This window comes from Centropristis striata, chromosome 7 (assembly GCF_030273125.1).
Source record: "Centropristis striata isolate RG_2023a ecotype Rhode Island chromosome 7, C.striata_1.0, whole genome shotgun sequence".
Taxonomy (NCBI): Eukaryota; Metazoa; Chordata; class Actinopteri; order Perciformes; family Serranidae; genus Centropristis; species Centropristis striata.
Window position 1 is genome coordinate 32,411,531 of NC_081523.1, and position 571,266 is coordinate 32,982,796.

At 39.0% G+C, this 571,266-nt stretch overlaps 17 protein-coding genes, 1 long non-coding RNA gene and 2 pseudogenes across 26 annotated transcripts; 14 read left to right on the plus strand and 6 right to left on the minus strand.

The window, feature by feature from the left end:
• The first annotated feature begins 12,099 nt into the window (after positions 1-12,099).
• LOC131975268 (ectonucleoside triphosphate diphosphohydrolase 2-like) lies at positions 12,100-24,701 on the plus strand. The gene is made up of 9 exons (XM_059337891.1): positions 12,100-12,266; positions 16,087-16,204; positions 18,252-18,402; positions 18,549-18,708; positions 21,851-22,078; positions 22,599-22,871; positions 23,545-23,664; positions 24,153-24,287; positions 24,395-24,701. The coding sequence occupies exons 1-9, from the start codon at positions 12,150-12,152 to the stop codon at positions 24,599-24,601; spliced, it is 1,509 nt and encodes a 502-aa protein (XP_059193874.1). The 5' UTR covers positions 12,100-12,149; the 3' UTR covers positions 24,602-24,701.
• A 3,739-nt stretch (positions 24,702-28,440) lies between these two features.
• Positions 28,441-32,379, minus strand: LOC131975321 (THAP domain-containing protein 6-like). 2 transcript variants are annotated; one of them, XM_059337956.1, is made up of 6 exons: positions 32,220-32,379; positions 31,803-31,995; positions 31,553-31,657; positions 30,570-30,780; positions 29,019-29,164; positions 28,441-28,919 (listed from the first exon to the last, which is right to left on the minus strand). In XM_059337956.1, exons 1-5 carry the CDS (start codon positions 32,297-32,299, stop codon positions 29,157-29,159), a joined length of 597 nt encoding a protein of 198 aa, XP_059193939.1. In that variant the 5' UTR covers positions 32,300-32,379; the 3' UTR covers positions 28,441-28,919; positions 29,019-29,156. The 2 variants fall into 2 exon arrangements, with proteins under 2 accessions (XP_059193939.1, XP_059193938.1); XM_059337955.1 differs by lacking the exons at positions 28,441-28,919; positions 29,019-29,164 and having other exon boundaries at positions 29,910-30,780.
• Positions 32,380-32,404: 25 nt separating this feature from the next.
• Positions 32,405-43,875, plus strand: nelfb (negative elongation factor complex member B). Its single transcript, XM_059337954.1, has 13 exons — positions 32,405-32,726; positions 35,499-35,659; positions 35,753-35,852; positions 36,298-36,528; positions 37,268-37,453; positions 38,075-38,187; positions 38,278-38,380; positions 39,257-39,352; positions 39,553-39,695; positions 40,420-40,526; positions 41,815-41,956; positions 42,270-42,378; positions 43,402-43,875. The coding sequence occupies exons 1-13, from the start codon at positions 32,625-32,627 to the stop codon at positions 43,558-43,560; spliced, it is 1,752 nt and encodes a 583-aa protein (XP_059193937.1). The 5' UTR covers positions 32,405-32,624; the 3' UTR covers positions 43,561-43,875.
• A 6,280-nt stretch (positions 43,876-50,155) lies between these two features.
• On the plus strand, positions 50,156-67,414 carry arrdc1a (arrestin domain containing 1a). 2 transcript variants are annotated; one of them, XM_059337284.1, is made up of 9 exons: positions 50,156-50,299; positions 56,219-56,329; positions 57,508-57,558; positions 58,573-58,727; positions 60,398-60,580; positions 62,388-62,564; positions 63,754-64,279; positions 65,425-65,466; positions 66,252-67,414. In XM_059337284.1, the coding sequence occupies exons 1-8, from the start codon at positions 50,182-50,184 to the stop codon at positions 65,427-65,429; spliced, it is 1,326 nt and encodes a 441-aa protein (XP_059193267.1). In that variant the 5' UTR covers positions 50,156-50,181; the 3' UTR covers positions 65,430-65,466; positions 66,252-67,414. The 2 variants fall into 2 exon arrangements, with proteins under 2 accessions (XP_059193267.1, XP_059193266.1); XM_059337283.1 differs by lacking the exon at positions 65,425-65,466.
• Positions 67,415-71,561: 4,147 nt separating this feature from the next.
• Positions 71,562-103,429, plus strand: ehmt1a (euchromatic histone-lysine N-methyltransferase 1a). Of its 2 annotated transcripts, XM_059337238.1 has the most exons (23): positions 71,564-71,730; positions 72,566-73,007; positions 74,074-74,170; positions 76,481-76,563; positions 77,194-77,410; positions 77,880-78,025; positions 79,536-79,679; positions 81,028-81,335; positions 82,563-82,646; positions 82,730-82,818; positions 82,938-83,044; positions 86,819-86,941; positions 88,718-88,819; positions 88,921-89,025; positions 91,180-91,334; positions 92,511-92,678; positions 94,609-94,753; positions 96,826-96,903; positions 97,230-97,345; positions 98,851-98,937; positions 99,036-99,114; positions 102,560-102,735; positions 102,840-103,429. In XM_059337238.1, exons 2-23 carry the CDS (start codon positions 72,612-72,614, stop codon positions 102,934-102,936), a joined length of 3,102 nt encoding a protein of 1,033 aa, XP_059193221.1. In that variant the 5' UTR covers positions 71,564-71,730; positions 72,566-72,611; the 3' UTR covers positions 102,937-103,429. The 2 variants fall into 2 exon arrangements, with proteins under 2 accessions (XP_059193222.1, XP_059193221.1); XM_059337239.1 differs by lacking the exons at positions 98,851-98,937; positions 99,036-99,114; positions 102,560-102,735; positions 102,840-103,429 and adding an exon at positions 97,644-98,811 and having other exon boundaries at positions 71,562-71,730.
• Positions 103,430-106,112: 2,683 nt separating this feature from the next.
• Positions 106,113-254,741, plus strand: cacna1ba (calcium channel, voltage-dependent, N type, alpha 1B subunit, a). Its single transcript, XM_059337834.1, has 50 exons — positions 106,113-107,004; positions 109,057-109,163; positions 114,367-114,506; positions 146,244-146,335; positions 147,090-147,242; positions 148,329-148,516; positions 158,777-158,880; positions 167,716-167,831; positions 167,946-168,032; positions 170,439-170,522; positions 171,297-171,503; positions 172,684-172,796; positions 172,962-173,074; positions 173,163-173,294; positions 176,729-176,801; positions 176,900-177,017; positions 177,171-177,238; positions 178,566-178,672; positions 184,155-184,220; positions 187,579-188,355; positions 190,548-190,735; positions 193,444-193,564; positions 194,821-194,950; positions 195,288-195,347; positions 195,939-196,045; positions 197,400-197,411; positions 203,593-203,616; positions 209,238-209,334; positions 211,895-212,055; positions 212,204-212,341; positions 213,309-213,510; positions 215,248-215,412; positions 215,861-215,971; positions 216,051-216,134; positions 220,139-220,255; positions 220,501-220,566; positions 220,658-220,749; positions 222,197-222,347; positions 223,766-223,893; positions 224,984-225,080; positions 227,868-227,973; positions 228,646-228,753; positions 231,010-231,119; positions 231,704-231,870; positions 234,588-234,717; positions 237,271-237,390; positions 243,271-243,309; positions 244,426-244,669; positions 247,585-247,799; positions 248,376-254,741. The coding sequence occupies exons 1-50, from the start codon at positions 106,746-106,748 to the stop codon at positions 248,907-248,909; spliced, it is 7,128 nt and encodes a 2,375-aa protein (XP_059193817.1). The 5' UTR covers positions 106,113-106,745; the 3' UTR covers positions 248,910-254,741.
• Positions 254,742-260,384: 5,643 nt separating this feature from the next.
• On the plus strand, positions 260,385-264,868 carry LOC131974992 (THAP domain-containing protein 6-like; annotated as a pseudogene).
• A 1,980-nt stretch (positions 264,869-266,848) lies between these two features.
• ppm1f (protein phosphatase, Mg2+/Mn2+ dependent, 1F) lies at positions 266,849-275,929 on the plus strand. Its single transcript, XM_059337931.1, is given in 9 exon segments — positions 266,849-267,039; positions 268,655-268,887; positions 270,351-270,481; positions 271,616-271,710; positions 271,712-271,819; positions 271,938-272,126; positions 272,588-272,731; positions 272,999-273,092; positions 274,913-275,929. Coding segments are annotated over 8 exon segments (1,317 nt in total). The 5' UTR covers positions 266,849-267,039; positions 268,655-268,723; the 3' UTR covers positions 275,305-275,929.
• A 3,085-nt stretch (positions 275,930-279,014) lies between these two features.
• Positions 279,015-284,319, plus strand: LOC131975124 (phosphatidylinositol 4-phosphate 5-kinase-like protein 1). Its single transcript, XM_059337667.1, has 9 exons — positions 279,015-279,206; positions 279,288-279,338; positions 280,320-280,474; positions 281,028-281,152; positions 281,536-281,570; positions 281,662-281,717; positions 281,812-281,924; positions 282,051-282,213; positions 283,425-284,319. The coding sequence occupies exons 1-9, from the start codon at positions 279,018-279,020 to the stop codon at positions 283,819-283,821; spliced, it is 1,284 nt and encodes a 427-aa protein (XP_059193650.1). The 5' UTR covers positions 279,015-279,017; the 3' UTR covers positions 283,822-284,319.
• A 1,386-nt stretch (positions 284,320-285,705) lies between these two features.
• On the minus strand, positions 285,706-367,165 carry abca2 (ATP-binding cassette, sub-family A (ABC1), member 2). The gene is made up of 48 exons (XM_059336419.1): positions 366,806-367,165; positions 357,740-357,833; positions 349,552-349,663; positions 346,221-346,384; positions 345,018-345,139; positions 343,057-343,170; positions 341,261-341,473; positions 337,101-337,456; positions 332,554-332,713; positions 331,011-331,139; positions 330,678-330,845; positions 330,317-330,413; positions 328,575-328,748; positions 327,229-327,331; positions 327,017-327,131; positions 325,679-325,869; positions 323,034-323,184; positions 322,687-322,891; positions 322,425-322,589; positions 320,534-320,714; positions 319,461-319,673; positions 317,355-317,551; positions 316,845-317,018; positions 314,945-315,141; positions 314,657-314,777; positions 314,060-314,350; positions 313,116-313,337; positions 310,919-311,021; positions 307,445-307,770; positions 305,345-305,558; positions 303,550-303,655; positions 303,356-303,467; positions 303,138-303,198; positions 301,420-301,594; positions 301,212-301,327; positions 299,807-299,954; positions 297,195-297,318; positions 296,099-296,231; positions 294,258-294,378; positions 293,843-294,021; positions 292,422-292,563; positions 292,187-292,321; positions 290,539-290,642; positions 290,324-290,416; positions 288,425-288,527; positions 287,952-288,089; positions 287,641-287,850; positions 285,706-286,879 (listed from the first exon to the last, which is right to left on the minus strand). The coding sequence occupies exons 1-48, from the start codon at positions 366,869-366,871 to the stop codon at positions 286,844-286,846; spliced, it is 7,374 nt and encodes a 2,457-aa protein (XP_059192402.1). The 5' UTR covers positions 366,872-367,165; the 3' UTR covers positions 285,706-286,843.
• Positions 367,166-370,330: 3,165 nt separating this feature from the next.
• LOC131975524 (U2 spliceosomal RNA) lies at positions 370,331-370,511 on the minus strand (annotated as a pseudogene).
• Positions 370,512-384,241: 13,730 nt separating this feature from the next.
• Positions 384,242-386,000, plus strand: LOC131974982 (SUN domain-containing protein 1-like). Its single transcript, XM_059337499.1, has 7 exons — positions 384,242-384,324; positions 384,429-384,682; positions 384,807-384,929; positions 385,022-385,137; positions 385,244-385,417; positions 385,528-385,617; positions 385,775-386,000. Exons 2-7 carry the CDS (start codon positions 384,649-384,651, stop codon positions 385,886-385,888), a joined length of 651 nt encoding a protein of 216 aa, XP_059193482.1. The 5' UTR covers positions 384,242-384,324; positions 384,429-384,648; the 3' UTR covers positions 385,889-386,000.
• Positions 386,001-391,705: 5,705 nt separating this feature from the next.
• LOC131974099 (uncharacterized) lies at positions 391,706-392,254 on the plus strand. Its single transcript, XR_009394626.1, has 3 exons — positions 391,706-391,807; positions 391,900-392,015; positions 392,122-392,254. It is a non-coding gene; the product is annotated as an uncharacterized LOC131974099 (long non-coding RNA).
• A 15,080-nt stretch (positions 392,255-407,334) lies between these two features.
• Positions 407,335-420,871, plus strand: LOC131974721 (uncharacterized). Of its 2 annotated transcripts, XM_059337154.1 has the most exons (11): positions 407,336-407,613; positions 418,577-418,763; positions 418,880-419,005; positions 419,120-419,241; positions 419,361-419,450; positions 419,560-419,722; positions 419,846-419,968; positions 420,061-420,176; positions 420,283-420,456; positions 420,569-420,673; positions 420,840-420,871. In XM_059337154.1, exons 2-10 carry the CDS (start codon positions 418,730-418,732, stop codon positions 420,671-420,673), a joined length of 1,053 nt encoding a protein of 350 aa, XP_059193137.1. In that variant the 5' UTR covers positions 407,336-407,613; positions 418,577-418,729; the 3' UTR covers positions 420,840-420,871. The 2 variants fall into 2 exon arrangements, with proteins under 2 accessions (XP_059193138.1, XP_059193137.1); XM_059337155.1 differs by having other exon boundaries at positions 407,335-407,613; positions 420,569-420,850.
• A 2,405-nt stretch (positions 420,872-423,276) lies between these two features.
• On the plus strand, positions 423,277-433,342 carry LOC131974720 (sperm-associated antigen 4 protein-like). Its single transcript, XM_059337153.1, has 33 exons — positions 423,277-423,404; positions 423,507-423,671; positions 423,784-423,873; positions 424,056-424,157; positions 424,889-424,979; positions 425,089-425,274; positions 425,391-425,516; positions 425,631-425,752; positions 425,872-425,948; positions 426,058-426,243; positions 426,360-426,485; positions 426,600-426,721; positions 426,841-426,917; positions 427,027-427,212; positions 427,329-427,454; positions 427,569-427,690; positions 427,810-427,886; positions 427,996-428,181; positions 428,298-428,423; positions 428,538-428,659; positions 428,779-428,855; positions 428,965-429,150; positions 429,267-429,392; positions 429,507-429,628; positions 429,748-429,824; positions 429,933-430,093; positions 430,217-430,339; positions 430,432-430,547; positions 430,654-430,827; positions 430,940-431,029; positions 431,211-431,312; positions 431,414-431,585; positions 431,688-433,342. The coding sequence occupies exons 22-32, from the start codon at positions 429,117-429,119 to the stop codon at positions 431,474-431,476; spliced, it is 1,188 nt and encodes a 395-aa protein (XP_059193136.1). The 5' UTR covers positions 423,277-423,404; positions 423,507-423,671; positions 423,784-423,873; positions 424,056-424,157; positions 424,889-424,979; positions 425,089-425,274; positions 425,391-425,516; positions 425,631-425,752; positions 425,872-425,948; positions 426,058-426,243; positions 426,360-426,485; positions 426,600-426,721; positions 426,841-426,917; positions 427,027-427,212; positions 427,329-427,454; positions 427,569-427,690; positions 427,810-427,886; positions 427,996-428,181; positions 428,298-428,423; positions 428,538-428,659; positions 428,779-428,855; positions 428,965-429,116; the 3' UTR covers positions 431,477-431,585; positions 431,688-433,342.
• An 11,604-nt stretch (positions 433,343-444,946) lies between these two features.
• On the minus strand, positions 444,947-446,605 carry LOC131975082 (fucosyltransferase 7). Its single transcript, XM_059337619.1, has one exon. It carries the CDS (start codon positions 446,575-446,577, stop codon positions 445,543-445,545), a length of 1,035 nt encoding a protein of 344 aa, XP_059193602.1. The 5' UTR covers positions 446,578-446,605; the 3' UTR covers positions 444,947-445,542.
• A 3,046-nt stretch (positions 446,606-449,651) lies between these two features.
• stxbp1b (syntaxin binding protein 1b) lies at positions 449,652-477,566 on the plus strand. 2 transcript variants are annotated; one of them, XM_059338140.1, is made up of 20 exons: positions 449,652-449,724; positions 459,092-459,141; positions 459,275-459,356; positions 460,678-460,754; positions 461,024-461,102; positions 463,141-463,244; positions 465,052-465,200; positions 466,764-466,848; positions 467,246-467,376; positions 467,662-467,769; positions 467,923-467,983; positions 469,245-469,310; positions 470,967-471,047; positions 472,604-472,742; positions 473,472-473,581; positions 474,602-474,706; positions 475,130-475,215; positions 475,458-475,612; positions 476,170-476,293; positions 476,724-477,566. In XM_059338140.1, the coding sequence occupies exons 1-19, from the start codon at positions 449,688-449,690 to the stop codon at positions 476,277-476,279; spliced, it is 1,815 nt and encodes a 604-aa protein (XP_059194123.1). In that variant the 5' UTR covers positions 449,652-449,687; the 3' UTR covers positions 476,280-476,293; positions 476,724-477,566. The 2 variants fall into 2 exon arrangements, with proteins under 2 accessions (XP_059194123.1, XP_059194125.1); XM_059338142.1 differs by lacking the exons at positions 449,652-449,724; positions 459,092-459,141 and having other exon boundaries at positions 459,302-459,360.
• Positions 477,567-486,461: 8,895 nt separating this feature from the next.
• LOC131975066 (whirlin-like) lies at positions 486,462-535,465 on the minus strand. 4 transcript variants are annotated; one of them, XM_059337601.1, is made up of 12 exons: positions 534,331-535,465; positions 512,514-512,690; positions 508,379-508,504; positions 505,628-505,926; positions 501,377-501,413; positions 500,340-500,525; positions 499,600-499,755; positions 496,452-496,526; positions 494,287-494,941; positions 492,948-493,120; positions 491,408-491,539; positions 486,462-487,538 (listed from the first exon to the last, which is right to left on the minus strand). In XM_059337601.1, the coding sequence occupies exons 1-12, from the start codon at positions 535,012-535,014 to the stop codon at positions 487,362-487,364; spliced, it is 2,877 nt and encodes a 958-aa protein (XP_059193584.1). In that variant the 5' UTR covers positions 535,015-535,465; the 3' UTR covers positions 486,462-487,361. The 4 variants fall into 4 exon arrangements, with proteins under 4 accessions (XP_059193584.1, XP_059193583.1, XP_059193582.1 ...); XM_059337600.1 differs by having other exon boundaries at positions 491,408-491,536; positions 499,564-499,755; XM_059337599.1 differs by having other exon boundaries at positions 499,564-499,755.
• Positions 535,466-538,277: 2,812 nt separating this feature from the next.
• Positions 538,278-551,601, minus strand: noxa1 (NADPH oxidase activator 1). Its single transcript, XM_059337226.1, has 15 exons — positions 551,428-551,601; positions 551,233-551,315; positions 549,565-549,673; positions 548,315-548,449; positions 547,102-547,209; positions 546,890-546,949; positions 546,767-546,804; positions 545,380-545,518; positions 544,453-544,521; positions 544,104-544,191; positions 542,764-542,870; positions 540,296-540,456; positions 539,745-539,853; positions 538,721-538,844; positions 538,278-538,602 (listed from the first exon to the last, which is right to left on the minus strand). The coding sequence occupies exons 1-15, from the start codon at positions 551,599-551,601 to the stop codon at positions 538,496-538,498; spliced, it is 1,611 nt and encodes a 536-aa protein (XP_059193209.1). The 3' UTR covers positions 538,278-538,495.
• Positions 551,602-556,028: 4,427 nt separating this feature from the next.
• dpp7 (dipeptidyl-peptidase 7) lies at positions 556,029-566,874 on the plus strand. The gene is made up of 13 exons (XM_059337227.1): positions 556,029-556,118; positions 556,400-556,523; positions 556,604-556,743; positions 557,720-557,883; positions 558,531-558,666; positions 560,135-560,216; positions 560,362-560,528; positions 560,731-560,791; positions 561,175-561,293; positions 562,598-562,754; positions 563,668-563,732; positions 563,830-563,900; positions 563,993-566,874. Exons 1-13 carry the CDS (start codon positions 556,029-556,031, stop codon positions 564,102-564,104), a joined length of 1,488 nt encoding a protein of 495 aa, XP_059193210.1. The 3' UTR covers positions 564,105-566,874.
• Positions 566,875-571,266: the final 4,392 nt, after the last annotated feature.

The window sequence follows — 571,266 nt, forward strand, 5'->3', positions numbered from 1 at the left end:
GGTTGTGAATGTTTAAAAAAACATATTTATAATTTCCTGGCGATAAATACTCTTGTGGTTATACAAAACTGATGTTTGCATCTGATTTTCTAACCCAAAGTTAGTGTATTACGAGTTAGTCAAAAACTTAACAGGATATTATGTGGGACATGATCTCAGACAAACGGCTCAGAGTGAAAATCTTAATAAGCTTCACATCGTAAAATGTTCCAGTGAGTGAAGTCCAGCCTCCAAGATTCAATCAAAAAAAATCACAGTCTTACAGGTGAGGACTGATTTTAAATCTCTATTAAGTTATCACAGTGACAAATATTGGGTTTTATTGTCTTAGTGATTCCAAATAGTTAGAATTCACATCACGAAAAACGTATAAGGAATGTGCACTCACATATATATTTTGCTGTATGATGTTGCATTGTGTTGTATATTGTTCACAATATGATATGAATAATTATCTTACAAGGTTTGTTACTCACTGACTGAGTCAAGTGTTGATGAACACATTGCTGCACTCTTACAATTGAGGAGTGGATGGCAACCCTGGAGGTCACAGCCAGGTACAACCCTGGTCTCCTGGTTATACGTTGCGACATTATCTTACACATGTACAAAAAAATGAGCAGTTAATTGCATATTTGTTATTTACATTTCAAATAAAGCCCCATCTTTTTTTGAAACCAGGGTTGTACCTGGCTGTGACCTCCAGGAATGCCTTACACTCCTCAGTCTCTCCTCGCAGCTTGCCTCTACTGGCCCCTTGTTTCTTTCAAAGGCTCCTTCATGGATAATGAGGGCCCAGACTCAGTGGCCCAGCTAACTCTGATGCTGGGGACAAATGTAAAGAGCCACTCAGAAAACCATCAGTCACATGTTCCACAGACATAATGACATAAACAAACAAGGCCTGGTGTTACTTCAACAAAGGGGAGGGAAAACTGCCATCACATGGTGGTTGTAGTGATGTGGAGATCAAGACAAACAAAATTCCTTTTATTATTTTGCTTCCTGTCTGTCTGCAGTATGCAGGGTAACAGCAGAATTCAGTGCAAGGAAGAATACATGTTACACTGAGGTTCAAATCATAAAAAAAAAACTTCTGGTTGCCATGAAGGGAGCCGTGTACCAGGACCCATTTAAAGACAGCACCTGAACATTTTTTTAAAAATCACACAAGTGCATCTCTTGTTTTTGCTCACCTGTGAAGCCCCGGGATCAAGCCCAGAGCAAGTCACTTCAAGGCCGATCACAGTGGCTGCAAGCACAGAAGTGGCTTCAACACATCAGTAGTGATGGTTAGTGGGTGCGCTGCCCACCCATATCAACCCTGATTTGTCTACATTAGGCCTTAAAAGGACAGCATTAGTCCTCTCAGAAGGTTGGATGTCACTTCTTGAGTTTCCGGTGGTCAAGTGGCCCCTATCTAAAGGTGCCCTGATAACAGTGTTTGATCTTGTTTGGTTGAGTAGAGAGCAAACACTGCTGGGGGTCAAACACGTTTGCAGTAATGCCATTAGTTGGGTCACAAGTGCATGAGCTAATACAGTGATAGCAGTGGAGCTTCAAACAGGTGTTAGAACACTATTATGCAGCAAATAATTGCTTTTTAATTACACTAGAATTGAATAAAGCTGGTTTTCATGATAAACTTGTCCCCTACTAGGGAGGATTAAGTACCATATATCTGGTAAGAGACAAGAGGCAGCTTAAGGTGACATGCTGAGTCAGAAAGCCCTGTTACTGTTGGTTGGAATTTTTAAAAAAGTTAATTGACAGAAAACTATGATAAAGTGTTTATATGGTTCCATTAAATTCGACAATTGCACCTCTGTGAGTACAGTGGTACTTTTAGTGAAATCCTCATTAGCATTGCAACGTGTTTACAATGGCAATGTGAAATGCTGATTTTTTTATTTAAAATGCTGATGTAATATTGTTTACCATGTTCACCATCTTGGTGTAGTGTATTAGCCTGCTAACTTTAATTGGTGCTAAACACAAGCCTGATGAGAATGGCTGTATATCTGTTGACCTGATGATCCCATACATCCTGTGAGAAGTCACATGTCTGTACACAATTTCATGGCAATCCATCCAGCAGTGTTGAGATACTTTAGCCTGGACTAATGTGGTGGCTGACATTGCCATCCCTGCACACATGCTTATAATAATAATAATAATAATAATAATAATAATAATAATAATAATAATAATAATAATAATAATAATAGCAGCAGCAGCAGCAGCAGCAGCATTCTGGCATATTAGAGACATTTTTCCAATTTCTGATATTTTTATCACCAAACAACAGGAAGATAATTGTCAGATGACTTGATAATGAAAACAAACATTAGCTTAGAAATATTTATGTTCTTAGTGGGACCCCCTGGAAGCCTCTAGAGGATCCCTGAATATCTCAAGACCCTTAAGAGCCACCGGAGCAGTCAATTGAAATGAAACAACAGGGGTTCTTTCAAATGTTTATTCATCCAAATGTCCTGATCAAAATGTTCCTGCATGGATGCAGATGGGAGGATCAGCTCCCAGCAAGGCTCTCAGGTTCAGACAGGAGGCATCAGCAGACTAAGGGAGCAGTCAACAGCAGAGCAGAGATAAAGCTTGAGATCTGACAGAGGATATGGTTACATGTCACTCCTGAAAGCTCCCAGGATTCCTGAGAAAATGTCTGCCAGCTCTCCCTCCCTCAGGTTGACAGGCTGAACAGTAGATACGGGGATCCACAGGGTGTGTGCGTGCGAGCGTGTGTTTGTGTGCGTGTGTGTGCCCGGTATAGCTCCAGTCACACTTCAGTTCAAACAGAAGCAGCTCTCTGCTCTCAGGGCTGGCTGGATGCAAACAGGTCAGTCACAGACAGAAAGAATCAGACACCCACTTCTGACAGGACTTGTCTTTTACACCAAAGATGAAGAAGATGTCCGAGGAGAAACTCTAATACATCATGCCTGTTTGGGGTTGTTGGGAGAGAGATGTTTCAAAAAAGACAATGGCTCTGTTCTTTTATTGTGTGAATTTAGAGGTTTCACTCATAAAATTGTGTTGCAGATATTTTGTTTTATTATATTTTATAAAATATATTTTTATGAAACAGATTATCTTCGTTAAGATGACTATCATATATATATAAATATACATTTATATATATAGTACTTATTTAAATATAAATATATAAATAAATATAATAAATAATTATAAATTCATAGCATATACCTATATGCATGTCTGTTAAGGTATAAAAAGGAGGGACTTTTCCAGTTTCTTAATGATAAATAAGTGCTCAAATTCACACACGCACGCATGCATGCACACACACACACACACACACACGTATATCTTGTGTTCTTCTGGCAGAGCACCATCAGAGCAAAAGTCATGACTCTGTGTGTGTGTGTGTGTGTGTGTGTGTGTGTGTGTGTATATATATATATATATATATATATATATATATATAACAAAGTAACAAAGTGAGTGTTTCCACTCAATTACTCAAATCTGAAAAGTACAGTCATTTTAAAAAAGCCATCCATTTTAAAGTAATTGACAGTTGTTTAAGACCCCAAATAGTGGAGAAAAGGACAGTGGTGAAGTCCCCACAAAACATACACATACACACACACCCTTTTTAACACATTCCGGAAGCTGCCGATGAATGACATCCTGTGAGGTACTGTATCCATCAGGCCAACCCACCCACTGCAAATTCTGACCGCCTCAATACACAAGTGCACCTGATCCGTGAAAGGAAGGTGAAAATTAAGTGTACTTTGGGGCATTAAAAAAAGCCTGTGGCTTATCTCCCGGCTGGAACGATGCCTTCCCCTATCTGACATACAAGGAGGCAGGGAAGCTGCCCTGAATGGGAAACCACATAGCCCTTTACAAAGGCCTGTTAGAAACAATTAGTTCTGAGTGCCAGGGTTTTGATTTGACCATCTAATTGCCGGTTCAGGGTTGAGAGAGTGTGTGAGGTGGCTGGGAAGGCCGGGGAGCTGTGAGGGCCCTGGGGGATAGCCGCTGTCACACAATAGCAGCCTTTATTTCACATTCAGCTTCTACAAAGTGGGTGTGCTCAAAAGATTTAATCCCACATTCAGCCCTCACAAGAAAAGTCATTCATATTGAAAAGGTGGGTACAACACTGTTTCAGGTGCCTCCCATCTACTTCCCACACTTGCACACACGCATGCAGCAAAAAACTGGAAAAAAACAAACACTATTATAATATTTTACAGTTTTTTTCTTCTACAGATGAAGTGGGGGAACCTGATCCTTGTCAGGATCAACTCTGAATCCTTTACTGGTGCTCCTGTCAATGGGCTTGCTTTTTCACAGAGGACAAATTGATCAGGATACCATTCCTGACTGCAGTATGTGTGAGTGATGAGTGGCTGATACAAATAACAGAAGAGCATGCATGTAAAAGGATGGCACTGTGCTACAAGATTAAAGGAGCCTCATCCACAGTGGTTTGAGCCTCATGCTTTCACCTCCCAACAGAGATGGGATTTCACCCCCCCACCCCCCACCCATCCCACCTTTCCACACATACCAATCGCCCCACCCCCCCACTATTAAATATCACCTGCTTCCTGCTCCTTTAATCACCTCAATAGACATTCCTTCATGCAGTTTACAGCAGTCTATCATGCACAGGTAAAGGCTCAAATATACTTGCTTTTGGACCATGCATACTTGTATGTACTTGGACCGCGTTGTAAACATAAATGTGCACATAATTTCCAATGCAGGCAACGCGTGTCACTGGAGGATTCCTCGAGAGGGAGCATCACATAAATCTTCTTCGGAATTTGCATGGTGTAAACAAACATGGCGACACTCGAGGAGTTTGATCTAATGTTAATTCTCAGATCACGATGGCCTAAAAGGAGAAAGGCTCTCCATCGTAGATGGTACATAATAAATTAATCGATCTTCAAAACTCTCGAAACCTCCTGCCATTGTTGTAGCAGCTGCCTCACTGGTGTATTTGATGTTGTCACATCCGGTGTAATCCCCATTAAACCCTACACTGCCCCTAGTGGTTATTTGCATATTGCATCTTGTGAGCAAGCTGCATTAATATCTGAGAACGTGCACAACCACCGATCCAAACCAACGCAAGATACGCAAGGCTGGCGTCACGCGCTCCCTTCCGCGTAGTTGAAGGCAGGTATATTTGAACCTTAAAAGGGGAACACAATGTATAAATGAAATATTCCAACCTCGCCAGGAGTTGGATGGTCCGCTACTCTGCTGACAGCACCACTGATTTCCTTCCTTTTCACTTTTTATGTTGTCAAACAAAACCAGTTTGTTGTGTTGCAGCTGTTGGACGTCAGCGTTTCACTTTCTGCCTCTGAGAAATTCCTCTTCTTTTGGAATTAAAACTTACTTTAAAACATTGTTCACCTCCTTACCTCTGCAACCAAAAAGCTGTGGAAAATTGAAGTCTGTGGTCCAAATGTAAAATATTCACCGAACTTGTCTGAGTAGTAACAATAAGTACTTTTATTTGTTAGACCTCCGTCGATGCGTATTTCTGTAACATGTCTATTTCGCTCCTGTTGTTTGTGACGATGTACTTTGCTAATAAAAGTGAGTTTAAAAAAAGAAAAGGAAAAAAGGCTGTATTGCGTCCTTCTGTGTCGTAAATTCTCGGTGCGAGCCATCTGAATTGGATATATACGAGGGCGTGGTATTTAAAATACGCTTGTTTCGAGCCGCCACATTTATCAACATCCGATTATTCTCACGCTGTGATTGGAGAGATACGAACGTTTGATAAATCTCACGTGAACCTTGTCGCAAGACGCTCGTTTGATAAATGAGGGCCAGTGTGTGTGTGTCATTGAAGTCTAACAAACACATTTAATGTTTTTCCCTTCTTCATAAAAAAAATTGCAGAGGATTTTGTGTATTGAATTTTTTTTCATTTATGCATTCTTTTACTTTGTCTGCTGGGAAATCTTCTTCATCTTCCTTGCATTCTCAGGTAGCATGATAAACATAAAAAGGGGGCATACTTAGAAATACATTAATCCCTAGCTCAGCTATTTGTCAAAAACTCTACAGTGTACCTTTAATTTCATGTCTGACCAAATTGGGAAAAAACTACAAGAAAACTTCTCACACTATTATTTAGTACTTGTATGAACAAGTTGTTATCAACAAATCTTCAAAGTAACCTGACTATTATCACTGACTGAATCCGTAGCTTTTGCCAGTGGAGCTCTGCACTTAGTCACCAAGCACAGTTGTCAGCTCAGCTGTTCTTCACAGTGCATTGCTTCGTCTTTTGAAGCTTTTTATTTAAAAAAAGAGGGGAAAAAAGGCAATCACTGTCTGATAACTCATGTCATAAATGCTTTGTCCCGAACAAATATCACTACAAAACAATCCTGTTGATCCATATAAATTGGTGCTGAAGTTTTAAAATGTTTGGGAATCATTTCTTCTACTGGTCATAACTGACTGGCTCATGTTTCTTGGCCTATCTGACTTGCTGTAGTGATGTTCCCATGATCTCAGCAGTTATCATGGTGAGTACTGTGTATTATAAATAATAGAAATGATCAATAAAACTACCAAAACAAGTTCCTTACTCTTTACTCGACCTAATTGTTGATTAGCAATAAATTAATGTCACATTACCCCATAATTGTCATAAAGATAATCTCATCCCTGTTAAGCTCTGAGGTGATTTCCAGCAAGCCATATGCACCCCAAGTTGTGCTGCATTCACATTCACAGAGCAAACCCTAAATTTCCCCATCACCTCAGTCGACAGAGAAGGTCACTTCAAAGCAGGGACAGAGTCACAGGAGCAATAGAAGTCTGGGACCGACAAATGCACCCGTTGTAAAACTTAACAAGGTGTGAATGCCCTCTGAGTGCCCTGGCTCTCCAGTATGCAGGGGCAGTCTGTGGAAGTTTTTAGGGCCTGTACTACACTGCAAAAAATGTTGATTCTGCCTAGATGTTATCTTGTCAGTCAGAATTAACTACTTCTATTGGTGTAAGCCAATAATAGGGTGTGTGCTCAACTGAGACGAAGATACCAGCTACTATTCTGTCCAATTCCCATTTGGCTAAACACCATTAACAATCATTAAACCAAGCTTTTGATCAACTGATATATGCACTGATGAACCAATCAGATGAAATGCTCAATGGATGTCAGTTTATCCCATTTGATCATCAATTCACACCGTGATTAACACAATTAACAAGTGGTGTGACATCCATTGTTTTCTTACCAGAATGTTCAACACTGGAAACTGCAGTTACAAATCCTCAAGGGAAAGTTGGCTGTGACTAAAAAAAATTGTTTATCAGCTGTCGAGAGCCAATCACGTTGCTGTGTTCACCTTTTCATTTGATTTCACATCAGATAGTTCATACTAACAAGTGCAAAAATGAATGAGAAGTTGATTGCTGCCATAAAACAGCAACTCTTTATTGACTTGACTTTAAAAAATATTGACACTGGAGACTTATATATTGAGGAAACCTTCAAAATTAAATTATCTGACTCCAACACAAAATCCTCTCACCTATTTCTCCGCGCCGATCATTTGATGGGGAATGATGAGCAGGAGACGTCCGAGTTCTCAGTTTAACTTCACTCTATTACAATATGTCAAGAAATGTGCATGAGTTGGTCAGTTTGTGAAGCCTGGACCCAATTCTAAATTCCCTGAACCCATTTTATAGCCTAAGGTTTACTTTAAAATGTAGGCAGACGTCGCCTCCTTTCGATCCTCTAATTTGTCAGTTTATTCAATACGTGGACACGGTCATGTCACCAAGCAGAGATGTCATTTATCTCTCTGCTTAGCACATCCCTTGACCTGACTTGCAACAAACTTTCAAATCACAAACTCCTGCCTTGATATAAACAACCCTTAGAGATATTACACTGCAAAAAAAGAAAAGCTGGGTGAACTCAATATTTCAAGGCAACAAACTTCGATAAAATTTCAAATTGGACAATTAAACTAAATATTTTAAGTTTTGTTTTTGAGTTTGCTCAACTCTGAATTCAGATTTTTGTCAACTTAACTGTAAGTTGTACTAATTTATAATTTTACATTGTAATAACTTTTAATCCGTACTTCTGCTAACTTCTGCAATGTGCTGAATTGGCACGATTGTAACGCCGCTATGAAATGTCAGCTAATGTTGCGACCACAATTTTGAGTTAGCATTGATACGCTAATGGCTACTCTTGTAGCTGTAACAAGCAGCGACGCTAGCATCAGTTAGCCGCTAGCATCAGTTAGCCGCTAGCTTTCGCTAATGACCGAAATAAGAAATAAGAGTTAGCAGAACTATTGTCCCTTTATGTGAACCCCAACTTAAAGATATAAGTAACAACAATTCACAAACTTGTTTTTGAGCAGACAACTGGCTTTCTTTGTTGTGCTAACTTACATAATTGCCCTAAATGTCAATAATTTATATTTCCAAGTTTTACCAATTTAAATCACTGTTTAAGGCCAAAAAATACAAGTTGGCTTTTTTTGCAATGTACTGGAGACACAGATCTTGCAATATCCATATAAATATTTTTGCTGCATTTTTTTTTGGTGAAGTTCAGCTGAGGTTTTGATCTGGTTTCAAACAAGATGAAGAATTGAAAGCCATGCTCAAAGCTCTGCCAGGCTATAATGCTTATAGGAATGAACACCAAACTCTTAGATAGACAAGTTGAAATATTAATCTGATGGTGCTGAATGAAAGGTCAGAGCATCATCAGTAAATCAAAGTCCATGATTGTATTAACCAATTTGAAATGAACAGCTAGACCATGGTGGTGCACCAAAGTGACATCATAACATTGCCACCCGGTATGCAATTTGTTGTACATATAGCATTAGATTAATTTTTGTCTGAACTTGGTTCACCAATTTCCAGCTTGTAGGAGTGAATGAGACACAGACCACTGTGGTCACAAATAGCAACTATCGGAATAAATGGCCATGCTAGGACTTCACTTATCTTGGGGGCAGTTGTTGTGCAGCAGTTGTGGTGCAAAGTAGAAAAGAGTGCAGATATACAGTATAACGTCCAGATAAAAACAGAATATATATATATATATATATTTTTTTAAATATGATCAATAAAGTGCTAAAACAAAATGTACACAATGTCAGAAATGTAAACAGGTTAATGGTGAGAACCACAGATGATAAATCCATTCTTGAAATGCGAACATTAACTAATAATATGTCAAGCCACAGCTCACATGGGACCAAGAAAGGCTGTAGAATTAAACCCATAACTATATCGATCTGAGCAGGGGTCAGTTTATGGATTATGTATACAAGTTTTTCATTTGTAAGAGGCTTATTGTGTTTTTTCTTCTTTCAAAAGTTCAATTGTATTTTCTTGCTCTAAAAAAATCGAACTAGATTTAGGCTTAAATGTCAGACTGAAGTGGATTTTTTTTTACAGTGTAGCAGCTCTTAGGGGGAGGAGCAAGTGTTGGGAGAGGAAACATCAGGTGGCTGGTTGGACCACTGGGCCTGAACACTTCTGATTTATCTGTGCATTTCAGAATTATGTTGCCGACCTCTTCACCTCACTGCCATTTGTGTCACCCCCCAAGTTCTGTTCAGGCAATCACCCCCACCCTCTAAATCCTACCAACCACAGAGAAGAGCAGTGTCATCTACAGTTCGGTGCACACACATACACACTTACTATAACTACTAATAATACTTATACTAGTCACACAGAAATGTTATCTGCCTCTATTTAGATTGTGAATGCAACAAGTTATTTTCTCTTTTGTATTGTATTGTGTTGTATTAGGTTATGTAGCATATTAAAATATTATTGATTTAAATGAGAGATGTAAGAGAATGTAAATATATTGTATATATGTATATATGTATATATTGTTTTACCAAAAAGGTCATATAAACAGCTTTATTTAAAAGATGATAAAACGATTTTGGGTTACATTTTCCGTCATTTCACAGCTTCTGTCTTATATCTTAATGTGAGTGTGTGTTCTGTTCTGTTAAATAATATAATATTTCTTACATTCTATGTAGCTTATGAAGCTGCATACCACTAATTCACACTAAAGTCTTTGGGGAGATAGAAAAAACAGTCAATTGTATGTCAAATTGCAACTGCCTTTCAGAAATGAGGCATTAGCTCACCCTAGTGGATGTAAAAACTTAAGGCCACAATGTCTCAGAAATTAGATACAGAAATAGTACAGTTTTTCTCAGTGGCTTTGGTGCATTTCTCACATCACTATTAACATTTGCAACAGTTAGTTCAACCTCCACAAAATTTAGCCATGTGTGCTCATCATAGTAGCAGTTTATCATTCCTTTCAACAAATTGCAAATGCTTTTGGACATGCATCACTGGCTTTCATACAACTCTCTGCTGTTTAATAACATTATCATATCTTATGTCATGTCAGTGAAAATGAACTATACTTGTGAATGCTGAGAAAAACTGTGAAAACCACTATGTGTCATGATTCCACTGACTGATAAGTATTTTCTTCCCCTTCATGTTTCATTCTTGTGTCATCAGTTTGTTGTTCTTCACAGTTCACATACCGCCTTATTCATGGTCATAGCCTTGTCATTTTTTGAACCTTGCTCATTTTTTGTCTTGCCTTTTGTCTCTCGACTGCCTGTGTGATGGCCTTTAAAACTCTGAAACTAAGTCATTGCCAGGGGTGGAAAAAGTTTTGAGATCCCTTACTTTAGTAAAAGTACTAATACCACACTGTGAAATTACTCCACTACAAGTAAAAGTCCTGCATTCAAAACTTACAAAGTACAAAAGTGTCAGCATAAAAATGTACTTAAAGTTTCAAAAGTAGAAGTACTCATTATGCAGAATGACCCTACTCAAATTATTATATATATTCTAAATGTATTATTGAATTATTATTGTTATTGATGCATTTATATTATTTTTCTCAAGATATCACTCATTTTAACTACTAAATATACTATTATGAGGTTTCATTCATTTTTATATATTTTTAATCCATTTTTTTGTATTTTATTGTCAGGATTTTTACTTAATTTTTTAAATTCTAATACTTGAATCTAATATTAATTCCTCTCTGTTTTACTATTATTACTCTTATTGCAGCATCAATCTTATTTTTTTTTTCATTTTGAATGAATTGGATTTATTTTTTATGGTCTAAGTTTTCTGTCTTAACATCAGCATGTCAGTTATCTGCAAATATCTGCAGAATCACCCCACTCAAATTGTTATATGTCTTCTAAATATTGTATTAGTATTATTGATGCATTATGTTATTTTTTCTCAAGATAGGGCTCAAAACTGTTATGAGGTTTATTTTCTGAAAATGTCTAATCGCTTGAAATGTATCGTGTTTTTTATGTTAAATCTTAACCTGAAAAGTAACTAAAGCTGTCAGTTAAATGTAGTGGAGTAAAATGTTCAATATTTGCCTCAAAATGTGAGTAGAAGCATAACGTTACATAAAATTCAAATACTCAAGTAAAGTACAAGTACCTCAAAATTGTACTTAAGTACAGTACTTGAGTAAATACTTATCCACATAAAACCATGAATAAAACCATGAATAAAACCATTTAAAACCAGAATAAAACCAGTTCAAACCACTTAAAACGAGAATTAAGCCAGAATAAAAACAGTTCAAACCAGAATAAAACCAATTAAAACCAGAATAAAAACAGTTAAAGACCAGAAGAGAACCAGTTCAAACCACTTAAACCCAGAATAAAACCACATAAAACCAGAATAAACCACTGAAAACCAGAATAAACCCACTTAAAACCAGAATAAAACCATTTAAAACCAGAATGAAACCAGAATAAAACCATTTAAAACCAGAATAAAACGTAGGCTACTTAGTTACATTCCACCACTGGTCATTGCTATCCAATTGATTATTTATTTAATAATTAATTGTCTCAACATCTCAAACTCTGCATGCGCCAGGATGTGTGCAAGAGGAAGCGGGGGATCTTACCAAATGATACGTCACATCAAAAGCTCAGACCAAACCCACGGCGGTGAACTATTTAATGCACGCCCTTCATATCTATGGGTTTCTTTACGCAGAGCTGCCGGGAGCATCGGAACGGAACGTCTCCAGTATGGCTCTCAGGCTCGCCCACATCATCCCTGCGGCTGTGCTGCTGGTCCTGGCAGTGGTCGGGATCCTGCTGCTGGTTCTTCCGGCTAAAGAGATGGAGACACAACCAGAAAACATGGTAATGAAAATAATTAATGTATGCATCATCTCATGATTGACAGATTAAAAGACACTTTTTTTTTTCTTTGATTGTTTGTTTGTTTTTTAGCAGGTGCTTCTGATATTCTACTGTATTAGGAACTGTACGAAAATGATCATTTTTGTCTTGCATTATTGTTTTTCTTTCGCTGCTGGAAGGGCATTCTGACTTTCTGAGGAGATAAATAGCTCTTACTTGCACCATGGTCAAAAATATGTGATTTACAGTTTTTCTCAGTCACTTTGGTGCATTTCTCACATCACTATTAACATTTGCACAACAGTTAATACATTTCTCAAAACAATTAGTACAAACTGCAAAACCTTGTTGATAACCTGTAAAAGCGTGTCATTTGCTCAAAATGGATAGCTCATTCCTCAAAAGCAAGTTCTCATGTCAGTGAAAGTGTCAATGTCAAGATAAAAAGTCCTGACACCATGTTTATGAACAAGATGTGTTGTGAAGATATGTTTTCCAATGCAAAAATGTCAGATCTTGGTGTTGCTACCTGAAAATGCTCAAGACAGCACTATATACTGTTTGCACAGCCATTTGAAAACTACAGTAAAGTTACACATTACTGTATTTAGTGAGGTAACTGATGTTTCACATTTTATTGCATATGCTCTTTTCAATTCTAATTTGTTCACAGCATTGTGCAAAAGGGGAAAAAAAACGTATTTACAACAAACATAAACTCCCTTTGGGTAGAGCTGTGACAGTACAGTGTCACATTGTTGTAGAAATGGTCCACTCTATGTCCTGCTTGGTTCATATATGTTGTATTGTAGTGTTTATGGGTTTATGGGATTCATCTCTGAGTGATTGTATAGAAGTGGCTTATCATTGGTTGCAACTAATGCTTCACACACCCCTTCTCATCAGTGAAAGCTGAGGTTCACCTGAGAGAAATGTATTCAATTCCAGAAACATTTCCAGGAAAAAATAAAGATTTAATAAAATGTGTAAAATTTGCTTGACAGATTTTGACAACATTTTTGTATGTAATGACTCAAGCAATGAAATGAGGACTATTAGTTTTATATGGAATGACTATTCAGCATTCACAAGTATAGTTAATTTTGACTGACATGACATAAGCGAATGATAAGGTTATAAAACAGCAGAGAGTTGTATGAAAGCAATTGATGCATGTCCAAAAGCATTTGTAATTTGTTGTAAGGAATGAGAAACTGCTACTATGATGAGCACAAATGACTAAATGTTTTTGAACTAACTGTTGTGCAAATGTTAATAGTGATGTGAGAAATGCACCAAAGTGACTGAGAAAAACTGTAACACTGCACCAGCAGTTCTGGATCAGTATCAGGGTTTTATGATTGTACAGGTGCATCTCAATAAATTAGAATATCATAGAAAAGTTTATCAAAAGTGGAAATAACATTATATAGATCCATTACACACAGAAATAAACATTGTCCTAATTTATTTAATTTCTTCTAATTATAATGATTACGGCTTACATTTAATCAAGACCTTAAATTCAATGTGTCAAAAAAATGTAATATTCCAAAAGACCAATTTTAAAAAGTATGTTTAATATGGAAATGTTGGCCTCTGAAAAGTATGTCCATCTATATGACTCAATACTTGGTTGGGGCTATTTGACTTGAACTATTGGAAATGGACTTTTCCATCATATTCTAATTTATTGAGATGCACCTGTATACATGTGGTTGTGCACAGGAGAAGTTCCATTGAGATACTGATTTTACTATCAGGGTCTATAGTTAAATAACGTTGTTCTTTTTTAATACTGTTACTATTTTAACATGTTGTTCAAATAGTAAATCACCAAGAGCATCACCAGCCCAATCATTTCATGTAGTCCCTCAGGGATGTGTTAACGCACGGACCATATAAATGGATTCCCAATCTGTGGGTTACATCATCAATGTCCCCACCCGCTAAAAGGCTATATTAAAATATTGTGAATTTACAAGAAGTTTGTTTGTTCAGACAAAATATTCAAATATAAGCATCTGTCACTAATGCTGAACAACCTCTCAGCTTTTGTGTCATCGCAGAGAGATTTCCCTGTACATAAAATAGTCACAGCTTTGAACTTTACTTTACTTTTTACTGATTTTACTTCCTCAGCCATAAGTCTGTTTGCTAAATGTTCAAAATGAAACTTGCACCCCTCACCACATTGCCTTGCATGCAACAGATGCTAGAATGACTAGTTAAAATGTGTTTTGCAGAAGGAAATGATGCAAAGCCCAACTGACTAGACAAGACACACACACAAATGTGTGAGATAAAAGACAAGTCAAAGCAAGGCGAGGCAGATCTATTTGTATAGCACCATTCATACACAAGGTCATTCAACATGCTTTACAGAGGCATGAAAACACATGAAAAACATAACCAAAATTAAAATAGACATTGAAAGCATTAGAAGCCACATTAAAAGCAGAAATGAAACAAATTGAAAGAAGAAGAAAGTGTTTTGCATTACTTGAGAACTTGCGTTATTTGAGATTCTGAAAACTGAGATCTGAAAACATTATTGATGTAATCTTCCTTTTGTTAATATCGCAGACACTTTGAAAAAGATTTCAAAGAAATTGATCTCATGTTGCCATATGCTGCCTTTATACTTTGCCTACGAAATAATACTTGAATAGAACTTGATGCTTTGAAGTTCATGTTGTAAAGGGAGACAAAGTCAACATTGCTGAATGAGTTAAGACACCACAAAATGTAACAACATAATCCAAGTCATTTAAGCAAATCAGCCTGGCTGAATCCCCCTCCGCTTTGCCGATGCCGACCTCCTGGGTATCCCGAAAAGCGCTATATAAATCTAATGTATTATTGTTGTTCTTGTTGTTATTATTATTATTGCTTTATTTTCCATGAGGAATGTCTTTTGTGCAGTAGACAAATAGGATAAAACAGCAAAGACTAAAAATCACATGAAATGAAACATAACATATATTCCTAATTCAAATAAAATTAAACGATACCAACAATACAAAGCTAAACACTGGTCTGGCAACAGACCAGTGTTGCAACAGAGAATGTGTCTGCAAAACCAGTGAATACCTCCATAAAGGGCCACCATCGAAAAACATGTACAGATGCTGCAACATAGGCCTTAGCCACATCCTGTTCAGACCACAGTCTAGTCTAACTGAACAGGACAAGCCAACTGCTAAAACAAATACTTAGTAAATAAAATATATAAAGAAAAATACATGTTACACCAAATGGTGTAGTCAGCAAACCTATGTTATCTAAGGAGCACTGAGTATTCCATATGACATATAAGATCAATATGATACATCAACAAAGCAATATGTTCGGGTATCTAGATAGTCTACTTTCTGAGCAGCATTATTCATAATTTATATACAGTACAGGCCAAAAGTTTGGACACACCTTCTCATTCAATGTTTTTCCTTTATTTTCATGACTATTGACATTGTAAATTCATCAAAACTATTAATGAACACATGTGGAATTATGTACTTAACAAAAAAGTGTGAAATAACTGAAAACATGTCTTATATTCTAGTAAGCAAAGGGTGGCTACTTTGAGGAATCTAAAATACAAGACATGTTTTCAGTTATTTCACACATTTTTTGTTAAGTACATAATTCCATATGTGTTCATTCATAGTTTTGATGCCTTCAGTGAGAATCTACAATGTAAATAGTCATGAAAATAAAGAAAAACGCATTGAATGAGATGGGTGTGTCCAAACTTTTGGCCTGTACTGTATATATATTTAACCATATGTTTCTGACTTTTATTCTCTGTTTGTTTCAGTATGGAATTGTTCTTGATGCAGGCTCATCCCACACCTCCATGTACATCTATAGATGGCCAGCTGACAAGCAAAATGGCACTGGTATCGTTACCCAGAAGAGCGAGTGTCATGTAAAAGGTGAGCTCCTCTCACTGGATGAGAGAAAGCAGGCATAACAGACACTGCATCGCTGCTTTAAAATAAGGTTTGCCTGGAAGAGACTTTTAAGGTTGATACCAACAACAGATTGGAGGGAGTCAAGTTGAATGGTAAAGCTACAGTACTTGTGGTTAGCTTGCAGACTGTAAAGGAGGTACTTCCTGAGAAGTCTACTGTCTCCACTGTTGTAACATATTGGCATGTTGCCCCATTTTCAATTGTGAAAAAGGGGCATTTAGATAAACTGCTTCTGCAGCCTTGACTTTGTTGCAGACTGATTTGGGTCTAGGTCAGTGGTGAAAAAAGTATTCAGATTCCTTACTTATGTAAAAGTATTAATACCACACTGTGAAATTATTCCACTACAGTAAAAGTCCTGCTTTCAAAACTTACTGAAGTAAAAGTACAAAAGTATCAGCATCAAAATGTACCTAAAGTATCAAAAGTAAAAGTACTCATCATGCAGAATGAACCCATTAAGATTGTTTTAGATATTCAAAAGAAATTATTAGATTATTTGTATTGATGCATTTATGTAAGCAGTATTTTAATTTCCTCAACTCATTCTAACTACTTAATAAACCGTTATGAGGTTTAAAAATAAAAAAAAACATCTTGTCACTTTAAATTTATCATGATTTCATGTCAAAAGTAACTAAAGCTGTCAGCTAGATTCAGTAGCGTAAAAAGTACAATACTTAAATTAAAATGTAGTGAAGTAGAAGTATAAAGTTACATAAAATGGAAATACTCAAGTAAAGTACAAGTACCTCAAAATTGTACTTAAGTACTGTACTTGAGTAAATGTACTTAGTTACATTTCACCACTGGTCTAGGTGAACTGGTCACTTAGAGTGTTAAAAAATACAAGGAATTGGAGAGCCTAGTCCCCATATTTGACATATTCGTGGTTGAAAAATGAATAGATTCAACATTATCTATGTTTTCTAGAACCATACAGTTATTGTAGGGACAGGGTTTAGTTAAAGGTGTATCAGTTTCTAGATGTTTTGACGTATTTACCCTGATGTGACCTGATATGACCTGTCTTATTTTTGGTATATTCTAGCTGTGATCTAAAATTTGAATGTCTTTAACTGTTACATATTGTATGTCTGAAACACGTTTAGTGAGCTGCTGCTGTCTTGGCCATGACACTTTAGTAAATGAGATTTTTAGCCTCAGTGAAGCTTGGTTAAATAATTTTAGAATAAAATAAATACCTGACCCTTTTACCTCAGACTGACCTGGTGGTTAGGACATTCTCACTTTCACTTCTACAATGTTGTCCTACAGAAACATATCCTATTACTATATTAAGATTTTTCGGGAGCAATGTCAACATGTCATGTCTTGTGCAAGACTTTTGTTCCTCAGTGCTCTACTTCCTCACCATAACATTTGTGACATAACATTGAGTTTCCCTAGAAACTGACCAGAGACACCCATGTAACAAACACGTTAAATCTTCTATTTTTTGTTACTAGGCTAAGTTTAAACCCATTTAACAATTCTAATCCGTTAATAGGGTGTCCTCTATTGCATTTAACTTGTTTTGACCATATTTCCTGAACAAATTAAAGTCACAATTTTGATAAACAAAAAGACACATGGTTATTTGTATTTATTTATTATCGATTTATTATTATTATGCTACTTAAAAACAAATCTAAAAAATAATTTGTTGTTAAACAGAACTAATAATGTCACAATTTTGATAGATGTTGTGGAGTTGCAGAGAAAAAGGCAAATTTGTGTCTAGTTTTTTAAAATTTTAAAATACGAAATATTATAAACATAAATATTATAATCATAAATACTATAAGCGCCCAATGTAATGTTTATGTCACATCACAAATCTTTCACATTTAGGGATAGTGTTTTTGAAAACACATCAGAAATGGTGCTATATCCCCCATAACTTTCCTTCAGGGATATCGGGGTCTGGGTTCTGATGGGTTAAGACAAAGAAGTCAATTTTTTAAGAAGGTTTTTTGTAATCAGAACTACTTCTCTGTCCATCAAGGTGGAGGTATCTCTAGCTATGCCGGTAATCATGGTGGAGCAGCAAAAAGTCTGGTGGCCTGTCTGGAACAAGCTGTGAAGGATATCCCCAAATCCAGGCACCATCAAACTCCACTCTATCTGGGAGCTACTGCAGGCATGAGACTCCTGAAGTCAGTAGAAGTTCTTATTAAGACAGGAAATTGTACTATTATTTCTACCACACTTCTCATCAATTATGAACGAATGCATTAAAATGGATCTCGGAAGGATTTAATATTTTTTCATTCACCATTAAACTCTTCCCACTCTTTATTAGTCAAGTCAATGCCACAGAGTCCCAGCGGGTACTGAAGGAAGTAGAAAAGAAAATGCGGTCTTATCCTTTCAAATTTCAAGAGGCAACCATCCTGAGTGGACAGGAGGAGGGGGCATATGGCTGGGTCACAGTCAATTACTTACTGGAAAACTTTGTCAAGGTAAGGTCCTACTTCTCTGTTCAATACAAAGAAAATTGAAGAGAAAAAAAAACCCTGAAGTGTTTAATGCTTACATTAAACTCACTTTGTGGAGGAATTGAAAGTGTCTGACTTGTGCAACACATGCATCATAATGACAGGAGAAGTAACCAAGCCAGGATGTGATGACCCAGTTAGCAAAGGTGATTCGTTTCTGCTTTGCATTTCAGCTGTGTGGGTGGGTGTTGTAATGATTTGAAATAGGGCATTGGTGTCTTCTGACACATCCGTGGTTGGTCTTAGATCGTCATGTGGTCTCATAGGACCTGAGCCGGCCCAAGCCTCCATGGGGCCCTAAGCAGAATTCAATTTTGGGCCCTCTATTTCTGCCAATAATATTGATTGTTAACAACAAGTAAATAACATGAATAATAGCAATGCAATAATAATACCAATAAATTAATGATGTCCAGGGTGTCACATATGGTTTTTAATCTCAATATGTAGCACATTCAACTACAAGAGCGACCTGGGGTTGTATAAAAAAAGATATAGGCCTATATATATATCATATACATTATATTATATACATATAGGCCTACATCAGCAGCAGCACTCTGTTGACATATCTTTGATCATACAGAAATCATCACTCATACATGCAAAAAATTAAAAATTAAAAAATATTATTGGTATTATTATTGGTAATTGCTCTTGGGGGCCCCCTAGTGGCCAAGAGGCCCTAAGCAGTCCCTTAGTTCGCTTATGCCTTGGGCCGGCTCTGCATAGGACACAAATAGTGGTTCTTTTGATGCATGTCATACAGTCTGGGTTGAGCTGTTCTTAAACATGGCAGTCTGCTCAAAAATAAATAGATTGTATCACTGTAAAAAAAAAGATAAACAATAGCTACTCAATAAAATTGAGGCAACAGATTGCATGCAATATTATTAATTAAATCTAACTACGTTACAAGTTGAGTTAATAACAACTTAACAGGAAGTGCCTGTCGATTAAAAACGGACTAATTCTGTTGTGTTGGATTCATTCAAAATTCTCTTGATTTAGAACTACATACACATAAAGATTATATTCAATGTGATCAGAATAAGTAGATTCTATCTCAAACATTTTCATATTAAAGTTACTTAAACAACTGCCTCAAAATCAAGGACGCATTTATATTTAATACATTTTATCGAATATATTAAGTAAAATGAAATGACTACAGAATAATTTATGACAGTGTGAGGTGTCCTAAACTGATATCCCAAGGTCCTATTGCTCATACTTACTATATTTGTGATTGTCAAATTCCTACACTGAAAAAAAAGAGATATTTTGGCCCTGTAATTATTATTCTAAATTCTAAAAATAAATACAAATTCAGTGCTTTTACTTTAAATTACCAGGTTCTCATGTAGTGCATTACTTAGTGATTGTTTGTTATTATGTGTTGTCAGTTGTGTATGTAAATTGAATCATTCGTTCCAAGTAATATTCACTAAACCAGTTCATTGGCTTAATTAGTTGATATTTCCAAGTAAAATGTAATCGAGGGACATCAGTGAATCTGCATTTTACTTGTGAATTTTCTTTTCTTTTTTTAAAGTGGTTCTATTAAATAAATATTTCTTAGAAACAGCCTGAGTAAAGATTACAAACACTTTCTGTGTGGAAAACTTACCGTAGCTTTTTTTTGAGTAAATGTCACTCCAATTTTTTTCAGTGTACTTATGTGACATATTTCAGATAGGTGCCACATTACAGGCTGTAATGTGTATATATTCACATTTTACAAAGTCTCCCAGATTTTTTGGAATCGTGTGGTTGTAAAACACATAAATGTTTGACAGGAGGCACATCTTATTGTGACCAATACTTACCTTTGTTTACCTCTAGTGGCCGTAGTTATTATGACGGCAGCAAAGAAGCAGATCAGGTGACGTAGTACACAGATCAAGAATGTCTCCGAAGGGGGAAGGTTTGATTGGATGGATGTCATGTCATGTCCACACTGAAACCAAAAGTCCATCCATTATCCTTACCCAATTATCTAAACCAGCTTTTCTCAACCTTGGGGTCCCGACCCCAATTGGGGTCAAAAGATGATTTCTGGGGGTCGCCAAATCATTTTGGAAGTCAGCTCTGTCTTTTTTTGGTAATTTTGTGTCTTTTTTTGTCATTTTGTTAACTTGTTTTGGTCATTTTGTTTCCTTGTTTTGGTCATTTTGTGTCTTTTTTTTTGGTCATTTTGTGTCTTTTTCGGTCAATTTGTCTTTTAGTGGTCATTTTTTGTCATTTTGTGGTCAAATTGAGTCCTTTTTTGCTTAATTTTATGTAACTTTTTGGTCATTTTGTGTCCTTTTTGATAATTTTGTGTCATTTTGTGGTCAATTTGATTCTTTTTTGGGTCATTTTGTGTCTTTTCTGACAAATCCCAAAGTAGCAAGTTATTACTTTCCAAGGAGTCTCTGGCTTGAAGCTGACTGTTACACACTCAGGAGGTCAGAATGGACCTTTAAACTTATAGCAAAGGACTTAGATTAAAAGTAACAATAAAATAAAAAAATATATATAAATGCACAGAGAGATGTTTTAGTTGTTGTCTGCTTCATTATTTGTCCAAAATTTGTCGTATCAACTGAGTTTGATTGATCTGAACTGTGCTTGTGAGATTCTGTTCAGTGAGGGGGGGTCACAGACAACATGCATGTTAAATTGGGGGTCGCGACTCAAAAAGGTTGAGAACTACTGATCTAAACTACCAGCCAATCCCAGCTGATTGGGCGAGAGGCAGGGTCCACCCTGGACTGGTCGCCAGTTTATCACAAGGCAGACACATAGAGGCCGACCACCATTCATGCTCCTAATCATATGGGGGGCATTTTATGCCAGTGAACTATACTAAAACACCTTAACCGCGTCGCCTGTGCCTGCATAAAGATAAATAGATATCCAAAATGTCATGGCAATCCATTGGACTGTGTCACTCTGAACCACACTGACATTGCCATAAATTACCTTTAGTTGCATCATTAAAAATAATCCACACATAGGGGATTTAAAAAGTGTCTGTGTTTTTGGCTGGATAAATAGTACTGTAATAATTCTACTTTTCTTAAATCAGTTCTGATCTTGACGTCCTTATATGTCCTTTCAGTATGGTTTTATCGGACGTTGGCTGAATCCAGGCAGAGAGACAATTGGTGCTTTGGATTTGGGCGGAGCCTCGACACAGATCACTTTTGAGACCTCGGAAAAAGTGGAGGACAAAGATAATTTGATGGAGCTGAAGCTTTATGGACGAACCTACAGACTATACACGCAGAGTTTCCTCTGCTATGGCCAGGACCAGTTCTTGCGGAAACTGCTGGCTCACCTTATCAAGGTACTGTTAAAAAAGTGTAATGCCACACTTTTCTTGGCCATCTGAGAGATCAGAGGTCAAGATAAGTTAAAGAACACTAGACCTCATAGAAATGCAATGTCTTGCTTCAATATTGTAAAATAGTGGAACAGCTGGTTGGTCACCGTCCAAAGGTAACAAATCCACCTACCAATACCTGGGAGTCTCCACTGATTTTCTGGCAATCTCACAGTTATTACAAAACTCAACAAGTCATTGCTAATGGTCCAGATATATACAACAAATCGTTATTTACAATTGATTTTGTATGGATTTAGCAAGTAGTAATACCCTGTCAATTTGTGAGCTTTGAGCAGGTGCTGGGAGGCAGATCTCGCTACCATAGAAACAGAGCTATGCTAAGCTAATCAGATAGTTCTGGTAAATTGAGAAATGTATGTCTTTTACCAGTTTACTTGGAATTATACTTGTTTTGTTCTGCACTTTCCCTTCATGTAAATCTGAAGAATGTTTCACTTGTATCTTTTTTTTACTTTTTCAGACTGAAGGTGTGAAGTCCCAAGTGTCCCATCCCTGCTATCCACAACAGTTCAACATATCTGTCAAGTTAGGGAAGGATGTCTTTGACTCACCGTGTACTAAGAGCTACAGACCAGACCGGCTTAACCCCCAGATGTCAATATCAGTAGTGGGCACAGGCGATTACCAGCACTGCCTGGACAGCATCAAAGGGATGTTTTCCTTTGAAAACTGCTCATACTCTAAGTGCTCATTTAATGGAGTCTTCCAGCCCAACTTGAGAGGAAGCTTCATGGTAAGAAAGCCTTTTAGAAACAGCAACAGCCTAAAGCATGGGCAATATTTACAAAAAGGTGCAGAATAGTTTTTACCCCAGACCAATGTATATGACATTCTTTGGCTGTTTTTATTTCTCAGTTTTACATCAGTGTGAACATATTTGCTGATCTAAATGTTAGTTGCAATGTTTCCTATTTCTCTACAACATACCAGTAACCCAACAGGCAAAAATGGTTGCCTATGGCAGCTTGCATATACTTCAAGAAAGTGTATGGGTGTAAAGGACAGCGAAGGGAGCTTTACAGGGACATTTTTGGAGACAGCGACCTCTTTTGAGTTTGAGTTTGAATACATTTATGTAAGTCATTTTAAACAAATACAAACAGGACTGACAGGTCAAAGACTGAAGTGCCCTTGAGCAAAGCACCAAACGCCCCACATAGCTCCCGGGGCTCAGTAATGTGCTGTCCATTGCTCCTAAAGGGTGCCTTCAAATGGATGGATTAAATGCACAGGTTGAATTTCTCCATTGTGGGACTAATAAGGGAATCTTATCTTGATTGGACAATATTTTGTACCATAACCAGTATTATTGCTGTCAAATGTTTTGTTATGATGAATTATTGAAAACTAATCTTCTCTCAAAGTGTGTGACTCCAGATTGACTCAGTGCCCCATCTACTCTACAGGCCTTCTCTGCCTTCTTCTTTACTCATAGCTACCTTAAAAACCTCACCAACATGACCATCACATCCCCCAGTCAACTGAAGAAGGCAACCCGACTCGTCTGCAACATGACCATCTCTGAGGTGCTGTAAAGAACTCAGATCTTTGAACCTAGCCCCTAATAAATAAGGATTCTTAAGGAAGTTCATGTATAAATCCACCAAAAAAAGGGCTGTCATTTAAAATGTTGATGGTAAATGTGATGGTAGACAATATCAAACAGATTTGAAGAACAGCATAAAAACAGCTGTGGCTCAGTTGGTAGAGTTGGTTGGCCCCCATCCGAAGGGTTGGTGGTTCGATCCCTGGCTGTCGCAGCCTACATGTCGAAGTATCTTTGAGCAAGATACTGAGCCCCAAATTGCTCCTGATGCTGTGTGAATGAATTCCCAATGGTGGCACCATTTAGGGTAGCCTCTGCCACGAGTATGAATGTGTGTGTGAAAGGGTGAATGAGCGCAGTCTGTAGTGTAAAGCGCTTGAGCGCCAGATGAGGCAAGTTTATTTGTATAGCACATGTTAGACACTAAAGCAAATCAAAGGGCTAACCCTTGTTTTTTTCTGCTCACAGATGACTGAAAAGACAAAGCAGGATAAGAAGTACATGAAGAATGTCTGCGCCGTCGCCAATTTCGTCCAGCTTCTCTTACTGCAGGGCTACCGTTTTGATGAGCACTCCCTTCCTTCCATCTCTTTTCAGAAAAAGGTTAGGAGTAAAGGAATAAGTTCAGTTCAGTCTGTGTCAAACTACTGACACCTATTACCAGCTTGGTCTGCCGTGATTTCAGTTGGTCCCCTCTTGTGTCGTTGCAGGCAGGTGGAGCTTCTGTAGGCTGGGCTTTGGGCTACATGCTGAGTCTGAGCAGCTTGGTACCAGCAGAGAGACTTGGACTGATGAAGGCTCTGCCCCCAGGGCCGTGGGCTGGCATCCTCTTCCTGTTCATTAGCCTCCTCCTCCTTGCGGTGGGATACCTACTAATGATCTACAGAAACACAAGAACTAAAGAAGGCCTGGTGTAAAAGCAACAGTTACACCTTCCAGTTTGATTCATATTTCTCTAAGAGGATGCATGTGAGCAGGGCCGGTTCTAGCCCATTGGCTGCCCTAGGCGATATTGACATTTTGCCCCCCCCCCCCCCCCCCCCCCGAACCACATCCATTCCATGTATTCATTCTGATATACGTACACTATGATGCACGTATCATATTTTATATAATATAATATTACATTTTCATTCGAAATATGGGTTGGGGCATGTTCATTTAATTCAATGACGGTTTTATTGCCCATGCTTTTTAAAAAATGTTTCGTTAATCAATGTTGTTAAAACAAAGATGTATGCTTAAGCCCCCTTGTGGCGCCCCCTGCCACTTTGGCGCCCTAAGCAGCCGCCTTGGTGGCCTGTAGGAATAACCGGCCCTGCATGTGAGTCCCTTTTGGGGAAAAAATTGCCAACATTTATACTCTTTTGTGATACATCTGTGTGTATGTACGCAATATTAACCTACCATCTGCTTACTTGTGCAAATAAATGCCACAAAATGTTTTTTGGCGCTCATTTTTATGTATTGACTGGGGCGTGGGGTAAGACAATGGGTTCCAGAGATTGTGTTGGCAGCAAACATGAATTCAACATTTCAGAGGAATCCTGTTGTTAAATTATTAACACGTTTATAAATATCATTCATAAACACATACTCAGAAAGTCAACCACTAAAAACAAACAAACAAATAAACAAAGAAGAAGAACAACAACAACAACAACAAACATGTTTCCCACAGAGCATGGATTTTCATCAAGTCAGAGAAATAGGTTCCCATGTTTTGTAACTTGTTTTTTCAGGACTCTAAAGACGTGTTTAATCATTTTGCTTGTTGACTGGATCAACTAGTGTGTCATGGTGTTCATTTGGCAGCCATCTTGAATTGATGTTGCTCAATTTTCGACATCAATTAGAAACGCAATTTCGCATCACGATTTTCATAACTCCTGAACCAGACAACATACAAAGACAAATGAACACACTTTTTAAAAATAAATTCTGACACCAGGAATCAAATGAAAATGGAAATGACATGGTACAACTAGTCTTTATTGGTTAAAAACAGGGTTTTAGGCCATTTTAGGCTCATAATGTTTCCAGCAATAGCCAAATTAAACTATTTTATGCTCTTATATCAATTGGTAATCACTCAAAAGTCATCAAAACCCTGTCACTGATCATCGTCCATCTCAATTCATCATCAATCTTGACCTAATCAGAAATTAACCCAGTAGTTGTTTTTGCAATATATTTGCGAAGACCATCAAAGACATAATAAATGGTAAAAATGGCCCTGTTGCAACTTTTTTGAAAGGTGTTGCTGCTATTAAATTCAAATTTGGTGTTATGATAGCCACCAAGACGCCCCCTAAAGCCTTGTTTTTCACCATGAAGAGTATAAAGAGTAGTTAGTACCACATCAATTGCCTTTCCATTTGATAACAGGTGTCAAAATTATATGAAAAATTGTGTTAATTCGTCTTTGTATGTTGTCTGGTTTAGGAGTTATAACAATCTGTGTTTTTCACCACTTGCGCAGATATGATTATGAATTCTGGGAAACAAGCTAAATTATTAACTAGACACCTATTGAAAAACCTTATTGTAAAAATCACTCTGGTTCGTAGATTGGAAGTCCAAGAGCAAACACACACTGGAAATAAAGTCAGGTCAAATTATGCAGATCTGGTCTCAGAAAAACATCATTCTCGCAGTTAGAGTGAGCCATGAACTCTATAAAAGTTTACAATTTATTTGTCTTGGGCTAAGCCTTCCCCCGTACAGAAAATGGACGGATCGACACCAATTCTATTGGCCAAGTTACTAATAACGACAGCTGTTCACCATGTTTGTTCTGCACAATGTGTGAGAGTGAGTGTGTGTTGTCCTCATAGGCGAGTCTTTTTTTTTTCTTTAGTGATATGAGTTACAAAAAAAATAAACAATCCTAAAAATTAAATAGAAATAAATATTTAAAAAATATAAGAGTAATTATATTGAAAAAAATTAAGCATAATAATAATAAAATAAATAGACGCAAGATTACATGTTAGTTAAAGACATTAAACACATATGTTGGTAGTCTTCACAGCTTTTTTTTGTAGACAGGAGAGAGTTGAGATATACTGTTCAAACTCTGACTTCAACAAAAATAAATTTGTTTTTTTACAAATTTGCATTTGTGTATGTCGTATTTGGCAAAAATAAAAATTAAATTTATAAGAAAATATGCAGCATCATCCTTCTTTTTGTGATCAAAACAGCCAAATATGACATCTTTATAATGCAAAGTAAAACCAGTGGAAAAAATGTCTGTTCTTCATAGGAGTGTAGCTAAGAGTTACCAAGTCTAAACATGACAGCTGAAAAACCAAACTGTGCCCTTGAACAAAATCACCAGCAAGGTGGAAAGTCATATTTACTCTACACAGCATTATAACTATCCATAAATAGAAATATACACAGCATTATAATTATCCAAATATAATGTAGTATATTTTATGTTACTTTTAATATAAGTGTTCTGCTTTACTAAATAAGCTACAGTCTGGCCTTTTGTTCAGAACAGAACTGTAACAACTTGTTTAAACCAGAATAATGAACTGTAAAGATCTGGGAGTTGTCAGACAGTAGAGGCGTTGGAATTTGAATATAAACAAGTAGGTTGTATCCTTTTAAGGTTAAAAGTAGACTTAGCAGCGTGCTCGTTCCCACTGCGTTGTGTATGGGCTGGAACAAAGAGAAAAAAAGACACAAAATTAAAAAAAAAAAAGACACAAAATGACAGAAAAAAAAATAAATTATTTAAAAAAGATACAAAATGACCAAAGAAAGACACAAATTATTAAAAAAAAACACACACACAAAATGACCAAAAAAAGACACAAAATTACAACAAAAAAAAGACACAAAATGACAGAAAAAAAAACGTAATTATTTTAAAAAGATACAAAATGACCAAAGAAAGACACAAATTACCAAATGCCACATCCGCCATATTGGATGTGGCAGATCTGCCCGTAAACTAATAAAAGGAAACGGACTGAACTTCATAAAGCGCCTTTCTACAAAGTGCTTTAAGTTAATGCCTCTTATTCACCCATTCACACACACACACTAATATATCTGGGAAACAAATAGGCACCAAAAACAACATATGTAAGTTTAAAAGTGATGATTATAAATGTTTACTCCTTATGTTTAGGATATAAGTAAGCACCAAACCAACGTATGTACTTTTCTAATGCTCTGAGTGTTTTCAGCTACTAATGCGTGTAACACTGTTACTGGAATGATAAATATTGAAATTTAACATTTAATCTGTGTCTATAATAACCAGATCCTGAAATGTAGATGTGCATGAGGGTTTTCTGAATAAAGAGCACTAACGTTTACATTTAACTGATTTTGATTAATCGTTTTATATTCACATTGATGAACATATATACATATATATATATATACAGGGAGGGGGTACACATTGATGAACATATATACAGTATATCTACACAGGGGGCATTGATGAGAATACATATCTATACAGCTATACAATTGAGGTCTGTGTGTGTGTGAATGTGTGTGTGTGTGTGTGTGTGTGTGTGCAAGTTAAAAACCTTGGAAAAGAATACTCTTGCACAGCTTTTTCCTTGTGTTGCCACTCTGCACCTTAAGGGTGTTCAGTTTGGCAATGTGGTGCAGCCTCAGTTTGTGGAAGACAGACACAACCAATGAAATCAGCACAAAACGGTGGTTGTCAATGCCGAACTGTGTTTCTGAAATGTGCCCCCCCCCCCCCCCCCCCCCCCCCCAGAAAAAACACATCCTCAGAACCAATGTCAGCCCGGACAAACTGACAGATCAAGGCCACTTTGACAGCTTGCCCTGACATTGACTGGCGAATTAAACGCTCAGCTGACCTGACCACCTTTACAACGCCCTCAGAAGGAACCATCGGCCCTCCTTTGTTTTTTAGTGTGAGCAAGTGGTAGCTCTGATCAAATGATGCAGGTACAGCATCAGACACCAAACTACCACAGCATACATCACAGGACAGCTTTTTGAGAAGCTGGCGAACAACAAACCCTGAGATGTACACCAGTGCATTGTCCATGAGACCACCAAAGCGGGTTGGTAGGTAGGTATGGTCACACACTAAAGCAGGAACGTTGGCAAAAGGGGGATGGAAGCTCTTCACTTCCTTCTGCTGCTGGAGACATCTAAAAAGCAGACAGGGACACAGTCTCATCTTGTTTGCCTGGAACTGGCTGGCTGAGGGATTGTTATTCCAGCCCCCTAAAACGCATACAAACACCACATTTACATATACAGTTACCCAGATAATATGCATACATGGAAATAAACCACATAGCAAAAAAAATCTGAAATCCCTACCTGATGCCCTGACTGAATTAAAGAGGAGCTCCAAGTGATCCTGGCTAAAGCGGTAGGTGCTGACGTAGCGCTGACGCTGAAGCTGTTCTGGAATCATCAACATCAGGGTGTCAATGTTGATGATGAATCCCATGGCAGTTAGGTACCTTCACAAGGAAATGTTTTGTCAGTATAACCAAAATACCTTCTATAGATGTTAAAGCCACGAGAAACAATATTATAACAGAAATGGGAACGCTTGAGAACATCGACACTGTGATACATACCAATATAACACCTTTAAGGAATGAAAAACACTGAAGATAGAAGTCCAACAGAAACAAAACAGGAGAATGAAAAAACATTGAAACCAGAGAACAAAGCATCATATGAACTTATGATGCAGCATACGGAACAAGAGAACAGAATAGGACTCGGCAATATATCCATAATACACTACCGGTCAAAAGTTTTAGAACACCCCAATTTATCCAGTTTTTTATTGAAATTCAAGCAGTTCAAGTCAAATGAACATCTTGAAAGGGTACAAAGGTAAGTGGTGAACTGCCAGAGGTAAATAAAAATGGTAAGCTTAACCAAAACTGAAAAATAATGTACATTTCAGAATTATACAAGTAGGCCTTTTTCAGGGAACAAGAAATGGGTTAACAACTTAACTCTATGGAGTCTTGGGCTATTTTATCCATTTTTGAATTCTTTTCATGTATTTGTAAGTCATTTTGTGTCTTTTTTTGGTCATTTTGTGTCTTTTTTTTAGTCATTTTGTGTCTTTTGGTGTCTTTTTTTGTCATTTTGTGTCTTTTTTTGGTCATTTTGTGTCTTTTTTTAGTCCTTTAGCCCAACATAAAATGTGATTTTGAATCTTTTTTTTAACTTCTTGTAACTTGTCTTGTAAGGCACCAATAGTCATCCCTTTAATATTATCTCTATATCAATAGAGGTATTTGAAAAAAAAATGAAATTTGAATTTCTTGTCCAGTCTAGAACAGAACATCATATGAACTTGATGTCATAAACTTATGAACTCTTCATGCAAACAAAAGCTTCACTATTTCCTAAAACCTCTTGGATCGGTGAAGGGGCGTGCCATCTTTCATCACCAAGCTCATCAAGTAGTCCCTGCCTCTCACCAACAACTCTACACTCTCTTCCCAATTCAAAGAACCCAGGGGAGCTTTGAACCCTTTGGCATGGGGATTGCGGCTGTTCATTATGTCAAAGAGCCTGTCAATTATCTAAAAGCAAATGTCTGCATTAACAGAAAGCACAATAATCTTCACCATGAACAATAACATGTTCCTATGAGTCATTAGTCTTCATTTCTAAAATATAAAAATGATTCACTAGTTGATCTCCATTCTTAGGGAGAAAAGTTGTGATATACATTTTAGCAACAATCTCACAGTCCTAGTTTGTGTGTATGTTAGTACTAATTCAATAGCACAGGCAAATTAGTAAGTGCCATTGAAATCACTAGGAAGTCTTAACAAAGAAGAGAAAGTATTATACAGTAAAGATCAAAGTTTCTCCATATTTGTATTTTAATCTTACCTGAGTATACATCGAGCTGCTCTTTCAACTCTTCATTTATTAGTTGCTTCGCCCTGAGATCCTGCAGAAGACCACTCACAGTGTTCTTTGCCCTCCTCTCTCTGTCCTTCGCGTTCCTCCTCTCTCTTTCCAGACTCTCCACCCTAGCCAGGGCTCCCCTGAGTCTAGCCCTCAGATCCTCATGTGATGAAGGCAGAGCATAGGAGTGGTCCTAGTACAAACAAGGATGAAAATATTATAAATCATGTTATATATATATACAGTACAGGCCAAAAGTTTGGACACACCTTCTCATTCAATGCGTTTCCTTTATTTTCATGACTATTTACATTGTAGATTCATCAAAACTATTAATGAACACATGTGGAATTATGTACTTAACAAAAAAGTGTGAAATAACTGAAAACATGTCTTATATTCTAGTAAGCAAAGGGTGGTTACTTTGAGGAATCTAAAATACAAGACATGTTTTCAGTTATTTCACACTTTTTTGTTAAGTACATAATTCCATATGTGTTTATTCATAGTTTTGATGCCTTCAGTGAGAATCTACAATGTAAATAGTCGTGAAAATAAAGAAAATGCATTGAATGAGAAGGTGTGTCCAAACTTTTGGCCTGTACTGTATATATATATATATATATATATATATGTATTACATCACTCAGTCACAGTCCATCACATCTCTACTAGTACAAATTGTTGGCAACTGTCCCACATTCTTACACATTCTGAATCTTATCACTCCTTAATTGTACTGCCAACACTGTGTGTGTGTGTGTGTGTGTGTGTGTCAAGGATGCAGATTCAATACTGTTTCAATGTATGTGCATATGTGTATGTACTGTAAGTCTGCCTGAAAGAGTGACAGAGAATGGGAGGTGTTATTAGGGCATGGGGGGTGGGGGTGACAAGAGGTCTGAATATAACCAGGGTCATAATGCTCACAGCTGTTTGAGGCATAGCTAGCACTTATTACTCACAACATTGGGGAGAGGCAGGGGCTCGGCCTCTTGGACAAGGTGGGAACAGTCTGACAGGGTCTCCTGTGCCTTCTTGGAGGTCTGAGGTGTCCTGGTAACCACAGGCTAAAGCGAAGGATAAAATATAGAAATTATCTCACAGTGTAATACAAAAAAACATCACTGATTCCTTCACATTAAAAAAGGGAAAAAACATCTTCAGCATAGTGTGGTGTTGAATTATGGTATTACAGCATAGTGATACACCTACCCTGTGGAGATGAGCTGGGAAACAGAAGACTGAAGGAACAGCTCCAGCTCTGATCCGGACTGTCTGACCTGTCCTGTCAAAATCCTCCGGTCTGAAATGCTCACTGCAGAGCATGGATGACGGAGTGGCTGAAAACCCTTCCCTTCTGACAGCTGTTTCCCATTGTTTCCTCTGCTCCTTATCTTTGGGAAACCTACATAGTATGAGAAACGTTATCAAGGCAACTAACAACAATCAGAGCAGTTACTTCGGGCCAATTTAGTTAAATAAGAAAGAGTTCTTCGTTGTTTGGTTTCACCGCGGGAAATCACAGTATTATGCGCGGGACTTCCTAGTATTAGCCAAAATCAGCAAATTCTGTTCGTAAAATGACGTTATAATAGCCAGATACAATCAAAAGTATTTTTTGATTCTTACCTGTGAAAGGTAAGGCCTTGCGATCGGGTTTGTACTGTAAATCTGTTGGTACAATTCCATGCAGCACATGAATGAGGCATCTTCTCGCTGACTTTGCCACATCCAAGATGGCGGCGATGTCGACGTACGCTTCAGCACTCAATGCGGAGTCGTAGAAATGTCTATGTAGGGAACCTACTTCTCCTACTACACAGTTCCGCCAATGGTGTTTCTGACGGAGTGTTTACACAGTTGCAACACGGGAAGTTTGCGCTGAATATGAGGAGCACAATGTGTTGGTGTATTGTGTAGCGAGCATTTATATACAGTCTACAGTAGCGAGCGAAAGCCTTTCGGCTGAAACTTCACATGGTAGAATACTTAATTCATACATAAGTATAAATTGATGATTAAAGGAAAACGAGAATGTTCGCGGGGCTGCCTGAGCTGGGGATATCCAACGGAGAGGATCTGAAGGAAACTCTCACCAACTGCACAGAGCCTCTGAAAGCCATCGATCAGTTTCAGGTAACGCCACGTTATTAGGTGTTTGTTTGCTAAACTGAATTATAGAAACCATGCAATGCAAACGTTGCATTTTGAATTAAACTCCATGCATCATTAAGAGTCCTTAATGATGGTGTAGCTATACATTCTCTAACTTTTTAGGTAACGTTATACTATATTATAATCAGGGCCAGATTAACACTTTGCTGTACCCTGGGCAACAATATTCAAGGGCCCCATCATCACGACCCCAGAATCACCACAATCTGGCAAAATATAGAATCAATTACAGTAATATACAGTTAATATACTCAATACATCAATAACTAACTGTCATCAAGTGCATTTTCATGTACAGATGTGCAAACGCTCATAGAACTACAAATTTACCGCTATGTCAACCCACTCACTCACATATGATGTAATGAAAACAAAATTCATCAGCAGCAGTATAATCTGGCAAAATTGACCCACTACATAGATAATAATAATAATAATAATACATTTTACTTGGAAGGCACCTTTCTTGGCACTCAAGGACACCGTACAAAAAGATAGGGAAGGAAGTGTCCTCAATTTTCTAAAAAAAAGTAAGCAACCACTTTCAAAGCATCCAATATTTATTTAACAACACCTATTCCCAGCAGCACAAATGTATTGAATTGATAGAGCCATCACAGAGGGAGACAAGACACAAACAAATAACAATAATCTAGAATCAAGTAGCATTTTGGTCCTTAGCTCATTTTAAACAGAAATCACCCTGAAATCACCTCAAAATTCATTTTTGAGCAACGGCTCAGATGGACAGTTTAACATATAAGAGAGGGATAACCAGATATTTTGCTTGTGCCCACATTGCCCCGGGCCCTTTAGAGGTCGTGGACCTCTGGGCAATTGCGCAATTGCCCATATGGTTAATCCGGCCTTGATTATAATACTATACTACTGTACCTTCATAGCTAGCTGTCTCTGTTATGCAGCTAATGTTAACAAAAGGGCAAGTTTACGGAAAAATGTGGCTTTATAACTAAGCCTTGTGCGGACTGTTGCCTGCTAGGGCTGGGTGATATGGACCAAAAGTCATATCCCGATATATTTAGGCTGAATATCGATATATACAATATATATATATATATATATATATATATATATATATATATCCCAATGTTTTTATTTTAGAGCAAATGTTAAGTTAAAGTCAAAGCCAAATATGACATGTTTTATTGAAACTGTTTCTTTCAGTGAACATAAATACTGTATAACAATAAGAGTTCCTTTTTTTTTTTTTAAATCAAGGCTCCATAAAGTGCACATTTCAATAAAAAATATCTTAAATAAAAATAGCCTATGAAATAAAATAGGCCAATCTTTTTCTACAATAAATATATTTATATGAGAAAAAAATAACGAACATTACAAAAGAACTAAATATGACAAACCCTAGTGAGGGCAGCATTTATATATAAAGAAAGAAAAAAAATTGAACTGTATCAAATTATGCGATAATCCCACAAACGTAATACATTTTCCCTAAACGTTGCTACAAATGTAATAACTATTACGTTTGCAGGGACTTATTACGTTTGTGGGGAAGTGAAAATCTTCAACTTTCAATATCATAATAAGTTCCCACAAATGTAATAACGCAAAGAATAATGGTTGTTGTGGTTGTTGTGGTTGTTGTTGTTTGTTTGTTTGCCTATACACACACTACTAATACTGACCGTGGGTGAAAAATCTAACTGCTGGCTCTCCGCTCCGCTCCAGGCATTATTACATTTGCGGGCGTTACATGGTCTAATTCCATATCACATTTCAAAATATATAGTTATATCGATATATCGCCCAGCCCTATGCCTGCTGTACTTAATTTGCTTTGTGAAGTATTCATTTTCAAAATACCCAACCCCAACTAGTTGTACTTAAACGGGAAATGACTGAAGTGCCGCTTGAATTGGTCCTTTTCCTAAAAGAGATGCATTATGATATGTTAATGACAGAATATACAGTGGAATGCACTAATTTAATTTGATTATACAATTACAAATATTGATTTCGGAAACTACTAAAGTAGCGATGCAAGACAATGTAAAGAGATGCAACTCCTAAACGTGTTTATTATTTTTTATACATATTTTTAAAGAACCGTTTCTATTTAGACTGTTAAGCAACGATAATAATAGTAATAATAACTCTCACACACAGCTATACTTATTTTATTTTTGCCCTCTGTCTTTGATTTAGTCTTCTATTCTTTGCTTTTTTATGAATATGGTAATATAATACCACCTGAAGGCATATAACCAACGGGAAACAGAATACTTGTTTTCTTTGTACAAGCTTCTGATAGGAAATAACACATTTGTAGTAAGCTAACATTTCCCATAAAATACATGTTCTTAGTATTATTCTAATTGTATTATTGGATTATTATACTGTGTAGTGTTTGATCTCATAATTGTCTTATTTTTCAGATGACTTGTTACACATTCTACAAGCTAAAATTTAGTATAGATAATAAGGTAATATTAGTTATAATATTTATGCAGTTTCATAGTTCTTTGAGATACTATGGTTTCATATCATCACTGTTGCGTATATCTGGTCCCTTTATATGAAGATTTATTGAAGATATTTCCCTAGTGCGTCACATGTCTAAAGTTGTGTTTTGCCAGATATCTGTCAATGCAAATATGCAAAAAAGCAAACATTCATTCAGCTAGCTCTGAATCTCCCAGCTCCAGCTGGAATTAATCCTTGACAAGTCTTTAATGTGTCACATGACTGCAGATGGAAAATGGCATCCTGCTGCCAACCCTCCAGTCGGCTCTTCCCTTCCTCGACCTCCATGGGACGCCTCGGCTGGAGTTCCACCAGTCGGTCTTTGACGAGCTTCGAGATAAGCTGATGGAGCGGGTCGCCACCATTGCAGAGGGCAAGGAGGAGGACCGGTGCGTCATTGGTTGGGTCGGACTTTAAGTAAAGTTTTCAAGGAACTAGCTTGGGTTGCTATTGTGATTTGTTTGCTTTCAATCTACTTGCAGATATGGGAAGCTTGAAGAGCTGCTGGAGAAGAGCTTTCCCCTTGTGAAAATGCCGTCCATTCAGCCAGTGGTAATGCAGGTGCTAAAGCATCTACCCAAGGCAAGTGTTTGTAGCGCAAGGACCTTATTGAAATCATTATGTTTATTGATATTACTTGTATTTGACTTGCACTTGAACAGTCTTTTAGTACAACCGCTGTAGTTGCGACCGGTCAACCAAAAGGTAGCACCACTCTAAATCTAATTTTCTGAGACACTGAGTTTTGGGTTTTCATTATCTCTAAGCCAGAATCATCAAAATTACAAGAAAAACAGGCTTGAAATATTTCACTCTATGCATAATGAACCTATATAATATATGAGTTTCACTTTCTGAAATGACTGACAAAAAATATTGAACTTTTTCATGATTTTCAAATTTTTTGAGATGTACCTGTATGCCAGATTTAATTTGGGGTCAAGGGAATTGTTGAATCAAAATCTACAGATTGGCTTAGCAAAAAGCTAAAGAGCACCCTTTTCTCTTTATGACATGCGCCCTGCAGGTGCCAGAGAAGAAACTGAAGATGGTTATGGCTGACAAGGAGTTGTACAAGGTGTGTGCTGTGGAGGTGAAAAGGCAGATCTGGCAGGACAACCAGGCTCTGTTTGGGGATGAAGTCTCACCCCTCCTAAAGCAGTACATTGTTGAGAAGGAAGCAGCTCTGTTCAGCAGCGACCTCTCCATCCTGCACAATTTCTTCAGCCCTTCCCCCAAAACACGACGCCAAGGCGAGGTGAGTCACAGTCATCAGATAAGATGTCTAAGGGCGTTTTCACACCTGAAAGTCCGAACCAAGATCCGTGTTCTGTTACATTGTGTACATTTGGTCCTGTTGGTTTTGGGTTCACACTGCAAAAGGAATAACGGACTTTACAATTCTACTGGACACGTCATCTCCCTGTGTACTTCCACGGCTCATTTTGTTTTGGTTATGCTGCGTTGTTAGGCCGCCCGGCATCTGACCTCAGTGTTACTTCCTTAATTGGTCTTATGTTACCTTGCCGCTGATTAGTGATTGTGCTCACCTGCTGAGGCATGCAGCAGCACGGCCGCTGTCACACACTGCACCTCCAGGCAGATCGCCGCAACAAAAACTTTTGCTGGTCTTTTGCTACCAGCAGCACCAGCTTAATGAGCAATACGTGAGAGTGCTTGGTATTCGCAAGATGAGCTTCCTGTACCGTAATCCGAGAGCAGAAGAAGAAAAAAACTTCCTGTCATTGATACGAAGGTCCGAACTATAAAAAAAGTTGTTTTCACACTGCAAAAGGTTCGGACCTTGGTTCCTTTGGTCCGGACCGTGGTCCGCGGGACCTTTTACACCTGGAATTTAGGTTCGGATCAAACTGAAAAGTCCTAAAGTCCGGACCAAACGAGATAGGTGTGAAAGCGCCCTAATAGTCCCTAACTACAGTCTTTGTGACATGAATTCCTCGTTGGTGGTGGTGTTGTAAACTTTTCTGTGGTTGTAGGTGGTCTTAAAGCTGACACAGATGATTGGAAAGAATGTGAAGCTCTACGACATGGTGCTGCAGTTTTTACGAACGCTCTTCCTCCGAACGCGCAATGTTCACTACTGCACACTGAGAGCAGAGCTACTGATGTCTCTCCATGACCTGGACATCAGTGAGATCTGCTCTGTAGACCCCTGCCATAAGGTAAGGACATAAACAGTGATGACGAATCAGTGAAGTAACACTGTCATGCTACTGAAGAGCCCCAAACCCTGTATTTTCCTTATGTTTATGTTACATTTTTTCCCTTTTGTTTAGTTTAGTTTAGTTTATTATTAAGATCCCCATTAGCCACAGCAAAGCCACAGCTATTCTTCCTGGGGTCCAACAGTATCAAATATACAGTTGAAAACACAAAACATAATAAAAATAAAAAACAAAACAAAACAAAAATTATTCACATATTAATCCATATTGCACAAATTTCTACATATATGTATACATCATTACAAAATCTACTAACACATAATACATATGTTGTATATACACATTCGTTCTATAGCATATACATTATAATAACACATATAATATATCTATAGAAATATACTACATACATATAAATATACCATGTTTTCTTTTTTGATAAATACTGTTTTATTAATATTTTGAATTGCTTTATGTTAGTGTTGAGTTTGATATTTTTAGGCAGTGAATTCCATTCTTTCATACCTCTATACAGAAACGTGCGCTTGATGGCGTTAGATCTTGCTTGTCTGGTGATATATTTATGACTCTCTGCACTTTTGTGTCCCTGTGCTGTGACAGTTCACTTGGTGTTTAGACGCCTGCATCCGTGAGAAGTTTGTGGATGGCAAGCGAGCCAGAGAACTGCAAGGTTTTCTGGATGGAGTGAAGAAAGGACAAGAGCAAGTCCTGGGGTAACAGATACAGCCACAGTTTAAGTTGAACAGAGCTGTTTATCTCTGATGAGTGGATGAATTCATCTTTGGAGTTTCTGTGTGTTCCAGGGACCTCTCAATGATCCTGTGTGACCCATTTGCTTGCAATACCCTGGTCCTGAGTATTATGAGGAACCTGCAAGAGTTGCTGAGTCAGGACGCTTTACCCAGGGTGAGCATACTGTGCACGAGAACACAGGCAGCATCATGCACAGTTACGCTCATTGTGTCATGTTATTCCACTTCACAGCTGGTCGAAACTTGATAAACAGGTTAGCCAGCAAGAAGACTAAAGATTTCTGAGGCTTTGCTAAAAATTTTATAAGGAATTAAATGGACACAACATGTGTTTTACCTCAAGGATACACACGATGTGTTTTTGTGAGTAAATGAATGTCAACAGAAATTACCTCATTTACAAGAAAACCATAGGGCCTAAAAATATCGTCTATGAATTAGGATGAATTGATCAGTATCACTATAAAGGCAATGTTTTAATGGAAGCAATGCAGTGAATAATCAAGACTATTTTTGGTTGTTTAATCAGGCAAAACTAGTGTTTTTTGTAGAAACTATTGCTTTCTTAGCTTTACTGTGCTGTGTGTTTTAGTCATTAGGACTCTCTGATCAACAGTCAAAAAGCATCTGAAACAGAAATATGAAGCTGGAACCAACAACTGTTAACCAGTTACCAAAATTGTTTGCATAAATCTTTTGGTTTTCTTTTCTACTTTCCATTAAAGCAGCAATATTGTAGTCTTTACAGTCTGGGTGAGCCCTCAGACATTTTTAAAGCAATTGTTGACTTTCTATTTACACATTGCCATCTCTATTGTTTACATGGTATGTGCTAGGTGTAAAAGACTGTTATATAATGCTGTAGCCATTTCAATATGCGTGTTACTGGAATTTTTTTTAAATGACATTATTCAACAAGGCAAAAAGTTTTTCCATCTCAGTTCAATGTGTTTTTTTCCATTGAGTTCCCTCACCCACATCCCATTGTGTCAACAGAAGGTCATGTTGTTGTGTCTGTGCTTGTGAACAGGACAGTCCAGACCTCATGCTGCTGCTGAGGATGCTGTCCCTGGGTCAAGGGGCGTGGGACATGATCGACAGCCAGGTTTTTAAAGAGCCTCGTTTGGTGCGTATATAGTACTCACCTCAAGTGTATCAGTTCATAAAATCACTGCAAAAAAAACAACAATCTGTCTGTAAATTGCCCTCTTGTTTTTCAACCTATTCTGATCAGAATTGATAGAAAGGCATGCACTAAAAACCGATAGAAATACATTGACTGCAGGTTGTTGATGTTCATTTCTCCTCCTGTGTGCCTTCTTCCAGGATCTGGAGGTGGTAACCCGCTTCCTGCCTGCTATGATGTCAGTGGTTGTTGATGATCACACATTCACTGTAGAACAGAAGCTTCCCAGTGAGGAGAAGAGTTCATTGTCATACCCCACCACCCTGCCAGACGCCTTCAACAGGTAAAGGGGGCTGAGAAGAATAAGTTGGCAAGTTAACAACAGACTTAACCATGATGTCCTACTCACTAGTCATTCACTCGTTTCTCATCAGGATAGATTCCCACAGTGTCAACAGGAAAGACTTTTAATAGATTCAGAAACAATAGTGTAATGATAAAAAGTGGTGTCCACTGAGTCCTGGTAAAAAAAGGTGGCTTTTTATGCCTCTGCGCCACCTTGACAAAGGGCATTATGTTTTCAGGTTGTCCATCCTCTGTCCAATTCTTGTAAATACTATATCCCAGGAATGCCTGGAAGAATTTGCTTCAGATTTGGCACAAACACCCCCATGAAAATGATGTGAATAGTCGCATTCTAAGGGGTTAGTTTTTATCAGTTTTCAGTTTCCCCATCAGGCTTAATGGAATGGGAAGAACCCTTTACCCTTGGTTTATGTTTGGCTCTGACAGAAAGATATTCTCTCGTAATGTATTAAGTACATTTTTCTTAGTTTCTTGAAAGATTAGACCTCTGTTTAACACTTGACTGTGAGACAGCCAAGAGCTAGTGAGATTTGCAGCTTACAAAAACCTCTGGAATTAATAGGACCACAAACCTTTGCACAATTTGCAATGCACCTTCAATCAAGGATGTTTTTTTTTCTCTCAATTGCCTGACATGAATTATGAAAAATGCCTCTGTGAGAAATATTGTGATTGTTCCAGTCCTTGTTCCTTCCCCTCAGATACTTGCAGGAGAACAGAGTGGCCTGTGAAATGGGTCTCTACTATGTCCTCCACATTGCCAAATTGAGAAACAAAAATGCCTTACAGAGGTTACTACCGGCACTGGGTGAGCATTGCTCTTTTTCTCAATTTTGTGTTAACTATCTAAAATCACAGCCTTTAAAGGACAACCCAAAATGCAAGAACCTCTTTTTTTTCAAAGCTGCATTTATTTTATTGAAGAAATCGTTCTGGTTAGTTGTTAGTTTCTTGGTACAATGTTTTTTCTCAACATTTCTGTAACAATTAGCAGCATTCTCTCTGTCCGGAAGTACTCATTTTGTAGTGGATCTCGTGGTTCATTCAATTCAAGATAGCCAACTTTTTATTGTGCGTTTTATGGTATGGGCCCAAGTGGTTTTTTTGTACATCTCGACATGTAACATCTGCCTACCAAATTTTGTCTCCCTAACTGCAATCTACTGCAGGGGCTAAGTTAAAAACTATTGATGTATGGCTATGTTCAGGCTTGGATTCTGATCACACATGACACATTTGCGTCAGATTTGACAATGTATGCTCAAGTTAGAGCAACTTCCTGTATAAGGGGAGTACTCGAAATTCACCGCGATGCCACACAGAAAGACTTTAAAAAGTAAAAACTTTGGAGACAACTTTTAAACCAATTTGAAGTCCATCAGGTTAAAAATGTAGGAGCAGTTCATCACAGTACGGAGCCTGGAAAATGACCCTCGCTCACTGAACAGAATCTCACAAGCACAGTTCAGATCACCCAAAAAAGAAACAAAATGACCAAATAAGACACAAATTGACCACAAAATGATCAAAAAGGACACAAAATGATCAAAAAAGACACAAAATGACCAAAAAAGACACAAAATGACCAGAAAACACACAAAATGACTAAAATAAGACACAAAATGACCAAAAAAAGAAACAAGATGACCAAAAAAGACACAAATTGACCACAAAATGACCAAAAAAAAGACATTAAGACTAAAACACATTAACACATGAACACTTTAACACAGTGGAGACAGAGCTGACTTCCAAAATGATTTATCGACCCCCAGAAATCATCTCGCGACCCCAATTGGGATCTCGACCCCAAGGTTGAGAATAGCTGTTCTAGGGTACTAAGAGAAATTGGCACGCCCCTTCGCACGACCATTAAAATATCAAATTCTTTACCAGACTTGACTTATGTTCAGATTGACACAACGTTTTGAGCCTCCAAAAAGGCAATTCATTTATCAGAATAATAATGATAATTCCTACAATTTCAATAGGTTCCTCCCAACATTGTTGAGGCTTTGATCCGAATAAAAATTCGTAATAATTTTGCCGCGGCCTGTCTAGTGTCTGTATTAAAAATCTGTGCTGGTCCCCCACAGTTGAGACCTACAATGACATGGCCTTTGGTGACATCTTTCTGCACCTGCTGACTGGACACCTCACCCTGCTCTCTGATGAGTTTGGATCAGAAGACTTTTGTTCAGTTGTCTTTGACGGCTTCCTACTTACTTCTTTTTCCAGGTGGGCTGATTGTAGCAGAGTCTTTAATATAACTGCATGCTCCAAGTCACTGCAGACTACTCAATACATTTCTATATAATTGAATTGATTATCATCATAAAACACAAAGTGAACAGAGACATACTTGAGTGTGCTAACAGATACACATATTATATTATTATTTCAAGCCTTTTTGGTTTGTAGACATGCTGGAGCTGAATGGCATCACCATTCCCAGGGACCCTTCAATATTACGTCTTTTTTTTTTTTTTTTGAATCAAGCTTCTCTGTCACGTGTGTTGACAGATTTTGTTTCTGTCTGAATGTTTTCCAGTAAAGAGAACGTCCACAGGCACACCCTCCGGATGTTGCTGCATCTACACCACAAGGTGCTGCCATCGTACATGGAAACCCTGATGAAAACTCTCGAACCTCCAAAGCAGGTTGGCTTCATTTCTACATTCAGCTTGAGCTCCGAAAAGGACTTGCGTTTTAGTGATGGTAGAATCTGGAGGAATCTCCCTATTTGTTAGCTTCACAGTGACAGTGCATTTGAACATACCTCCTATCAACCAAACATGAGTCTTAAGCCCCATTCAGATGGAATTTATTAGGCATGGGGAGTTGGGGTGACCTCAGTATTATCTTTGCTGATCAGTCCTTCTCTTGGTCTGAGGTTTTTCACCCCTGACTTCATTATAAAAAATTTGCAGTCCCGTTAACCTGCTGTTTTTGGCAAACTTTCTGTTCCCCTCCTTGGAATTTTCAAAGCATGTCTTGGTTTTTAAACATAGAGCTGTATGCCCTGTTACTGATCTTCATCAGCTGTGTGTACTATGTGGCAGCTGAAGAAGTAAAGTGACCCAAGTGAAATAAGTCCTGTCTGATTGGGGCTTTAGAAAGGGGAAATCATGAAAAGTTCATTATGATATTAATAGAGATACTTCACAATATTTATACATGTCATGAAATGGCAATTATTTTCAAAATGACCAAATAATCAAACTGATGTTAAATTCAGTGAATTCAGTTTTTCCTTAAACAAGACCAAATTTTTCACGTTGTGCAATAAGAACATTAACAAACTATCTCCCAGTTCTACATGCCCATATGTTCATTTAAGGGGAAGAAAAAATTTGTAAAAAATTGAATTTGAATGAACGTTTTTCTTCTGTTAGATGGGTAATTTTTGCTCAGTTCCTCTTATTGCTGGTCTTTTTCTTGATAATATCCAGCATCAAATCACAACATGCTTACAGGAAAAAGTATGTAGTTGAACTTGTAAAGCTAATTTCGGACTTCCACACATTGGATGTGAGACTGACACAGATATGTTATCTATGCATCTTTAAAAACAGAGCAAATGTATGAATGACACAAAGCACCTGCCACGATTGTCAGTGTTTTGAGTGTTTTTATCTATTGTATGTACTGACACGGTGTCCTGCTGTTCCTCGTGACCACAGAGCAGCGAGCCAGTGAAGGAGCTGTACACTCAGCTGACAGAGAAGCTGGATGCCCAGAAGAAGAGCCCTCCGCCACCAGATGAACCTCCATCCCTGGACCTGGGACTGCACCCAGTGACTGTCCCCACCACAGCCTCGACACCAACCACACCTCTCTGAGACAACAGATGCACAAACAGATTCTATATCAACGACTGACTGTAAATACAGCCACCAGCTGGCTCATTAATTTGGACATTTTACATTATTGTTTGTTCTATGATTTTTTTTGGTCAATTTTCTTTAGACGTTTGTCTCTAAGATGTTCTTCCAGTTCTGACAGTGTAGTCCAGCAGCCATCTGTTTTTCTTCAAAGATGGGGGTGTTACTTTTCTAAACTTTGTGCTCCTGCATTATTGTCAGAATATGTGTTATATTTGATTTGTGCCAGTAGTGCAACAAACCTGTAAATAAATGATTATTTAGAAATACAAAGTGGTTTTATTGTGTTCCAGATTATGTGCAAAAATGCAGCACTGTATCTTAAACGACACTGGAACACTTCTGTGCAGTCACTTGATGAGAAACACTTGACCAAAAAAATGATAGACCTTAACGTACTGAAGATAACTGGAATTCTGGTAAGATATTCTCAAGAATTTTCTGTATGAGAAATCTGTGCCCATAGAATAAGTTTTGAAAAAATATTTTTCCTAAATACTGGCTTTTATGTACAGTATATTGGATGATATTTTGGGTTATTATCAGCATCCATCGGTATACAGCTGTAGTGCACTTCAACAGAAGCTCCTGCATGAAACAGAAGGAGTTTATCAGGAAGCTGTGTGCAGGAGTTTGGTCTGTACTACTAACCTACGCTCTGATCTATGCTTTGATGCTTCGCCCAAGAAAAAGACAATAACAGTCAATGCCTCAGCATCCATCAGGATAACTTATCAGATACCTACTTCCTTATTAACTTTATCCTGTTTCTTGTAGCAGCTGTTTGCTATGGCTATCTGGCAAGCACCTCTGAATGTAATATGAACTGTGGGAGTGGGAACAAAAATATACTACCCGCAGACGGTGTATTGAATGACAGCTGCCTGAATCCACTATTGTACTGTTTTGGTTCACAAAATTTTCGAGATGCACTCCAGTCTTTCAGGATTGGGCAGGGAGATGGTCTGGCCAGAAGTGAATCAGAAATGACTGTGAATCAGTAATATAGAGTCACACCATAACCAAGCCAACCAGTATTGAAGGCCAAGGATTCAATGTTTACTGTAGTTTCCCACTTTCAGTACACAAATGAAATTTTCTCACCACACACTTAACAAGAAAGCAAATAAGTATTTTCCAAAAGGTTTAATTATTTAAGATCCGAACCCAGCTGTAAAACGATTTTGGTACCCAAAATTTGGTACTGGCAAATTTGAGCTCAAAACCCAACCTTTGAATCAAGGCCCTACTTTTGCTTATTTCATCCATTGCGAATGGTTAGCTTCTTAACTTCCCACTGGGATCTATCTTGCAGCATGACATGCATAAAAAAGAAGAAGAGAAAAATATCTTAATAAAATACATTTGAAAATAACTTAAAAGGGGCCCACAGCCTTATGCAACAAAACATCCTAACCTGATAAGAAAAAATCTGAGTAATTGTCAGGACCCTTCACGTTGAGGTTGTGCAGCAAACTTCCAACTATACTCAACTAAAATAAATGCCCCATGTCAAATATTGGAGTTAACAACTCTAAATGAACATACGCTGACTTTTACTTGTACAATAGGATTCTTTCTCTTGATTTGTGTAACACTTTTAATCAATCTCTCTGTGAGGGAGCACTTGCTCAGTGACGCAGTGATTTCAATCAGTACATGGGTGTGGCGTTTCCAGACAGAATGAGCAGTACCCAGACATGCGGGTGTGCCATTGGCATGCTGGATGCAGGGATGCTGTGCAGCTGAATGTTGCCAGGATCTGCACCGCCACCCCTCACGCCTCCATGGTTGAAAAAGCGCGCTAAAGTGCCCTCTAGAGTGGTGAAAACCAGAGGAAGTGCCTTATTGGCTGCTCTTTACACATGCAAAAAATGATTGGGTGCCCTCTAGGGGGCCCCTTCATACAATAAATTATGATGATGTGCCCTCTAGTGCAAGAAAATTCAATAACGTGCCTTAATAAGTGCCCTTCTAGTGCCCTTTTCCTTCTTTGGTGCCTCCGTGGTTGAAAAAGCGCGCGAAAGTGCCCACTAGAGTGGTGAAAATGAGAGGAAGTGCCTTATTGGCTGCCCTTTACACATGAAAAAACGTATTGATTGCCCTCTAGGGTGCCCCTTTATACAATAAATAATGATGATGTGCCCTCTAGAGATTCTATAATACGGTATCACCCAACTGTGAATAATGTTATGTGAGATGTTTGCTCTCATTTAGCTCTCAAAGTGCACAAAATAGATGCATTTTACTTAAAAATGTAAAAATGTTCTCCCGGGGGGGAAAGCCCCCGGATCCCCCTAGATGGTTTGGTTCGATACTTTTAATTGTCGATCACCATATAATTTATTACTTTGATCAGGATCTCCTTTTAATTTAATGCTTATATGTCATCATACATGATGCATCATAATTTGGCGTGCTGGTGGGGCCCCATGTTGTGCAGAATGTGCCCTTTTTATTTTTTCCGCCGAGTCTGCCACTGTTCTGGATCGACTTGTCTGCGACCGCGTTCCAGTTCTGGATAATGTGCGCCAGCTCTGTGGGGCCCTCCGGGAAGAATGGAATATCATTCCACAGGCCACGATAGACAACCTGATCAACTCCATGCGAAGGAGATATGTTGTAAGCACAAACTAGTCTACTGCTCACATACACAGGTAGCTGGAAGTCTCACTTTTCACCATGTTATTGCCTTGCTTGCCAGAGGCAATTCTCTACTTGGCAACAATGAAGTTAAAACTGAAAATTGAAGATGAAAAGATAAAAATACTAATTCCATGGGTGATTCGGTCCAAAGCCATTCTTACGTGACCTTCTGTTTTTGCTTCAGATTTCAAGAAGAAAGAAGTTTATATAATACCATGGAGTATGGGGGCCACTCTAAGGTTCACTATAAGGGAGCAAGCTGAGTGATGTACTTTAGAGCTGAAGTTAATCTGCCACACAATGGGGAGACTTTTGACTGATCAGAAGTGTTTTCAAACTATTCTGTTTTCTAACTCTAATGAAAAGAAACACACGCACACAGGCACTTCACTGAACTTTATCTCATCTAGAGACCTGTGTCACTGTGTCAGCCTGAAAGGAATACTACCATATTTGCAGATTGCAGAGCAGTAACATAATGCAAAGCAGTCTATAGGTCAGGTAGATAGCTGCCTTTCACATCATAACTGTGCTTTGGACTCTGCTTCATATTGACTCATACGCTGTGTGTGTGTTCATAACATTCATAATGCTGGTAGAAAAAGTAAGTGAACCCTTGGCTACTCCATTAAGAGCTATTTGGAGTCAGGAATTAGCAAACGTGGAGTCTTAACAATGAAATGAGATTCGAGCAAGGTGTCAAGATACTTTTACCAATAAAAAACACTCAAACTTTGCTATTCACAAGAACCATGTGCTTATGTGAACTCTGCCTCGCACAAAAGAGATCTCTGAAGACCTGCGATCAAGAGTTGTTGACTTGCATCAGACTGGAAGGGGTTACAAAGTAACCTCAAAGACTCTCAAAAGTTGTGCACCAGTCCACAGTTAGACAAACTGTCCACAAAAGAAGACTATTTAGTTCTTTGGCTACTTTCCCTAGAAGTGAGCGCCCAGCCAAGTTCACTCCAAAGGCCCAACGTAGAAAGCTCAGTGAGGTAAAAAAAAAAAAAAAGAACTCCAGAGTAACGCGTAAAGAGTTGAAGGAGTCATTGGAACTGGTTAACATCTCTAGTCATGAATTTACCACACACACAAGATTGAACAGACATGGCGTCCATGGCAAGACACCAGGGAAGAAGCTGCTGCTTTGCAAAAAACCCCATCACTGCACACCTGAAGTTTGCCAAAGAGCATCTTGACGCCACACAACACTACTGGGAAAATGTTTTGTAGACTGATGAAACTATGGTGGAATTGTTCATGAAGAACACACAGCAATAGGTGTGGTGTAAAAATGGCCCTGCATTCCAACATGAGAACATCATCCCACCAGTGAAGTATGATGGAGGGAGCATCATGATTAGAGGCTGTTCTGCTGCCTCAGGGCCTGGACCACTTACTATCATTGAAGGGAAAATGTATTCCCAATTTTATCAAGGTATTCTACAGGTTAATGTCAGGGTGGCTGTCTGCCAGCTGAAGATCAGTAGAAAGTGGCTGATGAAGCAGGACAATGACCCAAAACATCAAAGTAAATACAGAGTGACTTTAAAAAAGTAAATCTGCCTTTTTGAGTGGAGCAGTCAGAGCTCAGAGCTCAATCCAATAGAGATGCTGTGGAATGACCTCATGAGAGCCGTTCACACCAGACATCTGAAGAATATCTCTGAGCTGAAGCAGTTCTAAAAGCAAGAATGGTCCAAAATTCCTCCTGAACGTTGTGTAGGTCTGATCAGCAGCTATCAGAACAGTGTGGTTGAGGTCAAGTCAAGTCAAGTCAATTTTATTTATATAGCACAAAATCACAAATCACAGATTTGCCTCAAACGACATTACAGACTGTACATGGTACAAAGGATGTTCGACTTGTTATTAAATCAAGGATTCACTTACTTTTTCCACCATCATTTTGAATGTTTAATGGATGTGTTCAATAAAGACATGAAATATTATAATTGTTTGTGTGCTATTACTTGGGACCTTAATACTTGGGACCTAGATGCTGATCAGATCACATTTTATGATAAATTATTGGAGAAAACTAGGTAATTTCAAAGGGTTCACATATTTTTTCTTGCAACTATATGTATGTGGTTATATGTTCTCTGATAATAAGATCAGATGCGTATTGGTGAAAGCTGTAACTAAATTCCTTTGACACATAAGGGCATAGTATATATTATATATATATATATAGTATATAAATATGAGATATTGGTAGGGAGCACAGGGACATGTCCCTACCAATATCCAGCGACCACTTAATTTTCCCCAGAAATAATTTAGACTTTTTTTTTCTTTAAATATGTCAGTCCATCAAAATAGACTGCTGTCATCTTTTTACTACAACAGAGTGTTACAATTTAGCCCATTCATTTTTATTGATTGACGATATTCTAAACAGTATGATTTTGATTCTCTAAATACTATTTGATGTCCTAATATAATATTACAACTTTTTCTTGAATTATCATGACTTAATTCCATTAAATTACAACATTATTCTTGTTATGTCATCATTTTCCCCCTTCATTTAATTAACTTTATTAAAAAAAGTTTTAAAAAAAAAATGACAGGAAAGGGGAGAAAAAAGGGAACAGAATGTAAATACATTATTCTTCTTTGAAAAACCTCTCGTATATATCTGTGGATGAAGTGCTTTGTTTAGTGTCATTTAGTGCACTGCTGCATCAATTAAGATGTTTATCTTGATTTTACACACTATATATTGTTCAAGTTGAGTCCAGAAATTGATAGATTGAGTACAGTGGTAGAATAAATGAGTTAAGGTTTCTGGTTACATATTGCAAAAACTGCATTTCAATATTTAAGAATAAGAAATATGAATTTGTTGGATAGGCTATATAGTGTGTAAAATTTGGATGTGAAAGTCTTTTATTTAATTGGAAATATAATACTTATAAGGCAATGTCCAGGCCTTCTTCCAGTCAGTGTCCATAAAGATGTTAAAGTCATTTGGTTTTTTTGCCTAAATCATCTCCTCATGACGCCGGCCACCTATGGTAAAATCGCCTCCATCCTCAGTTGATCAGATCATGTGATTTTACCCCTTTAAGATCATCACTTCTTTGACAATTTGCCACATTCATAGGCATCAGATAAGAACCCAGCAAAGAAGAGCTAGAGGGAGATTGTTTAGTTATCAGTTTAGTTTATCAGTGTTTTATTGTTGACACTAATATTGGCAACACTTCACTAAGGTGTCTACATAAGAGTGACATGAGCGTGTCATAAACATGACATGGGATGTGTCCTTAACAATAATGACACTTTGAAGTAACATTAATGCTCATGATACTTGTCATGTCATGTATCTGACAGGCTTGTGTGACTCTTATGTAGACACCTTCCAAATAAAGTGTTCCCATATCTTGCTTAAGTCACAAAGGCATGTCCAAAAAATTGCCTACGTCATTTATTTGTCTTAAGTTACATGATTTACACAGTGTTATTACTATGCCAATAGCCATCCTTTGTTACATGCTTTTTGAGTGAAATGATCAATAAATGCCATATCTTACACTTTTGGTGAAGTTTTTTGTGTTTCCTGCGAAACTTGAAAAAATGAGTTAGGCGATTATTTTAACAGGGTGACGATTAGAAGGGGTTTTATTCTTAGTGTTTCTTGATACTGACAATGACTTCTCAACAGGAGAGAAAGGCCATTAGGGATTGCTTTAGTCACGTAGTTAAATTCTTTACTTGTAACGGGGAAGGGTTTAAGACGAAGAAAACGTTCATATCTAAGCATTATACCATGACAATCAAAAAGGTCACGTACCATACACCTGATTATCTTTGTCATCTTGAAGAGGTCCGTGACGTCAGGGGCGGATCCCACGAGTCCTACATGCGCTTGTTGTCTGCGCGCACAGGTGATCTTAACTCCCGCAGTGGATCGAGGACAACATGGGGAAACTTCAGGAGTTCGAGATTACATTTGACAAAAACAAAGTGGTATACAGTCCCGGCGAGTCAATAACTGGAACCGTAAAAATTAAAGTGGGCCAGCCGCTGCACTGTAAAGGTAAGAGTCTGCTACAATATTTGCTCACCTGGTGAGAAAACGCCGTCGTCTCTAAACAAGGAAGTAAGGATTTTAGCCAAAATAACATGAGTAGAGCAGAGTAGGCCTCTCACACTACGATACTACTGTGGAAATAGTCTATCCTATTTGAAAATCACCTCAAGGTGTAGTCGTCTGTTCTCGGTGGTTTGGGTCTAAACTGGACTTTTTATGTCATGTTATCGTACGCCATTTCATTAGGCCCTACTACATTATAATGTTCCTGTAATATTATTAGAGATTGATTCTGGGTTTCAGTGAGGGATTGAAATTGGACATAAGGCGCGCAATGGGTTAGTATTTTTTCAATTGTCAAATTATCATAATCCAAGAGACCGGGCCATAACAGGGATTTTTGAAACTGAGATCATTGAGAACCCCTTCACCCCCCTTCCGATATTTTACCACACACCTAAAATACACTCCCAACCTTATGTGAAACTGAATCATAAACATTATATTCAATTAATTAATTAATAAATTGTCAAAATAAGATGTTTTTCCAACATGAAGGTAAGGGTCTCATGTGAAAACCACATTCACATTTTATCTAAAGAAGACTGTCCTGTTGTCAGCTTTGGGAAATTATATTTTCAGATAATCCAATTTATTTTTTAATAAATTATTTACTCTAAGAAGTAGGACAAATCCCCCCAATAGTCTGCTCTAATCTACCTCTTTATAATAAAGCATACTCCTCAATGCTTATGTGATCGGTTGGTGAGCAGTCTAACATCTTAAGACTTGTGCTTTATTCTATAGGGTGCTCTTCAGGGTTCCATGTTAGTGCCAGCTAGAACTGGGCTGATTGCCAGTGTAAACCGGCTAAACCAGTATTTTTTCACTATAACTCCAGTACTTACTCTGACTTGTATTGCATTAGTAATAAGCAATATAAAAACGAATGACATAATATACACTATTGAGTGTTTTTAATGGATTAACAGAGCCACTAGTGTCCCACAGGCTCCATGAAGGACATACAGTTTCAGTAGAGGTGAGAGGTGGGAAGATGCTCATTGTGCATGCTGTTTGTTTACTAGAAACTTTACGTTGTCTTGGTAGACGAGACTAAACAATTATGTCACTTGTCCTGATGATTTTATGGTTGACAAACCACCTTCGAGTTGCAATACCGCCACCAAGAGGGCAGGCGTCTTTCATGGGCTCTCTCAATTTCATTATCTTCCACTTGACAGTGGCTGTTAAGTCAAGTGTGACATGTAGTGCTAAAATTTGGTATACACTGTAAAAAAAGATAAACATAGCTACTTTATAAAATTGAGGCAACAGATTGCATGCAATATTATTAATTAAATCTAACTACGTTACAAGTTGAGTTAATGACAACTAAACAGGAAGTGCCTGTCAATTAAAAACTAAATGGATTGGATTGGTTGGATTCAATCAAAATTCTCTTGATTTAGAATTGCATACACATAAAGATTATATTTAATGTGATCAAAATAAGTAGATTCTATCGCAAACATTTTTATATTAAATTCACTTAAACAACTGCCTCAAAATCAAGGACGCATTTATATTTAATACATTTTATCAAATATATTAAGTAAAATGAAATGACTACAGAATAATTTATTACAGTGTACCGGTCTGGACGGGTGTAATATCCACCTGGTTTTAAAATGTTTACACCTATGCTCGAGTGTAAAGGCCCATTTTTTCATATGCTTTTGATGAAGTGACACTTTCTCCTTGAGATTATTCTCAAGTGTGTTCTCTTCATCTGTCTCTCTCTCTCTCTCTCTCTCTCTCTCTCTCTCTCTCTCTCTCTCTCTCTGTATCTGGTGACTTGCTGAGAGCAGCTTTTGTGTTGGTGAGTTTCTGTTTGAATGCTTGCGGGGCCTCCAGTCTGTTTACATTCCTCTTCAGGTAGAGCAGGTCTGTCAGCTTCACTGTGCTGCTTCCCAGTAAGTATGCTTCCCTATGCTACAGTCTGAATCACTGATGGAATATGAAGTGGGCTGGTCCCTGACTCATTTTACAGGGCAAATATTGACTATGCATTTAAAGTCAAATATGTTTGAGTCATTGCTGTTCGACTTTGATACAATGGATATGGTGATGTTACTGTAGGGCATTTGATTTGATTTTAGACTTAGAATAGTTGCATGTTAGATGATACAGTGTGCAGTTGTGGACATATATATATGGTTCCGTTTCTTAAGATTTCATTTCAGGGGAGAGATATCTTCATGGTACACTGAACAGTTTAATGATATTTTAGACAACAGTATTTTTCCAACTTTGTGGCAACAGTTTCTGTTTGTCCCTTTCCTGTATTAACATGAGACTCTTGACAACGTGTTTGACTCCCAACCTTATTTGAAATTGTTTTATAAATGTTATATTTAATTAATTAATTAATTAATTAATTGTCAAAATAAGATGTTTTTCCAACCTGAAGGTAAGGGTCTCATGTGAAAAACGGATATTTTCATAATCCAATGTATTTTTTAAATAATTTATTTAGTCTAAGAGTGGAGAATGTTATAGCAGCAGTATGGTGTAATGTTCAGCTGTCAACATACTTTAGATCAAAATAGTGGGGTTAAAAAACATTATTCTTGATTCTTAGAGACTTATTAAGAAGGCTATAAACATCATGTGGGACCCCTCCCACCAGCTTTTTGCACTTCTGCCATTTGGTAGGAGGCTCCTGAGCTCCTGAGCCACGTCTACCAGACTGAGCAGCTTCTTTCCCCAAGCTACCAAGACACTGAAATCTCTTCAACTCCTATCAAATAGCAGAGGTGCGAAAAAGGTCCTAGGAGGGGTCCCTCGTGATGTTTTAGCCTTCTTCTTCTTACGACATCTCTCTGTATGGTCTTGAATTGGAAGGATTTGTGGAAGGCTCTTCCTGATGTGCTGCAGAACCAGCCTGAAGCACTTCATTATGATTGGCGTCAGTGCTACTGGGTGTTAGTTATTGGGGCCCATTTCAGGGGACTTCTTTGGCACAGGAATGATGGTAGCAGACTTGAGGCACTTGGAGACAACAGCTTGATTAAGAGAGGTGTTGCTTGCTGGGCTTGTTTTCATCATGTAAAGAGAGAACAATGATGTGGAAGGGGGTGTTGATGTGAAAAAATTTGAATCCATATTCCAAAGTGAATTTCACCAGGAGGTCAAGAAAGCGATAAAATAAAAGAATTTAGGAATCGGACTGGAAATAATAAAAATAACTTTTTAAGTGTTAATTTTTTAAGGGTTCTTGCAGCACACACAAAAAACCTTCAACTTTACATTTATTCATCCAAAGTGACTTACAGAAAAAGGAAACAGTCATGGTATAGTGCGATAAGAGGCGTTAGAGCAGCAATAAGTGCTAGTGACGATTCTTTAAGGAGTAGAATTGTCATGTGGTGCTAGGAGAGAAGGTACTCTATGAAGAGCTGGGACCGTGTTCTGGATCATCTGAAGGGGTGTCAGGAGTTGAGTAGCATGTTGAGTTAGGTAAGGTCTGATTTTTCTGATGTTGTAAAGTGCAAAGGGGCATGACCGGGCAACTCAGGCTACATGACTGGGAAAGGTGAGTTGGTCATCAATAATAACCCCTAAGTTTCTCACCACTCTGGTGGGGGTAAGACACAGGGAGTCAGTTTTGATGTTGATGTCGTGGTGTATTGTAGGTTTAGCTGGGAGGACCAGCAGTTCAGTTTTTGAAAGGTTCAGCTGGAGGTGATGTGCCTTCATCCATGTGTTGATGTCTGAGAGGCAGTCAGAGACCCTTGCAGAGACCGATGGGTCGTCAGGAGGAAATGACAGATAGAGCTGAGTGTCATCTGCATAGCAGTGATAGGAAAAGCTATGTGAGCAGATAATCTGACCCAGGGAGGTGGTGTAGATAGCAAATAGCAGGGGCCCCAGCACTGAGCCCTGGGGGATCCCTGTTGTGAGGCGATGCAAAGTTGACAACTGTCCATGCCAAGATACAGTGAATGAGCATCCTGTCAGGTAGTAATCAAACCAGGACAGAGCCAAGCCAGAGATGCCCATTTTAGAGAGAGTAGAGAGGAGGATGCGATGGTTATCTGTGTCAAAGGCAGCTGATAAGTCAAACAGAATGAGGACAGAGGACTTTGCTGCTGCTCTCGCTTTTTTTAAGGCTTCTGTCACAGACAACAGAGCAGTTTCAGTGGAGTGACAACTCCACCAGATTGATTTGGATCAAGAAAATTTGTTCTGTAGGAGGAGTTTTGAGACTTGTTTACTGACCGCTCGTTCAATAGTTTTGGATAAGAATGGAAGAAGTGAGACAGGGCGATAGTTCTCAACTCCAGCAGGGTTGAGAGAGGGTTTCTTGAGTAGACCTGTTACTCGAGGTGCTATGAAAGCGTGGGAAAATTGCTGGTGTAAAGCCAAACAAATGAGGTGCTACCCACTGATTCAGTGTCGCCTAGCTGAGATACAGAGAGAGATGTAGTAGGACTTCTACATGTCACAGCATTAGGAGTTGGGTGGGGAGTGAGCTGATTGCTGCCACTTTGCATGTACAGAATGATGCAAATGTATCAGCGGTAAGGCAGGTAGGAGGGGGAGGAGGTGGAGGGTTGAGTAGTGATTTGAAGGTGGAGGAAAGTTTCCGGGTGTCAGTGACACTGTTGACTTTGTCGTTGTAAAAAGCAGTCTTTGCATCACTGACGCTGGTTGAGAAGGAGGATAAGCGTGTCTAGTTGCTTTTGAGGTCATTGGCTAGTTTGGATTTGAGCCATTTTCTTTCAGCAGCTCTGAGCTTGGTGCGCTGTTATCCGAGGGTATCATTCAACCATGGGTGGGATTGGTTGGGTCGAGCAGGCCGTGTAGATAAAAGATGTTCAGACATCAATTCAGAGTAGAGCAGAGTGAGTCAGTGGCATCATTAACCTTCAGAGAGGGGAAGGTGCTGAGCGGAGGTAGGGCAGAGGCGACAATAGAGAAGTGGGTCGGGAATTATTTATGGAGGTTATGGCGGAACGTAACCATTGATGGAGGAGCAGAGGGTCGCTCTGACAGAGTGACATTAAACTGGATAAAAAAGTGATCTGATAGGGGGAGAGGCGTTACCACCAGTGCGTCTGTGGCACTGTGACAGACTTCATTATGATTGGCGTCAGTGCTACTGGGTGTTAGTTATTGGGGCCCATTTCAGGGGACTTCTTTGGCACAGGAATGATGGTAGCAGACTTGAGGCACTTGGAGACAACAGCTTGATATAGAGAGGTGTTGCTTGCGACAGAGACAGTACTCTAGCCAATATTGTAGTGGGCCACTGCTCTTTTTTTTCCAGGAAAAAGAGAAGGCAAAATAAAAGAGCTTTAAAATGCATAGTGGTTCAAAGCAGTTTACACATGTTGGTCATCTTTCAAAGGACTATCTGCTGAGCCATGCTTTAAGTCATGATCAAAATGCGGTGTTTGTTCCTGCGATGAAGACTAAAAAAATTATCCAAAAGTTGAATTTTAATTTAGTCAAGCTGCTGGATTTATGTCGTAAATTCTTTCTTCTACCCTCAGACTAGATTAGTGGGACTGCATTGGAAGTGGTATAGTGTATTTGATACCACTGTACATAAGATTTTTTCCCCCTGCAATGTTTACACTGATGACGATTTACCAATGAAAGTCTCATGTTAATTTCACCTGGATAACTTAGAATGTCAGTTCAGGACTTTCTTCAGTTGCATATCTACAAGAGTGCTAGGTTGTTAGTGGGCATCTCTTCTCTGCCCTCTCTTGTTTCCTTCATGTTAATGTAAAACGCAGAAAAGAAATGACTGTCTGCCTGAAATACTTTAATTGCTTATGAGTGTTCAATGCTGAAGCTGCATAGAAACATCTCTGTGGCTAAAACCTTAAAACTGTGTATTACTTTTTTCAGCTATCAAAGTCAACTGCAATGGTTTCTGCGGCGTCACCACTAAGGTAAATGACACGGCATGGACTGTGGAGGAACAGTACTTCAACAGTACTGTCTCTGTTGCAGACAAAGGTAGGCTGCCGAATAATTGAAATGCTAACTACAAAACTGATCCAAAGATGTAATATATATTCCAAAAGCAGATTTACCAAACTCTTGAGTCTAACCCTGATGTCCGAGGTGACTTACCCTGTAAAAGAAAAATAAGTGTTCGATTCCAGAACATTTTAATTCCATTTTAATCCCGCTGAGAGATATTAATACATGTATATGTGGATTGTGCATTTAATTTAATTTATTTTAAAAAGAAACATTTTGTTACACATTTTTTTACATTTGGGTGCATAATGGGTGATAAAGCTGTGTATATGACTTGGCATTAGGCTGTAAATATATTTTTAAAATATATCTGTTCAGTTTTAATCTGACGGGGACATCAACTCAAGATAATCATTCAAACCTCCAATATTATTGGAATTGGCCTATGTTCCATCAGTCAGACCAATCACATCATGAATGAGATAATTATTCTAAACCTTTGTGTCGAAAGCTTCACACTGATTTTTACAACCTAAACTGCAATTACTCATATGTGCAATAAATATTTTAGACAGGTACATTTGTGCCCACAGAAAACTTACTTACTTACAAAATTATTGATGGTGCATAAAATTGAGATACAAACTAATATCCAACCATGACTTTTATTCTGTAAACCTCTGCTAATTTATGCACTTCAATACAAGCTTTGTAACAGACTGAACCAATGATGACATTAAACAGCATGTCGGTCTCTGTGAGAGAAAGTAAACATAGAAACTCAAGGTTTGTTGAAGAAAATCCCGGCCTTAAATACCAGCTTCTGTGTTCATTTAACACTGTTAATGTCACAATAATAAGTTGAAAAACTATCCACACACATACACAGATTGTAGAAACATTTTGTTTTAGTGAAACAGGATTTATTTTAAACAATGTGAAAATAAAAAAGTCATCATTGGTAAATGTAAATATTGCAGTAGGTCTGGGGAAATAAAATAAACAAGAACCTTTATTCTCATTAAAAATAGTTTTTTGTGTTTTGATTTTCAAATGGATATGTATTGAATGGAAGATACACAGATTCTGCAGTAGGGAATGTACCCCTTTCCCGCTGTGCAGCCTTGAGGCATGCCTGGTTCGGAAACAACAGGGTAACTGTTACTGTTTCCACTAACAGATGTTATCTTTGCTCTCTGTGTCCTGTACAGGAACCCTGAAACAGGGAGAACACACATTTCCCTTCAAGTTTCTCATACCAGGTAGGAGTGTGGAGTGATGGGATGAACACGGGGTTGTGCATTTTTTCCTATGTTTGTGTGTGTTTGACAGACATGTCCTGTCATGTTGATAGCAGCTAACAGACTAACTGAATTTCCCCTCGGGATAAATACAGTCATTTTGATTTGATTTACTAATTTGCTTATGGTTCGGAAGCAGTGAGGATGGATCATTCACTGGGGCTTATGAATGTTGTGTGAAACATTGCCCTTATTTCCAGCATTTCTTTTAACCAGCCAACATATGCCAAGGCAGTACTTTGAATTTGACAATTTCAGATTAACATTCAAATTGCTACACTTTAAAGCAGCTCTTGGCAATATTTTTTATAACAATGTGTTGTGTCAAAGGGGTCACTCACGTTAAATATCTGACAAAGAAAGTTAGAGACTAGCTGGTTGACATGGTGGAACATTTAGCAGCTAAAGAGTCATTTGCTGAGCATTTTTGCAGGAGTTGCTGGATTCGAAAAACTAGAGAAAAGGTTAAAGCCTCCAGGAAACACCAAGCAACTCAACCACTCTTTTTTTCTGTTGTAAATCCTAATCTGTCACTTAAAATGTGTGTGTTCTCACAGGGGTGTGGTGGGTTGGGGATGAGTATCCCAACACTCAGTTGACAGTGTAGATTCAAACTGGAAATAAGTGGAGAGAAAAAGTAATGACACTCAACAAAACTCCCAGTAAAGTGTGATGATTGTTTTCAAGTTAACATGAAAAGTCAGGAAAATATCTGGTCATTTGTCAGATTTTGAAAGGTTTTGGTATTTGGAAATCTGGGAAAAGAGTTGTTATGTGGAGCAGTTATTCTCTGTTTATGATATGGCATGTTCAGATTGTCTACAATATTTCTAATTAACTCTAAAATGATCAGACTTCTTAGTGAGCAGTGATCCAGTCAAAAGAAAATGAAAACTGTACAATGACTCTGTTATTGCTAACTCTGTATTTGCTATATGCGGTCAAACTAAAACATATTTTACTTTTTTCCCATAGACTCTGCTCCGACATCTTTTGAAGGCAACTATGGTAGGATCGTTTACAGAGTGAGATCTTTTATTGACACACCGCGATTCGCCAAGGACTACAACACAGAGAAAGCTTTCTACCTGTTAAGACTCCTAAACCTGAATGAGGTGCCGGACATATGGGTGAGCAATGATTATATGTTACATATGGTAAATCCTTGACTGGTTAGATTCATAAGGTTGAACTAGGTTCAAAAAGGAGTTCAAAAACACCACCAACATTGTTATTTTCAATCAAGAGAAATGTCAATCTGGTTTTAGGGTTCATTTTGGGTTGGAACTATTTCCTGACAAAAGACACTTTACCCATCTGCCCAGAACTTCTGTCTTCTATCTTCTCCATGTATACCAATGTTTTTTTGGGTGCATGTATACAAAGGATTGGATGTGCTCAATAGGACTCAATAGCTGATACCTATAAGTCAAAAATGCTGTGATTGCCCTGATACAGACTCTTTCAGATCTTTCAGACATTCCTATAAATGGACATGATCAAAGGCCAATCAGGGCGAGTTTCTCTATCTTGTTTAGCCAGTGAGAGGGGGGTTCCAGGGGCATGCCCCCTTGAGAAAAGCCAAATTCTAATGCTACTATGCCATCATATATGCATATCTTTTTTATGTTTCTGGTGGAACAGCATGTCACTAAGCCATTAATTAGATCCATGGAAACGAGAGAAAAAATTGGTTTATAATTTAAGATAAAAATTCACTGGTCACTTATTCTAACACCCTGCAGCTATTTGCTCCATATGGGCCATAAATGTTGTAGAATATCTGAAACCTGGGAACCGGAACATTGATTTCAGATGCCAACTTTTTGTTTGTCAAGTTGTTCTAGTCATAAATCTGTAATAGAAAATAATTAATTGATTGATTTATTAAACCTAATAAGGTATATAAGGGTTTAAACATTACGATATGGCTTTCTGAAGTCTGAAATGGCTGCTATAGGGACAAACATAATCACACATGAATAAGGCTCATTTCTTTTTCTTTTTATGATTTATAATTTGTATTTTTTATGCTTTTATAATTTGTATATTTGGTGATTCTAGAAACAGGATGATCAGTGGAAACTAACTGAGCTCAATTTTGAGTGACATGGCAAAGACTGTGAATACTTATCTACATGTAATTTTTTTTATTTTTAATTAAAAATGTTTAACATCTGTTAAATGTACTGTACGTTGAATTAATTGTTGAGTTGCATCACAGCAAAATAAAAATAAAAACTTTTTAATTTGTTGAGGAAGACAATTCCGAGACAAAAGGTAAAAGTCCAAAGGAGGTCAAGGTAGAGAAATTGTAGAGCTGCTAGTCCTTTTTTATTTTCACAAGTCGAGTGGAGGCATCACATTTATGCCTCTAAGTCATGTGATTCAAGCCTACATCTCTGGCAACTTCACTCAAAGACTCCTGGAACATGCACAGTCACCGTGCCCAGTGTTTGTTCACCAAGATATGGCTCCAGCTCATAACTGCCCCTAAAACCACAAATTGTCTTTTTTTTTTCTATTTGTGTACATTTTCATTAGTTCATTCAGTTTGATTAAGTCAGGCGAGCTGTTATCCACTACTTCCAGTCTTTATACTAAGCTATGCTAACCACGTCTCGATTACAGCTGAGTAACACAAAGACATGGAACGGATATCTATTTTTGTTGTTATCTAACTTTTAATGAAACTGGGCAAGAAAACAAATATGCATATTTGAAGGTTTCTTTGACAAACATTTATCAGTGTCAGGCTTTCTAAATCCTTAACTTTATTTCAACACTCTTCACCATGCAGGGAACCTGTTCATCTGCAGTGACTCAGCAATTTACCTACATGCTGATGAAAACGGGCACAATGGTTCTGAAGGGCCAGACCGACATGAGAGGTTACACACCGGGCCAGATCATCAAGGTATTGGCAAACATCCACAACCAGTCTGGGAAGACCACAGGCAACATGGCCGCCAGCCTGATGCAGGTAAATTCTTATTCCAACCCAACCTGTAAGAAGCAGGTCATCATCAGGCTTACAGACCAAAATATACTGTAACAAAGAACTACCTACAAATATTAGTAATTTAAATTCCCCAGTATTTGCTGTTAAAGTCAATACAATTTTACTAATTTTTAATGGATTGATTTCTATGATTTTATTCATGGTTTTTGTTTTTTGTTTTGCTTTATTGGAGTTTATTTTTTATCTTTATTCAAGAGCAGGGTTCGTGTTCGTACAATGGCACATGTATATAGAAGCAGTATAATCAAAGACAAAGTCAAAGACCGGCTTATAAAGCGGGATACATTATCCCGCTTATTTCACAAAGTCCCAGGTAGGGCTGCACGATTATGGCCAAAATGATAATCACGATTATTTTGATCAATATTGTAATCACGATTATTAATCTTGATTATTCATCATCAAAAAACATCTGTATCTGTATTTTTATTGCACTACTTTTAAACAAACAAAAGGAACAGTTTTTAGTGTGTGCACAGAGTGTCTGGTGCTTGTTGTAAACAAACAGAGATCGCTAAGTGAACACCTCCTGCAGCAGCAGCACATACACACTGTACTGCTACAGAGCTAACTGTTAGCCTGTTAGCAATTTGCAGACTGGACGCTAAGGGGTTAACATCCCCTCTGGCTCTGCAGCTGGGAGAGACTGCTGCAGGAGGACTGTGCCGCTTCGACTCCTTAATCTTCTCAACAGCAGAAAAACTCGCTGGATTTGTTGCCATTCGCTTTTCTTGAAAAATTGTGGCTAAGGACGTCTGAAAAGTTGCTAAATATAGCAACAAAGTTGCTAAGTTGGCAAAACTGCTTCGCCAGCTTTTACAAATGGCGCGTTGTTGTCGTGTAGAGTACTACGTCACATCCTGCTTAGCGCTCGCTTGTTATTTATTTAGGCAGCTACATGAAACCTTAACTATGCGATCGCCCCCTGGTGGTTGATGGACTACTGGTGTGGAAAGTGCTTGATTAGATATGCAGGAGAGCCCGCATTTTAAAATGGAAACATCGCAGACGATCAGGTTAATTTAATCGTGGCGGCCAAAATTGTGATCATGATTAAAATTTGATCAATTATGCAGCCCTATTCCCAGGCAAGCCATGAACTACAATGAGCAATGCTTTGCTGTGACATACAGGCAGAAATACAGCAATGGATACAATGACAACTCAGTAAACCTGTCCATACCTGATTAGGTGCCTTACATGGTAAACACTTTTTTGTATGGGTGTCAACGATCTACAATTTACACTTTTTCATGTTGTAGAGTGTATTGAGTAGGTGCTTATGTTGCTCCTCCCCTCTCCTCATGTTATGCTGTATCTCTTTCTCGGATGTGAGAGAATGCTAGCGCTGTTTGTTCGCCGCTTCTCTATCCGAAGTTTATTGTATGTATGGTTATGTATATGTATATGTATGGACGGGTTGATGGCTAATTCTTCCATCCCTGTCTTCCAGATGTGTCCACCCCTATTGCCTGTTAAGCAACTTTGAATGTCTAGAAAAGCGCTATATAACTTAAATGTATTATTATTATTATTATTATTATTATTATCATTATTATGTATTGTCCATAGTCTACCTATTGTCAAATCTTTTTTCTTTTTTTTGCTAATTAATCCTGCTGTGTAGCATAGGTCATTCTGAGAACTGCAACTCTATGTTGTGTGTGTCTGTGTTTCTGTGTGTGTGTGGGTGAGTTTGTGTGTGTGTGAGAAGTGATTGGTAGAGGAAGAGAGAGTGACGGTGTTGACAAATGCAATGTGTTTTCAGAGAGTGACATACGAGACGAAGAAGCCCACCCATGATTTGAGGACGATAGCGGAGGTGGAGGGTGGTGTCGTGAAGGCTGGGAAAGAAATTGAGTGGAAGGAGCAGATCATTGTTCCTCCTCTACCTCAGTCCTCCCTTGCTGGCTGTGATCTTATAAAGATTGAATATTATGTCAAAGTAAGAGCTCATTCGCTGTTACATTTTTAGTAGTCTGACTCCCTGGATGTAAGCCTGTGTCTCTCACAAGGCATTGTCTCCCATTCTGCTATCTTTATTATCTGTTTTTTTGCTGCATCCGGGGCTTAGCACTGCCCAAGATGATTGTGATTGGGTCAAAGAAATACAAACAAGCCAGAGCTTCATTTTTACCGCTACAGCAAAATGATAATGTGTAGCCAGACCAATCTCATACACTGACACAGTGCTGTGGAGATCGGCCTGGCTGTGTGAGACTACACTTTAGGGATTATTTTCTTGTGAATTTCACCAGTACACTTTAACAAAAAGTCACAATGGCAATCTTACTATGTCGGGCCTGTAATATTTCTGTAATACATCCAACATGGCACAAGTCTGAACTGAATGCATGTAATTTACATACCTGTAAAGGCTACCACAGTTTAAGATTAAATAAACCGAGACATATTACAAGCACTACTTAAAAGTAGTATTTAATTTATTACTTAATTGTCTCTTATGCATAAAGGAAATGATCATTTTTGTAAATCATAAAACATTTTGAATGTTCTGCTAACCACAATAATAATCACACCAGCAGTCTCCCTTCTTTTAATTTCTATTTTGGCAATACCTTTTTCCAATTGGACGGATGATTACAAATATCAAAACATTACAAAAAGCTGTACCACCAAACATGTTTTTGAGGATTCACTGAGAGGAGGGGGTCATTAGTTGTGGCCCTATTAAGGTATTAAGGTCCTTGTAATAACTATTAATTAACAAGTAATAAGGCCCTTGTAAGTCCTTACAAGATGCTTATTAACATTGTGTGTTTATAAGCTTATACAAGTGTTAATAATGGCATTACAAACACCCATGACCCACCCATTGTCTTTGCCATGCCTTTATTAATCTTATTTTGTTTGCTTATTGATATTAAAATATACTTTATTGCTCATCTATTATAAGTCAACTATAAGTTAACTATGATTTTTGCAACTACCGGATCTAAAGCGAGAACAATGCCTTATTACTTGTTAATTAATGGTTATTAAGGACCTTATTATAAATCGTTACCAAACTTTTTTTTTTTTTTAAAAGGGAGGTAAACACATGCTTAGGGTCTGTCTGTACTTTCTGTATTCCTCCTGGAAATCTAAATTTCTCTTTTCCTCTGATTGATCAGGTCAGCCTAAAGTCTCCAGATGTCATGTTGACATTACCCGTCCACATCGGGAACGTCTCACTAGACAAAAAACTGCACCCTTCCAAAAGAGCAGCACCTGCCCCCTCTACTGCAGCTGAGGATACACTAGCGTCTGCCTCTACCCATAACACCCCCACCCCCGCCTCCACCACCACCCCAACTCTGCCACCTCGCACTGCCCCAAAACCTGCCCCCCGTCCCGCCCCGCGCTCCTTGCATAACTCCCCCAGCGCTCCTCCTGCTGAGTACCACCAGGGAGCCGAGGGCAGGTCTCCGATGAATGATGGCTTCCCAAACAAGCGTCAGTCTCAGCTTGTGTCACCCAATGCTTTCAGCTATGCTCCTGGCCTCTTTTTCCAAGGGAACCAGCAGCAAAACGGGCCCAGCACTGCACCCAGCGGGGCCACAGGGGCCACAGCACCTTACCCCACAGAGAACGCTGCTATCCCAATGCCAACACCACTCATCCTGCCTCCAGACTACGGCACCTCAGCATATCCACAAGGTCAGTTGGCACATGCTCATTATGAGCAGTGACGGAAGAAGTATTCAGATCCCTTACTTCAGTAAAAGTATTAATACCACACTGTTAAATTACTCCACGACAAGTAAAAGTCCTGCATTCAAAACTTAATGAAGTAAAAGTACAAAAGTATCAGCATCAAAATGTACTTAAAGTATCAAAAGTCAAAGTATTCGCTATGCAGAATGAACCCACTCAGATTGTCCAAATATATTATTGTATTTTTATTTTTGATGCATTTATTTATTTAAGCTTTAATTTACTTTTTTTACTGACAAGGTAGGGCTAATTTTAACCACTTAATATACTTTTATGTGGTTTAATTAATAAAAATGCATGATCATTTTAAATGTATTATGTTTTTAATGTGTTTTAATTTTAACCTGAAAAGTAACTAAAGCTGGCAGCTAAATGTAGTGGAGTAAAAAGTTCAATATTTGCCTCAAAATGTAGTGAAGTAAAAGTATAAACTCCATAAAATGGAAATACTTTAGTAAATTACTAGTACCTCAAAATTGTAGTTAAGTGCAGTACTTGAGTAAATGTACTTTCCACCACTGACTATGTGCCATCCAGGTTCTGGTTATTAATGTAGACTGAATAAATATTTACACAGAAGGACAAGGCTGTAATTTAGGACTGATTAGAAGAGTTATCTTTAATCATGGTTTCCTGATCAAAATGCTTTGTGCTTTAGCTTCAGTACAGATATTAAAGTCAGTGAGTGTATTGTAACACTGAAATGATGCTTTTTGTAGTAAATGGAAAAGGGAAAGGGAAAGCTTACAGCTACAAGACATCACCATAAAATTTGCACCCAAAGATGGAGTATGATTTTCCATCAGGTAGTTACAATGATAACAATAGAACTAAATAAACAACGAACTTTATTTGGTGAAACTGTTCATTATTATATAGGACCAATGCTATTTTAGCAATAATTCTAATGTATTTTACCTCATACCTACATGGTCACATAGTTAATGAATATATATAGTTATGCATCAGCATTGGCAATGTAATGTGATCAGGATAGAACATTAGATGCTACTTTTATTTAAAAAATGTTGGAAACGAGGCTATGATGGGTCCTGGTAACCAGATTTCTCCTTCATTTAAAAAATCAGATTAACGTGTCAGGAAGTTGGCCAACAACGCTGCAAAGTCAGGTTAGTTCTTTATTTGGCATGGTGATTTTCAAAGTGGTCATGTGACCTCTGGCGTCATGCTACCTGATTGATAGAAATATATATAGAATAGATAATTGATAGGTCGATAAATAAATAGGCTCTCTGGGTTCCACCTGGGTTCTGGCACAAGTCTCAACTTTACATACCTGCCTACTTTATGCTGATAACATGCAGTTTAAGGCAAAAACCACATAGTTTTTCTCATGCATTAAAATGTGCTATTTTCACCTACTGTATTTGAATATTTGTGCATACTGAGGTCCCTAAACAGTCCCAGTTTTCTTCATGTGAGATGATGTTAGTCATCAGTAGTAGCCAGTTCATTGCAGTGAGGGCATTTCTTGAGTCTCAGTGTATAAAATGAGCTGCTGTGACCTCCAGGACAATCACAGCCTCATGAAACTTTACAACCACAAACTAGAGACCTAGAGCACTCAGAGGATGTGCAGCTTTCCTAGGTATATTGACAATTAGGGGGTTTCGAGGAAAGGTGGAGTGAACCTAGTAAAATGGCCGGTGTGATCTTCTGCTTCTATAGCCCATCTGTGTTAACAAGCAGTTGCACAGGTGTACCTAATGTAATGGCCAGTGAGTGTATGGCTGTATGTGTGTGTCGTCACTGCCTAAAATGTAAAAGTTGCAACTCAGCATGGCCTTACGTCTATGGTCATCTTTTGCTTTTGTTGATGACATATGTTAAAAGTGTGACATGTTACAGAGTGCTCGTGTAATAACCAGCTGGTCTGGTGCTTTCTGTCTTACAGAGTCTCCTCCTTCTTATGATGAGAGCTGCAACACATGAAGTGTATGAAGAACCAGCAAGCTCCCACTAGGACCATGATCAATACACTATGATACAAACAAAATGTTGCCCTGCCATTTGAAAATAATTGCACAGGTGAGACCTAATGTAACCTGGCATAGTGAGTTTATGTAAGTCTTTCTAATTGTAGGACAATCAGCATTTAGAATTTAAATTAAAGTGGATTGAGCTGGAACTCTGCTGTCCAGTGGACAAGAACCTTTTCATAATAAATGGGTGTTATTATTTCCTTCAAACCAGCCACAGCCAATCAACAGCCAACTTTTGGTATTCTTTTAGCACTTTTAATGAAAGGAAAGACGGGGGAAATGCTGAATTTATTATTTGTACAGTAACAGCAGTCATGTTTTTATTTGTGTGTTATTTGGAAACCCCTTAGATTGTGTCTGTGATGTCAAGTTTGAAAGTTTTATAATGAAAACTCTGCAAAACAAACCATAACATCTCATATATAGTCTAATGTGCATATATTTTCAGGAGCCAAAAGAAATTGATCTGTGTATTTTTTTTATTGGAAACAGGTGAAATCATCTTTATTCTTCTGGCGTTTTTTTCATTGATTTTAAGTTTGAATATTTAAGACGAGATTAAATGGTTTGTTTGGAGAGGCTTTTTTTAATTTTTTTATTTGCCTTGGATCAGGAGTTTTCAATTTTATAATAATGGACAATACAGATATTGCTGTTGCAATTTGTCTACATATAACTAATACATGATACAGTTTGACTTAAAGTTTCTGCCATGTTTGATTATCTGTTGCTTTCATGTATTTGAACTGTGTTGGAATGACTGTTGACTTCCTTAGAGAAAATGTGTGTAATGTATTCATCTTCCCCTGTTCAATATTTACTGGTTCTATATTTGCCCGCTTTCTCTGAATTCTCCAGTAGTTGTACAATAATAAAACCTCAGTGATTTGGGGTTTTTTGGTCCTTCTTCATGTAGTTCACATCATCTATCTTAATCATAGTTTTGTGAATAAGATTTAATATTTCTTGTTAAAACCATAAAGATAAATCCATAAAATTTGCAGAAATACATTATGTTTATTTATTGTTTTGAGTGTTTCCCAACTGTTGACTTTCAATAAATCTGTTAAAGCCCCTTGTGTCAAACAGTTTCATATTTCTGCCTCCAGCAGCGGGAGGTTGTTTATATTTTATGATGCTGTTCAAGTAGATACTCGGATGTTCTTCCAGCGATGTAACTTTACTAAATGATCATGTACGATGTCTGTAAATGTTAATGTTAGTTGTTTGCAAAAAAAGTGGTTGTGTCAGCCAAAAATGTGTTTAGAATGAAAAGTTTGTGATGCGCAAAGAGGGCTGTTTTGTACGGAAACGTATTGCTGCCACACTAAAAAAAACAAGCTCAGTATCACGTTATAACCTTAAGATTCATGTTATAAAGTGATAGTTCCACGTTATTTTGTGAGAAAGAATAGATGCATAGATCGATATAGATAGATAGATTGCATTTCAAAATCCTTCTCAGAGTACGCATACTTAAAAAATATATATCATCCACTGTTCACTGCTCAATGACAAAAATCTCATGTCTCAAACCTCTATCTATCCTTGCCTCTATGCATCTATTCTTGCAAGTTTCACGTTAAAATGTGAAAACTTATCACATTATAACGTGATACTGAGCCTTATTTTTTTAGTGTGGCAACAATATGTTTCTGTAGTTTTGAGACCACTTACCTTACATAAAGTTAACAGACTCAAGTCTCAAATGCTGCCCCTGCCTGTGTCTCTGAAGGGTTTTTTAGTTTGAAAATACTTTGAAAATAGCCTGTGATATGGGGATGGGTTTCATACAATCAGAGTATCCAGAATCACCTTTATTGACACAGGAAAGGTAGTTTTTTCCAATCGTATGCAGCTCTCAATTTACTTTACATAAACATAAAGGTGACAAAGAACAATGTGATTATAGCTAATATGTAAAAGAACACAGGACAGCATAGTGTATGCAGCGTTCAGAAATAACTAAATACCTCGGCTCAAATACTGTGTTAAACTACTATTTTAAGTACTTTACTTGAGTATTCTTCACTTCATGTTTCTTCGTATTTCTACATCATTACATTTCAGAGGGAAGTATTACTTTTTACTCCACCACATTTATTTCATAGAAAAGTTACTTGATCTTTTTTTTCCTCAATAAAACACATTATTGCAGCGATTTGTGACCCCTAACAAAAAAGTCTAATTCAGATGAATTGGTTGCACTTCCACCAAAGAGACATCTTCCTTCTAAACATCCTTACATGGCTAATTTATATAATTTTCAGACACCCAAAGGGGGCAAGATGATATTTTTTCACACAAAAAAAAAAAAGATTAGAGAAAAGTAAAAAAGAATAAATGACGAGAAGCGAGTGAAGGAGCGAGTTGTCTTGTCCCCTGACGCTAAAGACGAGGTTGAGATGGACATGACTGATGAATATCATATTATGATGCCTTTCAATGAATTAACATCTTGATCTGTGGTGCCAGTTAAAACTTTAGTAGGCTGTACTGCCCTACAGAGTCTAACTGCAGTAACTACATTTTTGGTTGAAATTGAGTTATAACTAAAAATGAACTCCTCGATGTCTGTTTTATCTTGTGTCGTTTTAGATTTAAATTTTGCTTTTTTTCAGAGAAATAATCATAAAAATTGCAGTTACTGCAGTTTGCTTTGACTGAGACATTGTAGTCTTTCTTCATTGTGTTGAATAGTGAAGACAATAATAATAGAAAGTTTATTTGATTGGGAAGTTACTATCTAGATAGTGATTAAGTATAAAAATTAGATGAAATTATATTAAGACTAAAATAATAACATTATTTTATAATATTGAGTCTAAAATACACAAATCTTTGAATAGAGTTGTTAAACACTTTTAAATACACTTATGACAAAACCAATTTGAAAATGTTTATTCACTGAAATTAAAATATAAAAGCTGAAAGAAGACAACAACATTATAGTTACTGTACTCTGTTTCTGTATTACTATGAGAACCTTTTACAGCAAAACTAGAGTACACTACCTACATTTTGGGGGTCAAAGGTCAAATAAATTGTCATGATTTTTGAGCATAAAAATTACATAATCAATACATGTAGAAATAAGTGTCATATCACTTACCTACCTGTAACTAATTTGGCTTGCCAGTTAAAAAACTTTAAAGCAGTTTTTTCCAGTTTTACCCTTTACAAAGTAACTGCAGTTAAGCTTTGTAGGGCAGTATACATTAAAGAGTTTTATATGTTTATATATAATAATATGTGTATATACTGTGCTTATATATGATTATATATTATATATATATATGAAAAGAAAACAGTATATTACTTGCTTGCAAAGAGTTGAACATTGAGACTTAAAACATATCCCTTTTCAGTGGTTGTACAGCTCATTTTCTAGTGATGTGTCAGTCACGAACGAGCCGCTTCAAAGAGCTGGCTCTTTTAAGTGAACGATGGGAGCCGGCTCACGTCCTTCAGTGAGCCATTCTTCTTTTTCTTTTTTTTTCAGAGAGGAAAGAGACCTGCTCCAAAAGACAGTTCAGACAGGAACAGGGACGCTGACAACGTTTTTCAATTCACTTCAGTTGGAGTGGTGCGTTTCAGCGCAGGCAGCCTGCAGGGTTGCCGCAAAAACATCGCCGGTGTCCGGCATCCCTATCCCAGTCTGAACTGTCTTTTGGAGAAGGCCATGTTGTCAAAACTCAGTCAATCAGTACGTTAACATGCACAGCTTACTCGAGCTATGCTCAAAATGTCTCGTTCCTCTCTGTCTGGTGCACTGGCCGCGCAGGGTAATTAAACGTTTAACCAAACGGGCACAGTCGCGATAGTGTTATCATTGTTTTCATTTTATTTCCACGGTATAGGTTCTAATGTAATGGGCAAGGAAAAATAGTTTTACCGCAAAATCGAAAGTTAAGTTCACCTGAAACAGAGTCCAAACAATAGCTTCATCAATGCATATAACAACACTGCCACCTACTGGTTGAGGAGGGCGGGTCATTTGTTGTTTGTGGATCTTGTCAAGAACGTCTCAAAAATGCGTCTTTGAGGAAAGAGATGCCTGTGTGTGATTGATGATTCACAAATGCAGTCACACTTCACAAACAGAATTTTCAGTTTTACAAATGTCTTTTTTGTTTTTACAAATGGAAATTTGTGTATTTACAAATACACAATATATTTACAAATACACACTTATTTGTAAAAACCAAAGTACAATTTACAAATTAGAAATTTGTATTTGTGGAGAGCAAAACACAGGTGCAAGTGAAGGACTATTTGTACATCACCCTCTGTGTGTTTACAGGTTTTAATGAGACAAATTTAAGCCAATATTTTAACACTTGTGACAACATGAAAGCACAGTATAGAATTTGTAAAGTGAAGCTCTCCTATCGAGCAGGGTCCACTAATAACTTAAACAGGCATTTGAGAACTGTACATCCAACAGTTCAGTTGGAAGAAAAAAGGCAGACTAGCATGCCTGCTTCTGCCACTACTCCACCTGTTGCTCCTGACATAAAAATGTGTGAACCAGTAACTCTGCCACTGAGACCATGTGAACCAGCGACTGCCACTGAGACCATGCGAACCGATTACTCTGTAGATGAGACCATGTGAACCAGTAACTCTGCCACTGAGACCATGTGGTCACAACATGACCAACAAGACTGGTTCACTTTTTTCGCTGAGACCATGTGAACCAGTAACTCTGTCGCTGGGACCATGTGAACCAGTAATTTTGTCGCTGAGACCATGTGAACCAGTAACTCTGTCGCTGGGACCATGTGAACCAGTAACTCTGTATCTGGGACCATGTGAACCAGTAACTCTGCCACTGAAACCATGCGAACCTGCGAGTGCCACTGACAGACTTATCTTTTCTTTTCTCTTTGTTTTTACATAATTTCATATGAAAAATACTATATAGTATCAATTACTTTAAAAAAATTTGAAAATGCACTGGATGACATTTATTGATGTATTGAGTATATTAACTGTATATTACTGTAATTATTGTGATTCTGGGGTCGTGATGATGGGGCCCTTGAATATTGTTGCCCAGGGTACAGCAAAGTGTTAATCTGGCCCTGGGTGTAAGTGGTAAAATGAAGAGCCATTAGGGAGCTGAAAGAGCCGGTTCTTCTTGGTGAGCTGAACCAAATGATCAGGATCACTAAAGAGAGCCGAAATTCCCATCACCAATGTGACGCGCTGTGTCACGTGGTTCAGCGGATGGGAGCGGAAGTGGAAACTCTTGTCTTCCTCTCTTCTCTTCCCGTCCCACCGTCCCCCGTTTGCATACATACAACCACACCGACGGACTGAAGCTGGCAGGATGAGACTCTAGCGCTTCAACTTTTTCACTACGGCGTTCTTTTAACTTTCGCCAAGGTTTGTGACCATCCGCACTCTGTTCGTCTCACATGAGTCCCTGCATAGGCTGCTGCTGCACCGGGATGAGATTTGCTTTGCCTTTCTTCCTTTTTTAAGCCTCATTTCCATGCAAAGATTTGATAACTTTCGTCGTGGTGCACCAACACTATTCATTTTCTTCTGCGTGTAGAATGTAGCAATAATATACATACTGTATGCAGTGGTGGAAGTACTCAGATCCCTTACTAAAGTAAAAGTACTAATCCCACACTGTGAAATTACTCCACTACAGTAAAAGTCCTGCATTCAAAACTTACTGAAGTAAAAGTACACAAGTATCAGCATCAAATTGTACTTAAAGTATCAAAAGTAAAAGTACTCGTTATGCAGAATGGGCCCACGTAGATTGTTAAATATATTATAAGATTATTTGTATTGATGCATTTATGTAAGAAGCATTTTAATTTTGTAAAGATTGGACTAATTATCGACTTAATATACTCTTATGAGTTTTAATTAAAAAACGTCAAATCACAAAAAAATGTATCACGTTTTTTATGAAAAATCTTGACCTGAAAAGTAACTAATGTTGTCAGCTAAATGTAGTGGAGTAAGAAGTATGAAGATGCATAAAATGGAAATACTCAAGTACCTCAAAATTGTACTTAAGAATATTACTTGAGTAAATGTACTTGGTTACATTCCACCACTGACTGTATGTCATGGATATAAAAACTAAATATTTTCTTTTTGCACTGTTTAGTAATGACAGGTTTCTTCAACAAGTTTTAATAAGTGTTTATCGTCATTTTAAACGTTTTTAAGAGGAGTAAAACTTTTTTAAACTCCTCAGGTGCTGCAGTAGGACTGTCTTCAACAACCAGCCCCTTTGCACAGCAATGGATCACAGTGGAGCTCGTGAAGAACCTGGACTAAGCAGAGGTCCCTCCTCTGGAACACCCATGGCTGCAAAGGGACAAGCAGCACAGATCGGTCAAAGACCCAAACTAAAGATAACTCCTTTCCACAGCTCACCCATAGCAAGCAGTGATGGCACTCTCCGCAGCAAACAACCAGGGGCAGCTTCTGGTAAACCGCTGGCATTTTCAGGCAGCCCTTTTCTGGACACACTTGGTAGGCTGACTGCTCCACCTGTCAGAGGGAGGCCTGCTCCTGCTGCTCCTGCTGCTCCTGCTGCTCCTGCTGCTGCTGCTGCTGCTGCTGCTGCTGGGAGCTCAGAGGGACACACTCCCAGTTTAGGCTTTGCACAAACCACAACAGGAGAAAAAGCACAGGCAAGTCGGAATCAGAAGCCTCCATTGTCATTGCACAGGGTAACAAGTACTAGTACAACAAAATTTGCCATCAACCTGTCCAAAACGTATAAAACACACAAACAATAAGACAGGTGAACAGGACAGGAACAAGTCCTCTTGTTGTCAAGCGGAACGATATAGTGATTTGCATTTGAAGGTTGTGATACAATCTAGGGCTGGGCGATATGGACAAATAGTCATATATTAATATATATTTAGGCTGAATATCGATATACGATATATATCCCAATATTTTTATCGCAAAGTAAGAGCAAATGTTCAGTTAAAGTCAAAGCCAAATATGACATGGCACAAGTAGTTTTATTGAAACTGTTTGAAGTGAACATAAATACTGAATAAAAACAGGAGTACCTTTTTAAAAAAAAACAAAAAAAAAAACAAGCTTCTTAATTAAAAGCTGCAGCTTGCCTGGAGCAAGGATTACAGTGCAAATTTGAACTATATCGATATATGCGAAAATATATTGATATATCTTTAATATCGATATATTGATATATCGCCCAGCCCCAATACAGTCTAATGTAAACTGTTTCCAAAATCAGACTATAATCATTTTCTGTGACTTCTCCCATTGACCAATAAATGTCAGTGATGGTATGAGAGAGGAAGTTTAGAGGGGGTAATAAAGTATTTGCTAATCCTTTGTGATGCATTCACTTGAAAGCTGTAGCATTTTATGGTCAAACTGATAAACCTTTGACTTTTGTAAAACATATGAATCTAAATTTGGCTGTTCACATTTTTGGAACTGGGGTTTTATAATGCAGAATTTATTTAACTTAAATACTGGGAATCTAAACCTTTAAAAATCTAAACTTGCACTCTTCATTTATTCACAGGACAATAATTAATCAAGGAGTGTCGATTGTTGTATATTAAAATGGTCATAATATTGTCAACGTTCATATTTCCATACATCTACTGTATATTATGATTTCATTGTAATGACTACGTTGGCCTTGCCTTCTCATTTCTAGTTTAATAATTAATAAAGACGTATGTTGTGCTCTTTTTGCCTCCAAAGCCTGCTGGCTGGAAGGCACCAAAGTCAGACACAGAGCTTCACACACGGAAAGGCAAAGAGCGGAGAGTTGTCTCGACTTCTATCAAACCTCAGTCCGGTAAGTTGATCCCTAATTTTGCTGACTTTATTGATTTGACGCAACTGTAACTTAAAAACCCCGGTCCTCACGTCACAAAATCTCATTCTGTGCTAAAACAATATTTTCTAAAGTTATTTTGTGCATTTTAATTGATTCATTGTTGCATATTGTATTGGTAATACAACTGTGCCTCTTACTTGTAACAATAAGAATGTATTAATTCTGTGTTTCTATTTTGCTTATTTTATTACCTTGGCCAAGGAGATTACATTTGTGGTACATTCTGTCAGCATTATTACAGGAAAACCAGCCCACACTAATGCTGCTGCATGGGTCAAGAAAGAACTCATTCAATTGTGAAAATGATCCAAATCACAGGGCGGATGCACAAATAAATTTGATTTAGGGTAAATGTGCGAAATTCACATGGTGTCGGAATAATCACAAAAGGGAATTTTGATCATAATCAGTGGCGGACTCAGACTGTTTGAAGGGCAGGGGCGAAAAAATAAAAAGGGCACATTTTGCACAACATGGGGCCCCACCAGGGCACAAAAAGCTATGATGCATCATGTATGATGAAATAGTCCTCATCCTTGATTACGATTAGCATTAAGTTAAAAGGAGATCCAGACCAAAGTAATTATTGATATGGTACTGACAATTAAAACCATCGAACCAAAGCATGAAGAGGGGTCCGGGGGTTAATTTTTTTTTTTTTTTTTGTAAAATGCATCAATCTTGTGCACTTTGAGAGCTAAATGAAAGCAAAAACCTCTCATTTTTCACAGTTCGGTGATATTGTATTATAGAATCTTTATTGATATCCTACTGTGACATTTTTGTATCACTGCAGATTATTTTCTACACTGGGATTCTTTTTCTCTCTATTCCAAGTGCACTTTATCGTGTATTCTAACTTGGCATCTAATTGCGCTTTTCTACTACGGGTACAGGCATACTATCGATCCGCTTTTTGCTTCATTATCCATTGTGGATTTTAGTACCACTCGATGTAGCTGTCCGTCATAGCGACACCACATGAAAACAACGTCTCTATCACATTCCCTGTTCGTCAGCTACCAAAGAGAGGCACCATGGCACCAGAATGGCACTAGAAGGGGACTCATTAAGGCACATTATCGAATTTTTATGCCCTAGAGGGCACATCATCATAATTTATTGTATGAAGGGGCACCCTACAGGGCACCCATTAATTTTTTGCATGTGTAAAGGGCAGCCAATAAGGCACTTTCTCTCATTTTCACCACTCTAGAGGGCACTTTAGCGCGCTTTTTCAACCATAGGCAGTTGCCCCTCCTGCCCCCCACCCCCACCATCACACCTTCCTCCCCCCACCCCCCCGAGTCCGCCACTGATCATATTTCATGGCTCACCTGATCTATTTCCTTTGCACTTTGTTTTTATGTAAATCCTGGAAACGGGAAGCAGTATGTTGTCAGTAAGTTGAATGTTTTCTCAGTTCAGGAAATGGGACCATCTGATGAGCACACAGTTGGCCTTGGCGAGGTCTCTCTGAGTGCCATTCTAGTGTTCTCAGTGTTGCTTCCTTTTCTAACTTTTTACCGTGTACTGTATGATTGTATTTGTCAGTTGGGAAATGTCCTTATTTGAAGCCGAGGTTATTTAAATTTCTTAATGTAATCAATAATTTGGATTGCCTTAATACAGGGTTAGGCAACCTGTGGCTCTGGAGCCACATTTGGCTCTTTAGGACGTCTGAAGTGGCTCCCTGCGGCTGTGACAAAAAATGATCCGAAATGAAATGTTGTTTTCTTGAAATGTTTATTTATCATTGGTGTAGACCCAAAGAAATCTGTATTCTCTTATTTGTAAAATGTGTACCTTTTTATATACGCCATTTTAAAAAAAATGTTTTACATTTTAGTCAACTGTGCATCATAGCTTATGAAAAGTCTCTGGTCAGGCTCATTAACCTCTAAATTTGGAGCTTCCCTAGCTAGGCTAGCTTTTGATTCCAAATCTCCTGAGATATTTCTTTGGTGTCCAGCCTCTCATTTGCACGTGTGTCCTTGCTGCATTCTGACAAAATCATATTAATGAATGCTCATTATGACCTATTAGTAATGTTGGTAGGCTAATTTTGACTTAGTAGGCTGTTTTATCTTTATTGTAAGGCTCAAAATAAGGTTTTTGTGGCTCCATTCCAACATTTTTTCTCGTTATTTGGCTCTGTTGTTAGTAAAGGTTGCCAACCCCTGTCTTAGTACATCAGATTATGATTAGGCATTATTTTTTGCTGATGACTTTTGTCCTCCACCTAACCACACTCCTTCCTTTTCCTAGCTGTTAAGAGGAAGAAGAGGAAGATGGGGATGTATAACCTGGTCCCCAAGAAGAAGACCAAGACCCTTAAACAGCACGAGAAGGCAGGACCATTTGTTTATTCCTTCCAATATGTCAGACCTCCTACCAGGCCATTGTCAGTAAAGAGCATGTTAAGTTTTATGCAATGCTATTTAAAAAAAAATCTTTATAGCCTGTGGAGAGTGACAGGAAACATAGGGAAGAGACTGGGGCTGGTCCTGTTAAAAATGTCTTCTGTCTGAAGTCAGAGATCAGTCACAGCATTTATCGATTATTATGAGCCACCAGCAGTTATTACTCTTTCTACCAGCTGGGTCAGTTCTAAGAAATGACAGAAAACCTCCAGTTCATATGTAGTCCTAGTTATGTCTGTATTATACTGTCACATGAATGCTTTCACTCACATTAAGTCTCATAATGCTTTGCTTTTCTTCTCTGTTGAAAACCTGCCAATCTATTTAGCCATATGCCAATTGTGATGTTTAGTTAAAATGTGTGAATTTCCTTTTTCCGTTTGTTAGTATTTTTGGCTTCAAGCTGTGAAAACTATAAATGTTGTTTATTTACAGAAACGACTCTCGACAAAACTTGAATAGTCAAGAGGCTGGCCTAAAGTGAGCGTGGGCATGGAATATTAATTCATACAAACGTCTTTCCTCTTTCTGATTTAAAAAAAAAAAAAAAAAAAAAAGGTGGCAGGTGCCAGTGTGGAGAAGAACAAAGATGCAGCCGATGAAAAACCACTGATTTCACCAGAGACTCTGAATGCTGGAGAACCAAGAGCCGTCAAGAATGAAACCTTGATGGAGGTGGAACGTGGAGAAGACTGTCGTGTTGAATACACAGAGCTGGCTTTGGATTGTCTGAATCTGAAAGCTCAGGAAGAGCTGCTCTCCCCTCCTCTGTCAGGTAACAGCAGCATCTGACTGATTTAGCTGCATAATATTGATCTAAAATCACCCAAATAAACATCAACAGAATATAGATTCTGTAGCAGCAGCAGCAGCAGCAGCAGCAGCAGCAGTAGTAGTAGTAGTCAATCCGTCAGAAATCCTCACAATCATCGAGTATTTTCTCTTCATTGTTTTAATTATTTTGTTAATAAGTGTAATCTGCGTTACACAAGAACTGAATTCTGGCTAGAAATGTGTGTAATATGGATTAATATATGAATAATTTTTGTTTTGTTTTTTATTTTTTTATGTTTTGTGTTTTCAACTGTATATTTGACACTGTTGGACCCCAGGAAGAATGGCTGTGGCTTTGCTGCAGCTAATGGGGATCTTAATAATAAACTAAACTAATAAACTAACCTTTACTGGTCACACAGGTTAATTTCACGGTGATATGTGGTGAAGTAATGGGAATGTGTGTGCAGGTCTAGCAGCGGATGCTGAGGTGACAGAAACGGACCTGGCTGAGGAATTACCTCTGTGCTGTTGCCGTATGGAGACTCCTTACAGTGGAGGCAGCCTGTCCACCATGGACCAGACCTGCATGGCCATGGAGAGCAAGGATGGAATGGTAAAGATAATATGAATGAACCCTGATGTATCTCTTGGGTAATGGCATCTTATGAGAAATTAGATATAAAAAATCCCATCCAGTTACCAGCGACCAGACCTACTTTTACCACCAATAGACCTTTTATAATAGGTGTAGAATACTTAGTGGGCTTTTTAAAAAAAAAAATTGTATTAATATTTTTAGTTTTGATTTTAAAAACAGAACAGACAATAATGCAGCTCAGGTAAGACATTGCAAGGTATGAGTCGATGTATGGAAAATAAAAATGAAAATAAAATAACAATAGAAAGTAAATAATGAGTGGCCAGTACATTAAAGCAGTCACAATACCTCAGACCCCAATAGCAGAGAGGCACCAGTAGATAAAAATGCAAAACAGGGTTATAGAGAAACCGATCTGGAAGGTAGATAGCATGTAGGTCCTTAGGGGGAACCCTCGTAGTACAGAGGATGAGAGAACAGGTCCAGTATGTTCCAGATAAGGGTCCCATACTTTAAAGAAAGCGTCCACAGAAGAGCGCAGCATACAAGAGATGTATTCACTGGGGATGCAGTTCATAACGAGATTGTGTCACGTTTTTTTGGATGGGGCAGTGTCCTTGATCCAGAAGAGCAAAATGTCTTCTTTCTAGCAGCAAAAGTCAACATATTGAACAGCCTCCTGTGTTTGACACTCTCAATATGACAGTCTGGAAGCCCAAGTATAAGACACAACGGGTTAAAATCTATCGGAACACCAAAAATAAGAGACAGCTCATCCACAACACCGGACCAATATCCCTGCAGTTTCACACAGTTCCAGAGACAGTGAACATAGTTACCGATATCACATTTACACTTCCAACAGAGCGGAGATACAGTACTAGCCATCTTGTTTTTAAGAGCAGCAGTTATGTGTGTGCAATGTAGGATCCTGTATTGGATGGACTTGGTTTGGTTACACACAGATATTCCCCTGGCATAATCCCATGTTTCCCGTACTTAGTGGGCTTTATTCCTGCAGCGGAACATGCTGTCAGTCATCAGAATTAGATGTAGCACCGACATGGCAGCAAGTATGTATTTCCTCCTGAACAGGAGAATTAAATTTCAGATTTGAAGTGACCCAGAGTGAGAGTCCCTGTTGAAACGAGTTGTGATCAGTGTACGTCTTCTGTCATCGAACCCACACTGACTTTGTCTTCTGTCACATTTAGTAAAGCTTCACAGACAACCGTTTAAATAACACACCTGTCCATCTATATTTGTATTTGAATACTATCTACATTGATTGAGTTGAGCACAAACTGAAGGACAGTAATTGGTATGAGTTTCAGAATACCAGATTTAGTGTCCCATTTAGTGTTTTTATCCTGAAATTGGAAAGCTCTGTTAGGAAAACAATGGAAACTTGTGGGAGATTATCAAATTAAACATATCAAGGCTGTTGCTGAGTATGGTTTTTATGTGTTATTATACAGTAAGAAAGTTCATTTTTGTGAATGCCCACTCATTTTTCTTTCTACAGCTGAGTCGTTGCCAGAGGCGGGTGTTGAAGCAGGAAATGATGCGACCCTCCAACACGGTTCATCTGTTGGTTCTGTGTGAAGACCACCGAGCCGGCATGGTCAAGCACCACTGCTGCCCTGGCTGTGGACTCTTCTGCAGGGCGGTGAGAGGAAACAAAGCACACTGACACTGTAAATGCATCAACACCTGGTATAAGCACTACACTGTATGTTCTTTTGATTATAAATATTATACAGTAGAATTTATCAGGATTACAATTTTCATCTATGGGGAGATATCAAGAAACTCATTTTGGTCAGATTTTACAACTTATTGTTGAATATTTTTTAGAACATCCGCTATTTCCTGTCCTCTGGTTTTTCTTCACCTTCAATGTCTCTTGTCCTGTTTCTCATTTACCTACTCTTTTTTTCTTTATATTTCCATTTGTCCATCTCACTTTCTTCTCCTATCTTCTGTCTGTTTCATGGATGCCCCAACCTAGGTTATTTGTACCTGAGGGTTAATGCTGATAATGAACCAAATTCAAATATATATTGTGATGTAATAGAAGGCAATTTTTTCAATGCAACCAGCGGTTCGGAAGCACCCCACCCCGTGGGCTGTCCGACGCTCGATGTTACACATGTTAATGAAGTTACATGAAGAAAACAATGTGTGGGGGGCGCAGTTGGTAGCGCTCTCGCCTCACAGCTAGAAGGTCCTGGGTTCGATTCCCGACAGGACGCTGTGGCCGTTGGAGGCGTGTCCCCTCCGGTGTCCGCAGAGCTGGTCGGTGTGGGCCTTTCTGTGTGGAGCTTGCAGTTTGTTTGTTTCTCCCCGTGTCCCCCGAGGATCCTCTCACAAAAACATGCATTGATCCTGGTCGCTATAGAGCCGCCTGGGGGAGAGGAACCGGTGGGAATAACGTGATCCTCCCACGTGCTACGTCCCACCGGGGAATCTCCCCCTGTCAGGTGTCAAGAAGCAGTCTGCTAATTCTGCATGTATCGGAGGAAGCATGTGGCAAGTTCAGGGCTCTCCCCAGACCGACAGGGACGAGGTAGCGCCCAGGATCATGAAATAGGACAAACTGGGTGATTAGTAAAAATGGGTTACAAAATCGTGGGATAAAAATGTATTAAAAAAAAAAAGAAAACAACGTGTCAGATGCCACCCTAGAGACACGATTTTGAAGTTGACAGAACTAGCTGGGTTTCACCATTTTGCATTCTACCCAGGTGGAGCAGTGAAGCAAACTTGAAAGGGCCTCATGCTAATGCAAGCTGCATTCTTTCAAAAGTCCAACAGGGGTCGCCAACGATGGTTACAAAAGAACTCTGGTCCTATCTATCTCTATGGACACACCTGTCCATAGTGTTGACACTTGAAACTGAGTCAAAATAGTTGATGTAATAGTCTTAAATATCAGGAGTAGCATCAATTCTAGGAAACACAGACTGCACTTCTCAACCTTAATGTAGTGTTCCTATTCTTGGTCCATCCCACAGGGCACCTTCATGGAGTGCAGGCCGTATGGCAGCATCTCCCACCGCTTTCACCGCGACTGTGCCTCCATCTTGAAGGATCTCAGGTTTTGCCCACATTGCGGAGAGGATGCCAGTGGGGCGAGGGAGGTCACTGTGTCCAAGGTTGATGGGTCTCCCTCTGTGCCCAGATCAAACCCTGGGCCATCACTTCCAACTGTGCTCACTGTGGCCACCCTTCCATCAGTACCAACCATGCCTGCTGTTCCACAGATACTTAGAGCAAAGAAGACCAGTGAACCCCAGAGGAGCAGAGAAGAAAGCCACAGCAGGTAACACAGGACTGATATTCCAAATGTTATCTCATCCTCTTTTATAGAAAACCTACAGATACCACTTCCTTCTTGAACTCACTCTGTATGTTTTACATGACACCTTAAGAAAATCTAATTATTGCCTTAATCTGACTATAACTGGACAACTGTAAACGTGTTAGTCCGACTGATGTCGGAGTTCTCCAACTCCGATTAAGACACCCATATAATGCGCTTGGTATTGGATTTTCACCGGCATGTATGACAAGACAAGGGATGTGCACATGCTCCACTCCCCGCGCTGGTCTATGACCCTGGAACAAATACATACAAGAAAGCTAGTCGCATTAGCCGGTCAGTAGCGATGTCACAAAGTGTCGAACTGAGGTCAACTAGATAGGGCACCATATTAACCCGCTGAAACAACGCATGTCGCCACCCAGTGTTGAGGAGGAGGACACGTTCCCATCAGTTATTTAATTTTTTTTCAGTTGCATGTAAACTGGGACAAGGACAGAAGTCCGATTAGACGCCAAAATCAAATTTTAACCCATAAGAACCCATGGTGACATCCGTGTAACAAACACTTTAAATGTTCTAGAATCTCCCATATTCAGCTTTATGCTTTACCTTAACTCATTAAGTCCCTCAGCAAGACTGTTTGACTGTGACAAGAAGTGACTTCTCCAAAATATGTGTGTGACTGGAAACAGAAATGTAAAAAAAAAGAGCAAATTTCAAAAAGCTTATTTTTTGTTACTAGGCTTAGTTTAAACCAATTTAACAATTCTAATTCTAATCTAAGTACATTTGACCAAATATAAACAAAAAATAATCCTATCCTGTCATTTTGATAAATGTTGTGGAGATGCAAAGAAAAAGGCAAATTTGTGTTTCTGTAAGCAGAAAAGGTGTCTAGTTTATTTATTTTAAAATAAGAAAAATAATCATAACTTCCATAAACACCCAATGTAACATATATGTCATATCACAGATCTTTGACATTTAGGGGTAGAATTTTTTTAAAAACATCATAAATGTGTTCTATGTGGTCCACTCGGTCTGTGGTATATCCCCCATAAATTTCCTTTAAGAATAAATAGGTCTGGGTTCTTATGGGTTAAGGATAGCTCGACTAAACTGTGCATGTAAACGCACACACTAACTCACCACTATTGAGGGATAGTTTAATTCATTCCAACTCGGGTCAAATAAAAAATGTTACTGCTTGCTCCGTCTCTCCAGGTTAAAGGGCGGGGCTGTGTGTATTGCAGATAGACCACCTAAAGAGTCACTGGAGAGCATCCTGATGGCACTGGATGATGAGAAGTAAAGTTAACTATTGAATATTTTGCATTGGTTTACAAACAAGTACAGTTTGGGATAAAAGTTTTTACTTTTTATTCTTTTAGCCTGAAACCAACGAAACTGAAGTACCCGACCAGACAGCTGTACATCTCTGCAAAACAAGGAGAGCTCCAGAAGGTCATTCATCTCCTAGGTAACTCAAATATGTTACTTGACATAAAGCAGCTTCCATTACAATTACTTGTATGTGTATTTTTTTTAGCAATAGCATTTGTATAATCGCGCTGATAGACCAAACTTTGTGAATTGAAGTTGATGGAAAGGACCCCAACTTTTTGATGGAGGGCCAAAACAAAGGCACCCCTCTTCATGCAGCAGCTGCTGAGGGTCACCAGGAGATCTGCCACATGCTGGTTCAGGTGAGGAGACCGCCTTCACTTTTTGGTTACACACGATTTTCTTTTCAACCAGGCTTGGACATTTTATAAGCTCTTAAATTCCTGTCCTGGCCAATATTTAGTAGAACTCCAGTGCAGTATTTGGACACGCAAAATTTAATTAATGCTTGGTAGAGAAGCCTTTATTTGCAATGCCAGCTTTAAGATGCTTCCTGTACTTTGTAGCCTTCTCTTGGTAACACAGCTGAGTTAAATTATCTGCTTGCATTTATAATTTTAGGCACACAGGTGGCTTGCCAGTGTTTACTTACAAGCTAAGTGAAATGTAATTGTAGGCAGTATTATCCTCATAAATGTTGTATTGGTACTTGTATAGCCATACTCATTTTTTCCTGGTTTTCTTTGCATATTAATGAATTATACCCATGGGTATGATTATACTTATATTTTAACTTTTCAAATACTAAAATCTTCAGCTTGATTCTCAGTACAGATGTGTCAGTGCATATGGGTTCACATGAAAGATTATACCACCCACACCGCTATAGTTAAGTGTGCATATTTAACATTATCATTTTGCCACTGACAGAAGTCCACGGGGGACTGAAACTTATGTGCACTTTTATATTTGTTTTATGTAAATATGTTTATTTCTTTCAGTTCATTGGTTAGTAAACTGTAAGTTCAGCCTTGGCTGCTTGACTTCAGACAGCTGACACTATGATTACATTATCTTCAAAGGAACATATTAACAAAATAAATCCATATAAATAATGCTATATATTTTTGAGGTGTGGATTCCTTGTTCCATTTCATCTTACAAATGCCATATAGTAGCATTATCAACATAAAATAAATGAGCCACTCTTTCACTTTCTACTGGAAGTTACGAGACCCAGCTCAATGGATCGACACCGTTCACACAAATGACTTATTTTGAATTCTAAATGGCATTTTTCCTAAAGGTGACAAGTTTTCATTTATCAAACAACACTGATGAACCCCACACAGGCAGCCATTCAATTTAAGTCAGATCTGGCATTCATAAAAAAACATCAATATTTAAGGTTATATATTTATAAATAGTTTTTTTCTGAGTCCAATTCTATCCTCTCACGTTGAGCATCCAGTGGTCAATCATGCCTGGGTCACCTTTAGAGGAAAACTTAACACGGACAAATGGATATGCATATAATATATATATGTATGGGCAAAAATCCTTCATTATAGTGTCACCTGCTGGTGGACATGTGTCATTTTTTTCTGCCTCCTGTGGGTGCAGCAGTCTGTACCAGCCCTGTCAATGCCAGTGTTATGGCGTTCACCGTTTAGGCTGCAGTATGGGATCTTTGAAAGGAATAACAACAATAAAATTAATAATAATGATGATGATGATGATTAAAAAAAAAAATTAAAATCCTTAAAATTTCAATAGGGTTCCCAGCATCGCTGCTACTCTTGCCCTCTCAGGTTTGGACCCCTAGTAAGTCTTACCTTCAGAAGAACATCTTCTTTCTTGATTTTGTTATCCAGATCCTCAAAGTTCAATCCGCTGATAAGATCAGATTCAATTGATTCAATCAGGGAGAGTGCAGATTGACGTTGTTGTGCCATAGTTGTCCTGAGTTCATTCTTCACTCTTTTAAGTTGAGAGAAAGCTGTTTCGGCCTCGTAGTTGTTTACAGGCTGCGTTGAAAACAACCTGAGTGCAATGAACACGCTTGGGAAAGTTACCGCACGAAATTTCTGAACTGAATAACTTAATTTCCTAATTTTTTTAACAAGGTCATCTGGTAATGCAGAGGGAAGCACAGCAGTGTGTTTACGCACACAATTGCTGTCATTATCAGAATCAAACAATACACCGAATTGACCAGGGGTAGGCAACCTGTGGCTCTGGAGCCACACTTGGCTCTTCAGGCTGTCCTCAGTGGCTCCCTGTGGCAAAATGAAACTGTATTTCTTTACATTTTACATTTATCATTGGTGTAGGCCCAAAGCAATTTGTATTCGTCAATTTTAAAAATGTGTTTATTATAATGGCAGTTAAAATGTTTCAAAAACATTTTAGTCCACCAATATGTGCATCATAGCTCGGGCCGGCACCCTAACCTCTAAATTTAGTCAACTTCAAGTTGAGTTTTCCTTGCTAGGCTATAGCTTTCAGTTCCAAATCTCCTGAGATATTTCTTCGGTTTCCAGCCTCTCATCTGCATTCTGAAAAAATCATATAAATAAATGCTCATTATGACCTATTATTAATGTTAATGTAGACTTAGTAGACTGTTTTATGTCCATTCTAAGGCTCAAAATAAGGTTTGTGGCTCCATTCCGACTGTTCTCCTATTTTGGCCGATAATGGCTCTTCTGTTAGTAAAGGTTGCCGACCCCTGGAATAGACCATTAAAGTCCCTGTATGCATCAATGTGTTTATCAAGACAACAACCTGTCAACGATCATATTTAAAGTGGAAACCTACAGTTTGCACTTTACATTCCCAAGGCCTCTTTTATTGCCCTGTAGTTTTCTCTCAAAGCCTTGGTGGATTTAGCTCTACTACTCCATCTTTAACAGCAGTTTCAGCATCCTACTGATGTGCACATCCTTGTTGTTGAACATCCATTTCCAACAATGAGTGCATGCAGCACAAAACGCATACAGTGACTGGGAGAAGGTCTAAGGAATTACTCACAACTTTACAGCCATTGTCGATGCTGTTTACACCACCGAGATGAAGTGGATGTCCAGCACAGGGAACGTAATGAGTCAATGGGTTCGCTTTTTTGAGATGTGCCTGAAGTCAGTTATATTTACCTGCCATGTTCCTGGCGTTATCATAACTTTGTCCCCAGCAATTTGACATGTCTAACATGTCTCAGGCTACGTTTACATGAGGACGGTCTGAACAGAAGACGCAAAAGTGGCGTCGCGTCTTCACTTTTTATTCCTCGAGCATTTTCGGGAGGAAATCTGCGTGCATACGGTGACGCAAAAGTGTGTGAAATTCGATTGTATGCAGCCAGGCGGCATCACTTAAAGCGATAAAAGCATCTTTGGGCGTGCAGAAGTTTTCACGCCACGCATTTTCATCAGCTACTCCTTCCACAAAGTTCTCCACCATCCACTAGATCTCCCAGGTCTTGTACACAGCCCTCTGGCTCGCCTCCGACAAATTGCTGCATCCAAAATGTGAGAGAGGTAATTCCAGATCCTTCTCTGTTCACTAATACTATCTGTACATATCCTGTACATTTGGTGGAAAGACTCCTGTAAGTTTATTAGAGCTGCCAGAGCAGCTTGAAGGTCCGACGCATGGAAATAATCCCACGTTTGTTCATTTTCCTGTACTGGAGCATGTATGTGACGTAAACACATACGTGACGTGAGCAGATCTCAAGTTTTGCGTCTTGTCAGTGTAGACGGACACGCTACGGCGGAGCGTATTTAACTTTTCCACTTTGGAAGGTGGTTTCAGATTTTTGCGTTTTTAAGCCCCAAAAATGCCGTCACCGTCTAAACGAAAGGCACTTCCGATAAAATATTTTGTCGTTTTTACCCGCAAGCGTCCTCGTGTAAACGGGGCCTCAGATCACAGAGCATCCTAACACATTCAGCAAGACTTGCCCCAGTGTGGCTGTGGATAGGCTCAAAAAACCAATAAACCTTCCCACCACTTTCCTTTCCTTGCTTACAAATCTAAAAATGAGTGACCACTGGTAAATGTGTGACATGTTGTCAATGTCAAATGTAAATTAGCAATGCTTGGATGCTGCATGTATGTGTTTGTGCACATAGGCTGGAGCCAACCTGGACATGTTTGATGAGGAGCAGAAAACACCGCTGATGCTGGCCTGTGAAAACAACCATCTAGACACTGTGAAGTACCTGCTGAGAGCTGGAGCAGCTGTCAGCCACAAGGTGGGTCTGCACAAACTCCGTCTGTAGGACCGTCTCAGTCAGGTTCTGCCACATCTTTTTCAAGTCAAATCCTGTGACTGCCATGCAAAGTACAACAGTTACAAAAAAGGGAAGTTGCAGAACAGTCTAGCAGTGTATCCTGCACTTAAGCCTGCAGAGAGGTTCTCTGCAAGACGAGGTTTAGAAGTTAATTTCAATCACATCAAGTCCTGGCTAGTTTTGCACAATGAAGAGATATGTTCTTGTAAGACTTATAAGAGTGATTTTTAAGTTTATTTATGTAATAAATAATAGTAAGAATAAGAATACGCCAATTTTCTTGTATTTAGGATTTTCTTCCGAGTATGAAGGAAATTTGTAAGTGGTCCAGACCTGTTGTGGTCATTAACAGACAGTCTGTTAACCCTTTATCAGGCAAAGAACTATATTTGGTAACTTCAGGTAATATTTTGAGAAAAAAGTTGCAAATTTACTAGATTAAAGTGGCAAATCTACAAGAAAAAACTTGCAGATTTAAGCAATTTAAATTGGCAAATCTGAGAAAAAAGTGGGGAAAAAAAACAACTTTTTTCTCCCAGATTCATCACTTTAAATCTCATAAATCTACGCATCTGTTATTATCTATCTTGTAGATTTGCCACTTTAATCTTGTAAACTTTTTTCTCAAAATATTATTTTCGTATGGTTTTTTTTACACATTCTGGCAGTATGTAATACCCTCCAATATTCTCTAGGGTTGAAATTTGGAATTTGCAAGTATTTCAATAAGTGCCCTATTAAGGGTTAAAGTGGTGAAAAAACTTTTTTCTCGTAAATCTGCGACTTTTTTTGCGCAGATTTGCAACTTTAAATCTCTTAAATCTGAAACTTTTTTTCTTGTAGATTTGCCACTTTAATCTAGTAAATTTGCAACTTTTTTTCTCGAAATATTACCTGAAGTTACCACATATAGTTCTTTGCCTGATAAAGGGTTAATGGCGATATTGGGACTGAAGACATTGAGCGAGGTATGCGGGTCACCAGACTGCATGCTCTCCTTCTGCGTGAATGTGTCAAACTCCACACAGAATAGCTGCAAGCTGGATTTGAACCTGAAACCCTCTTGCTATGAGGCGAGGAAAGTGCTAACCAATACACCACGGTGTAGCCTGGCTATTTCATTCTCTGTATAGTATCTATGACTTCCCTTGACTTCCTGTTGAACGCCTCACATATCAGTCATGGACCACGTTACTTTAGAAAGTTGTTTTTTGCACCTTTGCGTGTCTTTACTCTTTTTCTTCATTCAAATTGTCACAAATGGGGCTGAAGGATCGCCTTTAGTTAACTTTAAGTCTCATGAACATGCACCTCTTCGTGAATCATGTTTTTCAACAGATTTTTCCAGTAAAGAAGGCTTGGTGAATCTGACTTGGAACACTAAAACACAGAGGAACTGTAGAGTTGGGCGATAATTCTCTGTTTGTCAAGAGGATTGATACCGTTTAAAAGTTTTAAATATAACTTATTCAGCAGACTAAACTTACACTTCACTCTTCAATTATTTGATTAACTTATCCATCTTTTTGTCTAAGCTAGGCTGTAGGAGACCATTTGGTAGAGAAAATATCTGAACTGCTGTACACATATTTTTTCATCATGTTCGTTGCAATGTCCCCTTCACTCACAAGTTTTAACTCCTAGAACCCAGGAGCCAGTGAAATGCCCTTTCTTTTGGACTAACCAGTAGTGACAGTAGCACAGTGTTTCTCAATGTTTTTCATGTTGTCATCCAAGGATGTCATGGGTTTCACCTGTCTGCATCTGGCAGCTAAACTGGGACATTACGATGTAGTCCAGCACCTGCTCTCCAAGGCATCCAAACACATCAACTGTCAGGTAAGAACACACACCTCCTCGTTTACTAATTGCTGCTTACAGCTAATGTGGTAATGTGTTAATAAAGTAATTTGATAGCACACATTTCTGTGTGTTTGCAGGATGATGGTGGATGGACTCCAATCACCTGGGCCATTGAGTTCAAGCACAAGGAGCTGGTCGACCTGCTGCTGGCCAGAGGGGCTGATGCTAACATCAGAGATAAGGTCAGTGCTCACAGTACACGGTTCACTTCTATAACTTTGCTACACACACACACACACACACACACACACACACACACACATTCTTGTACTTCTATCTTTGTGAGGGCCCTCATTGTAATAGTGAATTCCCTATCAATGTTATAATAGTTTTGGATTTTTCATTAGTTTTAGTTTTAATTTCGTTTTGAATTTAAATTCGTTTTTAGAGTGAGTTTGCTAGTTTTAGTTTAGTATTTATTTTTTTGAAATGCCTTAGTTTTAGTTCAGTTTTTTATTACTTTTAGTGTTGGTTTTAGTTTTTTGTAATGGGGTAGGTATTTGTTGAGTGGGAGATTAAGAGAGGTCACATTCAATTTTGCCTTTATTTCCTTTGTCTTATCCATCTTCATTAAGTATGAAAAAAGTTGAGAAAGACAAAAACGAAGGACATTTTCACTATAATTTGAGTTAGTTTTGTAACCACACAATACAGTTTCAGTTAATTATCATTATCATGTAACCTTTAACCCTTGACACAAAGTCTGAAATCTCAAAAAAGCCTTTAAAGAAGTGAGGACGGGCCGAAATCGATACTTTTGAAAATGAGTATTGTATCCGGATACAATGTTTTAGTATCGATACTTTTTTGAGTATTGATACTTTTGACAACCCTAACCAGAAGTGGGATGCTGTGTAACGCCTTCAGAGGAAGTCAAAGAGGCGGAAAATTTGTGGGACTGTTGGAAGCGGGACAACTATGAAACGGCCATCCCGGCAAGGCCCAATGTTTGATGTCGTGCGTGACGTCTAACACACACCTCCTACTTGGTCCGACAGTCATCGAAACACTGTTCAGCAGCACAACAACTGCAGCTGCCGTCGCTAACTGTGCACAGAGTGTCCGGTGCTTGTTGTAAACAAACGCAGGTCGCTAAATGAACACATACTGCTGCAGCACATACACACTGTACTGCTACAGAGCTAACTGTTAAGCTTATTAGCACTGTGCTACTGTGCAGCACTGCTGCTGCTCTGTCTTATGTCAAAATCGTCTCCTTTACCTCGTTCTGTGATGCCAGACTGCACTATGAATGGGCACCAATATCACACCTTCGTTGGATCACTATGAACGCCCTAAGCCGGCACAGATCTTTCCGGCAATATAGTGGGACATTTGTGGGACCGCACGATGAAAGGGCCTTTTGATTTGTGTCAATTATTTTTTCAGTCTTTCGTTGCCCATGTCCCAACTTTTTGAGATGTGTTGCTGCGATCACATTCAAAATGAGTTAATATTTTCCATGAAATGGTAAACAACTGATTATGACATCAGATGTTGAAACTGAGACGTTTTATGTTCTATTGGGAATAGAAAATATGGGTTTATTAGACTTATCACCATCAATGATCTAGAAATAAGCATGTTGTACGCTTCAAATAAGAAATTAACTCTTAAAACAAGATCAATTAAAGCTGCAAGCAGCGATGAACTGGCCTGAGCAGAGAGCACTGCAAATTATTTGGTTCTTACCACGATAAAAAAAAATTTAGATTTGTGTTGGATAATTTATCTTGTTTTAAGAGTAAATTTCTTATTTTAAACGTTCAACATGCTTATTTCTAGATTTAACAATCTTAATTCAAGAAATCTTTCTAAGTAAAATTATCTGTCCATGCAGCAAGATAATTTCCCTCAGATTTAGTGTTTTTATCTCGTTTTTAGACACCCTTTTTTGCAGTGCAGTTTTAGAGGTTTGATCAATTACAGTTTTATTGCATTCATTTTGGCCTGACTTCTGCTGTTCAGTACCTGATTTCTGTCACATCAACAGCTGCCAATATGACTTCATGCTAATTGCAATCCAGTATCACCCTTTGTTTGACCCAGTGTAACATACTACCTAATATTATCCCAGCCTCCGTGACTATCTCATCCCCTTGACTGTCTACCATCTAAGACATGGATGGCTTTGCTTTTGGGAGAATTACAATGTTAACCATATTAGTTGTTGAGGCTAATAGGAATGTAAGTGTTTGGTCATAAACCACAGTATCGGGAGTCCTGCTGCTAGCATAGGCTATTAAATATTCAATCACTAAAGCTTGTCCCGATGAAATCCCTGCCTCTATCACTCCCATGTCAGTGCTTTCATCGCTTTTTTGCTTCTTGTCCAGGAAGAGAACGTCTGCCTTCACTGGGCGGCTCTTTCAGGATGTGACGACATCACCCAGGCTCTGCTGGAGGCTCGGTGTGACCTCAACGCTGTCAATGTTCATGGTGACTCAGTGCTTCATGTTGCTGCAAGAGAGAACCACCTGGAGTGTGTGATGTGAGTGTGTGTGGTCTTAGATCAAAGTTCACTTGTGTTTCAGAGTTGAATATGATGCAATTGGGGCGTGTAAAAGGTTTTCTGAAACGCATCCCTTTGTCTGTAAGCAGGACGCAGCAAATTTACTACTTTACCTCATTCTTCATATTCGTCATATGAATATACTTCTAGTCAAATTAACACGTTTTCATGTTCAGTTACCCTCCTGTATTCCTCATTAACTAATACTAACAAGCCCAACACCACAGGCCCCACCATTGGACGCAGCTTAATTTGATTTTAATATCGGATGACTATGTAGTATTTTCCTTGTCCCTTGCCTCTGTTTTTCTACTCCGTCCTTGTTTTACGGTCAGATGTCTCAATGTGAGACACTGAATATTTGAAATGTAGAGATAAGATTTACATTTGATCTCTTCAACTGTAGTTGTGAGGGAGTTCTTTCTTATCAGAAGTCATGGTCAAAGGACAGAGGTTGTTGTATGCTGTATAGACTGTAAAATTTTGTGAGGCAAATGTGTTATGTGTGATGTTGTTATGTGATAATTGAACTCAATTGAACATTGAAGTAATTTTTAATGACACATTCAACAATCACATAATCGCATGTGCCTGGAATGTTTGAGTGTCAACAAACTTTTCAGGTGTCCGCATGCTTTTTTAGCGATAGATAGATAGATAGATAGATAGATAGATAGATAGATAGATAGATAGATAGATAGATAGATAGATAGATAGATAGATAGATAGATAGATAGATAGATAGATAGATAGATTGATTTAAGTACAACAATATACTAATATAATAATAATATAATAAAATACTGAGGTAGAATAAATGAAGACAACAATAGAAGAAAACACAGAATAGTTGGTAGGTAATGTACAGTGGCAAGATGATGGTAGTTGTGCTGATGATATGATGGTAATAATGTTGTTGTGACTAGACGGTATACAACAATAATAATAATAGTACAGTATATAATACTAATATGGCAAAGTAAATCCATGAATATTTGCAGTATATTGTTTTTAGCTTTAAAGCTCATATATTGGTTGAGCCATTAATACACTAGTTAGTGTTTTTTAAGCTTCCTGTGTTGTCTTTGTAATATTGCAGAAAACACTTTTTGACCTAGTCACTGGACTTTTAACTAAAACATTCTAAATCTGCAGGTTGTTTCTGTCTCGTGGAGCTGACGTGAATCAGAAGAACAAGGAGGGAGAGACAGCTCTGGACTGCTGCACGCATGGCTCTAAAGTGTGGACGGCCCTCAACACCAACAAGAAGCTGACTGATGCCAGGAGAGGCAGGGACTGTCATGGGGAGAGAGTGCTCAGCAGGTAGACGGCAACACTGCTGTCTCTTTTGGCTGGGTTATCTAATTTTTTTTTTAATACTTTATTGCAAGGCTTCTTACTTTCACAAACATAATCAGTCATTTCGTTTTCTTTACAATATTGTACCTTGCTTTTTTCCCCCTTTTTTTCAAGGTGTATATTCACAAAGTAAATAACAAAACATAGGGTAAACAGACAAACATATATACAAGACAAACTGGTATTCCCCAAATGAGGATCTCCAAGAAAAGGAATAAACAACAAACTAACGACACCAAAAAATTTAATTAAAAAAAAAAAAAAAAAAAAAAAATACTAAGATATACTAAAATAGACTAATGAGAAAATAAGGGGTGGTGCATGTATGCGTGTTCATGAATCTGTGCGTGTGTATGCATGTGAGTGTTAGTGTCGGGGAGGGGACCATTTAGTTCATCTCCTTAATTTGATTAAATATTTCCACTGTTTTTACCAGCCTTACCATGTATTACCATGTATTTAATCCCTATTTCTAAAAGCTAGTCTTTCCATCTCTAAACTTTCTTCTGCTGTTAATACCCATGCTCTTAATTTTGGTGTATTTGATTGTTTCCATGGGTTATCTAATATTGATGTTTATTTTCTAATATTACACGCACAGCTCTCAGCTGTGTTTGGGTGTTTTTATTTGCACTGTTCCTCTTGAGTTGAGGCATATTATGCTTATGAAACACTTTTAAACACACAGGAGAAACTGGGGAAAAAATGTAAATCAAGCAAGCATGATATGTTTTCCAATAAGCTTGACATGATCGATTACACGATATGGCTTACAGTACAGTTTTTAAACAATTGAAAACTTTTTGCTTTAAAATTATAGCTGCAGTCACGGCTGACTACACTGCAAAAAGGGGTGTCTTAAAACGAGATAAAAACATTAAATCTGAGGGAAATGATCTTGCTGCATGGACAGATAATTTCACTTGACAAGATTTCTAAAATTAAGATTGTTAAATCTATAAATAAGCATTTTGTAAGCTTAAAATAAGAAATTAACTCTTAAAACAAGATAAATTATCTAACACTTCTAAATCTAAAGTTTTTTTTCATCGTGATAAGAAACAAATAATTGTCAGGTCACTCTGCTCGGGCCAGTTCATCGCTGCTTGCAGCTTTAATTTATCTTGTTTTAAGAGTTAATTTCTTAATTTAAGCGTACAACATGCTTATTTCTATATTTAATCATCTGAATTTAAGAAATCTTGTCAAGTGAAATTATCTGTCCATGCAGCAAGATCATTTCCCTCAGATTTAGTGTTTTTATCTTGTTTTTAGAAACCCCTTTTTTGCAGTGTAACTGTTGCTAGAAATGTGGTTGATGAGAAATGTGGGAGTGAATCGAAAGGGAAGATTTTGGCTGTGAAACCAAAACAGTCAAAAAGAGCCTCAAAAACAACGTAGCACTAAGGGGAATAAGTATTTGGGTTTTTCTCATTCACATTACGCCCCTGTCACATCCCTGTCACATTATATATAGTCTGGTGAGTGCAGCTTTTAAATTATGGTTATTTTTATACTTTTCTTTCTACAAATATTTCTCTCAATCAGAGCTGTGCTGGATACAGAAAGTCTCAGTGGTTATTTTCAAGTCAGACCTAAACTATCCACTGCACATGAGATTATTCTACCTGATTGAATGTGATTAACTTACACAGACTTACTTGTTGAGTGCAGTTAGTGGGCAGAGCCAAATATGTAAATACAGTAGATCAGCTGAGCGCAACAGCAAAGCTAAATATTTTACACTGATAAAGATTAGCTTTTCTTCCTTTAACCTCTACGTAAGTAAGATTCAGCACTTTAAGTTGTCAGAAAAAAACTTTGCTCTGCCCACTTAGGTTTGGGTAGCTTTCAGTGTGTCATATTTGAAAATATTTATTTTTTCTTCTCTTAGGGACATTTCACGGGGGTATGAGGCAGTTCCTATTTCCTGTGTTAATGGTGTGGACAGCGAGCCGTGCCCTGAAAACTTTAAATATATTCCTGACAACTGTGTCACCTCCCCACTGAACATAGACAAGGACATCACTCATTTACAGGTAAGACTTTAGCTCTCCATAAATTCTACAGTTAAGTCTGGTAATATACTATATGTTATACCTATTGTAAGTTAATCACATGTGAAGATCCAAGCCAATAATGGATCTACCAAAAAATATTGTGTTTGTTTCAAAGCCTGATATAGCATCTTTCTCTGTACAATAGAAATTTGTTGGGACCAAAAACTATTACGTTTTTTATACATTAGTTCCAAAATATGAAATTATTTAATCATGAGTAATTTTCTTTATATCTAGGGTAGAAAAGTATTGAGAAAGGTCTTTTATTGGGATTTGTTGCCAGTGAGAAAAATACATAGTGGTGAAAAACTCTAGCAGGCTCTTTCTTAAGCCTGATTTCCACCGGCCGCAGAACGGCTGCACCGCGGTCACCGTTGCTGATTGCTGCCACTCTAATCAATGAGAGCATTTCCACGGGCGTGCCGCGTAACGTCTCAGCAGCGTTCCAGCCGCAGCTCTCCGCTTTGCAGCATGATCAATCCGTAGCATTTCCATTTTCTCCGTGAGCCGTTGCTAAACCGCGTCAAGCTCAAGAGAGCAGATCGCACCAGACAGGAAATCTGACACAGAATCAATGTAATACACTTCTGCCCCCTTTCAAAATAAAAACATAATACGCAGTTCATGTAGCCTAAAACTACTTCACATCAACATTATGTCTTGACCGGGGGCACCAGGTCTCAATCAAAGGAACTCAGAAGATCGGCGACATGGACGACGAGAGACTGATTGTTGAAGTGGAACAGCATACAATCATTTTTTTTTTTTTCCCAACACTATCTTTATTTATTTTCAGACATAATAACACATACTTATAACTACTGGGACTCCAAACATATGCCCCAAACCATGTAAAACAACACAAATAGTAAACATAAATCACTAACAAAAGAATGAAACTTTAAAATACACAATAAAAAAAATAAAAAAACACGATACAAATACTACATAAGTAAATAAAAATAAATAATGAAATAATAAATAATAGAAATAAGAATACAGATGGGGGAGAATTAATACAAAACCAACCATACACATACATGTGTTTATGCATATAAATGCATAAACACATCAATTAGAAAGTGGTCAGTCAACACCAGACAAACATATTTCCAAAATGGGCTGCAGAGGGAGCATTCAATGATTTATGACATAACCCATTCTTTTTATAAGGAAAGATGGTCAGATCAACAGATCTTCCACGTCGGAGAAGCAGAGTAAGCTGTTTGTTGTTGTTTACTTTATACATACAGTTTATCACCAGATCTCGCGGTCTCCCGTACGTTCAGGATTATCGCGCGTTCTTGTTATCTCACATGTATACGGCTGGCTCGCTACGTTGACGTTACATGCCTGGTGGGGATTGACGCCGGGCAGAGGACGGAGCAAAACTGCGGTGCAGCTGTTCCACGCTCGATGGAAATCCCCAGTTAGAGCTACACACAGCGCACATACTGGTATATCAAACTGGAAGACCTAGGGAATTATTATCTTAACCATGCAGTTATTCTAATGCAGTATAGATGTGTTATTTGTCCTTATTGTATTTGAACATTTCTGCATAGTGGGTAGGGCTGCAAGATTATGGCCAAAATGATAATCACAATGATTTTGATCAATATGATTTGATCATGATTAGTTATCACCATTATTTGTTGATTGAACAAAAACAAATTTTATTGTCATATAATTATAACTGTTTTCAATATACAAATGTGTGCATCAAAATAAAATTGGTCTCATTCACCAAAAACCAGTGCTTCTCCTTAAAGAATAAATACAAATAAATAAAACAATAATACGACACTCTTTGCATATGACCTTTTCTTGTTTTCTGAAATGCTTCGGCACATTTTTCAAGTTTCATTGTCTTGTCAAAATTGAAAAAAGAAACAACTCCACAGTTTTAGGGAAACTGCTCCAAACAGGCTTGCTGTTTCTATTTTCTACTTTAATGTACATTAAATTTCATGAAAAACTGTAAATGTAATGATACAACCTGCCAAATGTCCTAATACCTGACATAATAGCTAACTGATGGTTTCATTCAGCACTGCAGCTGTACAGACGACTGCTCATCCAGTACCTGCATGTGTGGTCAGCTCAGTCTACGATGTTGGTATGACAGTGTAAGTTCACACACACACACACACACACACACTCGCACACTACAAATTGTGAGGTAAAAGTGAAGTTACATTTTTTGGTGGGTGACAAAAGATTTGACATGACAACACTAACAGACAAAAGTTGTTTTTTCAGCTGAAAAAAGTGTTTTAGGGGTTTTGTTACTCTTTAGTAATGTACTTTAAAAAAAAAAAAAAAAACATTCCTGACTAGGAATAATAAATCAAACTTCTGGCCCTCTGAAAGCTACAGATAACTTGTCTAAACGGTTCATCTGTGTTTTGATAACTGATGGCAGTTTGTTCCATGTCTCTTGGTATGCATGTAGGAGGGTCGACTACCACTTGACTTCTGTCAGAGGGAGCCCCCAGTGCTGTTTGAGTGTAACCATGCATGCTCCTGCTGGAGGACCTGCAGGAATCGCGTGGTCCAGAATGGACTGAGGTGACCTATTCTACTTCCAGAGATGTTGCCTGCAGTACTTCAGCAAAGAGCTCAAAAAGCTCACAGTGGCTGCTTGTTGTTACACCTTTCCTCTTGCAAATACATTTCCTGCAGTAAAAGCCCACAAAATAAAAGCCTTCCCTGGATTCCTGAGGGAAATATTTTTATATGAAGCAGCAACAGCAATGAAATTAAATCAGCAAATATAGCTCCAATGTGTCTGCAGGGCTATAGTTCAGAAAATATTGAGTCTGTTTGCCGAATCCCAAAACTGATTTTAATTACTTTGCATTCACAGAGCTTAAAGCAAATCATTAGTCGTGGTTCCTTTAGGGGGAAGAGTGGCCACCGGGAAAGTCTCAGGCCACACCCTCTCAAAAGTCCGCTCACTCTGCGTGTCTCCACTACAAAAAGGCCCCCGGAGGGATTTACGAGCCACCGGAGGTGACGTGTGGTTTTCGTTCATCACGACAGATTAAACACGGGAGATGCAACTGTGGCCGCCGTCGCTAACTGTGCACAACATCAGCAGCTGATCATAAACAAAGCAGCATGGCTAATTATGCACAGCGTCTCCGCTGATCATAAACATAGTGATTGTGCACAGTTAGCGATGCCGGTTAATTCACGGAGTGTCCAGTGCTTCTTGTAAACAAACAGATCGCTAAGTGAACTCCTCCTGCAGCAGCTAACAGTTAGCCTATTAGCAATTTGCTGACTGGACGCTAAGGGGTTAACATCCCCTCTCCGACTCTGTGACTGCAGCTGGGAAAGACTGCTGCAGGGAGACTGTGCAGCTTCTACTCGTTCTTGCTCTTCTTAACAAGCCGCTGGCCCCTGTGGCTCATTAAGAAGAGTAAGAAGGAGTCTCCAATAACACCAAAAAAAGTCGCTGGATTTGTCGCCAGTCGCCAGGGGGTCTGAAAAGTCGCTAAATATAGCAACAAAGTCGCAGGCTTTTTTCAAGGGAGAAAAACGGCCCTTCTCTTCAACAGGGACTAAAAAAGTCCAGTCAAAAGACCGCTCAGGACGGCTCATATCCAAATTAAGGGCGTTTCGGTGAGTGAGACCCGTCTCGTTCCGGGTATTGGGCTGTAGTGGAAACACCCTTATTGGCCACATACTGTATATGCATCACAGTTGAACAGCACAGGATCAGAAAAAGGGCTTTATTCATGTAGCACAAAAACACAGTGGTAAATGGACTACATTTATATTGCACTTTTTCGTAGTCTTTGTGACCAACTAAGCGCTTTACAACACAAGTGACAGTTGGTGTTTTGCTCTCTGTGTACTGTACTTGACTTGAGCATAGAGGTGATGTGCAAACAACATTGTTGGCAGTGGGTTTATTCCAGGCCTGAGGAAACGTGACCTCATTTCCTCTTCCAGGAAGCTGTTGAAACCATGTTTTCTTGAATAAAATCAATGTAATTTTGTCTTAATGTGTCAGCTACTGGATGGGATAAGAGCCTTGTTGTTGTTGTTGTTGATGTTTGCTTCAGAGCCTGGCTGCAGCTCTTCAGGACACAGAAGATGGGCTGGGGAGTGAGGGCCATACAGGATATCCCTCAGGGAACATTCATTTGCGAGTGAGGACAGGCTCTCATGAGAGAAACTACTGAATTCATCATAAAATATTGAACAGAAGCTGTGCTCTGAGCCCTTACCCTCCCAATTGTTTCCACAGGTATGTCGGGGAGATCATCACTGATGCAGAGGCTGATAAAAGGGAGAATGACTCTTTCCTCTTCACCCTCGACAATAAGGTGATTAAGTTAACAAAAACAATAAGAAAATGTAGAAATGCTTAATATTACAACATTTACTGTGGCTTAGTGTATAATATGTTGATGTAGGTTATGATTAAATCAGGGTTCTGTTTATTTTAGCCTGATAAGGATTTAAATCTCCCTCAGTATTTATATTGGTAATATACCAAAATTATAGTATGCTGTATGTCAGTGCTGTAGGCCTGTAAGATTGCGGAAATATATTTATGTATTACACGACTAAAAGCACATTAAGTCTTCAAAGGTCTCTACTTTCATTACCTTCAGAGGCAAGAGTTGGTGGTAGACATTTAGCAAAAGATGAGCTACATCAAAAGTCCTGTATGTACATTCTTGTGTCATATCAAACAGACTGGGATATCTGGCAGGCTTTTTCAGGAAAATGGATATTTAGGGCAAGTACTGTTCAGTTTAGCCAAGAGGTGGCACTAAAGAGTTCCTAATCCATACACTGCTCAGTACTTGATGTACTGTCTTTTTTCTCTCAGCATTTTTCTTCATGATCATATGATGACAACTAGTTGATGGTAGCAGGGTGGATGAGTCACTTTGATTCCTCAAATGCCTTTTGTTCTTTTGAAGTAGCTTAAAGAAAGATGTTAGCCTCTCGGACTACTTTCCATCTGTCAGACACTGTAGCAGGCTCAGTGTTAATGGTAAAGGTATTGGTATTATATGAGACTAGAAAATCTAAGGAATCAACATGCCGTGCTAGCTTGTTGGCAAGGGAGCTAAATAATCCTCCAAAATTAGGCTAAATTTTAGCAAAGGAAAAACTGAAATGCCCTTTTTCAAAGGGGTATCTTGACCTCTGACCTCAAGAAATCTGAAAGAAAATTAGCTTTATTGGTACCCACAAGTCTCCAATTTATAGACATGCCCCCTTTATGCTAATCCCAATCAGTTTGGGGGACAGTCTCATACAGTACATGTGTTATTTTTGCCTATCGTATTTCAATATTTCTGCATACTGGGGTCCCTAAACAGTCTTGGAATTGCATAAATTGGATATGACTGGAAAGCTGAGACTTCAGTTAGCCAGATTGTATTCATGTGTGATGTGAGTCGATGAGCATGACCTCTCTGTATAAAACGATCTGTTGTGGTCTCGAGGATAATCACAGTAAACTACACACAACTTTACAACCACAAACTCAGCATGTATAGCTTTTCTCAGTAAATGCACAATAAGGGGGTTTCTCAGCAGTTGACAGAAGAGACGTGCTCGCCATATAATTGCAGAAGAGTTCAAGGTTTTTGATATTAAATTACAGCATTTATTTTCAATGGTGTTCCTTGAGGTCTTGTCTTGATGTGATATTTTGGAGGGATTTTCACCCATTTTTATCAGTTCTTTGGTGGTAAAATGGTCAAAACTGCTCTAACTCGTAACAAATGGTATCAACTCCAAAAATGTATGCATAAACGTAGAAGTCATAATTTAGCATGGAAATATGCTTCATATACTCGTATGATAACGTAAGGAACCCTTACACACCATTTTAATTAAATAATTAATTGAGGAATTAGATATTTTTGCTACAGATTAATGACTAGAACAACTTGATACACGGTGCTGAGCTGCATCTGAGATTAATCATTAAGGTTCCCAACTTTCAGATGATGTCTACCACTTCTATGTGACATCTACTGTAAACCTGCTATCTCCCCCTAAATTTATCCTGTTCCACCTACAATGGATCTATGTTAAAGAGTGGCTAAGTTTAATAGGGCTGACACAATAATTACAATATTAACTTATGGAGCTTAGCAAAAATATTCAAGCACATGTTCATTTAGCATTTACAGTCATGGAAAAAAATTAGACCACCCTTGTTTTCTTCAGTTCATTGTTCATTTTAATGTCTGGTTCAACTAAAGGCACATTTGTTTGGGTAAAAATAATGATAACAACAAAAATATCTCATAAGAGTTTCATTTAAGAGCTGATATCTAGACATTTCCATGGTTTTCTTGATCATGATTTTGGTTATTATCAAAAAAAACATGGAAAATGTCTAGAAAAAATATAAGTAATGTCAAGTAAGGTTTATAAGCGTTTACTAGCCACTACAGCGACCGTCTCACTGTTTCTTCGTAAACATTTTTAATTGATTTGGGGACAATTTCATGGCTTACTGGCCAGCTAAACTTGTTGTGAAACGTACTGGACGATTACATTTACTCTTTGTCAGCATAACATTAGTTCCTGGCTCACAGCTAAACTGAAGGGTTCAATCAGCTGAGTGGACTAGTTTATCTCCTGTTACTCATTGGTATCTATAGACATGAACACTGTTTCCATTACATAAGAACCTTATGGGATTTAAATCTTTGCAGAGCTTCTGGCCCCCACCTCATCCATTATTTCCTAATAATGGACACCTCGTCATTTTTATTATCCCTTAAATATATCATATACTCTATATCTTTATATGGCTGGCATAAAACGGTCATTAAATGACAATAATATTGTTTATTGCAATTATTTCTGGGACGATTTGGGGGCTAACAAATATTTTATAATCACTCCACATATTTCCCATTGTGTGTGCCCCCCTCAGAGAAACCTGAGCTTAGGAACCACTGCAGGAGGTTCAAATAAGGAATAAATTCAGGACACAATCTGGAAACATGGTGACATCGCTAAAAAGAGATCTAAATAAAAAAAGAGACACAAGCAGTCAGGTTATTACAACCGTTGTTAAGAAAGGGTAACGACTGTTATTGTGAAGGTGAACAATAAAAATAGGACCCAAACTGTCTGTTGTAAACATTCATCACAGTTTGCACAACAGTAAGTACAGGACATCATAGTTTTCCTGTGCAGTGATCGATTATTACCAACATTGTTTTTTTTTTGTTTTTTTTTGATTGATTGAGAATTTATTTGAACACAAAATAAAAGATGAACATTTAAAAACAAACGAACAACAATAAATACAAGACAACACAAAATGAAACAACAACAAGACTCAACACTTATTTGTGTTCAAAAGGAGTGGGAAGAAGCCAAAGCTTATTAAATCCCATCCCTTTTCCCTATGTTAATTTACTATATTAAATAACAATAATATTTATATATATGTATGTATAACACATAGTAATGTAGTTTATAAACTCATTACCATTATTAACACACATAACTTGTTATTAACTTACAAACACATAAGTACACATACACCCATGTAGTCATAATGAGACAACGATGAGCAAACAAACAACAATAACACAAAAAAGAAAAAATAGTAACACATTTAAAAAATAAAACAACAATAACCACCTACTGTCGTTTTACACACCCGTTTTCATCCCTATATGATAGCACTAACAATATATATATTGTTGGTGCTATCACTCTCAGTTTGACCTCCAAACTAAGAATGTCACTGTTACTATTTTTGGGCATCATCTTGTGCAGGTGGAAGACGTACACTGTATTGATGCAAGACTCTTTGGCAACATCGGACGCTTCATCAACCATCTGTGTGAGCCCAACCTGCTGGCTGTGAGGGTCTTCACCATGCACCAGGATCTACGCTTCCCCAGAATAGCCTTCTTCTCCAGCAGACCCATCAAGGCCGGAGACCAGATAGGGTGAGTGGTGGAATAATAACCTCAGCTTTGTTCTTCACTTAAAAGCTTAAAATAAACCGTTAAAAATAAATCATGATATAATGGGCTGGTCTCTTCCTTACCAGATTTGACTATGGCGATCACTACTGGAGGGTGAAGAGCAAGTACTTCAGCTGCCAGTGTGGCTCTCTCAAGTGTCTCTATTCAGCTGGTACCAGATGAAACTCACCGATGACCACTGATCCGTCTTTCTGCCTGGACACATTCTATCGCTTTGATCTCTTTAATGTCAGAAACACTGTTTTCTGAACCAGATACCATGTAAAAGTGGTGTTCTGATTAAGTACACACTAGTGGTATTTCACTTGAATTTCCAGTTTTAAAGCATCAAATGAAAGATAAAAATAGCAAAAAATCTCACCTCAGAACAAAGGTTCTACCTAATTTATACACCTAATATGGTTACTTTTCTATATGAAGAACACTGCAGCTTGACACCAGACAGATTTACTGTCAGTGGAGTGGTTTTAACTTTCCAATAATCAGGTAAATCATTTTTACAGATTTTAACAATCATGGACTTATTCTTCAATACTGCAACGTGTTATATTTGTTGATTAGAGAAATGAAGTAATGTTTTAGTAGTCTGATCTCTTCTTTGAACATGCTTTTTACTACATTCTTCAAACGTGCAATTAAACATATTTTGAAAGCATCTTTTCTTCCTTTGTTTAAACTAGTGCAGTGCCCGTAGGAAGTATGTATTCGTATAGTGGGAGATTAAGTACGCAGCGATAGTGATGGATAATGCCTCTTGCTAGTGTAACCTTAAATAACACAGAAACACTATCTTTCTGTCCGTATTATGCTTAGCTGTCAGTTAATAAAGTTTTGTTTTTTTACTGTTTTCAATTGATCAAACTGATGCGGAAGAAAAGGCTTAAATCTCCGCTTAGCATGCTAATCGTGAGATAGCACATTACGCAGTATGCTGCACTAAAAATACATGAACATGAACCCAATTAGCTGATATACGATATTGCATGTAAGTATCTCATCAAATCATTATGGGCATTACGCTAAGCAACATGAATGTCATCCCTGAATTACATAGTAATGCAACATAAGAAGTGAAACTAAATCTCCGCTTAGCATGCAAAAAGTGAATAACAGAATTTGCACATTACATGCAGACCACTACAACGTCTGCAACTCCATAAAAAAACGTACTTTTCATAAAGTACACACACCATCCAGCATATACACATTCAACATTGATATTCACTGGAAACTATTCTAATATTGGAAAATCGAACCTTGTAGCGCACTTTAAAACTCCGAAAGATAGGTTGGCTGAATAGACTTACAGATGAGATGAGTCAGGCGTGGAAATCCAGAGTGAATTGTTTTACTCACCAGGTGTAGGCCTATCACACAATGGGGCGTCCGATCGGAAACAGTGCAATGCTGCAACATCCTACGTAAATGATATTTTGAAAAATTGATTCAAAAATCTTTAAAATTGAGGATGCACACCTTTGTGCCATGCACAAGCCACATACGAAATCTTAGGTCAGTCTGACTAACAGTCCGAGAGATATGCCCTAGACACACATACACACACACACACACACTTGTGACTTTTATAGATAGATTGACTTTAGTTGTCAAAGACACAGAGGTACACTTCATTCCGCACTCCCTAGGAGTATTGAAACAGAAAATGGGCAAACAAATTGTTGACACAAAGTTGCAAGAACACTGCTGTCTAAAATGTCATTGTATGCTAAACCATTAACATTTTGCTGTAATGTCACTAATATGCGATAGAGACACAACAGTATACAGTATATCCACATATATTTGGACAAATAATGTAACCGTTTTCAGCAATAACCCTTTTCCTCGACAAGTCTGTTCTGCTGGTCCTTCACCAAAACCAGGGGAAATAAACTCCCCAGACCAAAATGCACAGTGTACAAATTAAGACTCCACTGCAGGTGGTAAAATAATAGAGATGAGAGTCAAATGTGAAATTACTGTTATTCTTCTAGGTTCTCCTTGTGAGATCATTTCTTGTGAAACAAAATTAAATTATTCATGTTATTCCTCATGTTTGTCGGAGCTGCATGATCCCCTGAAGATTCTAAACTCTTCCTGGACCTCTTTGAAAACAGCAGACTACTGAGCAAGATTGCTGCCAAAATGTTAGCTTGGCAAATACAAATAAAGTTCCTTAAGTGTATGATACCCCTCTGGACTTTATAGTGAATGCACACAATAACCAACTAAATCTATATGTTTGTGTTTGAAATAATACATTTTTGGTGAATATCTCAAACAGGCAGTCTGGTGCCTTTATGGAAAACTTGAACTCTTACAATTTAGAATTTGAATGTTCTCCCATTCAAATGGGAGAACATCCCTGTTGTTAACCAGTGCAAATAAATAAATATCTAGACTATCAACTAGTAGCATAAATAGACTTACTTCAATCATGTTTTAAAATAATATATATTTCTAAGTGGTGTGGGTTTCATTTTCACTCGAGTTGTTGCAACAGATGCTTACTTGTTTACTTTGAACGCTTTTACTGGAAGTTCACGTTCATCAGGATTACAGTTGCCTTTCCTTTCATGTTTTGTCAGTTTCAGTACATTTGGATTTTGCTTGTTATAGTTAATATGGTGTAAAGTACTGTACTTAAGTACAATTTTGAGGTACTTGTACTTTACTTGTGTATTTCCATTTTATGTAACTTTATACTTCTACTCCGCTACATTTTGAGGCAAATATTGTACTTTTTACTCCACTACATTTATCTGCCTTAGCTACTTTTGAGGTTGAGATTTACCATAAAAAACCTGATCAATTCAAAGTGATTAGACATGTTTTAATTAAACCACATAAAAGTAAATTAAGTAGTTAAAATGAGCCTTGTCTTTTCAAAATTAAAACCCTGCTTACATAAATGCATCAATACAAATAATCTAATATAAATTGGAATATATAAAACAATCTTAGTGGATCCATTCTGCATAAAAAGTACTTTTACTTTTGATACTTTAAGTACATTTTGATGCTGATTACTTTTTGAATGCAGGACTTTTACTTGTAGTGGATCATTTCACAGTGTGGTATTAACATACTTTTACTAAAGTAAGGGATCTGAATACTTTTTTCACCACTGAATGTTACAGTAAAATGAATCTATCTGTTCATAAACGTACTCTTATTTGGAAAGTTACCACGGAAGTCTTTTCTTATTCCGTGTAACTTGACGCCGGTGCCCGTCTTTCTCTCGCTCTCCTCCCTGTTGCTATGGAAACAGGGCCGGTCCAGGTGGAGCCACTGGGTGTCACGTGGGGGTCTGTGAATAAGGAGCTGTGGGGAAAGTAGTGTCTCTACATTCACATTAGCGGCAAGTTCGCGGAAACAACCTGCCCAGCCGTGATTTCTCTCTCCATTAACGATAAAAAGGAAACCGACAGCGTTGTGTTTTGCTTACCTGGACAGCAGTACGAGTGGTTAAAAAAAGGATTATTCATCGTTCAACCCGATAGGAAACGAGTCTTTAGGGAACGGAAATTATCTTTGCTCCTCAATGCTGACGGTCAGCGCTATTAAATGTATTTTTAAGGCTATTGGAAGAAGGAGCATCCTGTAGCATGGACTTGAAGCGTTGACGCCACTAATATTTCAGCTCTGTCTGGGGAGCGGAGTCGAAGGAGGAACACCCATGAAAAATGATGCATCATGGAATCTGATCATTTAAACTTTGAGCAACAATGTCCACGTCCTGGAGAGTGACAGCATGTGAAGCAGCGGAGACGAGGGGATAACAGACTAACGTTGCTGAAAAAGAGCCCCCCAGTCTTTGTTTTGTTGTGAATGTTTGACTCTTCTCTTCGTGGACGTTGCACGCACCAAAAGGACCTGGGGGACGGGGCCGTGTGTGTTGTGATGCTTTTTCTCCATTTCTTTTCAGGTGTCAGTTTTGGTTTCTCCAGCAAGATCTGTGCTATCTCAGAATGGCTCGCTTTGAAGACGAGCTGGCCAGCCGCTATGGAGGCACCTGTCCCGTGGGCCCGGCTAGAGGGGGCAGCCGGCAGCTGGGGCCTCCGGGGGTCCAAAGGATGTACAAGCAGACGATGGCCCAGAGAGCCAGGACCATGGCCATTTACAACCCCATTCCAGTCAAACAGAGCTGCCTCACCGTTAACCGCTCTCTGTTCATCTTCAGTGAGGATAATATCATACGGAAATATGCCAAAAAGATCACGGAATGGCCATATCCTTCCAGTCCAGTCTAACCAAGTCACATTCCTCCTTCTATAACGTGTGATCATTACGCCGAACTCCGCGGGAAAATGTTTCTGCAAAGTCTTTGCATATCGGCACAAGATATAGCCTGTATCTAGGAAATGATACACTATCTTAAATTAAATTAAATTAAATAATAGATAAGTTAATTCGTAATGCAGCTGGTTCTCCCGTTGTTTAAACAGCCTCAAATGTGAAGTGCGGCAGTTTTTTTTTCTGCCATTGAGAGCTCCTCAGTGAATTTTTTATTGTAGAATGAATATAATACCAGGCTGCTGTTGACAAGAAGGGAGCCTCAAAGAGACACATTTCTGATGGAGTTCGGCGTTATTTTTTTTTTATATTTCACCAATAACAAGACTTACTGATTACCAAACGGTAGACCTTTTAAGACTGGGTGAGTAACATGTTGCTTGGTGCTTTTACTTTTATGTTTTATTTTTTTAACTATTTAAGCTCATAAATCGGTTTTTATTTCAAGTGTTCTATGGATTTCTGGCCAAGATTTCTGTTCATCACTACCATGTGTGGATATAGTGAAACCTTTGGTCAGAAAAGGCAACGTTAATTTAGTTAGGATAAAGAGCACATTAAGGTTATAAGTTGATTTATGGACTTCATGGTGACACCATTGTGCAGGTTTACTGGTTATACCATTGTCTCTCTCACTATTCTTTGCAAAAACTGTAGTCTGTAGATGGTGCTATCCAGGGTGCTGAACTCCCAGCAAACAGGGTGGCCTCAACATCAAGGCTGTAGCAAATTGCATGGGTGTGGAATCAAACAACAAGCTATAGCAATAAAATGCAGCAACATGCAGGTGAACCATCAAATTTTGGAAACTTTCTAAGGAAAAGTCAATGGTAAGACACCTCATGTGTTAATGAGTCTTGTAGCTGTTGCAGTTAAGTCACATTTAGTTGTGTAATGGCCTCCATTACTTAAGTCACTGGTTGGTTACTCCTGGTGCTGAGCAAACATTTATCATGCTTTGCTGCTGCAGTCAGCTGGCCAGCTCCCTCTTCTGAGGATGTCCTCCGCTGGTAGAGCTGGAATAGCCCTGAGAGGAGGTTGTAATACCCAATAATCTGTGTAAAATGTCTTGAAATAGTAAGAACAAAAACTCCTCTTACTCAATACTACAGAAATGTTGCAGGGTCTCAACATTGTTTGGCCAATAGGAAAGAAAATGTGTGAATTTTTTTCTATGTAGGACTGTTTGGGAATATATTTGCAACTAGCTAATCAAGTAGTTTGAGGACAATGAGGTTAAAAGGACACTTCACTAAATGTTCATATACATTTCAGTTTAATTGCACATGAGACATACTTGCCAGGCAGTGAGAATAGGTTTCTTAATTCTGTGGCTCTGGAGGGAGCTTTCCAGGGTCTGAAAACTACCATGGTGATGTCACCAGGTTTATCTCAGCCTGGGCTTGTGACCTAAAAAATTTAACAAGTCTGCGTCATAAATTGGGGTGGTAGGTTTCAAAAGAAGTCTGCATTATTTGCACTGGGTGGAGGCTCAAGAATGTATGTTCTAAATAAAAGGTCCTCAGGATTGCATGATGAGAAATATCACAAGTGTTAATATGCACACGATAGTCCTAAGTATATTTAATTGTGTCACCTTTCTGGTGTGGACTCACTGAAAAAACAAAAGCTGCTTTCAATGACTATTTAGTATGAATTTCAGACCTTGACAGTATGTATTATTTTTATTGTTGCATTGTACTGTGATATGTTGGCTCCCCTTTAATATAGTTCTCTGTATATAAGAAAAAAAGCTTTTTTTTAATTATGGGAAAACTGACACCAAAGCAGCTAGGGTTGTTTTCAAAAGATGCTCCACCAAACACCAAGCAATAATGAAGTTCCAGGAACTATATTCCCAAAAGTGGTTTAAAAGAGTTCTGGGTTCATTTTTCATTTAAAAATGTGTAGATTGGATTAATGATTGTGTTTGCATGTGTAGCCACCTGTGAATTTACTTTCCATAAGAGTTCCTTAACACGTTCACTCCATTTGAGTACATGATCCTGGCCACCATTATAGCAAACTGCATTGTGCTGGCCTTGGAGCAACATCTACCGGCCTCAGATAAAACACCTATGTCAGAGCGTTTGGTAAGTAGCCACATGACTGATTTCTATTTCTATTCAAAAGTATTTTTACTCTCTGCTTGACTGATGTGAATTCATGCCATGTTTTTTATATGATCATCTGCTTCTTGCACGTTACTGCAGTGTTTACTGCATGCTTATGTCATGCAATCTTGTTTGCAATTATTGTTAAGTTTACGCAATTTTAAACACATTACTGCTAAAACATGCTTTCAAAATTTTTATTGGTGGATTTTCACGTAAAGGTTTACTAGATACTTAATTCCTCTCGCTGGCTGCTCCAGCTTTATTGGTAATCAGAGGCCACTAATTTATTATAGATGTCAATACAGGTCCGCCTTTCAGCCAATTGTTCCATATGGCACACTTTGAACAATAAACAAGGTCAATAATATTTTTTCTATTATACATTTTTAATCCATTGTGGTTTTACATCATTATGTAAAGTATTTGGACCAAACTTATTTACAGTTGAAACCAGAAGTTTACATACACTATATAAAAAGACACATATGCTTTTTTTCTCACTGTCTGACATGAAATCAGACAATCACTTTTCCTGTTTTAGGTCCATTAGGATTACCAAAATTATTTCTATTTGCTTAATGCCAGAATAATGAGAGAAGGATTTTTTTTAGACAATTTTTTATTACTTTCTTCAGAGTCAGAAGTTTACATACACTAACATTATTATGCCTTGAAACAATATGGGAAAGCCCAGATGATGCTGTCATGTCTTTGGAAGCTTCTGATAGGTTTATTAACAACATTTGAGTTAATTGGAGACACACCTGTGGATGTATTTTAAGGCACACCTGAAACACACTGCTTCTTTGTGTAACATCATGGGAAAGTCAGAAGAAATCTACCAAGATATCAGGAAGAGAATTGTGGACTTGCACAAGTCTGGTTCATCCTTGGGTGCAATTTCCAGATTCCTGAAGGTGCCACATTCATCTGTTCAAATAATTATACCCAAGTATAAACACCATGGGAATGTCCAGACATGACAGCATCATCTTGGCTTTCCCAAATTGTTCCAAGCCATAATAATGTTATTGTATGTAAACTTCTGACTTTGAAGAAAGTAATAAAAAATTGTCTAAAAAAATCCTTCTCTCATTATTCTGGCATTTAGCAAATAGCTATCGCTAGCTGCTAAGCTAAATAAGCTAACAGAACTGAACTTCTCCTCCCTCACTGCCACCGCAGTGGAGAAGCTCACAGACAGACCAGCAGCTTTGATTAAGCAATTAACATGCAGTTAATATGCTCAAACACATTGTATCCAAAATAGACACAACCTACACAACATTACCTATTCCTGTAACACATTTCCCACAAAATCGCAAAAATGCTTTGAGCAGCCATATAGTAGGTTTTGACCTAGTCTTGTTTTAAAATTAACCACTTATCATTCAAAGTCCTTTTTCTGCGAATTGGGGGTTGTGGGCAGTGGATGTTTAGGGGGAGATATGAATCTGAAAGCTGTGAACGTGAATATTAATTTGAGATACAACTCAGCACTGTGTGTCAAGTTGTTCTAGTCAAAAATAACTTATAAACGTTTCGTTTCGTTTCGTATCTGTTTATTTCGGTCAACACATGTCATCAAAACAGAAGCAACAAACCAGAAAAAAAAAACATTGATCAAAGTAAACAACATGTAAACAGAGAGAGAAATTTGATGATAGACCTTTGGACCGAAAAGGCGTAGGCTGAAGCATAGCTTATTACGCCTACCCTGTTACAACTCAAGTAAATTTAAAAATTAGAAATGTACAATCTGTTATTTATCAACAAAAGAAATAAGCAGTCACAAAAGAGAGAAAAGAAAGAAGCTTATTACTCATTACTCTAACTTATATAAATTAATCATCCTATTTTTAAGTAAACGTGACTTACTTAATTAATAATTCATTCATTCATTCATGAATCAGTTGATTAAACCTATTAAGTTGTATAAGGGTTCATAACATTCATATTTTGCTATCTGAAGTCCATTTCCATGTTCAACTATGTCCCATAATTTTTGGGTTGATACCCTTTGTTACACACATTTGGTCCATGGTTTGTGTAAAGAAACATCGCGATTTAGTTTTTCAAATTTTTTTGTTTCTGACACTTTGAGCACCTACGGATCGCTACGGCTGATATCTCCAACACTCAGCAGCTCACACCAAAAGAAAATAGATTGATAAATTGCACTACAGTCTGAGTAAAAATGTGTCTTTTTTGATTTGGGGGTAAACTGTTCCTTTAAGCAGAACCCCTCAGTACTGCTTTTGATTTCCTCCTGTGTATCATTGCAATCATTACATCAGGTTACCCCTGCTGTGAACCTCCCCCCACCCCAGATCTCTTGCTAAATTTTTCCATTAAAGACATATGTGCTGTGAACCCTTCAGCCCAATCAAAGAGAATGTGGTGGCAGAGGCAGGGCTCTTTTAAGAATATAATCCCAGCCACCCCCAAAGGCAAAGAGCCTCTGAGCTGCCCGCTTTCATTGATCCACTCCATGAGATAAGCTGAAACCCTGTCTGACAGACATACCACAGAGTTCATGATGATATAAAGTGATCAGATGTGTCATCAAGACTGTCACTGCATTATAAAATCTTCTATACAGCTTTTCTGCTGTCTAGCCCCAGATAACATTTGGCAAGTTAGTATGCCTTAACATGACAGGGAGTTGTGTGTGATAGGGCTGCAACTAACAATTAATTGTATAATTGATTCCTCCGACAAATTTTCTGGAATTATTATTTAAGAAAAATGTCAAAAAAATGTGCAGTTTCTCAGAAGCCAAGGTGAATGTTCAAGTTGCTTGTTTTGTCTGTGCAAAACAGTACAAGAAGTATTCAGATTACTACCATAGTAATCTGACAAAGAAGAGCAAGAAGTTATCTCCTTTGAGCACCTAATCCTAATATTTGTAAAGCTGAAACCAGCCTTTTTACATGAAATGTTTTGATTATCAAGGTGGTTTCCGTTTAATTTTTTTTTTTTTTAAGTTTAATTGGGGCGACTGTGGCTCAGATTGTAGAGTGGTCACCCATTGATCGGAATGTCGATGGTTCGATCCCTGACCATGGCGGCCCATGTCTAAGTATCTTTGGGCAGGATACTGAACCCCAAATGGCTCCTGATGCTACATTCATCGGTGTGTGAATGAATTCCCAATGGTGGCAGGTGGCACCAGTGTGCCCTGGTAGCTTCGGCCACCAGCATGAATGTGTGTGTGAACGGGTGAATGACCACAGTCTGTAGTGTAAAGCGCTTTGGTTAAAAGCACTATATAAGTGCAGTCCATTTACCATGTAATTGATGAATTGTGTCAGCCCAAGTTTGGACACTCTTGACAGATTTTTGCTTGTTTTGCCAAACCTGAAGCTTATTCTTTTATTGTTCATGCTAAGGATCTGACTAAAAGCCAAGTACAAAAATAATTCTAACACAATGTTTGGCATTATTTTGTATTCCTTCAATACTCACACGGTTTCGACTCCTAACCAGCCATTTAGATTGAAAATAGCTCTGAAATAATAATTGATAATAGGTAGAAACCATTAGGTTGTCAGTGCATGATCTTCCAGCGGTTCACATCCCCACAAATTCTGAAAAGAAATTAAATTTGTGCCACGTGTAAAATAGTGATAGAGAACCTTCAGGTCCCAATGTGCCAGATTCCAAGTGTAGAGAAGGCGTATATATAAGAATATCGTGTGTTCTATGTCCAATCTGCCTTGAGGTATCTCTTTTTGGTCGTGGTCATTTCATACGGTGAATTAAACCACATGATGGTTCATATTATAACTTGAAGTAAAGAGCAAAAGTCTAGTACAATGAAGTGCACTATACTCCTGCACTATGAAAGCGCCAGAGGTGGGATGGGGCGATCATGTGATCCCCACTCTGTAATGCCTTCAGAGGTAGTGAAAGAGGTGTAAAATTGTTGGAAGCAGGCTCATTATGAATCGGCCATGCTGGCAAGGCGTAAAATACATTACGTATCAACTGAAACACGTCCTGAGTCATGTTCAGCAACATGCACAACTGTGGACGCCATCCCTAACTGTGCACAGTGTCCACCACTTATTGTTAACAAATTGGCATCGCTTATTAAGTTTCCCCTTTTTGTAAAAAAAACGAACATTGCTAACTGTGCACAAAGTGTCCGCTGCTTGTTGTAAACTTTGCACATACTGTTGCAGCACATATATACTCTACTGCTACAGTGCTAACTATGCAGCCCAAATATTAAGTACATTAAGTCGTCCATTCACCAGTGTGAAAGAAAAGTCACAATTGGTGTTCGCCAGGTAGTCATATGCTAATGATAGCAGGTTTCATGCTAGCATATGACCCATGGCTTATCTGACTCAGCACGTCGGATTTAAATATGTCATGTAGTGTTCAGAGCATGTTCATACATTTATTACTTGTTACTTAAAATGTTAAGAGTATTTATGATTGCACAGAAATACAAAGAAGTTGGTGTTAAATGGAACGGGGGCCTGAGGCAACACTATATTCGGCGACAGGATATAATATATGTCTGTAGATTTAAAAAATAAAACATCCTGCTTGTTTGCTAGGCGGAAGGAGTTTAAGGAGTTTAACCTGAATAAGTTATATGCAGTATTAAATATGCCTGTGAAATGGAGTGGCTTTAGCTTTTGTTTTGTTTCTGTGATTGTGTAAAGGAGTTATATAATTATAGCCATTTAATCACTTCCTCTGTTTGTTTATATTAAGTTGGTAATCCTGGGCATTGAAATGAATATAGAGGAAATGTATGTAATTATCCTTTATTCACTGTATTTTGTTATGTCTTTCTTTATAGAAAACCACACACACCTACACATGTACACAGAGAACTGTAAAAAGCAGAAATGAAAAAAGTAAAAGAAACTTCAATAGCATCTCAACGTTTCTCAGCCCATTAATCTCATACTCAGGAAACGTAGCCTTAAGTGGTGTTCTGGCCTACACACCGCTGTGAATCTAGTGAACAAGTGTATCCGTGCCCTTCCCGAGCATATCACTATTATCTCTACTTCACCAAGAGTAAAATCAGAGTGCACAACTTCAGTGTCTTCAGTGGTAGTTCTTCAGAGTTTTGAAGTATATAAGTTTGGAGATGCTTATGGGAAGTCTGTGAATTAATGAATCCCCTGTACTCTGCTTTATATTTTCTTAACAGGATGACACAGAGCCCTACTTCATTGGAATATTTTGTTTTGAGGCCGGGATCAAGATCATCGCCCTGGGCTTTGCTTTTCACAAAGGCTCCTATCTGCGAAATGGCTGGAATGTAATGGACTTTGTGGTGGTCTTAACAGGGTGAGTAGCACTGGCCTAATGTCTCATACAGCTGCTAACGGACAGAGCTGATGGGCAGCAGCGATTAATGGAGACAAATCCTCTTGGATCAGCTGGAAAATGCATAATCACAAAGCTGAATACAGGGCTGTTTTTCTGAGCTCATGATCAGTTGACTGTTTAGAACTATGTAGCTTTTACAGGGCAGTGGTACTACAAACCTATGATGATCTTGTACGATATGATGTGTTGCTGTAGATTAAACTACACAGTATATAAATGAGTCGCATAAAGTCGCACGGTGTTAAACAGGGGTTATGTAGTGGGTAACACTTTGCAGGGATGCATATTCTTCCTGTATCGGTGTAGGTTCTCTCCGGGTCCTCCCGCTTCCTCCCACAGTCCAAAAACATGCAGCTTAGGTGTTACTGGTGACTCTAAATTACTCATAGGTGTGAATGACAGCGTGAATGGTTGTCTGTCTCTATGTGTCAGCCCTGTGATGGTCTGGTGCCTTGTCCAGGGTGTACCATTGTCAGCTAGGATTGGCTCATGCCCCCTGTGACGGAGAGGTTAAGGACAATGAATGAATGAAATGCCAAGAAGGCTTTAAAATGTCTTTTTGCATTCTCTTGTCATCTCACTTTATATGTTGAGCAAACAGAGAGGATCCCATGGTACTGGATGAAAAATGTAGTATGGGAATAGGGCCGTTGGTGTGAGGGATGATGGAGAGATGGAGAGCATAGGGAGCTGGAGTGTTGTGAAATGGTGGTGAGGGGCGGGGATAGTGGCAGTGAATGCTGTTACGCTGCATAAAGTCCCTTACCATTTGCTGGTTCCCCCAGAAGGCAACCCAGCCTCTGACACATAATGGTACAGAGATTTATTTGGGCCATCTATTGGGGGTTTTGTCAGGAACCTTACTGAAAGAAACATAGCCTCTGCCAATTACCAAACCTCTCATCAACGGCCACACCCCTCCCACTGCAAGTCACTGGAAGTCACTGAGCCTCTATTCCCACTGGTTGAAAAGAAAGGGAAGCAGTTAATGGAAAATATGATAAATGGCATCTACTGTAATGAGTCTAGTTTTGCTGTGATGATGATGAGATCTGTTTGTGTTTATGTCTTCAACTTCATCCATATCCTTAAACCATGCCCGTTTTAGTTGTTTTAATCATTACTACAAGCCATTAGTGTCATGTATGTTCTCAAACCAAACCAATTTCTTTTTTAAATTACTGGTAGCAAAACGTTTCCCTTAATTTCACAATTTGCAGATTTGCAAGTTGCAGAAAAAATGTACATTTTGGGTTTTTTAATGCAGATTTTTCAAATCAGTTTATGCTTTACAACTGTATGAGTTTTTCTCCATTGGTTCATTTCTTGAAAAATAAAATGGACAAACCTCCAAACCACTTGGCAATTGTTCACAACAGAATTTAATTTCTCATTAGCTTCATCAAATTGCAAATGTCTTAGTACATCTTTGCAAATGATTAGATACAGGTAGCCTACAGTTAGCACACTGATTGTTGATTCTCAGTCTAATGGTTGTTCTCTCCAAAGCATGTCAGCATCATTTCATTGTATTGTAAGTTATCACATGCACAATAGTCTGTTCAATTGTCAAAATTAGTCAAGAACCTAATAGCATGAATACCATATATGAATCTCTTGGAACATTTGATCAATTGATGAATTGACAGTCAGGTGAAAATAGAACTTGACTAATGAAGGAGGAGTTTCACACATCTCAGATGAGCTGTCCATGATTGTGAATGCTGCCAAACATGAGGACCAGTACAATATCTTAAACATGAAAGCACCTGGCCAAGTAAATGAACAAGGGCAACTGCCTGCTGGAGGAAGAGGAAGAAGAGGAGGAGGAGTAAGTGTGTGTGCTGGTAGAATGGAGGAAAGAGGACACCATGCTGTCCCTGATTAAATTCGGGCCACTCTCGTAAACCATGTTATCATCAGAGCCTGGTTCATTACTCATCCAAGGATGGTCATGGTGTTCCTACCACCTTACTCTCCTTTCCTCAATCCTATTGAGGAGTTTTTCTCCGCTTGGAGGTGGAGAGTGTCTGAGCATCAGGCTCAAAGTCAGAGGTCCCTGCTCTATGCAATGGTAATATTACAGGAGATCAGTGCAGGGGATGGTTGCGACATGCACGCCGTTACTTCCCTCGTTGCATCTCAATGGAGATTATACGCTGTGATGTGGATGAGAATCTGTGGCCAGACAGACAGCCAGAATCTCCAGCTTTATTTGTTTATGTGTTTATATTACAGTATATTGTGTTGTATACTTTTTCGTTTAACTCTGATGTATGGAAGTTACTTTATTTACGTGAATAAAAATGGATACAATTTCCTTGGCAGAATCAGTGCAATGAAAAAACCTAGTAGAGTAACCATTGTCAATGAAGGACTGGGCTAAGACTAAGAGGTGGACATGAGGGATATTTCAATGGTCCTCTGTCATACTGACAAAACATCTAAACATTTTGACTTGCAGCGCTTACACAATTCCAAAGGGACAATGCATTTTGTGGGCACTGATTATTTATATGAGAAAGTAATGTAGTTTTGACACGTGAGTGAACTGTTTAGGGAGAGATATGAGCTCTTTCAGGTGAACCATGGTGTTGTGAACCATCCAGGTTATTCTGGCAAAGAAACCAAGAGTGTTGAGAACGTCCGGTCTGCTTTGAGAAATGAGCTAAAGCAATTGAGAAGGATTTTTTGCCTTTGGGTGGCACTGACTATTTATATAGGAAAGGAATTTAGTTTTCAAGCATGAGTGAACAGTTTTGGTAGAGATACAAGCTTTTGCACATGGACTATGGTGTTGTGCCTAAGTGTAAGTCTGTTTTGCCAACTGAGAGTTTTGAGAATGTAATTTCTTTTTCAAGTAATGAGCCAAACCAATGGAGAAAAACTCTAAAACACAATTATACATTTGACAACACCAATAACAGACATGTGGCAGATGACTACTTACCTTTCTTTTTGTCAACGTATCGAATCAAAAAACCAACCAACATTGCATGACTCTACTTACAAGTATTGTGTGAGCCTGACTTATTATTTTTAGCCATAGCCATTGTTGTCATAAACTATGAAAAACATGCCAGTGAACCGCACTGTTGCAATGGGTGAAAAGTTCCTTCATTACCATGAACACTGTAATTGTTTAGATTTAAACTCACATACACAGTCCTGCTGCTAGAAATGTGTCACTGTAAATAGTCCTAAAGTACTAAAGCACTCCATCCTGTTTGAATAATGTTTGTTAAAAACTACAAGAGTACAACTCTTTTAGGAAATGACTGAGCCTTTTTCTTAAAGGTAACATTATATATTTGTGACTGTTTTAATAATTTACATCTTACTTGGGAATTTTATCATGGAATTTGTTGACAATAAGGAAAACAAAACATAGCACCAGCCTCATCATTCTTGCAGTTTTCAAGTGTGCAAGTTGAACTTCATACTGAAATGAATGGAGACCTGAGATCAGTACTGAGCAACATCTCACTATGAAAAGATCTCTGAAAAAAACAAAAAAATTCTTGTACTTTTACAGCTGTCCTATCAAATAAAGGCAGAAAACTGACTACAGAGCTTTAAGTAAAATAACAGACAAGGTTAATGGTCTTAAAGAGAGAAAGGTTGTTTTTCGTTGTATTTGATGTGAGACAACGACTGTAACAGAAGACAGCATGCTTTGTTTGCAATGAAATGTTGTGATGTGTATTTGTAAGTATGCAGTATCTGTTCGGAGCCGAGCATTCTGGCTACTGACAGGTTGTCATGGCCTTTATGAAGCCAGCGCCTCTTCCGGTGTGTGTGGATAGGAATGGCCCAAGCTGGCCTGATTGAATTGGAGCTGAGCAGGCTGACATGATCACAATAATTGAGGGGTCAGGTGGTGGATAAAGGTCATTGCTATAGCTCTCTCTCTCTCTCTCTCTCTCTCTCTCTCTCTCTCTCTCTCTCTCTCTCTTTCTATATATATATATATATATAAGCACAAGAGGGCACTTTATCACTTTTTTCCCACTGAATGGGCACCCTTGAGGGCCCTTGATCATGTTTGATCGACCACAGGGGCACCCAAGAGGGCACTTTTGGGTGCCCACTTGGGTGAGTAGAAATCATTAATGCCAATCACCCAGTTGCGTTTTTTTTTCAGATATTGGCTGATAATGATTGGCGTCAGATCAACCAGGGGTTCCCAACTGTAACACACTGATGCTTTTGGCTACGTTGGTTGGTCACATGACCCCCATTATCAACTTTGTAGTAGACCTTTGGAAGCTTTCCAGTCTTTTTTTTTTTTTGTTACATAATGAATTGGTAACATTCCATATTCTCAATGTATTCATGTCTGCCTTGCATCTACTTCAGTCACTGTTTCCATGGGTTTCCCAGAATGCCTTCATAAATCCCTAGAAAGGAAGGTGAAGTCTGCTGGGCATTCAGCTGTTATTTATACACATAAGAGGTGAGAGTGACAGAGTCATGACATAATAACAGGAGGAGAGTGAGAGTTTCCAGGAAGACAATGAGAGTCATGCTGCTTATTATTCTGGTGTACTGAGGCAGCTGTGGCTGGACAATCTGATGTCGCTTGCTTTTTTGACAGACCTCTTCCCATATGATTATGAAGCAATTTTTACGGCAGATGTTTCACGTAGAATCCGCTGTCAAACTGTATTGTAGCTCATCTAGAGACAAGCTAAGCCAACAGACATTGACATCGTCTTTAACCAGTTATCAATGAACAACAAATAAAGTATTTTAGATGGATTTTTCTCTTTAAGTCGTAATTATTTTATTACAGCTTTGGTATTAGCTGGGCTTCCTATCAGTAATTTTAATTAATAACATTCTAATTATCAAGTTAATGGTTGCACGTGATGACATTGACTTCTAATCTTGTATAGAGTCCAATGTTTCCTGGTCCTGTCTGTCTGGTGTACATGCCAGTTTTCTCAGGTCCTTTACTTCTCAGGATGTGTTCCACTGAGCTTTTAAACAGCTGACAACATTAATGTTGATTAGGGTTGCAAAGGGATGGAGAATGGCTGTTAAATTTCCGGTAAATTTAAATAATAAAGGAAAATAACTTGTTTTTATGTGTCCTGAAAAAGGCGGTTGCCAAGTGGCTAAATGAGACTACAGTGGCTGTCTAGCGTGGTTGTCATCACGCTAGACAGGAAGGACAACCCTCTCACGTTGTGTTTTTCAGTGCTCTTGCAGAGTGTGAGTTATGTTAATAAACAATTTATTATGCTACGGATTCGCTAGCTTGTCAAAAACGCTGGTTAGCTTGTCGGAGAGCATCTGAAGCATATAACCGTGGTGTAGTTCGCTAAAGGATAATGTTAGCATTTAACTTCTGTAGGCTGCATTTACGCTTCAAACATCATAAAAGTGGTGTTCATTTATGAAGATTATCCTGCTTAACTAAATGCTTAAGCATCAGAAACGTGTGTTTGCCACAGAGCTTATTTTCTGCAATGATCCAAAATCCAATGTAAAATCACATGCACAGATGATTTCTACAACCCTGGACCAGATTTTTGAGCTGAGAACAGACTATAGAGAGCAAACAAAACAACCAATTTTTTGCAGGCCAACCCGGAAGTTAGCATCATCAATTGTTTAGGGTTAGGGTTAGCTCTCTATAGTCTGTTCTGGGCTCAAAAATCTGGTCCAGGGTTGTAGAAATCATCTGTGCATGTAATGGAGGGATGCACAGTGCATGTAGGGGGCGTGACTTTCAGTCATGGTTCCAACCTCAGCACAGTACAAAAATCAGCTCTGATTAGAGTGTTAAATGGCATAAGGCTGAACACTGACTCAGGCTAGGTGTCAGTTCTAGTCTTACTGGATCGTAGTGTTGCGTTGACACTGTGGATCACAGCATACTGTTCAACAGGTTGGAAACTTGGGCAGGATGACATGGAACAGTTCTAGAATACCTCAGGTCCTACTTGGAGAATGGGAGTTATTTTGTGACCATTGGAAGTTATAGATCCAATCGAGTGGCTATCCCTCAAGGGTCAGTTCTTTGACCCCTTCTTTTCAGCATATATATGCTGCCTTTGGGTCAAAATATGCAGAACTCAAATGTTGACTATAATATTTATGCAGATGACACACAGATATATCTAGCACTGTCCAATAGAGTCATTGTGTCACTGTTTAGACCAAATAAATAATTGGATGATCAAACATTTCCATCAATTAAATCAGGACAAAACTGAAAAATTTCTTCTTTTTTTTTTTTTTTTTTTACGTAAATAAGAGAAAAGGATTGCTGTGAGTAAACACCTTAAAACACTGTCTCTAAAAATCACAGACCAAGTCAGAAACCTTGGTGTGTTGATAAACTTGGATCTTACATTTAACAGTCAAATCAAATCAATCACCAAAACAGCCTTCTGCTAACTAAAGAACAAATCCAGAGTGAAGGGTTTCATGTCCCAAACAGACCAGGAAAAGCTCATAAATACTTTCATCTCCAGTAGACTCGACTTTTGTAATGGACTCCCCCAAAAGAGCATTGAAAATCTCGAGTTTTGACCAGAATAAAGAGATCAGAGCACATTACTCCGGTTCTAAAGTCTTTACACTGGCTCAAAATCAGCTATAGAATATATTTCAGAGTTTTGCTACTGGTCTATAAATCACTGAATGGTTTAAGTCCAGAATGCATAAATGACATGTTAAAGAATATAAGCCCAGCAGGGCTCTGAGATCTATGGACTCAGATATGAACATGGTTTATATGTTATAAACACGGTACAGCAGCATTAAGCCGTTATGCTGCAAGAAATGGAACAAACTACCAACAGAACTGAGCCTCAAATGTGAATGTTTCTAAATCCAGGTTAAAAAAAAACTATTTTCATGTGCTTATGGATGAGCTTGTTTTAAAACAAATTTTTAATCTTTTATTTGCACTGTATGTTCTTTTAATAATTTTAAAGCAAATTATCATTTTATGCTCAACTTATATTTAATGCTCCACTTTAATCTAACTCTTTCTCTTCTTTCTGTCCTTATGCTTTTTTAAAATTGGGTTTTCATTTTGATTGTATATTTTAAATTCTGTGTATAATATTGAACAGTAAAATATAATATTGAACAGTAAAATAATAATAAACAATAAAAATTGTGTTATATATGTTGATTACAGATGAGTAGTTGGCCAGTTATTCAATAATGACCAACTGCTGGTAAATCATATCTGACAGAGTTGATACCAGATGGTTGGGATGATAGATGAATGTTGACAGCTCTACACTGAAGCTTCTTGAGCTAGTAACTTGACATTGCTCAATGTAGTGATTCAGAGCTTTTAAAAGTGCTGAGCTTTAAAACAATGATTTCATGTGCTTAAATGTTTCACTGGGGGATCCCAAAAACTTTTTTAGTTGTCAGCCATTTACACTTGACAACTGCAGGGCTATCAGAGGTTACTTATAGGATTCTTGCACCTTCTTAAACATCCAGTCTTCTCAGATTCAAGTACCCAACACAGCATAGTCTGAGACAGGGATCTAGGTTTATTATTGTAACAAGGAAGCCTAACAGTGCTGTCCTGTGTGATGCTCCATTAGCATGCTTGTCAAGCTGCTTCGATCATGGTAGAGCTGTACCTAACCATTATTTAATTTATCAAATAATCTATCGATTATTTTTTCGATTAATCTATAGATTCACATAACAACAAAATAAAATGTTAAAAACGTAATAATCTTTTCTTAAAACAAACATATGAAACACAAAGTATGCACTGCAGGACATTATTCCTGAACTGTCTTAACTGGTAATCTGTGTTTTACACTCCAATGTAAAGTCTCTCCAAAACAAAGTTTATGCAAGAGTGCGTACCATTTAACTAAAAGGAATGTAATGCAATATACATTTAGCAATACAACAGCAAAATAATTACACAATGTATAATTCAAGTCACTTTTATTACCAGTAACGACAGAACAAAAAACATCTTACAGTAAGAATTGTGCAATTTTGAATAACACGTTTCTCTTAATAGAAATTATTGAAACAATTAGATTCTTTCGGTATCAATATGAATAATTGTCGATGGAGCTACAACATTGACAATTAACTGAGCTATTGAAAATAAAATTTGGTTCAACTGGAAATGTTCAACTGAAAAATAAAACAACATTAAAAAATTACAATCTCACAATCATGTTCTGTTATTTCATTTTTTATATTTTTATGCATTATGATTGGTTTTTCAATTTCAATTTCCAGTTTTTCTTGATGTCTGTCTTTTTTCAATGATGTCAGGACTTTTACAATGTCACTCGTTTTTCAGTTTCAACTTTCTGTCAATTTTTTTGGTGTGGAGAGGAGGGGCTTGAGGGGAGGGGCAAAGAGGGTGCATTGGCGTCATACTGCTGTGATATGCCATTTCTAATTTTCATAGCGTGCAGAGCACCATGTTGTTTGGTCTCTACACAAAATACTCCCACACTTTAGATGCTCTTTAGTGACTTTCTTTCGCCTCAGCTTGCTCTTCCTCTTCCTCTCTTTGCGACGCATCATTGTCGTCGATGTAATCGACATTGTAGAGATATCGATTCACATAATGCACGTCAATGCATCACCCCACCCCTTGCCCATGGCATAAACTTTTATCAAATTACTTCAAGCTCTGCATTGGGCCATATGGATGTCCCATGGATCTTTAAGAAGCCATTCTTTGTAAATGTCTTTGGTGGTCCATAAGTACATTTTCCAGGCACAGCTGAAAGTTCAATTAACTTTTACTCTCTTGCTGCTTATTAATTGGCAGCATTTGACCGAGGCTGCTGCTGACTGCTCTCTTGGTGATTGGGGATTTTGGGGTGGCAGAGTGTGCCTTTGAGACGAGCAAGACAGAATAAGGAAAAGGGTAGTATATGAATGTGAAAAGAGATGTGGTGTGAATTAACCCGACTAAGTCATTGAATACATTGTTTCCGTAAAAAAAAATAAAAATAAAAAGGTTTAACCTATTCTATTTATTTAAACAGAAACTTGCAAACATCATAATCATTATCACACATGGTGATGTGTGCTTAACGGGTTTGATCCAACTGCAGACAGATGTAGGCAACAGTTTTTCCAAGTGGCAGCCAGGTAACAGGCAGACAGAAAACAGTATAAGGCTGCTGTTACACGTCCACAAATTTAAAATTGGCGAACATTTGCCTCCTGTTCACTTCCATTCATGGGAGCAAAGTGGTGAATAAAACATTTATTTCCGATGGTAAAGCAAATTTGCGTGTGTGACCATGGCCTAACAACTCTGATGAACTGTTGCGATTGCCTGACGTTTTGCTATGTTATGTAGATGTTTTAGGAACTAGAAATGCATCAGGAGAGGAGGGACAGAGAGACAAGAGCAAGTATGGCAAGTATAGTGTCTTCTGTTTGTTCTTCAACAAAACCACCTTTTGTAATTAAATGGCACACACAGCACCATACAAAATGCATATTAACTAGATAACAAGAGTTTAATTTTAAACTCACCAAATATTACTAGTGGATTTACCAGCAATAGTTGCAATTACAAACAGTGAAATTAGAAATCACAGGCTTAATCTTTGTTAAGACACTGTAAATTGGGCTCTTGCAATTCGGACAGCACACTTTCGAATAGTGATTTCTGAAAAATGAATCCTTCAATCTTACCATTTGAAGAAATAATATAATATAATTTTTGAGCACACATTGTTTTCCTGTACAATAAGAAATTATTACTGACATTTCAAACGTGTTCATTTCAGTATACTTAATAAAATAGTTCAGACAAAATGATTAAAGAGTTAGCTTGTTTATGACATTTCTGATCAGACATCAGTGTAGCAATTTCACTGTATTCCCAAATGTAAGCAATTCCTTTGTTGAGTATTATGACCAAAACTAAGAAATCAAGACCAAATAAGACCCCACAAGAGGCTATATTATACCCTGATAAAAGTAAAATTCCATTCTTAACACCATGAAACATCTAATAATGATTTGGACTGACATGTGAGGCAGTTTAGGGGCAGTCTCATTCTAACACCTTTACATTATTGAACATGCCATCAATTGGTACTACTGCACACCACACACGTTTGCTCTTAGGATATGGGCCTGAGCAATCTTTCATGAGCTTTCAGATCATGTGGTGGGCTGCATGAACAGCAGAGCCTGGATTTAGGTCCCATAGGCTAGACCTGACCTCTACCATGTTCCAATAAGATGTAGGGAGTTGCTAATAAGAGTATATATCTGGCTCTCCATGCTCCCACCCAGATCAATAGTGCATTGAGCTAAATGCAGAGGGAATAGATTCACTTCAGCACTCCTCTTTATAGCTGGCTGGATCAAAGCAGCTGCTGTAGGATCTCTGCAGTGGCTCGTTCTACAGTGCAGCCTGCCCTCCCCACTGCCACACAAACACACTCCTTGGTTAAATGGTAATATTTTTCAGAGAATAATGGCCTCTGTTTTTTTACTGTAGAATTTAGAATTTCTTGTGTGGTTTTACTAGAGTCAAAGCTATTTTGATTTGTTTATAAGGTGTGTTTATGATCAGAAACCCTATTTCTTTTTAATGAGCAGTTTTACTTAAATCCAATTAATGTGTGCAAACACACTATGTCTTTGTCAGAGTAAAAAAAAAGATGCATATTGGATTTATATTCTTAACACAAATGAGACCTTTGTTTTTAATGACTGAAATAATTCTTTAATCTCTAGCATGTGATGAATGCAGAACTTTTAGTTTTTATATTTGTAAATTGAACAGATATCAGCACCAGAAATAAAGGTTTTTTGAAGGTGTCCAGGGATGCAGCATTACAGATTTTGGCGGGAAGAGAGTAGCGCAGCGCTGAAGGCACAAGCTCCAAAAGTTCACAGTTTGTTGTGGGGAGTGTAGAGCAGACCTGCATCAGAGGACCACAGGTTCAGGTGTAGGGAGGAGATCATTGAAGTATGGAGGGTCGAGGGTGTGGAGTGATTCAAAGGTCAGGAGGAGGAGTTTGGAGTCAATGATTGGGAGCCAGTGTAGATGGATGAGGGTGGGGGTGATGTGCTGCAAAGGCCTGGACTGGGTGAGAACTCTGTTCAGGGATTTACTTAGAACCCCTGACAGGACTCCATTGCAGTAGTGAGGTGATAAAGGCATGAGTTAGGGTCTCAGCCACAGAGACAGGGAGTGAGGGTCGGACTCTGGAAATGTTTTTTAGATGGAAAAAAGCTGTTTTTGTGACAGATTTGATGTGAAATTGGAAGGAGGGGTGGAGTCCTCAATGACACCCAGGTTGCGGACCTCAGGAGATGGGGAGATTGAACAGCTGTTCACAGTGAGGAGGAGATCTCCAGCCTTCTGGAGCAGTGCCTTGGGGGCCACGACCAGGAGCTCTGTCTTATTGCTCTTGAGTTGGAGGAGGTTTGATGTCATCCATGTTTTGATGTCTTGCACACAGTTGACTAGAGACTGGGGTGGAAGCTGAGAGGATGGAACTGTGCTTATGTAGAGCTGGGTGTCGTCTGCGTAGGAGTGAAAATCTGTACCATGTTGGCAAAGGTAAGCATGTAGATGGTAAAAAGAGGGGGGGCAAGCACAGAACCTTGGGGCACACCTTGGTTGGCTGGGGCTGGGGGGGAGCTGGAGTCTCTTATGGTGGCAAACTGTTTCCTGTTTGAGAGGTATGATTGGAACCAGGAAAGAGCTGTACCAGAAAGGCCTAGATTTTTGGGCAGTTGAGGAGAATGGTGTGGGAGACTGTGTCAACTTGGAGTAGGATGAGTATGTTGATCGGAGGTCATTTGTGATTTGGATGAGGGCACTCTTCGTGCTGTGGTGGGGTCTGAAACTGGATTGAAGGGGGTCAATGGGGCAGAATAGATTGTTTAGTAGAAAATAGCATTCTGGGGTGGTGTTGCTGGTTGTTGATGAAGAGTAGTACTAGGACGTACTTTGGGTAAGAGCTTCTTTGTTGGTTTGAACATGATTTTTGGCCTCCAGGTGAACAGTTAGGCCAGATTGTTCGTGGGTGAACCAGGGGGCTGGGCTGGTGAAGGAGATGGGCTGAAGTGGGTTACCAGACAATCAACCATGGTGTTGGGGGGGATGAGAGGCCAGGTACATGTCTAACCGATTAGTCAAGGCTGGTAGACTCAGTGACTTGGTGTTTCTGAAGGTGATGGAAGTTTTGAATGCTGTTTGGGCAGGGGGATAGGAATGGTGAAGAGGACAATGTGACCAGGTTAAGGCACTGCAGCTGGGAGGGGGTTGTGCCAGTTGAGCAGACCTAATCCAGCAAGTGTCTTTTGGCATGGATGAGACCTTGAATGTGTTGTGTGATGTTGAAGCAGTCCAGAAGTGACAGGAATTCAGAAGCAAATGAGCATCTGGTGGAGTCGACATGAATATTGAAATCACAGAACTAAAGTGTTGATGGAGACAAGGAACAGATGGAGGTGAGTAGATCAGATAGCTCGGACATGAATGTGGTGGAGGCTTTGGGGGGGGGCGGTAGATGAGGACGACCTGGATCGGTGAAGGTAGTCGGCTTGGTGAATAATGGCCAGCCCACCGTTCTGAATATAAACGTATCCTGGAGGAGTGGCTCGGTTGAGTGCCAAGTTTGGTGAGGCAGAGAAAGTCTGTTTTCCTGTCAGTGATTCCCCTAACCTTCTCCACAAGTATGCACTGGACCTAGTTGGTAAATCCACTCAGTTTTTCACATTTCTCAAACTAATGTCTAGTAGGAAATATTTTGGAGACATGATAACCATCTAGTGTGGCAAGAATGGCCAAGTTGGCTCTCAGGATGAGGAGCTGGTTAGCGTCTATGGCAATTCTGGCTGTACAGTGTGCTGCATCTCGACAAGTCCTATAGTAATATTTCTATGATTAAAATAAGAGTCAGCGTGTGAATTTGCTGTGTAAATGCCTTGTGATCAACATATGGTCCTGGTTCTCTCTCGCCAACCAACACCAGGGACTTATGGCTCTCTGTGTTTGGTGATGAAGCTCATAGTGCCAATGTTAGTTACAGCCCCCTTTGTAGACAGGAAGGAGTGCTCCTGCCCTCTGTGGCGGTACACTTTGTGTGATCATGATCTGCATTTTAGGAGGTGTTTTTTTCGAACATAATGGCTGAAGGTATGCCGACTTGAATATGAGTTATGGTATACTTGGCTCCTTAATTTATGCTTGGTTGCTTGAAACCCTTGTTTGACCAAAAATATAGGATTCAGAATGATGTGCATACATTTCAAATTATACTTTCACAATTACAATATAATTAATACATTACTGATGAAAAATCTAATTGTAACCTGCAAGAGAAATTAAAGTAAAGCCTAGTTCCCAAAAAGCCCATCTTGACTTTTTTCACATGCTTTTGAGACATAGCGAAATAACTTAGAAACATCAAAATAAAAAAATTAAATAAAAAAAAGTTTACTCGTGGTAGAGCGCGTACCATAGAGGCACCGTCCTCGTGAGCGGGCGGCCCGGGTTCGAATCCGACTCGGAGCCCTTTCCCGCATTTCTTCCCCTCTGTCTCCCCCTTTCACTCTGTTTCTCACTAGAAATAAAGCCTTGAAAATGGCCAAAAAAAATATCTTTAAAAAAAAAAAAGTTTACTCGAGCCATTTCAGGAAAACTGATGCTGTTCAAGCTGCATTCGATTAGTGCAGCACAACAGGCTGTAAACAAAACATTCCCATATTATCATCTTTTACAGTTGATAAAGATAACATGTTAGCAACAAGTTTCACGACAAACTGAACAGGTTTGTCACTGCAAATGACAGCTTTCACATTACACATTGCCATTTGAGCCATTGTTAACTGAACACATTGCAAAAAAGATTTAGACCAACATGGTATCAAATGCTAAGGATCATTATAAGACAGATTTCATGGTCAAGGAAATATTGTCATACTTTTAACTTTCAAACAAAGAATTAATTCATTTAAAAAATCTTTGAAATGTGGTAATATTGGACCGTTTATGTATCAGCTTGAAACTTTTTTGTATCAGCAGCAAATTATGTCAAACAGCTTATGATTAGCTTTTCATCAATGGTCAACATCATATGTTAATTAAATGCTACTTCTACAGTACCACCCTGTTTGTTTTCAGATCACCGGTGAATGAATTAATTTATTGTTTTACTTGTTTCATCAGTTGGATGATCACTGATAGCAGCCAGCCAATCAGGTGCCAGCCAATCAGGCTCCAGAGAACTGCTTTTGTGATATAGAGGGTTATCAGAATCTAAACTGAACAGTGTGATGATGGCTCTGTGGTTAGCTAATGCATACAGTCCACCACAAATCTCTGTGGAAGCCAGACTGTGGCATTTGTACAGTGAGCTCCTCTATCCTCTAATCAGCATCTCTCTGAAGAGAGAAGCTGGAGCAAAAACATGAATAATTGATTAGGTTTCACTGTGGATGAATTAGCCCAGTTAGAGAGTGCATTTTGTCTTTTTTGATAGGCGCTGTGCACAGTATTGCTACAGTATGTGTGAGGGGTTGTAGCCGTAGGGTCACCGAATTGAATCCCAGTACCGGTTTCATTTCAGTTGCATACACACAAGGAAGTCAGTGACAAGCTTAAGGGTGATGACCAGTTTTTTCCCTCTCATTAGCTGTGTTTCCTTTGGGGGGAAGAGTGGCCACCGGGAAAGTCTCAGGGCACGCGCCCTCTCAAATGTCCGCTCACTCTGCGTGTCTCCATTACAAAAAGGCCCCCAGAGGGATTTACAGGACTCCGGAGGTGACGTATGGTGTTCGATCGTCCTGTAATCGCTTAGCAACAGTTTAGACTGTGATCACATACGCGACGGATTAAACACGGGAGACGCAACTGTGGCCACCGTTGCTAACTGTGCACAATGTCAGCAGCTGATCATAAACAAAGCAGCATGGCTAATTATGCACAGCATCTCCGCTGATCATAAACATTGTGATCGTGAATTAACTGGCACAGAGTGTCCGGTGCTTGTTGTAAACAAACAGAGATAACTAAGTGAACACCTCCTGCGGCAGCAGCACATACACACTGTACTGCTACAGAGCTAACTGTTAGCCTATTAGCAATTTGCAGGCTGGGCGCTAAAGGGTTAAAATCCCCTCTGGCTTTGTGACTGCAGCTGGTAGAGACTGCTGCAGGAGGACTGTGCCGCTTCGACTTGTTCTTACTCGGCCCCCGCGGCTCATTAAGAAGAGTAAGAAAGAGTCTCCAAAAGTCTCCAATAACACCAGAAAAAGTCGCTGGATTTGTCGGCAGTCGCCAGACTATTGAAAAATAGTCGCTAAGGGCTCTGAAACGTAGCTAAATATAGCAACGAATTTGTTAAGTTGGCAACACTGCTTTGCAGGCTTTTACAAATGGTGCGTGTTGTTGTGGCGTTGAGTACTACGTCACATCCTGCTTACCCATTCTATCCAATCAGCAACCAGGCTTTTTTCAGGGGAGAAAACGGCCCTGCTCTTCAACAGGGACTAAAAAAGTCCCATCAAAAGATCCCAAAAAAAAAATCCACAGTATGTTCTTTGATTTCAGGCCTTAAAATGTCCAACATTAAGCAGGGATGGTGTGTACAAGAAGTGTTAAAAATTATTTGTGAGGTTTCCTGAAGGAGAATTGCTGAAAAAGTTGTCATCGAATTTTTCCAGTATTAAAAAGATCAACTCTTAGTTAAATTTTCAAAGTCTACTTAAACTCTATGCAAAGTTGCCGTGCTCAGTGTTGCAGTGAAGGGCTCTGATGGGGGTCGCGGTGCTTGACCGGCAATGATGTTGTACGGGACACTCCAACCCATTTGTTTAAATGGACTTGATTCTCGGGAGGTAGAGGATTATGCTGGGAAATGTGAACTGTGCCTCTAACTCATTTCAGTCTGACCTACAAATAAACATAAACAGCGAGGAGAGATTTGTTCTGACTCACCAGATTTAGAATGTGGGTATAAGTCTGCCAGTAGTCACCTCGCTCACACGGCCTTCTTCTCCTCTTCCAATATCTCCACTACTTATTTGCATCCTGTGCTTAACACTGCCTAAGGTGATTGTGAGTGGTGTAAGAAATACAAACAAGTGTTTTTTCCCCTATAGCAGAATGATAACGGGGCTAGGGAAACCTTGCTCCAGCACTGACACTGCTGTGGAGAAAGGTCTGGCCATGCAATTTAGGCCAACCATCATTTCTGTGCATTAACTTTGTGAAAACATGGTTTATTTTAAGGTAATTATAGAAACTTTCATTTATTTTAAATTGTTTGTGTGATAATATGTCTGTTACTTTAGGCAGTAGCTAGGAGCTACTGTAACACATTCTTTTTTAAATCAAGCCACTAAATTAGCGTTACTTCATTATTGTCTCCGGCATCCATCAGGTGTAAGAGATGGGATGATGGTTTAATCTGGCTACTGACATAGCCTGGAGCATGCATGTACACACACATCCTATTTAAGATTTGGCATCACATCACCATTTCAATAGAATGCATTTGGAGCTCCCTTCTGGCCCTTCAAAATAAAATACAAAAGAAGTCAATACAATCAATACAATTTGTGAACTTTGCTGTTTTACAAACCTTTGGACTTAAAATGTGGTTGTCGGGAAGAAAAAGATTTGAGTCTTGGCCGATACAATAGCCATCAAGGTGTTCGTAGATAGTTTACATCTGGTGTGTTTTCCTTGTTAAGGCCTTTTCACATGAAACAAAAAAACCCAAACCTGACAAAAATACAGAAAATGTGTTGGCAATTTTCCATAATCAAACCTTTCATACCAAGGCAGACACAAATATGTGTACTGTGCAGTCCACTGAAAATAACAAAATCATCAATTTATTGTTCTCATTGTTGTTTTTACTGTATTAAACCAACACTTTACTTGACACTGGAGAATGCAATACTGTGTAGAAAATTTACAGTATGGTTGCACACACCTATCGGTGAGTGTAGAGGGGTTTGACTCCATAGTTTCTGAGCTAGCTTCACTAAGCTGCATAGCTAACATCTCTTCAGTAGCCACATTTGTTGATTCATGTTTTTGTTTTTTTTGCTTGCTGTTTGTGTTGCTTTGTTGGTTTTGGGCTTGGTCGTTGCCTTGCCTTTATCTTGACAAGTGATATGATTGAATGATAATTGAAGAGAAAAAGATTGAGAGAAAAACTCAAAATTAGTTAATGCAAGAGTGGAGCTACTGGAAAACATGCACTCCAAAGTTTGATAGCCATACCTCTAGTGGGAAGTTTTTTGAGGTGCATCTGGTATAATGCAGGTGTGGAGATTTAGAAGATGTTGTTGCATACAACCTTTTCATATCAATCTATTTGTATTGTTCACAAGTTGACCCAAGAGCAGGACTCAGACTCAGCCACAGAGAGCTGTTAAAACTGTTTATTTGCAACTTGCAGTTAAAGGCAGGGAGGGCTGAGGCAGTAAAACCAGGCAGAATATGGCAGAGGAAATGGAGACAAGAGTTCAGCTGTGGCAGGAGGAGTGGGATGCAGGCGGGCAGGAGACAGAAATACATGTGCCACGCAGGCAGGCAAGCAGGCAACATGAAAAGTTCACAAAAAGCCCTGGAGATCTGGCCAAGTACCTACCAGTGCAGTCAGTATGATATCTGGCAAAGACTGAGTGGAGAGCTGGGGTTCTTACACTTCAGGTGTTGATAGGCCACCACACACACACACACACACACACACACACACACACACACACACACACACAGATGGGGGAAAACAACCACACGAGGGAGGGGAAAACACCAAAGCCCCCAAGCCCCCCTTCCCTCTGCCACCACCTCCTCAAGGGAGCTGATTGATCTGAAAGCTGGTTGTCAGGGAGGGCTGGGACCCCGCAGGGAGCCAGGCACTGCTGTCTTTACTCAGCTTCTAGCCATGTATCTCTGCATGCTACCTTGCTTACACTTTCATTTGTAGGGAAATCCAGCCAGAGAGCATGCTGAAAGAATCAGCTTGTAGCTGTAAAGCTTGAATGACTTTGTATATGTACAGAATAATCAAATTAAGTGTCTAATGCGTTCTGGCTTGAGTGCCACACCCAAATTCTTCCAAGCCTTTACAGAATTGATTATTTTGCTGGACGGTCATTTTACAACTAAACAAGAAATAAGCTGATATTAAATAATCCACCAGAACTGTGCACCTGCATGTATGTGATAACACACAATATGACTTAATAAATACATTTTTTAAAAATGTAGCCCCTGGATCATCCGCTCCAAACACCTTTATGAAAACAGCAGTGGACGGCTCCTCTCTCTCCATTGCAGGACGGAGAGATTTAAAAAAATCCTTCGCTCCTACAGCCACCAGGCTGTCTTATTCTTCAAGAGCTAACAGACTAACTGAATTTCCCCACGGGGATAAATAAAGTAATTTTGATTTGATTTGATTTAGCCCCACATATTACCCAGTCATGAAGAGAACTTTACATTTTTCAAAAACTGTAGAATAACATAACATTGGACAAAGTAAGGGTTATTGTGAAGATAAATCTGTTTATTTAAAAAAAATGTTTTGGTTTGTTTGTTGTTGTTTTAATGACCAATGTCACCATGTCCAATATGACAAATTTGGAAATGTGTTCTAATGGCATTTGAGATGGCTTTCCATTAAAATGATCAGAAACTGCGTTGAAATCACATACAATTTGACGTGGGCATAGTCGATGACATTCTGGATATGAATCCTTTGGAAATTTAAGCCAACTTACAAAAAAGGGGGTTTCTGACAGGTCAAAAATTATGGTATTTTGACTTTGGAAAAAATGGAAATTAATATATCTTTGCAATATGTTCTTTTTACTTGGTATGTCAAATGTGAGAAATTATTGCTGAAATATGGTTCTTTCTTAGTCCTGTTTGACAGATCCAAGCACTGCAACCGTAACACTGCAAGTAGACAAGCATCAAAATCAGCTAGCTTGATTGAGTTTTCGCAAAATCAGTGGCAGCCTGTGGTGTTTGTCATGTAGGCCTACCTGCAGAGACTTTGGTTAGTAATCTAGTTCTTTCCGCTCATCCCATACATCTGTCAGCATTGAGAAATGCCTCCCTCGACTTGCTGACTACTCGGCAGCTATGTGACGTGCTCTTCGTATTAATGTTATTTTTATTTCTGTATTTTTGTATGAGAGCAAGCAAACCAGTGTCAAATTCCTAGTATGTGCACATTTACCTGGGCAATAAAGGTGATTCTGATTCTGATTATCTCGTAAATTACACGGCTACCAGCGCTAGCTAGCTAATGTCACTTACTTACAAGTTGACCAAGTAGGCCATTTAACCAAACATTCTTTTAATCAATGAAGGAAATGTCATACTCGCAGTGACCATGCTAACATGCTAATGTTAAAAATGCTCACATTTTTCACTGGTGGTGGTCCACGTTCAACCCACAGTAGTACTGTGCCCCAAGTTAGTTTGTCAATAAGCTTCTCTGAAAAGTCTCTCATTCATTTCATCTAATTATTGAGATGAATTTCTACACTGAACAAAAATATAAATGCAACACTTTTGGTTTTAATGAGGTGAAATCAAAGATATAAGGCTTTTTTCTATGTACACATAAAGCCTATTTCTCTCAAATGTGACGACCCTGCTAGCTGTGTGTGTCTGTCTCCTTTAACCCTGCATTACTTTGTCTCATGTTGTTCACAAATTTGTTTCAAATCTTTATTAGTGAGCATTAAAAAATGGTAAATGGACCTGCACTTACATAGCGCTTTTCTAGTCGCTTTGCGACCACTCAAAGCGCTTTACACTACAGACTGCGCTCATTCACCCTTTCACACACACATTCATACTGGTGGCAGAGGCTACCCTAAACGGTCCCACCTGCCACCATTGGGAATTCATTCACACACCGATGAACACAGCACATCGGGAGCAATTTGGGGTTCAGTATCTTGCTCAAGGATACTTCGACATGTAGGCTGTGATGGTCAGGGATCGAACCACCAACCCTTCGGTTGGGGGCCAACCAACTCTCCCAACTGAGCCACAGCCGCTATCTGTCTAGTAGGTGATCTTGCTGAGACAATCCAACCCCTTGACGTGTGGCATAAAAGGTGCTGATTGATAGTAAAATACATTTCATGATGCACTTGGACAGATCCTCAGTGATAATACCTGGGGTCATAGGGTGTTTCGGATATTTCAACTTCAGACACCCTCACCCAGATGACCCGACAAGGAGTTATCGATTCCCGGCCTGTGTCCAAGAAGCATTCATCCATGGCTTGTTCCTTCTGATCCACAGCCACCTTGAGGCGCTCTCCGCTGCCTCTGAAGCTCTACCGGTGGCCTTTCTTTTGCATGCATCATTGATGCCCAGGAGGCTATAGGCTTTGTACAAGGACTTGCTCGCAAAGCCCCTGCCTCCCACCTCGATCAGCAAACACTTTGCACTGTCTGCAGCACCTCTCCACCAGCTCTTCATATTTCTCCCTCTTCCTTTTGTTGGCTTCTTCCATTCACTCCTCCCAAGGCACTGTGAGTTCCAGCATTACTACTTGTTTGAATGTTTCGGAGAACAACACAATGGGAATATGAGTTGGGTTTCCAGATCCACCCTCATTTGCCAGTTGCGAGCTGATCCAAGAAGACCTGCATGGGTTTTTGGGGGCAGGTTTGGATGATGTCCCGCTGTCAAGAATGTAATTTTTCGCCTTGATGGTGGATGCCTGCTCTGGTCAATGGTGCTACAGATGGACTCAGCAATTGCCTTCAGCAGTTGGTTGTGTTGTCAGCCGGACCAGGCCTCTCCCGCTAACGCTTTAGGACAATGGTGAGGATGTGCTTTAGTGTACCTCTTCCTTGGCACGGTGGATATGATGGTGAGTCTACCTTGTCCCAACAGAAGAGGTATGGGCTGGGCAGAACATCGTAAATGGATTGATTGAGTAACTTGATGCGGAAGGGTTCAGCCTTCCACAACTCAGACCATGTGATCTTGCGGTCCACCGCCAGTTCCCATCTTCCAGTGCTCGCTGGAAGACTTTTGGATCCTTGGACTCCCTGTATTGCAACACCTCCCTTACTCTGGCAACCTTGAACTCCTCACTCAGGTTATTGCTCAGTTTGTTACTGTTGCCCTACAGGACAATGATGCTCAGGCTTTTTGGCAATCCCAAACACCTTTGGAGGTAACAGCTCATCTTCCTCTCAAACCCCTCAACTGTTGACAGTGGGAATTCATGCACCAGCAAAGGCCACAGTATCCTGAGTAGGATACCATGCTGGTATATCCAAGCTTTAAAATATAGTAGTCCTGATCTTTCAAGAGTTTTCAGCCATCCCTCAAGTTCTTGGTTGGTTGCCCTGATGGAGGCAGCATCCTCCGGGGAGCAGTTGAAGGTTTCCCCAAGACTCTTTTTGAGTATTTCTGTAGCTGATGAAATCTGGATACCTCCAAGGGAGAAGCTGAATCGCACAGTAACCTTCCCTCTCTTAAGCACCAGCGACCTGGATTTTGACTGTTTGAATGACATCCAAGCCCAAGTGATTGACATCTCCAGGCCCTGGAGAATCCACCTGCTTCCTGGGACTGATTTAAACAGCATGATAATTGCAAATGTGTGTCTTTGGCTGGAACATTCGCTGTAATTTACACCAATCTAGAGCATCCCAAACATGCTCAGTGGTGTGTGTGTATGCAGGCTATGAAAGAACTGGGATGTTTCCAGCTTCCACGAATTGTGTAAAACTTGCAACATGGGGCTGTGCGTACTCATGCTGCAACATGAGGTCATGGTAGTGGATGAATAGCAAGGGGATGAATGCTAGGCAAGGAAATGTGTACAGCATTTTTTAGTCCGTGGAATATATCTATCCAGTGTTGAGTGACCAAGCATTAATTTATCATTAAAATGTCACCTTTTTCAGTTCAGACTGCTGTCATTTAGCAGACAGCTTCACAAGTAAGACTAGTATGGGAGCTGTTCTCACATCAGAGGAGTGAACTTTCCAGTTATAAAGCTGCTTTGGGGGCAACAATGTCTGGCAGTTTAGTTTTTACAAAATAAGTAATTTGCTTTTGCAATTACATTAATGTCCTCGTCAGATGCAGTTGGAGCAGTGGAGAATCAACAAGCAGACTCAGAGGGAAAGAGTGAGGCAGACCAATAATGAATGACACTCCCCAACCCCAGCGAGCCAAATGAACCACAGCTACTTCAGGGTTTTCCCTGCCATTATACGGCTTAGGCGTGGCGCCCAAGCATTTTTGCCTCCCGCCTAAGAGAAAAAATAGAGCAGGTGTGCAAAAATAAATGAGAGCCGCATTGCGTCCCATCTTTACACGTTGCCAGATATTTCCAAAAACGGACATTTCACCTTCTCTGTTAAAAAAAACCCCAGCTTACACCTATCTGCTTTCAGAAAAGTTTTCGTTCACCCGGCGTGTGTGTCTTGGTGTGTGTGTGTGTGTGTGTGTGTGTGTGTGAGAGAGAGTGGGCGGGACGGAGGGAGGCGAATGCACGCGCGCCAGTGCTAGCCACAACAACACAGAGTGAAAATCATTTAACGGAGTACCAGAAAACGTCTGTCATCAGAATACCACCAAGGAAGTCCTGGTGAGTAACATTAGCCAAGCTTACACTTAAGGCTGGGCAAATATACCAAAACCATCGGTTATGGCACAGTTACTCATTGCCCGACTGGCAAGCCACATGCGGCTCGTCAAGCTATAATTGATGGCTCGCATGGTAGCTTCGTATGTGGTAACACAGCCAATACATTTTTTCACAATTCACAATTTCGCATTTCACAATAATTTAACTGTGCTTGTTTTGTTATTATTTAACCATATTCTATCCTGGGTTTGTTTGTGTTACCAGGTAAGACTTTTTTGTTGAATTGAAACACTTTTTTGTATAAAGTTTAGTTCAGTCAATTTCTCACTAGTCACTGGACCAAACCAAGAAAGGAGGGGGGACTGATTTAAAATAAGTTCTTTTGTGAAGTATTGCCTTGATAATTGTGACTGTAATTGTTGACATGATTGCAGTCATGTTTTTATGTGGGGTAGTGAGAATTCAAAGGATGATCTAGGGCTGGGCGATGTATCGATATAAAAAAATATATCAATACATTTTTAAATGTGATATGGAATTAGACCATATTGCATATCGATATAGTTCAATTTTGCATTGTGATCCTTGCTCCAGGCAAGCTGCTGACGCGGAGCTCTCTGCACTGCTCCCTGCACTCCCGCACACCTGCCCCTCCTCTTTCATGCACAGAGAGGGGAGGGGCTGGAACAGACAATGATTGGCCTATTTTATATCATAGGCTATTTTTTATTTAAGATATTTTTTTATTTAAATGTGCACTTTATGGAGCTTTGATTTAAAAAAGAGGTACTCATGTTCGCTTAAATAAACTGTTGCAATAAAACTACTTGTGACATGTCATATTTGGCTTTGACTTTAACTGAACATTTGCTCTCACTTTGTGATAAAAAATATCGGGATATATAGCGTATATCGATATTCAGCCTAAATATATCGGAATATGACTTTTGGTCCATATCGCCCAGCCCTAGGATGATCCTCACCGTAAATACTTCCGTTTACTCTGTTTTCAGAGATTGTCCCCTTTGAGATAGTTTAGCCTGCTGCAGAGTGACTCCTGGTGATTAAGGAGAGTATAAAAGCAGTTGCTTTGGGCTGGTGGGGGAAAGGATCTCTGTGTAGATGCGTGCACATTAAGTAGAACTATTGTTAATCGCCATTTAACTCTTTGTTTTTTTGTATAAATCTTTTTGGGTGGCACTGTAAATAAAACTTAACTTTTGGATACTTGACAATGTTTTCTGAGTCTGCCTCCTACAATTTAAGACACTTTGGTCCTGCTTCCTTACACCTAGCAACACCACGGCATGATACGGTACAATGTGTTTGGATCACCTCTGACTGGCTAGTATTTAGTTCAGCGCGCGCACACAGACACACGGAGTGATCATGTGGTGGCACAACTGATACAGACAGGTAGGCATGTTTCTCTATTATGCTGGAATTGTTTTGAAGCAGAGAAGTGGGGAGGGCAGCTCGGTAAACTCAGTGCACGTATAAGTGTGTGAATGCGTGCGCATGTCTCAGAGGAGGACGGAGAGGTGGGGGTCAGGGATTTGACTGACAATCTGCTGAGGCATCAGCAACACAACGCAAAATAACTTTATATTATGAATTGTGTAAATATACCTTCAGTGGCTTGAAATGTGACGTTAGCACAGCACATGAGACTCTGGCAAGACAGATTAGACTGGCGGGCTGCCACTCTAATTGAAAACCCTGATAGGTATGAATATGTGTATGAAAAAAAAAGAAACACACAGCCTATTATTTGAGCCAGTGTTCGTCTCTTGGCTGTGTCTCTAATGAGCACTGGAGCCTCCTTTGTTTCTATGGCAACACTACCTGCACTGTGGCTTCCCCTCTTCAAGCATGTGTCTTTTCATCTGTTGGCTTTGCATCCTTAATGCCCCCTGTTCTCCTCTCTTCTTATTATCAGCCCGTCCACTTCTCTGTCATATTCACAGTGCTTTTATTAGTGTCCTTTGAGATGGAGAGTTCCTTTGGTCGTACGCTTAGTGCATAACGCCAGATTTTTGGTAATTCCCATGGAAAATAGCGTTCATGAAATTTATATGTAAACTCATGCAATTTCATCACCACTCCACAGATAACCACTGCTGCTGTTCTCTAATGCAGCTTCACATTTTAAATACTCAAAACAACTGGTAATCAGACTTCGGAGACAGAAACAACCAACCTCCAGGTGACCAGGCCTATACCTTCTCTAAACCACAAAACAAATAGAGACTGTTTTGAGTCCTCATTGCTCAGGCTGTTATCACATTTTATTTAGTTGTATTTTTAGACAATGTCCCAACTTTTTCTGAAATCAGGGTTGTAAGTAGGCCTGTCACGATTTTTTCGGACGATATATTTTCCCAGACACTATCACGATAAACGCTAGTATCGTTGATGTCGTTTTAGGACCATTTTATGTCACTCGTATGAGTGGCGCGACTCCTTTATTAGGCAGAGCAGTCTGTGTGTGTGTATGTGCGAGTAGGTGGACGAGCAAAAAAGAGCGAACGGGTGATTGTGGTGACAGTAAATGCATGTTTTAAAAAGCACTTTTAGGAAGTGTCCAAAAGTGTGTGTGTGTGTGTGTGTGTGTGTGCAACCACCACTGTTTTCCTTGTCAATTTCTGTCACACCCACAGCAACAGAATATTGATTTAGAGCTAAATATGGTCACACTGGGTGTCCCTTGTTCATGTTTTGCAACTAGCAAGTTTAGCCCAAGAGTCTCGTTTGTAGAAGGAGAACATATAAAAGGGCCCAATTTATAATCCACATTTTTTCACCTAGTTAGAGCCCAATCATCATACTGTAAACAGCCTTAAAATCAGTGAAACTCTTTCTTTAGGTGTTTGTTTTTTTAAAATCTGCTTTAGAGTTTCCATTATTATTATTATCGTTATTATTATAATCGTTTCATACAGTTCCTTTATATTACATTCTGTTGATATCAAAACCCACAGCTAGACATGTAAGCAATATCAAACTAGAGGGAATGATGTTGTACTGTATATCATCAGACCTCAAGTGTGACATTGCTTTTATACATCAGTTCTACAAGTGCCATTTCTTAGTGAACAGAAATAAGCATCAACAGATTAAGAATTGCTTGTTTATTTAGCCATTTATCTGGCCCCGACAACACAGATAGTTCAGACACTGGAATGGGACTGAACATTATTCTGCTAGATTGCTACTTTGTGTAGGTCTACATGTTGCTGCAGGCAAACTATATTGTATATTGTGCAACTATCCGTAGGCTATATTTCCAATTATTGTGCAAACAGTGAAACAATAGTCTGGTGACAGTCACTTTGGTATGTGTGATTCTGATGAGTTCAGACTCAGCTTGGTCTTCTTTATGGACTGAATGTGTATGTTTGTATTCCAGTCAAGTCTAAAAGCAGTTCAAAGCTCATGATGATTGTCCTACATTATCTATGTTACAGTGTAACTGAATTTCTTGCTTTTCTATAATTTTTCTAACAGTAGTTGGGCGAATGAGACTGTGGTCACCTGTGAGTTGGTGAGCTTGCAGTTCCAGTACAAAAGGGGGGAGACTGAATTTTTTCTTTTAAAAGCTCACATTATACATTGTACACATATGATCACACCTGGAAATATGCACTCCAGACTTCTTTTCTTCCCTTCACCCTCTTTTAACTCTAACTCAAATGTTATTTGTGGAAATATGTTGATCTTTGCAGTTCAAGACTTGTTATGATCTAACATAACGTAAACAGTTTAGAACAGCTGCAAAGTATTTTGTTTCAAGGTTGTACCATCACCCAACATATTTCCAATAAGGGAATTAATTCCATTCAAGAACATCTGACGTGGACAATTTTTTAAAGACACACCAATCTCATGGCTGAATGTAAGGGTATAAAATGCCCATGTGCTTATGCTCCAGCGATTCCTTGTTTTCCACTTATTGTGAATCGTAGATTGCCACTACACAGATGTCAGGTGCCCTGATGTGTGGCTGTGCACAATGCCGATCCCAGCCAGGCCATCCTGGGCAGTCTCAGCACACCTGTGTTCCAGGTGATCTGAGGATCCAGCATGAGGCATCATGGCAAGGTAAACCTAAGCAGGGCAAGCCAGGCAGAGGTGGCTGGGATCGGCCCCACCTCGGTCCTGATAGGCATTTTATTCTTGTTACTTGTCCTGAAACGAGATGGCACTTTCAGGCCCATTCTGGATCTCAGGAACCTGAACAGGTTCCTCAGGACACTGAAATTCAGAATGCTGACAGTAACAAGGGTCAAGCAGGCTATCCAGGCAAGCAATTGGTGTGCCATAATTGACCCGAAGGATGCCTATTTCCAAATACAAATCTGGGAGGGGCACAGGAGGTTTCTCAGTTTCTCCTTCGAATGCAGAACCATCAAGTTATGTGTCCTCCCATTTGGAATTTCACTAGCACCCTGCACATTCACAGTGTGCATGGATGTGGTGTTGGGGCCATTGGGGTATCAGGATTCTGAATTACCTTGACAACTGGCTGATATGTGCAGGAGGAAAAGAAAAGTGTCTGCAGCATGTGTCAGCAACACTAGCACCAATCAAGAGCTTGGGGCTGCGCATAAATGGTGAAAAGTGCAGCCTGCAGCTGGTGCAAGCCACCCAGTTCCGATGCATGTCATGGGACACCAGGGCAGGGTATGCAACACTGACACAAGAAAGGCAGCAGGCCATCCGGGCCTGCCTCTCTCACTTCCATCCAGGTGCCACAGGTGAAAACGAGTTACTTGCACCAAGAGCAAACAAAATGTATCTTCATCTCACATGACACTAGAAACTATCCCCAGAAATCATGTCTCTTCAAGAATCGTCTCTGTTCCACCAGGCCAGTTTGTTAAGACTCACTGTCTGTCTGCAGTCCTCAAAGTTTTCAAACAATTTGGGCTATATATTACCTCAAAGGTACTACATGCCCCACACCACCTTGCCACTTGTACAACTAAGTACATACTGTCAAGTCTCTGGACATGGAGCTCTCTGGAGCTCTGACCTTTTGTGTGTGCGGCCAACGGAGAGCAGAGCTCCAGAAAAGGAAAATGACTGATTTCTAAGAATACAAAGTCAATAGTACAAAACACAAAAGTCAACTTTGTTACAGTAAATGTAGCTTGTTACTTAAACCTCTACCATAAACTGTCTGAAAAACTTGACGCTTTATAATCTGAAAGACTATGTTTTTCCCCCTTATCTTTTTTTCAAAGTGTCATCTGAAAACTTGACAATTCTGGTTAATTCCCTTTTTTAAAGTTAAAGCAAAATCCCAAACATCAACAAAGTAAGCTAACTCACTAGCCTGCTATCTAGGTTACATGGAGGTGAATGGTGCCAAGTTAGCTCCTGTCAGCTTGTAGTGTACATACAAACAGCTCTAAAAATGCATATAACTCTTCCTTGGAACTACTGTATCTGCATTTGTAGTTGTATAGCACAGTGCCATTTGAGTGCTCAGAAAGCCTCGCATAAGTGCATTCAGGCATTCATTGGAAAATGGTGTACTTTATCAACTTAATTAAAGTTAATAAATTGCAAAGCAGTTCCTGGATCAATTCCTCTCTCTCAGTTTTCTTCTTCTTTTTCCCCTGTTAAGAGGGTTTTTTGAGGAGATTTTTTACTTGACTTGATTTGTCTAAAATCTGAATGAGAATCTTGTTTAATAAACAAGTCAAATTCTATTTACAAAACCAATTTGGTAAATTAATTTATCAAACTCCAGAAATGTTTCAACCAATCCCATTGCCAAAACATAAGCCAAAACATTCCTTCTATAGTTTTACATTTCAGACAATTTGATGTATTATCTTTGGAAATTGTATGTATCCTTATAGGCGTGAGATAGAAGTTGTGGATAAACTTAAATTTGAGAAATGTATCATTTTACAAATGTTCAGCCAAGTGTTTCCTGCAACACCATCCCTAGATCTTTCCCCCAGATCTTTAACAGAGAAAGGAAGGATGAATAGCTCCCTTAGATCCTATCATAACATTCACTAATTTTACCTTTAATTGTAGTAGAAGATATTACTACCTCCTCTACTTCAGATTATCCTAAAGTAATTTACCGGATAGCATTCTGAATTTGTAGATGTTTAAAAAAATATTTGTTAGGAATGCCATATTCTGTTTTTGACTGAGAGAATTTTAATTGTATGCTTATATTGAATAAGTCTTTCAATTGCTTTATACCCATGTTCCGACAACCAACTATATTGATTGAATAGATGGAAGTGTGTTTAAAACATTGAAACATTGATCTATGTTTTTGTGTGTGTGTGTTTTACAAATAACAGAGTCTTAGAGCAAAAGATCAAAAAGGTTGGCTTCCACATGGACCCATAGTGAATCTTGTCTCCCCAAAGACCATGACACTAAATTTCGTAGTTGGGCAGACCAGAAATAGTATTGGAGATTGGGGAGACCAAGAACCCCCCATGGGCTCTGGCTTCATAAGAGTCTTTAAACTTCCAGATTAATTTTTAAAAATATGCTTATTCATAGATTTATTTATTTTTTGCTGATAAATAAAATTTGAAACAACATTTGAAAAAGAAAATTTAATCTTGGTAGAACATTAATTATATAACAGTTATTCTTCCTAACATTGACAATTGTAAAGTTAATTTTATCTATGAGAGGAGCATAGTTTTCTTTGAACAGATCATTTAAATGCAGTGTTATGTTTATTTCTAAATATTTAAAACCCTCTGTTGTCCAGTGAAAATGACAAGACAAACATATTTTCTGTTGGTGTCTTGTGTAAGAAGCAAGCATTAGATTTGTTGTATTTTTTTATTTTATAACCTGAGTATCTTATAAATTGTTATACTGTGGTTTTTAAATGTCATATAGAGTTATCTCTATCTGTTATATATAGAATTATGTCGTCTGCATATAGTGATATTTTATGCTCATTATTATTAATCTTCTATCCCTTAATGTTTGTATTGTTTCAGACACATGATACCAAAGGTTCACCCTTGTCTTGTCCCTGTAGTTAAAGAAAAAAGTCTGAAGAAGCACCATTAGTAATAACTAACACTCTATACACTCAGTGGAAAGAAGGATGCTGAAGTCTAGTGGTCTAGAAGTTGATGTAATCGGTAAAGCAGTCAACCTGTCTGTCAAACTCCATACTGTTCTCCTCTGTTTCCACACATCCATCCATTCATTCATTCATTCATTCATTCATTCATTCATTCATTCATTCATTCATTCATTCATTCAAGCACAGTCTGTACATTCAAAGCAGTCCTTTACAGCCTCAGTAGACTCTGGTGTCCATTTCCTGACTGTTTAGTTGTAGCCTGCCTCCACACACAGGGTTTGTAACAAGTCTCCAGAAGAACTAAGTTGTGATCTGACCTGCCAAGTGGTGGTAAGGCAGTAGCTCTGTAAGCTTATTTTACATTAGCATACAGCAGATCAAGGGTTTTATTTTCTCTGGTGGGACAATTAACAAACTGTGTAAATCCAGTAAGGTGGGAGGAGAGATAAACATGATCGAAGTCTCCCGATATTATCAGAAATGCTTAAGGATGTTTAGTCTTTATCTAAGCAACAAGGTCATGTAGAACTTCACATGGAACTTCAGCAGTTGCTTTGGGTGGAATTAGGCTTGGGCCGATAATCAATAAATCAATTAATCGCACGATAAATTAAATGAACTCAATAATTTTGCCGGCCTCGATATATCGCCATGCGCATGCGTGTTTGTTTTCCTCGTCTGTTGCCTCCAAGCAGGCTGGATGACAAGAGGGTTCACTCTGTGCTCGATCTCAGCAATTGGGCGCTTTTGTTCCATAGCAGAATGAGCGGAGTGAACCCTCCTGTCAGTCATCCAGTCTCTTTGTCTCTGTGGAGAAGGCTGGGCCACTAGCATTGGCTACACACAGAGTGCAGCAGGTGAGCCTCGTGCGGAGCAACGTGAGAAAAAAAGATGATTGCAAAGCCAAATGCCACAGCCCCGGTGTGGGAATATGTCGGTTTCAAACCGAATGAAAAAGGTGAGCCCATCAACACACGGACGAGCCTGTATGCTGAATTTGTTCAAAAGTGGTGGCAACAAAAAAGCCACCACAACAAACTTGCATGCCCATCTAAAGCAGAACCACCCGACCCAGTTTTCCCAGCTGGGGAAAAAAACTGCACCTGGAGATGCAGAGCCTTCGTCCCAACAGTCAACACTGGTCGACAAAGTAAATATAAACGGTGTGCGCTCACAGAAAGTGGAGTTTGCTACATCGCAAAATAAATGCTGCCCTTTTAAAAAAAATAAAATAAAAAAAAAATAACACTGAGAAAAAAACACTGAGAAATAAAAGTGTATTGTATTTGAAAGGGTGTGCATTATTATGATATATTATCATGTTGACAATAATATCGTTTATCGGCAATAATTTGTGGGACAATATATCGTCCAGCAAAATTTGTTATCGTCCCAGGCCTAGGTGGAATGTACACAAGTATTGTTATGATATGACTGAATTCTCCAGTGTGTGTGGGTTAGCATGTAGCTTAGCCTGTAAGCCACCTTTCTTACCCCAATTTTGCTTCTGCTCCCTGTGGCCTCCGGCGCAACACGGGTAAGATGGTAACAATTCCGCGGGTCTGCTGGACCTTGGGTGGGATAAAGTCTGGTTTTGCTGATGTTTGAACGAACAGAAAAAACACACAAAGCAAGACAAGAAACCGAGAGCACTAAGTCGCTCCGTCCACACATGCTTACTCATTCGTGCTTTCTGCTAGAAACTCCATTCAAACCTTAAAATTTCCCCTAATGTTTCTGACCTTCTAAACCAACATTGCAGTGAAGTGTCAGCTCTTCAATTAACTTAAAAATATTCCACATTTTTCAGTTTTTTATTACATTCATATTAATTCAACCTAATCCCAACTACTCATACTTCAAGTTCTTCTGACTCATTCTTGCCAACATGGCAGCGTAGTGTCATCTTTTTAGCATTCAGCATTACCATTGCAGTTTCTTTAGAATTTGCATTCTCTAGTTATCTGTAATCTTGATCCTCTTTTATTTTGTGTGTGCAGGATCCTGGCCACTGTGGGGGCTGATTTTGATCTCAGAACGCTGAGGGCAGTGAGAGTACTGCGTCCACTCAAACTGGTCTCGGGCATTCCAAGTAAGTTAACCTTTACATTGTACCATATTTTTTTTATTTATTATTATAATAAAGCACTATCAAAAATAGTTAGAGTAGTTAGCCCGGTTTAGCATACGGGCTTGTAACTGGCTAATTAACAAATGAACACAATGTATCTTATTCATTTAATGTGATCTTGAAACTGAAACTAGAAATGTTAAAGCTAGACAATTTTTGATTTAACAAAATGTTGTTTGCTGGAGTTATTTCTTGTCAAACAACAGCCAGGTTTGTTGTCACTGCAAGGTTGGACTGGGTGGAAGGATATATATGTATATATATATATATATATATATATATATATATATATATATATATATATATACTTAATGTTGTTAGTTAATCATGTTCTCTTCATATTATGATAGGTTAAAATGTCTGCCCTGAAAAAAGTCTAAAACTTTTTACTTTACTTATTACTATCTATTAGGTCTCGCCTCCAAAGCTCTCATTGGTTGATTTTTATTCTCCAACTGGAGTAACAGTCATTAATGGCCAATACACTAAACATGCCATATTTTGTGGATATACAGTAGTTAAACCCTTTTTATGCAGTGCTTTTTCAGGGGGAGACAGCAGTTCTACAGTAGATGCCAGATAGAAGAGATATACACCACCTGACAGCTGGGAACCTCACAATTAATTTGAGATGCAGCTAAGCACTGTGTCAAGTTAATTTAGTCATCAATCAGTAACCCTCAACCTCTTCACATATTTCCCTTTTCTGCCCCAGGCCTTCAGGTGGTATTGAAGTCCATTATGAAGGCTATGGTACCTCTGCTGCAGATTGGCTTGCTGCTCTTCTTCGCCATCCTCATGTTTGCCATCATCGGCCTCGACTTCTACATGGGCAAGTTCCATCGCACCTGCTTCAGAATAGACACAGGTAAGCAAGAGGAGAATTAGGGATGAACAACTTCTTGTTGCTAACTTGTTCATGATTGGCGATTGGCTATTGGCATAAGCTGATAGAACCTGAAACACCCCAAAGTTATGACTCAGGAAAAACAGCTGTCCGGTCCGTCAGAGGTGCAAACAAACTGTTGCATTATGCCGTGCGTTAGCCGCGAGCTAACATTAGCTAACAATTAACGTTGTTTTAATCACAAAAAGCTACTTTTACTTCCTGTCGCTAAACAATTGCAGCTTTCAAAATAAGAGAACAGAATCCACCACATAATTTACAAGAAGACTGTCAAAATAAAATTAATCTAAATATGCAGTTTAAGATTAAGATCAAGATTAAGATCAGTGTATATGATGGAATATTGGCATTAGAATGAAAAATGAAATATGAAAAATGATTAACTTTTATTTTGTTGTGCGATTTTCATTTATTTATATAGACTAAAAATTAATTTAATCTATATATTTTTCAGTATTTTTTAATATAGTCAAGAATATCGTTATCGCAAAAATAGTCGTATAAATATTGTGATAATCTTTTAGGGCCATATCGCCCACCCCTAGCAGCATGGTCCTATATGAAATTGTTTGGACATGCCTGTTCTAAGGAGTCAGCTACGTGTTCTGTGCCTGGAATGGTTGCAAAAAACAATATAGTGACGGGCATAAACCAAGATGGCAAGGGCAAAAATGCCTAATTCAAAGCTTCAAAACAGCAGTCCACTAAACAAAGGGTGACGTCATTGTGACTACGTCCATTCCATGGCGTTATTAAATGACTTTAAATGACATGAAGAAGTTAGGTGATTATAGTGTGAGGATAAATTAAGATTGTGGATCAGAGCACGATTTGACCTTACGTTGAGTAAAACGTAAAGGTTAGTCAAACATGTTTTTTATCAGCACTGAAGAGCCAGAATTAGTTGAACTCTAAATCACTGTAGATAAAAATGGAATACTGTCAAATGTACTTGCTTATATTTTGCTATTTTGTCGTCAAAATATCTAGGTGTGTTAGTGTATTTCTGTGTATCAAGTGTGTGAATGTGTGTATTTGTTATTGTAGATGAGCAAGCAGCAGATTTCCCCTGTGGCCTGGAAGCTCCGGCAAGGACCTGCTCCAACGGCACTGCCTGCAAGGAGTACTGGACCGGACCTAACTTTGGCATCACCAACTTTGATAATATCCTCTTCGCTGTCCTCACTGTTTTCCAGTGCATCACCATGGAGGGATGGGTGGACATTCTCTACAACGTGAGTCCAGTTATTGCACAACACATTTGGGTCTAAATGCTGTGCTGAAGCAGTGTTGTGCACAGTCAATCAGAGTTTTGTGAGCAGGGATGAAGACACCATAGCCATCTTTGTCAAAAGTGGACATTTGGATACCAATGGTTGTTGAGGGAGTGTCATTCAGCACAAAGTGACTGTCATCTTTCTTTCTTTATAAAATTAATTTCCGTTACAGTGACTGTTGCTTTATTTCTCTAAATTCTGTTTACATTTTGTGGTCTGCCCAGCCAAACCAGTCAGTGGAAAGTATGTCAGTGTGAATACAGGGTAGTCTGTCTTATGCATCGTTGCATGAGACACTATGCTTTTTCTCCTAACTGCTTCTTCCCCTCCCAGCCTTCCTTTGGGAGATGATTAGAGGCAAGCATAAGAGCCTGTGGAGGATGACTCACACACAACCACAGCTACCATTAGGACCACAGCACAGCAGATTTACTGCTAGCATGAAACAAATCACAGCTCTCTCCCATTTGCATAAAATCAGGATTATGTCATGCCAAGGAAACAATTATGCAATAGGTTAAATTATTAAACAGTTGTAGTGGAAAAGAGATGTTTAGCAGTGTGACTCTCTCCTAGTAGGGTAGAAGGGGGGAAGAGAAACACTGAGTAAAAAAGGAGGGAGGTAGAAGGCAATCAATATTCGCTTGGTTGCTGAGAGCAAGAAAAGGCGTGGTAGATATAGGACGCTGCTTTGATGTTTCTTTGATGTCAATCTCTCAATCATTTGCTGCAATTGTTCATCTTCAACAGACAAGTTGGTCTTTGTGAACCCTTCGGAATATACTCATTGGCTGTTTACTGCCTGGGTACTATAGTAGACTCTGGTAAGACAGTCCAGATGATACCCACACTGCTAACGCTGTTAACATGATGAATAATCACCATTCAACAGAGTTGTTTATCCGGGTTGGAGGGTTAAGATCACTCCATCATTAGACAACTGATTGCTGACAGACAATGCACACAGGCTTGTTTTGGCTGAATATGATGGTGGATTCTCTGATTTAATTGTCAAGGTAGGAGTGAATGCTGTCTCATTTCCTGTTGCTGTGGGACCAGACTGTGTCCTCTTCACCAGAGTGGCCATCCATCATGGCTGGATGGGCCCACGTCTGTCTCTGCCACTGCTGTGACTCTCTAATGGGGATAGAGGGCAAAACTCAGACTGCACTTGACCCTATTATAGTTTGTTGTAGCTCTGAGTCAAAAACCTTTAAAATACTACCTACACGTTAGAGATGAAAATACAGTACGGTGAGCGTGTAAGATTAGAAAGAAAAGAGTGAAGCCTTACAGCAAAGCAGATTTGGTGTTGAATCCTTTTACATGAATAATAACAAACAACTAACTTTGATTTTGTCATCAAGAACTGCACTGTTGTTTTGATTTAGCCATCACACCTGATTTCTTTGCTTCTCTGTGGTGATTGCACATATGATTTTACAGACACCATTCACAGCTGGCATTAACATGTCATCTCTATATGGGTTAATGAATACAATTGTATAAGTATTTCTTTAAACAATCCAATTATTTGTTGTATCAGTAGTTCCCTTATTCTATACAGCCCCAGAAAAAAAAACCTGTATGCAACCATACAGGCAAGGCAAGGTAACAAAAAGTTCAAGAAATAATACAGTAGGGTTATTTTAGTTCTCTCTCTCTCTCTCTCTCTCTCTCTCCCTCTCCCTCTCCCTCCCTCTCCCTCTCCCTCTCCCTCTCCCTCTCCCTCCTCTCTCTCTCTCTCTCTCTCTCTCTCTCTCTCTCTCTCTCTCTCTCTCTCTCTCTCTCTCTCTCTCTCTCTGTGTAAAGCCAAGTCTTGGGTGAAGAACATGAGAAGGATAAGGAGTACAATTATGACAATAATAATAGGATGAATGATGAATAAAAGACAAGCCCAGGAAATGGCAGCGAACAATGATAATAATAATATTGTTAATAATAATAATAATAATAACTAGACCTGCAGGTATCAACGGGGGCCTCCTGCACTAATCGGACTCGGCGGCCCGCGGAGGCAACACAAGTTGGGTACGCAGGCCCACTTGCCTGCAAGACACAGGTTGAGAGCGACTGTGATTATTAATCATCATCAATCATTCCGGACTTTGAATTCTATTTGCATTTGCATTTTCGGCACAGTGCCACCTAGTGGCTGATTGGCACCACATTTTGATCAGAGACATTAGAAAATACTGAGCCAAGTTTCGGGATAATCTCAGTAATTGTACCACCATATGTACAACAAACAAACTCAAATTTTTGGACTATCAAAATGATTTTTACACCGTGGACCACAGATTCTTTGTGCTAATTTCATTCAAATCGGACTCTGCACCTTGATGGACTTAAGTTAATTGCGTTTTTTCACAATTTTTCACAAAACATTTTAAGGGGCGTGGCCTTTATCATGGAATTTTGAATGTGCTACATAGTTTGCTCAAGTTACAGGCCAAAACGCTCTCGCCTGCTGGTGGACATGTATCAAATTTAGCAGACGTCCTCAGTGGCTCATGGGTAATGAGTGTCCCAAGTTTGGTGTTGGTTGGTGTAATTGTTATCAAGATATAAGTTATTGTTTTCCTTGTGTCTTTTTATTTTTTATTTTTTATTTTTTATCCTTGAAAAGAAAAACAGCTCCCAGACCCTGAGGAGGGGGCTTGTTTATAAGGGATCAAGTCAACTGATTTCGTTTGTGGTTTTGCTCTGAAGAAAGTGGAGCCTTTCCATCAGAGTGGACCTGTCAGTGACAGGGTGGAGCATGGCAATATGTATCTATATAATGTAAGTTTCAACGTAATTGCAAGTCAAAAAATCTAGTTTGTTTTGTAAAAACACTCACATGTGCATAATGCACATTGTTCTTACAAAAAAGGAAAATCCCAAAGTTTGTGTGAAGTTAATATGATGATCAGCAGTCAAGATTAAGCACTGGCTCTCTTTTTTCCTTCTTGTGTTAGTATCCTCAGCAACTCATAAATGAAACAAACACTGTATATGGAAACACTAGTGAGTTTTTGCATCTTACAAGGACTGTGAACTTTGTCCCCAATTTCTTCCAGTATAGTCACAGTAGAGAGGGATCATCACTACGTGGCCAGCATGGACGAGATGAATGATGACGTACAGCAGTCATTTAACTGGGTTTTTTAAAATAATTTGTGTAAAATATTAATCTTCCAAACAACAATACAGAAATTGAGTATGTGTGCAAGTTTAATCTGTACATCTTCCATGTTGTAGTACATGTGCAGATGCATGGTGTGATCTGGCACTCTGTATCTTAGTGTGCCCTGTTCTACAAAGGAGAAGGCACTGTTGGCTTCACCAGGTTTTTCACATGCTTGTCAGGTCTAGTTAGGGTTAGTTGTACAAGTCCCCCTGGTGACACAGTATCCACTCACCTGTAAACAACAGGCAGACTTTCAGATGATATCGGACAGAGCTCTGGGAAACAGGATGTTTACAAGATGACTAGAGGACAGCAATAACAAGATACAGTGCAGATCATAACTGCTAACCCTGTCTCGCCCTGCCTCAGCATTTTTACAAAAATATTCAGTTTAAGAAATATTTTGCAAAACTGTAATTATTTAAATGAATAAGATCAAATATAGTAGAATATATTACAAGTGTGAGGTATAAGTTGTCTCATTTCAAGTCTTCTTATAAAGATCATGTTGTGTTGTCAAGTCATTGCCTGTTATTTTCTGCTTTGTGTCTCTGGCAGTATGGGTGTGGCATTGCTGCTGAATTGCAGACTGTCATCAGGCTAACAGTTTTAGGGGTAGAACAGGGCTACTAATAGCTTTCCTACTGCGCTCTCTCGATTCCTTTAGCCATGGTCTGAGGCAGCCTCACCCAGACACCAGCTAATGCACTAATAAGCCCAGCCCTCTGCATCCATTTCCAGCTCAGAGCTATAATATGACAGATGATTACACCGTTCTAATACAGTACCTTCTTGTAGGGATTCACTGGCAGTAGTTCATCATACATCGCCTCTTCCTTCCCCCGAAACAGACTTTCTGCTTTCATCATCAAACAAATAAATAATAATAAAAAAATAAAAAAAATCAGAATGATATGTGTGTGTGAGAGAGAGAGAGAGAGAGAGAGAGAGAGAGAGAGAGAGAGAGAGAGAGAGAGAGAGAGAGAGAGAGAGAGAGAGAGAGAGAGAGAGAGAGAGAGAGAGAGAGAGAGAGAGAGAGAGAGTGTGGGAATGATTAATAATTTGTCTCTCATTCTTTGGCCATTATTACCATTCATCCATATGTTGATGTAGCCCATGAAAACCAAAATGATAGCCACAGATCACAAATCTAATTGCAGGCTGTAAATCGATGTGTCTTAAATCTCATTTGGATATAATCAGAATTCAAGACACTCAAAAAGAAAAATTACGTACTGTTTCCACTCAGCATGCTTTCAATGAGCTTATGTTGTAATCGACAGCTAAACTCTTAACCATACAGTTGCCTCCAAGGAACAGTCAAGTGTTGTATTTGGCAGGCTTTTATATGGCAAAGTGCGGAACTGAAAATACAATCACAAAACATTAGGTATAAGGTAATTTACAGAAAAGCAGGTAAGTAATAAATAAATTGGAAAGCACAACTTAGTTCTTCCTTTTCAGATACTGGGATAACATACACGTAATTAAAAGTATAAATAGGCTCATGATATGTATTACTAAGTAAATATTTAAATCCAGTGTAAAAAATTAATTGCAAAAGGTAAGTATTACATGTAATAAAAGCTTCGATATTGAATAAACAAAGGCCAGTATTGCCTGTAATCTTTTTTTTTTGCCCAATATTTTTATTTTATTTTTATTTTAACACTGCAACATAAAGCCTTTACATTCGTATATCTTCATTCAACTTCCACACTGCAAAAAAAAGAAAAGTTGGGTGAACTCAAAATTTCAAGGCAACAAACTTCAATAAAATTTTAAGTTGGACAATTAAATTAAACTAAATATTTTAAGTTTTGTTTTTGAGTTTGGTCAACTCTGATGGCTACGCATATAGCTGTAACAAGCAGCGCCGCTAGCATCAGTTAGCCGCTAGCTTTCGCTAATGACCGATTTTCACAACAAAGAAGTAAGAGTTAGCAGAACTATTGTCCCTTGTTTTGAACCTCAACTTAAATATATAAGTAACAACTCACAAACTTGTTTTTGAGCAGACAACTGGCTTCCTTTGTTGTGCTAACGTACATTTTTGCCCCAAATGTCAGTAATTTTTATTTCCATGTTTTACCAAATTAAATCACTGTTTTAGGCCAAAAAATACAAGTTGGCTTTTTTGCAGTGCATACTGTAAGGTTGCTGCATTTACTTAGAGACAGAAGTAGAAACAAAAGAAAACACTCAGAACAGGAATGCTCTTCCTGTTGGTGAAATCTATGGTAATCTATATACAATCAAGTATTGTTTGCAATTAGTGCAAATTCAAACACATATATATATATGAAAAACTGTATAAATCTTACAAGATTGGATTCTGCATTGTCCACAAAGACTAGTCATCCACTTCTTCACCTGTTAAATCCAAGTCCTTAATGTAGTGTAGTGTAGATGAAAGGGCTCCATATGTCCTCAAATACATGCCGTTTACCCTTTAATATATAAGCTTTTCTCTCTAATGGAAGGCTTGCTAACATCTGTCTTATCCATTGAGTAGTACTTGGTCTATAAATCTTTTTCCACAATATTACATATTAATAATAATGCACAATATTATAACACATTTCTTAGCATAAAGCAAGCTGAGGTCTATAAATACCCGCTCATTCCTAGAATAGTTTTGTTTCTCTGGGTATAAGCCCAACAAAAAAAGTTTAGGGTCCAGTAAGATTTTGTTTTGTAATAATATATATATATATACATTTTGTGCATGCATCTGGTACATTTTTATCACATTTATTTAAATCTATTTGTGTCACATATGTCCGCATTAACCATTTGTACTGTATAAGTTTAAGATGTGTCTTTATAGACAAAGTGTGAGCCTTAGCACAGGCTGCTTTCCAATCCCCAACCGAAACTTCTAATTGCAAGTCTTCATTCCATGTATTAAACTTATAACATGCATTTTGTGATGAATACGATGTCAGCAACCTATAAACCTCTGATATGATACCTTTCTTAAACTGTTCTTTATCATAATTTTCACCAAGGATGAATGTGGGGGTGTAGTAAGTAAATTATTTCGATTTGCTTTAACAAGGCTTCGAAGCTGAAGGTACTTGAAAACTGTTTCCTGTTGAGGCCAAACTTAAAGCTCAACTCCTAAAAAAAACATTATAATACCTGAGTCTGTGAAGTAAAGGTCTTGGACCATTTTAAGTCCCCTAGAGTGCAACAATTGAAACGCTACATCCGCTCTCATTGGTACCAAAAACCAATTACCCCATACTGGAGTATACTGAGATAATGTATGCTGACAACATTAGACGCTTTGTTAATATTATGTGGGCAGTGTTTGTTAAGGATTTTAGAATTGTTTGTTTTGGAGAGAATTTTATTAAATGGGTGCGGGTGCGTCTCTTATATAACCGGCTGGAAGCAGCAGTTCAAACTAATGGGTACATATCTTCATATTTCAAATTGGGGAGAGATACAAGTCAGGGGTCACCACTTGGAACCTCTAGCTGCTAAGATTTGGGTGATGGTAATTTGGGACAGTTGATGACTCTGTCCATAAACTATTAATGTATGCAGATGATATTCTTTTTCTGGTGTCGGACCCGGTGGTATCAGTACCCCCTTTGTTGAACACAATTAATAATTTTCCGAAGCTCTCAGGATTCAAGGTGAATTGAGAAAAATCTGAATCTTTACCTTTAACAAAATATCGTCCAACTACACTCTTCCAGGCAGGAATATTTAAATGGCCTAAGCAGGGGTTAGAATATTCTTTCCCCTCTGTCTTGGATGATATTATTAAAGTGAACTTTGACCCCTTAATACAGGCATTAGATTTAGATTTAAAACATTGGTTGTTACTATCTGTCGCTATGGGGAAAAGTTAATGTGATCAAGATTAACTGCGTTCCTAAGATTAATTACTTGATTCACTCTCTCCCTTTATAAATTCTTAGCAGTTATTTTAAGAAATTTGACGGTGTATTCAAAGAATTCCTTTGGAACGGGAAGCATCCGCGTATGAATATGAGGAAATTACAGAGACCAGTAAACATAGGTGGATTGGGGCTCCCAAACTTGTTGTATTACTTGTTGTGTGCTTTTAGTCTGAGACATCTGGTGCACTGGGCATTGCCTCCTGAGAGAGCTCCCCCATGGTACAGCATAAAGCAGTCTGTATCGACTCCTCTTCCTCTGCTCCACTGCTTATCAACCAAGTCTTCTAAAAAATTGGAAGGCTCACCCTGTCATATCTCATCTTCAAAATGTATTGTGGAAGATCTCAAGGCTGAGTTTGATCCTTATTTGAATAATGCCTCCATATTTGGCTTGATCCTAAATTAACTATTGTGTTATAGTGGTTGTAAATGATAGTACTATGCATCCTATGTTGTATGCTTGTTTTGTCTAATACAAAATAAAAATTGCTAGTCATAAAAAGAAGTAGAACATAACAGACCTCAGCTGCACAGCCCAGTAGTCCCACATTGAGTTTGGACACTTTAAGCCCCCTCTATCATATGGCAAACATAACAAAGACAAACAAAGTCTTGCCGTCCTTTTCTTCCATATAAATCTCACAAACAAATTTTTAGTTTTTGAGAAAAAATCTGGAGGAGGTGGTAGAGGAATATTTTGAAATAAAAAGAGAAGCATCTGCAGTATATTCATTTTTAAAATATGAATTTTCCCAATTATAGATACTGGTAGTGACATCAATCTATTGATTGATTAATTAATTTCCAACATCAAAGGTTCAGAATTAGCTCCAACAATATTTTCCAATCCTAATAACGGAATCTTAATCTAAAAAAATGTTATATATTGTGGAAAAACCATTCCTTATACTGCCACCAAACTGAAAGCATAACATACATGCATTACATACATCTGTATGTTAGATGCTTTATTTGCGATCCTACATAGTATGTAATTGCAAACTTAGCACAAACTTTAGGAATGTGTGTATTTTAGGAAACAGACTTCACGTCTGCACTGTCAGAACTTGAATAAGATGTTGCTTCTGTGTTGACATACTTGACCATGTAAGGACAAATTCTCGTTACAACTTTAAGAATCTCCAACGTACCAAAAATAGTTGACACTGACCATGAGTATGTAAAATCCCTTGTACTCATTTATTCTGCTGTATGAGAGAACTGAATCCGAGCTTGTGTGCATGAAATGTGCATTGAATGCCACTTCTCCATCTTCATCAAACCACATAAAAAAAGCATCATATCACTGTAAATTCAATATGGATGGTCAATAATGTTTTAATTAGTTAACAAAGCTGTTTACAGTAGTCTTCCTGTTTCACTCAGGGGGACGGGGTTTCAAAAAACTTCTAAATCTGATGAATCAATCATGCACCATTTGGGATTTGTTTTAGAAACAGACATAAAACAAGACAAACAACATTTGACTCTACAGTAAATTATAAATGTATTATTTCAATAATATTGTTGATTTTTAATCAATATGAGATTAAAATGAGAAAGTCACAGTGGCAGGTGGGAAAAAAAAAAATTCCAAAACTGCACCATAGTCTATACTTGACCTGATTAGTGCTACATATACTTTAGTGAAGCAACGTCACTTCCTCATTCCAATACAGCAAGACACCTCACCAAATAAATTACTTTTTTACTTTTTTCATTTGAAATGTGAACCCTTTCAAATGACCTAGTTTTCTGCATTAATTTGTCATAACATTTGAATATGAACATTTGAAAAAATGAACCTTTGCATTTAATAAGTGGTGAAACCTGCTTTGGCAGCAATAACCTCAGCTGCTGATCAGACGTGCACAACGTTCTTCCTTACAGAACTGCTTCAGCTCAGCCATATTCTGAAGAGGTCTGGTGTGAACGGCTCTTTTGAGGTCCTCTATGTGATTGAGGTCTGGGTTCTGACTGGGACAAGCACAGTGACTATCTTTTATCACACACACTGAAAAAAGAACCAACATAATTGAATTGTTTCTTTTGGTAACACCTAAATGAATTAAATTCTTTCAAATGTTGGTTCAACTTTTTTCTTTTTTCAGTGCAGGAGCCTGGTGTGCGATTGTGAGTTTGTTAGCGATGCCACTGGTCCTTGAACCGAGTAAATCACAGCCTATTGGCTTTACTTAAGCGGTGGTTCTAACACAGGTAACGCTCACAGCATGGGACAGGACGATCAATATACCATGTAAAGCACACTGAAACAGTCACAGCAAATGACTTAGTTAAAATTAGCAGCAATTACAAGCTTACTCAGCAGCCCCTGAGCTAATTATCAGCCCCTCGACTAGTGGTCAACCAATACTGTTTTTTTAAGGCCGATGTCGATACCAATTATTTTGACATCAGTCTTAACCGATCCCCAATATGTGCTGCAGTAGAGTTTTTTGGGCCAATTCTTGAAGCCAATATTGCCTTTTCTCCCTCCATTTACATGATAAAAATGACACAATGATAACAAATGTTACACAAGTCTCAATTTAAACAAAAAAAGAAACATTTATTCACAAAACAAACAAAACATATTAACAGTTTGATAGCAAACAATGTGTATGTTGTTATAGGCCTCGAGGTGGTGGCGCCTCAGATGATATTTGATGTGTTTTTCTTTTTTCTGCTATCAGCAGCAGCTCACCAGCGAATGGCAGATGTTGCACCAAGCTTTGCCTGGTGTTGGCTCAGTGAAATGGGCTACTTGATCGGCAAACGCACGCACGTTGGTGCCGATACAAGTAAAAAACGCAAATATTGGCCCGATATATCGGCCGACCACTGATTATTTAACCCTTAACTGATGATTTAAGAACCAAGCTGTCCATAACCTGTCTCTGCCCAGAGAGCCTCTTACTTGTAATCTCTTCTGGGAGTAGCGACCACAAGGGTTACTCTGAAAGGCGCATTCAGGGACATTGTCAGAAAGCCAGAGAATCAGCATTCTCTTATTTCCTGCTGTGTTAAGTTGCTTCCAAACTTTTGGCCTGTATTGTGTACATCAGCCTTGTCTTTTATCTACAAAAACATTATTAACCTTTTTTTTCTATGCATGTTTTATGTGTTTAGGCCAACGATGCCTCAGGGAACACGTGGAACTGGCTGTACTTCATCCCCCTCATCATCATTGGTTCCTTCTTCATGCTCAACCTGGTGTTAGGTGTGCTGTCAGGGTGAGTACCAACTGGGAGCAGCATTTAAAGAGGTATTCTTTACATTTTACCAAGATTTATGCCACTCTTCACAAGACCTGTTTAGTCATGTTGTTGATGCATTTGCTCAAGATAAAATCAAATGAGAAACCTTTGCATTGGTATTTTCTCATATTAGTGCTGCTGTCTTACATAGTGAATCTGTAGAGCAAACTATAGTAAAGGCTGTGTTGGTATGGATGTGTTGCTACAGGCAGTATGTGCATGTATATTTTGGTACTGTTTATGCCATATGCTCACAAGGATTTTTTTTTCGATGGGTAGGTTTAAATGCCCATGGTATGTAAACTCTACCCTAACGACACACTGAAATGGCCTCATGGAATCTACTTCCCTGCCATTACACCTGTAATAATCTCAGGGCAGCACTATAAAGATGGCCATACCCTCCCATCTTTAGAGCATATTAAAACATATAAGAGGATATGCTGAAAAGCAGGATCAGGCAATTTTGTATGGCTGGCACTAGCTTTCTTTCCACCCACAAAGTGTGATAGTTGTTCTACGAAAAAATATTACTCCATAATCTCACAGATATGCAAATTACAATAAACACCATTTCATCACAGTTTTTTGCTCACTTCGTTTTTCGATCAAGCAATATAGGGATTGAGCAATATATTTCCAGGAAGTAATACTGTCAAGACGCAAAGTTTCTAAATGTTTGCTTACTAATGTAAGCCAGTGTCCTCCAGCAACTACACTGGCTTCCAGTCAAATCTTGCATCAACTACAAAATCTTCAAGGCCATCCACAATCTCACCCCCGCCTTATCTGTCCCATCTCCTCCTCATAGCCACCTCCTCCCACTCCCTCCAAACTTCCTCCTCAATCCACCTCTTTGTACCTTCTGCCCGCCTCAACACTAAGGGGAGCAGAGCCTTCAGCCGCTATGCCCCCCAACTCTGGAAGTCACTCCCAGCAGACATCCGTAACACTGACTCTCTCACACTTTTCAAATCTCAAAACTCAAAACTCATCTGTTCCATTAGATTACTCTGTATGATTGCACCGCACTTCTTTTTTCTTTGTTTTACTTTTTTGTCATTCTGTGTGTTCATATTCTAATTGTACAGTGTCCTTGAGTGTTTAGAAAGGCACTTATAAATGAAATGTATAATAATAATAATAATAATAATAATAACAATAATAATAATAATAACAATAATATAATAATAATAATTATTATTAGTATTATAATTATTATTATTATTATAAATACCAATATTGCATTTCAGAAAGTGCTCTATAATTTTGTCTTTTAAGCCTGGCATTGAGAGCAATAAGACAAACACTGCATTTGAGCTTGTCTCATCTCCCTCTACCAAAGAAGATGGTAAAATACTGAGGCTAAAGCTAACTGGTGCCAGGGGTCACTCACATCCCATAAAGAGCAGGACAGAGCTGCTAACATTAGCTTTAAATCTGATGGAATGCAGGGCTCGCTCCCAAACATAGACTGTATGTAAAGATAGACAACATGACAGCTCCCACTAGTGACGCCAAAACATGTTGATCGCGCACTGGAGGCGCGCTGCAGTACAGTTATAAATCCTACACATCTATGCACTGCAAAAAAGGGGTGTCTAAAAACAAGATAAAAACAGTAAATTTGAGGGAAATTATCTTGCTGCATGGACAGATAATTTCACAGATTTCTTAAATTAGGATTGTTAAATCTAGAAATAAGCATGTTGAACGCTTAAAATAAAAAATAACTCTTAAAACAAGATCAATTATGATCAATTATTACACTTCTAAATCTAAAGTCTTAATCTTGGTAAGAAACAAATAATTTGCAGTGCACTCTGCTGGGGCCAGTTCATCGCTGCTTTAATTTATCTTGTTTTAAGAGTTAATTTTATCTTGTTTTTAGACACACCTTTTTTGCAGTGTGTTACTGAAAGGACAAGAGCAAAACTAAAAATGTATATTTTTTACTATTATCTGTTCTGCTGCTCTCATTCTGTCTTCTCTCTGTAAAAGGACACATGGTAGACAAGGATAAATAAGAGTTAATATTGAGAAACTACTTTTAGAATTTAAAATGAAAATCAAATAATTGGAATTCTAAAATTAAATTAAAAAGTGAATTGACACTACCTCTCTTATTTCTCTCATTGAGCTGTTCTGCTCTGCTCTCAAGTAAAAATCAAAAAGTAAAACATACTTGAGGCAGCCAAGGAGAAATACTAGTTAATACAAACATTTATGCTATTCAACTATTCACCTGTATTCAAATTCTGATATTAACAAGAAATTAATTAATATTTACTTTTTGAATGGGTTGGTTGAAACAGCACTGTCTCCTCTTAAACGTTTTTTTTTTTGTTTTGTTTTTGTAAAAACTTAGTTCTGGGTTCTTTACCCTGTCAGTTATACATTTCACCACAAAGAAGCTTTATGACATTTTTGTGTTGTTTGCTAACGGACAGAATTGATGTGGAGGCTCCTTCCGTCAATACAAACTCAACGGATGTTTTCTCCCCGGGTTGGGGCGGGGCTTAAATGCGCTTATATGCTTCATTACATTCATATTTATTCCATATTTATTATTTTTTTTATTATTACTGCTTCCTTTCACATTTTTCATCGTAGAAACTTAAATTGAACATTGGAATATTCATCTCTATTGGGACATTGTTGACGGGTGTATTTTTCATATTCATAACTTTTATAATTTCAGAAATATTTTCACACACATTTTCATTCATTCAAATGAATAGGAAGCGTGACAAAAATGATAATTGATAATAACCAAAATCATCAAGAAAACCATGGAAAATGTCTAGATATCAGCTCTTAAATTAAACTCTTATGGGCTATTTTAGTTATCATTATATTTTTTTCAAACAAATGTACCTTTAGTTGTACCAGGCTTTAAAATGAACAAGAAATTGAAGAAAACAAGGGTTGTCTAATATTTTTTTCCATGACTGTATGTATGTGAGACTGTGAAAGTGTGACTGAAAGCTTGGAAATCTTAGCTGCCACAGTCTTTCCTTGCACACACACACACACACACACACACACACACATTCTGTTTACCCAGCCAGCCAACACATGGATGCCCTCCACACACATTATAAAGAGAAGGATATGTAGCCACAAAATTAGATTTAGACACACTGGCACGTATACAAACACACACAGAGAGACACACACACCCTCAGGAAGGCAGGCAGACAGCTACTGCAATGCAGAATAGAGCTTCCCCCTCCGTTGTGTGGGAGACACACCAATCACTGAGGGGGTTGGACTGGAGATCCCTTGCTCTGTTATTTTAATAGTCTGTCTCCCTCTCCCTTATTTCTGTTTCTATTTATGTCCACTTCTTTTACATCATTTCTCACTATGTCATGCCCCAGCTCATTGTGTGAATTCTGTACAATACACTATTGCTTTTGTTATCCTATTTTTTATTCAGTGTGCTGATGTGCCCACTGTTTAATCTACGCCCTATCTGTGCCTACTCTTAATAATGTTTTGAATTCAGAGTCAGCATTAACACTATTGTTATCCTATTCTTAATTTGTTATGTCAAGGCACACTATTTCATCTTCGCTATACTTAAAATAATAATTATTTCTTATTATTCCTCACCAAAATTATACATGAACATGCAGAATGATCGGCAATGTTTTTCTATGTCTATAATGCCCTTTTCATAAAAATTACAAAAGAAATGGGTTAGAATTTCCTATTGAAAATGATGGGAAATCGTCGTGAAAAGAGCTTAGAACACCTCACTTTCGGTCTGTACAAATTTGCTATACTTCAAAACAGAAAAAGAATTGGAAGTTTTACAAGCTCGATTCTCTAGCTGTTAAATTGAACAGCCGACTCCTTGGAGTGTATTAGTACAACTGAATGATGAACAAGACATGTTTACATGAACAACGACAACAGGTTCACAGATTTTTAGATGTATACAGTGCCATGGATACGTGCTGTCTTGCTTCTATCCTGATTGACAGCTCGCCCATGTTAGCGACCTGTCAATTAAAGGTAGCCACACTCCAATTCAAACCCAAATTTCTGTATCATTTATTTTCTTCTAAATGGGACCATTATTTACACAATTAACACCACATTGAATGGGAGAAGACTTTTTTTTCTGAGGTAATAAATCAAGCGAGAAGTAGTCTCATTTTGTATTTGACCAGAGTCCTTTTGCAACTGCCGGAAGGAACCTTTGTTGTATTTTTCAATGAATGAAGGTTTAAGGCACTTCTGTGTTTGCATCACTGCTCAGACCAGGAGGTTGTCACCTAAGTAAAACCAATCAGTTTGAGTACTCATTGCAAAGCAGCGATCTGTTGTACTTGAAGCAACAAGTACCCAAAGCAACAACTACTTTGAACTTGTGAACTACTACACATACTATACACACTGTACACATTCTACGCAAACTATACCTACTGGACACATTACAAATACGATACGTACTGTACAGAAATACTACATTTACTATACATAGTGTACTCATATACTACACATACAAATGTACTGTACATGCATTTTACACATGCTTTACATACTGTGCACATAGATACTGTACACACATTCAATGTGTTCTATATATATGCCAATTTACTGTTTGCAAACAGCGATTACATGTTTTGTGGGCTGAGCCTAACTGGTTTATGGTGTATATATATATATATATATATATATATTGTTTACGCTAACGGCAACACTATTCCGTTCTATTATTAAAGCACTGGAGCCACGATATAAAATCCCCTCCCGCAAACACTTCAGCAACACGGTAATTACCGCACTTTATGAAGAGACCCGACAAGGAATTGTTTAAGAGTTGTCTGACACAGCCTCTGTAGCGCTAACTACTGATGGATGGACCTCTAGGGCTACTGAAAGTTTCCTGACTGTGACTGCCCATTACATTACCTCAGAATGGCAGATGAAAAGCTCCGTTTTACAGACACGCCCCCTTTATGAGAGCCATACTAGCGAGCATCTCTCTGAAGCACTGACAGAATGGAAGTTGCAGTGCAGTATGTGTTAGTTTGATTTAAGCTACATTTTATATTGATGATTGTTTACTGGATGATTTATTTTGTTATTTTAGATAGCACAGTGACACTTAAGTTTGATAAGAAATCCAGCCTTAATTATTTGATTTGTATTTCAAGCACTGCACTTTTAAGTTCAAGAGGAAAAAACTAAGTTTTCCATGAAGTACTGATAATCAGGCAATTGATACATGTCAACATTATTTTTGAGTTAATTTCAAACAAAAGGACCTCAGTCAAGTGTTGATAGAGCCTATGCTTCTTTGTTAAAGATATCTCTGTTTGCCAAGTAAATGAAGCACATGTTGGAACTAGCAATGTCTCTTCTCTCACAATGATGTATCAAATGTTAGACTGCTTCATTCTTTCAGTTTTAACATGACTATACAAGACACAATTGATTTTCCTAACAATCAACGTATACCGAACCGAAAACCGTTACCATAAAACCGTGAACTGAACCGAACCGTGGATTTTGTCAACCGTTCCACCCCTAATATATATATAAAGTTAGGGTTATTTGACTTTCAGTTGACATTTATGTATTTATGTGAAAATGTAAAAAGTTCAGGCTATTTAGTGATATTACATCATTAAAGAAGGGCATGTCAGTAAAAGCATGCAATGGCAATTTCTTAATCTCAAACAATTATTTTGCAAAAAGAGCTAACAACAGTGGTGGGTATACCACAAAAAAATGTCATTGTCTCAATAACTTGTCATGTGTCCTTGAGCATCAATTTTCAGCTTGACGACGACGGCTCATGCTGTTCACGAGTTGACTTATTGCCTGCTGAGGCATGACATTCCACTCTTCTTGAAGGACTGTCCTCAGGTCATTGAGGTTCTGGGGTACAGGGTGACGACCCTCTACGCGATGACTCAGCTGATCCCATAGGTTTCTTGAGCCACTCCATTTGAGGTACCCAAGCCTCCAGCAGCTGTTGATGCGACCTCGATGAGCCGGGAATTGTCGTCCATGAAGATGGAATCAGGCCTGTGTTGATCATGCAGAGGCACAATGACTGGATTAATGGTGTTCTTCAGGTAGTATTGGCTTGTCGCAGGGTGTAGGGCAGTTCTGTACTGACTAGACACACCTGCCCTGACTGTAACACAACCACCTCCAAAGGCTGATGTGGCTGATGCATAGTGTTCTTCTTGACATCTCCAACAGCGTTGATGGCCATCATTTCTGCTCAATGTGAATAGACTTTCATCAGAGAACAGCACTGAGGCCCACTGTTTCTTGTCCAGCGCAAATTCCCCCTGGCCCATGCAACACAATGACACCTGTGCTTCGTGGTGTGGTCACGTACCCTTGCAGGTCGTCTAGCATGCAGACCATGCTGATGTAAGCAGTTTCGAATGATCTGGTGTGATTGGCAACATCCCACTGAGTACATCCCGTTTGAAGCCTTGCAATGGCCAGGTACTGTTGATCAATTGTTAGGTGTCGTCCTGGTCTCATGATGTCAAAGTGTGAACAGCATGATGAAAAGGACTGTTTAAATACAAATTGTCATTGAGCCAGAACATTTAGTGGTTGATTCATGGATCGGACAGTTGTTGTGATTTTTTTGGTTAATCACCTTGTTAGGGAGCAGCATCTTATGCAAGTACTGAAACGTTGGACATGTGCATTCAAAAATTTAGAAAGGTCTAATTAAGTTCACCTGTAAAGATTATAGTGCATTTAAGGTGCTTTCTGAAATTGAACCAGAAAGCTTAATATCCCTAACTTTTTGTGAGTTGTGTTGTAAATAGGGGCAACGATAGTACTTTCCTTTTCCCCTATACGGGGGGATCAAATATATAAGGTTTTATATACCTCAAACCTGAGCAACACTTGTGTGGGTCTCACGGTTCAAAAGTTTGGTTAGATTGCTATCAGAATTATTAATAACTATCATAAATAATTATTAATTATAATAGATAATATGACTTGATTTACTCAGTCACCTGTAGATTTGGGGCACCACTCTGTAAAACAGAGACAAATAGCCAATTCACCTAAGTCAGTCTCACAGAGTTACTAAACTATCAATTTGGAACACTGATTAATAATTAACTTAATAATTATAATCAAATTACCATTCATATTTATTAGTAGTTGAAGGAATTTTGAATTATTGTCATAGAAGAGGTTGGCATGTGTTTCGTAGTATACAACACTAAATGGACAAGTAATGTACGATTTAATGTCTGTGTAAAACAAGATTAACATTCAACTTCAAATGATATAGCTACACAAATATTACAACAATAATACTTAAAAACACACATCAACCAAATTATTGATTACAGGTCAAGACTTGGTGCTTGAGTCCTTGCTGATTTTATCTAAAACCCAGTACATACCAGTCATAGACTGTATAAAAGATACCAGTCCATAAATGTGAAGGATTATGAAGAAAGGCTTTAGGAGGAGGTTTGGTTTCAGGCTGAAATCAAGCAGTTCTTTGTTGATTTTGTTGCAGGCTGGGTTTCAGTAATTTTGCCGTCTTGCAAATTAAGTTTCGCTCGCTCCTGTTTGTTGAGGCAGTTTCTCTGGCTGTTGCAAGGAACTTTGTGTTCATTAATCCAACTTTTGGGTGCAGTAGAGTGGAAGTTGCTGCAGGATTCTTTGTCCAAGAGAGCAGAAGGCATCGCACCTGGTGCAGGAGTTGAGGGAGGAGGGGGGCTGGTGGATCCAGGCCTCTGTATCCCCTCCTGAGGCCAGTGGAGAAGGAGTAGTCGTTACCTTGCAGGCAGAGGAGAAAAAGAGAGAGTTGGCTCTTTACAGTAGACCTCATGCGGTGTCAAAGGTGTCTTGACCAATGAGGTTATCTGTAGGTGTCATAAACACCAGGCATCATGGGAAGAGAGATCGTTGGCTGTTTCTTTGCCAGATGACCAAAATGGAGGTGAGATATCATTTGGAGAGATGAATGAGAATGCTGTTGCATTTTAATACACATCAGTTCAAGTCCACAAATGCACCCAAAATTCACATGTGGCTAGATCCCAACATAGTGATCCTTGTGTTCACCCATCAAAACCTTGATGCACAGATCAGTCTGGGAGAGAGTAGGCAGTGTGGCTGCAGGGTTTCTTATCTCTGAAGAGAGATCTCTGAAGGATCCAGATCTGTGTCCCCTTGCAGATCCAGTTGAGAAGAGAGTGAAGGAGTGGGAGTTTTGGGTTAATAAACTGGGGACCATGCAGGGTCAGAGGTCTTCCTGACCAATGAGGTGATCACACAATTGCAACACAACTCTTGGGCTGTAGAGTTGACTAGCTGTTTGTGTCCTCTGTTTGAGAACAAAGAGGATATCTCAGACACCATTTTGAGAGGCTTATAAAAAATGCTGCTGCATTTACCATGTGAGTCAGGTCAACATACACAAATGAAAAAAAAAGTTATCTCTGTCTCTATATAAATAGTAACCCTGAATGAGTTTAAACTATGGTGAAAGTCCAGTCCAAGTCCCAAACTTTGCTTTTTAAGTCATATAAAAACCTTCACCACATTCGTTCCCTTTTAATGCCATTTTAGAGGAACAGCTAGTCAGGAAAATTATACAGAAATAATGAATGCTTCTTTTGGCATTACAACTACTTCATAACATTTAAATGATCCGGTGCATTACGTTGTAGCCTTCTCTCTACATTCTTCAAGACTTTTCTATAACAAAAAAAGACAGGTAAGGGTTAACAATAGATAGTTTTAGTAGAGATGACAGTAAATGAGGGAAGGTGTGGTTTGTGGTTCCTACAGGGAGTTTGCCAAGGAGCGAGAACGGGTGGAGAAGAGGCAAGAATTCCTGAAGCTCCGCAGACAACAGCAAATAGAGAGAGAGTTAACTGGATACCTGGAGTGGATCTGCAAAGCAGGTCAAAAACAAATACAATACAATACAATGAATACAAAGTATTTGATGTAGTTAGTTTTGACACATATATGACCATATTATGACTTTTGATTTAAGTGTTGTGTTTGTGTTGTAGAGGAGGTGATGCTGGCTGAGGAAGACAAGAACGCAGAGGAGAAATCTCTGGATGGGGTATGGTACAAAAGAAAACACACCAACTCTGGTGAGTAGGACTACCTTCAGAATTAATTGTGAAGATAGAAAAATAAGTGCCAGGTTTTTGTTTTTTTTGTAAAAGCATAATTTTACAATTTAGTTCCATGGCAGCAGCATAAATAAAGCATTTACAGTCGCCTACAGCTGGACAAAGCAAAAATATTTATGTATCCTATATCTATGAATCACAGTGTAAGGCTAACAGTGTAAAAAAAGTCACTTCCTAATGTTTATGGTACATTACTGCCACCAGCTGTCTATGCATTACTGCTGTCTACAGCAGAAATATGCATCATGTCCTCTCTGTTCTTATAACATACAGTGAGGGAAATAAGTATTTGATCCCCTACCAACCAGCAAGAATTCTGGCTCCCAAAGACCGGTTATGTGCCCGTGAGGCCCAAAAATTAATCCTCTCAATTTACTAAAGTACTCCTAATCTCAATTTGTTACCCGTATAAAAGACACCGGTCCACAGAATCATTCAATCAGATTCCAACCTCTCCACCATGGGCAAGACCAAAGAGTAGTGTAGGGACGTCAGGGACACGATTGTCAACCTGCACAAGGCTGGAATGGGCTACAAGACCATCAGCAAGCAGCATGATGAGAAGGAGACAACGGTTGGTACAATTACGGTATTCAAAATGGAAGAAACACAAAATAACCGGCAATCCCCCTCGGCCTGGGGCACTACGCAAGATCTCGCCTTGTCGCGTATGAAAGGTTAGGAATTAGCCCAGAACAACACAAAGGAGCTTGTTTATGATCTCAAGGCAGCTGGGACAACAGTAATGTAGAAAATCATTGCTAACACACTGGCGTAATGGATTAAAATCCTGCAGTGCCTTCAAGGTCCTGCTGCTCAACAGGCACATGTACAGGCCCGTCTAAAGTTTGACAGTGAACACCAGATGATTCAGAGAAGAAGTGGTAAAACGTGATGTGGTCAGATGAGACCAAAGTTGAGCTTTGAGCTTGGGCATCAACTCAACTTGCCGTGTTTAGGAAGAGAAATGCTGCCTAGAAGACCATCTTCACTGTTTAAATAGACCTACCAATAAAATTATACACTGTTCATTTATTTGTTAGTGGGAAAATTAAGCAAAAATTGCAAAATTGTCAGGGGATCAAATCATTTTTTCCCTCACTGTATTGGCGTGTCCCTGTGCTGGTGCACAAGATTCAAACAACACAGCTCTGCTGTACCACTGGTGGTCAAACGTTCCATGGTCTACTGTAAGTGTGTATTTACCATAAATATAAATCTCTAGATTCTAGATACATTAACAGTAACATTACACCCTAACTCATGTAACTTACCACTGGAGTGTTTAGGGACACCCAGTATGCAGAAATATTAAAATAATAAAAAACAGGGGTTTGCCTTGAACTGCATGTTATCATCATAGGGGAGGCATATATGTAAAGAAGAGACTTATTGTTACCAAAAGAGCCAATTTTCATGAAAATATCTTGAGGTCTGAGGTCAGAGGCTGTCTTTGAAAATAGCCATGTCCTCCCTACAAAAAAAAATAGCCTTTGAAAATATTTGAAATTTTCTCTCTAGTTATGATGCTCTCCCTGATTTTAAATAGCTCTTAACGGCAATACTGAACTCTGTTACAGTAAGCAGTTAACAATGAGCTAGGAAGAAAATTAGGGAGATTTTGCAGCGTGGTAGTTCATTGTAGCAAAAATTATTTTTTTTTTATCTCACATACTGTATGTAAGCGGAATTGAGGCTGCAATTTGCTGTGCTTTGACAATATATCTTAGGCTGTATTTTAAGAATATTTTCATGAAAATCATAGATGTCAGTACTAACAAATGTCGGGAAAACGTCAAAGGTTCCCACAGCCCAAGCTGACATATGCAGATGTCTTGTTTTGTGGATCATCAGTCCAAAATTTAAGCCCAAAAATACAAGTAAAATCCTCCATCCAGTTCCTTTCACCATATTCAGGATCCCTTTTAGAATATAAAAAATAGGTTTTGTATTCCGTACATATAACTTAATCAGAGAATACAGAGATGTGGTCTAACTCATCAGATCTTTCTTTAATGGTAAAATATTTAATCTCCCCTGTTATGACTGTACTTGTAAAGCATTTTGTTTGTAGAATTGGTACACTATGATCCAAAAAGGGAGGATTAATTTATAATGAATAACTGAATAATAGATAAATGGATAATGAAGAAAGGTAACTGGTCGGATATGGTGGCATATGAAATCTAACAGTGTGATGAATGCAGAAATGATGGAAACTTATAGTTTTTGAATGAAGTCACAGAATAGAGTGAGAAAAATGGCAATTAGAAATTCTCACATTTCCTCTTATATACTGCTTGTAGTGAGAGATTATCTTTCTTAGATTTTATTTTATTATTTTTTTCCATATTGTATTTGCAGTGCTGAAAAGGGCCAAAAAGAGTAAGAATGACCTCATCAATGCAGAGGAAGGGGAGGACCACTTCACTGACATCTCATCTGTTGGTGAGGATGATACCTGAGACACATATTACTGCAATCTCCAGAGTGTCCAACTATGTTGGCACTGAATGTTGGAGTCAACACACAAACCGCATGTTCACACTGCAGGCAGCTTGGTTATGTGTTGTTCTATTGTAACAGATTGTCCGATATTCACTTTTCACTTTCCTGTTTTGTTAGAAGACAGGCAAACAGACTTTTGTTCAGATACACTGAACAAAAATATAACACTTTTGTTTTTGCTCAATTTTTTTCACGTGCTAAAATCAAAGATCTAAGACTTTTTCTATGTACACAAATTACCTGTGTTAGTGAGCAGGTCTCCTTTGCCGAGATAATCCATTCCACCTGACAAGTGTCATGTCAAAATGCTGCAAGACACCATAATTACTGCACGTGTGCCTTAGGCTGATCACAATAAAAGGCCAAAAACAGAAGTGCTGTGTTTATGTCTTTGTTCAGTGTGGATGGATTGATAGAGACAGATAGATAGATAGATAGATAGATAGATAGATAGATAGATAGATAGATAGACAGACAGACAGACAGACAGACAGACAGACAGACAGATACATACATACATACATACTTTTGGTTACGTTGCAAGTTCAGAATATGAAAATGTTTCTGCTAAGAATATATAAGTTGCTTGTATTTATATAAAACAAAGTTTGGTTGGAACCTAACTCATACAGCCTTGATTTGGTATGACCACTTAAATTTAAGACTTGGTAACTTTATTGCGTTTTGTATGTTTTGCTCCAACTGCCCCCCCAGGGTCTCCCTTTGCCCGGGCCAGCTTGAAGAGCAAGAATGAGAGCTCATCTTACTTCAGGAGGAAAGAAAAGAGGATTCGCTTCACCATCCGCCGTCTGGTCAAGTCCCAGGGCTTCTACTGGACTGTGTTGTGTCTGGTTGGCCTCAACACATTGTGTGTTGCCATAGTACACTATGACCAGCCTGAGTGGCTCACCATTGCACTATGTGAGCGCTAGCAGTTTTTACATAGAGGATAACTGTCACATAAACTAATATTATATGCCTATTGACTAAGATTGAGATTAAGACTATATCCATGTCTCCTATGAGTCTATGAGTTGGCTGCACAAGTATTGTGGCTCCATCACAAATTATGAACATGATAATAATGGCACTTATTTTGAAAGTACTGTATGATGTGCCACCTGTAATTGCAACAATATATTTATAGGATGGCTCTATGTGACAGTAATGTGAGAAAAGGCTAGCTAGTTAGTGCAGGCACAATTATATTACATTTAAATAGTTTCGTTAAAAAAAATAGATGATTATTTAGTTTATAGACAATGTTTCCAATAAGTAGTCATCAAATGTAATCCCTGAACATCTATTTAGAACCTGATGCGTATTTGCATTCTATTTACAAAAATGAATTAATGTTAAGAATGTATCAGCCTATGCCGGAAAATGATGTGTGTCTTGTTCAGTTTATTTCAGTCACACAAAAAAAAATGTCAAGGATTTCAAGGATAACCACAAAGTTCAAAACCTTTTTCTATTGTGGTCCTTGATATAAAATCAGTTGCCCAGGTAACATTAAACTACCATCAAACCAACAAAATTAACTTTGCCTAGTATTTAGTATTTAGTATTTAGTATTTACCTTGTTTATATTGAGCCAAGCAAGCATAAGTGGACAGCACTAGCTCTAGAACTGGATCAAACACATGGAGCTCATCATCTTAACATTCACCTGTTTTAAGGTTTAGATTTAAACCAACCTCCTCTCAACTATGGCAAAACACCTCAAGTAATTGTAACATTACCCTGCCTGCATAGCCATATTGTATGCACCTGCTGTCTTTGTCATTCTAATTGCTGTTAATTTATGAACAAAAATACATGTTAGTGTCTTGCTTTAGCTATAGAGAGGGATGGGGAAAACTGCAGAGATAGCTGTGCAAACAAAGATCACCCAAGTACCAAAGTACCATTGTACATTTCACAAACACACATGGGAGCAAACATACACCCAACACAATCCATCATTGGAGCATGCAGCATTATTTCCCTCAAATAATAGACTTTCTGAGTTTTATTTGAACAGGCAGCAGGGGGTACTCTATCCAATTGTAGAAATCAGCAGGGTCATTGATCTGTCTGTTTTCTCATTGTCCCTGGACAGACCTGGCAGAGTTTGTGTTCCTGGGCTTGTTTCTGGCAGAGATGTCCATGAAAATGTATGGACTTGGACCCCAGAACTACTTCCACTCCTCATTCAACTGTTTTGACTTTGGGGTGAGTTCTCCTATCCAGCTGGGAGTTAAATCAAGCAACAGTTGTTTTCAGAGTGTAAACATGTGTAATTTAAATGATTCAAGACTGGTGCTTTAGAAGAAAAGTGTTTTAACAATGACCAGAATAGCATAACAATTGAAGTGTTTGGGAAAACTCTGTCCACAGGTGATTATTGGCAGCATTTTTGAGGTGATTTGGGCTGCCATAAAACCCGGGGCCTCATTTGGGATCAGTGTCCTGCGGGCTCTGAGACTGCTCAGGATCTTCAAAGTCACTAAGTGAGTCATCAGAATTGTATGCCTGTATGTTGGGAACACTGGTTATGCCACACTATTTATTTATATATTCATATGTCTGTGTATGTAGGTACTGGAACTCTTTGAGAAACCTGGTTGTATCCCTTCTGAACTCCATGAAGTCTATCATCAGCCTTTTGTTCCTCCTCTTCCTCTTCATTGTGGTCTTTGCTCTGCTGGGCATGCAGCTGTTTGGTGGCCAGTAAGTATTTGGTTTCTACTGCTGCTTCTCATTAGTAACAACAACATTAATTAGATTGATGCAACTGCATAAAAACTGTTTTGAAAAATGCAACTTTCTCTGGTGGTAGGAGGCTGTAAATAGCAAAATCTTAGAGATCATAGAATACAATGACAGTTCTACCTAATTTCATATCTACTCAAAGATGTGTCTTCCCAACTGCAATGCTGGTGTATTCAGTAATGAAAGTCAGTATGTGTCCCCTCCTAGAGGGGACTTGCACTACCTGTGAAGCAAAATTACCACCCGCTTTAAACATCACTGTTATCCCATGTCAAACCCCTAATAGTCGTTATGTAACTAATTTAATCGTGGCCATTTCCTACTGTTATTATTATCATTATTATTATTATTATTATTATTATTTTTGTTTGTTTTGTTTTGTTTACTCAGCTAGTTATTATCATCTGTAGGACTGACCTCTGGTGGTGGCTGCTGTGCATTACACACCTCACTCCCTCCTCTGTAGCCCTCCCTGAGGTTTCTTCTTCTTTTTCCCCTGTTAAAAGGGTTTTTCCCTGGCCGATGTGAGGGTCTAAGGTCAGAGGGTGTCAAATCTGTGATTTGTGATTTTGGACTATTTAAATAAAATTGACTTGACTTGAATTGACTCGACTATGTAGAAGATGCAGCACCTTACTCATTGAATTTCCTTGCCTGTCCCAGTAGTTGGTGTTGATGTAACGTGGAACCCATGAGCACAAGTATTATCATACCTTTACTTTTTACCTTTTATAACACAGCAGGAACGAGGTCATCCAGGTACATTTAGTTATATACATATGAATTGTTGGTCACAAAATGTTATACTTTCATTCACACTCATTATTATGTTTCACAATTTGATTTGTCCTAGAATCAGTTGACAGACTCTCTACTAATTATGTATGTATCCCATTTACCTTACACTCTTCTAATTTTTTCTTTTTTGTAATTTTAAAATTAATGTTATAGATTCCGTTAAATATATACTGTTTACAACCTCTATCGATTGGTTCAGGGTAGAGGGCTCTCTAGTTTTCCGCTAGGAGACAGCAGGGGGGCAGGGAAGGCCAAAATTTGGGCCAGAACAGGTCATTTTACCATCACGGGGATTTCTAAACTATTTTATTAAGTTGAACATGCTGCATACTTCTGCTTTAAGAAGACATCATCTTGTAATTGCAATTGATTGCTACCATGTCTTTTTTTGTCAATACGTATCTCTCATATTTAAGTCCTTAGGTATGTTTCCCAAGTAAAAAGATAGACAGGTAAACTCTATTTCAAATCATAATATATATTCTTAGTAGCTTCTTGGACATTAGTCAAAAATGAAAACAAAACCAAAAGATGTGAGTATGCCAGCCATTAAGTTTCCACATTGTCTCCAGCCTTGGTTCTCAGAGCCAGTTTGTTTTTATGGTATTCTTGGAGTTCTAAAGAGTCATACACAGTTCTTACAACAAACATCTCTCCAGCTCATTAGTTTATTGTAGACAATTGTGTGCAGATTATCTGAGTTCATTCCTTCTGAGAGATTTCAATGAGTAGTTCTATTTCCCATTTTTGTTTTATGTACTGTAGTCTGAGTTGTTCTTCTATATATTATATATATTATGCTTTGTTAAACAACTCTGCAACATTAGAGGGTTCTTCCTTGTTTTGCCTCTATACTTCTTGATTATAATAGTGCCTGAATTTTAGGTATCTATAAGTCTTGTCCATATTTTTCAGAAAAAAGGCAAACGTTTTTCAATTATCAGGACAAAAATAATAAACACACAGATTCACACCTTTTTTTGGCTGACCACCAGAGGTCAGCCCTACACATGGGTCTGTATGTGACTCAGTGAGTGAGGCTGCCTGTCACCTGTCCTTTCGCAGCACGTGCCTGTTTTCAACTACTTCAAGAGTGTATACCTGTTTTCATTCACATTGTCATTGACCTCATAAGGACAGTGCTTTTACTTCACTCATTTAATTTCAAAGGTTATTATTAGGGCCCAGGCACTACGTGGTGCTTTTTCACACACAACACCCCTCCTCCGCTCCCTCCACTGGCTACTGGTGGCTGCGCGGATACGCTTCAAGACTCTAGCTCTGGCGTACTCTGCTGCTAACGGTTCAGGTCCTACTTATATCCAGGACCTTGTCAAACTCTACATCCCTGCCCGTCCTCTACGCTCGGCATCAGCCAAACAGCTGGCGACTCCCACCCTGCGTGGGTCAACTCGCCTCAAAACCACTTCCAGACTTTTCTCTGTCTTGGCTCCCAAATGGTGGAACGAGCTCCCCACCGACATCAGGACCTCAGACAGCCTGTACATCTTCCGCCGCAGGCTGAAGACCTATCTCTTCCAACAATACCTCGGTTAAGTCATGGTCACCTAACATATATATTAAAAAAAAAAAAAGAAGAAAAAAAAGCTCTTATTCTTTTCTCTTCTTTTCTTCTTTAACATATAGCACTCCTTTAGCAATGACAGTTAGCTCTTTAAGTTATGTACTTACTTGATTCCTATGGTCTATGTCTAGTACCATCAGGTTGAATGCACTTGTTGTAAGTCGCTTTGGACAAAAGCGTCTGCTAAATGACATGTAATGTAATGTAATGTAATGTGCAAAAGCACTACTTTTTCTCTGGGGGCAAGATATGAGTATACGTTCTAGCGTGCAATCCCCACTTACTCCATCTTCTGTCGCGTTAAGTGAGGTGTAACACAACACTCTTGAATATGTAGGGTTGAAAATCATTTTGTCCCAACAAATGGCGTTTATTATTATTGGATTTTACAGACCTCCTTCTGCAAATTATACATTTTATGATCAGCACATCACAGAAATCCTGAAAAAGTGTACTCACAACAAAGAGTTGATTCTTATGGGTGACTTCAATTTAAATTGGGAGGACAAGTTAAAGAAGAAAACGATAAACTTATTACAGATAAATATAACTTAGATCAGTTGATAACTGGCCCTATAAGGATTTTTAATAAATCAATTATACAACTAGACCTGATATTCTCCAACAAACCAGAGATAATTACTCAAAGTTACAACCTGATCACTGGCTTGTCATAATCTAACTTTACCTAATGGTACGCAAGCTGCATTTGATAATGAAATGAAGTATTTGGAATGGAATCATGTAATCACCTCTGAAGTTCTTGAGAGTCCCAGTAGATAAAAGAAGATACAAAATGTCAGCATTAGCACAACTCATGCATTTGAAAAGAATAAACACTTAAAGTCACACAGACTGGGCACTCAAATGACTCAAATGTAATAGCCATATGCATGTTTTGGTGAAGACAATATGCTGCTATATCTAGTAAGTTGAGCAGGGATGTGAATGTGTTGTGGCTTTGAAGCTTGATTGCATTCAAACAAGACTGTTTGTTTTCTCCCGGCAGATTTAATTTTGAAGACGAAACACCGACAACCAACTTCGACACATTCCCAGCAGCAATCCTCACTGTCTTCCAGGTAAATATCAACTCTATTGGTCTTTTTTCCCTTCTCTGCTGTATACTGTCCCACCGAACTGGACTCAGAACCCCAAGGCTGTGTCTCTTTTCTTTTAGATCCTAACTGGGGAGGACTGGAATGCAGTCATGTACCATGGGATCGAATCACAGGGGGGCGTTCGTGGGGGAATGTTTTCCTCCATTTATTTCATCGTTCTTACACTCTTTGGAAACTGTATCCTGCCTAATTGGACCAAATTGCTTTAAATTTGTGGATTTGTAGCGCTATGAAAGAATGTATTATTGATTTGAAGAACAGCTGCAATTGTAGCTATAAATTCTATGTTTATCAATCATTTGATGTTTTCCTGAGATCACAAATAATCAGACACACTCCTCAATGTGTTCTTGGCCATTGCTGTTGATAACCTTGCAAATGCCCAGGAACTCACAAAGGTACAGTATTTCTTTATCGTATGAGACACCCTTTTTAAAATTGTGAATATTCATAGGATATGAAGGCATCTGGGCTTACTGGTTTCATATTACAGTCCTCTTAGGAAGATCGGACTGTTGTAGTATGACCAGATGTGTCAGATGTATTCACATTCATTACTCAAGTAGAAGTATAGTTACTAGGGTTTAAAAAGACTTCTGTAGAAGTAGAAGTATCAACTCAAACTTTTTACTTAAGTAAAAGTATAAAAGTACTGGTTTCAAAGTAATTTAAGGGGAAAAAATGCCATTAAGGACAAAAGCTTAGGCCACGGGGCCACAGGGTTCTATAGTGCACTACCCCACCTCCCCAAAAAGCCATAATATATAGTATAGTTATATTTTATATAATAAGTTATATAATAGTTATATTGAAATGTTAATGTTGAAACATTTGGGATGCACCTGTTTCAGCTTCATTTATGCCCGCAATACAAAAACATTAAAGAACCATATATGTGTACTACTTGAGCATTAACGTGTTTCATTGAGCAGAAGATTTTATGACTTGCCTATAAGTATTCTAATGGTGCAAAAAGTCAAACTTCAAAGGCATGTTATCAATGGCCTTTATTGAAATGTAAATGTACTCTCATTGGATCATGTGTAACGTATGTTATTTTTGGATTGACTGATGGGTAGTGGCGTACAAACCACAAACCAATAGGGTGTTGGAATGGTATATGTTTATACTTCTCATCCAACCACAGTCACATTCACCCTATCTGGAGGGGGCGATTTATCTGGATAGGGGATTTTGTGTGTGTGTTTTGAACAATGAAAATCCGTAATGAAAACAAGCCGAAATGAAATAGGAACGAGGCTATTTTTAAAATTTAAGGAGTAGAAGGTAAAGATAATTGCGTGAAAATGTAAGGAGTAGAAGTAAAAAGTAAGTCGAAAAATATTTACTCCAGTAAAGTATAAATACCCAAAATTTCTACTTGACACCCCTGAGTATGACTGATTTAATGCCAGAGAAATAAAAAGTGAATAAAAAAGTCTGCCATTGAAGAGAAACTGAGAGAAGCACTCTCTTATACTGATAGAGCAGTGCTGTTAAAATGTACATTATACTAAATTTACAACTAGTTAACATGCAAAGTAGTAAATGAAGGTTGTGGTTCTCTCTGTCTTTTGTGTGTGTGTGTGTGTGTGTGTGTGTGACTTCATACATTCTCCTGAGAGTAGATGGCTAGCCAGGAGTACGGAGGGAGGAGGTGGGAGGTGGGAGGATATCCAGTGTGTGGGTGTATTTATTTGTGTTTGATTTGTACATACTGTCCAGGATGAAGAGGAGCAAGAGGAGGCCATCACTAAGAAGCTTGCACTCCAAAAGGCCAAGGAGGTAAAGGAGGTCAGCCCGATGTCAGCCACTAACATGTCCATCACAGCGTAAGTCTCTCTCTGGCTTTCTTAAATCTGTATTCTCACCCAGCACACACCCATGGAAAAGGCACATATGAATTTTGGGTACTTTTATTGTACTAGCACTACTAGTGTACCAGCACAGAATTCGGTGTTAAGAAGCCTTGATCATTTCACATAATTTTGTGAAACAGCAGAGCATTCTAAAAATAGCACACACATCATTATACATACATGTATGGTTCGTGGTTGTAAAAAATGAGTTTTGATGAATTTAGGCTATAAAACCACTGACCTTGGTTTAGGGTAAAACACTTCCTGGTTAGGCGTTATAAAAGACAGTTTAAAAGGAAATAAATGTACATACATTTCAGAAGGGGAGTAGTTACGAGGGTGAAGTGAGCCGTGAAAAAATGGAAGTTACGTAAAAACTCAATCATTACTACAACGTCACTGGTTGACTTTGTTAAACCAGGGGCGGCTGTGGTAGAGCTTTAGTCCAGTAACCGGAAGGTTGGTGGTTCGATCCCCGATCATGGCAGCTACATGTCGAAGTACCCTTGAGCAAGATACTGAACCCCAAATTGCTCCCGATGCGGCATTCATCGGTGTGTGAATGAATTCCCAATGGTGGCAGGTGGCACCAGGTTGCCCTGGTAGCCTCGGCCACCAGTATGAATGTGTGTGTGAATGGGTGAATGAGCGTAGAGTGTAGTGTAAAGCGCTTTGGATAAAAGCGCTATGTACATGCTCCCCATTAAACCAGTAAATCTGTGTGCCCAGCACGAAAAAGGATCCCCATTGACTTTACAGTGGCACATCATTGTCACACTTTACGCAGTCGTGGTCATTTCATGTACTTTTGTGAAACCAGGCTGTTCTGAAATGTTATGATGACAATGTCTTGATGAAACAAAGCATAATGTTTCACTTAACTAATACAAATAATACCAGCAACATACTCACAAATAGACTGATACATATCTGACACCACTTAAACATCCAGTATGTCTTTGATATCCAATTGCACTTTTGACATGCAACCACAATGGGCACCTTAAACCACACACATAAAGCATGTATGGTATTTGGATAGACAGATGTTTAACATAAAGCTTTTCAGAACAAACAAAGACAAGTTTTTGTGCAATAAAAACATGCTCAGACTACAGGAGTTTTAAAATCCGGTTGCATCACACACATCAGAAATCTTCACACATAAAGTTCACTATAATCTCAAACATGCACACAGTACAATATTTGAAAATAATCACACACTATGGGATATTATTAAGATTATAATGCCAGAGAAAGCAACGCACCACCTCACGTGATCTCCTGGAGCGGGCAACAACTTGCTGCTTTCCAGTGAGAAAACAACAAAAGCAGTAAAAACAACTCTGAATGAGAGAACAGTTGGACAAATGCAGTTGTTGCACGGGTTGTCTATTTTTCAGCAAGAACTGAATGTGAGCATTCAATTGTCAGTTTTAATATCCCAACTGTAGTATGCTAGTTGCTAATGTTAGCTTAAAGTTGATGTAGCATGTTTTCCATCAACGTAGTGTTGATGTTACATTTTACTGTTGCTTGGAAACGCTGTCCTCTGCTTCGGCTTGGCTAATGTAGTTGCTAAAAAAAAAACGTCAAATTTGATCAGTAAACCACTCACATAACCCCATAATCTGGGTCAAACATCGGTTCGGACCAAGAGTTCAGAGCAGATTTCTCTGTTGATTGTTGGGAGGGGTGAATATTGCCTACTCCTGTAGTCTGAGCCCTTCTTAAATGTAACCATTCAAATGACTCCCCAGGCAGTATGTGATAGTATATGTTAACCCAGTCTTCCAAAAAAATGTGGGACGTTGTGTAAAAGGTAGCTTAAACAGAATGCAATAAATTGCTTGTCCTTTGTGACATATACTCACTGGCCACTTTAATGACTCGCATGGTGTACCTAATAAAGTGGCACCTGGTATGGTCTGCTGCTGAAGCCTATCTGCTTCAAGGTTCAACGTGTTGTGCGTGTCCGGTGAGTGTGTATTCAATTGAAAACTGTACAAAGACATTATGTTTTATGATTAAACTGATACATTTTGGTTTTTGTAAATATACTGAATTTGATGCATTCTGTTCTATATATATTTACACAGCATCCCAAGTGTGCATGTGTGTGTGTAAAAATTAGGTAGCTGGGATTTAATATGCAATGTTTTGTCCTGGTTTCAAATATTTTTGTGTTCAGCAGTCAACAAATATACATGAACAGAACAATCTACAGTACATTGTTGTTAACTCTTCTTTACCATTCCTCAAAAGATACTATTATTTATAATGTTTTGTATTCTACAACAAACTGTGTTACTCTACAATGTTTAGGCTAATGTTTACATAACAAAATATTGCTGCTCTGGAGGCATAAATAATCTCATTGGTAGCATCAAAAATACTTTTTTAGGAGCAAATGGTAGCTACCACATGGAGCAAAGCTGCATTGCCAAAACAATAACGATCTTTAATCTTGAGGTGCTGATCATATACACAAATGACATGGATATAACTTTAAAGTGTAGCCATTGCTCTTTTCTTTGTATGTTTGGCCATAGTATCTGTTTACTTGTTACGCTTACAGAGACTGGAAAAACAACAGTACACCGCTCAAGGGAGTTATAGCAATTCAAGAGGCTTCAAAATAAATTCTGACAAAATGGCTTACAATGACTCAATGTTTACAATGAAAGAAAAAAGTTTGGTAAATGACATAACATCTTTTATTGTGGTCTTTTAAGTTGGACTAATCAATATGTGTATGCCTCTGGCATTATGTTTAAAGGTTGTCCATCCATCCTGTTCTTGTGAATGCAATATCTCAGGAACGCTTGGAGGGAATATCATTACATCTGGCACAAACAGCCACTTAGAATAAAGGGTGGACTCATTAGATTTTGGAGGTCATAGCTCAAGCAATTCATATTATGACAATTTTACACAAATGTCTTACAGGATAAAATGATTCATGACATAATTCAGTAACAGACGAACAGAACAGAATTTGCACACTAACATACAACAGAACAAAATAAATTGCCTCAAGGGACTGCACAATCTGTACAGAAATCAATATCATCTATTGTCAGATGAGGAAAAACTCCAAGGCTTTGCTCTTGTTCTTCATCTTTCTCTCTGCAACAAGCTGATAATCCACTCCTCTACTCCCAGGCCTCCACGCTGTCCAGTTCCCTTTTCAACCTGTTCACCAAGCTAGTATTTCTTTATAGCTTGTTGAGACTGCTGACCTCCAGGCCTTGATGCCACAACCTCAGCACACCATGCCAAGATTACTGGCAATTTCCATTTTGCAAAAAAACAATAACAAAAGAAATCACTTAATACCTTATATCAAAGTCTTTAGAGAGATATTGTTGGAGTTTAGCCAGACATGGATGGCTTAACTACAACTTCACTGGCCCAGGCATACAACCTAGAGGTGGTAATTCTTGTAATATGAACAATTGATCAGATGATTGTATATATATATCGAAAAAGGAGTTCCTTGACCCCTTGACTCGGTAGTTCCCCCTCAGCCCTATGGAATTTTTAAGCCTCTTTTAGCTCATTGTTGTGTTTTTTTGGTCAACAAATTCAGCACAGAGTGTTTAGCTCCTTCCTGGTGGCGATTTTTTGCTCATTGAAGCATATGGAGAACAACAGCCGGCAGTCTGTAGAGGGGAAGGGCTGAGAGGGAATAAAATCAAAGTCCAGCATAACGACCACTGTAGTCATGGTGACAGTCCTAGCCCAACCGTGATCCATGATGGAGATGGTAGTCGTAGTGGACGGCCAGTGGGAAAACAACAAAAACAAAATATTGAGGAGAATATATATATATATATATATATATATTGCCACTACTGTTCTTTTGTATATTATTTAAGGCATCTTATTTTGACAGTCTTCTTGTAAATTCTGTGGTGTATTCTGTTAACACATCCATGTCCCATTATTTTAAAAGATACATGTGTTTAGTGAAAAGAAGTAATTCAGACTGTTAGTATTTAATACTTACAGTGTACAGAGCTTAGCTTTCTGTGATTAAAACAACTTTAATTGTTAGCTAATGTTAGCTTACGGCTACTGAACAGCGTATGCAATAGTGTGATTGGATCACATCGGACTGGCCTATACACACACACACAGACACACACAGGGAGAGATCATGTCGGACTAATACAGACAGGCACGGTTCTCTATTGTGCTGGCATTGTTTTGAAGCGGAGAAGTGGGGTGTAAAATGTACAAACAAACGGTAGTTAATCGCAACTTGTTAATCAAATCTATTTAACTATAATCTTGAGTGTACAGCTGGCGCTTATGGAAAACTCTGACTTTACTCACCTAAATTTTGTTATCGATGTTTGGTGTAGAAGCAGCTCTGTAAATTGAGTGCACTTCTATGTGTGTGAATGCGCGTAAAGGTCTTGGAGGAGGAGGAAGAGGTCGGGGGATGGACTGACTGACAGGGTGACAGACAATCAGCTGGTGCGATGGCTACACAACCCAAACTTTCTTATATAATGAATAGTGTAAATATAATTTCAGTATCTTGAAATGTGACATTACCGCGTCACATAAGAATATGGCGGGCCTAGGTAAATAATCGGAAACCGTGAACTAGCAGGCATCATTGACCCCACACGACTCCACATCGCATCCAGTGCCTCCTCTCTGCTGGGCTGTTGCTCTCTGCACATTCCGATGAGCCAGTAATCAGCTGGGATAAAACGAAACTTGGAACCCATCCACTGCAACCAACTCTGAATCCCAGTTTGGGCACTGCCCCATATTTTTTGAAAGCATGTGGCCAGTAATTACAAATTTCCCTATTTAATGGAGCCAGTTAAATGAACTTTAACCTAAAACTTATTTTACACACAGAAACTTGGCAAAACAGTTTGCCATGATTTATGTTATAACTATAAGGTGATTACACTAAGTTTTTAATCAAAGCTCACCTGATCTCTCATCAGTAGACTTAAGAGAGATCATATCCATTGATTTGACATGATTGCCCGTAGCAGCACAATATACTTTTATATACTAGTTTTTGACACTTATCTCAGTATTTAGCCTAATATTTTTCCGTTTCACCCATGACATTATTCTTGTAGCCAGAGCAGCTGCACCGTTGTCATTGTCTGAAAATTTCAATTTCCCGTTTCATTAATAGTTCAAGTGAAATTTTACGTATTACTCTCTCATATGTCGGATATAATGATATTTCTTAATAAACTGGCTTTATGGTCATCAAAATGCCCTGACGATCAATTTGTGTAACATTTCCTTTCTGAATCACTCTCAGTCTTGTGTTTCTGAGCTTTGTCTGCCCGTTGCATTGAAATGTGATGGGACACAGAGAAGACGGAAAAATGTCGAATTGTGTCTGGCTGTCTCTCTGACTTCATCCTATATGGTGTTCCCTCTCCCCCATTTTTGTTTTGTGCATGTGCAGTTTTCTAACACGCAGTCGAGGTAATGCGCACTCTAGCAGCTCATCCATCTGCAGCGTTAACTCACTGTGAGTTATTACCTCTCTGTTACAATATTTAAATCTTTCCATTACCTTTCTTTCATCACTCTTCTTCTGCTGTTTACCCTATGTTCTTCTGGTGCCATCATGTCATTCTTTTGTGTAAATTGTTCAAACAACATGAAAGCTCCTCTGTGATTGCACCTTCTGATAGAACTGCGTGAGCATTTGAATATTTCCATTCCTGTGTTCTGTTTTCATTGTTTTTCTATCATCGACAAGTGTCACTTAGAGTGTCTGTGTTCGTTGTCATGGTATTTGACTGTTTGTGAAGACATCCTTCTGTCTGAGAATGATATTTTTCAATGATTGCATCGCTCCTGTAAATTTTAAGAGAATACAGTTTGTTCATAGTGTGTGTGTTCATTATGTATATTTTCAGTTGTGATTCATTCTCCCAAAGTGGTTCTAAATATGTATTGTATGTTATTAATGCTGTGTAAGCTTTAGGAGTGTGTCATACAGGTGAAGACTGCTTAGTAAAACACAGACAGGCACTGAGCGACTTCAAAGTTGGACACCCCAGTTGTTGAATTTATCAGTCTGCATTCTAGTGCAAAAAACACAGTGAAAGAAGCCTTATCAGCAAGCAGAACAACATGATTGATTGGCCCTGGTGTAAACATGGAGAGAGTCACCACAGAGGTGCAGCTTGGCATCAAGCAAGGCAGGCAACTGCTAGTGGGCCCCTGAAGGCAGACAAACTTTACTCCACAGCAATGTCTCAAAATGTGGCAACCACAGTGACCATGGGGATTTGCAATAATGTCTCAGTAAGAACATCCTCAAGGGGGCTGCTATCATACCCCTCAAACTTGTGTGATAAGATGAACATTAATGTTCAATTAAAAATGAATTATCCTTTTGCAAGTGAAAAATAATGAGAAAAAAGAAAAGTAGGTAAAAAGTAAAGAAGACAGTAATAATTGAAAAAGATGCTAATGGCGAGGTATCACAGTGATGTTGACACAGTTGGAGGGTCCACTAGTGCTGTGATTCTCAAAGTGGGGTCCAGGGACCCCTAGGGGTCTGTGGCTTTTTTAGTTACATACACAAAGTTAACTTTCCAAAAACTATTTTAGGCCTGTAATTTTCTTGCACAGCATTTTATTAATGTAATATGTATATATAATACATGTATGCATGATTTATATTTTGCATTGTAAAGTATTGAAATAGAATTCATGTTTTATTTAGAATTTAAAGGTGCATTATATGCACTTTCCAGCAAGTGTCTATGTTCTGATTTACACTTGAAATTAGATCTGTAAGAAAATTAGCTACATCAAATTATTCTAAGGAACAAACCTGAGATGGTCCCTGGTATATTTTCTGTCTTGTAAGATGAGAACCTCTGCACTAGTGGGTCCACTAGTTTTCTGAGTCCAACGAGAAAGTTTGTCCGTTAACATTGTTACCTAACAAACTTGTGGGAATAGTGCTAGCTTGTGTTGAGAATGTGCACCAGACTAATATTATATGATATGATTAAGTCATGGTAGCCTACTCTACTCCAGTTTGTGTACTACAATATAATGCAAGAGTCAATTTATTATATATATATATATATATGCACCATAGCTAGACTAGACCAAGACTATTTAGCTGCTGGCTGAGACAAATCAGCCCCTTGTCCCTCTGTGCAACCTGCAGGCAGTTATTCACATCAATTACATTACATTACTGGTTGTATAATAAGGCCATGCAGAATAAGGCATTAATAACTACTTAATAATGACTAATTAAGAGCCAAACTGTTACTTATTTGCATGCTAATAAGCAACTAATTAATGTTGAATATGTGTTCCCTAATCCAAAATGTTACCTTAATATCTTGTCTGTGACACAAGGACTTGTAATTCTGATAGCACTGACTTGTTGTTGACATAAATAGTTACTTTTGAGAAATCAACTAAAGAATTTTAGAAAGTAACAGGTTTTTGGGTATATTGATAACCCAGTAACAATAATGCCAATACCAGATACCTTACACTTTGCCACACTACATCCAAAATTGTTGTAGCACCTTTAATAAGTGGCAATCCACTCAGTTTACTTATTGCAGCTACTGTAATTTCTGGAGTAGCAAAAGAGGCTTTACCGTCCTAATCTCAGATAAGATCATATGTCATCACTCTCTATTAAAAAGCATTGTTGAAAGAGAATTATCAGGCAAGCAAAACCTTCCACAGCTCTTTTAAACCGTTGTCGAAAAAGTGTTCAGTATTTTTGTCTCCTGTCAACATTATTTTACTGCTTCTTCTAAGCAAATACACTTTTTTAATTTTGCATCTCCACTGTACATGTTTCTCCCCTTGTCAGTTTTCTGAAGCTTATTTGCCCCCTGTATGCTTTTGTCTGTAACCTGTTTCTGTCCCTTTCAAGTTCCTTCTCTCCCTCTGTTTGTTTCTCTGTTTGTTGCTCCGTTTTTGTGTTTGTAGGAGTTATGTCTGCACCCCAGTCCATCACTGCCTGAGGTAAACCCACCGCCTACTAGCAAGGTGGTCAATGATGATGATAACATGCTTAAAAACAATCATGATCTCATTTTGTATATTTTGGAAATCAGGACCACATAAATAAAATATAGCTAGCTGCTCTGAATTCTTGTCATACACACAACATTACAGGCTTTCCTTCTCATTGAGTCCAGTCACATATTGTCCATCCATCTGTTAGCAGGACTTCTTAAACACGGTAGTGCAGTATGTTTGTTCTTATAGTTGTACATAAAAGGTGAGTATGAAGAATGCTGTTGTAGTGAAAGTGGGATAAAGTTATTTTCTGTTCCCTAATTTGTGTAGTAAAGAGATTGGCTTCTCTGATGAAAGGTCTCACATAGAGGCAATATAAGATGTGATTTCTCACAGTGAAGAGATAGCTCTTAGCAGTATCAAAAGTGCATGCATTCAGCCATTTCAAAGTACTGCATTACACACAGACATTGTCAGAAAAAATGAGCATGTCATAGCTTGGTAATGTGGCTATGCGTTGACACATCTCCATGGACAAGCTGTAAATAAACCCAGTGATTTTTTGTGTTAAAAAGCTCCATCGCACCTTAGTCATTCTGCAAATCATTCAGCATGTGGGGACTATATGTCCCATCCAGAGATGTAAAATTAAATATACTACTGGTATTATGTGCCATGAAGTATAAAGTACATACATACTGAATGTTTCACAGCTTAAATGAAACCATGCCTTCAGTGTATCCATTAGATCCCTTATAGAAATCACAAACTGTTTTAACTGAATTGTGGTGCTTGTGTTTAGAAAGTGATATCCACAGCGATATCAATCTCAGTGGTTTGAATTTCTTTTGGTTTTTCTACCCTTCCACTAGTAAGGAGCAGAAGTCACTGAAAGCAGTGTCAGTGTGGGAGCAAAGGGCCAGCGAGCTGAGGAGGCAGAACCAAGCAAGCTGTGAGGCCCTGTACAGTGAGATGGAGCTTGAGGAGCGCCTCCGCTTGTCCCCAGCCCTCCACTTTCGATCTGACATGAAGACCCACCTCGACCGGCCGCTGGTTGTTGAGCCTTGTGATGGGCCTTTGATTGTTGGCCACCAGCACCACCATCATAAGCCATGCATGCCAGATGAGGGTGAGACTACTGGTGACCTTCCTCCTGTGCACCACCAAGCTCGCCGTCACCACCGCCACAGAGACAGGGACCGGGCAAGAACGAGAGAGGAGACGAATGATAACAGTGGAACCAGTAAGGATGGGGGCCACCATGTCCATCACAGCCGCTCCAAAGACCACAACTGCAAAAATGGGAAGAGCGAGAGGTCCCGCAGCCGAGAGGTAGGCAGTAAAAATCACCATCAGAGCTTATTGGATGACAGCAGAGGTGAAGGAGTCACGAGTGAGAGAGAGCATCGGCACCATCATTCACACCGGCAGTCCCGAGAGGGCAATGGGAAAGTGGACAATGGAGGGAGGGGAGAACGAAGATCCCGCCACAAAGATGGATGTTCCTCTAACAGGGATGGGGATAGAAATTCTAAAGGAGAGAGTGGTGCCAACGGAGAGAGGAGGCGACATCGAACTCATGGATCCAGGAGTCAATCCACAGTTGAAGGAGTTGAGTCCAACAAGAGACAGAAGAACCACAGTCACAGGTAAAAAACTAAAAATATTGCATGGTTTATACTTTTTTTTTCAAAAAATGACTCAACAGGTTTTGTGACTCTTTTGTGATGGCTCTGTATTCAAGTATGTTGGTGTTGAAATTCGGCAATAACTATGTAGTTAAATTCCTGGCAAGTTTAATTTCAGCATCCACATCAGATGAACAATGTAGGAATTGAAGCCCTACAATTTAGGGAGGCACAGAGTAATGTGTTGAGTCAACATAAACTTGTGCATGTTATTAGATTTTGGTACCCAGCAGTAAATTCTTCATAGTCAGTGACTAGGTTCCCAACTAAATATAGCTGTGTGGGTCTCACAGTTCAAAAGTGTGGTTAGATGGCTACCAGAATTTTTAATAATTATCAGAAATAATCATTTATAATATATGATATGACTTGGGCATTGGGGACGGGACACAGGAGCTTGCAGACTAAGGGCTTGACACTGGAAATATGGAAGGTGGGGTGGGTGCTGCGGGGGGTATGCGGAAGTTTCAGGCGGACTGCAGATAGATTGACCACCTTAGCGATGGTGTAGGGGACGATGAAGCGTGGGGTTCATCTTGGGGGCGGTCACCTTCAAGGGAATATTGCAGGTGAAAAGCCAGACCCGCTGCCCTTGGGAATAGTGGAGAGCCCTGATGCAGCAACAAGTAACTGTTGTTTGATCCTGGTCTGCGAGCGAAGAAGAGCAGCCCGGGTACGATTCCATGTCTGAAGACAGCATCATAGAAACACCTGTGCTGAGGGAACCTCCTCCTCTTGGGCCTGGAACACTGCAGGCTGGTAGCGGAGGCGACAAAATGGCCGAGGTGGATGGTAAGGAGTTCATGGAGTACTCAACCCATGGCAGCTGAAGACCCCAGGCGGTAGGATCCTGAAAGCAAACAGTGCGACACATCAATGCATTCCATGAATATTAAGGTATTCACATATTTGTATTCGGACATCTTGAGGTCAAAGGTCAGGGGACCCTTATGAAGATGCACATGTCAGTTTTATCCCCACTAAAGTGTAGCCTAGCTTTGAAGCATTATAACACCCCATTCCCGACAAGACAGCATGACATGGTTGGTATCTATGGATTCCTTACATCCTGGGATAATCTTGTTTGATCTGATAGCAATATCTCCTCTCTACAATCAACAGAATTTTCAGCAAATCAGCAAAATAAAATATGAATTACTGTTTGTATTCCCATCCATTTTTTGTTATAGAATATAAATACTAGGAGGTGGTTCATAGAACAAATAAAATGTAGGATGATAATCTGAAGTCTACAGCCCACTGACATCATCAGACATTTTGTATCTTAGAATTTGGGCAAATACCCACTTAGTCAGTTACGCTATAAAGTCTTTCTTCCTCTTCCTTCGAACCTTCGTCCCAGTCTGAGGTCCAGAACGCTCTGGAGCACGTTTTCATCAAGGATGTCTCTGTGCATTGCTACATTCATCTTTCACTTGATCTTGACTAGTCTCCCAATCCCTGCTGCTGAAAAACATCCCACAGCGTGATGCTGCCACCACCATGCTTCACTGTAGGGATGGTATTGGCCAGGTGATGAGGGGTGCCTTGTTTCCTCCAGACATGACGCTTGGCATTCAGGCCAAAAGAGTTCAAACTTTGTTTCATCAGACCAGACAATTTTGTTTCTCAAGGTCTGAGAGTCCTTCAGGTGCCTTTTTGCAAACACCAGGCGGGCCGTCATGTGCCTTTTACTGAGGAGTGGCTTCAGTCCAGCCACTCTTCCATACAGGCCTGATTGGTGGAGTGCTGCAGAAATGGTTGCTGGAGCTATGTCAGAGTTCTTAAGAAACAACCTGTAACAGCCACAGTGTAATTGGAACACTTTCCTTAAAGCTGAAAGTTGGCACTTAACCTCATAGTCACTGTTTAATGTCAAATTCAATGTACTGGAGGAGGGAGCCAAAACAACGTTAGCATATCACTTGCCATTTTGAAAGCAAACCAAAAAAATGAATCAAGGATGTTCAGTGTCCCTACAGTATTAAATGTTGTTTCTGCTGGCTTGTAAATGTTTAGCCAGATCCAACAGCCTTTAAGTGAAAGGTAGTATCACAGACACTGGTGGCAAGGGTTCCTTGTTTACCCCACGCCATCAGTATTATATATGATTGAAAACAGCTAATTAATGTCTAAGATGCTATCTGTTCCAGGTTTGGTGATTCAGAGGGGGAATTCCTGGCCATCTCCCCCCAGCAGTGCTCTGAGGGAGACAACTGGCCTCCTGACAGACCAGAGGACTCAGACAACCAGAGAAATGTCAGAAAAACTGGTCAAACCTCCATGCAAATTCCTCCAGTGACTGTCATCTGCCCACCTGGAGACACCACCCTCATACAAAGTGAGTACCAACAGCAACTTACTTAACAACTCCTCCAAACTATATAACTACAGATGACGTTCGACCCTACCCTCAAATACAACCCACAGCAGTGTAGGCAGGAGATCCTCACATCAAGAAATGACAGTGGATGATTTAAATACATTGTTAATTTCTCGAACGCTTGCTGTTTCGTTTTTTATGATTTACTAAATATAGTTTAAAAAGTGAAATAAATGCACATAACTGCTGGAAGTGAAGTAGTTATGTTGGTGACGTAAAGTGTGATACATGCAACTTAAGTTACATTACCTCAAATGATATAGTTTACGTATATGGTTTGACTTGGGACATGAACACCAGTCTTCTGGCTAGGAATTTATTTCACCACCACCCTTTGCCGTTTATGATCTCAATCATTAGTTTCAAGTCTTGTTTATTTTGTAAATTATGGTGGGGTAAATTAGACAATAAATAGTCCGACCATTCTTCTTTGACCTCTGGCATCAACAAGTTGCCAGTGCATCTCACTGGGTATTTCCTCTTTTTTGAAAATTACACAAAAATAACATTTCTTTGTATGTAATGAGACTTTGTTCCTGCAAAACAAAACATGACGTGTGCTTACATAAGCTAGTACCATCCAATTTCAAGCAATAATATCATGACATCCACCCATCAATCAATCGCTGGTGAAGAGCTAAGGTTCATTAGTTACCAGCTAGCAACTGTAGGGACAATGGTTGTGATGCTATGATGGAGACAAAATCTTTCCACAGAAAGATATATAAACACTTGGCCAAGTGCCTAAAACAAATTTTAAATAACAATGTGGCTGAGGTCTACTCTATTCAGACAAAGTTTTGCTTACTTTAGTCGGCTCTGTGTCACTGCGCATTTGGAAATGCATGTAAAGCTGTGCCGGTAGATGACAGCAGATCATTGAATGTACCTGCTGCAGTGATGTGGAGTCGGTTGAATGTCTCTTCCTCATCCTCCTGCCAATCTAACAACAGGTGAGGGGAGTGAGTGTGGAGCCAATGGTCCTCTATAGCAGAGCAGTCCTCAGTATCTCCAGTGTTGCAACTCTCTCCAATGAGAGTAGCTAGCAGGCTCTGGCTACCAGTTGCTCCACGGAAATTCAAACCCGCCCACTCCAAATCAAATGTGAAGGATTGGATTTACTGATCAAATCAAGTCAAATCAAAATTACTTTATTTATCCCCGAGGTGAAATTCAGTTAGTCTGGTAGAATCTCTGGAAGCCTGATGGCTGTAGGAGAGAAGGATCTTTTGTATCTCTCCGTCCTGCAACGGAGAGAGAGGAGCCGTCCACCGCTGTTTTTTTTGGTCCATAATGGTTTTTCTGTAGCAGATGATCCGGGTATTTCAAGATGGCCTCGAACATCTCGAGCATCTCTCCACCACCTCCTCCAGTGTGTCCAACCTGGTTCCAACCACAGAATCAACTATTATGTTCCACTTGGTATAATGCCACAGTACAAAAAATAAAGTCTTCTAAGTAACATTTCACTGGGGCTTTAAAAGTGTCTTGTTCAATTGGACTAAGACTCTAAAGAGTCAGCTGTTCATTCAGAAGAACAATTATCCCTTGCTAACCAAGCTTCCGCTAGCTGATGACATAGCATAACTCTGGCTTCTGATTCCAATGTACCAGTTGCAAAAAACAAAACAAATTGGTGATGGCTTAAAACCATGAAGGCTGAAAAAGTTTCTAAATTTGTCGCTAGTCACTTTTTATAAATAGAGTCCCCAAGAGGGTCTGGAAAGTCACTTAATCTAGCAACAAAGTCACCAAGTTGGCAATGGTGGTTCAACCAAATACAGTATGCATATGGTACAGAAAATATGTCATTTACAGTGAAGAATGCAGGCTGAGGAACTTCTTAAACAGATTAATGTCTGCAGTGTGTTCAGTTTGCACATGCAGTTCTTGTTGTGTAGATGGCCCAAAGGGGATAACGTCTGACAATCTGACTGATATTGACTTTCATCAGGTCTTTGCCTTTTCACAAGGGATGAATATTACCAAAAACTAGAGATTGCAATTTCTGAAGAAATTACAGTGGGAATGCTGGATGCTAAATTGCTGATGCCACATTGCCATCCTGGTGGGAATATGTGAGAAGAAGTTAAAGTACAAATCTGAAGTTTAAAAAGTGGGATTGGGTGGAATTAATATGAATGAAAAAACATTAATGTAATTACATGTAATTGTAATGTAATTAATATGAATACAGTAATATTACTTTGTAAAGGTAAAAAATATATATAAAAAATAAAAATGCATCATTAAAAAAAGATTTACATTTAACACAAAGAGTTACATTTGTCAACATGAGATGTAAGGAAATGTCTCAGTTTATGTGAAAAATCCCATGTCCTCCAAAGAAACATAAAGTTCTCCTTATCATTATTATTGATGGATAACTTAAATATAACTGAAAGGTTCCACCAGAGGCATTTATATGAAATTAAAACACTATTCCAAAATGTCCAGCAGAGGTCTCCCTACATATATGAGCATGCGTCAAGCCTGGCGCTTGAACCTGTTCAATAATCTGCTGCGCTCTGGCAGAGCTTGTGGAGCGCATGTCACAGTATATGTCACACTACCTGCTGTATTTGGTTCAGAAACATGCTGTTTAGGAGTCAAATATGTGTTAAATATTTCATGCATTGCTGTAATCAAATGATCTGTCTTCCCAGTGAACAGTATTGACTGTGAGACAATGCCCATGAGTGAGAAGACCCTGGGGGATCTGGGTCAAAATGGACCCAAACCAATCCTGCCTTATAGTTCTATGTTCATCTTTGGACAAACCAATCCGTGAGTCTCCTCAACCTCCTTTGTTCACTTCTTTGCCTCTCTGTAGGCCGTCTTACATGTTATGGAAGTTAGACCAGAGAGATTTGTTGATGTTAGCTTTATTATTTCATCCCTATAAGCAATATTATCATCATACAAATACCAGGAATCACCCAATCCTACACCACACTGAGCTCAGATAACCCTGTGTGTGTTAAACTGTCCACTCTGTTTTCCCTCCAATTAAAAGCAATAAAGTGCACCCCCTTAAGAGACCAATGCCTTTACTACTCAAAATTCTCAAACATTCTTAAAATAGACAAACACTACAATAGTCAATTAACTACAATAACACCACACTCACATTAGACAGTAGTAGTTGGTTGTCAGACATTAACATGAACACATTTTAGGATAATCTTCTGAGGTCAGGGGGTGTCTAAATGTCAAATATGGAGAAAGAGAGCCTCAGCTTGCTCCACAGCCCAACCATACTGCATCACAGAGACTCAGAATAAATCAGTACACACAGAAACCAGGAAATACACATAAAGCTGTGATGTGGATTTCAATGTGGATTTTGATCTGAGCAGTATGGTGTACTTGGAGTTTACTTCTGTCTTTAAGGGTTGTAGGTACTGCTGTTAACAATGGCTTTTCTACATTTGTGCACTTCTATTTCCGATATGTCTTTCTATTATGATCCTCAGTTTCTCTGACACAGCGTGCTATTGCTGAAGTTTCTTGTGCATTGGGATATTGGCAACTACAATTGTGAACTCCATTTTCCATGTGTACTTCTTTGAAAACACACAGGTGTGCTCTATTGGGTGGGATTATAAGGGAACATATTATGTTAAATTCCCAGGTTTCCACTTGTATGTTGGGTTTCTAAAAGAAAATGTTTGTTTCCAAAACATGGCTAATGTTATGAAAGGGTAGGTTTTAACCCAAACCATGATCCTTTCCAAGTAGTTTGGTGCCCAAGCAAACTAAGACTGAGAACTGGGTCCCTTTAAGATTCGGCTTTCTTAAACATTTTCCCTGCTTAAGGTCCATTGACTCGGAGCTTGTCTTTATTTTGATCCTTGCTTTAGACCTATGTGTATTTTAGCATAAACATACTGAGTAGTAGCTGCTGCTATAGCCTCATCACTGTTCTATCTGTGTCCACTGCTTGCTGTTTCTTGCCGTTTGTTAAATTCTCTCTCTCTATCTCTCTCTCTCTCTCTCTCTCTCTCTCTCTCTCTCTCTCTCTCTCTCTCTCTCTCTCTCAGGGTGAGGCGGTTATGTCACTACATTGTGACTCTGCGTTATTTTGAGATGTCCATCCTGGTTGTCATTGCTATGAGCAGTATTGCTTTGGCAGCAGAGGATCCGGTCTGGACAAATGCCCCTCGCAACAATGTGAGACAAAAAGTGTACATGAACTTTATGCGTAGACACATGCACACGAAAATTATAATATCCATTACAAAACTGTGGTTTTCAAAAAAATATTTTATCTTAATTTTTCTTGTGGGCATGGAGATTGGTCAGTTAATTATGTTAATTAACCTGGGCAGCAATGAGAACATAGCAACTGTATCTTCCTTTAGTAAATAATTGACTATGAACTTAAACAATATATGTAATCATGTGTGATCATTAAACACACAGTTGTCATTATTTGCCATGACAACAGAGGTAAATACGTTTCTCCATGCACTGTCTGGTTCAGTACTGATTAATGTCTCTTTTGCAGGTGCTCAAGTATCTGGACTATGCCTTTACTGGTGTTTTCACTTTTGAAATGGTGATCAAGGTAAGCATGTAGATAAATACATATTTAAAACACTCATAACCGCATGACTTAGGGTTTTTTCACTGCAATTTTTTCCTTTTTTTAAGAACTGTAACGGCTATGCATGTGACTATAACTTATCAGAATGAAGTTGCTGGCTCATCACAGGTTCTACTTATTAAAAATATGTCACTGATGAATGTATAAAGGACAATGAGGCCGTCAGTGTAAGGATCTCACCTCATTGTGACCATTGTGGTGGTGTACTCAGGATATGAGGATGCAATCCAAAATGAATGTCTCTTACTGTGTTTCACGGAGTAGTATAACACAATTGAGATTAAACCCATAGTTTAAATGACTTACACTTACTTAAATGATTAATGTATTAATTATTATTGACCATAACAACAATAGAGGATAAATGCATAATATAATCACCAAATATGGTGATTTTTCATTTACTCTTTCAGTACAGTCCTTATATAGTTCTCTATCAAAATGTAGCTAATTTGCAGAAATACAATTTAATAGATATGAAACTAAATAAAACAGCATATAGTAAAAATAAAAAATAATCACAAAAGATACATAATGCTGTCTTTGGTTTAGATGGTGGACCTTGGCCTGTTGCTTCATCCTGGAGGCTACTTCAGGGACCTGTGGAACATTCTGGACTTCATAGTGGTCAGTGGGGCGCTGGTGGCTTTTGCATTTTCGTAAGTTCAATAACTCCTACCTTTTTGTCTCAAAATAGTTAACCCTAATCATCAGATTTAGTGATGGCTGGTGGTCTAATCTAATAAATCATATGTAAGACATAATAAACTTCAATTAAAAATGACCATGTAATGTGGACTGTAAGGGGCAGAAAACCATTTTGCATCATCTAGTTCGCCAAATCTTCATAAGAGAAAAAGCTACAGTCCTATTTAAATTATAAAATAGAAGGTAATTTTTCAGTAGAGGAAGATGAGTTCATCTTTTTGTAAAGATTGTCGGGGCTCATATTAACCTGTTACAGGGAAAAGCTTTTTTAAAGTACAACAATGATTATGTCCTGTAATTAGTGTTCTGTGAACACGTGAAACCCTGTCATTCCATTAGATGCTGAGCTTCAGTGGATCCAGTAGTTAGTGAATTCCCAGCTCCTTCTGCGAGCACCACACCGAACCATATGAGGGGCCGTAGAGGCCATAATTAATTTTTCCCTCTCACATAAACAATTTCACCTCTGACATTCAGTTTTACCTCTCACATTCACAATTTACCTCTCACATTCACAATTTTCCCTCTAACATTCACAATTTTACCCCTCACATTCACAATTTTACCTCTCACGTTCACACTTTTACCTCTCACATACACAATTTTTACATTCACAATTTCACCTCTCACATACACAATTTTACTTCTCACATTCACAATTTTACCTCTGACATTCACAATTTTAATTAAAAAAAAATAAAAAATTGTTAATGTGAGAGGTATTTTTCCTTTCTTGGAGACTGTGAAAAAGTCATTGTATGGGTCCACTAGGCTAAAAAACTAAATTCATGTTAGAAGGCCCCCTGTGTTCATAGAACTAGAATTATTGTACGTGATCATCAATATGGGCATGACAGTTCAATTGTTGATTATGTTTGCAATTCAGCAATTCATTCATCTTTAAGTCATTTTTAACACTGCTGATAATGTTGTTATTTGATTGTGTTTTGTTCATATTGTGAAATGAAATCATTTGTTATTAGCTTTAGCCTTATTTTAGGGATGAAGGCTATTACATACATAGTGTAAGCTATAAACTCAAAGCCCAGTTTTGCGTTACTGCTAATCACAGCTTTTCATCTTAGTCTAAATCTGCTAATTACTTTTAAATGTAAATATAAGAGCAAACAAGCAGGAAAAAATACAGCAGAGCACTTTTCCTCAACAGAAGAAGATGAGAAGTGGAACTAAAATCCTGAATAAATCCTGGAAGAGAAAAGAGTGTGGGTGTGTGAGTGTTGTGCTGTTATGCACTGTTTAATGACGTACTTCCCTCCCTATTTCTGTGCTGGGATCGTTTTGAAGGAGCTTCATGGGGTAATGCCTCCTCTACCTCTCTTATCTTGCCTGTCTGTGTCATTTTATGTGTATGTATGTAAGAGAAAACATACATACAAGCACCTACATTACTTAAACAAGTAATTTCTTCCCATATTCAGTCTTACTATTTGAAATTGATTCAGGTTTTTCCTAAAAGGCATGTTATAGGGTGAATACAGCAACATTTTCTACAATTATTTTTTTCCTACTGTTAAGTTAACCACTCTTCCTAAACTGTCCTTGTCTACTGTACAAAAGTAATTTACATCTCAAATACCACAAGGATAATTGGATATTAAGTGCACACATATGGAATTTTTTAATACAGAAATTATACTTTGTAGTAAAATTACAAGCAAAGAACGTATCCCACCATTAAACACAAACTGAGACACAGTTATAGTTATAGTTATAGTGATAGTGATAGTGATAGTGATAGTGATAGTTATAGTTATAGTGATAGTGATAGTGATAGTTATAGTGATAGTGATAGTGATAGTGATAGTTATAGTTATAGTGATAGTGATAGTGATAGTGATAGTGATAGTTATAGTTATAGTTGTAGGCAGATTTCCTACTTACCATGACTTGAACATTCCAAACACAACACACACACATTCTGGTCTCGAGGCTACTGTCAGGGGAAAATCACCTCACCTTCACAGTTTTTTTTCACCATCATTATTATTGATTAGTGTGAAGTGTCCACTCAAAATTCAAGATGCATCTGTATCAGGTGTTGAGATGTATTTTTCTTTAAAAGACTGTAAGACATTCAGTATATGAAGTGAAATTGCTTGTTAGGATGGGTGTTTTCACAGTATGAAATATTGTGTCTGTGACACAATCCCATCCCGTCATCCATCTAAGATCTTCCTGTCGTTGACCCCCGTGTGCTTGCTAAAGGTTCCTTCCTCTCTCCACTCTCCTCTGCTATAGAGGGGCATGCCACCTATGTGTTCATTATCTTTTATCTTCCCTGACACTCTCATGGGAGATATTTTCATCAGCACTTTGCTTTGCTTCAGCTCTGCTTGGACTGTAATGATACCAGTCATTACAGTCCAAGCTGATCAATTTCAAATGATCTATCATTAATTCACCAGAGGCTTGCTAATGGAGCAAGCTGCTGCCTGATTGCATTAGTATATCACTGGGAAAATATAAATCTTCTCTGTGATCTTTATCATTAGATAACTGTAAGACATGTATGCTGTTAAATATAGGTTTTTAATGACTATAATGTCACATCATCTTCCTTTACATGCAATTTGTTATATACTTCCCTATTAACCTTTATACATAGTTAGATAGAGATAGATAGTTTGATAGACGGATAGATATATAAAATATTGTTAGTTTGTGGGATTGCAGGGTACGTTCAAAATTTGTCAATCTTAACCCTTTATCAGGCAAAGAACTATATTTGGTAACTTCAGGTAATATTTCGAGAAAAAAGTTGCAAATTTTCTAGATTTAAAGTGGCAAATCTACAAGAAAAAAGTCGCAGATTTAAGAGATTTAAAGTGGCAAATCTGCGCAAAAAAAGTCGCAGATTTACGAGAAAAAAGTGGGAAAAAGGCAACTTTTTTCTCCCACATTAAATCTCATAAATCTACGCATTTTTTTCTTGTAGATTTGCCACTTTAATCTTGTAAACTTTTTTCTCAAAATATTATTTTAGTATGTTTTTTTTTACACATTCTTGCAGTATGTAATATCCTCCAATATTCTCTAGGGTTGAAATTTGGAATTTGCAAGTATTTCAATGAGTGCCCTATTAAGGGATAAAGTGGCAAATCTACGAGAAAAAAATGCGTAGATTTATGAGATTTAAAGTGGTGAATGTTGGAGAAAAAAGTTGCTTTTTTTCCACTTTTTTTCTCATAAATCTGCAACTTTTTTTCTTGTAGATTTGCCACTTTTATGTAGTAAATTTGCAACTTTTTTCTCGAAATATTACCTGAAGTTACCAAATATAGTTCTTTGCCTGATAAAGGGTTAATAGCCCTGTGTGGAAGCTGTTCCATGAAGTTTAGTGTAGCGTAAGCAACTTTGTCTTGCTCTTTATTGGATTTGGCAAAATTCACACTCCAGCAATCCCAGCAAACATTACACAAGATAGCTTAACTTGTAAATTTCTGCCTGGGACATGAAGCTTTAACCCTTGTCTTAAGCCTGATTTCAACCGGTGCTGATTGCTGCCACTCTAATCAATGAGACCATTTCCACCGGGCGTGCCGCGTAACGCCTTAGTAGCATCCTAGCCGCAGCGCTCCACTCTGCAGTGTGATCAATCCGTAGCACTTCCATTTTTGCCCTGAGCCCTTGCTTAACTGCGTTAAACTCAACAGAGCAGATTGCACCAGACAGGTAATCCGACACAGAATCACTTCCGTAATACACTTCCGCCCCTTTTCAAAATACAACACAATACACAGTTCATGCAGCCTAAAACTTCTTCACATCAACATTACGTCTTGACTGCGGACAACAGATCAGCAATCAATCAATCAGAGGGTCTCAGAGGGTCGGCGACATGGACCACGAGTCTGATTGTTGAAGTGGAACAGCATACAATAATTTATGACATAACCCATTCTTTTTATAAGGATAGATGGTCAGATCAACAGATCTTCCATGTCGGAGAAGCAAAGTAAGCTGTTTGTTGTTGTTTACTTTATACACACAGGTTATCATCGGATCTTGCGGTCTCCTGTACGTCCAGGATTATCAAGTGTTGTCGTTATCTTGCGTGTATTCGGCTGGCTCGCTACGCTGCTGTTAAACGCCTGGTGGAAATCCCCAGTTAGCATAATATCATGTAAATACCGTATTTAGGACCCGTTTTACCATATCCTAGTTTTGAAATGAGTCAGCTTGAGACAGAATTTCAATTGACTCATGGAACTACCTTTAGCTCACTTGACAACCTTTGCTTGGTCCTGCGCCCCAAACACAGACAGGCCAATCAAAGTGTAGCCATCTCCCACCAGGGTTCAACAACTATACCGCTCTGCTCTACAGACTCTCATCAGTGTCAAGGAAATGTATCTGGTGCACCAATGGTCAACATCTAACTACTCATGTTGCAGGTGCTTTGCCTTCTGTGGTCATAATATTACGAGACCTGTTGTTCTTTGCCACTGTCTCAGCATCACTATCACTTATAGACTCCATCACTCTTGCTTGGTACTCCAGATTGCTTTCCACTGAAAAGCTTGCGGAAGAGGCTGTGAACTGTAATTTATCAGAGGTGGTTAAGTTAACATTTGTGTCCACACAATGGTACGGAGCCCCTAAAGGGACATGGTGGAAATATAATAAAACTTTGGTTTCCCGTGAGCACGAGAAACATTTCTCGTGAGCACGAGATACTTTTCTCGTGCTCACGGGATACCAAAGTTTTATTTTATTTTCACCATGTCCCTTTAGGGGCTCCGTACAATGGTGATATTTGTCCTAGACGTTTTCAGTAAAATCAGTTTTCCACCTCTGATGAAGAGCAGAGCACAACTGCCTCCGTTTATTTTGTCTCATCAGTGACATTTCCTAACAGGGTTCTGTGTCTGTCAGACAATTTGAATGGGATACTACCATATGAGCAGAGAAGCAATCTAATGCACAGCAGAATGTAGAACAGGTACATTTTTTCAAAAATAATATTTTGACTTTATTGTCATTAAATTATGACTTTATTCTCATAATATACAACTTTATTCTGGACTTTTCAGATAACACAGATATGTGGGCTATGCAGAAAGATTTTTAAATTAATGATTGTTTCATTAATGGAAGAAGGATGGAAGAATAAATACCAGCATTGGAAAAAAGCACCCACCACCTGACAAATGCTTTCCTCCGGTGTTGGGCAGCAAATACAAACCTGTACTGCAGTTGTTACGATTTTTGACGTCCCACAAGCAGAGAAAGTCTTAAGTCTGCTGGTAACTAACTGTTTAGCAAACAATAAAGTTGTGTTGTCTCTCTGGACAGGGTTTCGGGTCTTAAGAAGTCTTAAGAAGTGTCAGAAAGTTGAAAATTGAAAAAAACTTGAAAATTGATTGAATTATACATTTAACAGTGGTGTTTTAAGTTTCATTAATTGTCGTCTCTTTTTGGGATATTTGATGCTGAACACACTGTAACAAAACGACAAAACAAACTCAGAACCACAAACACACTGTTGCATACGCCGTTCAGTAGCAGCAAGCTAACATAAGCAAACAATTAAATCACTTCCTGACGCTATACACATGTAGCTTTCAAAATAAGAGTAAATTGAAGTCTTAACAGAATTTACAAGAAGACTGTCAAAATATGATGCCTTTTTATCTCTGTATCTATGTTTCTACAGTTATGTGTTTTTGTCGAAATGTGAACCATTAAACCATTTTCCTTATTAAACATTTGTTTTAGAAACAGACATAAAACAAGACAAACAATATCTGATTCTACAATAAATGATAAATGCATTCTTTGAATATTAATATTGATATTTTTATTTTTCTCACACGCAGTTTCACATTGCCGGTAAAAACTAGAAAGTGGCTGGTAAAAGCGTGAAGTGGCAGTTTGACAAAAAATGTATTCCCAACCGCGGTTCATACTGCCTGTGTGTGGACACAGCAAGGATTACATTAAATGAGAAAAGTTGATCTACAAGAGAATTATATAGATAATTGAATATTTGAAACACACCAACTATCTTAGTGCTGCCCTGAATTTCCAGCCAGACATAGGGTAGCCAGCCAGTGGGGAAAAGTAAAAGCCCAAATTTTGTGGCTTCTCTCATATTTAATTTCACTATTCCATGACATACACTGATCTTAATCATTGATCTTAATAATGAGTTTGCCTTCCTGATTGTAGAGTAGGAAATTATTGTAAAGAAGAATAAGGTTTCTTGTATGTGTATTTAAGGCATCATATTTTGAAAGTCTTCTTGTAAATTCTGTGGTGGATTCTGTTAACATTTCAATGTGCTCTTATTTTGAAAGCTATGTGTTTAGCGACAGGAAGTAAATCATAGGGATACACTAACTCTTTTTTCTTCTTCTTTTTTTCACAAAAAGGGCATAACATGTAATGGTGATTGGCAGTTGCCTCATTCAGACTGAAGCAACAGCTAATCACATAACTGGGTCTGCCTTGTTTTCGTGAACAGACATTGATTTTATCATGAAAGATAAGATTTTGGGAAAAAGTAATTTTATAATAATGACATTTAGTTCAATTGACCTGCAGTCATCTATGTGATAGGTTAAAAAAAATGCAGGATAAAATACAATTTTATAATTATAAGCTGAGTTGTAAAAATGTATTGTATGTTTTCATGTCCATATCACTTTCTTTAATTAACTCATTAATATTAACTTAATAATGTGTAATTTATTAACATTATATTGAAAACTTTCCTTCCTTTGTATTAAGTCCCACATATCTGATGCTTCTGTAGGATAAATCAAATTCAAACAAATTATATGCAAAAACTGTTTTGACAGATAGAAAGTCCTGTTTGACAGACAGCTGTCATTCACTCAGCATGCATGTCTCCATTTGGTCAAAACATTCCCATCAAAGCTGAATCTGTCATCTTACCTTGTGTAACCACTCAAGTGTTGAGCTTTTTGGTGCATCTCATATTTAATGCTGCAAACTGCAATACTGCTTCCTAATATTAGTTCCAGGTGCTAGTGAAAACCTGGTTTTCAGGGCTGGGGTGATATTTTTTATCTTTTAATATAACTATTAGTTGTATTAATTTGAAAATCTACCAATTTATGTTGGCATTTGCTCTTTGTATTTGATGTTTTCATTGCGACTGAGAAGTTGGAGCAGGGTGCAAATTACAGAATAAGAGTTGAGCATGTGCCAGTTATAATCACCAACAACTTTGATTTGTGTGTTACTTCAGTAATAGTTAACCTCAAAAAATAACATGCACTTTCATACCTGCTGAACTGAGTTGAATCCATTGTGGAGCCTACTCTTTACTGGGAATTACCCACCCAGTTGCCTGCTACCAACTAAAGTATACGTATATTATCTTACATCTGTTTTCATTAATATAAACTATGGTGTTGTCATTTGATGCAAACAATTGCTTAATTTTGTTGGTGTGTATGAAGCATCCATAAATGTGCTGTACCTTGTTTTCCCCCTGTTTTCCCCAAAGTAGATCGCAACAAGGTATGACCAGGTGGGAACCTCCCTATGCAACCCTGACCCCCATCCTATACCCATACCTTATCCTATCCCTTTCCCCCAGTCCAACCCTCTCTAACAATCATTCTTCTTATTCTAACATCAGCTTCATTAATAAAACAATTAAACTCATAATCTAGCTAATCCAATGCCTTTGTATAACAACAGTGACCTCTGTCTGACAGCTTTCAATTGAAACCTGCCTCTGCATACCAAAACCCCTCTTGGTTCTAGCAGTTTCATTCCAAAATGCTGTATTACCTTTATGGAGGAAAATAATGTATTTTTTATTGGTCATAACTTCAAAATACAAAAAAAAATGTCTTGTTTCCCAGAATTCTTTTTTTTAAAGGTGGTTTTAAATTGATGATTCATGTGGAATGAATCATTAGCAAGGTCAGGGGCTTTTTCTGTTGGTCTATCTGCTTTTCCTTAACTATCTTTAGCAAACTTCGGCCAGTTTACCTTGCATTTTCCTCCTTCATCTTGAACCAGTTCTTCGATTTTTGACAGCCAAAGAACCGGCTCTTGGGCAGGAAAACTAGTTCCAAAGCGGCACCGACTCTTTGCTGGTCTTGAACAACGAACCACTTACGCCAGGGGCTGGGAGGGGGGATTAACATGACCAAAAAGACCAACTTAAATGTGTATCATTAGTTTTATTTGATTTGTTTAACTGCAATGAGAGAGCTAGCAGGCTAGTGTTAGCTTACAACAAAGTCCAACATTAACATCTTACGTTCAGTGTTAATAAGAACGTAATTGCCGTACTTAGCTATCAAGATGAGCAGCACAGATGTGTTGTACATGTCGTGTTTGGATGCCAATGTAGGCTCATTGCCATGCACCAGCCCAACAAAAGAACTAGGTACGCGTTGGTCCACAAAGGGTTTATGTGTGTAGAGGATAGTGGCATGCCCAAATTGTATAAAGCTCAAATATAAACTACACGCAAAAAGTAAGGAAATATGTGTTTGATTGATTATTTCTTTGTTGTAACAATGCTTCTTGGCAATACATCTCATACCATTGGAAAGCCTGTTTATTTCCCTTTTAATAGGTGCCACATTTGTAAGGAACATGCATTTGTGGGATGAGCAGCAGAGCTGAGTATGTGGGTTGTACCCATGAAAAATGTGCCAAACCTAGCAAAACAGAACAGCTTTTCTTTGCTGTTAATTCTTGTTTGGTGTTGTTTGGTGGATTGGATAATTGAAGTCTGAAGATTGAAGACATATTGGCAATTTAATAAATATAAACCACACACAAAAAAAAGGAAAAAATCAACTCTGTTATGTTTTCAGAGCACAGCTCTGTGTTCTCCTCCCGAGGAAATTTTTCACAGATATTTATATATGTATATGGGTGTTGAGGGGTATTCTTTGAAAGCTATCAGAATATCGTATGTGGTTGTTCTCTTAGCCCTCATTGTAACTGTGTGAATGTCTGGTCTACAAATCTTCTGGCTCTATTTCACTATGAAAGCATGCTAGATTAAAGTGCACCAGAGCATCAAAGTTGTTGCATGTGGTTGTGATTGCAGTAAAGGGATCTCATATAGCACATGAAAGTCATACCGTTTTTTCACCCCACAGCTAATTGAAGTGGATCTTAAAGTTGAGTCTATGGTACTTTGGGGGCTCCTTGAGAGCCTGCGGCAACTTGGAACTGTTGGGCATTCAGAAAAGACCCTGTTAGGAAGAACAGAGTGAATTTAAGTTAAGAATAGCCACTAAAGTCATCTATTTTAATTTTACCAGCATTGTTTTCCGGCAGCATTACACTGATAAAACATCAGGCCAAGCACAATGAACTACATCATGGCCGTAAACCATATTGCTTCTCCTGGATCTGAGGCTCACCAATTGGTCAGCACTTCCTGGGATAAGCTTTTACCGATTGGGTTGAGCAGCGCAATAACCGAATAATCCTTTGGTTTTTAAAATTTAAAAAAAAAGGAACCACCACCTCTAGTCTGCCACCTTCATAATATGCAAACAAACAGTCCAATAATGTCCTCAGTTCTCAGGCTCAGGCCAATCACATCCACACCGACACTGAAGAGCTTTTAAACTAGCTCAGAGATCTTGGCCAGGGATATGGGTAAGGCTTTTCTTAAATCTTCCAACTCTGTCTCTTCTGTAGAGGATGTTGGTTGGTTTCAAGGGTCCTTCAAAGTGCTTCTAAAATTGTGTTGTAAGTTGTCCTAGACCAGGGGTAGGCAACCTGCATCTTCAGAGCTGCATGCGGCTCTTTGGCCAAGTTATGGAATTGAATAAAAGTTATTTGTCTAAATTTGAATTGTCTAATCTAACAGATTATTTACAGTGTGAAAATGTGAGAGAGAAAGTGTGTGCGTGCTTGTGTGTGTGCGTGTGCGCGCGTTCTATGGGGGTCAGTGAACTATACTAAAACGCCTTAACCGAGTCGCCTGCATATAGACTGATAAATATGCGTGTGTACAGGCACGCGTATTGCGAGTACACTAGATAATGAATGGGTGACAAGTGTCATGCCATGTGCGAACGTAGCGGACACCTTTGCGCACGCTTGTCTCAATGTACAAATAATTATTTACTTTATGATGACGAATTTTGAGTGTAACAGCTGCTTCGCTTCACAATTCAAGCAATCCCTGTATTACCAAGAGAGACCGATGAGACAGTTTAGGCTATTTAAGTCTGCATGTGCACACGTTAAGGCGTCTGAAGCGTTGGCTTTAGGACAATAGTGACAATAGGACCTGACAGTTGTTAATTTTCTATGTTCTGCAGCATATCCACACAGATCAGCTGTCTCAGGTTCATACGGGATTGTTTATAAGAAAGCATAACTTATAGATCCCCAACAGAGCTGTGGGGCTTGGGGTTCCTGTGGATCCTACCCCTCAAAAGCCTTTGCTGCTGCTGGTGGAGCCCACATAACACACCTACGTATGTATGGTGGTGAAGGAGCGAGGGCAAACAAATAAATCTGTTGCATCCTTTTGTCAAGAGGTGTCACAGATGTCTTTGTCCTCCACTATGACACACTACACAGGAGAAATATGTATGTTAATGACCAAATAACAATCAACAAGTAGTTAAAGTTGAAAAAAACCCACTATTATATTTAATTTATTAAATGTTAACCCTTAGAAAACCTAATCTGTTTCCTTTGGACCGTGTGGGTATGGTTTAAGATTTGATAGACAATGTAAGGCAACAACTCCTCAACTGTAATCAGATTTTGATTCAAATACTGTTAAACCCTGATTGGTACATGGACATATGTGACACCAGGTATTGCCAGATGAGCATTGCCCACTTAAAACCAGTAAAAGAATCATGGACTAAAACACAAATACAGAAATAACACTCATAGCAAGAAGGTTATTAAAAACAAAATGTTTTCAAAGCCTTTAAAGTATAAGAATGGCTTAGGGAGAGTAAGTCAATCTGATATACTTTTCGTGAAGAAAAAAAGAGTTTCAAATAAATCTCCAGAATAGACGCTCAGACATAAGAGAAGAAACTTTGTTTCAAGTTGATAATTTTGTAGCAAACTGTGTCTTGTGTTGAACACACAAAGTCATAAAGAACAAACACTAACTGTACAAATGAAACGGTGAAACTCAACTTCATTAGACATCCAGACGTCTTGTTGAGTAAGATCCCTGATGCACAGTCTAAAGTGTGACCATATTTGTGTAAAAAAACAATTTGTTTGTTCAAGTCTTCTTTTAACAAATGGACTAAAAAAGCATTCTGTGAAATAAATGATTGAGTGTATGATATTTCACACTGACTTGTTCATGTAAACCAGGATTACATGATAAAAGAGTATGTTAACCCTGAAATGAGGGAAACACAGAAAGGGAAATAACTTAATCTCTGGTTGAGTTGTCGCGGTAACTGACTTTGAGAACCTAACGAGCAGGTTTTCTTCATCAAACTCTGAGTTTCTCTCAGTTTCCTCCCTCTTTCAGAGACAGATACGCCGTTTCAAAACACATTAATCAGCAGGTTACTGTATGTCAGAATCACAATCCTGTTTTGGACATTGCTTTGTTACTCCGTGACTGTGTAAGGTTAACACTTTTATGCACATGTGTCGTGTCTTTGAACCCTCCACTCTTACCCCTTTCCTCTGAGAGTGAGACAACCAAAGTCTTATATTCCTGGGTTAGCTACAGAGCTGGAGTCACTACATGGTTAGTCTAATGGAAGAGCAGACCTGCGACCTATTGCAGTATGTGATGATACTAAACTAGCCTAAGACAGCTCACATCACTCCACTTTTCATTAACCCTCCACTGACTCCATGTTGCTGCTCACATCAAGTTCAAGTCACTAACATGTGGAAGTGGAAGAAGTATTCAGACCCCTTACCTCAGTAAAAGTACTAATACCACAATGTGTAATTACTCCACTTTAAGTAAAAGTGAACTTAATTCAGGGAGCAGAATCCTTCTCTGTCTCCCAAAAATGACATCAACATCTGCCTCTTCTGAGATGATGTGCTCTCTCTTTCCCTCAGTCTTGTCACTGTCACTGTCTCTACAGATTTGTCATTGGTACCTTGCTTGAGACAAGAGGCTGCCAAATTAATACATGTAAATGTATATACCAATAATATCAACAGCAAAAATGTTTTGTTGGAAATCATTTAGCTTCAGAGGAAATTGTATCACTGAAATGTTGACTGACAATTTAGTTAATTTGTTGTCCATCAAAATATCTGATCTTGCAATACAACATCCACTACAGAATCAGCTGCATCAAGTGCTCTTTGGTTATGTTTAGGCACTCATTGCTCTTGGTTAGAGAAGTATCGTGGTTCTAGTGAATTACGGAAAATGTCAGTGCAGTATTTTGTAGCACAAAGTACATGTTTGTTAGTATTTAACCAAAACCATTTGCTAAGCTAACCACGTCCTGATGACACTTAACACAGATTTCTCATGGATGTGTTTTTGGGTACATCTTGAAAACCTATTGCTGTGTGCCTTATTTACCCACCACATTCCAAACATAATTACAAGTGTAACTAAATCAATTACTAACATTATGTTCTCTTAAAAAAAAGATCACGCCAATCTGAATTTGAGTATGGAAGGAAGAATCAAGGTACTGAATAAAAGTATGAACGTCGAAGGGTCAAAAGATGAGGGATAGGGATGTGGGGAGGCGTTGGACCGTGGATGGATGGATGGAAGAGAGCGTAGATGATTTGGTGTTGGCTGAGGGCGCAGAGACAGAAAGGAACCAGGGGAGTCTCTATGCACTGATACAGATTGTGCCCCCAGTGGTTCCTGTAATCGAGCCGAGAGAGAATAGAGAAGTAAAAGCAAAAGGGGATTTGGGGGGTAGCGATTGTAAGAACACTGTCAGAGTTGAAGGCAGTGAATCAGTGTGCTTAAGTAGCCTACTTTTGCAGAAGTAGGATATGTTTGAGGTGCGTTTTTTGTTCCTGAATCTTTTTTATAAAACTACATTTAAAGCTATGTCTGAAAACCAAGATGAAAAGAAACATGCTTTTTATTAGTAATATTAGTAATGCACAAAACTATGTGATGAACTACATGTCGTTTATTAATAGTTCCGTGTGTGGTCTAACTGTGTTTGCTTTCCACAGAGGGACTAAAGGCAAAGACATCAGCACTATCAAGTCACTGAGGGTTCTCCGAGTGCTCAGGCCTCTTAAGACTATCAAACGTCTGCCAAAACTCAAGGTAAATAACCAAAACCCAACTAACCTACAAGCCCCAAGCACCACAACTAAGATATATAGTGATATATATACATTTTAATAGGCTCAGTCTTTTTAGTTTTTAGCAAAGAGGAGGAAATTGTGCAATTTTAGGGGACCACTTTTAGTAACAGATTAATCAGACACTTGTGTGTGAGTGTCATAATGTCACTTCGTGCAACAGTGGATGTTTCGGACCGAACATTTCTGGGGACTCGCTGAGAGTAACTGCTCGCTTGGAAGGTCCCAATAACTGTACACCTTCAACAGCTTTTTCTGCTTTCCCTCTGAACCACGCATGAAGGCACAAAGGATCTTCGATGATTGGTAATGCCATTTTCCAAAAGAATTGATTGGGCACAAGGCAATGCTTTAATACACTTTGATTTAGTGTCTCAAAGGTGTGCAACCAGGGCTTCCAGTTCCACCACGATGGAGTAGAGGAAATGTATTCATCTTATCTTGACCAAAACATTCACTTCGACAGGCAGCTCTGGATTTGACTTGACAGAGAAGCTGTTTGCTATGAATCGAACCTCAGGCAAAGGCAAGAAATCCAAACCATCGCTTTCTACAACTGCGGCCTCCTCTGAATGTTTCATGATGGTGGACCAAGCAGAATCAGCCATCTCCCTCAACGTGCTGAGAGCCAAGCTACAATCATTGCGTGAAGCATTGCTCAGTAATAAATAATAAATTAGTAATAAATCTGAAATAGCCGGCCTACGCCAAGAAATTAACAAGGACATCTCATCTCTGCGAAGAAACCAAAGCAGACGTTTGTAGCATTCGCTCTGAGCTAGCAAATAAGCTATCTTCACTCTGTGCTGTGCAGGGCGACATTTCCAGGGAGAAATCGGACATGGGCAAAGCTCTGAGTGACACCGTGGATCGCGTTGGAGTGCTAGAAAAAAGAAGAAAGAAGAATTGCTAGCGAAAGATTGTAAAAAACTTCAGGAAAAATGCATGGACATTGAAAACCCGACCCGGAGACAAAACCTGATGCTGATCAGCATTGAAGAGGGAGCTGAGGCCGGTCAGCCAGCAAAGTTTGCCGCTGCCTTCTTTCCAGTGGTACTGGGGCGGGTCGTCATTTCAATAATTCGGTAATGATCGACCATGCACACAGAACGCAAGCACCCAAACCCAAAAGAGGAGAGAGGCCCCGTGCTATGGTTGTTCGCCTCCATTGCTACTTGGACAAGGAGAAAATTTCTTGGTTTGCCCAAAAGCAACAAATTTCCTCTGTAACCTACAGAGGAGCCCAGGTGCATCCCAGATATGAGTTCAGAGGTCGGAAAGTTGCGGGCGGCTTCCAACCCGGTGAAGGCGAAGCTCCAAGATGCCAAGATTAGTACAGCCTGTAATATCCAGCCAAGCTCACACTCATTATCCAAAGGCAGCAGAGGAATTCTATGATAAGAAGATCCCTCCGACAGATCAACAGGATGGTTAATAAACTCTGACGAGGTAACAACAGCTGACTAGCTGACATGCTAGTAGTTTATATCACAAAACACAGTCAGAGGACAAGACTCATGTCAACACATGGTGCCTGTTGCTGCTAATGTTAGATCGGCAGTCAATGTTATGTACAGACTTTGTAAAGTATGTTAACATACAGTATAATAATGGATGTTATGGTAATAGTCTGATGCTGATATAAGGATACTATGAGATATTGTGGGAAGCCCAATTGAATGATGAATGGGAACATAATAGTGGCACACTGGTTTTTCTTCACTGCTTGGATGGACGAACTATTGTGATTTATTTATTACGGCCAACTATAACTAATGACAGCTTTGATGTTAGATTTTCTTGAAGTTAGTTTCAGTTTGTTACAAGCTGAGGCCAAGGTGGTAATTTTTGTTTACATAATTCGTCCAACACAGGTATACCACTAGATATGAAAATAAATAGAAACCAGTAAAGATTAGTAAAATTATATATTTCAATATATATATATATATATTTATTATATATTTCACTTGGGATGGTCGCTAAATCTCTTTTTCTCTCTCGCTTCGGCCATTTTTGGTCACCTGGGCTGCATTAATATTATTTAGTATATATATATATATATATAGTTTCAGACAGATACACACACACACACACACACACAAATACACACACACACACAAGACAAACACCAACACCTGTTTTATTATCTTACATGACATCCTCCTCTTTTCCATTGTGAAAACCGTTCATCCACACCATACTTTCTGGAGGAAATGCAGTTTATTTCTTATGCCCTTTCACAATATTTCTAAGCAAACTGTCAATGGTACATTTTTAACAGCCTATTTGTTCTCTCATATTAAGACACACATGTTGAAAGCTTGATCTGTCACATACCTAAGCAACGGTAGAGAAAATATACTGAAAACTACAATGCAGTATCAATAACATATGGGTGAGAGTCACGGGCCAGAGTCAAGCACACTCAATTTCTTTAGAAATGTTTTAGTTTGCCTCTTAATCACCAAATCAAATGTGTGTGTGTGTGTGTGTGTGTGTGTGTTTCTGTGTATCCTCAGGCGGTGTTCGACTGTGTGGTCAATTCTTTGAAGAACGTGCTGAACATTCTCATTGTTTACATCCTCTTCATGTTCATCTTTGCTGTCATCGCAGTTCAACTCTTCAAGGGAAAATTCTTCTACTGCACAGATGAGTCCAAGGGCCTGGAGAAGGACTGCAAGTTGGTCCAAAACCCCCATTTTGTGCACTGTTTTTTTTTATTTTATCTCAGAAACTTTTACATTGTAAACAGTCAAATGTTGATGTGGTGAAAACAGACCCTTTACCTGTCTCACCCCACGCTTTATTTATGCCTCCATGTCTTCCAGAGGACAGTTCCTAGACTATGACAAAGACGAGGTGGCTGCCATGCCCAGAGAGTGGAAGAAATATGAGTTCCATTATGACAATGTGCTGTGGGCCTTCCTGACCCTCTTCACTGTCTCAACTGGGGAGGGCTGGCCAACGTAAGTGCAGCTCACTTAACTCGCTCTTTAGGTTACAAACCTGTAAGGCTGTCATAGGTGAAACTATGTCTATCTGTGATGGATTTGACACCTGAAAAAGCAGGATTTATCATTCTGGGATGAGGCAAAAAATACCCAACTTGTTTGTAGTTAACTAAACCGATCACATTCAATTTCACAGAACTTTATTTTGAGTTTTAGAGGAGTGGATTCCAAAGATCATCTTCATTTCATTAAATAATACAGTCATTACAAAAACATTGAGGCTTGAGTATCTTTTTGTGTCAGTGCTTTATCACTCAAAAGAGCTCCTGGCTGCTGCTGCTGGAACCACAGCTAATGTGAGCAGTGACACTGACCTCTCACTAATTAATACTAATTTTGGAGGGCAAATAAAAAGACTGAGCTGTGAAAAGAAAGATTTGTGTTGGCAGCATTTCATGAACACATTGATCTGTTGCCTTTTAGTGACAGTAAAGACTGGTAGTTACGTGTCCATGGTGACCAATTTATTAAAGTCCTGCTGGTGTCTTTGCACTAGTTACTGTGTCATGATTTTATTTAGTGAGCAATTTGCTGATGAAAGATGTAAAAAAAAAAAAAAAAAAGGCAAGACACAGGCTTCTACTGGAGGTCATTTATACAATTCACTTCCCATAACCTGAGGGCTGTTGTGTTTTAGTGTGAAAATAAGCCTTCATATCAGTATTGTTGCATATAATTATCATATGTTACACATTCATAAAGACTTAAATGTCAATTTCTGTTATTGGGCATACAATATACATACATATATTTTTTAAATATATTTGTTTTTGTTGATCTGTTTTACTACTTTGGAGAATAACATTAAAGGTTAGATATGTTGCTGTGTCTCACCTTCTGGATGTTATTGTGGGATTAATAAAGTAATCTTCTTCTTCTTCTTCTTCTCTTCTTCTTATGTTGTACTCCTATCTCCTTACAGTGTTTTGAAGCACTCTGTGGATGCTACCTTTGAAGACACTGGTCCAAGTCCAGGTTACCGGATAGAAATGTCCATCTTCTATGTAGTCTACTTTGTGGTCTTCCCTTTCTTTTTTGTCAACATCTTCGTGGCTCTGATCATCATCACCTTCCAGGAGCAAGGAGACAAAGCCTTGTCTGAGTGCAGCTTGGAAAAGAACGAGGTAAAGCAGGCATGACAAACAACTTCAGCTTTATGTTATGTTGACAGTCAGTAACGCTAAAACAACGCCAAAGTGTGTAACAAAAACAATGATCCCAGAAGAAAAAGAGGACTCATTAGCATGACTCAGACTCACAGTTTAAATGTAAAAAGTCTTATCTTGAATGAACCAGGTATGGAACACAGAAAGTCAGTTACAACAATACATGCTGAAGTCTTCAAATTGCAAGGCAAGATCTCAATGAAAGATACAGAAAAATGGTCCAGAAAATACAAGGATAAATAGAAAAAAAAAGAGTCTGTGATACTAAGATAAAGATGTAATAAGAAGAACTGGCACAGACAGAGAGGAGCACAAGGAGGAAGGGCTAATGAGCAACAGGTGAAACATTATAGTTACCCACTTTCTGACAAGTTAACAGAAATATAATTCAGAGAAAATTGAGAAGAATTCTCAAAATGTCACATTTTGGAGCAGAAGGTCGTTGGAGCAAAGATGCAAAAGAATTGAGAGATTTAAATGATGAAAAAAAATGTACTCCAAGTCATTTTTGAGATAAATGTAAAAAGGCAAACTTTATTGTTACATTGGCACCTTGAGGTCAAAGAGTTGTACTTGTAGCGCAGGCATGTCCAAACTATTCCACAAAGGGCCGTGTGGCTGCAGGTTTTCGTTCCAACCAAGCAGCAGCACACCAGACTTGACTGAGTTAATCAACTGATCTCAGTCTTCAGACAGTTGATTGGTCAAACTGTGTGCTTTTGCTTGGTTGAAAAGAAAACCTGCAGCCACACGGACCTTTGTGGAATAGTTTGGACATGCCTGTTGTAGCGGGTGGAACTGGTAACCCACCAGCCAATTTTGGTGAGTTTTGATCATACAGTTTTTGCTGCAAGAACACCTTTGGCAGAGAAGTAGAAGTAATAGAAAATGAAGTAGTTTTACTTTATTGTTAATTTTTTACCCTTGATACTATCAAATGTTATAAATGGATTTGCATGAAACATTTAGGGGAGGTTTGTCCTGAAACAGAACTTTTCACGATAGTATTATATTTACAGGAGACTGTGGGGCTTATATTCTTTGAGACATAACCAATCTGTCACTTTTACTAAAAAAATGTTTTACTGATTGGTCTTGTGTTTGAATGTTTGAACATTTGAGTATAAACACAAGCAGTGTCCATCACAGATAAAGCCATCGACACACAATACATTTGGAATTTCAAAACAGAAGATGTGTGTGTAATATCTAAGTTTTAGAATCTGTAGCTTTTTTGCAGCAACATCCATATTTCAAGCATGGTCTGCTGTCATGACTACATATGTGACTAAACTGCAACTTGGCTTGTTAGTGGAGTCATACAAACAAGGTGGTAATCCTGTTCTATAATTACTTAATCGAAATTAATGTGTTATTTGGACAATCCTCATATTTACTACTTGAATTAGGGCCATTGACACCCTGTATGCCAGCATGCAAAATAACTGATGAAAACAGAACTGTCCAAAAGCAATGACTAGATGTTCCAACATGCTGGGAGTAAAAGAGTAGGTGTTACAATATAATCCTATTAGCCAGTGTGTTGTCTCTGTATTCAAGCTATTGTTCCAAAGAGTAAGTGCTCCTTTTTGTCTTTCTAGACTAAAACAGTCATCCTCCTTTTTTTCTAAAGTGGTCTATTTTACATACCAGCTGCAAAGTCAGTATAGCAAAGGTGTGGTTTCTTTGTTACAGAGGGCTTGTATTGACTTTGCCATAAATGCTAAACCTCTGACACGCTACATGCCCGAGAACACGCAGTCTTTCCAGTACAGGATGTGGAAGTTTGTGGTCTCAGCTCCATTTGAGTACTCCATCATGATCATGATCGCTCTCAATACCGTGGTACTTATGATGAAGGTAAGAACATTTGAAGAGGACATTATTAACACAATACAAACTACACATACTTATACTTTATTTTGTGCCGAGAGTTAGATTAAAAGATTGATGCCACTCTCATGTCTGTACAATATATGTATATAAAGCTACTGCATGCAACCAATTTGCTTAGCTTAGCATGGAGACTGAAGAAAACAGCTAGCCAGGTTAGGTAACATCAGTACAAAAATACTGCAAAAGAAATGTATTTTATTGATAGTTATGCTGGTTGAACTAAGCTCGGTCAACCAGTTACCTGCTGTAGCTTTATTTATAAGAGTGGTATTGATCTTATCATGTAACTCTCAGCAATAAAACAATTAAGCTTTATTTCCGAAAATGTTTAACTATTCAGTTAATAGTGTTACACCGTTATACATGTCAACAAGACATGATTAAAATGTGATAATTTACCTCTGTATTTTAGTTCCATGGAGCTCCAGACTTTTACGAAGTGATGCTGAAGAACCTCAACATAGTCTTCACCACGCTCTTCTCTTTGGAGTGTGTCCTCAAGATCATTGCTTTTAGTCCATTGGTGGGTAAACTTCATGAAACCACTTTAAATATCCTGAATCATAAATAACAACTAATAATTTTTGACTGTTACTTCTCAGAACTACTTAAAGGATGCCTGGAACGTGTTTGACTTTGTCACAGTGTTGGGCAGCATCACTGACATCCTGGTGACTGAAATCAATGTAAGAGCACCTGTCCCCACCCACTACACCATCACCTCAACATGCTTAATGCACTGAGTCTGTACCTGTCCCCACCCACTACACCATCACCTCAACATGCTTAATGCACTGAGTCTGTACCTGTCCCCACCCACTACACCATCACATCAACATGCTTAATGCACTGAGTCTGTACCTGTCCCCACCCACTACACTGCAAGAAAGCCAACTTGTATTTTTTGGCCTAAAACAGTGATTTAAGTTGGTAAAATTTAGGGCAACAGTGTAAGTTAGCACAACAAAGAAAAGCCAGTTGTTTGCTCAAAAACAAGTTTGTGAGTTGCTGTTATTTATCTTTAAGTTGGGGATCACATCAAGGGACAATAGTTCTGCTAACTCTTATTTCTTTGTTGTGGCTAACTGATGCTAGCGGATAACAGATGCTAGCGGCACTGCTTGTTACAGCTACAAGAGTAGCCATTAGCGTATCAATGCTAACTCAAAATTGTGGTCGCAACATTAGCTGACATTTCATAGCGGCGTTACAATCGTGCCAATTCAGCACATTGCAGAAGTAAGGATTAAAAGTTATTACAATGTAAAATTATGAGTTAGTACAATTTACAGTTGAGTTGACAAAAATCTGAATTCAGAGTTGAGCAAACTCAAAAACAAAACTTAAAATATTTAGTTTAATTGTCCAGCTTTTATCGAAGTTTGTTGCCTTGAAATTTTGAGTTCACCCAACTTTTCTTTTTTTGCAGTGTACACCGTTACCTCAACATGCTTAGTCTGTACAACACATGGTTAGAGATAGCCTGTACAGTAAGCTTTCTGCAAACAAACTTATTAGCAAAGACAATCACATGGCAGCCATCCAGATATGATTGATTTATTAAAGAGGGTTGTTAAAGGGCAGGGTTGGGCAGTTTCTTTATATCCACCACAGAGAGATATTTTTGTGTGAGGTTCATCTTAGAGAAATACTCTGGAATAAATAAAGACCGTCAGAAAACACAAAAAGCACAGCAGACTTTCATGCACTAACCTATATATGTGTGTGTGTTATGAAGTAGCTTTTGACTGAGTTACATGTGTGTATTTGTTGAGCTGTATCCGTTGATGTTGTGCAATATGACTATTCCTGTTCTCTCTGTGTCTTTGTCGTTGTCTTTGTCTTCCTCTTTCTGTCCCTCTGTCTCTCCCTTCATCGTCATTTCTATCTTGATGATTGTCACTACCGGTGTTGCCATGCAGACCACGGTGAGTGACTTTCTGGTACCATGCTCTATTATTAGCTTGTCTACTATTTTATTTAATATAAACAAGTTGTCATCTATCGCATGTGAGTTAAAAGAGTACTCCCACATTTTTAGTATTGCTCTTTTATAAAGTTGGGGAACTCCTTTGTGAATGTATGTAAATGTCAATTAATGTGCAACAATATTTCCCAAACCTTTGACAAACTCCTCTCTTTTCAGCTAATTACCAGTCTGACACCTGTCTGTTCTGCCGTGCCACGGTAGCATGCAGCTCCTCACCGATTGCCTTCATGATTTTACTTGTGTAATTGATGAGTCTTTGCAGGCTGTAATAAACATAATTTACTTAATAATTTAACATTCTTATTAATTGCGATCCTTTCGAGTACGAACTCCAGACCGGCCCTAATCTCATCCTGAGCTTTAAACCCTGTGGGAACAGGTGCAGGTTTAAATAAATTTTAGCATTGGGTGTGAATTGTCGTTAACTTCTATGCCTTTAATGTTGAGAGCCTCACTTACTCCTTCATACATCACTAACCATTGAGGTAGAACAAACACTGTTTTGGAAGTTAGAGACAGGGCAGTAGGGTTTTCATGGTATTTTGTTTGAGTTTGAATTGAATTCGGGTTGTTTTTGGGCCGCCAGAGCTATACATAGCTGATAGTTTCACCAGTGGAAGGGTCGCTCGCCGGCGTCAGCCGTTCTGGGTCGGCCCTCATTGTGTGAAGACCATATTGGTTAAAGACCAGCAAGCCCACCTGCGCTAGTCCACCGAGCAAGGACACAGACTGTAAATCCTTCTCTACTGCTCTCACTCTCACAACATGTGCTATGAAAACATCCCTGTCATTCATGGCTACCGAAAACCCATAATCTGTCGCAGACGATTCAACCCTGAGAACCTTTTCATACTCAGGAAAGCCTCACCCACTCACCCTTACTATAACTTTGGCTTATGGAAGGACAAGTTCGACTAAAGTCCTTGTCTTCAAATACAACTCTGAGTCCTGCCACATCCAGAAATACTTGGATGACACTGCTATTGTGGCGTGTATCAGGAATGGACAGGAATCTGAATATAGGGATCTTATAAAAGCCTTGACATGGAGGTGGTGCCAAGTTATAAGTATCTAGGTGTATACCTGGATAATGAGTTGGACTGGTCCCTAAACACAGACGCTCTCTACAAAAAGGGGCAGAAACTCTTTTTCTTCTTGAAGCTCAGATCTCTGGACATCTGTAGTAAGATGCTGCAGATGTTTTATCAGTCTGTGGTGGTAGTGTGGTGTTTTATGCTGCAGTCTGCTGGGGAGGCAGCATCAGACACAGAGATGCAAGGCGGTTGGACAGACTAGTGTAAAGAGCTGGTTCTGTGGTTGGAGCCAGGTTGGACACACTGGAGGAGGTGGTGGAGAGATAACCTGTCAACATGTTCCAGGCCATCTTGAAATACCCAGATCATCTGCTACACAAAACCTTTATGGACCAAAAAAACAGCAGTGGATGGCTCCTCTCTCTCCGTTACAGGATGGAGAGATTCATAAGATCCTTCTCTCCTACAGCCATCAGGCTGTCTCATTCTAACAGAGATCCTACCAGACTAACTGAATTTCCCCTCAGGGATAAATAAAGTAATTTTGGTTTGATTTGATTTGGTTTAAATCCTGATTGAAAATCCTCATATAAACTATTGTGATGTAGAAAATCACATAGCTGATTTGGGACTGCTTTCTAAAGGATCTTAGAGAGGATGGGCAGGTTAGATATTAGTCTATAGTTTGCTGAAATGCCAGGATCTAGATGAACATTTTTAAAAAGAGGTGTAATTACAGCTACTTTAAAGGACTGTGGCACATAGCCTGTTAATAATGACAGGTTGATTGCATCTAAGAAAGAAGTACCAGTTAAAGGTAGAACCTCTTTAAGCAGCCTTGTTGGGATAAGAGACAGGTAGACGGTTTAGATGAAGAGATCTTTGAGGTTAGTTGTTGGAAATCAATGGGAGCCAAGCAATCTAAATATATATCAGGGTTTGTACCCGTTTCTAAGGCTCCTGGGTTTAAAGATGCCTTAGTGCCAGTTGATGGCAGGAGTTAGAGAATTTTATATCTAATATTTACATTACTTAACAATACTAGTGAGAGTCTTAGGAATACATGGTTCAATAGAGCTGTGACTCTCTGTCATCCTGGCTACAGTGCTGAAAGGAAATCTTGGGTTGTGTCATGGGCTCTGAGGAGATCTGCTGCACCTGCTGAGCTCAGCTGGAGCTCATTCAGAGCTCATCAGGCTCCAGCTCCCTGTCGTAAAGTGATTTACGCTGGAATTTGTGCTGGTTTCTACATTTAATTGATAAATGAGGGCCAATGTGAGCAGGACAATTACAGCAACCAAAAACTCTTTCAATATACATATGAGCATATGAGTATCGTTGTAAGATAAACTCTTTCCCAAGTGAGGTATGATCCAGAATTGTATCAGCTCTTGGAAACATCCAGACTTTTATATGTTTGATCATGCATGCTCTACAATAAAGAGCCAGGATAAGTATGTTGAGAATGCCTCCTTTACCAAGGAACTACTGTAGAGTAGTTTTAGTCTTACTGTAGAATCATAATCCTGATGCAAGTTAAAGGGAATCATCATTTCACCACTGATTTGGTAAACCGTTGACATGACTTTTCAGATAATGCAGCCCTGATAAAGGTGTGTTTATCAGTGTATTTTGTTGGTAATTACTTGATATCTGTGTCTAACAGGACAGGCTGCTGAACCTGAGCTTCCTGAGGCTGTTCAGAGCCGCTCGGCTCATCAAGCTGCTGAGACAGGGTTATACAATCCGCATCCTGCTGTGGACTTTTGTCCAGTCCTTTAAGGTGCTCAGACATTTTCTCATGCTCACCAATGAGCACTTTAAGTCAGTCGCAAACCAACCAAGCACCCCATCACTCTTACATCTGTGTAAAACAACATGCATGCCTGTGAGATTGTATTATTAGCAATAGTAGTAGTATAAGTAATCTTCTACCCAACTCAAACATCCTGGTTGGAATTAGTAAGAAGTAAGAGTAGGGTAATAAGTAAATAAACATGTTTTGGTTTCCTGTTTCCTGTCCTTTAGGCCCTGCCTTATGTTTGCCTTCTGATTGCTATGCTGTTCTTCATTTATGCCATAATTGGAATGCAGGTGGGTGATGATAAAATGTTATGGCCTGTAAGTAATTTGCAGACTGCTAAGACATTACAAATCACTTTCTCTCACTTTGTCTCTGCTGTAGGTGTTTGGCAACATTGAGCTGAATGAGGATACAGCTATCAATCACCACAACAACTTTCGCACTTTCCTTCAAGCTCTCATGCTGCTATTCAGGTATATGTATCTATCTACCTACCTACCTACCTACCTATAGATCAATCAAATGGGCTGACAGCCCAGTAGGTAATGAGTGACTGCACCAAGCCATAGTGCTCTTTAAAGATGAAGTTGAACCGCATCTAGATATGATGATATTGGACCTACTAGTTATTATAAGGAAAAACAATAAATGCTAGGAGTTGTCGGTCAGGCAGAGGTGTACAGCAACAATGACAATGCAACTTCTTTCCAAAACTTGAATTATTACATTTACACAAAAGAACCCAGAGGGAAAACATTCTGCTCATTCATGCTCAGGGTTTTGTTTGCGGCCCCAAAAGCAGAACATGAGGCTTTTAGAACGTTGAACAGTTTATTTACAATATGTACAGGATTGTGTTGAAGTTCTTCCATAAGGCAAAAACTAGGAGAGCACTGGGGAATGATCTTCAGTAAAATGCTGACACTGGAACGGTAACTGGAACACAGAAAAAAAAATGTGAAAAACGGAAGCAAGAAGCGAGGAGCAAAAACAAGCATGAAAATTCTCAGTGAGAGCCTCAGAGGTACTGGTAGGTAGACAAACATTTTGAAACATGAAAAATGGGAGCAAAAACAAAAGTGTTGCGTTTATATTTTTGTTCAGTGTATATTTACACTTGCATCTGTACATGCTCTCATTGAAGCAGCCAGTGCAATTCAGGAAGTTCAAAGGTTACCCACTGATCCCAGTCAGATTAATTGTTCTTTCATTTGAATACCAAATGGCACTGCACATCTGAGAAACATAGCCAAACACCATAACTTATTTTCAGACTTTTTTCTAATTTTAGTTTCAATAGGAAGGCATTCATGGACCCTTAAACATATTTTCTCAATCAGCTTCTATCTGCCTTTATGTCAACATTTTATTATTTTGTAACTTTATAGCCAAATCTTTTGACAGTTGTTGGGTTGTTGCTTATGATCAGTTCAACCGGCATGCATGGTGTGTGACACCAGAGGGACATGTTCTGATAAGGGGGCTATTGAAGGGCGAGTCTGTTGTGTTAGCTCCGCCTACCCTCACTGGTGGACCAACCAATGCTGGGTGATGAAAAAACTCACTAACTTTCATCAGTTGGCAATAGTCTCAATTATTATTTTGAGACATTATGCGGTGCCATGTAGTGACTTAACAGGTGTTTTAATGAAAATCCTCAAGTTCATTGCTTTAAGCGAGACATTGTTAAAGTAACATACTTGGCCAACCAAGTCAATTTATCTTCAAGCACACTTGCACATTTTCAATTCAACGATTGTTGAGTCTACATTAGACCAAAATACACCACAAAATACAACCATGTCTGTTTACTGTTGTTGAAACTGAACTACAGGCCAGAAGAATGCTGACAGGTTTTTATGTCTCTTCAATTAAAGCTTTTCTCTTTCTCTCTTTTGTCTGTGTGTTTTTGTGCATCAGGAGTGCAACTGGGGAAGCCTGGCATGAGATCATGTTATCGTGTTTGAGTCACAGAGTCTGTGACGAGCGATCAGGGTCCCATGGGAAAGAGTGTGGCAGTGATTTTGCCTACTTCTACTTTGTCTCCTTTATCTTCCTCTGCTCCTTCCTGGTTAGTACTGAAACATACCTAAATGTAGCCACTGTGAGTTGGCCTGATTTCTTCTGAAATTTGCATGGCAGAGAAGCTCAGATCCATTTTTATTCCACAGTAGTGTAATATATGTATAATACATTTAACTCATTGTATAGGTATGTCTTTTACCTATTAGGCGAACCATTGAAAAATTAAGTTTTGAAAATGTTGAAAAGCCAATTCAGGATTACAGTTTTAATGTCATTCATTATAGACCCTAACAATTTTCATGCTGCCTTTGTCAGTGCATTTTCTTCACTCTGAAAAACACGCTTTCATGAAATTAAAAGACACTTATCAACAACTTGTGTGCTCTGAAGGCATTGATCAAAACTGGAATATTTGGTTACTTTGCTGCTCATATTGATTTTCTAGAATGTAAAATCAGAGTTGTTTTTTTATTGTTAAACATTAATTCTCACTTTACGACACAATTAAAATTAAAGATTAATACTGTTTTTGCACACAAACACCGAAACAGCGAACAGTGAATTTGTCCTCTGCATTTTACCTATCCTTTACACACCAGTGACCACACAATGCTAGGAGCAGTGGGCAGCACATTACTGTACAGGGGAGCAGTGTGGGGGTTAGGTGCCTTGCTCAAGGGCACCCAGACTCTGACCTGTCCATTCTGGGATTTGTACCGGCGACCCTCCAGTTACAAGCCTGATTCACTAATGTCATTAGCATATTACAGAATACTAAGCTTTGTACAATGTACTGGTATAATTATAAGATTCATCATCATTAGTAGAGCAAATTAACTTAAGTCTAAAATATTTCTTGGCCGCCAGTCAACAAAATAATCAAATGTGTTTGCCCATTTGTACTTTGGCTCTTTCCATAGAGGGTATACAGTGCCATTAATACTATCATTCCTGTTTTTCCTGAAACTACTCTTTTGATCCACCAACACTTAATGAAACTCTCTATAATTATAAAGTCTATTTTTCTGAACACCTGAATACAATATATGTATATACTGTACTTATCCCTCAAAGGTCATCACTGTCAAGATGGTTGCCATTGGTAAGCAGCAAAAATAATGTCAGAGTGGGCTGTGGCTCAGTTGGCAGAGTGGTCGTCCACTGTTTGGAAGGTCTGAGGCTTGATCCCTGACCATGGCAGCCTACATGTCGAAGTATCCTTGGGCAAGATACTGAACCCCAAATTGCTCCAGATGCTGCGTTCATTGGTGTGTGAATGAATTCCTGATGGTGGCAGGTGACACTGTTAAGTGTAGTGTAAACCGCTTTGAGGGTCGTAAAGACTAGAAAAGTGCAATATAAGTGTAGTTGAGATAAATTAATTTTGCTCCAATTATTCTTCATTTCTATTTTAAAATGTTGCCAAAACACAGTCATGGACTCCATCTAATGTCTGTGTTTCAGATGCTGAACCTGTTTGTGGCTGTCATAATGGATAACTTTGAGTACCTAACTAGGGACTCCTCCATCCTGGGGCCTCATCACCTCGATGAGTTCATCAGGGTTTGGGCTGAATACGACCCAGCTGCATGGTATGTTCATGCTACCCTCTGGGCCGCAGAGTGTAGCATATAAAGTAACATGGGGGGGGGGAACAGATACACTAACTTTACTCCTCTCTTCTCCATTTGGGACTAAGGGGCCTTAATGAGGCCTCATGCACAAGCCCTGTTCCTAAAGTTGTTGTATGCAGTCAGCCCACTGATGATGATTGTTTTACTTTTGAGCTGTCTTCAACGTTTGTTCATCAATGTGCTTGTTCTTTTCCACAGCGGACGGATTTCCTATAAGGATATGTACAATTTGTTACGCGTTATCTCACCCCCTCTTGGCTTAGGGAAGAACTGCCCTAATAGGGTAGCATACAAGGTTTGCAAATACCAGACATTTCCGTCACTAGGGTGCTTTGTGTACCTCTATGCGAAAAGACTTTTAACTGAATGGCTGTGCACCAATGAAATCGCCTTTACACTAGCACCCGCCCCTTCAAATTGACTGGCTTTGGTTGATGATGCCGGAGTGGAAACAAAGCTTTCAAAGCTATAGCATTGTCCAACATGCTGCCTGCCATGATTACTTTCTACAGATATGTCTGTAATCTTGAGCAGACTTGTATTACTTGCCAGCTCACACCCTTAGGTGTGGCAGATTTGTGATATTGGGCCATATAATTTAAATTTGACTAGAAATTGGGTTGGCGTTGAAACCTTTGTCTCCGTGCACCCTGGTTGAAGTACCAGTGGGATGTCTGCAAGCATGCTGAGGCAGACATCCCCATTACAATGCCGTCATTTCTCTTCCCTCCCATCAGCATTCTGTGTGTTGGGTCAACCATCCTACCTCTTCTCTCCCCTCCTCCCCTCCAGCCAAACTCACTCTTTACCATTCCGTCTTTCCCCTCAGGAATCCTGAGCTCCACATCGATGCATCCCTGTGCCATGACACGAGGATGACATCCACCTTACATCTCACTCTAGGAAATCTATTAACAACAGATTTCTGTTTTTCCTTTTCATTATTCTCGTTTTGTTTGTTTCTTGCCTTTGTTCTTCTCCTCCTTCTCTAACTCTCCATCCTTTTCTGTTTGCATTTTGTTTATTTTTGATTTCCTACCCTGTGAAGTGGGCGTATCAAGTACCTCGATATGTATCAGATGCTGCTCCACATGTCCCCACCCTTAGGTTTGGGAAAGAAATGTCCGCCAAGAGTCGCCTACAAGGTAGACCCTCATCTTCCTCCATCTTCTTCCCTATGCTCGACAATCTTTCTCCTATTGGCGCGAACTCACGTCAATGTCTGTGCTCTGCAGTGTTCCCTCGTTTCTTCTTTGTTTTGCTAGTGCTCCGATATTTATGGTGTAAGCCCCTACCTCATTTTTACTGTGTTTACTGTTTCTTTATGTGGGCCAATACCCATCACTAATGATAATATAAGAGATCTTAGCTATGAAATTATGTTGTTTAACATATATTATGTTTATGGAGAACATTTGCGCCCTTATGTCATATTATTATGCCCAAGCTGGGGTTTTATTTTGTGGAGCAGTGTGTGTGTGTGTGTGTGTGTGTGTGTGTGCGCGTGTGCGTGTGTGTGTGCGTGTGCGTGTGTGCGTGTGCGCGGGTGTGTGTGTGTGTCTGCATTTCTGCCGTCTATGTGTAGCTTCTGTTGCTTTTCTGTGAGAGTAATATTTCTACGTGCTTTTCACTTTGTAGTTCTGTCTTTGCTGCCCATTCCCTCTCATTCCTTTCCTTATCCCATCTCAGTCTATCCACTATTGGAAATATTTGTGTGTGGGTGTATGAAATTGTATGTGTTTGTCTATGTGTTAGAGTGTAGTAGTATTAGTGCTGCACAGCACAGGCAAAAATATGTCAATGTGATCATTTATTCTATGTATTAATTTATTTTGGCTAAATATTGAAATTGGTAAATGATAAATAAACCACATTTCCACCTGGTATTGACTTTTGATCTGTATCTGGATATCACAATCAGGAATAAACAAATGTTAATGCAATCATCATCAACATCTAGCAGTGGTCTGGCTACATTGTGATGAAATCTCAGAAAACTTAGTTGCAGCAGTAGTTCTTTCAAATTTCTCCACTAGTTCTGATTAGCTTTTTACAGAACAGTAACATTATCCAACTAAAGATAAGTTGAAAAAAGCCTCTATTCGTTCCCAAAGGGGAAATTAGTTTTTTGCTAGAAAACATTGACAGAATAAGTACACTGAGAAATTAACAAGAACAGATGGCTTCAGTGGCTTTATTGGGTTTATTCTTGTTTAATTCCAGTAAAAGCTCATGTTTTGGCATATGCCAAAAGAAATTAAAAAATATATATATATAAATATGATCATAAATGTTCTGTTGGCTTTTTAACACCTTCAGCCGTAAAAACAATATATTGAATGAATATGAGATAGATGAACAAAGAGGAGGACTTGCATAGTTGGCAAAGTAACAGGATTGGTTGTTTTTAATATCTTTTATTTTTCTGATTTAATTGTTCTGTTTTGTTTTTAATGTTATATTTTCATTTGAGTTGATGGATTGGTGAACACTATCAGAAAATTAGAATTGTAACATATTTTATTGTTTCTTTATTGTTTATTGTTACAGTTTATTGATAAAATACATAAAGGGGTAAGACTTGTGTAAATGTTCACAAAGTATCTCGTATAATGTGCTGCGTTTTTTGGATAATTTTTTTACATAAATTTAATACAATAAATAAAATCTAAATCTAATGTGAAATATAATAAGCTGGCTCTGACACTCGAACCTTGACTTGCAGATTTTTGTTAGGATTAATCTTTTTTTTTTTTTCAAATTTTTTTCAATTAACCACCAATTAATGCAAGTTGAGATCTACTAACACTGTAAGCAGCATCAAGATAATACCAAGTGAAAACACAAAGGTCTGTGATCAATATGTTATTATTGGATAACAAATCCAGTTGCAGATTGCACACTCATACCAGATGTAAATGGGGTCCTATAAAGGCTGGAAATGTTTGGTTAAGATTTAAAATATGAAATCTCATTCACTTTGAATTTGTAGACAAGTATTCTGTCTAAAACAATGTGCACTGTTTCTCTCTGTCTATACTGCTGTCTTTCTAATGTATTGTGCAGTCTGTGGTTGTGTGTGAACAAGATGTGACCATATGCAAATTGGTGTGGTTGTAGAAATTTGTGAGTGTGTGCGTGTGCGTACGTGTGTGTGTGTGTGTGTGTGTGTGTGTGTGTGTGTGTGTGTGTGTGTGTGTTTACATGTTTGCCCCTCAGCTCTCCATTCCTGTCTCATTCTGACTCTGGTCTTTCTTAGTTTCTGCACTGCCACTGATAGCACATGTAGATGAATGCTTTTTGTGTTCAGGGGAGCTCAACTCTTACAACAACAATTCCACAGCATTCTTTTTGCATTAAGTTAGTAATATATGAACCAAGTCTTCCTACTAACGCTGTCCACGCATGGTGGAATGGACACTTTATTGTTAGCTACCACTGAGCATACTTAACCACCTCAACTCCAAGTTGATGATTGCTAGGATGGCAACCACAGAGTCGAGCTCCTACGACTGTCGAGGCACATTCATGGTTATGCGTTACATGGCTATTCTCACCATTTTTTCGGTCAATGTCAGTCTTGCAGCAGTGCACTTTGACTTGCAGCGTAGTGCATACTGTAGCCAATAGCAGTGAATGTGAATGTCTAGTTTGTCTCCTCTGTATGTTCTTGTAGAGAAGACTTTTTGTGTGCTGAATTGAGTCTCCTCAATATTTAATGAATTTGGTTTGGTCAATTTTGGCCAAACTTGCACACAACAAAATTAAGCAAAGCATCTTAAAAGTACTTTAGAGAGTGGATCCATGGAATGCACTGGATCACAGCAGCACACAGATTAACTTCTCTGGTTGAATTGTATGTTCTAATGGGGTTGTTTGCCTTCACTCAGTGATCGAAAGTCTCTCTGTCACCACTCATCCCCTCTCCTCAGCGCCTTGTCAAAATGAACATGCCCATCGCTGATGACAACAGTGTCCATTTCACTTCCACGCTGATGGCCCTGATTCGCACTGCCCTGGAGATCAAACTGGCCTCAGGTCAGAGAAAGACACCACACATTATTAGAATAGAAGATAATTAAAAAGAAAACGTATGTCTCTCTGGTTTTCCGTCCCAAGAAAAGACAACAAAAAGATAATGTTGAGGAAAACACTCAAAGATAAATTGTAGATCTATCAGGACAAGTCACTTAGTTATGTTGAGATGACATTTTTAGCTGAAATTTGAATGAAAATACAGAAGTTGCAATGACAATTTTGGAATGTATCAAATCTGCTTTACTCCTTACAAGTTTGTTCCCCTTTCATTCAGACCAATTGAAGATGATGTAGTGCTTTGGGTTCCAATGTCTGATACCCAAAACTAAACAGAGAAGTTTCTGCAATGCATGTAAAATGTGACATTAGAGAGCAGTATTTAAAAGCCAGGTGATATTTATTGTTCTCAGAGCCAGAAATAAGCAATGTGGCTTCCATTTGTACTCACTAGAAGGCTTTGTGCTGCATTGGGTGTCTGCTGGATTTTGTCTTCTGGCTTCACTTTCAATATCTGCCTTTTTAATGAAGATTTCCCATTGTAAATTAGATGTAAGATGTTTCTGTGTCTCGTATTCCTCTGCCTTATTTAAAACACAGTTTAAGAAACTGTGGCTGGTGAAAAATATGTGTTTTAATAAAAGATTAAAAGTCTCTTTCTCTGTGGATTTCCAGGCATGGTAGCACAGCGAATATCTGATGCTGAGTTAAAGAAGGAGTTGTCTACAGTGTGGCCCAGTCTCTCTCAAAAGACCATGGATCTGTTGGTGACGCCACATAAACGTAAGAATTTCACAATCATCTACATTTTGAACTGGTTTCATACAATCCCCTTGTCACAATGTGACTCAAAGACAGGTGAGTGAGAGACACACTGTTCAAAGATTACATTAATTCATTTATTTAACAAAAGTAACTATTATGTGTACAGTGGTATGCAGAAGTTTGGGCACCCCTGCCAAAAGATAAAAATGCATATTTGGTATATATTGATCTGAAAAATTGTCATTATCTTGACTTTTTGGAAAAGGGGAGCAGAAGGATCAGGTCGTTTTGAAAATGTGGCAGTTCTAACAAATCTTTTCTGAACTAGATAAATACTATGGAGGTTGGAGGCATATGGACACTATGTTCTTATTTCTTTTCACATCACATTGTAAAAAGGTAAAATACATTTTTTTTTTTTTTTAAAACCCATTTCTCATCCCTCTTGGGGTGGTATCTGTGTCATCCTCAATCTCGGGTCCTCTACCAGACGCCTGGCAGTTTGAGGGTTCTGCGCAGTATCTTAGCTGTTCCTAGGGCTGCGTTTTTCCTTATCAAGGCTTCAGATGTTATTCCCCAGATCTGCTGGAGCCACACTCCCAGCTTGGGGGTCACTGCCCCCAGTGCTCCTACTACCATGGGGATCACATCTGTTTTAACCTGCCACATCTGTTCAAGCTGTTCTTTCAACCCCTTGTTACTTCTCAATCTTTTATGTTCCTTCTTCCTGATGTTGGTGTCAGCTGGTTTTGCCACATCTATCACCACTGCCTTCTTCTGCACACCACCACTATGTCGGATTGGTTAGCCTGCAGCTGTTTTTTTCAGTCTGGAAGCTGTCCCACAGCACCTTAGCCCTGTTGTTCTCAACCACCTTCAGAGGTACGTCCCATCGGGATTTGGGTACTTCTAGTCCATACTGTGTGCAGATGTTCCTGTACACTATCCCAGCCACTTGGTTGTGCCTCTCCATGTACGCTGATCCAGCTAGCATCGTATACCCAGCTACTATGTGCTGGACCGTCTCAGGGGGATCTTTGGACAGTCTGCATCTTGAGCTCTGAGGCTCGGCAGATTTTAAAGACTTCACATGCTATTAACCAGACTTTTTAAAGACTCAAACACAGCAGTCTGCCAGCCTGCGAGACAGTCTAAAGGACGCTGGCTGCATCTGATTAAGTCAATGGCAACCTCGGTGGATGCCTTGAGGGAGAGAAGCAACATCACCTCAGCCAGGGTCTTCAACAAAGTGGAGGAAGTCTGTGCTGCCCTGCCACAATCCCTGCAACATTTCACTAGAAACTGTTCCATTCTGGGTACAGCTTCCTCTCTCTGTCCATTGCCCCAGCTGTGGGAGAGTGGCAAGAGGGAGGGTGCCAGCTGCTGTGCTATACAATTCCACAGCTGGACAAGTTTCGGGATGCCGAAAAGAAAGTACTGTATCAGATATGTGTGAAGGTCTTGAACCTACGTTATTTGGCAGGGGTGAAGCAGTCGAAGTGAACTGGAGTTTTTTGGCCCAGACCTTTCCCTGAAAAGCAGTTGGTGGTCTCTGTACAAGCTGCCCATTGAAAACGGACGGCGGACCTCCAGTGGAGGATCGCACAATTGGCAATAGCTACAAACAGATACAGAGAGCATCTGGATCCTGAGCTAGGGGAGGGTTGTACTTTCTGCTCTCAGACTGAAACACTGGCATATTTGTTTGTTGAGTGTTCACAGCTGTCAGTGCTGTTCGAGCTGTTAAGAATGTGGTTTAATTTGTTTGTTTTGGGCCCAAATACACAGTCCGGAAAAAGACTGTTCGCAATTTGGTGAACTTTTCTGCAAAGTCGGCCATTTGGCTGACACGCAGGAACCACGCTCAGAGTGTTGGCAGTGTGGAGCCGGTCCTGGTCCTGGTCCTGAAGGGACTGCTGAAGGCCAGCCTGAGGGTGGAGCAGGCCTACTACCACATGATGGACAATGAGCGGGGCTTCAGTCGGATGTGGGCTGTTGGGGGTGTTTTATGCTCTATGGGGAGGGGCAGAGAACTGAAGATTCATTTTTGATCAAAAATAGTTTTCTGTTTTTGGTCGGTGTTTCCTTTATTTTGTTTGTTTTTGTTTTGTAAGAATTTAAGAATGTAAGAATTGTTTTGTTTACCCTGATGATTGTAAAGTAATTGTTTTCATCCTGTGAGATGGGTGAATAAAGGGACTTTGAAAACCAAACCTCTCCTCTCCTCCCCTCCCCTCCCCTCTGCTCTTCTCCCCTCTCCTCTCTCCTCTCCAGCCAATGAACTGACGGTAGGGAAGGTTTATGCAGCTCTCATGATCTTCGACTACTATAAGCAGAATCTCGCAAGAAAGAGGCAGCAGCAACCGGGCACATCAGTCTCCCAGGTACAGCATACACACCATACTGGCCTGCACACTTCATACTCACACAAACACACATTGAAGCAAATACACATTGAATGTATTAGAGTAGATTGATATGCATGTGGCCACATATATTCAGCTTGCACACACTGATATATGCTTTGAATGTATGCCTGCATGCATACACACATGCCAAGAATATGCTTTTGTATGCACTAGCTATTCATGGGTTGTTTAGGAAAACTATCAACAACTTTGCCTAATTAATGTTTCCAATATAAAGGCATCCAGTAATTGGTTAACTGCTTAATAAGCTTGTATCAAAGGCACATCTAGCAGCCACATCCAAGATGAACCTGCATTTGGCTGCTTGATGGTGATTATTTGCTACCTTGCACATCTACTGTATGGATGCATGTTTCTTTCTGCACACAAACACTCACACAGATGTACTTAAAACAAGCATGAATGCAAGAAATTAATATTTTGACCCAAGTATCTACATCTGGGTGGCATTGACACCATGCATCATACCTGGGTGCAAAATTTCTTGCCTGCTGCCTCTGAATGTCTTCAGCATGTTGCCATACATCTCTTCTCCACAGTGCAAAGTCGGGGCTCTGTTTAAGCCATTGCTGCCTCTGACTCACATGCAGGAGAAAGATCTGCCTTCGTTGTTAGACAAAAGGTTTCCGCATCAGCCCATACCCAATCCCAACTTCCAGCCACAGACCAGACCTAGCTCCAACTCCCTCAACAACGGAGGCACACTGTAAGTTCACACTACTAACTCTTGAGGAACTAAAATTCAAGTTATCAAAATCAACATGTTCAGTCAAGCTGACAGTAGGTTTAGGTGTGGTTTACGGGCCCCAGGCTAAAAATGAAAGCCTAATTTACTTACAAAGCAGCAGATTATCAGCAGCTATTAGTTAGCAGCTGGAGTGATCCAAAAACTGCCCTCAAGATACACTGTGAAAGTGTTAGGAAAGTTTGGTAGGTGCTCTTCAGTAGATCACCAAACTAAGAAAATGGGGATCAGTGGGTCCAGCAGCTGAGAGTGTAGAAAGTGGAAGGAGTGTTGAAATGGATGATACAGTTTTTACAATTGCTTAAGCACAATTATGATCTGCAAAATGGTACACTTCATTCAAAACTATACAATCATGTATCATATCCTAAATTTTGTCACCATATGGCACATACATGGTTCACACAATCTGATTGTTTGAACCAGTTGCCCACTGTTGTCTTCAGTTTAAATCACTTCTTACATTCTTACTTTTCTAATGATATAGCCTTTTTCAGAGGTCTTTTTTGAGTTAAGTAAATTAATATAATGACCAATCACAACACAAAAAATACTGTATTGCACACCGATGAAAAATAGATTTCTCTCCATATTGTAAAATCAATCAATACATCCATGCATTTCCTATATTGAGAACTGTATGATTACTGGTGATGTTTGTTTGAATTTCTCTGAGATGTATAGTATTATTGGCTAAAACCATTTTTACAATAGCCCTCCCTTGTTCTTCTGAGAATTAGGGGCCCCTTTGTCCTTGACATTCTCGACCCTCAGTTGGATGTAGGACCATACGATTGAAATGTCACAGAACAGCGTATAAGGCATTGTTCTAAACATAGAAAGCAATGAATGGGGACTAGGCTATAGGCTACATTGTACTGATTTTACTGTCAAGACAAAATAGAAAGGGAATAGTGGTATTTGACATGTTGCATCATCTGCCAACTCTCTTTCCAGCTGCTCTTATTGTCAACCCATGCTCTATAACCTGGTTAACCAGTTTTTCTTGGATCTCATCTGATAAATGTATTCCTCGCCTTCCTTTTCCACATCCTCCTCCAGGTCAGGGTTAGGGTTCCTAACCTCTACCTCTTCCTCTCCTGGTTCCTCTTCCTCACTCTCCATTGTCTTCCTGCTGCAACTTTGCCTCTCATTTTTGTTCAAGACATGTACACTCACCTGTTGCCTTTTTATGGTGCTTATGCCTGAGTTTACAATAAGGCACCTAAATGTCTGCACACCTGATGAGTCAGATGATGATGTAATTTGCAGCAATTTTAATTTGGATTCACAACATCAAAACTAAAACCTTGATCACATTTACTGTTCCAAAACTGTCAATAAAGATAAGTAACACTGCATCTACATCTGCGACTAATCTGACCTGGTTTACCAGGAGTTTTGGAAAGAATGTAAAAAAAAACCCAAAAAAAACAGAAAATTAGATAAATGTGGCGGCTGAAAACAAGCATTTAAACATCATTCCCTGATATATACTTGGTTTAGAGGTTTTGTCCCTAAAGTTTGCAACATTGAAAGACGCGATACGGCCAAGAAGAGGATTTTCTTTTCTTTTTTTCTTTTCCTTTTTTTAAGTCACCTTTATTAGTAAAGTGCATCTTTACCTTTACAAATAACAACACAGAGGAGCAAAATAACATTTCAAGCAGATACAGACATAAGCAGTGCCAGGGGTTTATGGTGATTCAGCAAAATTGAGACAGAAAGTGAAACATCCAGTAGAAAATTAAATAAAAGTTTTTTTGTTTGGAGTTATATACTCAAACAAGTTCAGTGAATATTTCAATTTGGAGCACAGACTTAAAGTTTTCACAGCTTTTTGGTTGCGGTGGGTAAACAATGTTTTAAAGTAAGTTTTAATTCCGTTGAAAGGCACAAAAGAAGAGGGATTTCACACACTCAAACCTGACTCAGACTAGACGTCAGATTTGATAGTAACCTCCGCTCACGTCCAAATTGATAAATGCCAAGCCTCGCAAAGAAATTACCGTATGCTCACTTTTCTGCTCGTTTCATAAATGAGGGCCCGTAGGTGTGAATGAGAGCGTGATTGTCTATCTCTATGTGTAAGCAGTTCAGGATAATGAATGAAGGAATGAATGAATGAAAGAAATAAATAAACTAATCAAATCTGTTAAGGTTAAATCAGAACATTAAAGTATATAAAGTAAGGTAAAGCTTCAAGAAATGTTTGTCATAATGTCAGAGGTCACATGACCGCTGTGAAAATCGCCCTGCCAAATTGACAAGCAAAAAACAATGGTCTAACTTTGCAGCATTACTTTGCCAACTTTCCAACAAGATATCCTGACATGCTTGGATCTTCTAGTTTCATATAACAGTATCCTACAAATCCTTCCTTAAAAAAACAGTTTAAAACAAAAAGGTTTAATTAATTTGTTTGCACTGTGTAATTTACTATAATACTTACATAATGTGTGCACAATGGATACTGTACAGTAATTCAAGGTTTTACCCAAACCCCCAAACTGTACAGCACAAACACAAATAAATTAATAATTGGAAGTTTAGATCAAATCAAATGCTATCGTGTTGACAAATCAAGTTCCATTCAGGCATCTGCAGAGTGAGAACGTCGGGCAAAGATTTACACTGTATTATTTTTTATGCTGAGCTGTTACTGTTATCACAAACAGGCCAGGACATGACCACATCAAATCATCTCCCTGGGTGATGGAGAAACCCAAGGAAGAACCACGAGCTAAGACTAAGAAAACCATTTCCAGGGGCCCATCAGAGGACAGGACGGACACTGCCAACATTCAGGTACTGCAGACAGACACATTTCCAAAATGTACTGTATGACAAAACTGCTTTACAGTTGTACAGCTCTTCATATACAATATATATCAATTGTCTCTAAAGCAGGTGTAGTGCACAGGGGCAGCAATAGTGCTATCCCTCACACGAAGGGATCAGCAAACTTATGTGCATTTCATGGTTCAAAAATGTGTTTAGATGGCTATCAGGATTATAAACAATTATTATTAATTATTATTAATTATAGTAAATTATATTAATAACAAAATAAAAATAAAAAATTAAGTTCCTCGGGGCACCACTCGGTAAAACAGAAAAGTAAGCCAATTCACCTAAATCAGTCTCATAAAGTTACTAAACTATCAATTTGGAACAATAATTGTTGACTTAATAATTATAATCAAATTATATTCATCAATCATATTTATTTTTAGTAGTGGTTGAAAGAATTTGGAATTCTTTTCATAGAAGCGGTTGGCATATCACTCACACATGTACAACATTAAAGCATGTATGTTGCAAAAAGTACTCATTTATAAAAATCAAATTAAAGCAAAAAACACACACCATGTCTAAGCATGTCTGTTTGGAAAGAGGAGACTCTCAGCTTCATGTCAATGCCAACATTATGTTTCTACGCCAAATATTCCATGAGATATGCTCATCCAAAGTTTGACTACTATCAAACATTCGTTTTAATGAAAAGGGCCTTAAAGATAATGATAGAAAATTCTGCCGTGTTTCACATGAATTAAAACACATTTATTAAGACTACACTCCAAATGAACACAATATTTTTGGCTCAAAAGTGATACCCCATTCCATATTTGTATGTGAAGTCTACTCATACTGTCACACATACACATGCACGTGACCACACAATACAGTACAGGCCTAGAAGCCCATGTAGACAAGTATCCAAAACAAATCGAATACAATAATAAAATAAATTAAATATGAACAAATATACTGTGCATATGATGTCATACAGAATATATGTTGGGTATATAAATATAATAATATGAATATTGATAAAATATTAAATATCGAGCCACGTGCACACATGTACTTACACTTACTTACAAGTGCACATCCATACAATTAAAAATATATACAGACAATGGCCCTTTTATTATTATAATAATACAGAATATATTTTATATTTTTTCATATTTATTATTTATTATTATTTCATAATGAAACTGTCACATGCATCACGGAAGCAGGCAGTCCTCTGGTGTTGCTGCTTCTCACACTGCATCCTCTGACAGAGTCATATGGGAGCTTCACAAGGACAACCAAATGTTTTTCATCTACCTCTGACTCTGATTAAATTGAAAACTTTTTGAATGTAATCCTCACATTAATCCATCTATTTAAGCTAGCGATCTTCAACCACAGCTGTGTGCCGCGAAAAACTATACTTGTCATTTGAATTTCAATTTAATGTTGACATCATATAAAAGCTGAGACTTTACTTATCCAGAAATGCATAAAACCCTAAAACAGCCCAAAATCACTTTTTTCACGTTGAAACGTGTTTTTACAAGAACGGGCGACTGCAACTTCTGACTCATTTTGATGGAACGCGTCACATGTGTGTTCATGTGATGTGTTGTGCTCTTAAACAGGGCAATTGTAAGTTGAAGAAGATGGGGTACCACTTTCGATTGTTCAGAACATTAGGCTAGTCTTTACTTTGCAAACTGTAAAGTGGATACAATGGGAAAACAAAACCAAACACCTTCTTATACAGACAACATGAGAAACCTAGGAGAGGATTTTTCACTTAACATGGGACTGAACAATTAAAACTGCAGTCTTTGTTAAGGCTATTTACAGAGTCGAGTAGAAAAACTACAGTTCATCAATGCTGTGCCTGCACATATTATGGGACTCAAGAAGAACAGCAGATGGTGGCAATCAGAGCCGTTGATCTTAACGGCACTGGTAGCAATGTTTGTTATGGTGCAGTCTACTTTCTACTCACCAGGTGATTTCTTTCTTCCTTATACATTTAATAGCACCCTCTTTAGCTCTCTGTCAAACCTCTTCTTTTGCACTCAGAATGTCTCTGCTCAGACTTAGATTTTCTGTCCTTGAGTTCAAATCTGAGTGATGGGAAACCCCGTTTCCATGCACTCTTGAAAATTTGCAAAAAAAGTGCAAACACACAGCTTTAAGAACAAGAACAGAAAAGCTGAGTTGGTGAACATTACAATAACAGTGGCTTGTGTTTCTGCAGTCTGTTTAAAGAGTTTTCCGATTGCAGTTCTGAATGTGATCATCGGTTTAGCTTTAGCTTTAATAGGACCCCTATTAGCTGTTACCCTAGACAACAGCTACACTTCCTGGGGTCCACACAAGTTGCTTCACATTTGTTTAAAAATACTGTTGCTTAAGATGAAATAAAGAGGAAAAGAGAAAAACTAAACATTTAGTCCACCCTGAACCATATATACAATAAAATTGTGTGTGTGTGTGTGTGTGTGTGTGTGTGTGTGTGTGTGTGTGTGTGTGTGTGTGTGTGTGTGTGTGTGTGTGTGTGTGTGTGTCCAGGAGTCGGTGGAGATGAGGAAGATGGAAACAAGTGCCAGCAGCACAATCCCAGTCCCTGGCTCAGGTTTTGAGAACCAGTACAGAGCCGCTTCTATGCCTAGACTCAATGTTGAGCTGCAGGTAACACCTCCTCTGCCTGCAGAGTTCCTCTGTGGGCTCCTTTCTGCTCCTATGTCAGGATCATGTTCAGGACAGGAAATGTTCTCAAAAAGACACAAAATAAGACTTCTGGTGGAAATGATTATATTAATGTTTATGTTTGACTAATTACTCAACATTGTGATTTGAAAACTATGTTGTTTTTTTTGCCTGTTTCAAGTTTAATGACTGCATCTACAGCAAGTCAGTGGCCATTGAAAGGTCCACCTGGATACTATACTGAAAGAAGCCCATACACTCAGCTGACCACAGAGGATAATGTTAAGGCTTCAAAAGTACAGCACCACCCTCATGTACAAAAGACAAAAAACAAATGCAACTCGCTGACACTTTGTCACAACCTCTGGGGAGTTCCACAGTTCAGCATGCTGATGGAGGACAGCTTTGATGTGATATGTCAACTACATATCATCTTCTTGCTTTGAGGAGTTAAAGATAGACAAAACAGATGACACAACCCTGCACACACTGAGCATTATTATCAGACATGAATCAAAGAACTGTTGAAGACGTAGTCATTCTGAAGCATCACAAAGCAGTCTTTTCATGGTCACTTCAAAAGGAGTACATCAGCATTATGCACAGAGGGGATCCTGGTGCAGAATCTACTAAACCAAGAGCAAGAGGCATAGTTTTCTGGCCTACTATGACAAACAATATCAAGAAGGAGATAGAGCCATGCTCTGTGTGTAACAGCATACAAATCATACCAGCAAAAAGAACCACTCCAGTTGCATCCATTTCAGTGTAGGGCACACATCTCAACTCTCAAAATAATACTCTTCAAAATAATGTATGGAACATGTGATTATGCCTCATCAAGTATGAATACTTCTCCACGAGACACCAAAAATGTAAGAAAAGGAGTAAACAGGATGCACAATATAATGTGAGGGTTTGTAAAAGTGGGTTTAGATGGCTATCAGAATTATTAACAATTATTTTAAATAACTACTAGCGATAATAAAATATAGAAAAAGATGCCAATTCACCTAAATCAGTATCATAAGGTTACTAAACTATACATTTAGAACATTGATTAATAATCAACTTAATTATCACAATCAAATACCATAATTTAGTAGAGGTTGAAGGAAATTGAAATTATTTTCACAGAAGAGGTTGGCATATCACTCATAATATTCAACATTAAATGGACAGCATATTTATTCCAATAAGGTATTTATTCTAAATTAAAGTACAGCAAACAAAACACACAATCTATAGAGTATAGAGATCTACACAGTCTCATCTAAACAGATTGTTTACAGTGAAAATGTGGGCGAATGAGATAATATGTATGCGTGTCATAAAATGATTGCCCAGGCTTAGGTTAGGGCAGAAAAGAAGCAGGTTAAATCAAAATGGCAGACAGTCTTTTGTCTTGGGAGAAAAAAGAAAATGCTTTATTTTGAATCTATGGGTGCGTCGCATGTTGTCTATTTCATGTCTCCTCTATCCTGGCTTGAACCGTAAGTTCTTCGCATGCTCCATCTTTACGACCATCCCAAAGCTCTTATTTGTGCTCAGGATAGAGGATAGAGGATAAAGGATAGAGGAGGCGTATCGGAGGAGCCATGAGGAGGAGGATACATGCGAGCATCCTATGCGGAAGTCTTTTACCGGTCGACACGACCCCTGACTGTACATCTTTATTGACTGGACGCTGCTGCTGATCGGACTGATGTTATACATCAGGGGTGGCCAACCAGTCAGAGACCAAGAGCCACATTTTTTACTGTGTTACCGCAAAGAGCCACATCATACACATGGGCACAGATGAACATCACCCCATCCCTTCCCAACACACACACATACCTTTGCTCAGCCAGATTTATTGTAAATGTCACACACCAACATGATAATGACAGAAATTGACTCCTAAAGTACTAAGACCACAGGCCAGTCTTTTCAACAATGAACATTGTGAACATGGCAGAGTGGGAAAATGCGTTAAATCTCCCTTTTGAATATGCGCCTTAAACAGCTTCAGTTTGTTGACAAATGCAAACACACTTTGCACCAGGTCAGGCAGCATTTTTAACTTACCCTGCAAGGTCAGGTTCAGTCTGTCCAAGTGACACAGCATGTCGACCAAAAAGGCCAGATCCATAATCCACTCGAGGTCCAAGAGCTCGGGATAGTCCTTGTCCTTCTCTTCCATGAACAGTTTCACAGCATCCAAAAGCTGAAAGAAGCGAGAGAGCACCTGGCCTTTTGACAGCCATCTCACAGAGCAGTGCAGCGGCAGGTCACCTGGAAGCCCTTGGTCCAGCTCAGCGATGAGATTCTCAAATTGCCGGTGGTTAAGCGAATGTGTGCTGATGTAGTTGACGATTTCCATCACAGGCTTCATGACGTTGTCCAAATTCAATGATTTAGACACGAGTTGCCCCCTGTGGATGATGCAGTGGAAATTCCAAAACTCAGGAAATGTTTGGTCAGCTTTGCACAGCCACACAAGCCCGTTCACAGATCCAATCATGGCTGGCGCTCCATCCATGGCTATTGCAGTTAGTTTTGGTATGGGCAGATTTGCTTTTGCAAATGCAGCCATCATTGTTTCTTTCACATCTATGCCACGGGTTCTGTCTTTTAATGGCACAATATCAAGGAGTTCTTCTTTGATCAAACAATCGTTTGACACAGACCATGCAAATATTGCCAACTGAGGCTCTCATGTAATGCGACACTGAAATACTCACATGCTTGAAGGTCAGAGTGCAACTGTGATTCAGTAGCCGTGTTAATGTCCGATATTCTGTGTTCAACAGTGTGGCAGGACAGTTGGACGTCCGATACCATTCGTTTTAGTTTGTCGTTTTCAGGAGACAAGATTTCAACAACGTCACAGAGGCATTTTTTAACAAACTCCCCTTTATTGTATGGCTATTTGGCCTGTGCAATGTTCCAAGCCAGTTGATATGATGCAAATGTTACAGTCTCTGAGTGCTTCGTAAATTTTTGGAAAAACTGTATCTGCTTTTCTGCCTGACTTTTCAAAGTGACCAACTTGTGCTTGCGAAGTTCAGTCCCTTTCGGAAATTCCTGATCGATGTTAGCATGGAGTGAGCTGAAGTGGCGCTGAAGATTTGAAGCTTTGAAATGCGCTAATGACGCCTGACATATAAGGCAGAATGGCTTGCCATTACGTTAAACAAAAAAATATAAACTCTCCCACTCTGATAAAAACGTCCTGTGTTCATCTTCATATTTTCGTTTTGCTGTGCATTTTTTCCCTGCCATTTTGAGAGCGAACTTGCTCCTACTGGGAAACTGAGGTATTTTCATCCCACATGCGCGTTTGACTACCTTATTGACTACCTTGAATACCTTATTGAACTTGTGCAATCTTCCCTGCTCTGCCCTGTTCGGGACATAACCGAAAGACCCGAGTAGTCTCGAGTGGACCCGAATGAATGACGAACAAATCCAGAGGAAAAGTTACCAGTTAAGTGCACCACTGCTGCCGCACATCCTCGTCGTAACGGCAGAGTCAAAATGAGCCTAATCATAACTGCCTGTTGTCACTTAGTGGTCGTTGTGCATGAGTACAAGTTATTTGCATCAGTTGATTATTATTATTTGCTGTATAATGTGCGTTTTTATGGATCCGAACCGGTTGCCATGTTGTGATGCGTCATCCCACACAGAGAGTTTTATTTTTGTAAAACCTCACCACAGCAATCCCTGTACCTTGTTCATGTGTGAAGCAATTATAGAGGATAAAAAACTCTCTGAAGTAGCTGCATTTTTTCTGACAGAAAACTAAGGCCAGACTGTGTACGCCAGCATTCAAAATATAGTTTACAGAACCAAGCGAAGCGAACACGCACATTAAAAAAAATACAAACACAAACTTCGATATGAACTTAAAAGCCGCATGAAACCGGGCAAAGAGCCGCATGCGGCTCGGGAGCCGCGGGTTGGTCAGGTCTGTTATACATCAAGATCACAGATTAAACTCAAGTTTGTCACCACAAGTTTTATATATATTTTTTTTTTTTCATTTTATCTTCTGATTCGCCATGGAGTTAAAAACGAAAGATCGTTCTAGAAGCTTTTTTCCCTTTCTATTATTTCCACTATTCAGATTTATTATGGATATTATTAAAGTTTTTAAAAACAGTAGAGAGTCTGTCTGTCAGCAAGAAACACTTTTACATTGTTTTGTCATTTTCATCATCATCAATGAGGCTGATCATTCCTGAGTGTAGGTTTGATATGAATGACATCATTTACATTTTACCTTAATCATCTAACCTAATAAAACATTGGCCATTGTTCAGCAGACAACACAATCATGTTCTGGTATATTGAATAATGGATTTATCACCAGGATCGTCTTCTACGGCGGCGTATTAGGGCAAGTGTGAAAAAAAAAACGGACCCAGGGGAGTGGGGTAATATGTCGAGCCACCATGGCACGCGTAAAAACGCATAACATGAGGTGATGCGTTTTTACACACCTGTTCGAGGGATCAGTCTGCAGAAAAAAAGTTAGAGAGAAGTTAGGTGTGTAGAGGAGAGGCTCCCCACAGAGGGCTTGTTTCACCCTCTCAAACGCCTGCTGGCACTGCTCCGTCCACTGGACCAGTTCTGAGGCTGAGACTGCCTCACCTCCTTTTCGAGCACTGCAGCCACCCACCACATGTGCTCCGCCCAGCTGTTGCTATGGATGATGACGGCATGCATATGCAGTGTAGGGACGCAGCACCAGGCTCATGTGTTGGAAATGTGGAATGTGGCTCGGGCTCCGAACAATCCAAACGAAAGGGGGAAAAATTGATACAAAGCGTACGTAGTGGAGAAATCCGTTTTTTCCCTGGACTCTGGAGACGGGGGAATCTGCCAGTAGCCTTGGTCAAATCCAGTGCATAAAAAGTGAGCAGTGCTGAGCCGATCCAGGAGCTCGCCCATCCAGGGCATTGGGTAGGCATCGAAACGTGACAGACGCGATAGTCCACACAGAACCCATCTTTCTTGACAAGCAGAACTATGGGGCTACACCAGGCACACAGAATAATACAAATAAAAATCAGAGCGATTGCAATAGGGTTGCCAACACCGCTGGTACTGGGATACCAGCCCCTTGGGCTTGAACCCCTATTTAAGGCTGATATATTCTTAGAGATATCTGAGATCCACTTGGATTCCCAAATCTACCCCAGGATTCATGAGCCTCACCCAGAGCTTCCTAGTTCCCCACTACATTTGTGTGTTTACCAAGTTTTTTATAGTAGTCTCCCCTACCAGGGGAGCCAACCTGCTCCTTTCTTCACCGATACATGAATAACCCTATATACAAAAATTGTATTTGTTTTATTTGTATCTTTTATAAATTTAATTCAACTTTAACATGACTATTCTGCTTATGTACTTAATTGTTTACTTATTCTTATCCTGAATGTGTCATTTACAATGCATTCACAGCCCATGCACTATTGATACATAATTAACATTTGCTGCTAATACTATGCGTTTTACTTTACCTAAGGTACAAATACAACACAATTATTTGGAAGAAGTTTTTATATGTACCGAAGTTATGAAATTAACTATTTTTAGATAATGAGCGAATATTTAAAGCTGTTACATGTTACATAAGAAAATCTCTAACTGTGGCACCCAGTGGTGGTATCAAAACAGACATTATGGCAGTCATCAATAACAGCAATGCGTGGAACTACAAATTTCAACAGGATGAATGATTTTTGCCTTGCGTTGCCTGAAGATTCTTTACAAAGTGCCTTTTTCATTTGAATACTTCCATAACCACAAACGTAAATAATACTGATCTATTTTTCTGCTGTTCTTTCTTTCTATTTGTCTGGGCAGCAGCAGAGCCACTCACGCCATTCTCCAGGGATCCATGTAGCCGTATGTACACCGTCACACACCATGTGACACACTTCTTTGTGCAAACTTGTTTTGTCCAGCTAGGTGAAATCTTAATTCCGTAATACCAGTACCGTAATCAAAATACATCGTCACTATAATGCCAGATTGTAATGTGAGATGATCACATAAGGTGCATCCCGTGTCCCTTAATTGCATCTAAGTTTTCCTCAGTTGCATCTTTTCCTCTCTCCTCACCTGGTTCAAGGAAACCAGTTTTTTAGGACACGAGACACCCTTTCCTCTGAAGCACCACGTAAAGCGAGGTCTGTTTCTAATGACGGCGGCAGCGGATCACAGCTGGATCAGCTGTCAGTCGGCTTTAACAGCTGTTTGTCTGCACATATACAGCCATGCACTAATAATAATACTAGACACAGGAATGTGATTATATTATTTATCTTTTTATGTTTTAATATTTATATTTGCGTCTGTATATAGACTTTCGATTTTGAATTAATTATTTAACATCCCAGAGCATGTTTTATTAGGTTAGATTATGAAGGGAAAATGTAAATGATGTAACTTATATCAAACCTAAACTCAAGAATGATGAATGATGAGGTCAGGTACTGTTCTGGTCAAGGTTAAATAATAATAATAATAATAATAATAGTAATAATAATGCATTCAATTTATATAGCGCTTTTCTAGACACTTAAAGACGCTTGATACACCAGATATGTTCTCATTTTAATCATTTAAATTGATGCAAAACATCAAAGACTCCTCATGGAGCATAAGTTATCCTTTCCCTCAGAGTTTGGTAACCTGCAGCACTTTCGTACAATAACTTAAGAAAAAAAACCTCTTTAATATGTACTTACATTTACTTGCACATTATTTATACCTGTGTTTTTCCTAATATGAAAGTCTTAAGGATATCTGGAGGATGGACATATAAGGAAAAAGCTGGACTTAGGCAGACTATATGACAAGTATTATAAGTGAGTAAACAAGGGAACACAATGTGCAGGAAGTTGTCGTCTGTATGCTACATGAGCTATACAAGAACAGTAAGTACTTTCTTGCTAGATGCATCCCTTGTTTCAGACATGTTGTCAGTGAGCCCCTCTGTCTCTCTCCCTTCTTTCTTAGTCTGTCCCTGAAGCCAGCCCTATGAAGCGCTCAGCCTCCACTGTGGCCCCACAGCGGCCCCAAGAGGTCAATATGAGGGATTACACCCTGGAAAAACCCAGCCAGGACCGACCCCACCACCATCACCATCACCACCACCGATGCCACCATCGCAGAGACAGGGACAGAGATAAAGACAGAGATAGAGAGAAGAGGCAGAGATCTTTGGATACACCCCTCAGTGGACAACCACCCAGCTCTGTTGGTTAGTCAGCACCTAAACACTCTCAGTAGAGAGCACGGTATACAAACACAACCCATATCCTAAAGTAAGTGTATCCCATTTATTGACAATTTCAAACAAAAGAAACCTACAGACAGCCTTATTGTGTCCACTGCAAAGTGAAATAGTTTTGTTCAGCTTAAGACCTTAAAAAATAAGACTTAGACTTTTTGTTTGGTCCTGCAATGGACCTTTGAGGCGGTGTGGGAGAACATGTGCTAATTCTTTAATTACAGGGACCATTTTCTCTGCAGGGAAATTATCTCACAACCAACGACACAGGAGATTATACGTTTATTTGACTAAAATACAGTAACAGGAAAAGAAATAAGCTAATGCAACATAAAACTTTGTTCACCAGAAAATGTAATGAATTACTACAGGTTTCATAAAACGGAATTGACTTAACGTTGCTGTCGGTTGGTGCATCCCCAGTAGTCGCCTGCCTTCACAGTACTCAACTGGCTCCGGGGGCAGCCACCTGGTTGATTGGGTCACAGCAGTCGGCTCTCGATGGCTCTGTTGTACACTAGCGAAACTGTTGTTTTGCATGCGTTGGGATGTGTTTACAGCAGCCAAGGATGAGCTGGCTTTATGGTATCAGAGTCTTTTCGGCTGAATCACATCGAGTGGTGAAAGGCTCCAGTGGTTGTAGCAGCTGTTTTGCAGTCTTCAGGATGGAGTTCATGAGTTTTTAATCTAACTCTAATCTCTAATTTGTTTTGCGAGAACAACAAGCCTATTACTGTCGGCCTCACAGCACAAAGACATTGAAAATAAAAAAGGTTGAAACAAGAGCTGTCTTTCCTGAGAGAATACTGGTTACTGATGAACTAAGAATAACTAGTAACATTAACTTGAAATGAAGAGAGAAGAAGAAAGAAAAGAGGGGAAAAAAGAAGTGGAGAAGAAAAAGTAAGAGATGTAAGAGTGCAAGAGTAAAAAATATCAAAAATGGAGGCGCGACAGGAATTTGACAACGTCTGCCTTCCTTAGTTCAAGAAAAATAGAAGCCTCTCCTTTATTGTTTTAACCGTGATGACTTACTCTGAGATTTTAGTGCAACTTATGTAATTTGCCAAGCTCAATTCAATGAAAAACAGTCAGAGATATCTTCTAACTGATTCATTCATATCATTAACCGATTATCTGCACTCGGGTTGCGGGGGGCTGGAGCCTATCCCAGCTGACATTGGGCGAGAGGCGGGGTACACCCTGGACAGGTCGCCAGGCTATCGCAGGGCTGACACATAGAGACAGACAATCATTCAGTCTCTCATTCACTCCTACGGGAAATTTACAGTCCCCAATTAAACCTAAGTGCATGTTTTTGGACTGTGGGAGGAAGCCGGATTACCTGGTGAGAACTCACGCTGACACGGGGCCCCACAAAGCAGACTCAAAAGCAGGAGTTGATTTAGTAGGATGACGAGGACGAGGGAGATGACAGGCTGAGCGCAGCGAGCAGAGCAGGTAGGTATGGCAGGAGTGGAGACAAAGCAGAGGTTGAGTCAAAAACAGGCGAGTATCCAAAGACATCCAAGACAAAGAATAAACAAGTAGTTCTTCTGAGAGCCGGTACGGCAAGTTACCATGTGAGATACAACGACGAACTGGCAGAGTCTGGAAGGGTGAACCGGAGATAAATACTGCAGGAGGTTGATTAGATGATGAGAGGCAGGTGTGGAAGCTGAACAGGTGAGGATCAATGAGGGAGTAGTTGAAGAAGTAGGTCAGCCATGCCCAGACTGCACAGACAGGGAAGACAGATAAACAAACACAGAACACGAAGGGCAGGGAAACACCAGGAAAACACAGGGTAATAGACAAAGGTAGCACATCCTTACATTTACACTCAACACCAACGACTTCACCTGCCCCATCCTGCACCACCACATACTTAAAATTTCCCACCTTAAATTTCCCACTTCACACAATAGTGCTCTGGCAACTACCTGCAGCTGGTCATTGGCACATCAAACACACCCCACACTGGACTGAACCCTGCCTTCATTCATGCAGAGACAGTAGAACAGGTCAATAACTTCAAATATCTTTGAATCATGATACCATCCCTCAAAGATCCCAAAGACTCCATGTTAACCCAAGCTCAGAGCAAGTCTGTTTCCCCCTACCTCTTGCTGACACTTTACAAAAGTATAATACAACCCATCCTGTTACTGTACTGTACTGTACTGTTTCCCATGTTCTTTTAACATACTGACCACACCCAACAAGAACAAGCTTACCAGAATCACACATACTGCATTCAAAATCATCGATCTTCCAACACCCAAACTTTCGGACCTGAATGACAGAGCAACCAAACGCCTAGCATGCACAATAACTAATGACACTCACCCCCTCAACCATCACTTCATCATTATACCATGTGGTTGCAGGTACAGGGCTTTAATGCAAGAGAGTTCACTTCAGGAGGAGTTTTGTCCACTCTGCCAACAACAAACTATCTTTGCTGAAATGCTGTTGTGAGCCAGGATGTTTGGATGTAGTCATGAAGACTCTATGTTTTGTTATTAACTGTATGTTGGGCAAGGGTGTTGTATGTTGCTGTGTTCAGTAGGTGTCATATCTGTGTGTCTTTTCTGTATTGAACAGGCTGTGAAATCAAATCTCCCTTCGGGACAATAAAATCTAAAGTCTAGTGAGAGCATTTTTTAAACATGACCTCACTGTATAAAATGAGCTGCAGTGACCTCTAGGATAATCACATCCTCATTAACACTAAAAAAAAAAAATCCTTGACAAGAGTATTGGCACTCAACACCCTAATAAAATAAAGTTAAAATACCAAAAGCTATAATAGCCAAAACTCTAATATTATCTGTAATACAGACACATTGCCTTTCACGCTGCAATATTGTCCTCCTCGACAGGTGTACAGGGAGAGCCAGAGTCTGACCTAGCTGCCTCCAGAGAGCGAACCCACGACCGTGGACGCTCCCACGACAGGAAACACCGCTCCTCAGCAGACAAGCAGCGCTACTACTCCTGTGACCGCTACTGCAGCCGGGAACACTGCCACAACAAATCTGCCACTGCCAGCTGTGCCGCCTCCCCCAGCGAGGGGCAGGAAACCAGCAACAAACAGGTGGGAGTGCACAAACATGTCCAGTGTAAACAGTCAAGGTATTTCAGAAGGGTTTTGAATGGGTTTGATATTTAAATTTTTATTTTTTTATTTGATATTTTATAACAGTTTCCCTCAGAGTATTATTCTTCAGACTATATATATATGCACATTAAACTATAAGATGATTGATGAAGAAGCCTTCGAGCAGCATGGTACAGATAGTGTGTTGAATGTAGGAGAAACAGTCCAATCCTTGCATACATGCTCTTACTATTGCTTTCTCCTCTGTCTGCTTTTAGTGCAGCCTCTCATGGCCTTTCACTTCTTTTCCCATTTTCTCTTTACATCATTTTCCATCCATTTTGTCTATCTGTCATTACCTTTCCATTAGTGCTTGTTTTTTCATTCTGTCTTCTCTGTCTGTGTTCTCCCCCTCATTTGTCCTCTGACATCTTTCATGTAATCACATATCACATTTTGATGTCTTTCCTTTCCTTTCCTTTCCTTTCCTTTCAACTTACCTTTTTCTTTCCTCTCTTACATGGTTTTCTTATCGTTCTATCATTCCAAACTGTGTGTGCAATTTTCACCTAGGGCAGTGGTTGGGTTAAAGGCAACCCAGTCGCACTGAGTTCCTGTTATAGCACGCCAAGTCGTGGGCGTCGGCAGCTCCCCCAGACATCCCTCATCAGGCCTGGGGTGGCCGACAAGACTTCCAATTCATCCCCTGTGCACTTTGTGTCCACCCAGACTTCTCTGAGTCCCGGCCGGCTGAGACGTGGCCTGTCGGAGCACAATGCCCTCCGGCACAGTGCCTCCCACCATTTTCCCTGCCCTGTCACTCGTATAAGCTCCGAGCCCTTCCTGGGCAGGGGCAGCCCCGACGGCAGCCTTCGGGACCAGCTGGACGTCTTTCAGAATGCGGTGGCATTGTCACCCAGCCCCTTTACCGGATGCTCTTCCCGGACTGCACTGCCTCGCATGATGGAAGCCCTGCTTCCTGCTCCACAGCAGAACCATGGGGTGCCCAATGGGTTCCACTTCAGTTTTGGAGGCAGCACTAACCCAGGCTCTGGTGTCAGGGCACCCAGGTATTACCAGGAGGCAGAGGAGGATGAATGGTGCTAGCATGGCTTTAAACCAACATTTTTAATGCATTTTGGAGGAATTGTGATGAGTTTTATCATCTTCTTTGAAGGCTTTAGTTTACATTGTCAATGTGTGTGTTTAATGCTGTATTTTAATCCTAACTAGGGGAGCAAAGGTTAGGGAGAACGTCTAAACAAGGAGAAAGCTTGAAATGGGTAATGTTTAAATGTGAACAACCAAAGTGTCATCTTTATCAAAAGGCACGTGGCATTATAAAACTTATTTACCAAGATCACATGTCTTACAGTAGCTGTCCTTGACTTGCTTTGTCTTCAGTGTTTTGTTGACACCATCATATTGATTCTCCTGCAGCATTACATTTTAAACACTGACTTCATTAAGATAAACATATCCCTGACATTGGAGGGAAAGGAAAGATCCAAAGAAAGTAAAGTCAAGCTTTATTCACATTTAAGGAAAAAAAAGGACTGTGCTTGCCACTTTGCTTTAACTATTTGGCCTAATTTTGCTAATAGCTAATTTTCAAAAACTTACAGATTACAGTTTTTTTCCCTATGGTGGTAGCATAACAATCTGTAAACACAACATTGACATATTAGCACTTTATAAAGTTGAAAGTTTAACGTGATGTTAGCTAACAGTTGTCTAATTACACATATAGCGGACACAAAGGAGTCATAAATATGATATATTTCTAACCACCTGAGAGAGAAGTAGTTTTTTTCATTGTTTCAATTTGAATTTGAAGTAAGTCCAGTCCAGTGTTGCCAACAGTTTTTCCTTAAAAGCAGCTAGCACTAGCTCAAAAATTCACTAAAAGTCAGCAGATGAAGTGGTATGCTGATTTGCATATTGGTGCCATAAGCTTTGTGATTGTGTCAGCTGCCGGCCAGGCTTGCAACGGTGCAAGAGAAGAGGAAGAGACCCCATAGCTACTGTTGGCAGGAGAGCTGTGGACTATGAATTCTCTGAGCAGTATGCATGGGAATGAGTTACGATTTTCACTGATAGTTTAAAGTTGCCAAATTTGTTTTGTTGTCTCCTCCAACACCTAAGCAACATATCTGTCTCTTTAGCTATTAACTGTTCCAATATGTTCACTAGGTTGTCTTCACTGTAACTCTATCTTTCTGTTTTTTGGTACTGAGCTGTTAGTGCACAGTTTATCAGAGCTTTTTCACAGAAAAACAGTTTGCTGCTGCAAACCGGGTTGGTGACAATGGTGATATTGAATCAAAACTCTTGCATTTTATTCAGTCGCACCAAAAACACTGAGTTGAAAGATGCTTATATGCTTATTGAGCAACTGTGGAGTAAGGGATAATTCTCAGTGGGTTTGTTGAACCTGTCACATTACACATACCTATCCTCTCGATTTTAGATAATAATAGAATAATAATTAGTGCAGCTTTAACATTAAATTTAAACTATTTGCAAGTTCTGTAACCTTTAACAATTGGAACATTGCTGTACATTGCTTTAGTAAGATCATTTCAGACCCACATAGCATTTTTGGACTTGGGATGCAGTACTGCTTCACACTGTTTACCACAACACAAAATGCAAAATATTTTTTCCCTCAATAATAAGAAAACGGCTAACAACACAACATTCAATATGAGTTGTGCGCTCTATCGGCTCATTAGCAACCAAGAGCACAACATAGCATAATTAAACTGTAAGTAAAGTGAATTGATTCTAACAGTAGCTGAAGGTTTCATGAGCATTTGAGAGTCAGTATGACAGTTTCAACAGAGAGTGATGGCACTGCAAGTCATGGCAACAGAGCAAAAATAGGTAAATAATTTAGTGAAATCATAGTTTCAAATGTCAGGACAACCTTAAAGACATGACAATGTACGAACAGCTGTTTTGTTCTTTAGTTTAGTACTCTACCATTCCATGATGATGCCTAATCTTTAAGTACATTCCCTGTCTGTTCAACTTTTCTTGCAAACTTCAAGAGAGAACCAATGCATGATAGGCAAAAGTACCCAACCGACTGATTTGTTTTGTATAAAAATCTCCTTGTTATCTTTTCATTGTGTGCATTTTTTATATGAAATGAAAAAAAACAAAGGTATGGTTAATGTGAACTGCTTATGGTTTGCCATCATTTCAGGTTTAATGTTTCTTACAGACGTGATGTTTTAAGACAAAGTGCCTATCCTTTTAGATATACTATAGAAAAAGATTAATTGTCAACTGTTTTCTATTGCATCCACACTTGAGTACATGTTTGGTTCATTCCGTATGTAGCTCTGCAGGAAAACATGTTGTACAGAAAGCCTTATCTGTAAGAGGAGAATTCTACCTACAGTAAGCTTAAAAGACAGGGATAGAGAAATTGCCTGAAAGTTGATTATTTTTCTTGTTTTTGATAAACCATGAGATCATATATGGGTGGAGGAGCAAGAATTAATATATTGTGAAAACACTATGTGATCATTTAATCATTTTTAACTTTGAAAACTGCATTATATATCAACCAAGTTACATTAATGCCGGTAACACATTGTGCATGTTTGTATGGTAGGCTTGGTACGGATACCACGATGTTAGTCTTGCAAGCTACTGCATTGTTTGGACTGCAGAGTGTGTGTTACTTGGCTAGGTCTGAAGAGGTGAGGGTGAAAGGGTTAAATACTGTGCACTGTGATTTAGACCCAGAGTAGCAAAGGGTAATCCAGTCTGCGTTTTTATGGCTATGCGAGTCAAGTTAGGCCCTGCGTATATGTGTAAATGTGGATTAAAAGTAGCACTGGCTGAGGATATATTTTGCATTTCTGGGTCCAGCTTGTCATTTAAAAGTGTGTTTTTTCATACTCATGGATAACTGGCAAAAAATGTATGTTGTAATGTCACGCAAAGATATTTCCAGCAGCTATTGTGCCATGGAGGAAATGTAAATTCATATTAAACCTCAGGCTTTGGTGTCAGTATGGAAAAAAAATTCCCTAGAGCTACCAGTTTGCACTGGTGTTCAAAGTTCCCACAAGGACTGTTAAAGAGGCTCAACTGACAGTAGCACAAAACAACCATTATATTATCTATGTCCCAATTCCATACTACATACTAGCAGTTTTTTTTGTTTAAAGTGTGAATTTCAGATGACTTAAAGATGTCAGTATGCATACTAAATCTGCTTGACTTTTTATGCACTGGCAGACAATGCAATGCATTAGATTTTTAGAGGGTTTGGAAGGCCTGATTGAGATTAGTATTCAGATCCCTTACTTAATTAAAAGTACTAACACCACACTGCAGAATTACTCCATGACAAGTAAAAGTCCTGCAATAAAAAGTTACTTAAGTAAAAGTACAAACATATCAGCATCAAAATGTACTTAAAGTATCAAAAGTAAAAGTACTTGTTGCAGAATGGACAACACAGATTGTTTTATACACTGTTTCCCATACAGTTGGAATCACTTTGTTTTCAGACACAATCCTCAGTTTATTCCTATTTAAATTAAAAATTTTAAAGTAATCACTTTGGAAGATATACACGTTATCTGTCAAGAATAAATCACATTGTCACAATCATTTCATGGAAAGAGATTTAAAAAAAATTTGATTCCAACTTTATGAGCTGTGTATATTCCAAATATATAATTGTAATATTATTATTGATGCATTTATGTAAGAAGCGAGTAAGAAGTACAATATTTGCCTCAAAATGTAGTGGAGTAGAAGTACAAAGTTACATAAAATGGAAATACTCAGTGCAGTACATTCCGCCACTGAAAAACAAGTATATTGAAGCTTAAGCATATTTTGATTTGGTGTTGTTAAATATAGACGACAATGTCATTTTAAAATTCACAATTTGATTAATCATTTCCTTAGTCCATTGGTACAAAATGATAAATGCATACATTTCTTAACATTTCTTGACCAAAAATGATATAGTCCAGGATGCAGCATTTTGATAAGGACCTATTGGTTAAATGTTGTTGTTAAAGAATGTGATATGTACTGAACAGGACAATTAACAGTGTGAAAATCAACACACCAGTGCTTTCTGCTAGACAGAAATGTGATGGCGGTAGTACTGTTTCCAAATGAGTTCAAATGTATAGAATACATTGGAATTTCTCTTTTTTTCAGATGTTTTCCCCCCCAGACATTTCGTATTCAGCTTTATTTATAATAACCTAAATACCAATCAATATATCTCTAGTGAAAACTGTAAACTGTTAGTATGTTGTAAGGACTTGGGTCACAGCTAACATATACACACTTTTGACTGAAAGCCAGAAGTTTATTCAATTTCGCTGGGGCTTATTAAAACACATTTTGGGAAAAGTAGAAAATCCATTTAGAACTGAAGTACTGTAGAAGTGGGAAATGGGGTAGACTGAGGGAATCTTGTTTTATGGGCTCAGCTGCATAAACACAGTAAAAACAGAGACTGCTACAGGATAAATTACAACATAAATCACAATAAAGTTCTTGACATATGCAGAATACCACAGATTAATGTTTAACAGTTCTCAGAAGTGAATCTGAAAGAACTGTGGGGTGAGTTTTTACTTTTAAGTGGTCCTACTGGCCAAAACCTGCACTGCTGCCTCAGGAGGATAATCTCCAGTGGTCCCATTTTTTTTTACTTAGATCTTCACCACATCTATCAGTCACAAAGCTCTGGAGGACTTTGTGTTGATGGCAGCTGTGGACTGGACATGCAGGCATATTTACACACGCACACGCACAAACTTTTTATTATATGCAACTTGCTTGATACACACCACTGGCATCAACATCAGATTGTGTTTTGTTGAATGTTGATATATTGCTGTACTTCTACATAACGACAATCTGCAACATGAGGGAACAATTTGAACCTTTGCAGCAGCTGATTGGCTATGAGATATTGGTGGATTGGAGGATTTCTTGAGACATTAACCCCTCTGTGGGTAGTAGGAGAAAGACTGGTTTACCCACAGTGACACTACATGGGCCAGACAAGATCAAGACAAGAGTAGGGCTATGCAACGTGACAAACCCATTTCTCTATCCATTCTGTAGCTTCAAATGCTGGTCTCTTCAGATTTAGGCTTCAGCATGATTGTGACCAAATGTTTTGTAGAAAATGCTATGAAAAAAATACATGCAAAGAAAAAAACCCAAAACACTTCAAATGAATAAAGGCACAAAGTGTTAACAGGAAACAGATAGAATATTTAGGATTACAGCAACTTTATACATATATTTGCATGCATAACATGTACCCACTTTAACAATATCAAATGCAAATTCCTTTGCTTAAAATGGGAGGGGTGCTGTCTGGTCAAATGTTTTTTATGAATCAATCTTGAAAACTGTCAAAGTGATTATTTTTTGTCAAAAACAGGAACATATTCTTCTGCAGACATATTCATTATTTTGAGTTTTGTTTGTGGCCTCTGCATTGAGTCAGAGGAAACATATTTGTCTCTAAGTCTGGGCTAATGGGCCAGCAAATATTAGGAGTGATCCAATCGCTTTATTTCTGCACACCATTGGTCGTGTAGATGTGGTTTGCATGTTTTGAGGATGTATGTGCATGTAGAACACTTAGTACTTTTAAATACCATGTAATATTTTGTTGTTGATTTTTAATATTTGATATAAACTGTGGGTTTGATGAAAAGACACATTTCTATTAACAGCAGTATTAAATGTTGTTGACAGTTCCACCCCGTGCCGCAGAGCTGGAACATTCCTTTATTCGGGTCTTTGGATTTAGTGAAATGTTTGTTTGCTTGATTTTATGTTTTTGGCCAGACTTTGAATTCTGCTGTTGTTTCTACATTAAACATTTTGTATGAAGCAAAGTTCATTGAAATAAAAAATAACAAAATGAAACTGCCTCTGATAAGCTGGATGATTTGAATGTTGGGATGCAGCATGGGGGGGCAGGATGCCTACAATTTTTGTGGATAAGTAGGACGTTAACGCCACTGTTCTGTGTGTTGCTCAATTTAATAAAGATATGTTCCTTTAGGTAAAATTAATCTGCTAAAATATTGTTTGAATGTTTATCATCAATGTATTTCTTGTCCTTTTTAAGCCGGCATGTTAAAGCAGCAACTATGTTTTCTTTGTTTTTTTGCCACAGTGGGGCTGTGAAAAGGCTTCCTTTCCCCCTTCTCACCTGGTTCTATTCACATCATTGTTGTGGTATCTGCTCAGGCGGCTTAGCCAAATAAAGGGGACACACCGGACAAAAACACCAATTTTTTTCCACACACTCTCTATCACCATAGGTTTAAATTTTTGGTAGGAGCCACTTCATCAAGATTGTGGATCGGAGATGGCAGCCATATAAAGTCTATGAGAAACTCTATATCTTCCAAGCCAATTAGAAGGTCAATCTAGGTGTCAAAATATACATTTTCTGTGTCAAGGAATCATTTAAAGCTATTGAGAATATCACTAGATAATTATTTGATCAAATAGATATGTTCATTTTCACACAGACTGGTAGGTCTTCAAGTGCTGCAGCAAGGAATCCTGAGCTGAAAATTAATCTATGTTCACGGGAGAGTGCGGATTAGCTGCAATGTACACTGTTCAAAAAAAAATCAAGGGAACGCTTTAATCTCATGTCAGATCTCTAGTGATATTCTCGATAGCTTTAAATGATTCCTTTACCCAGAAAATGCATATTTTGACACCAAAATTGACCTTTTAAGTGGATTGGAAGATATATTGGTTCTCATAGACTTTATGTGGGTGCCACCTCCGATCCACAATCTTGATGAAGTGGCTCCTACCAAAAATTTAAACCTATGGTGATAGAGAGCATGTGGAAGAAATTTGGTGCTTTTGTCCGGCGTGTCCCCTTTATTCTTAAATCTGGTCCTAAGCCGCCTGACTATTAGTTCGGTACAATGTTTAAGATTATTTGAAAATGATTCATTGATTTTTATATATTAGGCCTGTAGTTCTTTATGGGTTTATAGCTTTGTATGTTGGTTCTACCTGTGATGATGAAGTTAGTTCAGCTGCTCACCAGCTTCATCAAGTTGAGTCCTCTCTGCTCTGCATCAGCCAAACAGCTGGCGACTCCCACCCTGTGAAGGTCTACTCGCTTTAAAACCACTTCCAGACTTTTCTCTGTGCCGGCACCTTAATGGTGGAACGAGCTCCCCACCGACATCAGGACCTCAGACAGCCTGACTTCCGCTGCAGGCTGAAGACCTACCTCTTCCAACAAAACCTCGGTTAAGTCATATCATGTTCACTAATAATAATTTAAAAAACAAAACAAAACCCTCTTCTTCCTTTGCTCTTCTTCTTTAGCACAGTGCGTTACATTTATATAGCTCTCCTGTAGCGATTACAGATGGCTCTTAAAGTTATGCACTTAATTGATTCCTGTGGTCTAAGGCTTGTATCGTAAAGGTTGAATGCACTTATTGTAAGTCGCTTTGGACAAAAGCGTCAGCTAAATCAGTAGTTCTCAACCTTTCTGAGTCGCGACCCCCAATTTAACATGCATGTTGTCCGCGACCCCCGTTCATTGAGCACAATCTCACAAGCACAGTTCAGATCACCCGAAAAAGAAACAAAATGACCAAAAAAAGACACAAAATGACCAAAAAAAGGAAACAAAATGACCAAAAAAGACACAAATTGACCATAAAATGATAAAAAAAAGACACAAAATGACCAAAAGAGACACAAAATGACCAGAAAAGACACAAAATGACTTAAAAAAACACAAAATGACCAAAAAAACACATTAAATGACCAAAAAGACTAAAACACATGAACACTTTAACACAGTGGAGACAGAGCTGACTTCCAAAATGATTTGGCGACCCCCAGAAATCATCTTGCGACCCCATTTGGGGTCAGGACCCCAAGGTTGAGAATAGCTGAGCTAAATGACATGTAATGTAATGTAATGTAATGTATGAGGGGCTGGGCACTTCCAATGTGAAGGAGAAGAGGTAAGGTAGTTCTGCAGTAATTTACATTTGTGTAATATTTGGGTTGCTTCTGGTAAGGTGTGCCCATAAAAAATATATGTATAGTAATGTCAGCAGTAACTGATCTATGTAGATAACCTGTATTTTTTTAAATTAAGTATTAAATTGTCAGTTTAGCTCACCCTCTACTTACCTGACCAGGTGGAAGGTTCCATTTAGGTGAGGCTGAAATGTTTAAGTGTCTTCACAAGAGAGAAGGGGCGAGGCTGGGAGGCGGCAGCTTTCATTGAAGCTGCAGTTTGCTTTTGTTTGATTTTAATTTCTCTCAGTTAGGTGGATACTGAATCCCGGGTTTCATTTTCTGCTTTTTGTTTGAGTAAATTTTCTTTTGTTAATAAATAAATAACACATTTTTGCACTTATCCTGTTTCCTGTCCGGCTTTTTAAAGATCCCTATGTAAAAGTTTTCGGCACGCCACCAATTCATCATTTGAATGAGGTGGTGATGCAACAGTGACTTATCACCTTGGAAAGTTGGTATACTGTTAACATGTTATGACATCTTAGCAATTATCTGTTACCAATACATTCAGCAGATGCAAAGCAACATAAACAGTTATTTGGACTTCAGTGTGTTCTTCACTCTCTGTTTTAATCTCCATCAACATTGGAGAGAAATATCTTGTTGCCTAGCTGCAAAATGCTTCTCTGTGTGTTTACTGTTGTCTAATGTTATGGTATATTTGGGGTGTATTCATTTCCAAGTTGTGTTATTTGCCATTTTTCCCTTCGCTTTACAACTAACCAAAAAACAAGAACTAGTCTCTGTTCTCAAACCAAAAATAATCCTCTTCAGGTACCCAGAATATCTTTTGTCTATCTGACGCTTATATAGGCCTGGTTTCTTCCTTTTTCATAAACTGTATGAGTTTCAGCTGTTACTTTGTCACCACCCCTATTTGGCCTATTGATCTGATAAATTGCTGAATGGCTGATTGAACTGAAATGGAGGATTTAGTTGCACAAAACAGATGTCTGTTTGATGTATTTTCCTGCATTTTCTTTTTTGTCATTGTCTTTTGTGTGTTCACAGTCCTGCAGAAATTAGTCATATTCATATATATTTCCCCCCATTAGCCTATTCGTGTTTTTAATTGCACAACTGAGGAAATATTTCTCAAAATGGTATTTATTCATAATGTTTTTTATAGGTTTTTACAAGTTAACTCTTTATATATGGACTCACTTTCAATCTGCATTGAATAATGGAATTGTGTGTGAATATCACGGGTATGACGTCATTAGAAACGGACGTCGCTTCATGTGACGCTTCGGAGGGAAGGATCAGCTAGATGGCTCGAGGTGGAATAATATCCAACAAATTTATATTTCTCTAAATTCTAAAATATTGAAAACAAATGCAGTTTTTTGCAATATGGAACCACAAACCTTTACTCATTTATTCTACCACTGCACCCAATCTATCAATTTCTGGACTCAACTTGAACAATATATAGTGTGTAAAATCAAGATAAACATCTTAGTTGACTGTGGAAGTGTAATAATGTATTTTGTCCATGTCCATGGAGAAAATGACATCACCTTTATTACAAACCTATTCATACAAACACTCCAAAACACCACCCAACTTTAGAAGTTTCTTGCATGAGTTTAAAGAGTACATGAAATCCCTTACACTAAATGACACTAAACAAAGCACTTCATCCACAGATATATACGAGAGGTTTTTCAAAGAAGAATAATGTATTTACATTCTGTTCCCTTTTTCCCCCTTTCCTGTCATTGTATTTATTCATCTACTTATGATCCTCCCTTTTTTTATTTTACTGGCATTACCTTTTACCTTATTTGTTTCATGGCACCAACATTTTTATACTGCATATTCATATTCATTATGCACTGGAATTCTACTCCTTAAGACATACTCCTTCTTTAGACACTTTATTTTTTATTGTATTTTTATATTTTATTGCTTGAAGTATGCCTAGGTTGTTCTTTTTATTTAAGTGTGTTGTTATTGTCTCTGTGTGTAATGCTGCTGCTACACTGTAATTTCCCAGCTTGGGATGAATAAAGTCTATCTATCTATCTATCTATCTATCTATCTATCTATCTATCTATCTATCTATCTGTCTGTCTGTCTGTCTGTCTGTCTGTCTGTCTGTCTGTCTGTCTGTCTACCTATCTATTACTAATAATAACCTAAATGTAATGTGATGTATTTATTATTTATTTCTGATGATACATATATATTGGATCACCTGTCTACTGTTCTATATACAATTGTTTGTATGTACAACCTTTATCAATAAAGTTGAAAATGAAAAAAAAAGTCTGGAGGCGGAGTCACCAGCGTCCCTATATAAATACGGCGGCCATCTTACCACAGTATCCCATTCTGGTCGCTCTACTGTAGCTCTAGCAAGGTGAGTTATCTGCATAGCAAAAATACTCTTAACTCGCTGAAATCTTGACAGATTTACAAACGGGTTGTTTACTACAAACCTTAATAACGTGGCTATGAGGCGGAATGTTTGGACATGTTGAAATTGCGGCTTTTGTTTGAGGAAAGAAAGACTTAATCGTGCAGCACAGTAAGGGCAAGGGCTGACTTTGAGTCGCTTTGCTCGAGTTGTCAATGCTGAGACCACCATCGAGATTTTGATTTGATCTTGTGACAGCCTATTCTTTTTGTCTAAGTGGCAGTCTTTGTGGATGTGCTTGTGTTTATTAGCTGTCTAACTTGGCTAACAGACTGACTGTGAGTGAGACCAAGTACGTACAGTAGTGTTCAATATAATAGCAGTCCAATGTGACTAACCAGATTAAATCAGGTTTGTAGTATATTTTTTATTGCTACATGACAAACATTGTACCAGTAGGTGCAGTAGATTCTCAGAAAACCAACAAGACCCAGCATTGGTGATATGCAGCTCTTAAGGCTGTGCAATTGGGCAATTAGTTGAAAGGGGTGTGTTTAAAAATATAGCAGTGTCTGCCGTTGACTTTACAAACTCAAAACTATTTTGTACAAACTTTTTTTTTAGGATTTAGCAATCCTGTGAATCACTAAACTAATATTTAGTTGTATGACCACAGTTTTTTTATAACTGTTTCACATCTGTGTGGCATGGAGTCAACCAACTTGTGGCACCTTTCAGCTGTTATTCCACTCCAAGATTCTCTAACAACATTCAACAATTAATTTACATTTCTTGGTTTTTGCTTCAGAAACAACATTTTTGATGTCACCCCACAAGTTCTCAATTGGATTAAGGCCACTCCATAACATCAATGTTGTTAGTTTGGAACCAAGATTTTACTAGTGTGTTTGGGGTCATTGTCATTGTCTTGTTGAAACACCCATTTTAAGGGCGTGTCCTCTTCAGCATAAGGCAACATGACCTCTTCAAGTATTTTGATTATGCAAACTGATCCATGATCCCTGGTATGTGATAAATAGGCCCAACACCATAGTAGAGAAACATGCCCATATCATGATGCTTCACTGTCTTCACTGTGTACTGTGGCTTGAATTCTTAAGTAACTTGATTTCCAAGCTGTTTGGTTTGTTAAGATCCTCTTAAATGTTGATGCATTACGGTACAGGGAATTTCTGACTTTGTGTTTACAGGAATACGTCAAATGAGTCAAAATGCCTGACTTTTGTGCAGCCTACGGATGCTCCAATAGACGGTGCCTGGAAACAAGGAAACGGGGGATCACCTTTCACCTGTAAGATATGGCAATATTATGACTAGAATAAGCATAATAGTTTGTTACTTCGTGAAATGGTTCTCAAAGTGGATTCTAGGGACTCAGTGGATTCCTTTAAGGGGTCTAAATTGACCCATACAAGTCTGTAACTCTGACAGTGTACATATGAACCAAACGGGTCTATTTGGTTCATCTGTACACTGTCAGAGTTGAGGGGAGATGTTGAAATGTAAAGGTTTGAGAAACACTGACGTAGTACATGGATGTTCAATACAAGTTCTGCTTCACAGGAACAGCGGGCTATGTGAGTTAATATTATTGCAAGAGTGTTGTTGACCCAAGCTTTTTAGAAATGTTGCTACCATTTGTTTCCACAATCATTGAATGTTACTGTTTTAATAACTACTTTACTGTGGTTGTCTTATTCTTAATGTTTCCACATTTTGCATGAATACATACATTCATACAAATGATAATTTAGGAGTGTCTTTTTGTCCTCGCCCTTTATGCTAAGGGAAAGATGTCTGCAAATGTTGACTATCATTTATATATCTGGCTACCTCCCTCACGTTTTTAAGGTTTCCCAAAACCGAAGAGAGGAGGAGGCAGTGGGAAACGGCCCTGAGAAGGGAAGGTTTTGAAGCGTCTGCGAGGACGTTGCTCTGCAGTGAGCATTTCAACAGTGGGGACTTTGACAGGACGGGGCAGACAGTCCGTCTTAAAGCTGGTGTTGTGCCAACAGTTTTCAGCTTCCCAGCTCAACTTCAAATGGTATGTGCATCATTGGCCAACAAGAATTCCAGGTGTATAAGATTGATATATCAATATATAAATACATGAGTAAATGTCACACTTTAATTTTCTTTCTGCAAGTTTATTAATAATGTGTTGTCAAATGTAGCACATTTTAGACACTCCAAACTTCTTTAATTATTTATTTTTTAAAGCCGGTAATGACAAGAAGGTCAGCTACTTCTCGAAGATCAGAAGATAACCTGCCATTGGACTTGTCTCAGAATGAACCTCAGCCTGATGTGAGTATTTGTTGAATGTCACTAACAAATGAGAGCATCAAATGTCTGACATTAAATCCTTCATCTCAGTGGTCTTAGGAAGCTCTATGATGGTGTTACAAGAAGAGCCTAATATTATTTGAGGTGGTACTCTGTGTGAAAAGTTTGAGAACCACTGTCTCACTTGCCCTATGTCACTCATACACTTTGATGTATAAAAACTGCGCAAACATGGAAAATGCACTGGGGGGGTAGGCACCCTTTACAATCAACAGAGCCATTTTTGTCCAGAGCCAAACAAATGTTTTTTTCTTATAGATAAGCATATAAAGATCAATATCTTAAACCCACACTGATTTGTGTTTTCTATTGGAGAATGTACAAAATAATAATTTAACAACATTGATAAGTGAACATTAAATACTTTAAAAAGTAACTGTCATTTATTTCCATATTACTATAATTTATATATTTTGCCAATGGAACAGGGAGCCGCCGGAGAGGGGCAGACGAGCCACAAGCAGCAGGCCGCTGACCACCCATACGCATTGCCTGCTTGCCCCAAGGCCATTAAGGCCAAACTCAATGCAGCCTCAGCAACGGTGACGAAGCTGGAGCGGGAGAAGGACAATGCCTTGCGGAGAGAAAGGAGGGCCAAAAAAAACATGCAGGCTCTTTTGGAGGAGCTGAAGGAGAAAAATCTCATCAACGAGAGCTGAAAGACGAGCGTGAATGCTACTCAGGTAAAATGGGAAAATATTACATTGAATATTTTGTGTATTTTATGTTCTTTGTTAGACTTCTTACCTAGTTCCTATTAAAAGGAGACATGCTACATCACTCTTGCTAATTTAATCTCAGATCTTCCGGTTCACCTCCTGTCGAGGCAGGGTGTAGAATACACCAAGGCCCAGAGAGATTTTGCCCTTACACTCCATCTGCATGGTCCGAAGGCATATAATTACCTCCCACACCCTAGTTCATTGCAAAGGTATTCTTCATAATGTCTCATTTTAAACTACATTAACCACTTAAGCACGACCGACTGTATTATCATTAAGGAATGGTTAAACATCTGTCTGTGTCATGCTGATAAAATTGGTCTAGTGTCCTAAAAGTAATTTTAACAATCCTAAACCTCAGACTGATTTTACTTTTAAGATCAGGGATGCAAACTGGTCATCTTTAGGTTAAGGTCCCCTTTAATCCTCCAAAATGTGGCAATGAAGTGAACTGTGAACTGAGAATTGCTTCTTTGCAAACTTTCACTATTTTCACCCTGTACCGTATGTGTTTGCATCCCTGCTTTCTTGTGTCCTGTTTTAGCAGGATCAGTGCTAATCATACAATATTTGCTTTTGAAGGTTGCTCTCAATCCTGGGCTTCGTCATCAATATCGACGCATTGATGTTGATGATTCCTTTGCTGCTTGAAGGACCGAGATATGTTCTGACCTAGAGGTTCAGCCAGGACCACTTGGAGCTTCTCTTCAACTCCATCAGAGCATCTGGTAGGGTTTATATTTCCCACCTGCAACACTAATTGACATGAAGTGTCAGCAAATACTCATATTCTTTTCAGTTTCTGTCCATGTGGTTCTGAAGACATATACACAGTATGTGGAAGTGTCACAGAAATTATTTTGAGTATTTGTGATACAGTCTCAACTGTAAGATAATTTCATTCACCTCTATTTATGTGGAGATGGTTCATTCAGGGGTGTCTAATTAGTCTTTTTTTTTTTTTTTTTTTTTTTTTTTTTTTTTTTTTTAAAAGATACACTACTGGTCAAAAGTTTTAGAACACACCAACTTTTCCAGAATTTAATTGAAAATTATGCAGTTTAATGTCTCAGTGTACTCTGAAATTAATGCACATTTGCAACATTTAAAATTCTTTATTGAGCATGATAGTGTTTTGAAAGTAAAAAAAGATTCAAAATCACATTTTATGTTGGACTAAAGGACTAAAAAAAAGACACAAAATGACAAAAAAAGACACCAAAAGACACAAAATGACCAAAAAAAGACACAAAATGACTTACAAAGACATGAAAATAATTCAAAAATGGATAAAATAGCCCAAGACTCCATAGAGTTAAGTTGTTAACCCATTTCTTGTTCCCTGAAAAAGGCCTACTTGTATAATTCTGAAATGTACATTATTTTTCAGTTTTGGTTAAGCTTACCTTTTTTTATTTACCTCTGGCAGTTCACCACTTACCTTTGTACCCTTTCAAGCTGTTCATTTGACTTGAACTGCTTGAATTTCAATAAAAAACTGGAAAAATTGGGGGTGTTCTAAAACTTTTGACCGGTAGTGTATTATGGATATCTGTAATATATTCATATACTGTGTGTGTGGTTTTTTTTTTAAGGTGGCTAGAATAACAACCCTAATGCCAGCCAGTTCAAGTAAATCTTCTGAAAGCTGATGGACCAGAGTGTGGTTGTTAAACCAAGCAGCAAAGGCAATGTAACGGCACAGGATGACAGTCTCTACCAGCTGTAGCAATGTCCTCTGCTGCCCCGTCCATCACATCGACACATCTACCAACCTGTCAGCTGCAGAAGGAGAAGATCTCCCATCCCCGTTTGTCGACATTCCTGCCGTTGTACATGACCACAGCTACCTTCCCAAGCACTCTGACGGTCTTGTCGACAACGCTCTCGTGCACATTGCAGGTAGAGGTCGACCGATAATGGATTTTGCCTATAACCGATAGTGCCAATTCTGGGGAAAAACAGGGCTGGTTAATCGGATGATTGTCCCAAAGAAAAAGAAATGTCGCCCTAATTTCCCTATGCTTGATTATTATATTATTAATTGGTCTACCCGTAATTTCAGGAGTTGTTGTTCGAAGGACTTTGAAGAAGCTGTCCTGCCGATGTCTGCCGTGCCAGCCTGGTGACGGACGCTGCGTCTGCCAGTAAGGACCGCAGCTACCACCTGCTGACTTTGGAAAAACAACGGAGGTCTTGTGATTCCATCTGAAGGCGCAGTGAGGGTCGTCAGAGCAGCGAGTGGCTCATTCGCCAGGCATCAGCAGGCAGACGATCACAGCCCATCAAACCACTAAAGGTCCTCTACATTGTGCGCAAGAGCACATAAGAGATGCACAGTATGGCATTGACCCCCACCACCATACACTGCTGACATTGGTTGTCCCTGTTTTTCAAGTTAAGGCTGCACCACATTGCTAAAGTAGCAACGCTTAGCTTACAGAGTGACAATGTGAGACAGAAGCTCACAAAAACGTTTTGTCCTTTTCAAAGGAAATTAAATTCAACTCTGCACGTTTGTAGTTCTGATTCCTTTTTCTTTGGGCTCACGCCAACCATGGCAAAGTTGTTGGTGGTAGACTTAAATAATAAAACCATCCAAGTACAGTTGCAACTAAAGTGCAGTTCTCTAAGAACATAGGGGGTCGGCAAGTTTTGCTTAACTGGGGGTATGTGTACCCATCTGGGTACGCAGTGCTACTACTGGGGGTATATGACAGAAAGTGGAAAATGGAAAAACTGGACACAAGATGCTGTAGTTTCAAGTCTTTCACTCCTTTTTTTTCATTTGTGATATTCTCCCTAAGGTGGGTTATTGATCATTCAAAGCATGTGGTGGACAAATCCACACATCTAACAAAAAAAGGTAAAATATGAAGATGGGAGATTTCTGCATGACATCAATATTATGCTAGATCTAAATCTGAAAAAGGGTTACTGAAGCAAAAAAAAGTCAAGAGAACCTCGCCACTGTTTCCCAAACGTACGTATGTATTTATTTATTTATTTATGTATGTATGTATTTATTTTGACCCAATAGATCAGGGGTAGGCAACCTGCGGCTCCAGAGCCACATTCGGCTCTGCAGGCCGTCTGCAGTGGCTCCCTTTTTTACATTTTCATTTTCAATTGTCATTTGTTTACACCCAAAGCAAGTTGTATCCATCAATTGTAAAATATGTAAAATATGTAGCTTTTATAAGGCACTGAAACATTTTAGTCAACAAAAATATGCACCTTAGCTTACAAAAGTACAGCGCAGTGCCTTAACCTCTAAATTTTGCCTAGTTTTGAGTTTCTCTAGCGAGGCTAGCTTTTGATTTCAGATCTCCTGCGATGTTTCTTCGGTGTGCAGCCTCTCATTTGTATTTGGGTCCTCGCTGCATTCTGACAAAATCAAATTAATAAATGCTCATTATGACCTATTGGTAATGTTAGTTGGCTGATTCTTAGCTAGTAGGCTGGTTTATCTTAATAGTAAGGCTCATAATAAGGTTTGTGGCTCCATTGCGATATTGTTTCTCCTTTTTTGGCCAACAATGGCTCTGTTGTTAGTAAAGGTTGCCTACCCCTGCAATAGATGAAATACAGCTAAAGAGGTGAGAGGGACGCAAATTGTGCTATTTTCATGGAATTACTTATTTTTTACTACAGATTGAGACCATAATGTTATCCTAAAAAAACATCTGAGGTAATAAATCAAGTGAAAAGTTTTCTCATGTTGTATTGCGTCACACTGTTAAAATAATGGCCTATGTCATTTTTTGTCAAAATTGTTTTTTTTGCCTAAATCATCTCCTCATGACACCGGCCACCTGTAGTAAAATCGCCTACATCCTCAGTTGATCAGATCATGTGATTTTACCCTTTTAAGATAATGGCCTATGTCAAGTGTGTGACTTAAGCGGATTTATTATGCCTAAGTCAAAATAAAATGTGACTTAGGCAATTTTTTGAACATGCCTTTGTGACTGAAGTAAGATATGGTAACACTTTACTCTAAGGTGTCTACATAAGAGTGACATGAGCGTGTCATAAACATGACATGGGATGTGTCATGAACATTAATGACACTTTGAAGTAACATTAATGCTCATGATACTTGTCATGTCATGTTTCTGACAGGCTTGTGTGACTGTTATATAGACACCTTCAAAATAAAGTTTTACCATATCTTGCTTAAGTCACAAAGGCATGTTCAAAAAAATTGCAGTCATTTAAAAAAAAAAGTCAAAAAGTCATTTATCAAAAAGTAATTTATTTCTCTTAAATTACATAATTTACACACAGTGTTATTACTATGCCAATAGCCATCCTTTGTTACATCCTTTTTGAGTGAAATGATCAATAAATGTCATATGTTACACTGTTGGTGAAGTTTTTTTTTATGTTTCCTGCAAAACTTGAAAAAAAATACATAGGCGATTATTTTAACAGGGTGACGATTGGATAGGAGTGAAATGGTTCTGCAGCCACCAGCGCCCCCTGCTGGAGGGTTTGGTAGACTGCAGGCTGAAGGCACTTCCTGTTTGCCTCCCTGCTCAGACCGGAGGTTGCCGCCTGGTTTACACATAGACATGTATATAAGGGTTTACAGGCGAGGCGAGGCTTAGCTCGGACTGCTCTTTTACTTTTGTCTCGCCAGAAGGGCGTGTTTCTCCGTCGGCAGCCGTCTGAAGCGGGATTGCTCCAGGTAAGAAGAAACGTCACCCTGCAGTATTGACAGTTGTTTTCTATTGCTGACGGCATGCATTCCTGTCTTTAATGTTTCATCCACGCCAAGGCTAAGAAAGATATCCAAGAATGTGATTTTTACGTGTTTGGAAAAGCAAAGTGCAACATAATGTAAAACTGTATAGTTTGTACAGGCCGTACCAAAGGATTTGGAACAACATTATGCACATTCAGTCTCCGTCTGATGAAGAAATGTCACACAACAGGCGTTTCCTGTGCCATGCTGTTCATGTATTGGGGCTGGGGGCTGCAGGCTCTTGTTTTGCCCAGATGATTTCTTCTTTGTTTCCTAGTTACAATTGGTCTGACATTTGCAATGCAATTATTATTTATCTTTAAATAGTTATGTTTTCTTTCTTTTTTTGCCGCGTTTCAGCATTTTCAGACAGTTTCAAACAAAATGAGGTTTTAAAATGCGGAAAAAAAATAATGTAAAATTCACTCCATCAAAGTCGATTAAATAAAGAATTAGGTGAGACAATACCATTTGATTCCTATCCGAGTTGTATTTGAAGTGTTCTTACTGAGCTATATCACTGATAGACTTTGACAGAGTTGATTTGACATCATTTCCCCTCTCAGTTAAAACCAAACTTGGGTCAGTGTATCTTCAGACTTTCTAACACAAACGATCCAACCCGATTTTTTGATTTATCACAAGCTGAGCCCACAGTCCATCAGAAATATTTGATCACAAACAATACTGTTTTCCCACTAAACAAATCTCCAACATTAAATTTAAAAAAGTGTCAAACATGCATGGCATGACAAAGGGTGAAATTGTTCAATATACAGACATTACCTTGATAACTTTTAAGCTATGCTTGATTACATTAATATGTGTTTCTAGACTTTCAGTTGAACTGCTAGTGTGCTGCTGTGAAACTAAGAAACAATAATAATATTGATTGAGTTATGAGTGTATCTCAAAGTAGGGCTGGGTCATATGGACCAAAAGTCATATCCCAATATATTTAGGTTGAACATCGATATACAATATATGTATCCCGATATTTTTATCACAAAATGTACACAAGTAGTTTTATTAAGACCATTTATTTAAGTGAACATGAATACTGTATAATGACAGGAGTACCTTTTTTTTAAAGAGCTCCAAAAAGTGCACATTTAAATAAAAATAGCCTGTGAAATAAAATAGGCCAATCTTTTCCTGAAATAAATATATTTATATGAGAAAAGAATAGCAAACTAAATATGACAAACCCTAGTAAGGGCAGCATTTATATATAAAAGAAAAAAAGAACTATATTGATATATGTAATATGGTCTAATTCCATATCACATTTAAAACTATATCGATATATCTTTTATGGATATGTCGCCCAGCCCTAGTGTCTGAAAGGGCTTTAAGTTACATTAGTATGTGTTTGTAGACTTTCAATTGAATTTGCTAGTGTGCTGTGTCTGAAACAATTCTAATATTGATTGAGTTATGAGTGTATCTCAGAGATGTTACCAGCTTGGAATTTAAATTTTAATCTGCAATGTGTATACTGCATTCTTTTTCAACACTGTGCTCAGGGATAAAAAGTCTGCTTTCTCTGCCTTTTAAGCCTCCACTTGTGACCTGTGAGCCCTGATACCCGTTCACCTGGAAGCTTACCCTAGCCAGATTTAGGAGGATGGAGGAGGAGAACAGGGGCTTTCTGAGGAGGTTTGTGGAGGAGTTCTCGGCTCCTCTGGAGGAAGACAGCCTGCTGCCTGTCAGCCCTTTGAGCCAACGAGTGTCCCTTGAGGAAATGCACGGGGAGAGCTTGGAGCTGGGTCTGCGGCTGCTGGCTGCTAGGTATGACTGGAAAGGAGGACTTCCCAAAATGTCTTTTACATATTTGGTTGCCTGAAGGATAGACCAAAGCCACAAAGGCGTGTGTGTGCATGTGTAGTCAAGTCAAGTCAAAGTTTATTTTATAAAGCACATTTAAAAACAACTCAGTTGACCAAAGTGCTGTACAGTTATCAAAATACAATAAAAATCATACACAAATATAGTATTAAATAAAAACAATAAAATACTTAAAAACAATAAAATACTAATAAAAACTCAGTCTAAAAACAGAGTTAGAGTTAAAAAGGAAATAAAAGAATAAAAAGTAAAGTAAAAAAGCCAAGGATTCTTGCCTAGCTGGGACGTAACGTCAAGGAGAATAAATAGGTTTTTAATAATGTTTTAATTTCTCAACAGACTGTAGGTTGTTCCACAGCTTTGGGGCCGCGAGTCTGGACCGCGGTACGACCAGGAGCCGCGGGTTAGACCACCAAAGTGCTCTGGAAGTACTGTGGGGTTTTAAAAGCTCTGATAAATAAGACGGTGACAGACCATTTAAGCACTTAAAAACAATTCATTAAACCTTAAAGTGGATCCTAAAATGTATAGGTAGCCAGTGCAAAGATGCAGGGTGTGGGGTAATGTGCTCACACTGTTTCTTTCTAGTCAGTAGGCAGGTGGCCAACAAACAAAGGATTACAATAGTCTAGACGTGATGTAATGAACATATGGATGACTCACTAAAAATAATTTGTGGGGAGATGAGCCTTTACTTTAGACGACAGTCGTAGCTGGAAGAAGCTAGTTTTGACTGTTTAGCTTATCTGTTTAGTAAACTTGAAGTCAGTGTCCAGAATAAGACCAAGGTTCCTTGCAGAGGGGTGATAACAGCTACCAATGGCGCTGTCATAGCCATCTAAAAGATTTTGTTGGTCAAATAAAATAATCTCAGTTTTGTTTTTATTCTATGAGGGAAAGTTTTCTTCCATCCATGACCGAGTGTCTTGTGTGGTATCAACATTCTTAGTTATCCCAGGCTTTCCTCTTGAGACTTGCGGTATATAAAACTAAACTAGCAGCCTTTGAGCTAAACTTAGTGTAGGAACATTCAAATATAAAAAATGTTTGAGGCCTTGGTCTCTTCAGTCATTGGCTTGTGTGAGCTCTATTTTCTGCTCACATTATCTTCTTCCTGCCCTGTCAGGAAGACTTTATACCCTGCCTTTAAAAAATGGCATTGTTCTCCACACTTCCTGTTTTCTTAGCCCAGTTTTTCCTCTGGAGCAAAATTTCAATTCTGTAAAGCAGAATGTTGGTGAGGCATTTGTTTTTGCTTGTTAGCATTTGCTTGTTTATTTCTGCACACAAACTTCTGGCTGTAATGTGTCACTTGGCTGCAAGGCCTGGTAGGAGACCAGTAATCATGTTCAGATCTTGTTAAAGTACACAGCAGTTTGTATTTTTGCTTGTCTCTGTTGATTCAGGGCTGCTCCTGCAGGTCTCAGTGCCCTCCTGTGCCAGACAGCATTGTGTCATCTGCAGCAGAATGACCTTTCACCTTTCCACTGCCCCCAGGAAGCTGAAGACAATGAGGAAGAGGGAAAGGAAGTCATCTGTAAGCATGCTCATTTTAGAGGCTGTTGTCAATGCCACATTGATGTGGTTTACATCATCTGAAAGCTAGGAACCTGAAGATTGTATTATATATTAAATATATAATAAATGGTCAGGCGGCTTAGGAACAGATTTAAGAAAAATGGGGACACGCCGGACAAAAGCACCACATTTTTTCACATGCTCGCCACGTCTGGCTTTCTGTGTAAAGCATTCCACTAATCGCGTCAAAAACCTGCAGTGAACTGGTTAAGTGTGGTTGTAAAGGTGCAAGCAGGTTGTGGTGCAAGGCGCTCATGCAAGAAGGCTCACTGGAATTGCAAAGACCTTTGTAGTTGTAAAAGTAACAAATAATACGAGAGAAGCTAATAAAGTTCAATTAAATGCATGCATGTCATTCATTTTTCAGAATACATGCACTGTATATGACCTATATCGGTATATGTCCGACCGCTTTGGAACTTTGAAATTATGTAAAAACATGGCGAAAATGAACATAACTATTTGATCAATTAATCATTTAGTGATATTCTCAATAGCTTTAAATGATTCCTTGACCCAGACAATGTAGAGTGTGACACCAAGATTGACCTTCTAAGTGGCATGGAATATATATTGGTTCTCATAGACTTTATATGGATGCCATCTCCGATCCACAATCTTGATGAAGTGGCTCCTACCATAAATTGAAACATATGTTGATAGAGAGTATGTGTGTCCCCTTTATTAAGCTAAATATTAAAGTTATTAAAATATTAAAGTTGTTTTTTGCTACATTAACACAGACAACATGAAGTATTATTACTTCATCACAGTATATGTTATTCTGGTATACACAGTTTCATTAATACTAGAGTTGTTGCTATTAACCCATTGAAGCCTGGAAAGCAGATATGTCATTTTGTAGTATTTGTATAAGCTCTGAAATACTTTTTGAATTTCATTTCTATCTGCTACAGGTACAGAGGCTGAAAAATGTATTATTTAGTAGTATTTTTGACAATTCTGTTGAATTTCCAGAAAAACTTCAGGTTTTAGGGGCTTATTTTGAAATCACCCAGAGGTTTTACAGGCGTTTTAGGCCTCAGTGGGTTAATCACACCGTGTAACATGTTAAGTCTTGTCTTCCCCATAGTGCTTCAGTCAGAGGCAGTCCAGCGTCTCTTCCTCAACAAGTTGATAGATGTTGCACTGGCGTGGCATAAAAACCTCCCCGAGCCCCCTCCCTCCCCCCTCCCGGTTCCTCCTCTGCTCCGTTCATGCCATAAAGAACAAGAGAAGGAAGATGGAGGACAAACATTTGGCCCTGGCTGAGTTTAACCAGCTCTTTGGGATCAAGGTGAAATACTTTCACTGTAATTACCCTGCTTTTTCAGTGTTTTTGTTTTCAAAAAGAAATTAATCAAATTAAACTCTTCTTTAACATATTGCTTTGTCTCTGATGTACCGTGGTGCAGGACGGAGTGCCGCGTGCCTACTACGCTGTGTTCGATGGCCATGGAGGAGTGGACGCTGCCACCTATGCTGCCACTCACCTCCATGTTGCACTCAGTAAACAGCAGACACTGCAGGGTGACGCAGCCACAGCTTTTAAAACCGCCTTCCTACACATTGATGAAACATTCAAGGGCAAAGCCAAAAGAGAGGTACTGAAGCAGCACCAGTCCAACATCCTGAACACACAGTATATATACACCATAATTATAATTTCATAGTACAATAGAATAATCATAAGGTCAGTGTATTGACCAATTCTATTCCTTATTTTGTTTTGAAACAAACAATAACATAAGTGATTTTACAAAGCCTTTCACATTGAACTTTTTGTTATTCCTTTTTTATGTACCTGTTTCATTGTCCATTTATAAACTTATTTTGTTACTTTCATCAGCATTAACAGTTTTCACTCCAAGTTAAACACACCTCGCTTTAATTTAAAGACATGTAGGCAGTGAATCAAGTCCATGTTTCCATTCAAAGCTCCTACCGCTGGATTCTAATTAGGGGTTTTGGGATCTGAGGGTTTTCTGGTCATTCCTGCAGGCAGTGTTACAGAGAAACCCAGGTTGACAAGTGTGTCTGTGTGTGTTTGTGTGTGTGTTGTCAGCGTTTGCGGAGTGGCACTACAGGCGTGGCAGTGCTGGTCCAGGGACAGGAGCTGACTGTGGCGTGGCTAGGGGACTCTCAAGCAATTCTGGTCAGGAACGGACAAGTTGTCACACTCATGGACCCCCATAAACCGGACAGAGAGGTAGGGATAAAGACTTCAGAACATTTGTCTGTTTGCATATGATAATGACAGTCCAGTGACAGTCACTTCCATCCCAAGCAAACGTTTGTATTCTTGCTTCCATAAATTTCACGTTTGCCCGTCCAGTGTGAAGTTTATTGACTGAATGTCTCCTATAAGTTTAAATTAATTTAATAGTGAAGCTAGTTTCCACAATCTTCAGTTAATAGAAATGGTGGGAAGGAGGTCACATGATAAGGTTGGTCTCTTTTGTCCTCCACTATCCAGGATGAGAAACAAAGAATTGAGGATCTTGGTGGCTGCATCACCTTCATGGGTTGCTGGCGTGTTAATGGCACCTATGCTGTATCCAGAGCTATTGGTAAGTCAATCACAACCAACAAGAGCAGAGAAAATGCTTTTGTGTGGCATCACCATTTTCATTTTGGGCGTAATACAGTAAATTATTATTATTACTATTATAAATAATTACTACTATTATTTATTATGTTTTAGATACAGACATGAAATATTATATTTGTTTATTTGCTATGAGATTAAACATGTTGTTTATACTTGGGACTTAGATGCAGATCAGATCATACTTTCTGACAAATTCATGCAGAAAACTACCTAATTTCAAAAACTTCACATAATTTTCAATTATTTTTCTTGCCACTGTACCTGAAGTGGCCCTCACAGTTTCACTTATATTTTTAATTATTAAAACAAGGACAGACAGAGTGAAAAGGAGAGAGAAACAGAGAATTTAGAATTTTCAAAACCTCTTTATTTGCTTAACGCAATTTGTAAATACAATCACATTGCGTTCTCAAAATGGAAAAATAATAATAATAAAGTTAGTAAAATAAAAAAATAATAAATAAAACAACAACAAAATCTCTCTCTCTCTCTCTCTCTCTCTCTCTCTCTCTCTCTCTCTCTCTCTCTCTCTCTCTCTCTCTCTCTCTCTCTCTCTCTCTCTCTCTCTCTCTCTCTCTCTCTCTCTCTCTCTCTCTCTCTCTCTCTCTCTCTCTCTCTCTCTCTCTCTCTCTCTTTCTCAAATTAAGCACAAATGTGTTTCAAGGAATGCAATTCTGGTGGTCCAGGTTACTGTAATCTCACTTTTGGTCCTATTCTTGTAAATATGAACTTGACAGGTCTTTGTGACATCATTGCAGTCCAATTACTGTAAATGTGATCTCTTAGGAATGTCTTGTGGAAATGTCATTAAGTTCACATCCACATCCATTTGGACTCAATAATTCACTGATTTTAAGGTCAAAGGTCAAGGTTACTATTGCCTGAAAAAATATGTTTTGGCCATAATTCAAAAATTCCTACACAAGTTCACTCAAATGTCTAATGGGGTAAAATAATGTGTTGACTAAAGTAATGACATTTTATGTCTAACTAGGAAAGTGCAGTCAGTGCAGATCTCCTGCAGAAACAAACTCAACTCTTACATTTTAAAATTTGCTTGTTTGTCATCTTGCCGACAAACCTGAATGATGCATTGACATCATGATATAGTTTTCTCAGCATTAAATCATGGCAAATAATTTTATTTTGGGTACATCCTGGTGTAGTATCTGCAGTTAACTTCTGCAGCCCTGACTGTTCTGAACAAACAATTTTAAAGTGCTTGTCATCTTGTAGACAGACCTGACAAAGGTCTGTCTGTCTGTCTGTCTGTCTGTCCATCTGTCTGTCTGTCTGTCTGTCTGTCTGTCCATCTGTCTGTCTGTCTGCCACTTAGTTTCAGGGCAAACTTTGATAATTTTGTCTCCACCCGCATTGTATTTTTTTATCTTTTCATCTTCTGACCGCAAACGCCTGGCTCCTCTTTCCTTCCTGACATTTAGGAAAACTAAATCAACTCTACTGTTCCTTTGAACTGACCACACTGCTTTGCCACTGCAGCATGTTTTATTTTTAAATGTCTTGACTGAAATGTACGCTGCCATTGCCAAAAACACTGATACTGAGCAAGTCTGCTAAAAATATTAACATATGTAGGCTGGGTAACAATATTAACCCAGCCTATATGTTTGGTTAGCATGAAGATCAGTAGTCTTCACAGGCTGTCTTACTCACGTTACACCGAAGAACTTGACCAAACAATTCACCTGTTGATTGAATTAACAATACCTTAAGCCTGGATCGAGTCATTCTAACGACACATTCACCTTCCTCCTCCAGGTGACTTTGACCAGAAGCCGTATGTGTCAGGAGATGCTGACTGCTCAACAACCCAGCTGTTTGGGGACGAGGATTATGTGTTGCTGGCATGCGATGGCTTCTTTGATTCAATTAAACCTTCAGAGGTCCCACATATGGTCCTGGATGCTCTTCAGCAGTCTGGTGAGCCTGAGGACGGGGGAGACGCTCCACTGGAGAAGTCTGAGGACACCATTGGACTGAGAGTCGCTCAACAGTTGGTTGGTCATGCTAAGGAAGCCGGTTCTAGTGATAACATCTCAGTGATGCTGGTGTTTCTGCGTCCACCACAGCAGCTGCTGTCTCAAAACGCCACCACAGGACCTGCACGGGCCAGTCAGAACTCCACCTCCCAAGATGCACCACAGCAGTAAAGGAGGTCTGCTGCCCAGACAACACTGTGACAAGTTACTCCAGTATTCAGTATTTCTCAGCCTATTTCTTTCCCGAGTAGCTGAACACGTGAACACAGTAAGCTGTAGCCACACTAAGTCACTGCTTTGGAAGAAACATTTTGATTGAACTGTATTCAAACCAGATAATTTGGAAAGGTTTGTGAGATGATGACCCAGGTCCTCACAGCAGCAGTGAGATGTGGACCTGCTGAGTCCCCAAACATGTTCCCAGACTCACAGGAACAACCCAGAGTTGCCACACTGGAATACTATCCACTCTAACTTTGTGTATGTTGGTCTGTTATCATTTGATTAAACATTTGTTTAAGGATATGCACCATCATATCCATTTGTGTATCTATGTGCCTGTGTATTTAAGAGATGTCTGCCAAGTAACTTAAACTGTGCCTTTAGTATTCATGATGATTCTGTGCTGCAGTTGATACTTAATTTAAATTGTCAACTTCAGTCTGAAACATGCCAGCCTCCAAGAAACTCATATCAGCTGATCTGTATTGCCAGGAAGTGTGACTTAAGAGTATTTAGGACCGTTACATTTTGAAACTGGCCTTGAGTTGTAAGTTTGTATGAAACTGATGTAGTTGGTTTTGAAAAAAGTACCTGCTATTTCTTTATTAAAACTTTTTATTTGAAGAAAAAAACTGCTCATACATGTTTTTTGTAAACCTATCAAGTCTTATCATCAAAGCATTAAAAGAAAGAAAATGGATTAAATATCACATCCTAACAAAAGCATAATAACACCGGTGACAAGTCGTCGCAACAACCATTGGCCGTGCCACGTCTGTGCTCAGACCCGAATAACCATTTGAAATTGAATAGGACCCTAATTAACCATACATTCACAGATAAAGCCAAACCGTTTTTTGTTAATGGTGCCACGTCTACCTCATGTAGCGAGTTCTGATTGACTCAGTCATGCAAATTTGTCATTATTTTCCCTTAACGTTGTAGTGCAGTGCAGGGACTCCTGAACCACACCTTTCTTTTTTTGCACCCTAAAACAAGAACCAGAAAGGTGACAATATAAAACCTCTAAAGGCTTATGGAAAAAATCTCACCCCAATAAAAAAAATATAACAATATAAAAATGCAAAAGTCACCTAATCCACAAAAGTGAATATATACCACAAGGTAAGCATGAATCAAGTAAATGTATAAAGAAATGAACAGAATGTGAGCTTTGGGTGTAGTGTAGTTAAGGAAGTCAGGATGGCACACCTTTTTTCTTTTTTTTCTTTTTTTTTTTTTACATGTGGCACACCCTGCACAAGTTGCCTAACCTGCCTGGAATGTTGTATCTGTTAACATGGGAGGGACCTTTATGCACACAAAGACAACGATCATTTCAGACACAGTGTGAGAAGACAAATTGTATGAATCATTTGCTGTGTTTTTAAAGAATAGTCGAAGCAAGAACCATAGGTAAGAGCTACCTAAATATATATTTGTATTTGTTGTTTTTTTGTTTGTTTGTTTTAGCTTTCAGCATCAGAAAGGATCCTTTATCTTAATTACCCCATGAGTGTGCTCTTTAAGATGCTGCAATGTATGTCTTATATGTCTTGTGTATAACAGGTCCTATTAAACAGCACTACACTGCAATAAATTATTCTGTAGTCTTTTCATTTTACTTAATATATTTGATAAAATGTATTAAATATAAATGCATCCTTGATTTTGAGGCAGTTATTTAAGTAACTTTAATATAAAAATGTTTGAGATGGAATCTACTTATTTTGATCACATTAAATATAATCTTTATGTGTATGTAATTCTAAATCAAGAGAATTTTGAATGAATTCAACACAATAGAATTAGTCAGTTTTTAATTGACACTTAACACTTCCTGTTTAGTTGTTATTAACTCAACTTGTAACATAGTTAGATTTAATAAATAATATTGTGTGCAATCTGTTGCCTCAATTTTATAGAGTAGCTACTGTTTTTTTTTTCTGTCTTTTTTTTTTTATGACAGAAGGCGCCTGAGAAGTGACTGAGAAGTTTGTTTCATCACCTTTAAGTTTGGCTGTTTTCCTGTTACTGTTACTGTACTGTGGGCGTGTTTTTAGGTGTATACTGCAGATATACCATGTCAGGAAGTTGTTGAAAAAACGCTGCAAAGTTAGTCTATTTTGGTGATTTTCAAAGGGGTCATGTGAGGCTCTCTGGGTTCCCACAAGTCTCCTCTTTACATACATGCCTGCTTTATATAACATGCATTTAAGGCAAAAACCACATAGTATTTTTGTCATGTAGTACAAATTTGCTATTTCCACCTACTGTATTTGAATATTTGTGCATACTGGGGTTCCTAAACAGGCTTTGAGTTACATAAACTGGGTAACACTGGAAAGCTGAGACTCTTGTAGATTCAATGAGCCCAGTCTTCTTCATGTGGGATGATGATGATGTCATCAGTAGTAGCCAGTTCATTGCAGTGAGGGCATTTCTTGAGTCTGGACCTCACTGTATAGAATGAGCTGCTGTGACCTCTAGGATAATCACAGCCTCATGAAACTTTACAAGCTCAAACTAGAGACCCAGAGCAAAACAAAAAAGGGGTTTCTCAGCAGTTTGTAGAACAGAAGTGCTCTTCAACTTTGGTCATCTCCAAAATGACCCAAGTTTTTGAACCCAAATCACAGCATGGATTCTTCTATGTTGTTCCAAAGGTCTTTATATATTGATGTAATATTCTTGAGTTTTTCTCACCATTTGTATCCATTCTCAATATGAATAAAATTGCATTATTGAGCACCAAATGTGTGTTGCAAATGGTATCAACCCAAAAATTGCTGCAACAACTTATAGGACAGAGCTGAACATGGGCTGGACCTTAGAAAGCGTACCCTAATGTTATGACCCTTTACACACCATAAAAGGTTTCAATAAATAATTAATTAATTCATTAACTGATTTTAATTAGATATTTTTTACCAGAACAACTTGACACACAAATTAATCTTCAGGTTCACAGCTTTCAGATGTTCACCACTTCTATGTGGCATTTATTGTTGACCTGCTATCTCCCCCTAAACATCCAAAAAGGTCTTTGAACAATAACAGGTTAAAGTCTAAAATATCATATTTGGTTCTTGTAGCTACAATGCTACATGAGAATAGGCTATTTTAGATTTATAATTGTCCTTATTTCCATTTACAATATATATTTACGAGACAAATTATTTCTATATAAATATTGTCCAAATTTTAGATGTGACAAACAATCGTGATATCTGAAACTTATCTAAAACTCCACCATCTTTGTTGTGTGTGTGTGTACGTGAGTTCACTCTGCATGCTATTATTCTTAACCACAAGTCTGACAGTGATAGCATCTAGGGACCTCACTGTCACCACAAATACCATTTTTTCCAACCTCATTGAAAATTTGAGGGGGATTAAAGTTTAAGTGACACAATGAAAATTTGGAGCCCCAGAAGTGACCAAATGTCAGATGAGTCAGGTCTCCCAGGACTTATCATGTTTTCCATGGTTAATCCCCAAAATGCTTGTGGTGACATTGGGGCCAAACAGCCCATGCTTTTTAAAATTTGCAAAATTCTTCTCTTGGTTCATGTTCATGTAGTGTACAAGCTATAAATGCAAAAATGATAGCTGAATGTCATTATTGAACTTGTTAAACTGGTGTGTTTCTGGTGTCACAGATGGAACGTAGAAAAGCTGGTGGCACCTCCAGAGCTGCCAGGCGAAGACGCTGGTGGCATCTGAGACAGCGATGGAGGATGATAGGGGTGTTTGAGATCGACCCAGAGCATGAGTTCTATCATCTGGTGTCTATGATGAAAGAAGGCCTCCATGCGTCCATTCAGACCACTATGGACACACCAGGCCAGGTGAAGATTCTTCTAATTAAAGGCAAATGGTTGCACAACATAAAATGGAAACATATTCACTCGAAACTCTTTTTTAAACAGGATTCGCCCACAGCTGAACAATTCAAGGCAGTGGACACTCAAACCCATGAGGCAAGTGGTCATTTCCAGATAAAAAAAACTATTGTTAATTTAAGAACGCAGAATTTTATCTTGTGGTTATATCTTGATAATGTTTGATCATATATTCAAGTCACATTTTACTTTTACTTTTTCTTCTTAAGAGTTCCTCTTAAGCTTACAAGCACTATGACATTTCAGCAGTGGTGGACTCAGAGGGGGGCAGGAGGGGCGACCGCCCCCCCCCCCCCCCCCCCCCCCCCCCCCCTCATGCCTCCATGGTTGAAAAAGCGCACTAAACTGCCCTCTAGAGTGGTGAAAACGAGAGGAAGTGCCTTATTGGCTGCCCTTTAAACGTGCAAAAAATGATTTGGGTGCCCTCTGGGGTGCCCCTTCATATAATAAATTATGAAGATGTACCCTCTAGTGCAAGAAAATTCGATAACGTGCCTTAATGAGTGCCCTTCTAGTGCCCTTCTAGTGCCTTTCTAGTGCCCTTTTTCCTGTTTGGTGCCTCCGTGGTTGAAAAAGCGCGCGAAAGTGCCCTCTAGAGTGGAGAAAATGAGAGAAAGTGCCTTATTGGCTGCCCTTTACACATGAAAAAATGTATTGATTGCCCTCTAGGGTGCCCCTTTACACTATAACTTATGATGATGTGCCCTCTAGAGATTCTATAATACGGTATCACCCAACTGTGAATAATGTTATGTGAGATGTTCGCTCTCATTTAGCTCTCAAAGTGCACAAAATATATGCATTTTACTTAAAAATGTACAAATTTTCTCCCGGGGGGGCATACTTTTAATTGTCAGTACCATATCATTAATTACTTTGATCTGGATCTCCTTTTAACTTAATGCTTATATTTCATCATACATGATGCATCATAATTTGACGTGCTGGTGGGGCTCCATGTTGTGCAGAACGTGCCCTTTTTATTTTTTCGCCCCTGCCCTTCTAACAGTCTGAGTCCGCCACTGCATTTCACTGCTAATATCTGATCATGTCTTTCAGGGGTTTGAAATGCAGACGTTTGCAGAACCAGTGTTTGCTAAACTTAGGCGTTCACTGGACATCACCAAGGAGGAATACATGGACTCCCTCTGCTCAGACGCCTGCTACCTCCAGTTTGTCAGCAACTCCAAGAGCAAGGCAGATTTCTTTGTCACGTGAGCATCATGTTCTGCTCTGCTAACACACACGTACATTTACTAATATATCTCATTATGTTCATTAGAGTTTAATATGTTTCATCTTATAACAACTCAAAAAGAAAAAGGTGCATAAAATTTTCATATCCAGTTTCATCCAGAGTCTGTACTGGTTCAGTTTTGCAAACCCATGCTTGGCCATACTGTTGTTGGACTCCAAGCTGGTGGCTGGGTAGCATAGATTAAAGTTATGAGGAAGTAAATGATGTGAGATTATTACTAACAAACCTCCAAATCCCAGTTTGTTCTGCGATTTAACAACTGTTTCAAGTTTAAAGTTTTTCTATTGAACATTTTCCTGATTTAATACTTTTCCTTGCATATGTTACATACTGTATGTATGACCGAACTGTGGACTTTAGATGGATTATTTAGCCCGTTTACTGTATAGTTTCCTAAACTTTAACCGGTGCCAGTATCCAAGCTAGTTTCTATGCAAGTAAGAAATAAACATTTAAAAAGATGTCTGGTTCTAATTCATGTGTGGTGATAAGGATGTTCTTGGTTTTAGGAATGACAAGAGATTCTTCCTAAAGACCCAGAGCAGACGTGAGGTCAGCTTTCTGCTATCCAATCTGCAAGCATACATGGACCACTTGGAGAAGTACCCTCATTCTCTGATGGTGAGGTTTCTAGGTAAGCATAGTTTGGGGTAATGCTGCAGGAGGTGTTTTTTCTTTTAAGAGTGGTATTCTCCAATGCTTCCGCCATGACTCATTCTATTGCAGGATACAGTCACTGTAAGGATGTAATCACTGTTCATGTCCTGTGAAATAAAAAAAAATGTAGCTGATAGATGAAAAAAAAGAGGAAATATATTGTGCTGAGCAATGATGAGATAGATGTGTAAGGTTATGTATAGGAGTGAAGACAACTTCCATTTAGCTGCCAGATTATTTTAATACTTTACAGCAACAAAACAAAAAAACGTGAGTGTGTGTGTGTGTGTGTGTGTGTGTGTGTGTGTGTGTTGGTGACTTAATAATATAATAATATGCATAATTCTTTCCACTTTCCAGGTGTCCACAGAATTGTTATTCCTAATGAAATGAAGGTAATCTATCTACTTAATAACTCGTAGGTTATTATATCCATTTTACAGTTCGAGTAGTTACAACTTATTGTTGTCTGTCTGCTCTTTTCAGAAGTACTTCATTGTGATGCAGAGTGTGTTTTACCCTGATGAGAGGATCAATATTAGGTACTTTATCTGTTTTCCCTACGTTTTGTTGTGCTAAGTTCTGATACATTTTTGGGATGTATGAAAGTTTTTGTGACTTTTTTTTGTTGCATAGATACGACATTAAGGGCTGTGAAGTGGGTAGATGGACTAACCCTGACACAGGGGGGAAACAAATAATAAAAGTGCTGAAGGACAATAACTTCGAAGGGCAGTACATTGCCTTAGGTAACACTTACTTATTTAGCTTGTTTCTGTAGCTACAGGAATGGTGCTGTTGAGAACAAAATTGAGCCACATGTAGTTGGTCAGTGAGGGGCACACTGAATGAAAATGCTTGTGTGGTTGCTGTAGGTCAGGAGAAATCGTGGTTCAACAAACAAGTGAAAGTGGATGCTGCATTCCTTCAGGAGCTTAATGTGCTGGACTACAGTCTACTGATAGCTCATCAACCACTGCACCGAGATGAGCTGGATGGGAAACACTCCTTGGCAAACCTTGTTGTTCGCACCACAAAGTAGGTTTTATATGTCATTTGAGCGAGAGCAAAACCACATAAACGTCATTTTTCATATTTCTGTTGTTCCAGTGACCTCTCAAAAGGGACTTTTTACATATTTATATATTATATATTCATGAACTAAATGTGCTTTTAAAGGAAATGTGTTTATCCATCAGTCAAGCAGAGCTGAGCTGAGTCAGCTAGCCTGGCTGTTTCCCAAAACAGCCTAATAACACCCAGGCACAAATCATCAAGTTATACACTTCTGGGCACAAATGTTTGACAGGCCTAGATGAATTGGTTTGCTGCTCCAGCCTTTTTTCTTTCCCATCATTTTCTAAAGAGAATGCCCTGTATGTCATTGAAAAATGAAAACTCTTTGAAAGAATCCATTACATTACAACTTGACTAAAAGTCTCTATGATATCTGTTATGACCCTGTTATAACCCAACCCTTCTTTAAACTTCCCCACAACTTTATCCCCGACCTGTCCTTGCTGCTGTAATTGCAGCAGAAGGCGCTTCCACAAAGTATTGACTCAGGGGCTGAATACTTTTGCATATCGCAATTTTGAGTTATTTATTTGTAAAAATGTTTCATTTTCTTTTTTACTTCACAATTGTATGCCACTTTGTGTTGGTCTTTCACATACAATTCTAATAAAATATATTTATGTTTGTGAACATAACGTGACAAAACATGGAAAGTTCAAGGGGTATGAATACTTTTGCAAGCCACTGTAAATCTCCTTACAATTCATTGAACTTGTATGGTACCTTATTTCTTGTAATATGCAATGAAAGAGGAACTAGACAGTGTACTCGTAACCCTTATTCAAGAACATTGCTCATCTATTCTTACCATGGGAGTCTGGACCTCCCCTTGGCTTCATTTTATCTTCTCTTTCGGACACCCAAAGCCTCCACACAAAGCAAGGACTCTAAGGCCACTCAGTCTCCCTGACACACATGTGACAATGCAGAAATCCTTCCACCTTCATGTACAATCATTTTTTTGCTACCACAATGTTTGTGTTTTACTGAAGGAGCAAGTCTTAAACCAGACTTGAATATGTCTGATCTTATTAGTCCAGCTTTAAGAAAGCAATTTGTTCTGGTTTGTTCAGTTAGTTTGTTAGTTGTTTGACCCGTTTAAAACAGGTCCTGCTTTTCTGTGCAACATTTATAAACACCCCTCTGACTGTGTTTGTTTTTCTCTGTCATAGGTCTATGGACTTGGATGACAGTCCCACTGAGTCAGACCCCCCCACCATTCCATTACTGGAGAAGACAATGGGTGAGGCTGAGGGCACCGGCGAAGGGATCCACCTGCAGGAGATACACGATCCTGACAGAGAAACCAGGACTGACTTAGAACTGCAGGAATTCCATGAAGAACATCGTAGGCTACTGCCCAACTGCAAAAATGCCGTTCATGTGATGGATGGACCAGATCGTCGCTACTTTGTGGGCATTATAGACATTTTTACTGTCTATGGCTGGAAGAAAAGACTGGAGAACCTGTGGAAAAACCTCCGCTTCCCAGGCAGGGCCTTTTCCACAGTCAGCCCCGTGAAATATTCAAACAGGTTCTGCCAGTGGATTCAGAGCCACTCTGAGTAACAAAATGCAGAAAACATTTAGCCCAAATGTACAATATACTGTATATTGTGGTCCTACGGACGGGGTAGTAACTGCAGTAACTTGTGGTAATTTAGACCTAAATGCAAAACATAAAAACATTATGTGTACACTTGAGAGTCCACCTGCTCAGATCACTCAGCTGAGTCTATCTCATTGATGTAAAATTGTATGTAGTGTGAAATGTACAAAAATGGCAACCTTTACCTTTCAAGCTTTAATAGGATATTGTTACCAGAAATGTAATTAACAAACATAATTTTTTGTCCATCATATTCAGTCAGTTAAATGCCAGCTGTCATCATACAGGTGCAGATAATGTATGTGAGTTATCTCAGTCTATCTTGTGTGTCTGGCAGTGTGTTATTGTGTGATTCCATCAAAAAGCGTTTCTAACAAAATAAACATTTTTCATGTATTTTCTATTGTGAATTGTATCTTAAAGGGCCTTTTTGTGATCTCACTGATGTCTATACTCAGTACCCAGTACCAAACAAACTTTGAGATAATTAAATGAAGACATTTCGTTTTGGTTTAGAAATTGTACCAAAATGAAAGTTGTGCTGTTTCCTGACATTACCTGACTGTCAGCTGGATGTTCTCCCTGGATGTTTTATCATTGTGAAAATATGGGCATATTTAGCTATTTTGCAAAAATGTTTCTACACAGTGTGCATTCAGTAGCTTTATAGGTCATCAAAACTGAAAATAATCAACCAAAGTACAGGTGCAAGTCCTGTACTTGACCTATAGAGCCATCTCAATTCACAATCATTGTTTTCTAGCCTAGGTTAACTCACTTTTTGGCAGAAAGCTCTGAAGGAATTTTTTTTCCTGTATACACAGCTCAGATAAAGACGCAGTTCTGGCTGAGAGCTACAACAACATTGGGAAGTAAACTCCAGAGGACATGCAAAAGGTTTAAATATTTTAACATTGAAGGTGATGTTGTACCATTACCATTGCTGCTGGCCTCGCCTAATTTTAACGTTCTACTCTCAGCCACTAAACTCATTCTCATATACTCATAAACTCATATTTGGTTATCTGGTTTGCCTTCTGCCTGATTCCATGTAAATGCAGTATAACATTTTTTCATGCAGCAAAATAAAAGCACAACCATCTAGTGCAGAGTTCAGAGACAACTGTTTAATCTGTTGAATCTTATGATGTTTTACATACCAATGAATACACAGAATCCTTATTTAAGTAGAGCAGATGGTGAAAAGAGAAATTAAATTGATGATATATACTTTTTCTTTGATTGACACCTAACTCCACTGGTTGCTGGTGACAAGTTACCTCTTTATCGTTTGATTCTATAAAAGTGGGCTACATGGTGGTGTAGTGGTTAGCACTCTTGCCTCACAGCAAGAGTACCTGCAGCTCTTCTGTGTGTCTCCCTGTGTCAGCGTGGGTTCTCACTGGGTACTCCCACAGTCCAAAAACATGCAGCTTAGGTTAGCTTAGTTTAATTGGTGACGCTAAATTGCCCGTAGGAGTGAATGAGAATGTGATTGTCTGTCTCTATGTGGCAGCCCTGTGATAGTCTGGAGACCGTCCAGGGTGTACCCCGCCTCTCACCCAATGTCAGCTGGCTCCAGCCCCCCACGACCCGAGTGCGGATAAGCGGTTAAGGAGAATGAATGACTGAATGAATGAATAATGCAAAAACACAACTAATATTATAAAATTGATTTTGAGCCAACTTCCCTCCAGCTTTACATTCTTGCTAAAGAAAAGAAATTACAACAGTCAGTTCTCCTTATTTAATGACAATCCCTACAAGTAGGAAAACAGCCACCAGTGCCATGATAACCACCAAAAATATGACTGCAATTACAGTAGCTGTGGAAGAAGTAGTGGAACAGTTATTATTTTGACAGGACAGGTTACAATTCAATTATCACAAAACACAAAAGAAATGTGGTAATTTTGCAAATTTTGATTTCTTCAAATTCCATAGAAAATAAGAAATACTGTAAATGGTAAAGCATACAGTGTACCCAAGTTAAAACAACAGATTTTTGTGATCTGAGAGCTCCCTTTAGTATCACAGTGATGGTAGTGCAGTTATGGTCAGGGAATATAAGCATAGTTCACTGCAGTTTCAGATTAGATAAATTACAGTTTACTTTAACTAGAGATAGAATTAATTATTATTGTTGTTGTTATTATTATTATACACTGTGTCCGGTTTATAGAGGAGAGAAGAGAATGATATGTTAAAAGCACGTAAGAGCACTCAGTAGATAGAGATCAAATGTATAGTGTCAAGTTGATAGAAGGGAGGCACCACCAGGACAATGACCATGCCATGTACATTCTCCATGTCTCTGACATCAAGTTCAAAGATAAGGCCAACAGCTAGCAATAAAGTCCACACTGGGACTTAATTAAATCCTCTATTATTGCAAAATAAATCCCCAGTTCCTTCATTATCCAAAATAAATAATTTGTCTTGCCACAGAAAAACATACTGTACTGTTCATTACAGCATGCTCTCAAGGCAGGTCTAGCTTGGTACAGTAACAACAGCCCACTCTGGTTACATGAGGCCCTTTGCTAGGGAGTGCATGCAACAAACTCAAAGTCATCTGTGCTGTCAAACATATCACCAATGATATGTGTATTCACTAACAAAGTTAGCGTACTGCCTGTGTTCATTAGATATTTAATACAGTATTTTCTCAATAAATAAATAAATGAATAAATTAAATCAAATTAAATATAAAAACATTCCAGGACTTCCAATATTTCAATCAAAATGCAAGCACTTCTGCTGCTGCTACCTACAGGCTGGACTCTAAACCTTAACCACCTCAATCCCTCCTGGGATTTAAATTTTGATACTGGAATACTGAACTGCTCTATGTTCCTTGGTGCAGAGAGTTTTGGTCCACTTCAAGGTTAAATCAGCGGCTCCGTTGTCGCCTTGTTCCTCAGAGCTCATAAAGACAGGTTTATGTCTCTCTCCTCATCTCTGCTCCTTTAATGGCTCCTTTCAACAAAGTGTGTCTGTGTTGAAGGAGAGCTGCACCTGCCACACACACACACACACACACACACACACACACACACACACACAGACACACACACGCACGCACACACACACACACACACACACACACACACACGCACACACCTTTTGTTATGATCAGAAAGCATTCCAATATAATAATAATAATGATGATGATAATAATAATAATAATAATAATAAAAAAAATGATGATAATAATACCAAACCACCAAATTTGTTTGTTTTTTCTGCAGGAAAATTTGCCTTATCCGTAATTAGTTATGTCCTCTTTAACAGTTTATTAAAGGTAAATCTTACGCCAAATCAGTCAAATGGATTAATGTTTAATTAAGGTAGAAAGATGGAACTTGTGTTTCACACATTACATCTGCATTGTACAAACACAGATACACATGCTGCCGCCATTGATATAGGTCAGAAGACACATCAATGGTAAGACTAGATATTTATAGCAGTTTATAAGGGTGAACGTAAAAAGGCAAGGAGGTAAAAAGAGATACATTTGAAATTGTAAACAAAGTGTGACTGCAAGCCTGTAAAAAATAGGAATCAGGTTTTTACAGTACCTATCCAAGTAATCTAAGTAATCCAATTTAACTGGTCCCCAGTACTCTTGGATTGAAGGTGGATCATCACCACCCTGCATGGACCTTTTATAGACAACATCAATTATCACCCGTGAATTATATGGTTACTCTGGCAGCTAAATCCCTGTGTAGCTAGCTGTACTGAGGTACTTTTACTACTCATTTTTCACTCACCCTTTCCTCTTCAAAACTGATTAGTCCTTCATCATCGTCCGTCTCTAGTTCCTCTGGTGCCTCATTGATCAGAGCACTGAGCTCTGTGTTGGCTGGCTGTGACTTCAGCAGGTTGAGGATACACTGTAGGGGGGACTGTCCACCAACTGGGGGCAATAAATCCTGTTGTTCCAGGTTGTCACTCTGTTTCTTGGCAAAGTTGACAAACACCTGAGCAGAAAAACCAAAAATATATCTTCATTATTCCGTTCTTTCCTGTTGAAGTTCTTCATGAAGTTGTAGTTCTACAGAATGTTGCATGTTGCACTTACGTTGTCCAGAGTGGTCTGACTGACAGAGTAGTCCTCGATGCCCAGCACCTCCACCACCTGCTCCATCTTACTGAAAACTTGAGCTAGTGAGATCCACTCAGACTTCAACTGGTACTGGACCTTGGTGTGATGACGCTCCTGCAAATATGTCAACAGGTGGCTTAATGTGTGTAGTAAATTTCCAAATCACAAACAGCGCAACTCGCTGCTTCTTCAAACAACCAACCATGTGAAAGTCCTATGGGACCGGCAGAGCAAAGCCTAAGGGGCTAACATCTGAAGCGTCTTGTTGCAATAATAATAAACCTACATTTGTATAAAGCAGCACATATGTCCACTTCCATGTTGAGAAGAGTATATCCATTTAAGGTACATTTAGAACAGATATAAAAGTGCGATTAATTTGCAATTAATATTGAATATTCATTATCTTTAACTTTTTTCTGTTCTGTACAAAGGACAGGGGTAGCTACCTTCAGCACAGCCTCAGGGAAGTTTCTGTTGAAGAATCGAACCACCTCCTTCACATTGGAGCTACTCTTGGTCCTCACTGTGATCATGTAGCCATCACCAAACCTGGGACATAGTCACAGAAACATAATGACAGAAGTTCTTGTTTTTATACCTCATACTCATTAAAAATAAAAGTTCAGATGTGGCAACAATGACAATAACAGAGGGGGACAGCTATTGAACTCCATTACCCAGACGACTGAGGAGTTTCACACCTATGTGTAAACCCTTCATTATTGGTCAGTATAACCTTTGCCATTCTAGGGTGTGACCAGGTTATAAAAACTCAAGCCTCCTTCTGTCCCGTCTCTTATCCCATGAAGATAATTCTAAAAATTGAAAACATGTTGTTGGAAAACATTACAATTTATTGAAGTCAAAATTTGGGTTCCAAGTGGATCTTGGAATTTAAACATTATATTCGACCACTATTAGGTAGAGAAAAATTCTCTCCTGAGTTGTATAATTGGGTAATGGAGCTTGAAAGAGAATGCTTTGACTTGAAAGTTGCCAGTTGAAGTTCAGTTTGTCAGTCATGTTTTGAAATTAATTTCTCTTCTGAAACTTGGAGTCCTCACAGTCCTGTTCTCCACTGAAGGAAAAAAGATAATCCTTGTGGAACTTAGGCCTCGTTCAGACTGCCAGCCAAAATCCGATTTTTAGCCCATCCAGATTGGAACTGGATGGCTCTTTTGAAGTCTGAACAGTCACAAATCACATAAAATCCGATTTTTGCGAACCGGATCGAAACCACCTTCAGGAGGTAGTTTCAGATCACAATTGGACAGATGCGTCTCAGTCTGAACCGCTCCAAACACTCAGATCGGTTTTGACTGTCCGTGACCTCACTCTGTCCACCGGCAGCCGCGCCCGACTCATACGATGACGATGATGATGTCAGACGCTCTGACGCCGTTACTATGGCAACCTGTCAGATCAGTCAATAATGTGGCCCAGTCTGAACAGAGCCATATCCGATTTGGACACTTGCTAAAAATAGTGTGGACAGTCAGCCCTAAAAATCGGATTTGAGTAGGAATCTGATTTAAATCAGATTCGCCTGCAGTCTGAACGCAGCCTTACTGCGCCATGGGAAGAGGGGTGTGTGACGACCCCTCCCACTCTGCCTACCTGTTTACCTCTGCTTTTGTTGCAGGTACTGGGAGTGGTTAGGAGGGTAGAGTGGGAGGGCTGTGATTGTACCTGCCCATGTGGGCTGGGCTCTCCAGAAGGCATAAAGGAGGCCTTCTGCAGAGCTTCACTCTCGCTCAGCAGGCTCCAGGCCCAACACTGTTGCTTCATTTGATTTGTCGCACCATACAACACAAACCTCACCATATTTTCCACGCATCCACACACTGCTGACATGACTGACTCCTTTCTTACCTACACACACCACTCATTTGTAAATAAGTTAATTAAATTATGTTAAATAAAATAAGTTTTCATGGTGTATCTGTGTGTGACCTCCCTCCTTGTTGCCACCTTAGAGCCAGGTGGTAACAGGTGTAAAGAGGCATTTGAGAGGAAATCTGAGCACTTTTTACTTTTCTGAGTATAAGTAAGTGTAATAATGGTTACAAGTCAAATCAAGTACCTATATCACAGTTACTTGATACTTTTTCTCTGCTCTTTTTCTCTTTCTGTTTTATTCAAGGCGGTGGACTCTGCTAACACATCCACATGCTCTTATTTTGAAAGCTATGTGTTTGCTTTTTTTTTAAAGGCGGTTTTATATGCATACAGGAAAAACAAGTGGAGGCTGACTGGCCGCTGACTGGCCAGACCCTGTTAAAAATGATGCAGATTACAGAACATCTACAAATCATCAAAGGAAGATGGATATTTATCCTCCTGACCTGTTCTTGAGGTGTTGGATGCTGCCCAGACATTTAAACCTGCCGTTCACCATGATGCCCAGCCTGGTACACAAAGCCTCACACTCCTCCATGCTGCAGGGGACACCATTAAATACTATATTTAGTACAGTATGGTGAAAAAGAAGTGAAAATAAGCCAATACAGTAAAAAGTACTCCAGATGTGACATTGAATGCGAGGACTAAGGTGTCTCACCTGTGCGTTGTAAGCACCACAGAGCGTCCAGTTTTGATAATGTCCAGGATTAAATTCCAGAGGAATCTGCGGGCCTTTGGGTCCATACCAGTGGTGGGCTCATCCTGAAACCCCACAAAATATAGTTCAGATGCTTCTTAGGTAGGAAAGATACTGTACTACTGTAATACTGTTTACAATGTACACTCATTGTAGGTCCTGTGTCCCTGTACTATGTAAATTGACAAATGACAAACGACTTAAATCCCAAAATGATTATATTTAATGGATCATTCTTATTTATCCATCTAAACTGTTATATTAATTACTGAAACTGCTGACTGACGCTAATGGTGTGACTTCCTTCGTCATTTGCTGACAATGCTTTTTAAAAATCGTGTATTAATAAGCAGGTTACTTATGTTCCATGTAAATAACATAATATAATATAATGAGACTCATAACCACACTTTGACACTTGCTCTTGCCATGTAGTGATCAGTTAGTCAGTAGGTGTGACATTTTACGCCCATGGTGTCGTGGTGTCCATTGGAATGGACATGAAAAAATACTATTAAAAACATGAGTTAGCAAAACAAATTTTATATCACTTTGTTTTTATGTTGGAGAGGAGTCAGAATAAGTATTTACATTTTTTTTTTGCTCAGCAGAAAAAATGCAGGTCTGAAGGGGTTAAGATGACCAACTTTAATATAACCCAATACAGTGCCATATCATAGGAAAAACAAAACAAAAATGGCTATAGTCATATAATCGCCATGAGTTAGCAATTCAAATTCCCAGTATGAGCACAGGACACAGGTCAACAGAAAAAATATTGAGCAGGTTGGTAGTGTGTAGTGTGTGTCTGTGTGTTTGGGAGAGAAAAATAGAGGTTGTACTTGTGTATGTGTTTGAGAGAGAACAAAATGGAGAAAAGGACAGTGGAATGTGGTAATTAATAATTTATTCAACACGCTACTTGGCCACTTTTTGACACCCACCTGCCCAAATCAGGGACATTTCTAGTAGGTTGGAAGGGGGGTTTGAAATATTATATTCTAGGCTGGCCCACTATAACCCCAGATATAGTTTGGCGGGGGGTTAATGTTAATGGCGGGGGGTTAATGTGGGCTGCTACACCTGTGTGATGAATCAAACATGGGAAGACCTAGAAAGAGTAATAGGGCCTTAAACCTCAAACTTTAGACGGTGAAATTAAATAAATGTATGTTACAAAACATTATGATTTGATTATAATTACAATCTTAAAAACATCGGTTCCCTCAGGGGTGCTTAGTGGATGTCCAGGCTATGGCCCCAAAATGACCAGGAACCACCATGATTAATCTCAGTTTACAAGCTAAAGTAAATGATCCAACCACAGAACTTATCTCTTATCTTTTACCCACTTATTATTATTAACATGCAAAACTACAGAGATCTAAGTTGTAATAAAGTAAAAGTATGCTTTATGGCAAGGATTTTGCCCGACTTGTCAAAATGCAAATAGTTTTGTTGTGGATGTAATACTAGCGTTTCATTATAGTCCTCATGTGTTCAGACTATAATGGGAACATTTAAAAGAAAAAAAAGGGAAAAAATAATGAAATCGAACCAATTCTCATTTTACATTTAGTTCAGAGTGTAGCTATTTTAAACTTCTTACCAGGAAGATGAGTGAGGGGTATCCAATCAGAGCGATGGCAGTAGAAAGCTTGCGTTTGTTTCCTCCACTGTAAGTGCTGGCAGGCTTGTCTGCATATTTTGATAACTCCAACTTTTCTAATGCCCACTGCACCACCTTGAGGGGGTTAAGGGTAATGTCAATCTGTGATGTGTCTCATCTCAACAAAAAAGTGTGTGTGTGCGTGTGTGTGTGTGTGTGTGCGTAAGTGACCCACCCTCTCCTGGTCTTTCCAGGGAATGCCACGGAGGCGTGTGTAAAGCTCCAGATGTTCCTTGGCTGTCAAGTCGTCAAACAGAGCATCAAATTGTGGACAGTATCCGATACTCTGCTGCACACGTAACAGGTCCTTCAGGATACTGGACACACACACACACACACACACACACACACACACACACACACACACAAAGGATAAATAATATCCCAATGCCGCCAATGGACTAACACAGTTAATGCAACCGGGACTTCAGCGCAGAGAAAGTTTCTGTTTTGCGCCAATCTAACAGTGCCTCTGCAGCACAAAATCTATGATAATTGTATTATTCAAGCATATATGACCAACCAAACACTTTCTTCTGGTTTTGATCTTTCCACCAGATGTTGGAACCTGGTTTTTCTTGGTTTGCCTCACTGCTCAGACCCGGAGGTTGCCGCCTGCATTGTACGGAGAGTGCACAAAGCTATTAGACGCCAGCCAGAGGCAGCCCTTGGTTTTGTGTTTGTTAACCAACTTTTATTTTCAAACTGATTATTTTGTTTATTTAATCTGTACCCGAAGTAGGCCTGTCATGATAATTACTATATCGATTTATCTTTCGATATATAAAAATGGACACAATATTTTTTTCTGGACTCAATATATTGTCGTTTACATGTGTGACTTTTTGTGCTTTTGTGTTTAAAGTAATGCTGTAAATGTTTGACAGGCAGCACGAATTGCTGAAAAAAAAAAAAATAATAATAATAATAATAAATAAGAATTTTATGGTATTTTAATAATAAAATAATTTAAAAATAATTAAAATAATTTATATCATAGTATAAATAGTTTATTTATTTATGTTTTATTTATCTAGAATATTTTAATATTTCTTTTCTACATTTCAATTCCAATGTTTAATATTCTCAAGATTTAAAAATGAATTGCTGTGTTAAAGGATGTACTTATTATGCTCTAATATTGTTATAAAACTAAAACGCCATCAATACAACGATACTATCGTTTATTCTGATAGTTTCTGGGAAAATATTTCCTCCTAAAAAATATGTTACAGTGACAGGCGACAGAGACAAATTCTTGTTTTTAGTTATTTCAACTGTGGGTTGGTTATTGGCCACTAAACTGTATAATACACTGTATTGAACTGCAAATTCTGGTATGTGTGTGTGTGTGTGTGTGTGTGTGTGTGTTTTGTGTTTCTTGGTCTCCTTTGAAAATTGTCATACGCTGTGTCTGGTTGTTAGTGGGGACCATGCATGGGTAGGCATGTGTCCTATGTAGGTTTGACTAATTGAAATAGTCAGAATAACTCTCTCACTGTCAAGCTGCTACAGTGTGATAAGCATTGGTGCTGAGGACCAAAGAAAATAGAAAAGTACTTGAACATTAAAAGTTTGTATTTTTCTGACACTGACCTGTTTCCATTGATGATGGCTTCTCCTCTAGTGGTGCACTCGTCTCCCGTTAGCATCTTGAAGGTGGTGGTCTTCCCTGCTCCGTTCACTCCCAGCAGTCCAAAACACTCACCAGGCCGGACGCCCAGACACAGCCGGTCCACTGCCAGTATACGACCCATCTTCCTGGATTTATACACCTGAAGGCATGTTGATGTACACTGAAGCATCATACAAGCAGTTCGGTCATTTCAACTTCCTAATTACAAATAATGTATATTTAACGTGTAGCAGGTTCATTTTACTGTACTGGCATAGCTGAACACACCATTTAAAAGTCAGTGATGTTTGATTAAAACTTGGACAAAAACTGGAGCTCCTAGGGATTTTCTAAATGTACATGAGCTGAGTGTACAGCACTGCAATGACCATAAACCTTTGTCAGGTTCTCAATCTTCAGCATATCGTTGTCGGCATCTCCTCGCAACACTCTTCGTCTCTCACAGGCCACGTCTACGTCATCGTCGTCTATAGGCTGACAGCTGACTGGCAACCTTCTGGACACAAACACAAACTATTTTCAGTTATGTCTTTGGTGTTTCCTTTTACCCACATAATGCCCACTGTACCTGTGATACTGACGTTTTATGTTTCATAGAGAACAGGTACAAGCAGAGGTAGGTGCACCCTAATGTGGAGTTAGCATGCAGTAAGTGGTAAGGGAGTTACTATCACTGTATGTGTATATTAAACAAAAATATATGAATTTGTTTTTACATTAAAAAAAAGAAGTTAATGCAGTTGATTTAACTTGTAATATGTGTGTGTAGGTTTAGGTGCCCAGAAAATATATAAAACTAGAAAGAGAGTTTTACAATACAGCCACATCCTTAACTTCCTATTAAGATTTAATAACTTTACTTTGCAAGAAGTAATCGTACTCCTGGATGTCCTGTTACACAGTTACCTCTCAGGCTTTTATTGTACTAAACTATGAATATAGTTACTTTGTGGTGCTTTTATTTTGGAAAAACAGCCTTGTCCTGGGTTTACTGTTCAAACCATGAGTACGAACAAAAAAATATTAGTATCATCAGATAGATAAAGGCTGTGCTGAAAATGTTGATAAAGGTTTGTAGTAAAAAACAAATAAGATCGTAAATTAGAAAATGTTAGTCTCTATGTGACTGTTGCTCACAGTCAGGCTCCATGAGCAAAATCTCTACGTCCGATTGATTCCAGAGTAGGGTGTCTGCAAAGATCACAAATTTCTCTACAATCTGTCCTAGAAATTATTTATGGAAGTAGAAGTCACAAAACTTAAACTTTGATTTTGTGAAAACCGTCCTAGTGATCAAAATGTCCATTTTGCCAAATATAGTCCGGATTCTTTTGACCTGTTTGAATCTTAAATAATTTTTCTACATTGAAGTATAGCGAATTGGCAAAGCCCCAAGCTCTTTCATGTCGATCTCCCATTTTAGCAATGGTTTTGTCTATTTTTTATGATCCGTATCAAACAAAAAACGGTTGTAATAAGATCATTGTCAGCCATAAGAAGCCTCATAGTTACCACAGAACAATAACCATGGCTGAAAGTGACAGTTGCAGGTGAAATAGTTTTTACCTTTTGCCCAACTTGTGCATGACAGGAGGAATATTATTAAAGGAGGAAGTTGCATCCTTTACTAACTCTATGATGATCATGATACTCTTGTGATTTTTAAAAGCTCAGTATCGTTCAAGGTTTGTAAAATGTTGATGCGGTCATAAAGTGGATTGCAGGCAGCAGCCATTTCAGGATTAAAGATTTAAGATCAAGGAGCTGTTTTTTGCGCTAAAACTTTTTCTTGAATACACTTAAACCAAAAATCAAAGAGTCCTTAAACTTTTTAAGAGTTACTCCTAAAGTTAAATCAAGAGCTACTTTTAGACTGAAGATTTTTTTGAATATGTCGCCTGTTGATTTGGCTGTTAGCAGTTTCTGTTTCCACAGACAGAAATGGATTACTCTGTCACTGAAGAAATAGTCAGGATCTAATGATCATGAACCACAATGTGAAGTGACAATCAGTCAATCATTACTCCAACTATAAACATAACGTTCTTGTGGCTGTATTGCATTGTGATTAATTCTCCTTAATTAATTCTCCTCTTCTTCCGTAGGTGGGGAAGCTGTATCTAGTATAGCTTTGTCTTTGTAAAATGCTATGTCTAAGGTCATCGTTAAATTCTGAGGGAGTGACAGAAAAACTCACAGAAACAAAGACCACTCACGGGGGTTTCCTGAGAAAGTTGTACTGGCAGAGGATGGTAATGAGGAAGCCAACAAAGCCTTCAATTGTCATGGCAACAAGTCCCCTAGTCACGATGTCCCACTCAAATGGAGACTTCATCTTGTCAAACTGGCCTGTAAGCATACATTCACAACTCACTTAAGTTAAAATGAAAATAATTACAGGTCAGCATTGCACTTTAAAGTATGAGGTTGGCAATATATATCACTTTTACCGTCAGGAAGTCTTGTGAAAAGATCCAAACCAACAATGAATGTATCTGACCAGCAATTCATCACATACCAACATTCTGTCAAGGCCCTCAGCATCTGATACCAGCGTACGGATGTGAGGTTGGGCTTAACAACAACTAGATCTGTACTTAACTGGTTAACAGGTTGACTCCAAACAGCAACTATGAATCTTGTTTTGACACAGTAAATGAACACATTACTACCGATTCAAAGTCTTGTTTGACCCACCCCTACATTAGGCCTTTAGCCCATAATAGTGCCTAAAACACACAATAGTGCAGCGGATGGGTTTACAATACAGTTAATGAACAGGGAAGTGCGAAAGGGTGTCTTGTACGTCAATATCACATGCTGAGGCCTGTGACCAAAGTTGAAAATGAGACTGAGCTTCAGGTGAGTACTGAGAGATGGAAACTTTTGTTTGTTTTGTTTTGTTTTTCAGAGTAATACTGTCTTAACACCATACTGATAAAAAAATTTCATGAAAAAAATCCTAACATACATTTTCAAAGCAGAGGTGGTTTCAAAAGATAAATAACAAGATTCAGCTAGAGAATGCAATTTCTGATGGATGCTGAATAGCAGATGCTATGCTGCCATGCTGGAGGGAATATGTTAGAAGAAGTTAAAGTAGTAGGAACGAGAAGTTGAAGTAGTTGGAATAGGTGGAAAAGTAGGAATGGGTGGAATTTATGTGAATTTTAAATTTAACAATAATGAATGATAACAATAATAAACTGCAATGCTGGCTTGAATGTGTCATAGGAGTAAAAAAGAGGTTAAATTAGTAGGAACTGATTGAATTAGCGATTGTATCCTCATGCATTCTGTGTGAGGCCGTACCTATTTTAGCATAGTATTCATTGATGTACTCGTTGTACGCCATCTCCATCAGGCCATGACCCAGGTTGTAGTTGGGGAAGATAAGGAAACAGGACTTCAGGTAACTGTTGACTTTTTTCAGGTCCTAAAGGAGACAAATATAGTGAAGGGATGAATACAAAAACTTCTAAAATGTGCTGCAGCAGTACAAAAGAAAAGAGGTGTATTACACAATATTCTATGTCTATTTAGTAGGATTTATTTGAAGATTTATTATCTTATGTGGCAAAGGAACATCTAATCTCTAATCTTTACTCACAATGTAGTGTAAGAATTAATTGTTGTCTTGGACATTAGAGGTTAAATCCTTTTCAATATGTTTAGCAAACTGTAAGACCAAGATACGAGACCAAGATGGTACTACGGACGGCTGCCTCAGTGTGTTTTCTTGTTTTGTTTGTAAACTCTAATGTCTGCTGTCATACCCAGAGCTCTTTCAACAGAAAAGAGCTCATGAACATCAGGGGAACAACTCCAGCGGATTCATTTCCACCTTTTCTCTGCTAATCAGTAGAATTATTGGACATTCTGGTAAGAGGTGAGCTCACCTTTGCTCATGCAGTTAAATGCCGGAGGAGTGGGAGGCAGGCTGGAGTGCTTGTGAGTGGATACTCTACCGCACTACCAGGAAAATTTCTCTCCAACGTGCATTCACTGTGCAACCAACTGGATGGACCTCAGTTGTGCTGCAGCTGGCAGGTATCCAACTCTTCAGAGTATTTCGTGACACAAAACTTTCAGGCAAAGCGAAAGGTGGGGGAATCTGTTTTTTTATAACCGGTGGCTGGTGATCCAGCAACACTGTTGTCCTGGTCAGGAATTATTTTTCATAAACTTGCTTCATTCATTCTGGTCAGTGTTTACATTCCACTGTGCAGTGCAAGCTCACTGACCAGATACTGTGTGTAGAGCGGGTATACCCGGACTCCTTAGTTATTGTCCTAGGTGATTTTAACAAAGGAAACCTTAAACAAGATCTCTCCAAATACAAACAGTTTATAAAATGTCCGACCAGAGAGGGGAATATTATGGATCACTGTTACGCAGCAGTCAGCGATGCCTATATGCCATGACCTGCGCTGCACTGGGACACACTGAATCCTGCATACAGGCAGAAATGAAAGCTCTGTAAACCTGTTGTGAGGATATCTTCAGGCATGTTTGGACTGTACTGACTGAGATGTTTTCAGGTCTGCTATCAACAGCCTGGATGAGTTCACAGAGGCTGTGACATCATACATCATCTTATGTGAGGACAGCTGTGTACCATCACGCACCAGGGTGACTTTTAACAATGACCAACCCCGGTTCACAGCCAAACTCAGACAGCTATGTTAGGAAGCATTCAGGAGTGAGGACAGGGACAAGTTTAAAGAGTCAAAGTAAAAGTTTAGTAAAGTGGTGAGGGAAGCTAAACACCAGGAAGCTAAATACTCAGCAAATGACTCTGCTCCTGTCTGAAGACACAGATAACCAACTAGAAACTCACAGCCCCCTACTCCATGAATAATTTACACTTGCCAACAGATTGAACAAGTTCTACTGTTGATTTGAAAGATAATCGAACAGACCTGACACCATCACCCACGACACCCTTCACCAGCTCCAGCCCAGGAGCTCCACCTCAGCAGGATCCTCAGCCTCTCCACAACTGCCCACCTCAGTGTCCCCCTCCCCCCTCACAGTGACACCTCTCTCCATCTTTGGGAGGGACGTCAACAGACTCTTCAAGAGACAGAAGCCCCACCAAGTAGCCGGTCCTGGCTCTAGGCCCTTTCATAGTGCGGTCCCGCAAATGTCCCACTAAATTCCTGGAAATATTTCTGCCGGCTATTCACCTTAGGGCATACATAGTGATCTCGCAAAGACGTAATATTCATGCCCATTCATAATGCAGTCCGGCGTTGCGGAACGAGGTGGGAGGAGACGATAGTGACGTGAAACAGAGCAGCAGCAGTGCTGCACAACAGCATAGTGCAGTATGTGTTCAGTTAGTGACCTCTGTTTGTTTACAACAAGCACTGGACACTTTGTGTACAGTTAGCATGCCGGTTTGTTTACAGTAAGTCGTGGACGCTGTGCACTGTTAGTGACGGCGGCCGCAGTTGGTGTGGAACTGCTGAACAGTGATTGGATGACTGTCGGACCAACTGGGAGGAACATGTTAGACACCACGCGCGACATCAAATATTCCTCCTTGCCGGGATGGCCCTTTATAGTGGTCCTCCTTCCAACAGAGATAAGGCCCTTTCATACTGCTGTTTCAGGTGCGACATTAAAGGTTCTGTAACGTCTCGCCTGCACTATGAAAGCGCCAGAAGCGGGATGTCGGGATCAAGTGATCCCACCAATTTTATACCTTCAGAGGTAGTCACAGAGGCAGGAAATTGGTGGGATCACTTGACAGCTCCTCTACATGTTACATTAATGAAATGCACATCCATACATAGTAATTTGTTCTTTTGCAACAAAACACCACAGTAAATTCCTGGTATTTGAAAACCTACTTGGCAATAAAAAATATTCTGATTCTAATTCTGATCTAAGTTTACAATAAAAAGAGTCAAACTGACCTTATCATGTTCAAAAAGCTGGAGTAGGAAAGTGGCAACAGTTGCAGTGATGCCTATGAAGAGGTTGATGACTATGAGGAACACATAGGCAGTACTTGGCACCTCAAACCAAAAAGATGCTGGGTACATGATGGGAGTGATGGACCACCTGTAAGAAAGAACATTCCCTGAGCAAAATGACTGAGGACGTCCAAAGCTTCAGGACATACATGAGGTATTGAAAGAAAGTGGAGATGCACTGCTGCTGTTTTTCTAGCTCACATGTGCAGGGAGTTTGTCTGTAGTGTGGTCTGTAGTCAAGTTGCTATTAAAATGAAATATACTACTCAGAATAGAAAAATAAATTAATCAATTAATGAATCAACAATTAATTCACCCTCCTGTTATGTCAGCCATTTTAAGGGTAAAACAATCTAAAAAATAAAAAACAAATAGTTAAAAGTATTTTTTTCAGTATAAAACTTCTTCTGCTTGATTTAATAAATGTAATCAACATATAAAATGAAAATGGTTTATTTCACACATTTTCCCCCGGCTCTGGAACTCATCTTTGATCATGACAATCTTTATCAACATCACTCCATGAAAAAAAATGTCATGTGAAACTATTGTATTTTATATGTAGGTCTTTCTAGTGTACATTAAAAAAAGTATTAACATGCATTTTTTCAGAAAAACTAGTGAATTATCCTCATTGAACCATGATCTGTAAGAGGTAAAGTACATCATTGCACTACATTTTGATTGAAATGGTTAGTAATGGAGTTAATATTGAACTATAAACAATGTTTATTGGGATTTTGTAGCTTCTGACACTTTTGGATAATTAAACATGCCATGGGTCAAATTGACCCAGAAACATCATTGCTGTTCCTGAGTAACAAACAGAATTATAAAAGTGTATTCAGGTTTAGAACATTGTGGTAATTTTTTGGTTGCCATTCATTACACACATTTCATGCCTTTCTGTTTTATATTGAGAATGGATTAAAATTGCCACAAATGTCAGGATGCCACTTCAAGACACCAAGATATTGAGGAACAATGTAGACAATCCATGCTGTGATTTAGTATCAAACTTTTCAGTTTTCTACACTTTCAGTGATTGGATGGTAATCACTTTTGCTCTGTAAATACACCTAGGAAAGCTATACATCTTCTGAATGTTTAAGGTCTCATCCATCAGTCCATCGATTTTCCTCTGCTTATCTGGGCTGGGCCGCGGGGGCAGCAGGTTAACTGAGCCTTTAATGAAAGCCACTTAACAATACTGTAATGGCTTTGACTTCACAGAATGGCAATTACATTACAGTCAGATTTAACCATCAGGTTGTTCTGCATTGGGTATCAGATCATAATGGCACATTAGTGCATGTGTGTGTGCATGCATAGCCATTTGCCTTACCCGTAGAGAAGAAAGAGGGAGAGGACAGCAGGGAAGTTTGTTGGGGAGGTGTAAGCTGGCAGGTCGAACACAAACAGAATAATAACACAGCAAGTCGCAGGTACCAGGTAGTTCAGCTGTGGAGAGAAGACGAACATTTTCCTACACTGCAGTATTTCATCTACACATCTTGATGGCATCAGTCACACACACACTGTATCCTCCTCACCATGTCCCATATGTAATTAGCCAGCCAGTAGATGACAGGGTCACAGCCGCTGACAAACTGTAGATGTTTGGCCTTTGTAGATTTCTCTGCAACCAGAAACACCACAAAGCTGGCTGGCACAAAGGACATGGCCACAATAATGAAGATTGCAATCACCACATCTGTCCCTTGTAGCCTGAGGAGAGGAGAGGAGAGGAGAGGAGAGGAGAGGAGAGGAGAGGAGAGGAGAGGAGAGGAGAGGAGAGGAGAGGAGAGGAGAGATTACATAACATTTTCATAAAACAGCCATGATGTCATCCAGGAATCCATCTAAAATCATATTATATACTATTACTTGGAAACCAACAAAGTTAATGACTTAATAATTGATCAGTATAAACCAATGACCATGGAAGCCTTGAAATCACCAACTAGTAGTTTTATTGTATTGATGGCCTGAACGACATAATAAGACCCAATTAGTTGCTAGTTGCTCCTACGAGCAGGTATTAACAGGTTTCAAGCCTCCCGTGCAAGTTGGACCCGGTGACCCACAGAGGCAACGCCAGTCGGTCCTGCAGGCTCATGGGCAAGACACAACACACAAGATGAGAGCGACTTCAATTTTTTGATCTAGACTTTGAACAGTCAATGCTGAGGGTAAATTTGAACTTCTATTAAAAGTGTCACCTAATGGCTAACATGCACTGAATTGAGTTCAGGGCCTCCGTGTGGCATGGCATACTGGTTGCCCCCAGTTCCATGTCAATCTGACAGAACTTTAGAGAGATGTCACACCACTTATTTTGTGCGTGTACAAGTTTTTATATAGCTTTTGTATTTTTGACACAGTGGCGCCTAATTAGTGATTGGCATCACATTTTGCACAGAGCCTCAGGGTAGTTAAATACTAGAACCAACTTTTGTGTTAATTGGAGTAATTGTTGCCATGATGAGCAGCACTACCTGGCGTCACTGCAACCGAGAGGAAGTTTTTCCTCTGTAACTTGAATCTGAACGTGAATTTTTGGATTATAAAAATTGTTTTATATATTTTAATTTATGTACAAAATTTCAAGCAGATTAGACTCTGTGGATTAAATGAGTTTAAAAGGTAGATTCAGCATTTTTCTGAATAACTATGATCAAGATATGCACTCAGGAATTGTTTCTGTATAACTTGTGCAATTTTTGGATTATAACAATTCTTTGAACAACTAGGTATAACAGATTCTGCTGGCCAAATTTCGTGCAGATCGTATTTTGCACCTTGAAGGAGTCAGAAAAAGTAGCATTCTTTAGCTTTTTCAAAAAACAACATTCAAGTTAGAAATTGGCGTGGCGTATCTCACAAAATTCAACTGAACTTAGTAAAAGCATACATGTAAGATTTTTTATGTACAAAATAGCATGTTGTAGTTATAGGCCAAAACATTTTCGCCTTGATTATAGTGCCACCTGCTGGTGGACATGTCATTTTTGTGCCTGTCGTGTGCAGCACTCAAAAACAGCCCTGTAAATGCAACTGTTATGATGTGTACTGTTTAAGATGCAGTACCACTTTTTACAACAGAAGAATAATAAAAATAAAAATCTTTACGATAACAATAGGGTTCCCAGCACCACTGGTACTGGGATCGCCTTTGCTTTGCAGCTCAGCCCAGCTCCCTAGACCCCTGATTAAGGTCCTTTAAGTTATCCTTTAAAGCATTTAATGTCAGTGCCACTGAGCAACTTACAAGTAGTCCAAAGAGAGACTGGCACTGGTTCGGTTCATTGGGTGGTTTGTCAGCGTGAAACCTGCAAAACAAACACACAAAACACAATAACCTAACTTGTGTGTAGATGATAATAACCACAAGGAGGAGCTGGCCCAAATCGACATATCATTATTTAACACTGTCAATAATTTAGCATTTAAGTGTCTTTAAATGAAAATGTCATCATATGCAATTACCATAGGCAGCTGGGTTGCCCTTGGATGCAGGCAGGTTGGCACGCAGGATGGCATTGTTGAGGACGTTTAGATATGTTGGCATGCTGTGGTAACCTTTGTTGTTGTAGAGAACCTAGACACATGGGCTTACTCTGTCAGCCACAGTTGAAACTGGATTTGTGAACATCTTGCCAGGTTCAAAACGCCAATCTTACCTGAGCTGATCTGCGAACTGCTATCTTGCGAACCATAGGAGGTATCTTTCTCCCAAAGGATGCAGGGATTGATTTCTGGATGTTCCCCACTGTTAAACCGCCATATCTATTAAGAACAAAGTATGGTACAGAATAGAATACAAGCTTGAATAGACTCAAATAAAACTGAATGTAATATTTTATGAATGTTGCATTTGCTGTAAAATCAGATTTTAAACCTCATCTTTATAGTAATACTGTCATGGTCTGGGTCTGTTTTCAGCCTATTTTCTGTTTGCCTGCATGTTCCCTGTTTTCCCCTCCTCTTGACCTACTTTCCACAGGGGTGTGATCTGTGGGAGTGTTTGGGGTGATTTCCAGCTCCTGCTGCAGACACTCCTGTGCATCATAAGAGCAATCAAGCTCACCTACAAAACCATTCATTAGCTGTATCCCAATGTCAAGGATCCTTCCTTAGTAGGATCCTTTCTTAGGAGTCGGGTCCTCCAGAGGAGAGGCCAGAGTCCTTCCTATCACTGGTATAATGCACAAATGGAACAGCCTTCCTAGTGTGCAGGTGTGCATCATTGCGTAATTGGACGTCCTGCTTCAATTCAGCGATGCAATTTCAAAACCAGTTCACGACATGGATGTGGCTTTGGCATCAGCACTCTTCCACATATTTGTGGAAATGGAAGAAGATGCTTTAAGTTTGAATCTCCACAATTTAGCAAGAAAAAGCAACAAAGTTATAAAAGCAATGGCACATAACTCACCATAGTGATTTTTTAAAATTTGATTTTACAGTACAGTACAATAACCGTTATTTATAAATAACAATAACGGATAATAGCTTTCGGTCGCTGTTAACACAATAAACAAATGTATAACTTTCTGAATGGCATAGCTACGTATACTTTGCACATAGTACTTCATCATCTGACGCATATTAACGTATTAACATTAATAATTAATGACTTTAGCGACTGAGACAGCAGCAATTAACTTAACTGACAATGTATTAAGATGAAAAAATGATAAATATTCTGCCATTTGTTTATGCATATGTTTTTTGTTTGACTTTGAACACAAGTTTTGTGATAACAAATATTTAGTGCAAACTGAAAATACTTATATATTTAAAATCATACTGCGCAACCGGCGTCGCTGTTTCTACGCTCGCCATTTTTTAAATCTCCCTGTAGACCGGTGTGCGCAAGGCTTTATGGGTACACGGGGCGCATGGAGGACACACACATGCATCCTTGGAATTTGGGCAAAAGAAGGACTCCATCCTGCAGAGGATCCTGGACATAAGGACAGTCCGTCGGCGGATGACAATGACGTAGTATCCTTCAAATCCGTTTGAGGATCCTTCCTTGACATTGGGACACAGCCACAATCTCTCCAAGCTCTCTCTCTCACTGATTTTTCCCATGATTTCAACATAGATAACAACTTCAATGAAAGCTTTCAAATGGAATTTTTCATCTACATTATTGGGTATTATTTTACATACATTTAGAAAAATTAAAATGCAATATAAACTATGCAAGATTATTTTACATTAATGCAAGTAACAGGGAATAAAACTTTACATGTAATTTTAACATGGTCAATCAAGCTTGTAGGTTTATGTGAAAGAGAAAATGCAAATTAGGTTACTGCATTGAACATAATACATACATAGAACTACATTCTACATTCAGATTTCAATAAAATCTGACTCAGGCTTCCATTTAAGGTTCTGACAAAAGTATATTTGGGAATGAAAAATTTTATTTTATTGACAAAAAATATGAAATGCTTCTCCTACCTATGCAGGCGCAGTCTGTCTGATGTGAAGAGCAGGTACTCAGAGATGTTCCGGCCTGTGATGTCAACCAGGATGTCACCTGTCACCACCTTCATGAGGGGGGGGCGTCCTCCTACCCCACTGGGGCAGGAGAAGCCCGTCCCCTGCATGGAACAGGTACAACGCACTGGCTCACGGATGGACAGGGGGAGTGTGGGAGGAGACGTCACAGGTTCTGAGCAAACATAAGAGGAGGTGTCTTTAACTCATACATTGACTTGTGTAGCAGGAAAAGCACATGTTGTAGTCAAGAGAGAGATCCAGTGATTCCAGTAGATAACTAAAAATAACTATAAATTATAGATTAGACTAACCAAAAGTATAGTATAGTTAAGATAACTTAGGTTAGATCAACTTTAAAAATGCTGCTTACATATCAATAAATCAGTATTGATATTGAGACAGTTTGCACAATGAGTATATGTACATTGATACTCTTTAAATATTTACTTTTAGTTAAGGTTTTGAGTGCATATCATTGTTGTATTGCTACTTTGGCTTCCTTATGGGCCAAAGGGCTTTCACGTCAATTATATTGCCACCTGCTGGTGGACGTGTCGTTTTTTTGCGCCTGCCCCGTGAATGCTGATGTTATGGCGTTTACCGTTGAGGTTGCAGTATGAGTCTTTTCAATGGAATAATAATAAAAATTAGACCTGTGAAAAAGGTATGAATGGGGTCAAAGCCTCCAGTGCAAGTCGGACACCACAACCCACAGAGACAACGCAAGTCGGGCCCGCAGGCCCACGTGCAAGATGCAAGACACAGGTTGAGAGCGACTTTGATTTTTAATCATTTGGGAGGTTGAATGCCATTTGCATTTTCTATTTTGAATTTTGGCACAGTGCCACCTAGTGGCTGATTGGCACCACATTTAGCACAGAACCTCAGTAGAGCAAGATTTGGGGTTATTGATGATTGAATGATTTTTACACCATTTAGTCATGGGCTAGCACAGATTCTACATGCTAAATTTTGTGCGGATCAGACTCTGTGCCTTGAAGGAGTTTGAAAAAGAAAATAGAGCTTTTTTAGTGATTTTGTGACAAACACATTTTGTGGTGGAAATAGGCGTGGCCTATATCACAAAATTTAGCTTAACTCAATGAATGCATCTTTTTAATGTGCGACATAGTTTGCTTGAGTTACAAGCCAAAACGCCCTCGCTTTGATAATGGCGCTATCTGTTAGTGGCCATATGTCAAATTTGGCAGATATTCTCAGTGGCGCATGGGAAATAATTGCTCCAAGTTTGGTGTTGATAGGAGTGACTGTTATCAAGATATGCACCACTTCCTGTTTTGACAGTAACAAATTACGTTTTTCGTCTATAACGTGCATTTTTTGGATTATAACAATTCTTTATACAACCTTTTACCTTTAGGTTGTGTGCAAAATTTTATGCAGCTTGTCTATCGCACTCACCATTGTCACAACTCCTTGGTTCCAGCGCAGAGCTTGACAATGCATAATAACTGAAAAGGGTGTTAGTTCTGGTCCTGGTGCTGATTGGCTAATGAATAATCAATTCACTGCTCTCATTGGTTCTCATTAGTTCCAGCGCACAGCTTGACAATGCATAATGACTGAAAAGGGTGTTAGTTCTGGTCCTGGTGCTGATTGGCTAATGAATAATCAATTCACTGCTCTCATTGCTCTCTTAGCACTCATTGGGTCATTTTCTTTTTAACTGAGAAACTATCAGGCTGGAGTCACTCATATGCAAAGGGGCAAATAAAAGTGTTGCTTCTGGTTGAGAACATAAGTGGGTTTCAAAGCAAACCAGCAACTGATGTCTCTGTGTGGCATCCTGCACAGCCCACATATAGCCTAAGCAGGCAATGGTCACTTGCTTGTATTTGCGTATGTGTGACATTAGACTCACAATGCCAGATGATGCAGTCAAAAGTTTATGAAGAATGTTTGTGAAGAAATCAATATAGAAACATTTCCAGAGCAGTTCAGACGGACAAATTTCAGTGTAAGATATATCTTAAACTGGACACATTTAAGTGGGTTGCACATATGATAATGGTCACCAGCCTTATCAAATGGACTCACCATGGACTGTGGTTGGAGGGGTGACTGTGAAGTTCCACAGCCCGTCCTCAAAATGAGGATCTGGATAATCTGAAGGTGCTGGTGAAGGAGGTGGAGGTACAAAGTTTGACAGTGGGACCCCCTGGGTGAAGGAGTCCAGACATATAGAGTCAAAGTAGCGAGCAGCCAGGGTCTTGGAGTTGTTGGCGCTGGGGTTGAGGGTCTGGGCCAGTTGATCCAGGGTGCTGTTAAAGGGGGTTTTAAGGACACAAGTAGCACCCACACCTGAGGGCAGATGGAGGGTGTTGATAATCTTACGTGGGTTGGCGTCTGGTGACTGTTTACTCCTGAGAGGGGAGATTAAACATGCTACAATTAGATTCTTCAATGTACTTCTGAATGTAATTTTTAATCTGGGCAGGGTAAACTGACAACACACGGTGGATGGCGACAGTGAAACAATTCATGAGTTATGGGCAGGACATCAAAGTATAAAACATGTTACTTCCTGTTACCAGCAGGAGGCCGTATGACTATGGGTCAATATTGTAGGGGTATCTGGTTACAGATAGAAATTGCCTCCAGCAGGGGGCACCAAAAGTTGTAAGGGGTATCAGGGGGTTACAGATCAATTTTGCTATCAGAATTGTTAATAATTATCATATATAATTATTAATTATAAACAGTGAAAAGATGGCAAAATTACAGTAAATCAGTCTCATAAAGTTACAAAACATCAAGTTGGAACACTGATTAATTATTAACTTAATTATAATCAAATTACCATATACACTTTTAGTATTAGTTGAAGGCATTTGAAGTTCTTTTCATAGCAGAGTTTGGCATATCACTCATTCATGTGCAACATTAAAAGAACAGTGTGTTTAGTCAAAAAAAAAATATTTATTCTAAAACAAAGCAAAGGATTTTTTTTATGTCTGAAGAAATCCACCTGGAGCTGTGGCAATGGTGGGGGTGGGGTTGTGTGTCTTTGTTTGGGAGGAAACAAAGATCATCCCTTTTTTTTGGTTGAAGTGAAGAAATTGCTGGCACAATTTTCATCACATACAGTCCATAAATCCAAATGAAACTTGTGGGATACCTGTGACCCCTACAATATTGACATGGGATTGTGTTCAGGTCTGGACTCACTGGATCACATATGAGTAATTTGGGGCAGATTGGACAATCTACTCCTGCGTCGTGGCGAATGATTGAAATTCATCACGCCACCACAGTAACACCGTTCAATGAAAACTCACAATGTTCACAACAAAGCATCATCAACATCCTGAGGCCTGTCTAAGCATATTTGAGATGGATCTGTTGAACCAATGAAGAGAAACAGTTCAAGACATCAAAGTATAAAACATGTTACTTCTTGTAACCAGCAGAAGGCCCTTTGACTATGTGTCAATATTGACATGCGGATGTGTTCAGGACTGGACTCTCATCATGCATGAAAAATTTGGGGTAGATTGGTTAATGCATTCCCAAGTTACATTTTCCTGTTTTATGGCAAAACGTCATATTTCACCTCATACCTTAATAACTAACGAAACTGCGAAAACCTTTAATTAATCAGGTCTTAAGATAGTACTCACCAAATTTGAAGGCCACTAGGGTAAATCTCTAGGAGTAGTTTGTTAAAGTAGTAGCCTGGAAATGGCCCAAAATACCCTAAAATTTCTCATTCAATTCAAGATGGCTGACATCCTATTGGTTTTAGGGTATGGGTCTTTGAGGCTTTTAAGTGCGTCACTCCTCTACCAAGTTAAACCTATTTCAGGGGCTAAGCTAAAAACTGTGTAAAACATGTTACTTCCTGTTGCCAACGAGTGACACTATGACTATGTGTCAATATTGACATGTTAATGTGTTCAGTAATGTGTTCATTATGCTTAAGTTAGAGCAGCTCCCTGTTCATGGTGAATACTCGAAATTTGCCGCATATGCTCCTTATTTAAGAATTTTCTGCCTGAATCTGCTTTGTTGGTCCAGCCTGTCTCTTTGCTTGATAGTATGAACTGGTCTTTTCATGGACTCCAAGGACGCAGAGTCAGACCCTGTGCACTTAGCCCTGAAAGCGCAAGAACAAAGGACTTGTCACCAGAAGGAACAAACCAATCTGATTTGTTAATGACAGTCAATTGACCCTTCGCAAAATCTTCTCCCGCTTAGTTACTGTTGTTATGTGCATCAAGCTCCCAGGACTGTCAGCAGCAAGGGTGATGTTTTAGCGAGTGCTAGCGATTCTTTTTGGAATAATACCTCCGCTAGGTAGGCTGCAGATTCACAAAATGCTACAAAGATTAAAACAAAATAAAATTCCTAATGGCCTGATGGGACATTATGTTGAACATTGATATAAACATTACAGGGCTGTACGTCAACGTTTTCAACGTTGCTCCTAGCACTGATGCTACAGAGGTTGATAGTAATGTGGCACAATCCACAAAATCTCTAGTAGGCCTATTGGTGTGTAGTTACAAACACCTCATCTGTAGGCTACACTCTAGAAAACATGTTAAATATGTTGTCAGGGTGGTAAATCATCCATGGCACAGACTGATTTTTTGTATCATGTTCGTGGATCATCCTGAGACACCTGCGACCCCCTGCAGTTTGCTTACTAGCCTGGTATTGGGGTGGACGATGCAGTAATCTACCTGCTGCACAGATCGCAGCCTGGCGGACAGCGGAAGCACTGGGAGGATCATGTTCATTGACTTCTCCAGTGCTTTCAACACTATCCAGCTGTCACTGCTCAGAGTGAAGATTGAAAGTGTGGGAGTGGACCAACACCTGGCTGCATGGACTACAGACTATCTCACCAACAGACCACAGTATGTGAGGCTCCATCACAGTTTGTCCAACGTGGTGCTCTGCAGCACAGGTGCCCCTCAGGGTACAGTGCTCTCTCCCTTCCTTTTCAACCTTTAAACCTCAGACTTCACTCACAAAACCAAACACTGCCACATCCAGAAATTCACAGACGATACAGGCATTGTTGGATATTTTTCTGAGGGGAATGAACTGGAATACAGCATAGTCATCAGGGACTTTGCCAGCTGGTGTAAGCTCAACCAGCTTCAGATAAACACCAGCAAGACAAAGGAAATTATCATTAACTTCAAAGGAAAACATCCCACTTCACACTTGTGAACATCCAGGGATTAGACATCGAAGTGGTCGAGAACTACAAATTTCTGGGTGTTCACCTCAACTATAAACTGGACTGGACTGACCACATCTGTGCTCTCTACAAGAAGGGCCAGAGTCGCCTGCACCTGCTGAGGAGACTGAGGTCCTTTAGAGTGTGCAGAGCCCTCCTCAGGACTGAGTGGTGGCTTCAGCCATCCTCTAGGCTATGGTCTGCTGGAGAGGGTGCAGTACCAGGACAGAAAGAGACTAAATAAACTGATCAGGAGAGTGAGCTCTGTCCTGGACTGTCCCCTGGCAAAATCGCTGTTAATACAAAAGATGTATTCTTACCTGTACTGTCGTCTGTCTTCATTGGCATAAGGGATGAAGTTGCCTCTAGGTTGGGTATAGTTATGATACTGAGATGGGGATAACATCAGCGGCGGCAAATCACCTGTAAAAAAGAGAAAACTATGTGTTCACCTGCCTGTAAGGGTGCGAAGCGTGCAGCATCAACATATACTGACAGAAGATCACCTCACATACATATACAGTATGTTCATTCATTCATTATCCTTAACCGCTTATCTGAACTTGTGTGGGGCTGGAGCTAATCAGAGCTGACATTGGGCGATAGGTGGGATACATCCCGGACAGGTCTCCAGACTATCACAGGGCATACACATAGACACAGAGACAGACAACCATTCACGCTCTCATTCACACCTACGGGCCAACTCCACACAGAACATGCAAGTCGCATCACGACCTGTGTGACCCTCTTGCTGTGAGGTGAGAGTGCTGATATACAGTGGTATGCAAAAGTTTGGGCATCCCTGACAATTTCGATTATTTTCTTTTATAAATCATGGGGTGTTTGGATCAGCAACTTAATTTTGATCCATCAAGTAACTTATGGACACAGTAATATTTCAGTAGTGAAACTAGGTTTATTGGATGAACAGAAGATGTGCAATATGCATCAATAGAAAATTAGACAGGTGCAAAAAATTTGGGCACCCATGTCATTTTGTTGTGGGCGGCTGTGGCTCAGTTGGAAGAGTGGTCACCCACTGATCGAACGGTCGGTGCATCAATCCCTGACCATGGCAGCCTACATGTCGACGTATCTTTGGGCAAGATAATGAACCCAAAATTGGGGCAGTGAGTGAAAATGAGGGCAGTCTGTAGTGTAAATCGCTTTGAGTGGTCGCAAAGTGCTATATAAGTGCAGGTCCATTTACCATTTGAACACATAATTGGTTTGGTGAGCTCATCAAGTCTTGAACTTCATAGACAGGTGCATCCAATCATGAGGAAGGGTATTTAAGGTGGTCAATTGCAAGTTGTTTTCTCTTTGAATCTCCTGTGAAGAGTGGCAACATGGGGGCCTCAAAACAACTCTCAAATGACTTGAAAGAAAAGTGTGTTCAACATCATAGTTTAAGAGAAGGCTACAAAAATATATCGCAGAGATTTCAGCTGTCAGTTTCAACTGTGAGGAACATAGTGAGGAAATGGAAGACCGCAAACACAAGGCCAGAAGTAGTAGGCCAAGAAAAAATATTGTAGAGGCAAAGGTGAAGGATGGTGAGAATGGTCAAAGACAACCCACAGACCACCACCAAGAACTACAACATCATTTTGCTGCAGATGGTGTCACTGCGCATCATCCAACAATTCAGTGCACTTTGCACAAGGAGGAGCTGTACGGGAGAGTGATGCTGAAGAAGCCTTTGCCACAAACAGAGTCGCTTGAGACATGCAAAAGCACATTTGAACAAGCCAGCTTCATTTTGGAATAAGGTGGTGCGGACTGATGAAACAAAGATTTAGTTATTTGGTCATAACAAGGGGCATTATACATGGTGGCGAATATAATAATCTTGAGAATAATGTTATACAAACAGTCATAAAGTTGAAATAACGACCCTAAACACTGCTCAAAATCTACTCTGGCACCCATGCAAAGGAGCAAGTACAATGTTCTGGGATGGCCATCCCAGTCCCCAGACCTGAATATCATTGGAAATATGTGGGATGATTTGAAGCGGGCTGTTCATACTTGGTAACCATCAAACCTCTATCCAGAATCCAGAAACTCATTAGAGGCTATAGGAAGCGTCTAGAAGCTGTTATTTTTGCAAAAGGAGCCTCTACTAAATATTGATATGATATTTGGTTGGGGTACACAATTTTTGCAACTGTCAAACTTTTGTATACCACTGTTTATAATTTTCTTGCCTCACAGCAAGAGATCTGCCAGTTCGCTTGCGGCTCCTCTGTGTGGAGTTTGCATTTTCTCTGCGGATCAGTGTGGGTTCTCTCCGGTTCCTCCAGCTTCCTCCGTCAGTCCAAACACATGCAGCTTAGGTTTAATTGGTGACTCTAAATTGCCTATGGTAGTAAATAAGAGTGTTGTCTGTCTCTAACTGCCTGCCCTGTTATAGTATGGAGTTTAACCATGGTGTACCCCGCCTCTAACCCAATGTGTGTTTGGATAATGGATGAATATATATAAACATAAGCAATGTCACTAAAATCTCACCAATTTCAGGCACAGATAAGGCCACTGTCATGGCTACACAGACAAAGAAGGCAGGTAGGAGGATCTGAGAGAAGAGGCCCTTGGTGTTCCTCTTGGCACAGTGGAACCTCTTGATAATGAGGCCATGAAACTGGCTTAGCTTTAACCACCAACCCTCCAACTTGAAGCTGCCCTGCCCCTCCAGAGCGAATGTCTCTGGTGATGAGGGGTTCTCTGCCTCCCCTTGAGGTGAAGAAAACATCAGAAGAAATCAATTAATTAAGTTGAAAAGAATGTCTGGATGTTTCTGCAGGGGTTATAAAACACATTTTTAGTTTAATTCAATATTACACTCACCACTGTAGTTAAGCTTACTTTACTTAATATGGAAGTCAGATTGAGGACACAACCTCTTTTACAAAAAAACCCTATGAACAAATAACACATACAGCATACCAACAAGCAGAAAGCAGTTATCACCGACACAAACATATTCATTGAAATGAAAAAAAGTTTTTCAGGTTTATGTGTCTCTACTCAGAGTTGTTACCAGAGACTTTTAAAGCTAGACTATCCTGTGATCCTGTGTCATGATTGAATTTAAGTACTTTGAGTTTGACTACAGATGTAAAATATTTCTTCCCAATTCTTAACTTGGAAAAATAATTTTGAACCGTCTCTTGCAGTATAAACTCCAGCAAAATTCATTTATTTTGTGTACCTACAAAAAGCAAAATATTCTGCAATGCACAGCAATATACGTACACACTAGGTTTTTTTTGCTTAGCCAATTGAAAACTCAGGTTTAACAATTTGTACAATTGGTTATGTATGCACTATTATGCTGTACTGTATCAATTAGATCCCTAGCGTCATTGGCTACTACCTCCATTGCTGTTTTGTTGTTGGTTCAGTGACTGGGAAAAAAGTACATTTCTGACACATCTGCTATCTAGTTATCTTACCCCTCAAGCTGGCAGAGTCAGACTCTTTTCCATTGTCAAAGAGTGGGCAGTAATCTCCATAGAAGTCTGTGTAGAGTCCACCCTCATCCCCCCTTACTGAGCCAACGGATGAGGAAGATTTCAGGGAGGATTGGCTCTGGCTCAGCCTGGAGCACATCACCAGATTACTCAGCTCCACCTCCAGCTTCTCACTTTCCACTGACGGTCCAGTCTCGCCCTGTGCCCCCCCCTGACCTCCTGAATCAATTGTGGATTTCCCCACTGAGCTGCCCCCTGGGGAACCCTTTATGTCTGCCATAAAACAGAGAGAGAGGGAAAAGATTATCAACTCAGTCTGAAGCATATCTAAAGTCAGAGCTGAAATTCAGATGAATTTTGCGGGATTGTTCGACAACCCATTAGTTTGGTCGATAGATATACTGGTCGATTTAGGCACAAAAACAACACGGTAAAGGTTGGAGAAAGAATACTACTTTGGATTATTGGGCGGTCCAATATTGTTGAAAAAGGCATGACTAATTTATGAAAACTAAAACTTTGTGATAGTGTTAAGCTATCTGGAGACACAGGAGGAACAGGGAAGGAACAGGGTCTCACCAGCATCGCTGTTCTCCAGAGACTGGTCCTCTTCAGACACTTTGAGGAAAACTTCCTCTAGGGTGGTGTCCATCACCCCGAAGCTGGTCAGAGATAGGCTGTTCAAGCTCTGCTCTAAAGCCTGGAGGCATGCACAACAGAAAAGAATGTCTTACAATGTCAAATTACTGTCCAATGTATTACTTTTCTGTCTTCACAGAGACCATCTTATTAATTATTTACTGGACGATAAGTAATAATGGAAGGGGAGGGCCTCTATGAGGATTTTGTGTGTATGTGTCTTTGTACCTGGAACAGCCTCTCGAAGCAGCCCTTCTTAACAGCCTCAAAGGGCAGAATATAGGACAACTCAGTGTTGGTGTCAGACACCAGCAGGCAGGACGCCACAAACTGGTTAATAAACTGGGTGACCTGAGCTTCTGAGCAAGGTGACAGAGAGGAGGATGGCGACACAGATGACGGATGCTGCAGCTGGCTGCCCTGGCCTGAAAGATGAAAGTAAACCACATAACATGTTGGATGGATGGAGCAAGGGAGGACTGGATGGTTAAAGAAAAGTTTAAACTAATGTTCTTTTTTTCTGAAGTATTAATATAACATGTTTTTCAATAACAGTTACAACACAAGATACACACTCAGTATTCTCATAGGCAAATAGAAATTCACAGAATGTTGGAATCTGTTTAACTTCGCTTTTAGATTCCAGTAAAGATGATATCTCTGATGTCCATTGATAAACATTTACATATCTGCTTACAAAACAGTTTCGAATCAAATCAAAATTTAGACTCTTCAGTATCAAAAGTTGATTGCTGTATACATCCATGGTTATAAGAGTATAAACAGGAACTGCAAGGATTGACTGTAGTTCACAGCTTATTGACTGACTCCATGGCAAAATTATATTTTCTGTTTACATCACCCAAGACATGACGGGAAATACAAAGAAAGTTCAACATACCTAAAAAATCGCAATCATGCTAAGTGCTCACACAACGATGTTTTTAGACTTTTAATCTAGCCATGAGCATGTTCATATAAAAAGTGCAGCAATAATTGTATAATTGAATAATAGCAAACATAGACAAGTCTGTTCGCAGAGCAACCGGTACATATTTATGAACTACCGATATTTTTTAAGTTTAAATCTAATAGGATCTGTGCAAAATTCTGAATGTAACACTTATATATTGTAACTTATATATATCGTCTGATCAGAGGCTGTGCCTGTTCCTTGCTTGTAGGTGTGGGGGTTCAGGAGGAAAAGACTTGGTTTCTGATGAAAATCAACATGTTAAAGCAAAACTTCCTATTTTTCAGATGGTCAGTTAAACATAGCTTATTAATAATAAACATTTGATTGAAAACTTAGCTTAAACTGGTGTTCTTGAGGTCAGTGTCTCAAACTGGTTGACTCCAGTGTCTCTGTTGGTTCTTTGAACCAGAGATCAGGGGCCCCTAGCCCTGAGAAGAGCCATTATTTATGAAGGGGCTCAAGTTGTCCTAATTGGCACTCGAACCTTCTGGTTTTTCCTCATTGATTATTTCCCGTTCAGTCATAAATGGACTCAACTTCTATTAGTGCACTGAATATGACGTCAGCAGTTTCTACAAAGGTTTTAGATTTAGTTTTTTTAGTTTGTATTTTTACCATTATGTTATCACGCTACATGCATCTCTTTAGCTTTACCTGTCTCCAAAGAGACCCTTTCATGATCCACCAAGGTTCATGGGATCTTCTATGAATAATAATGAAATTTTTCAACAGAATTAATTGGGAAGTAGGCGATGCTTTTATATGTGCTAATATGTCATTTTGAACATGCTTTGAAGTTTGTTAGGTGTGCAGCATAAGTGACCGTGAGGTTAAATCTGAAGTTACCTTGCTAGCCAAATACTGCTTTATAGTACAGGCATCTCGTTGATAAAATGTATTATTATTATTATTATTATCATTAAGTACTTTAAGTAGGTAAGAGCGAGGAGAGAAGAGGACACACACACAAAACCCAGAAAGCAGGCAGGAAAACCCTTCATACCATGACACAAGTGTCTAGATTAGACATGTAGTGACTGAAAAAGGGGCTAGGGTATGAAAAGTTAAAGCACCCAATCGTCAACATTTGCTCTTATGAATTTGACTGTAAATCTAACTGAAAACAATAGGAATTAAAAACTGCACACACACCTCTACCTTCACTCTGCTTTTTGACCAGTGTCAGTTTGTATCCATCTCCATAAGTGCTCTTCAGGAAAAGTGGCGAGCCACAGCACTTGAGTTTCCCATGTGAAATGATGGCGATGCGATCTCCCAGAAGGTCTGCTTCATCCATATGGTGAGTGGACAGCAGAATTGTGCGGCCTGGGACAGAGGTAGAACTCACACTTACAGACATACAGCAGAAGGTTTGCACTGTAATTATCAAACAAAAAATAAAAGGACAGAATCTGCAACTATAATTTGACAACTCATTTTTTGACACTGATCAACTTGATGCAGACTTTATGCATACAACAGACAGTGGAAGTCCGACCCAGGAAACCTCATCCTCTGCGATGAAGCAAAGTAGGTGAATGCATTTAGAAGAGTGCTACAACTTTCTTTTATTCCAAACTAACTGTACTTTAATAAAAACGCTTTTAAATATTGTTGGAGAATAAAAACAAGGATGTTCTATGATAATGAGCCTACACTCACCCTGTTTGTACTTGAGGATTAGGTCCCAGATGGCCCTGCGAGCATAGGGGTCCACCCCCGCTGTGGGTTCGTCCAGGATGACAGCCCTGGAGCCTCCAACGAAGGCTATGGCCACAGACAGCTTCCTCTTCATCCCTCCAGACAAAGTCTGCACCAGGCTGTGACGCTTGTTGGATAACTCCAGATCAACAATCATCCTAACACACACACACACACACACACACACACACACACACACACACACAGCAAAGAAAAAACATATTAAGCATTAAGCTCAATAAGGACATTGCAGCTAATAATTTCAGAAATATTGAACATATTCTCTTTTTTTCTTCATTCAAGTGAATGGGGATTATGGAAGAAATGTAACTCTTTTGACACTTTTTCATGCATAAATTATTTATTCATACTTCCAGCTAGAAAAGTAAAAAATTGACATCACAGACTGATCCAACTTTTCATCACAGCAACTCATAGTGTGTCTTAGTAGTGTGTATGGCCCCTGCATGTCTGTATGCACTATCAACAAGTCTGAGCAAGCTCCTGATGAGTCAGCGGATATGGTGTCCTGGAGGATCTTCTCCCAAACCTGGATCAGGGCAACATTGAGCTCCTGGACAGCCTGTGGCGGAACTTCACGGCATCGGATGCACTCACACATAATGTCCCATAGGTGCTCAATTTGATTAAGGTCAGGGGGACGAGAGGACCGGTCAATGGCATCAATAGAACTGCCTACACACTCTGGCCACATGAGGCTGAGCATCGTCCTGCACCAGGAGGAACCCAGGGCCCACGGCACCAGCTTAAGGTCTGACAATCGATCTGAGGGTTTAACAGCAGTCAGGGTGCCGTTAGCTATGACATGGAGGTCTATGCTACCTTTCAAGGTATACAAGATAGGCCTTTCCAGACCATCACTGACCCACCACCGAACTCGTCATGCTGGATGATTGTACAGAGAGCATAATGTTCACCACAGTGTCTCCAGACTCTTTCACGCCTGTCACATGTGCTCAGTGAGAAGCTGTTCTCAGCTGTGAAGAGAACGAGGAGCCAATGGCAGACCTGCCAATTCTGGTTTTCTCTCGCAAACGCCAAACGAGCTGCGTGGTGCAGCCCCTTATACCACCCTCATGGAGTCTGTTTCTGACAGTTTGGTCAGAAACATGCACACTTTAGCCTACTGTTGGTTATATCGTAAGGCTCTGGCAGTGTTCCTCCTGCTCCTCCTAGCTACCTGTCCTGCTGCTGGGTTCAATCCCCTTCTACCGCCGTGTCCACCTCTCCTTGTGTAATGGTCGACCCCCTGGTATCTCCTTCATGCTCTTGAGACTGTTCGGGGAGAAACAACAAACCTTGTTGCAACCATACGTATGGATGTGCCATCCAGGAAGAGCTGGACTACCCGTGCAACCTGATTGGGCTGCTGCCTCATGCTACCTTTAAAAAACTCCTGAAGATCCATCTCTTCAGAGAGCATCTTCTCTCCTAGCTCCACACGATAATTCTACTCCTCAAAGAATTGTCACTAGCACTTATTGATGCACTAATAGCTCTTATTGCACTATACCTTGATTGTTTGCTTTTACTCTTCCTGTAAGTCGCTTTGGATAAAAGCGTCTGCTAAATGACTAAATGTAAATGTAAATGTAAATGTACCAGTAGTGACAAAGACACTAGCCAAACACAAAACTAGAGAAGAATCAGTCAGGAAGGATAAGGAGAGAGAAATTGTTAATGGCCACCACACGCAAAACCATTCGGCTTTTGGGTGTTGTCTTGCTTTTCCCTCTCCATTGCAGCTGTTGTCACTTTGAAGCAAAGCTGGTAAAATTGATTCACAATCACTTGTAACGACAGATTGATGTCCTTGAAGATTAGCTGACAGTGGTTAGACTGCAGGCCAGGAATTATATAATACACTGTTCCATTGTATTGAAGGCATGTGGTTGTGTTTGGTTGTTTTTTTAATCATTTTATACTACTTATGTACTACTTTTGTGATCATTATTTGTCATGTTTTATTGCATTTGTCTGATAACCACTGTCAAGAAATGAGTTTCCAAAAACTAAGTGACTTAAATGCAGAACACTTGTTCTTACTTGTCCATCTCCTTGCGTATGTCTTCTTCAGCCATGCCTTTAAGTCTGGAGTAGAACCACAGGTGCTCCTCCACACTGAGCTTATCAAACAGGACATTGTGCTGTGGACACATGCCCAGGTTCTGCCGAATACGCTCCATCTCTGTGCGGATATCGTGACCATAAATAGTAGCTGAGCCGGAGGTGGGCGGGAACAAGCCTGTCAGGATGGACCTATGACAATTTAGTGTAGGCAGACAGTAGAAGTAACACTGGTAAAACAGTCAGGCAATTTAAGAAAGATTTGAATGTTGTACAGCTCTATATATATTATTCTGTATGGAGCTCATTTGATGCTTTTTGAATAAAGACATGCCCTCATGAGAGAAGGAGGCAGGTCAGGGTCCTGTACTGCAAAGCAAATTCAACATACTTAGGGGTCTTTTCATTATCTGGCTTCACTAACAACTTAATTCAGGCAAAAAAAATCCCATTATGCTAGCTATCAGCTCGGGAAGTTAACCCAGGTTCTCCCCATTGGGAGACCCTGGGTTGAGCACAGCAAAAAATTGTGACTGTGTATTTGTATGATTATTCTTAGAACGCCCACACACCCAGAGGTGCTTGGAAGTAGAACATATAAAAGGCGAAAAAATATATAATAAGATCTTCAAAAGAAGTTGAAGTGTCACTGTGTAGTAATTAAATTAAATAAATGACAGCTTCTAGTGTGTCGACTCGTTGTTTCTTACAATATCACTTCCCCATAGGATATGATTAGATCTGAGTGTAGTTAATGTATGTAAGTTAATGTATTCTTTTGACATGTATGATCATTTAAGCCTTATTCTTTCAGCTGCAACCCAGCAGTGTGAAATAGGAAGCAAAAAAAACATAATTCTACGCAGTAACATAAAAAGATAAAAAGTGAACCACCGTGGTAGGACAGAAAACCCAGTGTGAACCCTGAAGGAACCTGTCTAATAGTGCAATAGCTGAAGAATAAAAACACAGGGTGGTCAAGTGAGACTGACCTTCAGCGTTGATTTATTATGACACACATGCATAAGCACACACACTCAAGTCTCCCTCACATGGTTGTGGTCTTGCCAGCTCCGTTGTGTCCCAGGAAGGACACTACCTGGTTTTCATGTAGGTTAAGGCTCAGTTTGTTGAGGGCAAGTTTGCTGCCAGTCTTGTACACCTTGGTCAGCTTGTCTATACACACCACCAACGACAGGTGGCTCGGCTCCTCCTCTATGCCCCGTGTCTCCTCTGGGTAACAGTAAGAAAGGATGAAATTAGTGGTGTACAAAAGAGATCACTTAAACATGACAAACCTTTCTCGATGATCCAATTCTACTAATTTTATAACCAAAATGGGATTTTGGGAGATAATCTGAATCTGGTGGAGCCAACCATTCAGGATACAAGATACGGAAATAAAGCCAATCTTCAACATACAATTAGTAGCTCCAGTGCACAATCATGATTGACGAAGAACATTTTAATTTCTATCCATCAAAATTACAAAACAAACATATTTCCACAAAATGAAAGCAAGGAAACGCCGACTGGAAAGACTCCAGATTAACAGTTCACGTTCAAGCCTACACAGACCACCTTCAACAATAAGAAGACGCTCCCAAGCGCAGCCCCGTCCACCTACTACTCCCACCTCATTCTTTCTGTCCCACAAACCCAAAGGCTCTCTTCTCCACAGTTAATAAACTTCTCAAACCCAATGACAACACCTCCTCATCCTTCACAGCTGATAAGTGCCAATCATTCCTTTCATTTTTTTCAAAACACCAGTTGACACCATCTACAGTAACCTCAACACCTCCACACCCACCTGCCCATCTCACTTCTCCCCTCTGTCCCCTGCACAACTGTCCACCCTCATGGCTGGCATGAAATGTTCCACCTGCACTATTGACCCCATCCTATCTAAACTCCTAAAGGACACCCCCTGCCATTCCCTCACTAATCACTGCAATCATCAACTCCTTCCTCAGCACTGGTTCTGTCCCCCAACCCCTCAAATTGGCTGTCGTCACACCCATCCTCAAGAAACCTGGTCTTGACCCTGATAACCCCAGTAATTTCAGCCCCATCACCATCCTCCCTTTTCTGTCCAAAATATTGGAACGTGCTGCCGCCTCTCAGCTGAAAACCCACCTCACCTCCAACAATCTGTACGAAGAATTCCAATCCTGTTTGCCCTCACAACACAGCACCGAAACAGCCCTTCTCCGTGTCTCCAATGGCCTCCTCCTCTCGTCCGACTCTGGACATGTCAACATCCTCATCCTCCTTGATCTCAATGCGACTTTGACACAATTAAACACACCATTCTCCTCTCCCGACTGCACCTCCTCCACCGTTCCTCTCTCCATAAGCAACCCCAGGGTTCTGTGCCTTGTCCCATCCTCTACATTTTCTCACTTGGCAACATCATATCTCGCCACGGCCTCCGTTTTCACTACTACGTCGACGACATCCAACTTTACATCTCCACCAAAACCATTTCCAATGCAACCCACTCCACGCTGACCAACTGCCTCACAGACATCAAATCCTGGATGCAAACAAACTATCTTCAACTATCCATCCATTCATCCATCCATCCATCCATCCACCCATCTTCCTCCGCTTATCCAGGGCCAGGTTGCGGGGGCAGCAGGCTAAGCAGGGCATTCCAGGCGTCCCTCTCCCCAGCCACAACATCTAGCTCCTCCTGGGGGACCCCGAGGCGTTCTCATTATCTTCAACTAAACTGCGACAAATCTGATTTAATAATCAAATCCCGCACCAAACCCACCCACAACTTCTGCCTCAACCTTCACAACTCCTCTCTGACCCCCTCTCCATAGACCCAAACATACACCTTGAACTCATTTTTGACAGCCACCTCACCTTTGAAAGACATATAAGCCAAGTTACCAATCTTGTCTTCAGCTCCAAAAAATAATTTGTCTGTACCAGATTTCCGATGGTCCATAGCACAAGCCTGATCCTCCTCCATCACACTGAGCCTGGCAGTCCCGCCTCCACAGCATGGCCAATCCCAGGTCTCGACACGGCCACTGCCTGACCAGTAGGACCTCTGCAGGGGGAAGTACCATGGGCGTGGCAGTCCATACATTCCTATAATAAAGGGAAAATATATTTTATTCAGTCTATCTGAATAAGACAAGTGTTGAAATTGAAGAACAGGATGGTGGGGATTCAAAGCATCTCCTACCTGGATGCACGGCCTCTATGTACCAAGTGAGCACACCATACACACCAGCATCGATGATGAGCATCATCATGGATAGACCCAGGTTAAAGTCATCACCTTCTACCGGTGACTGGCTGATGGTCCGCCACTGGATGCCAACACCTGCTACCTCATACAACGCAAAATACTTGGAGCCCAGTCCAAAGGCTGTGGTGGACATCAATGACTGGAGGAGAGGATGAAAGAATGGGTTGAAGAATGTATTTACTTAAGTATCATCTTACAGTGACGACACATCTAGCACATTTTACAAACAGACAAACATTTGGATTCAAACGAAAGGTGGGAACAAAGAGAAAAGGCCTTACAGCAATGCACTTCTCAAAGGCAGTGATCTTATCATGGGCCACCTCCTCTCTGATGGCCACATACATGTAGGGCACATAGCTGAGGAAGTAGATGATTCCTCCACAGGCTGAAGCCAGCTTGGCCTTAGAGTAGATTACTGACACCAAAAAACTGGAAAACAAAGGGAAGTTACATGGGCCTATCAATTTTTACATTTGTCAAATCTCATATATTGTAGGAGTCATGAGTAATGGAGTAATGACCTCAAGTCACACTATAATACACACACACTATAATAACTTAAAATAACTTAATAGCAGCATATATATATATAAGGGCGATGTACCAATTTCTGTGTCCGCCATCCTTTGGATATCTATCCATTGGATAGAAAAAAAAACCTCACAAATTGCCACAGCTGGTAAAATAAGGAACTGAACGGACCCAGGGAATATACCATGTCCAAGAAACACACAGGAAAAGTCAGAGGTATGGAACAACTGTTTCACTTTATGAGGCTACATGCACAATGTAAATATAGCCTGTTTGTTCTGCTGACACCCTTAAAGATTGTCAGCAGACTGAAGAGAAATGTCCACTGTGTGGTATAATGTAATGATGACAAAACTCATTGATTTTCAGTATTTAATTGACAGTGATAGTTTTATGTTGTTTAACGATTTTTACAAGGTGTTTGACACCATTGAACATTTTTGTTGTACTTCTTAATATAATAATATATAATCATGTTAACACAGACATAATTCTATATCCCCTATATCCCTGATCCATGGATTGAACTTCAGAATCAGAGTTCTTAGTGGTATTAGACAGGGGTGCCCAGTTTTTGCAAAATTATTTATTTTGGAAATGCTTGTCATTAATAATCCCGAAATAAGGCTTTTTGACAAGGAATCCAAAATAACTTTGTTTGCAGATGAAAAAATAAATCCATGGTAGATAACCATCATACATTTTAGATTTTCCCCAAAGCATCAGGATAGCCCTAAATATTAAAGATTTGAATTACTTCCTCTTCCTATGGTCCAGATACCTCTATTGCGTTAATCAGGGTTGAATCTGAAGTGATATATTTAGGAATAGTCTCATACAGGGTATATACAGAAGTGAAATTTAATACCTTTTAATACCTTTTTTAATACCTTCAAAAATATTTTTTAATACCAACACAACATTGATCTGCATCTGTAGTGGCAAACTTTTTAACTAGTAACTAATTGCTATAGTAACTGATAACTGTCTTTTTTTTTGTAATACTTTTCTGTTGAAGTAATGCTTTCAATTCAAATCAAGTACCTAAATAACAGTTACTTCATACTTCTTACTTTTATAGCAGCACTGACCTAGACACAAATGTTTGCAATCCAACCCTAACCAAAGACAAAATGTTTTTTAATTGTTATGTGTTCTCCACCGCTACACCCTATCATTCTTGAGTATCTATCATTCTTTCTCAATGAAGGGGCACAAAATGATGGTTTAAAAAAGTTTAAAACAAAAAGGACTAATATAATGAAAGAACTTGTGTAAAAAGTCAAAAGTAAAGTGACGAGGAAAGGAGTTTCAAATTCCATCATGATGTAACTAGCAACTAATTACAACTGTAACCACAGAACTGCAGTGTTTCCTGTATGATTTTTTTCATCAGCTGGGGTAAAGGGTTATTTTTCCCCTGGATGGTGTGAGCGTGTAAATATCAATCAGCAATTTAGAAGGTATAGAAAATGACACTCGACCGCAAAACAAGAGTTAGAGCCAGTGCTTCCCACAAGATTTTATAAGACTATGATGGGGGTTAGTCAACAAAGTAGGGGCATGCTCCCCCCTAGAAAATGTTTGCCCTGAAAGCCAAAATTTGGTGCCTATTCCATCTTAATCATTGCACATTTTAATGAATCAATGTTAAGGAGAATAAGGATTCCTCTGTTTTATTCAAGGCTTCATATTTTGACAGTCTTCTTGTAAATTTTGTGGTGGACTCTGCTAACACATCCACATGCTCTTATTTTGAAAGCTACATGTTTGCTTTCATTTTGAAGGTGGGTCTAACACGTTCTTACGGTAAGGATGACTGGCCGCAGTGTGATTTGTTCTCTTCCAGTAACGTTAGCTAGCCATCTACTCTAACAGGTAGTCTGACCTCACTCAGAAACTCCTGTGATGCTAACAGAGAGCTCGCGCTGTTGCGGTTGTTATGAAATCACAAGTGTTTGACGTCCTGGCACTGCTCCAGACGCTTGTTCCCGCGGCGAGAGCGGAAGACTGTTCACTGTTACAGAGTTAAAAAATCAGTTAAAAAATAAAACAATCCCCTATTCTGAGGTAGCGGCAGGCCTAATATAGCGGCGGCGGGTCGCCGCCACCAAATGAGTATAGTGGAAACTCCCGAGAGTATGCTGTGTGTGGCTCCCGTTGCGGTCTTTTGGACAGTGCTGTCACTGGCACTTAGCGGCGGATGGTTCGAAAAATGTAATACCTCGACACATGACGTTTAATACCTTTTAATATTTTTTAATGACCTTATTTTTTGCCTAATTTCATTTACTACCTTTCAATACCTTCTAAAACCCTGCGGCAACCCTGTTATAATAGTTCTAAAAATTAAGGGATTCAAAGTGATTTCAGTGGAACTAGGAGATCTCACCAGAACATGATTGTAGCCACAGCATAGATGCTGAGGAAGAGCCAGATGATGAATGGGTCGCTGTGGAGCAACACCCGGCCATATTTCAAGATGGCCGTCAGAGCGGTGACAGAGATTGACAGTTGGACAAAGCCGGTGATAAACCAAGCAACCCAGTGGACAGCATTATTCAGACCCATCATCTTCATCACCTGTGGAAGAGGCAACAAGTGTTAGCAGCTAAGTTAGCGATTCCTTTAGCAACAAGTAAAGCTAATGACAAAAGCAACCACATTTGCTAAGTGTGAAGACTAGAAAAGCCACCTTTAGCATAAGGAACCTGCATGGCATAATAAGTGTCAAACTACTAATACATTTATTATGAGTGAGACCTCACTTTAGAATGGGGAACATATTCTGAGTTATAAAGACTTAAATTATTAGAGTTATTTGGACACTATTCACAGAATAGACCAAATGTATTAAGTGTTATCAGGGTATAAACAGAAATACTTAAGTTGAATTTAATACCTTTTTTAATATCGACACAATATTTTTTAATGCCAACACAACATTGATCTGCAACTGTAGTGGCACGCTTTTTAACTTCAGTGTTGGGAGTAACTAATTACTGCATATAGTAACTGATTACTGTAAAAAAAAAATACTTTTCTGAGTAAGTAAGTGTAGTAATGCTTACAATTCATATCAAGTACCAGCAACACTGCATGTTTTTGGACTGTGGGAGCAAGCTGGAAAAGAGCTGGAGTCGAACCGGCGACCCTCTTGCTCTGAGGCAAGAGTGCTAAACACCACATCACTGTGTAGCCCCAATATATAATTTAACCTTAATATAAAAGTTTTACCAACTATTTTGATAAAAATTGTTTTTATATTGTTTTAATTAAAACACTACTAGAATAGAATTATTCATTATCATGACACACTGATACTAATACTAGTCCTTCCCCACGCTGGCTGTGTCTCTCAGCCCCAAGTCAATTGGTTCCAACTGAATATATAGATCTTTCAAATGTATAGTTTCATTTTTGAAAAAGGCTCTTTAATATATTAAAACGGAAGGACACTGTTTGTTTGTCCTTTAGCAAACATTACTCAAAAAGGAGGATATCATACATTTGTTGTACAAAATATTAGTTAGTAGAATACATTAATTGTTGGGTCTGTAAACTGGATTTGATTTGATTTGATAGGAAAAATACTGAACATCATCTGACTTATTGTCTTATAAAATGTTAATAATAGCTATGGTAAGACAAGAAAACACCAAATATCAAACTGAAATCAACTAATGTTGGATTGAAGTCTGATGACAGTTATAAGATGATACAGTCTAACCTCTTTGAGCCGGTGCTCCTTCTCAGCCACAATATGCTGAATCATCATGGCTACTGAGTAAACCCAGGAGATCACCATGCACAGAGGCATCATATGCTCAATCACAAACAGAAAACTGAAACAGAAACAACAGGGCTCTCAGTTACATTTTCTCACACAGTGTTTACACAGTACTTCAATATTCACAACATGTATGAGATTTTTTTTCTTACTCGTCTCTGGTGTAACATGGGTAGGGGAACATCTGAACGTAGTTACCAGGCTCCACCACATCATGGCCCACAAACGTGTTGATGATGGCTCTTTCTATCATATCTGGAAGAGAGTGAGAAAGAGTGAAATTAAGTCAGAAAGAGTTACTAAATGTGTCTGCATTAAACTTTCTGCATTCATTCATTTCTGCATAATTCAGGAATTATATAACTTTATAACTTAATTGGCAGCAGGACTATCAGATACAGATACAAGCCCTTTTTTGTCTCCATTCCTGTTCACTCTATACAACTCTGATTTTCAGTACCAGTCTGAATCATGCCATCTGCAGAAGTTCTCTGTTGACTCTGCAGTGGTCGGGTGTATTAGATATGATCAGGAGTGCAGGCAACTGATGGACAGCTTTGTGGACTGGTTCAATAGGAATCACCTGCTCTTTAATGGGGATAAGACCAAAGATATGGTGGTCGACTTCAAGAGGACGAGAGCCATGACCAAGCCCATAAGCATGATGGGCGAGGAGGTTGGAGTTCTAAGCCACTACAAGTACTGAGGTGTACACTGGAATAACAGACTGGATTGGAGTACCAACATTGACACTGTGTACAAGAAAGGGATGAGCAGAGGAAGCTCTGATCATTTAATGTGTGCAGTAAGATGCTGGAGATCTTCTACCAGTCTGTGATGGTGAGTGCCGCAAAAACTGATTCATCAGGCTAGAAGTATCATTGGCCAGAACCTGGAGATGTTTGAGTCACTGTGACCAGGAGGTCACTGAACAAACTGCTCTCTATCATGACAATCCTTCTCCCCTCCTGCATAACACTTCAGGGACAGCGGAGCTCATTCTCCAATTAATTCAGCTTCAATGTCACAACATCGGTTTATGTCTGTCTTACCATTCAAAAATGGACTTACAACAGCTCACCAATGTGTAGCAGATCATCTCACCACTGTGTCACTGTGTATATATGTAATGTTTATATCATGTCAATACTCTTTGCACAAGTCTATCTTTTGCACAAATTCATATGTATATAGGGTGTAAATTTCATTTTGTTTTTATCTTCTCTTCTGTACATGTAGATTTATTATTATCATTATTTTAATGTTGCATATACCTATATATTCATTTTATGTTACTCCATCTACTTTTCTTTTTGGTGCTATCAGCAGCCACAGTTAATTCTTTGTGAATTTGCCCTTGAGTTTTTTTTAAATAGAACAACAGTTGCAAAATGCAATGCAAATGCAAAAAAGTATGTATCAAATCCAAAACCTGTTAAACCTGTATTATAAATACACATTTTCAGTACTTAGGATGCATTGAATTTCAGCCACTTACCTTGGATCCAAACAAAACCGTAGAGGAAGTAAAATATCCCCCCTGTGTTGGGCCCTGGACGCCAGTAGGCCCGTCTGATTTCATTTGTCTTCTCAGTAAAGCTGGAGTTTTGTCTAATTTTGTATAGAACATGGGGTGGCAGAGAGCCATCTTTGTCCGTCTGGAAAATCACACCTGGAAAAAAAGATTATATTTTAAGCAAGTAGAGCCTGGTGGCTCAACCAGCTTATCAACTTCATAAGCCCCTTTGACAACCCTTTTCCCACTGCACCAAAAACCCACTAAATATTTTGCCCTAAAAGCCTAAATTTGGTGGCCTCTCACATTCTAATACCACTATTCCATCTTAATCTTTGTATACTTAAATTAATTATTGTAAAGTAGAAAAGGGTTCTTCTGTTTTATTCAAGTTGTTCAAGATGTTCTTTTCCAGAATCGTTAGCTAGCCAGCTAACGCCAGCTCTAACAGGTAGTCTAACCCAGGCGGCAATCTCCGTGCCTGAGCATGGAGGCCAATCAGGAAGTGCCTGCAATTCACCGAAAATTCCAGTAGGGGGTGCAGAAAAAAATCTGCCCATTCATTTCAGTGCAAAATTTGAAAACTTCTCACTTGATTTATTACCTCAGAAATTTTTTTCAGGACAACATTATGGTCTCAATCGGTAGTAAAAAATCATCTTCAAGAAGTTCAAGACAATTTGATGTCAATAGTTCTAATAATGGCTCCATTTAGAAGAAAATAGAAGATAAAGAATCGTATGATTTGGGGCGTGGCTACAGGTCACTGACAAGGCAAGCCGTCACCAGGAGAGAAGCAGAGCAATGCGTATCCACGGCAACGTGTCAATAAAGTTATATATAACGTATAGAGATAGAAAAGAGGACGTTTACCGATTTGGTCTCATAACTTTGACCCTTTCAGACTGTATTTTCACTTAATGACAGTTTATTTGAACGTTTTGTTCAGTAAAAATGTCTTGTTCAGCGTTTGGTTGGACTAACAGATACTCCAAGGAGTCGCTGCTTAGCTTTCTGAGGTGAGAAAGATACATTTTGTTTTGGTTTTTTTGCTAGCCAAAACAAACATCCCAGTTAATGCTCCAATTAATGCTAACATGAATTAGCAGCGGCTTCTCTCAGTCGGGTTGCCGGTGTAGAGAGGCGTGTAGTCAGTGTCGTTCCCTCGCGCTCCGCCACAGTCCAATTATGGTCTGCTCCGCGCATCTGAAACAAGATGTCGACGCAAGATGGCGACGAGTGTAACGCTGAACTCGAGGCTTCCAACGGGCAGTCCACAAACCAGTGGGTGACGTCACGGTGACTACGTCCATTATTATACAGTCTATGGTCTAACCTCACTCAGAAATTGGAGTAATGCTAACAGAGTGCTCGCACTGTTATGGTTGTTATGATATCTCCATTCGCCCATCCCCGCTCACAGTTTTAGTTATTATAATCATTCTCTTAGATTGAGGACTGGATTAAATGCCCATATTGACCCATAGTTATAGTGCCACCTACTGATAACATGAAATCCACCTGATGCAACATAGATCATCTGATTTACATGACATTTACATGGTGTTGTCTACACATGATAATCAGCAAGATGATGTATAATTTTCTGATCTTTAGCGCCACCTAGTGGACACTGAGGAAGAAGATGGACTTTCCATAAGCATTTGTTATTTTTTATCAAGTGTGGAACCCTGACCTCAAACTACGAGAGAGTAATAACTCACTGGCAAACACAGACACGTTGTCCTGGTAGGCCTGGTTCAGGGTGTAGTTGACGATGCTTTCCTCATCAGGAAAGCCCTTGAAAACATCAACACTAACCTGGAAGCACATTGCGAAAACACGAATCATGTTCCACATAAGAAATTGATTACAAATGGGACAAACTAAATTTGCAAAAAAAAGTGATTCTTGTCCTGATATTGTTACTAAAGAACAGTTCATAATGGTGCACAGCGTGAGTGGAAAGCCAATTGCAGTGTAACTCCAACACTTTCTGATGAAGTTCAAATTTGTATCTCAGGTCCTTGGAGTAGAGTACTGGTACCTGGAATTGTGGGAGCCACTGTACCACACTACACTGACCTTAGACATGAAGCGCGTCCAGCCGCAGGCAGCGTTGTCGATGGTGTCCAGCTGATCCAGCAGGGTGGAGGTGTTAGGAAGACTGTAATTTCCCTCCTTCAGAACCTGCATCAGCTCACTGTCTGTGCCATTCAACAACTCAGGGTGCTGCTGAAGCTCCAAAGACAGCTGGAGGAAGTGGAGAAAACGCAGGAATGAAGGCTGGTGATGAGTTTTCTGTTGTGTAAGAACTTAAGTGGAAAATATTAACACACTGATGTTTTATTTTACATCCAGATGATACTGCGTCATTAATAATGAAGATGCATAAAAATTGCTTGTATGTAAGTCTACCTGCTGTAGCCACACCAAGTGGTTGTGCAGTTTTCCCTCCTCCAGAAAGGTCCTGAGCTGGGCGGAAATGTTGAGCCAAACCCAGGTGTAGTGTGTCACGTTACCAACGAATGCAAATGTCTCATTTGCCTAAATGCAGAAAGTTAAGTTTTTTTCTGTTACATTTTGTATGATTTCAGCCATTTTTTCAGAACAGCTTGTCCTTTCTTCCTCTATCTCCTCCTTCTATGACTCCCTCCATCTCTCTGGTCCTCTGATAATGCTTTGCTGGTTTTCCCCCCAATCCAGATTTAGGACTAAGGGAGACTGTGCTTTTGCAGTTGTGGCTCCTTAACTTTGGAACTCTCTCCCTTTGGTCTTAAGATCTGTGGTCTGCACTAAAAGCAGGTTAAAGCATCTGTGTCATTATCTACATTTGTTTTTCTTGTGTTTGATTTGTATGCATGCTTATGCTCATTTTACTTTTATTTTTAAAGGTGCTATGTAAAAATAAACTTACTTATTTACTCTCATCCTTCTACACTATTTCTATCTCCACCATATTCAGATTTGAAAAGAGATTCACAGAGCTGATGCCAATAGTCAGTCTGTTCTTCTCCACAGATAATCAATTAACATTTGAGGCTAAGAGAGACCAGCAGCAACATGCTACTGAGCCATATTAAGCATGAGGCTTCATATAATTGCAGCCTGTTGGACAATGCATGATTCATGTCTTATACATGGATTACAGAGGGTGAAACTATTCCCACAGTTTACTTCATGGTTTCACATAATTCATGCTGGGAGTTCTGGTTGCAGCTCCTGGCCCTGTGTGTCTTAATGAGGGTATATCTTGTCTTTCTTCTCTCAAGAAAAGGCTAAAACTAATAACTCTACCCTGTCTCTGACTCTCAGCTTCAAGACCACTGATTCAAACTGAAGATGTAAACCTTAAAACCAGCAGACAATCATTTAAGGATAAAGGATAATTTCCTTTAACATTGAGCAATTGTAGTTTTTAACCATTGTTACTCAAACAGGAGAAAATAGTGCATTAAGCGGATTAATACACATTTGGTACAGTTGTAGATATTTCTGGCAGCAGGATAGTGTATGTGGGACAGATTCAAAATGAAAGTAAGCATGTCCATGATCATGAAGGAACATGTCACCCAGTGCAACAGTGACATTGACATTTTTTTACTAGTGTTTGGACAACAGTGGAGCTATATAGCACAGAGGAATAAGATATATCAGGATATGGTATACAGATGTAATACATTTTAAAGGGATCAGCTCATCAGGATTTTTGAAAAGAGGGGAAATTTAAATTTTGGCCAGTGTGTTTTTTGGAAATGTTTTGTGCTGTGCACTCTCCTGGCATTTTCTTATTCAAATGGAAAACAATCTCCAACATGTGTTCTTAATTCAAGGTCCACTTATATATTTTTATCCAAGCATTCAACCTCATGATCTGTATCATCAACTGACAACTGCTAAAGACTGTGGGATGTGTCGAAAAAAAGTTACTGACTGTGGACTTAAATTACTGTGTACTTGCCTTCTGAATCACTTTATCCACCTGGGATCCAATGGGAGAGTATAGGATCTTGGGATTTGTAGTCATCAAGTGAACCAGAAGGCCCAGGTTCCTCTGCTCTTTGCTGGTGAATCCCAGAGAACTCATATTTCCCTGTTTCAAAGCCTCTGGCTCAATGATCCTGCAACAAGAGCCATGGGTTGAAGGCCATGAACTCCATGGGAATTTCATCTGGAGTGCATATAACTTCTGTCACAGCTTTTTAAAATGTTTACCTGGCTTATATCTTATAGTTCCCAGTTTACAGTTTACACCTAACTTGAACAGCTGCAAAGATTGTATTAATAATATATAATAATAATAATAATAATAATAATAATAATAATAATAATAATAATAATAATAATAATTATAAGGACTTCTTTTGAGTTTCTCAATGTATGTGTGATCCAACAAACAATGCAAAATTGAGGCAAACACAAAACAAAATGAGGACACATTATTTAAGATTGTTTGACACAACAATGCAGTTCATCCATAACAGTCTAGTTAGAGGATAACTTCAGTTTAGGAATTATTGGTCCATTTACTGTAGATTTAGCATTTCAATATTTTGCAAACACCAAGGTAATTACTACAATTTGAGATGAATATACAGACAGGAAACAGCAGAATTCAGGCATGTTCCAAGCACAATCCAACAAGTAACTGTAAAAAAATATTTTTTCAGGTCAACTTAAAGTGAAAATACCTGAAATGTCAGTAAAAACAATGTTAATTACAAAATTTCCGCAGAAATTTACAAGCTTTACAATTTAGCCACATAGTTACTTTGGAAGGTCTTTGAAAAGAAGCCTTGTTCTGTGTTTCCTGTTAAGCCACAGTCAGCTCTCAGGCTTTTCTTGGACTAAACTACTAAGATATAGTTACTCTGTCGGGCTTTTTTATACTTAACTATTAGACCTCCTTGCTTTGTGGGGCTTTTATTTTAAAGGCCTGGCATATCCTTACCTGGCTCAATCCTAGCTGGTTGCTATGGAGATGAGTGCAGCATTAGAGACTGGAGAGGGGACGGGCATAAGGAAATTGAATGGAGAGTGCACCTCTCAAAGTTGTATTGTTTTTTCAAAAACGGCGAGTCCTAACAACAAAATATTACTATCATGAGGCTCTGATGAATGTGTTGATGTAGGTGTCATGTCTGTAGTAAAAAAAAAAAGTGTAAGCAAGACCTCAGACTAGAAAACTGTCTTTTTCTGTTCCTTCAACAAATGTCTTATCCACGTTAATATTATCTCAGCAACAAGTTCATCACAAATTATGCATCAAAACGTAGGGAATGATAGAGAATAGTGTGCTGAGTATTTTCCATGCCAAATCGCATTTCCATTTCGTACAAATGGTCATACAAAAAAAAAGAGTTCTGTTTAAATGAATGGAAGATTGAAACACCTTTTGGGCTGTGCCAATTCACTATACTTTAACGTAGAACATTTTTATTTAATTTAAGGTTTAAACGAGTCACAAGACTATGGCCTATATTTGATATGTTCAGGTCTGGACTCTCATCACACATTAGAAATTTGGGGCAGATTGGACAATGTAGGCTGAAGTTAAAGCAGCTTCCTCTTCATGGCTAGTACTCAAAATTTGCTGCCACGTCCCGCCTACATACTTTGATAAGGAACAAAACTGTAAAAAACCTTTAATCACAAAGGTCTCAAGATAGTACTGACCAAGTTTGAAGTTGATTGGGTTAAATCTCTAGGAGGAATTAATTAAAGTACGGAGCCTGGAAACGGCCCAAGTACCTGTTTGTTGAGTACTCAAAATTCGCTGCATCACCAGAGCCATACTGCATGATAAAAATGCACAATCTTTACAACAATTCGTCAACATCATATTAGTGTCTTATTGTTTTAGTGTACTTTGTTGCTCCTTAGTGTTTTTGTGTACTTTTTTTGTTCCTTCGTGTCACATCAACACTTTAAGCAAGTGTGCAGCTATGGATGTTCATATTGTTTTTTTTTAGTTTTGGTGCAGCTTAGGGAGATCCGTTCAACCTCGTCTCCATTGTTTACTCCCGGGATCAGCTGTTAGCCCTGCACTACACACCTCTTCACTGTGAGGAGCGGCTGGAGATCCCTGAGGAGATAAGGTGAAGAAGGAGAGGATGCAGAGCGGGAGTGAAGCGCAGACAGTGGAAAAGACGGTATAAACCATGTTTACTGTCTGTCATCATGAGGAACGTAAATCTCTCCTCAACAAGATGGAAGAGCTAATGGTGCTAATCCAGCTGGAGAGAGTACCGTGAATGCAGCCTCATGTGTTTCAGATATGGCTGAATCAACTTTCTTCGGGCTCACACATCACCCTGGATGGATTTCAAATCGTATAGGCAAACAGGAAAGCAACAGAGAGCGGTAAGAAGAAGGGAGGGGGAATCCCTGTGTTTGTGAACGACAGATGGTGCCACCCTGGACACATCAGTGTAAAGGAGCAATGCTGCACCAGAGACGTGGAGCTGTTAGCGGTGAGCATGCAGCAATACTACCTCTGAGGGAGCTTTCACATGTTGCTGTAGCTGTGTACATCCCACCCTCAGCCGTTGCTGCTGCTGCTGCAGCTACAGCTACACATCAGATCCACACTGTTGTCTCCCAGCTTCAAAATCAGCACCTCCTCATCTCTGGTGACTTCAATCATGCTACCCTGTCCTACTTTGGACTTGGTTATATGTAAACATCAAGGATGCATACACCCCTTCCCCCTCCCCCCGCTTGGTCACTCTGATCAAAACCTTGTCCACCTGGTCACAGACTACACCCCTGTGGTGAATAGACAACCACCTGTGAAGAGGTCTGTGAAGGGGTTGTATGAGGAGACCAGTACTAGGCTCAGAGACTGCTTTGAGGTAACAGACTGGGAAGCACCCTGCAGCCCCCACGACAATGACAATCAACAGTTTCACCCGCTGCATTTTGGATTATATTAACTTCTGTGTGGAGAACACTGTGCCCTTCAAGTTGGTACAGTGCTTTCCCAACAACCTGGCCAAGGCCCTGCTGAATAAGACGAAGAGGGTCTTTAGATCCGGGGACAAAGACAAGCTGTGCAGAGTTCAGAAGGAACTCCGGCAGAAAATCAGAAAGGGGAAGGATAGCATTAGGAGGGAACTGGAGAAGCGCTGGAGCAAAACAACACCAGGGACGTCTGGAGAGGACTGTAGAACATCTCAGGCCATGGAAAAGGAGTTGGAAGAAACCATGTCAGCAGATACAAGGACTGGGCAGATGAACAGTTTTTCAACTCATGTGATTCTGCCTCCTCTTCGTCCCTCACCCATCCTGCTCCCACTTCACATCTCTCCTGGCCAGATCCCCCTCCCCCTCATTCCTCAGCCTGCTATCCTCAACACTGTGCAGACCAGCTGTGTGGTGTGGTCATGCACTTTTTCAATCTGAGCATGAAACTGGAGAAAGTCCCGGCCCTGTGGAAAACCCCCTGTGTGGTCCTGCTACCAAAGACACCGCGCCCCAAGGAGCCTTACCACTTCAGGCCTAATGCCTTGACCTCCCCCCTGATGTAGACCATGGAGACGATCATCCTGAGACACCTGCAACCTCTGGTGAGCACACAGCTACCCTAGACTTGCTTACTAGCCTGGTATTGGGGTGGACGATGCAGTAATCTACCTGCTGCACCTGGAGGACAGCGGAAGCACTGGGAGGATCATGTTCATTGACTCCTCCAGTGCTTTTAACACTATCCAGCCATCACTGCTCAGAGTGAAGATTGAAAGTGTGGGAGTGGACCAACATATTGCTGTTTAGCAGCCTAGTTCAGCGAGTGTCAAAGAACTATGTATAGCGTCATCATGGTTGACACCCTGTTTATTATGGTTCTACTTCTTGTACATGTAAGGCTTGTTTTCAAGGTCTGTGCTTACTGGAAGGACAAAGGACTGGGGAAAAGAAGAAGTGGTGTGTTGATAGGGCCCACCTTTATGTCCCACGGAATATGGTGTGCAGGGTGTTTATTTATTTTTTCCTGATCTCTGCAAGATTAGGCTGCGGTTCTACCCAGTTCAGCTACTCTACACTATATAGAAGTAGGCGGGCTAGGTGTACTAACCTGTAGCTGGTCAGGATCAGTGTGATTGGGCCAATGTTTTGTCACGATTGGGCGTTCATTCATTGGGCTCCACCCAATGTACCCATGGAGTCTAGTAAAGGGTGGAGCTTGTGTGAGATAAAACAAAGGCTATGATATTGTAATTGTAGTTCTATATACACAAATGGAGCCCTTTAGCTCTGCCACTCACTCAAGAGGTATAGGATGCCAGAGAGCATGTGCGGCCCTATATACTGGGGGGCTTTCACGTATTAGGGTAAGCAGGCCCTTTATGCAAATTATAGTGGCTAAATATGTGTTCATGGTTAGAGGAGAGTAATATCCAGCAGAGGGCTCCACCTGTGCATATAGAACTAGGGTTACAATATTGTAACCTTCGTTCATCAAACAGACACACAGTAGCCATCACTATAATCCAAAACTGACTGACTCACCTGTTGTTGCCACACAGAATTGGTTGCAGTCCGGCCCACAGTTGTACAAATGCTGAAAACTGAGAGTGAGGGTTCTCTTCTGTCCCTCCTCCTGATCCCTCTGCTCCTTCCTCCCCCTCCTCTCTTGGGATGTCAGTTGTGTTAGGGCCCCAGGTGGTGGCGTTATGGGGCCCTCTCATGTTTGTGGGGGAGGATGGGGTCCGACTAGTACAGGCTCCTTTGGGCAGCAGGCGGGCCAGGCCAGAGAGCAGGTCCACATCCTTGAGAAGCCTCTTTACATCAGCAAGGTTCTTCAATAAGATCCCAAGGTCGGACTGAGAGAGAGGAACCAAACAGATGGGCTGTTCGAGGTGAAGCTGGTGGGACAGAGACAGAGAGCTAGCGAAAAGTATAATGCAAATAAATATAATAAAATGAATAAATATAAAAACATGGAATTGTCATCAGCAAGAGTCATCTGCTGTGCTTTTAGCCAGATTGATTGGCTTAGCTGATAGTGGGACTACACAGGTTTAGATCATGTGTTGACTTCAACCACTATCAGTTTCAGATTTGTTGTTGTTGCTTTTGAATGCCAAATAAACAGCCTCTAAAGACTGCAGAGGGACTTCAGGTTAGCTATGTAGGAGAAAAGACGTTGTCCTCAGGTCTCACGATCACATTGTCAATTTTATTACCTTTACATCGGACATTTTCACTTAAAACTGTCACAACTTGTTACAAACATGCAGGACGCCTTCTGTCACTGAAATGAGCAACAAACAGAATAATCCCAAAGCACAAGCCTCAGTTTAAACACAAGTAAGTGCTAGCCTAGCAAGCAAACTTTCAGCTAACATGGCAGCTAACCTACCTAAGATGCTGAGGATGCGAACGGATTCTCAATGAAGCAACTGGTGGCTGAATTAACGAAGCAGTGAGCCAGTCTCATTCAGGAATCGTTAAAGCCACTTCAAACAGCAGTGGATGGCCTTTGGAATACGTTCCAATTTCGCCTCACAGCTACGAAGACTATCGCAGGAGGATCATTTTGAGCGGCTGACCACCATTTTTTTGACTGTATGCACTTCAGTAAGACCAACTTGAGAATGTGCAAACAGATGATGAGTGAACTTTCCCTCGAACAAACTGAAACAGCCACACCCTTTGAGTTTACGGCTCTGGAACTCTTCGGCCCCTATGTCATAAGGGACACTGTAAAACGAAGATCAAGGATGAAAGTCTGGGGTGTTGTGTTTAGCTGTATGGCATTGAGAGCAGTACGTGCAGATCTTGTGGAAGATCTGTCGACGGAAGGATTCCTGGCCTCCCACCAACTTTGTTGGCGCCAGGCCAATGTTACAGGAGCTTTATGAGTTCCTAAGTAACATCGATAGGGATCAGGTCCAGAAGAAGACAACAGCTGCAGGGACGGACTGGATATGTTTTTTTTCATCCGGCAGACTCTCCCCATCGCAATGGGGCAGCAGCAGTTAGTGTGCTCAAGAGAGCGCAAGAGTGCTAACAGTGCTGGAGTTCCAGACACTCCTCTACCTGGCTGCTAACCTGTCAAGAGACCAGGGCTTAGGTGCAGGAAGAGGCCATGGAAGTCATCACTCCTAACTCCCTTCTGCTTGGTCATGCATGTCCCATTGGAGACATCCCAGGGTTTGAGTTTCAAAGTTACCCCTTATGCGTCTGAGAGCGATCCAGATTGAGGTTGTTATTTGGTTTATTTAATGTTTTCCCTGCTGATGTGGGAGGTTCAGCGGGAGGCCAAGTGGCTAGTTCATCTGTTCCCCACCGCAAACACTATATGTGTGGATTTCTTTTAAGGGTAGTTGTAATCACCTTGTTCAATTCGCTGATAGGGGGTGGGAATTTTCTGGACCTCTTAACTTACTAGGCCTGTTCTACCAGACTGTTACACTCATATCTATTATTGTGCTATTCGTGCTTATGGGTTGCATATATGATGTTGCTATATTTCCTACACACAGTATGGAAAATTTAAATAATACTGGAGGTTGTGTTGGCTGCCCTGTCAACTTTGTGAGCTGGAATGTTAAATATCTCAATCACTAGGTGAAATAAAAAAAATTATTTTCGCATTTGAAACAGTTTAATGTAGATATAGCGTTCCTACAGGAAATCCATATACGGTCAATTGATAGCTCTCATCTCAAATGGGCAGGTCAGGTATATCAGTCTAACTTCCACTCAAAGTAAAGGGGGTCGCTATTCTGATTAGCAAAAATATATAATTCAGTGTCAAATGTACACGCTAACTCTGTTAGGCGTTTTTTTTTGTAGTTGGGAAACTATACACACTCACAGTCTTTCTGGCATGTATCTACGCCCCGAACTGGGATGTTCCAGCACTCTTTACTAACCTCTTTTCCTGTTTACCAAATCTGACTACACACTTTCTGATACTTGGCAGTTATACAAATTGAACACTTTCTTGTCTTGTGGATCGGAGAGCTTCTAAGAGGACATCCCTGTCCAAATCAGCAAATGCTATCCAACTTTTTAATTCATACGCTTACTTCTTACCAGTCCATAAGTCTTAAATCCAGGATCTGGTCAAATCCTACACTCCTGCCCGTCCTCTCCGATCTGCATCAGCCAAACAGCTGGCAACTCCCACCCTGTGAGGGTCTACTCGCCTCAAATCCTCTTCCAGACTTTTCTCTGTCCCGGCACCCAAATGGTGGAACGAGCTCCCCACTGACATCAGGACCTAAGACAACCGATACATCTTCCGCCGCAGGCTGAAGACCTACCTCTTCCAACAATAACTCGGTAAAGTCATGGTCGCTAATAAAAAAAAGGGGGAAAAAGCTTTTCTTCTTTAGCACATTGCGTAACACTTATGTAGCACCCCTGTAGCGGTGATTTGTGCGGTCTGAGGCTTTTACCATCAAGGTTGAATGCACTTAGCTAAATGACATGTAATGTAATGTGATTATGGTGCCACTGTGATTTCAGATCATGGCCCCTTCAGTATGAAATTACAGATTCCGGGTACACAAACTACATATTGCCCGTGGCGATTTAATCCTTTATTTCTTTCAGAAGTCAAATTTTATATAATCAGAAATCAAATTATGAGTCAGACTCTGGGAATGTCACCATCCACTATATGGGAGTATAGGCATATTTAAGGGAACGGGTCATTTCATGTTGCGCAAGTAAAAGTAAAGGTGTCTACTGAACGTCTTAAGAAGCTAACTGATGATATTTTGGAGTAAGATATGTTGTATAGCCGCTTCCCCTCTGCGGACGTGATTAAAATATGTATGTCATTACAAACAGAATTGAATCTCCTGTCCACCAGGCAAGCTGAATACCTTATTTCTAAATCATGACACGGCTACTACAAGCATGGGGGAAAATTTGGACTGATATTACCCATCTTTTGCCAAAAGAACTGCTAACCAAACCAATCCTGCCATCAATGATGAGCATAGTCTTTAATGCACTGATAATTGTAAAATGAACTCCTGCCTTAAGAATTTCTATCAATCAGTATGTGCTTCGAACTCACCAAACAGCTCTTGTGCTCTAGAAAGCTTTTCTAAATCTTTAAACTTCCCTTCCATGGATGTGTCACTGGCCTCTGAGCTGGCTAGAGATATTTCTGTTTTGGAAGTAGCCTCTGGGATTAGTGACATGCAAAGTGGTAAATCCCCGGGACCAGATGGTTTTCCAATTGAATTCTTTAAAACATTTTCAGATCAACTTTCTCCCTTGTTATTGTCAGTATTTGAAGAATCTTTTTCCCCCCCGAAATCTTTACCTCCAACTAGCTACCTCTCTCTTACTTAAGAAGGATAAGGACCCTCTCGACTGTAGCTCATGCCATTCAGTCTCACTGTTGACTACAGATGCCAAAACTCTTGCAAAAAAACTTATGAATCATTACTCTTTTGTTAATATTAGGCACTTCTGTAATATCCTATATGGTTCCTCTTCACCAGAGTTTTATAACAGTAATAAAAAGAAATAAATAATAACAATAATATTAGTATATCAGCTTCTTTTTTAAACATTAGAAAAATATCTTTGATGAGGATGCCTTAAACTTCATTAGTGAAGAATTGTAAACAATATATGCATTTGTTTAATTTATTTTACAGAAGCATTAGAAGTAAGAGGTCATCTGAAACATGCTGTACCTTCTCAATGACACTCTGAGTGTTGATCTGCTCTCTCAGCTCAAGGCTCATCAGTCTGAAGCGCTCTGACCGACGACCCTCCCCTCCACTGCACAGTGCTTTGCAATAGGCCTGCAGCACTGGTCGCTGTTTTTCAGGCACCAATAGGATCTTATTGAGCTCAACCTCCCCACAGGTGAGGATCTCCAGCATGGCTCCAGTCAAGAGGCCCTCCTGTGAAGGATGTATGATGTCAACATCTTAAGATTCTGCCACTCCAGTGTCAGCTTGTTCGGGGTGCTGGGATCATTGTATGTAAAGAAACAACGATCCCAGTGCCAGTGGTGCAGGGAATTCTGTTGTTATTGCCCAGATTTTAAGGTGTCCAAGCTTGAGGGGGCGGGGATTGCCAGTGCATTAGTATTAGGAATCCGATCTGCACGAAATTTTGCATACAGGTTCTTTGGTGCCATATTGTATCGTTCACGATAATATCGGTCTTTTTTTATTTATGGTTTTAAAAAATGCATATCATGATATTGGCAACATTCGTACTTCTTGATGTAGTGGTTAAAGCTGTTTTAATCACAAAAAGCTTCTTAGTCTCTGTCGCTAAACACATGCAGCTTTCAAAATAAGAGCACAGTGTGTTAACAGAATCCTGCCTTAAATAAAACATACAATAACCTTTATTCTCCTTTACAATATTTCATTAAAATGTGCCACCGGAACCCCTAAATGGTTATTTTTATTATTTGCTCATACTCAAGAGTCAAGAGTAATTTTTTTGTATTTGGCAACTGTTGAGATTTGCACTTCAAACTACATTTTAGATTTTTATTTATTTATACAGACTAAAAAAAAACATATTTTCATTATCTTTTTAAGTATTTCGTAATATCGTTATCGCAAAAATAGCCTGAAATATCATGATATTCTTTTAGGGCCATATTGCCCACCCCTATTTGGAACCCAAAGGTAAAAAGTTGAATAAAGAATTGTTCTAATCCTATCATTGTGCAAGTTATAGAGGAACAACTTCAACACCAAACTTGACACAATTTCCCATGCGCCATTGATACAGTCTCACAAATTTGACAAATAAAGAAATAAAAAGCTAATCTAAACATTTCAAGGGCAAAATATCTTAACCTATGGTGCTATAATCAAGGCGAAAGCGTTTTGGCCCATAATTCCCCCGTTCTAATTCACACATTAAAAATTCTTACATTCACTGAGGTTGAGGTGAATTTTGTTATATAGGCCACGCCCACTTCCACCTGAATTTTTTTTCCCAGCAAAATCTTGAAAAATGCTAATTTACTTTTTAGAAGTCCTTCAAGTATTGTACGATAATTATAAAATGTAACAATTACAAAGTAAAAACAAAAGCCACGTAATGATAAACTGTGTGAAAATGGGAAAAAAAGGAAGTAAGATTAGCAAATAAACAGCTACAACAAAAAAATAAGCTGGTTGACCGAAGCGGGGCAGAGAGAGTTTATGTTCATAATGTTCCCTGCTGACTGAAAAATGTGATAGAAATAAAAGTGAAAAAGTAAATACGCAGTTCTGGATAATAATAATAATGCTCTCAGTGTGCTGAAATGGATTAAACTTTACCAGAGTCATCTTCAAAACAAATGATTAATTATTGTTATCTGATTTGGAATAATACAATTGTTGAACTCAGCTCAACCCTGACATTTCTTCACAAGATCTCCATGAAGGCACCACAAATGCTACTATTTGTGATTCAACTAGTAGCTCACAGTGTGCATGTGTGTGTGTAAGTGTAAGCCTGGGTACCAACTTACATCCAGATGATGAACTTTGTCTCCAGGTTTTTGTCTTGGGTCTTTTGTGCCCAAAATCCAACTCTGGGCCCCTCCTCCATATCTCATAGATGCACCAAAGATATGACTGTATACCTACAGGACACACACACACGCACACACACACACACGCACACAAAGAGACATGAGTACAGTAGACATTAACAGAGTTTAGGCCAGAATTCAAATTTTTCGGGTAGAACTATTTGTTTATTTACATATCTCCCACAAAAATGAGGAGACGAAAAAGAAATTATACATGACATGAAACATAGTGTTAAAACAGTGCAGACTCTTTGTATACAAATATGATATGATATAATATGTACCATATCCAGACATTCAGATATTTAGACATAGCACAAACAAACTTTTTCACAGAAAGATCAGAAGGCTATAAATGTAATCAGAATGAGAATCAATATTTTTCACATACAAGAAATTTGCTGTGGTGTGTAATTGTAATTTAAATTTCCTTGTGTGTCATCCACTTGAGATACCCCACCTCCACTATCTCATGAAGATATCAAGTCCTTTTGTGTGTTCAATTGTGATGTCTAGATCTCTTATCACCTACAGACAAAACCCTGCAGGATGCCTCAGGTGTGGAACACGACCTAGGGAATTTATATATATAACTGTATAACTACATCAGATTATAGCTACAAACACACCCTTGGGTGGGGGGGCGTGCCTCAGGTATAAATGCTCAGTTCTCCCCAAGCTGGGGGTCTTTCTTCATTTTGATCGCTCGTGTGATGACTGACCTTTTCTTTGCAAAGAAAATAAAAACTCTGTCTGCCGGAAGAAGTCTCTATTTCATTCTTCACCAGAAGCAGATCATTTCAACAACAGGTGTAATGGTGCTAGATGTGTATGTTAAAGTACTTGAAGTCAAATAAACCAGCATAAATAGAAAGTATGTAGAATAGAAAAAGTCAACAAACAATATTAAAAAATATAAGCAGTAGATACACTGGCCCTCATTTATCAAACAAGCGAAGAAACAAGCGTAGATCTGAGCGTATATTTCGTCTTTCGACAGGGCTCACGTGTGATTTATCAAACGATTGTATCTCGCCAATCACATCGTACGAATGATCGAACGTTGATAAATGTGGTGGCTGAAAACAATCATAATTTGAATTATGAAAGAGATTGAGACTCTGACGTCTCACGTGAAACAGCACAAGGTGATATTGATTGGCAGCCTAAAAAGTGGCATTAAAGGGAGTTGGAAGAATGAAGTGTGGAAGGAGATCACTGCTGCAGTCAACAGTGTGGCAGCAGACAACCGATTTAATTTAATTTTTACATTTCTGTGATATGTATAGCTTACAAAATATGCAAATAATATAATTAGAACAGTCACATAAGACATTTAAACATGTTTTTAGATTTTTCAGGTGAAGAAAAAGTGGTCAGATTTGAAACTGGCCACGGCTCTCTGGGCATGACATCGTCTTCCAGAGTTCCCTCAAATGGCGCCCCGTTGTCCTGCGCAATGTTGTGAAGCACTCCGCAGGCCAGGATGATGTCACACACCTTTTCTGGCGTGTAGACTAAAGTTTCCCCCACTGCTCCCAGACAGAGCCATCTGCCTTTGAGCAGCCCTATACAGCGCTCCACCCTGGCCCATGTGCGCATGGTTGAATCTGATCTTGGTAATTAAGTAAGTAAAAAAATACATAGATACAAAATACATACATAAATAGAGAGATTAGATGAAAATATATGGATAAAGCAAGGGTTTTAACAAAATATATAAAAGGTGAACTGTGTGTTTCATATTAGACAAGACTGTAATTGACATACTGTTCTCCTCCTCACCATTATAATGACATCCTGGGTTGGACACAAGAGGTTTCAGTGTTCTTTGTCTTTGTAACCATTACAACTAAATGAAAGCTGACAAGTGTGCTAGTTAAGTAAGAGTAAATCACCTCTTTGAGGCTGACTGGAGTGTTGAGCAGCAGGCTGGTTGTGGAGTTAGAAAGGGAAAGGTTCTTGACCAGGAACTGCTGGAAAACCGACTGGTTCTTCAACACACTGGCCAGCGTGAAGCCTGCATCCACACACACACACACACACACACACACACACACACACACACACACAATTATTTATAATGAAGCTTTCTGTTGGCAATTGCATACTTTATTCACTCATTCAATTTAAAAACTTTGGTGAACAATGGTCTCACTGTAAAAACTCAAATGATTAATCTTGTTTGGATCTTTGATTTATTGGTCAATGTCTGTTTTTGTCCATTACATTAACTTAAAAACCTAGTAGTGAAGTTTTCAAAGCATATCAATCAGTTGCTTTGCCAGCCATGTAAAATGATTGTTCTGTTGCCTGCACCTTAGCCAACAGCCACAGGGCTTTACGCTAATCTTTTTCCGAAGCACTACACATGCACCTAAAAGAAAAAATTTAGTAGCACGCAACGAAAAAGCACAGTTCAACTAACGCATTTTATTAACAAACCATAAACAAAAACAACAGAATTCTTGTTTCAGGAGGCATGTTAGATTTATCTGCAAAAAAGTCACAAGGATTGAGGATTAGACTTGGATCAGATTCAAACTTAGATACCCCACTATGTGGGTTTGATATACAAAAAAATAAAAAATAATGAAATAAATACACTAAAACTGTCTTTGTACAGTTTTTAATTGAATATAGTATGTCACAAAGGATTAACAAATTATTACATTCTGACATTTTAGACAACATACCACCGTTTTTGTAATCAGGTTGTTGATTGCTTCAGTGTTGGCTGTTTCACAAATACCCAGCAAACTGCATAGTCCCGCCTTTGTTTTTCTCTTCTCAGTCTTTTCGGTGTGTCCCCTTTTATTATATGTCTCCTTTATAATGTCAATTTATTTCTCATTAATGCTTAGCCCACCCAGTAAATTAAATTTATATATATACTTTAAACTGATGTTCACTCCCACACATTTTGTTGTTCTCTGTCACACACACCGAATGAACTTGAGCACTGAGAGCTAGACGAATAATGTTGATTACAAATTTTTTTGCTTTGTCTAGCTCAACACTTTTGCAAGTGATTCACTTTGGTGCCCAGAAATCATGTCATTAGATGACAGGAAGTTGTTGAAGCATGCTATATGTCAGACCTTGACTGTTGTTGAAGTTGTAGTGTGGTGGTAAAGGGGTTGAGCTGAGACTTTCAAGGTGCTGCTGCAGGGTCTCAAGCTCTTGACCCAAACCGGGCCGGTCAGATGTGAAGAGGCGGTTCTGCTCAACCACCTCACTGATCCGCTCCAGCAGCTGGGTCACTCTAACAGAGGAAGATTTAGACATTAAACACTTGCGTAACTGCAGAGAAGAACAAACACAGTGCTATTATTCGGCCTTTCTCAGCAATGGTAAGCTCAATAGTGACAGAAGCAGAGGCACTTCTAGTAAGGATGCCACTAACTGTGTTACCATCAACCACTTTCCACGTGCATTTTGAAGATTTGCATGAGAAAAACTTGATGGAAATACCAAAACTGAAAAATAAGTTTTGAAAATGTGCATACGTTTTTTTATGCTCGCTTGAGGTGATTTTTGTTGTTCTCGAAAAATAGTAAATTCAGTGATCAGAAGATGGAAACTTTTTTTGTGAATAAGTTCTGACGTAGCGAACATTTAATTCCTGACAAATCAGCTGTTTCCACTCTGCCAGTCAATACAAACTGACATGAAAGAATAATTAGAAGAGACCCGATTTAATCTAATTCATGAGGACATATTTTCTCTCATGGCTGGCCAAATCTGTCCAATTAGCAACCTATTTTTAAAAATTATTTTTTCACTCTTGCTAAGTCTCTTCTTCTCCTGTTTTCTTTCATACATAATCTCTTCTTTTTCTACTGTTTACTAACGGATTAACCCACAGCACTATATTAAACTCCCATCTTCTGACCCAAGTATGTTAATGCTGCTTTCTTTATTTGATCTAAAGCAGTTGATGGAAATGTCCTAAATTTCGCGTTTTCTTCAATGCGACATTTTAAATTTCCATTCAAAATTCCATTAGACTTTAATGGAAACACGTGCACTGACTGTGGCGGGCGGCCTTAGACTAATCTGTTCAGCCATACTTAGTCTAATTTGCGTTACATTTCTTGAAGGTACTGAAGAATTTCTACACTATTTATTATATAAAGATATTTTTCGTTGTGTTGCTGTGCCTCAGCGAAGTGTCACCCCCAGTCAGTTCTTGAGTAAAGGTCACCCTCAACAAGGTTAAATGCTGCCTTACTCACCAAGATTACAGACAAAAATACAACTCATATAGCCCACAGCTTACAATGTAGCCTTTGATACCCTCTGCAAGGCTAAGCTAAAAACAGCTTGCCCTGGGGGTGACTTGAGAGGCACACATCAGTGACTGGAGCCGTAAAATGCCGACCCTCACTGGAAAACTTCATTCCGCCCAGTATTTACTCAGAAAATAAACAAACCAATGAATAAAGTAATAAAGTGCTTGAAGGAAACACTGAAACCAGCTCAGCTGTACACTGCCTTCACTGCAAAAAAAGAAAAGTTAGGTGAACTCAAAATTTTAAGTTGGACAATTAAACTAAATATTTTAAGTTTTGTTTTTGAGTTTGCTCAACTCTGAATTCAGATTTTTGTCAACTCAACTGCAAATTGTACTAACTTATAATTTTACATTGTAATAACTTTGAATCCTTACTTCTGCTAACTTGTGCAATGTGCTGAATTGGCACGATTGTAACGCCGCTATGAAATGTCAGCTAATGTTGCAACCACAATTTTGAGTTAGCGTTGATACGCTAATGGATACTCTGTAGCTGTAACAAGCAGCGCCGCTAGCATCAGTTAGCCGCTAGCATCAGTTAGCCGCTAGCTTTCGCTAATGACCGAATTTCACCGCTTTCCCGCATTTCACAACAAAGAAATAAGAGTTAGAAGAACTATTGTCCCTTGTTGTGAACCCCAACTTAAAGATATAAGTAACAACAACAACTCACAAACTTGTTTTTTTTATTTCCAAGTTTTACCAACTTAAATCACTGTTTTAGGCCAAAAAATACAAGTTGGCTTTTTTGCAGTGTTGCCTGAGGATGCCATTTGACTAAGTGATGAGGCAAGCCAATGCACACCCAGATTCAAATACCACAGCCAAGGGACATATCAATATTATATATATATTTTTTAATTTTATTTAATTTAAAATACAGTACTTCTCAGAGAATAAAAGAGTACTCATCTGTTTATTTCACATTGTTTCATTTTATTATATAGGGTGTCCATTAAGTCTCTTTATAATTTAATAAAATATTACAAAGGCAGTTGATGAAATATCTTAATCAGATTTGTTGTATGTACTCAATGGTTTTTCAAGTTTTTAATCACATTGTATTTGTGTATTTCAGGAATACCCTGTTGATGAAATAAGTAGTGGTAAATGAACCCCTACTCCTCATGAGAAGGTACAATGTGTATCATGGGTTTATTGAAACAAAATCGGATACGCAGACTCAGCAAAACTACAGAACTAAGTTTGGAAGAGATTCACCGTCACATCCATCAATTCGTGCATGGCACTGAGAAATTTATGGAGACAGGGACAGTGTTTGATAAAGAGAGGAGTGGACAACGCTAACTCTAACCAACTAATGGTGCCCATGTAGAGGTGCATTAAATGAGGCAAAAAACTTCAATATCTACTGCTAGTTTTGTAAAAATGTCCACATATTTGTCTGTTCATTTGCTTTTGTATTTCATTTTTTGAGTTGTAAAGAGACTTTATGAACACCCAGAACTCGTGTGCAGGAGCACTGCAGAGCATGTTCAGTATTTTGTGGCCCTCCCCTTTCCAATGCTGCCTAAATCACCATAGCAACCAGCAAAGGCAGGATGAGCCACCCCTTCAAAATAGAAGCCCACAATGGTCACTGTATGTTAACAGGAATCCTAAAATGGATCTAATCTTTTAGAAATTGGTACATTTATGGCACTCGCGTATGTTCTCAAAGTAACAAGTACTTGTTGCAAAGCAATAAGAGTCTAAAAGTTAGTAGATGCATTCGAAGCAACAAGTACTCAAAGAAACCAGTACTCGTTACTTAGTAATTGTAATATTAGCACTTTGATGTGCACAAAGTATTACTGATGTATTGTAAAACTTGTAAATTCGTCATCAAAACTATATTAAATAGTATAAGGCACCAATGAAATTGGTTCCATTTTTTTTGACAGACAACCCTGCATTTGTTTGTAGGAGCCCTGTGTTGTGACGGTCTGGCTCCACTGAAATGACTAAGAGGGTTGCATTTTCTTCAAGCAGTGCCAAAGTTGGCCTGAACACAGCCATAGCCTGATCTCAATGTTCTCACAGAAGCAATGGAACAAACAAAGAAACAAATCACTAAAAACAAACAACAGTTTTAGGTTATGAGATAATTACAGTTGCTGACAAAATCTACTCACGTGGAGTTCTTGTATTGCAGGAAACCAAATTCATCCCTTTGTCCATCTGGGCACAGCGACTGCATGATGGGAATGATGCCAGCTGAGGTAAGTGGGGCTGCACTGTAAAAGGCTGGACATAAGAGAGGAATAACAGAGTAGGAGGGACAAAAAGAGGAAAGACAACCACACAAAAAGAGGATTTTGCAGAGGTATATAGAAGGATGTAAAAAAGAATTGGAGAAAAATGTCAGATGAGCCACCTGAAAGGCAGCACAGCAGCTAATGGCCAGAGAGAATCCCACATGTCAATGCTGAATACATAACCCTTTCATTTTGTTGCATATAAAACAGAGCACAATATTTTTCCTCATATTGGCTCATAGCCCACTGATTCCATGGTTACTGTGAGTGTGGATCCCGTACATTTGGCAACACTTCCCATCATGAAGAAGCATTCATATCTGTTGCACTAGTTGTATATAAATACATAATATATAAAATGTGATTATATGTATACTATTTTTTTATTCTTTAAATTATAAGAAATATGTTTTTACTTTCTATGTCAACTGAGAAAACCCATTATGCTGTCAAAGACCACAAGGTGTGACTGAAAGCTCCTGCAGAAATATAGTAAGCAGACCTTGAGTTAAAAATCATTTGTCACATTTCCTAGATTTGTGAGGGGAATTAACCCTCCAGCTCCTCATACCTTTGAAGGACATGTTTACACTTTTAGCTAACCTAATGATTTGTATATATGTACTAACAGTTTAAAATGCTGTATAACACACTGCAGCGAACTGTTCATGTGTGGTATGCACTGCTGATTTTGTGTTTATATGCAGGGATTTAATTGGGCTTGTAGATCCTGATAATGTAATAAATTCACGATAATGTAATAACCCCGATAATGTAATAAAAATCTGCACTTGAGTTGATTGAGAATGTAATAAAACCTGATAATGTAATAACTTCCCGATAATTTAATAAAGTGCATTTAATGTAATAAAGTATAACACCAAGCACCTTTAGATTTCTAGAAGCTGTTGAATGCATTCGTGTGTCATGGATACCTCGTTTGTGAAAAACGGATGAACGGGTCAAAAGTTAATAAACATTCAACTTTGACCTGTTGGTGGCGCTAGAGCTCTTGAGCTAGAGTTGCCTACACAGTATCACCACTTGAACCCAAGTAATGGGTGGTCTGCTGTTAAATTATTACAATATTGGGGAATTATTACATTATCAGGACTTCAAATGAAGGCTAACCTGATAATGTAATAACCTCCGATTAAAGTTATACTTCATTACATTATTGGTAAAAAAAAAAGTGCATTACATTATTGGGAAATGCACTTTATTACATTATCGGGAAGTTATTACATTATCAGGTTTTATTACATTTTCAATGGACTCAAGTGCAGATTTTTATTACATTATCGGGGTTATTACATTATCGGGAATTTATTACATTATCAGGTTCTACAGGGCTCAACCCCTAGAAATTCACTAATTCAATAGTAATTTAATGCAATTGAATTGAATATATTTCTATTGGCTCTCACATGCAGCAATGTGACTGCTGGAGTGTGTTGTTGATGAATCAGAAACAGCAGCTGTAAGAGGAAGGAGTTTGATGCAATCCAGGCTGTCCTGCCACGGATGTTTTGTCGCCTGCCAAGTTAACTTTTATGTCGAAAATAACAAACGCAATAGCTGATCATAAGAGTTTTAGTTAGTATCAGTTTTCCACCTCAGACAAACAGCAGCATACAACCGCTACCCGAAATGTCTCATGTGAGGCTTCTAAAAGGGGCTCTGTGTCTCTCAGACAATATGAATGATGTAATGCACAGCTGACTGTGGGGCTGTAGGCCAGGGCCAGCACAATCATGCCTCCTCTTTATTTTAATGATTTTGATTTAAAATGCCTTAATAACAACAAATCATACAAATGTAAGTCACACTATTATAGGTATTTCTTCTTTATGTTGGCACTAAACCACAATTTTTAGCCATTTGTATTTCCGAACTGAATGAGCTGGTTTTCTGTGACATTCATTTTCAATACCACAACATCAAGATTATGAATATTCCATTCGCCTTTTTTTCAGTAATTTCTGACCACATTATATAAGCAAATGACACTTAAAACATCAAAATACTTAATTATATTTGTCTCCATGTAGTCCTTTTGTCTTTTTAAAAAATGGAGAAAAAAAAGAAACATTTCCAATTATTTTTGCTAAAGATTTCAATGAAGTTCAATCAGTGCAAACAAAAAACAACCTAATTCATTGTGACATTTGTCAGCGCATTGATCATTCTGTCTCCCCTGAAATACGCTCAAAGTTTAATGATTTTGCTACAAGGATAACAATAAAGCTCAATCTGTGAAAATACAATGACAACTATCATTTTTCAAAAATATAGACAAAAGAATGAAGCTCATTTTCTTCAGTTCATTTTCTTGCAAACATTTTTTGCCTCAAAAGGATTATTGTAACCAACAAAACCAACTAAAACGTGTAACAAGTTTAAGTTAAGTTTGATTTGATTTGTTTAACTGCATAACATAATTGCTGTCCATAGCATTCAAGACGAGCACAACACATTTTTTGTACCAGTCATGTTAGGATGCCAATTTAGGCTCGCAAAGCCATGAGCAACATTTGTAAAGAGAAGATGTAGTCCAACATTGTTGTTATTTTGCACAGTTGACCATAAAGTTGCAGAGCTGCCAACCTTCTCTCTCTTTTGTCGAGTGACACACAGTTTTGCCTGTTTTCACACACACTAACGCAACACACATTGGGCCGAGTCGGTGCGTACCAGGTTGAGCGTCACACAGACAGACGTACCATGTCACATCCTGTTTATTTCTTCTTCTACATCGTTATTATTGTAGTCGGATGTCGGATAATAAAACCTCTGGAAGGCAATTGCTCCAACTCCAAAGGGTTAAGAATTAATTGAATACCATTGTAATCAAAATGTCAATCAACCTACCTTGGTCAAACCTTAAACACAGGTCTATCAATAAGGCTATATTGTGGTACATAGACAGTAATTGAGGCGAAACAATAGTTTTCTGGTTGAATGTTCAGCTCAAGTCTAGAAGGCCCTGCAAGTCATAATCAGATGAACATGAATCAGAATAAGTTCAGGTATTGCACATTTTAGCATACCACCCAAAAATCCACTAGAATGCAGGAAATCACATCTGCTTAATCCAAAATCTCCTGGGGGCGGATCTTCAGCTATGTCTTTACCTCACAGAATGTAATCAATGTTGTCCATCTCCAGTAGGCCACCCCTATCAATGTCATTGGGCCCCACTAACCACCAGAATACAGGGCGCAACATGGGTACAACGCCAAATTAATTCCAATTCTCTGATATTTAAGCCACCAACGTGTGTCTGCGTGCGCTGCAAAATTTTGGTCACAAAATCTCAGTCCAAAGTTTTTTGAAAAGCTGGCAGCTCTGAAGTTTAAATAATTTTTTTAACCTGTTTCCATGAAATTGTGACAATGTGATTTGTTTTTGGCAGAGAGTGTATCTCTTCTCAAAACAGTATTAATCAATCTCCTCCAAACATATCACAATGAAAATTAAACCACAAACAATTAACAGAGGATTGTGTCTGAAAACAAAATTATTCCAACTTTATGGGCGACCATGTCCTTGCTGAGAGAGCGGAGTCGATACAAACTAATACAGTGACGTGGCTCTCAAGCCTGTGAAAAAGCAAACAGGTTATGTCAGGTTCACAAGTTGAACCATTGGTACCGGGAACCAGCACCAGCCCAGCAAAAGAACTAGGTTCACATTGGTCAAAAAGGGGTATCTGTTAATTTACATCTGTCCTCTCTGACCAGCATGCTGCTAATAAAAGTCACCAAGTCGAGGTGTTAAACACAGGTCAGTATCCATCATTAAGGTTAACATGAATTGTCGTAAGACATTGTTAGGTAGGCAAGCTGCTGTATAGAGCAAGAATTACATGGAATGAACAGCAATTCATTAAATTAAGCAAGTCAAACCCAAAAGATGTCAAACTGACTCTATGCCCAATCACTGAAAAATACTGAGACACGTGGGTAGGGACTGTCCATTTAAAGTCACAACAAGCAGAATGCATAATGCATAATGCATAATTCAGCATTTTATCATTACAGAGAAACAGACTGCAGTAATGGCCTGTTGGAAGCTTTTGTGAAAAGGAAACTGTATTTGAAGGAAACTCTATTTGAAGAATAACATGACACCAAACATTCAAATACAATGTTACCAAAGAAGGTAAACATTAAAGATTAGATGTGTCAGGGCTGAAAGGAGCACAGTCACAGGGGGAGGTAGATATTGGTTTATTTTCACCTTTGTATATATGCAGATACATCTGAAACCTAGACAGGTCAGTCATTCAGTGGCTCATTAACCCTTTATCGGGCAAAGAACCATATTTGGTAACTTCAGCGGATATCCAAAATAAAAAATAAAAATATTTCGAGAAAAAAGTTGCAAATTTATTAGATTAAAGTGGCAAATCTACAAGAAAAAAAGTTGCAGATTGAAGAGATTTAAAGTGGCAAATCTGCGTGAAAAAGTCACAGATTTACGAGAAAAAAGTAAAAAAACGCAACTTTTTTCTTGCAGATTCGCCACTTTAAATCTCATAAATCTGCGCATTTTTTTCTCGTAGATTTGCCACTTTAATCTCGTAAACTTTTTTCTCAAAATATTACCCCTCTCCCCTGGGTCCGAATGTTTTTTTTACACATTCCACAGTCCACATTCTGACTTGTTTATGACGGCATATTAGGCGCAAATATGAGTAAAAATAAAAATCCCAAAAAGTGGCAAATTTACTGGATTAAAGTGGCAAATCTACAAGAAAAAAAGTTGCAGATTAAAGAGATTTAAAGTGGCAAATCTGCATGAAAAAGTTGCAGATTTACGAGAAAAAGTGAAAAAACGCACGTAGATTTGCCACTTTAATCTCGTAAACTTTTTTCTCAAAATATTACCCCCCTCCCCTGGGTCCGTATGTTTTTGTTTTTTTTTTACACATTCTGGCAGTATGTAATATCCTCCAATATTCTCTAGGGTTGAAATTTGGAATTTGCAAGTATTTCAATGAGTGCCTTATTAAGGGTTAAACTTAAGGAATGTTGAAAATGGGATTGCATGGGATGGTAAGAGTAGAAAATATTTTTTGCAATTTTCAAGATAAAAAACAAGTATAACCTTAAAAATACATGAAGTCAAAACAAATGTGAAATCAAAGATGGCCAGAAGCTTCACATAGAGAAGACTACAGCTATACACATATTTGTATTATTGTTCAGAACAGTTAGGAAATCATCATGTACCATCTTTGATTTTCAGACTGCCCCAAGAAGAACAACAGCACCAGCCCCTAAAAACATCTGAGAAGCAGTGGTGTCAACTCAGGTTTGAAGGCTTTGTACCATTCTGCCATCAGACCCTGGTGCTTTATTAGTCTTCAGTCGTGAAACTGCTTTATCAAGTTCAGTATTGGTTATCTCTGAGTTCAGTACACTATTTTGCTGGGTTCCTATTGAGCGAAGATCAGGAGACTTCAGGAATTGGTCAATTTTCAAAGTATCAGCCGCATCAGGCTGAGCACATAAGTCCATAGGTTTCATAGTCTTAGGACGAGTGTCATAATATTTTTGTTTACAAAATCTCATTTTTTTTTTTTTTTTTTTCATCATCGTAGATCTTATCTATTTCCTGATGAATACATTTTAGTTTTGCCAATATTTGAGGGTCTCTTTGGATAGTGTGGAGTTTCCAAATGTTTCATTTCAGCCTGAAGTTCTAGGAGGTATCTCTGTTTCTCCTTTTTCCTGTAAGCAGTGAAAGCAATAAGTTTTCCTCTTAATACAGCCTTACATGCGTCTCACAGGACACTTGGAGAGACTGTCCCAGTATCATTATTTAACAAGTATTCTTTAAGTTATTTTTAAAATAAATTCCTTACATTTATTATCATTCAGCAGACTTGTGTTAAGTCTCCATAGCATATCTTTTTTTTTATTATCAAGGTGTAGCGTGAGATACACTCCTAAGTTATCATGCCCTGGTGGTATATATACATTGAGCAAAGTAACTTCTTTATTGTCTATCTTGCCTCTAAGTAATATGAAGCGACCTTCCTTCTCTTTAAATTCAGTTGTTAATTGGATGTTTATCTTATTGGGAATTAGTATGGCTACAACCCTCTTACGCTCTGATTTATGCAAAGAGTAAAATGTGTTCACAGACCCCCTTTTTTTTTTCAGATTTCTCATGCTCTGTATTTGAGGTGAGTCTCTTGCCAAAAAAATCACACAATGTACGTTTTCCCTCTTCATTTTAGTAATCAGTTTGTTTCTTTTCACTGGATTATGCAACCCATTCACATTAAGTGAAATTACCTTATAACTTTGATTGTGCATTTGTGTTGTTTAATTCTGGTCTTAGTGGCCCACAGCAACTTGAAACATATTACCCTTACACCTGAATAAAAACAGTTACATAAATATGAACAAAACATACTGACTTCCAAAAAAAGTTTTGAGAGGAAAACCTGGCTTAAGGTAAGAGCCCCTCTTAAGAGCGAGTAGTACACTTGCTTTCAAAACAAACAAAACAAAAATTTTGCTCCTCAGTGGCAGCTTTTCATAGTTCTACTCTCCCAGTCCCAAAATAGCATCCTTTCATGGGCTACAGGTCCTCATTACATCAAGTCAGAAAATAATATCAGAGAGGGGAGAGAGGATGTTAATATATATATATATATATATATATATATATATATATAAGCCACTGAGTGACTGAAGCCTGTGGGTTTCTGGGGATGGCCATGATGCGAACATATAGTTAATATATGGTTAATATACACAGGCAGAAAACAAGATTTACACTTTTTGGTTAAATTAAACAAGAGATAAAGATGTCTTTGATGAGGATTGAATTTAAGTGATAACAGAACTTACACACTGGTCCATCCAACATGTAGAAAACATGCATCACACACAGGAAAGAAAGAAAGAAAGAAAGAAAGAAAGAAAGAAAGAAAGAAAGAAAGAAAGAAAGAAAGAAAGAAAGAAAGAAAGAAAGAGAAAGAAAAAGAAAGAAAGAAAGAAAGAAAGAAAGTGAGAAAGAAAGGAAGAGAAAGAAAAAGAAAGAAAGAAAGAAAGAAAAAAAGAAAGAAAGAAAGAAACCACACAAAGGTGAATAAAAAAAAACAAAGACAAAAAAGCATCAAAAAAATTGTGTACTACAATGGCAATAGGCAACCATAGGAGCGCTGAGAACAAACTAAACAACACAATATTAAAAGGTGAACAAGAACACAAAAGCTACATGGTGAGCAAAAACATGCATTTGCCTGTATAAAATGCATGAGAATAATGCAAAGAACTACTTCATATCTTGTGACTGGAGGCAGATCTAGGCCAAGTTCACTCAGTATACTTTTTACACAAATAAATCACACGTCATTTACTTTTTTTTTTATTCTGCAGATTGGATGCTGATAAAAAAGGCAAACAATTAAATATTGACTTAGACGTAAATATTGAAGAGTACAACGCGCTGCTCCTTAACCCGCCTCAACATCCTCTCATTCAATGCTCATACATGTCACACAGTAGAACAGGCAGCACATTTTGCTAGATAAGAACCTTAATAAATGATAAAACTATGTCAATGCATCAATAAAGTTTCAACAGCAAATTGAGTTTTAATAATTTGGCATTCAGTGTGAGACATGAAAGCACACATCTTCCTTGCTATCATAACGTTTTAACTCTTTATCTCTCTTTCTCTCTTATTTTGCCACTCTCTGTGTGTGTTTGACAAAACAGTATTGTAAATTTGACACCGGCTATTCCCAGATGGATTAGATGTAGCGGCCCGTCTGTAATAATTACATTCATAATTTCCCTTTCCTAAACACAGGCATACCTGAAAATACACATCACATGAGACCAAATGTGTAATTGTGGTGCCTTTCTTCCTCCCATTTGACTTCTTTGCGTTTTCCTTTAGTATTAAAGGACATGCAGAATTCTGCTGTTGTAGCACCTACAGATGGTCATAATGATTGATCCCTTTGTAAATATTATCAAACTTACTCAAGCATCCCCTGCTATTTCTGTCCATGTCCTAATAGTGTATGTCTGCTTACCTTCCTTGACAGGAATAGCTGGCTTCTTCTGCCTTAGACCCAGGAGGATGAAGAAGAGGACTAGCGGGATGAAGATCTCAAAGGCCAGGACCCACTGGAGGGGAAAATTACAAAATTTATAAGATTATTTGCGCAGCATTGGCAAAAGTCAAGTCCAGTTCCAGCACAGTAAGAGTCATGGTTCTTTACCATGGATCTTTCATTGTTTGCTTGTGGATCACACTGTAGAATATAGAGTTACATATTGATTCATTAAATCAGGGAGGGAATATGAAGGATGTCCAGTCTCAGGGCTTTATACTCGGACATGGAGTAGCCAGCCAGTGGAGAAAATAAGCCAGCTAGGGGCTAGGCCCCTGGAGGACATTTTTGCAGTAAAAGTCCAAATTTGGTGTCCTCTCACACATTCTAATGCCACTATTCCATCACATACACTGACCTTAAAAACAATACGTTTGCCTACCTGATTGTAAACATGTAGGAAATTATAGTAAAGGAGAATAAGACTTCTTGTTTGTTTTATTTAAGGCATCATATTTTCATATTGGAATCATATTGTCTTCTTGGTAATTCTGTGGTGGATTCTATTAACACTTCCATGTGCTCTTATTTTGAAAGCTACATGTTTGCTTGTTGTTTATAGTGACGTTGGTTAACTCATCTAGGTTGCTCATCAGAAATAAAGACTATAAACTGTTGTTCTTCATATCGGTTGCATGAATCCCCAACCCAAAACACAACAAATTCAACATCAATTTAATCCACAGATTTTGTCACTCGACTTGCTCCCAGCCTCCGTCTGTTGCACTATTTCAGTGGCAGCGGGGAACTAGTTGGTGGATCAGATACACGCCACTTTAAACACACACTCTTATCACTGTTAATTCACCGTCTATCACGTGTGTGATGGTATGTTTTTTTTACAGTTGAGGTTGCACAGACTGGTAAAAAAACGTAGCAACCTACAATAAACTACAAGTTATAAAACATGTGTATTAATACTCACACTGTACAGAGGTTAGCATTAACACACAACTTTAAATGTTCACTGATGTTAGCTTGCAGCTACCGAATGACGTATGCAACATGTGTTACCTTCAATTCTGACCACAAAGGTGAATAAAAAAAAACAAAGACAAAAAAGCATCAAAAAAATTGTGTACTACAATGGCAATAGGCAACCATAGGAGCGCTGAGAACAAACTAAACAACACAATATTAAAAGGTGAACAAGAACACAAAAGCTACATGGTGAGCAAAAACATGCATTTGCCTGTATAAAATGCATGAGAATAATGCAAAGAACTACTTCATATCTTGTGACTAGAGGTAGATCTAGGCCAAGTTCACTCAGTATACTTTACACAAATAAATCACACGTCATTTACATTTTTTTTTTTTTAAAAAGCTGTATGAAAAACACAGCTCTCACACACACACACACACACACACACACACACACACACACACACGCACTTCTATATCACCATGCGGGCATTAATATGTACACGCTGTAGCGAGTCGCAACTTGTTAATCAAAACTATTTTACAATTGGGGTTGTTTTGCAAACAGCTGTCACTTCCAGAAAGCTCAGTCTGCTAAAAATGTTCTACCACCACCACTCTTGCTGCCACTGCCAACATTTGATTACATTTGACATTTGATTCCATAAAATTTGATTCTGTTGAAAATTTTGTACATTGTTTGTTCAATGTATGGTAATGTATGTTAGATATTATTTGATAAAGCAGCCTTCTCAGTACCTTTTCAGGGTATATAGGTGCAACATTGGCTTAGAATAGATATATTTTCAATCAATTACAAAAATTTACTATATAGGCTGTCAAATTGGTTTCTGTTTAATTTTTCCCTCTTAAATCTGCATCTCAAAAATCCCATATCGGTTTGACTCTAATACGAATATGTTATGCTGATCGCTGCTTTCAATGAACTTTCAAGAAAAAGCAATAGTCAAAGGTAGTGGATTTGGAAAATGTATTTATATGCAGTCGAAAAAAATGCCAATTTAAATTGGTTACCATAATGAGTTTATATGGTTATTGCAAAGTGGACATCTTGTTCCAGAGGATACAATATTAGACAGCGAAGTAAAGAAAGAAAAGTATTTTTGTTTGTTTAGAAATGTAGGGCCTACTAGCAGTTCTGTAGTTAAAGAAATCCCGAATATTGAAAAGTATGTTTAAGAACAATATCAGCAAACTGTGTGCAATGGACACGGTCAAATTTAGTTTTTAGTTGTTGTCTGGCAGAGAGATCAACTCATAGCAGATGGTTTCTTTATAGCTCAAGCGATGGGTAAAATAAAAAGGATATACTTCTATGTCAGAGTGTATTCAGATAAAGTGGCAACTGTTCCACAGATATAGAAATGCAGGCAACACATTTAAATACAGTGGTGGCTCAAAGAGATGGATCAAATACAGTTCTAAGAGTACAATTTTGTCAAAAGTAGGAATGTGTTTGAAATAGTGTGAAAACAATAATTTTCAGTCAGTGGGTTGTGTCAAGCAGTTTCAATTATGTACTCCTCTTCATCCTCTATGAAACATAACAAGACTGCAGTCACATCTCTCCATCACATGTTGCTCTTGGCTTGTTCCAGATGGCAGGGCCATTTCTGACCACCACTGTTTTCAAGCACTTACTAACTAGGGTTGTCACGATACTAACATTTTAAACACGATACCGATACTCAGGAAAATATTCGATACTCGATACCATTTTCGATACCACAAGGATAAAAGACCCCAAAATTTAACAGAAATATTTTTATTAACAAGAAAAATGCATCATATTTTCGTTGTTGGTCAAACACAGACGGTATAGTCGGATGTGTGTGTTGCTGTTTGGTTGCAGGTCGACTAATCTCTGCTTCATTCTGGGACTTCAAGAGAGAAAATAACACTTTTCAGTCACCAACATTTATGTAAACGTATTAACTCTATGCTTATGTATTGTGACACTGTGTCAATTAACGTAATATGGGCATACTACGTGAATGATTTATTTATTTATTTACGTTGTTTATAATCATTAATGTGACGTCAGCCTTTAATTGCTAGCTGCGGCTAATGGCTAATAATAACACGGGCAACATGAATGAGGGCCACTGGCCACGATAACATCAGTAATAGGTAAGTTTGAAACGAAATAGTAAAAAATAGTATCGATACCTTTGAAAATGAGTACCGTATCCGAATACTACGTTTTAGTATCGATACTTTTTTGAGTATCGATACTTTTGACAACCCTATTACTAACACACCAGATCATATTCCATATTTATGAGACCAAATGTTACTTTTGATATAAAAGCTACGTCAAAATCAAAACAAACAGTGCTTTTCATTTTCCAAGTATTTATTTCACACAAATATATATATAAAATACCCTTCACCATGTGGTTATTTTATAGACTCTTTATTTCTTGAATTACCAGAAAGAGAGAGGTGGATGGCAGCACTGGCATCATGCGGTAAGAAGCTATAAATGGTTCTCTCTCTCACTCAAATAGCACAAAGTCAGGTCAATAACTTTATTTTGTTAGCTTGCAAACTTTTTGAACACAGCATGTGTAGTTTGCTTGCTACATTATCAATGTATCGTGTATAGACGGGTATATTTGGAGGTGATTAACAGACTAGCAGTTAAACATGAAGGTTATGATATTAGTGTGACAGGGTTAAATGTGCTAGTAGGCCATTTCTGTCTCTGCAGGGTCCTTTACCCACTTAAAGGTTTCTTTTTGGATATGTTCATTTTTGTTTTTTCTTGACATTAGTAGAAAATAATTTACAGAGAGCAATGGTGTTTCCACTGTACTGTTAATGTGTACTGTTATGTTCTACCATATTTTCCTGCAGGCATATGGCCTTGCTTTGTTGTAGAGTTGTTCCGATTCTGATACCAGTATCGGAAATTGCTCCGATGCTGCACAAAATGCTGGAATCAGTATCGGCTAGTAGGGTTGTCATGATACTACAATTCTCAACTCGATACCGATACTCAGGAAAATATTCGATACCACAAGGATAAAAACAAAGACCGCAAAATTTAACAGAAATATTTTTATTAACAAGAAAAATGCAACATGTAAAAATGAACAGAACCACAGGTTAAATATTTATAATAAAAATCAGTTGTGCAAAAAGAAACTGCAACTATGATAACAAGCTTCAGATACTCAAGACTTTTGAAAATGAGTATTGTATCCGGATACAACGTTTTAGTATCAATACTTTTTTGAGTATCGATACTTTTGACAACCCTATCGGCGAGTACTGGCAGGCACCGATCCGATACCACGTAATTTATTAAATTAGTAATTTATTTACTGGTTCGCTCTGTTAAGCTCTGGCACAATTCTTCTTCACTGCTCTTAAAATAGCGGTGCTGTGCTGCAGCCTGCTGTTTTAGAGGGACGAGGAGGAATTGAACGTAACACAGACACATCAGACCTACATGTGTCAGAGCAGGTTGACGCGAGTTTGGAGCTAAGCTAAGTAGCACTATCATGTCAGCTGTGTGGCAATATTTCACACTGGATTCTCCCACCAGTAAGACTGCAACATGTAACATGTGCAAAGATAAAATCTCAAGGGGTGGCATGAGTGTTGCTAATTTTAACACAAGCAATTTAATTAAACACCTGAAGACGCATCACCCTGAAGAGCACGACAAATTTTCTGAAACAAAAGAGAAAAAGAAGAACGAGCCGCAGCAGCAAACTCTGGAAGCTGCCCTCCAGCGGCGAGAAATATTCCCCAGAGACAGCGTAAAAGCAACCAAGATAACAAACACAATCCTGGAATTTATTATCCTGGATGACCAACCCCTGCCTGTTGTCAAAAATGTGGGATTTCACCGCTTAATGGAGCATGTTGAGCCAAGGCACTGTTTACCAGGTCGGAAATATATATCCGAAACGGCGCTGCCCAAATTATACGAGGCAATTAGGGAACACATTTTGTGTATGCTTTAATGAACATTTGGAGCTCTGACGTGTGCCCCATGTCTTTGCTAAGCTTAACGTCACACAGGGTGGACAGAAAGTCAGCATTTATCCTGCGAAGTGCGGTGCTGCACGCCAGCGAGTTTGGAGGGTCACAAACTGGCACATTAATTGCCGAAGCAATTGAGGGGATGCTAGTCCAGTGGAAAATTTCCAAGTCCAATGTTCATGTTGTTTTGCGTGACAACGCTAGCAACATGAAGAAAGCCATGGACGAGATGGATGTCCCAAGTTTGGGTTGCTTTGGCCAGACTCTCCAGCTGGTGGTGCATGAAGGGCTACTGTCACAGAGAAGTGTGAGTGAAGCACTGGCAAATGGACGGAAGACAGTCACGCATTTCAAACAGTCGCCACTGGCTACTTCACGCCTAGAGGATCTTCAAAAAGATTTCAAAATGCCCACCAAACGTCTGCACCAAGATGTAGCAACGAGATGGAACAGTACCTACTACATGGTCGAGAGTTTACTGGAGCAGAGGAGGTCGATTTCAGCATATGGAGCTGACTACGACCTGTCAGTGACCCTTGCAGCAAACCAGTGGGCTTTACTGGAAAAAACAATCACTGTTCTGGCACCATTTGAAGAACTGACCAGACAGATGAGCTCCTCCACCTCATCTGCAGCTGATGTCATCCCCTCCTCGGGAGAACGAGGAGGACACGCGTTTAAAAACCATGAAAACAACCCTTCTTGAGGCTGTCCAGAAAACATTCAAGACCATCGGGAATGAGCCCTTGTTTGCAGTTGCAACTCTTTTAGACCCACGATTCAAAGCCAGGTATGTCTAATATTTTTTATTAAATGTCTATATTATAAAGACCATTTTGAAATGGTGTTTTGGAAAACTACATATTGCATTATTACTGATTACTACTGCATTAATGTTACAATTAAAAGTTACTATAGAGGAGGTTGTTTATTTGTTTATTTTACACATTAAGACACATATTTTTCCATTGTTGTTTCAGATACTTGAAAGGTGCAGACAGTAGGGGTGGGCGATTTGGCCCTAAAAGAATATCACAATATTTCAAGCTAGTTTTGCAATAACGATATTCTTGATGATATTACAAAATACTTAAAAAGATATAGAAAATATGATATTTGAAGTTATGAAGTGCAAATCTCAACAGTTGCAAAATCCAAAAAAAATTACTCTTGACTCTTGAGTATGAGCAAATAATAAAAATAACCATTTAGGGTTTCGGGGGCATATTTTAATGACATTTTATAAAGGAGAATAAATATGTTTTATTTAAGGCATCTTATTTTGACAGTATTCTTGTAAGTTCTGTGGTGGATTCTGTTAACACACTGTGCTCTTATTTTGAAAGCTGCATGTGTTTAGCGACAGAGAGTAAGTAGCTTTTTGTGATTAAAACAACTTTAATTGTTAGCTAATGTTAGCTTGTGGCTAACGAACGGCATAATGCAGCAGTGTGTTTGGAGGGCAGCTCGGTATATTCAGTTGTGTAAGTGTCAACCTTACGCCACTACATCAAGAAGTAGGAATGTTGCCAATATCATGATATGCATTTTTTTTAACCATAAAAAAATTATACCGATATTATCGTGAACGATACGATATGGCACGCCCCTAGCAGTCAGCATCAAGCATGCCAAGGATGCTCTGACCCAAGAGTTGGAAAAGATGGAGGCGGAGGCAGAGCAGGCAACCCCAAGTAAAGCCCCTCGTATGGAAGCACAGCCAGACAGCAGCAGCAGCAGCAGCAGGAAGAGCAGCTTGTAAGGCCTGTTTGAGGAAATCCCCCAGAAGCATGATGAGGAACGTGGGGCAAGTAGCACAAGCACACAGGTTCAAATACATATTTGACAGAGCAAACCGTCCCACGCTCAGACAGCCCCTTCCAGTAGCCACACTGGCTGCCACTGCTGCAAAGTTTTTCTGTGCTCCATCTACCAGTGTTGACAATGAGAGACTGTTCAGTGTGGCGTCCAACATTGTTGATGCAAGAAGGGACAGGCTAGGAGGAGAGAGAGCAGAAATGCTCATCTTCTTGAAAAAGAATCTGCCTTTGCTCTTGAAATTATAAGCAATACTTAATTGCTAAAATGCTACTGCAATGTATAGCCTACTTGTGTTAAGGTATATCTTGTTTACCGTGCAGCTTCTGCTCTTTTGATTTGTATTTTTTTGAATGTTTACTTTATAATTTTTTAAAGAAATAATTTAAGTTGACTATGTTTTATACTGTATTATTTAAATACCTTTTTCATTTACAATACTGTGGCTGCACTTTAATTTATATATTCCTGGAATTATTTAATTAAGTTGCTGTTGCACTACTGTTTTTTATACTGTACCTTCATTTTACAATATTGTGGCTGCACTTTAATTTAAAAATATTCCTAGATTTATTTATTTAAGTTGCTGTTGGACTACTGTTTTTTATACTGTACCTTCATTTTACAATACTGTGGCTGCACTTTAATTAAAAAAAATATATATATATATATATATATATTCCTGGAATTATTTAATTAAGTTGCTGTTGGACTACTGTTTTTTATACTGTACCTTAATTTTACAATATTCTGGCTGCACTTTAATTTAAAAATATTCCTAGATTTATTTATTTAAGTTGCTGTTGGACTACTGTTTTTTATACTGTACCTTAAGTTTACAATATTGTGGCTGCACTTTAATTAAAAAAAAAAAAAAAAAAAAAAAAAAATATATATATATATATATATATATATATATATATATATATATATACATATATATATATATATATTCCTGGAATTATTTAATTAAGTTGCTGTTGCACTACTGTTTTTTATACTGTACCTTCATTTTACAATATTGTGGCTGCACTTTAATTTAAAAATATTCCTAGATTTATTTATTTAAGTTGCTGTTGGACTACTGTTTTTTATACTGTACCTTAAGTTTACAATATTGTGGCTGCACTTTAATTTAAATATATTCCTAGATTTATTTATTTAAGTTGCCGTTGCACTACTGTTTAGTGTACTGTTTTATTTAAAAATAAATATAAGAATAAATGGCTGGCTGGCTGTTTTTTGGTGGGATGAAGGTGGGTGGGGTGGAGGGTTGGGGATGGACGGAGGGTGTTTGTTTCTATGTTTCGTTATCTTTTTATTATTATTATTTTCTCCTTTTTTTATGTAAAGCGCTTTGTGTTGCATCTCTCTTGTATGAAAAGTGCTATACAAATAAAGTCTGATTGATTGATACATGTTTAGGAGAGCACTAAGATAGTTGGTGAGTTATCAGTTGTGGTGGACCAGTCAGGGCAAAAATGACAGGGCTAATTTTTTTGTCCCAGTCCAGCCCTGCTCTATGTTTACAAATGGGCAGCACTGTGTAGACTGATTGTCCCTATTCTGTTAATTCATGTGAAGTTAATTTATTAATATGTTAATCTATCTGAGTGTTCTATCTTGTCTCCTTTTAGTTGATTGAATAAAACCAAAAAAAGGTTTCCAGGTTTTTTTTTGTCTGCCCACCACCAAAAAAAGATGTATAACACAAAAAGAAGGTTTAAATCAAACTGTGCATTTTTAAATAATATGCTTTACTATCTGATAATAACCTCTTATTACACATATCTAAAGCAGCAACATTTTTCATCAGTTTGACTGAGGTTGGACTGAATAATGTCATATATGTTATCTTGTAACATGATTACATTAGTTAGGCTATTTTACATCGAATGGTATGCTAAAGAAAAAATGATTATCTCATGACAACACATCCTTAGCTTACACACTACAAAGGCCTTTTTTTAAATATAGACTGGGGTTAGCCTACACAGACAACAACCTGTTCGACAGTGGAAACACATGCAGAGAACAGACATCCATACAGGGAACAGATGCATGTTTAGCTCACTGCGGTGTTATTCTAACGCCTGATGGGAACTTGTGCAGATAGGGACAGGTGACAGCAGGATACAACGAGGCAGGCTAACGCTGAGCACCGCTCTTCTCTTCATTTTTTATATCATTTCATAGATTATCACGTCAACAAATGTGATATCTTACCGGCCCCCTCCTCTTCAGAGAGATGTTCTTCCACAGCAGGAGATGGAGCTGGTGTAGGAATCCCATTTTGCCTCCCACTTCAGTTTTCGCTTCAGTTTGTCATCAAATGTATCGGATTCGCATCCCGTTACCAGCGGTGGCCTATGACTGGATTTCCGTCCCCAACGATCCAGTCCGAGCTTGTTGCGGTGATAAAATGTGTCGGCCTTGGCTAATATGACAGACAATTAAACTACTGAGCTTGTTAAATAAGCTCGTTTGCCAGTGCCTGGCACTGCTTGTGTTCCTGCTGCCATCATGTGTGTTGGTGGAGCACCGGCTCACTTCTCCTGCGGATCCGTGAGTCTCTGTATGGCAATGGTAATCATTGCAGACGGTTTATTTTAAGATAACCACACTTCCGGTCTCTCCTTTAAAAACAAAAGCACTCAACCCTTTCTAAACGCGTATTTATACTATTCTATTCTATTCTATTCTGTGCTGGAAGAAGTATTCAGATCCCTTACTTAAGTAAAAGTACTAATACCCTACTGCAGAATTACTCCACTACAAGTAAAAGTCCTGCATTCAAAACTTACTGTAAAAGAAAAGTGTAAAAGTAGAAAAGTATCAGCATCAAAATGTACTTGAAGTATCAAAAGTATAAGTACTTGTTATGCAGAATGGACCCACTCAGATTGTTTTATATGTTCTAAATATAATTGGATTATTATTATCGATGCGTTTACGTTAACAGCATTTTAATTTTCTCAAGGTAGGGCCCATTTTAACTACTTAATATACTGTACTATACTGTTTTTTAAAATTACAACAGTATATATATACTGCTTTTAAAAAGTACAACAGTATATATATATATATATATATATCACTTTAAATGATCTGTGATTTATATGATCACTTTAAATTTATCATGTTTTAAGGTTAAATCTTGACCTGAAAAGTAACTAAAGCTGTCAGCTAAATGTAGTAGAGTAAAAAGTACAATATTTGCCTCAAAATGTAGTGAAGTAGAAGTATAGTAGAAGTAGAAGAAGTAGAAGTACAGTGATTATTATCAGAACAGGAGCCGTGTTGATTTTCAGCAGCAGGAGGAAGGAGGACATGCAGAATCGCTCCTCCACACACTGATGGGCCTGATTATATGGCTTCTTAAAGCATGTTTAGAATGCACGGCGTGAACATCCATTTTTTGTTGTCCATCTTCTCATGGCAGACTGAGGTCATTGTCATTCGCCCCCGGCTAATAATTACTTTTTAGCCTAGTGTAAGTTCAGTTGGATTCTCTGAGCACTAGTGGTGGGAACGGCAGTTCTTTTCAGTGTACTGAATCTGTAGAATCTGTTCTTTAAAAAGATAAGTACAAAAGATTCATACACCGAATCATTCAGTACTTTACCTGAGCTATGACTGTGTAACAGTACTCACTGAACTGAAACACAGCCTAGCCCTCCTTTCTGCTCGCTAACGGCCATATATGAAAAAGCCAATGAGCTGAGAATTAAGTAGGAGAAAGCTATAGTTTGCAAACTCAAAGTTACAATAACAATTAGGCCAACCAAACACACAGAAATACAAGACTATTAATTGGAGCAACACTAGCTTACTGTATCAAACTTCAAAAAAAAATTCAACCTCAAAAAATTCTTACTTAAACAAGATGACGTTTGATTGTTGTTGTTTTATTAAAACTCTCAGTACGATGTCATATATTATATAGTATCATAAAACACCCACCAAAACACTAACATATCAGACATATACGCATTATAGTGTGACCATGGTTTTGTCATCCTTGGGTCCCCGGATGTTGCAGTTGAATTTATTGTGGTTGAATTTTTGTGGTTGAATTTTTTGCGGTTGAATTTTTTTGCAGTTGAATTTTTTTTTAGGTTGAATTTTTTGTGGTTGAATTTTTTGAGGTTGAATTTTTTGAGGTTGAATTTTTTGCGGTTGAATTTTTTGAGTTGAATTTTTTGCGGTTGAATTTTAACGTTGAAAAACATTCAGATAAACAATTTCAATGCATAAATATTCAGTGCTAGAATTTTTTTATTTCAAACTCCGATGACAGAAATACTTCCATACACACACAAAAAAAAGGCTCAGTATCACATTATAACGTGATAAGTTTCATGTTTTAATGTGATATGTATCACCTTATAATGTTATAGTTTCACATTATTTAATAATAACAAAAAACGAAGCGAGCAATAATAGATGCACACTGCAAAAAAGGAGTGTCTAAAAACAAGATAAAAACCCTAAATCTGAGGGAAATTATCTTGCTTCATGGACAGATAATTTCACTTGACATTTTGAAGATTTCTTAAATTGAGATTGTTAAATCTAGAAATAAGCGTGTTGTAAATCTAAAGTTTGTTTTATCTTGGTAAGAAACAAATAATTTGCAGTGCACTCTGCATAGGCCGGTTCATCGCAGACAGATAGATAGATAGATAGATAGATAGATAGATAGATAGATAGATAGATAGAAAGAAATATGCTTTTGTGTAACTTATGTGAATATTTTAGACAGAAAATATTCAATAACTACACTATTGGAGCTTGTAGTAGTAATACATCTTTATTTCTTATTTTGATAAAAGTCCTCTTTTCCATTTCAAAACTAAGTTTGTGGTTTCACATACTTTACAGTATAATCTCACTTAATTTCGTTTTTCTGATCGACAGGAAATCTTTTCGTCCTTTCAAAATATAAGTGTCCGTTATCAAAAAAGGGCTCAAGTTCACTGTACCAGTAGTTCAGTACATGAACTGAAACACTGGCTGTATCCCAATGTCAAGGAAGGATGCTCAAACGGCTGGATTTGAAGGACACTACGTCATCGACATCTGCCGAAGGACTGTCCCAATGTCGAGGATGCTCCGGAGGACAGAGTCCTTCTTTTGCCCAAATTCCGAGGATGCATGTGTGTATCCTCCGTGCGCTCCGACTACCCATAAAGCATTGCGCACACCGGTCTACCGAGAGATTTAAAAATGGCGAGCGTAGAAACAGCGACGCCGGCAGCGCAATATGTATTTAAATAAGTATTTACAGTTTACACTGAATGTTATCACATAACTTACAAAACGTGTTTTCAAAGTCAAGCAAAAACATATACATAAACAAATGCCAGAATATTAAGCTAAAGATAATCAACGTCTTGATACATCGCCGGTTAAGTTAATTAATGCCGTCTCACTCGCTAAAGTGATTGTTAATTAATTTATATTCGTCCGATGATGATGTACTATGTGCAACTATGCCATTCAGAAAGTTATACATTTCTTTATTGTGTCTACAGGGACCGAAAGTCCGCTATTATCAGTTATTGTTATTTATAAATAACTGTTATTGTACTGTACTGTAAAATAAAAAAAATAAAAAAATCACAGAACATATTTCCATGATGAATTATGCTCTGCTGCTTTTATGAAACTAAGTAGCGGCCAAATTCAGCCAGGATCAGTTAAATATTCAGGTTTAATCCACTTTGTGGCTTTTACTTGCTAAATCGTGGAGATTCAACCTTAAAGCATCTTCTTCCATTTTTACAAATATGTGTCAGAGTGCTGATGCCAAAGACACATCCATTTTGTGAACTGTTTTTGAAATTGCGCTGCTGAATTTATTTATTTTTATTAAACTGATAAGAACAGATACTACACTTGATCTTAGCCAAAAGGCTGAGAGCGGTGCTGAATTTAAGCAGGACGTCCAGTTACGCAATGACGCACAGCTGCACACTTCGAAGGCTGTCCCATTTATGTGTTACACCGGTGAAAGGAAGGATTCTTGCCTTGCCTCCGGAGGACCCGACTCCGAAGGAAGGATCCTACCAAGGAAGGATCCTTGACATTGGGATACAGCTACTGAAAGGGAATAGCAGTTCCTTTGAGAGGGTGAGAAGGAGCTCCGGGGCAGAAGGTGGCAGTAGTGCACCCATTGCTGGTTGCCAACCACAGGAAAACACAAAAAGAAGAAAAATAAAAATAAAAAAGAAGAAGAAGTCGAGCAACTCCATGCACATGTTACTTAGCAGGTACGGTCTGGGGAGAGAGACACAGAGAAAAGAACAAAACTTTTCAGGAAGTGATTCAGAATGTTTCATTCTGCCAAATAATTTGTTCTTTAGAACGAATCGTTCTATCTTCTCCTAGTCCTTTGTCAAATCTTTCCTCGACCTCATATCATTTTCCGTCGAGATCAAGGGAAAGGGGTTAGAAAAGACCATAGACCACAGCCTCGCTGTCTTTGTCTTCTTTTTCTTCTTCTGTTTATTGTCTGTGGCAAACCAGCTTTGAGGTGAAATCCTTGAGTCACTGTAATTCAAATGACAGCTGAGTCAAGTGTGGCACCCACTGGTAAAATATGGTATAGGTCAAGTTTTAGTGGTGGTAAAGGGTGGAATCATCAAACAGTGGGTTCTTCACCTCCATTTCCCATGTCTAAATATGGACAGAGAGAGGAACATAGTTCATTATCAGAAGTTAAACAAGGTTGTAATAGATCAGTGAAATGACAGAGGTTATGATGGACCACTGAAATGACAGACAGTGGCTCCTGTCCAAGTTTATCCAGGACTTGAACAGTGACACATGCAACTTTCATTGTTATCGCTCTGTCACTAATTGTGGGGTTTTCTGTTCTTCTCTTTTTAAGCTTGCCCCTCTTCTAGTTTTTCATACTCTCCATTTATCTATTTTGTTGTCTCTAACTGCAATCTAATTATGCATCGCTAGCATTTCTTTCAACAATTTGTTTGACTTGGTTGGTTATTGATTTCCATTCATTGTTTTTCGAAATGGTCTCTACCATTACTCTCCTGGGAGTTCAAGGATTTCTATTCATTCATCATCATTTCATTTATTTATTTATTTTCTCTTACCCTCTTCTTTTCTTAACACATACTATACTTGTGCACTGCTGTTCTTCTGTGAGGTTAATGCATTATTACAGTTTTCTCAGTTGCTTTGGTGCATTTCTCACATCACTATTAACATTTGCACAGCAGTTAGTTCAACCTCCACAACATTTAGTCATTTGTGCTCATCATAGTAGCAGTTTCTCATTCCTTACAGCAAATTACAAATGCTTTTGGACATGCATCAATTGCTTTCATACAACTCTGCTGTTTTATAACATTATCATTTGCTTATGTCATGTCAGTCAAAATGAACTATACTTGCTGAATAGTCATTCCATATAAAACTAATAGTCCTCATTTCATTGCTTGAGTCATTACATACAAACATACATATTTTTTTTCTAAATATTTTTTCCCCCTAAAATTGTCTCCTAAATTGAACAATTTCTCTCATGTGAACCAGCTTTCACTGCGACAGAGGGTGGATATGCCACTCGAGGAGATACTTTTCTCGCTGCATTGCCAGAGATGATATTGGCTGTGATGTAGATGAAATTATGTGGCCAGACAGAGAGGAATCTGGATGTGCATGAATGTTTTACAGTACTATGTATGTTGTATGTTCAGTTCCAATATGTACTGCAATATTGTTTACAGTTTTGCACACTTTTACCCAAAGGGAGTTTATGTTTGTTGTAAATGGGTAAAGGTTTTTTTTCCTTTTGCACAATGCTGTGAACAAATTAGAAGTGAAAAGAGCATATGCAGTAATAATATGAAACATACATATTCAGTGTGTTGTACTCAGTTACCTCACTTAATACAGTAATGTGAAACTTTATTGTAGTTTTCAAATGGCTGTGCAAACAGTATATAGTGCTGTCTGGAGCACTTTCAGGTAGCGTCACCAAGATCTGACTTTCTTACATGTGAAAACATTTCCAGAGTAAACCTTCATAATGAAAACATGACAAAGCCTTTTGACTATCTTGTTCATAAACATGGTGTCAGGACTTTTCATCTTGATGTCACTGAAACTTTCACTGACATGAGTACTTGCTTTTGAGGAATGAGCTATCCATTTTGAGCAAGTGACACGCTTCAGCAGGTTATCAACTAGGTTTTGCAGTTTGTACTAGTTGTTTTGAGAAATGTATTTACTGTTGTGCAAATGTAAATAGTGATGTGAGAAATGCACCAAAACGACTGAGAAAAACTGTAATACTGCTTTCTGGACATTCTTCTCTTCGGATCATTGCAATATTGTGTTTGGTATAATTTTAAAGGTGGCCTTCTTGGCTTTCATTTAAGCCCATCTTTCTGACCAAACTGAGGTAACTTTAGCTCCTCAAACTGATAATAAAACACATTTGTCCACTGTTTTCGGCTAAATTATATTTTTTCTTTTAGTCCTGTGACATCTAGGAACATCAGGGACACAAACCTCAGAAACTCAAATACTGACAGGACTCTAAAGATTCAGGAAATGCATAATATGTCCATACTATTTCATTATGAGATGTTATTGTGAGTAAATTAATGACTTTTAGAAATCTCTCAAGCTGTCATTTCAGGTCATTTAGAGTAGCTTGTTAGTAAGTGACAGGGCTGAAAAAAATCTAATGTAATTTTCAAAATAAAATGTTTTCTCTGTTTCATAAAACATTGGAAAAAACAACAACAACAACAACAACACACTAAACTTAGTCACACAGTATTCTGCTGTGATAGTCTAGTAGGAGAAAAAGGTTCCCATGTACACCAACGGTATTTTTTTTTTTTTTTTTAGAAGTATTTTGTCTGTGTTTTTTAGGACCCTGAAGGTGTCTAGTAAACAATTTTTCTTGTTTCCCTAATCAACTAATGTCCCATGGAATACTGTTGGTGGCCATTTTGAATTGATGTCCACGCTAATCACGAAAGCACCGATTTACAAAACTCCAGAACCAGACAATATAAGAAGACAAATGAACCCACTTTTTCATAATATAATATTAATAATAATTCTGACACCAGAAATCGAATGGAAAGGTAATTGACGTGGTACAGTTTATTTCTTAAAAACAGGGTTTTAAGCCATTTTAGGCTCATTACTCATTAATCTTTAGGAAGAGTACGAGGTTTGTATGAGCTGTCGAAATGGCAAAAATTCGGCATACAATTCAAGATGGCTGACTTCCTGCTAGATTTAGAATATGGTCCTAGATGCTTTTTGGTCCTTCTCCACATGTTACATCTGCCTACCAAACTTCTTTACTCTACATTAAACCTGGACGAGGGGCTAACTGATAGGGGGCGCTATTGCCAGCCCCTTTACAAGACCCCTAAAATACTTCAATCAATCAAGTCACCCCCCCCCCCAAAAGGCAATTAATTTACGATAATAATTATAATTCATTCAATTTCAAAAGGTACTTGTACTTCTGTGCTCGGGCCTCAAAACATAAAGTTGAAAAATCGGTAACACAATTTTTAAAAAAATAAATGCTGCCATTTACAAATTCCACATGGTTTACTGGTACAGTAACTACCAGTTACATATTCCAACGATCAATCATCAATCATCACCACACTGCAAGAAGATTTGAGCTGCTTAGTCTCATCGAATTGTGTGACCACCGTAACACCATAAGGCATTATCTGGAGTACCAAGATCATCTCTGCAACACAGGCATGTTCTGGCTGTCTGCCATGGACCATTGGCAATTTGTTGTCATGCTCCTCTTTGCTGTGAAGACTAATAATCTGCCACTCTTCCATAAATGCAATGGGGACATGGCAGACTTGTTCATCGCATTTGATGGTTATATAACATCAGTCATACTCACCTATGTTTTGCCACCTTTAGTGGTACAGGAATCTGATCTGGCCCATGGACTAGGACAATGTCATGAAAATTTCAATATGAGGTTCTAAAAAGTTTGAACTTTTTCTGTTAAAGTCTTTCAACATTATGTTGTGGGAAAAGAGAAATAGGAATATGGAATTACGATGACTTTTACGAAAATGACTTTTACGAAGTACGCTGATCACTTTTTCTTCTGTTAGGCCTTCCATTATGTTGTTTTGTTTATGTTTCTCCGTTTCCACCTGTGTGCTACTTTCATACTTCGCATTCTTAACTCAGCCACTTAAAATTTACTAGCTGGAATGTCAAGGGGCTGAACTCACCTGAAAGAAATAATGAAATAATGAACCATTTAAAATATTTGAACACCTCATGACATCAGACCATAGGTCACCTCTACCAATCTTCAGTTTCAAGTAAGACCCAAGGAGTTGCAATATTTGTTCATAAATGAGTCCCATGTGTCTAAGGTTATATCAGTCATTACGGGGAATATTTGTGGTAATAATCGCTGACAAATGTCTATGGTTTCATCACATTTTGACAATTAAGACTTTTCTCTCTTCCTTACAGAAATTCCTCCCAGCTTGTTCTCGGGAGTGACTTTAATTGCTGTCTGGATCCTTCACTTAACACGCTCTCCTAACAAACTTTCTACTCCATCTTAATCATCAAAAGTTATTAAGCTGTTTATGGAGCAATATGCAGTCTCAGATGATTGGCGTTATCTCCATACAGTTTTCTTTCTTTTCTCCTGTCCATGGTTATTGCTCCCGAATTGATCTGTTTCACCGACCATGATTTCATTAAAACTATTAGCTATCACATTGACCTTATTACTTCCACTAATATCAAACCCGCTGTATCTGCATCTACAATCCGGGAAACGTAAAGCCTACCTATGTGGGGAAATGATATTGTATTGTACCAACAACATCACCTCAATGAATTACTCACAAAAAAGGCAGGATTTGACATCCTTGCATATCAATCAAATTATCACTGCAGATAGAATAACCCTCAAACCATCAACAACCAATTCAAAAGTTTTGGTGTATACCTCTAAACGTTCACCTGATGAGGAATGTTGGGGAAAGTTACTTTTAAGACTTTATAAATAATCTTTATAATACTCTCCATTGTTACGGTTTACAGAGCTTGGCTAGTTTTTAAAAAATCCTCTGGCTCAAACTCGCTCTTTTTCTATCTACTAATAATGCTTGGAACACAAAATGCGAATAATCCAGGGTACACACAGGTTATAGGTGAACACATGGATACAAATATAACAAAACACAGATTGATTTTCCACCAAACCAAGATGTTCCACGACATTCCAACCAGCATGCCCAGCACTTGCAAACTAATTACCACAGCTTAGACTTGATACTAAAATCACACTTAAACTGTGACAGGCACAGGCATACATTTCCCCAGCATAGTATAGGCTGTCCCTAACCTAATAAAGCGCCACAGCACTGCTAAAGGACACTGCACTAATGCAAAACTTTAGCACAAAACCTAATTGTAACCTTATTACTATGTACCTTCTAAATATAATACACACTCACACACCTATTGTTAGCCTAAACCCCAAACCTGTAACACAGTGTCTCCCCCTACATGTTGTATTAAACGTGAACATGTGCGTGTTAACCTTTCCTATCTGGTTGATTTGTGTAAGGTTGACTCACTGCCAGGCCACTGTTCTAGCTTCCTGTGACCAGCTCATCCAGCTCCAGTTACTTCTTAATTTTATATTTAAATTTACGTCCTAGTTTTGTCATAATTGAATTCCTGAATTCTGGTCCAGGGCTTTCTACTGATAACACTGATTCAGAATTGTGGATGATTTTGCTGACCTAATTATATACACAGTATAACCTTCAATAAAAGCTGAGATAATATTGCATTTTTTACTCACTTACAGGTGCCAATCCAGGACACTCATATACTGTGAAATCTCCATCCTCATTCTCCTCATCTGTTGATGCTCCAGAGTCAGGAACTTTGGGCTCATTCCTGTGTCTAAAGATTTCATAATCACGCATCATCATAAAAAATCAGAGGATAACAGATTTGATGAGCCAGAGAGGACAGTGAAGGAAGAGACACACAGGATAGATGAGCATTAGAGGGTGACTTACTTCTTTAAGGAGATCATTTCATGCTTCTGCTGCTGGTCGTGGTGCATCTGGTCAAGCTTCATGTCCCCAGGACAGAGGAGACACGAGAAAGCGAGTCATATGCATCCACAACAACGTACTACATGTGTTCAAGTTTTTAGACGACTGAAAGCACAGGTGTGTTTGTCCTTTTAAGATGCAACTAGCCTGCTGTTAACTGCTGGTGCTACCCAGAAATAATTTATTTGGAGTGCTGTTGAAGAAGTGAGATGATATGATATGTTGGCCTATTTAAAATGTATTTTAAAAAGCTCTAAAGAGTTTTAAACTTAAATTAGGTCCAGGTGTTGTAGCAGCTCTGGACTACAGTTAATTTCTTTAAGTTTTGGCAACGTTCCATCAGGTTCACATAAACTATTACACAGAATAAGGATACACTCATAATCAAAATGTTATGGTTGGTGATGTTTTACTCAGTAATATTCCAACAGTATGCCAAATATTTAAATTTGAAGAAGCTTAACAAAATGATTTAAAAACTCAAGTGACATGTTCATCTTCTCATATTTTGTTTAATTAAGAAATATCAGCATGAAGATGTAGATAAATGTAACCTTGTGGTATATGAAGATCAATGTAACTCCAGTTGACTGTATTAAGCTGTGATTTGGTCTCCACTATGCCCTGTGAAAGATATCTGAGATATCACTTTGGCTGTTTAATGCTCCACTATGTTCTCCAGCTAGTTTCTAACTTGGTCTGTCTGCTGTTTGGTGCTGGGCAGGTAGTGTAAAGTGGCTTTCCAGAGAATTTCATATTTGCTATAGAGAACCTCACACGGAACCTCACACCCCCCAAAAAAATGCAGGGGGCCCACACAGAGGCACTCACAATTTAAAGAGGGTGTAAAATGGCTGTCACAACCAATTAATAACTGTCAACAAATTCACATTACTTATATTGAATAATATGAGTTAATTTACATTTATTCACTTCAGGGCACCACAATGCTGGATAGAACTGAGGTTAGTTTCACGCATGAATGTGAACAGACATTATAACTAAAGCCCAAACTGTCTATATTGATAAAAGTCAAATATTGTTGATTTGGCATGTGCTATTGCTATGCTATTGCTAGACACAGTTACATTAACAAGTTCATGGTCCGGCGAAGCATTGTTGCCAACTTAGCGACTTTGGTGCTATATTTAGTGACTTTTCAGACCCCCTTATCGACTATTTTTTTTTCCAAAAAGCAACTGGCGACAAATCCAGCGACTTTTTATGGTGTTATTGGAGACTCTTCTTACTCTTCTTAATGAGAGCTAAGCAGCTCGTTAAGAAGAGTAAGAACGAGTCAAAGCGGCAAAGTCCTCCTGCAGCAGTCTCTCCCAGCTGCAGCTGGAACCGGAGGGGATGTTAACCCCTTAGCGTCCAGTCTGCAAATTGCTGACAGGCTAACAGTTAGCTCTGTAGCAGTACAGTGTGTATGTGCTACTGCTGCAGGAGGTGTTCACTTAGCGATCTCTGTTTGTTTACAACAAGCACAGTTAGTGATGCCGGTTAATTCAAGATCACTGTGTTTATGATCAGCGGAGACGCTGTGCATAATTAGCCATGCTGCTTTCTTTATGATCAGCTGCTGACGTCGTGCATAGTTAGCGACGGCGGCCACAGTTGAGTCTCCATACGTCACCTCCGGAGTCTCATAAATTCCTCTGGGGGCCTTTTTGTAATGGAGACATGCAGAGTGAGCGGACATTTGACAGGGTTTGGCCTGAGACTTTCCCGGTGGCCACTCTTCCCCCAAAAGGAAACATGGCTACTGACCAATGAGAAAAGGTTCACAGAGATGTGTTAAAATGTGAAGTAGTCTGGGGTTAGTAATAAACTAAAATAATTAGCTAAAAGAGGCAAAAACACAACTTTAAGCTTAAAACTAGCGGGAAGTGCAGCGGGGTGATACTTCTCTATGAGTTCACCACTACTCCCTTTCCCTTTAAACAATTTTTCCCTGTATACCGACAATTAAACATCAGCACTTAAGACAAAATATATTGATTGGAGATTTTACCATTCATGTTTTGGTTGGCTTTTACCATGTGTTCTCCCACCACCTGTTCAAGTACTCAATAAGCTGCTTTCCTTTAAAGTGAACACTGCAGAGATTTGCTACTCACCAAACAGGATTTGGCTTTCATCAGTATATAGGCAGAGTAGTTCACCTTCTGTGTTGGACGCACACTTTTCTGCAATCTGCAAAAAAAAAAGTGAAACACTGCCAGATGGTGGATGAAAAAATGGAAAGGTACATAGTACACAGTATTGAAAGCATTTGGAATTGAATGGCATGCTTTTTAGATATGATATACCAGGTACAAAACAGGTCATTTTACTCATTTATTTTCCTTCTTCTTTTTGTGATTCACAGAAACTTTCTTCCATTATGTTTGTGACATGTACTAACTTTGATAAAACTTATATCTGACTTGCATTTCCATTCGAAATATGTTTTAGGTGTGTTTCGTGTTTCTTTTCATTTCCCGTTTTACTTTACAATACATACAATAAATAGCAAAACATATTGCAAAGAGTTGGTTCAAGCGGGAGTAGTGTTTACAAATTTAGCATACTTACTTAATTTGGTATTACAGCACTATGAACAATATTTATGTCAACAGTCTCTTACATATCTTACATAAATGATATAAACGCAATATCCTAATTAAATACAAGCACTGCATTGATTATTAAAAAAGGTATTCTGTATTGGCTGTAAAACAAAAAAAAAGGTTCCTCAATATTTAAACTACTCCTCCTGCTTCAATGGGCTGATCATTACTCAATGCTAAAGGATTAGATTCTGATACATTTTTAATAGCTGATATCATTAACACAGTACAGTATATAGTATTTTACTGAAGGTTCAAGTTGATGGATAGTTTTGATAACTGAATAATTGTGAATTTGGTTCCTGCAGCCCAAACATTCATATTGACTTAGTCTTCTGTGATGGTAGACACAACATCTTTGTTTTGGACAACTGACCAGACAAAACAAGCTTTGACAATATAGGCATTTTTTTCTTTTTACATTTTATAGACCAAGTAAATCACTTATTGGAGAAAATAATCAGCTGATAAATCAGTAATAAAAGAGTTTGTTGTAGCCCTAAATTAAAGGTGGCTATAGTTTCATTCAATATTCAACATACATTTTATAATCTTAATGGCTCAAATCAAATCCATAAAGAAGAGAAAAGAAGAGAAAAGAAGAGAAGAGGAGAGGAGAGGAGAGGAGAGGAGAAAAGAGAAGACATTTAGTGCAAGGCTGTCATGTAGCAATATGGAAAAGGAGGAATAAATATCTTACCTGACCCAACAGGCCTCTGTTATGGTCAAAGTCAGCAAACCCGCCACAATGAAGACACTGCTCATGACTGAGAAGAAATACCTCCACACGGTTAGGGGGAAAGCCATCATCCCTGACTGTTTTTAAGCGAGTGTAGAGCTCAGAGAAGGGCTGCTCTGCTGTGTCGTTGTGTCGTTGTGTCAGTATCAACAGTGAAAACAGCATTGATAACAGTAATTAAGTGAGGCGGAACTAAATCACAGTCACATACAAGTTCTGTTCTGTACAAACCCATTGCAAATTCGAGGTCAGTCTCGAGATTTCAAGAGTTGGCAGGACAAACATGTCAGACAAAGAAGGCCATTTAACTGGTTTATGTCAGCTGGTTTACGCCAAGAGTGATTTTGTATTTTGTTTTTTCCCTTTTTTTTTATCGAATAACATTAAAATTGTTTGCTGGTTCCTTTACCAGCAAATACATTTCTGTTAATTCACAAGATTTTTTTTCTAAAATCTTCTTTAAACTGGAAAAAATACTGTGCAAAACCACATAGATGTGTGTCTGTGTCAAATACCTTTACAGATCGCATAGACTGCAAAAATTCCCATGTCACAGCTACACATTAAAAAAACAAACCTACTAATGTCATTGTCATGGTGCTGTAACTGAATGGAAAAATATTCTAATAAGCTAAAAACAATCAAATGCTTATTGTTTGTGTTTTTCTCACCAAAGATATAGCATAGAAACCTATCCTTTTCCTGTCCGAAAAGCCGATGCAGGGCCCTACGTCTCAAACTTGACTCACCTCCCAGTGGTGGAACATTCTTTAAAACTCCATCTGATCTGCTGATACCCTCTCAGTCTTTAGGAAGAGACTAAAGACCCAGCTCTTTACTGAACACCTTCATACATGATCTAAATGGGGGGCCGGGGTCAGTCTATAACAGGAAATGGGCCAAAGTGACCACCAGTGTTATTGTGTAAATATAACGATCATTTATTGGCCTTGGCACCACCTGTTGGTTTGCAAAAAAGTAATAAAAAGTATTCACATGTTTATTTGAAGTACCACAGATATTCCTTTTATTTTGTAGAAAATTAAAACACAAGCTGATGCCAGTTAACAATGATTTTGTAACAGGTAAAGGTGAAAATAGACTCTGAATGCAGAATCTATTTTCCGTTTCCACATTTTGTTAACTGACTCTCTTCCGTTAGCTTGCCTTGCCCGCTAAAATTTGACGCTTACGGCTTGGCATCACGTAGATCGGGATATACCATTGTGTGAGGGGGTGAAAATTAGCTATTACTGTAAATAATTCACAACTAACGTAAATTTTAATTTGATATTTTATAAATAAATATATAATAAATGCAATTAAAAAAAAACAGGCCATGTTTAGTGGGATTGTTTGGGATAGTTAAGTGGGCCACTCCAATTGCTTTAGCGGGCCGGAAGTGGCCCGCGGGCCGTAGTTTGGGGACCCCTGATCTAAATGGATGCAAAGCCAAAGGCTAAGCAATAATAATAACAAAAAGCCAATAACAAATATACATCTAATAATTTGATTGGGACACAAAAGTTCTCATGCTAGTTTGGCTTTACTGTCAGTGTAGTTGAAGTCAAGAACTAATGGGATATTGACCTTAGTCCAGCCATGTGAAAAGCCTTTAGTATTATGGCTGAACAATATTGTAAATCATTGAAATATTGATACCTCTGTTTACCAGTGTATGTAATGTGTTAAATAGTGAGTCTTGCCTCTGTGGAAATGTATACACATATGTCAAAGTTTCAAACAAATCTTATAGGATAAAATGTTGATGTCAAAAGGCCAAATTCACTGTGACATCAAAATAATCTGCAAAAATAATATTCAATGGCGACATTGAAATGGCAACTGTGGAGACTGTATAGATCTTCTGAGCTATCAGGCTTAAAATGTGTGTGAAACATCCATGTTTTAGAATTTGCAGCGTCTTTGCAGCAATAATCATTTTTTGAAACATTGTCTACTAGATGGACAGACATGGTTGTAAACTGTAAATTGACTGGTGTGCAGAGGCATACAATAGCAAGGTGGTAAAAAAGTTACAGTTAAAAGTTTAAATAGAGTATTTCATCACCTATTTAAATCACTCTCAGAAATAATGTGCTGAATTTGTACCTTTAGGGGTACACTGGCTTATCACTGTGGCAGTACCCTCAAAGGGACGGCTGCTGTACCCTTCACAATGGCTTAGGAGGTTGAATAATTAAACATATCAGAAATAGGTAAACAGCAGGAGTCCATTTCTCTTCCTCAAGGTACAGTCTACGTTATTGTACCCCCAAGGGCTAATTATTGGTCATCAACTTACTATGTGTACATTTTTGAGCGCCAAAAAGGCTCATACAGTATTCACAAATGTTTCCAAGCCAAAGTCTAGGGTACAACAACTCTCAACGGGCCATTTTATACATGCAGGTCCAGTTTCAAACTATAATGAAACTACAATGAAATGCCACTATGGGGTCGAACATTTTCACACAGGTACACAGGAGCTAATTGAATCCACAAGTGTCCCAGTTTCAGTTCAGTTTCAGTTCATACACACCTAGACTGCAAACAAATTGCCCAAGTTGGGACAAATAAACTATACTTGACTTGACTTGACTTGATTCCTCATTCATGCAATTCCAAGACTGTTTAGAAACCCAGTATGCAAAAAATTATCAAATACAGCATTTTAGAATAGGTGAAAATAATACATTTGTACTGCATGAGGAGAAACTGTGTGTTTTTCCCTAAACTGCATGAATTTAGAATAAATGTCAGTAAAGGGGAGATCTGTGGGTACCCATATAAACCATTTTTATTCAGATATCTTGAAGTCAGAGGTCAATTAGGAGGTGTTCTCTCACACGTGACATGCCCTTTGAAAATGTCCATTTTAGTTTAGCTTAACTTTCGAGAGAAGATATAATGCCATGGTACGAATAGATTTCTTAGGTCTTCTAGTTTCACATAATACCACTGTTTTTGTAATGAGCCACTCTTCATTGTAACTGTAAGACTTACTCTGCTACAGCCTCTGAAAGACAGATGATAAATATGTGTAGAATTGTGCATCTGAGACTTTGTACAACCTTTTAGCCTTCAGCCATTACAGGGTGAAGATGCATTCACTGGAATTCTGTGTAAGATATGCATGTGTTTTTTTTTTATCATTGTTTTGTAAAATAAAAACGATAAAAAACAATTGTCTTAAATTTGTTGATTCCTGCAGGAATTTTCTCAAAAGTACTGTTGGTTTAAACTTAGTAAATATTAATTTGTCATAATTATTACAGTATTCTAATTTTTTTTTTTTTTTAAAAAACCTCCATATATGTTGAACATGAATGCTTTTCAATTACACACAATTATTGTAAAAAAAAATCTGTTCATTTTTAGGAAATTACTTGGAACTGAGGACAAGTACTAGAAGTGATTAAAACTTTATTTATTTGTTTTAAAGATATTTTTTGGGGCATTTTATAGCTTTATTGACAGTAGAGACATTTAGAGTGAAAGGGGGAGACAGAGGGAAAGACATGCGGGAAATGGCTCCGAGCCGGACTCGAACCCGGGCCGCCCGCTTACGAGGACCACTTATGTGGTATGCGCTCTACCAGGTGTGCAACCGGGAACGGCCATTAAAACTTTATTGATAATGTGTCAAAACTATATATTTAAAAATAATAACAACAACAATAATATATAATATTAATAATTAATGTCACGTGGGAGAGAACACCTTCTAATGGAATGTTCGATGATGTCACATCGAAGAAGCACAGAATCCTGATGGAAGGTTCTAGAATTCTTCTTATCTGATGTCTCCAGGAGTGGGTATCTCAGAAAATCAGTCAGACGCTTTGTTCAGTAGTGATCGGTTGTTACTTCTGATTCAGAGAAAACAATTTGCAGTCATTGAGGGTTTCAACCAAATCAACTCTTGCCTCACAGAGACTATGGGTAAGTAAGCAGCAGAGCTACACATTTCACAGTTAATAATTCAAAAATTGAAATGTGTTAAATTGACTAGTCAAAATGTTTATATCAGGTTGTATTTATTACAGTATTGTATAATAAAATGTGCCTTCAGCTTTTTAGAGTCTTGGTGTTGTAATTTAAATGTGTATATACACATGTTTTATGTATGTGTTACTGACAATGTGCCCTTCTGTCTTTTTCTCATTCTCTGTTTCGAAGGAGTCTTCGCCTGCAGGAAGCAGGTTATTACACACAGGACGGGACAAAAACTATTTCCTACAAAGAAGTCCTACACAGGTATGTCACTGTACTGTTTGTGTGCACATTTGACCAATGTGTGCATAAGTTGTACACATGTATCACACGTTTCAGAATTTCCTAATTTGTGTTTTATGTTTTAGGATCTTTCGGAGGAGGAATGGTCATCGCCATGGACGGCATCACGTGGACGTTCCAGATAACCAGGAGTCCACTGACAGAGATGAGTCCACTGACAGAGATGAGTCCACTGACAGAGATGAGTCCACTGACAGAGATGAGTCCACTGACAGAGATGAGTCCACTGACAGAGATAAGTCCAATCAGACGGAACGCACTTGGACCACTGGAACAGTGATTATCATGTGTTTTTTATGGCTGCTCTTTCTGCCTGCTGGTAAGTGACTTCAGTCCTAGTTAAACTTGGAACTGCTGGTGTTATTTTTAGTCCTTCAAGTTTATTGAGTTTTTTTTGTCATTGATATTTAAATTTCAAACATTGTGTCCCTCTCGAATCACAGTCTTTGTAATGCAACACATGCAAATAACAGAGCTCAAGCAGGAGGTGCAACTACTGAAACAAAGGATGAACACTTCTTTCCCTGTGATAGACAGAGTGTCAAACTTTGCATTAGAATCACAAGGTAAGTGATTTTTCATACATTAGCTTTATTTTGAAACTTGTTTGAAGGTTGATTTCTAACTATGTATGTGTCCTTGATTTATGTGCATGCAGGTGCAAGAGTTTTAGGCCATTTGTCATCCGACACGTATTGGCCGAAAGGATCTGGAATATGGGATGAAATATTCTCTTGGTGGTGGTCATCGAAAGCCCAGAGAAGAGTTATACAGGTAAGACATACACAGCCATATTGCTTTTGTTTGACATGAATAAATATAGACTTCCAGTTCTAGTTAAGGAACTGTGGAGATTAAAACATATATTTTCTTCTTTCAGGGACATTCTTCACTACGTCCAGGAGAATGCTGGTCTATTTCAGGCGAAAAAGGACATTTAGTTGTGTCCCTGTCTCACCCAGTCTCCATCACACAAGTGACACTCGGCCACATCACCAGAAGCCAGTCTCCAAGCGGACAGATCGCAAGTGCACCAAGGGAATTTTCAACCTATGTAAGTCACATATTTTCAGTCATTATGCAAAATATATTCTACATAGGTCCATTATTCACAGACTGTGCAGCAAGAACCTCAACTCACCTTTGTCTGTTTTTGTTTTCCAGGGGATGAGGACACAGGATGAAATAGGCACCAACTTGGGAACAATGGTTTATGATCAAGACGGCCCAGCATTTCAGACCTTCAACCTGACTGTGAGTGTGATATAAGTGAGACATTAGAGTTCTCATTTATGTGCATTTTTGATATGAACATAAATGGCCTTTCCCTGCCAATTAAACTAACTGTATTTTACATAGGGCAGGAGCTGCTATCAAACCTCCTAACCTCTCCTCTCTTGTTTATTACCAGAATCCAGACAGAGGAATCTTCAGATATGTGAAGCTGCAAATTGAAAACAACTGGGGTAACATGCATTACACGTGTGTATACAATTTCAGAGTTCATGGTGAGGTGAGTAAGTAGAATAAGTAGATCAATCTCAAAACATCAGGATTAGGTAAATTTGGCCCTTGTGTAATTTAACTGTTAGTATCTTTATACAGTCATGGAAAAAAATTAGACCACCCTTGTTTTCTTGAATTTATTGTTTTATCTAGCACTTTTCCATGGTTTTCTTGATAATGATTTTGGTTATTATCAAGAAAACTATGAAAAATGGCTAGAATTCAGCTTTTAAATTAAACTTTCATGAGCTATTTTTGTTGTTGTCATTATATTTGTCCAAACAAATGTACCTTTAGTTGTACCAGGCATTAAAATGAACAAGAAATTTAAGAAAAAAGGTGGTCTAATATTTTTTTCCAAGACTAGTAGTACACCATTCATTGTTGTGACTGTGACAGTGGTTGAGCAAAAACTCGGTAATTCTCAACTCGGAAATTCGGGAAGGCTATGGACAGGACTTTTGGTTGGTCTTAACCTGAGATGCTCTGGACATTTATAGGCTGTTTTGATTGACATGCCTCTTCAATGTCTCGTGAGGGTTTGGGGACAGTGCCTTTGGAGTTGCAGACTGGGGAGGTGGTCCCCATACTCAAAACAGGGGGCCAGAGAGTGTGCTCCAATTATTGGGCTATCACACTGCTCAGCTTCCCCAGGAAGGTTTATTCCAAGGTGCTAGAAAGGAGGCCCTGACCGATTGTCTAACCTCAGATTCAGGAGGAACAGTGTATTCAGTGTATTCCGTCCTGGTCGTGGAACAGTGGACCAGCTCTTTCCCCTTGCAAGGCTGCTGGAGGGGTCATGGGAGTTTGCTCAAGCAGTCTACATGTGTTTTGTGGACTTGGAGAAGGCTTATGGCCATGTCCATTGTGTAGTCCTGTTGGGGGTACTGCGGGAGTATGGGGTATCTAGCTTGTTGTTATGAGCTATCAGGTCCTTGTATAACCAAAGGGAGAGCTGTGTCCTTATACTCGGCACGTCCAACTCGTTCTCAGTGGGTGTTGGCCTCCGTCACAACTGTACCTTGTGTTCGATTCTGTTTGTGGTATCCATGAACAGGATCTCAAGGAGCAATGGGGGGGAGGATGGTGTTCAGTTTGGTGACCTCAGAAATGCATTTCTGTTCTTGGCAGATGATGTGATTCTGTTGGCTTCATCAGGCCGGGACCTCCAGCATTCATTGGGGTGGTTTGCAGCCGAATGTGAAGCGGTTGGGATGAGAGTCTGCACCTCCAAATCTGAGGCCATAGTTCTCTGCCCGAAGACAGTGGACTGCCCTCTATGGGTTGCGAGTGAGTCGCTGCTCCAAGGAAAGGCTTTCATGTATCTTGGGATGTTGTTCACTTGTGAGGGTAGAATGGTGAGATGGGCAAGCTTCGGGTTGGCATCAACAGTGATGCAGGTGCTATACCGGGCCGTCTGGTGAAGAGAGAGCTGAGCTTGAAGGCTAAGCTCTGAATTTACCAGTTCATCTATGTTCAAACCCTCACCTATGGTCATGAGCTTGTGTGTAGTGACCGAAAGAATGAGATCACAGATACAAGCAGCCGAAGGGAAATCTGGGATATTTTGCTTAGCCTGCTGCCACCATGACCCTGCCCCAATGAAAATAGCTAGATGGATATTTCCAGATGTTTTGAGGTTGATCTACTTTCATGGACAGCATGGGGATCAGAGGTCTTCTCTTCCTCCCATGTTTGTGTGGGTTTACTCTGGGTGCTCCAGTTTCCTCCCACAACCCAATTTGGTTAATTAAATAGATGTTCGTGCGGGTTTACTCCGGGTCCTCCGGTTTCCTCCCGCAACCCAATTCGGTTTCATTAAATAAAGTTTTTAATTAGAACTATCTTGCTCTGGGTGTTTGATTAATATTAAAATTGTTTAATTAATATTACTTCATGATGAGTTCAGGTTAAGGATCACTGCAGGTCCTTGTACAACTTTTTTGACAGATAAATATTTGAATATTTAAAAGCAAGAATGTGTAACTAGGAAATGGTTCAATATGTTTTTCTCTTGTTCATTTTGAATAGATGGTAAGGTTAGTCCAATGAATCATCATCATGGTGCTGGACAATTAGGAGCAGCAGTTTGCTCTGCAAAATCTCCTCTTCTTGTCATTTTCTCCACATACAGCAAAAATTATATCCAAGTACTTATAAGCTATGTGGACGGTACCTTTTTCACACCTGGGGTTGGTTGCCAAAATACCTTTAGTTTGCTGCTTAAGTGACAGCTAGGTTTAATTTCATTTTAGCTGAGGGACTCACTTACTTAAAGGTGTTGCACAGAATCCCATAAACGTTTAAACAAATGGAGCATATTTTTCCCTATCGCAAAATGCTAATGGGTGCAGCCAGTTAATAATACAATGATACAAAAACAGTAATATTTCAATTCAAAAAGACAACATAGGTATATATGAAGGCAAAAGAATGGATCAACATACATTTCAAAAATAAACTCAAAAAAATAAATAACGAGGATCAACACAGATAGAAAGTAGTGGTGGAATCCAACTAGGAACATTTACTCAAGTACTGTACTTAAGTACAATTTTGTGGTACTTCAACTTTAATTTAGTTTTTCCAAATTTTCCACAACTTTATAGTAATACTTCACTACGTTTTAGAGGCAAATATTGTTCTTTTTACTCCACTGCATTTAGCTGCCAGCTTTAGTTGCTTGTTACTTTTCAGGTCAATATTTCACATGAGAAATTACAATCAACTTTTAATGAATATGCATGTCCATAAACCACATAACAGTATATTAAGTCGTTAAAATGATCCCTACCTGGACAATCGTAAAACAATGCTTGCATAAATGCGTCAAAAATAACAATACAATAGTATATTTGGAATATTTACCACAATCTACTTTTGTACTTTACTGAAGTAAGTTTTGAATACAGGACTTTGACTTGTAGTAGAGTAATTCTGCAGTGTGGTATTAGTACTTCTTCTTAAGTAAGGGATTTCTTCCAACACTGGTAGAAAGTATCAGAGTGGCACAGGCTGGAGGTTGGCATTATCACAGGGTTCAACATCTCTCTGTGATCATTTTTGCCTTGGTGATGAATATGATCAGTCTTCATGGACAACCTGACTGTCACCTCCAAGTCTGTGCCAGGCAGCAGGTTGATTCTGCAAGGACTTGAGGAGCTGATTGGATGGGCAAGGATGAGGTCCAAGCATGGAAAATCAACGTCTCTGGTGGTAAATAAGGGCAAAGTCTTTGACAGATTCCACTTCTGCATCAAGCCTGATTTCCACCGGGCGCGTTACAGCTGCGGAACGGCAGCACCGCGGTCGCCGTTGCAAATAGCTGCCACTCTAATCAATGAGAGCATTTCCACCGGGCGCACTGCGAAACGTTACAGCAACGTCTCTGCAGCGGCTCTCCGCGAGCATTAGGTAGGACTTCTATTTTCTCCACGAACCGCTGCTAAACCGCGTAAATCTCAACAGAGCAGATCGCACCAGACAGGAAGTCCGACTCAGAATCAACGTCATACACTTCCGCCCCCTTTCAAAATAAAACACAATAGACTACGCAGTTCATGCAGCCTAAAACTACTTCACTTCAACATAATGTTATGACCGAGGCACCAGATCAGCAATTGATCAATCAAAGGGTCTCAGAGGATCGGCGACACGGACGACAAGAGACTGAGTGTTGAAGTGGAACAGCATACAATCATTTATGACATAACACATTGTTTTTATAAGGGTAGATGGTCAAATCAACAGATCTTCCACGTCAGAGAAGCAAAGTAAGCTGTTGGTTGTTGTTGTTGTTCACTTTATACACACAGTTTATCACGGGATCTCGCGGTCCCCCGTATTTTGAGGATTATTGCGTGTTCTCGTTATCTCGCGTGTATACGGCTGGCTCGCTTTGCTGCCGTTCCACGGCTGTAACGCGCCCAGTGTGAATTGACACCGGGCAGAAGATGGAGCAAAACCGCGGTGGAGCCGTTCCGCAGCTGTAACGCGGCCGGTGGAAATCCCCAGTCAGAGGGACACCAAACCCAACTGTCAGGTCTGATCAACTATAGCTGGGTCGCCTGGGTGAGGGTGTCTGATGATGTGAGACCCGAAACAAACAATGACCCTAGAAACACCACTAATGATGTGTTCAGGAGCATCCAAGAAGAGATGCAAAGACTAAATAGCTCTTTCAGTTTTTGCTAAAATTATTGCCTTAATATATGGGTCCATTTCTTTTTTGAAAACATAAGTGAGGTTTTACATCTATATATATAGAGAGAGAGATATGTGTGTGTGTGTGTGTGTGTGTGTGTGTGTGTGTGTGTGAAAAGGATGTTTTGGTTAAAAAAGTATGAATGTGACTTTAAAGGCACATTAAATTACATTACACTTAATAAAATTAATAGTAGCACTAATTACTATATAATTTAATATGATTAATGATATTCAACATTTTTGTTCTGTAATTTAATGCACCTTATTTCACCATTGTTACTGTGAGCTGTGAATTTATTTTTTTTCCTTTTTATATGGACACATAATTTTTATGTTGTTTATTGCTCTATTATTTGCATCTGTTGCATTACAAAGACTGTGATTCGAGAGGGACACAATGTTTGAAATTTAAATGTTGATGACAAAAAAACTCAATAAACTTGAAGGACTAAAAATAAAACCAGCAGTTTCAAGTTTAACTAGGACTGAAGTCACTTACCAGCAGCCAGAAAGAGAAGCCATGAAAAATGTATGATAATCACTGTTCCAGTGGTCCAAGTGCGTTCCGTCTGATTGGACTCATCTGTCAGTGGACTCCTGGTTATCTGGAACGTCCACGTGATGCCGTCCATGGCGATGACCATTCCTCCTCCGACAGATCCTAAAACATAAAACACAAATTAGGAAATACTGAAACGTGTGATACATGTGTACAACTTATGCACACATTGGTCAAATGTGCACACAAACAGTACAGTGACATACCTGTGTAGGATATATTTTTTGTTCCTTCCTCTGTGTAATACCCTGCTTCCTGCAGGCGAACACTCCTTCGAAACTTTGCTTGAAAATGAGAAAAACACATTGACACATTGTCAGGAACACATGCATAAAACATTATGTGTACACAAATTTAAATTACAACACCAAGACTCTAAAAAGCTGAAGTTCTGCTTAGCAACTGTCACGGCCACAATAATGATGTATTATAAATATCCTACCGATGTATGAACACAGCCTATCCTGATGTTTTGAGATTGATTTACCCATCTACTTACTTACCTTACCATGAACTCTGAAACTATATACGCCCGTGTCATCGATGTTGCCCTAGTTGTTCTCGATTTGCAGCTTCACGTATCTGAAAAATCCTCCGTCTTGATTCTGGTAACAAACAAGAGAGAGGAGAGGTTAGGACATCTAGGTTTGATCGCAGCTACTGCTCTATCTATAATACAGTTAGTTTAACTGGCAGGAAAAAAAGTAATCTATGTTTTGGAATGTGACCAACATTAAAAAATGGACATTCATGAGAACTACAATGTCTCACTTATATCACACTTACAGGCAGGTTGAAAGGTCTGAAATTCTGGGCCGTCATGATCATAAACCAGTGTTCCCAAGTAGGTGCCTATTCCGTCATGTGTACTCATTCCCTAGAAAACAAAAACACACAGAGGTGAGTTGAGGTTCTTGCTGTGAATAACAGACGTATGTAGGATATTTTTTTTGCATCATGACTGAAAGTATCTAACTTACGTGGATCGAAAATTCCCTCGGCGCACTTGCAATCAGTCCACTCACAGACTGGCTCTTGGTGATGTGGCCCAGTGTCACTTGTGTGATGGAGACTGGATGAGTAACCAAATGTCCTGTTTCAAGTACTAAAACAAAAGATGGACACTTCTTTCCCTGTGATAGACAGTGTCAAACTTTGCATTAGAATCACAAGGTACACGATTTTTCATACATTAGCTTTACTTTGAAACTTGTTTGAAGGTTGATTTCTAACTATGTATGTGTCCTTGATTTATGTGCATGCAGGTGCAAGAGTTTTAGGCCATTTGTCATCCGACACGTATTGGCCGAAAGGATCTGGAATATGGGATAAAATATTCTCTTGGTGGTGGTCATTGAAAGCCCAGAGAAGAGTTATACAGGTAAGACATACACAGCCATATTGCTTTTGTTTGACATGAATAAATATAGACTTCCAGTTCTAGTTAAGGAACTGCGGGGATTAAAACATATATTTTTTTCTTTCAGGGACATTCTTCACTACGTCCAGGAGAATGCTGGTCTGTTTCAGGCGAAAAAGGACATTTAGTTGTGTCCCTGTCTCACCAAGTCTCCATCACACAAGTGACACTCGGCCACATCACCAGAAGCCAGTCTCAAAACGGACAGATTGCAAGTGCACCAAGGGAATTTTCAATCTATGTAATTCACATATTTTCAGTCATTATGCAAAAAATATTCTACATAGGTCCATTATTCACAGACTGTGCAGCAAGAACCTCAACTCACCTTTGTCTGTTTTTGCTTGAGGAGCTGATTGGATGGGCAAGGATGAGGTCCAAGCATGGAAAATCAACGTCTGGTGGTAAATAAGGGCAAAGTCTTTGACAGATTCCACTTCTGCATCAAGCCTGATTTCCACCGGGCGCGTTACAGCCACGGAACGGCAGCGCCGCAGTCGCCGTTGCAAATAGCTGCCACTCTAATCAATGAGAGCATTTCCACCGGGCGCACTGCGGAACGTTACAGCAACGTCTCTGCAGCGGCTCTCCGCGAACATTAGGTAGGACTTCTATTTTCTCCGCGAACCGCTGCTAAACCGCATAAATCTCAACAGAGCAGATCGCACCAGACAGGAAGTCCGACTCAGAATCAACGTCATACACTTCCGCCCCCTTTCAAAATAAAACACAATAGGCTACGCAGTTCATGCAGCCTAAAACTACTTCACGTCAACATGTTATGACAGAGGCACAAGATCAGCAATTGATCAATCAAAGGGTCTCAGAGGATCGGCGACACAGACGACAAGAGAACTTGTAGACAACCTTTTCCTCATTGTCAACCTGTCTCTTCAGCCTCCAGTTGCCCAACGGCTGGTCCTGCTCAGTGTCATTGGTCAGTGTGACTGCGTTTCCATCCATGTCGGTGGGTGCTATGGTAACTGCTCCGCTAGACACGTCAGGCATGTCTTACCTGTATAACTCTTCTCTGTTCTTTAGACGGCCCCCACCAGTAGGATTTAGCTATATAATCCAAAATTCCATATCCTTGCAGCCAATACATGTCGGAAGACAAATGGTCTAAAACTCTTGCACCTGCATGCACACATATCAAGGACACACATACGTAGTTAGATATCAACCTCCAAACAAGTTTCAAAATAAAACTAATGAAAGCATATTGATGAGACAGATGAAAAAATCACTTACCTTGTGATTCTAAAGTAAACTTAGACATTGTGTCCGCCACAGGGAAAGAAGTATCTATCTGCTGTTCCAGTAGCTGCAGCTTATACTGGAGCTCTTGTATTTGTACTTGCATGTGTTGCACTGCAAAAAATACGATTCCTGAGGGACACAAAGTTCGAAATGTGAATTTTAATGACAAAAAAAACCTCAATAAACTTGAAGGACTAAAAATAGAACCAGCAGTTCCAGGATTTGCTAGGACTGAAGTCACTTACCAGCAGCCAGAAGGAGCAGCCATGAAAAGCTCATGATCCTTTTGTTCCAGTGGTACGAGTGCAGTTGGTCTGAGTCTGAACTGTGCGACCGTTTTCAGTGCTTTGGTTAGACTCATCACTGTCTGTGGACTCGTGGTAAACTGGAACGTCCACATGATGCAGATGACGATACCTCCGCCGAAAGACCCTAAAGCACAAAACAACAAGTTAGAGGACACTGAAACAAGTGATACATGTGTACAACTTATGCACACATTGGGCAAATGTGCAAACAAACAAACAGTACAGTAACTTACCTGTGTGGGCCTTCTTTGAAGGAAGTTGTTGGTATTCCTTCCTCTGTGTAGTACCCTGCTTCCTGCAGGCGACTGCTTCTTCGAACCATTGCTAGAAAATGTGAAAAATACAGAAGGACACATTGTCAGTGTACATAAATACAATATTTTGTGTATAGACACATTTAACACTCTAAAAAGCTGAAGGCACACTTTACTTTATAATAGTCCCCCTGCATCTTTAGTTTGTTTTCGCAAAATGAAACCATTTTGTGAACATTTTGTGAACCAAAATCAGCTGTACGTTACGTGCCTCGGTCTCGCCTAGTTTATAGTAGTCGCCTTAATGTTTTAATTGGATTTTCACCAAAGGGCCAACTCTTGAAGGTCTGTGGATTGTTCATGTTTTGTCTGCTTTGGAAGGTTGCGCTGCCTTGTATGCTCTGGCCGGCTCCTTCTGTTTGTGGACTGGTTAGCTAGCCGCAGCCTGTTCTGAGCTTCTTGGAACTGTGAGGTGTGATTGAGTTTCTGCCTGGAGCTGCTGTGGTGGGGCTTGAGATTGATCCTAAATTACACCAGCATACAGCAGTTCTGCTGCTTGAGGCCCTCTCCCTCCTCCCTGGTCTGCAGCCTAAGGTCTGTTTCATCCACCCTGCTCTGCTGCCTGAGGCCCTCTCCATCTCCATCCACCCTGCTCTGCGGCTTGAGGCCTGTTCCATCCACCCTGCTCTGCTGCTTGAGGCCTGTTCCATCCACCCTGCTCTGCTGCTTGAGGCCTGTTCCATCCATCCTGCTCTGCTGCTTGAGGCCTGTTCCATCCACCCTGCTCTGCTGCTTGAGGCCTGCTCCATCCATCCTGCTCTGCTGATTGAGGCCTGTTCCATCCACCCTGCTCTGCTGCTTGAGGCCTGCTCCATCCACCCTGCTCTGCTGCTTGAGGCCTGCTCCATCCACCCTGCTCGGCTGCTTGAGGCCTGCTCCATCCACCCTGCTCTACTGATTGAGGCCTGTTCCATCCATCCTGCTCTGCTGCTTGAGGCCTGCTCCATCCACCCTGCTCTGCTGCTTGAGGCCTGCTCCATCCACCCTGCTCTACTGATTGAGGCCTGTTCCATCCATCCTGCTCTGCTGCTTGAGGCCTGCTCCATCCACCCTGCTCTGCTGACTGAGGCCTGTTCCATCCACCCTGCTCTGCAGCCCGAGGCCCTCTCCACTAACCTTGCTCTGCAGCCTGAGGTCTGTTCCATCCACCCTGCTCTGCTTCCATCCAACCCAAGCCTCCAGTGAAGTTTTCAGTTTATCTGTCTTCTTTTACAATGTCGCTAATCATTGTATTAGGCTTTATTTCCTTGGTTGGACCAGCTGGGTGGTGGCCCCACATGTGTGGCAGTCCTCCTCCTCCTAAAAAATCATCTCAGGAGGACATATTCGACTGGGTAGACCACAGCTATGAAAATGTGACTTTGCCCCACAATGACTGTTGCAGAGTTACTCTTACATCTTCGCATGAGCATAGGATAGCCGTGTCTTTGAGCATATCCAAGTGGCTGCTTAAATCTGACATGTCCCTGCAGTTTTGCTGTCTCCTTGTCTTGAGTGAGCATTTTTGTAATTCTACAACCTCCTCTGCTGCTAACATTTACCCCTCCGGCCAAGTGTCGGATGTAAAAGGTTGTAGCATCAAACTTAAACGTTTAGTTATACTATTGCTACTGCTCTCAGGGAATGTTGAGACTAACCCGGGCCCTGATACACCGGCACATTGTTACACCCCTGCAGACTTTAAATCTAGAACTGGTCTTGGATTAATCCATATAAATGCAAGGAGTCTACTAAATAAGATGGACTTATTGAAGGTCTGGATAAACTCAACAAATGCTGATGTCATTGTCTTATCTGAAACCTGGCTCACCAAATCTGTGCTCGATAAGGATATTTCTGTCAATGGCTACAATGTTTATCGTGCTGATCGTCCAAGAAAAGGGGGCGGTGTTGCGATGTATATCAGGAGCAATTTTGATGTTAATTTAGTGCTTAAAGAGTCAGTATCTAAAGAACTTGAGTTGCTTGCTCTTGAAATAGAATTAACAAAGAATCACCGTATCATGCTGGTAGGATGCTATAGACCACCATCTGCTCCTAAAAATGCATTGTCTTCCCTTGTTAAATTCTTATCACAGCTGAAATACAGGGAATTACTTTTGGTGGGAGATTTAAACTGGGACTGGCTCATGCCTGTGTCTGACGACCTGAAAGCACAATGTGATTCTCTTAACCTCACACAATTAATTAATTCCCCTACCAGACCCAACCCCAAATGTTCCTCAAAAGCAACACTCATTGACTTAGTTTTAACCAATATGCCTACCAAATATGTGACAACAGGTGTCTTTCCAAATGATTTGAGTGATCACTGTGTGATAGCGGTCGTGAGAGACACAAGGCTTCCTAAAAGTAAGCCACGCTTTGTAGAGAAGCGCAATATGAAAATGTTTGTTGAACAGGCTTTCTTGTATGACCTTTATCATTTTGACTGGGAAAGGATTGCTCTTTTTGATGATGTTGAATTAGCTTGGAGTTACTTTCATGAAAGTTTCAGTCATATCATTAACAAACATGCCCCCCTGCGCAATTTCAGAATTAAAGGTCGTGATAATCCATGGTTTACAACCGAACTAGCAGAAGTTCTGCATGAGCGAAACTATGCATGGGCCAGAGCACGCAAATCAGGCTTGGAAACTGACTGGCTTTATTTTAGACAATTGAGAAATAAATTTACCTCTCTTCTCCGACATACAAAGGCTGAGTTTTACTTGTCCATGACTACTGAAAGTCTGAAAAATCCAAAGAAATTTTGGAAAGCAATTAAGTCTTTATCGTCTACCTCTAACTTAGTTAATCTCCCTTCCAGTATGCTGATTGATGGAAGCAGAGTAACTGACAGAACAGACATATTAAGTTGTTTTAACAAGCATTTTATTTCCTCCGGGTTCTTGTTTAACTCTAAAAACCCCTCTAAACAACCCACACCTAGTGAACAGGCCTCCAATGACCCTCCACCGGTTGATAGGACCCTGGTAACATTCAGGCTTTTAATTTCACACCTTTCTCTACAGCAGAGGTTGCTAAAGCTCTTAAAGACCTTGATCCTAAAAAATCACCGGGACCGGATAAATTGGAGCCTCTGTTTTTAAAACTGGCATCTGATGTTGTAGCTGTTCCATTGTGTTATATTTTTAATCTTAGTTTATCGACCAATGTAATTCCAAAAGTCTGGAAATCTGCATTTGTTATCCCCCTTTTGAAAGGAGGAGATCCAACTATTTTAAACAATTATAGGCCTATTTCTAAACTGCCTGTTCTGGCTAAGGTACTTGAATTCCTTGTTAGTGAACAAGTAAAAGAATACCTGGCCACTAATTTTATCCTATCGATTTCTCAGTCAGGATTTTGTAAAAAACATAGTGCTACCACTGCAGCCTTGAAGGTTATAAATGACATAACTGAAGCCTTAGATAATAAACAGTGTTGTCTTTCTCTTTTTATAGACTTTTCTAAGGCCTTTGACACCGTGGACCATGACATTTTGATTGAACGTCTTGCAGCAGTTGGGTTTTCTGTGCATGCAGTTGGATGGTTTGCAAACTATCTTAAAGACAGAAGCCAGGCTGTCCAATTAGAAGGTGTCTCTTCTGAGGTTGAGTTTGTCCACAAGGGGGTGCCCCAAGGTTCAGTGCTAGGCCCTTTGTTATTTACTTTGTATATAAATAATATTGGAATGAATATCCCAAATGCAGCCTTTCATTTTTATGCTGATGACACAGTCATATACTGCTTTGCACCCACACCTGCAGAAGTGTTTTCATATCTGCAGAATGCATTTAATAAAGTGCAAGAACAACTCTGCCAACTGCAACTTGTTCTAAATGCTGATAAAACAAAACTTATGTTCTTCACTAATTCTAAATCAGCAAGACCAAGTCAGTCTGTCATTGTCACCAGCAATGGTCAACAAATTGAACTTGTAACTACTTTCAAATACCTGGGGTTCCTGATTGATGACCACTTGTCTTTTAAGGCACATATTCAATATACTATAAAGAAGCTGAAGGTTTTACTTGGATTTTATTTTAGGAATAAGTCTTGCTTTTCTTTTAGGGTGAAACAGAGGCTAGTGGAGTCAACCTTTCTTCCAATTATTGATTACGGTGATGTGTTATATATGAATGCCTCTGCACAATGCCTCCACATGCTCGATAGTGTGTATCACAGTGCTTTGAGGTTTATTACAAACTGTGGAGCTCAAACTCATCACTGTGTCTTATACAGTAAAGTGAATTGGCCATCTCTATATGTGCGCCGGCTCAGCCATTGGTACCAGTTAATTTATAGGGCTATTCTTCAGATGACTCCATCTTATTTATCTTCCCTTTTAACCGTGAACAATAGGGCCTACAGTCTCCGCTCCCAGGACTTTTATCATCTTAAGGTTCCTAATGTCAGAACAGAGTTAGGGAAGAAAGCTTTTAGATTTTCAGCTCCGAATACTTGGAACTTATTGCAACAAGAGCTCAAACTCCAAAGCCTGATATCACTAAATGTTTTCAAATCCATGTTAAATTCCATCACATCCAGACTTCAGGAGTGTAGATGTTTTATTTGAGTGCAAACTCTTTTAACCATTTTTTTCAATTCAATTGTTTTTGTATGTATTTGTATTGTTGACCAATGTTTGTGACTATGTGTTGAAACGTTCTATGTGCTGCCGTTCCTGGCCAGGTCTCCCTTGAAAAAGAGATCTTGGATCTCAATGGGACAAAACCTGGTTAAATAAAGGTTAAAAAAAAAAAAAAATGTTTGAATTTTTGTATATTTCTTGGGGAGGTGCTTTTTATAAGCCCATATAGGGTTTTTTTTTTTAACCTTTCCCGCACTTACTATTCTTGTTTCATTTTCTTTTTTTTGTAATTGTCTTTTCTTATGGTGCAAATAAATAAATAAATAAAAAATAAATAAATAGTACCTGCACTGTCCCACACTGCACCCATACTGCCATACTACATACATATTTCTCAGTAAATATACTTTTATTTTACTGTTGATTTCAGCCCTAGTATGATTGTGTGAATATGTCTAATACTAGTGTTTGGATATCATACTTACCAAAGGCAAAGAGCCTAGTGGTTCCCTTTCTGGGGACGCCTCTGCTATGTCAAACCAAACAGACAGATGTGAGAAAACAGACGACTCCACACAAACATCTGCTTATTGTAGTGAGCTTAGACATTATACATTAACATCAACTACTGGAATGCAATACATTAAGACTGGGTTGTGTTAAAATGTTAGTCAATAATGTAAAAATGAAATGCAGTAATTACAATATGTGCTCCTCCTGTCTTTTGCTCAGCTGCTCTCCATTTCTCGCTGCTCCTGTCTGAGGTCCTGCAGAAGATAGATTCAGTCAGAAATTACTTATAAAGGTACAATAATGGCACAGTACACACACTGCAAAAACTGAAATCTAAGTAAGATGAAATATGTTAGATCAAGGGGATATAGGCTAAGATAGTGCTTAGTAAGCAGTATTTATTTTAGACTATTTCACTCGCTTGATATAAAGATTCCACGGCTTTTGCCTTATTTCAAGAAATTTAAGAAAAATATTCTACACACATAAAAATCTTTGTAGCTGTATCAAGAAAAGTTCACTAGTTTTTAGTCTGATTTTGCTGGTTTCAAGAAATATAATGCCTATGCATGTCATTATGCCAAGATAATGGCTCTAGCATTTACTTATTATTAATTCAAGAATATTTTTCAACATATTGAGAAAATAGGTCACGTGTATTAAATTAGAATCAAGAAAAATGCACTTATTAGTTAGAATACACCAATTCTAAGGTATTTATGGGTTCATTGAGATTATATATTTTTACTTGTTTTGGAGTCTTGACAAGCCAAATTTTCTTGTTCCATTGGCAGATAATTTTGCTATTTTTAAGCAAAATACACTTAATTTTTGTACTTTTTTAAGAGCTGGCTTTTTGCAGTGCACACACATGCACACACACACACACACTAAAAACAATGTAATACATACCTCGATGGTGTTGGTGTCTTCCAGGAGGAGAGAAGCGATAATAAATTTGGCAGAGTGAGAGGTCATACCTCAGAAGTCAAATACTCCAGCGCTTCTCTCTTTCCTGCACAAAACAAAGAGAACCAGTGAAAAAGGTCAGCCAGTTTAACTACTCGAACTTCAGTTGATATGATATCACACTTTATATTGTGTAATATGACACCGTTGGCCCAAATGATTACAATCAGTACTGAAATTAAAAAAATTTCCACTCATGTTTAGATGATGACATACAGTCATGGAAAAAAATATTGGACCCCTTGTTTTCTTCAGTTTCTTGTTAATTTTAATGCCAGGTACAACTAAAGGTACATTTGTTTGGAAAAATATATTGATAACAACAAAAATAACTTTTAAGAGTTTAATTTAAGAGCTGATATTGAGACTTTTTCCATGGTTTTCTTGATTATAAGCAAAATTATTATCAAGAAAACCATGGAAAATGTTTATATATCTCATGTAACATCAAACTTCTACTTCACTACATTTAGCTTCAGTTACATTCAGGTTGAGATTTAGCATAAAAAAACATGATACATTTCAAGTCATTAAAATGAAACCTCATAACATTATATTAAGTAGTTAGAATGAGCAATAGAAACGTAGGAAAATTTGGGTAATATTTCAGAAAAATGCCCTATTTCAGTCAATGTGTCAGCTTCCATCGGCTCGGCTGTATCACGGCTCTATTTTTACCAGACGTCGGATCACGGCGCAGGAAATCGTGTACAAAATAAATTTTCTTTTTTGTTTTTTCAAATAAATTTTAAAAATAAAATGCACTGTGTTTTTAACTTCACAAAGAAATCTTAAGCCAGTTTGCAGGGTTATCTTTTGGTATTTTTGATAATTTTGGTATTTTTCATGACATGTGCTCTGCAGTCAACATCACTGGATTACCTGGAACCTCAAAGTCTTCTGTTTCAACTGAACTTAACCTTTTCTAAGAACGTCTATTGATGAAAAGAAACTATGACAACTAAGAAGTTATCAGAAGATATGGAAGAAGTTAAAAAGTCCCTTAACTTTATGTCAGAGGAGCTGAGCAAGGTGGTTAACAACAGGTAGGCCTACTGGATTTAATTGATGAAGTCAGACAACTGAAGGCTGTGATAAAAGAAAAAGACATGAAGATTGAGGAGCTGGGAAGAAGAGTAGAAGACCTGGAACAGTACAGAAGAATGGAGGATTTGGTGATATCTGGGCTGGAGACAAACCATTACTCCTAAGCACGGATCACAGCAGGAGACAAGGAGGGGGAGGATGCACCAAGAGGTGAAAAACTTCTACTTGAGCAGCAAGTCATTACATTTTTCAATGATAGACATTCCCTTGGTCAGTAAAAATATAGCAGCATGTCACACTATCCCACAAAAACAAAACAAGAGGCCAACTATCATAATCAATTTTGTGAACAGAAAATATAAAATGGAGGTGCTAAAGCTTGGAAAGAAATTGAAGGGAACAGGAGTATATGTAAACGAGAATCTCACAAGAGAAATGCTGAAATCGCACGGCAGGCAAGACTCCTGAAGAAGGAAAAGCGCATTCAAGAAATGATAATAATACTTGGGCATGACAATGTGTGAACAGACAAAGTTAAAATCTTTTGATTTTCAAGATCATAGGTTTTATGAGTTAGAAAATGGCATTGATCCAGACATCCATTTCTATCAGAATGTTAATATGACCTGTGAATATTATTATGAGGATGAGTTAAATACTGAAATGAAGGGTTTTTCATTGATCCACTTTAACAGCAGGAGTCTTCATAGTAATTTTGCCAAAATTAAAGACTATCTTAACCAGTTCCAAGAAAAATTGCTACAGTGTAGCAATATCAGAGACATGGTTGAGTAATGATAAAGAGCTTGAAGATGGACTAGAGGGATATGAAATGTTTTGGCAAAACAGAGTGAACAGAAAGGGAGGGGGGTTGCTATATTTGTAGCTTTGGGTTTCAAATGTAAAGTTATTAACAATATGTCCGCTGCAATTGATAATCTGATGGAATGTTTGACCATTGAAATTCAGGTGGAAAGAGCTAAAAATATGTTAATTAGCTGCATTTATCGCACACCAGGGTCCTGCATTGATCATTTTAACACAAAGATTTTGGAAATACTTGAAAAACAAGGGAGGATGACTTTTGTTTGTGGTGACTTTAACATTGATTTACTAAAGTCAAATGATCATAAGAAAACTGCTGAATTTATTGATGCTATGTATAGTTTTGGTTTATATCCGTTGATCTCAAAGCCCAGCAGGATAACTAAGGACAGTGCTACTTTGATTGATAATATTTTTGTAAACATGATTGATGGGGAGATAAATAGTGGACTGTTAGTGACGGATATAAGCAGTGGCGGGCGGTGCATTTCACACTTAGGCCTTCAGTGATGTCCAACTTAGTCAATAAATACCTTTCATTATGCCAGCATTTATAACACCAGGAGTGGAGAGTAGTTAGAAACACACTGAAGCACTACTAGGCATTGCATCACCTCAGTTGTGTACAAAATGGGCTATTATCCGGCCCATTTTAAAAGTCAACAATAGCCTACCGCATCAGCAATTAAAACATATCTGATATGCTACTGTCAAAACTTAAAAATAAAAGGGTCTTTAAAATTATCTTTCCAAAAAGTTTTATTGAGTCCACAAAGAATATGCAAGCTTTAACAAGATTGTACAATACATTGCAAAATTGCAGTTTAATATCAGAAAGACACTAACAAGACGGGCATACTTTGGCGACAGCGACACAATAAACAAGTCTCTTTGTGAAAAAACTTTTTCATGTCAAAACGTGACGTATCACGACTTTCTCTGACCTGTTGCTTTGAGTACAACCACACAGCTGCGCCAATGCGCCAGATTATTTACATACCGTTAACAGTCCCGGGTGTGACTCTGTTGATCTGCATAGCACTGCCGTGGCTCAAACTAGTAAGTATCCATATCCAATCACAGGACGCCTAAATGTCACGTTCAACGTGAGGCCAGCTAGAGGGCCTTGCTGACACAACTCGTGATCTGATTGGCTATCACAACTATCTATCAACTGTATTTGCCCGTTAACTTACAGTGCACAGACGCCCGCATTGTTGATTCTGAAGGCCCGGGCAGATTTCATACAGCCTGGCAACATAAGATAGCTAAATTCTGATTGGATAAAAACTCTAACCTAAAAACAACAGCACTGGAAAGAGCATAATATGACATGAGGAGAATATGAATACTTTTAGATATTTAGGGAAAGTAAATGAAAAATTAAATTAACCTTTATCATAATCATGATCATGATTTCTGGTTATGTTTGGCCAGCAGAGAAGGCCTTGCTGGCCCTGACGGCCCACCACTGGATATAAGTGATCATTTGCCTGCCACCAGAAGCAATTGCAGCTCTCAAAACTGGATTGGCAAAGCATGACTGGCAGGAAGTTTATGTGGAGGATCCCAATGATGCTTACAATGCATTTTTGAAAACGTTTTTGACTCTTTATGACAGATATTGTCCAGTGAAAAAGTTTACACAAAATTCTAAAAAGAAAAAGAAAACCATGGTTGACAAATGGACTGGAGAAGGCTTGTAAAAAGGAAAACAAGCTATATAGGGATTTTTTAAAGCATCAAACAAAGGAAAGGAGGATAATTATAAAAAATATATAGAAACAGACTTACATCTATTATGCAATGTCAAAAGAAGATGTATTACATACAATTGTTTCGAAAATATAAAAAGAATATTAAGGCTACCTGGAGTGTATTGAATGAGGTGATCAAAAATCGTAATGACAGGTGGTTCCAATAAAAATAGTTAAAGGTGACAATTCAGTGAGAGCATGGTTAATGAGTTCAACGATTACTTTGTTAATGTTGGTCCTAATTTAGCAAAAGAGATTCCCTTTACAGGTGGAAAAAATGAAACCTTTAACTTAGCTTGTGTAGTGTGTAACACAATGTTTCTCGGGAGAGTTTGTGAAAGTGACATTTTAGAAGTAGTAAGATAATTTAAGAGTAAAACATCTACTGATTGCAATGATCTAAATATGTCACTTATAAAAGAGGTTATTTTTTGTGTCCTTGAGCCATTAACTTATAATTGTAACAAATCTTTTCAAACTGGTATTTTTCCAGATAAGATGAAAGCAGCCAAAGTGATCCCAATCTATAAAAACGGAGAGTGAACGGTATGGCATAAGAGGTATAGCACAACTTTGGTTAAGAAGTTATTTTGTGTGCTTGCTTGCAAAAGCACACTAACTACTATTCACCGTGTCTATTTTCTAGTTTTGTGTGCTTGCTTGCAAAAGCACACTAACTACTATTCACCGGGCTTATTTTTATTATGATTATTTAGTATGCTTGCTTGCAAAAGCACACTAACTACTATTCACCGGGACTATTTTTATTTTGTGTGCTTGCAAAAGCACACTAACTATAATTCACCGGGACTATTTTTATTTTGTGTGCTTGCTTGCAAAAGCAAACTAACTACTATTCACCGGGACTATTTTTATTCTTCCGTTTCTTCCATGTCATTTTTCGGTCGACTACTTCTCCCAGAGTTTTGGTCTCACATACACAAAAAAGGTATCAAACCGACCGGCTCGCCCATGACAAGAGTTTAGAGTGGTGATGTCATCAAGCAGAGTGCAGAGGGAGAGAAAGAATTGTCAAAAAATAGATAACCCCGCCCCTTTGATTAGCCACGCCCCCTTGTCAAAAAATACATTTGAAAAATGCGCTCCAGGCCGCAAATTTCACTCTACAGAAATAATTTATACATAGAAACGTAGGAAAATTTGTCCTCTCACTCACAATCCTCTGGTAAAGCTGTCAGAGTTATAGTTTGGGCGTAAGACGCACAGATGCACCAACAACTCGCACCAACTGCCTCATTGGCTCCCATATTAAAAACGCAGGAGGATTTCTGAAATAAGGACATTTTTTGTGTTTTTTAGATCGCTCTAACAAAGCTATTTTTTCATTTTTCATAAAAAATATATGTAGACGTTGAGGAAGAACTCAGGACGCTCAAAGTGAAGTTGGATCAATGATAGGTATTATGGTTTTGGCAAAAATGCTTTCTGTTCGAGGCCAGAATTTTCAGTTTGTCGATCTCTGGCTGCTCAGTGTGGCGGAACTGTCAGTTATTTTCAGTTGATTGCTCTGCTTTGATTGGTCGACTCCACCTGGTCACCTGGTTGCTTAGCTACCAAAGCCCCCCCCCCCCCCCCCCCCCTCCTCCAACACAGTTAGAGTTAACTGTGTAACAATAACTTTTTTCATAAAACATGAGACCTTATAACTTGACCATACATTGTCCAATCTGCTTCAAACTTGTCATCCATGATGATGGTTCATCATTTACCAGTTCTACATAACAATGTTTCATAAATTCCCGCCCTTTTTGATTAGCCACGCTCCTTTTCATCACCTAAGAACTGTTTGTCCTAGAAACTTGTATACGGTGTCAGATTACTTTAAACTTTTAAACTTTAAACAGTAGACACAAGTCTTGTGTATTGGTGTATTACTTTGCGTTTCGATAGGTCATATAGTTTTTTATCAATCCCTGTTCAATGACCATGATCATTTTTGGAGAAATTCTGAGATTATAATGGGTGTGTATTGCACGGAATGTTCGTGTCAGAGTGTGTGATGTCATCGCTCAGAGTGTAGAGGGAGAGGTAAAACTGTCAAAAAATAAATTTGAAAACTGCACTCCAGGCCGCAAATTCCACTCTACAGAAATAATTTATACATAGAAATGTAGGAAAATTTGTCTTCTCACTCACAATCCTCTGGTAAAGCTGTCAGAGTTATAGTTTGGGCGTACGACGCAAAGATGCGCCACCAAAACCACCAACAGCCTCATTGGGTCCCATATTAAAAACGCAGGAAGATTTTGGAAAAAGTGAGATTGAACTGTTTTTTTAGATCGCTCTAACAAAGCTATTTTTTCATTTTTCTTAAAAAAAAAACATATGTAGAGGTTCAGGAAGAACTCAGGACGCTCAAAGTGAAGTCGGATCAATGATAGGTATTATGGTTTTGCCAAAAATGCTTTCTGTTCGAGGCCAGAAATTTCACTCTGCCCACCTCTGGCTGCTTTCACTCTGCCAGAAGATTCCACAGCTGTTAATTCTGTTGATTGCTCTGCGACCCCAACGCTTTGATGCTTTGATGTGATTACAGTTACAGATACACGCACACACACACACACACACACACACACACACACACACACACACACTGGTCATTTAATGTAATAACAGTTAAAGATACACGCACGCACACACACACTGGTCATTTAATGTAATAACAGTTAAAGATACACGCACGCACACACACACTGGTCATTTAATGTAATATCAGTTAAAGATACACGCACGCACACACACACACTGGTCATTTAATGTAATATCAGTTAAAGATACACGCACGCACACACACACTGGTCATTTAATGTAATAACAGTTAAAGATACACGCACGCACACACACACTGGTCATTTAATGTAATAACAGTTAAAGATACACGCACGCACACACACACACACACACACACACATATACATATGCGCGCGTAAGCGCGCACACTCCTCCAGATACAAATGTTTCACACACACACATTTTGAGGTTAAAGGGCATAGGTTGCTGTATAAATAAATACTTGAAGAGGAATAGTATCATAACATTACTAGTATTAATTGTTTGAAATCTCTGAAGAATCTCATCATAGTGTACACACACCGGCAGTAGCCCCCGTGGCCCTTTCAAAATTTCCCCCAGAGGAAATTTTCTAGTTTTTATTGTTATTACTTACTTATTATTCCATCAATATGTTTATTAATCTTATAGTTACTAAAGTTGCCATGATGCTTCTTGTGTAGCAGGTTTAGATGTGAATTCCACAAAAACATTTATTTTCGTCCATTATTTTTTATTTTAATCTCCTGCCTGCATGAGTTTTGACGTTTTGCCTCACTGTGAGCGGGTCTGTCGGCGCGATGACGTAAGGCTGTACGTGCGCGCGCCGGTCAAATCTGTCTTCTGTTTGAACGGCGAGCTGAGAAAGCACACAATTATTTGCGTTTACATAAAAGCACATAACTGTGGAAACACAAGAAAAAAGTCATCATACCTTAACAGTGTTCTTGTCAATTCGGCGTCAATATAATACATAAATACAAACTTTTTGCCTGAATTTGTCGCATCAAGCCTCACTATTTCAGGGGGAGAAGACGTGGGAATTGGTGAGAAAAAACAAGATTTCTCTTTAAAATATGTAGTGTTTTTGGATTACACGTACGCCGAATTAAACACAGGTAAGACTGCTAATTAACCGTCTATTATGTGTGTTTCATGGTAAAGAGAGGATACGATAAACAGAAAATATAGGAAATATAGACGGCTTTCTGTTTCATTTGCAGAACCCTATGGTTGACGTCACGGAGATGACGTCGACATATAGTCGCCAGGGTAACGGCAATCGCATTTTATGACCTGTATTTTAATAACTTTGATTGGCGGACAGTTATAGGACGAATCTAATTGGATCTTTGTATTATGGCTTGATTCAAATACTGTGCACGGCGGGAACTCGCTCTCTCTGACTCTTCGTCTGAGGTAAGAAGACGTATTTTTATGAACTGTATATTTCGTTAGCATGCTACCGTTACAGTTGTGCCTTATAATGTTAGCATTTTCATAATTTAACTTTTAAACTTCTGTTGAAAATATGTCTGCTGGTACAATTATCACATGATTACATGTTTATAACGTGTGGCTTGCTTTAATGATAAATTAATGAATATTTTAGAAAGCTTGGTCATTATTTCATCTTGTGAAATGTATACTTCCTTTGTGAAATGTAGTTGCAAGTTAATTTGAGTTTCATTTGGAAGATGTTTGTCATTTTATTTTGCTAATTTATTCGCGGCTACTGGGTCTGAGCTAGCGTTTAGCGAGCTAATTTAGGCTAGTTAGCATTAGCATCATGACGAAGCAATTTTAAAAATTTCTGTCCAGGCAGAATATCTTCACAATTACTCGGTTAATTCAGGGTTTTAATCGAGCCAGTCAGAGTTTGTTTCAACCAAGGCGGTTTTGGTGAGTTTTTAATTTATGTTGAAGTGTGCTTAATTCTTAGTTAGCTCGGCTTTGGTGAGTTTTTCAGTGTGTTTAATGCTTAGTTAGCTGGGAAATTGAGCTAGCAAGTGACTCTGGCTCTGGTTGTTGCTATGGAATTTGCCGGTGTGTGTGTGTGTGTGTGAGTGAGAGAGAGAGAGAGAGAGATTTATTGAAAGTTGAAAATGTCGGCCTAAACAGTTTTGGATTAATTCTGGTATATATATATATATATATATATATATATATATATATGTGTGTGTGTGTGCGTGTGCGCGCGCATGCATATGGACTGTGCTTTTTTTGTTAATTATATGAACCTGGGTGATTCTCATAAACATACAACAAATGGTGCTGTTCATAGCAATAATCCAAGAGCATTGAATACATATTTTCTTTGACCCTTTATAACCTATACAATCTAAAGTCACTGTTTAATATGAATTTCTAATTTCCTTCAATCATTTTAAGGTATTTTCTGACATTTTTAGAGACACTGAGCTTAATTCACAGGCAAGTACTTAAATATGCTCAAGGGTAGCTCGTATCACCAAAATGTATTTTATTAAAATATACACATTTTTAATGCAAACAATTCTATCATTAACGTAACATATAACCATTTTTCATCAATTTTCATTCAGATTTTGTTCTTCGTACACTGTCAAAAAACATTGTTTGATTATATTCTGTTAAATTATACATTTCAAACAAATGTATATTTATTTTTATAAAGCTTATTAAATATTTAATGTAAGTGTGAGGAAACCATGACATTTTTTCTGGATGCATTACAGTAATGAAATTGTGAATAAAAATATGTTTAAAAATGTAGAAAATATTATTTTAACACAAAACAATGAATTGTGCCTCATTTTGGTATATTGTTCATTCATATAAAAGTGAAATATATTTAGTTTAATAAAGTATGTCCTTATAATCTTCACAGACATAACTTAGACTGGCTTCATGAGAATCACCCACCTGCTGCTTGATTGATTTTGTGTCAGTGTGTACAGGATGCTTCCATGATGCTAACAGTTGTTATAAGAGTAGGTGTGTCTGGTGTTAGCAAATACTATTGATTCTAAGATTGCACTGCATGGTTTGGTTGATTTGATGTTACTGACAGACAGCTTATAATGCATTGTGAGTTAATAATGTAGGCCACAACAGCTTGTGATTGCTCTGTTTTGTCTTGTGTATATGTGGGAAGGTGTCATTATGCTTATAATAATATCAATGCTAAAAAATGGCTAGCTTATGCTGTTTTCCTTGATTAATGTTGTCAAAATGCCATTTTTAATGTTTCACTGAGGTTTGTGTACAATGTTGGCCTGACTAATTTTTTTTACTGTGATATGTAGCTAATCGTATGTGGAATTTGATGGTAGCTTCTTGAAAATAGTCCTGTTTTCAACCAAGGCGGTTTTGGTGAGTTTTTAATTTATGTTGAAGTGTGCTTAATTCTTAGTTAGCTCGGTTTTGGTGAGTTTTTCAATTTATGTTTGAGTGTGTTTAACGCTTAGTTAGCTGGGACATTGAGCTAGCAAGTGACTCTGGCTGGTTGTTGCTATGGAATTTGCCGGCGTGTGTGTGTGTGAGTGAGTGAGAGAGAGAGAGAGAGAGAGAGATTTATTGAAAGTTGAAAATGTTGGCCTAAACAGTTTTGGATTAATTCTGGTATATATATGTGTGTGTGTGTGTGTGTGTGTGTGTGTGCGTGTGCGTGTGCGCGCGCATGCATATGGGCTGTGCTTTTTTTGTTAATTATATGAACCTGGGTGATTCTCATGAACATGGTGCTGTTCATAGCAATAATCCAAGAGCATTGAATACATATTTTCTTTGACCCTTTATAACCTATACAATCTAAAGTCACTGTTTAATATGAATTTCTAATTTCCTTCAATCATTTTAAGGTATTTTCTGACATTTTTGGAGACAATGGCCCTCATTTATCAAACGAGCGTACGTCAGAAAGTGTGCGTAAAGTGGGCGTAAGATGATTTCTACGCAAGCCTCGGCATTTATCAATTTGGATGTGAGCAGACGGTACGATCAGATCTCACGTCTGCTCTCAGCTCGTGTACGCAAATCTGAGTCAGCGTGAAGTCCACACGTCTGAGTCGGAGAATTGATCTTAGACTACAGTATCGATGCCTGGAGCTGATAAAACTCTGTGGTGTTTTGATTTTTAATAGTGACAAAGCAAAACATGTTTAGACTACATAATTTATCAGTAAAACATAATCCGTAAATAAATAAACCCTGCGATCGTGAAATTCTTTAAACAGAATACCAGCCGAGGATATTTAATGTTGTTGTCTTCTGCTGTTTACTGTTATTATTATTATTATTATTATTATTATTATTATTATCCAGCTCCGACACCGGAGCGTCAGCGTCTCCTTCACCAGCGGTTCTGACCGGATAGAAACATTTCCAATCAGCGCTGCCACACGCTTCTCTGACTAGGACATCATTATTAGTAAATGTAAAGAGGTCAATAATATCTCTCCATCATAATAATAGCAATATTCGGATATTATATAGATTATTAGGCTTTATATAACGATGTAATTACTCAAACCTCGCCGGGAGTTTAATAGTCCGCTACTCTGCTGACAGCACCACTGATTTCCTTCTTTTTCACTTTTTATGCTGCCAAACAAAACCAGTTTGTTGTGTTGCAGCTGTTGGACGTCAGCGTTTCACTTTCTGACTGAGAAATTCCTCTTCTTTTAGAATTAAAACTTACTTTAAAACATTGTTTACCTCCTTCAACCAAAAGCTGAAAACTTCTAAGTCCGTGCTCCAAATGTAAAATAATCACTGGACTTGTTTGAGTTTATAACTATAAGTACTTTTATTTCATAAACCTCCGTCGCTGCGTATTTCTGTAATATGTCTATATTGCCCCTATTGTTAATCGTAACGGTGCACTTTGCTAATAAAGCTGACTTTAGAGGGTGAAAAAATCCTCTTTTTGGCCGTATTGCGTCTTTCGGTGCCGTAAACTCTGAAGGCGAGTCTTCTGAATCGGGTATATATTAGGGCGTGGTATTTAAATGACGCTTGTTTCGAGCCGCCACATTTATCAACAGCCGATCATTCTTACGCTGTGATTGGCGAGATACGATCGTTTGATAAATCACACGTGGACCCTGTCGTAAGACGAAATATACACTCAGATCTGCGCTCGTTTCTACGCTCGCTTGATAAATGAGGACCACTGTGAGCTTAATTCACAGGCAAGTACTTAAATATGCTCAAGGGTAGCTCGTATCACCAAAATGTATTTTATTAAAATATACACATTTTTAATGCAAACAATTCTATCATTAACGTAACATATAACCATTTTTCATCAATTTTCATTTTAACACAAAACAATGAATTGTGCCTCATTTTGGTTATATATATATATATATATATATATATATATATATATATATATATATATATTTTTTAATTTACTTTTTATTGAGGAATTTTTTAACATTTTATACAGAACAAAGAACAAGAACAGTTGAGGTGGGGGGTACCAATATCACACAGCGTCATCGTTTTCTCCTATCATCATTCTTTGCAGCAGTCGTTGTTAGTTAAATGACAGTTTTATATAAAATCAGAACTTGTAGGCTTAACATATTCTGTCCATTTTGACCAGATTTTGTAAAACGAGTCCATTTGTAACTTTAGATGAAGGTCACTTTTTCCATTGTGTAGATGTCTTGTATGATGTTGATCCAGTCTTCATTTTGTGGTTGCTCAGGTTTGAGCCATCTCCTGGTAATGGCCTTTTTGCTTGCTGCTAAAAGAATATAAAGTAATTTCTTGTCGGCATTGCTAAAGCCGTCTAGTAATATGTTACCGAGATACACAGTTTCAAATAAAAAGGGGAAAACAATTGAGAATACATTTTGCAAATGATGATGAATTTCAACCCAATACCTTTGAATAATTTTACTGTTCCAGAAAATATGGAAATGATTAGCTCCTTCAATACCACACCTCCAGCAGGCTTCTCCATTTCTACGGTATCTTTTTTGAGCTGGTGTAATGAAAAAACGCATTATATTTTTCCAACAAAATTCACGCCAGATATTTGACCCAGTTGAGACCCACTGGATTTTACAGATGTGCTCTCAGTCTTCCTCAGTTATCGTGAAGCTTCCTTCTCTTTCCCATTTTTCTTTCACATAATATGTGTTTTTCCCCCCACCCTGCAGCATGTTGTTGTACAGCTTAGAAATAATTTTGGAGGGAAACAGTGATTTTGTAAGTGATATAAATGTTTGAAGTGGCCCTTGGTCAGTTGATGGTATTTTAATATTTTGGTTGAAATAGTTTCTGACTTGCAGGTATCTAAAAAAATCTTCAGAGCCTAACCCATGCTTTTGCTTCAGATTGTCAAATGTTTGGAAGCCCCCCTTGTGGACAAATGAGTTGTAGTCGGTTAATCCTTTAGAAATCCATGTTTTGAATCGATCATCGTATTTATTGGGAGTGAATTCTGAGTCATATGCACACCATCGCATAATTTTAAAATCCCCTTCCAAGCCTTATAGTTTAGTTATTTCATTCCAGGTTGTTATTGTTGTATATGATATGCATTCAGTTGGGAGGCAGATTCTAGATTGCAATTTTGTGTATGCTAAGAAAGTTTTAAGTGGCATCCCTTTCATTGTCGCCTCTTCTATGTCTTTCCACCCTGCCGTGTAAACCGGAGAACACATACATACCAGGGGTCTCAACTGGGCAGCATGATAATATTTTCGTAGGCATGGGAGGCTCATACCACCCCTTTCCTTTTTTATTTGTAAGGTTTTAAACTCTTGGTTTTTTACCCTTCCATAGAAACCTTGACAAAAGTCTGTCCCATTCTACAAATAGTTTTTGAGGTATAGTAAATGGCAAGCATTGGAACAAATATAGCAATCGAGGAAGGATGTTCATTCTAACAGAATCAATCCTAGAATAGAGATCTAAAAAGGGTATGGTATTCCACCTCTCCATGTCAGATTTTATTTTTGCATTCACAGGTCCATAATTAACATCATACATCTTTGTGAAATCTCTAGCAAAACCCCTAGGTATTTGATGGATTCTGCGTCCCATTTCCATTTGAAGCAGTCTCTAATGTTTTGGGGAGGATCATAATTTAAAGTTAGTACTTGAGTTTTGTTTACATTAATTTTGTATCCTGAAAAGGTGCCATAGTCTATGAACATCTGCATAACTTTTGGTAAAGTCTGAGTGGGCTTGGATATGGTAAGTAATAAATCATCGGCAAACAAGGCCAGTTTCTGTTCTTTTCCTGCAATGGTTATCCCTAAGATATCTTGTCTTTGCCTGATCCATTGACCAAGTGGTTCAATATATAAAGCAAAAAAGAGTGCAGATAAATTACACCCTTGTCTCACTCCTCTTTCTAGTGCTACTGTCTCAGTGAGGTCCCCGTTGATTTTAATTCTAGCCACTGGATTGTTGTATAAACCTGCAATTATTTCAATTATAGATTTATGAAAGCCAAATTTATTGAGCACTTTGAATAGGAAGGACCACCTCACTGAGTTGAAAGCCTTTTCAGCATCCAAACTCATCACTAAGGTCTCTTGTTTTTCCTGTACGGCATATTGCATTAGATGTCAGTGTTTCCCACAGACCAGGTAGCAATGTGTGGTGCTCCATTGACACCGGTGGGTGAATTGAGTGTCACAGTGTGGTGCAGTTGGTCATCGAGTGGATGCAGCGGGCGGTGCTGCCACATGAAAAAACCTGTTTCTGTTGTTCTTCAGAGTCACCTGCTGAGACTCTATAAAGCTACAGCATTTCAGCTCAATCTTAATTCTTTAAAAGTAAGTTATTTAAGAGAAGACAACTAAAAACATTTTTACCAGAACCCTGCCTGGTTTCATTCCTCACCCCAACTAGTTCAATCTTTAGATTCTGTGACAGGAATGATTTGCACAAAACAACTTCAATTGGAGGTTTTTATTTCAAATAATTAACTTAAGACCTACCTCAACCAATAACCTGTTCTAACTGTTTTGGTAAAATAATGTAAAAAATAAAATATATTAACACAAATAAAATAAATAAAATAAAGAAACTACCTAAGGAACAAAGCCTGATTCAGATTCTGTAGCCTATTTAGTGCACAGCTTCATGTCCTATCAGAACACCTAATTTTTCTTGGCTTCCTGAAAAACAACTCAAGTGCTCTTCATAAGGGACCTCCTTGGGTTCAGGCTCATTTATGGATAGTCTTGCTTGAGAAACAGCAAAAAAACAGCCACAGACAAATCAGAATTAAAATAGGCTACTTTCCCCACTCGTTTTTTTTTTTTAATTTAAAGTCTAAACTTCTCTGTTTCCACCTCACCTGTTGTTTCAGCAGCTGCCTGTCTTACAGGAGCATTTTGTCTGCTGTCCTCCTCTATTTCTCCCTGAGCACCACTGTTTGATGCCTATAGAACATTCAGATAAATCCGTTCCGAGTCCGTTTTTGCCGTGAAAAAAAAAACTACTGATAACAACAACAATAATAATATTCATAATAACTTAAAAAATGTGGTCTATTCTTTTTGATTTGACTGTGGGCATAGTAGTCTACTCTATCCCCTAAAATATTAGGGCTGTAAAGTCCTAGTTCTTTAAATATATCACTTTATTATCATTTTAAACCCTTTTAGGTGAGAAAGTAGCCGTTTAGATCCCCAGTGCGTCGTTAATTTGTCTAAATACCAGCTGTTTACAATTTTGTTCGGACGAATTCGGCGCTACTCAAGCAACGCACTTCCGGTTACATTCACAAAAATAAAACGCCTGTTGCCCTTTATAACGTTAGAATTTGTGCTTTTACTTTGAAAACAGGAAGCGAACCTACCCTCGATGTAGCTAGCTTGAAGCAGCCGTTTTGACTGCTCTCGTCCAGTTAACGGCATTTAAGGAAACCATTCAACATGCCTTAACGTTACTGGAGAGTCTTGGCAGCTCTGAGATCGGCCCGGTTCATTGTGAAATATTTATTTATTGATGTGAATGTGTTTTTTTCTGTGTGTTGGCTAACGTTACAGACGTTACAGTTTTTTTAATCCCTTAGAGAGGGAAAAAAAAAAACAGAATCATTTTGTGGCGGTCGGTCTCTATTCTGTGGCGGTGTGCCACAGAATGGTCTATGTGTGGGAAACACTGCAGTGTGTACAGGATGCTTCCATGATGCTAACAGTTGTTATAAGAGTAGGTGTGTCTGGTGTTAGCAAATACTATTGATTCTAAGATTGTACTGCATGGTTTGGTTGATTTGATGTTACTAACAGACAGCTTATAATGCATTGTGAGTTAATAATGTAGGCCACAACAGCTTATGATTGCTCTGTTTTGTCTTGTATATGTGGGAAGGTGTCATTATGCTTATAATAATATCAATGCTAAAAAATGGCTAGCTTATGCTGTTTTCCTTGATTAATGTTGTCAAAATGCCATTTTTAATGTTTCACTGAGGTTTGTGTACAATGTTGGCCTTTACTGTGATATAGCTAATCGTATGTGGAATTTGATGGTAGCCTCTTGAAAATAGTCCTGTTTTTTTGTGAGGATGTTTTGGTATTCTTATGTAATAAGGTGTAATAGGGTGATTCTCATGAAGCCAGTCTAAGTTATGTCTGTAAAGATTATAAGGACATACTTTATTAAACTAAATATATTTCACTTTTATATGAATGAACAATATAGCCACAATTAGGCCTGGGACGATAACAAATTTTGCTGGACGATATATTGTCCCACAAATTATTGCCGATAAACAATATTATTGTCAACATGATAATATATCATAATAATGCACACCCTTTCAAATACAATACACTTTTATTTCTCAGTGTTTTTTACCATTGTAATTGTAATTTTAAGAACGTTTAAATATCCTAAATAAATAAAACAAACATTTTTTTTTTTTTTAAAGGGCAGCATTTATTTTGCGATGTAGCAAACTCCACTTTCTGTGAGCGCACAGCGTTTATATTTACTTTGTCGACCAGTGTTGACGGTCGGGACGAAGGCTCTGCATCTCCAGGTGCAGTTTTTTTCCCCAGCTGGGAAAACTGGGTCGGGTGGTTCTGCTTTAGATGGGCATGCAAGTTTGTTGTGGTGGCTTTTTTTGTTGCCACCACTTTTGAAATTAAACAAATGGTTTGCTTTAAATAAGCTAAATGAAATAAAACCAAATTTATGTTGTTTGGTGGTAAAAGGACTAACAGTGAGGTAAAAATAATTAAATAATGTTGAATTTGAAAGAGTATGTGAAACAAAGTTTTTGGGAGTAATAATAGATGATAAAATTTGTTGGAAGTCTCACCTATAAAACAGAAATTATCCAAGTTTATTTCTATCCTTTACAAAACAAGAGATCTACTGAATAAGAACTGCCTAGCTATCAGGATAATAAATGAAGTTGGGTACCGTGATTATACAAGATCACACGCATTAAAATTTCAGGACATTGTATATTCAAAAACATTAGAAATTATGTTTTGAGTGGTAAACATGTCAATTCTTGTTAGTATTCAAAAAATGTTTAAATTAAGCAAGGTGATTTATAACTTAAGGGGGTTGCTAATGTTTGAAACTCACAAAGTCAGAACTAATCTCAAGTATAGATGTGTGTCAGTTTTGGGTGTAAAATTATGGAATGGACTAAATGATGAAATAAAGATGTGTAATTCTATGTTAGTTTTCAAGAAGACTTTAAAGTCTAAAATTATCAAGGGTTACAATGAAATTTAATTGAATTTGATTTTTCAGTTTAAGGTAGCATGTGTTTTGTAACAATGTGAATTATTCAGTTAATGTAATGTATATAATGTATACGGTACATGTAGATGGTACAGGAGAGGCAAAAATAAGCCTTGGGGCTTCAGCCTATTCCTTTTTCGGTTGCTGTCTGATGGATTCTTTTGTAAAAACATGATTTTATTTTGTTGCCTTTCTTTTTTTGTAACCGAAATAAAGCATTCATTCATTCATTTACGGCGGATCATATTTCCCTCACTACAGGTCTGAGGTTTTAACATCACAAAATAGGCAGATCAACTGGTCTGCACCGAGTCTTCTGTAGAGGAAGGTCTGGTGGAGAGACTATTTTCCGACAACTCTTCTGGATTAAAATTAGGTGTTAAAGTTTATTGTGACTTTGCTACTACTGTGTGGGCTAACAAAATAATAATAATAATAATAATAATAATAGGTAATAATAATAAAATAGTAATTTCAGTATTCCAGGGATATAAACTGTAGGTTATCTGTGTTTGAAATATTACCATCTGTATTTGAACTTGATTCATGTTGATTATGCCTGCAGCACAATGCCAAAAAAATAGAGGACACAGAAAAGGAAAGTGAAGGAGCGCCAGGAAGCAGCTAAGGGTAGCAGGCCTCTTAATGCATGGCTAAAACAAAGTACAAGCACCAACATTCAAGACAGAACACAGGCCTCAGAAAGTGTTACACCTGAGAGAGAGAGGAGGAGAATGTAGAGGCAACACCTGAGAGAAAAGAGGCTTTAGATGCAACTCCTGACACAGAGGAAGCCATAGAAATCCTGGTAAATGTTGGGGAGGAAGAGTCCACAGGAAGGGAAGCAGATGATACTACTGCTGGGGAAGCCATAGATGAGGATGAAGTTGAAGGAGCTACAAGTAATGTAGGGGAAGAGGTCTTATCGAATATTGCACTCTTTGATTCTGTATAGCTTTTCAATAACTGGATCACCTGGCTAAAAAAAGAAGCTAGGAAGTGATAACCCTTTCAATGTGAGACTACACACTGACTGACTTACTTATTACAACCTACTCAAACAATGTTCTGCTTTTGGATCAAACAACAAATTGACAGGCTAATTGATTGTAAGCAGGGAAATGCCTATGTAAGTATTTAGATAAACAAATGAACAGTATTTTTTTTTTACATATAGTTTGTTCTTATTAAAATGGATTTCTGTCACATTTCTAGTAGAAAAACTCCCCTGCAGTCTACTGAAATAACTAGTGCTATGCCATATTCCACCAATAGATGGCAGTAGTGGCCGAGATATGTGAGTGACAGACGCTGTAGTAGACTACACAAAGAAAGAAATGAGCCCAGTCGACAGCAGCCGGTACCACCATGTATCTAAGAAAGGCTAGATGGCTCGAGGCGGAGTCACCAGCGTCCGTACACGGCGGCCATCTTGCCACAGGCAGTTCGCCCACTCATAACATCAGTCATAGTGCACGTAGCATTTAAGTAACCATAGTTTGGTTAATTTAAACCGATTTTCAAACAGTTTGGTTTGTTATAAACCTCAGAGTTGTGGTTATGTGCCTGCATACTGAAGAATAATTTTAGCCATGGACTTTCATAAAAAAACATTAAGCACACGTTTCAGTGTCCTCTAACTTGTTGTTTTGTGCTTTAGGGTCTTTCGGCGGAGGTATCGTTGTCGGCATCATGTGGACGTTCCAGTTTAGCACGAGTCTACAGACAGTGATGAGTCTAACAAAGCACTGAAAAACGGTCGCACAGTTCAGACTCAGACCAGCTGCACTCGTACCACTGGAACAAAAGGATCATGAGCTTTTCATGGCTGCTCCTTCTGGCTGCTGGTAAGTGACTTCAGTCCTAGCAAATCCTGGAACTGCTGGTTCTATTTATAGTCCTTCAAGTTTATTGAGGGTTTTTTTGTCATTAAAATTCATATTTCAAACTTTGTGTCCCTCAGGAATCGTATTATTTGCAGTGCAACACATGCAAGACCACCAGTATAAGCTGCAGCTACTGGAACAGCAGATGGATACTTCTTCCCCTGTGGCGGACACAATGTCTAACTTTGCTTTAGAATCACAAGGTAAGTGATTTTTTCATCTGTCTCATCAATATGCATTCATTAGCTTTATTTTGAAACTTCTTTGGAGGTTGATATCTAACTACGTATCTGTGTCCTTGATATGTATGCATGCAGGTGCAAGAGTTTTAGACCATTTGACTTCCGACATGTATTGGCGGCAAGGATATGGAATTTTGGATTATATCGCTAAATCCTACTGGTGGGGGCCGTCAAAAGAACAGAGAAGAGTTATACAGGTAAGACATGCCTGACGTGTCTGAAGAAGCCACAGCTAGCGGAGCAGTTACCATAGCACCCACTGATTGTATTTATGTACACTGACAATGTGTCCTTCTGTATTTTTAACATTTTCTAGCAATGGTTCGAAGAAGTAGTCACCTGCAGGAAGCAGGGTACTACACAGAGGAAGGAAAACCAACAATTTCCTTCAAAGAAGGCCCACACAGGTAAGTTACTGTACTGTTTGTTTGTTTGCACATTTGCCCAATGTGTGCATAAGTTGTACACATGTATCACACGTTTCAGTATTTCCTAATTTGTGTTTTATGTTTTAGGATCTTTCGGAGGAGGAATGGTCATCGCCATGGACGGCATCGCCATGGAGGTTCCAGATAACCAGGAGTCCACTGACAGATGAGTCCAATCAGACGGAACGCACTTGGACCACTGGAACAGTGATTATCATGCGTTTTTTATGGCTGCTCTTTCTGGCTGCTGGTAAGTGACTTCAGTCCTAGTTAAACTTGGAACTGCTAGTTTTATTTTTAGTCCTTTAAGTTTATTGAGTTTTTTTGTCATCAACATTTAAATTTCAAACATTGTGTCCCTCTCGAATCACAGTCTTTGTAATGCAAAACATGCAAATAACAGAGCTCAAGCAGGAGGTGCAACTACTGAAACAAAAGATGGACACTTCTTTCCCTGTGATAGACAGAGTGTCAAGCTTTGCATTAGAATCACAAGGTAAGTGATTTTTCATACATTAGCTTTATTTTGAAACTTGTTTGAAGGTTGATTTCTAACTATGTATGTGTCCTTGATTTATGTGCATGCAGGTGCAAGAGTTTTAGGCCATTTGTCATCCGACACGTATTGGCCGAAAGGATCTGGAATATGGGATGAAATATTCTCTTGGTGGTGGTCATCGAAAGCCCAGAGAAGAGTTATACAGGTAAGACATACACAGCCATATTGCTTTTGTTTGACATTAATAAATATAGACTTCCGTTTCTAGTTAAGGAACTGTGGAGATTAAAACATATATTTTCGTCTTTCAGGGACATTCTTCACTACGTCCAGGAGAATGCTGGTCTGTTTCAGGCGAAAAAGGACATTTAGTTGTGTCCCTGTCTCACCCAGTCTCCATCACACAAGTGACACTCGGCCACATCACCAAAAGCCAGTCTCCAAGCGGACAGATCGCAAGTGCGCCGAGGGAATTTTCAATCCACGTAAGTTAGATACTTTCAGTCATGATGCAAAAAAAATATCCTACATACGTCTGTTATTCACAGACTTTACAGCAAGAACCTCAACTCACCTCTGTCTGTTTTTGTTTTCTAGGGAATGAGTACACATGACGGAATAGGCACCTACTTGGGAACACTGGTTTATGATCATGACGGCCCAGCATTTCAGACCTTCAACCTGCCTATAAGTGTGATATAAGTGAGACATTGTAGTTCTCATGAATGTCAATTTTTTAATGTTGGTCACATTCCAAAACATGAATTACTTTTTTTCCTGCCAGTTAAACTAACTGTATTATAGATAGGGCAGTAGCTGCGATCAAACCTAGATGTCCTAACCTCTCCTCTCTCTTGTTTGTTACCAGAATCAAGACGGAGGATTTTTCAGATACGTGAAGCTGCAAATCGAGAACAACTGTGGCAACATCGATTACACGGGCGTATATAGTTTCAGAGTTCATGGTAAGGTAAGTAAGTAGATGGGTAAATCAATCTCAAAACATCAGGATAGGCTTTGTTCATGCATCCGTAGGATATTTATAATACATCATTATTGTGGCCGTGACAGTTGCTGAGCAGAACTTGGGTATGGCAGATATTCAGGGAGGCTATGGAGAAGGACTTTTGGTTGGTCTTAACGATGCTCTGGAAGACCGTTAGATGACATGGGGCAGGAAAGCAAGGCTTGGTCCAGGCTGTAATCAGCACTGGAGGAGACCTGATGACCTGACCTGGGGTGATGGTGGAAAGAGCACTTTGGGGATCTCCTAAATCCAGCCCTCACATCCTCTGTGAAGGAGGCAGAGTCTGGTGAGTCATGCACTGCCATATTCCTTTTGTTTGACATGAAATAATAATATTACAGTTGTAATTAATGAACTGTGGAGTTTAAAACATATTTTCTTATTTCAGGGACACTCTTCACTACGTCCAGGAGAATGCTGGCCCTTTGCAGGTGAAACAGGACATTTGGTTACTCATCAAGTCTCCATCACACAAGTGACACTGGGCCACATCACCAAGAGCCAGTCTGTGAGTGGACTGATTGGAAGTGCGCCGAGGGAATTTTCAATCCACGTAAGTTAGATACTTTCAGTCATGATGCAAAAAAAATATCCTACATACGTCTGTTATTCACAGACTTTACAGCAAGAACCTCAACTCAACTATGTCTGTTTTTGTTTTCTAGGGAATGAGTACACGTGAGGGAATAGGCACCTTCTTGGGAACACTGGTTTATGATCATGACGGCCTAGCATTTCAGACCTTCAACCTGCCTGTAAGTGTGATATAAGTGAGACATTGTAGTTCTCATGAATGTCAATTTTTTAATGTTGGTCACATTCCAAAACATAGATTACTTTTTTTCCTGCCAGTCAAACTAACTGTATTATAGATAGGGCAGTAGCTGCGATCAAACCTAGATGTCCTAACCTCTCCTCTCTCTTGTTTGTTACCAGAATCAAGACGGAGAATTTTTCAGATACGTGAAGCTGCAAATCGAGAACAACTGTGGCAACATTGATTACACGGGCGTACATAGTTTCAGAGTTCAAGGTAAGGTAAGTAAGTAGATGGGTAAATCAATCTCAAAACTTCAGGATAGGCTGTGTTCATGCATCTGTAGGATATTTATAGTACATCATTATTGTGGCCGTGACAGTTGCTGAGCAGAACTTGGGTAGATGACTTGGGGCAGGAAAGCAAGGCTTGGTCCAGGCTGTAATCAGCACTGGAGGAGACCTGATGACCTGACCTGGGGTGATGGTGGAAAGAGCACTTTGGGGATCTCCTAAATCCAGCCCTCACATCCTCTGTGAAGGAGGCAGAGTCTGGTGAGTCATGCACTGCCATATTCCTTTTGTTTGACATGAAATAATAATATTACAGTTGCAATTAATGAACTGTGGAGTTTAAAACATATTTTCTTATTTCAGGGACACTCTTCACTACGTCCAGGAGAATGCTGGCCCTTTTCAGGTGAAACAGGATATTTGGTTACTCATCCAGTCTCCATCACACAAGTGACACTGGGCCACATCACCAAGAGCCAGTCTGTGAGTGGACTGATTGCAAGTGCGCCGAGGGAATTTTCAATCAACGTAAGTTAGATACTTTCAGTCATGATGCAAAACAAATATCCTACATACGTCTGTTATTCACAGACTTTACAGCAAGAACCTCAACTCACCTCTGTCTGTTTTTGTTTTCTAGGGAATGAGTACACATGACGGAATAGGCACCTACTTGGGAACACTGGTTTATGATCATGACGGCCCAGCATTTCAGACCTTCAACCTGCCTGTAAGTGTGATATAAGTGAGACATTGTAGTTCTCATGAATGTCAATTTTTTAATGTTGGTCACATTCCAAAACAGAGATTACTTTTTTTCCGGCTAGTTAAACTAACTGTATTATAGATAGGGCAGTAGCTGCGATCAAATCCAGATGTCCTAACCTCTCTTCTCTCTTATTTGTTACCAGAATCAAGACGGAGGATTTTTCAGATACGTGAAGCTGCAAATCGAGAACAACTGTGGCAACATCGATTACACGGGCGTATATAGTTTCAGAGTTCATGGTAAGGTAAGTAAGTAGATGGGTAAATCAATCTCAAAACATCAGGATAGGCTGTGTTCATACATCTGTAGGATATTTATAGTACATCATTATTGTGACCGTGACAGTTGCTGAGCAGAACTTGGGTGTGGCAGATATTCAGGGAGGCTATGGAGAAGGACTTTTGGTTGGTCTTAACGATGCTCTGGAAGACCGTTAGATGACTTGGGGCAGGAAAGCAAGGCTTGGTCCAGGCTGTAATCAGCACTGGAGGAGACCTGATGACCTGACCTGGGGTGATGGTGGAAAGAGCACTTTGGGGATCTCCTAAATCCAGCCCTCACATCCTCTGTGAAGGAGGCAGAGTCTGGTGAGTCATGCACTGCCATATTCCTTTTGTTTGACATGAAATAATAATATTACAGTTGTAATTAATGAACTGTGGAGTTTAAAACACATTTTCTTATTTCAGGGACACTCTTCACTACGTCCAGGAGAATGCTGGCCCTTTTCAGGTGAAACAGGACATTTGGTTACTCATCCAGTCTCCATCACACAAGTGACACTGGGCCACATCACCAAGAGCCAGTCTGTGAGTGGACTGATTGCAAGTGCGCCGAGGGAATTTTCAATCCACGTAAGTTAGGTACTTTCAGTCATGATGCAAAACAAATATCCTACATACGTCTGTTATTCACAGACTTTACAGCAAGAACCTCAACTCACCTCTGTCTGTTTTTGTTTTCTAGGGAATGAGTACACATGGCGGAATAGGCACCTACTTGGTAACACTGGTTTATGATCATGACGGCCCAGCATTTCAGACCTTCAGCCTGCCTGTAAGTGTGATATAAGTGAGACATTGTAGTTCTCATGAATGTCAATTTTTTTAGTGTTGGTCACATTCCAAAACAGAGATTACTTTTTTTCCTGCTAGTTAAACTAACTGTATTATAGATAGGGCAGTAGCTGCGATCAAACCTAGATGTCCTAACCTGTCTTCTCTCTTATTTGTTACCAGAATCAAGACGGAGGATTTTTCAGATACGTGAAGCTGCAAATCGAGAACAACTGTGGCAACATCGATTACACGGGCGTATATAGTTTCAGAGTTCATGGTAAGGTAAGTAAGTAGATGGGTAAATCAATCTCAAAACATCAGGATAGGCTGTGTTCATACATCTGTAGGATATTTATAGTACATCATTATTGTGGCCGTGACAGTTGCTGAGCAGAACTTGGGTGTGGCAGATATTCAGGGAGGCTATGGAGAAGGACTTTTGGTTGGTCTTAACGATGCTCTGGAAGACCGTTAGATGACTTGGGGCAGGAAAGCAAGGCTTGGTCCAGGCTGTAATCAGCACTGGAGGAGACCTGATGACCTGACCTGGGGTGATGGTGGAAAGAGCACTTTAGGGATCTCCTAAATCCAGCCCTCACATCCTCTGTGAAGGAGGCAGAGTCTGGTGACTTGGGGGAAGACTTACCAATATCCCTGGCAGAGGTCCCTGGGGTTGTCAAAAGCTCCCAGACGGCAAGGCGCCAGAGAGTGTAAGAGATTCGCCCTGAGATGCTGAAGGCTCTGGACATTGTTAGGCTGTCTTGGTTGACATGCCTCTTTAATGTCTCGTGAGGGTTTGGGGACAGTGCCTTTGGAGTCACAGACTGGGAAGGTGGTTCCCATACTCAAAACAGGGGACCAGGGGGTGTGCTCCAATTATCGGGGTATCACACTGCTTAGCCTCCCCGAAAAGGTTTATTCCAAGGAACACAGAGGAAGGAAAAAAAAAAATATCCTACACAGGTATGTATGTGTTCCTGACAATGTGTCAATGTGTTTTTCTCATTTTCTAGCAATGGTTCGAAGAAGTAGTCGCCTGCAGGAAGCAGGGTACTACACAGAGGAAGGAATACCAACTATTTCCTTCAAAGAAGGCCCACACAGGTAAGTTACTGTACTGTTTGTTTGTTTGCACATTTGCCCAATGTGTGCATAAGTTGTACACATGTATCACACGTTTCAGTGTCCTCTAACTTGTTGTTTTGTGCTTTAGGGTCTTTCGGCGGAGGTATCGTTGTCGGCATCATGTGGACGTTCCAGTTTAGCACGAGTCCACAGACAGTGATGAGTCTAACAAAGCACTGAAAACGGTCGCACAGTTCAGACTCAGCCCAACTGCACTCGTACCACTGGAACAAAAGGATCATGAGCTTTTCATGGCTGCTCCTTCTGGCTGCTGGTAAGTGACTTCAGTCCTAGCAAATCCTGGAACTGCTGGTTCTATTTATAGTCCTTCAAGTTTATTGAGGGTTTTTTTGTCATTAAAATTCATATTTCAAACTTTGTGTCCCTCAGGAATCGTATTATTTGCAGTGCAACACGTGCAAGAGCTCCAGTATAAGCTGCAGCTACTGGAACAGCAGATGGATACTTCTTCCCCTGTGGCGGACACAATGTCTAACTTTGCTTTAGAATCACAAGGTAAGTGATTTTTTCATCTGTCTCATCAATATGCATTCATTAGCTTTATTTTGAAACTTCTTTGGAGGTTGATATCTAACTACGTATGTGTGTCCTTGATATGTGTGCATGCAGGTGCAAGAGTTTTAGACCATTTGACTTCCGACATGTATTGGCGGCAAGGATATGGAATTTTGGATTATATCGCTAAATCCTACTGGTGGGGGCCGTCAAAAGAACAGAGAAGAGTTATACAGGTAAGACATGCCTGACGTGTCTGAAGAAGCCACAGCTAGCGGAGCAGTTACCATAGCACCCACTGATTGTATTTATGTACACTGACAATGTGTCCTTCTGTATTTTTCACATTTTCTAGCAATGGTTCGAAGAAGTAGTCACCTGCAGGAAGCAGGAAGGAATACCAACTATTTCCTTCAAAGAAGGCCCACACAGGTAAGTTACTGTACTGTTTGTTTGTTTGCACATTTGCCCAATGTGTGCATAAGTTGTACACATGTATCACACGTTTCAGTGTCCTCTAACTTGTTGTTTTGTGCTTTAGGGTCTTTCGGCGGAGGTATCGTTGTCGGCATCATGTGGACGTTCCAGTTTAGCACGAGTCCACAGACAGTGATGAGTCTAACAAAGCACTGAAAACGGTCGCACAGTTCAGACTCAGCCCAACTGCACTCGTACCACTGGAACAAAAGGATCATGAGCTTTTCATGGCTGCTCCTTCTGGCTGCTGGTAAGTGACTTCAGTCCTAGCAAATCCTGGAACTGCTGGTTCTATTTATAGTCCCTCAAGTTTATTGAGGGTTTTTTTGTCATTAAAATTCATATTTCAAACTTTGTGTCCCTCAGGAATCGTATTATTTGCAGTGCAACACCTGCAAGAGCTCCAGTATAAGCTGCAGCTACTGGAACAGCAGATGGATACTTCTTCCCCTGTGGCGGACACAATGTCTAACTTTGCTTTAGAATCACAAGGTAAGTGATTTTTTCATCTGTCTCATCAATATGCATTCATTAGCTTTATTTTGAAACTTCTTTGGAGGTTGATATCTAACTACGTATGTGTGTCCTTGATATGTGTGCATGCAGGTGCAAGAGTTTTAGACCATTTGACTTCCGACATGTATTGGCGGCAAGGATATGGAATTTTGGATTATATCGCTAAATCCTACTGGTGGGGGCCGTCAAAAGAACAGAGAAGAGTTATACAGGTAAGACATGCCTGACGTGTCTGAAGAAGCCACAGCTAGCGGAGCAGTTACCATAGCACCCACTGATTGTATTTATGTACACTGACAATGTGTCCTTCTGTATTTTTCACATTTTCTAGCAATGGTTCGAAGAAGTAGTCACCTGCAGGAAGCAGGAAGGAATACCAACTATTTCCTTCAAAGAAGGCCCACACAGGTAAGTTACTGTACTGTTTGTTTGTTTGCACATTTGCCCAATGTGTGCATAAGTTGTACACATGTATCACACGTTTCAGTGTCCTCTAACTTGTTGTTTTGTGCTTTAGGGTCTTTCGGCGGAGGTATCGTTGTCGGCATCATGTGGACGTTCCAGTTTAGCACGAGTCCACAGACAGTGATGAGTCTAACAAAGCACTGAAAACGGTCGCACAGTTCAGACTCAGCCCAACTGCACTCGTACCACTGGAACAAAAGGATCATGAGCTTTTCATGGCTGCTCCTTCTGGCTGCTGGTAAGTGACTTCAGTCCTAGCAAATCCTGGAACTGCTGGTTCTATTTATAGTCCTTCAAGTTTATTGAGGGTTTTTTTGTCATTAAAATTCATATTTCAAACTTTGTGTCCCTCAGGAATCGTATTATTTGCAGTGCAACACGTGCAAGAGCTCCAGTATAAGCTGCAGCTACTGGAACAGCAGATGGATACTTCTTCCCCTGTGGCGGACACAATGTCTAACTTTGCTTTAGAATCACAAGGTAAGTGATTTTTTCATCTGTCTCATCAATATGCATTCATTAGCTTTATTTTGAAACTTCTTTGGAGGTTGATATCTAACTACGTATGTGTGTCCTTGATATGTGTGCATGCAGGTGCAAGAGTTTTAGACCATTTGACTTCCGACATGTATTGGCGGCAAGGATATGGAATTTTGGATTATATCGCTAAATCCTACTGGTGGGGGCCGTCAAAAGAACAGAGAAGAGTTATACAGGTAAGACATGCCTGACGTGTCTGAAGAAGCCACAGCTAGCGGAGCAGTTACCATAGCACCCACTGATTGTATTTATGTACACTGACAATGTGTCCTTCTGTATTTTTCACATTTTCTAGCAATGGTTCGAAGAAGTAGTCACCTGCAGGAAGCAGGAAGGAATACCAACTATTTCCTTCAAAGAAGGCCCACACAGGTAAGTTACTGTACTGTTTGTTTGTTTGCACATTTGCCCAATGTGTGCATAAGTTGTACACATGTATCACACGTTTCAGTGTCCTCTAACTTGTTGTTTTGTGCTTTAGGGTCTTTCGGCGGAGGTATCGTTGTCGGCATCATGTGGACGTTCCAGTTTAGCACGAGTCCACAGACAGTGATGAGTCTAACAAAGCACTGAAAACGGTCGCACAGTTCAGACTCAGCCCAACTGCACTCGTACCACTGGAACAAAAGGATCATGAGCTTTTCATGGCTGCTCCTTCTGGCTGCTGGTAAGTGACTTCAGTCCTAGCAAATCCTGGAACTGCTGGTTCTATTTATAGTCCTTCAAGTTTATTGAGGGTTTTTTTGTCATTAAAATTCATATTTCAAACTTTGTGTCCCTCAGGAATCGTATTATTTGCAGTGCAACACATGCAAGAGCTCCAGTATAAGCTGCAGCTACTGGAACAGCAGATGGATACTTCTTCCCCTGTGGCGGACACAATGTCTAACTTTGCTTTAGAATCACAAGGTAAGTGATTTTTTCATCTGTCTCATCAATATGCATTCATTAGCTTTATTTTGAAACTTCTTTGGAGGTTGATATCTAACTACGTATGTGTGTCCTTGATATGTGTGCATGCAGGTGCAAGAGTTTTAGACCATTTGACTTCCGACATGTATTGGCGGCAAGGATATGGAATTTTGGATTATATCGCTAAATCCTACTGGTGGGGGCCGTCAAAAGAACAGAGAAGAGTTATACAGGTAAGACATGCCTGACGTGTCTGAAGAAGCCACAGCTAGCGGAGCAGTTACCATAGCACCCACTGATTGTATTTATGTACACTGACAATGTGTCCTTCTGTATTTTTCACATTTTCTAGCAATGGTTCGAAGAAGTAGTCACCTGCAGGAAGCAGGAAGGAATACCAACTATTTCCTTCAAAGAAGGCCCACACAGGTAAGTTACTGTACTGTTTGTTTGTTTGCACATTTGCCCAATGTGTGCATAAGTTGTACACATGTATCACACGTTTCAGTGTCCTCTAACTTGTTGTTTTGTGCTTTAGGGTCTTTCGGCGGAGGTATCGTTGTCGGCATCATGTGGACGTTCCAGTTTAGCACGAGTCCACAGACAGTGATGAGTCTAACAAAGCACTGAAAACGGTCGCACAGTTCAGACTCAGCCCAACTGCACTCGTACCACTGGAACAAAAGGATCATGAGCTTTTCATGGCTGCTCCTTCTGGCTGCTGGTAAGTGACTTCAGTCCTAGCAAATCCTGGAACTGCTGGTTCTATTTATAGTCCTTCAAGTTTATTGAGGGTTTTTTTGTCATTAAAATTCATATTTCAAACTTTGTGTCCCTCAGGAATCGTATTATTTGCAGTGCAACACATGCAAGAGCTCCAGTATAAGCTGCAGCTACTGGAACAGCAGATGGATACTTCTTCCCCTGTGGCGGACACAATGTCTAACTTTGCTTTAGAATCACAAGGTAAGTGATTTTTTCATCTGTCTCATCAATATGCATTCATTAGCTTTATTTTGAAACTTCTTTGGAGGTTGATATCTAACTACGTATGTGTGTCCTTGATATGTGTGCATGCAGGTGCAAGAGTTTTAGACCATTTGACTTCCGACATGTATTGGCGGCAAGGATATGGAATTTTGGATTATATCGCTAAATCCTACTGGTGGGGGCCGTCAAAAGAACAGAGAAGAGTTATACAGGTAAGACATGCCTGACGTGTCTGAAGAAGCCACAGCTAGCGGAGCAGTTACCATAGCACCCACTGGTTGTATTTATGTACACTGACAATGTGTCCTTCTGTATTTTTCACATTTTCTAGCAATGGTTCGAAGAAGTAGTCACCTGCAGGAAGCAGGAAGGAATACCAACTATTTCCTTCAAAGAAGGCCCACACAGGTAAGTTACTGTACTGTTTGTTTGTTTGCACATTTGCCCAATGTGTGCATAAGTTGTACACATGTATCACACGTTTCAGTATTTCCTAATTTGTGTTTTATGTTTTAGATCTTTCGGAGGAGGAATGGTCATCGCCATGGACGGCATCAAGTGGACGTTCCAGATAACCAGGAGTCCACTGACAGATGAGTCCAATCAGACGGAACGCACTTGGACCACTGGAACAGTGATTATCATGCGTTTTTTATGGCTGCTCTTTCTGGCTGCTGGTAAGTGACTTCAGTCCTAGTTAAACTTGGAACTGCTAGTTTTATTTTTAGTCCTTCAAGTTTATTGAGTTTTTTTGTCATCAACATTTAAATTTCAAACATTGTGTCCCCCTCAAATCACAGTCTTTGTAATGCAACACATGCAAATAACAGAGCTCAAGCAGGAGGTGCAACTACTGAAACAAAAGATGGACACTTCTTTCCCTGTGATAGACAGAGTGTCAAGCTTTGCATTAGAATCACAAGGTAAGTGATTTTTCATACATTAGCTTTATTTTGAAACTTGTTTGAAGGTTGATTTCTAACTATGTATGTGTCCTTGATTTATGTGCATGCAGGTGCAAGAGTTTTAGGCCATTTGTCATCCGACACGTATTGGCCGAAAGGATCTGGAATATGGGATGAAATATTCTCTTGGTGGTGGTCATCGAAAGCCCAGAGAAGAGTTATACAGGTAAGACATACACAGCCATATTGCTTTTGTTTGACATTAATAAATATAGACTTCCAGTTCTAGTTAAGGAACTGTGGAGGTTAAAACATATATTTTCGTCTTTCAGGAACATTCTTCACTACGTCCAGGAGAATGCTGGTCTGTTTCAGGCGAAAAAGGACATTTAGTTGTGTCCCTGTCTCACCCAGTCTCCATCACACAAGTGACACTGGGCCACATCACCAAGAGCCAGTCTGTGAGTGGACTGATTGCAAGTGCGCCGAGGGAATTTTCAATCCACGTAAGTTAGATACTTTCAGTCATGATGCAAAACAAATATCCTACATACGTCTGTTATTCACAGACTTTACAGCAAGAACCTCAACTCACCTCTGTCTGTTTTTGTTTTCTAGGGAATGAGTACACATGACGGAATAGGCACCTACTTGGGAACACTGGTTTATGATCATGACGGCCCAGCATTTCAGACCTTCAGCCTGCCTGTAAGTGTGATATAAGTGAGACATTGTAGTTCTCATGAATGTCAATTTTTTAATGTTGGTCACATTCCAAAACATAGTTTACTTTTTTTCCTGCCAGTTAAACTAACTGTATTATAGATAGGGCAGTAGCTGCGATCAAACCTAGATGTCCTAACCTCTCCTCTCTCTTGTTTGTTACCAGAATCAAGACGGAGGATTTTTCAGATACGTGAAGCTGCAAATCGAGAACAACTGTGGCAACATTGATTACACGGGCGTACATAGTTTCAGAGTTCATGGTAAGGTAAGTAAGTAGATGGGTAAATCAATCTCAAAACTTCAGGATAGGCTGTGTTCATACATCTGTAGGATATTTATAGTACATCATTATTGTGGCCGTGACAGTTGCTGAGCAGAACTTGGGTAGATGACTTGGGGCAGGAAAGCAAGGCTTGGTCCAGGCTGTAATCAGCACTGGAGGAGACCTGATGACCTGACCTGGGGTGATGGTGGAAAGAGCACTTTGGGGATCTCCTAAATCCAGCCCTCACATCCTCTGTGAAGGAGGCAGAGTCTGGTGAGTCATGCACTGCCATATTCCTTTTGTTTGACATGAAATAATAATATTACAGTTGCAATTAATGAACTGTGGAGTTTAAAACACATTTTCTTATTTCAGGGACACTCTTCACTACGTCCAGGAGAATGCTGGCCCTTTTCAGGTGAAACAGGACATTTGGTTACTCATCCAGTCTCCATCACACAAGTGACACTGGGCCACATCACCAAGAGCCAGTCTGTGAGTGAAAAAACTTCCTCCAACTGATGCCAACCTGATGCTGCACATACTGCGTGCTCCTCTTCAGGTCATGTTGTGGAAGGCTGCAGGTCAGAGAGCCTCCTGCAGAGGCCAGAGACATCACAAGGTCTGGGTGGGAGGTTGCTAATGAAGGGGCTGTCATGGCTGTTCTTGCCATCCAGGCAGTGGCTCCAGTAAATCTACCTGATGTCACCAGCTGTAGCTGCAGCACATTGAAGGCCTGCAGCAAAGGAAACTGCAGCTGCCATGCTGCAAGTCTCAGTTGCACTGACAACTGCAAGTGTGAAGGGGTGAGGTCCGCTGCTGCAACCCATTCACAATACATTCAAATAAAGACCAAGAAGAAGATGAGACTGAAGGGAATGAGGAAAGAAATTATGAAGATGGTGAAGGCTATTGAGTGGGATTGTGTGGTTGTTGTTAAATATATCCGTGTGTGCGTTTGCATACTATATATAGTTATTATTGTGCATTTGTGTACATGTGCATGCTGTATATAGTTGTTTTGCATGTTGTATATAATTCTTGTATATAGTTCTTGTGGGTTTGTGTGTGTGTGCATGCTGTTATATAGTTATTTTGCATGGGGCACTTAATTTCTTAACCCGACCGTCCATAGGTCAACACTGCCTCCTGACCAGGTTCCCTAAAGGTTTTCACCAACTCAGACTCAACTCAGACCCCCAAGTATACATGTTTACTCTTGGAAAAAATATTTTGAGCATGACTTTATCAAACGATCTGATTTTGTCTGTATGCAAATGAGCGCATATTTGATGAGTTATGGCCTCATTTGCATATGTAAACATTAAAATACAAAAAACATGCAATACATTTTTTCTCCTCTTAACATAAGTAATCAACTGAGAAAGTTTCATGGTGATATCTATTATTATTATTTTTTACCCTATTCACCTGTGGTGTCTTTACTTTATTGTCTTATTATGCTAATTATGCAAATTGCCCAAAGTGCAGCTTTTAGCAACCAAGTTAAATTCCATCCATTACGCCTATAGATGACATTTCTGCAATAAAACTTTAGGGTACTCAACATTTCTGGGTTTACTATTGGGCCTATGGGGATTACGACTAGACTATAATTTTTGTACTTTTTTAAGAGCTGGCTTTTTGCAGTGCACACACACGCACACACACACACACACACTAAAAAGAATGTAATACATACCTCAATGGTGTTGGTGTCTTCCAGGAGGAGAGAAGCGATAATAAATTTGGCAGAGTGAGAGGTCATACCTCAGAAGTCAAATACTCCAGCGCTTCTCCCTTTCCTGCACAAAACAAAGAGAACCAGTGAAAAAGGTCAGCCAGTTTAACTACTCGAACTTCAGTTGATATGATATCACACTTTATATTGTGTAATATGACACCGTTGGCCCAAATGATCACAATCAGTACTGAAATTAAACATTTTTCCACTCATGTTGTTTAGATGATGACATACAGTCATGGAAAAAAATTATTAGACACCTTGTTTTCTTCAGTTTCGCCCTGAGCACTGGTCCCTACAGCTATTGCTGTATGGGACCAGTGCTCGGTGCGATTGCCCCGTGGCCCTAATAATAATAGCTAATAATAATAATAATCAAATAGTAATTTCAGCATTCCGGGGATATAAACTGTAGGCTATCTGTGTTTGAAATATTACCATCTGTATTTAAACTTGATTCATGTTGATTATGCCTGCAGCACAATGCCAAAAAAAGAGAGGACACAGAAAAGGAAGGTGAAGGAGCGCCAGGAAGCAGCTAAGGGTAGCAGGCCTCTTAATGCATGGCTAAAACAAAGTACAAGCACCAACATTCAAGACAGAACACAGGCCTCAGAAAGTGTTACACCTGAGAGAGAGGAGGAGAATGTAGAGGCAACACCTGAGAGAAAAGAGGCTTTAGATGCAACTCCTGACACAGGAAGCCATAGAAATCCTGGTAAATGTTGGGGAGGAAGAGTCCACGGGAAGGGAAGCAGATGATACTACTGCTGGGGAAGCCATAGATGAGGATGAAGTTGAAGGAGCTAAGTAATGTAGGGGAAGAGGTCTTATCGAATATTGCACTCTTTGATTCTGTATAGCTTTTCAATAACTGGATCACCTGGCTAAAAAAAGAAGCTAGGAAGTGATAACCCTTTCAATGTGAGACTACACACTGACTGACTTACTATGGGTATCTTATTTATACCCTACTATATATCTAACCCTTTCATAGAATTGGAGTGAATGGAGCTAAATGGCGAAATCATTCTAAATAAAACTTCAACCTACTCAAACAATGTTCTGCTTTTGGATCAAACAACAAATTGACAGGCTAATTGATTGTAAGCAGGGAAATGCCTATGTAAGTATTTAGATAAACAAATTAACAGTATTTTTTACATATAGTTCTTATTATAATGGATTTCTGTCACATTTCTAGTATTTGAAAAACTCCCCTGCAGTCTCCTGAAATAACTAGTGTTATGCCATATTCCACCAATAGATGGCAGTAGTGGCCGAGATATATGAGTGACAGACTTTGTGTAGTAGACTACACAAAGAAAGAAATGAGCCCAGTCGACAGCAGCCGGTAACACCATAGATATATATAAGAAAGGCTAGATGGCTCGAGGTGGAGTCACCAGCGTCAGTACACAGCGGCCATCTTGCCACAGGCAGTTCGCCCACTCATAACATCAGTCATAGTGCACGTAGCATTTAAATAATCATAGTTTGCTTAATTTAAACCGATTTTCAAACGGTTTGGTTTTGCTATAAACCTCAGAGTTGTGGTTATGAGCCTGCATACTGAAGAATAATTTTAGCCATGGACTTTCATAAAAAAACATTAAGCAGATAGGTAGAGTAATAGCTACACAAGGTAGTTAGCCTATATTAAATCATTTATAAAACATTTAATCATTCCATGTATATTATGTTAGTAATATTTCTATTATTATGATAACAATAATGACATAACATTAACATATATGTATTTATTTTCAATATAAATATGTCTTATGCCTTTCTGTATATCCATATACATAAACACACACATACATATATATGTATACACATACACACACATATATATATATATATCTCACAGAACGGATATACAGAAAGGTGCATGTATATCCGTATATATATATACATATGTGTGTGTGTTTATGTATATGGATATACAGGAAGGCATAAGACATTTATATTGAAAATAAATACATATATGTTAATGTTATGTGTCATTGTTATCATTATAATAGAAATATTATTATTAATATTAATATAATATACATGGAATGATTAAATGTTTTATAAATGATTTAATATAGGCTAACTACCTTGTGTAGCTATTACTCTACCTATCTGCTTAATGTTTTTTATCAAAGTCCATGGCTAAAATTATTCTTCAGTATGCAGGCACATAACCACAACTCTGAGGTTTATAACAAACCAAGCCGTTTGAAAATCGGTTTAATTTAAGCAAACTATGGTTATTTAAGAAAACAAAAACACACAGAGGTGAGTTGAGGTTCTTGCTGTGAATAATAGACGTATGTAGGATATTTGTTTTGCATCATGACTGAAAGTATCTAACTTACGTGGATTTAAAATTCCCTCGGCGCACTTGCAATCAGTCAACTCACAGACTGGCTCTTGGTGATGTGGCCCAGTGTCACTTGTGTGATGGAGACTGGATGAGTAACCAAATGTCCTGTTTCACCTGAAAAGGGCCAGCATTCTCCTGGACGTAGTGAAGAGTGTCCCTGAAATAAGAAAATATGTTTTAAACTCCACAGTTCATTCATTACAACTGTAATATTATTATTTCATGTCAAACAAAAGGAATATGGCAGTGCATGTACTACAACTACAACTACAATGTCATTTAGCAGACGCTTTTATCCAAATCGACATACAAATGAGAGTTAATACAACTATTAGAGTGGGAATAATCAACTGCAACACCACAGTCTGACTCAATATTTGAATCCATCATTTGGATCCACACACTTCAATTCATAGTAATATTTAGTATAATGACTCATTAAAGCAGGCTGGAAATGTGGAGGGCAGTAAAGAGTCATTAGTCCTAAAGTTCTGGTATGGTGTTGACCAATAAAAACAACAACAACAACATAATGACATGGACATGGATAGGATAATATCTGAGAGGCTCAGGAGAAAAATAGATATCATGAGGAGGTGGAAGTCTCATGTGATGGCACACTCTCTGGATGACACTTTGCCTGCTTGTGCCTCTTCTTCCTCTTCCTCTCCATTCTCGACCTCTACCTCAGTCTTGGTTACACTCCTCGTGGCTACCTCCTCGCCGTCAGCGTTCATCAAAGTGGTAACTATGTCACTTCCTGTGCCCCAGGAAGTCTGACTTTTCCATAACAGGTCAGATGGTGGACTGTGGGCCACACCGGCATCAGCAGACCACACCATGACTGTCTGTCCAGCCTTGAGGACAAACTTTGGGGAGAACTTGTAGACAACCTCTTCCTCATTGTCAACCTGTCTCTTCCGCTTCCAGTTGCCCAGCGGCTGGTCCTGCTCAGTGTCATTGGTCAGTGTGACTGCGTTCCCATCCATGTCAGTGGGTGCTATGGTAACTGCTCCGCTAGCTGTGGCTTCTTCAGACACGTCAGGCATGTCTTACCTGTATAACTCTTCTCTGTTCTTTTGACGGCCCCCACCAGTAGGATTTAGCGATATAATCCAAAATTCCATATCCTTGCCGCCAATACATGTCGGAAGTCAAATGGTCTAAAACTCTTGCACCTGCATGCACACATATCAAGGACACACATACGTAGTTAGATATCAACCTCCAAAGAAGTTTCAAAATAAAGCTAATGAATGCATATTGATGAGACAGATGAAAAAATCACTTACCTTGTGATTCTAAAGCAAAGTTAGACATTGTGTCCGCCACAGGGGAAGAAGTATCTATCTGCTGTTCCAGTAGCTGCAGCTTATACTGGAGCTCTTGTATTTGTACTTGCATGTGTTGCACTGCAAATAATACGATTCCTGAGGGACACAAAATTTGAAATGTGAATTTTAATGACAAAAAAAACCCTCAATAAAGTTGAAGGACTATAAATAGAACCAGCAGTTCCAGGATTTGCTAGGACTGAAGTCACTTACCAGCAGCCAGAAGGAGGATACCTCTGCCGAAAGACCCTAAAGCACAAAACAACAAGTTAGAGGACACTGAAACGTGTGATAAATGTGTACAACTTATGCACACATTGGGCAAATGTGCAAACAAAAACAGTACAGTAACTTACCTGTGTGGGCCTTCTTTGAAGGAAATTGTTGGTATTCCTTCCTCTGTGTAGTACCCTGCTTCCTGCAGGCGACTACTTCAAACCATTGCTAGAAAATGTGAAAAATACAGAAGGACACATCGTCAGTGTACATAAATACAATATTTTGTGTATAGACACATTTAACACGCTGAAGGCACACTTTACTTTATAATATAATATATATGTATATATTTATAAATGATTTAATATTGGCTAACTACCTTGTGTGTGTAGGCCTATAGCTATTACTCTACCTATCTGCTTAATGTTTTTTTATGAAAGTCCATGGCTAAAATTATTCTTCAGTATGCAGGCTCATAACCACAACTCTTAGGTTTATAACAAATCAAACCGTTTGAAAATCGGTTTAAATTAAGCAAACTATGGTTATTTAAATGCTACGTGCACCATGACTGATGTTATGAGTGGGCGAACTGCCTGTGGCAAGATGGCCGCCGCGTACGGACGTCGGTCTCCGTTGGCTAACATCGAGTGTTTATATATATATATCTGTACGGTCTTGCACCTGAATAAACGTTCTTATCTTTATTCAGTGTGTCACATCTGCTTCAGACAGCCAAGCAGAATAATATATCACTGGTGGGTGAGGAAAAAAGGGTTCTGGTCAGATTCCCCAGGCATTATTAATAATAATAATAATAATAATAGTATTGTAAGCATTGTACTCTTACTCACTAACCTGTACACCCCTGTTACATGCACACGCTAAGTTTGCATTTAAGCTAGCTAATAGGGATTCGGCGATATGTTAACAGGCCATATTAGCAAACAAACATGCTACTCCGGGCACCAAAACAACACATATTTCCTTTACACTCACCTTTTGGTCTTCAATTAAAGAAATAGCTTCTGCTTGGACCCCCTGAACACGAAAAAAAACGCTGGTAGACATCTTCGGCCACTTTGTGTTTCTCCCACCTGCGTGGAAAGAGATTCTCCCGCCGAAGTTGGTCCTTATGGGTGTAGCGGTTTAGTACTCTCTCTCTCTCTCGTGCGTTGTGTCATTTACGGTTGAAACGTGGACATTTGATCGGCATCCAGCCATTTATTCTGGTAAGAGACAGTAACATAAGGTGCATCCCTCATTAAGCCACAAGGTCCGAATGCAGCAATTGCTAATTACAATCAACACAAAATACAATAATCATACCTGGTAATAGACAGTAACATTAGGTGCATCCCTCTGAAAAACATAAAATTAAAAGACACTGTCAACTTTCTACTAAAATAAAGTGAAATTAAATTAATTGATATATTAAAAAAAAAGACGGAGCTCATAGCCCGTCACCTTACCATTAAGCCACATGGTCCGAATGCAGCGGCCCCCGGGGTGCACGACACTAAACCCCAGGGGTGCTGCGTTCAATACCCATGGTTATTCAGAGATGGCAAGTGGAATCACATTACTAATGACCTGATTAACTATGTTACACGGTTACCCATAGTTCTGACTTTAAAGTCAAAGTCAAAATTCGGAGAATAAAGTCAGAATTCATATTTTAAACGTTATTTTATTGGTGTTATTTCGTTTAGTAAAGAATTTTGATTGTTGTCTTTTTATTTTATTTTATTGGTGTGTTATGTTGTTTAGTTTAGATTTTTAATTTGCTGTGATTTTTAATTCAATTGTTTTTGTTATTTAGAAAAGATGTTAGCTGTGATTTTCAATTAAGTTGTGTAATGTTCAATAAAGATATAAAAGGCACCTGAGCCTCTGATCTCTTAAGTGACCTTATGTACAAAGCACATTCGTCAGTGTGTCTTTTACTGACATCTCTTGTAAAATAGCACCCCTCTATGCTGCTGTAAATCCGTAGAATTCCCTGCCATAAAACATTATCTAATAGTTTATCTAATCTAATCTTGTTGTTGTATATATATATATATATATATATATATGTGTGTGTGTGTGTGTGTGTGTGTGTGTGTGTATTTATGTTTAATTCTGATGACAGATTATAGCCTCCTTATTTGTTTGTATGCGGCCAATGATAATAATAGAAGTGTGCTTCATGGCTGTCGTCAATAAGTGGAGCCATTGAGTAAATCTAACAGACTCCACCCAGCTCAACAGCCGTTGAGCTCTGCCCCAAATTGCACAATGCTGTCAGGCTTCTCACTGATATTGTTGGGTTAGTGTCATATAAGTAAGGAGTATAGAACATGAGTCATTGGGTCTCTCTGTATAATTTCTCTCTTTCTGTATCCGTCTCATAATCTTACCATGTGTTTTGTTGTGCTCTCTAAAGAATATAGTTCTCTCATTGATGTTGCCATTCCAAATCATGGAAAGTAATGATTTGCAGCTGAGTAAAATAGATTAAATATATTGCTCAGAACATCATTGTGGTGTGTCGACACACCAAGACCTAGATAGGGCCCAGTTTTCACCACCTTATATATGCTCTATGTGCAATACCAAGAGGAAGCTACAAGGACATTGGAGTTTGTTTCAAAGGTAACCCTCTGCAAGTCTTAAATATTGTTTGGATATTTTGGTCCTCTCTCTTCCCAGCTCTGTTCAGGAATGTTGAATTGTCATTTACTAGAAGCTGTGTCTTGAATAGGTGTCTCTTATTAGAGAAAATAATTGTATCTCTTGACCTCCTACCCCACCTCTCTTTCTATTTATCTATTTCAAACATAAACATAAGCACCCTTGTTAAAGGATGGGACTGTTCAGACTGGACATGTCACTGAGCTTTATTGGTACGACAGTAGACCCACATATGCCGTGTTTCTCACTAAATTAGACTTGTTGAAAGGATACTGGCAGGTTCCTCTTACTTCTAGAGCTTCGGTTATTACCGCTTTTGTCACCCCTGATCACTTTCTCCAGTATACAGTAATGGCTTTTGGGATACACAACGCACCAGCCACCTTTCAACGGCACATGCACTCAGTGTTGAGTGACATTTCTAACTATAATGTCTACTTGGATGATGATGTAGTGTACTCCTCCAGCTGGTCTGATCATATTACCTAACTGAATACTGTGTTTGCCCGTTTAACTAAAGCATCTCTGACCTTGAACCTGGCAAAATGTGACTTGGAAAGGCTGTTGTGATCTATCTGGGGAAGCAGGTTGGTCACGGGCAAGTGCTCCCCGTAACTGCAAAGGTGGATGCCATCCTGACTTACCCTGTGCCCACCACCAGACGTGAGCTTCTGCTGTCCCTAGGATTGTCTGGGTATTATCTGTGTTTCTGTGGTGGTAGCCCCTCTCACTCACATGTGTAGTCCAAATGAACCTTTTGAGTGGACCAGTCAACATGCCTTTTACCCTTCAAGCTCGAAGTGGATTGAAGTGCTGCTGGAGCTGGAGCAGTGCTGCTTCAAGATGGCCAGGATGACATAAGCCACCCAGTCTACTTCTTAGTTAAGTTTGAGCACCATCAGCTTAATTACGCAACTATTAGGAAGGAAGCCTTGGCTCTGCTCATTGCCTTACAACATTTTTAAGTTTATTTAGGGTTCTAGTACAGCTGATGTAGTGGTTTACACTGACCACAAACCCGTGGTGTTTCTCAACAGGATGTACAACCACAACCAGAGACTTGTGCGCTGGGCATTACTGGTCCAAGAGTTTAACTTGACTCATTTATTGACATGATTAATATTGTGCAACTTCTCTGATGAACTAAGCATTTTTAAAATGTTTATTCTTATGGGAGGACTGACTTCCTCTCAATTTTCAGGGGTTTTCATTTTCACAGTAATAATGTTTATGTAGACTACAGTAGTTACACTGTGAAATAACAGCACACTACCGGTTATTGCAGCTGCCAGTATTTTACTGTAAAGCCTATATTCTATACAGCATAGTACTGTAATATGTTTTACAGTAATGTACTGTTTATGTAGTTAACAGTAGTTGCATTGTGAAATAACAGCACACGCTTTGTGTTTTACAGTAATGTACTGTTTATTTAGATAACAGTAGTTGCATTGTGAAATAACAGCACACGCTTTGTGTTTTACAGTAATGTACTGTTTTAGATTACAGTCACTGCAGCTGTAATTTAACAGGGAAGGCAGATTGGTGTCTAATCCAACAGGTGATAAACAAAAATAAAAATGATTTTAAAAAAATGGTAATTTGGTTATAATTATTAAATTAAGTAATAATCCCAAGTTCCAAATGTATTTCCCAAGTTCCAAATGTATTTAATAAAGTTATAAAACTAATTTAGTTGAATTGGCTATGTTTTATCTGTTTTACAGTGGGGCCTATTCTCGAGGTGACTGAGAGTAAATCAACTCATTAACTCAATTATTAATGATAATTATCAATAATTCTGAAAGCCATCTAAACACACTTTGAGCCGTTAGACCCACATAAGTGGTGCTCAGGTTTGAGGAATATGAAAACCCCAACACTTGCTACACAGTTTATTATTAACATTCAGTAAAGCATTTTTTTTTTCATCAGCAGGAGACATTGTAAACACAGAGAGATCCTAGCTTCTCCTTGGGAATGTTGACAGGTTATTTATTGCAGGGTGCAGCTATTGTATTGCCTTGTTTTGTTATTTGACATGAGAGATACAGGGGCACTAGGAAAAAGGGGATTTGACTTTTAGGAGTGAAATGCCTGATTACACTTCCTTTTCCATTATGAGTGTGACTTGTTTTATTTACAAAATCCAGCTGATGAAATAAATATATAAAATAATCATTTATTTTTATCATTTTAATATAGAAAATGATCGCTACTGACTGCAGTAATGTTTTTCCTTTACATTTGTATATTCATAGCTTGTTCACTAATTGCTTTAGGTAATTTTATTTAATTGGTTTGTTAATTCTATTTTTTTGCACATGCTTAGGTCGGTTGCCTACTTCTTTTATTTAATAAAATAAGGGAAGGAATGGTTTAAAAAATAATTAATACAAATGTATTTATTTATTTGAGTGGGACCACACATAATAAACATACATCAATGCTGATGCATATTATAGAGGAATAGCTAACAGAAATGCAAAAAACAAAACAAAAATTATGTACACATCGTAATTATTATTTAATAATGGACATTATTTGTATATTGTGATAAATATTGTGTCATTGACTTTTTATCTTGGCATTCATTCTTTTAACATCTCTATATTTTTGGTATGGATTGTTTGTCTGTCGGTGGGATTACAGAAAAACAATTTACCTTATTTCCATCAAACTTGGTGGAGGAACCCATTAAATTCTGTAGCAGATCTGAATCAAGGGGTAAATAAGTAAATTATTCCCCACTTTTACTAACAATTGGAGGTATTACATGGCCTTGGTCTGCGATATCTGAGTGTCCTTGTAACTTGTTTTATTTGCTCTAAATTTTGTGAGGCAAACATTAACAATAAATAGAGTTTGGTGCTACAGTTTGTGCATGCAGTTCGCCTGCTACTGGCTGAGAGTGGGAAAAGCCAGCATGCAGTCAGGAATGTGTTTTTGGAAGAAAATATAGGAGCCCACAAATGAGCTAAGCAAGACAATTTTATGTACTCCAAAAGTTATTTAGAATATGTTATTTGATTTGAGTAATGGTATGGAATATGTAATACACTGTTAATTATGTTTTTGAGATGTAAACTTGTTTGTTTTAGTTGTTTTAAGTGTTTTGTTATAATCAAAGTTTTGTTGGTGTAGGCTACTGAAAATCAATTGTATGTGATGTCAGACCATATTTTTTTACTTTTATTGTTCAAGTAGGGGGCAGACAAATACAAGAAATGTTTTCTTCTTGCTGCTTCTTTCTGAGAGAGAGTGTGTCTCTGTATACATTTTGTTGTCCTCCTTCATGAAAGGAACAAAAAAAAAAAAGTTACAAATTACATTTAAGGGCATGTATTCAATAATTTGTAGTTGAATGTCTCTTAAAATGTAACATACCAACACTGTCCAACAGCAATGCAAGAGCTCTGTTTGTTGATTTAAGGTGCATTCTGGTTATAATGGAGGACAAGTGCTGGCATTCTGCCAGCTTGTGAAAGGATAATGCATGGGTCCTAGTGGTATAATGTACAGTTACTGGATGTGAAATGCAATTATAGAACAACCAAACTTTATATGGATAAGGTATTTACCTGATTTTCTCTAATTTGCATTTGCCTAGCTCATTAATATCTTGAGTGAGCACATCTCATGAGGCAGATGAGATAAAACTTCAGTACTGTAATGGCTTTCTGACAGACGGAGAGTTTTTTTTAAATTATACACATCGGGTGATGACCCACACCTGCCATAGAGCTTAATGTATAAATGTGGGTGTGGTTTCTTTTTTCTAAGCATTCTGACCTGACGGATATCTAAGTAGATAGATCAACACGGGGCGGCTGTGGCTCAGTTGGTAGAGTTGGTTGGCCCCCAACCGAAGGGTTGGTGGTTCGATCCCTGACCGTCGCAGCCTACATGTCGAAGTATCCTTGAGCAAGATACTGAACCCCAAATTGCTCCCAATGCTGTGTTCATCGGTGTGTGAATGAATTCCCAATGGTGGCAGGTGGGACCGTTTAGCCACCAGTGTGAATGTGTGTGTGAAAGGGTGAATGAGCGCAGTCTGTAGTGTAAAGCACTTTGAGTGGTCGCAAAGCGACTAGAAAAGCGCTATATAAGTGCAGGACCATTTACCATAACACCATTCTTGAATCATTAAACTAGCTCCCTGTCTGTCACAGAATAGGCTTTGAAGTAGTTGTAGAGCTTGTAATAGAAAAGTTCCAAAATTCTTCAGAAATCAAGCTTAAAGCCATCCTCTTTTTGGTGAGAATGCCATGAGTACAGGGGGTTTAATGCTTGCTATTCAATTAACTTTGCTGACAGCAGAATTTAAAGAGAAAAAAGCATATTCTATAGCATACATAGCATCATATTAATTTAACAAAACAGAAACTTTGCATTGATAATTTGTTGCTGAAATGTCTTCTACCATTTGCTGGAGCATCCTGCACATCCCGAGACAAGAGAGAACACTAAAACAGCTTCAACCCAACAGTATAGCAATGAAAATACTACAAAATGATGTTTGTACGGAACCAAAAGAAAACAAAATATATACTGTGCATTGTTAGTTTAGGTCAGCTTATTCAACACAAATGGTATGCAAAATGACATTATATTGTGAGGCAAGCACAAGTACAGATATCGATTCAGTGTCATAATAAATAGCTCTCTAACCTGATTTGGATATGAATTTAATTGTCATTGACGGACATACAAAAACAACAAACATGTTACCAGTACAGAAACAACGCAGAGTAAAGAAAACACCTAAAACAAATGCATTTTCATCCATACATCATTATAATACATTCATATAGTGACGAGAAGTAACCCAGTTCTGTTGTTCCCCCGCCATGAACAAACCCTCTCATGAACAACCCTTTTGGTTTACCGACTATCTCCTCTCTCTGCACAAGTTCTCTTTTTCAGTTGAAGAAAATTGCCAACTCTGTTAAAGGCCAAAATCATATAAACACAAGTAAAATAGCTGTGAACCTGACAGAAGTTTAGCTCAGTGTTGTTTTAAAACATGTATGGCTGAATCTATCTGATATTTGCTCTGATGCTGGTCATCTTGAGGCGCACTGCAAGCAGCAGTGGTGGCTGATGTACTGTACTGGAGATGTACTTGCTTTTTACTGTGGTTTTGATGGTTGTCTCATGTCTTGCATCTGTTTGGAGCATTGGTTGTGCACATTGCCAGAAAATAACAACAATGCAATACACTCATGAACAGCAGGGACAGTGCAGGAGTAGAACATTTTCACTGTTGTACCTTTTTCTGCCAATGCACAGAATTAACAATATATCAGAGACAGTTCAGAAGCTTCTATTTAGCATCTTTGAATACTAACCTCCTGAAGTGTTGCCATGTTTATTTACATCCTGCAAATCCGGTATTTCTATATGGTCTTATACGACTTTAGAATTTCTGAATGAAAGAGTAGATGTGATAAATATAAATGAGATTATTATTATTATTATTACTAGTATTATTATTATTATTATTATTATTATTATTACCAAGTACCAAGTCATTTCAGTTGTGTAAGCTTAACCAAAGCTTCACCTTTGAATAGATCGAAGAAAAGTAGTTTGTTTAAGCACAACAGGGCCCCTTAGCATACAACCAACAATAAAGCCAAGCATGTCTCTGAGGTTTTGACAGATGAAACATGCTTATTTATAGTTACTCACAAGTTCCCACTTCCTCTTGTCTCTGTGGTGTACATATTCTCATGGTTTACCAAAACTTCATGGCTGTCTGAGACACATGAAATTCAAAAGTCACTGTGTGGTATTTCACATTTGCATGTTGTAACCCAGTAGTATCGGAGTCCCAATCAAAAAACACCTCAGTGACTCAAAGCATGAAGAGATCAAATCTTAGCTTTTAACCCAGCCCTCCAGATCCTCATAGACTCTATTGGCTGGTAAACTGGGGTACTTAACACAGATCTGACACAGCCTTTCTCTCCAGTCGGTGTAGGTTTTAATTCTGTGAGTGTGGTGCCACTGGAAGTACTTTTCATAGGCCTGCCTGTCTGCAGTCACATGCTTCAGATAGGCAGCTAAATGTGCTGTGCTCTTGAAATCAGCCACATGGATAAAGGAGCCAGGGGGAGCTAAGGCCTCATAGGTTGCCCTGCTGGGTCCCAAAACTACAGGTATCGCCCCTGCTTGGAAAGCATTCCTCCAGAGCTTTTCAGTGATGTAGTCCTTTGCCTCTGAGTTCTCAAAAGACAGGTAAAAAAAACATTTTGCAATTGTGGGCAACAGCTTCCGCTTTGACAAGGGTTTCTTGTTCCACTTGCCATACACCTCTATGGGGATATACTTCTTTAGATTTTGGTAAACATGAGCCCGAGCCTGGTGAGGCAGGTATTTACTGACCACCCAGCTGACAAGGCAGGATCGATTTGGAGCAGCCTGAAAGTCTAGCTCATCACCTCCTAGCATGGTCTTTCCATAAGGGATGGTTATGTCTGCATCACGTCTATAGCTCATTGTCCAGTTGAAGAGACCGCTGAGCTGTGTGAGATTTGCATTGTTGACAGGGGGCTCCATTGACATCCACACCCAGTGCTGAGAAGTTGGACGATGCAGGTGAAGGGGCAGCGAAGAAGGATCTTTTCTTATGTCGTGGTGGTGAAAGACGACCACATCAGCAGCATAGAAGGAGGAGGTGTTATGAGTGAGGAAACAGTGGCTGATGTTGTACATCTCAAGGCATTTGTCTCCGTCAAGTCTGTAAGAGCGGCCAAATGGCCAGTGCCACAGTAGGATAGTGATGTTTTTTTGACCAACAACTAGATGATATTTCCGATGATAAAGCCTCTGTTCCAAGAAGCTACAATAAAGCAGGCCTGAGAGGCAGATGAGGAAGAGGAAGAGGAAGGCTTGTGTTTCAGATGTTGTCATGGCTGCTGGGCATAGTCTGAGTCAGAAGGGCACAGATTACTGGCATGGAGCTCTACAAAGGAAGGAAGGAAGGGTGGCTCAATCAGTTTTTCTTGATGACATTTGTCAGTTGCTTAACAGGTTCATTACAAATACAACAATAAAATAATAAAATACTTAAAGGAAAGTACAGTAATCATTACAAGTTTTTTTCTGATATGGACAAACATTATATACAACATATTATTTCCTGAGAATATCAATAAACTGCTCCCCCCCCCCCCCCCCCCATTTCTTATTTTTCTTTTTTGAAAGAGAATTTCTACTTCTGTCTAAGTTTTCCTGTCAGTAAAAAAAGTAACTTCTACCTTAGCTGGATGCTTGTTCTTTTTCAGATTTCCTCATTTGTAACTACTCAAAACAATAAATGTGTGAGGTTTAAACTACAAAGTGAGCAATTTGCTAACAATGAAATAATTCCAACAGGTGACTGGTTTCTAACATAAGCAAATAACAAATATTTCTCATATCTATGTGTTAATATGAAACTTTCTGATAGGCATATTGAAACTTTCCTATGTGGGCTTCTTGTAAAATGAAACTAGTAGAAAGACAATTTCTTCAAATAACACAACCTGATAGCTGGGTACAGCTAACAGAACATTTGAAGAGGGAAAAAAAATGCATCCAGAATTAAAATTCCAAATAAAATCACTGTGGACACATTTAATATTCTTATAATTACAATATCTTTATTGAATTTAATTGAACCTGTGGTAAACATAAAACATCAGCGTGTGACGATCAATGAAGTAAAATGAGGTTGGCACTTACCTAATGACATGGCAAAAGGCTTTCTTCTGCCCATAAAGCACACATCCTAGAATATATAGGAAATCCTGCCCCTCTGAAAAATGTAACTCATGTCATACTGTAACTCATCTGACGGACAGACACACACACACTCTCACACACCCACACACAGTTGGTGGCAGGGTGTGACTGTTGAAAGCAGAAAGAGCAACAATAAAAAGAAAAAAATGATTATTCTGTAATTTAGATTAAAACAGCTTAAATTACATTTTTAACTTTCAAGCAAATTAAACCAAGAATGAATATCATTAGAATGTATTTCTCGGTGGGTACATTGAGTTTCGGTGTGTTTTATCACACGTTCATCTGACTTATCTTAGGGGTGTCACCACAGACAGCTGCCACCCTAACATCCTGTTTCACACTAATTTATTTAGCCTTTAAACTGCCAATGCATCTGCTGGTTGCAGAATTGCCAGTCAGCAGCAAAAAGCACTGAAAACACAGCAGATTTCTCATGTTTAACCATTGGTCTACCTCTTCCTGTTCTTGCTGCTCTGCAGAGGAAAGGGGCACAGTGCTACACAGCTCCTGTAGGCACCAACCACATCATAACCGTTTCATCAACATGCTTCCTATTTCACATTTGTTTTTCTAAGACAGAACATGTGTCCTCTTTATGCGCCCACACCTTTCCTGTTCATTTACCCTATACATCACCCTCACAGTTAATTCATTTAATTCATCAATACTGTCATTATCTGCTTTCTAAGCCATGAAAATTATGGCACAATGACACAATGGACGATTTGCAAATTAAATTGCAAAAGTCAACTTTCCAAAGGTGAATGAATTGACCTATCATTAGGCCCTGTAGTCATAAATCTGAAGAGCCCTGTGACCTAACAAACCTTTAATGGCTTTTTAATTCTTCTTCCACCCAAACAAAAAGCAGATACCCAGCTTGACTCGGCCTTCAAAACTACACTAAGTGCATTGAGCTTTGACCAAGGAATCTCTTTTCATTTTGGCTGAGGGCACAGGGTGCTGTGTGAGACCAGCTTGAAGTCCCTGGGTCTCAGGGAGGTGAAAAGGGTTGCATAAAGCCATTTGAGTCTCCTGAGGGAGCTGTGTGAAATCTGGTGGTTAAATGACAGTGTTGGAAACATCCAAAATGGCCCATCAGAAAACTGTAGGCCCAGCCATTGTATTCAATATACTTTTAATGGTAAAAATGGAGGCAATAATTAATTTATTTTAGTTCCACTTTTAGATATAAAAAATCTAAATCAAGACAGAAACAACACTCACAGAAAACAAAAAATGATTCATGTTATATGAAATAAAATTGGTATATGTTACAGTTAACTCTTTCACTTTAAGATGATAAAATACTGCTTAGTTTGGACATGGCAAACTATTTATCTTATTTGCTACAGACTCAAGCCATAAAATTACAAAGTCAAGAGACATTTCTAAGAGATAACTTCCCTGTTTGACAATTGAAAAATATTTTTGAAGACGACTGGAACCTACCACAAATCACTGGGATGCAGGTGGCATTTTCAACAGGACAGACGAATGACAGGACTCAGCACACAGCCACGCCTGTTTGCTTGCTTCTCTTCTCCTCATACTTTAAGAGCTTCTCCTCTGCTGCCCTCTCATGGACTTCAAACCTAACATTTACTTTTTTTGGTCTACAGTGGGCTCATACATTACAGGTTTGTTATAGGTATTTTTAACTCCATGGAGAACAGTAAATAAATAACTAAACTATGATAAATCTGAATTTACATTAAAACCTTTGCTAAAATATACATTAACATTTGCAGATGAATTGGAAATGACTGTGAAATTAAATATTTGCAGGAACAGAAACAGATTTAAATATTGCACTTACATTTCATAAATATATTATACAGGTAATTGTTTTTTTTCATCCCCAGCAAACCACAGCATAAAAGAGGATGCTGGCCACCACAGACTGGTGAAACATCTGCAGCGGTTTTTTGCAGATGTAGAAGGACCCCAGCCTTCAAATCAATAAAATGATATATATATATATATATATATTTTTTTTTTCCTTTTTTTCCTTTTTTTTCTTTTCTTAAGATTAAGATGTTTACATGTTATTAACATGTTTCCATTCTTCGCACACAGCAGACCAAAGACACGTCACTGCTTTGCCAGCTTGCTAAGGCTTTTATTTTGAATGAATTGGAACGGAAGTGTGCTGCTTATTCGAAAGAGCTTGACAGTAGTAGTAGCAGCATCAGTTTTGTGTGGATCGGTGGACGCGCAGTAAAGGCTTCATCATGGCACCACTTGGACTAAAAGCCATTGTTGGTGAAAGTAAGTTATTTTATTTGTTTATTTATTTTATATTTGTACATTTGTTATGCTTACATTTTGACATACAATAGATTAATATCGAACCAATTTTATACTGTTGGAGCATATAGCGTACTGTGTGTAGAAGAGCACGAGTAAATCCTGCCTCGCTAATCTGTCTGTGCGGATTAAATGCTTTGACATCATTCTGAAGGGAAGAGAAGTGCAGAAGCAACAGTAGCCACAGTGACAACTCAGTTGTTATTGTTATTATTATTTTTAATGCGCCAATTTGTGCATGTTTTGCATCAATTTACAGTTAAAATGCCTTTACTTTTGTAAATGAAAGCACAAAATCAAGGCCTCAAGTGACTTTTTAAAATATAAATATATTATATTATATATATATATATATATATAAATATAATACAGCAAAGCTCTCAGGCATTCTGTATTAGTTACAAACATTTTATTCAACTTTCCTTGTTTACCTACCGACTCAACACACCTGTGCATTATTAACCTTTCCATCAGGGATGTTGAGGATCTGTGCATCTATTTTGATGCATTTTTAATGCTTTGGTATCTATTTTACATTCAAAGTTAGCAATGTTACTGTCCAGATTAATAATGTTGTTATTAATTAGTATTATTATGAAGCAGAACCAAAATAATTCACATCTGCTATTATAAATAATTTACTTGATTTGACAAGAAAAATACTTGACAAGGAAGGTAGTTGTACTTCCCCTTACCTTATACTCCTACTCGACTATATCTCAGAAGGAAATATATATTACACCTATTAGATGATTATTGTTACTTTACATACTTCAATTATTAAAACTAAATCTAATCAGCTAATAAGAATGTGGTAATATGCGGAGAATCCTATGTTACTACTGTGCTTATGTAGTAGGCTAGGCTAGGCTAGTATTCCCTTGAGATCATCTGACACACACAGCACCAAATGGAAGGTGACTATACCTGTTCAGCATCTGTGCACCAAGATACTGACAGACCTAATATTAATGTTGTGGTCTTTATTTTTATTTTTTTACTACATAATTCCATATGTATTCTTTCATTGTTTCAGTATCAATCTACAATGTTGAAAAAACATTGAAAGAGAAGGTGTGTCCAAACTATATGATGTTATAGTACATCTGGCAACAGTTGAGTGAAAGCAGCTGTTGTATTCTGTGTAATCACACACATCAGCAGCATGAAGAGATGTTGCATGTCGTTGCTGCAGAAAATCTCTTTGACCATATTTGCTTCCTAAATAACAACATCTAATGCACTGTACCTTGACTCATTCTTGTGTCTCTATATTTTAGTGTAAATATAGTATAACAGTGAGGTCAAGCACACACTAGATGACAGGTGAAGCTTTTAGAACCAGTCAACAATCCCACCACCAACTGCCTCGCTTGTTGTCCAAAGATCAGCATAGCTCCCTCCTCCCATGCTCCCGACCTTATCAGGGATGTCTTGATTATTATAAAACATGCTCAACATTTCTGTTGATGGTTACAGTGTCAGCATATTGTCACTCTAACTGAAATGATGCCCATTACTCTGAGGTGTCCAGAGAAATTATGAAAATAATTTAAAAAAATAAAGAAAAACCATTGAATGAGGCGTTGTGTCCAAAAATTTGACTGCTACTGTATTACCTCAGTTATTTGCTTCCAAAACGTAAAATAATAATGTTTTTTATAACTTGCTCTTGGCAGTGACAAAAATGTCTGATAGCTTAGCCTTCGGCAGGCAAACTCCAGCAAAACTCCAGAAATGTATTATATCTAGTAAAGTCACCCAAGGACAAAAAACGAAAACATAATATATTAATATAATGATATTATGCAGCATGTACAAAGCAACAGGATTGATGTGTAGTCATGCTCTGATTCAGAATTCAGAATAAGCATGTAAAATGAATTGTTTTTATTGATTAATAAACTTATTATTGAAAACTAGAGCAGTGCACCTTCAGGCTGATTTATCGGCCTTGCAATGCTAGAGGATACTCATTATTTGGGGGCATAAGCTTAGCTGGGGGCATCATGTTTGAGCTGGCTAGAATGTACAACATGTTGTCTAAAACCTCTTTGTGACATATATTGAATTGAAAACTTGACAAAGAAATTTTTTTTTTTTAATTTGTAAATATAAACTATGGATTCTGAGTTTGATATCTTATATTTTTATTTATGTTTAACACAACATCCCAATTTTTTTTTAATTGTAGCTTGTAACATCTCCAGTTGTTCTGGTCTGTCTTTTCTTCACATTCTTGAATATACTGTAGGGAGCTCAGGAGAGCTATACCTGCCATTTTTAAATTGAGTTAAATTACTATTTCATAAAACTTTGGAGGCTAATCCTAATGCTAGCAGCAGCCCTGCAGGAGACACTAGCACGGAGTCTGTGCCATTGAGTTGTTGAAACAAGACTTAATGGCGAAAATGGAAGAAAAGCTCTGACCAAAACCTCTAAGCCAGGCCATCCAGAGATGGACAGAGTTACCAAGTGCAGTGGAACGAGCAACAAAAAGAGTTGATGCAGATGGACTTGGTCTACACAACCCTTAAAGGAGCATATATGGCCTCACCCCTCTCACAACTCTGTCTTTCTGACTTTATTACTGTGAAGTTGAAAGCAGCATACAGAGCGAGGGTTAAAGTCACCGAGGCAGCTCAGAGGCAGGTACCAGTGTGGCCAGCTGATGGGATTGAGGTACTTCAAGACTGCTTTGACACCACAGACTGGGAAATGTTTAAAAGGCAGCCACCTGGAACAACCACACAAGCATACAGTAATACACATTATCATCTCGCCATTATATTAATTTTATTGGCTATTAGACTATATGAATGAATGAACCCTTTATTGTCATTGCACAGAGTAACATGTACAAGTACAACGAAATTGTGCTATCAACCCGTCCAAACGTATAAAACACCCACAAACAATATGACAGAGGTAAACAGGACAGGAAGACAGGGTATGAAGAGAGAGAAATACAGCACATGTGAGAAGAGGAAAGGAGGAAAAAAGCATGAAAAATGAAATATTCTAACCCCACAGGGAGTTGGATAGTGCACTGCTACACTGTTGACAGCAGCAGGGATTTCCTTCCACATTGCATTTGGTGACACTTTTTAGGCTGACAAACAAAACCAGTTGGTTCTTTAGCACCTGGTACATGAGAGTTTCAATTTCTACCTCGGACAAAACTGGTACAGTTGAACAAGATTCCTGATTCACCCTTTGTCTCACTCAGTGAGATGTTCAAAGAACGTACTGCCTCCGTAATTCAGTTCACTGAAGTATTGGTACAGTGAACTAGAGCCCTGTGAGAGTTGCTGGTTTTGATAACGGACACTTTTATTTTGAAAGGACGAAAAGAGACTTCCTGACTAAATCAAGTGAGATTATACTTTAAAGGTAATGTCAAGGAGTTCAATGTTTTATGCTTTAGCCCCCGAAGAGGCATGAGGTTAGTTTTGACAGTAATTTTGCATATTTAAGTATTTTTTGTTTTTAAATGAGTTTTGGATAAAATTAAACTTAGTAATTCATGCTAGCAAGGTTTGATACAGAGAGCTAGTGTTGATCCAATTAATAGTCTTGTATTTCTGTGTGTTTTATAATTGTTATTGCAACTTGAATTTCGCAAACTGTAGCTTTATCCTACTTAATTCTCAGCTCATCGGCTATTTCATGTATGGCCGTTCGTGAGCAGAACAGAACGCTCAGCCGCGTCGCTCCGGTAAATTACTGAATGATTCGGTGTACAAATATTTTGTACTTATCTTTTTAAAGAACGGATTCTAAAGATTCAGTACACTAAAAAAAGAACTGCCGTTCGCACCACTAGTGTGATTTAGAAATGGTGTCTATGCATTAGTCCAGCAGAGGGCGCTGAACCTTGTGTCCACATACCTCACTCAGCTGCCGTGCATGATTAGCCTGGGTATACCCAGACTGCCTTGCGCGCTCAAATTTAATTTCCAACCTCCATCCAGTCTGGAAACCAGGAAGGATTCTTAGCCCTGTTTTAGGGATCCAATCACAGAGCGGGGAGTGACGGCAAGACGATGACGCGTACTACTCGGCACTTGGAAGCTTGTAGTTTTCCGGATCCAACATGGCTGCTGCAGACGCTAAACTCTCTTTAGCTGTAGATGGTGTTTTAAATAGTTTAGAGCGAAAGTTGAAAGGCGAAAGGTCTCTCGGCGGCTCCGCTGAGATCACCGGCGTTATGGTAGCGGGGCTATTAGCGTCGCTAGCGGCTATTAGCGCCGCTAGCGGCTAATAGCTAATAGCCGATAGCGGCTAATAGCCCCGCTACCGCGGACAGCGGAGCCGCTGAGAGGCCCGCAGCAGCTTGTTTATTGCCCATAAAATCAGTGGATGTGTGTGGCTGAATGACATGAGGGGGAATAAAGCGTGAAAATAAATAATCTTGCAGAAAGCGAGAACTGGAGGAGCAAAGCAGCAAACAACACTCTCTCACAGACACACACACAACAAACATCCATTTCTGTTCCTCTACTACGTCATCTGGTATAACTGATCTGATTGGCTAAGAGCTACCTACAGACGCTTTTGATAGACATTCTAAGCATCCAATAAACGGCTCTGGAGGATCGTAAACCACACCTCCTCTACGGAGAAATCCATTGCTCGTTGCCAGACTAGACCTCATTTGAGAATAGTCTGGTGTTAGCCAGGCTAGTGCATGATGGCAATTCTGTGACAATGTAACAACGTAATCATGCGTGGAATCATCACATTTGATGAGGCATTACAGAGGGCGCTCCGACTCTATTTCTTACTGTGTGCACTCTGGCACACTACGCTTCGCAGCAGTCACACTTCCAGCTTAACAGTAAGCTGGAAACTAGTTTGTTTTAAAGTTAATGATGAGATGATGATGATGATGATGATGATGATGATGATGAGATTAAACTTTATTGTCATTGAACAGAGTACTAGGACAACGAAATGTCCATCAACCCGTCCATACAAATACGTAAACATACATACAATATGACAAAGGGGTGGACAGGACAGGAAGACAGGAATGGAAGAAATACAGCAAAACAAGAGGATAGCGGAACAACATGAGCACATATTCAATACACTACTCAACATGAAAAACTCTTGACTTGCAAAAGGGGAGGGGGCTGGGGGAATGGCGGTAGCCAGCGCAGACAAACAGCCATCCGGTCCTGCAGCCATGGCAGCGCTGGTCACAGACCCGCTTGTCATTCTGGGGGTACAAAGCAGCGCAGGCGTTGGATGGGGGGTAGGGTGGGTGACTGCATGTCTGTATATGTGGCCGTGTGTGTATGCAGTCAGTGCCTCAGTTCGCAGGAATGTCATAGGGATAACAATGACAAAACAATAACAAAATAATAAACAATGGCTCGACTCTTCTCCATTAACTCTAAAAAAACTGTCAGGGTTTGACACCAAGTATGAATTCGTTCTAAAATGAATACGTTCTAAAAGCATGTCATATCCAGGTCGGCAAACTAGTCACCTTTGGGCAAATTTAAAAAAACTTGCCTCCCTTGTCAATCAGACCATTGTCAGTGGATGTGATGTGATGAGTCACTTAGCTGGCTAAATTAAACAAAGTCAAAGACCTAGTTAAGGTCACAGCATCACAGGAGCAAAAACCTCCTCCACTCGCATCTCTTTCTGTTCTTTTTCCTGCTCCTCTCTGTTCTCCTGCTGCTCTTTGCTCACTCTCTCCTCTCCTGTCTGATATGGTTACATTGAGTTACATTAATGTGAAAGATTGGTCACATGACCAAAAAGGACATTAAAATATTACAGTAGCCAACAACATTAGAGACAAACTTTAGAATTAGCTATAAAATATTTTTCTTTCTTTCCTAAAACGTCAGCTGTAACGTTACCTGATCATCATCCTCATCCCGTGCTTTCTCTTCTTCGGAAAATACCTTCACAAACTCAACTGAAAATACAACAAGATATATTTTAACACATAGCTTATAGCTACAAACACTGTCAACGTTTATTGAAGTAACATCGGTATGATTCACTGAGTTTGCTACTACAATAGATACACCTCGCTAGTACCTTTTGCCTTTAAAAGTGCCTTAATCCTATGTAGCATATATTCAAGTTGCTGGAAACACAGAGGTTTTGATCCATATTTAAATGATAGCATGCCACAGATTTGTGAATTATAGCCTCAGTTTCCTGTTCTAAGCTTACCCTAGTGTGGTCTTCTGCTGCTGTAGCCCATCTGCTTCAGAGATGTTCAGAAATAGTCTTCTGCAGACTTTGGTTGTAACGAGTGGTTGTTTGAGTTTCTATTTCTGCCTTTCTATCATCTCCAACCAGCCTGGCCATTCTCCTCTCACCTCCAGCATCAACAAGGCATATTGGCCCCGGAAAACTGGCTCTCACTGGATATTTACTCTTTTTCAGACCACACGATGGACGTTTCATGTAAATTGAATGATACTTGTCACATAAGGCTAAATTCAAGTTGGTAGTTGGTAGCTCTATGATAATGACTCAATATGAGCATTTTGATGTCTTCAGGCCTCGATTGTGGTCAGCAACTTCCTCTCTCATGGCATAATGCAAAATCCTCTCGCCATAGCAACACAAAAAACACTAAAGTTTCTTTTGCCATTAAAAAACTCTTGAGATTTGTCTGAACAAGTTTGAGATGGAGAGTTTCAAAAAGTTGAATTCTTGTTGAGTGTCTAAAATGCAACAGAGCATCTCTCCCTCCCTCTGCTCTCCTGCTGTGTGCCGGTACAGGCCTCTAGTCTAGTCACTCTAACTCTAGTAACTATGGTTACTAGCATCAACGTCACCATGTCATTCTGTCAGGACTGAATCCTGAATGTTTTGAGTTTAACCTTGAAAATAATTCGTGAACCTGTCAAATAAAAGCAAATAAGGCACATAATAAAGTTTGGCAGAAAAAAACAAGTTGGAATTCATGACTTAATGTATTTATTTGACCACTCCATGTGCTCTCAATGAATATCACACTGTAAACCGATACAGCACGACTGTCCCATATTGAAGAATACATGGAAATCTATTTTGTGTTTGGACACTTCAGTAATAAATTATTTTAGACTATAATTTAGACACTTTCTAATCAATATTCTATTAGCTGTAATACCAGCTGTTCAAAAGCATAGACCAACTTAAAAAACAATGTGAAATTGTGGAATTACAAAGCATTTCATATGCATGTAAACATAATGGCTTACTGATTAATTATATTATACAGTGAACTATTAGTGCATGTTATTTGATTTTACAGGACTAATTCCAGAGACAGTGTGAGTAAATGCCCAGTTCAGTAAATTAGTTCAATGAGAGAAACAATTGGACAAAAAATAAAAATTCTCATTGCAACGAATACATATAGTAAGCACTACAGTTACTGCATCACTCTGTTCAGTGGCATCTATGTAACATTATGGCTCAACAACTTTACATTTATAATCTGTATTGACCATAGATTGACTTTTGACTACAGAGTTGATGAGTGAAAGGTGATTTTTTTTTGCACACTTGAAACTAACAGCCCTGATACTTTTTTGGACTAAATCCGTGATTTGTGTGTGTGTGTGTGTGTGTGTGTGTGTGTGTGTGTGTGTGTGATTCTGAGGGTATGGAAATTTGGATAGAGTTTTTGTTTAAAAAAAAAAAATGCAAATTACATAAAGTCAGGTAGCATCCCACCTTTCTCGTATGGTTCTACTTATTACTATACATATACTAGAGGATTATCTATCATTACATATTACGTCATCCACAATTGTTGTTGGCTTATAATAATGATGTGGACCCAGTGTCAAGATAATGTGCTTATAACACCTGAGAAGCAGCTCTTCCAAGTGTAATGTCACTCTGGCTCTCAGTTGGAACCAGGACATGTTGACTTATTTGGGAGAACAAGTGCTGTGTAGTCATCTGTGTGTGTGTGTGTGTGTGTGTGTGTGTGTGTGTGTGTGTGTGTTTGAGCCAGTGATACTGCTTCCTATTGACGTCACATCCGCTGACACAGAAACGGCCCAGAATATCGGTGGGGAGCAGCGCATGGGATAAAAGGATTAAGAGGATTGGCAGATTAGAAGCAGTGATTGCAGTGGGCCTGTCCCTTCCAGTACTGAGTCCCTTCATGTTTAGTCGGACAGAAGGGACAGAGGATTAAACCTCCAGTGAGAGAAACTGGGACTCATCAACACAAGTGACAGGTTGTAAAGTTCTGGATTGTGACACATCTCCCTATACTAGTCTCTAATAACTTCAACCCCCTAATATTGATTATATCACATAATATTTTGTCGCTATGTTGATCCAGTTTCACAGATCATCTCAATTTATTGTCCCTTTGTTTTCCTGTTACAGGAAGCGTAGGCATACACTACCCCTAGTGGGACAGAATTTGCCCTTTTTTTTTTTTGCATGCGTGGTTAGGGCGGGGAACGTCTAAAAAATTACCAGTACCAGTACCAATTCCATCCATCCATCCGAACTTGGGTCGCAGGGGCTGACACATAGGGGAGAACATGCAAACAAAAAGCCAGGGGTGAACCGGCGGCCCTCTTGCTGTGAGGCCTAGTTCTTCTTCTTTTTGTCTTATTTTATGGTTTTATTCAATACCTATTGTGAATGGAAGCATTCAGTTGCATACAATACCACCACCAACGCATTTATTTTCAGACACCACAGGCGTACAGTATAGCCATAATTTCAAAAGTATTCCGTCAAATAGAGCACCTTTGACTTCACCACACCACAAACTATTGGTTATAGCTGATGCAGAAGTTGGCCAATCACATGTCGCTTAAATTGAAGAATGATTGTGAGGATTAGATGCAAAGAAAAGCATACAAATAGTCATATTTTTTTCAAATGTTGGTACAAAAAAGTATCAAATGCAAGTACTGGAGAAATTACCATTCTATTTTATACTGGGTTATTTTGGCTGATACCTTAACAGGGCTGAGTACCAATACCCAATCCTATGGGTGGTCAGTATGTACTGTTACAACCCTGATTCCAAAAAAGTTGAGAACTGTGTGAAACATAAATAGAAACAGAATGCATCACATTTAAATTCCAGTGTGTATATTATACAAGAATGTACAAGTCAGTTGGAACATGAAATAAAATTCTTTGTACAATTTTCAATTGAAAATATGTAATAATTATAATAAGCAAATTGTCAAAAATTTACATAAAACATATTTGTGATAATGTCCCAACTGTTTGGGAATCAAGGTTGTATTTTGTTATGTGGTATCCAGTTTTAATGTTGGTGTCTTGACTGATCATTATATCATTATATTTTCCTTCTTTACAGAGATAATGAACAATGTCATCAAGAAGGCAAGAGAAAAAGGAAAATGGAAGGTAATGGTCCTGGTATTCTGATTAAATTTGGCAACATTCCTGTTTGATCTTGACAGTTAAAATCAGTACAATGATTTAAGATATCAAAATAAAAATATTAATAAGGCCCCTGATATGTTTCACTGTGTTACAGGTGCTGGTGGTGGACAAACTGAGTATGAGGATGATTTCATCCTGCTGTAAAATGACAGACATCATGTCAGAGGGAATCACCAGTAGGTATAACCCAGGTCCCCTTAGTTTACTTCAGCTGCAGCTATGAAATAACTTTAATAAAATGTAGGTAAGGTGAATTGAATTAACTTCAGCTAGAAAGCATTATGACACCCATTACCATATGGATCATGGATTGCATTCAGCAAATATTTTTTCGAGTTTCTTTTAAAAGCACAGTAATTGAGATAACATTGATAAACTAGAAAATTTCCTCTGGGGAAATTTTGAAAGGGCCACGGGGGCTACTGCCGGTGTGTGTACACTATGATGAGATTCTCCAGAGATTTAAAACTATGCCCTTTAACCTCAAAGTGTGTGTGTGTGTGTGTGTGTGTGTGTGTGTGTGTGTGTGTTACCCCCGAGCACTGGTCCCTACAGCTATTGCTGTATGGGACCAGTGCTCGGTGTGATTGCCCCGAGGCCCTAATAATGTGAAAAGGAGGAATTGGTGCAGTGAAGTGAGCTTGTTCTTCAACCACCATCATCTCGCTTCTCTTCATCTCGTCATTGTGGGGTTGACATGATAAGTGACCCCACGGTCAATGTTTCTGTTTACCTTTACTCTCTGTAGGTCTTTAAGAATATTTTATATATTAATTAATAAAAAATGTAATTATATGCTATTTAATATGTCTTAATAAAGCCATCGGATCCTCTGTCAATACATAGGATATGTAATAATAATCATTTTTGCATCTTAGAGCTTCAGAAAGCAATTCACTGATGCAGCAATTTCCTAATTATGATTCTTTAAAAAATTAAACCTAGTCAGAGATTTACTCTGGCGCTTTTCTCTGTCACTTTCTCCGCTTTTTATTTCTCCATAACGATCACTTCGTTCACTTCGGTCACTTCGCCTTCACAGGTGGAGGCTGCAGTTAGCAGAAGTTAGCGGTTAGCTTTAATTTAGCAACAACTATGCTCTCTGTCGATTAGGAAACTTCACTTATTAATACAGCAACATTTTAATTGGTAAGCTTTACAGCTGTGCACTTTTTTCACTTTAGACTGAGCCAAGTTCCACTCTAAATGCTTAGCGAAGCCAAAAATACCTGTTTGATACCTTACCTTCACAGACATAAGGTAAGGGGCATTACCCTACAAGTTGTAGGTTTTATGACTGTAATGGGAAACACGCGGGCCTCTGCAGTATAACAGATATATAAATAATGCATAATAACCACACAAATTATTACAAAAGTTGAAGGAGATTAAAGACAGTTTAAGTGCTCTCAACTTAATTTTCTACAAGATGAAAACCACAGTTCTAATGCAGTAGTGCTGATCGATGAGTCATGTTTTTGTCCCTGTGCTCTCCAGTTGTAGAAGACATAACCAAGCGGCGTGAGCCCTTGCCTAGCATGGAGGCCATCTACTTGATCACACCATCAGATGAGGTAATTGTTACTGCTACAGGCTGTATGATTCTACGGTACAGTATACACATGGTCTCCCCGACTTACTTCGGCCTACAGGATTTTGCCATTTTGTCCAGCAACTCAGAAAGGACACTTCAGTCATTTGAATACCTTAAAATACAATTCCGATGGGTGTTATGGTGATTAAAATGTATTGTACTTTTAAATGTTATTACCAGGATGATTTTTGTGTTTAAATATTTCCTTTTATTAACTTTTAAAATTAACATTGTTCTCTGCTGTCTCAGTCTGTTGAAGCTCTGATTGACGACTTCAGAGACCCACAGACTCCAAGGTACCGGGGAGCTCACGTCTTCTTCACTGACAGTGAGTTAACCCATTCCACACCAACAAAATATGGATGCAGTATTGTTCATTGAGAGTTAATATTTGAACATTTAGCTTAGGGTTGGAGTTTTCATGTTTTTCATGTTTCAATGTTATACTTTAGAGATACCTAAAATGTTTCCCAAGGAGCTGCTGCTGCATTGGATGCTTAACCCATTGAAATGAAGCATATATGCTCTGACAGAACTTTAACATGATCAAGTCCTTTTTTTGTCAACTAGTGGGAGCAACTAGAGTGCATAGCTGCACAGTTATTGATTAGATGTTCTCACGTGCCTCCAATTTTGGATCTCACACTCCCTCACACCTCTCTTTCTCCTTCGTTGATGACAGTACATCAGTTAATAAGAGCCTAATGTCTCTGCTCATATCCACTTAGGTGTTAGACAACTTTCAAACTTTCATTGGTTCTGCATGAAAAATCATATTTCCTCACTCAATTTCATAAGATCACTTTGATGATGCAGTGGGGCTGCAGACACACAACTCAGAGTCATCCTGTAAAAACATGTTAAACCTGGCTCAACTTTTGCAATGCAATACAGCATCCTTGTAGATCCAGAAAAAAACAGTATTTGCATTTAAATTTGAAAAACGTAGGTTCTGTCTTATAGGTTAGAATGTAAAGTCGACATAAAAATTATATGTTTAAACCAGTTAATTTGATACTCAAGCTTTGTTGATGTTTGGTTGGACCACTGACACTTAAAGTTCATTGTTGTTACTATGACATGAACTCTAAACTAACCAAAGTCATGTTTCCACTTTTTGTTGTAAAGAGCACTACGCAATAGAAAGAAAAATAGCTAAGATTAGTCACCAAACAAAATCAAAAGGTACGTTAACTAGGAGAAAGCATCATGTGATATGGGGCGGCTGTGGCTCAGTTGGTAGAACGGTCACCCACTGAACGGACGTTTGTTGGTTCTATCCCTGACCTTGGCAGCCTACATGTCCAAGTATCCTTGAGCAGGACACTGAATTGCTCCCGTTCATCGGTGTGTGAATGAATTCCCAATGGTGGCAGATGGCACCGCATAGGGTAGCCTCTGCAGTATGAATGTGTGTGTGCATGGGTAAATGAGCGCAGTCTATAGTGTAAAGCACTTTGAGTGGTGGCAAAGCAACTAGAAAAATGCTATGTAAGTGCAGGTCAATTTACAATTTACCATATATACACACCCTTAATCTGCAGCTATAGTGAAAAATAACAATTGTGACATCGCATTTGTAAAGCCAAAAAAACATAGTGATCGCTCACAATTGCAAACTCTATAAATTGGTTGTTAATTACAAAGCTATATAGCCCTTTATATTTGCTTCCTAATGTGACATGGAGCATATTTAAAAGCTATTGCTAACTTAATTGCATTATATTTTACATGTTAACAGACACCCTCCATTCAGTTGTGTGTCTGCTTGTCTATTTGAGCGGCAGGTCAGTAATCCTCTGTGTCTCCACTTGTGATAAACAAATCAAAGTCATCATAACTGTCAAAGGGGTCCCTATTTTACAGTCTATGAGGGTAACCTATTATGGAGAATGTGCTCTTCATCCTCCAAGTTATGTCACCTTTCAAAATGATGTGCCCTGACAGTTGCTATTTTGTGGAGGACTTTAAACCTACTAAGCGTCAGGTGTAAGATTGTAAGATTATAACTTATTCTTACATTGGAATTATTTAAGTTGATGCAACACCTAAAGTGCTAGTAGTCTGTAAATTCCAACCCAAGTTAGAAATTACATACAAACTATGCACTTATGCATAGCTTGTGCAACCCACTGCAGTGCCTTAAATAACACTCTCTTGAACCCAAAAACACCGGGGTCCTGGCTTGGGTCTCAGTTATTAAGACAGGTCTAGGCCCCAGTGTTCTTCCACTGTCACAGAAGAAATAATAAAACTACTTATGTGTTGTATTCTCCATTACTTTTAAACTGACCTTTATGTATAAACAACCTGTAATTTAAGAAAGTTACATTCAGATTGAAATGTTTTTCTACAATTGTTGCCAGCAATCCCAGACATGTTGTTTGGACTGTTGACCAAATCCCGAGCCTCCAAAGCCATGAAGGCCTTGACTGAGATCCACATCGCCTTTCTGCCCTATGAATCCCAGGTAAAACATTGTCTAATGTCTATCTCAAATATGATGGGTCAGCAGTCAACAGTCTGCCTCTTTCTTGTTGCTTTAAGTGGTGTTTGTTTTCATGATAAAATAGAGTAGGGTATTTTTGAATTGCATTATTTCAATCCTGTGTCTGTGTACGTTACATCATCATCTATGAACTGTATCAACATTATGGAGGAGCATGGATACAGTAAAATGCCTACCAGGTCACCAAGAAGTTATCTGACAAAACAGACGTCTAGTCACTATCGTTTTTGTTGTAATTAATTTAGCAAACACAGTATTAAACAAATAGTACATTTTTTACAACAGTCATGAGCATGCATTTGCCCAATGAAACCTGCATAAACATAGCTGGCTACATTTAGTTGCAAAATGAGAAAACGCATGCTCACAGTGTTTAAGTATGCCATAGAAACAGGCAGACTCCCAGTGTCGCTGGGCAGGCACTGATTATTCTTTTACCCAAGCAAAAATCACGAACTTTGCAGCTCGTACAGGCCTCGGAAAACAAACAGACACTCATTCTCTCATAACTCCCTCACCCTATGATTGACACAGTTGCTCAACTGAGAGAGGAACAGTGCTGAAGAGGATCACACCAAAAGTGTTTTGTGTTGGATAAGCCTGAGCCTTCAATCCTCTGCTGTTGTCTAGTAGTTTTAATCCTGAGGGGGAGGGACACATCATATCAACTCATACCTACCCCTCTGCCCTCCTATCATCGGTTTACCTCATTGGTTGACAGAACCAATGCTCATACTCTGCAGCCAATGGGAGTATTGGTTAGATGTGTGACGGGAGAAAGCAGTTCTCCATTAGGAACTGTGGCAGCTGATTAGCTCATTTAGTCATCTGCTCATTCAATCGCCACATTAATATTTAAAAGGCCTGCTCCACACGACTTTCCCCACTTTCTCCTGCACTGGACTCATGTGAAACATTGCACATATTTATATTTACTGTATAATAATAATAATAATAATAATAATAATAATAATAATGATAATAATGCATTTTATTTATAGGTGCCTTTCAGGACTCTCAAGGTCACCTTACAATAAACAATTAAAAACAAAACAATAATAATAAAACAGCAATGGCAGTAATAATAAACAATAAAACAATTACAAATTAGAACAATAAAAACTACAATGACAGTAATAATAAACAACACTAAAACAGTACAGAAAAAATTGTAAACTAAAACTTAGGAATATATTAGGTGTAGGCTTGTCTAAACAGGTGCGTTTTGAGATGTGAAGGTTGAATGTGTTGGTAGAGACCGGATTTACTGAGGGAGTTTGTTCCAGAGTCGAGGGGCAGAGCATCTAAATGATCTTAGTCCCATTGTGGTTAAATGGGCGGAAGGGGTGTATATACTGTATATTATTACAAATCACTGCAATTTGCATACTCGTTTTGGCATACCACTAGTGGATGTAATGTCATTGTTGTTTGTTTATGTCTTAAAGTTCAAATTTTTACTTTTATTTCATAGTATTTCATTTTAATTTTATCTTTTTTTATTTTATTATTCTATTTATTTTTATTATCTTAATCTGTTTTACTCTGTACATGTGCTGCTGCAATACCTGAATTTCCCCCACGGGGATCAATAAAGGAATTCTTACCTTATCCTATCTTAATTAGTGCCAGTGTCTGTGTGCCAGTGCCAACATTTTTAGACAAAAGCTTCTAGGGGCCAATATTTCATATTAACTTGTGTGTAATCAATTTGAATGTTGAGGAGCTAAAGCTCATGTTGTCTCTCTGTTATGTCCTCTGTATTCAGGTGTTCTCACTGGACAAAGTGGATGCCTTTCAGGACTTCTACAGTCCCTTCAAGGCTGATGTGAAGAATAACATGCTGGAACGTTGTGCTGAACAGATTGCCACCCTTTGTGCTACACTCAAAGAATATCCTGGAGTTCGATACAGAGGGTGAGACCAGCAAGCAACACTTTTCAATGGTCTTTTTATATTTATCAATAGTCTGAGGCCCTACCAGTGGTCAGTTATTGAAGGCGCAATTGAAATCCTAAGGACCCTAAAGACAAAAGTGCCAGAGGCCAAACGATCCAGGGAAAAATTGTGTGTCGAGTAATCCAGCAAGATTTTTGTGAGGCATATATGGAGGCTTGTGTTGGTGACAAATATGGTGAAGTTCGAAGCCTTGTGAGCGAGCAGCACCACATGACTGATTCAGGCAATGGTTTGCGGGTTTGGCGTGCGAGTCGAAATATAAAGGGTAAATAAAACGCATTGAACCTCCCCTTTCCCCTCACATTTTGTGGACTTGGGACTTTATTGAGCGTTTGTACGTAATCTATTCAGGCTTCTTTTTGTTGTTGTGATGGAACCAGCAAGAAAGAGGAGATTGTCCCCTGTCAGAGATCTCTCCTAATAAGGTATGCACATAGTAATAACTAGCGTAATATAAATTAATGTGACAACATGTGACATGTGATAATGTGTATCCCTTGTTCTAATTTATTAGTGTTGTCCCTACTTAACGAGTCATGAAGCTTCGGGCCCATGAGTAAACCAATTGAATGGAAAGCTTCATTGCTTTATGAAGCTTCATCTGGTGATCACTACAAACTAGAGTCAGTGATTGTTGAAACAGCTGAAAGACTTAATAAAATAGTTTTCTGAATTTCACTGAGTTGCTGCCAACTTTCAATGAAGTGTGACACGCAATTTAACAGTTTTTGTCAATTGAGTCAGGAGTATTTGGCGAAAAGCTTTATAACAGCTGTTTCTGGTTATACTAGAATATTTTAATCTTTAATAAAATGGGTACCTCTGTAAGGATTCCTATAATTACAATCTGAGCCTATTAGTGCAAAACAAGCCCTTTTAGTGGATATTCTTTGATGGTCAAAGTTGTCTCAAACATAGATTGTAGCTCAATGCTGTATCAGTATTCTGGACCCATTCCAAAACCTGTGTACCTATAAGTCATTTACACACCAAAATATCTAAACACAGGGCCCAGGTTTTTAAAAAGACTGAAATGTCCCCCCTTTTCATTGTCTTTTGTCTTCATGGTCATGTGGTGGCTCACTTTTACACGGTGATCTGTAGGCTTTAGCTTCTTTCTCTTTTTAACCTTTTCTTGCTCGCGAGTCAGTTTGACATCTATCTGATATATCCTTCAAACGCATGTTATCAATTTTTTTTAAATAAAACTACACAGTATTTCTTCAGGGAGTTAAATAAGTGACAGTGCAGCCTCCATGCTAGCTCCGACAGCTTGAAGAGCTACAACAAATTAAAGGGAAATGTAATTAACTACAGAACACATAAGATGAAGCAGAACATCGTAAGACAAGATTTTACCATTTTACCAGATTGCAAAACTTAAATACAAATGCTCACCTTGTTGTTCTACTCATATAAATATTCTTAAGGACACTATGATCAAATGAAGTATCATCAGCATGTTAATGGTAAAAAGCAGTTTTTGTGTGATGCTGTATTGCTGTATGTCTGTTGGTTCAGGGAGTACAAAGACTGTGCAGTTCTGGCCCAGATGCTCCAGGAGAAGCTAGACGGCTACAAGGCTGATGACCCCACGATGGGAGAGGTACGTGGAGACGTGGAGTTACTAATGTGAAGAATAATTTACATGTGTTTAATATTCATATATAACATCACCCTTGAATAGTCTGAAATTACACACATTTTACATTAATCCAATTCAAATAATTCATTGCTACAACTCATGTTTGTGGAGTTTCATGTTTTGAGGATTATATGCTCCTTTTATTGGTCAAGAGGCTCTTTCAAACTGACCAATAAATCATTTAATACATTCAATACAACAATACTGTTAATGTGTAAGCAAAATGATCAGACTTCAGCTGACCTGATCCTAACTTAATTTAGTAATATTGAATAATAAGTTTCAAGTTAAGAGTATGAAACATCCGTCAGTCCTCCACAGTGTGTGTAGTGTTCTATTTCTGTTCTTATGCCTTTAGGGTCCAGACAAGTCACGTACTCAGCTGATCATTCTGGATCGTGGCTTTGACCCTGTGTCACCTCTCCTGCATGAGCTCACGTTGCAGGCCATGGCCTATGACCTGCTGGGCATTGAGAACGACGTCTACAGGTAGAGACGCTACTAAAACAGGTCTAATTGCTGCCATGAATCACTGAGCTCAGGATGCATGTGTCATTTCAATAATTGTTTGAGTGTTATTACTTAGTTTGGGTTTATATTTAAGTGAATTAAGGTATTTTATAAATTCCTCCATCATTTACACGACCTGTTTATCAGAAACATTGAAACAACATTCAGTGTCAATCTGTATATTTTGTAGGTACTTTAATCAAGAGAAAGACCCTTCCTCTTAGATACATGCATACAGTCTGAACCTTTCTCTCTTTCTGTCAGCTTTGAAACTAGTGGGATGGGAGAAACGAGAATGAAGGAGGTATTGCTGGATGAGGATGATGACCTGTGGCTGACTCTGAGACACAAACATATTGCAGAAGTGTCAACGTGAGTGGCTTTTATTTTCTACTCACATATACACACTGATGGCATTGTTAAACAACTACACCTTCCTCTACCACAAACCTACAGCTCTGTCACAAAGCTGTCAGAGCATTTTCTGATTTTCCTTTTCTGTCTCTGTCTTATTCGTTGGCACAGAGCTGTGACTCGTTCTCTGAAAGACTTCTCTGCCAGCAAAAAGATGAACACTGGAGAAAAGGTAAAGGACATGCTATTTGCTTGAGTTTTAGGATCTGTTACTGTGGTTCTACTACTACCTGTTGTTCAGTCATTTAAAGATGGAGTGGAGTAAAGAATCACAGAGAAGACTTTACTTGCATTTTAATCAAGCTAAGCCTAAAAGCCTGAAGATTCCGATAAAGTTGGGACCTTGTATGAAATATGAAGAAATAAAGTTAAAGACACTTAACCTTTTCCACTCCACCCCTCCCTGCCATAGTCCCATTTTAGGAGAAAGATGGCTCTTTAGTAGGAGACACCATGTGATAAGTTTCCTTCTTTTAAAAAAATATAACACACTACATGTGCTGCTTGAGCAGTGTTCGAAAACTCGTCACTTATAAAGCTAGCTTACTTAGCAATTGGTAGTTATAGCTATGTACAAAAAAGTAGGACCTGAAATGACCACCACTTTTGCAAGAAACAACTAGAGGAAAACATGTCTTGTACCTGATGAAAAGAATCAGGGCTGGGAGAGTAGCCACCAATGAAGCAGGAGCCCAATGTGGGTTCCAGGAGTGTGCAGAACCAAGCACACAGGCCGACTCACTCAGTGCTGTCGAATCAGGGAAACGTCACACAGCTACAGGAAGAGAGGGACAGAAACCAGAGACAAAACTTGTGGTTGGGGACCAAAGGCTGAGGCATTTACTGGGAAATTGTCAGAGCAGGAGGGTCCGAGACAGGCAGGGTCGGCAACAAGAAATCAGTCCATAAAGAACAGCTGGAAAGTCAGGCATATATCCAATTAATGATCTGGCAGTGAAAGTATGTGAGGCAGGAGTCTTTATACTGGCTTGATTGGTGATCTGAAGCACCTGAGTAGGGCTGATGACCTGGGAGTGGTGTGCAGGTAGAGTTAGAGTTGGGCTGATAAGGTGGGACTGGCAGAGACATAGGCTGCAGGAATGAGCAGGAGGGTGCAGCGCTGAACTGTGACATATACTTCTACACTTATATAGCTATACACTTCTTTTATAGCTATACACAAGATAAAAGTATGCAGTGTGCAGGCACACTCATTGCCTTCACTCTATTGTATACATCTAAAATTATATAATCCAGAACAACATATCTCATCCTATTAACATATGCTTTTATATTTAAAATGTCCATCTGTAATGGAACTAGTAATTGCAGTATATTATAGTAGATACCACCACTGAAAGTTATGATGAATTAACTTTGTAATTCATCAATCACACCATCACTCAAGTATATCATTCATCTGTATCTTTCAGACCACCATGAAGGAACTGTCCCAGATGCTGAAGAAGATGCCTCAGTATCAGAAAGAGCTCAGCAAGGTAGGACACAGTTACAGAATGCCATGTTACTGTTTTCATCTAAAGCATCATGAGAATTTAACCAGCCAACCAGAGCAGAGCTGGTGTATCACCATAGACTGTATATAAGAAGTGGACGTAGCCACCATAAGGACACAATTGGTTTGTGCACTACCATTTCTGTTTATCTCTATGTGTCTGCCCTGGCTAACTGTGATACCAATGTCAGCTGGGATCAGCTCCGAACCCCCATAACAAGGGTTAGGATTAGTGATTAAGGATGGTGAATGAATTAAATAATTAATGGAAAATTAAAAAGGCCCCTGTCTGATGGACCTTCAACTCACACCTACGGAAGAATTTCTCTAGCATTCCGGGTGAGGTTGAGAACATGGAGTCCGAATGGGCCATGTTCAAAGTCTCAATTGTTGAAGCGGCTGGTAGGAGCTGTGGTCCAAAGGTCTTCGTGCCTGTCGTGGCGGCAACCCAAGGGAGGCCGTCAAGCTGAAGAAGGAGGCCTTTCAGTCTTGACTGGCTGAGGGGGCTTCGGAAGCAGCAGACAGGTACCGTTCAGCCAGAAAGGCTGCAGCTGCGGCAGTCGCTGAAGGACAAACTCGGGTATGGGAGGAATTCAGGGAAGCTATGGAGGAAAACTTTCAGTCGGCCTCAAAGAAGTTCTGGAAAACCGTCGGGCGACTCAGGAAGGGAAAGCAGGGCTTGGCTTAAGCTGCTGAACTTCTGACCCGACATGGGGATGTCGTCAGACGGTGGAAAGAACACTTTGAGGAATTCCTTAATCCAGGCAGAGTCTGAAGACTCAGGGGAAGACTCATCAATATCGCCGGCAGAAGTCGCCGAGGTCGTTAAAAAGCTGCCGGTGGCAAGGCACCAGGGTTGGATGAGATTCGCCCTGAGATGCTGAAGGCTCTGGACACTGTTGGACTGTCATGGTTGACATGCCTCTTCAGTGTCACATGGAGTGACACTGAACCAGTGGAATGGTGGTTCCCATTTTTAAAAAGGGGGACTTGAGGGTGTGTTCCAATTACCGTGGAATCACACTTCTTAGCCTCCCCGGGAAAAGTCTACTCTGGGGTGCTGGAAAGGAGGCTCCGGCTGATTGTTGAACCTCAGATTCAGGAGGAACAATGCAGCTTCCGTCCCGGCCGTGGAACAGTGGACCAGCTCTTTACCCCTGCAAGACTTCTGGAGGGGTCATGGGAGTTTGCTCATCCAGTCTACATGTGTTTTGTGGACTGGAGAAGGCGTATGACTGTGTCCCTCGGGGTGTCTTGTGGGACTGCGGGAATATGGGGTACCGGGCTTGTTGCTACAAGCTATCCGGTCCCTATATAACCAAAGTCAGAGCTGTGTCCACATACTCATCACAACGTCAAACACGTTCCCAGTGGGTGTTGGCCTCCACCAGGGTTGCCCCTTGTCTCTGATTCTGTTCGTGGTCTTCATGGACAGGATCTCAAGGCACATCGGGGGGGAAGAAGGGATCCCGTTTGGTGACCTTAGAATTGCATCTCTGCTGCCTTCATTTTACATATTTCTCTGCACAAATTTATGAGCCCTGAAAAATAAACTGTCTTTATTTCAATATCTGTTGCAGCTAATTGTGTTCTCTGTCTCAATCTCACTAACAGCATCTCCCCTCTCTGACCTTATTAGTATTCAACCCATCTCCACCTGGCTGAAGACTGTATGAACCGCTACCAGGGTACTGTGGACAAACTCTGTCGTGTGGAACAGGTGAATCACACATAAGCCACACATTATTAGAGCAATAATGTGGAAAGTGAAGGAACTTGTCTCGGTGTGGCATTCCAACATAAGCAAACGTGATTACTTGCTTTCTTTCCACAATGATATCAGTGGATGGAGGATTTTAGGGTACTTTAACCCATGTAATAAATACAGTCTGGACAGGGTTCTAGTTGTAGCCCACAGTAAGATGCATCCTTTTTTGTATAAGGCCTTGTGTGAAACCTGGAAACAGCTAGCCTGATTCTGTCCAAATTTAAAAAAATGACCTACTAATCTGCCCCTCTCCTGCCTGTCTGCTGGTAAGCTTCCACTACCTAGCAGCCATGCCCCCTCATCAGCTCAACTCACCTCACCTGCACTGATGAGCCTGGCAGTATTTAAACCCTGGCTGCCTGCTCTTCAGTACCAGATTGTTCTATGTGATGCAAGACTTTCCAGCGTTTCTTCCCTGATTGAGCTTCTGTTACTAACCCTGCCTGTTTCCGACTTGCCACCCTTGTCTCTGCCCCAATGAATCGCCTCAGCCCTCTGTCCCCGAATATGAGTTCAGCCTGTTGTCTCCCTGGTTCTTGTCTGCTCGGCTCTGTGGCTGTGGCTCTGTCATTTTTCCAGCAAAAACTGAATTCTATCTACAGCAACCTGGCCACTTCTCCATCTCTCCCTCCCCCACCCCCTTGCCCTCCCTCTACCTGCCTGCCTCTGTCACAGTTCTCCTAAATCTCACCCAATGACCTACCCGTCCCACCTAACTAAGGCATGTCAATTATTATTAGTTGGGAGTAAGGAAAAACTGTTGAGTGCTGATTCAGCTATGATAAGTATGGGGCACAATGCTGCTCAAATCATCTTTGTTCTCTTTGCTTATATTGCAAACTATATGTTTCTAACAGCAAAAATGGCATCTTAAAATATTAGTACAACAAATGCAATGAGGTGGGAATTAACCAGAATTATTAAACAAAAGGGAGTTGACTGCTTCTGATGCTTGAAAAGAAACATAAATGTATTATTTGTTGTTTGAATTTTTCATCCAACCGACTTCCAACGTGGCGGGTGTAGTACTAAAGATCCAAATGAATGTAGTGTTAAGTTGATTGGATGAGCATTTCCAAAGAGCATAGCAAGTAGCCATACCATGGTTTTGGCTGTGAGTAGCACTTCCAGGGACCAGGTAGGGAATCTTCAAACATTGCATAGGTTCCCACTCCTAGGGAAGGACACATTGATGATTTTCATTTTCAATCAGGTTTTTCCTGATTCGTTCCTTACTCGTTTGTTAATCAACACATTTTAAAAATTGGATAAGAATTTACACATCAACAAATGTTTAACTAGCATTTAGTCTTAATTTGTTTCCTGGTAACTACTCAAAGTTTTTTGTACCTTATTGTAAAATGTTACCAATGAAACTTACAACCGCAATTTTAAAAAGAAGGTGGGACAGAAATCAATGATTTGCAATTGAATACAGTAGTTTTTTAGTAGAATCAAGGTTGTATGTGGTTGAACATTGTCCTCTTGTGTCTTACATTCTTTTGAAGGATCTGGCTATGGGTATAGATGCAGAGGGAGAGAAGATCAAGGATCCCATGAGGCTCATTGTACCCGTTCTACTGGATGCCAACGTCAGTGTGTCTGACAAGATCCGGATCATCCTACTCTACATCTTCCTTAAGAACGGTCAGACATCCACAGTCCTGTTTGTGCTGTTTTTCATATTAACTCTTTTGGAAGGAGGGATATTCCCATTCCATTATGATCAGAAACGCAGGAAGCGCAGTCAGTACACTCAGTGCACTCAATGGATGCATATGTCTGCATCGACACTTAGTCTTGTGTTTCTTATGTAATTTCTGTATTGTCATTCTAAACACAGACCGATTTCTATTTGGTAAATTTCAGTGAGCAGATAGCAGGGTGAACACAGGATAATAAATAAGAGATAACATGTATTAAAAATGCATTGCACAACAAGTTCAATGTATTTAAGTGTTTAAGTACATTAGCAGCAGTATGGTATATTTATTCTCCTTTGTCCTAAGCAGCTACATTATGAGATAGTGGGGGTAACGGCTACAGCTTTGGGGAGGAAGATGTTCTTCAGTCTGTTTGTTGTTCGATGCTTCTGCATCTCTTCCCCATTAACATTTACATTTACATTTAGTCATTTAGAGGACGCTTTTATCCAAAGCGAACTGCAGAAATATACCGCAGCCAGCCAACCGGATGTGGTTGAGTTATTTTGGCTTCATTTAAGGGAAGCTGTGAGGATGTCCATCATTATATACACTCCATGGTCTGCATTTACATTTTGCATGAATAAAACCATATTTGTAAATGTGCATGCTCTAGCATTTGTGCATGGAGTGGAAGATATGCTGCATGTATTTGTCTGTATGTTTGTGTCAGGTGTGACTGAGGAGAACCTGTGTAAGCTCCTTCAGCATGCCAACATCCCACCAGAGGACAGTGACATCATTTCCAACATGGCCCACATGGGCATTCCCATTGTATCTGAGGTGAGCTATGCTGCCCCTGGACCTCAATGTCTCATTATGAACCATATTTAGCTTAGTCTTGAGCTGGTTGTCCAGTGGTTCTTAACACTGAAGGTATCATGAAACTCCTTCCCTTTATAGAACATGCATTTGTAATTATGACTTTTCCCTAAACCATATACCTAAGTTTAACTTATATAGGGTATAGAGCTTCACTTAAAAAAATCCTCTGTAATTTGCAAAAAAATGTTTTTTTTAGAAATACTAAACCTTGAGATTAAAATAAATTATTTAGGATCATTTCCAGCAGCAGGTATACCAAAATTGTTCTCATCATTTTTGGAGTCAGCAGGACAGTGTATGTAGGACTGAGTCCAAACAAACTACAGTGTGTGCATTTATCTCACGATGTGATTGGCGAGATACAAACGTTTGATAAATCACACGTGAACCCTGTCGTAAGACGAAATATACGTTCAGATCTGCGCTGGTTTCTACGCTCGTTTGATAAATGAGGGCCAGTATGTCTACAGTTCAATTGTGGGCTGACAATTGTTTTGGTTGCTGTGGGTCCTGAACTAACTGTATTGGGCCCATATGAGTTTTTTACATTCACTCAAATGTAGGCTGTCTAGAAAAAAGAGGGAGTTTGTGGTGGGCACAGTAAACCCTCAGTAGACCTCCATGAGCAGCAGTTTGTTGAGAAGGAACTAATATGTAAACATCACCACAACTGATTACAGATGACAGTATGTAATCAGCAAAATCAAAAGATCATTTCAAGGTCATTTTCAACTTCTTGTCTATGACACAGGCTTCTTTCTAACAAATAAAACAGGTGCTATAGCACCTAGGGCTAGTCCTATTATTATTAAATATCCACTTTAGTTGGAAAAGCAACATTTTATGGCTGAATATGTAGTAAGGCTGACATTTTGCAATTGATCTTAACAACAACACACTCGTAACTGTTACAGTGAGTTGATCTGCTGATGTGTGAATTGTAATGCCCAATGAGTAATCAGTGTTGCTTCTTCAAAGGGCACTACTACCAAGAAAGCCAAAAAGCCCGATCGTAAGGAGCGAATCAGTGAGCAGACCTACCAGCTCTCCAGGTGGACCCCCTTGATGAAGGATCTCATTGAGGTACATCTCATGCTGTTACCATGCATGATGCAGTATGACAACACACAAATATTGGGAAATAGTGCTACTGGACACTTCCACTCCAGCCCTTCATACTGTCTTTTTAGTTTGGGGGTTAGGGTTAGAAGATTAATTCCAGAGCACTGTGTGCCAGGTTTTCCAAGTCATAATTATGTCATAAGAAATAATAGATTAATAAAAAATAAAATAAAAACATTATTTCAAATTTAAATTGTGAAAGTGTATAAGAACTTACTTATTTACCCCAGTATGCAGAAATATTCAAATACAATAGGTAAAAGTATCACTTGCTCAAAACTGCATGGTATTAACTAACCCTAACCCTCCCTCCCTCCCAAGAACATTAAAATGTCTAAATCTGTTTTTGGTGCAAATTGTGATCATTTAAATGTGTACCCACAGGACGCCATTGAGGACAAACTTGACCCCAAGCAGTACCCATACATTTCTCAGCGACAAGCGTCTGCCAAGGCCAGCGCTCCATCGAGGTCTGTAGTCTTTTAATACATGGTGCCTATAATGCATGTAACACATGACAAAATATGCTTCCAAAACTCAAAAAAGTAAAAGTAAGTTTATTTAAACCATTGTTATAGTTTTGGACTGGAAATAATAGTTTTCCAATATTGGCTCAAAGGAAAATAATCGACCTGCACTGGAAAAAAATATTACCTTTCAAAGCATATTTTGTATTAATTGCTTCTCATTGGCATTGGTTCTCATCCTCCAGTGCTCGCTATGGTAACTGGCACAAGAACAGGGGCCCCACAGAGATGAAGACGGGACCCAGAATCATCTTATTTATTATTGGTGGGATGGCGTACAGTGAGATGCGCTGCGTGTATGAGGTTACCCAGGCTAATGGCAAGTGGGAGGCCTTGATCGGTGAGTTCACAACTTAACTGAAGAGCAGTACTAGTAAGTAGTGTATCCCTTTTTATATAAGGGCTACTGTTGGTTGATGAAGAAAGATATCTGTAAGATATCTATTGTCGTTTTTATTTATGCTACCTCAGTATTTTATTCTATTGTATTTTATTGTATTTTATCATACTTGAATACCGGACTGCTGTGACAACCGAATTTCCCTTCGGGGATGAATAAAGTAATCTATCTATCTATCTATCTATCTATCTATCTATCTATCTATCTATCGATCTATCGATCTATCGATCTATCTATCTAAGTATAGTCTAGTTTTTATTTAAAGGCTAATCCGTGACCTGTTGAACTGTTTGTTTACTATTTACATAGCTTACTTTTTTACTTCAATATTGTGATGTAGTATTAATTATATTCTTCTTCAGGATAGCATGTTTGATCCAGCTTTGGCTTGACTTGGTAAAACTGTGCAGCTGTTTCAGCAGAGCTTACCTCAATGTAACAGCATTAATCACATTATGTATACCCTTGCTGAACTTTCAGGCTTTTCTCGCCCATAGGTTCGACCCATATTCTCACCCCCCCTAAATACTTAAAGGAACTACAGCACCCGGACTTCCTGGATCCGAATGCCTCTCCAGAAGGCACACAGGAGACACCTGCAGAATGAACATAAATTTGGAAGTAAATATAGTATTTATTATGTTTTTTGTGAACCTGTGTTCCCCCATGTCAATCCATTCGCCCAGTGTCTTTCCGAGCCATTGATCCTTGCAGTAGAGGATCCTGGTCCATGTTTCATATCTCAAAGTGTTATGTCTGCATTTTTGGTAGACATTCTCAATGGTTAACTTACCTGTAGAAAAATATATTCACTGAAAAAAAATCCATGAATTCCTAGTAGATTATTGGCTGTTGTGGTCCTTTCTAACAGGAAATGTGGTATATGATGTGTGGCCTTGGTAAATAGATATGTGTTGCACGGAATAATCCAGAATTGCATTCATTACATATGCATTCCATAAATTATTTATAGGTTCTTATCATGGACAAACAACACTTGTCCTTTGTCATTATTCTGAAAAGTGATGATATATTGTCTTGTGTCTTTCAGGATCCACTGAAATCTTCATTCCTTCTCACTTCCTAAAAGCCCTCAAAGACTTGGAGGAAAAGAGCAGAGCAGTTAAGAAGTTCACAAGTCCCTCCTCAGCCCTCAGCAATCTTTCTCCCCCTGGCACAACACTTCAAATGTACACTTTATGTTGCTAATTCATAAACCAAAATGTGTTTTTAATTTCACAAGTGTGTTGATGTTGATCAAAGTTTACTGGACAAGATTGGATTGTGTTGAATGTTGTCTACCGTGTATATTGTAGGACATTTATTTCTTTGGATAAGCTATGTTTGTGAATTATTTCAGATGACACATGAGTTTAAGGAGTATGGGCTGTTAATGAGAAATAGTTGTAGAGTTAACCGGGAAAAGTATTGCACTGTTTCACAGTTATATCTGAACAAAATGGTCTTTGTTATTGAAGACTAATTCATTTGGTATATTATCTGTGGATTCACTTTGTCATCTATCTGAAGTAGTGCTTTGCTTACAGTTACAACCAAGCCATATTGGACAAGTCAAATCCAGTCAGATTTCCGGTGGTCTATTATGGCACATTTAGCTTTAGATCAAGCATAGTGTAGTTGGTTTGTCTTGTGCATTGTCTCAGTATACAGCAGTTTGTTTTACTGTAGAGATTTAGTTTCCCTTTTCCTTTTTTCTCAGTGTTTGACCATAATTTTGTGATATTGTTATTGAGTAGTTATTTTTTGTCACTAGCAGTTCACTGTGTATGAAGAGAGATGTCAGTATTACGACAAGTATGTGCTTGTATGTCCACATCCATGAATATTCCATCCTGCAGGACGTCTGTTAGGTAATAAAGTGGCTTCCATTGAACTCCTCTTTTAGTTTTTTTCAAACTCCTCTATGACAAACTGAATAGGAAACATACATGGGCACTTCAAAGTACAAGGTTTGAGCATAAAGTATACAGTATACAGCAGAAGATCATTTTTATTGGTCGAAAACATTACTTAAATATTCTTCCGAAGTGAAGTTAATTAGATTTCCCCAAATGACACATTTCTCACATGCCTTTATAATCTATGCAGTATACCACACCCTTAATCCTTGTACCAGGTGTCAAAAGACAAATTATTCCTTTTGCAGAATTTGGGTTAGTGTTTTTAATCTGCACACTAACCAATGCTGGATATGCCCCCAGGACTCCAGACCCCTAAATTCACTATGTAGCCATTATTGGTCCACCCTACCATTACTTTTGCCTATCCAGGTTCAAGTCACATTGGATCCTGCAAAGTTAGAAGCATCACACATCTTTCTTTATAAACTACTTTTCCATATTTTCACGTGGTCACAAACTTCGGGCAGTGACCAGTAACAGAATTCCAACAGAATGAGATTGCAGATCCAAGTGGCAGAATCAGGGTGTAACCAGCACTAATAAATTGAACTGATAAGGGACCAAAGGTAGGTCCTTCATTTGTGGCCCTGGTTTGTGGAGGGCCCTTGTGTCAAAGTCTAGTTCCATAACCTTGTCATTGCACTACATATAACATTACATGGTACATATATTATTATTTAATGGTTTCTTATTCATTGTACTTGGTGTGAGAGAGTATAGTTAAAAAGGTTGATTGAAAAGGAAGACAGTTAAACACTCATGCCGATTGGCTTACAGCCTTGAAATCAAAATCTGCATCTGCTCAGAGCACTGCTAGCTAAATTGGAGCTACAAGTATTAATTTAGAGGAGGCTTATAAGTTTACAGTTCTGTAAGAACAGTATAGAAGATACCATGAGTTTCCTTTTTATGAACCTTGTTTTTTTAGGGTAAATTTTTGTTTGTGGAAGTTAATGAGGAAAAAAATAACTACTCTTTTCACGATAATAATCTGATGTGTTCAATACATTATAAGGGAAAGTGACAGCATTGGACCTGACAGCATTGTGTTTATTCTGCAAACTTAATGGATACGAATAGACAATTTCTTCCCTTCTCTCAATTAGCCAGGAGTTAGAAGGGACTGACAGTCAGGAAACTTCAGTTGCCCTGCGGGCCCTGTATGCCTTTGTTTAATAACCAATAAAGCTCCAGATCAATGCAAGGAAGACAAATGACTAGCCTCAATACAGGAATACCTCCAACAATCAGAACTCCCCATCCTGGTCGCCCTCAGTTTAACACACAACATGAGCAAATTATCAACTGTTTATCACTTGGAATGAGTAGCAGGAGGACACTGTACAGACACAGACAGCAACTTGAAATTGGACCACTAACTCATGCACCATGTATGAAAAACGACCAAAAAAAAACAAAAAAACAAACAAACAATATGGAGAACTTCAGTGGATGATTCTACATGGTGCTACTGCTTCTGTACTGTGCTGAGACCATTTCGGGAGCTCGGGTCGCAGAGCCCCAGCCCAGTCTGCGGGGCTGAGGCACTTCTGGCGCTGTAGTGTAGGTGGAGGGGCTTGGATTGCAGAGACCTGAACTTGTATGCTGTTGGACTTTGCAACAGAGGCTGGTGGAAGGGACGTGTCTTTTTGACCTTGCTGACAAAAGTGGTTGGTGTGCAGGGACTGAGGCGTAAATAGGTGCTGCACTGCACTGTACTGTACTGTGCTGTACTGTACTGTACTGTGCTGTACTGTACTGTACTGTGCTGAGCTGAGCTGTGTTGAGACTGAGGGGCTGAGGCGCTACTAGTAGAAGAGAAGAGAAGAGAAGAGAAGAGAAGAGAAGAGAAGAGAAGAGAAGAGAAGGAAGGCCATCAGATGGGGGGACCCAGGTGGAGAGGGTGAAAACCCTCTTCTGCCTGTTGTCATGAGAGATGGCCAGACTCTCAAATGCTTTTATCCACAAACCATCCGCACCCTGAATCCTACATTACCACCCCGCTGTTCACCCAGCATCTACTATACACCCACGATTGTCCTTTTGAACCAGAGTGCACTTTATTCCATTGCTTTTATATTACTCAATTCTATAATGTTCAATTTTATCATTGCTATTTTGAATTGTATTGCTGTTTGTCTTTTTAAGAGGTTTGTATTTTTGTGTCTAGGGATGTCAAAAGTAAGAATGTCATTGCATGGTGTAAAAACTTACACACACTTCTGTGCACATGATAATACACAAATCTCATCTCATCTAGTACCGCACTGCAGGTCCCGTGGCACAGGTAGCAGAAACTTGGCTGAAAAGCCACTGGTGGATGATGCCATGTTTCATGGAACTGTGATTGGTGATCTTGGTTCTTGGGCAGTTTTGGATCTCTGTCAATGAATTCACAATAAAAGATACTGTAGGAGCTGTGTTCATTAATTTATTCATTTTCCTTCACTGATTATCTGAACTCAGGTCGCAGGGGATAGGGGCCGATCCCAGCTGACATTGGGTGTAAGGTGAGGTACAACCTGGACCGGTCTCCAGACAAACCCAAGGGTGACACATAGAAACAGACAATCATTCATGCTCTCATTCACTCCTAAGGGCAATTTATTATCACCAATTAAACCTAAGCTGCATGTATTTGGACTGTGGGAGGAAGCAGGAGACACGTTGCCATATCCAAATAAATATTTTGAAATTAAATGTAGGCTAAGTGTCACTGATTCAACATGAAACTTTAGACTACTCTCTAGTCAAGACAATTATCAGCCTCTTACATGGCAACTTGCAGGTATCCATATATAGTAAGAAGTCTTAAAATGATCACACTACAATAACCATGGCTGATAGTGAGAGGTGCAGATGAAATAATTTTTTGAGGACACTATCATGTTGCTGCATAAGTCATATAACATGGAAAGTATTTTAATTCCATCTAAGATTAAAAAAACAAACAAACTCCAATGAATTCTTTCCAGTTTGTTTCTTTATGCAGAATATGCAACATAATGTGTATGCTTTGGTTTTACCAGGTTTTTTATTGCATCTCCAGAAAATGTGTTTGGAAGGTATTTGAAAATATTTCAAACTTTGAAAACTTAAAAAAAAAAAAAAAAAAAAAGACTGTAAGAACTAAAACAAGAATAAGCGTTTTGCAGTGAGACTGCAATGCTGTATATGTGAAGGGAACACACACAAGATGTTAACAGTTGCACCAGCCACAAAAAGTTACATAATTGTATTTAATGAAATTCTCTAACTTTTCACCCTTTACTGTACATGTACATCTCTATAAATACTGTATATGTGTATCCTTTTCTGTACAAGATATAATTTCTGAACATTGGGATTCACAAAACAAAAAATATAGTCTCATTTACACATCATTTAAATTGCACATTTTGTCAACACTTCATCCTTAAATCCAGAAACTATAGTGTTGCATTACTCATATATCTTATCACTAAACTCCTTTATTTCTCGCCATTATCGGACTGTAGTGGAATTGTGCCAATAGATTACAAAAATATAATATAACCATTGTAAATACAATCTGCCCAAAATACATTTTGTAAAGCATGACATAGTAGTGTGTCAAATTGGTTTATTGGCTCTATTATATGACTTTGGATCATGGTTACAGTTATGAAAAGAACAGTTATATATAAATATATAAATATTTTACATGCAAGTGCTTTTGAACCAACCAAATAAAAGCCGCATGTCACGAGCTGTTCTGCCCTTTTCCACAGCAGAGCTTTACACCAACTGTAGGCAAAAAATGCTCTGCTGAAGAGCACACTATACCTATGTTCAATCAGCCGTTTAGTCAATCAGCATTAATTTGGGCATCCATAGTTGAAAAATTATTATTATAAATCCTTGTGAAGTGTAAATCTTATTAGGTATTTTGACCATTGTTCTTTAAACTGCTGCTGAAACTGAGCTACCCTGAGTTTTAGTCCTTAGCTTGGGTAAAATTCCAAAAACAGTAGATCCTATATTTCAGTCCCAGCACTAGTTTTTCCAAGTTGTCTTTTACACTGCATAGTAAACTTCATCGATGCAGTTTTATTTTTTGTAGTCATCAAATTAGTAGTCTCTAAGTCCAAGCCAAATCACATGAGTTATTTTATCAGACTTGCTGACAGAAGACATTACAAAACTGTTTTCACGGGATGTCTATGCCAAATATAAGAATTGTATGTGTAAATTTGTTAGAGCCCATTTAACGGTAACGGATAACTGCTGCATATGCAGCATATACATTACCTATCCAATAAGATTTGTTCAGGGTAAAGAATGTGTCACATCAACAAATCAACAAATCTTTGTACTGCAGTTTTACATATTATTTTTCTCTGTGCATTCATGTGAGTGAATTCTACAATCTACAATGTCATTTAGCAGACGCTTTTGACCAAAGCAACGTACATATGAGAGGTAATACAACACAAGCAAAGATGAAGTCAAGAAACATAGAAAGAGTAAGTAACTAACTTAAGTGAGTTAAGTTTGAGTCCATTAGGACACAATTGCTTTTAGGTCATGCGAGCGGTCAGTGCGATACTTATCGTTGTCATCTATGTAGATCAAGTGTGACAGTGTTCAGTAAAGAGTTGGGTCTTCAGTATCTTCTTAAAGATTGATAAGCACTCAGCAAAACAGTTTAGAAGTTTGTTTCACCACCGGGGCACTACAGAGGAGAAGAGTTCGATGCGTAGAGCCCTTCAGCAACAGAGGAGCCAGATGTCTTTCTGATATAAGGTGGGACGGGCTAGGATGACGAGGAGCTCCGTCTTTGAGAGGTTGAACTGAAGGTGATCTTCTGTTATCCATGTGGAGATGTCTGCAAGACAAGCAGAGACATTAGCCGAGACTGTGGGGTTGTTTGGTGGGAAGGGAAAGAACAGCTAGGTATGGTCGGCATAACAATAGTATGAGAAGCCATGATTGCGCCAAGAAAGCTGGTGTAAATTGAGAAGAGAAGGGGGCCTAGCACTGATCCTTGAGGCACCCCAGTGGAAAGGTTTTGTAGTTTGGACACTTCTCCCGGCCAAGATACTTTAAAAGATCTCCCTGCAAGGTAAGACGTGAACCATCGGAGGGCAGAACCTGAAATACCCAGTTCTGTGAGTGTAAGGAGGAGGATCTGGTGTTTGACAGTGTCGAAGGCCACAAAGAGGTCCAGCAGCAATAGAGCTGATCAGTGGCCAGCTGCTTGAGCCAGACGCAGTGATTCTGTTACAGACAGGAGTGCAGTCTCAGTAGAGTGACCTTGCTTGAAGCTGGACTGATTTGGATAGTACAGGTTGTTCTCAGAAAGGAACCTGGAGACTTGGTTCAAGACTGTGTGGTCCAGAATTTTTGAAAGGAATGGTAGGAGTGAGACAGGTCTGTAGTTTCCCACCTGGGCCGGGTCCAGTGTTGTTTTTTTGAGCAGTGGAGTCACCTGCACTCGTTTGAAGGTGGTGGGAAACACACCACTGTAAGTGGTGATTGGATGGTATCGGATCCAGTGGGCAGGTGTTTGGTCTAGAATCCAGCAGAAGTTTCAAGGGAGAAGCTTAGTTAGGTGGTGGCAGCAGCTGTAGTTGGTCAGGCTCAGAGAACTGGTTACTGATGGCAACAACTTTTTCTGCAAAAAAGGGGGCAAACATGTCAGAAGTGGAGGGAGGAGGGGGTGACTGATGGAGGAGCGAGTTGAAAGCCGAGGGCATTTTCTGAGCATTGGTGGCTTTGCAGATCTTGTTCTGGTAGTATATGGTTTTAGCTGATTTGATGTTAGAGGTGAGAGAAGTTAGGATATTTTGGTAGTTGCTGAGTTCAGAGGTGATCCTGGATTTGCGCCATTTCCTCTCTGCCGCTCTGAGCCCTGCCCTATGTTCTCTGATGACTACAGTGAGCCGCGGGTTTGAGGCGGTGACAGTCAAGTTTGCTGTGGAGCATTACCGAGTCAGGATCAGATCCAGTGTATTGCCCCTTTATGAGTAGGAGGGGTGACGACCTGATTGAGGTCAAAAGATGACAGAAAAGACAGGAAGTCAGAGTCTTGGGCTCTCTCAGTGTGAATATTCACGTCTCCCATGACAATCAGGGGTTTTTCCTCATCAGGGAGGGCTAAGAGTAGCATGTCAAGCTCTACGACGTTTCCAGTTGGCACCTGGCGGTCTGTACAGTAGTGTTTAATATAATAGCAGTCCAATGTGACTAACCAGATTAATCCAGGTTTTTAGTATATTTTTTATTGCTACATGGCAAACAAGGTACCAGTAGGTGCAGTAGATTCTCAGAAAACCAACAAGACCCAGCATTCGTGATATGCACGCTCTTAAGGCTGTGCAACTGGGCCATTAGTTGAAAGGGGTGTGTTCAAAAAAATAGCAGTGTCTGCCGTTGACTTTACAAACTCAAAACTATTTTGTACAAACATTTTTGTTTCTAGGATTTAGCAATCCTGTGAACCACTAAACTAATATTTAGTTGTATGACCACAGTTTTTTTATAACTGCTTCACATCTGTGTGGCATGGAGTCAACCAACTTGTGGCACCTTTCAGCTGTTATTCCACTCCAAGATTCTTTAACAACATTCCACAATTAATTTACATTTCTTAGTTTTGCTTCAGAAACAGCATTGTTGATGTCACCCCACAAGTTCTCAATTGGATTAAGGTCCGGGATTGGGCTGGCCACTCCATAACATCAATGTTGTTGGTTTGGAACCAAGATTTTGCTGGTTTACTAGTGTGTTTGGGGTCATTGTCTTGTTGAAACACCAATTTCAAGGGCATGTCCTCTTCAGCATAAGGCAACATGACCTCTTCAAGTATTTTGACATATGCAAACTGATCCATGATCCCTGGTATGCGATAAATAGGCCCAACACCATAGTAGGAGAAACATGCCCATGTCATGATGCTTGCACCACCATGCTTCACTGTCTTCACTGTGTACTGTGGCTTGAATTCAGAGTTTGGGGCTCGTCTCACAAACTGTCTGTGGCCCTTGGACCCAAAAAGAACAATTTTACTCTCATCAGTCCACAAAATGTTCCTCCATTTCTCTTTAGGCCAGTTGATGTGTTCTTTGGCAAATTGTAACCTCTTCTGCACATGCTTTTTTTTAACAGAAGGACTTTGCGGGGGATTCTTGTAAATACATTAGCTTCACACAGACGTCTTCTAACTGCCACAGCACTTACAGGTAACTCCAGACTGTCTGTGATCATCCTGGAGCTGATCGTTGGCTGAGCCTTTGCCATTCTGCTTATTCTTCCATCCATTTTGATGGTTGTCTTATGTTTTCTACCGCATGTCTCTGGTTTTGCTCTCCATTTTAAAGCATTGGAAATCATTTTAGCTGAACAGCCTATAATTGTCTCCAATCAACTTTTTAATCAAAGCACGCTGTTCTTCTGAACAATGTTTTGAACGACCCATTTTCCTCAGGCTTTCAAAGAGAAATGCATGTTCATCAAGTGCTGGCTTCATCCTTAAATAGAGGCCACCTGATTCACACCTGTATTTTCACAAAATTGATGACCTCACTGATTGAATGCCACGCTGCTATTTTTTTTAACACACCCCTTTAAACTAATTGCCCAATTGCACAGACTTAAGAGCGTGCACATCACGAATGCTGGGTCTTGTTGGTTTTCTGAGAATCTACTGCACCTACTGGTCCCTTGTTTGCCATGTAGCAATAAAAAATATACTAAAAACCTGGATTAATCTGGTTAGTCACATTGGACTGCCATTATTTTGAACACTACTGTATATGATGACCACAATGAGTTTAGCTGGAAATGTTACCCTCATTGCATGGTGTTCAAAGGAAGAGATGTTGCTGAGCAGAGACAGCTTAGTGAATGTCCAGCTTTTACAAACGAGGGCACCAGTGCCGCGTCTGACAGATCTGGGTGTGGTAGAAGCTTGAGTCAGCAGAGAGTGCTGCTGGTTGGCCATGTTTTCTGGGCAGATCCAGGTTTCAGTCAGAGCAAGCACTTGTAAGTTTTAACCTGCACTTGGATGAATTCAGTCTCTAAAACACATTTTCAAAGCAATGCTGCAACTTAAAAGCCCTTTATTGGGACTGTTAAGACTGTGGATACTATGGCTTTAATCCACTTCTGGAAATAATTTGCCGTTGATTACAGAATCAATGGTTTCAATTCAGTAGATCTTCATAAAACACTTTTCATTTAAGGCTGAGTAATGGGACGCACTGTGATATTTTCAATCCATTTTACCGGGCTCCGCTGGTTGAGATAAAGTTACAAATATTCTAGTTTTAACTTATGGAAATTTTAACTGGTGCTCAGTCTGGTGTCAGAATTACATTTTCACTTGAGTGTGCTTGAAAGAGCACACTATATACTATCCACCGGGCTTAATCCTGATTTTAATCTTCTTCCGTTTGTTCCGTGTTTTTTTCGGTCAACTCCTCCTCCGAGGGTTTTGGTCGCGCATATATTAAAAAAGGTATCAAATTGACCAGCTCAGCCATGACAAGTGTGCTATGACTTTTCTAAGGGTTTCGGCAAACGGTTTTCAAATTATTTGGCAAAAAACCGCCAAAAAACCCCCCAATGTTACCTTATTTAGAGGCTACAGTGGAGAGGGAGAGGGAGAGAGCTGCAGTTTATTGCTCTGCTCTGATTGGTGGTTGCCCTTCCACAGTATTTCTAAGCAAACTTTCAATTTTATATAACTGCTTATTTGTTGTCTCATATGAACACACACATGTTGAAAGCTTGATCTGTCACATACCTATGCAACGGTAGAGATAATATACTGTAAATACTTGGTTATCAATAATGTATGGTTGAGAGTCATGGGCCAGTGTCAAGCACACTCAAAATTTCTTTGGAAATTTTCTAGTTTTGTAATAAAACCTCAAATTTGCAAAGCCAAACAAATAGTTATCTGATCTAATTAGCATTTGACTGAAGTTCGGTGAAAAAAAATTAAAAAAAGAGACAGTAGTAACAGAAAAGGGCTTAGATTATGAAATTTAACAAATACATACAGTAGGCACACTTTCTTTTATCATCTAGCTTGTAGATGTGATTTAAGAAAAAATTAGGTTTATTACAAATGTATATATACTTTTGACAGTTATAACATTAGCAGCAAATTTATTGCAGACATCTCAGAATGTGGTGACATCAAAAGAAGCATGACAACATGAGTGGTAAGGTGATTAGACAAAGCTAAAAAGTTGTAACTAATCAGGTTAAACAGTTTGCTTGTTTTCAGCACATGAGGTCGAGCCTCTAACTTGGGGAGTACAATAATATTCTCACTAATATAAGTGAAAATGGAAAATATATGATTCTTGCTATGATTAATGGAGTTTGTTTCTTAAGTGCTATATGTGCCTCCAGAGTAGCTCTGCCTTCCAAAATATTGTCTCAAAAACAAGAAATACAAGACCTTTGGACACTAACTTAACTGACTGTTAAATACTTGTCTGTTTTGATATTATTTGTCTGGTCCTCCTCGTAAAACATCCAATAATATTCAGGCCTTGAAAACCAACCAAGGACACAAATAGCATTTGATGCATGTATGACTGTTATGGCAAATATTGATATAATGTCCTAATGTTCTAAATTATAGTTCAATCAACAAATACATATTTTTGACCAATTCTTTCCCTGAAAGGGTCATGATTATTGGGCAACATCATGTGGATTTGATAAGGTTCCTTCTGGTGGTCTAACAGTGTCTTCTTCAGCCAAGCCAAATAAAGTGCAAAGTCTTTGTATTAGAGTCCTGGTTCAACAACCAAGAGGTCAATGTAGTCCTTCTCTTTGATCTTGAAGGCCTCTGCTATGATGTGGGCAGCATCCTTGTGCTCTCGACCTCTCAGGGAAATTCCATCAACCTCCAGGAGGACCTGACCCACCTTCAGCTGACCACAGTTATGAGCTGAGCCTCCTTTCTGTTAATATGAACATGAAGAAAAAGGAAAAAGGGAAGGCAAACAATGATTTGACATATTATGGAAGATAGCTCCATTCAATGACTGTTGAGTGATTAGTCAGTAGAAAGACAGTAAGGATTGGTTGTCATACTTACAGCCAATAATTTAAAAGCAGGCCAAATAAATAAATAAATAAACAGATTTAGTGCAGTATTTTTACACCTGATTTTGTATTCTGATATTGCACATTTGCAGCACATTTTATAGATAATTGGGGGTGTGGGCAACATAAAGCAGGTTAACACTAGATGCCACATAGCGGTATACATCATCAGAAAGCTGGGAACTAGTATCAGAATCAGAAATACTTTATTGATCCCTGTGGGGAACTTGGTTTTGTTACAGCGAGATATCCTAAATGTCAAAACCATATTATAAAATACAAATGCAACAAGTCTTTAATCTTGTCTAAATATAGATATTTACAAATCTATATATGGAAATATAGAAATAAATCTGAAGCAAATCAAGGTATCAGTGTAACTAAGTAACAGGTAGAGATTTTAGGATGCCTCTTTTATAAATAAATGATAAAAAAATATCATAAATAATTATTAATTATAATACTTGATATGACTTGATTTACTCTAAGTCATCTCTCAATCGGGGCACCACTCAGTAAAACAGAAAAAAAGATAGCCAATTCACCTAAAACAGTCTCATAGAGTTATTAAACTCTCAATTTGGAACACTTATTAATAATTCACTTAATTATAATCAAATTACTAGTAGTGGTTGAAGGAGTTTGGATTTTTTTTCATTGAAGAGGTTGGCATATAATTCACAGTGTACAACATTTAATGGACAGCATGTATATTCCAAAAAGGTATTTATTCAAAATTTAAAAAGTAAAGCAAAAAACAAAAGCTACAAGGTCTTATCTTAGATTATCTGCAGTGTAGAGGTGCAAAAGAGGAAAAGCGTGTGTGTGTGTGTGTGTGTGTGTGTGTGTGTGAAGTCCTTGCTGAATTCTTATCTGAGCCCAGTACATACTAACAGTCCAGTTGAGAACGGGGAGAAATCCTTTTGGTGGAGCGGACGTCAGAAGAAGGTTTTGTTTCAATAATTTGCCGTCTTGCAAATAAGTTTAGCTTGTCCTTGTTTGTTGAGGAAGTCTTACTGGCACTTGAATGGCAATGAACATGTGTTCAATAATCCAACCTTTGGGTGCCGATTAAGACTGGGAGTTTCAAAAATTTGTTGTTGGAAAAAAGGGGATATTTTATGCAGAAGGCCTCAACCTGAAATGCAGGGTTATCTGCAGGAGGTGAGGAATGAGCTGGGGGCTGGTGAACCCATGCCTCTGGGTCTCCTCCTGAGGGAGATTGAGGTGTTGCTTCTTTCAAAAGCAGAGGTGGAGATCTGGTCTTAACAGTGGACCACCTGCCGTGTCAAAGGTCCCTTGACCAATGAGGTGATTTGTAGGAGTCATAAACGATGGGCATCCTGGGAGAGGGAAATCTCTTTGTTCCTTGCCAGATGCCCAAAATTGAGGGGAATGTCATTTTGATGAGTTGAGTGAGAATGCTGTTGCTCAAATCAGTTCAAGTCCACAAATGATTCACATGTGGCAAGATCCCAACATCTATATCATCTAAATCTTTATAAGTAAACTAGTTAATATCAGATTGCAATATTGACTTACTTTGTCTTACTGAAACCTGGCTGTGTGATGAAGAATATGTTAGCCTTAATTAATTAATCTACTCCTCCTAGTCATATTAATACTCATATCCCTCGTGGCACAGGCCGAGAAGGAGGAGCTGCAGCTATATATGACTCAAACCTTCTAATTACCCCAAAACCTAAATTAAACTACAAGTCATTTGAAAGCCTTGTTCTAAGTCTTTCACACTCAACCTGGAAAATCCAACAGCTAGTCCTATTTGCCATAGTTTAACGCCCTCCCGGTCCATATTCAGACATTTATCACAACACTCTCTGAGTTTTTATCAAGTTTAGTACTAATTACAGATAAGGTAATTATTGTAGGTGATTTCAATATTCATGTTAACGTTGATAATGATAGCCTTAGTACTGCTTTTATCTCCCTATGAGATTCCATTGGCTTCAATCAAAGGGTCCATGAAGCCACTCATTGTTTTAACCACATCCTCAACCTTGTGCTGACATATGGGATTGAAATTGAACATTTAATAGTTTTTGCACAGAATCCTGTTTGTATCAGACCATTATTTAATAACTTTTGAAGTCCTGTTACTGATCAACACGCTAATAGGCAAGAGTGTCTGTACTACATGTCTATCTTAAAGCTAAATTCAAGGAAGTGATCCACCTGTGTTTAACTCTTTGTCGTGCTCCAACGTAATAGCCCGACGTTTCTCTTCAGCACTGTCGCCAGGCTGACAGAGAGTCACAGCTCTATTGAGGCATGTATTCCTGTCCTCCCGAGTAATGATTTTATGAGCTTTTTCAATAGGAACATTTTAACTATTAGAGATAAAATTCAACACCTTCAACCATTAACTCGCACTGATAGTGCAATCTTAAACAGAAACAAACTTCAAATAATCAGCACCAGGGTACCAAAAAATGTTTTGGAATTTAAAGTCAGTGCAAAGGCAATACTGTAACAGCCTCAGCCATTAGCGGCACCATTAGCTAATGGCTAGTGCGATCCGGCAGGCTCACGAGTTAGTCCTCTCTAGGGTTGTAGCTCTAAGTCTCTTGTTCACAGACTCAAATGCCTGGTCCGATCCTCAGACCTGTGAGTTAGGCCAATCGACATGGTGATGTGCAGTGTAGCCGGGTATCGGAGGCCGAATTTGATGTTAGCACATGAATGAAACTCCTTTTTCACCTTGATGAAGGCTGCCCTCCACTTGGCCACAGTCGCTGTGAAATCCGGGAAAAGATACACCCTTTTCCCATTGTATAGCAGTGGGGAGACCTACCCAGCACGGCATAGGATGTTGTTCTTAACTTCCAACTGGGTAACCCCGATAACCATCGGGTGCGGCGGCTCCCCCTCTTTTGGTTTAGCATGGAGCGTGCAATGTGCCCTATGCAAGCCAGGCTTAGCATCGAGCCCCAACAAGTACTGCAAAAGTTGGGCCATAACTTCTGTAGGCTGGGGACCCTCAGATCCTTCAGGCAGACCCAAAAAGCGCTGTTCCACCGGGAGTGCGCTTCCATGTCTTCACATTTTTTGCTCAATGATTCCACCGTAGAAGAAAGCCCAACAAAATTAGCTTGCAGGCTAGTTAGCTGGTCATCATGCTCATTAGCCGACTGCTCCAGGTCCAAAATAGTCCTGCATTGAGCTGCCACTTTCTCCTTCAATGGCTTCAGGACCGTTGACACTTCTTTCCTTACAGTCTCCGATATTATGGACTCAAATTTCGCAAAGATTTTGGCTCATCCAGCGTAGCATATCCTTAGACTGGGACTCCGGGGGCTCACAAGGCAGCCTACCACTGCTAAACTTGACAGACTCGCTGACAGAGTCGCTATTTATTATACTTTGACCTCAAAAAATGTTGAGGTATAAGTGCTCCGACCACGTAACAGGATTGGCAGATGGACAGCCTTCAGATGTCAGTAAAAAGTATTTTTCAACACATTCCCCAGGAGCTATCGTGAAACATGTTCTACATGTTCTACATGGTCAGTGCTCAACCCGAACTCTTAGAATGTTTTCTGTGCAAAACAAATGCCAGCTAATTAATCAGATGCTAAATTAGGACTTTTAAAAGAAAGGAAATATTAATGCACCAGAGTGGATATATTCTCTGCCTAATTTTCAATATGTACACTAGTGGCTGCAAAATATAAAACAGTCAAAATCTATTGTATCATTGTCTCACCTGAATGGTGACTATGCGTGGCAAAGGTTGGCGTGTGTTGGCTCCACCCTCTATAGCCATGCCAAGGGTGTTCGCATTTTTCACCACTCGCACCAAGGTAGCAGTGGGCACTGGGAATGGTGTGCCAGCCTGCTGGAAAACAAAGTAAAGACTGGTCAGAAAAAAAGAGCAAGGTTGAACTTTATATCATTACCATTACATTATTTTGTAGATTTAGACCTACAATTTTGTCATCAAAAATTCTGAATGCTAGAATTGGCAAGTTACCACCAATCATTTTTGTAACTCTTTGAAAGCAACTATCCTACAAACATGGCCACTTCACACAATGATTCAGGTAATTTCAGGTCAGGTGTGTAGAGGAGTCAAACTACAGCAACAAGCACCACTCTGCCTGCAACTCAAACTGTGTATGTTTTTTAATACAAGCTTACATCAAATTCCACATTCACTCTCAGATCCAGCAATATTACCCAATATTGCCCATTACAAAAGACGTTCCACAAGGGTCAATCCTGGGTCCCGTCTTATTCACTATTTATATAAATGATATCATCCAGTCTCTGAGTGGCTGTCAGGCCCATCTGTATTTACATGACACTATCATTTATTGCTTTGCGGGCTCCGTACAACTGTTTGCTCTGTAGACAACCTGCAGCTCTCATTTAACACCTTGCAAGATGCATTAGTTGGTCTCAAGCTTGTGCTTGATGTAAACAAAACAAAATTTATGGTATTCTCTAGAGCCAGCAATATTGCACAAAATAACCTGCATATACAAAAGTCAGCCTTTTATCTAAAATTAGATAAAACTGTGGGATGAAGATTATGTTTTTTGATGAGGGGCTGGACCACAGCCTGTTTAAAGGCAGCTGGGACAAAGATGAATTAGTCAGATCCGTAACACAGGGCCCAATAACACTGAAAACATCCTTAAAGGGAAGGGGAGGGATGCTGTCAAGAGGACAGTAAGAAGGCCTGAGACGCTGGACAACATTAACTCTGTAAACTCTGAGAGAGACACTTGCTCAAACGGGTCAAAAGCTGCAGGGCAAGTGGGGGGAGACAGCAGGATCTACTGCAGATGGCAAAAGGAAGGACTTAATATCAGAGATCTTGCCAATAAAAAACCTTTAAAAAATGTACACAGTTCAAATGAAGAAACAGCACCATTGTGTTCACAGGGGTTTAAAAGAGTATTCAAAGTATTGAAGAGAAACTGAGGTTTGTGGTTATTGACTGACACAAGATTTGATAAAAACGGACTCTTGGCAGCTTCAACAGCTTTATGATACTGATGTTAACTGTTTTTGAAATTGTCCAAAGAAACATGAAGGTGATCTTTCTTCCAATTCCTCTCTGCACATCTACATGTACATCTTAAAGTGTGAGTGTCATTAAGCCATGGCCCAGCTGCTGGCTTGGAGCGCTTGCATCTAAAAGGGGCCACCAAGTCTAAGATGTCAGCACAAATAAACCTCACCCTTAATAATTTGATTTACACAGTTTGTCAGCTTGGGAATTTGTATAATGCCCTCACTTGTACGGCCCCTGGAAGAGGAATATGGGCCCCTGGCTGTTCCAAATGAACCTGCTGATGCTTGCTGGGTCGAGGGCTGCAGTCCTTGCTGAGGCCTCCTGCCTCGGCTATATCCACTCCACTGTCTTCACTCAGAGTCTGGCCACTGTCTGAAAGCTGGGACAGGGAGGCCCCTGGATGAGACACTACAATGTTAGTATACAAACATTCAATGCATATATATATATATATATATATAGTCTTAACTAAGTCTTAACTAAGTCTTGGCTATTGAACCATGTAACAGCCCATCCTCCAAGAAATGTAATTATTTCTTACGTTTTTTGCAGCTTAGGACATTCACTTGTTTTCAATAAAACATACAGTATACTGAAAGAATATGACCTTTGAAAGGGTGTAGTTATTTCAGGTTAATAAGGTGCTTGAATAATATTCAGTTGTCATGTTTAAGTTCATCTTAATGAGGTAAAATGTCAATTAATTAAGAAGTTAAAATGCATTAATAATTGAGTTAAATATGTGCCTAAAATTTATTTCATTGCTGTATGTTAACAAACCTAAAAAAGTAGTTGTTGTGACATTTGAAAAAGAATAACCCTGAGTAATATTTCCGGTTCACCTGGCTGTGAAGAGGAAGCGAAGAAGTGAGTGCCGGAAAGTGAGCAAAAGGACAATGGTGTTGACCGAGAGAGTTGAGAGACCAACCCGTGTGATGATTACTATGGACTGCCGTATTTAGCGTGTTATTTCCCACACGCTGGACTGTAAGCTGTTCGGCAGTAACCACGCTGTTAAGAGGGTGAGTTTGGGACAGTTTGGGAGTTTTGTTACAGTGTTTTATTACATTGGTGCATTATATTCACAGAATGCACAAAATGAAGTGATGCTTAAAATATTCAAGCCTAATATTCCTAAATAGGAATCTTTGGCTGTGTGTTTAATTAGATTGCATTGTATAGGTATACCAAAAAATTGGTGGGGACTGTGTGTTAAAGGATGCAAGAGTGTGTTTGAAATGATAATTATAAGATGAAGATTGATAATGATAAGCCACGAAGCCCTCCAAAATCTAAAACAAACAATCCAACCTGACAGGGGTGATTTTATGGTCATGGCAAGACTTTTAACACATTTTTTAATTGTTTTAAGTTGTGACTTTTTCTCTGTGCCAAGGCAGTTTAAAAAATGGAGGTAGACCAAAACAAGTTACAAATCCTGATTTGTTATATATGTTTGTCACCCAAAAATGGAATTAGTATGCTGATAAGTAACAATTTTAAGTTTTTTGGTAAGAAATTATTTGTTTCAATTCTCAAGAATGGTTGACAGACTTGTGTACCTCTTTGCTGTGGCCTGGACTCTGCAGATAGCCGGTTCATGTCTGTTATGATGAATTTCTGTGTGAGGGCAGGTGAGCAAGGCCGAACAGGAATATAGGGTGGAGCAGCAGGTGTAAGGATAGAGGGGCAGGGTGAGGGACATGGCGAGAGGTGGGGTGATGGATGAGGGGATGGTATTGGAGATGCCGCTACGGAACAGGACGCAGACTTTGACAAGTAGGAGGCCTTCTCATTGGAGCTGGATCTGCAAGGGAGCTTGACAGGGCAGGTGTGGTGTCCTGAACTGGGCTGACTGTGGTGGGCAGTATGGTAGGCAAAGTGGGGATGGTTGTGGTGTTCAGAGTCAGAGAGGTGAAGGGAACTTTGGCAGGTGTGATGGAGTGCATCAAGAGAAGTGTGATGGCTGGCCCCAGTGCAGGTGTGGTGGACACAGGCTGGTGAGGGGTGGTTGGTGGTGGGGAGGGATTTTAGAGACTTGTGGATGCAGTCCTGAAACAACCGGGTGGGACCAGCAAAGAGCAGGCTGGGGCCAATTGGCATCTGCTGGACTGAAGGTTTCCGGTTGACTTCCTGGTCACTGCACTGCCAGCTCTGAGCCTGGAGAGAGGCAGCCCTGAGGAATCGAGGAGATTCTGCCGATGCCTGTATTTTATCCTGTCAATGAAAAGAACTCAGAGCTTTAGAGGTATTTGAACTAACAGAAAAATGTTTTAGAGGGATGCACTAAAAGTTTATTTTCATTTTTAAACAAACAAAGGAAGGATGATGTTGTTTCATCATACAAATTGACTCGTGTTTTTTTTTTACATTTCTGTTCAACGCAAACAGATGAAATGTGCTTATAATTGAGCTGTAAAAATCTCTCTTGGAGTGAAAGCAAATATATCCCAAAATGTTGAAGGATTTCTTAATTGAAGAAGAGTGAAGAAATATGCTGAAATCAAATGTAAGATACTATGTTTACGATGGAGAATGTGTTGGTTGCATGAACCAAAACTTAAGACCTTTTATAAACATTGCCCAGGATGTCCTTAAATTAGGTTTTATTTATTACCACACACACACACACACACACACACACACACACAAACACACGATGCAAATTGATATCTGTGAACTAACATGTAAACTATGTGGTCACTGCAACAGGATAAGTAGGAATAACATCCCTTAGTTAGTATACCAGTTGTGCAATTTACCACTATTCCACCTGAATTCTATGTAACACTGATTCTTGAAATAAGGGACAAAAGATGTCCTGCATCAAAAATTTTGCAATTTGCCTGAAAGTCAATAAATTCTTTCATTTAAAAAGCCTTTAAGAGTTTCATAGGATAGACAAAACTAAGTGTATATTTATACTTAGTTTTTGTATATATTTATATTATTTCATAGTTTTTTTTTAATACCAGCACTGTACTATGAAAGTACCTGCAAATGATTTTGTCAGTAGAGGTCACAGTATCAAACCAAAAAAAAAGTATTTTAAAATTCACACACATGAATATGAGGTTAATCGGATGGCTTAATAAAATATCACAAAATACTTAAAGTGAACATTGCATTATTTTATACAGTAACAACAGCCTTTCAAAGTAGCGTCCACGCTTCATGTCAATTCCATAAAATAAATCAGGCATATAATAACACTGCAGCTATTCTTACTGATTCAACTAGCCTCCAAACTTCAGTTTCATGAGTGATGTAAGAATGCATAAGAAAGGTGATTGAGTTGCCATTTCTTAATGATTCCCTCAAATAATATCATGTGGAAATTGTATTTCTTTTGAATATGTGCCACTTCAGCTGAATTCCTCCTCTCTTTACCTCGCCATGTTCCTTCATATCTACAGGCTATATACCGTGCAACCTTTTTTGATGACTTTACAGTGCTCTCAAGTGCTCTCTATAATTTTTACTTACTTTGCCTGTGTTTTCTTTGAGGGCAACATCTCTCTGCTACTTTTAACAAACCCTCCTGTGCCAACTTTCACTCTTGTTATGTTAATTTAGCAGGTACTCTGGAACTATGGTGTAATGCAGAACATCTCTATATTTACACCAAATCTGGTGCCTGAGGTTTTTGGGAATTAAAATGGAAAAACATGGAAACCATTCATCCATTCCATCTTTTGAATGTCAAATATAATAAAGACACACGTACCGGTGCAATATTTTGGAAGGCATTGGTGTTCTCCTCCTGGTCTTTTCCTGTCCAGGTGCCAACAGAGCCATCAGTCTGAAAGAAATGACATGAAGCATTGTAGTACTATAGGACTAAATCTGTAATAAAAACTCAGCATGGTTAAATTTAGTCTACCTAATGCAGATGCAAGGTGCATGGCATTACAGCTGAATCATTTGGAGGCTTGAGCATATAATTAAAATAATGGGTTGAAGGGACATTTCCCTTCATATCTTCATAAAATGTTTTAATTGAACAAAAGCAGTGCATATGCAGTTTTTCCTGCACACGCCACGTATGAAGAGTGAACTTGCTGTAAGAATGTGTGGACCGCTGCGCAATCTCTCGAGCTGCCATGAGAATGCAAACTTTGGAAACTATTGTCTTTTATGCTCTATTTAAAATGTGTTTCATATCCAAAGTCAACTACACCAACTGGAAATGTGTTTACAGTTTATAGCTCTCTGACAATGGAGGAAAATGCCGTTTCCACCGTCAATAACCCATTCTAAATATGAGGGGGGTAGATGATTTTTAACATCTACTATTATATTTTATATTTCACCTGCTTACTGCTGCTTACTTGTGCAATAATATAATGTTGATGTCTGCCTGAAATATTCCTCCTCCCACCAGTCCAATGCTTCTTTGCTACTGGTGTAAACACTGACACTTCCCAAGTGCTTTGAGCAGTCCTTGCAGCTAACTGAGCCCAGCTGCAGTTTTGGTTTATCAAGAAACTCCATTGATAACCAACAGTTGAGGCAGAGAAGCCAGATATGAATCTGCAGGCACACATTATGGTCCCACTGATGTTTGTCATTAACCAGCCCACATCTCTTCTATACAAAGAACTCAAAACCCTTGTTAGTTACAATCATTAAATGTTAACAGACAAGCAGGCTAGTAAATCCCAGTGTACAGGCTCAAACATAGCATGACTCTCCAGATCCATGGACAGCTATCATGTCCAGAAAGATGTGTTAAGTTAATTCATTAAGTTCTGTCTCGTGTCTATGTTGTCTTCTGATTTCCTGTTACAGAATCGGTACCCTCTGCCTTTCATGTCATCTGCTTTTGAACAACTGCAACAGGCCAAGAATTTTACTAAGCTTGACCTGAGAAACGCATATCACCTAGTCCGCATTAGAGAGGGGGATGATTGGAAGAATGGTTTTAACACTTTCTCCAGGCATTATGAAAATCTTGTGATGCCATTTGGACTGACCAATGCCCCTGCAGTGTTTCAGGCCCTAATCAATGATGTACAGAGGGAATTTCTCAACCAGTTTGTGTTTGTCTATTTGGACGACATCCTGATCTTCTCCCCAGATAAAGATTCTCATGTTGGTCACGTCTGCCAGATTCTCCAGCAACTGCTTTATGTGAAAGCAGAATTTTTTTTCATTTTCCTGCCGAATCTGTGTCATTCCTGGGCTTCATCATAGCCCCCGGGTAGATACCAATAGATCCGGCTAAAGTTAGCGCTGTGGCTCAGTGACCTTCCACTGATAACCGCAAGAACTTGACTTGACTTTGTCTTACAGGCCGGGCTCCCGTAACACCAAGCCTGACGCCTTGTCTCGTCTGTTGGACCCCAGGCCTGCTGCCAAGGAACCTGAGCCCATCCTTCCACTACACCGTGTGGTAGGAGCACATGGGTAGAACCCTACACCTAGTAGTTGTCCGGCAAAGCGCCTGTTTGTTCCTGTCACTGTGTGTCCACAGGTGGCTCACACCTCTGGCTCACCTGCCATCCAGGAATCTAGAGATCCATGTACACCATACGCCAAAGGTCTGGTGGCCCTCCCTGGAACATGAGGTCAGAGAGTATGTGGAGGCATGCCCTGTCTGTGCCAGACACAAGACCTCTTCCCATGCTCGGTTTGGGGCTGCTGCAACCTCTCCTGGTACCCAGTTGAATATGGGCTGAGATTTCATTGGACTTTGTCACAGGGCTCCCAGTCTCCCAAGGTAACAGATTCTCAAAGATGTCTCAATAAGGGACGGCAGAAATCATGTTGAAAAATGTGTTTCGTATCCATGGCTTTCCTAAAGACATTGTATCAGACCGGGGACCCCAATTCATCTTGCATTTCTGGAAGGAATTCTGCGGTTTGATCGGTGCCACTGTCAGCCTCACGTCCGGATACCACCCTGAGTCCAATGGACAAACGGAGTAGCTCAACCAGGAACTGGAGACTTGTCTCCGTTGCCTGGTATCTCAGAACCCATCCTCCTGGAGCAAGCACCGGACTTGGATGGAATACACTCACAATTCTCTTCCCATTCCTGCCACAGGGCTGACACCCTTCCAGTGTGTCTTTGGCTACCAACCTCCCTTGTTTTCAGAAACAGAAAGAGGTCATCGTCCTGTCTTACCATGCCATGGTCTGGCGTTGCCACTGCAACTGGGCAGCTGCACATAGGGTCCTCCTGCGAAGTGCGGACCGCAAGAAAAAGGCTGCAGATTGGAGGCACCGACCTGTTTTCTTGTGAGGTTCTTGTAGTGTTTTTTTTTCAACTTGATATTCTGTATTTCACCAAGTTAATGTTTTAGTGGTGTCAAATTGATGTTTTGAAAAGGAACAAAAAGGAAGGCTCATGGGTTTACAGCTTTGTTAAATTGTGATTGTGTATTCAATAAGGTATGTTTCAAATAAGCAGCAACGACTGTTTTCCACCTGTTTTTGCCAAAGTGTTTACATCAGAATTTCAAGAAGGTGGTCAACCTGGGGGCCAATAGTACAAAATAACCTTGCCCTGTAAGTTTTTACAACAGATGTCACATATTGTCACCTTCCTTAAATAATGGCCTATGTCATTTTTTGCCAATTTTTGTTTCCTTGAATCATCTCCTCATGGTGCTTTTAAAATTGCCAGAAAAACCTGAAAAAATGATATACATATATCATTTTTTAAATAGCTTTTATTTATAGATGAGAGATTCAGAGTGTAGGGGGAAAACAGGAAGGAGCTCCGAGCCGGATTAGAACCCAGGCTGCCTGCTTGTGAGGACTAAGCCTGTGTATACATAGGCCATTATTTTAAGGGGGTGTCGATATTTAGATATAATATTGAAGGGATCTACCATAGCAGGAACGGGGTGTACTGCATCATGGATCACCTTGTCGGAGTGGTTAAAGTGGCCCTGTGGATGCAGCACACCCAGGCCTCCGTGCCAAGCCTGGTGGGCTTCCCTCTCACGGTGCAACACCAGCATGTCGTACAATTCCAGGTCCTGGGGAGCTACCAGACTCCTGACCTCAGACAACAAGGACAACTGGAGCAAAAGGAAAGAGAAAACAAGACTGAGAGAATGTTTTCTAATGACAAATGCTGCTTGAAAGTGTTGGCCACTATCAGACTGTAACACCAGCATTGGCACCTGAAGCTGGATGCTTTTAAATAAAGTAATTCACACACACACACACACACACACACACACACACACACACACACACACACACATATACACACACCACTGACATATTTTGTGGGCAGAGCCTAACTGGTGGAAGACAGTAACAGTCCTCCATGTCACCAACCCTCTGAGCCCCTTTGTGTTTTATTTTGAAAGGGGGCGGAAGTGGATTATGCTGATTCTGGGTCGGATTTCCTGTCTGGTGCAATCTGCCCTGTTGAGCTTCACGTGGTTTAGCAAGGGCTCATGTCAAAAATAGAAGTGCTACGGATTGATAGAGCTGCAGATCGGAGAGCCGCTGCTGGGACGCTTCTGAGACGTAACGTGGCACGCCCGGTGGGGGTGGTCTCATTGATTAGATTTAGCCAAGTAGAAATTAGGCTTTATGGAGCCAACATAGACCAGCTGTAGAGAAACTGTGCCGGTGTTGCAAGCTGCTGTACCTTTGCATGTGTGTTAAAGAGCTCAAATAGAGCCATGACCAGTGCCTCCACTCCTATGTGTCCTTTCTGGTACTCCTGCAGGTAATAGATCATGGTCTGCCTCTCTGGTTCTGTCAGCAGCATGTAGGCCTGCTGCTCCAGAGACATCTGAGCACCTGGTGGGCCCAGACCTCTGTATCCTGCTGGCTTGAAGGACAGATAGGTAGAAAGATAAAAAGAAAAATGAGGAGAGATAAATTGATAGTTACACAGAGACAGAGAAAAAAAAAGGCTTATCTAACTATATAAGCCCAGTACCATGCAGATAATATCTTCCTCTTATCCTGTGCACACATGGCTGTGACTGTGTTCAGGAAAAATGCCCCACTACAACATTCGCTCAGAAATTGTTTCCCTCACGGACTAAATCATCTTTCTAAGCTGCTCGACATAGAATCAGCTCTTCTTACTGTTGGTAGATCGTGTGGCTTTGCACCGACTCTAAAAACTTTTGTATGGAATAAATAAAATAAATAAGACCATGTGAGAGGACGGGGCTAAACGGTGGTGTAGGATAATGGATTAATGAATGTAAGAGGACAAGCTGCTGGGAAGGATTTTCCTTCCCACAAAGTCGTTGTGAATTGGGGAAAACAAATAAATTAATATATGGAATGTTTCATTGCGATTTAGACTAACCCTTTACCTCATAGTAAAACATGATCTGCTAAGTGCAGACACTTGCTTTATTTTGTCCTTTTGGCAAGGAACTTATGGATTTATGAACTTTAATGCAGTTTTCAGTGTTTGGTCTTGGGGAGGAGTTTAGGTCATCCCAAGTTAATAGTATAAGTGAAATCACTTGTTATTAGTGTTAATTCAAAGTTAGATTAATGACTTGAGTCTGATTCTAGTCTCACTTCTGTTCAGGCACCAGAAAAAAAACATACATTAAAAATATTTGGTGTTTTGGAGTGTAGAATCTGTCAGCCATGTCAATGTAAAACATACACTTTACTGGATACAAAAGGGCAGGAATGCATGACTCCTATTCTTACCTTTGCTAATACAGGTGTAGCTTTTGCTGAGGATGGTCTGTAATAAAGAAGAAAACAGAAACCAAATCTAAGAAAAGAACTGTATTCATTCTCCAAACAAGTTGAATCAAGAGCAACATAAAAAGTGTCAACATGAATAGCCACCACACCAATTGTTATACATGTAGAACATTAAAACACAATAATAACTATCCCACCCTGGGGCAGTCCTAAGAAAATGTGAGTTTGGAGCAGAGAGCCATCTTTAGTATCAGCAGCCAAGAAAATGTATACCTCTTAAATTCTCAGTCAGGTTTAACTCCATCACCAAAGGGCCACAGGGCCATGGCACTATTTTAGGTTTTGGGTTTTATTTTATTTGCACAGTTAGAATTACATAAAATGACAAAGATAACATATAATGTAAAGTGCAGGGAGAGGCAGAAAACCCAGATGGGCTTATTTAAAGCCTCCACTTTCATAGTTATTAGAAAGTAATAAACACATGTATAACATCAACAACAAGTTACAATGACAATAACAAAAACAATTAAAAACAAAAATGAACATGTTAAAAAAGTGTATTTGTGTGTGAATTAGAATTTTAAAACAGCAGTTAAATGAGCTTTTAGACATCTTTTGAAGCATTTTACAGAGATGGAGTCCTTTGCCAGATGGGAAAAGGTATTCCATAATTTGGTCCCCCTAAATTGAACAATAAATTGACCTCTGCATGTCAGAAATCTTGGAGGATGAAGATCTAAAGATTGACACGTTGAATAAGAGTGGATCTGAGAATTAAATTTAAAATAAGTCTTAAAGTGCTTTGGAAAGTTTTTATGATCTGAATATATCTTAAAAATAAAAACACATATTTGAGAAATACTGATGTCATGAACAGTAAGTATTTGGAATTTCTGAAAGAGGGGTACAGATGAGGCATGTGACTCAGATCGGGTTGCCATCCTAACAAAACGTTTCTGAAGAACCAAAATTCTATGGAGTTTAGTAGGAAAGGTGCTTGCCCAAACTATATTACAATATGAAAGATATGGATAGTGGAAGTGTATGAAGACAGTTTTTAGTTACCAAATTACTAATCCTCTTAATTATACCAATAGATTTGCTTATTTTTTTGCTAACACAGTGTATTTGTGCTTTCCAACTCAAGCTCTCATCAACAAAGATTGGCATCATCGTCATCATCATCAAGATTGGCATCATCTTCAACTGGCAGGAACCCTTTCTTTGGCAACCAAACAGAGCAACGGCTGTACTCAATTATACGGTGTAGTGTACACAGTCTGTCTGGGGTAGTGTATAGCCTCGTATTATGGGTTGCTACTTTTTTGTGTCAGGTGAATAACAACGTTCACTACATGGTGATGTAGTGGTTAGCACTCACAGCAAGAGGGTCGCCAGTTTGACCCCTGCTTGCGGCTCTTCTGTGTGGAATTTGCATGTGTTCCCGTGTCAGCGTGGGTTCTCTCCAGGTACTCCGGCTTCCTCCCACAGTCCAAAAACATGCAGCTTAGGTTTGATTGGTGATTCTAAATGGTCCATAGGTGAATCAGTGAATCAGAACGCAAATGGTTGTCTATCTGTCTATGTGTCGGATCTTTGATAGTCCAGGGTCTACCCCTCTCACCCAGTGTCAGCAATGGGCTCCAGACGCCCACGACCCAAGATCGGATAAGTAGTTAAGGATAATGGATGGATTTATAACAACATTATGGTTGCTCTCAACAATATTTAATAATCACAAGTTTATGTAAAAGTCCAGTGTTGTGTATGTCAAGATTCTCTCTTGCCAGTCAGTGGTCTGCAGTGTTTTAACTGCACTTTCTAGTGTTAGCTCAGGTCACTTTGAATCTCAACTAATGTGGTACTAAAACGCATTAGGTGCCAGGTACTATTCACAAGTGTTGCTAATGGAAAACCAGTAAAGAGTCAACAGAGTCTAGTAGAGTAGAGAGTTGATCTATGCCATGCGGTGGAAAAACTGCATTAAATCAGATTTGTTCCCAGGACTACCATATGTCAGTTTTTCTGGAGTTACTGATTTAGTTTTACTCACTGACTGTAAGTTTGTTTCACTTTTCCACAAATTCCATAATGATTTATTCATTTAGGAACCACGATAACCATGGTTATGATTATGCATGCCCTAAAATGTTTCTGTGGACCGTCAGGCTACTGCGATATTTATGGTAAATTCATTGAAACTGCTCAGAGCGAGCTGACATGAAGGATCAACACTTTACTGTCATTCTTTGTCACTTTTTTCAGTATAAAGCTCTTACCTGCAGAGAGGAGATGAAGTATAAACTTTACATGGACACACCATGAAATAATCTAATTGTATCTGTTGTGTCGATGTGCGGTTATCGTTTTTCAGAATAAAGTGTTACACAACCAGGCCCAAATTCAAGATAAATAATGAAATAAGATGAATTGCATGATATTCACATAACTGTTCACTATGAAATAAAAAAATAAATAAAACATTTTTGGATATAGACTGTACAGTAAAATATTACATTATATTAAAATAGAATTTGAAAAAAACTGTCTGTTTCCAATCAATAATTCCACACCTAATACATTCTAGAGGACCTCTGGTATCTTCTCACAAACTTACAGGACTTTTCACTGTGGAAATTCAGAATAAAATGCCTTTGGATATTTACTGTATGGTAAAAATGTAACATTATATTAAAAATGAATTAAAATTAAACTGTCTGTTTCCAACTGGTGGTCACTAATTCCACTTCAGGTACATTCTAGAGGACCTCAGGTAGCTTCTCACAAACTTACACAACGATTCACTGTGGAATATCAGAATAAAATGTATTTAAAGTGAAATCAGTGACTGGAAACAGACAGTTTAATTATAATTATTTTTTAACATAGGTTCTCTAGAATGTATTTAAAGTGAAATTAGTGATTGGCAACAGACAGTTTAGTGTTTATCCTTCATGTCAGTTGGCTCTGAGGAGTTTCAATGAATTTACCGTAAATATCACAATACAGGCGCACTACATAGTAGTAGGCTAGTTTGACTACGGATAAGCGAATGACGGCTCACTTGACCGCGGTGTCAGGCTGGTCTGATTAAAATAAAAGTTGCTGCCGTTACCACACTGGTGAACAGTAGACCAAAGATGGAAGACATACATCTGATTTATGGTCACTATGTCCTTTGCTCTTTTTATATAAAGCTAAGCTTTATAAAGGTCACTGTTCAATACAGTGCTGCTTCAGTTACGTAGTTACTTCTACTTCAGTTCTGTTCAGTACACAACTAGTTGGCCTTTTCACCAGTGAGGGAAGCTCCAATGCAATAAGCGACTCACACAGCTGAGGAAATGCCCCATTTTGACATCAATTTAAAAAAAAACTTTTATTTTTGTAACACCCCTCCCTATGCCCTAATGAAGAATAACATTTAATAATTTAGTTATATAATTAAAACGACCCGGCTGCTGTCACTAGTTGACTGGTGAGTAAAAGGTCATAATTTGATGAGCCCTCCGTTATGTTTGCTGTGACCTGGGGCACAGCTGACACTCAGCAGCAACATCTATATGGTGAGTTTTATTCATGAGTGATTATCACATTATTTTATGCATTATTAGTGGTAAACAGCATCACATTTAAATCATGCATCAGTTCTTCTAATTTAGTAGTGCTCCTGACTGCTGGTTCAGTGCAGTGGTGGATATTATTATGTACTGTGCTTGGTTTGCCTGTACACTAAAGCTGTGGAATGTTATGCGAATGCCTTATTTTCATGTTATCTTTTTAATACACGTGTTGAAAGACTTTAGTAAAGAGTCAAATCTACCAACATGCACAATATTTATGCTGTATTATGACAACAGAAAAAATTAGAACTGAATTATAAAGCTTTCACAACAATGTGTAAAACATTAGCACGCACTCCAAGTAGCCTTATTATTAAAAGACAAGTTTGACAATTTGGGAGGTTTTAAAATGTTGTTCTGTGCGCATTTTAACTTTGAGCACCTGCCCCTCTGATGTTTTTGTTTGTTCATTTACTGAATACATTTAATTTACTTGCAGATATGTTTTTTTGTTACAGGGTTATAAAATGTAAGTTGGGTTTTCCCCAGTAGCTTCCTGAATACAGTTTTTTTTTTTCATCATCATCATTTTTTTTTTCATTTTCATCTTTGTACTACGATGCCACTGATAATTCTAGTATTAAATTTATATGGCAGCTATTTAAACTAAGTATAATGCGCTCACCTTGTACTGCAGACACTGGCACTGCCACTAGTGTGGATACCAGGATTGACACTTGTATTGATGCCAGAATTAACAGTGGGGTTGATGACAGAACTGGGGTTAGCTGTAGCATTGGTTTCAGCTATGGCCTGACTGGAGATCCATTTGGTCTCATCTGCCACGAAGCGTGCATGAGGCAGACGACCCACATCCCACACCTTCATCAGCAGGTGACGTCCTGTTTTAAGGATGTGAACTGCCTCATCGTGGGAGATGGTGAGAAAGCTCTGACCATTTACTTCCAGGATCTGGTCACCCACCTGCAATAAATAAGTTTTATTAAAGAGAAGCCCAGACAGGGTAGAGCATGAAAAGTGGTCTATAATAACTTAATTTCAAAAGAATCTCCTCCAACCTTAAAGATCTTCCTTGAACAAAAAACAAATTTTCTACTTAGTCGAAAAGTCTAAGTCTAAAAATACAATGGTACATGGTTTTATCTCCAACACCTCTGGTTTCCGTTAGTTTCTTGTTTGGAAAACTTCCATTGGTGATAATGGACAATCTTTAGCCTTGGGTCTTTACAGACATAGGTACAATGTGAATTAAGGACCTACCATGTTCCTGTTACTTACAACTTTGTTGCTATTTGTTAACGTTTTTTTCCGTTAGAAGAAGAGACAAATAACTTTGGCAAAGTTAAAGTGTTATGTGTTAAAGTTAGACATTAACACATAAAACCCCTAGTTGAAATTGACCATAAAACATATTTTTTGTTCTGAATTCCCACATAAGCACCTGTTGAAAAATATGGACTATTTAGATAGAAACATGAGATTGTACGAGATAATGTAGACTATACACAATGATGCTGACAAAGCAATGCAAAGCAATGTACTATTCAGCAGGTGAAAGTAGCGCATTTTACTGCATGACAGAAACTGTGCTGTCTTTGCCTTAAACTGAATGGTATAAGCATATAAAGATGAGACTTGTGGGTACATAGGACCCATTTTTATTCCGATATATGGTTAAGGTCAGAGGTCAAGGGATCCCTTTGAAAATTGCCATGCCAGTTTTTCCCTCACTAAAATATAGCTAAACTGTAGCCTTAAAGCTCAGTCCGGTAAAGCCTCTAAAAGAAAAACAAAGGAAGGTTAAAGTAAATCATTCATCAAACAACTTACGCAGCCTATCTATCCTAATCCATTATACATCTCATACCAACTCACCAACAGCCATCTTATATCTGGAAAAGGTATTTGATAATGTCAATTAGGAATTCCAATTTTCTACACTTTTTCACCTGATACAATTAAAGGCTGGTGTTCATGTCCCATATGTCAGTTTTGTGATTTGGAGTCAACCTGCAAAATAATGTCTGGGTTCATCTGTTCAGCTTTGTTGTTCTTGTTTTTGGCTGTATGTCTATGTCTGTCTCCCTGTAAATTGTTCTTACTGTCATAAAGAACACTGACAACAACTCAAAATCTATGTAAAATTATGTGTACATACACTTGTCCAGTGATTCTGAACATGACTGTGATGGAGGTTTCAAGTCTGATTTAATCAGTGTGGAAAACACACATTTCTTGTAGCCTGGCTAACACCAGACAAATCTCAAATGAGATTTGGTCTGGAAACCAACTGTTCATTTCTCCGTAGAGGAGGTGTGGTTTACGATCCTCCGGAGCCGTTTATTGGACGCTTAGAATGTCTATCATAAGCGTCTGTAGGTAGCTCTTAGCCAATCAGATCAGTTATACCAGATGACGTAGTAGAGCAACAGTGGATGTTTGTTGTGTGTGTGTGTGTGTGAGAGAGTGTTGCTTGCTGCGTTGCTTCTCCAGTTCTCGCTTTCTGCAAGATTATTTATTTTCACGCTTTATTCCCCCTCATGTCATTCAGCCACACACATCCACTGATTTTATGGGCAATAAACAAGCTGCTGCGGGTCTCTCGGCGGCTCCGCTGTCCCCCGGCTCGTAGCCAGATCACCGCCGTTACGCTACAACGGTGATTAGCGACGCTAGCGCCGGTGATTAGCTAGCGGCGCTAATAGTCCCACTACTGGTGATCTCGCTACGAGCCGGGGGACAGCGGAGCCACTGAGAGACCTTTCGCCTTTCAACTTTCGCTCTAAACTATTTAAAACACCATCTACAGCTAAAGAGAGTTTTGCGTCTGCAGCAGCCATGTTGGATCCGTAAGAAAACTACAAGCTTCCAAGTGCCGAGTAGTACACGTCATCGTCTTGCCGTCCCTCCCCGCTCTGTGATTGGATCCCTAAAACAGGGCTAAGAAACTGTCTTGGTTTCCAGACCGCCTGGAGGTTCGAAATTAAATTTGAGCGCGCAAGGCAGTATGGGTATACCCAGGCCACATTTCTTGTAGGTGTAGTCCAAAACCATAAAGTGGATATTGCTTTTCAAGGACTCAAAACCCTATACTTTTTCTTAATGTAATACAATTTAAAGAATACATTAAAGGGAGCTCTTTACAGTGTTGCAAGACATTTGGAAGCACTGTTTAGAATTCATCCCATGCACTGGTCATGGGATGATTTTAGATGATGTCAGAATGTTTTTTATCAAACATAGTGGTGGAGACAATCATGGCTTGAGTGAAACCTCGAATTGCTGATTATTATAAATAATTTAAGATAATGTTTCTTTGCAACTATTTTATAGATGAAAAAATCTCCTTATGTAGTTTGGACATGTGGGACTGGTTTTGCAGTGTATGCCATCAAGACAAGTTGAGTTGCGGTACCTTTAGTGCTCCAGCATCTGCAGCAGATCCAGGGTCCACTCCAGTTATATATATCCCCAGTCCATACTCAGCGCCACCTCTGATCATGAGGCCTAGAGAGCGACCATTGTCCATATTCAGGTTTACCTGCAGTGGAGACATTCATGTCCCTCAGTGGTGTCAAACAAACTCTAAACAGGGAACATGCTTGTATTTTTTGGCCTAAAACAGTGATTTAATTTGGTATAACTTGGAAATATAAATTATTGACATTTAGGGCAATAATGTAAGTTAGCACAACAAAGGAAGCCAGTTGTCTGCTCAAAAACAAGTTGGTGAGTTGTTGTTACTTATATCTTTAAGTTGGTTCACAACAAGGGACAATAGTTCTGCTAACTCTTATTTCTTTGTTGTGAAATTCGGTCATTAGCGAAAGCTAGCGGCTAACTGATGCTAGTGGCTAACTGATGCTAGTGGCTAACTGATGCTTGCAGAACTGCTTGTTACAGCTACAAGAGTAGCCATTAGCGTATCAATGCTAACTCAAAATTGTGGTCACAACATTAGCTGACATTTCATAGCGGAGTTACAATGGTGCCAGAGAAATTCAGAGTTGAGCAAACTCAAAAACAAAACTTAAAATATTTAGTTTAATTGTCCAACTTAAAATTTTATCGAAGTTTGTTGCCTTGAAATTTTGAGTTCACCCAACTTTTCTTTTTTTTTTTGCAGTGCACAGGGGCCTGCAACTGCTGTGAATCTGTAGTTGCAATAAACATATTTTATCAAGGTGCATGTCATTTACACCTAGATTTAGCTGAAGTAGAGCTAAAGTTAACTTTGCTACAAATATGTGAATCAGACCTTGTCACATTATTATAGATGGGTTATTTGCTGTATGAACAGATTTCCTCTTAAGTGGCTTGTACAAGTGATTTAGTACTAGTTAGTCAAGGGCAAGTTTTCACTAAGGTATTGATTATTTTATTACTTTGAAATAAATGATTTTGCGTTTGAAATCCTTTCTAAATTACAAATTATAAAGTGTGAGAAAACTAAGATAAGAATATGAAAATGTTGCATGGTGCCCAATGTCTTATGCTGTCTAACAACATCTAATCAGGATGGTGAATTCAGTCCTTTCTGTCTGAGCCATTCCATTTAAAAATAAGAAAACATATAAATATCAAAAACTAACAAAAACAAAAATGTGTATCAATACAAAAAAATAAAGGAGTAGGGTGTAATGCTACATCATTTAGCTGGCATTATAGTTAAAAAAAAAGAAGACTTGCAAGCAGGAGGATAAAGAAACTCATAATGTAGATTAATTGGAAAAACAAGATCAATTTGACATCATAAATGAAATGTAATGACAATTTCTTTTTTTTAAATTTACAGTTAAAACTTTATAACCATTATTAATGAAAAATAAATATAATAATTGCACTGTTATTGGAGAATTGAAATGATAATTAATCAAGTTAACTAATTATGAGTAATGCTGTGTTTTGTTATTTACCAGTTTATTGTTGCACACCTTCGAACACCTTTTACATACTATATTAACTTTTTTTTTAATGATTACCAAGTCATTTGTAAACCTTCAAGAAATCATTGTCAAAATCTGTAAACAATATTTGGATAGAAATTATAAAGTTGCTACTACTGATTGCAATGATTAAGAGGTGGTTAAATCATAATCATCAGTTATATGAAAATACTGCTTCATTTTAATTCACATTAGTTCAAACCCACAAATAAACACAAGTTCACATGTGGCAAGATCCCAACAACTGCAAGCAACAACCTGATTTTCATCAATATGAGCAGTCCTCACAACACAACAGCTTAAAAAAAAAAAGCAGCATAGTGCTCTGGAGAAAGAGTTGTGAAACCATAAAACTGGTGTGGGGAACCTGTACACGGTTTAGTCCTCCTCAGCTTGTCCCTGTCAGGGGCCAGGCTGAAAGTGGTTGACCCAGAATGGGCATTGCAGCTATTGCACCTGCCTCCTGAGACAGAAACGTACAGAACTGGGGGATGGTCCAGGGCAGTAACTGAAGGCTACCTGAATGTCCAACAACTACTCCTGTCTCACTATCTCTAATACATTTTAGTGGGTGAATGTGTGCTAGTGATTGGAGGAGTATTACCCATAGAGTAGAGGGCAGAGTCTTGTGAGATGGAAAAGCAATGCACAGTGGGATTATTAGCTGCCTGGGGCTGCTCCTGCAAACCAGGTCAATTAAAACAGAGTTTGTTAAAGTGCTACAAAAGGCTAAAAAGCTATGTAGAGTTGAGGGGAACAGCAGTGTTTATAATAATTATTACCTCCTCAGTCAGAGGAGGTTATGTTTTCATTTTAGTTCAGTTGTTTGTCTGTTTGTCAGCAGGGTTATTGTAAAACTACAGTCCAGATTTTCCTTGAAAACTTAGCATGAAAGTACGCATTAAATGTTAAAGTGGACCCAAATAATTGTGGGGATACACAGGTTTTCTGTCATTAACATTTCCAGATACGTAGGGCATGGCCTTGGTGGAGGTCTGAACTTTTAGAGTGCCTTTCCAGTTCTGCACTTTAGATGCTAGAGATAGAGTTTCAATATACGTATATCTGGCACATTACTGACACTGACCAAGATTTATATGTTGTCAAAATAAGGAGCAAATAAATCAGGCCATTTGGCCTTTGCAGTTGTAACACCTCCTTGGGCTTGATCTGCCCAGAAATGACTTCTCATCCTTTAATTAGCTAATCTTAATACATGCAAATATATGCACTTTTTTGATGTATCCTCCTTCTCCCCTGCTGCCGCAGCATTCAATACAGCAGACTAAAATCAGCTTGTGAGCTTTTTGATGGAATGTGTTCAGATGCAGTAGCATTTGCTATATGGAAGTGTTTATGCAGTAGTTTTAGCCATGAAGCCGCTGTAAGATGATTGGATGCTTCCTACAAGGCCAATGTGGACACCAATTTACAGTTCACCCTGTCCACTTTCTAAAGAAAACTGTCTAGCAAAGAGGCAATTCCAGCCACTTAGAACTCTCTTCTGCCTCAGTGGAGCATTGACCTTGTGAGAAGAGTAGACTTAAGGAGGATTGTCTGATTGTTAGTGGCATTACCATGGGGGCCTGGGTAAAATAAAATAATTTCCTGTTGGACTGATCTAATTTTACTGGTCCAGTTCATGGGGGTCATGGTGTACTGCATTTACAATGCTGAACCTTATTTATACGGCACACTATATTGGGACATAATAGCTCTACTTCTACTCTTCTCTTTTTCTAAACCTGCCTTGTAGAAACCAAGTTTCAGTCTCTTGATAAATGTTGGTCCTCAATTCCACGATTTAAAAAAAGCTCTAAGAAGTTGCTAATAATGCAATCACATACTTTTACACCATATGAAACACAATGTTAATCTCCAAAATGCTCTATAGCCATTTTAGACTTTCCTTCATACTTTATCCAACCATTTTCTCAAACAAGGACCATCACTTTATGCTGGCTCTTTGGAAAATTACAATTTATTTTAATACACAATATCACACCTCGAATGATATTTAATGTTTATTACCAGTATCCAATGTTATTGGCTTTGAATTTTGCCAGTTTCTGTTTATTACCCAAATTGCAATTTGGATTTATGTTGAAAGGTAATAATGCAGACAGAATATTATATCACAAAAATAACACTTAGCAAAAAGTCAACCATCTCCAGCAGCATCTTGATCTAACAGAACTGTTGTACATCAGAAAAGACAGTGTGTATGTGTGTGTGTGTGTGTGTGTGTGTGCGTGTGCGTGCGTGTACGTGCAGGCATATTGGTCTAATTTTGTGGCCATTTTGGCTTCTATCAAATCATCTTTAGTAAGTGTAAACATTTAAAATTGTTCAAAGTAATAATTTATTGAAGTACTTTTTTCTTCTATGTTTTGATACAGCAAATTAATTTTTTGTCATGATTATTAGTATGTCACAGTACAAACCAAGTTGGCTTTTATGTGTATTGGCACTTAAATTTTGATCTTACTTAAGAACAAATGAGAAGCACACAAACACTGAAGAATGGCCCAAAAGTTCTTAAATTGTTCTTTCGATCAAAGCTGTGGGTATGCACAATACATGCATGAGGCCCAATGTTCTTACCGTCCTCTCCTCCAGGCCACGTCCTTCCCTGTGGCTGTCCTCCTGGCTGTCAGGTGGTGGGGAGACGCTCCGGCCCTCAGGGTCCAACCAACTATACATGTTGTTGGTGATGTAGCCTCCAGGGAGCGGACCAATGGAACACACTGAAATGGCCAGTTTCTTACATCCCTTCAGCACCTGCACAGTGAGAGGATGGGGATTGTGAAAAATACCACAGAAGACCTCAAGGCAGTATTTTCCCTATCATGTTAATTATGATTTGTTGTAAACATACATTATGTACATTGTATTTACAGTATTGAATATAAGTCGGCCTAGATGTTTTGACAAATCTGATTTGCTCGGTTTCATGGTATTTCAGCTACTGCGCATTTTTCAGCTTAGACATGTGAAAGCTAGAGGGAGCCAGCAGTAGCACTGGAGCGAAAAAGTTTTTGACAGTTATAACACATAAATGTAAATTTGGATGAAACAACCAAGTTAGACATTTTCGTTAAAGGTGGCTGTGGCTCAGTTGGTAGAGTGGTCGCCCACCGTTTGGAAGGTCAGTGTATCAGTCCCTGACCATGGCAGCCTACATGTCGTATCTGTACCCCAAATTGCTCCTGACGCTGCGTTCATCAGTTTGTCAATGAATTCCCAATGGTGGCATGTGAGTGTAAATGGGTGAACGAGCGCAGTCTGTAGTGCAAATCGATTTGAGTGGTTGCAAAGCAAGCGCAGGTCTATTCCTGACAGAGGGAAGATGTAGTAGTACAAAGTAGTTATAAAATCATCAAATAAATAGTCTGGGCCCAAAATCAACAAAACCGAACTTAACTAAGGCAGGGGTTTAACACAAAAATTTACATCAAGACTGGTCCAAACCAAATGGGGACTTATATATAGCGGCTGATCAGGCCATGTTCACACAAGGTCGGTCACACAACAGACAATTTACAAACAAAGAGCTACAAACAAACTACAATAACATATGCCAGCCTAATGCAACCTAATCAAACTAAGAAATAAAAATAATAAATATAAGAAGGAAAATACACTAATTCCAAAAGATAGAAAGCAAACAAAACTATCCCTAGTCCCTAGTCTGACCACATATCAATTGGAAATTGTCGAAATTGTGCTAGTAATCAACTTTCTTAAAGTTACAACAAGAAGTTTTAAAATAAAAGATTCCTCTACATAACCTTCAAATAAGGCCATTGACCAGAACCAGAACCAGCTCAGACTCCAGTGGGCCATCCAGCCTGCCTTGGATTCATCGTTGCCTTCAACCTGTAGTCAGACCTCTGGCACGGCACATTTTCGTGCCTGCCAATACGGGAGTCTGGCACAGAAACAGTGCATTTGTTTACAGTGGCCACAAAGGTTAACATAAGGTGAGGATCCTTGTAGTGCCTTTAATACTCCTGCAATAAAGGGCATACCACCCGGCAATGATTAAGCTACACAGCTGTACATAAAGTAAGTTGAATAAGCCACCTTTACCAGATGCAACTGTACACATAAATGCACCAATCATTATAATCCAATGATATTATATTAAATATATTAATCTGAAATGGGCCATGCTGCTTAATGAGTACTTCTACTTTCGTATTTTGGAATATATTTGAGTTCAAATTCTTCTGGACTTTTATTTAAGTAGCCTAAGGTTTTGAAAAACAAGATCTTTCCTTGTAACAGAGTAATTCTACACTGTAGTATTATTGCTGATCCACAACTGGCTGTAATAGTGGTAGAAATTATGTATAACTAAAGTAGCTATTGTTTATTTTTATTCTTAGTTTTCTGACATTAAAATGTCTTCTCAGCCCTGGTAACATTTTAAAGTATTAGGCTATTCAACAGCGACCCAGATAGACTAGAGAGACTGATGGAAGCCTGCAACTAGAGCTTCACTAACAAATGATGGACCGAAAATGCTGCATGATAAAGAAAGTGGCCCCAGGCAAGTCCATTGACTTTATTCAATGTTATATCACCCCAGTGAATAAGAGGTCGAGACAGAAGTGGCTGCTTCTATTCTGGGCCTAGCATTTCTCCAGGCTCAGAGCCATCCAGAGCTCAAGTGAGGCAAATATTAGCATCATAACTGGCAGAGAGGAGTGATACTTAAGTGCGATTTGGGCTATATCTGTATCCCCACGGTGCTCAAGCAGGGATAGAGTGGGTGGAACAGCAGCTCTCAGCTGGTCTTGTGTGGGGGAAGAATGGGTGGGAAGATAAAAGGAAGGGAATTGTTGCTATGGTAAAGGTGGTAGATGGGTTTATTTAGAAACTGGGAAAGAGGTGATGTATGGGACAAGAGGGCATTGCAGATGTCAATGCTGGTCACTCATTCTACAGGGGCCTCTCTGAGGGCCCTTCAGTGTGACTGAAACACTACTTCAGCCCTCTTAGCATCGCTTATGCTGAAGTCACAGTCAGTTTATTCTTTTCTCTGTCTGGAAATAAACGTATGTTCCAAAATAGTCCAAATGATCTGGAGTATTCTTTGCTTCACATTTAGATTGAGAAAATTAAACAGCTCAATTTAAACCATCTTCTGACGAATGCGGCATTAATGTTATATCAGATTTATTGAAAATCAACTGTTCTCAAGTGTACATACAAAATAAAGCTTCCTATAATGAGTAGTTCTCTCAAAAATCAATTTATGAATATGAGTACAATGAGTCGATCTTACTGTATGACACAAAAAGACACTATTGGTCAAAAATAGTATAAAACAGTTTATTTCAAAATGTAAACATTAGTGTATACATCAACAGTGCAAACAGTTGTTTATCCAAAGCCCTAAACATGGCTATACAAAAATAAAAGTGCAAAGTACTTAGAGCTGGGCAATAAATCAATGTTATATCATATTGTGATTTAAAGACACTCCGGCAAATTAGACATATCTTCAGAATTTGCAAAAAGACGAAACAACAGTCTGTGGGTAGTTGTAAAAATATAAATGTATTTTGGATCAAAAAGTCGACTAGATTGCATGAACTAGACCAGTGTTTTTCAAACGTTTCATGCCCAAGGCACACCAAAGTCCAAGCTAAAATCTCAAGGCACACCTGTATTCATATCAATATTCATGCAATAAAATTACACTATGTTTGGATGCTATTTGTGTTAATTCTGATAAAAGCTGTTTCAGTGCATTAAAGCTCCTCTACAGCAGAGAGAAACTTCTAGAACCGGACCCTGCATGAATTGCTTCACCGAACGACAGATGCTGCAGGCGGCGAAAAGCTCGTAAACAGAAGAGAGGGTGCCAGTCCAGCCGCTTTCTCCAGCTAAACGCAGAGAAGACAGAGGTGATCATTTTCGGCCCTAAAAATGAAAGATCTATGATCAGGGCTCACCTTGGCTCTATGTCACTGACAGCTACAAATCAAGCCAGAAATCTTGGTGTAATTATTGACTCAGACCTGAACTTCAACAGCCATCTAAAGCTTTTCACTAAATCTGCCTATTACCACCTGAAAAACATAGATAGAATTAAGGGGTTTCTGTCCAAACAAGACATGGAAAAACAGTTGGTAGCGCTCTCGCTCACAGCTAGAAGGTCCTGGGTTCGATTCCCGCCAGGATGCTGTGGGCATTGGAGGCGTGTCCCCACCTCCATGTCTCCGGTGTCCGTATCGCTGGTCGGCAAAAAGGGCCTTTCTGTGTGGAGTTTGCATGTTCTCCCCGTGTCCCCTGAGGATCCCCTTACAAGGACCTCTCACAAAAACATGCATTGATCCTGGTCGCTATAGAGCTTCCCTCTGGTTGGTCGGGGCGCCTGATGGGGGGGGGGAGGAGAGAATAACGTGATCCTCCCACGCGCTACGTCCCACCGGGGAATCTCCCCTTGTCAGGTGTCAAGGTCTGCTAACTCCACATGGATCGAAGGAAGCATGTGGCTAGTTCAGGGCTCTCCCCAAGCCGACAGGGACGAGGTAGCGCCCAGGATCATGAAATAGGACAAACTGGGTGATGAATAAAATGGGTTACAAATGATTTTTTAAAATATATTATATATTATTATATTATTGAACCCAAAAACAAAGTGTTACCTGGATGCTGATGTAGGCCACTTAATGAATATATAGTTGAAGACACGGAAAACGAATGAGTACAACTGGCTCGTGTAAGGACCAAGCCAGCTGTTGAGGCCTTTAAACCACGTGTTACTGTCCTTTGTTTCAACCACGAGGGATTATGTTAATTGACGGCCATTTTGATATCATAAAACTTGTGCGGAGCCCCACCCTGAGGGTCCTCTCCTCAACACCCATTGGCCAACTGACCACTGACCAGTGACGCTCGCAAGAGGTGAGCGCGGTTTACAAAAACTAAACGCAGCCCACTGCTCGGTCGTTCTCAGGTTTTCCATTGACCTAAAGAGACGTGTTCCAGGTACCAGAATTGTTTTCCCTCCTTTTTTGAACAAGACAAAGGGACCATAGTTTTTCTAAAGTTTGCTTTTTGGCCAGAGTAAACTCAGATTAATTATCTTTGTGCAACGTTTTAAAGGACTCAGAAAACCAACCGGTTTATTTATTCACTAAGGGACAGTGAATACAACATCAAAGGAAAAAGGCGACCAGATTCCCTTTTTCTTTTTCCTTGTCGACGATTTTTCCCTGCATCCTTCATCCGAGGATAATAGACTGTTTATTACTGACGAGTATTAAACACCGCCGTGCCACGAAGCCTGCCGCTCATTGCAAGGGATTCTCCGAGGCCGACGAACAGCTGATCAGCTCCACGTGTTTCCACGCCGCCGCCGCCTGACCAATCAGCTGAGAAATCACCGATCGATTTCTCTCAAGTAAGGGCTTAATATATCTGGGCAGATCTTAGTTAAGAAAGGTTTTTCTTTTAAATCTGTTGTGAATTTTACTGTTTGTGTTACTGTAGTTGTTTTACTTTTGTGCGCTGTTTTCTCCATCTATCTCTCTCCCACTGCGCCGGCCCTAATCGGCGCATCTCTCTCTCTCTCTCTCTCTCTCTCTCTCCCTCTCCCATTCTTATTTTGCTGGTGTTATTACTGCATTGTAGAGGTGTTATTTGTGTTTGACCGGCACGGTCAGTTTAACTGTGAGCGACCCCAGACCGGCTTATTCGCCGTTTCTCTCTCGCTTTCTCTCCCTCTCTCTGCCTCTCTTTTACGCGCGCCGTGCGTAAAGAACCCAAGGCGCTGTTCCTTGGTTGATTTGGCCGTTGTGTTCAAACTCCAACGCTAAGTCACCCACGTTACTGTGCGCTTTGTTCCTCGACGCCACGTGGGCACTCAACCCCCATTGTTTGGCGTGTTTATTCTACCTGGGTAGTACGCGGCAGCCATCTTGCGCGTACCACCCCAAAAGGAGGGGGCGTTCGCAACTTCTCTCTCTCTCTGCCCCTCCTCTCTCTCTCTCTCTCTCTCTCTCTCTCTCTTCCTCACACACACACACACACACACTTACCTCAGTACGCATAGACGCCTATACTTACATACATAGCTACACACACACATACATAGCTTCGTACATAAATCCCATTATTTACTATTACTGTGTGCCTTATTTTGTAATTTACAGTATTTTACTTGGATATTATTACTGTAAATAAATATTTTTCCTATTTTAACAAGAAGTTTCCTGGTATTGTTTGTGAAATATTGTGTGAAAGCCAACCTCTGACACGTCAAGGATTCATTGACTTTTAAGATTTGAGACTGTGATTTTTGCTATCTTTCCCATTCCTACGTGAATGGGTGGTGCCCCATCGAGTAACTTTAATTCATTTAAAGTATTAAATATTAATTTAGTCAATTTCCGATAGCAAAATTGACCTAAATTAGCTTTTACCCCTACACTCGTGATGTTGAGAAATTATTAATAATTTATTTAGTTTTGCTCCATTGGGTTCAAATCAAGCTCTAACCATACTTGCCCAATCATACATTTTTATAAACGGTGTGCAACTGTGATATAGTTTTCACTTATATAACATTATTATATAACACAGTTGCTGCTGTCGATGCATGCACACGTATGGCACCCAATTACTGGAAAAGCCAGTAAATACACAACACTCGGCAGCGGCTCTGTCGTAGACACTCCTGTTGTGGCACCACTTCAGCTTTTCATTAATGGTACTAACTTGCCCTCAATTAACTTATAATTAAGGAAAACCATGCTGTCATTCATTAATCACATGTCTCTTCTCATTACAGGAACATAAAAGATCTTACAGAAAGCGAATGCTGCTCACCATCAACATGTGCTCTGACTTCTCCTCTCCCTTGTACTCTTTTCTTATCTCCGGACACCTCCCAATCATCTTTGGTAGACTGCTTTGACCACCTCTGTCTCTTTCTCTCAAATTTCTCTTCCATTCTGTCTTGTTCACTTGTGTTCTCAGATTGTTTGGACTGTGTTATCACAATGTAATAACATCACAAAACAATCAGAATCAGAATTGGAGCCCTTATTGTCATATAACACAGAGTAACAAGTACTAGTACAACAAAATTAGCCATCAACCCGTCCGAATGTATACTTAAACACACATACAATATGACAAAGAGGTGGACAGGACAGGGAGACAGCTGTCTGTAGGAGGTTGAGGGGGCAGGGAAAAAGTAGAGAGATCTATCTCGCTACAGTGCACCTCCAGGGGAATTTGTAATCCAGTAACAGCCTTGAGCCAGGGCTGTTTAGGGGAGGCCAGATAAGATTGGAATTTGGGTTTAGGCGAAGTGGCAGCATGCCATTTCCAAGCTAACCATCTTGTCCATACTGGATCGATCCAGTTGCTTTTCCAGGGCCGCCAATCTCTCCGAGATTTTATCCAAAGTGTTAGTGACCACAGTGCCGACAGCTCTGCCCATCACATCAATCATCTCGGGCAGCCTTATGGGGCTTTGGACAGCTGTCACCGTTTTCTGTGTATCTCGATAAACCAGAGCAATGCCTAATCCAATCAGCAAAAGACCTGTTGTCATTGTTCTGAATAGATAGAGATCTTCAATATCCTCCACGGAAAGAGCCAGCAGGCACACGGTACACCACCTCTTCCACGCGTCCATCATGTACAGCTGCAAACATCCCGGCAGGACAGGTAGGCTCCCCCGAACCCAGGCTTCTCGTCGAGAAGATGGTGTCAATTGCTCTGAGAGACCAGTTGATCTGTTTTTTTAGTTTGAAGGGCAGTGCAGAGAGAGTCTCTCTAAGTATAAGACAGAAGACAAGAGGAGAGAAGCAAGAAAGATAACGGAGGGAGAGGGAGAGAAAAGTGCGACTGCTTCCGATGGGAGTCAGAGAAGAATCCTTATGTCCTTTTGTCTTGATACAGCGTGTTCTCCCCTCAAAACGTGAATATAGGTTGTGTGTACAGGCAGGCAAAATACAAGCTATATTAACGTAATTCACTGTTCACTGCAATGCGTCCACCGCCATCTTGCTGACGTAGTAGTAATTGACTGTGAAGCAAAGTTAAAATGTCGGATTCCCGCGTTTGTTGGGGGTGGTGGATGGCTCGAAAATAACAGGCAGACATTCACCCAGAAGAGCAGGGTTCCCGTGTGAAAACAAAAGCAAACGATTTTTAATTTAAGTTACGTGAATCGCGTTTTTGACCGTTGCTTACGTTTTTTAAGTAACTTGCAGTAGTCACGTGACCATCGTAACTACTTCACTTCCGGCATTTACGTACATTTATTTACTGTTTAAACTGTCTTTTATAACACCTTACCAGGAAGTGTTTTTGGTAACGCTTTATAATAAGGTCCTTAATAACCAATAATTAACAAGTAATAAGGCATTGTTCTCGCTTTAGATCCGGTAGTTGCAAAAAGCATAGTTAACTTATAGTTAACTTATAATAGATGAGCAATAAAGTATATTTTAATATCAATAAGCAAACAAAATAAGATTAATAAAGGCATGGCAAAGACATAATGGGTGGGTCATGGGTGTTTGTAATGCCATTATTAACACTTATATAAGCTTATAAACACACAATAATGTTAAGAAGCATCTTGTAAGGACTTACAAGGGCCTTATTACTTGTTAATTAATGGTTATTACAAGGACCCTGATATAAAGCGTTACCATGTTTTTCCCTCAACCTAGGTCAGTGGTTTTAGAACATTAATTCACAGAAACTGCAGCCTTTTTTACAACCGCGGACCGTATGTGTATGTATAATGACGAAATGGATGGCCCTGACACACGACCTCTTCTGTCGATTAGGTTGGAGGACTCGTTGGTTAATACTAGTGGAACGCAGTGGTTGTATACTGTTAGACTGACATAATTAGTTTGTATTTCACCAGTAGCAACTCCGTCATGATAGATCCAGGGCCTTCTTCTAAGTTCTAATCCCACAGCAAAGAAATATAGATAGAAATATAGATACTGACTCCTTTAAAAAAACAACACAGGTATGGTTCTTAAGTGAAACGGTCCCACTTAAAAAATTAGAGAAGGGCCTATCCAGGTTTCTGAAGCCAGGATGTGACAAATACATGCAAATACAAATATAATGGAATACTAAGCTATTGTGGGTCTTTGTTTTGTTGATGTGGAAAGCATGTATTGTATATAGTAAGAAATCAAAATAAAATTGAATCTTCATCTAAAAAATAAAATCTATGTATTTCTGTAAATGCACTGAAAGTGACATCAGAATGAATATGCATAACTGATACACACATACACACACAAACAATTACTGGTCATACGCACATGCACAGAATTCATACCTATTCTCTCTCTCTCTCTCTCTCTCTCTCTCTCTCCCACACACACACACACACACACACACATTGTCTGACAGTTTACAGTATTTGTCAGACAGTTTACAGTATCTGTCAGGCTGCTCCTCCACATCAGGGAGCTTATTCCCACTGGCTTCTCCCACACACTGATGCATGTTCTCTAGAATATGTTCTTTGAAATATGGAGAGCTGTGTTCAAGGACTCTTGATAACAGCAGCATCGAGCAGTTTTGATAGTGAATGCAGCCAAGGGAGCTGAACCGTGAACAAGGTTTGTTATTTTAACAAACTGTCACATCATGTCGGTCTTATCAAACAGAGCAAAGGACAACTTCACCTATTTAAATACTTCCTCCTCCTCAATCCAGCACAGAGCAATCTGGGGGAGAGTTGCCTTTTTTGGAGCTTGTTGAGGGCCTGGTGCACTTGTCGAATCATCTGGTTGTTATGTAATGTTTTTCCACACACAAGTAGAATGAAGCAATCATTGTTTAAAAATAAAACCAAACAGTAGCCATTGTTAGAGCAACACCATACTGCTGGGAAATACCATATTGAAACAAAATATGGCACCAGTATATGCACAGAATATGCTTTTTTGAACAAACACAGAGACATATCTGTCTACAATTTGACCCACGAAAATCATAAATTATATCATAAAGAACAAGGTCTAGTTGAGATTGTAAATTGCTTTTGTTGAGATATTTCAGTGTGGACTTAAGTTCGGGACTGAATGACATTTCCATCCCTTAACTACACTGCTAGCATGAATAATGAGCATCATTTACACCATCATCTGACAATGCCATGTTTAGATCTATATTTGTGTTGTCAGCTCTTCAGCTCCAAGGTACCAGACTCACCAGACCTGTCTACACTCTAAATCCTTAGATGTAAATTGCAATGCAATCTGGGAGGAAATAAAACGTGATTACAGCACTTCAAGAGGATGCTACTATTTACAGGATTTACTGTAAAGTTGACGGTGTATATGTAGTAATGAGATGTTGTTACACTAGATTATGAACTTTTATTTTGATGTTTTGTAGGATAAAGCGGAGAACTTTTATTTTGAAGGTGTAATTTGGGAATATTTGATTTTGCATTTGTAAGGGGTAATTTCCTGTTTTTATATTTCATTTTTAGAAGGGATTGCGATAGTCATGTGTGGTCAAAATATTTTCGGTATCATTTGGATTTATATAGTGGCAATTACATATAAGTTTAAGTTAGTATTTTGCCCTGGTAAAAATGTAATAAATGGATTCTCCCGTTGTTGACGGAAGTTATTTTCCCGCGCCGTGTTCGCTCTCTGTGTTTTGGGACTCTGAGAGCGAAGGTATGTATTTTTCTGCTCCGCTATTTTATTTATTTTACTTGACTTTAATAATGTGCATATAGTAACTGTGCCTTATCACCGTTGTTATTGAAAGAAGTGAGGTTTAATGATGTCTTGTGTTGCAATTTTCATACATTCTGTAATTTATTTTTATGCCATACACTGTAAAGAACTGTTAGTCCGACACACTGAAGTAGAGTGAAAGTGCATTATCAAAAAGACGCCGTTGCTCGTGTAGTGAAAGAGTGTTGTTGTTGATTTATAGGTGGTGACAATAGGAGGTGATCTGTATTGTTCACTACTGTGATGTATTGCAGGTATGGGCATTTGCATTATATTTATTTTATTTTGGTCCAAAAATTGCACACTGTTCTAAAGATGTCAATGCTGTTTTGAATTAAATGAAATGTTATTGTTATTTTATATATTATATATCTTTTATTCTCTGTGTTTTGGGACTCTGAGAGCGAAGGTGGTGACAATAGGAGGTGATCTGTATTGTTCACTACTGTGATGTATTGCAGAATGGAGACCATGAGAGAAAAGAGGCGCTAATAAACCATCTTCAATTATCCCGTCGTTGTGGTGTCCTTAAATACCAACCAAGAAAATCAACACAACGCAGAGTGACACCCGCTACATATATATACTGTTATTTACTGACAAAACTGTGAACAGTGAACAGTAATATACTGCAAATGTATTTCTAGTAATATACTGTATTTCTAAAATAGTGCTTTGCAGGTGAAGCTGCAGCAAATTCATTACTGTAAAATTTCACTGAAAAGTCTAACAATACAATATAAAAAATCTGCCAACAACAGGCGCAATGACAATATGTCGACCCTTGCAGTTGATGATTGGGCTCTAATAATTCAAATTCCAGTAGGGTCCTCGTCGACCCTTGCAGTCGATGCTTCGGCCCTAATTAAGAGTGATTAAAGTCCCGCTACAGTTGGAGAGCAGAAAAACGAGTAGTGAACATGACATTGACATATCATCACTGTTTTAGTTTCAGCAAAACAGTTGTTATTTACACATCTAGCAGTTAAAGAGCAACATTTCCATTCATTTGGAGTTGTGTTTCTGGCAATCTGATACCAGTCAGATCAAGACCAATATTCACTCTACTTGTTACTACTACTATAGTTTGGTCTACAGCAACTACTGACAAATAATATCTGGTTTTCTAGCTAGTTACACACTGTTAAATGTAAAGTTAAAGACCAGACAGCTAGGAGCAATGGAGCTTTGAAGAGCCAAGGGAAGCAGCAGATTTAGCTGATAATTCTCTCAACGACATTGATATTTCATACAGTGGTATACAGCGTGTACTTTATGAGCTGTCTGTACCTGAATATTCAAGTAAAGTGTAAACGTCCAAGTGTCCACAACCTAAGAACACAAATGTTGTTCTTGTTGGTTGCTTTTAAAAGATCAAACAGCAATAGTTAATCATTAACTAGCTATTTTAAAATGAAAGTCAACTGCGTAAGTCAACTGTGTAAAATTTATTAAGACTTAAAATTGATGATTAAGGACATGGGTGCTTTTAGTGACAGGTGGGTGGCATGTTTCAGCAACCATGCTTCATTTGACCCCCCTAAGGTCGTTCCAAGGCCCACCTTTTTGCCCGTTTTGAATTAGCAAGGAGTCAGGCACTGCCAAGATAGGGATGTCTTGAGCCACCACATTCAGCTTCACGGTGAGTGGCAGCGCAGAGACTATGTTCATCTCTCATACAGTCTATGGGTACTTTTAAGTTACAACTTTACAAAGGATGCCTTATTAGAAATTAGTACATAATTAACTCAGTCTACATGGATAATTATAAGTTGGAATAAAAGGGCCTTTTTCTGATTTGCTGAAGGACGTGATCATTGAAATAGAGACCACACTCAAAAGATGATGTTATTTGTCTTGGCTGCAGGGTACAGCTGAGAATGAAGAGATGCATGCAATACCATTATTGTAATAAGTATTGGGCAGATTTACAATGCAATAGACAACTGGAATATTTCCAGTTTCCAACTTTCACTTTTACTTCCAAACAAGTGCTTTAAGGTACTTTCACAACCTAAGTCTGTTTTGTTAGTCCGAAAACTGAGTGAGTGACTGATACTTTTGTTTTTTCGTTGGTTTTGCATTTAGTCTGGTTTGCTTTCACAGTGCATAAATGTAAAAATATTTGCGGACATGTACAAAGGCAGCGGGCTGGAGAAGTACTCACATTTATTTTCAGTTTTATGTCTTATTGGTTGGAAAGTTAATTCATTTATTATCCTTAACCACTTATCCACATTCGGGTTGCGGGGGGTTGGAGCTTATCCCAGCTGACATTGGGCGAGAGGCGGGGTACACCCTGGACAGGTCGGCAGACTATCACAGGGCTGACACATAGAGACAGACAATCACGCTCTCATTCACTCCTAAGGGCAATGTAGAGTCACCGATTAAACCTAAGCTGCATGTTTTTGGACTGGGAGGAAGCTGGAATACCCGGTGAGAACCGTCGCTGACACGAAGAGAACATGAAAATACCATACAGAAGAGCTACAGGTCGGAGTCAAGAGTGCTAACCACTACACCACCATGTAGCCCGGTTGGAAAGTTGGTGGTGGAAAATGTTAAAACGGAAATAAACAAAGCAGCATTGAACTGAACGCAGCTTAGATTATGCATAATATATTTTTAAAAAACCTAAACAGGAAAAGGGTAGCAAGAAAAGTGTGTTTTAATGTTACCTTAAATTTTGTTTTTATTCTAAATGATATAGAGTCATGGAAAAAAATGATTAGACCACCCTTGTTTTCTTCAATTTCTTGTTCATTTTAATGCCTAGTACAATTAAAGGTACACCTGTCATCTACAAGCCTACCATGAGCATGGCACACTAAAACTGAACCAGTCAGAATTGAGCTAAGAGATAAAGCTGTGCGATATGCTGTGCACACTGCACGCTGTGTATCTTTTCCCATGCTTACGGAAGTAAAAGTGGAATTAAAAAGGTTTGAGAACAACGGAGTCATACAGCAGGTTACACAACCTACTGAATGGTGTGTACCCATGGTCCCAGTTCAGAAAAAGTACACAGCCAAAACCAGGATCTGTGTTGATCTGACAAAACTGAACAAGTCAGCTAAAAGCTACATCCTGCCAATCCCTGATGAGATAAGAGCTAAGCTGAGCAGTGCAACAGTGTTTTCCTCGCTGGATGCCGCAAGTGGATTCTTGCAAGTTCCACTTCAACCGGACAGCTGCAAACTGACAAAATTTATTACACCGTTTGGGAGGTACTGTTTCAAAAGACTGCCCTTCTGCATAACAAGTGCACCAGAGATCTTCCAGCGAAAGATGCTGGAAACTCTGGAGGGACTGGAAGACATAGAAGTTTTCATGGACGATATCCTTGTGGATGGGACTTCGATAGAGCAACATGATGCGCGACTCTAGAAGGTGCTGCAGCGCGTCGAGTCAGCGGGCCTGAAACTCAACAGGGAGAAATGCTCCCTCAGACAGAGCCAACTACGCTTCCTGGGTCACCTTATTGACCAATCAGCGGTCAGGCCGGACCCCGATGAAGTTGAGGCCATTCGACAGCAGCCACCACTTGAAAATGTGCAGGAACTAAAAAGAGTCCTCGCTATGGTGAGCTACCTTGGAAGGTTTGTCCTAGCTCTTGCAACAGTAGGCCAACCATTGTATGAGCTCCTAAAGAGCAAGAACATCTGCACCTGGGGCCACTCACAGCAGTCAGCTTTTGAGGACATTAAAAGGATGCTGACAAAGGCACCAGCTCTCACTTTTTATGACGTCACAAGGCCCACCGCTGTGTCTGCCGACGCCAGCAGTTATGGACTGGTTATGTACTGCTCCAACTTCACGGAGAAGAATGGAGGCTGAAACACGCTATGCCCAGATAGAGAAGGAGTACCTGGCTGGCATGTCGGCCTGTGAAAAGTTTGATAAGTATCTATGCGGCCTAGATGAGTTTGGACATGAGACAGATCACAAGCCGTTAGTGCCACTTATCAACAAACAGAGTCTCAGCAACGTCCCTTTGAGATGGCAATATCTATTAATGTGGCCTGGCAAAACCCTACTCATAGCTGATTCTTTATCCCGAAACCCACAAAGCTACACGAAAGAAGCCACTGATTGTCACACAAAAGCAGGCTCAACAAAAGGAGCCGCTCATCTCTACTCCCCTACCCGATCGCTCATGTAAAAGAATAGCTCTCAACCTCTGTGAGCATAACAAAAACAACTACTTTGTCATATCACATTACTACTCACGGTACCTGGAGGTGCTGCACCTAGCGTCCACGACCAGCATTCAGGTTATTCAGAGACTTAAAACAACCTTTGCCAGGTTTGGAATCCCGGATGAGGTGGTGAGTGAAAATGGCCCTCAATTCTCCAGGGCAGAATTTCAAGAGCTGGATGAGACAGCTGGACTAGTCACATCACGTCAAATCCCCACAACCCTCAGGGGAACGGTCATGCAGAGAGGGCAGTGCAGACCGCTGAGAGAATCCTCCGCCAAGAAGACCCACTGATAGCCCTCATGTGCAATAGATCAACTCCCTGCACCACCACAGGAGTTAGTCCTGCAGAACTCTTAATGGGGGGAAAGATCCGAACGACATTCTCTACACTGGAGAAGAATCTCCGACCCAAATGGCCCAACAGAAAGAAGAAGAAGGCGAAACAAGCTTTCTATTACAACCACCACCACAGTGCCAGACCTCTTCCACCACTTCGACCAGGAGACGCAGTCTTTGCCAAGTTGGATCAGGAAAAGACCTGGGCGAAACCAGCAGTCGTTTCTAAGGAAAGTGTTACTCCTAGGTCTTACCTCATCAACAAACTGGAAGGGGCAGTGTTGCGGTGGAACCGTGATCTGACTTCACGATCAGTGACACACACCCCACATACCCCTGCACAGAAACTGGGTCAATTTCACACCAGGGCTGGACGCGTGTGCAAAGCAGTCGACAGGATAGACCTGTAGACAGACACTGAAATATCCTTTACAGTGCTTTGGGGGGAATTGGGGAAGAAAAGTGGAATTAAAAAAAAGAGACAAAATGTGTACGATGACTGCATGGTTCCAATTGTTTGTTAAAATTGCCTCACAAATATTACAGTGCCTTAGTTGAATTTGAAAGTGACGTAAATGTTACAATATTGGATGAATTATAAGTCAAAGCAATTGCATTTAGAGTTTGAAAATACATGATTACAGCCTATTGCACTTTGAGTTCATTTACATGACTATTACAGTTATAGGAGAAATGTTTACAAGGCGAATGTGTTTACTCGAGTAAGTAACATTACCAAGATACACTTTATGTTTATAAAAGAAGGCCTATTTGACCCTATTTTCTGGCTGATATATTGTTTGCCATTGCTTATTGAATGTTGTTATATGCAGATTGTTTTATTAGAAATAACATGAAAAGGGGAAAGATGTCATAAATGGTTTCACATGTGAGGGGACACTTTACGGTAGCAGATATGTTTTGCGGTCATGGAGAAACCCCACGCTCGCTGTATGTTGGTCGCTGAGAGTTGTATGTTCAGAGCTCAAAATAAAGCCAAGTAAAGTCTTCCCTCGCACCAAATGTGGAGCACATGCATGTAAAATACACCTCACAGTGTTCATAGCTTATGCCTTGAACACACGCACATGACATCTTATGACAAAAAGGGCATAAATAATACAAAAAATTATGAAAAACTTTATATATGTGGTTTGGTCTGAAGTTGTTGAAAAGATTTGATGTTTTTTAAGTGAAAAAAAAAATTCATATCACATTACATTTTTATTACACTTTTATGTTCGGGACCGTTTTGGTAGCTAAGGGTGTAAAGTGTAAGTTTTTCAAATAAACTCTCATAGCTCCAGGAATTTTAATGCATAAAAATAAATATTGTTATCAATCATTGACCTAGTCAAGGCTGTAATAACCTCACCCCAAATAATAACCTCACCCTGCCCTGCTGAACAGATATTGATTGAAATCAAAATATCAGATTGGTTCCACTCATCACAATGGTATTAATGTCTTAAACTCTTGGTTTCTAGTAAGCTATTACAAAAAATAAGTTAAGGTGAATATCTTAGCTAGCTACTACTATCACTGTCTCTGACTATCACTAATATCGTGTAAGACTTATCACGTCATTTTTTTAAGCCGATGACATGAAACACATTTGGCTTCTCTCGCTCTCTCCCTCCCTTAACCAACATGGTCTCACAGGAATCCGTGAAATAGCCACGGATTCGCTTAACTCAAAATCCGTGGAATAGCCACGGAATCACTCAAATTTCCGTGAAACTGACACGGATTTCGCTACAATGCAAGTTAATGACAGTCATATCCCGTGGCTATTCCAACATACAAAGTGATTATGTACATTCACTGAGTGAATATTTAGAAAATAAAACATATATTTCTCGCTAGAAATGTGATCAAAACCCATTTTATGCAGAAACTAAGTCAAAATATTGATTTTTTTCACTAAAATGAGAGAACTGTCCGCCATGTTTTTTGTTCTGACCACCGGGACCTTGAAAGTCACATGACTTGGAACAAACCAATAGGAAAAAATATCCATGGAATAGCCACGGGATATGACTGTCATTAACTTGAATTGTAGCGAAATCCGTGTCAGTTTCACGGAAATTTGAGTTATTCCGTGGCTATTCCACGGATTTTGAGTTAAGCGAATCCGTGGCTATTTCACGGATTTCTGTGAGACCAAGTTCCCCTTAACTGTACCTAAACAAAAGATCTCTGCAATGTCTGCTCCTCTATTCAAAAAAACGTACATCTCTTTTTGAATTTAACTGCTGACAAACAAAACAGCAACTGCCTTCATAGGCCACAATTACCCAGGATTGCTCGTTTATCTGATGGGATGAACATAATTAGCGGCAACACATCACTGTCAGGGAGGAAGAGTTGTTTGTTTTCCCCTCATGCTAGACTGATTCAATAAAGCCCTGCAGATGGAGATAAAAAGCCACTTTTTTGCTCTTAAGCAATAAGAGAGAATAATGCATCACCCAAGGCCAGAGCCATTCAGCCTCCAGAAAATGTGTTGTAGGTGGAGTCTAATAGAGTCTGATTAAGTGAGAAAAGCTTGCAAAGTCACAAAAGGGTTCAGCCGACAGGCAGTTGAAAAAACCTGCAACAAATCAAACAATGCCTTGGATGATAAAATAGAACATCATGAGTGGTATTTTTAAACACGATGACAGCAACTGAGGAACATTTTCAGTTTGCTGCCTTAAGACCTTTGCCCCATCTATTTTAAGTAAACTTCCTCCCACATGTTTTTGCTCTCTCATATCTGCATCAAGGAGAATAACCAAAATAATATCAATGTGACAAGAGGATATAACAGGTACGTGTTTCCTTCTTAAATTCAATCTTTATGGGGGCTTGCACTCTCACACAATTTAGCTGCTGAAACATCCCTCAGAATGACCAGAGCATTGTGGAAAAAAACCTCATTTCAAGTGCAGGGACAATGACACATAGTGGCAATATTAAACATTTCCTAGAATATTTTTGTATATGTCAACATGTGTAATGCTGCTCTGAGCATGCTAGCCCAAAGCCCTATTATTTCATGTCCTAGCCCATTTTCCAAGGAGATTTCACTGTGTTACAATGTGGTCACAGTGTTTCCCACAGGATTTTAAGAGACCATGGGGGGCATAAAAGCCCAAATTTTGGTGGCCTCGCACTTTTTTGTGTGTGTCTAAGGCAGATTCTGTTAACACGTCCATGTGCTCTTATTTTGAAAGCGACATGTGTTTAGCAAGAGTAATTAATTCAGACGGTTAGTAATTAATACTAACATAGGCGCTGATTCCGTGGTGCTTCAACCCCGAAGCTCGAGATTGCTGAGCACCCACGTGTGCAAGCCTACACTTGTCAATTATTTGATAATGACCGCTCCCCCGCTACATAACAACACTTTGCATTGTGATGTCAGATAAACCACCAAAAATGTTGGACGGGCCAGACGGCAGCTTGCTGATAAATCTGATTTAGCTAACAAAATAGACAAATTTGTGCTTAAAATACCAAAAATATCCAGCGGACCGACACCATCTTCCAGTGAGAACTCTACCCTTTCAACGACTGAGGACAACTGCAGTAGCAGTACAGATGTTCGACAGAGAAAAGTTTGTAAACCTTTCAAGCTAGCTCGAAAGGCAAATACCCATGGATACCCTACAATGCTGCAAAAAACAAGGTTTTTTGTGAGGTTGCAGCCAAAAACATGGGCGCCCCTCTCCCATCCACAAAACATGACCAAGAGTCTTTGAGAGCTTTTGTACAGAATGGAGCACTTGAGAGATTTTAAAACTCACGAAAAGTCAAATCTCCAGCTCTCCAAAGCTGCAGTTAGCACTGTTGCTGCTACTAATGCGGGTGTAAATGTTGCCACATCAATTTCTGCCGGTAAACACAAGCAGATGTCAGATGCATGAACGGCTTTGTTGTCTATTCTATCCTTAGTCAAATATCTTTCATGTCAGGGTTTGGCCATCCGAGGAAGCACAGATGAGGAGTTCAATTTGACCCAGTTACTGCATTTACGTCCTCAGGATATACCGGAGTTACGGTCATGGCTTTCATGTAAGGAGAAAGTGAGTCTCACACGATATTTTAAACGAGATGACAGAAATTATGGCCCATGATGTACTGAGAACACTTTTGAAGAAAATAAATATTTTTTTCTGTGATCATGGACGAAACCGCCGACATTTCAGTTAGAGAGCAGGTGTCGATTTGTTTACGTGTTGTGGCTGAAAATCTGGAGCCAGAGGAACATTTTGTTGGATTTTATGAAACAATAACAACCACAGCAAATGCGCTGTTTCAGCTGCTAAATGATAACGATGCTAAATTGGTTTCCTATTCGCCAGCCTCCGTTTCGGCACTTAAGGGGAAAGTTAAGGGGAAATTAACTTATTGCACAGTGTGACTGTTTGTCCACTGACTGGCTGATTTTTTTGTGACACTTCTTGATGGGAAAATTTTTTAGAAATTTTAGGTAAGATATCAGCTTTGCCTGACATATATCTGTGAAACGTTTATTTTATTTGCGAAAATGCTAAAGGGAAGATTTCACCGTTTTTGTTTTATACCAAGACCTCATTAGACCAGGTCCAGATAAAAAACCACTGTGCCTAGACCTCTCAAATCTGGGTTGGATTATCCTACAGAGGCTAAACATTCATGATAATACAGTCTCTGATTTGTGAAACCTATATTATATTTGTGAAAATGCAATAAAGACACATTTCACACTTTGTTCAGCATATAGACCACATTAGACCAGGTCCAGATCAAAAACCACTGTACCTAGACCTCTCAAATCTGGACTGGATTAATGTACAGACCTTTAAGATTCATAAAAACTGTTTAAAGAATTTCACGGTCGCAGGGTGTATTTATTTTTTCATGATGTTTTAGAGATAAATTATGTAGTCTAAACATGATTTGGTTTGTCACCAATCAAAACAAAACACGGCAGAGTTTTATCAGATCCAGGCATCGATACAATAGTCTAAGATCAATTTTCTGACTCAGACGTGTGGACTTCATGCTGACTCAAATTTGCGTACACGAGCTGAGAGCAGATGTGAGATCTGATCGTACCCTCTGCTCACGTCCAAATTGATAAATGCCGAGCCTTGCGTAGAAATGATCATATGCCCACTCATAAATGAGGGCCACTATGTGCACTGCACCTCACATCTGGTGAATTTGGTTGTGCATGACGTCGCCCAAAACATCCCTGCATGACGCAACTTCATGACTCTCATTCGTGAATTGATAACCATGATCAGAAATTCACCAAAACAGTGCGTTGACTGACTTTCTGGAGGACCTGAGTGCAAACGAAAAAGGTGATGCAGGGGGTAAAGCCAGTGGACGGCTTGTGCTTTGGACTTTTTGTCTTTGAAACTGACTTCTTCTCTCGCATTGAAACTGTCAACGTTGCTCTTCAAAAGCGCCACGGAGCATGAGGGAAATGATTGACACAGTCAGAGGTGACATGAAGGCTCTTTGGGAAGGATTCACTGAATTTTGGGAAAACACTACTGCAGCAGTCGATGACTTGGGTTTGGAAAGCCCGGTTTTGCCCAGACCAAGAAAAATTCCCCGCCGATTGGAAGATGCAGGTGTGCTGCTGCACAGCTTTCAGACACCGGAAGAACTGTACCGACAACAGTACTTCCAGGTAATGGACACAGCATCAGCATCAGCATCCCTGGATGCACAGTGAGAACCCACCAGCAGCAACATAAAACGGCGCCCCTGAACACTAACAGTGTACAGAGTTTTACTTTTTGGGATTAACAGAGTGTTTGGATATGGTTTGGATCAATTCTGACTGGCCTGTACACACTCACTTACACACACGGAGAGATCATGTCTGAAAGACATGCAGCCTAGATTTGTGACTCTGTCTATCTGTCTCTGTCTGGCCTGCGATAGTACCCCCCACAACCTGATAATCAATTGAATGAATGAATGAATGAATGAATGGTAAAATGAGATGCAGCCCCAGTGAGATGGCTGATAAAGAGGTGCAGGTGACAGGTGAACCTCATGTCTCCAACACATCATCAAGGAAAAGAACACATCAAAAACCAGATGTGCTGTGTCTGCATTAGAGGTCTTGAAAATCTTTACTTACAGGGATTCAAACTGCATGGATTCTTAGCAAAAGCAAGCATTTACTTTTTTCTCTTTAAGGGTCGGTAGTTTCTAATGAAAAAAAAAGAGACACATACTTTCTCACTTTAAAGAGGAATTATCTCCAATGAAAGATTTTTCTTGGCATGTTCTGTGGAGTATTCAGTCATTACAATATTGTTTGTGGTACTGCAGAAATTAAATGCTATTTTCTATGTTATGTGCAGAGCAAACAAGGGTCAGTTTATCTGTCTGAATTGAGACAGAGGTCACAAAGACCAAACCCCATCTATAGGGCTGGAAACTATAAATGTAAGTTGAAAAATATGTCTACCTTATATTTGGGCAAACTGATCTTTTAATTGTATGTTTGACTCTCTGACATGTTATTAATTTAAAACTCCATTATATAGAGTGGAACATTGACTGTAACAGTGTACCGCAACAGCTACTATATCTGTGCATGCAGTGTAGTTAATGCATCCACCTATGAAACCCTCCCGTGACATAAAGAAAATTAAGAAAACTACTTTAAGCTCTTTGTTTTTGGGTCTTCACTGCATCTGATATAAGCATGTGATTCCATCTCTGTTGGCTGCACCAGTGGTACAGAGCAGTGCAAGTAGAATGAATAAAAGGGAAGTAGTTGCACTGGAGACACACATGGGAAAAGTAAGCCTGCGGGGGCTTCTGCCAGAATGCACTGCCAGATGTTTCAACCTAAACCATTTTTTTTCTTCCTAAACCTTACCAAGGGCTACCTCCTCTCAATAGCCTAGTTCTGAAGACAGCTTTTTAACTGGACCTGAGGGCCCACAAAGGAAGATGCATTGTCACAAGCTACTGTTGTTTTTTAGGGCAGCACTAATTAGCAAGCACAGGGTTTAAAAATAGAGTGCACACATGCATGTTATTGGATCCTTTTTCATATGGAGATTCATCTGAGGTAGATGGAGATCTAATTATGAGGTGACAAAACTAAAATCCTACCTTTACTGCCTCTATATGAGTGACTCTGTCAAACATCATGTTGTTCACCGTCATTATCTGGTCCCCGACCCTTAGTCCTTCTCTTTCGGCCGACGAGCCCGGCTCCACTAAAGACACGTAGATCCCCACGCCGTGCTCAGACCCCCCGCGGATGCTGAAGCCCAGACCCTCATGGCTCCTGGAGCGCGTCAGGGTGACTTTGCGCACCTCTCCCAAGGGAACAGACAGCTCCTCAGCGGCGCTGACACCGTCCGTACTGCCGGAGGTGAGGGGCTGCTCACTGATGGGACATGCATAATTCTGCAGAGTTGTGTGCCCCTCGTCTTCAAAGTCCTTAGTGCTGCTGTTGCTGGGGAGCGTGTCTGACTTCAGGTAGAGTCCCTCGGACGTGTACTGGTCGAAAAGCAGCTGGTCGGACCTGGGGATGACCAGGCGCAGCATGGGCAGCAGCTGTCGTTTACCGGCCGTGTTGAGAATCACTCTGAGAGTTTGGACCAGGTCGAAGACGTTGCGCTTGGCGTGGTACACATTGAGACAGTGGATGAACTGCTCTCTCTCCAGGTCGCTGAGCAGAAGGTTAAGAGCGTTGTGGAGCCTCCGGACGTTTACCGAAAGCGCACGGCCGCCCGAGTCGGCCGAGTTCAGCGTTGTGTTGAGCGAAACGCGCTCCAGATCGGCGCTCATCCTACAACATAACGGGTGAGCAGCGCATCATAGAGATCGGAGGACGGATCAGTTAATAACTAAAGTGCTGCTCGGGTCGATCATCGCGCATCGGGCAACTTCAACAGGTGACCGGTGATCTACGGGCGCAGCGCCGCATACTGTGTCAACCCGAAACGAACCATTTCATCTCCCAGGCGAATCTCGCTTTCGTCCTACACAGAAAAAAATCTCTTTTTCTGCCCTGTTGTCTTTTTAGTCCATACAGAACAAAAGCACTGCCACAGCCTTCACCGGGATGAGCTTCAGTGAGTCAAATAATAACTGAAACCTGGTAGATGAAAATCCGTGGTAGGTTCTCCTTATTTTTGACAATCACAAAATGGTATATCATCTTCTCCATGTTTATTTGTCCACAGAATACACTGTGGTACATCCTCTGTGCTCAACTAGCAGGGAGCTCTCTGAATTGGATGCTCGAAAAACCTGTATAGGAAATGACGCATCTCTCTCGCTCTCTCTCTCGCTCTCTCTCTCTCTCTCTCTCTCTCTCTCTCTCTCTCTCTCTCTCTCTGCGTGTGTGTGTGTGTTGCTTAGAAACTGGCATTACTCACCTTATTTAAATGATTATTTTTGGAAAGACAGCTGATGTCATGCAAAAGCCTGTGAAATGTCAGAATTCACATTCACACAGTTTCTATGACAAAAGCCAGTGAATTCCTGATTGGAGAGACTGCAGTTTAATTTGACAACTTAAGGACAATAAAGTAATTACCTTTCAAGAGAAAAACCCTGCCCTATTATATGCTGTACATTATGTTACCGCTCTGCTGATATGGTAGGTTACAGTAGTATTCTTTACATTATTTTTAAAGCGTTCGTAAGCATTTGCTCTTCGCTGGGAGAGTGATGCTTACCCTGATATTCTTACCCTTAACCAGTCTCTTCTATGATGATGGCACCATGCTGTATCAGGATGCTACAGAGACCACGAGGGTGGTTTCAAGTTTTCCAGTTACAAATCCTCCACTGCTCCGGACCATGAGGAAATCTGGCTCCTGTCTATTTGGTCATGTCATCTGCACTTTAAAGTTTTGTGTGTAATTACATTGCACTTTACTGTAGCCAGTTTATCACGCAGCTGCATGAAATCCAAAATCCAAAATAGCGATTCAATTGTATTCATGCTGCTTTTTAAAAGCCAATAAAATAAGTACATCAAATTGTTATCAGCAAACTCCACTACATCCTTGAAGACCAGGTCCCCATGTGTTCATGACATGAAATACATGTCTCTTTACTGTACCAATTTGGAATCATGGGATGCCAAAATGCAACTTACACTGTTCACTTTTTTTAACACTTTCTATTTGTGCAGCTGGATATTTACTGGAGCATTCAAGTGAACATGTTTGGCATAGAATGTGATTTGATGTCTTTATTCATTAGATAGAGGTTGAGGAGAAAAGTGTATGTTGGATGTGGACATAGTAAAAGTGATGCAATAGAACATTATTTACATTTACTGTTCCATATGGAGAATTCTGCTTTTCAATAATTATAAATTCCTACAGTGAAAATGCATGAATGTCATGCATTGTTTGTCTGTGGACCTGGTCTTCGGGAATCTAATGGATTCTGCTTATAACAATTGAATTTACTTATTTTACTGGCTTTCAAAAAGTGTATGCAATTGAACGGCCATTTTGGAGATTTTGGCATTCCATAATTCCAAATTGGTACTGTAAAAAGGCATGAAATTCTTAGATCTAAGAAAGGACTTTAACACATCAGGCCGTGATTATATATTTTATTCATTCCTCCATTACACATACTCAAGATTTTTTTTGTGTGTGTGTTAAAATGAGATTGCCATTGTTGTGATATTGGATGTATCAATGTATCTGATCATGCACCTCTCTCTTGCACTGATGGCTCTGAGGCCGTGTTCAGACTGCAGGCGAATCTAATTCAAATCAGATTCCTACTCAAATCCGATTTTTAGGGCTGACTGTCCACACTGTTTTTAGCAAGTGTGCAAATCGGATATGGCTCTGTTCAGACTGGGCCACATTATTGACTGGTCTGACAGGTTGCTGTAGTAACGGTGTCAGAGCGTCTGACATCATATAATTGCGACAGCGACAAGAACAACAACAACAAACATGATGGAGACAGGTGAAATTTGAGGGAATGAAGTGGTGTGTGTTCTAGCAAAGTCCCATAGATGGAAGTATCTGAGGAAGTCCAGGAATGCTGGAAGGCAGAGTGCAGTTTTTCAAGTACTTGGCAACTACAATAGAGCTGCATGTGAATTGGGAGGGGGGAAATTGGAGATTAGCGCAAGCACGTGCCCTGGAAGACGAAGATATGCAAGACTTGGCCTCTAGCTTGACCCAGCCACTCTGTTGTGAGGTAAACCAGTGTAATAGCCTCTGAACATTCGCAGCCGAGGAAATTTGGCAGCCCGAGGGCCTGCTCCTCTGTAGGAATGTTTTGCGAGCGTAAGTTCCAGGGCCAGATCGTTAATCGGGAAGCACTGACTTTTTTTGGAGATTTAATTTGTATTCAGAGAATATGCTAAATGATTTTAATGTTGACAGAATGTGGGGGACACTAGACAATGGATCACATATGTATAATAGGAGATCATCAGCATACAAAGATATTTTGTGTTCAGTGTATTGACTTGACTGAAAATTCTCTTATATTTGTACTTATATCTATACTTTTTCAAAGTTTTTTGGAATGCTTTTTTAAAATGTATTCTTCACGCATTAACTGTACAATCGTCTTCTAGATAATTACATGATGAAAACTATTAAACTTTACTATACTCTTTAAAGTACTGTCAACTTTGTTCCTATATAGTCCACCGAGGTCATGTTCCTTCTCATTTTTAGGGGAATTTGGGGCCTTTGTGTTACGGGAGTTAACATTGTACTACTAAAAGTATCACGTAACTACTTTTGGGCCAAGAAATAAATAAAATAATCCGTCTTTCCCCACCACTTTATTAATTACAGCATTTAGAGTTTAATTAAAGGAATTAAAATGTTAAAATGTTTCTTTTCTTTGAGAAATGGTATCCGAACACTTTACAATATTAGTCCAATATTAGTCGCCAGATCAGGATCATTATAACCCTGTAGAAATATTAGTAAAATGTTAGTTCAATGTTCAAATGTTCAAAGTTCAATAAGGTTCAGTATGAATGGTTATCTGAATATTACACGGTACAACAGGTATAAAACAGGGATATCATAGGATACAGAAAAGCAAGCCAAAGTACAGCAGGTTTTAATATAAACATACTCTTCAGTATTATCGACATATTCTAAGCAACATTAGAATAACAAAAATAAATATTTTTAAAGTATGAAAAAGTCAAAACAAAGTCCATAATATGCCCTTATAAGGGTGTTTGAGTTTTTTGTAGCTGGAAGCTGCCAACATTCTCAAATTAACAGGTGTATTAGACTTCATAGTAACACATTTGCTTTTATAACTCTGCAATCTCTGTACTGTCCGTGTTCTCCTGGTAGGCAAAGCAAGACGGGAAGATTCCGATATTTCCTGCATTGTGTCCCTCCATCCACTCCTCATTAACTACAAAAAACCCATAAAGATGCAGTGAGACTCACATCTGAACAGGGGATGAGGCTGTGTGAGAAAATGTCAAATTAAAGTGCTTGACAAATGTGGAGATTGACTTGCAGGTCCTCACCTTCGCCCAGGATGTCGATAGTGTCTCCTTCGCTAAACTCTAGGTCCGCTGGGCCCTGAGCAGCGTAGTCATAGAGTGCCACCATCTGGTAGAGGATAGGACGGTTGACCAGGGGGTCTTCTGTCTGAAGTATTAGAGCACAATGAGGAGCTGTTGTTGTTATTAACATAGCTGTTGCATAACTATCTGGATGAATCATCTCATATTTCATATTTCTCCTATTTCTAAGGGACTGCATGGAAAACACTGGGATTGGGTGTGGCATTAAAAAAACAGCAACAACCCACTCCAAATATGTTAAAATAAAACATCAGTTTAAATTAAATCAATACAGCTTATTTCATCATTAATAAACAAGAGTTGAAACTTAAATAATTGAAGATTGCATTTTTTGGGGAAAGAGAGGGGAAAAGACACAATTTCAACAAATGTTTATCTTAATACAATTTTAAACCTTAATAGGATTCAATATGCAAATTATTTGATTTTTGTTTGTTTTTACAGCCACTGCAGTCCACTGGACACAGTTGCCAACTAAACTGGGGCACCATATAATAATTCCAAATAATAATAATAATTTAAAAAAAGCTAGATGACATCTGATAATGCTATAGCATGGTATGCATTAGATTAGATGTCTGACGGTGTATTAAGTTTTAAACCTAGTTTGTACTTCTTTTATTAGATGGAGTCAACCTGTGGTTATTAACATGCTATGTAGCGCAGCCCCTTGCAGTCGCTACTTAAACTTTCTCTTATAAAAGAGTAACTAAACCCCAGAGTTGAGACTTAAATGCCTCTACCCTGGAAATTCAAAATATTTCTATTGGTCATGAAAGCTGCCTCCATAGATAAAATCTGCCTTTAGATCATTCAATAGTAAATTAAACTGCAATAGCTACCAAGCTATTGAGTGATGATGAGTGCAGCTTTAATAATAAAATCTGGCAGGGTAACTGTGACACCTAGACACACCCTTGCAACCCTGCAGCCGATGTGTGTAGTTGTGGGTTTAAATCCTCACCTGGCACCACAAGGTGGCTCGACCAGCCTCAGCTACCTCTTGCACAGTTCGGCCCTGCTCCACTTTGTAATCCAGAGGTATCAGCACCTTGGAGCCATGCGGTTTATGTCTGATAAAAGAGAGAGAGTTGGGGGTGGGGGAGCGCATCATCAGGCAGAGGATAGAAAAACAACTTCACTCTAGGATGACACAGATGATTACAATGAAAACAAGACTCTGAAGCATATTTGTTGTTATCAGTTCCTATTTTTATTTCAACAGCTAGACAAATTAAATGGCCCCAATGTTATCAATCCTAGATGCCATTTCATGTTTTAGGATGCGTTATAATCCCATGATGATGCCGTGTCAATTATATTCTTCTGTTTATTACTGTTATCATGTCTATGGGGCACTGCACTCTGTGTCCTATGTCTTGTAAGGCTTTGGTAGCCGTAACAGATATTGGACCCACAGGGTGTAGTGTGCAAAGAATAGCATATTTTTTAGAAATGAAGCATCACTTGTTAAAATTCAAGGAAACAGAAGTGGGTTGGCAGGCCTGTGGTTACCTGAGGCGCAGCCGAGATGCTGGCTGGCCCAATTTCTGAGCGATGCGTTCCTTCACTTCACTGTACGGTGTGTCCAGAGGGACAGACAGCGCCACAGTGTATTTGTAGTGGACCTTCACCACCACAGACCCTCCCTCTGCTCCCTGAGCTACACCATCATGCTGGGAACAAGGAGCAGGAAAACATTAAAAGATAATGAGGACGCAAATACTAATCTAATCAAAGTATTATTATCTCTAGTACTAGCATTACTTCTGCCCCTACAATTACAATTAGTACTTGTAATACTATTACTGATAATAATCAAACTTTAATAAAACAGTGCATGAGTGTCATTAAGAACATGGGAAGTTAAAAAATGACACACTATGACACACACTACTAAAAGATACACTATTGTCGGAAACAATCAAACTATCTATCTATCTATCTATCTATCTATCTATCTATCTGTCTATCTATCTATCTATCTATCTATCTATCTATCTATCTATCTATCTATCTATCTATCTATCTATCTATCTGCCTAAGTTGTTCAAAAATGTCTTCAGTTGCTTAATAGATGATGTCCTTAAGATCGTCAATGTCTCCCTAAGCTCTGGCATCTTTCCCACTGGTCTCAAACAAGCCATTATTACACCACTGTTAAAAAGAGAAATCTTGATCCATGTGTTCCTGAAAACTACAGAACAATCTCTAAACTTCCATTCCTGGGGGAAATTCTTGAAAAGATTGTTTACCAACAATTCTGTTTGATCTATACCAATCTGGTTTTAGAATCAATCACAGCACAGAACTGCTCTTGTCAAAGTGGTTAACGATCTTAAAAATAATTCTGACAACCACAAAATTTCTGTGTTAGTACTTCTCGACCTCAGCACAGCCTTTGACACAGTCGACCGTGCAATTCTTCTTCAGCACCTCGAGCACTGTTTAGGCATCAGAGGTACAGTTCTTAATTGCTTTCTTCCTATTTCACTCATCAATCTTTTTCTGTTTCCATTTTCATATGATTTAGTTAACATTACGTATGGAGTTCCTCAAGGGCCTATTTTTCGTCCACTGCTGTTTAATTTGTATATGCTTCCACTTGGGTCCACCATTCAGAAATATAACATTTCATATCAATCCTTTGCTGATGATACACAATTATACATATCAGTCTCTGCCAACAATATTAGCCCAGTGACTGACCCCATCCAATGTATAACTGAAATTTAAACATTGGATGGCCTGTAACTTTTTACAGCTAAATGAAAACAAAACAGAGTTTATTTTAGTGGGTCCTAAGCCGCTGAGGCAACAGATTTACCTTTATTAGCTCCCCTTGTCCGTAAAACCCTGTAGGCATTCAACAAACTTGGGTATCATTTTGGATGCTCACCTTAGCTTCCAAAAACATGCATCTAATATGTCCAACACTGCATTCTATCAGCTTAGGAATATATCTAAAATCTGTTGTTTTTTTTATGGCAATCAGATTCTGAAAAACTGGTTCATGCGTTCATTTCCAGTAGATAAGATTACTGTAATGCTCTATTTGCTGGATTGACAAAACAGGTGCTGAATAAACTCCAGCTTATTCAGAATGCTGCAGCCAGAATACTGAGAAAAACCAAACGGTTTGAACATCACTCCCATTTTAACTTCTCAACACAGGTTCCTAGTAAAACAAAGAATTTATTTTATCTGTGTCTTGTATATCCTTTTAACTGTAATACATTTTGTATATCTGTAATAACCTACTTCATGTTATCTAACCTTATACTGTATGCTTTTATATTTGTATTTTTGTTTCTTTTGTCATGTATGATATTTGCCTATTTTTTTTTGTTTGTGTTGTTTTTCATTTATTGAACCACATTGAGTCTACGCCTGTCGTCTGAAATGTGCTATATAAATAAACTTGACTTGACGTGATGAATAAACAAATTTATCACAGTGACTAAATTATGTTTCTGTGCTGCTTTTGTTCGAGATGAAGCAGGTTGCCAAAGTCCACTCATTTTGGCCCGGACGATATTAAAAAGCATTATCAATGTAAATTTTAACTGAAATCTTCCTGAGTAACCTTGACAGAAAGAAACTGTTTCACAGCAAATGTGGAACAGGAGATCCATTAGTTGTTTCACATAAGAATTCATCTTCTCAGGTCACTGTGGCATGCAGAGAAGAATATTTATATCCAAACCCTGCCTCCCTTGAGCATCATAGTGACTTAATCGGGACACATCAGCGTTCCCCCTACTAAGTTCAACCTTACAAAGCAGTTTCTTTTAAAGTCTGCACAATGCTCCTATATTTAGATCAGTTAGAAAGAGGAGTGTGTGTGTGTGTGTGTGTGTGTGTGTGTGTGTGTGCGCGTGTGCGTGTGTGTGTTAAACTGTATGTGTTATGAAAATGACTATGTGAATCCACATTTCAGCTTGCACAGATGAATTTGGCTTTTGAGTGAAAATGGACATTACCTGGTCGCTGGCTGCATTGGCTGTGTACTTGGGAGGCTCTGAGGCTGACGGCAGTATGTGGGTGGCAGTGATGTAGGATGGAGGTGGAGTGTCTGAGGTAAAATGGGCTGCAGAAAAAACAGTACAGATATTGTCTGAGCACACACGATCACGGTCTAACCTAACAGGTAGGCTAGATGTCTCTGAGTCTGCTTCATTCTGAAAATGAAACTTGAAGGGGAACACTAAATAGTAGATTAATTTTAGATTTAGTTGATATTTTTTGGTCAATCTGATATTAATTTATTGATCGTGACTAACTGTGAACACAGCTGTGATTCTAAAGATGACTAGAAACTGCAGTTTTTATTATGTTCCCGGAAGCTTAAACATGAGCAGTGCTTAAAGGAAAGTTTTACAGTATTTCTGTCTTAAAACAGTGCTTACGTGCCTACATTGGGAGACTTTTTTCTTGTTGCAATAATCCTGTTTAGAATGGACAATTACCCTTGAAGGCATAGTTTGGATTATTGTAAGTGGGGTTGTATGAGGTACTAACACACAGTCAATGTTTGGAATATGTCTACCAATTTTTATTTTGGTTATCGTCAGCATATAAGCGCACTCTTATGAGTGTTTTGTTGCAGTCCCCGTCTTCCGCAATAAATTAATTTGTTTCTTGCCTGGAGCGTGCGTTCTCCAAACTGGGAATCTGCAGACCATCATCTACTGCAGGCAATATATTGACTAGGTACCTCATATAAGCCCATTTCAAAATCTGAACTATCCCTTTAATGTGATGGGGGACAAAATAACCTATAACCACTTCTCATTACGGGGTGGGTGGGGGAGGGGCTTGAGTGGATCCCAGCTGACCTGGGGCGAGAGGCAGGTTACACCCTGAACAGGTCGCCGCTCTGTTAGTGTGTAAGGAAGTGGGGTGGGATAGGGACTTTTTACACATTATACTTATTCTGTACCAGTAATGTACCTCAAATTTAAGCTAGCAAATGATACTGACCTGACCGAGACCTCAACTGCGGACCTAAGATGCAACATTGAATTGTACTTCAGCACATAAGAAAGACAACACTGTCTGACACTGAATTTAAAGCTCCAACAATCATCATTCTACACATCATAAGGAATTACAACCAACTCCATAGCTTTTCTCCACCAAACAGCAGACAGACATATTAAACACAAACACTACTCAAACTCCAAACTCGCAGTCGATTGGATCTGTACAGCAGGCAACTGTAAGCCACCATGTTGACTTGATAAGGTCATAAGGGAATGCTGTATTTTCAGCTTATCTCTCTATCACTCTATCAAAAGTAGGAGGACGATTGACTTTTTACCTCGAGGAGGAGCTGTAGGGCTGGGCTGGGGCTTTGGACGAGTGGGTGGCTTGAGTCCTGGTGGGAGAGGGATCCCACTGGGAACTCTCTATGGAAGAAGATGACACGTAAAGGTCAAATAAATAGCATTTTAATCTGGTAACTTTTCCAACTAAAGGGCCTTATTGTAGCAGATTTTTTTTAGAACATTTATGTATTTTTCCTGACACAACAGTTTTGTTCTAGACTAGAGTCTATTTTTGTCTCTGAAGTTAGAGCTCACAAGTGAAGCCCCAGCTTAAGATGACTCTGAAATGTACTGGCCAAAACATCATAAATTGCTTTATTGTAATAGATTAAGACACATTACATTCTCCTTTTTGCTTTTGGAAGTTTTGACATCTGCAGGCTCAAGCAGGGACATTGGCAGAAGTCCTCTCTGCAAAATAAAGCACGGAAAATCAGACACTGAAATATATAATACACTGGAAAAAAAACATTGTCACCGGCCACCATGAGCTTTTTGTGTCTGCAAATAGCATTTATTTATTTATTGTAGCAAACATGATCATACATTTGGAGTTGTGTTTCTGGAAAAAAAATATATTTACACTGTTCATGCTCATGCTTAATTGTGCTCAACAGAGAGTCACTACCTGTCTGTTTGCCATTTGGTGCTGTGCAGGCTTAAATCTGAGGCACTGATTGATAAATAGATAGATTGGTGTCAATGATAAACAGAAGAAAACAGGTGTGTATGATGTCTGTTTAGGTTGGGACTGAACATCTAATTCCTACTGACTGCATTGTTCAGTTACTTAATGATGAAATTAAATTTAACTTGTTTGAAAAACAGAGGAAAATCTGGCTTGTTCACATTACCAAGAAAATGTTAGCCTTGGCCTATTGTCATCATACCGTGATATTAAAACTTTCCACAACAATGACAAAGCAAAGTCCTCAACTGTCAGCTTTTTGAGAGATGCAGCATCACAGGTTTCTAAACCAGATGACCTCAGTGCATCGGGAATCTATATAGGCAACTATAAGCTACCATATTCACTTTACAAAGTCATGAGATGTAAATGTGGTATTTTCAGCACATTCTGCTGCATCCATATGGCCAAATATTTTATTTTAATTGATATAAAATCAAAGTTTCAGAATAGACACAATTATATTTCTCAGGACATACAAACATTCCAACAAAAGTTTTAGATATGAGTAGTCCATATATAATTTGCAACTTATCTTTTGCTCATTATAATTTCATAGATTCATAGATCTCTCTTCTCACCTGTCCATCATATATGACAGTTGCCATCCCATCCCTGTCCTCCTCGCCAAATAAAAACACCATAGCCCCTCCTGGCACTGTCAGCTGTCCTGTGCCCCGAGCCATGTATGGGGTCCGGATGCGCATGTATCGAGAATCCCTTATGGGTGATGAAAAGAAACCAGATGAATTATAACTATAATGTGTTATCCAATAGTAGCATTACCATCATCAGCTCATGTTAAAAATACACTGTATAACTTTTCAGTGTAAATTTACAGTAATTAACTGGCAGCAGCTTCACCTGCAAAGTACTGTATTTTTTATAGTTTCTTACTGTATTTTAGAAATATAGTGTATTACTGTTCACAGTTGTGTCAGTATATTACTGAATGTTTACAGTACATTGTAATACTTTTCACTGGAAATTAACAGTAAATTCCTGTAAATAAAGTTAATTTCAATTCAATTCAATTCAATTCCATTTTTATATATATAGCCCAAAATCACAGATTTGTCTCAAAGGGCTTTACGGACTGTACATGGTACGACTCGCTCTGTCCTTAGACCCTCACATCGGCCAGGGAAAAACTCCTCAAAAAACCCTTTTAACAGGGGAAAAAGAAGAAGAACCTCGGCACTGCAAAAAAGCCAACTTGTATTTTTTGGCCTAAAACAGTGATTTAAGTTGGTAAAACTTGGAAATATAAATAATTGACATTTAGGGCAATTATGTAAGTTAGCACAACAAAGGAAGCCTGTTGTATGCTCAAAAACAAGTTTGTGAGTTATTGTTACTTATATCTTCAAGTTGGGGTCACAACAAGGGACAATAGTTCTGCTAACTCTTACTTCTTTGTTGTGAAATGGGGGAACTGCGTTGAAATTCAGTCATTAGCGAAAGCTAACGGCTAACTGATGCTAGCGGCGTTACAATTGTGCCAATTCAGCACAAGTTAGCAGAAGTAAGGTTTAAAAGTTATTACAATGTAAAATTATAAGTTAGTACAACTTACAGTTGAGTTGACAAAAATCTGAATTCAGAGTTGAGCAAACTCAAAAACAAAACTTAAAATATTTAGTTTAATTGTCCAACTTAAAATTTTATCGAAGTTTGTTGCCTTGAAATTTTGAGTTCACCCAACTTTTCTTTTTTTGCAGTGAGGAGGAGACAGAGGAGTGATCCATCTCCCACGACGGACAGATGTGCAATAGATGTTGTGATACAGAACAGATCAGCATAGTAGAATAATGTTCTTATAATAATTATAAAAATGTTGAATGATGAATGTATTGTTTCATTGCAGCAGTATAACACATGATACAGACATAATACTGTTCAGATTTCATTATAAATTTACATCTAAAGTTTACAGTGAATTTCTGTGTAACTGGTAATAATACTCACTGAGCTCCATCCATCTTAGGCTCATAGAAACCAGGTTTCTGTGGTGAAGACAAGGTAACAGTTAACAAAGGGAGTGCCTGACAACAATATCGCTATTCATACTTACAGTGTGCTCATTATTACCTGCAGCCTCAGAGGTTCAAAGCCACCAAAGTCATCATTGGGAATCATAGAGGAAATCACCTGCAATCAGAGCACCTTACATGACTGTTCTACAACATTTGGGATTTTTTTCTGTCAGTATAATAAAAGTGGCAAAAGCAAGCTGGAGTAATAATCTAATAAGTATTATACCATACATCAACAACACAACATTGGCCCTGGTGACACTCTACCTTTGCTTTGCCAAGGAAGTCTCTTTGCTGCAGCTGGTCCACATCCTGTTTCCTGGGACGAAACACCACATCCTCAGGCACCAGGAGAGGAGCCAGGACTTCTTCCCTCTGTTATTTAAGTCAATACAAATGATGATATTTACTGTTTTTCCCAACTGGCTTTTTTAGATTTGTAAATCATTATTTTAAGTCAATGTATTTCCAGCCTTGCAGTTGGAGCTTCCATGGAGATCTATGAACTTAAAAAACCCAACATTATTACTATCAAAAACACACACTTTTCTGATGAAACAGGTTTTTGGAGTGGGACTTAACAGTGAGATATCATTTCAAAGTGGGTAGTGGTGTCCTGAAGATTAAAGTGATCCCTGGTTAACCTTGGTGTGGGTGCACCCCTTCCTCATGACCACCAGCCCCAACTACTCTAATGGAGAAAGCCACCCAAGACAGCTTCTTTAGAAGAGCAAAGCTGATGCAGGAAGCAGAATGGTGGAATTCTTTTCAAATGTGTGAAAGCTTACAGTCGGCATTTAACATACAAACCACTATACTGAGCCACAACTCACAAGATGGGATTTGGTCAGTTTCAGTTGAAATAAAAGCTTGGCAGCAGTGATGATGGCATTCGATACAGCTTTTAATGTTTCTTTATATTTACCTTGCATTCATGTGATATCAGAATAATCACAAAAAAATGGTTCCTGACTGGGAAAAGTCATGCAAACACCCTTACACTTGCAGAGTTCTTCTTTGCACTATCAATGTCTGTTTCACATTACAACTTAAAATGTATGTTGTGGCTACATGACTGAATTATCATATACACACCAAAGTCACAAGAACTTTATAGTTTATGAGGTGTAACATCATAAGCTGCTGCAGCATGTATACCTGCACTCTATTTAAATGGCTTTCATTGGCATTGCTAATACCTGATAGGTGACAAACCAGAATTGCCAAAAGGAGCACATCCAATAATTCACTGTTTTCCAGGAAGTCAAAGTTTTCATTTCATTGTGTTTTAAGAAGTGGCAGACACAACGGTCCTCACTTTGGAGAATCATCTTCAAACCTTTGTCCTTGTTAGGGCATCAAATATGGCAATGGCAGAAATACACACCAGAAACAGTGTAGGGGCAGTTGACTTTGAACATTTTTCACCAAAGTTGAATTCATATTCTTCCTTGTCTGTTCTGAAAGTTGTGACACTTACTTGGACACTTTCCAAAGCGACCTCTACGTTCCCCCCTCGACCTCCTCCTCTCTCCTGGGAGGCTGATAGCAGGACCTCCCTGGCCTGCTCCCACTGGCCCATCCGACAGTACACAGCTGCTGCATTATATAATACCTAGGGGACACGTCAAAGTGATACATTTTAGTTCCATCCTATTAATCTTCCTGCTATCTCTACTGGGATTTTGCATCACCATTTGCCACAATACAGTGTCTGTATGGGGACAAGTACCAATGATTCAATGATAATCAACATTATTCCAATTGGTGGCTGGAGAAAGTTTTAAGACACCAAAGGGCTGAGCTATCAGAAAAACACTGTTCTGCTACTAAGACTATAAAGGGCAGCATTATAGTTCATTAAGTGTTCTTCAGGGTGATATGTCTGTGCATGAGGTGATTGTGTTGGAGCTGAGACCAGTGCCAATTTCACCTTTTCCACCTACAAAGTACATTGTCAGAGTATTGTATTATGGTGCAGCATTTATCTTTCTTTAATTTAAGAAATATTCCTACTATTATACCGACGGTGGATGTTCCAATTCATTTTTTGCAATTGTTAAATTGTTTTATAATTCCTAAATACTGTTTTGTGGATCTGCTTTCCCATGATGGCAGCAAAACTGTAACTGCTTCTGTTACTGATAAAGTAATTTTATTCTGTATCAAGTATCCACCTCTTAAGTCATCATTCAAATGATTGAGACTGAACACTAATAATTAATATATTCCAAAATATAAGCAAGTTTAATGTCCAGATGTATTAAAATTGTGTATTTTGGGGTAAATTTGCCAATTTTAAACCAAAATTACTTTACAACTAAAATGTGATGTGTTTCCTTTTGTTAAAGGAATCAAACAATCAGTTTGGTGAAGAAAGGCAGTTTGGTATCATTTCCATCATGTCAGAGGTAAATGATGCTGAACGATGACACTGATGTTGAATTTAGTCTTTAAAGCCTTTCTGTAAGCATGTAAGTTGGACTCTGGTAGTTGAGCTGCTTCTGATTGGCTGTAAACACAGCTGCAATGTCTGTGGAAAGCTGAATCATGTCTTATCTGACCTGTGAGAAATATGCAATGTTGTGTAACCTCTTCTTCAGCTTCCATGAATGAGGCTTTGTTAGCCTACAGGTGTATGTGACGTTTGAACTAAAAAATGGAGGTGATGACACACAGTCACAAGTCACTGTGCAGTGCAGTGCAGTGCAGTGCGGCTAATTGTCAGACCTGCCAGCTGTAGAGTTTGAATCGCAGTCCCAGCTGTCTGTAGTCAATGACCGTGTTCCCTCTCATATGTTTCTGTGCCCAGATACAGTCTGATAAAGCCTCCTCCAACCTAAAGAGACAGAAACAGAGAGATGTACAGTTACAGTTATCTAAAGACCTTCACGTAAAAAACTGAACACTGTGGTTCTACAGGGTTAAACTTTTTCTTCTTTTTCAGAAATTTCATGGAGTCTAGTTGCCGCTAGTTGCCAGTCAACCTCACAGTGATTTAAAAAAAAAAAAAAGGCTCCAGGAGGTGACTGTGCCCAGCCAAGAAATTGTCCAACACAAAGCCACCTATTACATTACATTACATGTCATTCAGCTGACGCTTTTGTCCAAAGCAACTTACAATAAGTGCATTCAACCTGAAGGTACTAGCCTTAGACCACAGGAACCAAGTATGTACATAACTTTAAGAGCCAACTGTAATCGCTACAGGAGTGCTTTACGTTAAAGAATAGCATTTTTTTTTTTTTTGTAGGTGACCATGACTTAACCGAGGTATTGTTGGAAGAGATAGGTCTTGTGTGAAAATTTGGGAAGACTGAAGACCAATCGAGCAGTTGCATTCTGGATGAGTTGCAGAGGTCGGATGGTTTTGGCAGACAGACCTGCCATGAGGCAGTTGCAGTAGTCCAGGCGTGAGATGACCAGTGCCTGGACAAGGACCTGAGCTGCCTTCTGAGTGAGAAACGGGCGGATTCTTCTAATGTTATGCAGCAAAATCTGCAGGATCTGGTGGTAGCAGTAATGTTAACATTGAGGGACAGTTGGTTGTCGAGAGTCACACAAAGGTTTTTAGCGGTTTCTGCGGAGACAACCACTGTGTTCTGGACAGTGATGTGGAGCTCAGTGGAGGGAGAGCCCTTCACTGGGAGGTAAAGTAGCTCAGTCTTTCCCAGGTTGAGTTTTAGGTGGTGTGAGGACATCCACTGGGAGATGTCGGCCAGACATGCAGAGATACGTGCTGCTGCCTGTGTTTTGGACTGTGGAAATGAGAGGATTAGCTGGGTGTCGTCGACATAGCTATGATAGGAGGAGCCATGCAATGGATGAGGGAGTTGGTGTATACCGAGAAAAGGAGGGGACCAAGGACAGAGCCTTGAAAACCATAAAACCAAAGACAGACCCTTTAAAACCCCAGTGTTTTTGCCATTTTTGCACTCTGTTTTTAATTAAACAATAAAATGAAACAATAATTAAACAAATCAAAAAATAAAATATTACATGTTTATTAGTGAGCTTTAGAGATGCTGGCCGACAGATCTTGTCACCTTTGGAAAAAACAAGGCCATATGTTTCCAGTCTAAACTAAGCAACCAACTGCTTGTGGTAGCTTCAGACTTAGAGATATGATATATTTTCATGTAACACTTATGTCCAATGAGTCAAATAAGTGCATTTCACAGAATGCCCATCTATTTCTAAATACATCCATGGTCTGAAGTCCAACCAATAAGTCATATTTTTTCATTTTCAATCCGCCTTTAAGTAAACCATGGTAACTGTGATAATAATAATAATAATAATAATAATAATAATAATAATAGTTTCCACTTCATTTCCCAAGTTTGTAACAAAGTCTATGTTGTAAGCCAGTATTAGGGACAGAGTGCTGCCTTCTACCTGTCAATCTGCATCATCACTGCTGCTCTTTGGAAGAAGCCAACAGCAAGACGTTCATCTTTGGCAATGGTGAGGTCTAAAGCCTGAGCATCACAAAGTGGGAAAAGACAAGTGGTTGTAATGGAAGTTTTCATTAAATAATAATAATCACTTCCAAGTATTGACAGAAATATCAGTGTCTGCCAGCTCTCGTACCTTCAGGGCCAGGTCCAGCTGTCCCAGAACCAGGTGAGCTGAGGCAGCATTGAACAGAGTGCGAGATGTGGGTTCACTGATTTGCTCCAGTTTGGACAGAGCCCCTTGCCAATCCTTTGCATCTGCCGCCTGCACCGCCTCATCCCATAACCGTATTAACTCAGTGTAAAGCATTCTGGCCAGTGAAGACAGAACATTTATTATTATTACATCTCCATCAATAAATTAATAAATGATATATGAGAATAGATAAGCAAGTAATTGGATAACATGGGTATGAAGGATTTGCACAAATAAAATCAACTTTTAAAAAAAATGTAAATGACATGTTTTGCAAACAGCATTTGAAATCAAATGGATTGGATATAGTTAACCTCAGTAAAGGTTTACCCCTTCAAGGTAAAGTTGGAATATATACAGTACAGGCCAAAAGTTTGGACACACCTTCTCATTCAATGCGTTTCCTTTATTTTCATGACTATTGACATTGTAAATTCATCAAAACTATTAATGAACACATGTGGAATTATGTACTTAACAAAAAAGTGTGAAATAACTGAAAACATGTCTTATATTCTAGTAAGCAAAGGGTGGTTACTTTGAGGAATCTAAAATACAAGACGTGTTTTCAGTTATTTCACACTTTTTTTGTTAAGTACATAATTTCCATATGTGTTCATTCATAGTTTTGATGCCTTCAGTGAGAATCTACAATGTAAATTGTCATGAAAATAAAGAAAAACGCATTGAATGAGAAGGTGTGTCCAAACTTTTGGCCTGTACTGTATATGGAGTAAAGTAGAAGAATGTAGGCCGGATCCAAAACAATATATACAAATGCCCTCATCAAACCTTACATGGAGCCTATCTAATATTAATAACAAATAAAATAAACACAAAAAAACCCAGGCCAGTAACATTCTGCACAATTTGACTGGAATACTTTGCACATGTTCACTTTAGTTCAGAAATGATCAGGGAAACGTCAGAAATAAGAGAAGTAATCACTTACCTTATGCTTGTGAATGAGAGTTCAGTCAGTGTCCAGCTCTACCTCAGTGCCTGCTGCCTTTCACGCTCTGCCACAAGGAAGTAAGAGTGAGAGAAACAGTATTCCTCATGAGTCTCCACCCCGCTGCTACAAGGAAGTCCCCATCCACATTCCCCAGATATGAGCCACAGAGGCACAGGTTCACCTGGGAGTATTGCACGTAGGCATGACAATTACAACTGTACAAGTCACAGAGGTTTTAACTAAATGTGTGTGACACCCTAGGAAAACACTGTATCTTGTGTTCAAATTAATTTTGACAATTAATTTCTTACAACATGTGTTTTGTTTGGGAATGTGCTTAAATCATTGACATAATGTCAGATAAAATGACTGTTGTCATGTGGGAGAGCCCCCCCTACTACATCTAGGATAAATGAAAGCCTATACTAGTAAGCTTCAACCTATTAGATCCAGGGGCTCCACTGTTATCTGTGTAGTAACAGTTGAGGGTAAGCTTTCTATCCCAGCTCTAACTATAATGAGTCATTTTATTATGCTGACACACTGCAGCAGGCTGTATTTACTCTCTTGGGTTTACATCATAGAATTACTTAGAAGTCTATTTAAACTGACCTTTGACCTCACTTTACAATTTTAGAGAAGGAAGACAAGAGAGGAAAATGACTCTGCTTCCCCGAAGTCAGAGCTCTCGTAATATAAGGTGATATAGTTGATCATAATGTTTAGAAACAAGGCAACAAGGAAATTCTTTTGTTTCCAATGCTGTGTCTACTGGGTCAACCTGCTGCACAGGTTGTTTTGTTGTTATATGCAGTACTACGCCCACTGCGTGCCCCCACCCAGAAACTCCACAGATAGTGCAGCCTGATTAGCGGAAAACATATTCAAATTATAAACTCAAGAAAACCTAGCAGTTAAACAATACATAATACCCCTATTCAAGGAAAAATCCTTCATTAAAAAATATGGAAAATACTGCATCGACATCAATTCAGTGGTCAAAGTAAAATGACTTATTAGGCTTGATAGAGCCTGTCAGTGGTTTATTATACCATATTAAATTACCAAAGAAAAAGGAACTTAATAGTTTATTTTATAATGTATTGTGTAAATGGTAAATGCCATTTACCATTTACACTTATTGTCCACTTGAGGGCACAGTAGAGCAATTGAAGCACCATGAAGCTTCAGCTCATGAGTGAACCAATTAGATGGAAAGCTTCATCTCACCATCACTAGTGAATGGATTGCAATTATATAGTGCTTTTCTAGTCTTTGCAACCACTTAAAGCACTTTACACTACAGACATTTACATTTCACACATTCGTGCCACGTGGCACCATCAGGAATTCATTCACACACCAACACAGCATCAGGAGCAACTTGGGGTTCACCATCTTGCACAAAGATACTTCAGAGACACCGACCTTCAGAGCCACAGCTGCCGTATAATAGGCTGTTTGTAAAGGTAATGTAGCATTTCAATCAGTAAAGTAACTAGAATTATAATTGTTATGCAATTCGAATAATAAAGTTGGCTCCCTTGTATTCAATCCACTGTTTACATTCCTATTTTTTCTTCCCCTTTTCTACATGCAGTGCAGTCATTCACTATAGTCTACATGTACATACAACTGATTATATTTCTTTTAAATTTTCCAATAATATAGGAAAATGACATATGTAGTGAAACATCGGTATAACGGTATAAAAGTGCATAATTTTAACTGAATCCAATAAAATGCATATAAATGACTAGAACACAGATTTGATATTGTGAGTGATAATTTGTAAAAAGTACATTGTATGTTTGAAAGACATTCCTAGTTAATTGTAATATTTCAGTATTTCACTTTCAGTTGTCTTTATTGATATAAAACAATTTTAGTTCTCCTCATTTTCTCTTCTGGTGTATTATTTCAATAGAGAGCAAACTAAATGACGTATTGTTGTAGGCCATCCCATAGGTAGGTAGCATCACCATGGGGTCTATTGAGAATTTGCCTTGGATTTTGGATTATTGCTGAAAACATGTTCTGTGGCAAACACACGTTTCTGTTGCTTGCACATATTGTTCAGCAGGATAATCTTCCCAAATGAACACAACTTTGATTATGTTTGAAGCGTTAATGCAGCTGATAAAAGTAAAAAGCTAATGTTATGCTATTGCAAACTACACCACAGTCACATGACTTGAATGTCAGCCATTTTTCTTAAGACAGTTGAGACAATTTAACCAGCGGTTTTGACAAGCTACCGTAGCCAAATAAATTGTTCAGCACTGAAAAACATGATTAGAGGCTTTGAGGGGGACTAGTGAGAGAGTTGCCTTCTGTGTCCACGTTTCCCTGGGTACATCCCAGTTCTCTTAATTGCATCACCGTTGAGTCTTTCCCTTGTGTCTTAGTTCCGCCCACCGGGGATGCATGGAGAGATGCAAGGAATCCAGACGACGAGTGAGGAAAAGTTTTAAGACACATGAGAAGACCTTTCCTCCAAAGCGTCATGTGAAGAGACGTCCGTTGCTAATAACATGCTTTCAACAATTTATTATGTTTCTAAAAATGGAATCCACAAGAGTCTCAGCTTTCCAGTGATACCCAGTTTATGTGATTCAAAGCCTGTTTAGGGATCCCCGTGTGCACAAATATTAAAATACAGTAGGTGGAAATAGCACATCATTTTAATGCATGAGAAAAACTATGTGGCTTTTGCCTTAAATTGCATGTTATCAGCATAAGTATGTATATAGAGAGGAGACTGTATATACATAACCCAGAGGGAACCCAGAGAACCCATTTTGGCAACTTCCTGACACGATATCCTGACATATGCAAAAATGCAATTACTGTTATTAACACTATATAAAAAGGTTCTCCTCCTAAAGCTGCAAAGAGCAATGCCATTATGCATGATCGTTCACTATGTTAACCTTTATTCAACTGTTTAGAAACGACCCAGCTGGATTAGCTGTCAGTCACTTTAACAGCTGTTTGTGTCTGCACAGATACAGCCATGCACAAATAATAATAAAAGTGTTTTCTCTCCGAAGCCAGCTACCTGTTCAACACTTGCACATGAATAACGGGATTGCCTTTATATTATATTATTATTGTTAATATTATCATTATTATTATTATTATTATTATTAGCGTCTGTACATAGGCTATCCTGGTCATTAATTTATTATTGGATATCCCAGATTATGATTGTGTTGTCCGTTGAAAATGTAAATGACGTCACTCATATCAAACCTACACTCAGGACTGATCAGCCTCTCGTGGGACTGAATGGAAATGACAAACAATGTAAAAGTGTTTCTTGCTGACTGACAGACTCTCATACACTTTTTTTATCTGTCTTCACTCTGGTATGAAACTACAAACCACAAATAAGAGCTTTGGGACGGTCGTGGGGAACTTCCGGTTCAAGCGAGGAGCGAGGATCGAGGAGACATGAATAACAGAACTGGGACGCACCCGAAGTCTCACAAACGGGTGTCATGTGACACATGGTTTGCGCAGGCGCAGTGGTAGTCAACAAGCACAGAATGTTTTGTAAGTTATACTTACTTATACTTGCAATATGAGTCGGATTTTAACATTTTTCACAGTAGTAGCAGCAACAACCTTGTTTTGTGTTGAGGTGAACGGCCTACCATACAGTTATTTTCAGGTAAGGTTTTACATTTCCATTCGTATTATTTTTCTGAAATCTATGAAATGATAATTGCTATTTCAAACCTTCTATTTTGATTTAATCTAAGTTCCGCTTTTTTCCAAAGCGGAAGTTAGATTAAATCAAAATAGAAGGTTTGAATTAGCAATTATCATCATCATTATTATTATTGTTATTATTTTAACGTTTGTGTCAAATGACTGAATGAATTACTGTTGTATTCTACGTTTTCTGAAAAACACTATAATTCAGTATGCGCTATACATTCCTTCTTATAGTTGAGAAAACATGGACAGAAGAGAGAAGCCCAGTTCACAGAGAAGTATTTTATACAGACTATGGACCACTTCAACTTTAACAGCATGGGGAATGGGACATTCAATCAGCGTTACCTGATCAACGGTGAGACAAATTGCCCATTTTAAATGTTACAAATATGTGCGCAGATGACTCATTGTGTTTTGTTTTTCTTCTCCTGTTAGATACGTACTGGAAGAAAGGCTATGGTCCTATTTTCTTCTACACTGGCAATGAGGGAGACATCTGGGAGTTTGCATTCAACTCAGACTTCATCACAGAGTTAGCTGCTCAGCAGAGAGCTCTGGTCATATTTGCTGAACATGTAAGCAAACACTGCTACTAATTATGGAAGAGGAAACTCGCATACAGACGATATGATCATTGTCCAATACACAATTCTTCATCACACACAAATTTCACTTATACTATTGGATTTTCACTCTCCACAACCATCCAATCATCAGTTTTTCTTTCACTTCCAAAAGGTAGGGGTATCAAGTATTTTCACATTCATTCATTCACTCTTGTGTGCAGCTGTGTTTTGCCTCAGAAGATTCCTCACATATTTAATAAACATATTACTGGCAATTATCAGGTTGCATCTCCTATCTACTGTGGGTAATATTGTACATCACAGCTTGTGAATCATCACCTCTACATCATGAGCTGCTCAAGCGTACCTGTTTACCCGGCATGTCCAAACTATTCCACAAAGGGCCGTGTGGCTGCAGGTTTTCGTTCCAACCAAGCAGCAGCACACCAGACTTGACTCAGTTAATCAACTGATCTCAGTCTTCAGACTGTTGATTGGTCAAACTGTGTGCTTTTGCTTGGTTGAAACGAAAACCTGCAGCCACACGGCCCTTTGTGGAATAGTTTGGACGTCTACAGCAAGCATTATATTGCATAAAAAGCTTACTTCAGCGTCCAGGGTAACATTTTGTTTTGGACTGATCTAAGACAACTGGTTACTTTGAGCTGACAATCGAAAATTCCTGAACATATTTATCAAGTTTCCCCATCTCTCTCTCACCGCCTCTCTCTCGACCAAGGCTACTGTCATATTTACCACCTTATTAGCCCAATATGACACACATTGTGACAAATAAATATTTTTAAACAGTGACATTTTAACTCGGCACTACTTCTCGCCTCTTGAGTATCTTCAGTAAAGGGTAAACAACAGCCACCATGAACCACCATCGTAGGACAGTAAACCCAGGAATAAAACCTTCTTAGTTGTACAGGCCTCTGTTCTATTATTATTTATAACACCTTTGTCCTCTTCCCTGTTGTAGAGGTACTATGGCAATTCTCTACCATTTGGCAAAGACTCCTTCAACATCCCTGAGATCAGTCTGCTGACAGTGGAGCAAGCTCTTGCTGACTATGCTGTCATGATCACTGAGCTGAAAAAGCAGCTGGCAGCCACAGACTGTCCTGTCATCGTGTTTGGTGGCAGGTAGGATCCACCTTACCATCACTGTTCTTAGTGTCATCCACTTGTGTGACTTGTTGCTGCGCTGTTGCTTTCATAGAAATGTTTTTTTCTTATGTAAGTAGTCAGTATGACACTGATGCCATCAAAAATATAATCTCTTTACTAGAGTTGATTTTAGGGGGATGTAGGTTTCAATTTTTGTGGAAATTGCTTTCAAGAGATGTTGATTCAACTGTACAATGTTTTTATTATAGTATATTTAGTATATTTATTTAGTATATTGTTGTATTACATAACTTTCTAAAAAGATAAAGACCATTGTGCACCACAAGTAAATACATCTGATGTGATCATAATAGAAGCATATACATATAGAATAATACAAACCATGAAACAGTACAATATAAATGCAACATAAATGGGTCAACACAATTTTAGATGTAACATTTCTCACCCTGTAGCCAAGCTTGAATTTGCAGTTATTCTAAAAAACTGTTAATGAACCATAATCACAGGTTGAATTGTGTATGGAAATCAGATGGCAGATCTAAGAACTGTGTTGGCTTTCAGAGGGTGGCAGCAAGACTCTAACCCACATATTACTCAGTTCATCTCATTTTCAGTATTCTGTCTTATTTCCGGTTTGACTGGCTCATCTCTCCCTGCAGTTATGGTGGAATGCTGTCAGCCTACATGAGACTCAAGTATCCGAACATTGTGGCTGGAGCTCTGGCTGCCAGTGCCCCTGTACTGTCCACTGCTGGGCTGGGAGACTCCAGGCAGTTTTTCAGAGATGTTACAGCTGTAAGTGCATTGATGGTCCTTGTTTAGTGTCTCCCACCTTAGCCGTGTTTCCACTGAAGTCGAATACCCGGAATGAGGCGGGTCTCCCTCGCCAAAACGCCCCTAATTTGAGTGTAATCCGACTCTAGCGGACTTTTGACCTGGCCGTTTTTCTCCCCTGAAAAAAGCCTGGTTGCTGATTGGATAGAACGCTAAGCAGGATGTGACGTAGTACTCAACGCCACAACAACGCGCCATTTTTAAAAGCCGGCGAAATAGCGAGTAGTCACAAGCAACAATAAACATAAGCCCCTTTCATAGTGTTGTCCGGCAATGTCCCGCTATATTGCTGGAAAGATCTGTGCCGGCTTTTCGCCTTAGGGAAGGCAAAGTAATATTCTACCCTTTCATAGTGCAGTCCGGCGTCATGTAAAAAGGTGCATAGTAGCATAGTGCTAATAGGCTAACAGTTAGCTCTGTAGCAGTACAGTGTGTATGTGCTTCTGCAGCAGGAGGTTTTCACTTAGCGATCTCTGTTTGCTTACAACAAGCACAGGACACTCAGTTAGCGATGCCGGTTAATTCATGATCAGCGGCGGACACTTTGTGTACATATAGCATTCCCGTTTGTTTACAATAAGAAACGGACGCTGTGCACAGTTAGCAACGGCCGCCGCAGTTGTTGTGCATGCTGTCAAAATTGTTGCTAAACGATTGTCCGATGATCGAAAGCCATACGTTACCTCCAGAGACTTTTTTTGTAATGGAGACATGCCGAGTAAGCGTCCATTTGAGAGGACGTGGCCCAAAGCTTTCCCAGCAGCCTCTCTTTACTCTAATGGAAATGCGGCTCTTGACAGTTAGACAGATCCCGTGGTCTGGAAATGAGAATTCTTTAAATAATCATAATCAAAACATACACTGTAAACAAAGCAAACAATAGCTACTCAATAAAATTGAGGCAACAGATTGCATGCAATAGTATTTATTAAATCTAACTACGTTACAAGTTGAGTTAATAACAACTTAAAAGGAAGTGATAAGTGTCAATTAAAAACGGACTAATTCTATTGCGTTGGATTCATTCTGTTGATTTAGAATTACATACACATAAAGATTATATTTAATGTGATCAAATAAGTAGATTCTATCTCAAACATTTTTATATTAAAGTTACTTAAACAACTGCCTCAAAATCAAGGACGCATTTTTATTTAATACATTTTATCAAATATATTATGTAAAATTAAATGACTACAGAATAATTTATTACAGTGTACCATCAAAGTTAATATGAAGATTTTTAATAACAAGTTGTCTTTATATTGGTTGCTGTGAAAAAATAAATATAAATGAATTCTGTAAACTTTAGTAGCAATTTAGAGGTTGTGATGAAGGCTTTGAGAGTCTTTGATAAATTAGACAGAGCTGTTTTAGAAACATTTTCACATGTGCAGGTTGTATAACAGCATTTGTTACTCTTTCAAAGGATTTTGAGAGTGTTGCTCCTGAATGCAGCGATGCTGTGAAAATGGCATTCCATCAGCTGAAAGAAATGGCGGATCGTCAAGGTAAATCCCTGTGATAATTTTCTTTCTCAAGAGAAGGTGGCCTCAATTTGATGTCTGTCAGAAAAACAATGAAATGTTATCATGCAGATGTAAGATGTATTAACACCACATAAGGATATAAACCCACTGCTGTTGATGTTGCCAGATTACAGTCGCATCCAGTCAGAATTGTCTCTGTGTAAGCCTCCAGCATCAGCTCAGGACATCCGGCAACTGAACGGCTTGTTGAGGAACGCCTTTACTCTGATGGCTATGCTGGATTACCCCTACAGCACTCACTTCATGGGTAACATGCCCGCCAATCCTGTAAAGGTAAATGCAATTCACTCATCTAAAATTCAACCCAAGTGAGTGATTACTTAGAATGAAACTTTTCTGACCATAGAACTGAAACTGTATGTACTTTTTTAATATTTAGCTATCCCAAGCTGTACAATACGCAAACGAAACCAGCTGTTTAACAGTTAACAGTTATGGCGACAGCTGACTGATGTTTATCTTTCTTTATTTCTAGGTGGCCTGTAAAACCATGCTGAGTGGGCCTGACCTGCTCACCAACCTCAGGAACACTGCAGGTAAAGGAAATGTACTTTTGTATCTTAAACTTGCCAATGCGTATTGTTCTTTTGAGTGTACAATCACTAACAGTTGTTCCAAAAAATGTGTATTGGCATCTCATTACATGAGTTGGTGTGTGGGTCTGTTGGTGTGTGGTGTGTTAGCTCCCTTGAGATTAAAGTACCTTCTGGGAAAGAATCCAGAATCTCTTTTTACCCTAAAAACAAATGAACCTATAATGGAACTGAATGGAAAAGGGATTTCTATTTTGCTTTTAACTTGATATTACAGTATCTACTTGATCTCCATGACAGCTGCTTGACAAATAGGACATTTGAATAAGCTCAACTGAAGTGTCTAACTGTGTCAGTGGCTGATGGTACATTGTCCTTTCCTGCAGGGATTGTATACAACTCTACAGGGCTGTTCGCCTGTTTTGACCAGTACAGTCTGTATGTGGAGTGTGCTGATCCAACCGGCTGTGGACTGGGTTTCGACAGCCTGGCCTGGGACTATCAGGTACTCAAACTATCAGCACAAAATCATTTGTTATTAGTTTTTACTACTTCATTCAAGTCTATTGCTTAACAACAGATGAATAAACAATTCTGATTAAAAATGGCAGAATATGTGAAATTTCAAAATAAAGGTGAACTAAAAAAAGATTTTAAAAATCCTAAACTCTTGGGGCGAGCCATCTGAATGGAGTTTATATTATGCCGTGATACTTCAATTATGCTTGTTTCGAGCCACCAAATTTATTTTAACTTTATTAGTTATTGGTCAACAGCTGACCATTCTACGAACGTTTAAAAAATCACACGTGAACGATCTTATCCAATCCCTGAGTGACTGTCAGGGCCATCTTTATGCAGATGACACTATTACGTATTGCATTGCGGGCTCTGTACTATTAGCTGTCGGCACTGATTGGTCTCAAGCTGGTACTTAATGTAATCAAAACAAAATATATGGTATTCTCTAGGGCCAGAAATATTGGTCAAAATAATCTGCATATACATACCAAAAATGTTTCTGACATAGAACTGGTTGTAGAATATGAATACCTTGGGATCTGGCTTGGTGACACATTTACATTTAAATGCCATATTGACAACCTTGCAATTAAACTCATGTAAATCATTGGCTTCTTATACAGGAACAAAACCAGCTTCCCACTAATATGCAGAAAGAGACTAGTCAGTTCTGGACTATGGGGATGTGATCTCCAGGGGTGCTGCTCCCTCAACCCTTAGACCTCTGGACTCTGTATACCATTTTGCTGTTCGAGTTATTACTAGTGATGCATACAACACTCATCACTGTATTTCATATGATAAAGTGGGCTGACTTTCTCTGGCAAACAGGCGAAAGAAGCATTGGTACCCCTTTATCTTTAAGGCCATTACTGGATGACTTCCCTATTTAACAAGACTACTTGATTGTAACCATGGACACCATATGACATGATCAAACGATTGGTTTACTCTCACAGTTGCTGCCGACTGAACTTGGAAAGTCAGCCTTTTGTTTTAATGGCCCTGTGACCTGGAATAATCTTCAATTTAGGCTGAGGATCAATACGCCTTAGACATTTTGTCAATTTCATAGCTTGATTGCAGACTTGATGCAATGTTTTATAATTGTTTGCATGGTATTAGGTTAAGCATGTTGTGTTTGTCTGTACTTGGGACTAAGATGCAGATCAGATCACATTTTATGACAGACTATTGCAGAAAACTAGGTCATTTCAAATGGTTCACATACTTTTTTTTGCAACCGTATATGTATGCTTCATCTTCAAACATCTGTTGTGGTTGCAGGCATGCACAGAGATTGATATGTGCTATGAGAGCAACAACGTGACGGACATGTTTCCTCCCATGTTCTTCACTGAGACAGACCGTGAGCAATACTGCTCCAAACGTTGGGCTGTGATTCCACGGCCAGACTGGCTCAAAACCCAGTTCTGGGGTAACGGTGAGTACAAATAGACAAGGACCTGAAATAGACTGTCTTAAAAAATATATATATATATATGTATATATATATATATATATATATATATATATATATGTATATATATATATATATATATATATATATATATATATATATATATATATATATATATGTATATGTATATGTATATATATATATATATATATATATATATATATATATATATGTATATGTATATATATATATATATATATATATATATATATATATATATATATATATATATATGTATATGTATGTATATATATATATATATATATATATATATATATATATATATATATATATATATAAAAATATATACATGTAGACATGTATTTTACAACAAAAGAGTTTCTCAAAGCTAAGTGGTATAGGCTCAGATGCATTTTTCGTTGTTTGTTGTTTTCATATAAATGAGCAGGATCAACTGTAACATCTTATAGCTGCGGCTCATCAACAACTGGACTGATGTTGCCCAATAGACAGAAGTTGAACTTTTAAATGAACATGAATATTTTTAATCATACAATCTAAAACATTTTCTAAATGGAGTGGGAGAAAAAGGAGATGTAATTTAAAGATTTTTTTAAAAGAATATTAAACCTTTTTGTAGGAAAAAAAAGTGAGGTCGTACTGTAACAACATATCATACCAGTGAAAACTGGACCTTTAGTCCATGGTAAATATAAACATGGAAAAACTGTTTTAAGCCATGGTGGCACTGGAGGGTAGTTGTGAGAAGTCATAGAAACTTCCTGGATTGTAATATCTGTGACATTTGGGCTGTAAACATGTAAATGTAATTTTGTAATTAAACAAACTTCCTTAATATTCCTAGAAACCTCCATCAGTGTATTTTGTTTCTAATGACTTCTCCTCTTGTTTCCAGCTCTCTCCACAGCCAGCAACATTATTTTCTCTAATGGAGATCTGGACCCATGGGCAAATGGAGGGGTAATATACAATGTATATTCATATTTAATAGAGCACACTTAAGTGAACTGTGAAGTCACTGCTTTTAGTGGGACTCATTCCGCTCTCTGCTGTTTAGGTTCGCAAATCCTTGAGCACATCATTGGTAGCTGTCAACATTTCTGGAGGAGCCCATCATCTGGATCTGAGGTACAGCAAGCAGTTGGCCACTGGAGAGGTATCCTTGACTTCTTTTAAACTCAAAGAAATCTAATCTGATATTTATCTGTTGTTTTATGCAGAGGATCTAATGCTGCTGATCCAGTGTCAGTCATCAATGCCAGGAAGACAGAAGGAGAGCTCATCACACAGTGGGTGAAGATGGAGCGAACTAGATTACGGCAGTCACTTTAAAGCACAGGTTAAGAGTTGGTCAGGACTGGAATTCTGTCAAATAATTAGTAATGTCTAAGATTCAGCTTGGTTTCAAAGTTGTACAGAAAATACTCCAACTCTTAGTCTCAATTCCATTCTGTGGAAGTGGGTATAAAATATGTATATGTGTTCAACCTGGAAAAGCCTTATTCCAAAATGGATTCAATTCATTATTTTCCTTAAAAATTCTACACACAATACCCTATAATGAAGTTTTAAATGAAGTGAAAATCATTTTTTCCCCGATTATATTAACCCTTTATAGGGCACTCCTGGAAATTGAAAATGTCAACCCTGAAGTGTTATTTTAGGATTCATTTTTCTATTGCAAATCAAGGTCAATTGAGTCATTATTATTATTATTATATTTATTATAGTCTCTTTCCCACAGCAACCCTAAATAGACAATAACACATAATTTGCATCCATCACCACTTTATCTTTTACTTTTAAACTATTTATTATCTTTTTAGACTACTTATTACATGTGCGTAATGTCTGAATGTCTTTTTTGAAGCACCATATATATGAGAAGCACACGTAAATTTAGTTGTATACTTTTTTAATACAATGACAATAAAGGACAGCTTGAATCTTGTATAATTTACTGATTGGTCAGATGCCACAGTGTCACTATCTGTGATGGAGAAACCCATGTGGTTCTATGAGCTCACAGAGAGCAATGAGACCTGTTATAGATGTCCGTTCAAGTTACCAAATATGGTTCTTTGCCTGATAAAGGGTTAAAAATACAGAACGAAAATATAACATGTCCAATTGTATTCACAGCCTTTGCTCAACACTTTGTTGAAGCACCTTTGGCAGCAATTACAGTCTCAAGTCTTTTTGAGTTTGATGCTACAAGCTTGCAATGCCTATTTTTGGGCAGTTTCTCCCATTCTTCTTTGTGGGACTACCAAAGCTCCATCAGGTTGGATGGTGAGCGTCGGTGCACAGCCATTTTCAGATCCTTCCAGAGATGTTCAATCAGGTTCAAGTCTGGTCTCTGGCTGGGCCACTCAAGGACATTCACAGAGTTGTCAGGGAGACACTCCTTTGTATCTTGGCTGTGTGCTTCGGGGCGTTGGAAGATGAACCTTCGCCCCAGTCTGGGGTCCAGAGCTCTCTGGAGCAGGTTTTCATCAAGAATGTCTCTGTACATTGCTGCATTCATCTTTCCCACAGTGTGATGCTGCCACCACCATGCTTCACTGTAGGGATGGTGTTGGCCAGGTGATGAGGGGTGCCTTGTTTCCTCCAGACGTGACGCTTGGCATTCAGGCCAAAAGAGTTCAATCTTTGTTTCATCAGACCAGACAATTTTGTTTCTCAAGGTCTGAGAGTCCTTCAGGTGCCTTTTTGCAAACACCAGGCGGGCCGTCATGTGCCTTTTACTGAGGAGTGGCTTCAGTCTAACCACTCTTCCATGCAGGCCTGATTGGTGGAGACCAGCTCTAGGAAGAGTCCTGGTGGTTCCAACCTTTTTCCATGCAATTTTTTTTTTTTTTTTCGTTTTTCGTAAATGTGCAAAATTTCCCAAAAACTTTTTGCGCGTTGTCATTATGGGGTATTGTGTGTAGAATTTTGACCTGAAAAAATGAATTGAATCCATTTTGGAATCAGGCTGTAACATAACAAAATGTGCATTTGGCAGCTGCACCTGTGTTGCATTTTCCCTGGAAACTGTTGAACTTCTTCTTATTTTTGTAATATTATATTTTGCTCTTCATTTGCAAAATAAAGACATGTCCATGTTTGCGAGTAGCAGGGAATGGTAGGGAAACCCTGTTAACTCACCAAGTTGACAACCAATGTTGGTAAATCTAGTGAAACCTAATAACGAACAAGATACGATATGGTGAACTTGCTTCGTACTTCAGGGCCCGGATGTTCTACCATGGCTAGATCACTCCAGACCTGCTTGGTTTCATGAGTCAATGAATGATCCTAATATTGTTTCTGCTCAATAAAATCTCTTTCATTTCTACATGTATAGTCAATGCTGGATTGGCTTTAATTTTGAAATAAAATGTGACAATAATAAAATGAATTGAATAAAAACAACAAGGAAAACTGGGGTGATGATTTTTCTGCATGTGGTAGCTGGATGCAGCCTTGTATTAAATGGTAAATGGACTGCACTCATATAGCGCTTTTCTAGTCTTTACGACCACTCAAAGTGCTTTACACTTCACTTGACCTCTTCACCTCCCGCAAACTGGATTTCTTGTGTGTGACTGAAACTTGGCTGAGTGTGAGTGGTGAGTCAAGCTCGCTTTCAGAACTTTTACCTGCTGACTGTTCTTATTTCAACTCCCCGTGGACTAGTGGTCGAGGACAAGGAGGAGTAACGAGTGTTTTTAAGAAAAGCCTTGACTGTCTGCAATTTCCATCGGTCTATAACGCTTCTAGTTTTGAACTTAATATGTTTGAGTTAGGCCGTTCTCATCACTCAAGGACTTCATCAGTGACTTTTCTAATTTACTGCCTGAGATTATGCTGAAATATGATCAAGTTTTAATGGTGGAAGACTTTAATATTAATGTCTTCTGGCCTGCCAGGCCGTTGGCAAGATTAATTGGTCCTACACAGGAACATGGACACACTTTTGATCTTGTATTCTCATGCAATTTGTGTGTTTTTAACTTTGAAATATTTGATGCTGTCTTCTCAGATCACATGCCTGTTTTATTTGAGATCTCTCCTCCTTGCCATATCGCTGAACAGTGTGCCCCTGCTCGTTAATGTATTTTATTGTTGTGTTTTTAAGTGTTGAATAAAATTGATTTCAAAAATCAAAAAAATCTCCCTCCCTCTCTCTCTGTCTTCACTTTCAGTATAATTTGCTGATTTTGAATACTTTTACTTCAGTCAGGTTTGAATGCAGCATTCTTACTTGTAGTGTAGTATGTCCACAGTGGAATATGAGTACTTTTACTGCAGTAAAGGCTCTGAATATGTGCTGTATTGTCTTTCTGTATCAGCAGACAAACAATAGTGTCATTCACACCATGAAGAACGTGCAGAGCATATGCCTGTTTTTTCTCAAATATGCAAACGATTTCTGTGTCTGATCTGACCATGAAGTTTGAATAATTCTGGTGAATTGCACACAGTCCACCTATTTCAACAGCAGTGAGTGAAGTGAGAGAGAAAACAAGATGTTGGTGGTTCTTCTGCTCCTCATAGCCACACCAGGTAAGTCTTTCTTTTCTTTTACATTCACACTACATTAATATATCATTGTGGCTGCGGAGCTTTCATCACAACTCTTTAATGATGCCCTTCAGTTACATTATAATTGTTGTACAGACTGAACCAGACTAGTTGATGTTGATAACATCATACATGGCTGAATAAAGAGCTCTGATCCCGGGATGTCGGACATCGTTTCTATTTTTCCAGTCTGTGTGGGAGGATGTCATTTCTAACTGAGTCCTGTGATCTTTGTCAAAGTGACTTTTAAACCCAAAAACACACTTACCTGATTTCCTTTTTAAAAAAGTAGAAATCAGTCACATCTTTAATTGTTCTGAAAAGTGTATTAGAGATGAATAATTTAAAATGTGCTCAGTCTCTTCACTGCTGGGATTCACTTTATACCTGCACTAATTAAACTTCATTTTTATTTAAGTTAATTTTTTATTGACATGTGGAGCCCTCAGGCATGTCGGCCCCTGAGGTGGTTCCCAACCTCGGGGTCAGAGCCTATAAAGGGTCACCAGATTTATCTGCAGTGAGATGATTGATGGGGAAAACAAGAAGAAGAAATTAAGCTCTGAAAAAAGAACTCGGAAAGAGGTCACAAGCCAAAAAGGTTTATAATATGATGATGTATTGTGTTGTAGAAATCCTATGTAGAAGTCCTGTTTCTTTCATGCAGAATAAGTAAAAAGAAATACTTTAAATTGTCATTTTGTGCAGAACTTGTGTAAATGTACACAATGACACATCTGAATCCATTCAAATGTAAAGTTACAAAGTGAACATGTATAAAAAGTTATTCATAGCATAAATGCATGTGTCTCTCTACAGGCCTGTGTGTTGAACGTCAGTACCATTTCATTTATGACCGGAAGAATTTTACTGAAGCACAAAGTTACTGCAGAGAGAAATACACAGACCTGGTCACGATAGACAGCAAGAAGGATGTGGAGATCCTGAACACAATGGTAGATTTAAGCAAAATCGTCCATGTGAGTTCAATTTTCTCTTACTTTCCTTTCAAAGATTTTTTTGAAAATCATTTCAGTGACAGGTGTATTCAAAGAGAAACTTTAAAAAAAATGTTTTTACACTGAATAAGGACAAAGGATTTTGTTCCCCATTTTGCATGCATTATAAGTGATCTCTTAATGTCCAGTACATAAAGCAGGAATTATTACAGGATGATGAACCTCTTTCAGTGTTCATATGGACACCTGAATATTATTATTAATACAAAGATGTGTTTCAGGGAGCCTGGATCGGGCTGTACAACGACAATGACATGAGTTGGAGGTGGTCAGACAGAAGTTTCTACAAACAAGGGGAGGCGGAGTTCAGACGATGGTTTCCTAGAGAACCAAACAGTGCAAGTGATGCAGAACACTGCGCAGTGATGGATGATGATGGACTGTGGCATGATCTCAGCTGCACATACAACACTCAGGCAGTCTGCTCTGCTGTCAGAGGTGAGAATATTCAGCAGTGACGTTAACCCTCTGGGGTCTGAGCCTATTTTGGCCGTTTTTGAATACTTTTGATTTTGCCCTTCATGTACCACATAAAAAATGTTTACTATGCCCATATTTGGTATCCATTTTTTCTTCACCTATATGATCTGACAATTATTTTTTCTGATTTAACCTACTCTATCAACATATTGAGCCCAAAAATACACAAAAATCATGAAATCCGAGTTGAAAAATTATACTATTTACTACAATAAATACCACAAATATGCTCAATGAACTGTTTTGGAACTTGAAAATGTAAACATAGGATACAAATGTGAACATATAAAAAGGTAAAAATTTGAATACAATAAAACTATATACAAAAAAGTCCCACAAAAACATGTGTATTTAGCGTTTTTTTTCTTGTTAGCTGCAACTCTTCAAAAACAAACTATGTGCAAAATGACATATTATCATTATGATCTTGTCTTATCTTTTTATCATATCGTTGGTTTTAAATGACCTGGGAATTTCAATGTTGAATGTTTTTTTGTTAAACGTGATCTGATCAGGACGGCACGATCATAGACCCCAGAGGGTTAAAACATACCAGTTTAGCTTGTTGACCTCTCCTCTTCTCTGCTGCTCTTTGCCTCGCTGTCTTCAGTTACATGAAGGTCATTTAAAGCAGATGGACGTGAGTCCTGCCTTCATTTCAATGTGAGAAGCTGCAGGTTTATATAAAGATGCATGCTGACATTCATTAAGAAAAATAAAGGGGAAAATATTCATACGGAGAAAAACTCAAATATAAAGTATGCATCTATGTTGTGTGTTATGTTGCCTCTGCACAGCTCTTCTCTGTATCTATTTTTAGGGCCGAATGTGAAATTTTTCCTCATTAACATTACCATGACCTGGACTGAGGCTCAGAGCTACTGCAGAGAACGCTTCACAGACCTGGCCAGTGTGAGAGACATGACAGAGAACCAGCAGGTCCAGGAGCTGGTTCCAGAAGAAGGAAGAGTCTGGATCGGCCTTTTCAGAGACTCCTGGAAGTGGTCCGATGGAAGCAGCTCCTCGTTCAGACACTGGTGGCCAGGGCAACCTGATGGTGACTCTGAGACTTGTGCAGCAGCACATTTCAGATCCTCTGGAAGATGGTCGGACTGGGACTGTGACTTCAGGAGAGCATTCATGTGCTACAGTCCAGGTGAGTGGTAGCCCCTGATTCAAACAGTATTTATATTAGATTTAGGTTTAATTTAGTATCAGGTGAGAAAATAAAAAAACATTTCTGGGCAATAAATGTGAACACTCGTACATGTGGTTTAGATATGCATGCGTGTGCAATGCATATGTGTATGTATGTGTGCGTGTATGTATACATAGGCCTATATCATTTTGTGCAAATCTACCTGGTGTGAATGGGTGTGTGTATGAAGGTTTGGGTTCTGCTCTGCATTCTTTATGTATGTTATCATTTACTTTTGTTTGTTTGAATTTTATTGTAAAATTTGAAAACTAATAAAAATATTGTTAAAAAAAAAAAAGTGAACACTCAGGATGCTGATGTTTGCGTGCAGTGTGACCAACTGCAGATAATCAGTTTTTGTTGACTTAAATGTGAGAATATCAACAGATGGAGGAAGTAACTGCTTCTAACTCACTGATAAGCCCCGCCCCCTGCTGGCGGCCTGTAGTATAGCTCTAAACCAGGGATGGGCAACTTAAATGCTGGAGGGGGCCACAATTTTTCATCACCACTACCACAGGGCCACATATAGGACCGTGCACTTAACCAGATATGATGAAACTGCAATTTTAAATATGTTTACAGTGCATTAACTTAATATATTTCATGCTCAAATGCATGTATAACAGTATAAATAGGAATACAAAAGGTTTGAAGCAAATAAAAAATAACCACTTACTGTGATTTCTTTTTTTTTTTCAGTGCAAGAACAGCAGACCAACATTAATCGCGAAAAGTAATTTTGTGCATTTTTACACTGCACTTTTAAGATTTCATGCTCAAATGCATGTAGTTGTACTGAGGGCCACTTCAAGTGAGAGTGTGGGCCGTATGTGGCCCCCGGGCCTCCAGTTGCCCATCCCTGCTCTAAACTGACCACAGGCAGGACAAAACTAACTGATGACACTTTTATATCAGCAGGATGCTGATTGTTATCCAAGCAGAAATCTTTGAACTGATCATGTTTGATTGTCTTTCTAAAGTCCCCAAAACAAGTTCAAAGCAAGTGATCAGACTGAGGCTGCAGACGAAGAGCTCTGTGGATCCCAATGACCCTGCCGTGATGGAGGCAATGCTGAAGCAGGTAAATCTGCTTTTAATAACACAGGAGACAGACTTTTAAACTTCTTCTTGTTTACAGGAGAAGAAAAAAAGGCTGAAAAAGAGCTTCCAGAGGATGAAATGTAAAGAACAATGCAGAATGTAATCTCTCTGTGTGAGTAATAAT

Excerpts from the sequence above, each read along its gene's own strand:
- LOC131975268 (XM_059337891.1), top strand. The coding sequence starts at position 12,150 with ATGGCTCTCAGGCTCGCCCACATCATCCCTGCGGCTGTGCTGCTGGTC. Across the intron at positions 12,267-16,086 it reads AGACACAACCAGAAAACATG|TATGGAATTGTTCTTGATGC; the intron begins GTAATGAAAATA and ends TGTTTGTTTCAG. Across the intron at positions 24,288-24,394 it reads CCATCTCTTTTCAGAAAAAG|GCAGGTGGAGCTTCTGTAGG; the intron begins GTTAGGAGTAAA and ends GTGTCGTTGCAG.
- LOC131975321 (XM_059337955.1), bottom strand. The coding sequence starts at position 32,299 with ATGCCTCATTCATGTGCTGCATGGAATTGTACCAACAGATTTACAGTA. Across the intron at positions 31,996-32,219 it reads CAAGGCCTTACCTTTCACAG|GTTTCCCAAAGATAAGGAGC; the intron begins GTAAGAATCAAA and ends CATACTATGTAG. Across the intron at positions 30,781-31,552 it reads CCCTGCCTCTCCCCAATGTT|GACCACTCCTATGCTCTGCC; the intron begins GTGAGTAATAAG and ends TGTTTGTACTAG.
- nelfb (XM_059337954.1), top strand. The coding sequence starts at position 32,625 with ATGTTCGCGGGGCTGCCTGAGCTGGGGATATCCAACGGAGAGGATCTG. Across the intron at positions 32,727-35,498 it reads AAGCCATCGATCAGTTTCAG|ATGGAAAATGGCATCCTGCT; the intron begins GTAACGCCACGT and ends ACATGACTGCAG. Across the intron at positions 39,696-40,419 it reads CTGCCAGACGCCTTCAACAG|ATACTTGCAGGAGAACAGAG; the intron begins GTAAAGGGGGCT and ends CCTTCCCCTCAG.
- arrdc1a (XM_059337283.1), top strand. The coding sequence starts at position 50,182 with ATGGGGAAACTTCAGGAGTTCGAGATTACATTTGACAAAAACAAAGTG. Across the intron at positions 50,300-56,218 it reads CCAGCCGCTGCACTGTAAAG|CTATCAAAGTCAACTGCAAT; the intron begins GTAAGAGTCTGC and ends TACTTTTTTCAG. Across the intron at positions 60,581-62,387 it reads TGGCCGCCAGCCTGATGCAG|AGAGTGACATACGAGACGAA; the intron begins GTAAATTCTTAT and ends ATGTGTTTTCAG.
- ehmt1a (XM_059337238.1), top strand. The coding sequence starts at position 72,612 with ATGGATCACAGTGGAGCTCGTGAAGAACCTGGACTAAGCAGAGGTCCC. Across the intron at positions 81,336-82,562 it reads AGAGAAGAAAGCCACAGCAG|GTTAAAGGGCGGGGCTGTGT; the intron begins GTAACACAGGAC and ends CCGTCTCTCCAG. Across the intron at positions 83,045-86,818 it reads TCTGCCACATGCTGGTTCAG|GCTGGAGCCAACCTGGACAT; the intron begins GTGAGGAGACCG and ends TTGTGCACATAG.
- cacna1ba (XM_059337834.1), top strand. The coding sequence starts at position 106,746 with ATGGCTCGCTTTGAAGACGAGCTGGCCAGCCGCTATGGAGGCACCTGT. Across the intron at positions 109,164-114,366 it reads CACCTATGTCAGAGCGTTTG|GATGACACAGAGCCCTACTT; the intron begins GTAAGTAGCCAC and ends TTTTCTTAACAG. Across the intron at positions 244,670-247,584 it reads ACAACCACCCAGCTCTGTTG|GTGTACAGGGAGAGCCAGAG; the intron begins GTTAGTCAGCAC and ends CCTCCTCGACAG.
- LOC131975124 (XM_059337667.1), top strand. The coding sequence starts at position 279,018 with ATGGAACGTAGAAAAGCTGGTGGCACCTCCAGAGCTGCCAGGCGAAGA. Across the intron at positions 280,475-281,027 it reads AAGGCAGATTTCTTTGTCAC|GAATGACAAGAGATTCTTCC; the intron begins GTGAGCATCATG and ends TCTTGGTTTTAG. Across the intron at positions 281,571-281,661 it reads TTATTCCTAATGAAATGAAG|AAGTACTTCATTGTGATGCA; the intron begins GTAATCTATCTA and ends TGCTCTTTTCAG.
- abca2 (XM_059336419.1), bottom strand. The coding sequence starts at position 366,871 with ATGGGATTCCTACACCAGCTCCATCTCCTGCTGTGGAAGAACATCTCT. Across the intron at positions 331,140-332,553 it reads TGGATAAAGTGATTCAGAAG|GCAAATGAGACATTTGCATT; the intron begins GCAAGTACACAG and ends TTCTGCATTTAG. Across the intron at positions 292,322-292,421 it reads CCTGGAAAGACCAGGAGAGG|GTGGTGCAGTGGGCATTAGA; the intron begins GTGGGTCACTTA and ends AACCCCCTCAAG.
- LOC131974982 (XM_059337499.1), top strand. The coding sequence starts at position 384,649 with ATGTGTTTTTTATGGCTGCTCTTTCTGCCTGCTG. Across the intron at positions 385,418-385,527 it reads CAAGGGAATTTTCAACCTAT|GGGATGAGGACACAGGATGA; the intron begins GTAAGTCACATA and ends TTTGTTTTCCAG. Across the intron at positions 385,618-385,774 it reads TTCAGACCTTCAACCTGACT|AATCCAGACAGAGGAATCTT; the intron begins GTGAGTGTGATA and ends GTTTATTACCAG.
- LOC131974721 (XM_059337155.1), top strand. The coding sequence starts at position 418,730 with ATGAGCTTTTCATGGCTGCTCCTTCTGGCTGCTG. Across the intron at positions 418,764-418,879 it reads GCTGCTCCTTCTGGCTGCTG|GAATCGTATTATTTGCAGTG; the intron begins GTAAGTGACTTC and ends TGTGTCCCTCAG. Across the intron at positions 419,723-419,845 it reads GCTGCTCTTTCTGGCTGCTG|TCTTTGTAATGCAAAACATG; the intron begins GTAAGTGACTTC and ends CTCGAATCACAG.
- LOC131974720 (XM_059337153.1), top strand. The coding sequence starts at position 429,117 with ATGAGCTTTTCATGGCTGCTCCTTCTGGCTGCTG. Across the intron at positions 430,094-430,216 it reads GCTGCTCTTTCTGGCTGCTG|TCTTTGTAATGCAACACATG; the intron begins GTAAGTGACTTC and ends CTCAAATCACAG. Across the intron at positions 430,340-430,431 it reads CTTTGCATTAGAATCACAAG|GTGCAAGAGTTTTAGGCCAT; the intron begins GTAAGTGATTTT and ends ATGTGCATGCAG.
- LOC131975082 (XM_059337619.1), bottom strand. The coding sequence starts at position 446,577 with ATGACAACATCTGAAACACAAGCCTTCCTCTTCCTCTTCCTCATCTGC.
- stxbp1b (XM_059338140.1), top strand. The coding sequence starts at position 449,688 with ATGGCACCACTTGGACTAAAAGCCATTGTTGGTGAAA. Across the intron at positions 449,725-459,091 it reads AAAAGCCATTGTTGGTGAAA|AGATAATGAACAATGTCATC; the intron begins GTAAGTTATTTT and ends CCTTCTTTACAG. Across the intron at positions 474,707-475,129 it reads TGATGAAGGATCTCATTGAG|GACGCCATTGAGGACAAACT; the intron begins GTACATCTCATG and ends GTGTACCCACAG.
- LOC131975066 (XM_059337599.1), bottom strand. The coding sequence starts at position 535,014 with ATGAGCGCCGATCTGGAGCGCGTTTCGCTCAACACAACGCTGAACTCG. Across the intron at positions 491,540-492,947 it reads CTCTTCCAGGGGCCGTACAA|CAGGCTGGCACACCATTCCC; the intron begins GTGAGGGCATTA and ends TTTGTTTTCCAG. Across the intron at positions 487,539-491,407 it reads CACGCATAGTCACCATTCAG|AAAGGAGGCTCAGCTCATAA; the intron begins GTGAGACAATGA and ends TCATATTAACAG.
- noxa1 (XM_059337226.1), bottom strand. The coding sequence starts at position 551,601 with ATGCTTTACACTGAGTTAATACGGTTATGGGATGAGGCGGTGCAGGCG. Across the intron at positions 546,950-547,101 it reads ACTTCCTTGGCAAAGCAAAG|GTGATTTCCTCTATGATTCC; the intron begins GTAGAGTGTCAC and ends CTCTGATTGCAG. Across the intron at positions 538,603-538,720 it reads TATCGACATCCTGGGCGAAG|TTAATGAGGAGTGGATGGAG; the intron begins GTGAGGACCTGC and ends GGTTTTTTGTAG.
- dpp7 (XM_059337227.1), top strand. The coding sequence starts at position 556,029 with ATGAGTCGGATTTTAACATTTTTCACAGTAGTAGCAGCAACAACCTTG. Across the intron at positions 557,884-558,530 it reads GTCATCGTGTTTGGTGGCAG|TTATGGTGGAATGCTGTCAG; the intron begins GTAGGATCCACC and ends CTCTCCCTGCAG. Across the intron at positions 562,755-563,667 it reads AACCCAGTTCTGGGGTAACG|CTCTCTCCACAGCCAGCAAC; the intron begins GTGAGTACAAAT and ends TCTTGTTTCCAG.